This window comes from Balaenoptera physalus, assembly GCF_965194825.1.
Source record: "Balaenoptera physalus genome assembly, chromosome: 3".
Taxonomy (NCBI): Eukaryota; Metazoa; Chordata; class Mammalia; order Artiodactyla; family Balaenopteridae; genus Balaenoptera; species Balaenoptera physalus.
The window spans coordinates 18,390,289-18,897,336 of NC_138890.1; the positions used below are offsets into that span (position 1 = coordinate 18,390,289).

The following is a 507,048-nucleotide window of genomic DNA, read 5'->3' on the forward strand; positions in this document are numbered from 1 at the left end:
TTTGTTACTGCAGCATAACCTAGCCTGACAGAATATTAAAACTACTCCCCCAAAAAAGTTTACGTTTTTATGCAAAATGGAATTAGGTTCCAGCCTCTGATCGTTATAAACAAGCTTTTCACCTACATGATTGTCCAGCGACACTGGAAAGTAATGAAGGATGCAGACAGTTCTTCCAGACTACCCAGTACCCCGTCTACCCTATTCCAGTAAAGACCAGTAGCATCCCCTCAAACATTGTGAATATTCAAACAGCAAGCCCACAAATTCCTCAGTCACTCCCCACCCCACTCTCCCCACAGAAAACAACTGGCCTCCAGGGACCAGACAGATAATAAAAACTAGTTAAAGGAGCTAGACCAAGATGCCAGAAGAACCTGGCTTCTAAAAGGGCAGCCATCTACAAACAATAAATGCTGGAGAGAGTGTGGAGAAAAGGGAACCCCCTCCTACACTGTTGGTGGGAATGTAAATTGGTACAGCCACTACGGAGAACAGTATGGAGGTTCCTTAAAAAACTAAAAATAGAGCTATTGGGTTGGCCAAAATGTTCTTTCAGTTTTTTCTGTAAGATGGCTCTAGTAGCACTTAGTTGTCTTTAACTTCATTCGAAACAATCGAACATGTCAAAAGTGGTTTGCGAAGTATCATGATGGAGATTTCTCACTGGATGATGCGCCACGGTCAAGTAGACCAGTTGAAGTTGACAGCGATCAAATCGAGACATTAATTGAGATCAACATTATACCACGCGGGAGATAGCCTACCTACTCAAAATATCGAAATCAAGCATTGAAAATCATTTGCACCAGCTTGGTTATGTTAATCACTTTGATGTTTGGGTTCCACAGAAGTTAAGTGAAAAAACCTTCTTGACCATATTTCCGCATGCGATTCTCTACTTAAACATAATGAAAACGTTCTGTTTTTTTAAAACAAATTGTGAAGGGCGATGAAAAGTGGATACTGTACAATAATATGGATTGGAAGAGATCGTGGGGCACGTGAAATAAACTACCACCAACCACACCAAAGGCTGGTCTTCATCCAAAGAAGGTGATGTTTTGTATATGGTGGGATTGGAAGGGAGTCCTCTATTATAAGCTCCTTCTGGAAAACCAAACGATTAATTCCAACAAGTACTGCTCCCAATTAGACCAACTGAAAGCAGCACTCGATGAAAAGCGTCCAGGATTAGTCAACAGAAAACTCATAATCTTCCATCAGGATAACGGAAGACCACACGTTTCTTTGATGACCAGGCAAAAACTGTCACATCTTGGCTGGGAAGTTCTGATCCATCCGCTGTATTCACCAGACATTGCACCTTTGGATTTACATTTATTTCGGTCTTTACAAAATTCTCTTAATGGAAAAAATTTCAATTCCCTGGAAGACTGTAAACGGTACCTGGAACAGTTCTTTGCTCAAAAAGATAAAAGTTTTGGGAAGATGGAATTACGAAGTTGCCTGAAAAATGGCAGAGGGTAGTGGAACAAACGGGTGAATATTGTTCAACAAAGTTCTTGGTGAAAATGAAAAAAGTGTCTTTTATTTTTACTTAAAAACCGAAGGCACTTTTTGGCCAACCCAATACCATATTATCCAGCAATCCCACTCCTGGGCATATACCTGGAGAAAACCATACTTCAAAAAGATACATGTACCCCAATGTTCATTGCAGCACTATTTACAACAGTCAAGACATAGAAGCAACCTAAATGTCCATCAACAGATGAATGGATAAAGAAGATGTGGTTACATATATACAATGGAATATTACTCAGCCATAAAAATAAAATAATGCCATTTGCAGCAAGATGGATGGACCTAGAGATTATCATACTAATTGAAGTAAAACAAAGACAAATATCATATGATATCACTTATATGTGAAATCTAAAAAAATGATACAAATGAACTTATTTACGAAATAGAAACAGACTCACAGACTCAGAAAACAAACTTATGGGGACTTCTCTGGTGGCGCAATGGCTAAGACTCTGCCTGCCAATGCAGGGAACACGGGTTCGACCCCTAGGCCAGGAAGATCCCATATGCCACGGAGCAACTAAGCCCATGAGCCACAACTACTGAGCCGGTGTGCTGTGACTACTGAAGCCCCACGTGCCGAGAGGTGCTCTGCAACAAGAGAAGCCACTGCAAAGCAAAGCCCACACACCACAACGAAGAGTATCCTCCACTCGCTGCCACTAGAGAAAGCCCACATGCAGCAACAAAGACCCAATGCAGCCAAAATAAATTAACATATATACTATATATAAAATAGATAATCAATAAGGACCTACTGCATAGCACAGGGAAGTCTACTCAATACTCTTTAATAACCTAAATTGGAAAAGAATCTGAAAAAGAATACATATATGTATAACTAAATCACTTTGTTGTACACTTGAAACTAACACAACATTGCAAATCAACTACACTCTGATAAAAAAATTTTTTTTAATTAAAAAAAAAAAAGGGCAGCCAACATCCAATCCACCAGTTTGTTGCCATCAGAGAATATACTGAGTTGCAAAAGACTTCTTACGTCTCAAGAGGCCAATATCCAAATTTTAATGTAAAAATTTTTTGATTTCTAAATATCTGCAACTTAAATTCTTTTTTTTTAATTTTTATTTATTTATTTTTATTTTTGGCTGTGTTGGGTCCTCACTGCTGCGCGCGGGCTTTCTCTAGTTGCTGGGAGCGTCTGGCCCAAGCCACATAGTTGAGTAACAGATAATCATCACAATTATTCACGTCTGCCATGTGTACCTTATTTAATTGGTTTTATTATTTTTATTATTATCACCATTTAACTAATTAATAGCAGAGTCCGGATCTTCTGATTCCCAGTCCACCACAGTGTGCTCTTTCCTGCCAAGCTGTAGATTTGTTATTTTTTTAAAAAAGTCCTGCTTTCCTGCCTCACCTGTCCCACAGTTTCCTTACCCGCTCTTTTAGGGCTTATTCTGAAAACTGCTGCAGAAAAATCACTAAGTAGAAGTAAAGCATGAAATGAAAATGAAAAAGAGGAAATAGTGTCACAAAAAAAACTACGGCCATGTGGGCTGTGCCCAAGCCAGGTTGGATGCACCACAACAAAAGGAGAAAGCCCAAGAATAACTTCCACGAAAACAAGTCCTCCCAGGTGATGAGAACGTGGGTGCTTCTTATGATTTGCACTTTCCCGAGCTTTTCTAAAATGAGAGAAAAGAAAGGAGGGCGGTAAAAAGGAAGTCCCGTCGCGAACACGAAAAACTAATAGCAAGGGCGCAAAAGCGCCCGCCCGCGCCGAGTCCGCTGCCTGCTGGGGCCACGTGACAAGACCAAGATGGCCGACGGGGAAGACCGCTGCCGGGCGGGGCAGGAGCCGGGGCCGGAGCCGGGAGAAGAGTTTGAGATCGTGGACCGGAGCCAGCTGCCGGGCCCAGGCGAACTGCGGAGGGCGGCGAAGCCGCGTGCGGCGGCGGAAGGCTGGTCGGCACCCATCCTGACCCTGGCGCGGAAGGCCACTGGCAACCTGTCGGCGAGCTGCGGTGGCGCGCTGCGCGCAGCCGCTGGGCTGGGCGGTGCGGACGGCGGCGCGGAGGGCGCGGCGCGGGCAGGTAGGCTCCGGCCGGGCGCGACCCACGATGTTTCCGTGGGACGGGTGGCCGTTTTACGGTGGGAGCCAGGCTGGCAAGGGTGCTTAACCGACTCAGCCTGTTAGACAGGTTGTTAAAAAAACAGCCTGTTAACTCGCGTAACTACTCGTCTGTTTTCTTTATACCGTGTGTCAATGCCAAGATAAATACGTGGGCGTGGGTGGCCTGAGATTGGGGCGACTTCACTTCTAGTTGTGTTCCCCAGGCAGCATTCTTATTCTCACTGGTGAACTTTATACTTTAAAATGTACGAGTTTAAGCTTAGGTAGTCCTTATTAATTTTTAAAGGACTTACTTAAGAAATGAAACCGTACTGTTCTCTGCTTTAAATCTCAAAATGCCATCCTGGCTCACACCTCCAGTTGTTGACGGCGCATCTCGACTCACCGGGGAGTCAAAGCACCAATGCGGAATTAAGGGGGTGAGGGTTCCAGGTGAGCTCTACAACCAACTAGCTGTGTCATGCAGAAAAGTCACCACATTTCCCAGCCTGTTAAATAGGAACTTTGTGGTTCACCCAATGATCTCTTATAGTCCTTTTAAGCCTTTGTCATCTATAATAGAGTTTCAGCAAATGAGTGAGAATGGAAACATTAAATCATTATGATATTTAGAGTGTGACTTAGCCCTGTAAAGCCAAATATTTAGAGCTGTGCCAACCAATACAGTAGCCACTACCCACATGTGATGTTTAAATGTTAAAAATTCAGTTCCTCAGTCACAACAGCCACATTTGAAGTGCTCAGTAGTCTACACGTGGCTAGTGGCTACTGTATTGGATTGTGCAGTGAGAACATTTTCATCACACAAAGTGCTGTGGGGCAGAGTTCACTAAAGACTGTGGAGTGCTCTCTAAGAAGCATTACATTATAGTGTGCCTTTGAGGTTCCTTTTTTTTTTTTTAACAAGTACTCTTTTTTAATATTTATTTAATTTATTTTTTTGGCTGCGTCAGGTCTTAGTTGCAGCACTTGAGATCTTCATTGAGGCGCACACGATTCTCTCTAGTTGTGGCGTGCAGACTCCAGGGCGCCTGGGCTTAGTGGTTTGCAGCATGGGGGCTCTCTCATTGAGGCATACGGGCTTAGTTGCCCCGCAGCATGTGGGATCTTAGTTCCCCAGCCAGGGATCCAACCGGCGTCCCCTGCGTTGGAAGGCGGATTCTTTACCGCTGGACCACCAGGGAAGTCCCTGCCTTTGAGGTTTCTTGATTCCATCCTGTCCAATGTATATTTGATGTAGAAGTCAGCACTGGCACCAGGTTAGTGAATTGTGAGAGTTTCATTGGTTAAGAAAGATTAATGAGTAAAGTTTAAAATCTGACTTGAGATAGAAAACAATATTTCTTTGGCGATGGAAACTAGGACTAGAAGGTAATGAAGGAGCCTGTTTAACTCAGGAATCTAGTTCCCACTAGCTCGCTACCTTTACACACATCAATGGGTGTTTGACTGTATGCCCACCATTGGTGGTCAGTCCTGAGAGTCAAGGCATGGGGTTTTCTGGAGGCTTCTTAGTAAGCAAATAATACATGTTAGATGTTTGGTGATAGATAAAATGTGCCAGTGCCTAGAACTGTGCCTAGCACAGAATAATAAATATTTGTTGAACAAATGCATATTTGAAAAATACTTGTTTTCTATTTATGGTAATGCTATAAATAATACCCAGCACTTATATTGTGCTTCCTAGGTGCCAGATATTAGTCTTAGGTCTGTACATACGTTAGTTCATTTAATCTTCACAATAATCCTAGGTGATCGCTGAACTGGCTTCATGATGTGCAATCAATGCAGGCTTTAATCAGTGTGATTGTGCAGGGCCAGGTACTCAGAAGTGCCCCATGATAGAAATCCTTACTAACTTTATCTTTGAATTTGTATTAAGTGAAGTCTGATGGGACAAAGGAGCATGTGTGGGGGCCTTGGAGCCGGGCTTTTGTGTGGTCCCATCTTCCACTGTCTTCCTGGGACAGGTTCTTCGCCTCTCTGGTCCACTTGAACTGCCCTGGGGCTTCTCCCTACCCCTCCCTGACCACACTGCATGACCAATGCTGCCCCAGGGAGGGTTGGGGTTATGCTGTCTGACTCTCAGGGCGGGGCCAGGTATGCACTGGCCTGCCCCAGCCTGGCAGCGGCACAGCACATGAGGCAGGCACTGGGCAGCAGCCTCTCACCCACCCAACCAGATAGGGACTGCATCCCTGCAGGAAATTGCTGTCACTTACGGCCATGGGAGGGAGAGGTTGACTTCATGCCTCTGCCCACGTAGCCTGCCCCACGTGGTAGGTACCGTTATTATCCCCTATTTATAAAGAGGGAAACTGCATTAAAGAGAAGTAATTTGACAGTTACTTAGAAATGGCAGAGCCAGGACTTGAACAAAGACAGGCTGCCTCTCAAGCCTGTGCTCTTAGTCACATCACCTCAATGCCCTGATGCCTTTAAATAATTTTATAAGTAAAATGCTGTAATATATGCATATGGATTTTTAATTAGTCAATTTAAAGAAAATATTAAGTAAATAACTGCCACTGAAATCTGGCGAAAATTGTGAACATGGCTTACTGAGGGCAGAAGTGTGGGGAACAGCTGGGATGAGCTGTGTGGCTGGTCTCCGAGAGTAACCCAGATTTGAAGCCATCAGGTAGGACAGGAGTGGGGATGGGGAAAAGGAACTGAGCCCTGGGTAGCATGTTCTGCAGAGGCCTCAGAAAAGCAGGTCAGGAGAAGATGGCGGCCACCACTCCAGTCAGGGCTGGCTCATTTCATCTCTTTTCCATTGATCTGCGTATCTGCTTACAAAAGCAGTGAGAACAGAGATTATTCAGAGGGAGTGGTGAAGGAGCGGAGACCGAATGTGAGCAGCACTATTGCCAGATAAAATTTTTTTTTTGGTGATACAAGTTTAAGGAAAATGCTGTGGAATGTCGTGGAATGTGGAACGCTTTGAATACTTGTTTTAAAATGTTATCCCACGTGGGATCTGGTAGCACAACTTGCCACAATGATTGCATTCTCTGTAGTTATCTTGTTTGGTTTTTTGGTATTTTTTCTAAAGGTAATACACATGGTAAAACAAAAACAAAAAGCAAACTGTACTAAAGGACGCTCCGTGTAGAATAAGTCCTCCTTCCCAGAAACTGTCCCCAATCCTATTGTATTTCAGAGTGTCTGTGCATGTAACATGTGCTTTCATCTTTATACACACAGTTTTCACACAAACCACAGTATACACACACAGGGTTCTACATCGTGCTTTTTAAAGTAATGCCTCCTCCTAAAGCAGTGGTCCCCAACCTTTTTGGCACCAGGGACCGGTTTCATGGAAGACAATTTTTCCACAGACTTGGTCAGGGGGCAAGGTGGGGGGAATGGTTTCGGGATGATTCAAGCACATTACATTTATTGGGCACTTTATTTCTATTATTATTACGTTGTAATATACAATGAAATAATTATACAACTCACCATAATGCAGAATCAGTGGGAGCCCTGAGCTTGTCTTCACTTGCCACTCACTGATAGGGTTTTGATATGAGTCTGCAAGCAATTGATTATGGTCTCTGTGCAGTCAAACCTCTCTGCTAATGATAATCTGTATTTGCAGCCACTCCCCAGCACTAGCATCACTGCCTCAGATCATCAGGCATTAGATTCTCATAAGGAGCATGCAACCTAGATCCCACGCATACACAGTTCACAGTAGGGTTCGTGCTCCTATGAGAATCCAATGCCACCGCTGATCTGACAGGAGGCAGGGCTCAGGTGGTAATGCGAGCGATGGGGAGCAGCTGTAAATACAGATGAAACTTCGCTCGCTCACCCGCCACTCACCTCCTGCTGTGTGGCCCACTTCCTAACAGGCCACAGACCAGTACCGGTCCGTGGCCCGGGGGATAGGGACCCCTGTCCTAAAGGATGAATAACAAAACTCACTGAAGAAGTCATTCTTTAATTTTAAAAGTATTTAGATATATATTTGGCACTAGGTAGGTGATATGTATTATGCCTTTCTCTGTAACAGTCTTCCATGGCAAATTTTTTTTCCATGTGTCAGAGCACCTCTGCACAAGTGATATTGCTTCTTCCAAAATGAAGTACAATGACTTTTTCATTTCACATTGCTGAACTCCTTAAGCTAGCCATTGAGATAAGTGAAAATTCCGGAAAATTAGGAAAGTGTAAAATGGTTTTCTTCATTGTCAGTACAGGGTAACATCATACTGTATTATAAGATCTTTCAAGACACCAAAGGGCTAATCAAAACTAAAACTCAAAAAAAAAAAAAAAAAAAACTAAAACTCAAATTTATAAAGAATCTAGTTAATTCTCTATAATTCAGAACCTGATCAAAAAAAAAAAAATCTGTAGAATCCACTCCCTGAAGTGAATACTTATTCTCTACACCAAAGGTATAGAGCAGCCCTTTGAGATGTTTGTGGCTGGTAGTTGCATTTTTTTTCTATCCTGCATAGTTTATATTTAAATGCTTTTATAAGCATTTAAAATTTTTTTAGCCAATTACCAGGTTTTCCATAAAAATCCAGATCACCAGCTTCTCCTGAAAACTCCCATCTGGCACATGTGATCAATCAGCATTCCTCCAGCAAGAAGGTGGCTGCACGTTCTCTCCAGCTTGTCCTCTCACTGCGTCACTCTTTTATGTTACAGGCCCAGCCCCTCTACAACAGTCAAGGTCGAGATCCCTGATCAGACCATTTAGTTAGCAATTCAATAAGTATAGAATTTTGTGACATTCTGTGTGTTGTGTTGAACTATTATTAACAAAGCTTAGAGATGTGAATAGCTTAGCCAAGGTCACAAAGCTAATAAAATTGAGAGATGGAACAGCTTAAAGATCCTTCCAGCTCCAATTTTCCATGACCCTAAATTGAGCTCAAATGGGAATAGGTGACTAACCCAACCAGGGGATGGACACTGCTGTGTTCCCAGGAACGATGGTAGGAGCCACTGCCTTAAGCACTAGTCTTCACATTTTTTGTTCACATGACCCCCTAAAAAAAAATCTTCAGCTTTTAAAGTTGATACATAAAATTCTTCATCATAATTTTAAAGTTTAGAATACATTTTCTGGTTTATTGTAAAATTGACTTTTTAAAATAAAACCATGATATCATTCTTTTAAGTGTATCAAGTGGTATATATAATTACCTTAATGATTTGATAACACTACCATCCATCTTAAAAATAAATAACAAGTTATTAATATTTCAAAATTTTACATTTTTCCCTTTTATTCCTTGGACTTGAATTTCCAATCCACTTATGTATGTTTTAAATTTTTTTTATTGGTCATCCTATCATACATCTCAGAAAAAATATGTAAATTAATTATAATGTAATAAACTTTTCTTGTGACTAAAGCTGAGTGTATAAAATATTTTTTCTTGGGCTTCCCTGGTGGCGCAGTGGTTAAGACTCCGCCTGCCAAGGCAGGGGACACGGGTTCGAGCCCTGGTCCAGGAAGATCCTACATGCCACGAGCAACTAAGCCCGTGGGCCACAACTACTGAGCCTGCGCTCTAGAGCCCACGAGCCACAACTACTGAAGCCCGCGGGCCTAGACCCCGTGCTCTGCAACAAGAGAAGCCACCACAATGAGAAGCTCACGCACCGCAACGAAGAGTAGCCCCCTCTCGCCACAACTAGAGAAAGCCTGTGCTCAGCAACAAGGACCCAATACAGCCAAAAATAAATAAATAAAATAAATAAATTAAAAAAAAATTTTTTTTTCTTCTGGAACGAATTACCATTAGAATTATTAGTAATGCTAAGTTGATTAAAGGAATATAAATATAATTTTATAAGTAATTATACATAAATTTTTCTTGGAATTACTTCTCTTCATGAGCTGGTGTTGGTTTTTTAATTAGCATGTACTTGTAGATGAATGTATATATTTACTGATAAAATGTGATAAGACTCAATCAATTTTATTCCTCTTTTTTGATTTTCTATAGATGTGATCCTTGAGAAATCTGGCTCATATAAATAAGAAATAGAAATGGACAGGGTTTTTTTTCCCATTGGTAAATTCTACCAAACTTTTTTTTAAGTTTTATTGAAGTATAGTTGATTTACAATGTTGTGTTCATTTCTGCTGTACAGCAAAGTGACTCAGGTATGAAATGGACAGTTTTGTTATAGTAATGTTGTTCAAGTCTTTGAACTCCTTCTAAGTTATATGCCCCAAATCACATTGATCTAATGTCAAAAAAATTTTTTGTTCATTTTTGTTCAAATATTCATTTTGTTCAAATGAAAATCACCTTACTTGCAAAAGGATGCAACCTAGTCACATTAAAGAAATTTCTCTACCTCTGGGAAGTTCCCCAAAAAAGGCTTTATCAAGACTTATCAGATGATAATTATGCCTTATAATTCTTTCACTTTAACTCAGAACACTCAAAATGGTTGGGGATATCTAAACATTGCTTATTTCATTACACCTTGCCAATACAATATTTTTTGACAAAAAGAGTTAGTTTAGGGAATTCCCTGGCTGTCCAGTGGTTGGGACTGCACACTTCCACTGCAGGGGACACAGGTTTGATCCCTAGTCAGGGAACTAAGTCCCATATGGCCAAAATTAATTAATTAATTAATTTTTAAAAAGTTAGTTTACATGTACTTGAAATCCATTTTCATCAAAAACTTGGAGCTGCAGTTTGGCTCATTTAATTTATTGAACGTGTCCATCAAGTTAATGGCATATCCAAGGGATGAGTATTGAGACTGACTGAAAACAATTATATATCTTCATATTTGTGGGGGAAAATTTTTTTTAACTCTCTAAATTCAGGATACCCAGCAGAGGGCTGGAGACCAACCCTCTCTCCCAAGACCAAGTTTAACTAAGTTCAACAAAACAATGAGAGACTGGAAGCTCTTCATGTTTTGGGTGACTTGATTAATCATCAAAGGAGCTTTCACCTCCATTTGGTGTGTGAGACTTTCTGCACCCCAGGTCAGTGCATCAAGAGGAAGACATGGGGGCTTCCCTGGTGGCGCAGTGGTTAAGAATCCGCCTGCCGATGCAGGGGACACGGGTTCGCGCCCTGGTCCGGGAAGATCCCACATGCTACGGAGCAACTAAGCCCGTGTGCCACAACTACTGAGCCTGCGCTCTAGAGCCCATGAGCCACAACTACTGAAGCCCGTGTGCCACACCTACTGAAGCCGCATGCCTAGAGCCCATGCTCCGCAACAAGAGAAGCCACTGCAATGAGAAGCCCACACACCGCAACAAAGAGTAGCCCCCACTCTCAGCAACTAGAGAAAACCCGCGTGCAGCAGCGAAGACACAATGCAGCCAAAAATTAAATAAATGAATAAATAAATAAGTTTATTTTTTAAAAAAAGAGGAAGATATGGGACAAGGAGTGAATTGCGGTTCTTCTGTAGAGTGGAAGAAGAAAGAGTGCCTGTGAAACTTGAGGATCTAGAAATCGACTTCCTTAAAATATCTGGGCCTGCCTAGCCCTCCGTAGGACTTGCTGCGTACGTATTCCCATTCGAACAACACTAGACTTCGTTTTTAGACCGGGGATTGGTATCTTCTCTAAGAATAAATCTTTACAAATTGCTTCTGTGGTTATTGGTCTATTCAGGATTTCTCCCTCTCCTTGATGGGGTTTTACATTTTCTCTTCCCTTTGCCTATCATCCATTTCATTAAACTTTTCAAATTTATAAATGTGATACATACGATTCTCTCAAAATTTAAAAATAATTATACCACTCCCACCCAAATGCTTTACTTAAAGTCCATTTTTCTTTTTCCACACCAAGATGAAAGGTTTAGACCGATTTTTCTTTCCCAGCAGCTGTCCTCTTGGGTTTTGATGAGAATTTAGAATTTTCAGTCCCAGGCTGTCTCTAGTCCCAACCATATTTACTTAATACCTGTATTATAAATTCACAGTCATAATATCATTCTTTTCGATTTAGCTACGCATACATATGCTTTTTTAACTATTTATATGTCCATATTATTTACTGCCCATGAAATAAAGCAGGTAGACAAAGGATTAATATCCAGAATATACGGACCAATAAAACAAAGGCAAACAAATCAAGAAAGTTGAAAGATTTAACAGGCAATTCATAGAAGGAATACTAGGAGACAAACATGAAAAGCTGCTTAACATCTGTAATGAACAACTGCAAACTAAAACAATAAGATCCCCACCCCACCCCAATCCATTTAAAAGACCGAACGATGGCGCAGGTGCGGAGAGAGGGGCGCGCTGGCCCGGGGTATTTTTCCTGCCGGGAGTAGGTTATAGTTTGGGGTCTATATTTTTAATTTCTCGAGTGACAGTTTCCTGGGCTTGAGATGACACTTGGTAAGAATTTGTCATGGATAGCTGATATTGACTACAAACTTTTACTCTCAAAGTGACAAGGTTAATGGAGTTGAAAAGCAGCTGAGTTCATTTTATTCTAACGGTTTTATTTACAAAAGAAGTGTAAAACTCGTAATTGTCCACTAATTGTGGACGAAAGATGGGTAACAACGAAAATTTGAGTCCATTACTGAGGAACTGATGCTTCCCCGAGGGCTCCGGCTGGCACTCTCAGGCAAAACAACCGGCTCAGAAAGCCCTGTGGCCGGTGGGCGGACCAACCCAACCAAGCCCGGAAGCCGCTACCTCCGTCCTGGCGGAAAAGTCAAAATGGCGCCCGTGAGCTCCATGGGCGTGGCCTCGAGCTGGACTCCTCCAATAGGAACGAGAGGGGGTGGAGCACTTGCCCAGCAAGCCTTCTAGCTTGGGGCAGGGCTTCCTGGAGTTTGCGCCCTTCCATTAGTCAAAAATGGAATGGGGGCGTGGGAGAAGCCGTTCGCGGTGAGTCTTGGTAGGGTCGTCGCCGCAGCAACGCGCTGAGCTACCAGGGAGAGGCCTCTAGAGTCTGACCCTCGGCCCCCGCCGCCCACATGCGGCTGTGACCTCCCGGGGTCAGGGCCCGGTTGGCTGCGATCTCCACTTAACCAGCACGTCCGCGCTCCGAGCAGACCGCCTGGCCGGTCTTCCCTCCATTGTTCCGCGTCCAGCCTCCTCACCCCGGGCTACACTCAGTCCACTAACGAAGCTGTCCCCGCTTCTGTCCTCCAGCTTCCAAGTGCCAGATGATGGAGGAGCGTGTCAACCTGATGCACATGATGAAACTCAGCATCAAGGTCTTGCTCCAGTCTGCCCTGAGCCTGGGCCGCAGCCTGGATGCAGACCATGCCCCCTTGCAGCAGTTCTTTGTAGTGATGGAGCACTGCCTCAAACATGGGCTGAAAGGTGAGCCTGAGGGCGGGGTCGGGGGCTTGAAAAATTCGGGCTAGCTGTTTTCCAGCATCATCAATGCCAAACGTTGTTCTGGGTGCTGGTGTTGTTCTTGTGCACACAAGACAAACAGTGCACAAGACAAACAAGGTCCCTGCCCACAAGACGTGACATTCTAGAGCAGCGCTGTCCAATAGAAATGCCATGCAAGCCACATGTGTAATTTCTAATGTTCTAGTAGACACGTTTAAAAAAACCGAAAAGAAACAGATGAAATTACTTTTAGTAATTTATCCCAATATAGCCAAAATATTATCATTTTGACACATAATCAGTATAAACCTTACTAATGAGATATTTTCCATTCTTTTTTACACTGAGGCTTAAAGATCCACTGTGTGTTTTACACTTACAGCACATCTCAATTGCACTGGCTACATTTCAGTAGCACTTGTGGCTAGTGACTACCTTGGACAGCACAGTTCTAGAAGAGGAGACAGACAAACTCAGAAGCAAACATAATTACAAAATGCTACAAATTCAGGGACGCAAAATAGGTTAAATGATAGAGAATCAAGGGAAAAACCTTTCAACTAGGGTGAGAGGTAAAGGTCTTTCTGGGGAGGTGAAATGTGAGCTGAGACCTAAAAGAGAAGAAGGAGTCAACCTTGCAAATGTTTGGGGCAAGAGCCTTCCTAGAAAGACAGAACAAAACAGGTGCAAAGTCCTGAGTGGGACCAACCTTGGTTTCAGGAAGACACCAGGTAACTGAGGCATGCTGAGAAGGAGGAGGTGAGGTCAGGGCAGTTGGGATGGGCTGGATCATGTAGGCCTTTATAGGTCAGGTGAGGAGCTGGATTTTATTCTAAGAGTATTTAGAGGATTTTCAGCAAGGGAAAAACAAGATCTAACTTACATTTTTAAAAGAAGTTCCAGCTATGTGGAGGACAGATTAGAAAGGTGGGGAGGTGATGGTATTAGGAGCAGGGAAACCCATTAGGAGATTATTGCAGCAGTTCAGATGAGAGATGGTGGTGGTGATTTGAAATCAAGAATTGACTTTGGCATCATGGTGGTGATGATTTGAAATCAAGAATTGACTTTGGCATAGGAGGGAGAAAGGGCAAGTATTTCACAGGTGATCATTTGAGCACTTGTTTTATTTCATGGTCAATAAATACTTGAAAGAAAGAGCCTAGTGGGTATATCAGAGAAACCCTTTCATTAGAGGAAGGGAGAGCTCATTTGGTACCTGGCCTCTCCCAGTCCCCAAGACTGAATCAGAATGAGTAAGCAGTGCAGCTCCACAGCATTCATTCGGCTTTTGGGAGAGAGACTGTGGGACCCTGAAGACATTTTGCAACCTGTTCTTATGAATAACACTTCTGTTTTCCCTTTTAGTTAAGAAGAGTTTTATTGGCCAAAATAAATCTTTCTTTGGTCCTTTGGAGCTGGTGGAGAAACTTTGTCCAGAAGCATCAGATATAGCCACTAGTGTCAGAAATCTGCCAGAATTAAAGTGAGTGAGAAGTAGTTACATCGATTTGATGTTTTAAGAAAACTTCCTTGTATTTATCAATTTCTCTATTTCTTGCTGATAAAGCGTTTTCTAATTTAGAACAAATTGTAGCAAAAGCTACACTCTACTTAGACTTTAGTCCCAGCTCTGCTGCTCATTCTCCACATAAGCTTGAGAAAATTTGCCCCTCTCTGAGCCTCAGTTTCCTTTTCTTTAAAATGGGGACAATGATTTCTGCTTGTCCTACAAGGTCAAATAGTGAAAAGGTGTTGTCACCCAAAGAGCAGTTACAGGAGGAAAAGGAGTTGTTACACTCCTGGAATTGCTGCTTCAGATGCACCTGGGTGCTCTGTGACCACCTAGAGGGGTGGGATAGGGAGGGTGGGAGGGAGACGCAAGAGGGAGGAGATATGGGGATATATGTATATGTAGAGCTGATTCACTTTGTTATAAAGCAGAGACTAACACACCATTATAAAGCAATTATACTCCAATAAAGATGTTAAAAAAAAAAAAAAAAAGACTCACAGATGCACCTGGGCAGTTTTCTGAATAATACAGTTTGGAACAGATTTTAGATTCCAGGACAAGAGACATTTGTGGAAAGGCTGGCACTAATGAATCGTTTGCCTTATCTGTGTTTGCCCTTGGGATCCCTACGTATAGGGGTCATATGTTTATCTGCCTAACAGTTTAGGGAACAATTTGGCAATTTTGTTGTTTTTGAGATTATCATTCTCTTAAAGTGCCAGTGTTTTAAAATAGCGTTCTTGTAATTTTACACGCTTTTGTGATGGAGTGCTGTTTTGTTATATAATTTTGACTTGGATTCTTTCCATTTCCATTTGTTTTATGTAATTTCAGGAAGAATACTGAACATCTGAGTCCTGGATGATACTAATAAACTAATAATTGCAGGGTTTTAAAAAAAAAAAAAAACTGAATGGAACACAAAAAGGCGTATCATGGAATCTGCATTTAGAAAGGGCCCTGGAGATCCTTAGGCCAGTGCAAAAGTTCTCCCAGCAGAGTCTTTGACAGGGGACTCAACTGTCCAGCCTCTGTTTGACCTTCTCCTGCAGAGCCAGCTTATTCCATTTTCAGATAATAATAATAGCCACCACCATTAACTAAGGGCCTGCCATGTGCCAGGCATTGTGCTAAGGACATTTCATTATCTCATTTTATCCTCCACAAATCCCTAGGAACTAAGCTGTTGGTGTCCCCATCTACAGTTGCAGAAACTGAGACTCAGAGTAGTTAAGTAACTTCCTCAAGGTCCCTCAGCAAGGGAGTGGTGGAACCAAGAAGAAAACACAGGTCTGATGGCCTCTGAAACCCTCTAAATCCCACTAAACTCCATCGTTGCTGAGCCCTGTGCATTCATAGGACTTAAGCCTTCTGTCTCTGTCCCTGGTTCATCCCTCTGGGCCTATACCACCTAAGGTGAAAACCTTTAGCAGGCGACAACCTTTCATATATTTATTTGGTGACCCCCTCATGAGCCTCCTACGTCTTCTGCCTTGTTTCTTCAGTTCTTTTTTTTTTTTTAATTTATTTATTTATTTTTTTTTGGCGGCTTTGGGTCTTCATTGCAGTGTGCGGGCTTCTCACTGCAGTGGCTTCTCTTGTTGCAGAGCACGGGCTCTAGGCACGCAGGCTTCAGTAACTGTGGCTCGCGGGCTCTAGAGCGCAGGCTCAGTAGTTGTGGCGCACAGGCTTTGTTGCTCCGTGGCATGTGGGATCTTCCCGGACCAGGGATCGAACCCGTGTCCCCTGCATTGGCAGGCGGATTCTTAACCACTGCGCCACCAGGGAAGTCCCTTCACTTGTTCTTTATGTGGTCCTATTGTCCATCCCCTTCCAGTGAGCTCACTCCCTCAGGAGTACAGCACTAGACCGTGTCCCTGGGCGGCCTGGTTGGATGGAGCAGGGCTCTCCCTCCTCCTGCACTCAGGCTATTTCCACTTAGGCACGGGAGGCATTTTTGAAGTCTTGTTGTGCTAACAAAGAGCTTATTGTCAGCTAAACTCACTGCTTCTGTTCCCTGTGGATGCTAAACAAGTAAGTAGCTTAAGTACCAGAATCCTCCCTCTGTCTGCCAAAAAGGAAATACACAGTAGCTCCCGCCTCTTGATGCCTCTGGCGGAGCAGCCTTGTTGGGAGCCACGTGAGAAAAGGCTACTGCTTTGCTCTATAAAGAGCTGCAGTGTTTTTACTATTTCATTAAATAGTAACAAAAGTTCTAAAATTTCTGCAGTATTTTGGAACTTATGACCGGAATTTTTTTTTAGGGTAGAGACTATTTGCTCTAAGGTGGTTTGAAACTTGCAGGACGAACTTTGCATCCTGAGAGACATCCCTCTAGAGTTTAATGTCCTTGTCTAATTGAGATAAAAATATCTTTTACAGTATGGCCTATCACCCAAAATATTTCATTGTTTTCATGTCATGGTTTATTATTAAACATACTGTTACACACTGAATAAGATTACACTTAAGATTGGCACTTAAACCCAGAAAACAGACAAAGCTTGTCTCTCTCTTTTTTGAAAATTAAAAACAACCTCTTTGGGGACTTCCCTGGTGGCGCAGTGGTTAAGAATCCGCCTGCCAATGCAGGAAACATGGGTTCGATCCCTGGTCTGGGAAGATCCCACATGCCGCGGAGCAACGAAGCCTGTGCGCCACAACTACTGAGCCTGTGCTCTAGAGCCCGTGTGCCACAACTACTGAAGCGCACATGCCTAGAGCCCGGGCTCTGCAACAAGAGAAGCCACCACAATGAGAAGCACGCGCACTGCAACAAAGAGTAACCCCCGTTCACCGCAACTAGAGAAAGCCTGCACGCAGCAACAGGGACCCAACACAGCCAAAAATAAATAAATTCTAAAAAAAACAAAATAACAAAAAAAACAACCTTTTTTTCTTATTACATAACTTTTAATTAAGAGACAAAAAAGGCGCTTCTGTTAGCTTACTACTCAGAAAAAAAAACTACAATTAATATCTTGGTCAGTATCCTTCTAGATCCTTTCAGTGCATAGTCGGACAGACAAATAGATAAGATTCTATTTTTATTCCCCTCCACCTCCCCCAGTGACCTTATTATTGCACTGCTTCTCGTGGAAGACAGTTTGGCACTATCCACGGAAACCACCAATACATCTACCCTTTGACCCAGCAATTCCACTTCTAGGAGTTTTATCTCATAGATCTAACACATGAAAATGACACATGTACAGAAATACCTGTTGCAGCATTATTTGTAACAGCGGAAGATTAGAAACAGCCTAGATAAAAACCAGCTAAATAAATTATAGTGCAGTCCAATACTGAAACACTCTAAAGCTATGAAAAAATGAACGAAAAATTCCGTGTCTGGAAAGAATTTCAAAATGACAGATATTCAGTGAAATAAGCAAGTTGCAGAACAGCATATATAGCATACTAATTCTTTTGTAAAAAGGAGAGAAAAATAGAATTTACATTTATTTTCACATGCATAAAAATGTTTTGGAAGTGAACCTAAACTAAGAGCAGTATATTGTACAGAGGTGGGGAACTGGGGGAAAAAAAATCAAGTATTAAATTGTACGTACTGTTTTGTAGCTTTTTTTCCCATTTAATATTAGATTTTAAACCTTTTGCCATGATAGTCATCCACATCATTTTTGTATAGCTCCTCCCACTTTGCGCTTTGTGGTTGTCTTCAAATTCTCATTATCCAAACAGTGCAGTGGTGACCCTCCCCAAACATACGTCCTTGTGTACCTCCTAAATTATTTCCTTATATTACTAGATGTAGAATTTTGATAACCTGCTGTCATTAAATTGCCTTCTAGAAGAATTGTACCAGTTTGCACTCCCACCAGGTAGCACATGTCAGTGTCCATTTTTCCTATCATGCCAACATCAGATATCTTTTTTTTTCCTACTTTATTTCCTTTCTTTTTTACTCTGGCTTTACATCATTTATTGAAGGGAGAAGGGGGTAATCCAGTCTTTTGTATTGATTAAGTTGGGTGCCCTCTGACCCTTTGAGGCTGATATTGATTACAGCAGTACCTCTAATACTCTCTCGGGTGTTACAAATGCAGTTACTCTGCTTAGAACAGGATCTTTTTTTCCTTGAATAATGTTAGGTCTACAATTGGGAGGCCTTTTTTTTTCTTTTAATGTTTAAAACAGATCTTTTCAAAATCACACCTTTGAGATTGGTTGCACAACAACGTGAATGTACTTAACAGTACCTAACAGTTAAAAATGGGTAAGGTGGTAAACTTTATGTTATGTGTATTTTACCACATCAGAAATAAAATTGTACCTTTGAGCTAATGCCCTAGAAATCTTGTGAGACTTCAGCCCTTTAACAACTACGTTCTATATTCGTCTTTTGAAAGAAAATGTATCCATTATACAATCTAACCTGGTATTTCCTGGCTACCTGTGAAATTTTATGAATACATGCAAAGTTTTACCTAATTGTATTTGTTCCAGAAATCAGATGTTTGTGGCTTAAATTTTTTTTCCTATTTTTTTTTGGGGGGGGGGCAGAATACATGCCCATGATACAGACTTCAAACAGTACCCAAAAGAATGCAGTGAGCCATTTCCTCAGCCTTCCCAGACAGTGCGCTCCCCCAGCCCCCAGGGCACAGCTCTGTTACAGCGTTCTCTGCATTCACAAGCATGTGTATGCGTGAACATGTGTTTCTCCTTGGCTAAGTTGGTTTTTTTCCCTTTGTTTTTTGTTGTTATTATTGTTATGCCATAATAGTTTGATTCTCTGTTTGAATTCCAGGACAGCTGTGGGAAGGGGCAGAGCTTGGCTTTATCTTGCACTCATGCAGAAGAAACTGGCAGATTATCTGAAAGTGCTTATAGACAATAAACATCTCTTAAGGTATTTCATCACCTATCTTGGCTTAGCTTTTGCTTCGTAATTAGAACACAGTTCTGTAGATCATTCGGAATTAAAACAAGAATGTATAATGTACAGTTTTTATTCAAATTATTATTAAGTGTAACTATTCTGTGGCTTAGTTTTAAAACAGCAGTATTTTATTTTTTGATAGTTTTAAAATAGCAGTATTTTATTTTTTGAGCACTGATGTCTGGAAGTCTTTATGAATGAAGATGTATATTTTCATTTTGAAAAGTCATTTTGAAGATAGTTCTTCAAAAATACCTAAGATTAGGTACCCTGACAGCATACTACATTAAGTTTCAACAAAATGGTATTTGATTGGATGATAATAGGGGAAAAATGACTTGAACTAGATTCAGTGGGCAATTTTAAAGTATAAAACCCTGCTTTTTGTAAGAGAACATATCTAGATTACCTGTTTTAGGATTCCACATTCAGTTTGTAAACTTTTATATCTCTTGGCATCAGTAAAGACGAACTGTCTATCTCTGAAATTTATGACTGGGTTCATTTTTTTATTTGTAACTCTATAAACAAAAGTAACCATTATAAGAGGAATTTTCTCCAGGATATGAGCATTTACAAGGAACAGATCTCTCCAGAGATAATTCTCTTATCTAACTGAAATAAAAATGTCTTTTGCAGTATGGCCTGTCACCCAAAATTTTCCATTGTTTTCAAGTCATGGCTTATTATTGAACATATCTTTTCATGATAAATACTGATTTCAAATAGTTCACGTACTTTGTACTCTTCTTTGAGTACCGCTATACTGAGTAACACTGAGGTACAGATTTTGTTCTAAACAACTAATTCTTAGGATAATAAGTTCTCATGTACTCACACACACGATGGTAAATTAGCTAATCGCTGGTGACCAGAGCAGTAATGGATGGAGCCTCACTGTAATGGCTGAGGTGACTTGGAGGTAAGGAAGTAAAAGCAGCCAGTGTTGTTCCATGGGACACAGGGAAGAGGGAAGAGTTTTATCCTTGGATGGGTGGTGGGGGAGGCTGTGGGATCCCACTTTATGTTGACATGAATGTAAGTGTAGAAGTAGTTCATAGCAACACAAAAGAAGGAGCCAGGGTGGACAGGAGGGGCAGAGTGATGTTCAGGAACACAGGAGCCAAGAGATGAGAAGGACTGGGGCCCAGGGTCCAAACAGAGGAGTTAACCCTAGACCAGAGGTAGGAGGAGTCCATTTTAAGCCACGGGAAGAGAGGAGAGGCCAGAGAAGAGATAGCAGCACTTAAAGTGGGAGAGGAAATAGAAGGAAGAAGGGAATTCACACAAGGGAGCCTCTGGCTCCTGATGAAGTTGGCAGCCAGGCCATGAGCTAAGAGGTGAAAAGGCAGAGTAGGTCCAAGAGAAGGGTGGTGAAGGTGTTGCTGTTGTATCAATCTCTTTCAGTGAGTTCTATGAGCCTGAGGCATTAATGATGGAGGAAGAAGGGATGGTGATTGTTGGTCTGCTGGTGGGACTCAATGTGCTTGATGCCAACCTCTGTTTAAAAGGAGAAGACTTGGATTCTCAGGTAAAATGGGAATTTTGACGCCAGATCGAATGCCTTGTTTGGGCCAGGGATTTTACATAGGCTCTGGAGGCATATGCTGAACCTAAGGAAGGGGCAGATGGCAGGGGGCATCTGGCACAGGGCCGTGCAAGGTGCTGTGCTGGACCAGAGCGGGGAGCAGCTGGCAAAGGTCTTGGGGAAGGGTGAAAAATAGCTTGGGCAAAGGCACAGAGGCGCACACAGAGAGCATGGCATGTCTGGGAACGGGAAACAGTTCTCCATGTCTAGAACACAGGATGCTCGATGAGTGAAGTGAAGGTGGAGGTTGGCCCAGTTGTTAGGCCATCAGTGCCATGTTAGAGGCTTTAGTTTTTGTCCCTGGAACTTTGGAACTTAAAAACCTTTGGAGGTATTTAAGCAGTACACTGAAATGATCAGGCCTGGGATTGAGAAAGATCAAGCTAGCAACCATCCAGTTCCTGAGTTAGAAGCAGCCAAGAATAGGGAAAGCACAAACACTGAGCAGACAAGTCTGGAAGCCCCAGGTTGCATGGGGAGTGGCAAAACAGACTCAGGAGAGATTTGGGAAGTCCGATGGTAAAACGGAGCACAAATGAAAGTAGGCAGTAAGATGCAGAGTGCCCCACGGGGTGGGACAGCCCTCTTGCCATGGGCTTTCCTCTTGCACGGGAGCTGGTGACCAGGGCTGAGGCCTAAACTCGTGGTGGCAGGGACTGTAAATCAGGACACCCTGCCCCACCGTCACCTCCACCTCTTCAGGGCATCTGTAACTGGGCAGTGGCCCAGGCTTCTTCCCACTACATGTTTGGGCATGACTCTAAAGTTTCCCCAATCCCTCCATGACCAGGTCAGCTTTTTTTTTTTGTAACCTCTCCTCTCTCTTTTTTTTTTTTTTTTCCCAGTAGTTTTCTTGTTTTTGCCTGTTAAATATTTCTCAAAAAATACAAAGAAGTTTTTTTGAAAAGAAACAAAATATCACATATAATCCCATTACACAGAAAGAGCTAATTCAGTGTTACATTTCAGGATACATCCTTGCAGCACATGAAGAAAGGTGTATGTGTGTATTTATGTTTCAGAGACAGATGTTTTGAGTTTTCTTTTTTCATTAAACCAAAATATGATTATTCCAAGCACACCATTTTGCAATTTTTTTATTTAATAATATGTTCCACATAGCTCTTGATGTCAAGAGATATAAACGATTTTAAACAACTGCATAGTAATCCATTTTATGAATGTACCATAATTTATTTAACCAATACTTATTAATGTAAGTTGTTTCCATGTTATAACAATGATGTTATAAACATCCTCATACTTCTTTTTACTCATGTCTGTTTATTTTTTTAGGATAAGTTTTGAGGTTGCTGTGTCAGAGTGTACACATTCTGCATGAGTGTTGTGATGATATGTGAGCATTCTTGGTCTTTTTTAATCTGAGAGAAAAACAACTCTTCATCTCAAATTTATATTTTTGAGAACTAGGAAGATGAAGTATTTTTTTCATGTTTTATTTGCCGTTGGTGGTTCACCTGTTCATATCCTTTGCCCATTTTTTTAAGTTTTCCACCTTTTTCCACTCCTTTATTATAGATTAAGGATATTTACCATTTGTCAGAATATTTGTTATAAATTTTTTTTTTCTGCTGTCTCGGGGCTTGTTTTCCCTGTAGACTTTTTTTTTTTTTTTTTTTTGGCGGTCATATTTAATGTACTTTTCCTTTATACCTTCTAAGGTATTGTGCTTAGAAGGTCCTTCCACGTCTAAAAATTAACCTAATTTTTTAAATCACATGTATATTTTTTACACTTAAATAATCTGCCTGTTATTCGTTTTGACATAGTGTGAAGTAGAAGTCTAGATTTCTTATATAAGTACAGTAGTAAACCAGTTTTCTCAATATCATGTATCAAATATTATTTTCCTGCTAATTTAAAATTCCGCCTTTATCATGTGTTGAAATATCCATTATGCTCTGAGGCTTATTTCTGGACTCTCTATTTAGTCTCTGGATCTTTTTATTTCTGCCAGTAACGTAGTCTTTTAATTACCAAAACCACATAGTGTGTTTTACGCTCTGGCAGTTCACCTCCTGCCTACTTTGTTGTACTTCTTTTTCAGATATAGTTGAGGCTGTCCATTCTGCCAGATGACCTTGAACATCATTTTGTCAGATTCCAAAATAAAAATTTAATTGGGATTTTTGTTAAGTGATAGATGTGATTGAGCCCCCTGGCCTATTCTTATCTTTAATACCTCTCGTATGTCACCATAAAGTGAGTATTTGCTATTGCACCCTGAGGGATTCTCTTTCTCATGTTTAGGAAGTACTGTTCTATTCTAACTTACTTTATATTTTTATTTAAAAATGAACATTGAATGCTATCAAATACCTTTTCTGGCATCTATTGAGATGTCATATCCATTTTTAACCCATAGTTTTAATTGAATTAATTCTTAGGTTTCCTATTGTGATATCATAAAATAAACCTTACTTGGTCATCGTGCATTATTCTTTTAGTATACTCCTAGATTTAATATGTCTGTGGTTTATTTGGAAATTTTGTATTTCTACTTAAAAGTGACACTGGTCTGAATTTTCCTTTTCTATACTGTCTTTGTCACTTTTCAGTGTCAGGATTGTATGACCTCATAAAATAAACTGGATGATATTCTTTTCTTTCTTGTTTTCCACAACAGTTTATTAGAGCAGGAATTATTTTTCTTTAAAGGTTTGTTAAAACTTGCTGGTATGACAGTTTCAGCTTTATGCAAAAGCTTTATGGTCCTCATGCTTTGACCACTTTAATTTTTGCATAGCTTTGGTCAATTTATTGGTTTCCTAAGTCTTAGAAAAATTTTTAGTCATTTATATTTTTCCAGAAATCATTTGTTTCATTCAGATCTATTAGTTGCATGAGAGTATTTTCTTACAGCTTTTTAAAATCTCACTTTTCTAAATTGTAATATTGTGCACTTGGTAGAGATTTGTCTACTGTGTTGAGCTCGAAGAACCAGGTCTTGCTTTTACCCATCACTTCTGCTTTGAGAGGAGAGCTTTATCTGTTTTCTAGTCCATTAATTTCTACTTTGGATATTCTTTCTCATTCCCTCTATTGTTGCTTTTTTTCCAGTCAAATATATATTTCTTTTTTAATTATTTTTGTATTACAAAAGAAATGCATGCTTGTTGAAAAAAAGTTAAGCGATTACAGAAGCATGTAAAGTGAAAAGTGAAATTCAAGCTCCCCTTCTCCTCTCCCCCTTCAGTCCCACTCTTGTCCCCACAGATAATGGTAAAAATTTGAGGGACTTTTTCTACTTTTCCTATGCATTTATGTATACATAGGTTTTGTTTTTAATTAAATCTTTTCTGGTTTTCTGTTGCAGTGTAACAAATTAACAGTCACATAAATGATTACAGTCCCTCATATTTGAGGGATGGCTGAGCTCAGCACGGTGACTCTTAAGCACGCCTGTGATCACGGGCAGTTAGTTGGTGGCTGGGGCTGGAGTGGCTGAAGGCATATGCACTCTCACCCTCTGTCCTCTGGGCTGAGAAGGCTCAGGGAGCTGAGGCTGGAGTAGCAGGGGCTTCTTGGGCATCTCTGTCTACACGTGGTCTCTCCACGTGGCCTCCAGCGTGGTGCCTCAAGGTTAGCCAGACTTTTCCCATGGAAGCTCAGAACTTCAAAGGTATATGCCCAAGGGAAAGAGCCAGGAGGAAGCTTGTACTGCCTTTGTTAACCTAGCTGCAGAAGTCACAGCATCCTTTCTGCTGCTTTCTGCTCATAAAGACAGGCCTTACTGGCCACCCAGGTTCAAGGGTCAGGAATATAGATTGGTGGGAGGCGCAACAGAGGAGTTGCAGAAAACATCATGTATAGCTTTGATTTTAACATAAGTGAGGTTACTATAAGGAGTTAATGCTGTACATAGTATTCTTTGAGTTAAAATTTTATCCTGGAGCTTTCTTCATTTCATTACATATTCATTCCCTGCATTCTTTGTTATGGTTGCATAGGGTTCTGCAATATGGCTATAACGTGACTGATGTAAATATTTCTCTATTGATGGACCCAATTTTCCTATATTTCAAAGGAATGGCTGCACTTACTCACATTAGAGTGGATGGTGGCAGACTAGGGCTCTCATTCACTCTCTCTGAAGTGCTTTATTTCTGGATAAAGCCCCTGACTTTGAGATGTTGAGGGGTCTTGGAGCCCCTAGTTCCCCACAACAGCAGAGAATTTTCCCTGAAATACTGACTGGACCTTTTCACCCCAGTTTGGGGGAAGAAGGAGTCAGAGTTATCAGTTACGGTCACCACTTTAGAGATCCAGGTCTCTTTTTTTTATTACTTTGTACCCAAAGAACTTTGTTGATCTTTGTCAACAATTTGATTGTTGAATAAATGCAAGAAACAAATCATAACTAGGTGGTAAAACTTCAGAATATTCCCTTAAATTCTGATTTTTAGTAAGTTTTTCTTCTAGAAGGTGATGGGGTTATTTTTCTTTTGGTCTGTTTGACTGATTGCTGCTTTAAGCTGGTTAACCTAACTGATTGTCAGGTTATCCTAACAATCCTATTGTTTTATCCTGAGATAGGAAGGTAAATACCCTGAATTTTAGACTGTAAGGTTTGTGGAAAGTGCGAAAAGTTATTTTTCATTTAAACTGGTACATTTTATTTCTATCAGGTTGGAGTGATCGATTTTTCCCTCTACATTAAGGATGTGCAGGATCTTGATGGTGGCAAAGAGTAAGTTCTGTATTGTATGCTGTTCTTCACGTTTTTAATGAAATTCTGGCAAAGAATGCTACTTTTTAAAATTGAGGTATAATTAACATATAACATTATATTAGTTTCAAGTGTACAACATAATGATCTGATATTTGTATATATTGCAAAATGATCACCACAATAAGTCTAGTTAACATCCATCACCATACATAGTTACAAAAAATTTCTTTTCTTGTGATAAGAATTTTTAGGATCCACTCTCTTAGCAACTTTAAAATATGCAATACAGTATTATTAACTACAGTCACCATGCTGTACATTACATCCCCAGGACTTACTTATTTTATAACTGGAAGTTTGTGCCTTATGGCCCCATTCACCCACTCCCCCACCCCCCCACCTCTGGCAACCACCAGTCCCTGTATCTGTGAGTTTGGTTTTGTGTTTATTTTAGATTCCACATATAAGTAAGATCATGTATTTGTCTTTCACTGTTTTACATATTTCACTTAGCATAATGCCCTCAAAGTCCATTCATGTTGTCAGAAATGGTAGGATTTCCTTCTTTTTTATGGATGAATATAGTATTTTATTGTATGAATATACCACATCCATTGATGGACAGTTAGGTTGTTTCCATATCTCGACTGTTATAAATAATGCTACAATGAACATGGGGGTGCATATACATTTTCAAGTTAGTTTTCATTTTCTTTGGCTAAATACCCAGAAGTGGAATTGCTGGATCATTTAGTAATTCTATTTTTTAATTTTTTGAGGAATTGCCATACTGTTTTCCATAGTGGCTGCACCAATTTACATTCCCACCAACAGTGCACAAGTGTTCCCTTTTCTCTGCATCCTGGCCTACACTTATTACTTCTTGTCTTTTCGGTGATAGCCATTCTAATGGGTATGACATGATAGCATATTGTGGTTTTTGATTTGCATTCCCCTGATGATTAGTGATGTTGCATCTTTTCATGTAACTATTGACAAAGAATGCTACTTCTGTTTTTGCGTTGTTTGAATTTTTATTTTTTATTTAGCTATTTTTAATTACAGTGGTAATACATTCCTATTCCCATTGTTTAAGGAATTAGGCTCTGTGGAAGAATAGAGAGTACAAGGCAAATTTCCCCATTAACACTATCCCCTCGTCTCCATCTCAGTCCCACTCCCCCTGCTTCTTCAGAGGAAGCTACTCATGCATGACTCCTTCCAAGCCTTTCTTTACTGCCTTGCAGGTATATATTTGTTGATAGCGTAATTTGCTTTATGGTTTGGATGTAAATGGAAAGGTACTATTATATATTTAAGTTGCCACTAGACTTATTCTTTGATCCTACTGTGTCATGGATGTCTTTTCATGCCACATTGTAGCTCTACCTCATCCTTGTTAACAAGAGCATTAAAAGAAGTTATCCTGGGGAAAAAAAAGCAAACAATGTATATAACATGCTACCATTTATGTTATAACAAAGAAGACATACAACCATATTTATATGTTGTACTTCCATATACATGGATCATTTCTAGAGAGGCACATCGACCTGAAAACACGACCGCCTGTGGGGAAGAGGTCAGGAGGCAGGCATGGGAGGGAGTTTCACTGTAAACCCTTGCACTGTGTTTGCATATTTTACCACATACATCTGTTACCTGTCTTTCACACGTCTTTGTAATGAGAACTCTTCCTTCTCAGTGCCCTGGCAGTGCACCTTACCAAGGAAGGGACCAGCAGGAATCCCATTAATGCTTCATGCACCCACAGTACAAGGATTCACTCACTTGAAATTTAAAATATATTCTTAATGTCAAAAAGAACTGGAAATAAACTGATTATCCACTATTAAAGGAATACAGTCAGCCCTTCAACCTGCAGATGTGGAACCCACAGATACAGAGGGTCAGCTGTGCTATGCCATTTGTATAAGGGACTTGAGCATCTGCAGATTTTGGTATCCACAGAGGTTCTGGAACTAGTCCCCCGTGGATATCTAGGGACATCTGCAATTGAATGAATTGTAGAACATCTGAAGTATTCCACACTGTGTATTATACAGATATGAAAGAAAAGAAATTTGACCTACTGTGTAGTAGATTTAGAGGGATTTCCACAGGTATTATTGAGTGAGAAAAGTATAATACCGAGAAGTATATATATCCCATTTTTTAAAACCCCAAAATTCTCTAACATATATTTTATATTTTAATTGCATATACTATATGTAAAAACATACGTAGATATTATGATTATATACACATAGGATACTCAACAAGCTGTCAGTATGTGTTACCTGGGAGAGCTATGTAAAGGGCAGAAAGGTAAAAGAAAAAAAATGACTGCACTGACCAGCAGATCCAGCACCTGTGGCATGAACCTGGGTCAGATGATCCCATTTATGTACATATGTATGTAAAGAAATTGGTGGGGGGAGCCGAACTTTAAAATGATGAAGTCTTTTTTGCTTTTTTTATAGAGATGTATGAAGTTTTGTCTTGTTGTGTTTTGTTTTTGCTTTTTGCTTTTTTTTTTTTTTTGGCCATGCTGCACAGCTTGCAGGATCTTAGTTCTTTGACCAGGGATTGAACCTACCCGCTTGGCAGTGAAAGCGCGGAGTCCTAACCACTGGACCGCCAGAGTTCCCAGAGTCTTTTTTTTTAACCCAGACTAATCAGCTTTGTGTTTTGAAGAGTCTTGTGGTCTTCTTTTCTGAGGCAGCTTCTTTTCCTTCAGTATAACAAGGGCTGCTTCATCTCCTAACTCGAGAGCCATTTACATGTGGCTTTTGGTGTTTCTACCTTGCATGCCAGTAGCTTTCTCAAATGCTAGGGGAGAGGTGGGAGGAAAGCTCTAACCATCTCTTGGTTTCCTGATGACATTGGTACTCCTACAAGGTGACTGGAAGGTTGGGGGACAGTTACAAAGTATTAACCCTGAGTAAAAAGAATTTCTCTCTTTTTATGTTCTTTTTAAAAGACATGAAAGAATTACTGATGTCCTTGATCAAAAAAATTATGTGGAAGAACTTAACCGGCACTTAAGGTAGGACTTCCTCCTTTTTCCAGTGTTGCAGTTCATTCTCAGTGCCCAATAATTGCCTCATGGAACCTTTTTGAGTTGCCATATATTTATAACTAACTTTTTTCCAAACCAAGAAAAAAGGTTGTCGTTCAGTGCTCATGTGTACAGACTGTAGAAGTATGATTTCTTGATAGAGAGCTTTGGGGAATCCTTTGATCTTTTGTTCTGTGTAGTTTTGCAAATTAGAGAGTAATAAATGAAACCTCTCCACCCCTTAGCCCACCGCAACTTAGTTGGAAATCACTGCATGGGAAGCGTTATTGCTGCTGGGAATCAACACACATCCCTCCAACGTTCTGGGCAGGAAAAAGGGGTTGAAAACCACTGGGCTAGACCTTTGAGAGCAATTCAATAGTGATAGCAGGTATCTTTATCTTGAATTTTCATTTTAATTGGAAAGCTGCTCCTGTGTTTCATGAAACACTAGTTGTTGCGGGTGTTGATGGAGAATGGATGGAGATTCTCAGCCTAACGTGTTTGGGAAATATAATTCTCTCTCTGAACCCTCTTGAGAGAGTACACTGTGCACATTAGCAGTTCTCTGCGGGAGCAGCCTGTCTGGCCCCCAAAGCCAATGAAACAGGCAAAGGAGCTAGTGTGTTCTTCAGAACATACCTAGGGTAGTGCTGCTCTGAGCTTTCCTGAGGTGTGACGCTGGCTTTTATTTTGAGAGTGAGATTCTTAATCCATTCTTAGTTTATTGAGAACTTTTATAAGGAATAGATGTTGAATTTTATCAAATGCCTTTTAGCATCCATTAAGTTAATCATGACTTTTATCCCTTAATCTATTGATGTAATATAGTTTATTAATGGATTTCTTCGTAGGGATAAACTCTACTTGATCATAGCTTTAATAATTTAATCATTCTCTTAACATGTAACCTAACATAGTTGTTCCATGGTTTCCCCTCTGGCATGGTATCAGGGTTATGCAGCTTCACAAAATGAATCAGGAAGCTTTGCCTTGTTTCTGTGCCTGGGAACACCTTCTAGTTCATGAGCATTATTTGCTCCTTAAAAATTTGAAGCTCAAAGCCTGTATGGAGGCAGTACTTTGCCAGCTTTTCAGTTTTTCCTTAGCTGTTAATTCATCTAGCTTTTCTCCTCGTGAGGATATATCTTTTTTGATAATTTATGTTTTCTAAGGAAAAATAGAAATTTTATTGATATTTTCTGAGTTATGTAGCTGGTACAGAATTGAAAATGGCATACTCTTAAAACTTGTAATTCCTTCTATATGTTTTGTTTTGTTGACTTTTTCATTTTGTGTCAATTTGTATTTTTATTTTTCTCCCGCCCAATTCTTGAACCTTGGTTCATTAGCCTTGTCAGGTTTGTTTCTTGGTACCCCCCCCCTCACCGGCAAAAAGCCCCAGTTTTTGGCAGTAGGGTCTGCTGCCTAAAAGTGCAGGCTCTGGAGCCAGACCACCTGGGTTCATAGGGGTATGAAGTTAAGTGAGTTTTTCAATATAAAGTTATGGTTTCCTCATCTGTAAAACAGATTAACAATAAGATTTGCCTCACAGAATTGTGGGGAGTTGATGCATTTAAAGTGCTTAGAACAAAGAGGGCCTGACACATTGTCCAAAAAGAAAACTACTACTATTATTGTTGTGGTTATTATTGTTGTTTGTCAAGTCTACATTAGCTTTTTACGTATTTTTCGGTATGAAAGTAGTGCATATTACTTAAAGAATATGTGAAAAATGGGACAAAGTATAAAAAAGATTTAAAAATCACCTTTGATCCTACTACCCAAAAGTACCAATATCTTGTTATGAATATTACTTTAGATATATGACTGCCAGCGCGTTTGGTTCCCATATATTGTGTTGGGGGAAACGCTGTTTTCTTTCCAGTTGGCTAAACAAGAAATGGGTAGCATATTTGGAGAAAACATTGAAAACTTTTCAGTAAAAAAAAAAAAAAAAAAATATATATATATATACACACACACACACACTGCATACATATATATTTAGAATTCTCATCTATGAGTTAATTGGAGGCCCTTTGACTCTCCATTTCATACAGGAAATCTAGGAATCTCTATCCTCATTGTTTACAGATTGGGAAAACAGTCAGCTTTTATAAGTTCACATTTACTTAATATTTTCTTTTTTACAGCTGCACAGTTGGGGATCTTCAAACCAAGATAGAAGGGTTGGAAAAGACTAATTCAAAGCTTCAAGAAGAGGTTTGTAACTTACTGAAATTCTTAAAACAGAATGATCCAAGAAGAGAAATGGTATGGTTGGTATATCTGACCAGAGCTTCTCACTGGTAGGAATGGGAATTGCTAACCTTGGGTTGAGCTGCACAGGACAGACATTCTCAGAATTTCATATCCTCAGAATGTCCGTGTTCTGCCCTGGCCGGGGCTCCCATGAGCCAGTGCAACTGATCATGAGCCAGTTCTAAGTGACTTAGGTTTTATCACCTCACAGTGGTCCAGTAGAAGACAAGTCCTAGTTGGAAAAGCCCTACTCCTTTTGTGAACGTGCTATTCTCTTCCTCTTTTCCCACCTTTCCTGTGATGTAGTGTGTCTCCCTGCTGCCCAGAAGGCACAGGCTCTTTTATGGGGTAAAAGTATCCTCGCCCACCCCTTCCTTGTTTCGGCCTCTCCAGTGTGGTCTTTCTCTGCTTTCTCACTAGGAAGAGAGAGAATGAAAGGACAGGAAGAAGGAGGGCTGAGGCCGAGGAAGAAAGCTTGCTGCCAGCTGCCCGGCAGTCTCCTTGGTGGACACATCTTGTCTCCTGTTAGCAGGAGGGGGGTTGCTCAGCCTTTCTGAGGCTTTCCACAGGTAGCGGTCCCTGGCTGCTCGGCCCTCCCCACCAAGTCTCACCGGGAAGGAAGAGGGCTGTGAGGGGGGCCAGAGAGTGACCCCCCCACGGTGTGGAGGCAGGTTACAGCTGAAAGGAGAGTCGCAGAGCACACCTTTGTAATGGAGGACCCAGTTTAAGGCTCACTTTAAACTTCCTGCGCCCTCCTGAGGGGCCAGGCCTGAACAGCTTTCAGGAGAGGAGCTCAGATTTGTAACAGAAGAAAGAAATTCAAAGATGGGCATCATGGGAGAGACTTCATCGCCCTTAGAGCTGAAGGACTCGAATTCACCTGGGGGGTGGAGTGGGCCTTTGGGCCTCACTTTCCTCATCTCTAAATTGGGTGATAATTCAACACACTTACAATAGTATTGTAAAGATTAAATTAGGTTAATACCATTTAAATGTGCCTTGCCCAACACTTAGCATGTGGAGGCACTCAAGGAGACCTTAGTTGATTTTATTTTATTTATTTATTTTTTAAATTTTTTTATTTTATTTTATTTTATTTATTTTTGGCTGCGTTGGGTCTTCGTTGCTGCACACAGGCTTTCTCTAGTTGCGGTGAGTGGGGGCTACTCTTCGTTGTGATGCAGGGGCTTCTCATTGCGGTGGCTTCTCTTGTTGTGGAGCACGGGCTCTAGGCATGCGGGCTTCAGTCGTTGTGGTGCACGGGCTCAGTAGGTGTGGCTCGCAGGCTCTAGAGTGCAGGCTCAGTAGTTGTGGTGCACGGGCTTAGTTGCTCCACGGCATGTGGGATCTTCCTGGACCAGGGCTCAAACCCATGTCCCCTGCATTGACAGGTGGATTCTTAACCACTGCACCACCAGGGAAGTCCCCTTAGTTGATTTTAGAACGAGCGGATTCACTCTTTGTTCTCCCAGATGAGGTGGCATACTTTGGTTTTTTTTAATAATTTTTATTGGAGTATAGTTGATTTACAATGTTGTGTTAGTTTCAGGTGTACAGCAAAGCGAATCAACTATACATATACATACATCCACTCTTTTTTAGATTCTTTTCCCATATAGGCCATTACATAGTAATAAGTAGAATTCCCTGTGCTATACAGTAGGTCCTTACTAGTTATCTGTTTTATATATAGTAGTTTGTATATGTCAATCCCAGTCTTCCAGTTTATCTCTCCCCGCCCTTTACCCCCTGGTAACCGTAAGTTTGTTTTCTACATCTGTAACTCTATTTCTCTTTTGTAGATAAGTTCATTTATACCCTTTTTTAGATTCCACGTATAAGCGATACTGTATGATATTTGTCTTTCTCTGTCTGACTTACTTCACTCAGTCTGACAATCTCTAGGTCAATCCATGTTTCTGCAGATGGCATTATTTCATTCTTTTTTGTGGCTGAGTAATATTCCACTGTGTATATGTACTACCTCTTCTTTATCCATTCCTCTGTTGATGGACATTTAGGTTGCTTCCATGTCCTGGCTACTGTAAGTAATGCTGCAATGAACATTGGGGTACATATATCTTTTAGAATTATGGTTTTCTCTGGATATATGCCCAGGAGTGGGATTGCTGGATCATATGGTAGCTCTATTTTTAGCTTTTTAAGGAACCTCCATACTGTTCTCCATAGTGGCTGTATCAATTTGCATTCCCACCAACAGTATAGGAGGGTTGCCTTTTCTCCACACCCTCTCCAGCAATTATTGTTTGTAGATTTTTTGATGATGGCCATTCTGACCGGTGTAAGGTGATACCTCATTGTAGTTTTGATTTGCATTTCTCTAATAATTAGTGATGTTGACCACCTTTTCATGTGCTTTTTGGCCATCTGTATGTCTTCTTTGGAGAAACGTCTATTTAGATCTTCTGCCCGTTTTTCAATTGGGTTGTTTTTTTGATATTGAGCTGCATGAGCTGTTTGTATATTTTGGAGATTAATCCCTGGTCTGTTGCTTCATCTGCAGATATTTTCTCCCATTCTGAGGGGAGGTGGCATGCTTTGAATGAAAGTCTAATTTAGCTTTTGAAACTGAACGACTGGCTTATTTTTCCTTCAAAGGCAAACAGGTGTAATAGAAAATGTCCTTCAGAGAAAAGTATATCTCTCACTTCAGGGTGTGCTCCTTACGTCTTCAGAGAGTAGGATGGGAATTAGCTTATGGTTTTTGCCTGCTTCTTCCCTTGCAGCAACTAGCACCTCGTTTCAAGCCTTAAAGTTTCCTACTTGGGCACAGCAGTTATGTTTAGAAACCCCAGTCCTGGGTTCTGAGTCTGAGTGGACCTAGATGCTGTTGACCAAGAGGAGGTGAGGAGTTCAGTGCTTCAGGGCCCCCCGTTAGTGAATGATGCTAAGAGCACAGCCAAGTATCGAGGGCGAATGTCTGGCCTCTTTCTCCTTCTCCGGCCTCACCTTCTCTCTCCAGGCTGGCTCAGAGGCTGGGAAAGGACAGTTTGGTTGGGGTATTTACTCGCCTCTCCTGCTAGCCTCTCCTCAGCAGGTACACAAAGGCACCTGCTCCTATACACTTTTCCCTAAACTACGTTAACTCGTTCAGGGCAAGGAAGATGTTTTCCTGGGGCACATCGTTAATGGTTTGGTTGTGATTCCTCTCCCAGATTCTTTGATTCTCTCTCTAGTGATAAGATATCCTTTTGCTCATTGGCTAGAAAAACTAAAAAGAATGAAGAATCAGGGGGAAAAAAGCCCATTATCCCTTGGCTAAGTGACAGCTGTATATAGAGTCCCCATCTCTTCTTAAGCTTTTTTTGTTTGTTTTCGTTTTTCTTCTTAAGGATTTTTAACATAGTTAAGTTTTTTTCTTTAAACTAGACGTGAGAACATACTGTATAACCTGCTTTTTTATTTTTATTATATCATAAGTATGTTCTCAAGGCATTAAAAGCTTTTGTAAGTATTTTAATAACTACATATTTCTGTTTTATGCTTTTACTGTGATTTGTTAAACCATTTCTAGTATTGGACATTTAAGCTGTTTCTAATATTTTGTGTCCATAAATCTTTGCCCACGTGAAGTAGTATGCTATCATTTTTGTAAAAGAAGAATATCTGGGGAGGGCAGAGATGGCTAGGGGCAGGGGTAAGAGAGAGATTTTACTGTTTATGTTTTTATATCTTTGGAATTTTGAACCATGTGAATGTATTACCTATTCAAAACAAGGATAAAAAATAAAATATCACATATGTGAAAATACATTGTCAATTGTGAAGATGCCAAATGTTAGCTTTTAATTTGAACAGTAAGATTCATTTTGATGTTAAGAAATCTAAAACTCTTTCTTAATCAGCTTTCAGCTGCAACAGACCGAATTTGTTCACTTCAAGAAGAACAGCAACAATTAAGAGAACAAAATGAATTAATTCGTGAGAAAAGCGAAAAAAGCGTAGAGGTGAGAAGTAGGCCTTGCAGCTGGGCGGCATGTTCCTCACTCAGACATGTCCATCAGAGATCTCAAGCTCAAAACGTGCAAAGATGCCTTGTTTGACACCAGAAAATCCTGCCGCAGTGCCCTTCCGTGTCACTCTCAGGCCACCTGGACCACTTGGGGTTTCCCAAGTGCACTGCTCCCTTGCCTCTGGGCCTTTGCGAGTGAAAGTTCCTGTTCTCTCTTCAGCTTCTCTCATGAGCCCAGTCCCCTGTGATGCTGCCTCTGGCACCCATCAGTAGGTCTGGACCCTTCTTCTCCCATGTTTCCATAGCTCTTTGCACCTCCCTCCATTATAGAATCCACTTGCTGTTGTGTAGAATTGCTGGCTTGCAGCTGTCTCACCTGATGACTTGAGAGTAGAGACCGTATCTGATTCATCTCGAAATTCACCCAGTGCTAAAAATGTGCTAGATAAATACTGAATGGGGACCTTTCCCACTCAGAACTAAAACAGACTATTCTGTTTTAAAGAAGATTAAATTGTTTTCTGCACCTACCTTTTCAAAAATCTATTGGCTTGCTCTCATCCTTCATGTTCAAAGATATTTCAAAATACCTTTAAAATTTTAACCTTTCTCTATTATGCTTAAAAAAATAGAAATTATGCTACTGTTTAAAATATATATATATGTTATATTTTTAAATACTTTGTAGTTAGCTTGCTTCTGTAAGCAAACCATTCCTCTGGTGCTCTTGTTTGATCACAGATAACAAAACAGGATACAAAAGTTGAGCTGGAGACTTACAAGCAGACTCGGCAAGGTCTGGATGAAATGTACAATGACGTGTGGAAGCAGCTGAAGGAGGAGAAGAAAGCCCGTTTGGTGAGTTTGCGAGCCTGAGAGTTATCAGAAAGATTCCTCAGTTTGTTCCTTCTATGTCACTTCTGTCAGCACTTTGCACACACATGCTTCAACCTGCTTTTAAAAACAAGTGAGTTTTTATGCAAATAAAGTTTTTAACGTGTGAAAAAAAATACTCATGGAGTATCCCTCATTGCCACCTATCCGCTTTCTGTTGACTTGATGCAGAGCCAGTGTTCACTGTAAAATGAGGAAAGGGGAAAAACTTAATCTAGTTAACGCTCCAGACAGACTTGTCTACATCTCCCTAACCTATTCTGACCTTCCATTTGTATTTTCAGCACTGCCCAAGATACAACATCAGTTAAGTTCATTTCTGTGATCTACTTTAATAATATTTTCCTTATTAATATCCTTTTAAGGAACTAGAAAAAGAACTGGAGCTACAAATTGGAATGAAAACCGAAATGGAAATCGCAATGAAGTTACTAGAAAAGGACACGCACGAGAAGCAGGACACTCTAGTTGCCCTTCGCCAGCAGCTGGAGGAAGTCAAAGCAATTAACTTACAGATGTTTCACAAAGTTCAGGTGGGACTTGGCTTTATGTCCACATCACAACCCGGTTTCCTGCTGCTTGTCTACAATGGTAGAGCTTGTCACGTGCTGCCTTTCCAGTCTTGGGTCATTCTTCCTGCAGAAGGAGAGAATAGACACATCTGTGAGGGCCTAGTATTTGCAGACCTGGTCCTAGGCCATCTTACATGTTATTGCATTTATTTTATTTGTTTATTTATTTATTTTTAATTTTTTTTTTTTTTTGGCTGTGTTGGGTCTCCGTTTCTGTGCGAGGGCTTTCTCTGGTTGCGGCAAGCGGGGGCCACTCTTCATCGCGGTGCGTGAGCCTCTCACTATCGCAGCCTCTCTTGTTGCCAAGCACAGGCTCCAGACGCGCAGGCTCAGTAATTGTGGCTCACGGGCCCAGCTGCTCCACGGCATGTGGGATCCTCCCAGACCAGGGCCGGAACCCGCGTCCCCTGCACCGGCAGGCAGACTCCCAACCACTGCGCCACCAGGGAAGCCCCGCATTTATTTTATTTGAGTCTCCCGGCAATCCCTGACAAAAGTTTATAAAATGGGGGAAAATATAAGTGACAAGGCAAAATCAAATGGCTAAGTCACATGTCCCTGGTGGCACAGCTAATAAATAGAGCTGAAAACTGAACTGTGTCTCTTGAATCTAAACCTGAACTTTGCCTGTCATACGTTCACTGTCCCCTTGCTGTCTGTTTCTGTCTACTTCAGGTACTAACTGTTTGCCCCAAGAAATGGAGAAGTGGATTAAGGATATTAGTTAGTATTGCCTTTTCAAGCTTTGCCAATAAATTAATCTTGCTGAGTCTCCAAGATCACCTCCCTCGTCATTTCAGAGTGGTCAAGGGGAGCTAGCCCAGAAAGAACCGGTCACGCCAGAGTTTGAAAGACAGCATCTAAACACTGCAACACTTTCTTGCCCAGAAGCTACCCAGAAGGATTCCATTCTGTGTCCTCAAAACTTTTCCTTTTTTAAAGTTCTCTTTCCTATTTTATTGCCGAAACAGTCCCACTTCCTTTTGCATAGAGTGGTTTCAGTCTTACTAGTAGTAACATCTATGTCAAAGATAATGTGAGAGCAGACGGTACAAATAAACTGTGCTATTTTGTCCATCTTTTTTAAAATTATTACAAAATTAATGTTTTTGTAATTGCAACAATGAAAATTGAAGCAAAAAGAGAAAAGGAAGAAAATAGTTTTACCCTCCCAACAAATTATCTCTTTTAATTTTTTCATGTTTTCTTCTGGTTTTGGTTGGATAGACATACTGTTAATACACGTTAGGGGAAACTAAACTACTGTAATAGCTTAAAGCATTTCAGACCAGCGGTTTTTCTCCCCACAGTCATTCAGGGATTCAGACTAATGGCAGCTCCAGCTCTCAAGGCCACTTGAGTTGTCACCATCCTTGGCAGCAGAAGTGGGGAGAAGAGCAAAAGTCCAGAGCCGGGGATTTGTTCTCAAACAGTGAGACAGCGGTTGCACCCACCATTTCTTCCGATCACATAGAAAAGGGCTAGTCAGCATGGCCAGGCCTGGCTGCAAGGGGAGCCTGGGGCTGTTGTTTCTGGGCTGCAGGCCAGGTGAAGGGGAAAGTAGGTGTGGGTAGATGCAGTTGTCACTACCAGTCGACCCCACTGAGCTACCGGCAAGCCCTGCTTCCTCAGAGTCCACAACCCTGGGCGATGGGCAGCAGTCTCCCTCAAGCCCACAGGGCCTGTGTTCCAACTAGAAGACTATCTGTCAGTCACGTTAGCCTGTCCTGCCCAGGATGAACTGGTAGAGCAGAAACAGGATAACCATGATGAAATGCCTATTGGGAAAGAGGAAACAAGGGACACACCTGGCAGTCCCTGGCCCTTGGTGGTCATTGCATCCTCTGGGCAGGAACCGCGAAGGCTGCCCGGGGTACCAAGGACTCCATTTCTTAGCATGTCTGGCTACCGCTTCTGCCTTCTAGAGAGCATGTCCTCTGACCTCCGTGGCCCCTGAAGCCACCATCTTCAGTGGCTCATGGGAAGTGGGTTCTCGTGGAGTGGGCTACACAGCTTTGACGGCCAGCTTCTTGCCAGTGTCGGTCTACTGGCCTGGAGGTTGTATAAGGGATCCAACAGTCAGATATTTTTCAGACCAGACTGGTGGTTTCTTGGACAGTCCAGTTCCCTCTGTCACAGCCTCTGGTCTGCTTGCATCCACTTGATCCATGTGTCAGTGACCGTAGTTATGAGTAAACACAGTTCCCACACCTGCTCCGTTTCTTTGCTCTGTCAGTCTTTCTCATGTTAGTGGCCAGTCATCTGGAACAACAGCTTGAGGCATGAGGAAAGCAGCCTACTCTGATCTTCGCTGCAGGATGTTACAGGGCCATATGGCGCACTCTTCGGTCCTCTCTCTTCCTTCTGAGTCCAGAAGCAGTTGACTTTTCTAACCTGTGAGGCCCCTACCTTTGGCCTCTGTATCCCTGTCCATCTCTCCCTGCAAACCCCTTGCTTATAGCACCTGTTCACATGGCAAGCCCCACTGCACATCCTAGCATTCTGGGGCCCTGGCACAGTTGCGTGGATTCCATCTTCCAAGTTTGGGCAAGCGACAGTTTGACTAAATGTTTGCCATAACTAACAAGGGTCACAACATCTGCTTTGACAGTGCCAAACCCCTGGCTGCTGAGTCAGCACAGCATACGTTGGGTTACCTGGGGAAGCAGCACCCCCAAGTCAGTCTCTGGTGCTGCTGGAATTCTGGCTTCATACCCTTTTCTCCCTCTGAGCTTCAGATGCAGAAGGTTGAGTCAGTCATATCCCTCCGTTTGGGGCACTATAATAAGACACCCCTCCTGTTTTCTTATTTCCTTTTATCCCCCACCCCTACTCCCATCCTCTTTCCTCTAGGCCAACATTCTAAAGTGTTTATCTTTTTATTTATATTTGTCATTCTAAAACATGTTGTATCATTTTGAGGACATGAATTTTAATTTACCTAAGTGGTATTGTGCTGTGGATCTCATTCTATTCCTTACTTTTTCTCCCTCAGTGCTACATTCATCCGCATGTATATCTGCTGTTGGCTTCTTAGTGCAGTTTAGCTTCCCAGCGTTTGTGCCCACTGTGTTTTCTTGCCCATTCCCCCAGTGACGGACAAACAGTTTTCCTCCACTGCGCTAGCACAAGCAACACCTTGGCAGCTAGTGTACCCATCTCCCTCTGAAATCTCTCTGGCAGACATAATTGTAGTGTCCTCCCAGCCAGACACTTCCTTTCTTCCTTTGTGTCCTCGGTTTGCATAAGCCCAGCCACACTGCTTTCCAGAAGGGCTGCACCAACACACGCTCCTTCCAGCTGTGTCCTGTGGTGCCTGTATTGCGAGGGTACAGTTGATTCAATGTTCATTTCTCAGTCTAGTGAGCTTGAGCATCCCTTCATGTTGGTTAGCCATTTATGTTTCTTCTTTGTGGCTTGCCTATTCATATTTTTTGTCCTTTTTTCTTTTGGGTTTCCTATGTTTTCCTTGTTGATTAGTAGTAATTCCATGTATGGTCTAAATATTAGTCCTTTACTGGTTTACAGATTGTAAATATCTTCTCCTAGTCTGTCATCTACTGTCCTTAAGTCCCTATTTTTGATGTAGTCTAATGTGTTGATTTTTCACATATGGTTTGCAGTTTGGGGGTTTTGTTTTAGAACTCTTTCTCATGCCTAGATGTCAAAGATATTCCACACTAGTTGTCTAAACCTTTCACATTTAGGTTTTTAATGTATCTAGAGTTAACCTTTGTATATGGCCTTACCTAGGGATCCAGTTTTCTTTTTCTCCATATAGTAAGCTGCTTAAAAGCTAATCATACTTTTCTCGCTGGTATGTTGTGCCACCTTTATCATATATCAAGTTCCTATGTAAATGTAACTATCTCTTAGGTCTCTATTCTGCTTGATGGTTTATTTGTCAGTTTTAATTGCCATAGCTTTGTAGTATGTTTTACTGTCTGGTTGGTTCTGTTAGTTTGCTAGGGCTACTGTAACAAAGTACCACAAACTGAGTGGCTTTACAAAAATTTGCCGTCTCACAGTACTGGAGGCCAGAAGTTTCAGAGTAAGGTGTTGGCAGGAAAGGTTTCCTCTGAGGGCTGTGAGGAAGTCAGTCCCATCCGTCTCTCCTAGCTTCTGGTGGTTGCTGGCAATATTTGGGGTTCCTTCACTTGGAGAAGTTATCACCTCCATCTCTGCCCTCATCTTCACACAGCTTTCTCCCTGTGTGCGCATGCCTGTGCCCACATTTCCCCTTTGTATAAGGACACAAGTCATGTTGGATTAGGAGCCCACCGTACTCCATTGTGACCTCATCTTAACTAATTATGTCTGAGGTGAGTGACCCTTTTTCCAAATAAGATCCTGGGTGGTACTGGGGGTTAGGACTTCAACATAATGGATTTGGGAGGGACACACTCGACCCATAACATAGGTCAAGACTGCCCACTTTTCCCCCTTTTTTCCCTCTTCTTTTTTTGTTTGACTTATCTATTTGTAAACATTTATCCTTTTTTTTCTTTTCTTTTTTAATTGAAGTATAATTAATTTACAGTGTTGTGTTAGTTTCAGGTGTACAGCAAGGTGATTCTTTTTCAGATTCTTTTCTATTATAGGTTATTACAAAATACTGAATATAGTTCCCTGTGCTATACAGTAGGTCCTTATTTATCTATTTTATATATAGTGGTGTGTATCCCTCCTCACCCCTTTCCCCTTTGGTAGCCATAAGTTTCTTTTCTAAGTCTGTGAGTCTGTTTCTGTGTTGTAAATAAGTTCATTTGTATCATTTTTTTAGATTCTATGTGTGATATATGATATTTGTCTTTGTCTGTCTGACTTCACTTTAGTATGATAATCTCTAGGTCCATCCATATTGCTGCAAATGGCATTATTTCCTTCTTTCTTATGGCTGAATAATATTCCAATGTATATATATACCATATCTTCTTTATCCATTCGTCTATTTTTTTTTATTTTTATTTTTGGCCGCATTGGGTCTTTGTTGCCATGCATGGGCTTTCTCTGGTTGCAGCGAGTGGGGGCTACTCTTCGTTGCAGTGCACGGGCTTCCCGTTGCAGTGGCTTCTCTTGTTGCGGAGCACGCGCTGTAGGCATGCGGGCTTCAGTAGTTGTGGCGCACGAGCTCTAGAGTGCAGGCTCAGTAGTTGTGGTGAATGGACTTAGTTGCTCCACGGCATGTGGAATCTTCCCGGACCAGGGCTCGAACCCGTGTCCCCTGCATTGACAGGCAGATTCTTAACCACTGCGCCACCAGGGAAGCCCCTATCCATTCATCTGTTGATGGACATTTAGGTTGCTTCCATGTCTCGGTTATTGTAAATAGTATTGCTGTGAACATTGAGGTGCATGTATCTTTTTGAATTAGAGCTTTCGTCTTTTCCAGATATATGCCCAGGAGTGGGACTGCTGGATCATATGGTAACTCCATTTTTAGTTTTTTAAGGAGCCTCCATACTGTCTTCCACAGTGGCTGCACCAATTTACATTCCCACCAACAGTGTAGGATTTATTATTTGCAGACTTTTTGATGATCACCATTCTGACTGGTGTGAGGTGATACTTCATTGTAGTTTTTATTTGCATTTCTCTAATAATTAGCCAAGTTGAGCATCTTTTCATGTGCCTGTTGGCCATCTGTATGTTTTCTTTGGAGAAATGTCTATTTAGGTCTTCTGCCCATTTTTTTAATTGGGTTGTTTGGGTTTTTTGATATTGAGCTGTATAAGCTGTTTGTATATTTTCAAAATTAATCCCTTGTCAGTCACATCATTTGCAAATGTTTTCTCCCATTCCATAGGTTATCTTTTCATTTTGTTTATGGTTTCCTTTGCTGTGCAAAAGCTTATAAGTTTAATTAGGTCCCATTTGTTTATTTTTGCTTTTGTTTCCATTACTCTAGGAGACAGATCAAAAAAAATATTGCTCTGATTTATGTCAAAGAGTGCTCTGCCTATGTTTTCCTCTAGGAGTCTTATAGTATCCAGTATTACATTTAGGTCTTTAATCCATTTCAAGTTTATTTTTGTATATGGTGTTAGAAAATGTTCTAATTTCATTCTTTTACATGTAGCTGTGCACTTTTCCCAGCACCACTTACTGAAGAGACTGTCTTTTCTCCATTGTATATTCTTGCCTCCTTTGCTGTAGATTAATTGACCATAAGTGCGTGGGTTTATTTCTGGGCTTTCTATCCTGTTCCATTGATCTATTGCTGTTTTTGTGCCAGTATCATGCTGTTTTGGTTACTGTAGCTTTGTAGTACAGTCTGATTCTTGACAAAAATTTTAGAATAAGGTATAAATTTCCTTTTTAAAAAATCCAGCTGAATTTCTTAAATGGGAATTGCATTGAATTTATAGATTACTCTTTTTTTGTCCTTTTTATTCCATAGGAGTTATATTTTCTCTAGGTGAACTCCTCACTTCTGTCTAGTTCTTGTCGCTAGTGTGATGGGTGCCTTATTTTGGCTGCATCCCCTAGTGAGGTCTTGCTGATGTAGAGAAGTGCTTTTGTGCTTTATAGGTTGATCTTGTGTTTGACATCCTTGCTCACCACCTAGTTCTAATAGTTTGTCTATTAATACTGTTGGTTTTAGATGTAATTGATTGATCATATCATAGGCAAATAAAGACAGTTTAATTTCTTCACTCTCAGGTTTTGTACTCCTCATTCTTTTTTGTTTCTTTTAGCATTGGCCAGGACCTCCATGACTACATTAAACAGTAGTAGGAATAGTAAGCAGACTTGTGGTCCTGATCTTAAAAGTAATGCATGTAAAAACTTCTCCATCAAGAATAATGCTTACTAGATGGTTGATGTATAATCTTTACTTAGTTAAGGAAGTTCTTTTCTATTTCTTGTTTGCTCAGATGTTTTCTCATAAATAAATATTGAATCTTATTAAATGTTTTGGGTTTTTTTGCATTTTATCTGTTGTGATAGTCCTGTTCTTTTTCTCCCTTATTTATGTGGCAATTTATACATTTACGTTCCTGGATTCCTGCTTGATTGTGATATATTTAAATATACTCTTAACTCAGTTAGCTAATATTGTTATATATAATCTGTGTGTTTATATATGAGACAGACCTCTTTCTTTCCTTTTACTAGCCTTATTTGGCTTCAGAATCATGGTTGGACTGGTACTATAAAATAAGATTTCCTGTTCTCTTTCTCTGAAATAACGCTTATAAGATAGAAAGTGTCTATTCTCCAAAAGTTTTGAGAACCCACCCATGTTGTAGGATTCATCTGGGCTGGGCCTTTTGGGCAGGGAGACTATGACTACCATTTCTATTTATTGAATGTTTACTGGCTTATTCATATTTTCCATTTCTTCTCAGACCAATTTTAGTATATTTTTTTCCAAAATATATCTTATTTGTTTAGGTTTTCAAATGTTTTAGTTCATAGTTGTTTATAACATTCTTTTGCAGAATTTTTAAATCTCTTTTATTCAGCATTTTCTTTTTGCATTTTCTGTCTTCCTTATCTGGTCTTGCCAGAGGTGTGTCTGTTCTCATAATCTTTTCAGAGAACCAGCTTTTTTTCTAATATTCTTTATTGTGTATTGTTATTATTTCTTTTTCATTGATTTCTACTCTCACTTTTATTATTTTCTTTCTTATTTCTTTGGGTTTGCTGTGTGGCTCGTTTTCAACTTCTGAAATGCATGCTTAGCTCATCTGTTTTATCTTTTTTAATTTCATTAAACATTTTATTTAAAGTTTAAAATTACCTGCAATTACTGCTTTAGCTATGGCCCTCAAATTTCGACAGAAGTATTTCACCTAAAAAGCATGTTTTTCACATTTGTCATCTCTGAAATCAAGATGCATCTTATAGTCAATGGCATGACATGTTTCAAGTAGCAGTTTTTTCCTTCATAGTGGTATATAAAATTAGGGTGCATCTTCAATATAGTAAAATATTGCAGAGCGTTTTCATTGTCTTTCAGCTCTAAGTATTTCATAATCTCTCTTCTGGTTTTTTTTTTTCTTTTTTTTTTTTACCTCAATAGTTTTTAGTAATATGCTATTCCATTTCCAGATATGAGGTGTTTAGCTATTCTTTTGTTGCTTATGTCTAGTTTTATTACTTTAAAGCCAGACACTACAGTCTATATATTCTTAAGAATTTATCAGGACTTCTTTCTGTCTTCAGCCTTTCTGTATCCTTGTATTTTAAGAGTGTCTCTTGTAGGCACACAGAAACATGTTGCTCTTTTGCTGCCTCCTAGTCACTCAGCATCTGCCATGGTTAAAAGCCTGGACTCAGAAAGTCACATGGTTGTGAGTAAGAACCCAGCTGCACCATATTTGTGCTCTAACCTTTTCCCAGGTGCTTTCTATTTCTGAGCCTCCCTCTCTTGCTCAGAGAAGTGGAGGCTAACAACGCCCACCATGAGAACTCTGCAAGAGTCAGGTGAACTCATGGATGTGCCCGACACATGAGAAGACTCAGTAACATTGAGTCAGATCTGACTCTGAAGTTCCTTTTCAAAAAAGGGCCATGGACTGTTCAAACAGAGGGCTTCAGTATCTCCCTCTCTGCCTTTTTTTTTCTTTTTTTCTTTGTTTGGCCGGGTGGCTTGCAGAATCTTAATTCCCCAACCAGGGGTTGAACCTGCACCACAGCAGTGAAAACACCGAGTCCTAACCACTGGAACTCCAGGAAATTCCCCGTCTGCCTTTATTTATGTTGATGACGTGGGAGCCTTGGCTCAGTTTGTCTTCCAGGGCTCTGGGGAAGAGCAGCAATTAATGAAACGCTCTTGAACGTGTTATAAAAACAGTACAAGAATAGTTGAACCCACTTGTAATCCAGAGCAGGCAGGGGGGTGAGGGAGAAGCAGAATATGACCCTCTTTCCTTGCTTTTATAGAATGCGGAGAGCAGTTTACAACAGAAGAATGAAGCCATCACATCTTTTGAAGAAAAAACCAATCAAGTTATGTCCAGCATGAAACAAATGGAAGAAAGGTAAACACTTCCCCCTGGCAGATATTCCCTAGAAGGTGCTGTGCATTATCTGGGCCTGGGGACTTACTCAGAGTCTCTCAAAAGTACAGACAAGTTAGGATGACTGTCCTTCAGGTCTGTAGTCTTGCCCAGCAAGGGGACTGGATTCTCCAGCCTTGCCTAAGCATGTATTCATTTAATCAACCTTAGGGCTACATCACATTGTCCTCTCAGGGGGTCAGAACTATCCAGTGAGCTCAAATTTAAATATCAGGTCAGGACTTCCCTGGTGGTGCAGTGGTTAAGAATCCACCTGACAATGCAGGGGACACAGGTTCAAGCCCTGGCCCAGGAAGATCCCACATGCCGTGGAGCAACTAAGCCCATGCGCCACAACTACTGAGCCTGCACTCTAGAGCCCACGAGCCACAACTACTGAGCCTGCGCCCCTAGAGCCTGTGCTCCGCAACAAGAGTAGCCACAACAATGAGAAGCCTGCACACCGCAACAGAGAGTAGCCCCTGCTCGCCACAACTAGAGAAAGCCTGTGCACAGCAACGAAGACCAAACGCAGCCAAAAGAATAAATAAATAAATAAATTTTTAAAAATAAATAAATACATTTAAATAAATAAATACATTTAAATAAATAAACAAGTATCAGGTCAGAGACTTCCCTGGTGGTCCAGTGGTTAAGACTCTGTGCTTCCACTGCAGTGGGTACGGGTTCAATCCCTGGTTGAAGAAGTAAGATCCCTCATGCCACACCAAAAAATAAAAATTTTAAAAATAAATAAGTAAATGTCAGGTCAGTAGGGGATCAGAATAGGGTCAAAAAATAGACTCGCACAAATACAGGTGGCTGATTTTTTTACAAAAGTGCAAAGGTAGTTCAATGGAGAAAGGATAATCTTTTCAATGAATGATATTGGAACAATTGGATATCCATACACCAAAAAATGAACCTCAATTTAGACCTCACACCTTTATACAAAAGTTAACTCAAAATGGATCATAAATCTACACGTAAAACTTAAAACTATAAACTTTTAGAAGAAAAAATAGGAGAACATCTTTGTGGCCTTGGGTTAGACAGAGAGCTCTTAGACATGACATAAAAACACGATCCATAAGAGAAAACTTGATAAATTGGACTTTATCAAAATTTAAAACTTTGTTCTGTGGAAGACACACTTGAGAGAATAAAAAGACAAGTTATAGATTTGGAGAAAATTTGCAAATCACATATCTGACAAAGGACTTATATCCAGAATATATAAAGAACTCTCAGAACTCAACGAACAATCCGATCTAAAATGGACAAAGGACTTCCCTGGTGGCCCAGTGGGTAAGACTCCACGCTCCCAATGCAGGGGGCCTGGTCTCAATCCAAGGATCGGACTGGGGATCCAGGGGTCGATTGGTCAACTAGATCCCACATGCATGCCGCAACTAAGAAGCCTGCATGCCACAACTATGAGCCCGCATGCTGCAGCTAAAAGATCCCGCATGCCACAACTAAGATTCAGTGCAGCCTTAAATAATAAATAAATACATTTTTTAAATGGACAAAAGACTTAAGCAGACCCTTCACCAAACAGGACATATGGATGGCAAATAAGCACATGAAAAGATTGTCAAGGTAGCAGGATACAAGATTAATATACAGAAATATGTTGTATTTCTTTACCCTAACAATGAAATGTCAGAAAGAGAAAATTAAAAAAAAAAAAAAAAATGCTGTTGAAAATTGCATCAACAAAAAAACACAAAATACCTAGGAATAAACCTAACCAAGGAGGTGAAAGACTTATACGCAGAGAACTGCAAAACATTGATAAAAGAAATCGAAAATCGAAGATGATTCAAAGAAATGTAAAGATATCCTGTGCTCTTGGACTGAAAGAATTAATATAGTTAAAATGACCGTACTACCCAAAGCAATCTACAGATTTAATGTGATCACTATCAAATTACCCATGACATTTTTCACAAAACTACAACATATAATCCTAAAATTTATGTGGAACCACAAAAGACCCTGAATTGCCAAAGCAATCCTGAGGAAAAAGAACAAAGCTGGGAGGCATAACCCTTCCAGACTTCAAACGATACTACAAAGCTATAGTAGTCAAAACAGCATGGTATTGGCACAAAAACAGACATATGGCTCATTGGAATAGAGAGCCCAGAAATAAATCCACACACCTACATCAATTAATCTTTGACAGAAGAGGCAAGGATATACAATGGAGAAAACACAGTCTCTTCAGCAAGTGGTGTTGGGAAAGCTGGACAGCCTCATGTAAATCATTGAAGTTAGAACACTCCCTCACATCATACACAGAAATAAACTCGAAATGGCTTAAAGACTTAAATATAAGACATGACGCCATAAAACTCTTAGAAGAGAACATAGGCAAAACATTCTCTGACATAAATTGTAGCAATGGTTTCTTAGGTCAGTCTCCTAAGGCAAAAGAAATAAAAACAAAAGTAAACAAATGGGGGGGTTCCCTGGTGGCGCAGTGGTTGAGAAATCTGCCTGCCAGTGCAGGGGACACGGGTTCGAGCCCTGGTCTGGGAAGATCCCACATGCCGCAGAGCAGCTGGGCCCGTGAGCCACAATTGCTGAGCCTGTGCGTCTGGAGCCTGTGCTCCGTGACGGGAGAGGCCGTGACAGTGAGAGGCCCGCGCACCGCGATGAAGAGTGGCCCCCGCTTGCCACAACTGGAGAAAGCCCTCGCACAGAAACGAAGACCCAACACAGCCAAAAATAAATAAATAAATAAAATTTAAAAAGTAAACAAATGGGACCTAATCAAACTTACAAACTTTTGCACACCAAAGGAAACCATAAACAAAATGAAAAGACAACCTACAGACTGGGAGAAAATATTTGCAAAATGATGCAACTGACAAAGGCTTAATTTCCAAAACATACAAACACCTCAAATGACTCAATAACAGAGAAGCAACACAATCAAAAAATTGGCAGAAGGGACTTCCCTGGTGGCTCAGTGGTTAAGAATCTGCCTGCCAATACAAGGGACATGGGTTTGATCCCTGGTCTGGGAAGATCCCACATGCTGCAGAGCAGCTAAGCCCGTGCACCACAACTGCTGAGCCTGTGCTCTAGAGCCTGGGAGCCACAACTGCTGAGCCCGTGTGCCACAACTGCTGAAGCCCACGCACCTAGAGCCCATGCTCCGCAACAAGAGAAGCTACCACGATGAGAAGCCTGCACACCGCAACAAAGAGTAGCTCCCACTCACCGCAACTAGAGAAAGCCCGTGCGCAGCTACAAAGACCCAACACAGCCATAAATAAATAAATACAATACAATACAATACCAAAAAAAAAAATGGGCAGAAGACCTAAGTAAGCATGTCTCCAAAGAAGACATACAGTTGGCCAATAGGCACATGAAAAGATGCTCAACATGGCTAATTATTAGAGAAATGCAAATCGAAACTACAATGAAGTATTACCTCACACCGGTCAGAACGGCCATCATCAAAAGTCTACAAATAAATGCAGGAGCGGGTGTGAAGAAAAGAGAACCCTTGTACACTGTTGGTGGGAATATAAATTGGTGCAGCCACTATGGAAAACAATATGGTGGTTCCTTAAAAAACTAAAAATAGAGTTGCCATATGATCCAGCAGTCCCACTTCTGGGCATATATCCAGAAAAGATGAAAGCTCTAATTTCAAAAGATATGTGCACCCCAATGTTGATAGCAATACTACTATTTACAATAGCCGAGACATGGAAGCAACCTAAATGTCCATCAGTAGACGAATGGATAAAGAAGATGTGAGATACATATATATATATATATATATATATATATACACACACACACACACACACACACACACACACACACACACACTGGAATATTACTCAGCAATAAAAAAGAATGAAATAATGCCATTTGCAGCAACATGGATGAACCTAGAGATTATCATACTAAGTGTGCGTGAGTCAGGCAAAGAAAGACAAATACATGGTATCACTTACATGTGGAATCTAAAAATGATACAAATGAACTTATTTACAGCACAGAAACAGACTCACAGATTTAGAAAACAAACTTATGGTTACCAAAGGGGAAGGGGAGGAGGGATAAATTGGGAGAACGGGATTAACAGAGATACGCCACTATATATAAACTAGATAAACAACAGAGATTTACTGTGTAGCACAGGGAACTATACTCAATATCTTGTAATAACCTATAATGGAAAAGAATTGGAAAAAAAAGAATATAGATGTATACATATATATGTATTGTATAACCAAATTACTGTACACCTGAAACTAACACAATATTGTAAATCAACAATACTTGAGTTAAAAAAAAAAAAAAAAGATGTTCAGCATCATTAGCCATTAGGGAAGTGCATGTTAAAATCACAATGAGATGCCACTGCACACCTATTAGAACAGCTACTTTTTTTTTTTTTTTTTTATGGCTGTGTTGGGTCTTCGTTTCTGTGCGAGGGCTTTCTCTAGTTGCGGCAAGTGGGGGCCACTCTTAATCGCGGTGCGCAGGCCTCTCATTATCGTGGCCTCTTTTGTTGCGGAGCACAGGCTCCAGATGCGCAGGCTCAGTAATTGTGGCTCACGGGCCTAGTTGCTCCACGGCACGTGGAATCTTCCCAGACCAGGGCTCGAACCCGTGTCCCCTGCATTGGCAGGCAGATTCTCAACCACTGCACCACCAGGGAAGCCCGAGAATAGCTACATATTTTTTTAATGACAGTACCAGGTGCTGGAGAGGCTACAAAGCAACTGGAACACTCATACATTACCAGTGGGAATGCAGAATGGTACAACCACTTTGGAGAACAGTTTCTTAAAAAGCCAAACATACTCTTACCATCTGACCCAATAATCCCACTCCTGGCTGTTTGCCCAAAAGAAATAAAAACTCATGTTCACACAAAAACCTGTACACAAATGCTTATAGCAGCTCTGTTCATAATTGCCAAAAACTAAAAGCAGCTCAGATATCTTTCATCAAATGAATGGATAAACTGGTACATCTATGCAATGAAATTCTACTCAGCCATAAAAAGGAATGACCACTGATACACACAAAAACTTGATTGATCGCAAAGATATGCTGAAAGAAGCCAGTCTCAAAAGGTTATATGAAGTATAATTTCATGTATATGACATTAGGGGTGGAGAGAAGGTGTGACTCAGAGGAGCAGTGCCAAGGTGTTCTGTGGGGTGATGGAACTCTTCTGTATCACCTGGTAGAATGGATTGTGGTAATGGTTACATGAATTTATGCCTGTGCTAAAACTCCAGGAGCTATTCACAAAAAGGAGTCAATTTCACCACATATTAATTTTTAAATGTAAAAGCAAGCCGGCAAGAATAGGCAAAAATTGTATGGTAAATGTGAGGATTGATCCTTTCCTTACAAAGATTTGGTTCATTTGGTCTAGGTTACAGCACTCAGAGAGGGCGAGGCAGGGGGCCGAGGAGCGGAGCCACAAGCTGCAGCAGGAGCTCGGCGGGAGGAGCAGCGCTTTGCAGCAGCAGCTCTCCCAGCTGCACGAGCAGTGGTAGGAGCCCTGGCGGCAGCAGGTGGCCGAGCGGTGCGGGAAGGACTGGGAAGGCCATCTCCCAACTGGGGCAGACAGTGTCCCAGTGTCCACTTCAGAGGTGGCCCCCGCAAGGCTAGGATTCAGATGAGAGAAGAGATGTCTATGCCCTGTTTCACGAATGAGAAAAACGATTGCAGGGGGTTCAGTATCGTCCCCAGGGCTACTCAGCTGGTGAGAAGGGCATCAGGATTTAGCTGCGGTTCACTTCCTACCCCTCTGTAGCTTTCTCTTTGCCCCCAACCCCCCAATATCCTCCATTGTCAGCTGGCTCTGGGTTGGAAAAAGCAGGATAAACGTTGCAGAATAAATGTCTCTTTTCCTCAGGTCTCCATCTCAGTAGAGGGTTCTGTGTGTGTGACCCCAAGTGTTAGAGCTCTTTTCCTCCCTCTCCATTCGCCTAACTGTCCAGTGTGTGCCTGTGCCTGCTTTCCATGACATGTTCCTGGTCTTTCCTGTGGAGGTGCAGATGGCCCTGCGGGAGAGGGAGCCTTATTTCCATGCTTCGTTGAAAGGTCTAGATGCTCACGTGGCAATTCAGATTCCTGTGAACCCCCCATTTCTTGAGTGGTGACCTGGGTTGTGGATTGTGGACCTCCATGAAAACCTCTCATTGAGACTAACTCAAGTTCATTTTGCGAAAACAGCTCAAGTCTAGAGAAAGAGCTGAAATCAGAAAAAGAGCAAAGACAGGCTCTTCAGCGAGAATTACAGCATGAGAAAGACACTTCCTCTCTACTCCGAGCAGAGCTACAGCAAGTAGAAGGATTAAAAAAGGTAAGGCAGACTGTCTTGGGGAGAAAAAGAGCCTCTGGCATCTCCAGAAACTCCTGCTCAGGAGCCTCCCATTGGGCAAGTGAGCCACACGCACGACTCGTGAATCCACAGCTGCAGGGCCAGTCCCCGCTGTGCGCCAGCCGGCTCCGGGCCTGGGACACTGTTCCCACATCTGCTCTAGGAGGAAAAGGCAAAGACGCATCATAATCCAGTGAGCAAACCAGAGACACTCGGTAACGAGGACAGTGAAGAGAGTAAAACAGGAAAATGTCCCCACACTGGCGTGGCGGGTGGCCTGGGAAGAGAGTGACAGTTAAGCAGACAATTGAATGCTGAACAAGGGCCAGCCATGCAGAGCCACCAGGAAGTGTGAGGGTCTGTCGCAGCAAAAGGAGGGCTTGAACGGAGGCCTCAGGCGGCCTTCCTGCACCACACCTTCCCTGGAGGAGGATCCCTGCAGCGGGGGCAGTTCCCAGACCTAGATTTTGTCTTGTTGAGCACGGTAATGGGTACCGCTGCAATCTGAGAGAAAGGCCCTTTGATTTCCATTGGAAAGTACCTAGAGCCCCTCATGGGAGAGCCTGCTAGGCCCAGTGTGGGGATTGCTAGGGAGGGGAGAGCTTCCTCAAGAGCCACTCCGGCTCAGAGGTGGGAGGAGAGGACTTCTAGAAAGCTCTGCTGCATGATGGAACATGCCCCCTTTACTTCAGAATACTTTGATCTAAGATTTGAATTACACACACCCCTGCAAAAGAAACAAAATAATGTGTCTAACATCACTGGGAAGCCTCAGCATGCCCTTGTGAGCCTGTGTTAATAGGCTCTGGAGCACAGGGCCCAGGAGCGGCTAAGGGGGAACGGCCACCACTCAGGCCTAAGCCCTGCTGCTGCCCTGGGGTCAGCCCTGAAAACCCAAGTTACTCTTCTGGGTCTTCGTCTCTGCCCTTGGCAGCCTGTGTCCTCAAGGCGTGCTGGCCCCAGATTACAAACAGTCATCAGCATCATCCCCAGCGAGTTTCACTCCATGGCTCGGGGCCCCCAGAAGGGCTTGCCACTCTCGGGGCCATGAAAGAGATCCCAGATCTTGGCCTTCATCAGCCTTGCTCATTCATTCTCAGGAAATTTTGACCAGCCCTTTCCGAAAAACAGTTTATTCCTAAACTAGCTTGCCCTGATGCAAATCTGTCTTTTCATAGAAACTCAGATAGACAAAGCCTTTTTTGCACTGTGAGGGTCTGTTTTGAACGTTTCTCGCCCCATGTCACTGTGTGCACTGCAGAGCCACTCCTGAAGCACTCACCTTCCAGTTGCCCATTCTGGTGCAACATGAGGGAACCCACGAAATAACCCTGTCTTGAAGAAGGTTAATACAACAAAACTGTTTCTTGCTCTTGAAAAACATTCCAGGGACTTCCCTGGCGGTCCAGTGATTAAGACTTGGCGCTTCCACTGCAGGGGGCACAGGTTCGATCCCTGATCAGGGAACGAAGATCCTGCATGCCTTGTGGCGTGGCCAAAAAAAAAAAAAAAACACAACAGAAAAAAAAAAACGAAAAACATTGCAACCTGCTTGTCACTATTATTACTAAACCTTAAAAAAAAAAAAAAAAAACGACTTTCAAGTCTGTGTCAAGCACCTGGTTTGTTCATTTTAGGAGCTGCGGGAGCTCCAGGATGAGAAGACAGAGTTACAGAAGGTTTGTGACGAGCAGGAACAAGCCCTCCAGGAAATGGGTCTGCACCTCAGCCAGTAAGAACCCCACTCCCTTTGTCTGCCGCCTCCATTAGGGCCACTAGGCCTCCCTCCCCCTGGAGAGTCACACCAGCCTGCCCACTGCATCACTCAAGCCCCAAACCTGTGTCCTCTTGTTAGAGGAGGGAAGACCAGTCGGGGAGGCCTGCCAGCTATTCAAGGGTGACCCCCACCACCAAACCCAGGAAGTCAGGCCCCAGGGACACAGCACCGGTTTGGGTTAATTAATTCATCAAGAATATCCTTTGCTAGTGACTGGAACCCTCATGTTCACAAACTTAGTATCTGTGTCCCAAGGGAACAAGACGGGTGATGAGAGGGTTGTGTGTTTGGCTCCAGAGGGAGGACTATGGCTTGAGAATGTAAGCCTGCCACAGTGCAAGTATGGTGACCGCTGAACCTCTCTTGAGACTGGATACTCACATCTAGCAGAGTCTGTCTGTCTGTCTCCAATGGGTGATGCTGAAGGAGTGTAGACCCTGCTGGTTCTGTCTCCGCTTCGACTTGACAGCTGTCCTTCCTGGTGTGCCAGTCCTGCCAGGTTGCTCTGGACAGTCTGATAGGTCACACTGCAGACTGTGGAACTTGCCCGTTTGTGTGATGATTGCATTTTTAAACCCAGTGTGTAGCTTTTTCTCTTCGAGTCAGGACTCTTGGTTGCCAGTGACAGATATCCAACTCACACTGGCTTGCTTAACCAAAAAATAATCATCAGGAATCAGTCTCTACCTCCAGCTCTGTCTGTCACTTACCTCACAGGTGGGTCTGGCCCCCACGGGGGCAGTGTGGCACCCAGCAGGGCTGTCCGTCAGAGAAGCGAAAGTTCCTCTTTCCCCATCACTCACACAGAGACCCCAGGTTGACTCACTGCTCCCACCTGAGTCATGGTGCAGGCACAGTGAGCAGCACAACCCCGGGCTCAGGCCCAGTGCAGAAGACACTGTGACCAGAAAAGGTCCAGAGATGGGAACTAACGTGAGGATAAACCAGAAACACACTAAAGTAGTCCACACATGTGCACAACCTTAGGATTCTTCTGTCTGGAAAATGGGAAGGTTTCAAGCAGTGCTCTGGGCTGGCCCACAAAAGCATGAAGAAAAACAAGAAAGGAAAATGTTACGACTCTGGTGGGAATGTGGTCTTTTCAGTAGTTTGACGTGAAGATGCTGCCCATTCGCCATCCTCTCCCACTCACCATATCTTTCTAGATCAGCTCAGGGCTGCTGGTCCCTTGTGCTCTGAGGGCTGCCTGCCACCTCTCAGGCCGAGTGCCCTGTGCTGCTGCCCCCACCGTGGGGAGAGCTCCTGGAGAGCGGGCAAGGCCGGGAGTCAACCCCACACTCAGAGCACAGGCCAGCTCTGAGGGCGTCCCTGAGACTAATGAGAACCAGATGTGGAGGCTGGCGTGGTGCTGGCTTCTTGGATTTGCAGTGGTGTTTAGACAGACGGATAGGGAGGCGTCCTCGGGGTGCCCTCCCCCCTTCTCAGGTGGCCAGCCCCACCTTTTCTCCTGCCTGTCCTCTTCATGTTGGACAGACAGCAAACAGAGTCAGAGACACACTCCTTCCTAGTAGGCCCCAGGCCTCAGAAAAGCGGACAGGCTCTGGTCTTGAAAACGCACCCCTGCACTTGGCAGCCTCCCAGCACTGCTGCCTGACCCAGCCTCAGAATGTCCTTCACAGCCGGGCTGTGTAGGTGTTGCCACGTCAGGGATACGTACCACGGCAAGGTTAGTGCTTTCTCCCCTCCTCCCTTCTTTTTGCAAGCCAACACCAGACGACAGAGAAGCCTGTTCTCAGATGCCTCCACCAACTACAGGCACAGCTGCCCAGTTTATCTCGGGAACATCTGGATTCTTTTCAAATTGTATTTCCCAGGAAAGTTCTTATATGTTGAGGCTGCCATCTTGACCTTGTCCATCCCAGGCAGCCTCTGGCCCTGTCAGCCCACTGGCCTATTTCTGCAGCCAGTCAGGGGACGGAAGGAGCACCTCCAAGCATTCCTGAAGGCCACAGGGTTTTTTCTTTTAAAGGCCTTGATGTTTGGTTTCCTAATCCTTCCCTAGAAGTCTAGCCTGTGTCTCAGAGGCCTGCCTCTCTGGCACTTAGATTAGGCTAATCCAGTGGCAGTTTAGGCCAATCTCAGCTTTTAAAAAAAGGCTTTGACAAATACATATGTTTCGTTTTATCTGGTTTAATTCTTCCAGTTTAGACAGCGTTCAGTCCTGTCTTTTATGTGGAGAACTAAGGAATTATTCTTGCACTAACAAGAATGGAACAAGGGGACTTCCCTGGTGGCGCAGTTGTTAGGACTCTCAATGCCGGGAGCCCGGGTTCGATCCCTGGTCAAGGAACTAGATCCAGTATGCATGCCGCAACTAAGAGTTCGCATGCCACAACTAAGGACCCCGCGAGCTGCAACTAAGGAGCCATGCTGCAACTAAGATCCAGTGCAACCAAATAAATAAATAAATATTTTAAAAAAGAATGGAACAAGAACAAACAATCATGCCCCCTGAGCCTGGCCATTCTAGACAGAGCAGGCAGCAGGAAAGGGGCTGGTGAGAGGCCTACAGATTCAGGTTCCTGCCATGGGGGAGCCCACGCCTGATATGGGATCTCCCCCCTCCCCCACCCCGACTTAAAGCACATGTCACACTCAGTAATAGTTGCCCAGAGAAGCCAGAAACATGGGCTTTTATGAGATAATTCTCAATTTTTAAATGCTTGCAACTATTTCAAAGTCTTTTTAAATCCTTGCCAATTCAACAGTTTGTTCTTAGGCCAGATTCGGTCCGCAGGCTCAGCCTCAGACTGCGCCAGACATGAGCCAATACAGTGAGATGACTCTGGGATTATAAAAAGGTGGAAAGAAATAATTTTACAAGAACTCATGTTATCACACTCCTCTCTTACAAGTCTTGTTGACTTCACAAAGCCAAAAAGTTTTTGTGGGTTTACTTCAAGTTTGAAAGCCCCTCTAGTGAGGCTATGAATCTCTCTCTTTCTCGCTCTTTTTTTTTTTAAGGTCAAAGCTGAAGATGGAAGACATCAAAGAAGTAAATAAGGCACTGAAGGTACTGGATTATTAATGTTATTAACATAAGAATCACTACTCGTAGCTATTAGTCAGCTCCTGCTAATATCCTAGTGTGCTGTTAGGTTTTCTCACAAAAATCAGGTGAGAATGTGTGGTTGATTGGTGGTTATTGTCACTTATTTACAGATAAGAAAATGCTGCTCAGAGCCATGTAACTTGGCTGAGATGACGATGCTGCAAGTGGCAGGGCCCAAGCTGGAACCGAGGTCCTCTGGTTCTGGTTTCTCTGCTGTCAGCTGTAGTTTGACATTAGGCCTAGATCATAGGTGCCCTAATGAAGGAAATGAAAAGTGACAGAAAGAGATCCAGGTTTTTTTTTTTTTTTAATAGTGAGAGTAAGACCTTTCCCTCCAGGTGAGGGGCCAGAGGCCACACTGGCCCACTAAAGTGCCCTGTGCTATTTCTGGGAACCACTTAAGCCCTGAGCTGGGCCAAGTTTCTGGACCATTTTGGGGAGGGCAGAGTGGCACACACAGCTTAAGGAGAGCAGGAACATGTGGTCCAGGTGACCTCGTGCACTACTGAGCTGGCCTGCTGGGGCTGAGAGAGTGGAGAGGAGGGGGCAGGAGCTCCTAGCCTTCAGCCTCAGCTCTGCTGTGGCAGCACTGCACAAACACCCTCTTCACAAGGCACCCTCCAGCGTATGCTAGAGCAGAGATCCTAATGTCTCTGACTACCAGGGCACCTCAGGTCAGAAGCAGCAAATTGTCACAGCAACTAACAGCAGCCTGGACTTGTAGTTCACATCAGTTTGCTGTATCCTCCCTTGTAGACTGAAAGCTCCTTGGATGTCATTGCTGTGAGCTGTTTATCTTTGTATCCCCTGCACTGCACAGAAGTGTTTGCACAAAATGTCAGCTGACAGTGCCAGAGGGAGGATAAAAATCATAAAATGGGACTCTAGAGCTGCGTGGAACTAGTGGACTCAAGGTTGAAAGCCCTGGGTGCGGTGCTGCAGCTCCCAATCATAAGGTCTCTCTGTGTCATCAGGAAAGTGATGGCCAACAAAAGCCAAGGAGCCATGAAAGTACACAGGGCCCTTGACCCCTGACCACCTCAGTCCCTGAGGCTGAATAAATCGCATATCCTAGTTTTCCCTTAGAAAGACCTCCAAAAAGGCATCTCTCTAAGCCTCAGTTGGCTCCTGGGCAGAATGGAGACATCTGCCTCCCACGATGCCCTGAGGACTGGGGGCTCAGCGTGTTGTGGAGAAGGGCTTCCTGTCTCCACAGCACGTTGCCTTCTGTCTCACGGTGGGGACTGTTGTCACGGATTTTCTAGTCTGGCTGACAGGGTTTGCCCTTCTTCCTCCTGCCAGTTCAGGAGGCACTTTGGATGATGTCTCAGCCAGGGTTGGAGTTAACCAGATCCTGATTCTGGTTACCTCAGCCACAGGGCATTTATTGAAACAGGGTGGGTGAGTCTCAGGTTAACGGAAGGCTGGAGAATCTGGCTTGAGGACTGGGGGCAACCTGTAGAGAATAGGAAGCCAGAGGGCAGGCAGGCTGCAGCACATGAGCTCCAACTGTGGTCAGGGTGGGGGACAGTCCTGTGAGGCCACTTCTAGTGGAGAAGAGGCAGTCCCGCAAAAGCAAACCAGGTGCTATTAGGAAGGGACAGTGGATGCTGGGTTGAAGGATGAACACAGCTAAAGGTTCATCGGGAGCCAAGCCGTAAAGTGGGATTCTGTGGTGTTCTTTCCTCCTCAGGGCCATACTTGGCTGAAAGACGATGAAGCCACGCACTGTAAGCAGTGTGAAAAGGAGTTTTCCATTTCCCGGAGAAAGGTATGTGGGGCAGCCCTCCACTCGCTCGCCCAGGGGCTGAGTTCGTGCCCTGCCTGGGCTCTCCTTCCTCTGGTTCTGGAAAAGGCCTGTGGGACTAGGCCCACTGCACTGTGTTCATGCTCACTGGTCTGCTGGCCCATGCAGACGACCTTCCAGCCTGCCCCCTTTCAGGGACCCCAGCCAGTAAGTTACAGGCCTTGTCTCCATCACAGTCCTCTCAGTGATTTGGGAGTTGGGGCTGCTTGTTGGCAGAAATGGTCTAAGTGTGTACATCAACTGAAAATTCTTTGGGAGCAATAGGACCAAAATCTAAGTTAGGCAAAAACAGAATCTATGGGGAACCTATGGGCAATAAGTCTCAGGACAGGCATCCAGGTGGCACCAAAAGGTAACTGGCAATCTGGGCAGGGCACTTGCCCCGGATGAATGCCTGTGTAGCCTTGCCTTCAGGTTCCGGGAACAGAAGGTCTTGGGCCCAGCCTTTGGTCCAGGGTTGACAGGGCCTTTATTGACCAGTGGGGCAGGATATAGATCTCACACAAAATACAGGGCCTTTACTAAGGCTCCCCACACTGAATGGCCCAGTTCAAGGTCCATTGTCTAGCCTGACTGTGGGAGTGGGGGGCAGTTGGCAGAAGTGATGTATAGAACCTGGAAGAGCAGGGGACACACAGGTCCTTGTCTTGGTGTCTGCCATGTGCCCAAGGTTCATGGCAGCCCTGTTTACAAAAGCAAGATGCCCTTCTCAGGAGGGGCTGGCTAAAGAAACCTTGGGTCACCACCATGGAATGTAGCAATTGCAGAGAATGAACCCGGGCTCTTTAAGTAGCACAGACTACCAACTCAGTGAGTTAAGAGCTGTCAAGTCCAATAAAACACAAAGAAAAAGAACCTTAACTCACCCCTCCAAAACTCCATGGAGTTTACAGGAACATAAATGTAGAAACAAGAGGTCTACAAGAACCCCTTCCAAATTGGTACATGCCTCACTGATACATGAGGGAGGGATTTTAAAGCATTAAACTTTTAAAGGTTGATAAACTAGAGCGGGTGTGCAGACCCAGGCAGCTCAGCGTGTTCTGAGCGTGAGCTCTTTTCCATCCTCTAGCACCACTGCCGAAACTGTGGCCACATCTTCTGCAACACGTGCTCCAGTAATGAGCTGGCCCTGCCCTCCTACCCCAAGCCAGTACGTGTGTGCGACAGCTGCCACACCCTGCTCCTTCAGCGCTGCTCCTCCTCCACCGGCTCCTAAGGTGGGGGCATAAGCAGGGCCTGCTTTCTGGACCAGTTGCCAGCCTGTCTTCATGGGCATGGACGGCCTCAGAGCAGTGCCAAACTCTTTGGGTCTAGAGGTGGCCAGGGGCTTGGGAGGTTAGTTTCCCAAGAGAACAAGATCCTCGCCTGGGCTGCTGGCACTCTGGAACACAGCACGCGGGACCAGAAGCTGCGCTCCTCTCATTTCCAAATTGTATGGATTCAGCTCCTCTGGATTGAAATTCTTCTCTCTTGACACCACTGGCTTTGGTTCAGATATAACTTCATGATTTTGCTATTGTCATTTTTCAGTTTCCAAAGAATTAACCTATTTTGCAGCAGACCCACTAGTGTAGCAAGTAATCAATTCCCTTCCCTCCCCGCCACCCCAGCATGCCTTCCCTGCTTCACAGTCAAGAATCTGCTATTTCACACCCTTGTGAATATCCATCATTAGCCCTGCAATAAAATCATTTATTTTTCATAGTCAAGAAATTTGCTGTTTCACACTCTTGTGAATACCCATCATTAGCCCTGCAATAAAATCATTTATTTTTCATTCTGGTGCAGAAAATGAAGGAGCTGTGTCAGCTTCACAGGATGTCCAGAGCAACCCCCATTTCAGGACTAGAGGCCCTTGGTGAGGGCCGCTGCATTCAAGGTGAAGACCTGAGCCTGCTGTGTTCTGGGGTGCAGGCTGCTCTGCCCAGTTGAGCCGAGGACAAGTTGGGCTGTTAAGTCCAACAAGCACAGAGAAAGTACCTATCACCAAAGCCCAAAAGTTGTTCCCTTATATGTTTGGGTTGGCCAGAAAGTTCACTCGGGTTTTTCCTAACATCTTACAGAAAAACACGAATCTGTATGGCCAGCCTCCAAAACTGTGTGCCCAGCTCCAAAGCTGCATTCATTCCAAACTGCAGATTTTCACAAGGTTCCAAATAACCACAATGTTTCTAGAGTTCTTTCAAGTTTCTAATTCTAGTCCCTTTTCTTCCTCCAATAAGGCATGTTTTTCAACAAAGATGTTCCTTGTGAAAAACTAGAGGACCAGGGAAAGGAACCCTCCTTGTGTCCAATTCCCCAGACATGGAGTAACTCAGTAAGATCTCAGGGGCAGCAGCTGAACACCAGTGTTCAACAGTGCCTCCCCAGAAAATTATCAAGTACAAACACTTCTGTATCCCCAACCCAACTGAAGGTACGCACCCAGCCTTCAGAGAGCGTGTGGCAGGGCAGGCAGACTGCAGGGCACTTCATGCAAAGCTTCCACAATGCTGCCATCTACAGTCTGTAAATTAACGACTATCATTCCAAGCAATTTTTCAGAGTATACTCACCATACTCACCTCACCCAAGAGGAAACCTTCAGCAGTCACAGCAAGTAAAAATGTACACATGTGGCTTCAAACAGCACAAGCCTATATTCACAGCTCCGATTCTTAATTCTAACCTCAATAGAGCGAACTTTTTCTATTAGAGGGATGATGAATGAGTGGCAATTCCCAAATTAGTGTTAAGTATCTGAAGGGAAACCTAGAACTACACTTGTAAGAACTGCTTACTTACTTTCCTAGGTCATTGAGTTCTCACCTACGATAATGGTTTCAATTACTGATTTAAACGAATCATTTGTTCTCCTCAAGTACAACTTGGTATTCTACTTCAAAAGCTTTGTAAATAAATGGAATAATGTCACTCTTAAGTAGACTTGATCTTGAGGAATGAGGCAAAAATAAAGGTTGAAACCTCAATGTGAAAGTCCTCTATGAGCTAGCTCCTTCTAAAAGATACCCCATATAAGCAAAATTCGAAAGATGCCACCAGACTAGGAAGGGCAGCTCTAGTCAGCCACCCCTTGCCTCTGGCACTTCCTCAGCCATGCTCAAAGACTTCCATGGACATGCATAGCATGCAGTGAGGAGACTTCTGCCTCCCCCTTGGCTTTGTGCAAGTGCTTAGCAAGTCAAAGGCAATTCAGATCAGATCCTGTGCAGCCAGGCCAGACATACAAGTCCTTCCACAGGGCCCCAGAGCTACATTTACCTTCAGTTGCACTGGAGGGAAGAGAGATCTGAAGACATCTACAAAACGGCCACAACTGCCGAGCCTGTCTGCCACAGCCAGAGACGTGGGCCACTGTTCACCTACGCCCCAGGCAGGAATAGATCACCAAGAAACAGTCCACATGACACTGAAGCACAGACAAGACAAAGTGCAGTTTTTAAAAGGAAGATTTATTCAACAAGTTTCACTTAGCGCAATACACCTAAAAGGAAAATCACAATACAATGAAAAGATTTAAATCAAGGCCTCAGAATTTCATATGAACACCAAGACCAAAATCCTAAAGTACGGGTATTGCGTCTCAAATTTTCCCCATTAACTTAAAAAAAAGCTTAAACTTACGTGCCATAGAGGTTATTAAATGAAACGAGAATTAACAAACATGCCAAATGTTTCACTTTTAATTGTAGACACAGCTATATTGAATTTTACAAAAAAGCATGTCTTTCAACAATGCATCCAACAGTGTTCAATGTAATGTGGTGTAAGCAACATTTAACATAATTCAACTGCTTTAACCTAAATACACCTACTGCTTAAGTACATCCTACAATATAACTAATGTGAGAAAAGCTGAAAATTATTTAACAGTAATAGATTACTCAACCTAGTTACATCCTAAATGAATGTTTGTGTTCAAAAATACTGAACCTTAAGTCTTTAAAACAATCCTGATTTCCACTTAGAGTAAGCATAAATCACAAGCTTGTATTGCAAAACTGTTAAAACTTAAGTTTTGTTTTTCTTTTAAAAAATGTTGACCAGGAGTCAGTGATCAGGATCAATTACATTCCCCATCCACCACTCATACTGGACATGCTAGACATCCCTCCCATTCCGTTCACTCCCATAGATGCTCGGCTTCCACTACTGTAGTAGCTGCTGTTCACTGCTCCTTGGCTGCCTGCAAAGAGATCAATTTGACAAGTCAGGATAAGTATCAGATTGTCAGTCAACTAAAATATAGCATTCCAAGAAAAAGTTTAAAAAGTATACGAGTACAAATGGCTGCTGTCCAAGTGGCGAGAAGCATGTTTGGGAAAAGGGACTCCCGACGCCAAACAAATCTCAATTAACCCCTTTTCTCTGCAGTACCAACTTGCCAGACTCTTGTGCTACCATTTAATTGGATGCTTCAGGATCAACGTGGAAAATTAAGTTTAAAGGAAAACTAGTGTTTTTCAAAAATTGCAAAATTACTTCATGTTGTTTTTAAAGCTAAACAAAGCATTTTAAAAAAAAAATTTACCATAAACATTCACAATGTGTCCATCGAATGGCATGTATGAATAGGGAGCACAGGGGCAATCTCTTGCTTTTCCTATTCATGGCGGGCAGGAAGTGAGACGACGAAGTTGGACTAAAGGCAACTCACTGTGCCCAAAATGGCAGCCTCCATGGAGTTAAATCAGAGCCATTGACTGCTATAGAAAGTGTTACTACAACATATCAGTATTTGCTATTGGGAATTTTAAATTATACTTTTTGAGAAAATATTTACCTATGCAATGTTTGATTGAAAATCACTGGAGTTTTCCTGTAAAACTTGGTCTGCAAAAGGATTTTGTAGGGTAAGACTATAATACCAAAATCACCATTCTTTAGACCAATTGAAAAAATTAATTAATAAAACCAATCCTAGGTTAACTGACTAGTAAATACGGTCCTAAACCCAACCACCATTCTATTATTTAAAATTCTCCCTCCATCTAAAATGGATTTATTGCTAACAAAAAGACAGAAAAAGTGAACAATTTTATTTAATGTTTTAACAAATGGAGGCAGATGTTTTCTGGCTCGACATTATTCAAAGTTGCAATAATGACTATTTTGAATTCATACAATACTTCCCCCTCCCAATGATTGATTCTGAAAGTTAAGCTATTTGAACAGTTATATTAGGATCAAGAGCATACATTTAATAACCCAATTTCACCATAAAGGAGCCTGAATATTCCCAACTAAAGAAACCTGCCTGAAACTTATTCAAGTATATAAAAAAACACACTTACCATATCCACTCATGCTGCTCTGGCCACCATAGCCGCCTCCATAACCACCACTCAGCTGCTGGCTGGCTGGGCCGCCATAACTGGACTGGTTTGCTGTTAAGTTAAGAGAACATTAGAACCTTGTTCCTTATGTAATGTGGTACCTGGTGGTACCGGGCTTGTAATTCTAAATCTATTATTTTCCAGTCTTGATCTTACATCACTATATATAACCCTCTGTGCCTCCTTCTGCCTATTGTCTATGACCAGACTACCTTTCTATCCATCATTTGAGCTAGTCAAACAGTTATAAACCACAAGGCCAACAGCATACACATCAGCAGTACTGAACCCACGTTTCCGTTAAGTAGAGGCATTTTGACAAGACCTTATGAAAATGCTTAACTGGATTTAGTGGGATTTTCCCCCATAATTTGATATATTAAGGGTAGGTCAATACACAGGTATCACTAAACACCTGATTATGCCCCAAAATTTATTTTGATCCTGTGCTTTTTGCTAAATATTACTTTTAGATTTATACTTCATATACAATTCAACTAGTTTCTGTAGTCCCCTCCCCCAAAAGTACTTCAAACTAATTTGTTATCTAACAGTTTTATTTATAACTCACAAGGATTTAAGGCACACATACTAATCAAATCAAAACCTTTCTTTGCCTAAATTATGCTAAACTCCTTATATATAAATTAACTTAACTTATATAATTGACTTATATAAATGTTTTGGTTTTTAAAAAAACTAACGATATTTACACAAGCCCATGCCTCCCATCATTTGGCTACCATAAGCACCACCGCTTGCTCCTGCTGTAGAATTCAAGAAGAGTTCTACATATCTGTGTTCTGAAATGAGAGAAAAGGCATACAAGGTTAGCTTAAAAAAAGACACTAAAGTGATATTTACACAAACCCATGCCTCCTAGCATTTGGCTACCGTAAGCACCACCGCTTGCTCCTGCTGTAGAATTCAAGAAGAGTTCTACATATCTGTGTTCTGAAATGAGAAAAAAAAAGTTGAAAATGTTTGTTGGTGAAATAAAAGGATAAGCACTTTTAGTTCTTTTAAGTAGATCTGTGAACTATAAATACTTTTAGTAAAAAAAAAAAAATTCTAGCTGCTTCTTTCAGCTGATTTACTTCATGCAAGTTTCAAAAAGCAATCTTAAACATTCATCTAAATTGCTTTAAGTTTGTCAATTAAGCATATACCTTTAGTCAGTGTTATCACAAATTCTTTTTAATCATACTAACTTTCAAAATCCACGCACTTTTTAAACATCTCATAGAACCCTATTATTGAATTACAGATTTTTCTCATCCTTACTATTCCTTTATCATAATCATTAGTCACACAACTACCTATACAGAGACCTGAAGATCCTTAAATCACACTTACGCATATTTGCTTTGTCTTTTGACATAGCTGCCACAGCATCTTCATGAGTTGCAAACTCAACATCTGCTTCGCCAGTTACTCTGCCATCGGGACCAATTTCAATATGTACTCTCACAGGGTTGAGTGGTGAAAAAAACTAAATGTAAGGTATTTCAGAGAATCAAGTCAAATACTGTTACAGAAAACAAAATTTTAACATGCTGCTTCACTTAAGTAGAGTAAGAACCACGTTTTTACTGTTATACTGAAATATACAACTTATGAATTTAATCTACACTTACATTATAAATGTCGTTCTCAGTAGCTCTGTAAGGTAATCCCCGCATGTGTACACAGTGTCCTGTTGTGCTCTGGAAAGTAGAGCCACCATCCCCGTATCTGTGATCTGACATTCCTGAAAAACAATAATTAAGGTCTAGATGAACAAGAGTTAAGTATCCCTCAGATGAGAAATTCAATTCTTACCTTACCTCTTCCAAATCTATCTGACCCAAATCCATAGCCATCATTATAGCCATTATAATCATCATAGCCTCCATAACCTGAAAGGCAAGAAGTACAATCACTAAATGAAAAGTCACATAAAGAACAGACCTCGTGACACCTGCGCAATACACATACCTCCACCATAAGCACCACGCCTCATCCTTTCAAAGCCAGCTCCTCTTCCAATGCTGTTATACCCTCTGCCAGCCCCAGGTCTGTCATAGGGACCTGGCCGCTGCATGGCCATAAGTTTTCGTGGTGGATCATAGTGAGTTCTAACTTCAGCTCGACTGCTCTTAAAGATTTCGATATACCTAAAGCATTGTTCATGAGGAAAGGGAGTGGGGAAGGGAGAGAAAACATTAGTTCATTTCATACAGGTATTCAGTTACACAAGAAAACAATGTAGTCATAGCCATGAAACTGACTAATATTTAAAGCCAGATTTCTTATATTTGTATAGGCAATGACCAGAAATTCACTCAATTTTAAGATTTAATGTAAACTTTATAGAAAAAAAATTCACTCCTCTGAGGCAGAGAGCCCAACCTTAGGGGTAGAGAGGAGTACTGTAAATAAATGTCTTAGGAGGGAAAGAATTCCACTCAACTTTCAACATTTCATGTCTTAATAAATCCATTGGCATCATGTATAGCAAGTGAGCTAAAAAGCCAGTCTCCACCAACAGTCTAGCCCACACTACACATTTCCTTCTGCCAATAAATACCCCAGCCTATGCTTTTAGTAGGAATCAGCATAGGTAAGCGCATGCTTCAATGAAAAATAGTCACAAGCAAAGAGAATAAAACCTTTTGTGACAATTTCTTGAAAGCTATGCTTATTAATACATATGCAGAAAACATTTATACAGCAAGAAAGTTTGTTGCATTTCAACTTTAAAAACAAGATCAGAAAGTATCACATTTTCTTATGGTAATATTAAATTTACTAGGTGGAATTATTACAGCTAAAGCCAGGTTTGCATTAACATTTTTAAAACCATAGTCTCTCAACTCCAGTGACTGGGGTTAATGAGGAATCCTACAAAATTGTAAAGCAGACCAAATTAACTGGGGACAATTTCAAAACCTAAAATTTAATCTGAAAGCACTATGGGACTTTGACATAGGAAAAGTTTGAAAACTGTGGCAAAACATCAAATAATTGGGACTAGGAATCAGATTTTCTTCCTTGATTCTAAGCAGAGAGAATATGGATTTAATTGTTTACCATAAGAAAAGTGACAAATCCAACCAACCATCCATCCCCACCTGTGCCCTATTCTTTCCTTGTGTTTCTTTAGAGCCTTTTCAGCTATTTCCTGTGAAGCAAACTGCACGAAGGCCTCCCCCGTACTCCTCCCCTGGAAGTCCACCGGCAATGTTATCCCATTTGGCACGATTTCCAACCCTTCAACCCAAGGACAAATAACCCCAGTAGGGGGGCAATATTAACATCACAAGCCCAGAAATGATTCTTCTTATAGCTTTAAATACACCAGAATTTTAACTTTAGGTGAACGGTATGCTTTCAACAAGTACTCTTTAAATATTCATTGCAGTAATATGAAGTTCCATTATAACAAACTATTAACTCAATTCTTAACACACCCCATGACATGGTATGTAAGAAAAAACTTGCTGAACACAGGATGCATTAAGAATTCAACAATTAAGAACACTTATTTATCTATGCAACTTAATGTTGAAAATTATACAAGAATTTAACAAATTTTCAAGCATTAAAGACAACAGTTTTACTAAATTCAAGATACACCTTTTACCTCATTTCATATTGCAATGTTTTAAAGTTAGTGGAACTTCAGTTTTAAGAAATTACACATTTAAACATTTAATATACAAATTGAAACATTGTTTAGTCATATAATTGACAAACATACAATCTAAGCTTTCAACAAACAACTGATCTAACACAGCACAATCATGCACTCTTATGCTCTAATAGTAGTAAGATTCACTTCTGGAAATTCCGTCTATGAAAAATCCTTTCCGTGGAAACATTCCCAAGCTTACAAAAAGGACTTAAAGCACTTTCCTAGAAGATATGAAATTATGTTCATATTTAACGATGTTGACAGATAGCATTCAATTCTCACCAATTTAGACAAAAACAATAAAAACAGACTTGATTGCAAAAATTCTGGCAAAATATTAGGACTTGATATGTATCTAGTTAAGTCAAGATTTTAACACATACTACACTAAACCATGAAAGGATTTCTTGTTAATTCCAGTTTATCACAACATGAATATTAAGCAACAGTATTTAAAATATATGCTCTAACATTCTGCTAAACATTCAAATACTTTAGGCCCAAAACAATTTCAAAACACTTTCTGTACTTCAGATGCTAAAACTACATTCAACCTACACTTATATTAGATTGACTTTCAGTAAGTTTAATTCCCTGGCTAAACCAATTGTTTCCGTAAGTTTTTTTTTGGTATAAACAGAATGAGATGATTAGAGAATTTCTGGTCCCATGACCCAGTGTCTCTTACAATATAGACACTTGCCATAAATTACAACAACCTAACATACTAATCTAATGTTAAGGGATCTTACCTTTAACTTGAAGTACTGAGCTGTACAGCAATGTGAGGAAAGTAGTTAAGTTGTTGAGGACAATCCTCAAAGATCTACTCTGAACTACAATACTAAATATAAGCAGTTAGCATTTTGGAAGTACTTAATTAATCCACCTTTAAGATGGGCTTAAATTATTTGAAGGTCTCCAGGAAGAAGAAAACATTAATTCATCTGCATATACTCACAACCTGTTTAAATATCTAAGCTACTCAACTTAAGGTCTATTCAATCACATGTTGCCAGAGGCTAGCCAGAACTCACTGCTCAGCAACAAACAGGACTACATACCTGAGAAGAACTGAACAATTTCTTCCTTGCTACATCCAAAGGGGAGTCCTCTAAGCCGTACAAAGCCATCATTGGCCGTGTCAGGACTATTTGGACCAGTATGCTTCAACACCCAATCCATTTCAACGTTGTTTGACTTGAATACTGAAAGAGGTGCTTAGAATTAGTCAACTTTGGAAAGTTAGAAAACCAAGTTCAGACTTCCTGGGTCTTTAGATAATTCTAGGTAGAGCTGCCATAAACTCTTAGATGACCATTTCCATGCGGTCAAATACCTAAAATTCAGAAGGGGTAAGATAGATTTCTATTTGTTTAATGTTTTATTTACTGTTACTAGGGCAATGTAAATCAAACCTTCAACATATCTGTGTCCCATAGTTTCTCTGTCTTTTTTCAGGGCCAATTTGACTTCATCTTCTGATTCAAGTTCAACAAAAGCCTCGCCACTCGGTCTGCCTTCTCTGGTGTAGATGAAACGAATACCTTGAGCCCCATTTTGAATTTTGCAGTCTGGAAAGAAAACAACCGTTAATACAGAATTTAAAACTAAAAACCACCTCTGGGTGATGAAATGCCTATACACACCCCCACTACAAAGCAGACATTTGCAAAGCCTAAAATGAGCAAGGTATTACTAACTCCTAGGGTGTCTCTTTCAGTAATTAAGCAGTTTTCCTCTCATGACCAAACTTTCTTATTCCCTAGATATATTCCCAATCCATCAAGAAAATCCAGTATTCAAAGCACTTTCTTAATGAAGTTATCTCCAAGTCCTCACTATTCAAGTGTCCATTAATCATCCTTTTTATAACTCCTCAGTAAACTTTTAAGTCTGGACCTTGTGATTTTATGGCATTTTCTGAATAAATGTAGTTTGGAGTTTTGATTTGGGGTATCTGACAGTTTTACCTTACTAGCAGCAACATTACAATTTCTTGCTCGAATCCGAATTGCAGGGCCAATACTCACCTGAAAGGGGATCAATGTTACCAAGCTAAAATGCTCCAAGTTGCACAGCTGAAGCCAAACCCAGTCTTGCCCACTGCAAGGTGGCTTCCAGTGTACTTGGTTCTTGTTTTACAGGTCGTTTTCCGTTACACACGCTAAATTCAGATAGTAAGTCAATACTACAAATATCCTTCCAAAACCTGTAAATTTCTCCCAAATGTATCTTTCAATCTAATCTTATACAATAATGAGAACAAGGACATTTGGCAGACATTATTCAGGAAACCTACATACTGGGGAAAAAACTACACAGGCAAGAAAACTTTCCCGGGCTTCAGTGTCCTCAACTGTAAAGTGAGCCAGATCAAGAACTATGAGAAATAGCTCTTCAGTTACAAAATCTTGATGAGGGAAATTGTCTGAAATTAAGAAATGACATTTTATCTTTCCAAAGTAGAATGCCCCTTTTCAAATAAACGCCAAAACTGGAAAGGTGTTATATTTGTTCAGCTGCTGGGCAAAGTTCTCAAGATTGAAGGGGAAATCCCATCTTTCCCCGTTTATCCTTTCTAAAAGACATCCACAGAATGACTAGTACTTAAAGTAAAAAAAAAAAAAAGTCCGCCAGAGGGACCGCATTCCCCCAAGAGGGCCGGGCGGGCGGGGCTTTCGCAATTTCCATTGCGTAACAGCGGCCGGCCGGGCGCGAGCAGGACAGCGGGAACCGCAGCCGCCCGCGCCCCACCAGGGGGCGCCCTGGGCTCGGCCCCCACCCCCCACCCCCCACCCCGCCGCCGCCGCCGCCGCCTCCCCGCCCGCCCTGAAGCCCGGGCTTAACTCCCGCCTCCGCTTCAGACTCACCAGAAAAAAACCGCTGCACTTCGTCGGCCGAGCAAGACCAAGGCAAGCCCCGGACCTTCACCACGAATCCCTCCCCGCCTTCGGTGCCCAACATCATCGTCTCTTACGGGGTCCTGGCGTCGAAACAGCCTGCAAGACGAAAATGAGGATCAGACCTAAGAAATGTTAAAATTAATCAGCCCTCCAATCTCGAAACGCCCTGCCGGCCCGCGGCGCCTCCGTATAGGTCGAGCCCGTGCGGACGTTCCGACCCAGACGACTCCAACACCGAACGCCCAGTTGGCCAGCGTACGGGTCCCCGAAGCCGCTCTGCGCACCAGGTACCAGTGCCCCAAGCCGAGGGGCCACCCGGCCTAGCGCCAGCGTGGAGGCAAGGAAATGGCGGCGACCGCTTCCGCTCCGCCTCCTCAGACATCTCACACAATAGAGTCGGCGCGGCCTGCAGGCCTCAGCGGCCCTGCCACGACTCGGCGAACCATTCCTGGTGTCTAACGGCAGCCCGCACCTTGCTAAAGCCCCCGCAGCCTCTACAGAGACCTTGGGACAAGCAATCCTCGCAAAACTGGCATCGTCGGGGGCCGCTAGGTGGTAAATACAGAACACCAAACACTCACCTACAAACACAACTTCGGCGCGGCTGCGAAGAAATGGCTAGCAGGCGCCTGCGCAACCTAAATAAGGCCCTTTGAACAAGCTCTGCGCACGCGCAGCTAGGTGCCCGCACCGCCCCCTTGCGTCACACAGAGCTCGGGCGCATGCGTAATATTATGAGCCGGCCCACCTCCCGCCAGTAAATTATTAGACGCATGCGTATTTGGGTCAGCCCCGCCCACCTCCTTAAACCCGCCGGGCTTTTTTGCGCCTGCGCCTTACCGCGATTATTCGAGCCTTAGCGGTTTGAGTTCCACGCGTATGCGTCTTCCTTCAAACCGTTCGCTCGACTTACCCGCCAGAAGGGGGAGGGGTATGGCGGCAATTAGTTCCCTACAGGAACCGTACCGGGCTCTGGGTTGTGATGAGGTGTCCCAAGCCTATTATCCGCAGTCCTAGCTGACCTGAAAGTACAAGCGCTCCCCTCCCTCGCGCCGCCTATACTCCTTTTCTCCCTAGAGCCATCCCGTGACAAACTGGGGGCTGCGGGACTGCATACTTCCTGCACCCGAAGCCACCCCCGCGGCGCCGGGAGCATGTCCAAGTCCTTCGTGCCGCCACTGCCCCTTACCTACCGCCGTTGGGCCTGGGGCCCGGACCCCAGTCCCGTACCCCGCTTTTGCCCTAACGAACTCCCACCCTGCGACCCCCGCTGCCTCGCCCCGGGGTCGGCCGGCTGGGTGCTCGCACGAGAGGGGGGCGCCGGCTGCGCGTCCCGTCGCGCCTCGTGAGCGCAGGGTGAGCCGCCGGTGCACGACGGACTTCGCTCTCCCGAGCAGGTTCCCCCTTAATTCTCCCAAAGCTAAGTAGATACCGTTATGTCCATTCCCCAGGTGGAGGCGTTCAGTTCGGCAAGACTCCAGGGTCACCCCATGTGCGCATATGGCCCGAGACTAGTGATGTTCGTGATTTCCGGCAGCACTGCGGAAACTGGGACCATTCCCGTAGCCTTCCAGTCCTCCCCTTGTGTGATGCCGGCTGTCCTCCCCACCTCGCCCTGGTGAACACATGCAATAAACACAGGGGTACCACAGCGAAGGCCTCTCTGAGTGCCACCACGGGAAGATGCAAGTAAAGCACGTTTTCGCCCCTACAATGGTCTGGAGGTCGTATCCGGTTTCAACAGGTTTGAGAAAACTGGAGAGGACATCAATGGAACAGGGAGAACATGATCCAAGATAAGGTCCCAGAGGTAGGCGAGGCCCGATGCTGAAAGGCCATTTAGGCCTTGGCAAGGGTGATAACTCCAAGCACACGAGAAGGCTTTGGCAGGTCTTCAGCAGGGCGCAATAGGACCTGTTTGAAAAGGAAAACTCTGTTGCTGGTTGTGAAGGGGACTCAGACGGGACAAGCATGGTGAATGATGCTCCTTGCTCTCAATTGCAAAAAGAGCTAGAGGAAATAGAGGGCATTTCGGCTGAAGTCACCAAGATGTGGGATTCCCAAGTCTTCCAGATTGAAGGTCTATCTCTGAGTGATTCAAAAGCAAGAACAGTTTTTGCTCTTGGGTGCTATCTCTCCAGGACATCACTAGGATATCTCTCAAGGTTTCTTAATAGGTTACAGCATTTGAGAGCTCTGGTCTAATTAAATGACTTAAGAAGGGAGTTCCCTGGCGGTCCAGTGGTTGGGACGCCACGCTGAGGGCCTGAGTTCCATCCCTGTTCAGGGAACTAGGATTCCGGAAACCGCAGGGCAAGGGCAAAAAAAAAAAAAATGACCTAAGAACACTAGTTTCTGATTAGATGAGGGAAAAGCCCTGATCCCCTTGGTAGTGCATTATAAAATCATGTTTTCGGGAATTCCCTTGTAGTCCAGTGGTTAGGACTTGGCGCTTTCGCTGCCGTGGCCTGGGTTGAATCCCTGGTCCTGGAACTAAGATCCCGCAAGCTGCGCGGCCAAAAAAAACCCTAAAAAGATACACAGTATATCATGTTTTCGCCTTTTAACAACACGGCTACACTTCTAAGATTTGTTTGTTTGTTTTTTGGCAGCCTGGCTCGCGGGATCTTAGTTCCCCGACCAGGGATCGAACCCGTGCCCTCAGCAGTGAAAGCGCAGAGTCCTAACCACTGGACCGCCAGGGAAGTACCTAAGATGTTTATTTTTCCTAAAGTTTTCTAGGATTTTCTTCCATAATAACTAGATGTAATGTATAATCATCATAGAAATATTAGATCATTTCCTCAGGATAGATTTCTAGGAGTAAAATTATTAAATGAAAGAATCTGAATATTTTTAGGGCTACTTATAGTAAAAGGTTATCGCACTTGACAACACTCTCAGCAGCAGGTGAGGGCTCCGTATCCCTTTGTTTTGCTGGCATTGAAATTTTCCTTTCCTCTAATCTTTGCTAATTTAATCCTGAGAAAAACCATATCTCTAATTTGCATGTTTGATTATTAGTAAAATAGAATAAATTATATACAATTAATGCTGATTCCCTCATATAAATTGTCAGTTCAGCTTCTTTCTCCAGTGCTCTTTTGGTCTTTATTAAGACTATTACCTTGGCCATAATTAACCCAAACATTTTTCTGTTTGATTACCTTTTAATTGTTGTTGTTTTTAATGTTTAGACATACAGAGGTTTTTCATTTTGGTGAAGTCAAAGCCATGGATACTTTGAGTTTGTCTTTAAGCTTAGCAAGCCCTTTCCTATACAGAGATGAAGCACATTTATTCATTATCTTTTTCACGAATTATAAAGCACATTTTTTTCAGTTTAATCTCTCAAAATAGGGATGTGCCTTAAGAACCAGTGGCGCGTCCTAGTTTAATTGGCGGAATTTTTTTATAAGTGGTACATAAAACATGGTGTGTCTTAAAATTGATGACCTCGGGACATCCCTGGTGGTCCAGTGGTAAAGAATCCGCCTTCCAATGCAGGGGACGCGGGTTTGATCCCTGGTCAGGGAACTTAGGTCCCACATGCCACGGGGCAGCTAAGCCTGCACACCACAAGTAGGGAACAAAGATCCAACAATCCACGTGGCTCTGCCACAAAAAAAGTAATGACCACTAAAAAGAGTCATAATAGAGCTGGAAAGAATGCAGGGAAGTGCCATGCCCATTGGACTGTAAATCGGTACACTAGAGGGCTACTGGCAATGTATATTCAAGGTCTTAAAAATATGCATTACCTTGGACCCATACATTCCACATCTGCTTTTGCACAGATTTAAATTTGTAAGAATGTTCATCACAGCGTGAAATAGGTAAATTTTAAAAGCAACTTAAATGTCTACTGGTGTATTGAATAAATTATAGTACAACTTTATCATGCATTGTCACCGGCGTCAATATAGCCTCCCAAAGAGGCAAAATTGGTTCTTGATTGTGGGGAGAAGAGTGAATACATCTAGGCTATTACAATGGTTTTTAGCCACAGTACCTAAAAAGATATACAGTATATCTATGCTATTAACATTTCACATGGGGGAGAATTAGGAAAAAAATTGTCTGAAAAGGTTCCTTTGAGTGACAATCATAGGAAAAAAAAGTTGAGAAAAACTGATCTATATAATGCAATACTTTGCAGTTTTTAAAAATGGTGACTAGAATTATATTTTTGGAAAGATGTTTACAATATTTGTTGAGTAAAAACAAAACAATGAAACAATAATTATTATGCATTATTATGAAGCAGTAATACAGTATGGCTCAACTTCCTGGAAATATAATTACACACATGCATAAAGAAAAATACATATATGGAAAAGATATATGTATAATCTTATACATATATAAAAAAAACTTTTTTTCTTCTCTGTATTTTCTCTTTCTTCTTTTTCTTTCTTCTTTTTTTTTTTTTTGGCCATACACCACTCGCGGGATCTTAGTTCCCCAGCCAGGGATTGGGCCCCTGTGCCCTGCAGTGGAAGCGCGGGTTCTTAAGCCCTGGACTGCCAGGGAACTCACTCTTCTCTGTATTTTAAATTGTTTTAATGCTGAACACATTACTTGTAGCTATAAAACTTTAAAATTTTCTGAGTAGTAAGGATTGAGAACGTTTGAATGTGAGTTTCCTCCCATCATCCTAGCACCGCTGCATCAGCTGCCTCCGGATCGTGCTGAGGACCGGTGAACCCCACTTTGAAGCTGGAGACTGGAAACATAGCGACGGTGGCTCAGTGGTTAGAACCTGGGTACAGAGTCCCAAAGCCATCCCAACCCGGTGCAGCATGGCTCGGCCCTTTCAGCTACATAATCATGGTTGTCTTAAATAAGAGCTCCTCCGACGCCTGGTGAGGGCTCCGAAACCATTTAAACCGCTCAGTGTGAATTCTGATATGTACTTTTCCTAAGTGCGATAGAAAAACAAAGGCGTCCCCACAGCCAGCCCAGCGTCGCAGCTGAGGGGAGGGGCTGGCGCTCCTGATGGAGTGAGGTCAGCTGCTGGGGTGGCCTGGAAAGGGGATCCTAACACGCCCTCTTCTGTTCTCTCAGCGCATCTCCTTTAGGCAGAATGTGAGAACCATTGGTTTTGAACCTTCAAGGTACTGGCCCTGATTTCCCAAAGCTTCAGCTGGGACACTCACTGTGGTTGAATCCTTCGGCCATGTGTTCAAAATGTACTGATGACTAATGTCATTACTTACCTTATAAAATGTTTTATTTATTTATTTTTGGATCTGTTGGGTCTTCGTTGGTGCGCGTGGGCTTTCTCTAGTTGTGTCGAGCGGGGGCTACTCTTTGTTGAGGTGCGCGGGCTTCTCATTGCAGTGGCTTTTCTTGTTGAGGAGCATGGGCTCTAGGCGCGCGGGCTTCAGTAGTTGTGACATGTGGGTTCAGTAGTTGTGGCACGCGGGCTTAGTTGCTCCGCGGCACGTGGGATCTTTCTGGAGGAGGGATCAAACCCGTGTCCCCGGCATTGGCAGGCAGATTCTTAACCACTGCGCCACCAGGGAAGCCCCATTTTGACCATTTTTAAGCGTACAGTTCAGTGGTATTAAGTACATTTACAATGTTGTGCAAATATTTCCACTCTCCATCTCTAGAACTTTTTCATCTTCCCCAACTGAAACTCTGTACCATTTAAACACTTAACTCCCCAGTCCTGCTCCCCCAGACCCTGGTAACCTCTCTTCTACTATCTGTCTCTAGGAATTTGCCTGTTCTAGGACCTGATATAAGTGGACTCATACAATAATTGTCCTTGTGTGTATGGTTTATTGAACATAATGTTTTCAAGGTCTATCCATGTCCTCAGTTTCCTTCCTTTTAAAGCTGAGTAACATTCTGTTGTATGTATATAATACATTTTGCCTACCCATTAATTCATTAATGGGTTGGTTCCACCTTTTAGCTATTGTAAATAGTGCTGCTTTGAACTTTGGTGTGCAACTATCTGTTTGATTTCCTGCTTTTCATTCTTTCAGCCTGTATGGAAAACATTTTGGCAGTTCTTCAAAAAGTTAAACATAGAATTACCATATGATTTAGCAATTCCATTCCTAGATATGTACCTTAACTATTTTACATTCCTCCCAGCAATTCACGCGGCTTCCAAGTCTTTCCTCATCATCACCAACACTTGCTATTTTCTGGCTTTGTTTTTGTTTTTTGACAGTAGCTGTCCTAAAAAGTGTGAAGCAGTATCTCACTGTGGTTTTGATTTGCATTTCCCTAATGATTAGAGACATTGAGCATTTTTTTTCATGTGCTTATTGGCCATTTGTATATCTCATTTGGAGAATGTCTGTTCATGTCCTTTGTCTATATTTGAATTGGGTTGTTTGTTTTTTTGTTGTTGAGTTTTAGGGGTTCTTTATATACTCTGGATATTAATCCCCTATCAGATATATGATTTTCAAATATTTTCTCTCACTCTGTGGGTTGCCCCTTACGTTTTTGAGTCTTTGTAATTTCATTCTCCTTTTGGAAGCTTCCTTTACCCACTGCTTACTAGCTTTCACATATGCATTCTATTCATGAATTCACTCACCCAACAAATGTTCCAGTACAATTCCTACGCCATGCTCTGGGATGAGCCCTAGAGGCATGATCACAGGAGAAAATATCCCTGCCCTAGGAACGTCCAATCTAGAGGGGGAGATGAACAAAAAATTAAGAAATATGCAGTTCAGTCCATGACTACAGATTTTGGCAAGTGCTGTGCAGGAGCCCCTAATGTAGTTTGGGGGATGAGAAAGTTTCTGGAAAGTGGCACTTAAACTGGGATTTGACAGGTGACAGGGCCTGGTTAGAAGAGAGTGATTTGGCAGAGGGGAGGCTTTGAGGCTGGGAGACTCCAAGGCAGGAGTGGCAGCCCCAAGGCCAGATGGGCAGGGAGGGGTTGCTTCTACCTGCAGAACGAAACCACTGAAGGGTCAAGGTGCACAGTGGCACGACCCAATTTATATCCTTCAAAGATTATTCTTGCTTCTGTGCTGGGAATAGTTTCATAAGCAATCCTCCTTCCTCCCCCCACCCCATATGACATTCACCACACCCTGCCTTGTACCCATGGGCACCACTCTGGCCCAGGTTCCATCATCCCTCTGTCATCTGATGAATGCAGTTGATCTCCCTGGCTATACTCTTGGCATTTGTCTGGTCACCCTCACCACAGTCAGAATGATTTTTTCTCCTGCCAACAGCTTTTCTGAGATATAATTCACATACCATACAATTTTTTTTTAGTATATTCACAGAGTTGTCCAACCATCACATTCTAAGTTTAGAACATTTTCATCACCCCATAAAGAAACCCCATAACCATTATCCAGAGTCATCTTTCAAAACTGCAAATCATATCATGTAACTCCCCTGCTTTAAATCCTCAGTGGCTCTCACTGCACTTCAAGTTAAGTCCTTTCTTTGCTGTGGTCTTCAGGGTCCTGCATGATGTGATGCTGTGTACCTCTCCAGCACCTCATTACTTTTCCACCCCCTTTTTTACTCCCCAGCCACACTGACCTCCTTTCTCCTCTTTTCCACCTGTAGGCCTTTGCAGATGGTGTCTCCTCTGCCTGGAGCTCTCTCCCCAAATGCTCATCCTCACTAGCTCCTTCTTCAGGTCTTTCTCTATCAAATTCCTCTATTCATTTCCTTCACAGTGTTTCTGCACTCTGTGATTATCTTATTTATTTATGTAATTACTTTTTATTGCCTGTTCCCCACACTAGAATGTTGGTTATATTGCTAACACTGGATGGAGTGCCTGGCGTGTAGTAGGCATGAACAAGTAAGTGTTGGATGAGAGATGGATTAGGGAGAGGAGGCAGAAGGACATGTGAAGGTCAGTGCACTGGAGCAGGTGAAGATGGGGAGAGCTGCAGGCAGGCAGAAAGGAAGGGGCATGTCAGTAGATCCATTTTAAACATGTTAAATTTGAAATGCCTCCAAGATATCCAAGTGGAGATGTCATATAAGCAGCTGGCGTTTTTTGAGTTTAAAGCTAAAAAGAGTAATCTAAGCCGGATATAAAATCTGGATGTCACAGGATACAGATGATATTTAAAACCTTAGGAATGAATAAAGGGGCTGACCTTTGAGAAGAGGCTCTTAGAGATTCCAACACAAGGTATCACACACATTACAGATTGGAAGTTTGTGACAATGAAAGAATGAGTGAATGAATGGGAGAAAACAGCAAAGGAGGCTGAAAGGGAGTGGCCAGAAAGACGGGCAAACCTAGGTGTCATTAGGGTAACAAAGGAAAAAAAGGACAGGGTTTCAGGTGAAACAGTGTGGTCAACAGCATCAAATTATGGTGAGAGGACTCAGAAGATAGAGGAACCGAGGCCCCAGAATTTAGGTCTCTGGTGCCTTTAGCAAGAGCAGTTTAGGTTGAGCAGAAAGGGTGGAAGCAAGACTAGAAATGCAGAGAAGATTGAGGGCAAATGCAATACCAGCCTACACTTCTTAGAACCTAATATAATAAACGTGTGTTGATTTAAGCCACTAAATTTGTGGTAATTTTTTATAGCAGTATCAGGAAACTAATACAGGGTTTAGTCCAGGAAATAAAAAGGATCGTTCATTTTCTTGCAAATTAGGAAGAAAAATCATATGATTACCAATATCCATAAACACTCACTAGATAGAATTGATGGATAGATCTCTATCCCTAATAAAATCATAAGTTAAATAGGAATAGAAGTAAAATACTTAAATATGAAAATACTATTTATCAAAACCCAAAAGTATAAAGCAAACTAAATGGAAATATCAAAGTCGTTTCCACTAAAATCCAGATCAAGACAAGGATGCCCACTACTTCTTAAGACTGTGTTGGAGAGTCTAGCTATACTGTGCAATTAGAGCTGGTTTAAATGATTTTAAAGTTCAATTGGAAGAACAAATGCCTGAGTAGATCCCAGAATACCGTGAATAGAAGAATGGTAGTGGAGTGGAACTGGCCAAGAAACGGACAAGAAGAATTCAGAAATAGCTGCAGATATACGTTGGAAATTAACATATGGCTAAGACGGCATTACTGTTGAATGGAAAAAGAGGTGATTAATTTGATGACTGGTGCTGACATCATTGGCCATGATTATGGGGAAAAGAAACAAAAGCTGGGCTCCAACCCAATCTTTCTCAACTAGGGGGGACTTTACCCCCAACAGACATTTGGCAATGTCTGGTGACATTTTGGTTGTCACAACTGGAGGGTGCTATTGCATGTAGTGAGTAGAGGCCAGGGATGCTGTTAAACATCCTACAATGCACAGGATAGTCCCCCACACCAAAGAATTATCTGACTCCAAATGTCAGTAGTGCCGTGGTTTAGAAACCTTGCTCTGAAATAAAACAAAACACCAAAATACTTTTCTAACGTGTTAAAGATTTCATACTAAATATTTAAATATAAAAACCAGATAGCAGAAGAAAAAAACAAGCATATTTATAAAACTTTGGGGTGGAAAATCCTCCCTAAGTCTGGAAACCAAAAAGCCAAAAAAAAAAGATACATTTGACTGCACGCAAATTTTTAGTTTTCCTAGTAGAAGATAAAATATATAAACAAATGATAGGCTGAGAAAATATTTCTAAAATATGTGAAAGACAAAAATTCAAAAGCCCTAAGTCAAAAGTACCTACAATTTCTAACAGACCAATAAGAAAACAGGATATGTAAATGGTCTAAAGCTTACGAATAGGGGTTCAACCTAACAAGTGGTCAGAGAAATGCAAAGTAAAGCAGCAGCAGGATTGGCTAAAATTAAAGAGCGATTTGTGTCCACAATCCCTTATCCCCAATCCAAAATTCATAAAGTCCTGGAAACCAGAAAGATGGTAAATTTGAGGCCAGTTCATTTAGCAGCAAGATTTAACCTGAGCTAATATGAGGCTCTTTGCAGCATTGACTCGTCTTGCGTGGTGAGAATATTTCTTATATTCTGCTACAAAACCATTAATTAATGAGTTTGATTAGGAGATACTGATTCAGAGCCTGCTGGGAGTGTCATAGAATTTCCTAAAATCCAAAAAATTCTGCATTCTGAAACATATGTGAGGATTTTGAATAAGAGTTTATAGATCTGTAATCTCCAGGGCTGGCAAGGATGCAGAGTAAGAGAAGCATGCACTGACTGATTTTCAAATATTAAAACAACCTTGCATCCCTGGGATAAATCCTACTTGGTCATAATGTGTTATATTTTTATATAATGTTGGATTTGATTTGCTAATATTTTATAAGGATATTTAAGGCTGTATTCATGAGGGCTATTGGTCTGCAATTTTCTCTTTGTAATGACTTCATAGGTTTCCGTCCTAGGTAATGCTGGCCTCAGAAAAAGAGTTTCTTCAGTGTTCCTCACTACTCTATTTTCTGCAAGTGTTTGTATGAGATTGGTGTTTATTTCTACTTTAATAAAATTGACCAGTGAAATCATCTGAGCCTGGATTTTTCTTTGGGAGAATGTTTGGATAACAAAATCAGTTTCTTAACCTGTGTCTCTTTTTAAAAACAAGCCCCAAGGCAAATACCTCCCCTGTCTCTCTCCATAGTCACAACTTGGTCACATTCTCAGCCCCAACCAACCAAGGGCGGGAAAATGGCTCTGCCATAATTGGCTTAGACAAGTCAGGATTTATCCCTGAACCAGGATAAGGGGCACCTTCTCCAAGGGTGGAACCCGAACCGTCACAATTATGTAGGCAAAGAAGCAGGGAATAGAGATAATGCAGGCAACCCAGCGTCTGCTACAGGATGAGAAGGGGGAAAGGAAGAAAAATTGAACGACTGAGGAATTACCCCAAAGACTAAATTAAATCCAGAGAGACTGTCACCATTAAAGAGCAAGTTTGCTCGGTTTCCCTCTAGTAGGAATGGGGCTCAGAAAAAGATGTGCTTGGATTTGAGGATACTTTGACCTGCCATCCATTGTTCAAGAATGAATTCTGTATTCTCAGGACTCACAGTCTCAAGGGAAATAATCTGCTGGCTTTATAGTTTGTACTGTTTTGTTTCAGAAAGGATTTAGAATGCATTAGTCGAGATGTGCTAGGTTATCCTGCAATAACAACCCAAAATATCAGTGGCTCAACACAGAAAATTTGATTTCTCATTGCTCATACTACATGTCCATCTTAGATCGGGGCTTCTGCTCCATTTTGCCTCTTTCAAGGACTTAGGCTGAGGGAGCCTCCACCATCCAGAACCACCACTCTGGCCCTTAGAGGCTTCTGCCCAGAAATGACACGTATACTTCTACCAACAGTTCATTAACCAAATAAGTCACATGGACAAACCTTTCCTCAGGAGGCCAATGTAAACATAAAAGAACAAAGAGTCTCGCCCAACATCCAGTTATAAAAAGGGTTAAGTCACAACCCACTGCAGTCGCCCACCAACAGTGTGCACTGAGGAGAATTCAGGATGGAGAAAAATAGGGTGAAGAATTCTGTGTCTTGGATATATGGCTCCTAGACAGTTAAGATGCATATCTAAGGAGGAATTTCAATGACCCCGGATTCTTGCATCTTCCCATACATAGAAAAGCACTAAAATTCTTAACTTGAGAACTTCCCTGGTTGTCCAGTGGTTAAGACTCCCCCACTCCCAAAGCAGGGGGCCCGGGTTCAATCCCTGGTCAAGGAACTAGATCCCACACGCATGCCACAACTAAGAGTTCAAATGCCACAACTAAGAGCCCGCATGATTCAACTAAATATCCCATGTGCCACAACTAAGACCTGGTGCAGCCAAATAAATAAATAAATAAGTTTTTAAAAAAAAGATGTATGCATGACTATATTTCCCAGTCAAAAATCTCATATATATACTAGTTCCTCCCCTACCTCTTCTGAGAAGTTCCTCAGAGCTGTCTGAGAGGCTATCTCCCAGGCTATAGTCCTCAGTAAGGGTCCCTAAATAAAACTGAAACTCACTGTTTTTGTATGGTGGGGTTTTTTTTTTTCCCAGTTGACACCAGGAATGAAATCTTATGAGCCTGGAAAGAGAAGAACCAGAAGTATCAATGAACAATTAGTATGACCACCCTAGGTGGGGTGTCTGTGTTTATAAACACGCATGGAAGAGGAAATGCCTCTTGCAGTAAAAACAGAGCATGTGCTTGGTGGCATTGCTAAGTTTCATTTAGCCTTTGAACCATTCACCTCAGTCAATACCCTGTCCCAATCAATCAATCAGTCAGGAGACAAGGCAGCATCCCCAGAGAGCATGGCCTTGTCAATAACAGCCACATTACACTAAAGCCCTTGTATTTCTCACTTTCCGTACCCTCCCCGCTGGGTTTTCCCCATTCAGGGCTAAGTCTCCCAGCTGATAAGACTCTAGTATTTTGGCCTAGAATTTGATAAATAATTATTTTAGTGTTGAGTTACTTCTGAGTCACATGAGTCTGAGAAATGTAAGACTTCCCTATGACCCTGGGCTACTATAAAAGAAAAGCGAAGCCCATGGTCAGGCCCAAGGGCTACGCAAAGTCACTTGGAGTGGTATGACAGGGAGTGGGTCAGGCGTTTCCAGTTAAGCAGAGGAACCAATGTTTGAGGGCTAGTCACAAGCTGGGGGGCCACAGTTGGGAAAGACTAGAGGGAGGTTATGAAAGTTCAGGCAGTTGGGTTCAATGACTATCTCAGGGCCAGACCTCATTGCTGGGTACTTCACCATCTCTGTCTCATTGGGGCCTCTCAACAATCCCAAGTCTCCAAGAAACAGGCTCAGAGATGTGCATAGTCAGAGATCCAGTGAGTGGGTGGAGTGGAACTAGACTCCAGGACACGTCCAAAGCCTGTGCCCCTTCCTCCACTCCAAGCAGTGGGAGAGCCAAGGGCACCTGGCCAAAAGGAACATTTGAGGAGTTGTGAGCTCCTGTGAAGAAGGTGCGACTACACTCCAGGACTGCTGTGAGGGAGAAGTCTCGGGCCTCTGGTGGACCCCAGGAAGAGGAGTCGCCCAGAATCTCAAAGAAGTTTCAGGAGCAGCAACGTGCAAACCAATCCAGAGCCGGAAAGGTGCCGCCCCTCTAGGAGGCCGAAGCCACTCCAGACTCCATGTAACCAGCAGGGGGTGCCCCATCCCCACGCTCCCACCCAAAGCCTGAAGCTAGGCTGGGCCTGGGGACTTGATTCAGCCCAGGGAAGTCCTTTCCCTGTTAGTGCATTGAAAATGGTTGGAAACTATTATCCCTGGTTACCATTGTGGAATTGCACTGGGTTAGGATAAGGACCCCTGCTCCTTAAATACTAAACATACTGTTTGACACATTTATAAGCTTGTATCATTTTGATAGAGTGTATGTTCTATATCTGACTTGGCCTGGGTGCCCCTGAAAGCAGAGCCTATGGGGTATTGATTTAGCAGGTGACCATAAGGAATGTGAGCAGTAGAGGAGAAAGCACCAAAATAACCCCTCATTACCAAACTGGTCTCTGCACTCAGTCCCCCAGGACATTCTGGGGCACATCATGAAATGTCACCATACCATCCTGCTGGGAAGGAGAAAAGGAATTTATCCATTGGCTCCTGACCCGCTGTTCCAGCACAGGTCTAAAGGGAGCTTCTGTCCAGTTGTACCTGTGTAAAGCCTGCCCAGGAAGTTCTCCCAGTGGGGGCTGGAATAAAGGTGAGCGAGGGTAAGAGAGTCTGAAGAGATGCACATGCGCTCAGAACCCCACCTGAGAAGGGGACCTAAAGGAAGCAAGAAGACCCTAAGGGAACCACTCACAATAACTACCAAGCTCTTCATCTCAGGGCCCTTTATACTAGGGGGAAGTTGGTGTGAGTTTGGAATAGATTCCGGGAAGTGGGATTGCCTGGCTAAAGGGTAAAGGCACATGCAATCTTACTACATGTCAAATCTTCATACCCAGCAGGTTGTACCATTTTTGCATTTTCCCCAACAATTCATGTGAGTGCCAGCTTCCCCACAGCCTTGCCAACGAAATATGTTGGAAAAACTTGGGTTTTTGCTGATCTGACCGGTGAGAAATGACATCTTAGTACACTTTCATTTTGTATTTCTGTTATTATGAGCAAGATTGAGCACCTAGCTTATGCACAAGGATTTTCATGGCACTAGGCTCTTCATTGCAATATTAATGGTATTAGCTAATTACAGGAAATACAAAACCACAATGAGAGATCATCTCACACCCATTAGGATGATGACTATTAAACAAAGCAAAAACAGAACATAGCAAGTATTGGTGAGGATGTGGAGAAATTGGAGCCCTTGTACAGTGTTGGTGGGAATGTAAAATCATACAACCACTGTGAAAAACAGTATGGTGGTTCCTTTAAAAATTTAGCATGGGATTACCATATGATCCAGCAATTCCACTGGGTGTGCACCCTAAAGAATTAGAAGCAGAGTTTCAAAGAGATATTTGCACACCCATGTTCACAGCAGCATTATTCACAATAGCCGAAAGGTGGAAGCAACCCACATATCCATTGACAGATGAATGGATAAACAAAATGTGGTGCAGCCATACAATGGAATATTATTCAACCTTAAAAAGCAAGGAAATTCTTACACATGCTACAACATAGACAAGTCTTGAGGATACCGTGCTTCGTGAAATCAGCCAGTCACGAAAGGACAAATACTATATATGAGGTACTTAGTCAAATTCATAGAAACAGAAAGTAGAATTACCAAGGGCTGGGGATCGGTGGGAGGGAGAAATGGAAAGTCGTCTAATGGGTACATAATTTCAGTTTTGCAAGATGAAAAGAGTTCTGGAAATGGATGGTGGTTACGGTTGCACAAGAAGGTGAATGTACTTCATGCCACTGAATTGTACACTTAAAATTGGTTAAGATGATAAATTTTACATGTATTTCATCACAATTTTAAAAGGGACAAGAAACAATCCAAACATTGAATACATAGTGAAATAGATTGTGCTACACTCACCCAGTGGGATACATTGCAGCTATAAAAAGGAATAAGGAGTATCTCTATGTCCTGCTGAGGTGCGACCTGCAGGATATGTCTGTCATTCAGTGAAGGAAGTAAGGGTGTTGGACTGTAACCCACAGGACTGCAAGCCTTGTAATTGCCCAGCTGTGAGACTAAAGAAAGAGCCCAGAGACATCAGCAATTTATTGGATGGGGAATCTTACAAGTCTGAAGCAGAGTCCTGGAGTGGCACCCCACTGTGGGTGGCAGATGGCAGGCAAGACAGGGCAGCAATCTTCACTCCTGGCCGGGAGAAGGAGGATACCATTTATAAGGGGGAGTTGACGTTAGGTTGGCTCATCAGTTACCAGGGAAACCAGTGGATGGGGAAAGGGGCAAGCACTAGGCAGTTACTAATGAAGCCCTATGATTAAGCGGATTGGATAGTCATGTGAGTAGGATGCATGCGAAGCAGGGACTGGTCGAGGAGGGAATGTACAGAGAGCAAGAGAACAGCCATCTTGAGTGGCCTGACCATGCAAAAGGGTTTACAGGTTTTACTGTATGCTGCAGTAACCAAGAAAGGGAGGAAATGCAAATATATGTGCTTTATATTTTTCAATAGAAACAATTTAAATTTAAAAATTTAATATAAACCTTTACCTAGGTGGGGAGGAATGATCAGGGTAGAAGGCACAGGGGTGAAGCTAGACACATCTGTACACACCTTGCTTCATGGTTTTTTCTCTGGAAACACGTAAATGTGTGCACAATTTTTTTTTTAGAAGTTTATTTATTTATTTATTTATTTATTTATTTATTTATTTATTTATTTATATATTTGGCTGTGTTGGGTCTTCGTTTCTGTGCGAGGGCTTTCTCTAGTTGCGGCGAGCGGGGGCCACTCTTCATCGCAGTGCGTGGGCCTCTCACTATCGCGGCCTCTCTCGTTGTGGAGCACAGGCTCCAGACAGGCAGGCTCAGTAACTGTGGCTCACGGGCTTAGTTGCTCCGCGGCATGTGGGATCTTCCCAGACCAGGGCTCGAACCCGTGTCCCCGGCATTGGCAGGCAGATTCTCAACCACTGCACCACCAGGGAAGCCCCCACAATTTTTTTTTTTAATTTAATCAATATAGAGTTAGTTGAATTGATTTCTCTGCAGTCTTAGTAAGCATAGCATGAGAGGGGTATGGATGGTAATTTTTGAGATTTCTTCCACTAGGGTGGGTATAAAAAAAAACACAGAAAATAACAAGTATTGATGAGAATGTGGAGAAATTGGAGCTCATACACTACTGGTGGGAATGTAAAATGACTGCTTTGGAAAATAGCCTGACTTCCTCAAAAATGTAAACACAGAATTAGCATATCCAAGAGAAATGAAAACTCACGTCCACACAAAGGCTTGTACACAAATGTTCATAGCAGCTTTATTTATAATAGCCAAAAACTAGGAACAACCCAAATTTCTGCCAAAAGGTGAGTAGATAAACAAATTGTGGTGTTTCCATACAATGGAAATGATGTATACAACAACATAGATGAATCTCAAAATAATAATGCAGAGCAAAAGAAACTAGGGTTTTGTTTTTGTTTTTGTTTTTTAGTACATACTAATTCCATTTGCAGAAATTTCTAAAAAAATGAAAACTAATCTATAATGACAAAAAGTAGATCAGTGTTGTCCTGGGGCAGGGGTAGGAGGGAAGAATTACTAAGGAACACAAGGAACTTTTGGGGGTGATGAATATGTTCATTACTTGATTGTGTTGTTGGTTGCATGGGTATATACATAACTCAAAACTCATCCAATTATACACTTTAAATATGTGCAATTAATTGTTTACAAAAAATGGATGAGATAATAAACAATACTTAAAAATTTAAAAACAATGGATGTTGTAAGTTTTGGGAGGACATCTATCTAATTAGAAATTTATTTCTTTTTTTAAAATTTCTTTATTTATTTTATTTATTTTTGGCTGCGTTGGGCCTTCGTTGCTGCGCACGGGCTTTCTCTAAGTTGCGGCGAGCGGGGGCTACTCTTCGTTGCGGTGTGCGGGCTTCTCATTGCAGTGGTTTCTCTTGTCTTGGAGCACAGGCTCTTAGGCGCGCGGGCTTCAGTAGTTGTGGCACACGGGCTTAGTTGTCCCGCGGCATGTGGTATCTTCCTGGACCAGGGCTCGAACCCGTGTCCCCTGCATTGGCAGGCAGATTCTTAACCACTACACCACCAGGAAAGTCCTGTTCTTTTTTGTCTGTAGTTTGTTTGCTTGAAAATCAGGAGCCAAATAATGTCCACGCATTGTAACTAGCTGATATATCTCTTAAGTCTCTTTATAGGTCTGCTCTCGGCTCGAGGGTTAGGCTCCACTCTCCCACCTGCCTTTCACTTCTTAGGCTACACACAGGCCGCACCCCAAGCCATTGACTGGCCTTGTGCTTTCTCTCTGGAGAGCTGTGGGACCGCTGGTATGACCCAGGACATGGATCTCAAGAGTCCAAACCCATCCCCAGCCCCTGCTGAATGCACAGAGGCCCCATGACCCTGCTTCCCTTACTTCATGTCAGCTCTGGCTGATTAGAGCTAGGTTGGACATAGACCAGTTAAAACAGACTGAGTATTTGAAGATATTGATACTACAGTTTTATTAAACTTTTGTAGGTGCAATATATTAGGAGAGGACAGAAAGCAGCAGACACACCACTGGCGTTGGCTCCCAAGGGGGCAGGAGCCAAAGCTCCTGAACTGTGCTCCAGAGGCAGCTGGTGCTGGTCCCAGCCCTAGGCCACTCCTGCTCCCAGGATCCCAGGCAAGGCCCCCTTCCTCCCTGTCAGCACTGTTCCTGGTGACCAAGCAGGCTCTGTGGACCTTTGGTCCTTGCCCATCCTCTCTGGTCGCCACGGACTTCTGTGGTAATCCCATCCCACACGTGTGCAGATGCACATGGAACACCATGGGCACAGGCTTCTGAGTGATCTGGCCCCTGTGCTAGACACGTCTGAGAATCGAAGGCGGGCAACGCCATGCACAGACAGCCTCCCAGACTGACCAGGTGAGGAGGTAGGTCCTGGTAGGAGTGGCCCCAGGAGTATGAGGGAGGAGACACACATGTCTTGGAACTGGCGGGTGAGGCAGGAGCAATGGTAAGTGACAAGAGGAAGCTGTTCAGAGCTAAGCTAGATGGGGACAGGAAAAGTAGAGAAATGGGGCGAGGCTGTGAACACTTTCCTCCTGGCCAGACACAGGGGAAGCAGGTGATTTTCTGGGAGACACCCCACATCAGCTACCACCAGACAGCTGGGTCCCCTACAAAAGGCAGGAGGGCACAGCCCCAACCTAACCAACGCAAGGCCAATGCATTGGCTCTCCTGGACACATGACCATTGTCTACACCCGCTCGGCAGTCACATCCTGTTCCTCTCCCCTTTTATCCTACATGTATTTTCGAAAGCACTTCTGTCCTGGGATTTGCAGGTTGTTTTGTGGACACATACTGCTTTTCAGATACAGTCTGCTTTTCCTCTTAAGAGCTGTGCTGCTTCTTATGCTCCTCTGGCTAATATTCTATTCTAGACCCCAGTCTCTACACAGTCACCACTAACCGTTTTTTTCTTTTTTTTTTTTTTATTATGGTAAAATACACATGACATAAAATTTACTATCTTAATCATTTTTCAGTGTACTGTTTAGTGGTATTAAACACATTCACATTGTTGTACAATCATCACCACCATCCATCCCCATAACTCTCTTCATCTTGCAAAAGCGAAACCACTGGCCATTTTCACTGGCCCAGGTTACTGTCCCAGCTGCCATTTATCACCTGGACTGGTGGGGTGAGTTAAGTGCAGAGCACTGGGGTTGCAGGTAGAGGTCCTGGTCTCATCCCTGCTGCCTGCTGAGCCTGATTCCAGTTCTGGGATTTGCCTGTTATGGACTGAATGTGTCCATAACATATGTCAAAACCCTACCCTGCAATGTGATGGTATTAGAAGGTGGGGCCTTGGGAGATGATTGGGATTAGATGAGATCATGACGTGGAGCCCTCACGATGGGATTAGTGCCTTTGTAAGAGTCACAAGAGAGCTGGCTTCCCACCTCTGCTCTCTGCCATGTGAAGACACAAGAAGTTAGCCATCGGCAGGAGGGCCCTGACTTGACCATGCTGGCACCCTGACCTAAGATTTCCGCCCTCTAAAACTGTGAGGAACTAATTCCGGTTGTTTATAAGTCCTCCAGTCTATGATGTTTTGTTACAGCAGCCTGAACTAAGACATCCACAAAAGGTCTGAATTTGGTTAGTCACTGTCACATTCATTTCTCTGCATGCCATACATCAGCATCTCACACTGCCTTGTCTCCTTGTTGGTATTTGTGGCTGGTACAGACGTTGCTGCACGTTCTTGGGTGTTCAAGAACCATGGTTTTTAACTGCTTTTCAATAACTCAATTTGTATGTCAAACCTGCCACTCTGCTGCAGTGGTGGAAACTTAACTTCAGTCTATTTGGAGCATTCCTCACCTACCTTTCCTAGGATGTATCTGAATACTGACCTAATACTAAGTAAGGCATTTTAATAGCAAGACTGTCTTTGCTGGCATGTCTCTCATCCTTGTTCCCCAACACTTTCTATCACTTATTCTCTGCCTCCATTGGCTGCCCATTTATTTTGCCCCTAAGAACACTGTGGCCTCTTACCATCATTACCACAGGTCTCTGAGAAGCGAGGCCCCCCAGGTTGCCATTCCACTCTTGCTGCAAAGTAACGATAAGAATGCCCTCCTGGCTTCTGATCTGTAAATGTCACCATCCAGAATGGTTAAGTGCCATTCCCGAATCCCATCATCCCCAGTGACACTAGGGAGCCCAGTTCCATGGCAGCATCTCCTGCTGTCAACCCTGGCCTACCGGGGACAGCCATCAGCACCTTCTCCATGATGCAATGCCCCACCTCACTGTCATATTCCCTACTGCTTTAGCCAAAGGAGCGTCCTCTGGGCAGCTCCCAGAGAACAGAGTCAAATGGTGAATCTTCTGGTCTCATGTAATAAACCCATTCTAACATTCCCACTTCCCTGTAGCCTTCAGACCCTTCTTTAAACTCAGCCAAGGCAATTCTGGCGTCTCCGCCTCATTGACCTCAGGCCACCATCGTGTCCAATTTTCCAGAGTCATCTGGTAGCACATTAGGAGAAGCTCCGGGTGTTCTTGGCAGAACTCTAGTCTTGAGTCATGGGAAATGTTCCATTGCAATCAACTTCCTACCCAGTCTTATATACCGCCCCCCCCACCCTCTAGATCCACCCCCACATCTGTTCCCCCAGAGGTCCTGCGGTTAGACATGTCCTGCAGCCTTTTGGACGATCAAGCTATTTCCTTCTAGAGTAGGGACTGTGCTTCACTGCTTGGGCTATGCTGAGACTCGATCCTAGTTATTGGTCTAGAGGCAATGAGAGGTGGAGCTTCAGAAGGATTAGCATCATTTTATGACATCTACCTCAGGTGAGATCGCTGCATTGTCTCCAGGAAAAATAAAGCTGTTCTTCTCTATCAAGGGAAGGAGCAGCTGCTGCTGGCCAGAAGGGTTCAGGGGCTCTGGGGGCTCAAGGTTCTTAGGTATATCCACCCAAACATCCCCATGTCAGGCCTTGAGGTCCCATTCCTTCCCCTTAAAACGCTTGACTTTAGTACAGGAAAATTGTTAAGGATGCACGGGTCTTCTCTGCAGCTCTACTGCCCTTGATTAAATGTTGAGCCTTATTTTCAGCACACCCTGCTTCCTGGCCACAGAAGTGAGCAGTTCTTTACATGTTGCCTTGGGAGACTTTCCAGCTTTCACATCACGCCCTGAGTTGAGTGGGCTAAGAAGAGCCTTTCATTCTTTCTTCAAAGCTTCTAAGACAGTTTAGAAAAGTTAACCACCTCCATAATCCTTGTAATTACAGCTGCCTCCATATCTTTCAAGTGCCAAAGCTACTACATAAGCCAAACTTTCCCTTCAATTTCTATCTCATTCCAATCCACCAAAGGTAAGAGTCTTATGCTTCAGGACACTAGGGGTTACTACCATCCTTCTCACCAACAGTGGTGAGAGGTCTTTGTTGCCTTCTGAATGGGGGGTGATCTAGTTCTAGATTCCTTTCCCTGTGGTCTGCCTTCTAGTGCTACTTCCTACTAACTGCCTTAGCTTGAATCCCCATAAAAGCAGAGCCTGAGCTTAGAACTTGGGTGCAGTTTATCTGGTAGATGATTCCACGAACTGAGAGAGGGGGAGTGAGGAAAATGGTAGAAGGAAAATTCAACAAAGTGTGTTTTGGTTTCTGTCCTCTACTGGAGGTTGCACCAGAAGGCATTAACTCTCCTGCACTCCCAGGCTATGTCTGTGGGTTGAGAGAGCTACTGAGGCTTAGGAGAAAGCCCTGAAGCAGAAAGGCAGAGAAACCCACAGTAGACACTTGAAATGAGGCACCGACAGTATACGCAGAGCCATCCACCATAGTTGTGGCGAAAATCAGAGGTGGACTTATCAGATGCAACCAAAAGTTCCAAAAGTATCTGGTACACCTTCCCTGCCTCCTAGAGGATTAGATACCTATGACAATACCAAAGGCCAAACACCATCTGCTCCTGGGATTCAGGTGCCTGTCTCTTATAGACCTTTGTTCATTCTAGAAATATCTGGAGAGAGCCTAGTAAGTGTTAAGCACTTTTCTAACTAAGATACAGAAAAAAAAAAAAAAAACCCTATGGAACTTACACTCTAGTTGGGGCGGAGGGGGTGGAGGGAGACTGACAAAATACATAGCGTGTCAAATGGTGACAGATGCTAGAAAACAAAGCAGGAAAGGAGGATAAGTTGTGCTGGTTTGGTTGGGTGTGGAGAGAATGCATGCTCTTTTAAATAAAGTCATTAGGGAAAACTTCACTGAAAAGGTGACATTTAAGTAGACACCTGAAGGAAGTAAAATCAGCAAGACACTGAGAAGGAGCAACTGTGAGGTAGGAGAGAAATCAGAAGAGTGTAGTGTCCTAGAAGACAAGTGAAGATGAGGAGGCGTCAACTGCATGAAATGCTGCTGATGGGCCAAGATGAGGATGGAGAATTAGCCAAAGGACTTAACACTGGAGTCAATTTCATCCTTGACAAGAGCAGGCTGGGGAGACTCGGAGGTGAGAAATCCAAAGCTGAGGGGAACTAAGAGCAAAGAGGGAGGGGAGGAATTGAAGACAGTGAATATAAGCAACTTTTTGGAGCTTAGTTATACAGGGAAGCAGAGAAATGGGGCAGTATCTGGAAAGTAATGTAGGGTCAAGAAAGGACTTTTTTCCAAGATGGAAGACCTACCAGGATCTCTACTTCCATTTTTCTTCATCTTTCCTCTTGCTGTAGACAAATCTACAGCCTTTTTGACCTCCCTCCTCAAGCCCAAAAAATATTTTTTCAAAGCTCTGTTCCCCAGAGGGTTCTGAGCTGTAGAAGATGAAAGCCACAAAGAGTTCTTTGTTCCTACTTTCTGCTCTGTCACACACACACAGCCCCACCCCCACCCCAGGAGCAATGAGCTTGCTGCCTCAGTCAGGGGGTGAAATTCCAGAGCAGAAAGAACAAAGTCAGATATCTTAAAATATCATTCTGCCCCATTTGATCTGGGTCCTTTATCCATTTGGATACCCGTCCCTAAACATGGGGCTCCCCATCTGCTGCTGATCTGGCAGGGCAGATACTTTTCTCTGTTCTAGAAAATAAACTATTTGTTTGCAAGTACTCTGGCCAAAGCAATATTCCCTGAACTTTAGGCACTCTTGGATCACCTTTACGATTTTTGCTATTTCCCCATACCACATAGTTTTTATCTCATGTTTTAATGTAAAGCACTTTCCTCCTTAAAAAAAAAATCTTTTTTTATTGTGGTAAAATTCACATAAAACTCACTAAAGTGTACAATTCAGTGGCTTTTAGAACATTCACACTGTTGTACAACCATTACCACTATAGCTCCAAAACATTTTTCATCAAACCAAAAGGAAACCCTGCTCCTGTTAAGTAGTCACTCCTTCCTCCCCACATCCCCCAGCTGTGGATTTGTCTATTCTGGATACTTTATATAAACAAAATCATACAATATGTGGTCCTTTGCATCTGGCTTCTTTCACTTAGTATAATTTCTCCATCAGTGCCTTATTTTGTGTTTTTTTCTAGGTATTGTTTTGATTCCCTTCTCATTTCCTTTTCTGTATATTTTTTATTTTCTAAGTTATTCTAAAAGGAAATTATATTTTACAACTATTTAAAAATATTTTAATCCATGTTAATATAAATATAGAATTATTAAAACACAAAAGAGCACTGCTCAAAAGAAATGTTTTTAAGCATAGTGTCTAATGACATGTTTTGTGTTGTTTTGCTGATTTAATTAGGCCACATTTTTATACAAAGTAGTGGTTTAGTAATCCCTAGTCTTTCTCCTGAAAGCAAGTTAGGCTGAAGAAGGACACCCACTTCTCTCAAAGTTTTCACATGGCTCTAGGAAAATGTGTTGGAATCCTACCGGACTTAAGTTTCACCGGGTGCTGAAAGGGCCTGTCTACATTCCAAGGAAAGGTTGCAGGTTGCAAGGACCAGTGTCATCACCTTTGTTATGCAGCCACATCACTCACAACACCCTCACCAAAAGCACTTTATATGATACCTTGGGCACAGGGCTCCCCATGCCCCAGGAGAGAACATCGATCTAGAACGGATATAGAAGGAGATCCAAAATCAGACACCTATAGGAGGAAAGGAGTGAAGCTGAGCAGGAGCTGACAGCCACAATTCAGGCAACTGCTGCTGGGCAAAACCAAGGTCCAGCATGGCTGAGTCTTCCGGGTTTTCAGGAGAAGACGGGAAATCTGGATTTTTAATGTGAAATCTCCAAATTCTTAAATGTTGGCAACTCATGCAAAATTGTAAAATAAAGTGGGTCTAGCAAATCCTATCTGTGCGCTGGATTAGCTCCGGACAGTGCTTGTTTGTATCCCCGACCCATAATTCTAGAGAGAGGAAAAGGAAACCCGTAACGAAGAAGCGACTCGCCAAAAGCCACACAGCCAGGAGGGGGAGGCAGAGCTCAAAGTTTCGAGAGATTCTTTCGGGAAACAGTTTCCAGGTCATAAAATACACTTTTATCCTGGACTCAGGCTGAAACCCCTCCCGGGAGCGCCTCAGGGAGGGAAAGGCCAACTGTAAGGTCACCGACCCCGCCCGCCCGCCCAACCGCACCCTCCATCCCTGGGCCCAGGTTTCCCTGCCTCCCGGACTTTGCCCTCCGTCCCTTGGGCCAAGAAAGCCATTGCTACCACTACCTCTCATCGCCTGCCATCCCCGCCCCGTGCTGCACTGTTGCAAGCCTGGCTCCTACTCCGCGTTCCCAACGGGCTGCAAACATCTTCCTCCACCGCCCTATCGCACCCTCCCGAGACGGGCTGCTGGCTGAGTCTCCCCTTCACACCTGGCCCGGAGTGATGGTCCCTGAAGGCGCGCAGCGAGCCGCCGCGCACCCGGAGCCCAGTCCTGGCCGGGCCCTCGAGGGGCCACAGGAACGCGCCCGAGCCTAAGGTGAGGAGCGAGGTGCGCATGCGCCGTACGGGTTTTATTGCGTCACCGCGACTCTGGAGCCCGCGGCTCGATCAGGAGCACGCCGCCCGCGCCTTCGCGCTTGCGCATCTTCCTCTGCCAGGCGCGCGCCGTAGCGGCAGTGCTTGCCTCGTGGTCTATCTTCTTTTCCAACAGGTGCATGCGCGCTGTGGTCTCCGTCAGCATGTCCATGAGCAGTTCCTGCTGCAGCTTCAGGTAGTTGTTCTCCTCCAGCAGCACCTGGCTCTTCATCCGCTGCACCTGCGCCTTCCAGCCCGAGGTGGTCGGCGAGGGCAGCTGCGGCCGCGACCGCACCGGCTGGCCCTCCGCGGTCCACCGGCCGCCGCGGAACACGAAGGCCTCGTCGCTGAGGCGCGTGCGCGGCGTGTCGTAGCTGAGGCCTAGCTCTGCCTGGCGCGTCTGGTGGTCCAGCAGGTAGAAGGTGGACATGGAGGAGATGCGGCGCAGCGGAGGGCGCCGCGGCGAGAAGCGCCGGGAGAAATGGTGGGCCCAGAACTGCCGGAGCTGCTCCCACAGGCGGCTCGCGTGGCCCGAGGCCGGGCACCCGAAGGCCTCCAGGGCAAGGGCCGGGCGGGCCTCGTTGGGCGCACGGATACCCGGAGCAGAGCCTCGAGGACGCGGGCGACCCAGGCTGCTCCCTTGCCTCGCAAGCCTCGATGTCCAGAATGATAAAGGCGAGCCAGGGGCACTGCTGGGGAGCAAGAATCTGGGTGAGCAACCTGCTTGGACGAGCTGCCTCCTCAAACCGCGAGGCCTGGTGGGCAGGGCTCAGGCCCGCAGCTGGCGCTCAGGGTTAACCAGCTGCTGGCCACTGGGGAGTCCATCCCTGCACACTCGCACTAGCAGCAGTCTCCCCGAAACCCCCTTCCCTAAAGACTACTCTGTCAGGCTTTGGGGATAGATAGGCAGGTGAAGGACCAGAACCTTGCTCTCTGAGTGCTGGGTGGCTGCTGGAAGGGGTTAATAGGCCCTTAAGGGAGGAAGGAATGATAGCAGAGACAAGTAGGTACTTAAAAGATGCACAGGAATTTGACAGGTAGATTGGGGGTGGATAAGGGAGAGCCTCTAGGCAGAGTGAAGATCTAGGCAAGGCTCGAATGTTGCACATGTGAGGAAGAGCTTGGGGTAGGATTGGTGTAGGGTATTGAGCTGGAAATAGCAGAAGAGGAAGCTGGAAAGGGGGACCAGGGCACTATATGAGGGTGCTGTACAGGCAGGCTTAAAAGTTTAGACTTCCTTCTGTGGGTTAGAGGGCGCTACTGAAGCATTGCAAAGCCAGGGCTGGATCTACATTCTGAAAAGTATCTGGTGGATGTCTAGCATACCCAACAGCATTACTGCCCTCGTCATTCAGTTATTTTACAACCTTGAACTGACTGGCACCTGCTTTGTGCCAGGCCCTGGTCTGGGTGGAGGGTTCCAGCACAGCCTATGCCTGCCCTCAAGATGCTCCTGGTCCAGCTGGGAACCAGTTGTGTGCGTGTAGATCACAGTCTGGTGTGGTCAGTCCAGTAGGGGCATGTGCCATGGGCTAGGACCTATGCTTAGGGCTTGAGCCAACAGGGGTTGCGCAGACTGGACGTGACTTTTATCCCAAGCAGACTACATGCTCAAGGAAGCTAAAGTCCAGATAACAGACATGTCTCGTACTCCCTTTCCCCCCATTCCTGTACGTGCTGATTCTGTTGTGTGAGAAAGAAGACTGTATGCTTTCTTTTGAATTCCTCTTCTCTCTATGGAGAGTGAAAAGAGAAGGAACCCTGGGGCAGGGTTCCCTCTGTCATGCCTTCATTAATTCAACACACACAAATACTCCTCACACATAGCTGGGCAGTACTATCCCCTAGATCTGGCTCAGGGACATGTCTCTTGGAAGCCCAAGGCTAGAACCCGGCCCACCCTTGAGGTTGCATCTTTCCAGAGGATCCTTCCCCGATAATCCTCACATGTTGTACCTCACCTGGAGGATGTGTTGGAGGTGCCAAGCTGCTGTCCCAGGCCTGGCCCCATCTTTGAACCACTCAGTTGCTGTCTACTGGCTATGACTCACAATGCCTCTAGGCCAGATCAGCTAAGCTATAAAACAGACCCCTGGGCTCTCCCCTGTATTCATTCAGCACACTTATTGAGTGCCTTCTGTGTTCCAGACACTGTTCTTCCAACGTGACGAAGATCTTCCGTCATCAAGCTATCATTCTTAGCGGGGGAGAAGGTCATAAGCAGAGCCTAAGATAGGAATTTGTTCTAGGGGATTGAACAAAATAGTCCCTCATGAAGCTTACCAAGGGTGTCATGGGTCAGGTTTCCTAGAAGCAGAGCCTCAGATGAGAATTTTTGAGGGATTTACTGGGGAAGTGTTCTCGGGAGAAGGGAGTAAGGGAAGCAGGACAGGGCAGGGAAAAGAGCTAAAGCTAAGCAGGAATGTGGCCTCAAGTGGAGACTAGCTCTAGCCAGATCCCACGGGGAACTGTAGACATTGTGCCACAGAGTTAGGTCTCCTTACTGCGAGGGAGCCAATCTTTTGTGCCCTTCTTCTCCCCCACCCAGCCTTCATTTCAGTCAGTCATGGTCAGGGGCATCTGTGAGTTGTCAGCCAACACTTAAGGCACCTATGGGGTGGGTGCACCCCCAGTAAAGGGATTTGTAGGATGTCAACAGCATAAAAGAGGGAGGAAGAGAATAGATAATAAAAATGAAAGGAAATGGGGCTTCCCTGGTGGCACAGTGGTTGAGAATCCGCCTGTCAATGCAGGGGGCACGGGTTCAATCCCTGGTCCAGGAACATCCCACATCCTGCAGAGCAACTAAGCCCGTGCGCCACAATTACTGAGCCTGTGCTCCTGAGCCCGCGAGCCACAACTGCTGAGCCCGCGCGCCTAGAGCCCATGCTCTGCAACAAACGAAGCCACCGCAACGAGAAGACTGTGCACACCGCAACGAAGAGTAGCCCCCGCTTCCTACAATTAGAGAAAGCCCGCGCACAGCAACGAAGACCCAATGCAGCCAATAAAAAAATAAGTTTATTAAAAAAAATTTTAGTTATTCTAGTGGGTGTGTCTAAATTGTGATTTTGATTTCATTTCTCTGTTGGCTAATAATGTTGAGTGTCTTTTCATGTGTTTGTTTGTTACCCTTGTTGCTGAAGTTGTTCTTGTCTTTTGACCTTTTTTTTTTTAAACTGGATTGTTTGTCTTGTTGAGTGTAAGTTCTTTAATGCTAGATAAAAGTCCCTTGTCAGATATGTTTTGCAAATATTTTTTTCCCAGTCTATGGCTTGCCTATTAAAGCAGAAGTTTTTAATAAAGTCCAATTTATCAATTTTTACTTTGACCCTCAAGAGGTCATGCTTTTCATGCCATATTAAAGAATGCTTTGCCAAACTAAAAGTTTCACCATTTTAGCTTTACATTTTGTGTTCTATTTTGAGTCAATTTTTGTTGATAGTGTTCTTTTCATATGGATGTCAAGTTGACCCAGCACTATTTATAAAGACTAGCCTTTCCTCACTATTTGCGGTTGTGTCTTTATTGTTCATCATGTGACTGTGTATGTATGACTGTTTCTGGGCTCTCTATTCTCTTTATTGTTCTTTTTATTCTTGTACCAATACCATATTTTCTTAATTATTATAGCTTACAGTAAGTCTTTATCTGGTAATGTAAATCTTCAAACAATTTTTTTTAAGACTGCTTTGGTTTTCTAGGTCCTTGGAATTTTCATATAATTTCAATTCCATGTAATTGAATTTCTATCCTAATTTTAGAATTAGAATGTCAGTTTCCACAAATAAACCTTTATGCTCACTGTTCAAAGCTCTCTCTTATCATCAGGATAAGCTTGAATCAGCCCTCAGAAGGTTGTCTAATGGACATGGACTCAGAGCCCAGGAATATTTTAACCCAGCCAATCACACATTAGCCTTCTCTCCCTCACTCCCTCTTCCACCACCAGCCCCCCCAATTGTGTCTGTGTTATTAAAGCTACTTTTCATTAACACTCATGACATTTCAGGAAGGTCCTGAGTGATCATCAGGAATGGTATTCAGCAACTTTCAATTTCCCTATTTCCATGGTCTACGAAAGAGGAAAAACTACAAAAACCAAGGAAGTCTTTTTTGATGATTTGAAAAGGTAAAGTTTAGAGGAGGAATAATTCCCACTTAACATGTTAACTCCTTTCACAAACAGACCTTGATTTTGAGGAAATTTAATGAAAACTGTAGTTTGTTTTTTTTTTGCTGCACGGTGCAGCATGCGGGATCCCAGTTCCCCTAACAGTGATCAAACCCACGACCCCTGAAGTGGAAGCGCGGAGTCCCAACCACTGGACTGCCAGGGAAGTCCCGAAAACTGTAGAATTTAAAAATGCACAGTCAATAACAATGGTTCCTGGCTCCTTTGAGGGACTCCGTTTAAATGTCACTGAAAAGACCAGATTTGGAGCCTGTGAGGAAAGGAGTGCCCGGTCCCAACAGGTCTGAGTTTAAGGACATAAAGCTCATTCTGATGGCACAGAGGAAAGGAGAGAGGACTTAAAAAAGAATTTTCATTTCTTCACAGCCATAGTGGCTGTAAATGTCAGTGGATCTCTTCTCTTGGCAACCAAGAGGAATAGTTCCAAAACCAAGGAAGCAAAATCTTGTTTACCCTCATGACCATTTCAATCCCGCTTCTAAGATAATCTGTTAGTGATATTTACCCTTCCCTGAAACAGTGAGGGGTTCTCCGTGCTAATATAGTTTTTTAAAAAAGCCAAATATTTGCATTTGTATAAGACCTGATAAAAACAGTAATTCAAGTAGTACGGAACACAAGAAGAACATAGTTATACAAAATGCACACGCTTCACCCGGTACTTCCATTTTCTGCACGGTGCCTTTTTAGGATGCATGAAAGGATGCCCATCCCCTATGTGGTTCATCCTTCCCTTGGGCTTTTTCTTCTTTAGCTTCTCCTTCAGCCTTCCTCTTGGGCTTGGTGGTTTCAGCAGGGGTGGGATGCAGCATGAGGGGTGACCACAGTGGTGGTCTAAGGGTTGCTGTTGCTTCCTGTCATACCCATGCTGCTCCCAAGCCATTTTGCCTTAAAATTAGTTATATGCATGTTCTTTGGAATCTGCAATACTCTATAGAAAATGTTTAAGTTTTGTTTTAAAAAATAACTGAAAAAAAGTGTTGATGATGTTCTATCTGCTCTAGATAACCACCAGGAAGCACCCTGGAACCTAAGAGTCTGCACCTGGGTTTGAGTGGTGGTGGCTAACCAGAGGGGAAGGTAAGCAGACAGGCATGAGAGCACTGAGTTCCCCTGAGAATGGAAGATTTCAAAGTCTTCTGAAGAGTGAAAAGTGGACTTAGAATGTGCATCATGGCACAGTACAGAGTGTGTGCCAGCTGAATTTGGAAACATCTGCCTCAGGGCACTGGGAGCAGTCACAGGTCAAATAGCACTTATTTTCAGCAGAAAAACATTTTTTGTTGTCCTATTGAAATGTTAATTTAAATGCTTTATAGGTAATTTATAAATTTATTGTGGTTTTATATTTGTATAACAGCTGTAAATGAATGTATGGTAGGCTTATGTTTATAGACATTTAAACAAGAATGTGTGGTGGGTTAATATTTTGATTAGCCCATATATAGTTGTCCTGAATATTCCTTTTTATACAGGTACCTTTTATCATTTAAATGAAAATCTGAGGCTTTCTGCAGAAAACAGAATTATTTGGGGGCTTCTAACTTCCAAAATAGGCTCTATAGGATCTGAACAACTCTGAACAATTGTCTTGAATTGTGAGAGCCTGACCTTTTTTTTTTTTTTTTTGCCACGCTCGCTGCGTGGCTTGCAGGATCTCAGTTCAGTTCCCCGACCAGGGATTGAACCCTGGCCACAGCAGTGAAAGCACCGAATCCTAACTACTAGACCACCAGGGAACTCCCCTGGCTTTTTTTTTTTTTTTTTAAGTTGTAAATTTAAAAATTGTGCAAGGAAAATTTTTTTTTTTAAATAAAAATTGTTCAAGGAACACCAGTATACCCTTTATCTAGATTCCCCTACACTCAACATTTTACCCTATTTCCTTGATCATTTCTGAACCTTTTACATGCATCATAGTCCTTTGCCCTAAATACTTCAATGTGTATTCTCTTACGTAACCACAGTACAGTTATCAACCTTATGAATTTACGTTGATATAATACAACCATCCATATTTCAGTTTTGTCAGTTTACTAAGAATGTCCTTTATAGCATTTTTTCCCTCTAGTACAGGATCCCATCTAGGGATAGGTATTGCATTTAAGTGTTGCAAAGGAACCTTCCCTACTGTGGGCAGACACTTTAAAGACCATTTAAATGTCCTGTTCCTCAAAATTGCCCCTAAAGTTAGCATCCACTGGTGACTCTTGCCTGATCCAATCTTTATGATTGCCAAATTATGCTTTTCCAACACTAGCACTCACTTTATACTTATCAGTTGGCCCTCAGCATTCTACTCTAAGCAAGAAATCTTCTCTCTCCTCTGCTGGTATGGTGAGATAATAGAGAAAAAAAAATTATATATATATATATATATATATATGTATATATGTATGTATGTGTGTGTGTGTATGTATGTATGTATGTGTGTGTGTATATATATATATATATATATATATATATATATATATATATATATATATATATATATATATATCTCCGCCCCAGTTCCTGGCACAGAGTTCCTAAAACCCTTGTAATTTCCTAGGTGTTAAGAGCACTAGGCACATCTTTTGTTCTAATTTCTAATATTTGGTCTTTGACCACTGTTCCTGACAGTTTCTAAATCCCTCAGAATTTCCTGAGTTATAGCAGTGTCTTTTGGTCTAATGAAGTGACTCATGGTGGGCTCCTGGATAGGAGCTGTTCACCAGAAAGACAGAGCCATGATTGGACACTTGGGACTTTCAGCCCCTCCTCCCCTCCCCCATTCTCCAAAGGCGAGAGGGGTTGGAAATGGAGTTAATGATTGATCCTGCTTCCATAAAAATCCCCTAAGTACTGGGTTCAGAAAGTTTCCAGATCGGTGAACACAGCCATGTACTGGGAGAGTGACACATCCAGCTCCACGGGGACAGAAGTTTGTGCTTGGGACCCTCCCGGACCTCGCCTTGTGTATCTCTTCATCTCGATGCTCATCAGTATCCTTTATCATATCCTTTAGTAAACTGATACATGTAAGTGTTTCTCTGAATTCTGTGAGCTATTCTAGCAAATAATCGAAGCCAAGGGGGAGGAAGTCATGGAAACCTCTGATTTATAGCCAAGTCGGACAGAAATTGCGGGTAAGCTGAGGATCCAGTTCTTGCGATTAGCATCTGAAGTGGGGTCAGTCTTACAGAACTAAGCCCTTAACCTGTGGGATCTGACACTAGCTATCTCCAGGTAGCTAGTGTCAGAATCAAGTTGTAGGACACCCAGCTGGTGTCACAGAATTGCTTGGCATGGGGAAAACTCCCACACATCTGGTGTAGGAAGTGATGTGAATGTGGTAGTAGTGTGACAGTAAAGAAGGAACACAGGAGGGGGACTTCCCTGGTGGTGCAGTGGTTAAGAATCCGCCTGTCAATACAGGGCACACAGGTTCGAGCCCTGGTCCGGGAAGAGCCCACATGCTGCAGAGCAACTAAGCCCGTGCACCACAGCTACTGAGCCTGCGCTCTAGAGCCTGCGAGCCACAACTACTGAAGCCCACGTGCCTAGAGCCTGTGCTCTGCAACAAGAGAAGCCACTGCAATGAGAAGCCTGCGCACCGCAACCAAGAGTAGCCCCCACTCACTGCAACTAAAGAAAAGCCCACGTGCAGCAACAAAGACCCAATGCAGCCAAAAATAAATAAATAAAAAATAAATAAATTTATTAAAAAAAAGAAACACAGGAGGAGTGTAAGTTTTTTCTTTACAGGTATAGACTTATTAATTCTATTTTTCTTTTCCTTTTTTAAATTTGTTTACAGTTCTCTTTTTCAGTGGTTTATAGTTCATTTAATTATTTTGATTCTCAGATGGCTGGGCCCTCCCCCAGAGATTCTGATGTAATGTTCTGGGGGTACAGCTTGGGCACTAGGATTTTAAAAGCTTTCCAGGTAATTCCAATGTACAGACAAGGCAAAAAACAAAAACAACAAAAACAAAACAAAACAAAAAAACCCTTGCAATGTAAAACATAGAGACCAAGGCAAGCAAACAGAAAACAGCGGACGGGAAATAGAGAAAACATACAGAGAAAAAAATCTTCAACCAAAAGTAGTCAGCAAATTTTCTCCCCAGAAAACAATTATGAAACTGGAAAAAAAGATTTTTTTAAAGATTTAGGTCTCTGGAAATTGACCAAAAGTAAATGAAAAATTGAGAAGCATTTATCCATGAAAAACTTCTGAACTCTGGTTAGAACAGTGAGAGTCTGTGGCATTCTCGTCTGAGGCTGCTAACATTCCCCCAGCTTGGTCAGCAAGCTAGCTGTCCCAGAAATGGGGAGGCTGCACAAACCAACAGCTTCACTGCCAGAGGGGGCTCACTGAATCTGAAGCAAACCACAGTGAGATACTACTCTATATCTACTAAAATGGCTACTGGCGAAGATGTGGAGAAACTGAAATCCTCCTACATGGGAAATGTAAAATCAGCAGCCAATTTGTAAAACAATTTAGTAGTGTCAAACAGTTAAACATAAACTTAGCATACAAGTCAGCAATTCTATTCCTATGTACTACTCAAATGGAAACATGTCCATATGAAGACTTGTATACAGGGAGTTCCCTGATGGTCCAGTAGTAAGGATTCGGCTCTTTCACTGCCCTGGCCTGGGTTCAGTCCCTGGAAGCTGCACGGCGTGGCCATGGATAAACAAAATGTATATCTATGCAATGTAATATTATTCAATAATGGAAAAAGAATCAATTCTTGATACATGCTACAACATGAATGAAGTGCAAAAACATTATGCTCAGTGAAAGAAGTCAGATAATGATTCCATTTATGTGAAATGGCTAGAAAAGGGAGATCAAGAGCGGGAGAAAGCAGTTCTAATGGTTGCCTTGGGTTGGTTGGGCGTTGACTACAAATAGGCACAAAGGAACTTTTTGGTGGTGGAGTTATTCTTTTTTTAAAAAAAAAAATTAATTAATTAATTTGGCTGCATAGGGTATTCATTGCTGCGCGCAGGCTTTCTCTAGTTACGGCAAGCGGGGGCTACTTTTCGTTGCCATGCAAGGGCTTCTCATTGTAGTGGCTTCTCTTGTTGCGGAGCACGGGTTCTAGGCGCGTGGGCTTCAGTAGTTGTGGCACACGGGCTCAGTAGTTGTGGCTCACGGGCTCTAGAGCACAGGCTCAGTAGTTGTGGCCCATGGGCTTAGTTGCTCCGCGGCATGTGGGATCTTCCCGGACCAGGGCTCCAACCCATGTCCCCTGCATTGGCAGGTGGATTCTTAACCACTGTGCCACCAGGGAAGTCCGGTGGTGGAGTTATTCTAAAACTGGATTGTGGTAATGGTTGCACAATTCTATAAATTTACTAAAAATCAACGAATCATTCACTTACAGTGGGAAAACTTTATAGTATGTAAATTATATTTCAATAAAGTTAAAAAAACTATGTGAGGGTAGAATAAAGACACTTTTAGATGTGCAAGATTTCAAAAAAAATTACTACACCGTCTTTCTTGGGATAGATGTAACTATTAATTGAGGTAGTAAACCAAGAAAAAGTGAAAATGTTGGGTTTTAAGGGAAAAATAAAATATGTGTCTATACAAAGAGTGGTACACCATGTCCATAGCAGTTTTATATCATATAGCCAAAAATTGGAAACAGCCCAGTTGTCTTATTACCTGGTTAATGGATAAACAAACTGTGGCATACTTGTACAATAGACTACTACTCAGCAATTAAAAGCAACAAATTACTGATACATTTTACAACACAGATGAGGATCTCAAAACAATATGAGTTAAATAAGCCAGATACAAAACACTATATACTATATAATTACATTTATATTAAGCTCTAGAAATGACCAGTCTTTTCTATAGTAACAGAAAGCAGATCAATTTTTTGCCTGTTGCTGGTGGTGGGGACGGAATGGGAATGGATATGAGGAAACTGTAGTATAATAAAAAATACATTTGGTCTTTATTCTGGGTTCCTGGCACAGAGCTTCTAAAACACTTGGCATTTCCTGAGTGATGAGTGCCTTTTGTTATTCATATCATTATGAATATCCTATCATCATTCATATCATTATGATGATGTCCCCTTCCAACAACACCTGAGTTTATGCTAATCAGGTGATTATTGCTGGGCCCCTTGATCAATTCAGGATAAGGGTGCTAGAGAAACCAAACCAAGTGATTTAGAGGAGTAGGATTTTCAGCTCCACTTCTGACCTTTAGGAAGGGAAGAGGGACTGGAGATTGAGTACAATCACCAATGGTCAGCGATTTATCAATCATGCCTACTAATGGAACCTCCATAAAACTCCCTAAATAATGGTGTTCAGAGAGCTTGCAGCTTGGTCAACACATGCAGGTGCTGGGAGGTTGCATGCCCAGAGAGGGTATAGAAGCTCTGCACATTCACACACATACACACCCATACCTTGCCCTATGCATTTTTCCATTTGTTCCTGAGTTGTAGCTTTTTTAGTAAACCTGTGATAGCAAGTAAAGCACTTTCCTGAGTTCTGTGAGTTATTCTCTTGAATTACTGAACCTGAAGTGGGGGGTCTTGGGAACTCCCAAATTTGTAGCTGGTCAAGCAGACATGTGGGTAACCTGTGCACGTCATTTGCAGCTGGGCATCTGATGTGGGGGCAGTCTTAGCCTCTAAACCTGTGGTGTCTGAGACTAACCGGGTAGTTAGTGTCAAAATTGAATTGAACTGACAGAAGTGGTGTCAGAAGAGAACACATATTTGGTGTAGGGGGAAAAGAAAGAACTTCAGAGGAAACTTATGGGGTAATGGAAATGTTCTATATCTTCATTATGTAGTGGTTACATGGTATGTGCTGTACATTACCAAAATCAGTGAACTGTATGATAAAGTTGAATTTTTAGAATGTGGGGTCTAGGAGTTGAGGAAACAGGAGATCTGAACCCAGGAGGAGGTACAAGGAGGTCCAGTGACAGTGGCTGAAGAGCAGTCTGTTGACTGAAAAATAAAAATTGCACAACCTAAAAGTTGAGAATTATGTTTTATTTGGTGGACTTGCTGAGGACTTAAGCCCAGGGGATAGCCTCTCAGATAGCTCGGAGGGACTGCTCCAAAGAGGTAAGGTAGGAGTCAAGATATACAGGGGGTTTTGCAACAAAAACCAGGTAGTCGGAACATCAAAAGATTACTATTTTTTTTTAAATTTATTTTATTTATTTATTTTTGGCTGTGTCGGGTCTTCATTGCTGCGCACGGGCTTTCTCTAGTCGCAGTGAGTGGGGGCTACTCTTCGTTGCGGTGCTCAGGCTTCTCACTGCGGCGGCCTCTCTTGTTGCGGAGAATGGGTTCTAGGCTCACGGGCTCAGTAGTTGTGGCTCGCAGGCTCTAGAGCACAGGCTCAGTAGTTGTGGTGCACGGGCTTAGTTGCTCTGTGGCATGTGGGATCTTCCTAGACCAGGGCTCGAACCCGTGTCCCCTGCATTGGCAGGCGGAGTCTTAACCACTGCGCCACCAGGGAAGCCCTATGGTGGGTTTTTAATATATATTCTATCTTTTTTGAAAATCTAAGCACAAAAGCAGAAATTTGATTACTTATTGAAAAAATAACATACACATTATAAAAATATCTCCTTTCCATTTCCAAAGTCTTAGCCACCTCTTGGGCATCAACCACTCTTAGCAGTTTCTCATGCATCTTTCCAGAAAGCTTGTTTGTCCAAGCTTATATCCATGAGAATATAGCTCCCTCTGCAACGTGAAAGGAAACATACTTTTCTCAGTGTTTTTTCACATAACACTAAATCTTGGCAATCATATCTATACACATAGATGTTCACTGAATGCTTTCCAATGCAGAACCATTATATGGATGAGCTATATTTTATTTAACCAGTTCTCTATGATGGTGGTTAGGTTGTTTTTAGGATTTGGATACTACAAACAATGCTGCAATGCACATCATTGTGTATATTTTTAAACACAAGTACATCATGTGAATATTCTATCAAACCTAGATATAGATACAGATATATTCCCAGGAGTAGAATTGCTGGCCCAAAGCATATGTGCATTTTTATTTTATTTTTACTTTTTTTTAAGTTTTTAAAAAAATTTATTCATTTTGGTTGCTCTGGGTCTTAGTTGCAGCATGCAGGATCTTTAGTTGTGGCATGCGGGCTTCTTAGTTGCAGCATTTGAACTCTTAGTTGCAGCACACAAACTCTTAGTTGTGGCATGCATGCATGCGGGATCTAGTTCCCTGGCCAGGGATCGAACCCAGGCCCCTGCATTGGGAGCGCAGAGTCTTACTCACTGGACCACCAGGGAAGTCCCCATATGTGCATTTTTTAAAAAAATAAATTTATTTATTTATTTAATTTTGGGGTGTGTTGGGTCTTCGTTTCTGTGCGAGGGCTTTCTCTAGTTGTGGCAAGCGGGGGCCACTCTTCATCGCGGTGCGCGGGCCTCTCACTGTCGCGGCCTCTCTTGTTGCGGAGCACAGGCTCCAGACGCGCAGGCTCAGTAGTTGTGGCTCACAGGCCCATTTGCTCCGCGGCATGTGGGATCTTCCCAGACCAGGGCTCGAACCCATGTCCCCTGCATTGGCAGGCAGACTCTCAACCACTGTGCCACCAGGGAAGCCCCCATATGTGCATTTTTAAATGAATATAAATAATTTATTTTGAAAATCATCTTGCAGATTATAAGGTCAAAATACATTCAACCCAATCTCCCACACATTCGACATCTAAGAATTATAAAATGATTATTTCTTTTAAAGAAATACTCCAATACCTCAAAGTACCTTTTGCATTATCAAGAAAAGATCTTATGCCTTTTTCCAGCTGGAACCATGGTGGGTGTAGAAGAGAAGGAAAAGCCTTAAGAAACAAGTGGAGGGATTTTACAGAGCCTGAGATCGAGTACCTGAGAAAGAAGTTTGCCCAAAAGATGCTTCAAAAGGCAAGGAAGAAGCTTATCTATGAAAAAGCTAATCACTGTCACAAGGAATATAGGCAGATAGAACTGAGATTCAGATGGCAAGGCTGACAAGAAAAGCGGCAGGTTTGGTGTACCTGCTGGACCCAAATGGGCATTCCTCATCAGGATCACAGGTATCAATGGTGTGAGCCCAGAGATCTGAAAGGTGTTACAGCTTCTTCGTTTTCGCTGGATCATCAACGGCACCTTTGTTAAGCTCAGCAAGGCTTCAGTTAACACTTGAGGATTGTGGAATCACATATTTCATGGGAGTACCTGAACCTGAAGTCAGAAAATGAATGCATCTACAATTATTGTTATGGCAAAATCAACAAGAAGAGAATTGCCCTGACAGATAACACTTTGCTCCATCCCTTGGTAAATATGGCATCATCTACATGGAGGATCTTATTCATGAGATCCATACTGTTGGAAAATACAGCTTCCTGTGGCCCTTCAAATTATCTTCTCCAGGAGGGCCCAGATCAGCAGATCTAACAGGCTTATTAGATGGATGAACTGAGGTGTGCCTACCATGATTATTTTTGTAATCTGCTCAGTTAATAAACAGTGACTGATTTCAGACTATAAAAAAACAAAAACTCATTCTGCAGGGATTTGTCCTCAACTTCTTCTTAAGAACATTATGCTTTAGCAGAAAAACCCCTAGCAAGATTCTTGGCAGGACAAGTCTACAGTCCTGCTCTGTCTTGGGCCCAGACCCAGGATTCCCAGGATCAGCTAAACCTGAATTCCCTTTTTTTTTAGGGGCTGTATACTTTACCACCAGTCACTCAGGCTCATACTCTCATCGTTGCCTTTGGTTCTTCTCTTTCCCTAGCCTCCTGAATCCAGTGGAGCATTCTTCAGCATCAACATTTAATGCTTTTGTTTCTATACACCCTGTCATTCCCTAATTCTGCCTTTTAATCAACTTCAAGAAGTGGCTTCCTAACCAGCCTCATAGTGGCGGCGTGCAGGCTTCTCCACGCGTGGCTTCTCTTGTTGCAGAGCACGGGCTGTAGGCACGCGGGCTTCAGTAGGTGTGGTGCGCAGGCTTAGTTGCTCCTCGGCATATGGGATCTTCCCGGACCAGGGATCAAACCTGTGTCCCCTGCATTGGCAGGCGGATTCTTATCCACTGCGCCCTGGAATAATATTAAAATAATGCTTCCCTAGGGAATTCCCTGGTGGTCCAGTGGTTAGGACTCGGCTTTTTCACTGCCAGGCCGGGTTTGATCCCTGATTGGGGAACTAGGATCCTGCATACCACGTGGTGCGGCCAAAAAAAAAAAAAAAAAAAAAAAAAAACCTTCTCTAAATATCTAAATCATAACCCAAACCTAGAATTTAAACTATCCCCCTACAGACTCCTTGGCTAGGTCCGAACCCAACTCTGGAGCTGACCAATCTCCTGTTACTTTCTTGAACACCTTTCTCCAGACAAAATACTCTTGTACATGGTGTCCCCAAACACAATACCCATTTTCCTGCCTTTGCGTATGCCATTCCCTCATCCAAAGAAACCTTTCTCCAAGTCTCCACCTATAGAAATCCTGCATATCCTACCAGGCCCAGCTCAAGTCTTACCTATTTCCCAGTCCATTCTAGATGAAAGCAGTTCTTCCCAACTCAAAATCCCATTAAATTCTCTTTAGTACCACCATCTTTTAGCAGTTACCTTTGCTGCAGTAGCTCTTTTGCTCACATACAGTTCCTGTAACTACATTTTAAGCTCATTGTTTGGAACCTGTGACATCCAGAACATCATTTTGCCTCGAATATCCACTTCCCCACGTAAAAAGGAAGCAAATGCTCTTAACACAAATTTGGGGGATGAGAGTTGGAGAATACGAAACTCATGCAAACACCAAACTCTCGACTTTTCATTTTCCCTTCCAGATGGCAGAAGGGAATAAAGCTGGCTCCTGGGGTAGTTGATACACCTACTGATTCTAGTTTTTACCAGCCTAGCATTCAGCCTTTGGGTATCCAAACAAATGGAAGACAGAGACCAGGACCTATAAAGGTCTAGAAAAACCATAAACCACTTCCATTTTCTGAGGTTCTCAGTATACTGAAAACTGAAGATGTGCTAAAAGTGAGTTACAAAAATTGTGGTGTGTTTGAAATTTTTCCATTGCACCATCCTTTTCTTTCAATCCTGTTGTCAGTGTATTTTTGTGCCCTCTATGTCTAATGTTACTTAAGGAAACATGACAAATTGAAAGTTGAAATAACCTTGGAGGGTAGTGTTCTGGACTGTATTTGATGTTGGGTAACAGGGTGGCCTCAGGCTGCTGGGCCCAGAGCAGTGACTCTGCAGGAACGGTGGCGCCTGGTTACACAGCGTGGTGCAGTCGACCTCAGGCCAGACTTACGGAGCCGTGACGGGTTCCGTCAGCGCCGCGCACTCGCTGCATTGGGGACCAGGCCCTTCCCGATATCTCACCGGACTTCCCACCCCTTCTTGCCAGCTATCATTTGCCCCTCCAGAAAAGGAAACGGGATACCAGACCCCGAAACCCGGGTCCAGGCCCAGGAGGGGTCGGAACCACAGCGACCAGGATGCAACGCAGGGCAGCGGGCCCAGTAAGGAACGAGGGCAACAGGGCGCGGGAACGCCGGCCCGGCCGGCCCCGCCTCAGGGCGCGCGCCCCGGGCGGTACTCCATTCTGCCGCAGCCCGACCCCTTCCCTCCCGCCCAACCAACGGCCACTTCCTGCCTCACTCCCAGCCAATCCCCACACTCCACGAAGAATAGCCCTAGGGGGCGTATGGGAAAGTGCAGAGAGCGATGGTCTCACCGACCAACCGAATCCCGGAGCTTGCGCGGGGGGGCGGGATTTAGCGCTGGCCGCAGCTACTCAGGAGCGAGGGGCGGACGCAGGGCCGGGCTTCGTGCAGTGAGGCTCGCTCGCGCGGCGGTCGCGGCAGTCAAGGCCTCTTGGTTTTGCAGCACGTGACGGTGGTGCTGCCTCAGCCGCTGTCTTTACTGCAGCGTGGGGCCAGGTGTGCGGGCGGGAGGAGGCGCGGGTGCCGCCGGCGGTCCCCCTGAGGCTCGAGGTGAGACGGGAGGCCTGCTCATGTTCTCGGGCCTGTGAGGACCCCTGGGGGCCTGGGTACGCGGCGCCGCGGCCGAGGGCCCGAGGAGCCGGGCGTGGCCGGGGCCGAGGGGTCCGGCTGGGTTTCGAGAGCTCAGGCCCAGGCGGACGCTCGGGCCTTGAGGGGCGAGGCCCGAACCTGGGCCGCCTGAGTTGGGGAGCCAGGCCCAAGCCGCGCCGGCGGGGTCGGGAGGCGTGGCAGGTGCCCTAGAGCCTCTCTTGACCTCTGGGAAAGCTAACTGCTCCTTCTGGCTTTGCTTCTAGGGCTTTCTTAAACCTGTTGTTGGCTGCTTGTGAAGCTGCGAGGTGTTCTGGTGTAACCGGGTAAAGGTCTGGAATACGACCGGGCCTAGTCGGTATCCCTAGTAGTGGGGAAGGGTGATAGTGGGCCGAGAGAGAATGTTTAGGATTAGCATTACAGCTTCAGTATTTGAAAATTAAAACCACAAAGTGAAGACTGGACTCTGGTAGCCTGACGAGTATGGAGAATGTGCTAGAACACGCAGTGGTTGAAAAATTTCAGTCCTAACATTTACATCTATTCGGGGATGGGGTGTAAGTAAGCTAGTAAATTCACAGGATTTTTAAAGTAGGAAAGCTCCCAAAAGCTCTCTGTGGGCAGGTTGTTTTACAGTGGAGGAAACTGAGGCCCAGAGCTCTGAATGATTGGCTCAAGGTCATGCGATTAATTTTATGATCACGTTGGAATTACTGTTGAGGCAGATTTGGTGTAGTTGTTAAGGCTAAGCCCTGATTCAAGTCCTTCATCAGCCATTTGTTGCTATGTGAACTTGGACAATTTACTTCCCCTTTGTGCCCCAGTTCTCTCCAAATAATGGATATAATACCTGGTGGAGTTGTTAGAATTAAATTGTGTATAAAAAAGGACTTTTAACTGCTTGATAAACGATTGAAATAAATTGTTATCGTCTGAATCATGTTGGTCCACTACACCAGCATCCTACTTTTTGAGTTGGTTAAGTCCTGGGACCTAAGGTCACATTTATGGAGATAGGAGGAAGAAACTGATATAGTGGATTAACTGCTGGGCATGACACAAGTGAATGCTGGCTGAAGGAAGTTAAACTGAGCTGAATATTAAAAGGTTGGGAGGACAAAGGTGAGCCACAGTTAGGCTCTTTACGTCTAATTTAGGAAATGGAACATTTTGCTTAATTTATTAATAAGTAGAGTTGGTGGGTTGGGGGGAGGATTTTATTTTTTTTGGTTTAGTTTTTTTTAAGGGAGGAACTGTATTGATCTTAAAATCATTCTGTATCTCAGCCTTTTGACAGTGCTGTTCAAGGGCCATGAATAAAATCACTGCTGAATTGTACATTTGCTATAGTTAGAGCAGAGGTAAAAGATGGTGTGGGGAGTTCTGTGCACCACCCAGGGTACACAAGCAAATAAGCGGGGGAACTGATTGTGAGATGGCCAGAATGAACTTTGTATTGGAGTAAATGTGTCGCACAACAAACAAATTTTCTGACCTATCTGATAATGGGTGTTAGCATCCCTTTCTACCTTACTATCTTAACTCAGCAGTTTCAACTAGCACATTATCTTTCAAGGACCTCGAGGGGTAAACGTTTTGACGGAAGTTGTTGCTGCAGTTTTGGCAATCATGCTCTTGCATCCTTTCAGTTACAGAGTTCACTTTGCCCTGAGAGATAGCTTAAGGGGATGAAGTGACAGTTGGTAAGCATAAATGCAGGCTCAAGAGACTTGAATTGCAGGCCCAGCATGGTAACTAGCTTAATGAACTACGTCGGTTTTCACCTCTTTAAAATGGGAATGAAGAGAGCCCTGGATACCTTACCAGGAGGGACAAATAAGATGGTGAACATGAAATTACTTTGAATGGCATAATGAACTGTGCAAATAGAATTGGCAGCTCATAACAACTCCTAGGAAATAATAAAAGTGCGTGAACATAGTTATAACCTATATAGCTTACCGTAGAACTTTGTCAGTAAAGTGTAGGTTGAATGCTTTGTTAACTAAAACAGATGTGCCTTTAAATTAAGCTTAACTGTGAGCTGTGAAAATTATTTGGAGAATTTTGTTTTTTAAATAATTTAGAATCTTCAGCAATGTTTTGCGTATCCACATCTTAAACCTACTTAGTTTATAGGAGAAAAGAAAGTGCTATGGAAAAATAGATTTTAATGTTCCTGTCAGTGAAAAGCAAAATTCAAAACTGTAAACTAGGCAGTAGTATATATCTGTTTTTAAGTGGATGATCATTTACAATAAAGACCACTTTGAATTTTATGTACTTTTTTTCCCCCTTTAAGTGCTTCTATATTTTGACTAGATGCACATGTAGTAATATCAGAGGGACAGAAAGTAGTAGTATTAAAATGGTTATCTGTGACTGGAATCAAATTCCTTTTAAGTGGTTCCTTTTCAATGTAAGACTTCAAATTTCTTATTGCCTTAAAACTCAGGGTTTTAGAACCATCAAAACTTAAATGGTGTCACTGGGCAATACCTAGTAATAGTAGATATCACTGCTAATGTTGCATTTACTGTAAGCCAAGTACTGACATAAACACTTAACATGCATTTTGTTTATATAGCAATCCTAAGAAGTACATAGTGTTGTTATTCTCATTTTAGAGATGAAGAAACTGAGACCCTGAAGTTATTAAGTAGCCGATCAGGGATTGTGACTTCTGAGTTCCTGCTCATAACACTATTCTATGTCTAACTGTGACCTTGGACAGCTTATGTAACTTCTCTTAGCCTTAGTTTTGTTGTGTGTCACATGGGGATGATAGAACTTCCCGGGGTTCTTCTGAGGGTTAAATTAGACAATCTGAGGTAAGACTTAACATTTTTTAAAGGGTATATTGGGACTTCCATGGTGGTCCAGTGGTTAAGACTCTGTGCTCCCAATGCAGGGAGCCCGGGTTTGATCCCTGGTCAGGGAACTAGATTCCACATGCATGCCGCAACTAAAAGATCCCGCATGCCGCAGTGAAGATTCTGCGTGCTGCAACTAAGACCTGGCGCAGCCAAAATAAATAAATAAATAAATAAATATTAAAAAAATAAAAGGGTATATTAACAGATGAATGGATAGCCTACATGAAAGAAAGACTGCCTAATTTTTTATTACACACTGCCTTTTTAAAAAAATCACTTTTGGGAATTCCCTGGCAGTCCAGTGGTTAGGACTCAGCGCTTCCACTGCAGGGGGCCGGGGTTCGATCCCTTGGTTGGGGACCTAAGATCCCACAAGCTGTGCGGCGTGGCCAAAAAAAAAAAATTCCCCCCAGAAACCTAGAACACCAGCTAGGTCACTTCTGTTCTTCTTTCTAATTTCTCATGGATCAAAGGAATTAGAGGTGAAATTTCCTAACTACTTTTAAGAGGTAAAATTCCACAGAGGAAAGCCCTGAACCAAATGGTTTTAACACCAATCCTTCACAAACTCTTCTAAAAAATAGAAGAGGGAACACTTCCCAACTCATTCTATGAAGCCAATCTTACCATGATACCAAAACCAGACAGACTTCACAGGAAAAGAAAAACATAGAACAGTATCCCTTAAGAAAATAGATGCAAAAATCCTCAAAATGCTAGCAAATGGGATCCAGCAACATACAGAATTATAGGGCTTCCCTGGTGGCGCAGTGGTTAAGAATCTGCCTGCCAATGCAGGGGACACGGGTTTGAGCCCTGGTCTGGGAGGATCCCACATGCCGCGGAGCAACTAAGCCCGTGCGCCACAACTACTGAGCCTGAGTGCCACAACTGCTGAAGCCCGAGCACCTAGAGCCTGTGCTCTGCAACGAGAAGCCACTGCAATGAGAAGCCTGCGCACTGCAACAAAGAGTAGCCTCCACTTGCTGCAACTAGAGAAAGCCCGCGTGCAGCAACAAAGACCCAATGCAGCCAAAAGTAAATAAATAAAATTTAAAAATTAAAAAAAAAAAAATTATACACCACCACCAAGTGGGATTTATCCCAGAAATGTAAGGTTGGTTCACCAAACCATAATAAAGAATGTAATATACTGCATTAATAAAGGACAAAAACCGCATGATCATTGCAGTTGATAAAGTGCAACACCCTTTCATGATAGAAGCACTCAATAAACTAGGAATAGAAAGGAACTTCCTCAGCCCTCTTAAGAGACAAATAATCCCTTCTGTGGGATTCCTTCTGTTCCTCTTTCTAATTTCTCATGGATTAAAGGAATTAGAGGTGAAATTTCCTAACTACTTTTAAGGAACAAAGTCTCACAAAGAAAAGCCCAGAACCAAATGGCTTCACTGGTGAATTCTACCAAATACTTAGGGAAGAATTAACACTAGTCCTTCACAAACTCTTCCAAAAATACAAGAGAGAACACTTTCCAACTCATTCTATGAGGCCAATATTACCCTGATACCAAAACCAGACAAAGACTTCGTAAAACCATAGACCGGTATCTTTTAAGAAAATAGATGCAAAACTAGACTAACTTGAAAATATTAAAGTTTAAATTTAATTTAAAAATAATTTGAGCCTCCCTTTGTTTTAAAGATTTTTCTTTCTGAATGGACCCTTACTGAGCATAAAGATTCTGCCAATGAGAAGTGACAAATGTAATATTTCTTTAGTATTTGCCCATTCCTAAAGTTGATCAATTTTGGATTTGTTAAAATTCAATGCAGAATGTGTCTGTTTCCGTTAAAGAGAATATTTTGTGTTCAGTTGAAGTCTCGTACATTATTGAATGTGTATAGTAAAATAATATGGAGTGTTTTTAGAATGTGTGCTGAGAACAGAATTATTAACCAAAAATAAGTTAAATTTGGGAGAATTCATAAAGAATTGGTGGCAGAGCAGGAAAAAAGAAAATCACAGATAAACAGGGATATTTCCCTGTCCAAATGCTATAATTGTATATACACCCGTTGCAAGGAAGAGTTAAAGACGAAATCATAGAATATAATCAGAGGAAAGCTAGTTTTTCTTGTTACATAAAATCATTCAGCTTTGTTGAAATACAGGAGGTGTACAGGCACAGTTACACCTTTTGGCCCATTCTGGGAATTGAAAATGTATTCACTGTGGTTGTACTAATTTTGTGTCAAAGAACAAACCATTTGGGAACTCCTATGAGGTACTGGACTCTGATAGACTTTATATTATCTTTTTATATTTTCACAGCAAGCCTTTGAGCCACTAATACTACTAGCTACATTATAAAATAGGGAAAAAAGACTCATGGAAATTCAATAAGCTGACCAAGGCCACAAAGAGGATCAGGAAAGTCTAGAACCCAGCTTTCTCTGACTTGACAGTTCACACCATCACATACACCATACTGCCTTTTGTATAAGGAGTTCATTTTCTGAATCATCAGTTTTTAAAATAGAAAACTTCCATCTCTAGAATTCAAGATAAATTCACTCTTTGAAAAGTTAAAAGAGTGAACTGAAACATTAAAGGTGAGTAGATTAGTTTCTCTTGAAGAATCCTGACTCAGATTTTGAGAACTGGGCTTTTTGCTCTGTTCTTGGCAAACTGAGAAGCAAGTCAGAAGTCATTTATATTATTTATAAATGTATATTACAAATGTGCATATGTTTAGCTCCTGTTTTCTTGGCTTTGTGTACATTTGTCTATGTGATCCCAGGGGGTAGAGCTTCTCTGACTTGGATATAGGTTGATAATTATATTTTATTATTAAAAACAAAACACTTATTAACTGGAAGGAAGGGAGTAAGAGGTTCACATTTCTAATCCAACTCATTTCTGTGTCTTCCTTTGTACTTCTATGCTTTAGAATTTAAAGCTGGTTTCTAGACAACTTTGATCAAGTCTAAAGAACCATCTATACTGATCCAGTAATAAATTTTTTAAAAGAAGCGCTTAATTTTGAAATAATTATAGGCCCGCAGAAAGTTGCAAAATAGTACAGAGAGGTCTCTTGTGCCCATCACCCAGCTTCCCCCAGTAGTAGTATAGATAGATAACTATTGTAAAATATCAAAACTAGGAAAAAATTGCACTGGTACAGTCTACAGACCTTATTCAGATTTCTCCAGGTTTTATATGCCCTTGTGTGTACATAGTTATGTGCAATTTTATCATGACACTAATTCATTTTTGAAATTTTTACTTTTTTGACACTTTTTTAATAGAAGGAAAATACTCAAGCTAGAGCGTTAAGTGGTACTAACATACCTATGCGCATTTTTTTCTTAGTTAGATAAAAGGTTATGAGTTTATTTTGATATCCTCCTAAAACCCCCAACATTTGATTAATAGAACTAATACAACAGAATATTCATAAACTCTGAAAACATGGGCAAATACTTTTTATGTTTCCAGACTTTTTTTTAATAGATTTCTTTTTTAAGTATTTATTTATGTCTATGTTGGGTCTTCGTTTCTGTGCGAGGGCTTTCTGTAGTTGTGGCAAGCGGAGGCCACTCTTCATCACGGTGCGCGGGCTTCTCACTATCGTGGCCTCTCTTGTTGCGGAGCACAGGCTCCAGACACGCAGGCTCAGTAACTGTGGCTCACGGGCCCAGCTGCTCCGCGGCACGTGGGATCTTCCCAGACCAGGGCTCCAACCCGTGTCCCCTGCATTGGCAGGCAGATTCTCAACCACTGCACCACCAGGGAAGCCCAATGTTTCCAGACTTTAAGGACACCCTATATAGATCGATCTTTAGGTTAGAGACTTTTTTTTTTTTTTTTAAATCCTTGGTAACTAGTTGACACTCATGGAATTGACCACTATCAGCAAACATTCATTTAGTTTCTGACATGTGCTGGGTTTTCTGATGGGCATCAGATATATTCTGCTTTAACTCTTTGTAACGCAGAATTCCGACAGTTTAGTCGTGACTGCCAGAAAAGTCTTGAACTCTGCCACCCAGCATTTATTAAAAGTCCAGTTGCGAGAATTCACTGGTGGTCCAGTGGTTAGGACTCGCCGCTTTCACTGCTGGGGCCTGGGTTCGATCCCTGGTGGGGGAACAAAGGTCCTGCAAGCTGTGCAGTGGGGCCAAAAAAAATAAATCCAGTTGAGAGATTTATTGATGAGTATTTGAAGGAAGTGCAGTCTGTTCACTTCTCTAGAACCTAGAAATTGTAAGTTGTATTTGTAGATCAAGTTCTGGATCAACAGAAATCAGAACTTGGACTGTATAGTGTTGGCCCTCATAGTATTGGTTTTATTGACTTAGCCTTTGCTCTAGTTAAGGGATATTGTAAGATAAAGCCACACAAAACTCACGTTTACATATAACTTAAGGGTATTTTTAAGGAAAGTTCACTTCAGTAGACTCATAAATATTAAAAGATTTTCTTGTTCGTGGTTTTGATTTTTAATTGCTGGCTCTCCTGGAGGTCTATGCCTGTAAGTAATTTGTAATTTGGCCAAGACAGGAATTTAAATGGGCCTACTGTGAGACAGTTTGTGGCACTAAGTAGCTTAGTCATGAGTTAGATAGACATCCACCCAGCATTTGCACCCTAGCTCAAAGGGGCACTGCTGTAGAGTAACAGTCTTGCAGTGATAAAAAAAATTAGAGCGAGAAAATGGCTCTTGGAAGAAAACCAGGAAATGAAGTGCACCAAGAAAATGATGGCTTTCAAGTAGAAAGTAAAAGTATGGGAGAAACTGCTATAATGGCATTCAGGAATATGAGAAATCTTGTATTAGAAGAGCTAATGTAGCTTAGTGAGCATGAACTGTGAAGTAGAAGGGACTTAGAAAATGTGGTAAATGTTTATTTACTGCTGGAAAGTTACTCGGTTTAAAGGTACCTAATTTCTTTATTCACTTTTATTCCTGAGCATTCTGGATCTAGGAATCACTTGCTCTGTGGCCTTGGGCAAGTTGGGGGTGGGGGAGATGTGCTCTTTGTTTTTTAAAAGCATTATTGGTTTGTTGTTGAGCTACTTGTTACGTATTTCCTATTGATAATCTTAGAAATAGTGGGTGACAACAGAGAAATACGCTCCCTGCTTAGGAGTCTGTAAATGTTAAGACAAATGAAGAGGTTGTTTGTTTTTTTTTTAATATTAATTTATTTTTATTTGGTTGTGCCGGGTCTTATGTGCAGCAGGTGGGCTCCTTAGTTGTGGCATGCGAACTCTTAGTTGTGGCATGCATGTGGGATCTAGTTCCCTGACCAGGGATCGAACCTGGGCCCCCTGCATTGGGAGCATGGAGTCTTAACCAATGTGCCACCAAGGAAGTCCTCAAATGAAGGGTTTTAAAGGGAGAAAAAAGCTTCTGAAATCTTTTTAGACACTAAAATGTGAAAAATCATTTTGTGTTTCTAAGACAAAAGCAGTATAGAATTACCAAGTAAGGTATTGGGAGACAGGAAACTTGGCCTCTGATCCTGATTATGCCAGTAACTGGTTTTTGGCAAATCAATCACATTTGGTGCATAATAATGGAACATCTTTTAAAAAAAAAATAAACTAATTTTTACAGAATAGTTTTGGATCTACAAGAAGATTATAAAGATAGTACAGAGTATTACCATATAACCCATACCCAGTTTCTGCCATTATTAACAACTTAACATTAGTATAGTACATTTATTATAATTAATGAACCAATATTGATAAATAATTACCAACTAAAGCCCATATTTAATTCAGATTTCCTTTGTTTTTACTTGCTGCCCTTTTTCTGTTCCATGATACCACATTACATTTAGTCATCATGTCTCCTTAAGCTCCTCTTGGCTGTGACAGTTTTTTAGATTTTCTTTGTTTTTTGATGACCTTGACATATTTTGAGGACTACTGGTCAGATTATTTTGTAGCATGTCCCTCTATTGGGATTTCTTTGATATTTTTCTCATGATGAGAGGGAGTATGGATTTTTGGGAAGAAGACCACAGAGGTTAAAGTACTGTTTTCATCACATTGTATCAAGGGTACATACTATCAACATGACCTATTACTTTGGATGTTGACCTTGATCACCTGGCTGAGGTAGTGTTTGCTAGGTTTCTCCACTGTAAAGTTCTTGTTTTTCCCCCTTTCCATACTGTGCTCTTTGGAAGGATATCAATATCACTATGTGTAGCCCACACGTAAGGAGTGGGGGGCTATGTTCCACTCCTTGACAGTGGAGTATCTACATCCGTTACTTGGAATATTTCTTCATGGGAAATTTGTCTCTTCCTCATTTATTTATTTACTCAGTAATATATTTGTATTGTATAGATTCATGGGCATTTATTTTATACTTTGAGGTATAATCCAGTACCACTTACTTTGTTGCTTGTATTGTTCCAGCTTTGGCCATTGCTTTTTCTTGTGTTCCTTTGACATAGCCCACATCACTGTGGGTGTTTTGTTTTTGTTTTGAACACTTCCCTTTCTGGCACTACAAGATGCTCCAGGCTCGTCTTGTATATTTCCTGCCTAATCCTAGAATCAGCCAAGGAACACTGTTTCCTTGTATTGGAGATGATATTGGAAACCAAGATCCTTGCTACTAGGTGTATTTATTGCTACTGGGGTGTAGCAGTTTCTTGTATGCCCTCTTAGCTGACAGAGCAAGGAAATATATATGTGTATACTAACTGGTATATATGCACATATCTATAAATACTTCTCTGTGTAACCCTCTGTATATTAAGATAAACATGAATTCATACTATAGTCTCTCTCGCCCATTACAATGAGGATTATTTTAGTCTCTTTCCCTTGCTTATCTGTAAAATTCACACACCCAACACTGAAAGTGGCTCCCACAATCCATTTATTTAGTTGTTCAATTCTGATATACATATATAGCAGTATCCGAATTGTTAACCTGTGTATTCATGTGAAACAACTTACTCAACTTGAACAGTGCTTTTGTACAGTCTGGTTTTACAGTCTCCACTCACTTTCCTGCGTTACTTAGGTTAACATCTTTTCCCTCCACCCCGTTCAGTGAGGTTGTTTTGTATATTTGTAATACAGTTAGATTGTTTTGTCACATCCTGTGTGCTATCCTTGGATCACTCAACCTCTTCAATGATTTTTTAAAATTTTCATACATGGGGCTTCCCTGGTGGCGCAGTGGTTAAGGATCCACCTGCCAATGCAGGGGACACAGGTTCGAGCCCTGGTCTGGGAAGATCCCACATGCCACGGAGCAACTAAGCCCGTGTGCCACAACTGCTGAGCCTGTGCTCTAGAGCCCGTGAGCCACAACTACTGAGCCTGCGTGCCACAATTACTGAAGCCCGCACACCTAGGGCCCATGCTCCACACAAGAGAAGCCACCACAGTGAGAAGCCTGCACACTGCAACAAAGAGTAACCTTCCTCGCTGCAACTAGAGAAAGCCTGCACGCAGCAACGAAGACCCAATGTAGCCAAAAATAAATGAATAAATAAAATAAGTTTAAAAAAACATATTTAAAAAAAATTTTTTTCATACATGAAGATTCATTCTTTGTGCTATAAAGTTTTTTATGGGATTTGAAAGATGGATATAGTGTCATGTATCCATAATTATAGCATCGTATAGAATGGTTTCACTGCCTAAGAAAGTCCCCTGTGCTTATCTATTCAACCTGACCCCCTCCCCTGAACCTCTGACAACCACTGACTTTTTTTTTTGTTTTTGGTATCTAGAGTTTTGCCTTTTTCAGAATGTGATCTAATTGGAATTCTATAGCATGTCGCCTTTTCAGACTGGCTTCTTTCAGTTAGCAGTAGGCATTAAAGATTCATCCAAGTCTTTTTTTGGCTTGATAGCTCTTTTTTTTTTTTAATTGAAGTATAGTTTATAGTTTATTTACAATGTTGTGTTAATTTCTGCTGTATGACAAAGTGATTCATTTTAGATAGCTCATCTTTTAATTTCTGAACAATGTTCCATCGTATGGGTGTACTACAGTTTGTTTATTCATTCCCCTACTGAAGAACATTTTGGTTTCTTCAAGTTTTGGGTGCTTATGGATAAAGCTGCTAATTGCGAGTGCGAGTTTCTGTGCATTCGTAAGCTTTCAGATCAGTTGGGCGAGTACCTGTGAGCATGATTGCTGAATCCTGTGGTAAGTCTATAGTTAGCTTTGTAAGAAATTGCCAAACTATGTTCCAGAGTGGCTGTACTATTTTGGATTTTCACCAGCAGTGAAATGAGAGTTGCCGTTACTTCACATCCTTGCCAGTTTTTTTAATCTTAGCCATGCTAATAGGTGTATATTAGTATCTCATTGTTTTGTTTTATTTTATTTATTTTTTAAAATTTATTTATCTTTGGCTGTGTTGGGTCTTCGTTGCTGCATGCAGGCTTTCTCTAGTTGCGGCGAGTGGGGGTTATTCTTCGTTGCGGTGTGCGGGCTTCTCATTGCGGTGGCTTCTCTTGTTGCAGAGCACGGGCTCTAGGCTCGCGGGCTTCAGTAGTTGTGGCACGCGGGCTCAGTAGCTGTGGCTCAAGGGCTCTAGAGCACAGGCTCAGTAGTTGTGGTGCATGGGCTTAGTTGCTCTGCAGGATGTGGGATCTTCCTGGACCAGGGATTGAACCCCTGTCCCCTGCATGGGCAGGCAAACTCTTAACCACTGCGCCACCAGGGAAGGCCCTCGTTGTTTTAATTTGCAGTTACTTAATGGCAAATGATGTTTGATCTTTTCATATGCCATCTGAATATCTTCTTTGGTGAGGTATCTGTTCAGATCTTTTGCCCATTTTATAATTGAGGGGTTTGTTTTCTGATTTTTAAAAAATATTTATTTTTTAATTTATTTGGCTGTGCTGGGTGTTACTTGTGACATGCGGGATCTTTAGTTGCGGCATGTGGGATCTTTAGTTGCGGCATGCGGACTCCTAGTTGTGGTGTGTGGGATCTAGTCCCCTGACCAGGGATCGAACCCGGGCCCCCTGCGTTGGGAGCATGGGGTCTTTTTTTTTTTTTGGCTGAGTTGGATCTTTGTTACTGCACGTGGGCTTTCTCTAGTTGCAGTGAGTGGGGGGCTACTCTTTGTTGTGGCGCACAGCCTTCTCTTTGCGGTAGCTTCTCTTGTTGAGGAGCACGGGCTCTAAGTGTGTGGGCTTCAGTATTTGTGGCTTGCGGGCTCTAGAGTGCAGGCTCAGTAGTTGTGGCGCACTGGCTTAGTTGCTCTGCGGCATGTGGGATCTTCCCGGACCAGGGCTCAAACCTGTGTCCCCTGCATTGGCAGGCGGATCCTTAACCACTGCGCCACCAGGGAAGTCCGGTAGCGCGCAGTCTTAACCACTGGACCACCAGGGAAGTCCCTGTTTTCTTATTGTTGAGTTGTGTTCTTTGTACATTTTGGAAACCAGTTCATTATTAGATATGTATTTTGCAAATATTTTTTCCTACCTTGTTTTGTTTTTTAATTCTCTTAAGTTTCTTTCATAGAGTTGAAGTTTTAAATTTTAATAAAGTTCAATTTAACTAATTTTTTCTTTCACGTATCTTGCTTTTTTTTAATTTTTAAAAATTTATTAAAAAAACAAAACAATGGTACAAAAAGGTTGAAAGTAAAAGAGTTGGAAAAGATATACTGTGCAAATAATGTACCTTGCTTTTGATGTTGTATTGAAAACTCATTGTCAAGCCCAAGATCACTTAAAATTTCTCCTATGTTTTCATCTAGAAAGCGTAATAGCGCAACATCCTTTTTGGACTCCATTTGATATAAGGAGTGTGGGTAAGAGGATTGAAATGAGGGCGGATTTTGTTTCTTGGTAATATTGAATTTTCATTAATGAAGCAGAGAATTAAGATCACCTTAAAATATATTGTCTTGAATTATTTTAAGTATGACCAGGTCTTTAACAAAACTTGAAATGTTTGGGCTGGCTTCATAGTGGCTCTTGGAACTAGACCTGTTTGCTGTAGCAGTTTCTCGGGAGTATTGGCAAATTACAAATGTTGAAATAGCATATGTAAAACTAGCAGTGGCTTAGGATCATCAGTGCACAGCTATGAGAATCGGTTTACCATGGTTTGGCAGTAATGGTTCCTCCACAGCTTTAACAACCCTCTGGATAATGCGAAAGTTAACAGATATGTGCCTTAGACTTCTGAAAAACTGGGTCCTGCAACTCAGGGTGTAGGGGAAATGGTGGTGGAGAGAAATGCATTTCCTGAAGTTTGCTGGAGACTCCCTATCCCTTTGTTGTTCCTGACAGGGATGGTAGCCTTCTGCTACCTGAAAACTGTTTTCCTTTCATTGGGTCATTCTGCCTCCCCCACACAGATGCCTCCTTTCCCAGGATCTTTGGTCCACCAACCAGGGCTAGCTGTTCTGCAGTTGCACTTTCCCTCACTAAACCCTACCTTAATCCCCTATTCCAGACCACTCCCTTTAGTACCCTTACTGACTAGTCTTCCTGTCCTGTCTCTGTCACACCTCTTCAGTATTCAACTACATTTTGTCTAGCGTAATAGAAATATGGGATATGAATTCTTTGACTCTTTTTGGTTGTGATAATGAGTAAATGATTGGGTTATTTTCATTTTACTAAGTTTTAGTTATTAATAAGTAAAGTAAAATGAGAGTAATACCTCAAGGGAGGTTTATGCGAAACAGTGTGCCTATGTGAAAGTGCTTTTATTAACTGGAAAACAAAGCACAAATTGATTATTCATAAACCCTAATCATTGGTTCTCAAAGTGTGATTCCTGAGCTAGCAGCCTTTGCATCCCCTGGAACTTGTTAGAAATGTGAAGTCCCAGCCCACATCTACTGAATCAGCAATTTTTTAAATTTATTTTTAATTTTTAAAATAAATTTATTTATTGTATTTATTTTTGGTGGTGTTGGGTCTTTGCCGCTGCGTGCAGGCTTTCTCTAGTTGTAGCGAGCGGGGGCTACTCTTCGTTGCGGTGCACAGGCTTCTCATTGCGGTGGCTTCTCTTGTTGCGGAGCAAGGGCTCTAGGCGCGCAAGCTTCAGTAGTTGTGGTATGCTGGCTCAGTAGTTGTGGCGCACGGGCTTAGTTGCTCCACGGCATGTGGGATCTTCCTGGACCAAGGCTGAAACCCGTGTCCCCTGCATTGGCAGGCGGATTTTTTTTTTTTTGAATTTTATTTATTTTTTTATACAGCAGGTTCTTATTAGTTATCCATTTTATACATATTAGTGTATATATGTCAATCCCAATCTCCCAATTCATCCCACCACCACCACCCCCACTACCCCACCCCCAGCAGGCAGATTCTTAACCACTGCGCCACCAGGGAAGCCCGTGATTTGTTTTAAAAAGCCCCCTGATGCATGCTCAGGTTTGAGAAGCACTGCCTTATATAAAATTATGCTTAACCTAAGGACAGTTGTATTAGTCTGCTTGGACTGCCGTAACAGTACCACAGGCTGGGTGGCTTAAACAACAGAAATTTATTTTCTCTGAGTCTGGAGTCTGGAAGTCCATGATCAGGGCATTGGCAGAGTTGGTTTCTTGTGTGGACTTTCTCCTCGGCTTGCAGAGGGCCACCATCTTGTTGTGTCCTCTCACATGGACTTATTACCTCTGTGCACACGGACTCCTGGTTCTCTTCATTTTATATAGATTCCAGGCCTATCAGATTAGGGCCCCAGCCTTATGACCTCTTTTAACCTTTATTACGTCCCTAAAGGTCCTATCTCCAAATATTACATTGGGAGTTAGGGCTTCAACATGTGAATTGGGGGAGGGGGGCACAGTTAAGCCCACAACAGCAATATATCAACAAATTAAAAATTATTGAGAAAAAAAAATCAGTCTTACCTTTTTAAAAGGTAAGTAGTTAGCTCATCTCCCTGATTAGCTTTTCCTTGAGCAGCGGTGTTCCAGCATCAGTACTTAGTCTGGATTAATCCACTGGTTTTGTGCTTCATTTAATTACTACTAGGCTTACCACATTTTGTCTTTTAAAAAGTTTTAACAATTGTATGCATATATTGTTTTAGCTATGATTTGGGCTAATTTGGTTTTGTAGCTTATCCCTGGGAACCCAGCTACCATTTATAGCATTGTTTCTGTGAGGACTTGGGAGTTGTATAGAGTTGATTTAGATGAAAGTGTTGAATCAACCTGTTTAGTTTTAGAGAATCCCTTGTAATTGTAAATCAAAGCAATGTTGCTGTGCCATTGTATATTATTTTGATAGTAGAGAATAGAGGCCTTTCCAGTGAATAAATGAAATTACTGATATTCCTAATATATTAGAAACTAGAGCAGAATGTTGACATTGAGAGTTTCTCCTAAAAACTAATACCAGTCCTAGGAAATGTTATCAGTGATTTTATTTAGCACTTTTTTTTTTAGCACTTTTACTTTCTGCACTGCCTAAATGCTAAGCATTTAGGAATCCAGTGAACTTTACCTTCTTTCATTTTGTGAAAACAGTACCCAAGATATGTAAATAAAAGAAATACCACCAAATGATATGTGAAAATCTAGTTCTACATATTGTTACTCACTTTAAAGGATTATAGAGTTTATAAGGAATTAGGCATCAAATTCAGCATTGGAATAAGTTGATTTACAAGACACCAAAAAAAAAAAATTAAGCTATTTTCTTTTTAAAATTTTTTTAAAAATTTATTTATTTTATTTATTTATTTTTGGCTGTGTTGGGTCTTCGTTGCTGCGCGCGGGCTTTCTCTAGTTGCGGCAAGCAGGGGCTACTCTTCGTTGTGGTGTGTGGGCTTCTCATTGCAGTGGCTTCTCTTGTTGCAGAACACGGGCTCTAGGCGCGTGGGCTTCAGTAGTTGTGGCACACAGGCTCAGTAGTTGTGGCTCACGGGCTCTAGAGTGCAGGCTCAGTAGTTGTGGCGCACAGGCTTAGTTGCTCCGCGGCATGTGGGATCTTCCTAGACCAGGGCTCAAACCCATGTCCGTCCCCTGCATTGGCAGGCGGATTCTTAACCACTGCGCCACCAGGGAAGCCCCTAAAATCTTTTTTATTGTAGTAAAAATGCTTATCATAAGACTTACCATCGGGGCTTCCCTGGTGGCGCAGTGGTTAAGAATCCACCTGCCAATGCAGGGGACACGGGTTCGAGCCCTGATCTGGGAAGATCCCACATGCCGCAGAGCAACTAAGCCCGTGAGCCACAACGACTGAGCCTGCGCGTCTGGAGCCTGTGCTCCGCAACGGGAGAGGCCACGACAGTGAGAGGCCCGCGCACTGCGATGAAGAGTGGCCCCCGCTCGCCGCAACTGGAGAAAGCCCTCGCACAGAAACGAAGACCCAACACAGCCAAAAATAAATAAATAAATAAATAAAATTTAAAAAAGAAGACTTACCATCTTAACCATTATTAAGTTCAGTGGTATTAAGTACATTCTCATTGTTGTGCAGCTTTCACCTCCATCCATCTCCAGAGAGAACTCTTTTCGTCTTGGAGAATTGAAACTCTATACTACCTACTACCAAATATTTTTGTGCATCCATGTGGCTCAGTTTTTATATCTTTAGATCTGCGGTTTTGGGAAAAGGACCGACTACCATTCATGACAGTCTAATACAATACATAAGGCACTTACAGGCTTAGAAAATAAGAGGTAAAGATAGCTGGTCCGTGGTTTAATATATTTTTTTGTTGAGCCTTAAAACACTAATTTAAAACCATATCTACACTTGATGGTCTTTGGACAAGAGCAGCAGCATCTAAATTAAGTGTTTAATGTGAGGCTAGTTAGCTCCTCTGTTACTTCATTGTAATGTTTTAACTCATTTAAACTAACCTGTCAAAGGGGCTTTGTCCATTATAGAGCTCTTTACAAATGCAGGAAGTTAGTTTGAAATTGTATCTGAACACCCTAAATTTGTGTAGCCAACATGATATTCTATATGGGGACACCTGTTTATGTTTGAGTTTTATTTTGAAATTTTTATTGAAGTTGAATCTTTTAACTAACTGATTTTAGGAAAACTGCTTTATCATTCTGGGTTCACTTTCTTTATCTGTAAAATGAAATACAATAAAGTTCTGATTTGAAAGCCTTAATTTTAAATAAGAGAGGGGTTAGTGGTCTTACAAAATTTTTAAAAGGAGGTGATACATTTAACTGTACCCTTTTTTATATTTAGATCATGGAAGGGAAGTGGTTGCTGTGTGTGTTACTGGTCCTTGGAACTGCTCTTGTTCAGGCTCATGATGGACATGACGATGATGTGATTGACATTGAGGATGACCTTGATGATGTCATTGAAGAGGTAGAAGACTCAAAACCGAAAGCAGATACCAGCACTCCTCCATCTCCAAAGGTTTGAAGTGGTCTTTGAATCTATTCATTTTGCCTCTTGAGATAATCAGAGAATGAAGGTAAATTTTGGATCCTTATCCACAGGGAAAGCAAAATTTGCTAAAATTTTTATTGATCTCTCTGTCAGCCTTTGTTATATTGTCCCAAAGATAAGTTATATGGATTGAATTCAAGGGCCAGCTGTGAAAGTTTTGAAAGCAAACCAAGAGAATAGATCCTACTGAGAAAGGAGTGTTGCTGAATATTTCAATTCTTAATTCATTTTTATATTTAACACAGGTCACCTACAAAGCTCCAGTTCCAACAGGGGAAGTGTATTTTGCTGATTGCTTTGACAGAGGAACTCTGTCAGGGTAAGTGTTTCTTAGGGGAAAAAAATCTTAGAGGCAGACATCATATAAATATGATGAAATAGTGTATTCCTTTTTGAATATTATCTTATATAGTGAAATGTCTAACTATTTTATATGTTTGTCCCATTTAGGAAAATAGTGTTTTAGAACATGTGGTTCTTGCTTCCATTTCTTTTCCCTTCACCCTGTGTTTTGTTCTTTGAGAAAATTGTTTTCTCTTGAGTTTTAAAAGGTGAAATTATTTCATGGGTTTGGTACTTTTTCTTACAGGTTTTTGAGTTGAGTACAATATATTATCACTACTTGAATGACACATTTAAAAGTTGAAAGTAGAGTGGTTAGGTAGGCTAAGAAGAGCTGGATAGTTCCTGTTTTTATTATTGTTTACATTGTTTCTTTTTACAGGCCAACTATAATTTGAATCTTAATTTAGGGGTATGTCTTAATTACAGGTGGATTTTATCCAAAGCCAAGAAAGATGACACTGATGACGAAATTGCCAAATATGATGGTGAGAGTTGCATTTGATTTAGATATAATAGCAGATTGAGGTTTGATGTATTTCCATAGTATCTCCCAAGACTAGTTTAAAAGGAGTATGTATACATTTTAAGATTTTTCATTGGAAGTTTGCTTTCTTTGTGTGTCCCATTATATTTTATAGGGTTAGACCTGTTTAATGTTTATTTTTACACCATAAAATGGAAAGAAAATTTATTACCCATGGTGCTGTATTTTGGAAATGGAAGGTCTTTTCTAGGCATTGGTAGAATGAATGTGCTATAGGTTTTTAAAAACCATATCCTAATATTTGTCAATTATGTGTGTTTAATATTAATAGACCAGCTCTCAGAGGTAAATGGAACATGTTAAACATTTGTCAGTATGATGGATTTGCACAACTTGGAGTTTTGTTTGTTACGATTTCAGGATCTTCAGAGGTGTAATTAGGGAGTGGGACCTTTTTTGTTGTCTTGCAGGAAAATGGGAGGTAGATGAAATGAAGGAAACAAAACTTCCAGGCGATAAAGGACTTGTATTGATGTCTCGAGCCAAGCATCATGCTATCTCTGCTAAACTGAACAAGCCCTTCATCTTTGATACCAAGCCTCTCATTGTTCAGTGAGTGAAACACTTGCTTGATAGACCCTTTCTAGGAAGAGTGAAGACATTATAAAACTATTACTCTATGTAAAAAAAAATTATGAGAATAATTACATGCTACAGTAGGAATTTTAGGATGTATTTAAGCATCCTGTAATATAACATTTTTTTCATGCCCAGTAAATTATTTTGAAATAAATCAGCTATTTTTCCTACTGATAGCAAATGAACTTCTGGATTTTGCAAACAGTATTTACTGGGAATCTGCATTAAGATTTAATTTTCTTTTACTTATTTAATTTTGGGGGATTGGTTAAGTATAACAGTAGAAGATGGAATCTTCACATATGACCTATGATAAAACATGTGACCAAAGTGGGGGAAAGGGAAGTAAATTAAGAAATTTGATCTTTCAAATGCCATATGGTCTCTGCCTTTCTCTCTGAAATTAGGTATGAGGTTAATTTCCAAAATGGAATAGAATGTGGTGGTGCCTATGTGAAACTACTTTCCAAAACCCCAGAGCTCAACCTGGTAGGTACTTCCTATTTCTTTATGTGGCCACCCACAGTTACCTTTTAAGAATCTCAGAGAAAAGGAAAGAAAATTTTCTAAGACCTGTGAAAATAAGGCCGTTTCTCCTGCTGTTGAAATATTTTGGAGGTTGGAAATACTGACTTTGACATTTCTGTGCTTTTTATTTGAAATGTAAATTTCAAAGCTGTTTTGTTTTATCCTTGGTTTCTGTCCTGTGTAATTTTTAGTTTTAGCAAACTTATTTCTTTGTTTTATGAAAGAAGCAGTAACTATCTAGGTATATGCATTATTTTGTGTTTTTAAGCACTTTCATACATTCTCATGTAAAATTTTCCAGTAATTTCTGGTTATTCCTTTTCACTGGTATCTATACAAACCTCATAAATGAATAAACTTTTCCTTTAATAGGACACTATTTGGGATTTTATAAGAGGACATATCACACTTTTGAAAGGTTGCTTTTCAACACTTTGAGTTACTTAATCCATTTTTGTTTCTGAAGGATCAGTTCCACGACAAGACCCCTTACACGATTATGTTTGGTCCAGATAAATGTGGAGAGGACTATAAATTGCACTTCATCTTTCGCCACAAAAACCCCAAAACGGGTGTATATGAAGAAAAGCATGCTAAGAGGCCAGATGCAGATCTGAAGACCTATTTTACTGATAAGAAAACACATCTTTATACATTAAGTAAGAAAAACTACTAATAAATTTTGGGTTTTATGGCACTACACATTTATCATCCATTTAATTTAAAGATTGTAAGGCTGCAAGTAAGAATCTCTGTTGACTTAGTATCTTAGTAGTGAGAAGAACTTAATTTCTCAGCACTAAAACATCTCTTCCTTAGGTTGAATTGAGAGCTAGGGTTTGAAACAATTTTAAGAATAAGCTTGTATGTCCCGTAAAGAGCTTCTTTGCTTGATCCTCACCCTTCATTTCCTCCCTTTGTTTATTGTTGATGGGATGTTAAGTTATAGGACATACAGTAGAAATATGTGTACAGTTTTTTTCAGAGTATCTTCTAGTTGAACTTGTTTGGATGCTCCAACACCTAGACAGTTGAGTTTAATCATTTGGACATTGGAATGGGTCTTTTTATTTAATGAAGTTTTTCCTGCTGCTTTGAGATCACATATAGACATGCCTCTTTTCCTAAAGAATGCAATAACCTTTCTTCTTTATAACAAAAGTAACATATATTCAGCATAGGAATTTAAAAGGAAAAAATAAGCAAAAAGAAGACATTTAAAATTATCTGAAATATCAACACTGTGATATGTATTTGACTATATGTGAATAAACATGTATATATGTATAGACACACATGTAATTTTTATTAAAAGTTAAGTGTGCTATATTTCACTTTTTCTCTTCACAAAAGCATGAGAATCTTTCTGTGAGAGTACATACCATTGATAACCTTCATTGTCATTGAGGATAGCAGCATAGTACTCTGTCATTTTCCATAGTATTCTGGATGTGCTGTGACCTAGTCAGTTGCCTATTAGGCATTTAGATGTAGGATCCAGGCTTTAGCATAATTCACACTTAAGATACCTTTATGGATTTAAAATTATGTTTGCATTCTTCACTGGATTCCAGAAGTACAACCTGAGTAGACACGTGGTTTAATAAACCACATGTGATTGAAATTTTGTGTAATTTGAAATTTTGGCAACATAGTGGTAATACCAACTCAAAAAATGAGGAAATGGGCCTTTTCTGTTGGGGGACAGTTATAATAAATAAACTTATTTGCCTGTTGACTGGTGTGTAACCATTTGTGTCAAACCAATATTGCATTAGTTTATGTACCTTTGGGTTTTTTTGATGTTTTTCATGTTCATACATGGAATCTTTTGGTGTGTAAAAATTTTACCTGTCATTTGTTTTAATTCCTAAAAACCTGAAGAGCTAACATTTACGACTTACAGATAAGGAAAAAGCTTGCTAACTTGCCTAAGGCTCTATGACCGTGTTCTAACGCCCAAGGTCTTTACTCCATGCTTTGCTTTCTGTTAGAAATATGATTGTTTGTGTTGTGGTAAAGAGAGCTTGGGAATGAGTGGCTAATTAACTTTTTTAAATTGCATTTAATTTTTTCAGTCTTGAATCCAGATAATAGTTTTGAAATATTAGTGGACCAGTCTGTTGTAAACAGTGGGAATCTGTTAAATGACATGACTCCTCCTGTAAATCCTTCACGTGAAATTGAGGACCCAGAAGACCAGAAGCCTGAAGACTGGGATGAAAGACCAAAAATACCAGATCCTGATGCTGTCAAACCAGATGACTGGTGAGTCTTTGGGACCTGTCTTTGAATGCAGTGGAGCATTTCATACATTCCATTTGGCTTGAACAATTGAATGGTGGTTGAAATCTGATAATTTGGATAATCTGTGATGCAGTCTAAATGTTAGGAAAAATGTAGACTACTATAGCTGAAAATAGTAGTGACCACCTAGTGATCACTAGGGCCATCGTGATCATCTGGGCTGCCTCATACCATTTTACAAGCCACCAAATGCTGAAACTGATGATAGAGTTTGCCTGTGGTGACACGGTTGGTTTGTGGCAGAACCTCGGGTCTTTTGGCCTGGCCTTTCCAATGCTTCTGTGAATTCACATTTAAAGCTGGAGTCCTAAAATTTTAAATTTTAATTTGAAAAATAACCTTTTTCCTATTTAAACAATACTCATGAGATCTCTGCTCTGTGTTGGGCACTGGAATACAAAACCACAAGCACACCAGCTGCCTACACAACTCCCAGTCTAGTTGTGAGACAGGCACTTGAAGTTGGCATGCATGGGGTGAATGGTCTAATATGTGTTACTTGTGACAGGGCACCAGGTATACCTAACTTCAGTAGTTTCTTGGAGTTGGGCAAATCAAATTGAGAACTGAAAGTGGGCAAGAGTTAACTCACTGGTGAAGATGGGAAATGGTATTCCCTGGTTGAAGGAGAATATGTGCAAAAGTAGAGGAATAGGAGTGAGCTTAACACGTGTGAGGGAAATTGAGTAGCCTTTTACGTAGGGTGCAAATTGGAGAGTGGTAAGAAAAGAAAACAGGTGGGTTGTACTCTTGTATGTGACCATCTTTGAACTCTGGTATGGTGACTTTTGGAAATGTCAGGAAGTGAACAAAGAGAAGTGATAAAACTGATCTTCCACTTGTAAGTATCCTCTTAGGTTTCACAGTTAAATTCTAGTTGATACTTTTATGCTGCACTGGTGTAATGGGTGAGTTTATTTGTATATTTGGTGAACATGAGATTTGGACTCAGCCTTGTTCAGTATTGTATTCCTTAACTAGCTGTTTTATTTTGGGGGTGGAGAAGTGAATGTTCAGCTTGAAAGATCAGCTGAATGATACACAAGTTTAAGTTCTCACACAATTTTAAACTAGCAAAGTTCAAAAACAAGCATAATCCTGACCAAGAATAGAAGATGTCTCTGCTTACCAGCTAAAGTGGCTCTAACAGTAACTGCATAAAGCTTTGAAATTAGGTACTTCTTGATGAACTTTTAAGAGTAACTGTTTGAGTCATAATTCACATGCTAAAATCCACCCTTTAAAGTGTACAGTTCAGTGGTTTTACAGTATGTTTGCAGTGTTCTGCAACCATCACCACTGTCTAATTCCAGAACATTTTTATCACCCAAAAAGAAGCCCATACCCATGAAGCAGTTACTCCCTATTTCTCCCTTCCACCAGCCCCTGGCAACCACTAATCTGCCTTCTGTCTCTGGATTTGCCCATTCTGGATATAGAATAATATAATATGTGGTCTTTTGTGTCTAGCTTCTTTTGCTCAGCATAATGTTTTTAAGACTCATCCATGTTGAAGCATGGATCAGTACTTCATTCCTTTTTATGACTGAAGACTGTTCCATTGTGTGGATAATACCACATTTTATTTATCCATTCCTTATTTGATTGATATTTAGGGTGTTTCTCTTTTTTGGCTATGGTTATGAATAATGCTGCTATGAACATTCATGTATAGGTTTTTGGGTGAATATACATTTTCATTTCTCTTGGGTATATTCCTAGGAGTGGAATTGCTGGGTCATATGGTAATGATGTTTAACTTTTTGAGGGACTGCCAAACTGTTTTCCAAAGTGGCTGTACCATTTTGCTTTCTCACAATCAGTGTATGAGGGTTTCATTTTCTCCACATCCTTGCCAATACTTAGTTAGTTTTTTTATTATAGCCATCCTGCTGGGTATGAAGTGGTATCTTATTGTGGTTTTGATTTGCATTTCCCTGATGGCTAATGATGTTGAACATATTTTCATGTGCTTATTGGGCATTTCTATGTCTGAAGAAATGTGTATTCAAATCCTTTGCTGGTTTTTAAATTGAGTTGTCTTTTTATTATTAGGTTGTAAGAGTTCTTTATATATTCTGCATACTAGGCCCTTGTATATGATTTTAGATATTTCTAGGAGGAACTATTTTAAGTATTTTGATTAAGTAAGGCCTACATATTTTTAGATTGCCCTGTTTAAGATTCACAAAGTGGGACCACATTGTGATTCTCTGGCCAATGTTGTCAGTAATTGGCTTTTTCTTTTGTGTTTAAGGGATGAAGATGCCCCTGCTAAGATTCCAGATGAAGAAGCCACAAAGCCTGAAGGCTGGTTAGATGATGAGCCTGAATATGTACCTGATCCAGATGCAGAGAAGCCAGAGGATTGGTATGAACTTTAGTTAACTTTTGAAATTGCCTCCTTTTTTATTGAAGTAAAAGTTAATACTTAAATACAGCTAACTGCTCAAACTTAAGTGTAGAGCTCAACAAACTAAATTGATTACATTTTCATCTCTTTTTTTAAACGCATCTGTCATGAAAAACCCTTACTACTGGAAATGTGGAAATAAGATGATGCTCCGTAGTACGACATTGTGAAAGTATTTCTGCAGGATTTCAGGGAAGCCCTGGGGCAGCTTTTCACAGTCCTGCATCACAGAACCCATTTGTAGTTTGTTTGTGTCTCCACAGGGATGAAGATATGGATGGAGAATGGGAGGCTCCTCAGATTGCCAACCCTAAGTGTGAGTCGGCTCCTGGGTGTGGTGTCTGGCAGCGACCTATGATTGACAACCCTAATTATAAGGGCAAATGGAAGCCGCCCATGATTGACAATCCTAACTACCAGGTTTGTACCTCTCTGTGGTTTCATAGATCTCTTTGTGTTCAGATAGAAGTTTTGTCTGTAGTGAGGCTGCCAGGTTGATCCCCTGTATTCAACCTATTGAATTGAAAACAAAGTAAACTTCAAAATTGAGAGAGAACTTATATGTTAAGTGTTGAAAAGGTAAACCTAGAAACTAGAAAGAACTTTCATAATTGCTTTGTAACTTGTGTTTAAAAGCAAACAAAAAATGGAAAACTTGTGGTTTGGGCACCCTGCTGCCATGTGGATCCAACTTGGCAATCTCTGTGGTAGGGTGGATAGAGGATTATGATGGGAGTTGGTTCCCTGACCACAAGTTAGGGAACACAAGTCAGCTCATTGCTTGACCTCAGTATCTTCAACTATAAAAAGACTGTGAGGCTCAAATGAGATGGTAATACAGGTGGTGATATTTTAAAGCTTCAAGTTTACTATGGACATGTAACAACTCAGACCCTGGTCTCACTTCTGTTTCTGTTCTAGTCAAATTATTTAAAATCATTAATTTCTACTTTGTCACACTTCAAAATGTAAGGTGTAGATCTGTATCTCTATGTATCCACTATGTATATACTTTTCTGTTTTTAAATGTACTTGTGCAATCAATAAGATAAGTTAAAAATTACCCTTTAGCTGTTTTGTTGATGGCCATTTAGGTGAATTGCCATTTTTGCTTTTAGAGTCCTTGCTGCAGTAATTGTCCTTGTAAGTGTCTGAGTATATGTGTTAACTGTTTCTCTAGGTAGTTACCTGAGGTGAAATGTCTGTTTGAAGATTGTGTACATTTAAAATCACCACTGAAGGAGTCTGTACTGATTTATGCTCCCACTCAGTTAGTTGATAAGAGTGGAGGCTGTTCGTTGATAAGAGTGGAGGCTGTTGGAATGTGCCAGGTAGAGCAAGGTGTTTGGATCAAGGTCATGGATGAAATTGAAAGTAGATGGAGTCCAGATGTCTTAGAGGCATCAGTAGCATTTATTGTTTTCTTCCTGTTAAGTTTTACAAAGTCAGCACTTAACTCGCAGGTAATGCAGAATTCATCTTAATTCTTATTTAGGTTCACCATAAATTTGTGGTGATCATTATCTGAAATGATTTTTTAAAATATTTTTCTCTAGGGAATCTGGAAACCCCGGAAAATACCAAATCCAGATTTCTTTGAAGATCTGGAGCCTTTCAAGATGACTCCTTTTAGTGCTGTTGGTTTAGAACTGTGGTCTATGACCTCAGACATTTTTTTTGACAACTTTATTATTTCTGGTGATCGAAGAGTAGTTGACGATTGGGCCAGTGATGGATGGGGTCTGAAGAAAGCTGCGGACGGGGCTGCTGAGGTTTGTGCTTGCTTGTTTCTTGTGCATTTATGTCTTTTATTACAGGTAACTAATTGCTTCTGTTGTGAAAAGCTGTCTTCTAAGATTTGTCTTTTCCCTTATTTGGGGATGTTGGATAGAAAGTGTGACCTTTGTCTGCTAAAGACAAAATACTGGGGCTTTGGACATGATTTCATTAGGCTAATATAATGGCTTTAGAGTCTGTATTTGTGGTACGTGTAGGGTTTTTTTTTTTTTTAAATTGTGTTGATACATTTAACAGGGATTGATATATACACACTACTATGTATAAAATAGATATCTAATAAGAACCTACTGTATTGCACAGGGAACTCTCTTCAATTCTATTCTGTAATGACCTATATGGGAATAGACTCTAAAAAGAGTGGATATATGTATAATTAACTCACTTTGTTGTACAGCAGAAACTAACACAACATTGTAAATCAACTATACTCCAATTTAAAAAAATTTTTTTTTAAGATATTTAACAAAATTTGCCATTTAGGGTATATGTTAATGCACTCTTAAATACTGAATCTTGGTTTACCCAATAAATGGAATTTTCAAATAATTGGTCGTAAGGCCAAGATGGGAATTGGAGAGACATTGAGATCAAGAAATTCTCCATTCACTGGTCCCTGAGGTTAAGGAAACCTTTGTAGGTGATTAAGAAGCCAGCTTTCACATCTAGGAAGGGGAAATCCCCTTGATGATAAAGAGAGCAGGAAAAATTGAAGTTTTTCTCTTATTTCCTTTTTACATTGTGTGAACATCTAGGCTTGAGTCCTCTGAAAAAGGTGCCTGAGTAGTGCCATGCGGTAATTGAACAGTGGGACAATACAGCCTATATTTAGTGTCAAAAGCCAAAACTTGAAATGAGTCCTGTCTTGTTTTTCAGCCAGGTGTAGTGGGGCAGATGATTGAGGCAGCCGAGGAGCGCCCATGGCTCTGGGTGGTCTACATTTTGACTGTAGCTCTGCCCGTATTTCTTGTCATTCTCTTCTGCTGTTCTGGAAAGGTATGAGTTGTTGTTGGTTTGTTTTTGTTTTGTTTTTTTATTTTGATTCACTCTTATATTGTTAAAAATATCTAAGATACGTTGCCTGAGGTTCTTCTTTGTAGCAGCTCAGTAGTGACTGGGCCACATTTGGTGTTGACTTCTGAAACCCTGTTCACTACTTTCAGTGGCCATTTATTGTGCCCAGATGGAAGTAGGATTGTTAGCCTCTCGGTTTCTAATAGTATTAGCCTACTGTATTACTCTCCTTCACATTTGGCAGAAGCTTTCTGAAAGAAAAGAAAAAAACAACTTAGAGATACAAAACCGAGCCATCTGGGCACGAACTAGCTTTTCCTTCTGGCATAGCTGTTTCTATTCATATACTTTATAATTCAGTCTTTGATTTCTCATTATCCATTTCTCCCTCAGCATCCCTACCCTCCCTTCCCCCGCAAAACACATGTAGGGCTGATACAGCCTTATTCTTTAGCCTTTGTTATATGCAATCAAAAGAAAGATAATTTTGTTTAGGCCCTCTACTGCTACTAAATGAGGATTATGCTTCACCTTGCATTCAAGATGTTTTGTAACCTGATCCCCAATCTTCCTTTCCAGCCTTATCCCCCACCACTATTCTGCATATCTGTACCTCAGTCACCTTTGACTAGTTAGACTTGCACATTCCTGCCTGACCCCTTTGCTTCTACTGTTCCTTCTACCTTGAACCATACACTGAAGAGGAAGCTCTCAAGCAGGAATTCCACCTTACTCATTTCTTTGTATCTACCCCAGCATATAGCCTTTGTACAGAACTTTGCTCATGGGCCTTCGGTAATTATATGGTAACGTAATACATAAAATGTGAACAAAACTGTCATGCTTTGGGGGAATATTTCAGAAACAGGCCAGTCCTGTGGAGTACAAGAAGACTGATGCTCCTCAACCAGATATGAAGGAGGACGAAGAAGAAAAGGAAGAGGAAAAGGAAAAGGGAGATGAGGAGGAGGAAGGTGAAGAGAAACTTGGTAAGAAGTAGACCCCAAAATATCTGCTTTAAACCAACATCCTAAGACGACGTTTCAAACCCTTATAAGCAAGTTACTGTCAAGATTGTTTCAGACTCTAGAGGTGTGTTCTAATGCTGATTTTCTAGTTACCAAAAACAAGTATAAGATTTTGCTCAGTTGTTTTACTTTGTCTTCTGTCTTAGAAGAGAAGCAAAAAAGTGATGTTGAAGAAGATGGTGGCACTGTCAGTCAAGAAGAGGAAGATAGGAAACCTAAAGCAGAGGTAATAGAAAGGGGGAGAGTATATCTTAATGTTTCAAGCAACTCAGTGAAGGTACGTTTAAGTAGAGAGTATTTTCATAGGGTAATTTTCAATGGCTGTGGCAGTAAAAATTCCATTACAGCCAATTTTGTAAAAGTGGAATTCTTAGCACTAGAAAATTAAATTTTTAAATTTCAAATTACATCTGAATCTCAAAAGTATTTTCTGTGCTGAAAATGGTTTTCTGTAATAAACAGAAGATAAGGAAAGACTAACAAAATGCTTTCTAAGATGGCAACTTCAGGTTATTATTTTACAGTTCTGTCTCATCATCTACCTCTCCTCACTGTGCCCTTAAAAATATTTATTGGACAAATCACTGCATTCTAAAATTTTTGTCCCTCTTGCTGATGGAGTCATTCTTTCGTTCATTCAATAAACATTTGTGGAGTACCCATTGTGTGCCAGGCATTGTTAATGAACAAGACAGACAAAGATACGCTACCTCTGGGGAACTTAAATTCTAGTGGAAGGAAACAGACAGTAAGCAGTAGACGTTACAACGAAGTAAATGAACAGTATGTTAAAAAGCAATGGGCTATGAAAAATAAAAGTTGTACAGGAAAAGGTATTGGAAATGCTGGAGGCGGGGTGGGTTATATGTAATGTTAAAGATGGTAGGTAGGCCTCAGTGGAGAGGTGACATTTGAGCAAAGACTTGAAAGAGATGAAGGACTTTGCCATGGAGATGTCCATGGGAAGAGCATTCCTGGCAGAGAGAACAGCAGGTACAAGGGCCTGAAGTGGTAGCCTAGATGGCCAGTACGGTCAGTAGATTAAGAGGGTGGAGAAAAGGAACATGGGGAAGGCTCCAGATTAGGTGAGGCCTCCTAGGCTGTTGTAGGGGCTTGGCTTTTCCTCCTAGTGAAATGGGCAGCCATTGCAAGCTTTGGGGCAAAGGAGTGATCAGATCTGATTACTCTGGCTGCTATGTTTTTCACAGACCAGGGAGAATCAAGGAGCCTAGTTAGGAGATTACTGTAATAATCCAGGCAAGATATGGTGGCTCAGAGCAGGGTGATAGGAGAGAAGGATGTGAGCTTCTGATCTGGATTTTCTGGTGGATTGGATATGAGGTATGAGGGAAAGAGAATAGTTCACACCTTTCTTACCAAGGTCCCTTTTCTAAGCACTGCTGTTTCATTCTGATCCTTTCTGGAAACTACCCAGTTTCCATTTACAGCTACCACAACTCTGCCCTTCTATTGATAAAGGTCAATGCTGTTTATATTTTCAGTGGATGTATTCTGTCTCAACTAGAATGCAGAGTTCTTTCAGGTAGGGACCAGTCTATTTTTATATTCCCCAAACTTCCTCACACAATAAGTGTGTGTAGAGTAGAAAGAGCACTGGGCTTGTAGTCTTGAGTTTTATATGGGACTTAGCTTTGATAGCCTTTAGTCCTCATGAATCTTTGCTTTCTCAGCCTCAAAGTGGGACTAATGTGTCCACAGGCCAGTAGATTATTCAGGATTAAGCAGGATAACATGTGAAAGCCTGGTGTCTGATCCTTTTTAAAGAAAATGCTTATAGGTTAGATTTAGAAAACAAAGACTGAATTAGAGCATATACAATCCCACCACCTTTGAGCCAACATTGTTTTTGATGCATTTCCTTCTAATCATTTTTCTTTTTCTGTTTTTCCTCAGATGGGTTATACTCAGCCTGGCTCATTTGAAAACTTGGTGAACTTTTACTTTTTTAAAAAATATGCTAATTATAGTGAATTTCTTGTTTTTTCAACCAACAGGAGGATGAAATTTTGAACAGATCACCAAGAAACAGAAAGCCACGAAGAGAGTGAAACAATCTTAAGAACTTGATCTGTGATTTCCTCTCCCTACCCTTCCCCTGCAGAGTGTGGGTCCTAGGAGAGGACCTGGCACATCTTAGGTTGAAACTCAGAAAACCTTCAGAGTCACCATCAACAGGTTCCAGTTGAACACTAGCCCGTGTAATTTTAAACATCTAGCAGTAAATAATTGCAGTTGTGACATAAAGGACCCTGTTTCTGTAGAAAGAAAGCATTTAACATAATGGTTGTGAAATGTAACATGAAGCAACTAACTTGTATTTTTTTGTTTTTAAACATCTTTGTTTTTTAAAATAGAGTGGTAGAACTTTGTCAGTCTTTAAAAATCTTGGCTTAATTTAATATATTAATCTGTCCATGCAGAAATAACACCAACCTTTAAAAATGCTAGGGGGCTGAATTTGAAGTAACTGATTTTGTTTCTTAAGTTTGGTATTACAAAACATTCACGTGTCTTTGTCCCTTAAAATTGATAATCATGTTTAAAGTGCAGTCATTTGTGGTTATAATCTTGTTTTGCTTGCTTCCATTATTCAATTCCTCCTAAGGAAATTGAGGAGAGTGATTGGATGGAAGCCCAAATTTATATAAAGGTTCTGTTAAAATTGTATTAAAAATAGACATACAAAAAGAAAAAAATTTTTCACTCGATGTTGGTTAGGCCATGAAGTATGTGTGTTCTTTAGCCTTTGGAACAGTTCAGTTCCCGGACAGCTTTGCAGTTAGTGGAGGAGGTGGCATAACATGGCGCTCGGGCATTCATTCGTCACACCCTGGGAGTGTCTGGGCTCCAGCCTTCTCAAGCAGGTGGCTTCTTAAGGAACGCTACCAGAGTAGATGCAGATGTTTTCATCACATCTTCCACTGTGTTGACACTGTTTTTACCTTCTCAGTTTCCCCAAATTCCCAGCTTTCTCCTCTGCTATGCATTGTCTTCACAGCGCAGCTTGCAGTCCGTTGCTGAAAATGCTTATGAGCTCTGCATAGTGTTAAGCTTTACTGTGATTATGTGTATGTTTCTTTTTCCTTTATTAAGCAGACCCACACCTTTCCAGGGTCAAAGTACACGATAGAATAGTGTCCTTCATCTTTACCATTTCTTTTACTCCGTGTAAAGACTTTAGAAGTCTAATCCAGAGGCGAGCCAATTCAGAATTGACTGTAATTGAACACAGGCTAAAAGTATTTATGGAGGAGTGACTTTTAGCATGAGTTTTCTGATTTTTGTAGCTGCTAAATCTTTTAAGTCTTTATTTGCAGTTCATGTAACAGTTCTGTCTTAGATTACATGATAAAGCAGTCCTGTTCACATTTTTTTTTTAAGTATGTGGCTTGTAGAATTTTTAAGAAATGATATTAGGTTTGTTTTTTCATGTGGAATGCAGATGGGTGCTATCAGAGCCTCTCCCCCATCACTATAGTGTAATAACATCATTATTACACCACACTGAAATGTATTCAGAATTAGATTTCTTTTTTTAGCTTTATTGTTTCTTCAGAGGTGTTTCAAATGTACCGATGATACTGTTCCTTGCACTGAATATATAAACACTCCAGAGTGTTTATATTGGGGAGATATTGGGGAGGAAGTATATTCATAAAAGATGAAGGCTGTATCTGTTTATTTTGTTTATCTTCAGTTTTTTACTGGTTCACTTAAATTCTTATGAGGGTGGGATGCATTTTTCTTACTGTTCAGTGCTTTATCCTTTTCATCTGTTGTTCTGTGGTCACAGTGACCTTAGCTATGTAGCAGACTTTCCCAAATGTATTGAGTGCAAATAAACAGTTACTTAGCAAGACCTGAAAATATGTCTGCAGGTTTCTCCTTGAAGCAAGTGTGTGGGATCATTGCATTTCCAGAAATCTGCCTTCTTCACCCTCCATTGACATTACGGTTTCTTCCAGCTGAGCTGTGGAATAACAAGTATAAATCAGTAGACTGTTCATTTGCCTTTCCAAGGGTAATTTAGCAACGTTTGTCCAAAAAAAGACAGACAAAACAAAAAGTCATTTCTTGGTTTTCTTTTCACTCTTTGTTGAAGGTGCAGCCTTCTGATTAGAAGTCTGACACATTAATGAATGACCAGCAGCAGTATTCAGCTCTTTAAAAGGCACTTACATTATGATTTTACATGCTGGTTATTTGTCCCATTGTTGTAAAATGCCCACTCCATCAGCAGTGTTCCTCAGTTTCTCTCATCCATAAAATACTCTTCACTTTTCTCAAATTGTTGCGTTACTAAATGGTATTACATTAAAGCCCTGTGTGAAGCATCTGCTTTTGACTGACCTTCTTTCATAATAACCTTCAATTTGTGTTTTACTGGTTCAATAGTGGGTTGATCTTCCTTTAATTGACTACTACATGAAATTTGCTAATATGCAGAAACTATTATGGACGGTGAAATAATTACTACGTCTCACCACATGGATTTGAATATAATTCAAAGTAGGCTTTGCATCCTTTTCCTTCTGGATTGGGGTTCAGTATGTTTCAGTTCTATAATAGGTATAGCAGCTCAGAAAGGGAAGGGTAATTTGTAGATTATTCTTTGAGATTTATGGGAACCATTCGACTTTTAAACATTTATTAGAAAATAAATCTTTGTTCAGAATCAGACTCCATCTTTTATATATTCCTACATATTTCAGGGATATTTTTGAACATTAGGCCATAACTGTTTTTTATGCAGTAATTAGGCTTTTGAATTGCTTACTGAAGAGTACACAAAATGTACTGCTCCTAGTTACGATTATTTCCCATTAGAAAAGAAATTTATTTAATTCTGGTGTAAACTTTATGTTTGAAGAATGGTAAAAGCAAGACTATGTTATGGCGTTCATGAGCCCTAAGCACTTTTGCCTTGGTGGGCCACTTGTATTTTTTACTGCATTTGTATAAAAAGTTTTATTTGAATAAGGACTCAATTTTTTCTTCTGATTTTAAAATAAAACATTTTCATTGGCCTAGTAATAAGTTACTGTACCAAAGTTTGAGCTGTTTATGGTGTCTCATTGTGCAGCCTTTTGGCACCTCCTGTTTAACTTTCTAGCAGTTAGGGTGCCAATACCTGTCTCTAGTTTCTCTTGGCCCAACAGAGACGGTCTGTAGTTTCATTGCTCCTGTTTTTTTCCCCTACAGTCTCCCACTCCCTTTGCGTACTAGGTATAATACTAGAGTGTAATTGTCTTTAGTTGTATTTTGTTGAGACTCAGTTTTACTTAACAGACCACCTTTTAAATGTAAAGCTTGCAGGCCAGGCTCCCTGTTTTTTTACTGAGGCGTCATCCTTTGCAGTTCTACCCCACCCCCCGCCCGAAAAGGAGCTAGACTGCACATCCTCTTCTTCATGTCTGCTAGGGCTTTTGTTGTTGTAGTAATTGAACTTCTGAAATTTGTTCAAACTTTTATATAAGGGAAGATTATATAGTTTCGATGATTCAGAACAGCGCAAGAGGAAACCTTCTTTCACCTCACCCGTGTACAATTCTTACCAATTGTGAGGCTGAATGTGAGCCGTGAGGTCGAATGAAAACAGCTGACACTGAAAACCCGTGGATACTTTTTAGCTTATCAAAGCCACATTTAAGAGGCTACAGGAGGAATCAAATGATGAAGCGCGATGGTGCCAGACGAGCGTCTGGATCTGGCGGGTTACGCCGCGCCGACTGCCCGTCTTTCCGCGGCGGACCCGGAAGGGCCTGTCCGCGTGAGGCGGCGTTTAGAGCCGGCTCTTGTCGGTCACTTAACATGGGTGAGGAGGACTGAAGCCCGCCCACCTGCTTCCCTCCGCCTCACTTGAGAATTCCTTTTAAACTGCGCACGGGAGCAGCCCCAGCGCGCCTCTTGCGTGTTAGGCCCCGCCCCTCGGGCGGCCCGCTCTTCCTTCTCTGATTGGCCGCAGTCCCTGTTCATCAGCTGTGACGCCGCTTTCGCCTGCCGGAGCCCCGCCCTTTTCCGAGAGCCCTGAAAACAATTTTAAGATGGCGGCGGCGGCGGCGGCGCGGAAAACAATGGGGCCGGGGCGGCGGGGACAGGCCGAGGCCTGAGGTGGGCAGCGAGCGACTGCCTGGGTTGGGCCGAGCGGGGCCAGAGGAAGATCCCCGCCGCGCGCGAGCCCGCTCCGCAGCTCGCGGGGCCATGGCGTGGCCGTGAGGCAGCCGGGCAGCCGGCGGGGAGCGGAGCCTGCCGTGCCAGCCGACCCCGAGAGGCCCGCCTCGGGCCCGACCCGTGCAGCCCGCGGCCCATGGTGCTGCCCACCTGCCCCATGGCGGAGTTCGCGCTGCCGCGACACAGCGCGGTCATGGAGCGCCTCCGCCGGCGCATCGAGCTGTGCCGGCGCCACCACAGCACCTGCGAGGCCCGCTATGAGGCCGTATCGCCCGAGCGCCTGGAGCTCGAGCGCCAGCACACCTTCGCCCTCCACCAGCGCTGCATCCAGGCCAAGGCCAAGCGCGCCGGCAAGCACCGGCAGCCGCCCGCCCCGGCCCCAGCTCAGGCCCCGGCCCCGGCGCCCGCCCCGGCCCCCCGCCTCGACGCCGCCGATGGCCCAGAGCACGGCCTCCCGGTCGCGGTGAGTAGGGCTCGGGGAGCAGCCTCTTCCCGGGAGATGCTGCCCCTGACGCCGCCCAGGGCCCTTTGAGACTTCCCCAGTGCCCGCAACTTCTCTGGTCTGGCTTGGGGGAGGCTAACATGGCAGGGACTGAGCGGTTGTCATCTGCGGGAAATGGCACTGTGGCGTTACTTTGGGAAAACATGACCCTAAGGACCTTACATTAAGGTCCCGGGTGGGAAGGCTGGCGAACTGTCGGTGAAAGGTTTTTCTTCCAGACTGCATTCCGAAATTTTGAGATCTTTATTTTGGAACAGACTGGCATTGAAGTCGCCTGTGATCGTGGCTTCATTTATTCTGCAAATGTTCATTGGGTCCTTGCTCTTTGCAGGGTCAGGGCTTAAATATGGAAATAAAACGGCCTTTAGTTGACCAAACTGTTCTTCATGGAAAATCAAGAATCTTTGGAAATCTTAGTAAAGACATAGTATTGCTCATTGAGGTGTACAAAGGTATTCTTTATTTAGGCAACCCTGAAATTTGTGAATTTGTGATTCCAGCAATACTGTTGACAAAGCCAGTTTTCATTATAAGCCTGTTTAAAACCTCTGATGATATTAGAGTTTGTTGGTAAATTATTATGCCCTTTGGGTTCTCAGTAGATATTCGGGAAATTTGTTGGTTAGAGGTTTTCCGTCCTGAGACTGATTATAAGGTTCCTTGCTGTTGTTTTCTTGGTAATTTAAAGTTTAGAACAAATGTTACCAATTTAATTTCTGTGTGTTTTTAAATTCATGCCTTTGTTAAGGTCTCACCTGGGCTGTTGCAGTACTCTTCCCTAATTAGTCTCCAGGTGTTCAGTCTCTTTCACCCTTGAAGTGCTAGGTCTGTCACAGCCCCTATGCTCTGGTTGAATTATTTTCCTTATTCTCTCCCACACTAGCTTGGGCTGCTGGACCTCTCATTGCTTATTGTTATCAAGTCTTATATAGTCAAGTCTTCTCATCCTCACTTTTCTTGTCTGTAAACCGAGGATGTGTTTGGTTTCCTCTAGGATTTTTATAAGACTCAAAAGAAATGAGTGTCGATGTGAAAAATATTTCATAAATGGAAAGGCTGCCTGCAGGACCCTCCCCCATCACCTTTCAGAATCCTGACATCCTTCAGGTCTATCTCATCTTCCACTTTAAAACCAGTTTCCACCCTACCCCACAGCAGTTAGAATCTCCTTTGTCAAAACATTTAGGAAATGTATTGTCTATGCTATTTATTTTAAGCACATTGTCACATACTAGTTTAGGACATGTCTTGCAAACAGACTGTAAGCCCTGGGAGACAGGGAGGAGTGCAGCTCACAGTCAAAGGAGAGACTTTTAAGAGTTATGGGGGTGGGCTTCCCTGGTGGCGCAGTGGTTAAGTGTACTCTGATGATTTTGCAAATATGTTCCTATAAAAGGGTTTCATCTTCAAGAAATTCATGGAAAAGACTCTGACAAGTACAGGTTTCTGGTAACTGACTGTACTGCTGAACTGAATGAATAAGCATTTTCAGAACTCTGATGAAAAACTGATGAACTCATAAAAGTACTAACAAAAGATCAAGATGAAAAAAAAAATTAATTACATGGGACTGAGTGAACTGATGAGGATGAGTATAATTTTTGTGACTTTCTGTCTGAATTAAAAAAAAAAAATCTCACAAGGACTCAGAGGCAAAGAATATACAAATCAATTTTCACTGCAAAGTAAAGGAGCTGTTACAGTGGAGGATTACTGGACTGAATGTCAATATTATGACATAGTATGAGTGTGTTTCATGTTTGGTAATTGCAATCATTGTTGCTTTTGTTGTGGTCATCCATGTACAATGCTTGGTGTCAGTCTATTTATCTCTTGTAAAAATAAAATACAGTGTGTGTGTGTGTGTGTGTGTGTGTGTGTGTGTGAAAAATAAATAAATAAATAAAATGGGTAGAAGACCTGAAAAAGAAAAAAAAAAAAAAAAAAACAAAGAATCCGCCTGCCAATGCAGGGGACTCGGGTTGGAGCACTGGTCCGGGAAGATCCCATATGCCGCAGAGCAACTAAGCCCGTGTGCCACAACTACTGAGCCTGAGCTCTAGAGCCTGCGAGCCACAACTACTGAGCCCACGTGCCACAACTACTGAAGCCTGTGCACCTAGAGCCCGTGCTCCGCAACAAGAGAAGCCACCACAATGAGAAGGCCTGCACACTGCAACTAGAGAAAGCCCACGCGCAGCAACAAGACCCAACACAGCCAGAAATTAATTAATTAATTAATTATTTTTAAAAAAGAGTTGTCGGTGGTAATTCCGTGTAAGTAAATAGTGAAAGCTCATAAAAATCTCAATTTTACACACACATAGTTACCTTGAACACCCCCTAGAATGTATATTAGTAGTGATTCAATTTGTTTAAAGAGACTAAGAATTTAGATCCCCTATGATGTTTTTAGTCCTAAACTACTAGAGAGAAATTGGACATGCTGTTTGAAGAGAAATTAATTCTGAGTGTGTTAGAACTTGAGTCTGGCCTGTCAGTCATTCTTTTGGGTGATTAGGTGTGCCATGTTATGTTGATGTCTTATCACATTAAACCTTGACCCATGGATTTCATGAGTTAAACTTTAGAATGGAATTGCTCTTCAGCCTCCTTACTAGGAAGAGGGACCCTTTTCACTTCAGTCTCCAAGTGACTCTAGGTGAGCTCTTTGGCCTTGGAGTGGGGTTTTAGGAATGGAAGATCAGTGTCACTAAGAACACAGTGGCTTGTTCCGTTTTAGTGGCTCCTTCAGTTCAGAGAGGGGGAGAGTCCTTGCCTTGGTAGGATTTTGGCTTGGAGAGAGAGCACAGCTTTGCCAGAGAAATGGAGGGGAGAACGTGCCTCTTAGTCATTGTTATTTTTGACAATTCTGTGTATGTATATGATCTAATTAATATTCCTTACATAAGGAATATTATTCCTATTTTTTTCCAAATGTCCTGTAGTACTCTTAGGCAGTCATTTCATAGCAAAGTTACCATCGGTAAACCATTTGTACAAGTGAAAAGGAATCAAGTCAAATTATAGTAGAGTACACCTTCTGCTTATGTTTTTCCCCTTCTTAGGATATTCCACCACAACAAGACCTTGACCACTATCTTCCTACTGTAGATACTGTGAGAGATGGATCAGAAACAGTGCTTCAGACTTTTTCCTACTCTAATTGTCAAGGAATTACCTCATTAGGTTTTCTTCATACTGTGTGTGCTCATTAAAAACCAAATAGTAGTTTTCTAATGACAGGATTGACTTTTTTTTAAATTTATTTATTTAATTTATTTATTTTTGGCTGCGTTGGGTCTTCATTGCTGCATGGGGGCTTTCTCTAGTTGCGGCGAGTGGGAGCTACTCTTCATTGTGGTGCGCGGGCTTCTCGTTGCGGTGGCTTCTCTTGTTGCAGAGCACGGGTTCTAGGCATGCGGGCTTCAGTAGTTGTGACACGTGGGCTCAGTAGTTGTGGCACACAGGCTTAGTTGCTCCGCGGCATGTGGGATCTTCCTGGACCAGGGATCGAACCCATGTCCCCTGCATTGGCAGGCGGATTCTTAACCACTGTGCCACCAGGGAAGTCCAGATTGGCTTCTTTGTATTAAGGATGCCAGCTAATAGAGAATTATCCACTCACTTTATACATTCATTCTGTCATGAAAATAGTCTTCTACAATAGCTTGAACATTTTCTTTTAGTAAAATTTTTTTTTAATATTTATTTATTTTGGCTGCGCCGGGTCTTAGTTGCAGCACACGGGATCCTCTCCATGACACATGGACTTCTTAGTTGCAGCATGCATGTGGGGTCTAGTTCCCTGACCAGGGCTCGAACCCGGGCCCCCCTGAATTGGGAGCGCAGAGCCTCAGCCACTGGACCACCAGGGAAATCCCTCTTTTAGTAAAATGTTATAAAGGTTTATGCCACATCCCCTTATCCACCATTGTCACACTTTTGCTGCTTACTCCTTAAGTCATTGCGATAGTCTACCAAGAAATTTGACGGTTGCATGCCAGCCATTCATGGAAGTTGCCTTTCCTGCTTAGTTTAGGCATGCAGTATTTCTCTCTCTCTGTCTCTTTTTTTTTTTTCTTTTTCTTTTTATCCTTTTAATAAGATCTTTCACAGGACAGAAAAATTTAATTTTGATAAAATCCAGTTTATAATCATTTATTTTATGAATTGTGTTTTGGTGTTATGTTTAAGAACTCTTTTTATACATCTGTAGATTCAAAATGTTCATATTTTATCGAGAATTTTTTGCATTTAAGTTAATGAAAAATGTTAATCTGTAATTTCCTTCCTTTCTCTCTTCTTTCCTCTTTTTCTTTCTTCTCTCTCTTTTTAACTTTTATCTGTGCATAACTACACAAATAGTACAAAGAACATCTGCATACCCTCCTCTTAGATTCTACCCATTGTCATCATCATGCCCCATTTGCTTTATCATTTGCATACATACCTCTTTCTGTCCTCTCTTTCTCCCTAAAACTTTGGTTCTCTGAACCGCCTGTGAGAGCACTGCACACATGGCTCTCTACTCCAGACACCCCAGTGCGTACCTTCTAAGAGTTAAGAAAGATGTGCGAAATTTTAATGATTTTGTAGACCGAACTTGTGTAGGAATTATGTAAATAACAAATTATTTTTAGGGAGTAGATATTCTGAACATAAAACAGACATTGTTCTATAATCATGTGGGATAATTTTAGAGAAAAGATGACTAATGTGGCTTTAGGATCCCATTTCTTCCTGTAACATTTGCAACCTTGTCATAGTACCATCTTTCCTTTTTTATCTTCAGTATCCCCTTTCCCACTGGGTCCTTCCCTGTAGCTTGAAACAGGAGCACATATTCTCCTTTCTTTTGTCTTTTCTCACCCTCAAAATAGTATTCTATCTCCTTCCTTCCCTTTGCGCTTTCCACTGCACTTCCCATTTACTCATTGCCCCATTGTAATCTGCCTTCTACCTCTTCTACTTTTCCGAAGCTGCCCCCTTAAAGGACACCAAAGATGGAATTACCAAATTCAGTGGCTTCTTAGTCATCATTCTTTTTGACTTCCTCCTTCCTAAGACTCTTCTCTTAGCTTCTACTCTCTTCTGATTTTCTTTCCAGCTTTCTGACTTTTTTTCTGTCTCCTTCCTGCTTTCCCTTATTAATTCATGCAACAAATATTTGAGTGCCTACTATGGGCCAGAGCATATTTTAGTTGCTAGGGATACAGCAGTGAACAAGACAGATTGAAACTCTGCTCTCATGGAGAGAGATCAATAATTTTTTAAATTAATTTTAAGTTATAATAAATGCTAAGAAAAAATTTAGAGTTATATGATACTGAGTGATTTGTAGCAGCAGCTTTAGATATGGTAGTAGCAGCTCTGTCTTAATTTGGCCTGAATGACAGGAGGTTATGAATCAGCTGAAAGTTTCAGAAAAGAACATTCCAGTTAGAGAGAACCACCAGCACAAAGTCTCTGAGGCAGGAACCTTCTGAGTTTGTATGAAGAACAGAAAGGAGGTCAGTGTGGCCAGAGCAGCAGGTATGCAGCTGGTATGAGTAAGCAGGGATCAGATCAGGTGCAGTGAGAAGCAATAGCAGAATTTTAAGCAAAAACATTACATGATCTAACATTTTTTAAAGGCCATTCTGGTGCTAGATGGAGGATGTCTGGGATTGGTCTGGGCAAGAGTGGATGCAGTTAAAGCTTTTGCAATGTCTAAGCTGGGGCTAGTGGTAGTAGTGCAGATGGACAGGAGGAGATGGATTCTGGACAGCTTCTGAAGGCAGAGGTGACAGAGGTTGCTGATGGACTAAATGGATTGGATGGGAGCAAACGGGAGGAGTTGAAGGGAATTCCAGTTTTTTTGGCTTGAGAAACTTTCTTTGCACACTTTTTAAACATTCATGGTCCCCAACCAACTATATTCTCTACTTTTTTCACTCAGTTTTCTTTTCCTGGGTTAATGTCATTGATTTTTTTTTTTTAATATTTATTTATTTGGCTGCGTCGGGTCTTAGTTGTGGCACGTGGGATATTCGTTGCGGCATGCGGGATCTTTCATTGTGGCGCTCGGGTTCTTCGTTGCAGTGCGCAGGCTTCTCTCTAGTTGTGGTGTGCGGACTCCAGGGCGCCCAAGCTCAGTAGTTGTGGCACGTGGGCTCTCTAGTTGTGGCTTGCGGGCTTAGTTGCCCCGCAGCATATGGGATCTTAGTTCCCCGATCAGTGATCTAACCTGCATCCCCTGCATTGGAAGGTGGATTCTTAACCGCTGGACCACCAGGGAAGTCCCTGTCATTGATTCTTTCATGGCTTCGTCTATCACCTATAATAATGAGATTCTCCAGATATCTCTACCAAGGTTCAGATCCAGCTGTCTACCGGACATTTCCACTTTGATTTCCCACATGTCCAAAAGGGACTCTCCCTTTTTCTTGCCAGTCTTGTTTGTTCAGAGTATTTTCCCTAGTCCAGTCATTCAAAGTAGAAACTTGGGAATTATCCACTCCTTTTCTTCATTTCCTGTTTTTTTGGTTTTTGTGTGTGTTTTTTTTTTTTTTGGCCACGCTCTGCAACGGAATCTTAGTTCCCCGACCAGGGATTGAACCAGTGCCCTCTGCATTGGGAGAGCAGAGTCTTAAACACTTGGACTGCCAGGGAAGTCTCTATTTCTGTCTTTAAGTTGGTTATTTGTTCAACCAACATTGAGCTCCTGCTGGGAGCCAGAAATTGTGGTGGTGCCAGACCTGTGTGTCATGCAGTCTGTTGGGGAGTAGATGGTAAACAGTTCATTGCAAAGCCCTGTCAAGGGCTGAAAAGCCTGTGGGAATACTAGGAAAGGGATGCCCCTTGGGTGAAGTTTGGAAAGCTTTAAAGACTTTGACTTTTAAAATGGGTCTTAATATTTTGCCAGATGTTTTCCCAAAGGGTGTTACATGAAACGCTAATTTCATGGGCTGTTATAAGAGTTCTAGAGTTGAGCAAATTTGGGTGACACTGGGATAAACAGATTTAAAGTTTCCTTTATTTAGGACATTTCCAAACATTTAATAGGCTAATATGCATGTGGACTTGAGCTCTTATCAGGGGGCATCTAATAGGATTTCGATTCCTTTGGAAAACTAAGCAAAAGCACAAAATTATGACAGTGAGTAAATCTTTGAATTTAAGGCTTAAAGTGCCAGAGAGGCTGGAAGATAAAACTGGAAAGGTAGGAGTCATATCACGAAAAGCTTTGTGTTTGATACTGGGTGTTTGGACTAAATAATTTTGAAACATTGTGAACCCCGCCTCACATATTTTTATGTTGACATTTTGAACTTTTCATCCTAAGTTTTTAAGCTTATGAAAAATTATAATGCATTTGTTGTTAATCAATTGTATATTAAATTACTGTAACTCAGTTTATTAAGTGAAATATATGAAATAAGAAACTTATGTAACACATAAGTGCTACATATGTTTAATGTGAATCAACTATTTTAAAAAGAGAAAAGAAAAAGGGCAAAATGCTCTTTATAGTTGCAGAGGATATAACTTCCAGAGAATTATAAATATTAACATTTAAAAATAAAACGGTTATCATTTTTTAAAATGTCGCCAGTGGAATCTGAATACCTTAGTGATATGCTTTCGTCAACCATTTAAAGAATGCTTTTCTTTAACAGAAATTTTATTTATTTATTTTAAGAAGGTTTATTTATTTATTTATTTTTTAATTAATTAATTTATTTTACTGCTCATGGGCTTTTCTCTAGTTGTGGCAAGCGGGGACTACTCTTTGTTGCGGTGCGTGGGCTTCTCATTGCGGTGGCTTCTCTTGTTGCAGAGCACTGGCTCTAGGCGCGTGGGCTCAGTAGTTGTGGCACGCGGGCTCAGTAGTTGTGGCTCACGGGCTCAGTAGTTGTGGCTCGCGGGCTCTAGAGTGCAGGCTCAGTAGTTGTGGCACATGGGCTTAGTTGCTCCGTGGCATGTGGGATCTTCCCAGACCAGGGCTCGAACCCGTCTCCCCTGCATTGGCAGGAGGTTTCTTAACCACTGCGCCACCAGGGAAGTCCCTATTTTTTAAATTTATTATTTTTGGCTGCATTGGGTCTTCGTTGCTGCGCGTGAGGGCTTTCTCTAGTTGCAGCGAGCGAGGGCTACTCTTCGTTGTGGTGCGCAGGCTTCTCATTGCAGTGGCTTCTCTTGTTGTGGAGCATGGGCTCTAGGCTTGCAGGCTTCACTGGTTGTGGCACGCGGGCTCAGTAGTTGTGGTGCACAGGCTTAGTTGCTCCGTGGCATGTGGGATCTTCCCGGACCAGGGCTCAAACTCATGTCCCCTGCATTGGCAGGCAGATTCTTAACCATTGTGCCGCCAGGGAAGTACTAACAGAAATGTTAAATCATTCCTTTTTCTTGGAATTTGCATTTCTTTTTTTTTTTTTTAATTATTTATTTATTTTTGGCTGTGTTGGGTCTTCGTTGCTACGCGCGGGCTTTCTCTAGTTGCATTGAGCGGGGGCTACTCTTCATTGCGGTGCGCAGGCTTTTCGTTGCAGTGGCTTCTCTTGTTGCGGAGCACGGGGTCTAGGCACGTGGGCTTCAGTAGTTGTGGCACACGGCCTCAGTAGTTGTGGCTTGCAGGCTCTAGATCGCAGGCTCAGTAGTTGTGGCACGCGGGCTTAGTTGCTCCGCGGCATGTGGGATCTTCCCGGAGCAGGGCTCGAACCCGTGTCCCCTGCATTGGCAGGCGGATTCTTAACCACTCTGCCACCAGGGAAGTCCTGGAACTTCCATTTCTTTTTCCTTTTCTTTTCTTTTCTTTTTTTTTTTTTTTAATTGGAGTATAGTTGATTTACAATGCTATGCTAGTTTCAGGCACACAGCAAAGTGATTAAGCCATACACACATATATATCCTTTTTCAGATTCTTTTCTCTTATAGGTTATTACTATACAGTAAATTCCCTTTTTGCTCTTTTTAAAGTTGATTTATAGGGAATTCCCTGGCAGTCCAGTGGTTGGGACTCCACGCTTTCACTGCTGAGGGCCCGGGTTTGATCCCTGGTCATGGAACTAGGATCCCACAAGCCACATAGCGTGGCCAAAAAAAAAGGAGATTTATACAAAAGAATGTATGTAGCATTTATAGGGTACTGTGTGTTATATATATTTCTTATTTCAGTAAGTGGAATTACAGTAAATTAGTATACAACAAATAACAAACACATTATAAATTTTTATAAATAATTAAGCAAAAAAAGTACAGGTTTATTATACATGCCTCCCTTAATGAGATGGATGAGGCTTTTCCCACCTCAATTTGTTCACATAACTGTGGATGAATATTACTTGTTGACAAAATGACAGTTCTTAATTCTTTTCCTATTTTTTGTTTGTTTTTATACATTTAAGTTCCAGTAATCCTTGTTCACATAAGTATAAAAGAAAGGAAGAAATTTAATTATACAATGTTAATCAAGTTTTTGAAATTTGAGTTGGTATGCCAAAAATCACACAGTGATATGTATCATCAAAATTCATTTACCAATTAGATGACAGCTTGGTTAGGTACAGTTTCAACTTTAATGAAAGCAGAGAATTAGAAACCATTTGACTTATAAAAGGATAATCTAGTCATCAGTCATTCACTTTCTCAGTTACAGAGAAATGAAACACAAAGGCTTTACCAAATCTTTATCAATTGATTGTTGATTATACCTGTTATTCTTTCACTTAGAAGGGCCTTGTTTAACCGAATATACTCAAAATTGGTTGGGAAAATCAAAATACTGTTCATTTCAATACACCTTTGCCAATACAGTATTTTTTGATAAAATATTTTTATCTGCTTTAGATATATTTTCATCGAAACCTTAGAGCTGTGACTGTAGCTTGTTTAATGTATGAAAAATGTCTACCTAATTGGCAAAATCAGTCTTCATTTTCAAGTTAATCAGCTTTCTGTCAGAAAAAGTTTGACTTCATTTTTCAAATACAAATAATACTGTACAACCCCGTGAGTACCATCTCACTTCTGAATTCTAAGGGAGAGTTCAAGAGCATGGAGCCTTGTCATGAGTTTTGTTGCCTGCATCAAATGCTGTGCATTGCCTGCATGTATTTTATTCATATTAAGCATTCTTTTGAAGAGCTATACGTTATTTGGTTAGTTGAGGATGGAAGAATGATGTCTTTAAATGAAAAATATCACCACTCTTGCTGCCCACTCTATGGTAGTCTTAATTCACAGCATCCCAACTCGCAGACCAAACTTTGGCAATTTAAGTGCTCAAGGCCCTTAAGTCAGTGAAGAACTATTGTGCCTAGCAGAGCAACAGAAGAGACTGTGGTATACGGTGAACATTTGGAGCAGCATGTCATTGGGGTGGCATCTGGCACCATGGGAATGAAACCCATGTGCAGCACTCCAAGGTCCCTAAAATACTTTGAATGCAGTTCTTTGAAAATGGCCTTATTCTCTAGGTTTCTTTACATGTATGCCCTTCCCTAGTCTCATAATGCCTGACACCTGCTCACCATTCAGAAGTCTGCTCATGTGCCATCTCCTCTAGGACCTCTTTCCTAAGTCCCTCCTCTAACCAGGCTAGGTACTTAAACCTCTGCCAGAACAACCACAGTGAGCTTTAATTAGCATGTTTGCCGCTCTCCATTAGACTGTGAGCAATCTGAGAGCAAGACCAGTAGTTTAGCACCATACCTCCCACATAATTTGGCAGTCAGCAAGCATCTGTTAATGATATTAATGTTAATGATATTGTGGAAGGAGCTCTGAATTGGGAGTCAGAAGCTGTATGTTTTTAGGCTGGGATCATTTCAGAGGTGGAGTTGACAGAGGTAAGACAGTAGGCCCTGATTTGTACTGCCATGTTCATTGCAGCCTTGTTCATAATAGCCAAGAGGTGGAAGCAATCTGAGTTTCCATCAACAGATATGAATGGATGAAGAAAATGTGGTGTATACATACAGTGGACTATTATTAAGCCTTAAAAAGGAAGGAGGGCTTCCCTGGTGGCGCAGTGGTTAAGACTCTGCCTGCCAATGCAGGGGACACGGGTTCGAGCCCTGGTCTGGGAAGATCCCACATGCCACGGAGCAACCAAGCCCGTGAGCCACAACTACTGAGCCTGCGCGTCTGGAGCCTGTGCTCTGCAACGGGAGAGGCCGCGACAGTGAGAGGCCCGCGCACCGCGATGAAGAGTGGCCCCCGCTTGCCGCAACTGGGGAAAGCCCTCGCACAGAAAGGAAGACCCAACACAGCCAAAAATAAATAAATAAATAAATAAATTTAAAAAAAAAAAAAAAAAGGAAGGAAATCTTGTCATACGTTGAAACATGGATGAACCTTGTGGACATTATGCTAAATAAGTCAATTGCAGAAAGAGAAATACTGCGTGATTCCACTTATCTGAGATATCTAAAATAGTGAAACTCCTAGAAACACAAAGTAGAATGGTAGTTGCCAGGGGCTGGAGGGAAGGGGAGAGTGGGAGTTGTTCAGTGGACGTAGAGTTTCAGTTTTGCCAGATGAAAAGTTCTAGAGATTTGTTGCACAACAGTGTGCATATAGTTAACACTACTGTACTGTACACATAAAAAAGATGGTAACTTTTATGATATGGTTTTTGACCACAAATTATTTCTGAAGTGTAGTTGAATTAGTGTGTTACTTATTGCTGTACTGCACAGTGACTCAGTTGTACATAGATATATACATTCTTTTTCATATTCTTTTCCATTATGGTTTATCACAGGATACTGAATATAGTTCCCAGTGCTGTACAGTAGGACCTTGTTGTTTATCCATTCTATATATATCAGTTTGCATCTGCTAATCCTAAACTCCCCATCCAACCCTCTCCCCCCAACCCCTTGGCAACCACCAATCTATTCCCTATGTTTCTGATTCTACTTCTGTTTCATAGATAGGTTCATTTGTGACCACAATTTTTTAAAAATTAATTACAAGACAAAAACTATGATTTTCCAAACCATATGCCTGGAAAATTTTTAGCAATTATAAGGGCTTTAGTTATTTATTTATTGGCCACACCTTGCTGGCATGCGGGATCTTAGTTCCATGACCAGGGATCGAACCAGTGCCCCCTGCATTGGAAGTACAGAGTCTTAACCACTCGATCACCAGGGAAGTCCCTAATAAGGGCTTCTTAATAAAGGCATATCAGGACATCCCTGGAGGCTCAGTGGTTAAGAATCCGCCTGCCAGTGCAGGGGACACGGGTTTGAGCCCTGGTCCAGGAAGATCCCACATGCTGTGGAGCAACTAAGCCCATGCGCCACAACTACTGAGCCTGAGCTCAAGAGCCTGTGAGCCACAACTACTGAGCACGTGTGCCACAACTACTGAAGCCTGCGCGCCTGGAGCCCGTGCTCCACAACAAGAGAAGCCACCACAATGAGAAGCCTACGCACCACAACGAAGAGTAGCCCCCACTCGCCATAACTAGAGAAAGCCCGTGCGCAGCAATGAAGACCCAACACAGCCAAAAATAAATAAACAAATAAATAAATAAATAAATTTATTTATTTAAAAAAAGATACTCTGTGGCAGAGTGTCATGTATATCAGAATTAGAGCAGTCCCCACTTATCTGCAGTTTTGCTTTCCACTGTTCCAGTTACCTGAGGTCAACCATTGTCCGAAAATATTAAGTGGAAAATTTTAGAAATAATTCGTAAGTTTTAAATTAGGTGCCATTCTGAGTAGTGTGATGAAATCTTGTGCTCTGTCCCCCTGGGGACATGAATCATCCCTTTGTCTAGCACATCTACGCTGTATACCCTACACACCCTTTAGTCACTTAGTAGCCATCTGGGTTATCAGATTGATAGTCACGGTATTTAAGTGCATCTAATTCTCATTTTACTTAATAATGGCCCCAAAACACAGGAGTGGTGATGCCAGAAATTCAGAGATGCCAAAGAGAAAGTGTAAAGTGCTTCCTTTAAGTGAAATGTGTAGAGTTCAGTACTATCCCCGGTTTCAGGCGTCCACTGGGGGTGCAACCCCATGGATAAGGGGGAACTACTGTACTTGGGGCACTTTTTTTTTTTAAATTTATTTATTTATTTTTGCTGTGTTGGGTCTTCGTTTCTGTGCAAGGGCTTTCTCTAGTTGCAGCGAGCGGGGGCCACTCTTCTTCGCGGTGCGTGGGCCTCTCACTATCGCGGCCTCTCTTGTTGCGGAGAACAGGCTCCAGACGCGCAGGCTCAGTAGTTGTGGCTCACGGGCCCAGTCGCTCCGCGGCATGTGGGATCTTCCCAGACCAGGGCTCGAACCCGTGTCCCCTGCATTGGCAGGCAGACTCTCAACCACTGCGCCACCAGGGAAGCCCCTTGGGGCACTTTTTAACTATATATCTTCTTGCCTACTGATGCCCTCCCTTTTCCACCTCTCCCCTGACTTTCATCCCTTATCACTGCTAAAATGAGTCACTGTCATTCATGGGAATATGTCATATCCCTTAGTTGTGTGGAGGTAGGTTAAATGTTTGGTCTCAATTCTTCACTCTTTGGGTCATATTATATATACACCTACACCCTTGCCATAGTTTCAGAGCAGTCAGAGTATACATCCCCATTCCTTGCTTTGGAGCTTGGACATATGACTTGCTTTGGCCAATGAGATGTTAATGAGAGGGATAAGAGGATATATTGTATTTATGAAACAATAATTTTTTAATTCAGAAAACAGAATCTTGGAAATATTATAAAAATACGAAATATATGTGTGAACTATACATATGAAATATGAGTAATTTTCCCAAAAAGTAAAGAAAAAGAAGACAAAACCGAAAATAGAGAAGAAAATTAGAGGACCAGTGTAGGAGGTTGAACATCTGAAAAGTAGAAGTTACTAGAAGAAAGAAATGATTTAAAAAATAATTTGAGGGACTTCCCTGGTTGTCCAGTGGTAAAGAATCCACCTTCCAATGCAGGGGACGTGGATTCCATCCCTGGTCGGGGAACTAAGGTCCCACATGCTGTGGGGCAACTAAGCCCACACACCACAATATTGAGCTCGCGTGCCTCAACGAGAGAGCCTGAATGCTGCAAACTACAGAGCCCACGTGCTCTGGAGCCCGTGTACCACAACTACAGAGTCCATGTGCCCAGGAGCCTGCACGTCACAACTAGAGAGAGAAAACCTGCACACCACAGCTAGAAAGTAACCTGAGCGCCACAACTAGAGAGAAGCCCGAGCCCTGCAATGAAGAGCCTGCGCACCGTAACAAAAGATCCCACATGCCTCGACGAAGATCTCGTGTGCCGCAACTAAGACCTGACGCAGCCAAAAAAATAAGGAAAATAAATAAATTAAATAAATATTTTAAAAATAATAATAATTTGAGAATTTAAAGGCATGAGTTTCCAGATTAAAAGGGCACACTGTGCCCAGCACTGGGGAAGAAAATAGACGCACGCCAGTTATAAATTCTGAACATTCAGTTTAAAGAAGAGATACAAACTTCCAGCATGGGGAGAGTAGGGTACTAGGTCCTATATCAAGAATCAGAGTATCTTTGGACTTCTTGGCGGCACCATAGGAATCAAGAAGACAACAGTACAATGCTGAAATTCTGAAGTAAAATGATTACCAACCTAGAATTCTATACCTAGGCAAAGTATACAACAAGAATGAGTATAGAATAAAGTCATTTTCAGAAATTAAGGATTTAAAAAATTTTAACTGTCACCCTTTTTAAGAAGCTACTGCAAGAAATACTCCATCAATATTGAAAGAATAAATCAAGAAAGAGTAAGACATTAGATACAGAAAACAGGAGACCCAACAACAAAAAAAAATGACAAGGGTTCACTTGGAGGAGGATGATAAGTGATACCAGGATGGTGTGTCTTGATCATGTCTCTCCTTTCATGCTTTGCCAAGGACACTCATGCAAGTTTTCAGCTTTTCCCTGAGAGTGGGAGGTAGGCCATGTTGGGCTCAGAAGCGGAAGTACAGAGCAGCCCACTCTCACTGACCAGACTTCTGCTGCATGTCCGGTGCCTGGTCTACATGCTGCATGTCTTGCCATGCGCCCAACTGTGGAGAAACCTGTGTTTCCCAAGACTCACTCATGACCTCACTTGCAACTTCCTCAGAGAGGACCTTGTCAGCTTCCATAGAAGGGGAAGTCAGACCATGACCCAAGACTGCTCTGCTCACCTCATTCTGGAACCTCTGTCCAGTGAGATCAGTGCTGCCTGCTCCTTGCATGGCTGGTGTTTGCTTGCCGTCCCTTTTCAAGACTAGGTGGTATGTTGTTTGGGGATAGAGTAAATGAGGGTGGTAGAACTATTATTAAACGCAATTAACACAAAATCAAGATATTAGATATCTGTGTCAGGGGTTGAAGAGAAGGGATACAGGGGCTTCTAAGGAGAGCTTCTCAGACTTAATGTGCATGTGAATCACTTGGAGACCCTGTTAAAATGCAGATTCTAAGCCAGAGCAGGGGGAGGCTGAGATTCAGCATTTTTTAAACCTTCCAGGTGATGCTGGTTCTGTCCTGGGACCATACTTTGAGTGCCAACGTTCTAAAGTGCTGGTACTGTTGTTTCTTAATTTGAGCAGTTGATGCACAGTGTTCATTTTATTGTTACTCTTGATGTATGCATGTATGTGTGACACCTTTCACAACAAAAAGGTTTTAATTACAAAGGAAAAATATGAGAACGATGTATTGAGCAAAAATCCTGGAGATGTAAATATGTCAAATCATAAAAGCCTTGCATGCTTTATTATATTAGCCAGTGTTCTCCAGAGAAACAGAACCATTAAGAGACATATACATATGGAGGGGAGGGGAGTATTGATTGGTTTTATTGTAATGAATTGGCTCACACAGTGACAGAGGCTGACGAGTCCCAAGATCTGCAATCGGCAAGCTGGAGACCCAGGAGAACCAATGCTATAGTTCCATAGTCAGAATGTTGGCATGCTCCAGACCCCATGAAGAGCCAGTGTTCCAGTTTGAGTTCACAGGCAGGAAAAAAAAAAATGATGTCTCAGCTCAAGGCAATCAGGCAGGAGGAGTTCCTTCTTGCTTAGCCTTTTTATTCTGTTCAGGATCCCACTTGATTGGATCCATCCAAATCAGGAGGGCAATCTGCTTTATTCGGTCTACTGATGCAAGTATTAATTTCATCCAGAAGCACCTTCATAGCCACACCCACAATAATGTTTGACCAAATATCTGGGCACCCCATCCATGGCCCAGTCAGGTTGATGAACAAATGTTAAGAAATTGAATGACTTAGAATTTCTCAACAGCAACACAGGGAGCTAAAAGACAATGGTGCAGTTCCTTCCAAATTCTGAAGAATGATCTCCCTACTGGACTTATCTATCCAGACAAAATACGAGTCAAGGGCATGTGTAGAAGGAAGACATCTTCAGACGTATGAAAAATTAATCTACATGCTTTTTCTTAGGAAACTATGGGAGAGTGTGTTTCATAAAACAAAGGAATGAACCAAGAAGGAAGAAGATATGAGATAAGAGGGACCATAGGATGACAGTAGCCAGTCCACACAAGAGCGTGTCAGAGGACTCCTGGACAGACTCCGCCAGAAGATGAAGAGACAATGTCTTATGTGAATGCACATCTCGAGAGACATCTAGAACACTGGCACAGAATCGGGTTGACAAATGTATGGAAAACCAAAGATACAAGCAAAAAGAATATAACCTTTTTACACTTTTGTCCTAAACATTTTTATTAGAAAGTCTACAATCTGTGTCATTAATTGGATTCTGTTGTACAGCTTGAGCACACGTGTGCCGTCTGTATAAGTTGTTGTGTGGAGAGTTAAGAATTCGTGTGTTCTGTGTACTGTATGGTACCAGCCTCTAGTATGGCAGTCAGTGAGCCATGTCTGGGAGTTATGAAGCTGCAGGTGGCTGTTTGCAGCTCATGTTCCCCAGTGTTCTCTATTGTGCCTTCAAGGATTATTAAGATGTGATCAGGGGACTTCCCTGGTGGTGCAGTGGTTAAGAATCCGCCTGCCAATGCAGGGGACACGGGTTTGAGCCCTGGTCCGGGAAGATCCCACATGCCGTGGAGCAACTAAGCCCGTGCGCTACAGCTCCTGAGCCTGCGCTCTACAGCCAGCGAGCCACAACTACTGAGCCCGCCTGCCACAACTACTGAAGATCGCGCACCTAGAGCCCATGCTCTGCAACAAGAGAAGCCACCACAAGGAGAAGCCTGCGCTCCACAACGAAGAGTAAGTAGCCCCCGCTTGCCGCAACTAGAGAAAGCCCGCGCACAGCAACGAAGACCCAACGCAGCCAAAAACAAACTAATTAATTAATTTAAAAAAAAGATGTGAGCAGCTGTCACTCCCGTGTTCACTCCACACACACTCTGATACTGCTTCTGAGCTACAGTTACTGCTGATCTTCTTCCTCTTTGCTCTCTTTACCCTCTCCAAACCTTAGTTCCCTTCCCTGTGAAATGGTGGTAACACCTGCTTTGCAGAGTTGCTCCGCCTAGCACAGAATAGATGCTTAATAAATGGTAGCTCTTACTGGTTTAGGAGATTTCTTTTTAAATGTTTTTTAACTGTTTTTTTTGTTGTTGTTGTTGTTTAATAAACTTATTTATTTATTTATTTATGGCTGTGTTGGGTCTTCGTCTCTGTGCGAGGGCTTTCTCTAGTTGGCAGCAAGCGGGGGCCACTCTTCATGGCGGTGCGCGGGCCTCTCACTATCGCGGCCTCTCTTGTTGCGGAGCACAGGCTCCAGACACGCAGGCTCAGTAGTTGTGGCACACGGGCTTAGTTGCTCCGCGGCATGTGGGATCTTCCCAGACCAGGGCTCAAACCCGTGTCCCCTGCATTGGCAGGCAGATTCTCAACCACAGCGCCACCAGGGAAGCCCTAAATGTTTGTTTTTATTTTGTTGTTTTTGATGTCCTGCCTACCTCTTTTCATCAAATCAGGTATGAGCTGGTTTGGCAAACTAGCCAATCCCAACTAACAGACAGAATTTAGGGGTCTGTTTACTGAGCGGTGTTAATGAGTCAGGTCCCGTTCTGGTGCTGAAAAGACAGAGGTGGATGAGGGAGTGACCCTGCCTTTGGAGCTGACAGAGACAGATGCGGGATTGGACTGGACATCACTGTGCTGTGTTACGTGTGCCACATTAGAGGGTAGCACGAAAAGCCAGTGGCAAACTCTGCAGTCGCCTCTGGGAATTGAGGAAGACTTTAAGGTGGGCACTAGGTGCCCTTTACTGTTGAGTGCAGGGGGATGCCCACACAGCTCCCTGTGCTCCTGGCACATCCACTTTTCTGCCTGCTCACCTCCATCCTTATCGCCACACACCCATGACCTCTCCCCACTGCCAGCCTGAGAGTCCATCAGAATAGCACCAGTGAACCTGACCTCTGCTGCCACCTGTCATCACTCACTGTGCTCTAGCCACACACGAGCCTGCCAGGGACACTCTTTTCCCAGAGACCCTTGGGCAAAACCCTATCAGCAAACCTCAACAGCTCCGCCTTCAGCATACATTCGGAATTGGCCACATCTCACCACCTCTGCTACTACCACCCCAGTCTAAGCCATTGTTTCTTTTACCTGGATTATTGCCTCCTAATCAGTCTTCCTGTTTGCCTTAATCTTCCTATGATCTGGTCTCTGCCCAGCAGCCAGAATGATCTTGTTCCCCTGCTGGACCCTGCCACAGGTTTTCCATCTCACCTGAGGATAAAACCAACCCTTAACCAGGGCCCACAGACCCTGTGCAGTCTGGTACTCCTGTCCTTCCTGCCTTCTCTCGCTCACTCTCCTCCCCCTGGATCCCCTCTGGCACCATCACTTCAGGCTCCCCATCACCACCACCACTAGGCACGCTCCCACTCGGCCTCTGCATCACTGTTCCCTAGGCCTGGACCCTCTTGCAGAGATGGCACCTCTCACTCATCTCTCACAGATTTTGGCTCAGACTTCTCACACTCAGTGAGGCCTTTACTGAGCACATTTTAAAAATCATAAGCCCCCACAAACTCCCTTTCTGTGCTTTATTTCCTTGGGAGCACAAGTTGATAGGAATGTAGGCTCCAGGCGAGCAAGGGATTTGTCTGTTTCCTTCCCTGCTATATCCCCTAGGCCCAGACAGTTGCTGGCTTGATGAGCTCTAAGTAGATTTTGGTTGAATACCCTGAATGAGATAATGAGAAGCAGTTTGGGAGAAAGTGAGAAGGGGCAAGGTTGAGGCTTCCCAGCCAGGAAGTCACCCATGCAGAGGCACAAAGGGTCCTGGTGTGTTGAAGTTCAGCTTTCCTGACACAGGAGGGCAGGCTGTGACGAGCAGCCTGGTGTGCAGTAAGGAGCCTGCTGCCAGAATCAGGCAGCAGGTTTAGGGGCGCTCCCTTTCGTCTTAGTGCTGTCCTGAAAACTTAGGTTCACAGCTAATTTCTAGAGCTGCGTTGTCCAGTACTGTAGTCACCAGCCACGGAGGACTGTTAAGTGCTTGAAGTGTGTCTAGTCCAAACTGAATTGTGCCAAAAGTGTAAAATACCTACTGATTTTGAAACTGAGTACCAAAAAAGAATGCAAAATCTTTTTTTAATATTACATTTGAAATGGAATATATTGGGTTAAATAAATTATTAAAATTAGCTTCACCTGTTTATTTTTGATGTGACTACACCTGGAGGGCTTGTTAAAACTGTTTCCTTGGCCGAACCCCAAGTTTCTCACTCAGTGGGTCTCATTAACCCAAGTTGATGCCTGAGAATTTGCATTTCTAATAGGTTCCCAGGTGATGCTGATGCCACTGGTCTGGGACTACACTTTGAGAACCACTGCGCTAGAACCAAACAGGTTGAAGTTATTTTTTGAGGTGGGGAGGGGAGGAATTTGAAGGGGAAAAGTCTCAGATGAGGCAGGTCCGGAGGGAATAAGAAGGTGCAGCTGAAGGGAGTTAATCTTTGCAAGGAGAGATGTTTCCCTCTCAGAGAAGAGGGAAAGAAGAGAGTTGATAAGTAAAGACATTAAGTTTTGAGGTGAAAAAGAGGTACATTTGAAGGAATCACAGAAGTTGAACTTTGGGAATTGACTCTGAATCAAATATATCTGTTCAAATCCTGGTTCAGCACTTACTTTCCATTCACTGTAAGCCCACCCCATAGGTAGTTGTAGAGATTAGGTGAACCAGTACTGCCTCCACTATTGGGCAGAGATCCCACAAAACTGAAGGACAAATACCCACGGGGCTAAAGAACAGTAGAGTGACTGTGAAAGGGAGTGATGGGAAAGGTGGGAGGGTTAATTCTAGAAATGTTCATTGGGTGCTTGTAATTTGCTGAGCATTGGACTTGGTACTGGGGGTGAAAAGGGCAGGGCTCTTGCCCTCCACGGATGGAGGGAGATGCAGAGAAATAGATCAGTGAGTATTTACAGTATGACTCTGGTCATGGAATACAAGTACAAAGGTTTGTTAGAGCACTAAGGGATGGAATAAGGAACTTGACCGGGTTTGGGGTAAGTGGCCAGGGAAAAAATGCTATAGAGGAGTTGATGTTTGAGCTAAATCTTAAAAGATTAGTAGGAGGTCGCCAGGCCAGAGATATATTCTCATTCCTGAAAGGAGTTCATTTAAGTCTAGGCTTCAAGGGAACAGCAGAGGATTGAGCAGAGTTTATTGAGGTCAGATCAAACAGGCCTGTACATGCCAGGTTAAGGAATTGGAACTTCATGTGTAAGTGATGGGGAAGTAAGTAATTTTATTTATTTATTTATTTATTTATTTATTTATTTATTTATTTATTTATTTATTTATTTTTCTTTTTTTTAACATTCTTTATTTTAAAGTCTATTTTATCTGATATGAGTATAGCTACTCCAGCTTTCTTTTGATTTCCATTTGCATGGAATATCTTTTTCCATCCCCTCACTTTCAGTCTGTATGTGTCCCTAGGTCTAAAGTGGGTCTCTTGTAGACAGCATATATATGGGTCTTGTTTTTGTATCCATTCAGCCAGTCTATGTCTTTTGGTTGGGGCATTTAATCCATTCACGTTTAAGGTAATTATCGATATGTATGTTCCTATGACCATTTTCTTAATTGTTTTGGGTTTGTTTTTGTAGGTCCTTTTCTTCTCTTGTGTTTCCCACTTAGAGAAGTTCCTTTAGCATTTGTTGTAGAGCTGGTTTGGTGGTGCTGAATTCTCTTAGCTTTTGCTTGTCTGTAAAGCTTTTGATTTCTCCATCAAATCTAAATGAGATCCTTGCCGGGTAGAGTAATCTTGGTTGTAGGTTCTTCCCTTTCATCACTTTAAGTATATCATGCCACTCCCTTCTGGCTTGTAGAGTTTCTGCTGAGAAATCAGCTGTTAAGCTTATGGGAGTTCCCTTGTATTTTTTTTTTTTTTTCTGTAATGGATGATGTTATTTCTTTTTTTTTTTTTTCACACACACACACTGTATTTTATTTTTACAAGAGATAAATAGACTGACACCAAGCATTGTACATGGATGACCACAACAAAAGCAACAATGATTGCAATTACCAACCATGAAACACACTCATACTATGACATAATATTGACATTCAGTCCAGTAATCCTCCACTGTAACAGCTCCTTTACTTTGCAGTGAAAATTGATTTGTATATTCTTTGCCTCTGAGTCCTTGTGGGATTTTTTTTTTTTTTTTTTTAAATTCAGACAGAAAGTCACAAAAATTATACTCATCCTCATCAGTTCACTCAGTCCCATGTAATTAATTGTTGTTTTTTTTTCATCTTGATCTTTTGTTAGCACTTTTATGAGTTCATCAGAGTTCTGAAAATGCTTATTCATTCAGTTCAGCAGTACAGTCAGTTACCAGAAACCTGTACTTGTCAGAGTCTTTTCCATGAATTTCTTGAAGATGAAACCCTTTTATAGGAACATATTTGCAAAATCATCAGAGTACACCCAGAACTGTCTGTAAATGACAAAAGACTTAAAAATGACCACGGTAAAAGATTTGATGAAAGTTCCTAATAATGCAGTTGACAAGAAAATTAGTTATTTCTGAGATATACATTTTAAAGTAATAACTAGGATTATTACTTATAACATTATACCAGAACATATAAGATTTTTAGAAATTTCATGTAATGATTGAAACATTTATATTAACATATTTCCATACAAATACAAGATTTTTAGAAATTTCATGTAATGTCTGAAACATTTATATTAACATATTTCCATACAAATAACCCAATGAAAGTTTAGTATTAGTTGTTTTGTTTGTTTTTTTATACTGCAGGTTCTTATTAGGCATCAATTTTATACACATCAGTGTATACATGTCAATCCCAATCGCCCAATTCAGCACACCACCATCCCCACCTCACCGCAGTTTTCCCCCCTTGGTGTCCATATGTCCATTCTCTACATCTGTGTCTCAACTTCTGCCCTGCAAACGGGCTCATCTGTACCCTTTTTCTAGGTTCCACATACATGCATTAATATATGATATTTGTTTTTCTCTTTCTGACTTACTTCACTCTGTATGACAGTCTCTAGATCCATCCACGTCTCAACAAATGACTCAGTTTCGTTCCTTTTTATGGCTGAGTAATATTCCATTGTATATATGTACCACATCTTCTTTAGCCATTCGTCTGTTGATGGGCATTTAGGTTGCTTCCATGACCTGGCTATTGTAAATAGTGCTGCAATGAACATTCGGGTGCATGTGTCTTTTTGAATTACGGTTTTCTCTGGGTATATGCCCAGTAGTGGGATTGCTGGGTCATATGGTAATTCTATTTTTAGTTTTTTAAGGAACCTCCATATTGTTCTCCATAGTGGCTGTATCAATTTACATTCCCACCAACAGTGCAAGAGGGTTCCCTTTTCTCCACACCCTCTCCAGCATTTGTTGTTTGTAGATTTTCTGATGATGCCCATTCTAACAGGAGTGAGGTGATACCTCATTGTAGTTTTGATTTGCATTTCTCTAATAATTAGTGATGTTGAGCATCTTTTCATGTGCTTCGTGGCCGTCTGTATGTCTTCTTTGGAGAAATGTCTATTTAGGTCTTCTGCCCATTTTTGGATTGGGGTGTTTGTTTCTTTGATATTGAGCTGAATGAGCTGTTTATATATTTTGGAGATTAATCCTTTGTCCGTTGATTCGTTTGCAAATATTTTCTCCCATTCTGAGGGTTGTCTTTTCGTCTTGTTTATGGTTTCCTTTGCTGTGCAAAAGCTTTGAAGTTTCATTAGGTCCCACTTGTTTATTTTTGTTTTTATTTCCATTACTCTAGGAGGTGGATCAAAAAAGATCTTGCTGTGATTTATGTCAAAGAGTGTTCTTCCTATGTTTTCCTCTAAGAGTTTTATAGTGTCCGGTCTTATATTTAGGTCTCTAATCCATTTTGAGTTTATTTTTGTGTATGGTGTTAGGGAGTATTCTAATTTCATTCTTTTACATGTAGCTGTCCAGTTTTCCCAGCACCACTTATTGAAGAGACTGTCTTTTCTCCATTGTATATCTTTGCCTCCTTTGTCATAGATTAGTTGACCATAGGTGCGTGGGTTAATCTCTGGGCTTTCTATCTTGTTCCATTGATCTATGTTTCTGTTTTTGTGCCAGTACCATATTGTCTTGATTACTGTAGCTTTGTAGTATAGTCTGAAGTCAGGGAGTCTGATTCCTCCAGCTCCATTTTTTTGCCTCAAGACTGCTTTGGCTATTCAGGGTCTTTTGTGTCTCCATACAAATTTTAAGATGATTTGTTCTAGCTCCGTAAAAAATGCCATTGGTAATTTGATAGGGATTGCATTGAATCTGTAGATTGCTTTGGGTAGTATACTCATTTTCACAATGTTGATTCTTCCAATCCAAGAACATGGTATATCTCTCCATCTGTTGGTATCATCTTTAATTTCTTTCATCAGTGTCTTATAGTTTTCTGCATACAGGTCTTTTGTCTCCCTAGGTAGGTTTATTCCTAGGTATTTTATTCTTTTTGTTGCAATGGTAAATGGGAGTGTTTCCATAATTTCTCTTTCAGATTTTTCATCATTAGTGTATAGGAATGCAAGAGATTTCTGTGCATTAATTTTGTATCCTGCAACTTTACCATATTCATTAATTAGCTCTAGCAGTTTTCTGGTGGCAGTTTTAGGATTCTCTATGTATAGTATCATGTCATCCGCAAACAGTGACAGTTTTACTTCCTCTTTTCCAATTTGTATTCCTTTTATTTCTTTTTCTTCTCTGATTGCCGTGGCTAGGACTTCCAGAACTATGTTGAATAATAGTGGTGAGAGTGGACATCCTTGTCTCGTTCCTGATCTTAGAGGAAATGCTTTCAGTTTTTCACCATTGAGAATGATGTTTGCTGTGGGTTTGTCATATATGGCCTTTATTATGTTGAGGTAGGTTCCCTCTATGCCCACTTTCTGGAGAGTTTTTATCAGGAATGGGTGTTGAATTTTGTCAAAAGCTTTTTCTGCATCTATTGAGGTGATCATATGGTTTTTATTCTTCAATTTGTTAATATGGTGTATCACATTGATTGATTTGCGTATATTGAAGAATCCTTGCATCCCTGGGATAAATCCCACTTGATCGTGGTGTATGATCCTTTTAATGTGTTGTTGGATTCTGTTTGCTAGTATTTTGTTGAGGATTTTTGCATCTATATTCATCAGTGATATTGGTCTGTAATTTTCTTTTTTTGTAGTGTCTTTGTCTGGTTTTGGTATCAGGGTGATGGTGGCCTCATAGAATGAGTTTGGGAGTGTTCCTTCCTCTGCAATTTTTTGGAAGAGTTTGAGAAGGATGGGTGTTAGCTCTTCTCTAGATGTTTGATAGAATTCACCAGTGAAGCCATCTGGTCCTGGACTTTTGTTTGTTGGAAGATTTTTAATCACAGTTTCAACTTCATTACTTGTGATTGGTCTGTTCATATTTTCTGTTTCTTCCTGATTCAGTCTTGGAAGGTTATACCTTTCTAAGAATTTGTCCATTTCTTCCAGGTTGTCCATTTTATTGGCATAAAGTTGCTTATAGTAGTCTCTTAGGATGTTTTGTATTTCTGCAGTGTCTGTTGTAACTTCTCCTTTTTCATTTCTGATTTTATTGATTTGAGTCCTCTCCCTCTTTTTCTTGATGAGTCTGGCTAATGGCTTATCAATTTTGTTTATCTTCTCAAAGAACCAACTTTTAGTTTTATTGATCTTTGCTATTGTTTTCTTTGTTTCTATTTCATTTATTTCTGCTCTGATCTTTATGATTTCTTTCCTTCTGCTAACTTTGGGTTTTGTTTGTTCTTCTTTCTCTAGTTTCTTTAGGTGTAAGGTTAGATTGTTTACTTGAGATTTTTCTTGTTTCTTTAGGTAGGCTTGTATAGCTATAAACTTCCCTCTTAGAACTGCTTTTGCTGCATCCCATAGGTTTTGGGTCGTCGTGTTTTCATTGTCATTTGTCTCTAGGTATTTTTTAATTTCCTCTTTGATTTCTTCAGTGATCTCTTGGTTATTTAGTAACGTATTGTTTAGCCTCCATGTGTTTGTCTTTTTTACGTTTTTTTCCCTGTAATTCATTTCTAATCTCATAGCGTTGTGGTCAGAAAAGATGCTTGGTATGATTTCAATTTTCTTAAATTTACTGAGGCTTGATTTGTGACCCAAGATGTGGTCTATCCTGGAGAATGTTCCGTGCGCACTTGAGAAGAACGTGTAATCTGCTGTTTTTGGATGGAATGTCCTATATATATCAATTAAATCTATCTGGTCTATTGTGTCATTTAAAGCTTCTGTTTCCTTATTTATTTTCATTTTGGATGATCTGTCCATTGGTGTAAGTGAGGTGTTAAAGTCCCCCAGTATTATTGTGTTACTGTCGATTTCCTCTTTTATAGCTGTTAGCAGTTGCCTTATGTATTGAGGTGCTCCTATGTTGGGTGCATATATATTTATAATTGTTATATCTTCTTCTTGGATTGATCCCTGGATCATTATGTAGTGTCCTTCCTTGTCTCTTGTAACATTCTTTATTTTAAAGTCTATTTTATCTGATATGAGTATAACTACTCCAGCTTTCTTTTGATTTCCATTTGCATGGAATATCTTTTTCCATCCCCTCACTTTCAATCTGTATGTGTCCCTAGGTCTGAAGTGGGTCTCTTGTAGACAGCATATATATGAGTCTTGTTTTTGTATCCATTCAGCCAGTCTATGTCTTTTGGTTGGCGCGTTTAATCCATTCACGTTTAAGGTAATTATCGATATGTATGTTCCTATGACCATTTTCTTAATTGTTTTGGGTTTGTTTTTGTAGGTCCTTTTCTTGTCTTGTGTTTCCCACTTAGAGAAGTTCCTTTAGCATTTGTTGTAGAGCTGGTTTGGTGGTGCTGAATTCTCTAGCTTTTGCTTGTCTGTAAAGCTTTTGATTTCTCCATCAAATCTAAATGAGATCCTTGCTGGGTAGAGTAATCTTGGTTGTAGGTTCTTCCCTTTCATCACTTTAAGTATATCATGCCACTCCCTTCTGGCTTGCAGAGTTTCTGCTGAGAAATCAGCTGTTAACCTTATGGGAGTTCCCTTGTATGTTATTTGTCGTTTTTCCCTTGCTGCTTTCAATAATTTTTCTTTGTCTTTAATTTTTGCCACTTTGATTACTATGTGTCTCGGCGTGTTTCTCCTTGGGTTTATCCTGTATGGGACTCTCTGCGCTTCCTGGACTTGGGTGGCTATTTCCTTTCCCATGTTAGGGAAGTTTTCGACTATAATCTCTTCAAATATTTTCTCTGGTCCTTTCTCTCTCTCTTCTCCTTCTGGGACCCCTATAATGCGAATGTTGTTGCGTTTAATGTTGTCCCAGAGGTCTCTTAGGCTGTCTTCATTTCTTTTCATTCTTTTTTCTTTAGTCTGTTCCGCAGCAGTGAATTCCACCATTCTGTCTTCCAGGTCACTTATCCGTTCTTCTGCCTCAGTTATTCTGCTATTGATTCCTTCTAGTGTAGTTTTCATTTCAGTTATTGTATTGATCATCTCTGTTTGTTTGTTCTTTAATTCTTCCAGGTCTTTGTTAAACGTTTCTTGCATCTTCTCGATCTTTGCCTCCATTCTTATTCCGAGGTCCTGGATCATCTTCACTATCATTATTCTGAATTCTTTTTCTGGAAGGTTGCCTATCTCCACTTCATTTAGTTGTTTTTCTGGGGTTTTTTCTTGTTCCTTCATCTGGTACATAGCCCTCTGCCTTTTCATCTTGTCTATCTTTATGTAACTGTGGTTTTTGGTCCACAGGCTGCAGGATTGTAGTTTTTCTTGCTTCTGCTGTCTGCCCTCTGGTGGTTGAGGCTATCTAAGAGGCTTGATGGGAGGCTCTCAGTAATTTTAAATGGTTCAAATATGTGTGTTTTTTAGAGATCATGTTGAAAGCATTATAAAGAGTGGGTTAGAACAGAGTGAGAATAGATCAGCATGAAGTTACTTCAGTAATCTAGGTTAAAAAAATAATAATAATGAAGAGTTGAACTAAGATGGAGGTGGTGTGGAAGGATCTTAATGGAGAGCGATTAAAAAGGTAGAATCAGCAGAAATCAATGCCTGATCATCCAAGAGGTCAAGGATTGAGCCATGCACCGAGTCAGGGAGAAAGGGGAAGGAACGGATTTGAGGAGGAAGGCAAAGAGCTGAGTTTGGAGGATATCCTGTCTGATATCCACTTAGAGATTACCAGTTTACAGTTGTCTAGAGCACAGGACAGAGGACTGGGCCCAAAGGTGATGATTTGGGAAATGTTCACTTAGTAAATATTTGAGTGCGTGCCTGTGCCAGGTTGTCAGGCCGTGGATGGGGTTGCCTGGTGAGGTGACAGCAGTGAAGAGGGACGAATGCCCTGCAGGTGTCATCACTGAAGGAGCAGGCATGAGAAGGAGCAGCCTGCAAAGAGTGGCCTTGGAAGCAGGAGCAGGTCCAGTGTGGTTGCATGGGCCTTAAGGGAGGAAGACGTTTGGAGACGGTCAGAGCTCAGTGCCTGAAAAAGGTCAAGTAGATACAGTTTGAAACGAGTTCCTTGGATTTAAGAACCAGGAGATCACCTTGGTGAGTATGACAAAGTAGAGACTGCTCTTTGAAGAAGCTCTGAAGCGAAGGAAGAGGATTAGCTGAACGGTAAGAACATTAGCTGCTCAATAAGTGGTAGTGATGCGCCTCACAGCCCCTCCTCCCCACCCCCTGGAAGTGGTTCTTCTTACCACCGCCACCCCTTATTTTTTAGATGAGGAGCCAGAGCTTCTGTAGATGTTTAGCAATTTCTCTGTGAGCACACAGCAGTTAAGCAACTGAACCAGGATTCAAACCCAGCCTAGCTGTGCTCTTAACACTGTGCTAAATGGTATGGAGAGTAGGATGGAGGTTAAAAGATGGGAGGTACTGAGCATGTGTCAGTGCTCAGGGGAGGAAGGAACTGTTAAAGAGGGAGATGAATGGGAAATAGAGAAAAAGGTGGTAATTGAATGAGCAAGAACCTTGAGGAGGCCAAATGGGGTAGAGAACCCAAGTGGAGGAGGGCTTGGCTTCGGAAGGGCATAGCATTGCTTTTATATACACAGTCCCTAATTAAGTCAGAATTTCCCCATAAACAGGAAGATCATGGTGTTTATGCTTTAGGTAGTTGTTATGATACATTTTTCATATTCATATTCCTATGCCTGATTGCATTCATAGAATAACAGAATTCCAGAGGATTTCAGAGAGATCTAATCTAATCAATAGGTAATTATCTGCTGTTCTTTAAGTGAGCTCATGTATCATTCCAAAATAACCCTCCTTTAACCCTCTCTGGCTACCAACTGGTCCCCTCCACTTTTTAAAAACAAATTTATGAGATACAATTTACATACCATAAATTTCACCCATTTAAAGTGTACAATTCAATCATTTTTAGTATATTCAGAGTTGTGTGACCATCAGCACAATTAATTTTAGAACATTTTATCACCCCAGAAAGAAACCTGTACATCCCTTATCCTATCAATCCCCCCACTCCCTTCCTTTCCAGCCCTAGGCAGCCACTAATCTACTTTGTCTCTATATCTCCCTTTTTTAAAAATAAATGTATTTGTTTTATTTATTTATTTTTGTCTGTGTTGGGTCTTTGTTGCTGCCCACGGGCTTTGTCTGATTGCGGCAATTGGGGGCTACTCTTTGTTGTGGTGCGCAGGCTTCTCACTGTGGTGGCTTCTCTTGTTGCGGAGCACAGGCTCTAGGCACACTGGCTTCAGTAGTTGCAGCACGCGGGCTCAGTAGTTGTGGCTCGCGGGCTTAGTTGCTACACGGCATATGGGATCTTCCCAGACCAGGGCTCGAACCTGTGTCCCATGCATTGGCAGGCGGATTATCAACCACTGCGCCACCAGGGAAGTCCTCTATATCTCCCTTTTTAAACTAAACTTGGAAGAGAACAATCCGTATTCTCTCTACTTACTCACGTCTCAAGTCGAGGGTTTTTACTCCAGTCATTCTTCTGGAACTGTTCTGGGCAACAAAATCGGTGAACTTTTCGGATACATTTAACCCATCACTCTCCCTTGTCTTCAGTATGGGCTCTTCATCTGCCCCTTGGCTGGCTTCTCACTCTTTCTGAGTGAATGGATCTGCTCTTGGTTTTAGCTGCATGTGTTGCTGATGACCGTCTTTCCATGGAACTCATAGTCAATATTATTCACTGCCTCATGGACATTACCTGGATGGTCCAGTCATTTCTTCGTGGCTGAAACAAGACAAATCTGACCTCATCTGCTAAGGTCCTATTAAAATGACATGCAACACATCACCTATAAATATTTATGCCCCACCCACCCCCCAATCTGAATCTGATCAAGCTTCTAACTGCCAGTTTATAGAAAATACAGAGGATAGAACTTGTAAAGGGCACCGTGGGGCCACAGTCAGCCAACTATGGAAGTGGAAAATTTTACAGGACAAGTGACTAAGCATCTTGGACAAATAAATGACAAAGGGAAGAAAGGGAGAGAGAACTGTTACATTTTGAAAGTCTTAAGAGCATGTCAACCAAGTGCAACGTGTTGGATACTGATTTGAATAAACCAACTGTAGCAACAATTTTTTTTTTTTTAACATTCAGTAATGGTGTTATGGTTATCTTTTTTTTTTGTCTCTAACTTTTCATTGGAGAATTTAATTCATTTACATTTATATAATCACTGACATTTAAAATTATTTCTGTTCTTTCAGTACTTGTTGGTTTATTGTCTCCTTTCTTTGATTCTTCCTTTTTTCTTTCCTACTTTTGGATAGATTGATAGTGTTTTCTGTGATCCCTTTTGTTCTATTGCTGATTCTAAAGCTAAAAACCATATTTCTATTTTTTTGGTAGTTAGCCATAAATTTTAAGGTAAGTACTTAACCATAATTTTTTTCTAACATACTTTATTTTTCACAAGTCTGTGGAATGGGTATTATTAGTCCCTGCATATAAATGAAAGAAGTGAGTTTCAAAAGGTAAAGCATATTGCCCAAGATCGTATAGCTTGTTAGTGACCGAGGTGGATTTTAAATGAGGTCTATATTATTTGAAAGCCTGTATTTTAAAAAAACCTAACACCATGCTGCTTACAAGTGATTAAGGTTCAGTTAACTAGAATCATCCTTGTGTGGACCATATTTTTTTGAAACATCAAGCAGTTCAGATCTTCCATTAATTTTGCTGTGCAACCTTCAGCAACATACATTCTCTCTCCAAGTCTTAATATCCCTAGCTGTAAAGTGGCTTGATTATCCCTAATAACGTTTTTATTTTTATTATTTTTTTAAGATTTTTATTATTTATTTATTTTACTTACTTTTGGCTGCGTTGCGTCTTAGTTGTGGCACATGGGATCTTTCGTTGTGGTGTGTGGGCCTCTCTCTAGTTGTGGTGTGTGGGGTTTTTTTTCCTCTTCTCTAGTTGTGACGCCCAGGCTCCAGGGTGCGTGGGCTCTGTAGTTGTGGCACGCGGGTTCCAGAGTGTGTGGGCTCTGTAGTTGGCAGCACGGGGGCTCTAGTTGAGGTGTGGGAGCTCAGTAGTTGCGGCGCGTGGGCTTAGTTTCCCCAAGACATGTGGGATCTTAGTTCTCTGACCAGGGATCAAACCCACGTCCCCTGCATTGGAAGGCGGATTCTTTACCACTGCACCACCAGGGAAGTCCCAACATTTTTTAGATCATATTTTTAAAGTGCTTGGAGAGTTCTTTGGTGATTGTCTTTTAAAAAGCTTTTATATTTTAGGGCTTCCCTGGTGGCGCAGTGGTTCAGAGTCTGCCTGCCAATCCAGGGGACACGGGTTCGAGTCCTGGTCTGGGAAGATCCCACATGCCGCGGAGCGGCTAGGCCCATGAGCCACAGCTACTGAGCCTGCGCGTCTGGAGCCTGTGCTCCGCAACAAGAGAGGCCGCGATAGTGAGAGGCCCGCGCACCGCGATGAAGAGTGGCCCCCGCTTGCCGCAACTAGAGAAAGCCCTCGCACAGAAACGAAGACCCAACATAGTAATCAATCAATAAATAAATCTTTAAAAAAAAAAAAAAAGCTTTTATATTTTAGCAACACATGCTGAAGTGTTTAAGGAGAAATGGTGTGATTCCTAGGTTAGCCCAGGGAGCATGGGTAGGGTGTGAATAAGACAAGATGGGCTATGTGTTATTTCAGCTGGACAATGGATACACGGGGGTCATTGTACTTTCTTTCTACTGTATAGTGTATGTTTGAAATTTTCCATAATTTATCATGCTTAATTTTGTTTTATTTGTTTTGTTTGCAAAAGATATTGATGAGACAGGGAAATGTGAGCACTGATGGGATATAGGATAATAATAAAGAATTAAAATTTTTAAATTGTGGTAAAATACATATAACATAAAAATTTACCATCTTAACCATTTTTAAGTGTACAATTCAGTGGCATGAGGTATGTTCACATTGTCTACAACCACACCGCCATCCATCCTCTTCAGAACTCTTTTATCTTGCAAAACTGAAAACACTATACCCATTAAACAATAAGTCCCCGTTTTCTCCTCTCTCCAACCTCTGGTAACCACCATTCTACTTTCTGTCTTTAATGAATTTGCTTCAGATATCTCATATGAGTAGAATCATGTAGTATTTGTCCTTTTGTGGCTGGCTTATTTCACCTAACAGTGTCCTCAGGGTTCATCCATGTTATAGCATGTATCCAAGTTTCCTTCCTTTGTAAGGCGTCTGTGGGTATACCACATTTTGTTTACCCATTCATCCATTGATGGACCCTTGGGCTGCTTCTACCTTTTGGCTATTGTGGATAACGCTACTATGAACATGGATGTACAAATCCTTGGTTTCAGTTCTTTTGGAAATGGAATTCTTTTAGAAATTAAATTGCTGGCTAATACAGTAAGTCTTTTTTTTTTTTTTTTTTGAGGAACCACCATACTGTTTTCATAGTGGCTGCACCATTTTACATTCCCACCAGTAGTGCACAAGGGTTCCAGTTTCTCTGTATCCTTGCCAACACTTGTTACTTTCTGGCTTTTTGATGGTAGCCATCCTAATGGGTTTGAGGTGGTGATGATAAAGAATTATTAATGTTGTAGGTGTGATAATGACATCGTGTTGTTATACACATGCATATATGTTTAAGAGTTCTTACTTTTTAGAGATATATAGTGAAGTATTTGTGGATTAAATGATGTTATGCCTAGGATTTGTTTTTTAAATTATCCAGTTTTTGGGGGGGTGGGTGGGGAAGATAAGGAGATAGAAATGAAACAAAATGCCCAAATACTAGTGGTTGTTTAAGTTGAGTGATGGGCATTTTGGGATTCATTATACTGTTCTCTCTAGTTTTTTTTTTTTTTTTAATTTATTTATTTAATTTTGACTGTGTTGGGTCTTCGTTTCTGTGCGAGGGCTTTCTCTAGTTGTGGCAAGCGGGGGCCACTCTTCATCGCGGTGCGTGGGCCTCTCACTATTGCGGCCTCTCCTGTTGTGGAGCACAGGCTCCAGACGCGCAGGCTCAGTAGTTGTGGCTTACGGGCCCAGTTGCTCCGCGGCATGTGGGATCCTCCCAGACCAGGGCTCGAACCCGTGTCCCCTGCATTAGCAGGCAGATTCTCAACCACTGCGCCACCAGGGAAGCCCTGTTCTCTCTAGTTTTGCGTATTTTTTAACATTTTCCATTAAATCACATTTGGGACAGTCATAGTCCATTCCAGCCTTTCCCTTTCAGCACTCCCTGTTGTGCCCTTTACGCTTCATCAACATTAAACAACTCATTTTTTTCTGCTTGCCTCCCTCCATCTACTGCCATTCAGTGCTCATTTGTATATCCTTGCCTTTGCCTCTCAGCCGAAGTGCCTTCCCCCTCTTCTGGATGGCTTCTCTGCATCCCCTTCTCCAGAAAGTCTAGCATGCCAACCCCACACTGTTCTGTTCTCTTTCCTCCCATAACACTCGGGCTTGCCTTCATTGATTCTCCATCAGATTCTGGGGGTGGAGCCAGAACTATGTCTTGTCCTTTTTTTTTTTAAGTGAAAATATTTTTATTTTTTAATTTTTTGGCTGCACCTTGCTGCATGTGGAATCTTAGTTCCCCAATCAGGGGTGGAACCTGTGCCCCCTGCAGTGGAAGCACGGAGTTTTAACCACTGGACAGCCAGGGAAGTCCCATGTCTTGTTTATCTTTTTATCCCCAGTGCCTAGTGCTCTGCCTAGCATATAGTGAAAACCTAGTGAATATCTGAATTCACCGTTACTTTCTGCACAGCCTGTATAGGGCATTATCTGTCACATAGTAGGATCTCGGTGATCGAGCACTGCATGAACCCGTGAGGGTATCTCCCTCTACAGGGCATTGCTCGATATTAACAGGACAGCAGTGTGGACCTTTAAAGCTGAGTGGAACTTTAGGTCATTTTACCCAGGATCTTAATTTTATAGGGCATGAAAGCAGATCCTAGAAGAATTGCATCTTAACTAAGATCACACAGCCAGTTAGCAGTAACCTGCTTTGTTTTCATGTACACCATGCAACCTTCTGAGCCTCACGTGGCTTCCCAAATAGGTTTTTCTGTAGCAAAGAGAATGTGCGGACTGCTTGCCAAGCATGAGAACCAATCTGTTTATCAATTTTGATTCTCAGTATACAGTGTGAATTTTAACTTTCTGCTTTATAACCATTGCAGGAAGAGATTACATTGTGTTAAATACATAGTCTTGCTTTCTTAAATAGCTTTTTATAAAAAAGCTTTTTAAAAGTTTTCCTATCAAAAAAGGTGATAGTCTAAACGGGAAAAGAATTTTAAAAAGAATAGATACATGTATATGTATAACGGAATCACTTTGCTGTACACCTGAAACTAACACAACGTTGTTAATCAACTATGCTCCAATGTAAAATAAAAATTTTTTTAAAAGGTGATAGTCATTTGCTAAAATGACATAGAACTGTATACCCACATTCTACCCATATCTTCTTCCTGGTTGATATTTTGCTATAATTATGTAAAATACAACTGTTGAGGGAAACTGGGTGAAGGGTACACAGGACCCTCTGTACTCTTTGCAACTTCCTATGAATCTATAATTGTTTCAAAATTTAAAAAAAAATTTTTTTAAGGTGATGATAAAAATGTCTAGGCACGAAACTATAAAGTTTTCTGGAAAATACATTTCTCAGAACTTGCCATTTTCAGTATATCCTTGTAGGCAGATTTAGTGGCAAGGAGTGGTGCTTACAGATCTCCTTAGTACTCAGTGTGCTTCTAATCAGTGATGATACCAAACTATTAAGACATAATGTCTTAAGAGTGGGAATCTTTAGTAGCAAATTATAGAAGGTTCTGTAACATTTTTTTCTTTAAATATTTTACAAAGAATCTTTTGTAGCCTTGGTGTGAGATTTTTTTCAGCACAGCCCATTTTTCTGGTAAGGTCTTAACAGGGCTCTTTGTGCTTGGTCTCAGGGAGGTTCTCCTTACACTTTGAAACTCTGACTCACTCCCTGCTGCTTGTTTTTTACCAAACTCTTTTAGCTTCACAGGCGGAGGTGGGATTAATTTGGGACCGATCTCAGATTGATCAGGGAAGGGGCAGGGCTGTGGGGATCTGCTGCAGATCCTTCCCAAGACCTCTGAATGCTCAAACTTTAGGAAACCTCATGTAATCTGACTTTCATCTGCTATAAAACAGAAACAGTGATACTCATCTTCAGGGTACCTTTGAAGATTGAGTGAGATTCTGAATCAGTGGGGAATAGTAAGTGCAGGTGCTGAGTGGTCTTCGAGGCACACTAAGGAAGTAATGACTTGTCCTTGCAGCATTTGGCTCAAATTAGTGCCTTATCAAAGTTGCTACTTTGGACCTCACTGATTTTTCCTCAAATCATTGAAACCTTTAATGTTGCATGAAAATAGATCCACTTTACCTTTAGAGGATCTTTTCCAACAACAGTCGGGGTTCCTGAGGGTCCTCACTGTATATACAGGGTACTAGAAGAGCTCATGGGGAAAAGAAAGGTGAGCATGGTATTAGGTTGAAATTACCAATATTTAACTACTATTACCTTAAAGAGTTAAATGATTTTATATGTTTCAACCTATACTTTTTTTTTGAAGTATAGTTGATTTACAATGTTGTGTTAATTTCTGCTGTACAGCAGTGATTCAGTTATACATATATATTACGTTTTTTAATAAAATCCTTTTTGGACTTCCCTGGTGGTCCAGTGGTTAAGACTCCACACTTCCAATGCAGGGGGCACAGGTTCGATCCCTGGTCGGAGAAGTTCTGCATGCTGTGCGCTGTGGCAAAAAAAAAAAAAAAAAAATTCTTTTCCATTATTGTTTATCATAGGATATTGAATGTAGTTCCCTGTGCTATACAGTAGGGCCTTGTTGTTTATCCATTCTATATATAATAGTTTGCATCTGCTAACCCCAAACTTCCAATCCATCCCTCCCCGACCCCCCACCCACCTTGGCAACCACGAGTCTGTTCTCTATGTCTGTGAATCTGTTTCTGTTTTGTAGATAGATTCATTTGTGTCATATTTTAGATTCCACATATAAGTGATATCATATGGTATTTGTCTTTCTCTTTCTGAATTACTTTACTTAGTATGATAATCTCTAGTTGCATCCATGTTGCTGCAAATGGCATTATTTCCTTCTTTTTTTACGGCTGAGTAGTATTCCATTGTATAAACGTACCACATCTTCATTATCCATTCATCTGTTGATGGACATTTAGATTGTGAATAGTGCTGCTGTTAACATAGGGGTGCATGTATCTTTTTTTATTTTATTTTGTTTTATTTTTTAGAAATTTATTTTTTATTTATTTTTGGCTGCGTTGCGTCTTCATTGATGTGTGCAGGCTTTCTTTAGTTGCAGCAAGTGGGGGCTACTGTTTGTTGTTGCGGTACGTGGGCTTCTCATTGCGGTAGCTTCTCTCGTTGCAGAGCATGGGCTCTAGGCCACATGGGCTTCAGTAGTTGTGGCTTGCGGGCTCTAGAGCGCCGGCTCAGTAGTTGTGGCTCACGGGCTTAGTTGCTCTGCGGCATGTGGGATCTTCCTGGATCAGGGCTCGAACCCATGTCCCCTGCATTGGCAGGTGGATTCTTAACCACTGCACCACCAGGGAAGTCCCTGTCTTTTTGAATTATAGTATTGTCTGGATATATGCCCAGGAGTGGGATTGCTGGAACATATGACAACTCTATTTTTAGTTTTTTTGAGGAACCTCTATATTGTCAACCTATACTTTTTTTTTTTTCCTTCTTCTTTTGGCCGCGCCACACAGCATGCGGATCTTAGTTCCCTGACCAGGGATTGAACCTGTGCCCCCTGCAGTGGAAGTGCGGAGTCCCAACCACTGGACCGCCAGGGAAGTCCCTGTCAACCTGTACTTTCATCTACATGTCAGTGCATAAGGAACATTGATGAGAGAGCCACCCCTGTCTTGAACAGCCACATCTGTTTGTTAACTCAGAGTGGGAGAACTCTCATTTGGGGGAGTTTTACCACAAAGCACACTGGAATTTCATTGGTGGGTGGTGGAAGAGGGTGGAAGTAGAGACTAGGTGAGGGACTGTCCTCACTAAGTGAGGACTAGTGGGTGGGTGGGGACAGGATACTGATTTGGTGTCCATAAGGTGTGGCAACTCCAGCTGGACTCACCGTTGATATCCTGGGGCCCCTCTCCCAGAGTAGAAGATGATGGGTGGCACAGGCTAGGGTAGGAGTCAGGACTGACTGGGTGAGCATGCAAGGCCTCCAGTTTACCATCAAGCATGAAGTATTCTTCAACAAAACCCCATTGTGGAGGAAATGAGCACCAGATCACATTATCCCAGAACTGAATCCTCCTGAAACCCTGTGCGTCGGGAGACCATTAGGTAGTTACAACAGAAACCTCTGAGCTGAGTACCCAGAAGTACCAGATACACTGAGGGCAAGCACAAGGGCAGCCAGTCTTGTATGCTTTATAGCTCTTACTGTGTTTGTTCTTAAATAATTTATAATCAGTTCAGACCATTTTCCCATCTCTGTTTTAAATTCCTAGAGATCAGGCTCCATGGTTTACTCATCTTTGTCTTCCTCTACAGTGCCCTGCACATATCAGGCACTCCTGCAAATGCTCAAGACTCAGAAATTTGCCAGAGCCACCATATTCCACACTTCCCAAACCCACCTACATCATTCCAGTTAAATTTTGTGCACAGTTGAGAAAATGACCTGGCGTTTCCTTTGGCTAAAAGCAGTTGGTATTGCAAAATTAAGTTGTTACTTTGGAACTTGTCTGTAGCTGTTTACATGTGGATATTGAAAGAGGACGTGGTACCTTTTATAACTTATGGCAAAGAAGGATTCTGTTTCTAATCTGGGGCAATCAGCTGACTCATCAGGTGCGTTGACCTCTTAGGTGTCCATCTTCCCCCTTAGGAAAATAGAAAACTGAGCTCCCAGGTTTACAGAGAGCCCAAACCTGACACTGAGGAACAAATGATTTTCCAAAAAAAAGAAATAATAGAAAGAATAACCCCCCCAAAAATTAGCAACTCATTTTTATTTCCTTCTGACCGATTAAATGGGTATGAATTTACCTTCCCAGAAGGAAACTTTTAAAACAAAGGATCTTATAAAGGGTCCATTTTAGGATTATGGTTCCTTTCCCCTTCTCACCCCTAGGTGGCAGCAGGAAGCAGAAAAACCTATATGAAAGTAAAGCACACATGTCCTTGTGTTGTAGGGGCTGTGTTCTTAGTTTTGTTTTGTTTTAATATTTATTTATTTATTTATTTGGCTGTGCCAGGTCTTAGTTGCAGCACACAGGATCTTTGTTGCGGCAAGCGGGATCTTTAGTTGTGGCACGTGAACTCTTAGTTGTGGCATGTGGGATCTAGTTCCCTGACCAGGGATCCAACCTGGGCCCCCTGCATTGGGAGCATGGTGTCTTAGCCATTGGACCACCGGGGAAGTCCCAGTATTTTTTTTTTTAATTGAAGTATAGTTGATTTACAATGTTGTGTTAATTACTGCTGTACAGCAAAGTGATTCAGTTATACGTATATATATATATACATTCTTTTTTTTATGTTCTTTTCCATTATGGTTTATCATAAGATAGTAAATATAGTTCTCTGCGCTATACAGTAGGACCTTGCTTATCCGTTCTGTATATAAAAACTTACATCTACTAACCCCAACCTCCCACTCCAACCCCTCCCCGCTGGCAACCACCAGTCTGTTCTCTATGTCCGTGATTCTGTTTATTTCATAGATAAGTTCATTTGTGTCGTATTTTAGAGTCCACATATAAGTGATATATCATGGTATTTGTCTTTCTTTTTCTGGCTTACATTACTTAGTATGATAATCTCTAGTTGCATCCATGTTGCTGCTAATGGCATTATTTCCTTCTTTTCTATGGCTGAGTAGTATTCCATTGTATATATGTACCACATCTTCTTTATCCATTCATCTGTCGATGGACATTTAGGTTGTTTTCAGGTCTTGGCTGTTGTGAATAGTGCTGCTGTGAACATAGCAGTGCACGTATCTTTCTGAATTATAGTTTTGTCTGGATATATACCCAGGAGTGGGATTGCTGGATCATATGGTAATTCTGTTTTTAGTTTCTTGAGGAACCTCCATACTGTTTTCCACAGTGGCTGCACTAACTGACATCCCCACCAACAGTATGGGAGGGTTCCCTTTTCTCCACACCCTCTCCAACATTTATTTTATCTTATTTTTTAAAGGGTTTTTTTTTAATATAAATTTATTTATTTTATTTTTGGCTGCGTTGGGTCTAAGTTGCTGCACACGGGCTTTCTCTAGTTGCAGCGAGTGGAGGCTGCTGTTCATTGCGGTGCGTGAGCCTCTCATTGCGGTGGCCTCTCTTTGTTTCGGAGCATGGGCTCTAGGCACAGGGACTTAAGTAGTTGTGGCGTGTGGGCTCAGTACTTGTGGCTCGCGGGCTCTGGGGTGCAGGCTCAGTAGTTGTGCACAGTCTTAGTTGCTCCACAGCATGTGGGATCTTCCCGGACCAGAGCTCGAACCCGTGTCCCCTGCATTGGCAGGTGGATTCCCAGCCATTGCACCACCAGGGAAGCCCTCCAGCATTCATTGTTTGTAGATTTTTTGATGATGGCCATTCTGACCGGTGTAAGGTGATAGATACCTCATTGTAGTTTTGATTTGCATTTGTCTGATAATTAGCCATGTTGAGCATCTTTTCATATGCCTATTGGCCATCTGTATGTCTTCTTTGGAGAAATGTCTATTTAGGTCTTCTGCCCATTTTTTCATTGGGTTGTTTGATTTTTTGTTGTCGAGTTGTATGAGCTGTCTGTATATTTTGGAAATTAAGCCCTTGTCAGTCTCATCGTTTGCAAATATTTTCTCGCATTCCATAGGTTGTCTTTTCATTTTGTCGATGGTTTCCTTTGCTGTGCAAGAGCTTGTAAGTTTCATTAGGTCCTATTTGGTTTTTTTGTTTGGTTTGGTTTATATTTCTATTACCTTGGGAGACTGACCTAAGAAAACATTGGTACAGTTCATGTCAGAGAATGTTTTGCCTATGATCTCTTCTAGGATTTTTATGGTGTCATGTCTTACATTTAAGTCTTTAAGCCATTTTGAGTTTATTTTTGTGTATGGTGAGAGGGTGTGTTCTAACTTCATTGATTTACATGCAGCTGTCCAACTTTCCCAACACCAGTTGCTGAAGAGGCTGTCTTTTTCCCATTGTATATTCTTACCTCCTTTGTTGAAGATTAATTGATTGTAGGTGTGTAGGTTTATTTCTGGACCCTCTGTTCCATTGATCCATATGTCTGTTTTTGTGCCAATACCACACTGTTTTGATTACTATAGCTAGCTTTGTAGTATTGTCTGAAGTCTGGAAGGGTTATGCCTCCAGCTTTGTTCTTTTTCCTCAGGGTTGCTTTCACAATTCTGGGTCTTTTATGGTTCCATATGAATTTTAAGATTATTTGTTCTAGGGACTTCGCTGGTGGTCCAGTGGTAAAGCATCTGCCTTACAATGCAGGGGACACGGGTTTGATCCCTGGTCAGGGAACTGAGATGCCACATGCTGCGGGGCAACTAAGCCCATGTGCCACAACTACTGAGCTCACACGCCTCAACTAGAGAGCCTGCATGCTGCAAACTACAGAGCCCACACGCCCTGGAACCCACGTGCCACAGCTAGAGAAGAGAAAACCCACATGCCACAACTAGATAGAAGCTCACTTGCTGCAACGAAGAGTCCATGTGCTGCCATGAAGATCCCACGTGCCGCAACCAAGACCCAACACAAGCCAAAAATAAATTAAATAAATAAATAAATAAATAAATCTTTTAAAACATGTTTTAAAAAAAGATTATTCTAGTTCTGTGGAAAATGTCATGGGTAATTTGATAGGGATTGCATTAAATCTGTCGATTGCTTTGGGTAGTATGGCCATTTTAACGTATTAATAAGTATTCCAATCCAAGAGCATGGGATATCTTTCCATTTCTTTGAATCATCTTCAGTTTCCTTTATTAATGTTTGATAGTTCTCAGTGTCTAAGTCTTTCACCTCCTTGGTCAGGTTTATTCCTAAGTGTTTTATTTTGGGGGGTGCGATTTTAAAAGGTATTCTTTTTTTTTTTTTTTTACATTCCTTTTCTGATATTTTGTTGTTGGTGTATAGAAATGCAACTGATTTCTGTATGTTAATCTTGTATCCTGCTACCTTGCTGAATTCGTTTATCAGTTCTAGTAGTTTTTGTGTGGAGTATTTAGGGTTTTCTGTGTATGGTATCATATCATCTGCATATAATGACAATTTTACCTTTTCTCTTGCAATTTGAATACTTTTATTTCTTTTCTTGTCTGATTTCTGTGGCTAGGACTTCCAGTACTGTGTTGAATAGAAGAGGTGAGAGTGAGCATCCTTGTCTTGTTCCAGAATTTAGCAGGAAGGCTTTCAGCTTTTCACCACAGAATATTATATTGGCTGTGGGTTTGTCATAAATTTATTATCTTGAGATATGTTCCCTCTATACGTAGGGGCTGTGTTCTTGAGTCCTAGGATCATGTTTTGCTTATACCTCTGCTCTACAGTTCCATTTATTGAGCATTCCTAACCTTTTCTGAGCTAACTTAAGTACCCAGATATGCATTTAAAGAAATACTTAGCCAGGATTTATAGAACACTGTGCAGTCAGCTTTAACAGTTAAGAAATAGGGGCTTCCCTGGTGGCGCAGTGGTTAAGAATCTGCCTGCCAATGCAGGGGACACGGGTTCAAGCCCTGGTCTGGGAAGATCCCACATGCTGCGGAGCGACTAAGCCCGTGAGCCACAACTACTGGAGCCTGTGCTCCGCAACGGGAGAGGCCGCGACGGTGAGAGGCCCACGCACCGCGATGAAGAGTGGCCCCCGCTCGCTGCAACTGGAGAAAGCCCTCTCGCAGAAACGAAGAGCCAACACAGCCAAAAATAAAAAATATATATATAAATTAAAAAAAAAAAGAAATAAGAAAATCTTGAAGGAGAGGGAATGGAACATTAAAATTGGAACTCAGAGACTGATAAATTGCCCTCCTTGTTTTCTTGCTCATTGCACATTTGTGTCTACAGGTAGTTTGCTGCTGAGAGCTGGTGCCCTTGGCCCCCTCCTTCCCTCCATCCCCCACCCAGGGGGTCAGGTACTTCTGTGCTCAGCCTCCTGGGGTGGATGTGGTGGGTCACTGTGGCCCTTCTCTGCAGCAGAAGAAAGCAGCACAGAGTGTCCTGTGCTACTCTGACTCCTCTGAAATCTGCTTGAAGATAATAATGAAAGCTGTTAATTGGAATGTTGTAAATAGCACAGTATAAATGCTTAGGGCCAGTGGTTGGGGAGGAGGTTGGAATTGAGAGTGGGGGATAAAGGACAAAAATGTAACAGAAGTAAACATAGGAAAGGAGCAGACATGTATAGAGGCTGAGTGCAGGTGCCTCTTTAGTGGAAGAGTTGTGTCCTGGTAGCTGAAAACGAGGCTGGGAAATAGTGGGAAGATACCACCTCTTCTCTTCCCTGTCATATTCTCTCCATGAAACTCCTGCCCTTGAACTCTCAGGGTGCTTATTGCTCTATGGCTTGCATATGGTGTTTGTCTTATTCTGTAGCCATGTCCATGTATGTCCCATGTCCTAGAAGATTGGAAGCCCATGAAGAGCAGGGACCACCTCATTTGTCTTGATATCCCCACAGCACTTGTCCCTGACACACGGTAGACTCTTAATAAGGTTAGTTGAACAAATCCAATTGAGGAGAACATGGGGAAGTAAGTAACTGCCAGACAGACCTGACTGTGTTCAAATTAATGGTCTTGTTAAGAAGTGGTAGGGTTTGGGAGCGCTGGTGACTGGGTGCAGGGGATTAGAAGATGCTCACGGTTGGTGGGGAGCAGAGTGGGACAAAAGCCAAAAGGCAGAGGCCTGTAAGGCATATGAGGAAGCAGCCTAGCCTGGAGAGAAGGGGTGGAGCTGGGCAAGGGCACCTAGAAAGATGAGGAAGGGCATGAAAATGCCTGTGCACCAAGATGGAGGCCTGGAGCTTGTGATCAGCCCCCAACAAGGCCTGAAAAAGAGCCTGTACTAGCCAAGTCGCCTTTAGCTAAAAGCAACAGAAATCCAGGTTAAACCAGCTTAAACACAAGGGGGAATTTATTGGTTCCCATAAGTGAAAAGTCCAGGGGGATGGCTGGTCTCGTGTATAACCTAGATCCGGGATGCAAACGATGTCCTCAAGAATATATATGTATCCTTTGGCTCTTTCTCATTAGCTCCATTCTCAGTCACACCCTCAGATTAGATGACTGTGGGCTGCATCAGGCTTGTGTCCTACAAAAAGCTGCAAGAGTCCAGGGACTGACGCATTGACTGCAGCCGGATTACTTTCCCACAGCTGAGCTAGTCTTCACTCAGGCAAGGCCACAGGAGAGGAAGAGGCAGAGACAACCCTGGAGGGGGAATGGGGGGGTGTTCCCAGAAGTGAGGGTTGTAAACTGGGCAAGCTAAATCAGCAGGAGAGCACTGCAGGGATACAGGCCCCTGGTTTAAGTCACCATTAGAAGCAGACGGGCCTCATACGTGGTGTATATATAAGTCACTCTTTTTCTTGTTTTTCAGCATCTCCATGATACAGTGAAGAGGAATCTCGATAGTGCCACATCCCCTCAGAATGGTGATCAACAGAATGGCTATGGAGACTTCTTTCCTGGGCATAAGAAGACCCGCCGGGAGGCCCCTCTGGGAGTTGCCGTCTCTTCCAATGGCCTGCCTCCAGCCTCCCCCCTTGGTCAGCCTGACAAGCCTGGCACAGAGGCCCTACAGGCCAGCGGGAAGCACTCACTGGGGCTGGACTCCATCAACAAGAAGTGTCTGGCAGACTCGAGCCTCCACTTGAATGGAGGCAGCAACCCCAGTGAGTCATTTCCCCTGAGCCTGAATAAAGAACTGAAGCAGGAGCCCGTGGATGACCTGCCTTGCATGATCGCAGGGGCCGGAGGCTCCATATCTCAAAGCAACCTCATGCCTGACCTCAACCTTAATGAGCAGGAGTGGAAGGAGCTCATCGAGGAGCTGAACAGGTCAGTGCCTGATGAAGACATGAAGGATCTATTTAATGAGGACTTTGAAGAGAAGAAGGATCCAGAGTCTTCTGGTTCTGCCACACAGACCCCCTTGGCACAGGACATTAATATTAAAACAGAATTCTCTCCAGCAGCCTTTGAACAAGAACAGTTAGGCTCTCCTCAAGTGAGGGCTGGGTCTGCAGGACAGACCTTTATGGGGCCTTCATCTGGCCCTGTGAGCACAGATTCACCCAGCCTAGGGGGCTCTCAGCCCCTGTTCCACACCTCTGGTCAGCCTGGGGTGGACAATCCCAGTCCCAACCTGATGTCGGCATCAGCCCAGGCCCAGAATGCACAAAGAGCCCTCTCCAGTGTGGTGTTGCCTAGCCAGGGCCCAGGCGGGAGCTCAGAGCTGTCCTCTGCCCACCAACTCCAGCAGATCGCTGCCAAGCAGAAGCGTGAGCAGATGCTCCAGAACCCACAGCAGGCTGCCCCAGCACCAGCTCCAGGCCAGATATCCACGTGGCAGCAGACAGGCCCCTCCCACAGTCCCTTAAATGTCCCTTATTCCATGGAAAAACCTGCCAGCCCTCCCGGTTACAAGCAAGACTTCACTAGCTCCAAACTGCTCATGATGCCCAGTGTGAACAAGAGCTCCCCTCGGCCCGGAGGCCCCTACCTCCAGCCCAGCCATGTGAACCTGCTGAGTCACCAGCCACCAAGTAACTTGAATCAGAATCCCGTGGCTAACCAAGGATCAGTGCTGGACTACGGCAACACCAAACCCCTTTCTCACTACAAAGCAGACTGTGGGCAAGGCGGCCCTGGGGCTGGCCAGAGCAAGCCGACCCTGATGGCTTATCTTCCCCAGCAGCTGTCTCATCTGAACAACGAGCAGAACTCCTTATTTCTAATGAAACCAAAGCCAGGAAGTTTGCCCTTCCGATCACTGGTTCCACCTAGCCAGGTGAGCACAGGGCTTTACTCTGTTACTCTGCATCCACATCCATCCTAGTGTGGTTACCAGATCCCAGGTAGTTGGGGAACAAAGGGAGGGAGAGAGCTGGTACTTTTGTCCTTTGACTCCCTTGGGAGTGAAAATTGACCAAGCAAATGAGGATTGATTCTTAATAAACAAAAATAGGGTAAAATTCCCTAGTGTAACTTGGTTTTAACTGTATACCCGTTTGAGGAATCCCCTGCACTTGGTCTGGTGTCTCTTTCATGCCATACAACTTAAGTCATTTGTGGCAAGATCACATTTAATGTCCTTAGAGGCTCTGCTTTTTTTTTTTTTATACCACTTTTCAGACATGTGTGTTCAAAATACCATAAGTTTTAGTAAGCTTATAACATTTAGGTGAGTGCTGCTTCCTAACAGGTTATTTAGTCAAGACATTCAAGCCTGGCAGAATCACATGGCTTTGTAGGGTGGAGAATGGTCAAGTACCATTCTGTGATGATCATTATTTGCACTTCTACTCACATTCGAATATGTTCTAAAATGTCTTCCCACTGGAAGCCTTCTCATGGCTAGGGCTTGTATAGTAAACAAACACAGAGTGTTCCCGGACTTCCTCAAAGTTAGCACTTGCTTTTCTTACTCCACAGTGTGTCCTGGATTGTCTTCTATATCTATAGAAGACATATATATATAGATCCATTGATACTTTTTAACACTTGTGTGACAATAGTTGTGTCACATGCAGTTGGGTGTATTGCATTGCCTCCTTTCTTTCACTGCTGTAAGCCTGCAGTCTATTTGTAGCACGCTCTAAAATTTTAAAAATTAAAAAACTCAATGCTAGTAGTACTATGAGGAAATAGACATGTTCAGATAGTAGTGAGGGTGTGTAAATGGGCACAATGCTTTTGGAAAGTAATTTGACATTTCAGATCTTTCATAAGCCATAAAAATGTTCGTAAGCATTGACACATTATATACCCCTGCAAGAAATAATCCAAAAAAAAGAAGAAAGTTACATACAAGATATTCATTGCATGATTATTTCTAATAGCCAAAAACTGGAGGCAGTCTAAGCATCTGTCAGCAGAAGAATGCATGTGTAAACGTTTATAATTCTAATTATTTCAGCCATTAAACTGCTACACAGCCACTGAGAGCATCCTAAAGAAAGAGCTGCACAGTGATGTCTGCCATTTCAGTAGTACTTTGCACCTCACAAGACACTCTTGTAGTCCATAAGCTTCTGGTGATTGGGGTGAGGAGATTACTTCAGAATCTGTCTGCTCAAAGATTAGAATCTTGTAAAAAGATTAAATATACAAATGAGGGACTTCCCTGGTAGTCCAGTGGTTAAGACTCCACGCTCCCAATGCAGGGGGCCCAGGTTCGATCCCTGGTCAGGGAACTAGATCCCACATGCCGCAACTAAGACCCGGTGCAGCCAAATATGTACATAGATACATACATACATACATACATACATACATACATACATACATACAAATAAATAAGGACTGGGGAGAAGCTCAAAAAGTTGAATTTGTTTAAATGATAATTGCTTTTTGCCTTTTTCCTGTATGAGTTAAAATTTCTCCTTTTCTTTTAAAGGTAAGTAATGATGTTGGGGTAATATTGTGGTAACCTTTGACATGACTCTCACTTTAGGTCCAGGTATTAATAGAGAATATCCATTAAAGTTCTCATTGGTACTCAGTATTTTTTGAGCATGAGTATCTGACAAAAGTCAAGCAGTCTCTTCCCAGGAAAATGTTGTACACAGGTGGACAAACCATATAATTTCAGGAGGTTCAGGGACAGCCCTGCCACCAGGGGCCCAAGGTTTGCACACTCAGAATGTAGCATCTCCATTGACCAGAGCCCCTCAGAAGTTCCTCCTCTGGGGACCTGTCCACACCCATGCATTCCAGTAAGGGAGCATTTATAAGCTACAGTAGCCACTGGAACTATGTATACAAATATACGAGCTTAAATGTAAAATCACACCTTTGCCACTGGTGAATCATAGGAAACAAACCTAACATGCAGCTAGTGACTGTTCATTGCCATGCCTGGATACTCAGGTGTTAGTGCTATTGGTCTGCAGCCCCACCCTAGAGGGTGGTTTCACTGGAGTCACCTGCAGGGAAGAAGAGGCTTCAAGAGAGAGCCTTGAGCCAGGCTTTCACTGGATGCAGCTCATCTTCTCTGATCAGGGCTTACAGTCTTCAGTGTGTCGCACCTGACTTGAGACCCCCTTTCTGTGTTGACAGGACCAGAACCCGCCCAGCGTCCCTGTACCAACCCAGGCTGCCAGTGTGGGGACTCAGCCACCCGCCGTGTCCGTGGCCAGCACTCACAGTAGCACCTCCTTTCTCAGTAACCAGCAGCAGGCAGCTGTAATGAAGCAGCATCAGTTGCTTTTGGACCAACAGAAACAGAGGGAGCAGCAACAAAAGCATTTGCAACAACAGCAGTTTTTGCAAAGGCAACAGCACCTTCTGGCAGAACAGGTAAAGAGAAAGGTGGAAGAAAACCCCACCATCCCTTCCCATGTTTGGCTGCCTCCCAAGTCACTGCAGTGGCTACAAGCTCCAGTGTGTATGTATGTGGATTTGTGATTGTATGCCCGGTATTAGAGTACTCCTGGAAACAGGAGTGTGGTGTTTCTCAGACAGTGGTAGCCTGTGTCAGAGCAGCTTTATGTCACTCAGTGGGGATCAATGAAGGCCGAATCTGTGGCTAAAACTGTATGTGTTAGGAACATTTTTCCATGTCCCTTGTCAGCAGCTACCAAAGCACTGAGCTCCCTGGTCCACCAGTTTGCTATGGGAGCCACCTTTTTTGTAAAGGTAGAGATTGCTATAAGGGAGAACATAAAGCAGGGAAATGAAGACATCCCTGAGGTCCTGGGGTTCAAGAATCAGGACTGACAAGCCCCCTCCCAGTCCTGCAGTTCACCCACTTGGTCACCAAATGTAGTGTTCAGGTACCAAGGTTACAGGAGTTCTCAGGATTTTAAATTACATCCTTAAGACATAAGAGAACTAGCTACCCAGAGGATAAAGTTGATTGAGGATGACTTTAAAACCCACATTACTGCCTCATTTCTGCCATTTTTTAAATAACAGCTTTATTGGGATGTAATTCACATGACATACAGTCCACCCATTTAAAGTGTATAATTCAAATAGTTTTTAGTTTATTCACAGAGTTATACAAACCATCACCACAGCCACTTTTAGAATATTACCTAAAAGAAACCCTGTACCCATTAAAAGTTGTTCCCCCATCTTCCCAAGCTCAGGGAACCACTAATCTACTTTTTATCTCTATAGATTTACCTATTCTGGACATTTCATATAAATGCATTCAAGATTCAACCATATTGTAGCATGTATCTGTACTTCACTCCTTTCTGTGGCTGAATAATATTCCATTATATGAATATGCTGCATTTTATTTATCTGTTCATCAGTTTATAGACGTTTGGGTTATTTCCCCTTTTTGTGGACATAGGTTTTCAGTCCTCTTGAGTATACACCCAGGGATGGAATTGTTGGGTCATATGGTAACTCTTTAGTTTAACCTTTTGAGAAACTGCCAGACTGTTTTCCAAAGCAGCTGCACCATTTTGCGTTCCCACAGCAGTGTGTGAGGTGGCCAGTTTCTCCACGTCCTTGACACACTTACCTGTGTTTTTGATTCTAGCCATCCTAGTAGGTGTGAAGTGGTATCTGTCTCATTGTGGCTTTGATTTGCATTTCCCTGGTCTGCCATTCTTTTTTCTTTTAACTGATATATCACCTTTTTTTTTTTTTTTTAAATCATTGCCCCATCCTTCTGTCTCATACTGCAATTTATTAAGAGTCCCCCAAATGAGATTACGAGCGTTATCTCGATAGGAGTCCCTCTGAGTAACAAATTTGGACAGTTTACTTTTCTCTAATCGCTTTGTTTTTGTTTTATGTGGGTCTTGTTGTTTTCTGTTGTTATTGGCATTTTCTAGGAGAAGCAACAATTTCAGCGCCATCTGACCCGCCCGCCACCCCAGTACCAAGACCCAACACAGAGCACCTTCCCACAACAGGTTGGACAGTTCACAGGTGAGGAGTGTCTGAGGCAGTGGAGTGGGGCAGGGGAAGGCAGGCACTGGACAGAGCAGGTAGGCTGTTCCACTCATGCTGAGTTCCTGCTGTCTGCCCAGCTTTATGCTATAGATGCTAAATGGATGTATATGCTCCTGTAACTCCATTCTGCATAAGGAGCCTAGCGTTCTGGTTACCCTACAGGTCAGGAGAAGAAAGTCATAGAGGCAGACTACTTTGGCTAAGTGCTTTGGCTGGGTCCCTGGCTGTATAATCTTTTGAGGCAAAATCATCTGTAGTTGGAAGATATCTTATCAATAGGAAGTGGCTTCTGTAATTCTTAAGAATGTTCTTTGCTTCTACCATTATGTGTCTGTTCAAAAAATGACCCTCTCCTATTTTCCAGATAAGGAGAGACTTAATGCACTTGTATGGCCTTTTGCTTCTTTTCTTTCTTCCTGTCTGCTCATATTGGTGTCACGGATGGCAGTATCAGCAGCAGACAGTTGACGAGAAAGGGGCAGGAAGCATTCTGAGGTCTCAGCTGTCATGTCTCAGATATGTGAGGGAACCTGACCGCCATTGCTCAGGCTGTTGCTCCAGAAATATAGAGAGATTTCAGTTGACAGATGCAGTAAAATCTAGGCCATACCTGCCTTCCTAGCTCTTGGAATATCTTCGAAACCTGTGCTTCTCTTGGTCAGTGATTCTCGCTATAAAGTGTCCCAGAGAAGTTGACCACAGCTGTGCATTCCAGAGGAGACTTAAGTGGGGTTTTGTGCTTGTGCTAACAGGGACCAGGGGTTGAAGTCTGTGGGCATCTCAGAAGCCTGGGTCTTGGCCAGCTTTCCTGCCTTCATCCCATCTGATATTGTTGTGGGCTATCAGTGGGAGAGAAGTGGACTGTTTCAGCATTTCCCTTTTGTCTTCAGCTCAGTTTTTAGTTAGGTGCTGATGGAGAGAGGAAGAGGAGAAACAAAGTGTACTCAGTTATGGCCAACCCCTGAACAATCGCTCCCCTACCCACAAAAAAACATCTCAGTCAGGGCTGTCACCATGCATCCACTGCTTAAGACAGAGTCCCAAATAGCAAGTTCCCTGAGGACAGGACCCCTCTGTCCCATTCCGTGCTGTCTCCCCAGCACAGAACCCACCACAGAGCAGGTGCTCAGTAAATATCTTCTGATCTCAGTCCAGACTCCTTCCTGCCTTCACCACCCTGCAGTGCCACACTGTGTGGGCTCATCTAAGTGATCCTGACAGTCCCTGCCGAGCTAGGTCTAAACCAGAGTCACAGTCCAGCTCCCCTTTGGCTTTGCAACCCTGTCCCCTCCTGTGATGGCTGCAGCTCTTCTGAATCTGGCCGGGACCATCTCTTCCTTTTATCTCTAGACACTCTCCCCACATTCTAGCCATAGAGTTTGCCCCTTCCTCTGTGCCTGTCTTATAAATTATTTATTTATTTATTTTTGCTGTGTTGGGTCTTCGTCTCTGTGCGAGGGCCTCCTCTAGCTGCGGCGAGCTGGGGCCACTCCTCATCGCGGTGCGCAGGCCTCTCACCACCGAGGCCTCTCTTGTTGCGGAGCACAGGCTCCAGACGCGCAGGCTCAGCAATTGTGGCTCACGGACCCAGCTGCTCCGCGGCACATGGGATCCTCCCAGACCAGGACTCGAACCCGTGTCCCCTGCATTGGCAGGCGGACTCCCAACCACTGCACCACCAGGGAAGCCCCTGTGCCTGTCTTAATCTCCTTTTTGCTGCAGACCGGCCTCCATTCCACCCTGGGGGAAACCTTTGCCCCCAGGGCTCTCTTTGAGGTTCCACTGATCATGAGGTATCTGGTGTTCTGATTTTGCCTTTCAGGCCTGTGGGATAGCAGCTGCAGCTTGGGTCTTGGAGGTATCTCCATAGTGGTGGTGAAGAAATGCTAGCTTAGTTGACAGAATTTTCTCTGTCTTCTAGGGTCCTCTTCTGCCATGCCTGGCATGAACAACTTGGGTCCATCTAACTCCAGCTGTCCTCGAGTGTTCCCTCAGGCAGGGAATCTGATGCCAATGGGCCCTGGACACACTTCGGTTTCCTCTCTCCCTTCAAGCTCAGGCCAGCAGGACCGGGGTGTGGCTCAGTTCACTGGCTCGCAAAGCATGCCACAGGGCAGCCTCTATGGCATGGCTTCTGGTATGACCCAGAGAGTTGCCCAGCCCCCGCCACAGGCCACCAATGGACATGCCCACATTCCACGACAGACCGGTGTGGGCCCGAACACCTCGGTTTCAGCTGCCTATGGGCAGAACTCTCTGGGGAACTCGGGTCTCTCCCAACAGCACAATAAGGGGACCCTGAACTCTGGTTTAACTAAGCCACAGGTCCCAAGGGTATCGGCAACCATGGGAGGCCAGAATTCCACATGGCAACATCAGGGAATGCCGAACCTGAGTGGCCAAACCCCAGGGAACAACTCCGTAAGCCCCTTCACTGCAGCTTCCAGTTTCCACATGCAGCAGGCCCACCTGAAGATGTCCAGCCCGCAGTTCTCCCAGGCGATGCCCAGCAGGCCCATGGCCCCCATGAGCTCAGCAGCTGCAGCGGGGTCCATGCTGCCCCCTGTGAGCACACAGCAGAGGACCAGTGCCCCTGCCCCAGCACCTCCCCAGGGAGCCCCACAGCAGGCCTTGCCGGGCCTGAGCCCAGCTGGGCCTGAGCTGGGGGCCTTCAGCCAGAGCCCCGCCCCAACAGTGAGCGGCCGGGCAGGGCTACACTGTGCCCAAGCCTACCCTGTGCGGACCGCAGGCCAAGAACTGCCCTTTGCCTACAGTGGGCAGCCGGGTAGCAGCGGGCTGGCCAGTATGGCCGGAGATGCCGACCTGATCGACTCCCTGCTGAAGAACAGGACTTCGGAGGAGTGGATGAATGATTTGGACGACCTTCTAGGACCTCAGTAACAGGAGGATTTGTGGTGTTTTCAGTGTTCATACAGCCTATATTTTTGTTCTCAAATTCAAGAAAGAGCAACTACTTTGGACCAAAAGCCCACAGCCCAGGGAGCTGGGCAGGTAGAGCTAGAGCCATGGGGCTGAGGCCTGGTCCTCCCAGGCTCTTTGGGACCCAGGGCTCCCAGCCAGCAGTTGTGGTATGTTGGGCTGGCCCCACCCCATCTGCTGGCATCGTTATCTGGTGTTGGCACAGCAGGACAGGGTTCTGCAGGTGGTTTTCTATCCAAATGACCAAAAAACCAACAGTGAAACCCCACGATGTCAGGCTTATAAAAATCTGTGCTATCATGTTGACTTAATCCAAGATTTCTCCACTTGCCCCAGTTTGGGGACAAATTTTTGTTGAAACTTTATAGCAGAACTATTTGCAATTTGTAGTATAGAAAAGATTTTAAATTTTTTTTAAGGTTTTAAAACAGATTAGGGTAGGTGGTGGTATAAATTGATAAGTGGCATTGGGAACTTAGGGTTTCCTTTTGATTAAGAGCCTTTTTTATTCCTGCTCTTTGTCAGCTTTCAGGGCAAAGGGAGGCTCACTGGAAAATCATTTCCGTAAGTGCAGGCTGTGACTGCATGTGTCAAAAAGGAACAGGATGCCATGAGACAGCAGAGTTAGTGACACAGATCTGGTCTTTCCAGCAGCTCCTCCTTCTCCCAGAATGCTGGTCTTCCAGGCTGGACGTGGGCTGAGGAATCCCTTCCTCCCATGTGTTGGTAGCAAGACCCCAGGCAGCCCCCAGGCCAAATGCTGAAATGAAATAATTGGGATTCCTGTGTCCTCTTTTGTTTCTCCTTTTGCAGTTTCTCCAAAAACTCATATTTAATATGTTAGGAAGGTGATCATTGTTGAGTTATGCACAGATGTCTTTCCTGCGCCCTGTTTTCATTTCCCATAACCTTTCTTTCTGCCTCCCCTTCTTTCTCTCTCCAGCCCAAATGGAAAAACTCCTTAAGCCACTGATTTACTAGATTGGAGAGGAAAAGGAAGAGTCATTAGAATTCCCTAGGGAAGCCTAGCATAGTAAGGAGCTGGGTATCCCTTCCCCAGAAAGCAAAGGTTTGTGGGAAGGAGAAAAATAGGTGTGCCCTGTTTGGCAAGGAGGACGCAGGCTGGGCCAGAGGAAGGAATTCCACTTTGTTTTACTACTTCTGCCACTCCCTTGTCAGATGACTTGCACTTTTTAAAGAGAATTGCTTTGTAACACTAATACATCCTTTCTAACGATTCAAGTGGATTTCTCTTTTAAGGTCTATGACTTTTTAGGTCTTGACTAAGCTAAGAGTCCACAACAACCTGTGGGCTGTTTGTGGGAAATGAAGACAGCACTTCGATGTAACGAAAGCAACATGGTAAGCACAAGGTGAGACCCTTTTAAATGGGGTGTCAGAGAGAAAATAGTACACTGAAAAGAGTGGCATATATGCAGAGTGGTCTCTGGCAAAACCGCAACCCCATTTTTATTTCCCTGGAGCCTCAAAATGGATAATTCAAGGAGTATCATATGTAAAGAATTGAGCCAAGGAAAATATTCACACAACCAGCTTGAGTGGCTTTGAGGGGACAAAGGGTTGTACACACATTGGTAATTATTTTGCACCAGCAGTGCCTTTCATGGGGGTACTTGGACCCTCAGATCTTCTTCTCTAATAGCCATTTGCCACCACGGGTGGTGTTTGGGCCATTTCCCCTTTAAACACCCTCCCTGCCTTCCCCAGTTACTGAATATAACTCAAAGAAGGGAATGAATCATAAAGCCAGTGAAGACTCCACCCTCTGAGTGAGTTCCCCGATCTGAAGGGGAAGAGGGTGACTTCAGCGGGTTTTCTACCAAAAATAGCAGGCCGAAGGCTGGTGGTGGGTCCTTATTCCTCTCCTGGTCTCCCTCTGGCTGCTGCTCACCTCTATCCCCGGGCGCTCGCGCCTCTGCCTCCCCCTTGTGGGGAGGGCTGCCGCTGCCTTAGTCCTGGGGCCACCTAGACGGACAGCAGGCTTCTCACTTGCTGCAGTGTCAGAGCAATAAAATGTGATTGGAGTCCCCCCAGGGAGCTGCCTGTGGCTTTATTTATGAATCTGGTTTTTGGGTAGTCAGGGAAGGAGACAACTCCACTTCAGTGCAAATCCCCATCTTCCAGGAGCCATGACTCAAAAGGGTGCTTGGACTTTTGTTATACACACTTGCTTTGTGTAAATAAATGTTTACAATTTTATATTAAAGATGGAATAAGCGTTAGAGCTTCTGACTGTATATTTTTTACTTTTATAGATTTTAAAACTATGATCCTTTATATATGTGTTTTGGGGGCTATAAGTTTTATGTCAAACAGTTGGTATTGTTAACTTTTTACTGTCATCAAAGTACATAAAAGTCCTATTAATTCCCTTATTCTTCTACTTCCCTTAACTCTGGTATACACCAAAAAGAAATCTTTACTTTCCTGTTTTATCATTATAAAATAATAAAAGTATTTTGCTAGTATGGAAACTGCCCATGTATTTCACTTCACATGGCTGTGCCACAAGGTAGGAGGTGGACCAGTACACAGCTGCTTTGTTTGGTAGTTGATTTCCTTTTGTGATTTAGCTGCTTTCTTAATGCACATTGGTGGTGGGGGTCATTGGTTTGTTTTTTGGTGATAGATAGGAAATTAGCACTGACATAGCCCAGGGCCACCGGTGTCTCCCCTCTCTAGACCTCATCCATGCCCTTATGTCTAATGTGAGGGAAGTTGGACTTCAGGGATACTTTAGATCCTTAGCAGTTCAGATGTTTTACTTAAACCCTTAGGTTTACCGTCAATGCAGTTCTCTAGGTCTTGTTTAGTTTTCTTTTTTATTGTAAGAAAGTGTGTGCTCTGGCATGTTCACCCACCCACTCCTGTCAGTGTCACACTGTGAAGGGGCATCAAATGATGACAGAAGCCACACTGGGAGCCTAGAAGGCAAGTCTTCTCAGTGACCTCTCACCTCAGCCATAGGCTGGAAGCAGGTCAGACCTAGAGAAGCTGGAGCTCTTAGAAGGGCAGGAAAGAGCAGCCTTCAGGGAGGAAGCCTGTCATGTGATGGAATTAAAAGGTTTAATTGCTCTAATGAAGCCTAACATAGCCATGTATATAAGGCACAGTAAAAGGAAGAACACAAGACTTATGAAGTCTTGGCTGAGAATGCACAGAATGTGTGTGTTGTTTCGGGGTGGGGTGGGGGGCTCGCTCTCATTAGTGGTGAAGGAAGTACAAAACAGAACCAAAGGGAGATGATTCTGCTTGTCAGATTACCTCAGTCATCCTCAGTGCTGACTGCAGTGTGATGAGGCAGGCTGCTGTACAACTTTTTTGTGGGAAGAAATTTTGAAAAAGGTAGCAAGCACCTTAAAATATTCGTGCCGTCTGTCCACCCCAGAAATTCCAATTCTGAGAAGCCATCCTTGAAAATAATTCTGAGTGCAGAAAAAGGTTATATAGCACAGTGGTGTTCCTAGTAGCACTATTTATAACTGCAGAAAACTAGGAGAACCTAAAGAGCTGTCAGAGGGGATTGGTTAAGTAAACTGCAGTACTTCCTCTTGATGAGATACAATATAGTTACTTTAAATATTTAGGAAGGTTTTGAACATTGCAACTTGGAATGCTGGTTTTTTGGGGCTTCTGTTGGGAGCCAACAGAAAAACCGGCTAATAAAACCCTGAACATTCCCTGCCCCCAGTCTGTAGTTTAGGTTACCAGCTAATTCCCAGAATCAGAGGAGGTGTTTAACAAGCCAGGCCTCAGGAGTGCCAAGGGTCAGGCAGTTCCAGTCTCTGCTGCCTGGCCATCTTCCCGAGTCTGTCGAGAGTTACAAGCCAGACTCGTGTGGTGACGGAGGCAGGCTTCTTGAGGCACAGCTCCCTCAGCTCATGTTTATAGAGCGCCCACTATGTCCAGGCATTGTATTAGGAGCAGGGAAAGTAGCAGCAGTATAGGAGAGCAGGGCCCTGCTCCGTGGACCTTCAGTCTCATGTGAAGGGGCTGTCGTAAACAGGTGACAGATGATTTCAAAATGGTGTCAGGAAGACACTAAAGCAGTGCATAACGTAGAGGCTGCCGTGGGGGAGGGGAGGCCTGAGAGACTTTAGATGTGGTGGGCAGAGTAGGCCCCTCTAAGGAGACACCTAACTGAAGCCGAGTACTGGAAGGGAGCTGGCCAGAGCTCTGGGGAAGAGCAGTTCACAGCCACATGGAACGGGAGAGGAAATTGCCCAGAGGAAGAGGGTGCTGTTAACAGGAGGAGAGGAAGGCTGAGAAGGTAAAATCAACAGATGCCCAACACATGTTCAATTAAAAGCACAAAGGACATATGTTGCATATAGTAGGAGAGCGGGCCCTTGCCTCTCTGCCAGGTGACCCCAGCACTGCAGCATCCGCAGTGCAGGCCTGCGCTACTCTGGGGCCTCTGCCAGCCCAGCCCAAGGAGATGCTGAAGGTAAGATGGGGTCCCACGTTCATCGCTGGGGTTGGACTGCTCCTGCCATCATTAGCAGCTTTATCAATTAGTCAACCTTAAGGCCAGTCAGCTGATGAGGGCATGGAAGTGGCAACGTGGAAGTGGTAAAGGTGTTGAAAGGTGCAAAATGGTGGTCGCCTGTGAACTTGGTCCAAGGCTAGTCAACTAAAAGTTCCAGGTACTCCGGGACCAGCACAAAGAATGGTAGGTGATGTCTTGGAAACAGGTCAGCTCTTCTGCACATGGGATCAATTTGCCTTACTGGACCTTTCCTTCTTGTTCTTCAAGCTGGTGATGCACTGGCCACTTTTCAGATAGGCTTTGCTTATGTGTCAAAGATAATTTGCCTTCTGAATGGTTGCAGTAAGCTGGGCTGCAGACCCTAGTCAGTACCTGCAGACCATTTCATGGAAGTTGGAAAAAATAGCTTCAGACCCTCACTCAAAGTGGAATCCAGCATGGCAAGGACAGAACACACGGCTCCACCTCGATATCAATGTCCTGGAATGCAAACTTTGAGAGAGGTAACCTGTGCAAGAAAAAGATAGGAAGGTATCTGAGAAAAAAGATATCTGCTGCAAAAACAGATACGGCAACGAATACAACAGCTGCCCGAGGGTGGGGTGAGGGGATTCAAGATTCCCTCTCCTGTCTAGTGGGGCTGGGTGGGAAGAGTCCTCTGCTGCAAGTGACACGGCGGGTCCTGGCCGGACAGGCACACCGTGCACTCCGGGGCTGTTAGGTGGTCGGTGCCAGGAGTCCAAGCAGAAGTCTCCATTTGTCTTTGTATCTGGAGAGCAGAATTTTCCAAGGTTATGGGGAAAAAAAGCTGGAGTTACATATTCTTAATAAGTTGTGAAGGATCTAGCTCCACTTGACGCAGCTGAGGTGAGTGCTTGCTGCCCTACCTTTGTATTTATCACTACTGACACCACCACCATCTCTCATCTTGAGTTTTAAGGCTCTAGATAGGTTGTATACTGTAAGTACCCACTTCTTTAACACAGGGCAAAGCCCAACCACATACAGTCATCTTCAAAGTCCAGAGCTGCAAATGTTGCTGTCCTTCCTACTATGTCATGTTACCCTTCGAGTTGGAGGCCCAAGAGAATCCTTGCACCCAAGTAGTAAAAAAAAAATCCAAATTTGCTTTATTAGTTATATCTCCCCCCATGCCATTTCTTCTTTTTGATACTTGCTTGTGCAGTAAAAGACGCTTAAACTCTGCTGCTGCCTCTCATTCTTTCTGTTGAACCTATCCAACCTCCTCTGTTGGCTCCTCTCTCCATCCATCCAACTTTTTAGCCCTGCCATAGTGTTATAGAAAGACTAGAACAAGAGAACAGGCTTGTCTGAGCCCAATCTTGCCACTACAGACAAGGTGTGAGCCCAGCCGCCTCTTCAGGACCGAGGGGCTCCTTCCACCAAATGCCAGGAATGTTGGCTGCTGCCAGCTCTCAGCTGAGTCTGGGAATTGCCTTCAGTGGAAAGGAGCTGCCTTGCCTGTGGCTATGCCCCCTACTCGGGGCAGCCCACATCTGGAGCCTGGCCAATATGGGGGTACAAAGGCCCAGCCCCTTTCCTCAGTTTGGGACATGAAAGGGCCGCCCAGATCCACGGTGCCAGTGGGACCATCTGAGGCCTCAGTTGCGACTGCATCTCGGTTCAACACCCCTCTGCCCAGTCCAGCTGCCCTTGCCTACTCACCAGAATCTGCTTCTGGGGAAGCCAACCTGAGCCAGTAGGAGTGGGGAGTGCTCTCAGAGCTGGCTGGAGCGGGCTTACTGCCAGCTGCCCGGCCATGAGAGCCCCATCACTGGTGACCATGGGGCAGGAAAAGCCACTAGCATGCTGAAGTCAACAGGCTTCCAGCATGGTGATACTAGGATAGGATACTGGGGAAGGGAATGCAATATCCTACGCCTCTGAGAAGTTTAAGGGAAGGAGTAATTATAAGAACTGTGGAACAAAAGCCAAAAAAAGTTGTTAGTGAGGATGTGGAGAAGGTGGGAATGCAAAATAGTGCAGCAGCTATGGAAAACAGTATGAGTGTTCCTCAAAAAATTAGAACTACCACGTGATGAGGCAATCCCAGTTCTGACCATTTATTTATCCAAAAGTACAGAAATCAGCAGATACTAGCACAACCATGTTCATTGCAGCACTATTCACAGTAGCCAAGATGTGGAAACAATCTAAATGTCCACCCATAGATGAATGGATAAAGAAGAGGGCAGTACATACGTACAATGGAATATCCTCGGCCTTTAGCAAAAGAAAATTCCTCCATATTGCAACAACAGGGATGAATTTTGAGGACATTTTGCTAAGTGAAATAAGCTAGCCACGGAAAGGCAAATACCGTATGATTCCATTTACATGAGGTATTGAAAATAGTCAAATTCACAGAATCAGAGTGGAATGTTGGCTGCCAGGGGCTGTGGGAAGGGAAATGGAGAGATGCTAATCAATGGGCGAAATGTTTCAGTGAAGCAAGACGAAGAAGCTCTAGAGATCTGCTCTATAACAACAGTCAAGAACACTGTATTATACACTTAAAAATTTAAGAAGGCAGATCTCATGTTAAGTCTTCTTAACAAAGGGGAAAGACAAAGGGAAAAGCTAAACAAATACTCAACTCTAGCTTGTAGGTTTCTGGAGGCATAAGTTAGCAATTCTGGAACTCTTGCCTGTGCAAGTAAGTAAATAACATTGTGGATAATGGGAGCCAGATTTTTCACTGTTAGAGAAAGATAGAGTTACAAATATGGAAAGGAGGAGGGATAGAATGAACCCTGTGGTTTTAGATTTAAAACTAAAACTTAGTGCAAACTCATGGTTTTTAATGTACATAGAGATATATGTAAATATATGTACCTGTCTATATATATGTGTGTATATACATATACACACTATATTTATATATATACATACATACACACAACCTGTATGTATGTGTGTATGTGTATACATACATCTCTTTCCCAGTTTTTTCTCCTGAGAAGGCATAGAAGCAATGAGACCAGAGTAGCAGTGAGCACACCTGGGCCCAGATCTTGGTTTCTAAATACCATTGTCCACTAAGAAGAACAGGTCTTCTTGTCCTTGGAGGAATGACTGATTCCAGAGCTGGAATAAGGAAAGTAATTAGATGCACTCTGAGAATCTTGTTGTGATAGAAAATAAGGAAATGCTCAAAGGAAGATGGGGACATGTCAAAAGGATACAGAAGCCAGTTCAAAGGTGTACCCACTTCCCAAATCTGGGACAATATGTACATCAAAATAAATAATGGCAATAAAGAATTGTAACCCATTAAGTAAAATAAGAATTTATTTTTAATTTAAGAATTTATGGGGCTTCCCTGGTGGTGCAGTGGTTGAGAATCTGCCTGCCAATGCAGGGGACACGGGTTCGAGCCCTGGTCTGGGAAGATTCCACATGCCACGGAGCAACTAGGCCCGTGAGCCACAACTACTGAGCCTGCACATCTGGAGCCTGTGCTCCGCAACAAGAGAGGCCGCGACAGTGAGAGGCCCACGCACCGCGATGAAGAGTGGCCCCAACTCGCTGCAACTAGAGAAAGCCCTCACACAGAAACGAAGACCCAACACACCCAAAAATAAATAAATAAATAAATAAATAAATGTATAAAGAATTTATGAATCCACAATGATTCAGATAAGTAATTAAGTGGAGAAGAAGGGAAAGCTCTTTCTTAGTAATAAAGGTAAAAAGAACAATGGAATTACAAAATCACCATTTGGCAATCATCTAATAATAAATAATAAGTGATTCAGGCAAGAATCACCAATACTTGTTAAAATTGGGGGGTGAAAGTTTGAGAAGAAACAGAATTTTTTACAGAATCTCAAATTGTGGCCCTACAAAGATACTTATTTCAATGTGGGGAAAAAGTTACTTTTGTCAAAGATAAACAAAGTCAGACATTAGGTAAGGGAGGTAACAGAGTGGGGACTCCAGCAGAGTCCAGGAACTGAAAGATTACAAAAAGTGGGTAAGAGGGTTGGTCAGTGTCAAAGTGATTAGGCCATCCTTGTCTACTAACTGGCACTACTGAGGTTAGATTTCTCTCCTCCCTCAGAGATCAGAAGACAGAGGCCCCAGCCCAACTCATGATGACTTTTCAAGGGGATGACTTTCAGCTCCTTGAGAAGGACACTCCTGGGTTGTAGGAGATACAAATACATCTTAAAAGGAAAGAAGAAGTTCTTAACAATTGTAGGGTTTTTAAATAAATGCTCTAAGAACAGGGAGGTCAAGAGCCTAGCTTCAGGTGTTGGCTGGAACAAATGGTAAATTCTTGTGTCAGCCTTGAGTTTTCCTGGCACTCAAGGGGGCTGGGTCATCCCAGGAATGTGTGCAGCCTTAGGCTGAGTTTGGGCAAAGCCTCTTAGTGTGAGGGGTTTGTCCAGGGAGGGTGGCCCGAGAGTTCTTGCAGTTCTCACTTTATAGAAGTGAGTATAGAAACCAGCAGACACCATGTTAACAGCACAGGTATATCACCAGGTATGGGACAGACTGACATCACGGACGGTGCTCTAAGGACACCACTTCTCTGACATTCCTGCCCAAAGAGCATCATCAATTATAATCTGTGGAAACTTTGGATAAACCCAAATAGGTAGATTTCTGCAAAATAACTGACCTATGATCATGAAAGACCAAGAAAGATCCATGAACTCATGAACTCTTCCAGACTAAAGGAGACTGAAGACTCTTGACAGCTGAACACAACATGTAATCCTGGAGTCCATAAAAACAGTACTGGGGACTTCCCTGGTGGTGCAGTGGTTAAGAATCCACCTACCAATGCAGGGGACATAGGTTCGAGCCCTGGTCCGGGAAGATCCCACATGCTGTGGAGCAACTAAGCCCGCGTGCCACAACTACTGAAGCCCGCGTGCCTGGAGCCCGTGCTCCGCAACAAGAGAAGCCACCACAATGAGAAGCCTGCACACCGCAACAAGGAGTTGCCCCTGCTCGCCGCAACTAGAGAAAGCCAGTGTGCAGCAAAAAAGGCCCAATGCAGCCAAAAAATGAAATATAAATAAATTAATTAAAAACAAACAGTATTGGGACAATTGGCAATATCTGGCTAAGGTCTATGGATTAGATAATGGTATTATCTTTTAAAAATTGAGACATAACTGACATATAACATTATATTAGTTTCAGGTGTAACAACATAATGATTCAATATTTGTGTATATTGATAGTATTATCTTCATATTAATTTCCTGATTTTGCTAATTGTACTGTAGCTATATAAGAGAATGTTCATACACACTGAAGTATTGATGAGCAAAGATCTATTTTGTCTACAAATTACCCTCAAATGGCTCAGAAAGATAATGTGTGTGTGTCTGTGTGTATGGAGAAAAAGAGAGAGACGAGACAGATCAATCAAATACAGTATTAAAACAATAGAAACTTGGGTTAAGGCTATATTGCAATTCTTTGTATTCTTTTTTCTTTTTTATGTATTTATATATTTATTTATTTATTTTTGGCTGTGTTGGGTATTCGTTGCTGCACGCCAGCTTTCTCTAGTTGTGGTGAGTGGGGGCTACTCTTCGTTGCAGTGTGCGGGCTTCTCACTGCGGTGGCTTCTCTTGTTGTGGAGCACGGGCTCTAGGCACGCAGGCTTCAGTAGTTGTGGTTCGCAGGCTCTAGAGCACAGGCTCAGTAGTTGTGGTGCACGGGCTTAGTTGCTCTGTGGCATGTGGGATCTTCCCAGACCAGGACTCAAACCCGTGTCCCCTGCATTGGCAGGCGGATTCTTAACCACTGCGCCACCAGGGAAGTCCCCTTTGTATTCTTCTTGCAAACTTTCTTTAAGTATGAAATTATGTTTTAAAAAAATTTGGGGGGAAAAATGCAAGCCCAATCTGACATCATAAGCAAATTAATTCCAAGTGGATTAAAGACATCAGTGTGAAAGTTATCAAGCTTTTACAATAAGGTAATGTAGAAGAATATCTTGATGACCTGAGGGTAGGAAAGAATTTCTTAAACAAGACGGGAAAAGAGTTAACCATAACGTAAAACATGGATTAATGTCTTATAGTAAAATTAAGAGCTCCCGTACCAAAAGCCACCATGTGGACCCTGCGGACACTAGCCTCCGGTCAGAGGGAGCCCCTCCCCAAGCTGGCTTTGGCCAGTGGCCAAGGGAGAAGTGCTGCGGCCACAGTGGTGGGTGACTCTTACTTGTGCCACAAACCCAGCCGTTCCATGGTGTGATGGGCCGCTGCTGTGAATGTTTGGTCCCACAGAACCAGCTCATGTGACAGGCTGCTCTGGCCACATAGTCACTTGGCACCCCAATGTCCCAAGGTCCTATGGTCAAGTTTAGCTTCATTTTTGGAACGGTGTTCAGTCACTGGGGAAGGCACAGCTTTGCTCCAGGGCCCTGAGGGTGTGCACTAGGACTCCTACTGGGCCTTGCCAGAAACACCTCACATCTCTGTCTACTTCTAGTACCAGGGGACCTGCTGGACCTTGTGGACCGAGCAGGAGTTTGCTTGCCCTGCAGCCTGGCCCTGCTGCAAAGCCCTTTACTTCCTCTGGGTCCTATTCACAGCTGACAGCCTTCTGTGTCACCTGATAAATGTGTTTTGGCAGAGTCCCCAAGTGCAGAATATGCTGCATCCAAAACCCAAGTCTTGTCTTCCTTTTATTGTGGTAGGAGGTGCAAAGTGCAATAGCCTGTATTAAATTCCGAGGGATGTCTGACATGCCGCTGCCTAGTGACCTCACCGAGGGGACAAGCCCCTGACGCTCCAGAGGGCCTGTGTCTTAACAAAGCCTCGATGTGCTCAACACTTCCTGCTCATCAGGCCAATTCACACCACGTCATCAATATGATGACTCAAGACTCAAGCTTCCAAGAGTCCCTTGTCAGTGGAGTCACACAGGATTCGCTTAATTCCCCCAGCAATGAGTTGTGACAATACGTGTGAAATGTTGCCATCCGGGGAAGCTCATAAGAGACTCAGCACCCACGGTTCTTACTGGCAGCTGGTCACCTAAGTACCCTCTGCTGGCATGAACTAAAATTCCAGACTCCCAAAAGGAAAGCAGGTGTTCAGAATAAACCCAAACAGGTTTGGCACAGTGAGCCATTTTTATCAGTTAGTGGTGGGAACGCTCCCAAAATCGAAGTTCCCAGACACCAGCCAAGGGCCAGCCTTGCAAGCAGGTTGCAAGGACATTAGTCTCAGGACTGTTGTGTTAGCTGTTTTTTTGTACACTGCCAACTGCCTCATATGATCATTCTAACGACACATCCAGAAACCAGGGAAATGACCCAGGGGTCTTGGACCCAGTGGGTTCATGTGAAATGGACCTGGGCTAGGACTCTATTTGGAGGGCCTGGAACACGCTTGAATTGTCACCTGACCCCCACGGTACACCCCTGCACTAAGAACGGAGCCAATGATGGTGCTTTGGGTCCCTAGGTGTCAGTGTTAAATCAATTCTCTATCCCACAGTCCTTAAAGACCCGAGAGTGTGTGTTGCTCTTTCCCTAGAGAATGCCATTTACCAAGGCAACAAGGGATACACTGGTGAGGGGGCAGGAACATTGCTCAAAAGCCCATAGTGGCCATCCTCTGCAGTCTGGGATGGGTGATAGGAAATGCCGTTATAGAACTGGGTACCATGGGAAAGATGGAAATGATAACAATCAGAAATAGTAGAGGCTAGATGGCAGCACAGAACTGTCAGAAACCAAGTGTCAGTGGTGACCATGATGATCAGCAAGATCAGAATGCTGGGATATGGAGGGACGGCTCACAGAACGATGTTTCTAGGGATGGGAGAGATGGGCAGTCGACAGGTGGACTGTTAGACAGCTGCAGTCAAGAGAGATGGATAAGCAGAAAGCCAAGATAGCCGCCCCAGGAAAATTCATGATCCCTTGTCCCACTTCCAGGCCTGAATCACTTCTCAGACCCAGAACCTACTGACTGAAGTCAAGGTCAGGTCCCTCGTAAAAACTTTGCAATGCATGGCCAGTGTTCCCTGCATCCGCCCCTAAAGGGATCTGCCTAATTTACCCAGGTCAGTGTTCTTGCTATCAAGGTAGGAGAGTTTTTGTTTTTTTAGTTTTTTTTTTTTTTTTGAGGTATAAATGACTTAAAATATTATATTAGTTTCAGGTGTCCAACATAATGATTCAATATCTTCAAACATTACAAATGATCACCACGTGAGAGTTCTTTATATATTCTGGATACAGGTGCTTTATCAAACATATGGTTGCAAATATTTTCTCTAAGTCTATGGCTTATCTTTTTATTCTAGTGTCAACTACAAATTGGCACTTGCCATGGGCACTTGCCATCTATTTCTACAAATCAGTTAAATCAGTTGCCACTGCAGCTACTGACCTTCAACACCCCCTGAAAGAATTCAGGGTGGAGGGACGTCCCTGGTGGCGCAGTGGTTAAGAATCCGCCTGCCAATGCTGGGGACAGGGGTTTGAGCCCTGGTCCGGGAAGATCCCACATGCCACGGAGCAACTAAGCCCATGTGCCACAACTACTGAGTCTGTGCTCTAGAGCCCGCGAGCCACAACTACTGAAGCCTGCGCGCCTAGAGTCTGTGCTCCACGACAAGAGAAGCCACCGCAATGAGAAGCCCATGTGCCGCAACGAAGAGTAGCCCCCTCTCTCGCCACAACTAGAGAAAGCCTGCGCTCAGCAACGAAGACCCAACGCAGCCAAAAATAAATAAATAAAAGAATTCAGGGTGGAGATCAGGAATGAGGCATTCTGCTCTGGAAAAACTGGCAGATCAGGTCTTCAGATATAGTTGGATAGTTTCAGGAGCTGATTTTATGAGCCCAATTCTTGCATCTCCTCATATCTAGAAAAGCAATAAATTCCTTCATGGTGACATCTGCTCCTCGTGACTAGCAGTAACCCTCACAAGACCTTCTGCAAAAAATATGTGCTTGATTGCATGTACTCCTCCTTCACCAAAATCACATATATATTGAGCTTCCTCCCCTACCTACTTTTTTTTAAAATATATTATTTTTAAAATTAATTTATTTTATTTTATTTATTTTTGGCTCTGTTTTGTCTGTTGCTGCGCGTGGGCTTTCCCTAGTTGCGGTGAGTGGAGGCTACTTTTCGTTGTGGTGTGCGGGCTTCTCATTGCTGTGGCTTCTCTTGTTGTGGAGCACAGGCTCTAGGCGCGCGGGCTCAGTAGTTGTGGCACACGGGCTCTAGAGCCCAGGCTCCGTGGCATGTGGGATCTTCCCGGACCAGGGCTTGAACCCGTGTCCCCTGCATTGGCAGGTGGATTCTTAACCACTGTGCCACCAGGGAAGCCCCCTCCCCTACCTCTCTGGAGCAGTTTCTCAGAGCTATCCGAAATGCTGTCTCCAGGGCTATAGTCCTCATTTTTCCCCAAATAAAACTTAATTTGCAACTCTCACATTGTGCATTTTTAAAAACTATTTATTTATTTGGTTGTGCCAGGTCTTAGTTGCGGCAGGCTGGCTCCTTAGTTGCAGTACGTAGCTCCTTAGTTGCAGCAGGTAAGCTCCTTAGTTGTGGCTCGTGGGCTCCTTAGTTGTGGCGTGCAAACTCTTAGTTGCAGCATGTGTGTGGGATCTAGTTCCCTGACCAGGGACTGAACCCAGGCTCCCTGCATTGGGAGCGTGGAATATTATCCACTGCGCCACCAGGGAAGTCCCTGTGCATTTTTTTTTAAGTCAGCACTAGTAGTATGTTTGGATGAGCAAAAGTTTTACATTTTGAAGAAATCCAATTTATTTTTTCTTTTATGGATCACTGGGGCCAAGGTCACAAAGACTTTCTCCCGTGTTTTCTTCCAGAAGCTTTTATAGTTTTAGGTTTTACATTTAAGTCTATGATCCATTTTGAGGTACTTTTCGGATATGTGTGAGGTATGGATGCAATTTCATTTTTGCACGTTTGTATGTCCCTGTGTCCCAGTGAAACCATGTAACCATTCGAGATTCGGACTCGAACCCAGCCAAAGCCCATACTGGGACTTGAACCCACAGTCTTTTAACTGAGATCACACCTGGTCTCAAGACTTAATGAAGCTCAGGTTCTTGATGTCTCGTCACAGAAAGAGCTCAGTTAGAGACAAAGTGATGGGTAAGAAGTGGATTTATTTAGAGAGAAACACACTCCACAGACAGAGTGTGGGCCGTCTCAGAAGGTGAGAGAGGCACCAGGGTATGGGTTTGTCAGTTTTTATGGGCTGGGTAATTTCACAGGCTAATTACTGGGAGGAGTATTCCAGCTATTTTGGGGAATGGGTGGGGATTTCCAGGAACTGGGCCACTGCCCACTTTTTTTTTTCTTAAATTTATTTGTTTTATTTATTATTTTTGGCTGTGTTGTGTCTTCCTTGCTGCGCACAGGCTGCTTTAGTTGTGGAGAGCGGGGGCTACTCTTCGTTGTGGTGTGCAGGCTTCTCATTGCAGTGGCTTCTCTTGTTGTGGAGCACGGGCTCTAGGCACGCGGGCTTCAGTAGTTGTGGCTCGCGGGCTCTAGAGTGCAGGCTCAGCAGTTGTGGCGCAAGGGCTTAGTTGCTCCGTGGCAGGAGGGATCTTCCCGGAGCAGGGCTCGAACCTGTGTCCCCTGCATTGGCAGGTGGATTCCTAACCACTGCGCCTCCAGGGAAGCCCCTCATTGCCCACTTTTTGACCCTTATGGTCTGCCTCAGAACTGTCATGGCGCCTGTCGGTGTGTCATTTAGCTTGCTGATGTGTTGCAATGAATGTATACTGAGGCTCAAGGTCTAGTGGAAGTTGATTCGTCCTCCATCTTGGACCTATTCGGTTCTAACCAGTGTATGTTGTGTCCTCGGGCTATGTCATTCTTTTAAACGTTGTGCCCTACCTTCTTCCCTCCTGTTTCACTAGCAGCACTTGTAGAAAAGGCTAGATATCTTGCATTACATTGTCTTTCACCTTTGTCACAAATTGTCCTTAGATGTGTGAGCTTATTTCTAGACTCTGTTAGATTCCACTAATTTGTCTAATTTTTTGTCATAGTAAAATTGAGCAGGGCCCTGTGGGCTCCCGGGCACATAGGGCTTTTTGTCCTGTTTCTTGTAGGCAAGACTCCAGCCTCCATGATCTTCCCTAAGTTCCAGGGGCAGATTTGAACAGTTGCTAATCAAGGGAGGAGCAGCCAATAAACCACCTGAAGCAAGATTAAAGGGACCAAAGAAGCTCATCAAGATTAGGAGACTGGACCACCTGAGACCCTGCACACACCCTAATCTTGTCAGCAACCCCACCCTTAGGGTGGGGGGTATGGTTATAAAACTCCTCATCAGGACTTCCCTGGTGGAGCAGTGGTTAAGAATCTGCCTGCCAGAAAACCTACATAGACATTTCTCCAAAGAAGACATACAGATGGCCAACAAACACATGAAAGAATGCTCAACATCACTAATCATTAGAGAAATGCAAATCAAAACTACAAAGAGGTATCACCTCACACCAATCAGAATGGTCCTCATCAAAAAATCTACAAACAATAAATGCTGGAGAGGGTGTGGAGAAAAGGGAACCCTCTTGCACTGTTGGTGGGAATGTAAATTGATACAGCCACTATGGAGAACAGTATGGAGGTTCCTTAAAAAACTAAAAATAGAACTACCATGTGGCCCAGCAATCCTGCTACTGGGCATATACCCTGAGAAAACCATAATTCAAAAAGAGTCATGTAGAGCTTCATAGAAGCTCTATTTACGATAGCCAGGACATGGAAGCAACCTAAGTGTCCATCCACAGACGAATGGATAAAGAAGATGTGGCACATATATACAATGGAATATTACTCAGCCATAAAAAGAAATGAAATTGAGTTATTTGTAGTGAGGTGGATGGACCTAGAGTCTGTCATACAGAGTGAAGTAAGTCAGAAAGAGAAAAACAAATACTGTATGCTAACACATATATATGGAATCTAATAAAAAATGATTCTGATGAACCTAGGGGCAGGACAGGAATAAAGACGCAGACGTAGAGAATGGACTTGAGGACACGGGGAGGGGGAAGGGTAAGCCGGGAGGAAGTGAGAGAGTGGCATGGACTTATATGAACTACCAAATGTAAAATAATAGCTAGTGGGAAGCAGCTGCATAGCACAGGGAGATCAGCTCCGTGCTTTGTGACCACCTAGAGGGGTGGGATAGGGAAGGTGGGAGGGAGACGCAAGAGGGAGGAGAGGGGTTTCCCTGGTGGCGCAGTGGTTGAGAATCTGCCTGCCAATGCAGGGGACATGGGTTCGAGCCCTGGTCTGGGAGGATCCCACATGCCGCAGAGCAACTGGGCCCGTGAGCCACAACTACTGAGCCTGCGTGTCTGGAGCCTGTGCTCCGCAACAAGAGAGGCCGCGATAGTGAGAGGCCGGCGCACCGCGATGAAGAGTGGCCCCCACTCGCTGCAACTAGAGAAACCCCTCGCACAGAAACGAAGACCCAACACAGCCAAAAATAAATAAATAAATAAAATGAAGAAAAAAAAGAGGGAGGAGATATGGGGATATATATATATATATGTATAGCTGATTCACTTTGTTATAAAGCAGAAACTAACACACCATCGTAAAGAAATTATACTCCAATAAAGATGTTAAAAAAGAAAAAAGGATCTGCCTGCCAGTGTAGGGGACATGGGTTCGAGCCCTGGTCCGGGACGATCCCACATGCCGTGGAGCAACTAAGCCCGTGAGCCACAACTACTGAGCCTGTGCTCTAGAGCCCGCAAGCCACAACTACTGAGCCCGTGTGCCACAACTACTGAAGCCTGCGCACCTAGAGCCAGTGCTCTGCAACGGAAGAAGCCACTGCAATGAGAAGCCCACGCACCGCAACAAAGAGTAGCCCCCGTTCTCCGCAACTAGAGAAAGCCTGCGCACAGCAACGAGGACCCAATGCAGCCAAAAATTAATTAATTAATTAATTAAAAAAAACAAAAAACCCCAACAACTCCTCATCAAATCTTCCTGGGTGGGGACACATAGTTTTTTGAGGCAGGAGCCTGCTGTGTCCTCCTTTGCCTGGCAAAGTAATAAAGCTATCCTTTTCTACTTCACCCAAAACTGTGTCTCTGAGATTCGGTTTGGCACCGGTGTACAGAGAAGTTTTCGGCATCAATACCGTTCTGATTACTGTAGCTTTATACTGAAGTCTTGTTGTGCTAAATGTTGCTGTGCTGAGGGGTCTCATTCACTAAGTCATTTTATGTTTCCTTGCTGGGTGCACGTCACGGATGCTGCTTTGTCCAAGGAGTAGCTAATGCTCAGAGGAGGGGGAGATAAAGAGGAAGATAGGAGAGGCAGGAAGAGGAGGAAGAGGAGGAACAGAAGGAACAGGAAATTTCCAGTTGATGAGTCAGGGTGAGGAGGAGAGTTAGGAGACTGCAGAGTGGGATCCCTCAGGCTCCTTAGCACCCAGCATGGGGCCTGGGACCTATGGGTGCAAAGAGCAGAGATTTGCTGGTCAGTCAGAAGCAGCTCTCTGTGGAAGATGTCAGTGTCTACTGTTGTCACCCTGTAGAAGTTAGAGGTTCCTCCAAGAGAAGATTTATTGTCGTAGTTAAGAGCATGAGCCATGGCGGTCACTGGATCTCAACTCATCCATCGAGAACCAGGCACCTACTAAGTGCCTGAAGCCGAATCCAGCCTCTGTACCCTAACACCAAATTAAATCTTGGAGACAGAGTTTTGGGTGAAGTAGAAAAGAATAGCTTTATTGTTTTGCCAGGCAAATGGTGCCACAGCGGGCTAATGCCCTCAAAATTGTATGTCCCAACTTGGAGAGGGTAGTGAGAAGTTTAATAGTAATGGTTCAAAGAGGGCGTGGCGTGATCAGCTCATGGACATTCTTCTGACTGGTTGGTGGTGAGGTAAGAAGGAGTCAGCATCAACCATCAGGTTCCAACTGGTCTGGGGTCTCCGTGCTTGTGGACAGCATACCATCATTTTAATTGATAACTTCTCCCACCTGGAGGGGGTTTCGGCTTCTGCAAAACAGCTCAAAGTTATTGTTGTGTGTAGCCGTTGATGGGGAGCCAGGACCTTGCCCCAAGGCTGCACTATTTTTTCTCTTGACTGTTTCTCCCTTGTCTCTCATGCCCTCCCTTCCCTAATTAACAACTGCTTGAATCTGCCCGTTGGAACTCAGGGAAGGTCATGGAGGTTGAATGAAGGCTATTTCCTGTAATCAAAGAAATGGGGGACCCAGAAAGGCTTTGTGCCCAGGAGCCCCACAGGTCCCTTCTTGGTATCATGCTGAGGGCACCCAGCGCTGAGCAGGACGGACATAGCCCCCCACCCCAAATTGCCAAGTTGTGGAAGTACCTGGCTTGCCCGTGGCTTCTCAGGTCCCTGTGACCCTGGGCACAAACTTTCCACCTCTGAGCCTCAGCTATTCCTTCTACAAAGCAAGGTCCCTGGTGTGTACCCTGCAGGAAGTGTAACATGACCCCTCAGCACAACACACTTAGCAGGGAACTTCTTTTTGTCTCCAAATCTCCTCTATAATGGACCCACATTCTGGGTTTGTCTGGGCTTCTTGTGGTGCCCTCTATCCTGCCTACTTCCAGCACACAGGCAGTTTGATCCAAAAGACCTCGGAGGGGAGGAAGAGAGCTTTCTGTTGCAGCACCTCTGGAGGCAATGTGATCGCCAGTTATTCCACTATCAGCAAAGCTAAGTTTGATGAGGGATTCAGATGATGACAGCCTGTCTCCTCCCTTATAAAGGTCCCTTTCAACCTGCCACCTATTGGTTTTAGGAGCTGTTAATGATCTAGATCTATGATGTCATCACAGGCTCACTCCTACTTCATATAGTATCTAGAATTCATCTGTAAAGAAAGAACTTTCCCTCATCTATTCTTTAGTTACCCCGATACTCAGTTTGACAAGCAAAGCAAGATAAATGCTCTATTGCGTGTGTATATCTATATGTATGTATTAAAAAAATTTTTGTTTATTAAAATGTTTTGACATCTTAAAATCCCTTTCTGGCTGGTGACAGACTGCCCCTTGGGGTAGCCAATTCTTGGAGATAGTGAAACATCAGGGAAGGGGGCAGGGCACAACCTTTAGAAGAATGACATAGCCCAAGGACACAACATACACTGATTAGAACCGAATAGGTCCAAGATGGAGGATGAATCAACTTTCACTGGACCTTGAGCCTCAGTATACACTCATTGTAACACATCAGCAAGCTCAATGACACACCCCCAGGTGCCATGACAGTTGCAAGGCTGACCATAAAGGTAAAAAAGTAGGTGGTGGCCCAATTTCTGGAAATCCCCACCCCTTCCCCAAAATAGCTGGAATACTCCTCCCACTCATTAGCCTATGAAATTACCCACCCCTATGAAAACTGACAACTCCATATCCTGGTGTCTCTCTCGCCTTCTGAGATATCCCACACTCTGTCTGTGGAATGTGTTTCTCTCTAAATAAATCCACTTCTTACCTATCACTTTGTCTCTCACTGAATTCTTTCTGTGACGAGACATCAAGAACCTGAGCTTCATTAACTCCTGAGACCAGGTGTGTGATCTCAGTTAAAAGACCGTGGGTTCAAGTCCCAATCTGAGTTACACGGTTGCAATAGCAAGTTCAGCTGGGTGCTTACCTTTGATATGCAAACTAACCAATCCAGAGCAATAGCTCCTCTATCTGGGCCCCACACCTCAGGAGGCACTATTCTTCTGCCTTAATCATCCCAGGACCAGGCATCAGGCAGCTAGAGACCACCCCTATAGTTTAGAGCCTGCTAACAGTATCCCAACTAGGCAGTTATAAGCTGTTTACCCTGCCCTGCCTTGCCTTTCCTGTGGGAATCCCAGTAAAGGCTCTGACCTAGACTTTTCTCCCTCACTGCTATCTTCTGCCTCCTGACCACCCTGCTGCTTTCCCATGTGGCCCTGTGTGGGGTGCCCTGCCTCCTGTTTCTAGGACCTGCGAGTATAATGAACTTTGTTCTCCTGAGCCTCTCCTGTGGCCACACCTGACTGACCCTCACATAAGTGTACACAAGACAAATGCTTACTTCTTTCTTTGTATTTGTCAATTGTCAGAAGAATAAGTTAGTCCTTTAGCAAGCAACTATCATTACACATTCACAAATGTTTAAATATTCATATATTTGATATCTCAATAAATCTGTCTTTTTTTTAATCGATGCATGCATTGTCCCCTCTATTCTGTTTTTAACAACCACAACGACAAAGCATGGGCTCTAAGCCCAGGACAAACAATAATATCTAGCCAGAATTTAATCACATTGTTTTGTTTTCTATTTATGAAAAATAATACTGATTATTCTAAAGGTGATGATATAAAGTTTATTTCAAAGATTTAAAGAAAAGTATTAATAATCCTCAACAAATACTAACAAACCAAATCCAGCAGCATACAAAAAGGATTATATACCATGACCAAGTGGGAATTATACCAGGAATGCAAGGTTAGCTTAACATTCAAAAATCAATTGATGTAATACATCACTTTAATACGATAAAGAAAAAAAAAACATATGATCATCCCAATAGATGTACAATAAGCACTTAACAAAATCCAACACCATTTTTATGATAAAAACAGTCAATGAACTAGGACTACCTGATAAAAGACATCTACAAAAACCCACAGGTAACATCATACTTAATGGTGCAAAACTGAATCCTTTCCCCCTAAGATCAAGAATGAGATAAGGGGCTTCCCCGGTGGCGCAGTGGTTGAGAATCTGCCTGCTAATGCAGGGGTCATGGGTTCGAGCCCTGGTCTGGGAAGATCCCACATGCTGTGGAGCAACTAGGCCCATGAGCCACAACTACTGAGCCTGCGCGTCTGGAGCCTGTGCTCCGCAACAAGAGAGGCCACGATAGAGAGAGACCCGCGCACCACGATGAAGAGTGGCCCCCACTTGCCGCAACTGGAGAAAGCCCTCGCACAGAAACAAAGACCCAACACAGCCATAAATTAATTAATTAATTAATTAATTTAAAAAAAAAGAATGAGATAAGGCTTCTGCAACTTCAGGGTTTTCTAGTTAGGGCAATTAGGCAAGAAAATGAAAATATGCAAATGGAGGAAGTAAAACTATCTCTATTTGCAGATGACATGATCTTGTATATAGAAAATACTAAGAAATTCATTTAAAAAGCTAATAGAGGGACTTCCTTGGTGGCGCAGCGGTTAGGAATACGCCTGCCAATGCAGGGGGCACGGGTTTGAGCCCTGGTCCAGGAAGGTCCCACATCCCACGGAGCAATTAGGCCCATGTGCCACAATTACTGAGCCTGTGCTCTAGAGCCTGTGAGCCGCAACTACTGAGCCCATGTGCCACAACTACTGAAGCCCACGTGCCTAGAGCCCGTGCTCAACAGCAAGAGAAACCACCGTGATGAGAAGCCCGTGCACCACAATGAAGAGTAGCCCCCGCTTGCTGCAACTAGAGAAAGCCCGCCTGCAGCAATGAAGACCGAATGCAGCCAAAAATAAATAAATTAATTAATTTTTTTAAAAAAAGCTACTAGAACTAATAAATAAGCTCCTGAAGGATATAAGAGCAACTCACAAAAATTAGTTGTATTTCTATACATTTTGTTGAATAATCTAAGGATGAAATTAAGAAAACCATTTCATTTACAGTAGTATCAAAAAGAATAAAATATTTAGGAATAAATGTAACAAAAGAAATTCAAATCTTATACCCTGAAAACTGTGAAACATTGTTGAAAGAAATTAAAGGCAATCTAAATAAATGGAAATACATTTCATGTGCACAGATCAGAATATTTAATATGTTGAGATGACAATACTCTCCAAATTAATATACAGATTTAACACAATTCCAATTAAAATCCAAGCTGGCTTCTTTGTAGAAATTGATAAGGTGATCCTAACATTCACAGAGAAATTCAAGGACTCCAGAATGGCCCAATGTTGAAAATGAAGATCACATTTGGAGGACTCACACTTCCTGGTTTCAAAACTTGCTAAAAAGCTACACTCAAAACCCTGATGAAAGAAATCCAAGAAGAATTAAATAAATGGAGAGATATTCCATGTCCATGGACAGGAATATTCAATATTGTCAAGATGCCAGTTCTTCCCAACTTGATTAATAGACTCAAAGCAATTCCAGTAAAAACTGCTGCAAATTATTTTGTGGACATCAACAATCTGGTTCTAAATTTTACATAGAGAGGCAAAAGGCCCAGATAGCCAACTCAATATTGAAGGAGAGCAGAGTTGGAGGGCTGACACTACCTGACTTCAGGTATCACTATAGGACTTCCCTGGTGGTGCAGTGGTTAAGAATCCACCTGCCAATGCAGGGGACACAGGTTCAAGCCCTGGTCCAGGAAGATCCCACATGCCATGGAGCAACTAAGCCCGTGCGCCACAACTACTGAGCCTGTGCTCTAGAGCCCGCGAGCCACAACTACTAAGCCCACGTGTCACAACTACTGAGGCCTGCGTGCCTAGAGCCCGTGCTCCGCAACAAGAGAAGCCACTGCAATGAGAAACCCGCGCACGACAACAAAGAGTAGCCCCTGCTTGCCGCAACTAGAGAAAGCCCGCGTGCAGCAACGAAGACCCAAAATGCAACCAAAAATAAATAAATAAAAATAAAATTTAAAAAAAATCACTATAAAGCTATAGTAATCAAGACAGTGTAGTATTGGTGAAAGAATAGACTATTTGTCTATCAATGGGACAGAATAGAAAGCTCAGAAATAGACCCACATAAATATAGTCAACTGATCTTTGGACTTGAGGACACGGGAGTGGGAAGGGTAAGCTGGGATGAAGTGAGAGAGTAGCATTGACATATATACACTACCAAATGTAAAATAGATAGCTAGTGGGAAGCAGCCGCATAGCACAGGGAGATCAGCTTGGTGCTTTGTGACCACCTAGAGGGGTGGGATAGTGAGGGTGGGAGGGAGACGCAATAGGGAGGGGATTTGGGGATATATGTATACATATAGCTGATTCACTTTGTTATACAGCAGAAACTAACACAACACTGTAAAGCAATTATACTCCAATAAAGATGTTAAAAAAAAAAAAATATATATATATATATATATAGTCAACTGATCTTTGACAAAGAGCAAAGGCAGTACAATGGAAAAAATATAGTTTTTTCAACAAATGGTGCTGGAACAACTGGACATCCACATGCAAAAAAAATTAATCTAGACACAGACTTTATTTACCTTCTTCACAAATATTAACTCAAAATGAATCATAGATCTAAATGTAAAGTGCAAAAGTATAAAACTCCTAGAGGATACCTTGGGTATGGTGATGAGTTTTTAGATACAACACCAAAGGCACAATCCATGAAAGAAATAATTGATAATACAGATTTCTTTAAAATTTATCTTCATTAAAATTTGTCCTTGACAGAGCAGAAACTCTGTCAAAGACACTGTCAAGAGAATGAGAAGACAATCCACAGATTGGGAGAAAATATTTGCAAAAGACACATCTGATAAAGGACTATTATCCAAAGTGTACAAATAACTCTTAAAACTCAACAATAAGAAAACAAACAACTCAATTTTAAAAAAATGGTCATATGACTTTAACACACACCTCACCAAAGTAGATATACAGATGGCAAATAAGCATATGAAAAGATGTTCCACATCATATGTCATTAGGGAAATACAAATTAAAACAAGATACCAAGTACATCTATTGGAATGGCAAAATCCAGAATGCTGACACCACCAAATACTGGCAAAGATGTGGAGCAACAGGAACTCTCATTCATTGCTGGTGGGTATGCAGAATGGTACAGCCACCTTGCAAAACAGCTTGCTAGTTTCTTATAAAACTAAACATACTCTTACCATACAATCCAGCAATCGTAGTCCTTGGTATTTACCCAAATGAGTTGAGAACTTACATCTATGCAAAAACCTCCACATAGATGTTTATAGCAGCTTTACTCATAATTGCTAAAACTTGAAAGCAACCAAGATGTCCTTCAGTAGTGAATGGATAAATAAACTGTGATACACCCAGACAACGGAACATAATTCAGCACTGAAAAGAAATGAGCTATTAAGTCATGAAAAGACGTGGAGGAGCTTTAAATGCATATTACTAAGTGAGAGAAGACAATATGAAAAGGCTACATGCTGTATGATTCCAATCATATGACATTTTGGAAAAGATAAAACTGTAGAGATGGTGAAAAGTTCAATGGTTTACATGGGGAGAATAGAGGGAAGGCAGCCAGGCCAACTTGATAGTCAGTCATTTGCTCATTCATCGGTATGTTTCTTTGAGCATCAACAACATGCGGGACTTGGGGACCAGGCAGAGGACAGTCCCAGGTACTCCTGGAAGGGTGGGGAGATAGAAATCCAACAAGGAAAACAGAGAGGGACAGGGCTGCCCGGGAAGGGTGCTCAGGGATCCTGGGGGTGCATAACGGACTCCAGGTGCCCAAACAGAATCAGGCTGAGGAGGGCCAAGGTCAGAGCCATGAATCTGCAAGGTGATTCTACAGGGTGGAGCATGAGCTGGGAACAAGTGGGTTAGGTCAAGAGCAAGACGTGCCATCATAACGAATGTTATTTCCTTGTGCAGAAAGCTTAGAGTTGTGATAAGAAGCATGGACACACATCACTTCAGTGGCATTCTTGCCCAAATGAATAACCTCAGTCTAATCATGTAAAGAAGGCTTCCCTGGTGGCACAGTGGTTAAGAATCCACCTGCCAATGCAGGGGACATGGGTTCAAGCCCTGGTCCGGGAAGATCCCACTGCGGAGCAACTGAGCCCATGTGCCACAACTACTGAAGCCTGCGCGCATATAGCCTGTGCTTCGCAACAAGAGAAGACACCGCAATGAGAAGCCCACGCACCGCAACAAAGAGTAGCCCCCTCTCGCCACAACTAGAGAAAAACCGCACGCAGCAATGAAGACCCAACACAGCCAAAAATAAATAAATAAAATAAATTGTTTAAAAAAAGTATAATCATGAAAAGACATCAGAAAATACAAATTGAGAGTCATCTACAAAATAACTCACATTCTTCAACAGTGTTGAGATTATGAAAGATCACTGAAAGCACACTGAAGACCTATCCAATTGTCTCAGATTGGAGGAGACCAAGGACACATGATCCTGGACCAGAAAAAGGATGTTATGGGACAACATACTGAAATTTGGATAAGGTCTGTAGATTAATAGTCTTGGATCAATGTTCGTCTCCTGGTTTTCATCACAGTACTGTTGTGATGTAACATGCTAACTTTTTTTTTTAACATCTTTATTAGAGTATAATTGCTCTACAATGGTGTGTTAGTTTCTGCTGTATAACAAAGTGAATCAGCTATACGTATACATATATCCCTATATCCCCTCCCTCTTGTGTCTCCCTCCCACCCTCCCTATCCCACCCCTCTAGGTGGTCACAAAGCACCAAGCTGATCTCTCTGTGCTATGTAGCTGCTTCCCACTAGCTATCTGTTTTACATTTGGTAGTGTATATATGTCCATGCCACTCTCTCACTTCGTCCCAGCTTACCCTTCCCCCTCCCTGTGTCCTCAAGTCCATTCTCCTTAGTTGAGGCCTGTGGGATCTAGTTTCCCGACCAGGGATGGAACCCAGGCCCCCTGCATTGGAAGCACGGAGCCTTAACCACTGGACCACCAGGGAAGTTCCAGTCAATATTTTTTCTCTGTGACGCCTCCTCCTGCACCCTACGCCGCCTTCCTTCCCTAGCGGGGGAGCGCTTCCGCGCGCTGAGCAAGCCCCCGGAGTGGGCGCGGTGGGAAGGCCATTGGTCGCTTCCCCTACCCGCAGACCAAGAGGCCAAGTCAAAGTCAGCGGGGGCCTGGGGTGGTGGTGAAGCCGAGCCCTCCGAGTCCGCAGGGTACGAGGGGTCGAGGGGTCGGCTGGGTACGGGGCGCTGCCAGAGCCCCTGCCTCCGCGCTTTCCGGCCGGCTCCAGCGACTGCTGTGGGGCCTGGCGGAGTGGGCTGTGGCTGCCCCCTGGGGCCCCCAGGGGACTGCGCGGCGCCGCGTCCCCTGCCGCGCTCGTTACCGCTGACGCGGCCAGGAGGCGGCAGACCGTACCCGCCGTCGAGGCGGCCGTGCGGTACTTTGGAGGGCTCCGCCTGCCTGGCTTTTGTGCTATTTTTTAAAAACAACTTTATTGAGGTATAATTTACATACCATAACATATGCCCATCTTAAGTATAAAATTCAACGATTTTTGGTGAATTTACCGGGTTGTGCAAAGTTCACAACAATTCAGTTTTTAGAACATTTTCATCATCCCAGTAATGCTCCCGGCCCCTGGCCACCAGTGATCTGTTTTCTGTCTCTATGGATTTGTCTTTTCTGGACATTTCATATAAAGGGAATCGAACGATATGTGTTTTGTGTCTGCCACAACTTTGAGTAATGTTTTAGAGGTCTTTGTACTATTTTAGTGGGACAATTGGTGAAACTTCAATAAGATCTGTAAAATGGCTGATAGTATTGTATCAATGTTAATTTCTGAGTTTACATAATTGAATTATAATTATATAAGATGTTAACATTAGAGGAAGCTGGGTGATGGGAAATGTGTGCTATTTGTGCAACTTTTTTTTGTAAGTAAAACAATTTCAAAATAAACCTCTTTTTCTTTTTTTTTAAATTTAAGCTTAGGGTGTGAGTTGTGCACTGCTTATGATTGTCTATGGTACTGAGATAGTGGTTTCTTTTCTTTTTTTTTTTTTTTTTTCTTTCTATATAATTTTATTTAGAATAAACAGGACAACATTTTAGACAACAATCCAAAAGGTCCCTCCACCTAATTTTTTTTTTTTCACACACACACACTGTATTTTATTTTTACAAGAGATAAATAGACTGACACCAAGCATTGTACATGGATGACCACAACAAAAGCAACAATGATTGCAATTACCAAACATGAAACACACTCATACTATGTCATAATATTGACATTCAGTCCAGTAATCCTCCACTGTAACAGCTCCTTTACTTTGCAGTGAAAATTGATTTGTATATTCTTTGCCTCTGAGTCCTTGTGGGATTTTTTTTTTTTAAATTCAGACAGAAAGTCACAAAAATTATACTCATCCTCATCAGTTCACTCAGTCCCATGTAATTAATTGTTTTTTTTCATCTTGATCTTTTGTTAGCACTTTTATGAGTTCATCAGTTTTTCATCAGAGTTCTGAAAATGCTTATTCATTCAGTTCAGCAGTACAGTCAGTTACCAGAAACCTGTACTTGTCAGAGTCTTTTCCATGAATTTCTTGAAGATGAAACCCTTTTATAGGAACATATTTGCAAAATCATCAGAGTACACCCAGAACTGTCTGTAAATGACAAAAGACTTAAAAATGACCACAGTAAAAGATTTGATGAAAGTTCCTAATAATGCAGTTGACAAGAAAATTAGTTATTTCTGAGATATACATTTTAAAGTAATAACTAGGATTATTACTTATAACATTATACCAGAACATATAAGATTTTTAGAAATTTCATGTAATGTCTGAAACATTTATATTAACATATTTCCATACATATTTCCATACAAATACAAGATTTTTAGAAATTTCATGTAATGTCTGAAACATTTATATTAACATATTTCCATACAAATAACCCAATGAAAGTTTAGTATTAGTTGTTTTGTTTGTTTTTTTATACTGCAGGTTCTTATTAGGCATCAATTTTATACACATCAGTGTATACATGTCAATCCCAATCGCCCAATTCAGCACACCACCATCCCCACCTCACCGCAGTTTTCCCCCCCTGGTGTCCGTATGTCTGTTCTCTACATCTGTGTCTCAACTTCTGCCCTGCAAACTGGCTCATCTGTACCATTTTTCTAGGTTCCACGTACATGCATTAATATACGATATTTGTTTTTCTCTTTCTGACTTACTTCACTCTGTATGACAGTCTCTAGATCCATCCACGTCTCAACAAATGACCCAATTTCGTTCCTTTTTATGGCTGAGTAATATTCCATTGTATATATGTACCACATCTTCTTTATCCATTTGTCTGTCGATGGGCATTTAGGTTGCTTCCATGATCTGGCTATTGTAAATAGTGCTGCAATGAACATTGGGGTTCATGTGTCTTTTGAATTATGGTTTTCTCTGGGTATATGCCCAGTAATGGGATTGCTGGACCATATGGTAATTCTATTTTTAGTTTTTTAAGGAACCTCCATACTGTTCTCCATAGTGGCTGTATCAATTTACATTCCCACCAACAGTGCAAGAGGGTTCCCTTTTCTCCACACCCTCTCCAGCATTTGTTGTTTGTAGATTTTCTGATGATGCCCATTCTAACTGGTGTGAGGTGATACCTCATTGTAGTTTTGATTTGCATTTCTCTAATAATTAGTGATGTTGAGCAGCTTTTCATGTGCTTCTTGGCCATCTGTATGTCTTCTTTGGAGAAATGTCTATTTAGGTCTTCTGCCCATTTTTGGATTGGGTTGTTTGTTTTTTTAATATTGAGTTGCATAAGCTGTTTATATATTTTGGAGATTAATCCTTCGTCCGTTGATTCGTTTGCAAATATTTTCTCCCATTCTGAGGGTTGTCTTTTCGTCTTGTTTATGGTTTCCTTTGCCGTGCAAAAGCTTTGAAGTTTCATTAGGTCCCATTTGTTTATTTTTGTTTTTATTTCCATTACTCTAGGAGGTGGATCAAAAAAGATCTTGCTGTGATTTATGTCAAAGAGTGTTCTTCCTATGTTTTCCTCTAAGAGTTTTATAGTGTCCGGTCTTACATTTAGGTTTCTAATACATTTTGAGTTTATTTTTGTGTATGGTGTTAGGGAGTGTTCTAATTTCATTCTTTTACATGTAGCTGCCCAGTTTTCCCAGGACCACTTACTGAAGAGACTGTCTTTTCTCCATTGTATATCTTTGCCTCCTTTGTCATAGATTAGTTGACCATAGGTGCGTGGGTTTATCTCTGGGCTTTCTATCTTGTTCCATTGATCTATATTTCTGTTTTTGTGCCAGTACCGTATTGTCTTGATTACTGTAGCTTCGTAATATAGTCTGAAGTCAGGGAGTCTGATTCCTCCAGCTCTGCTTTTTTCCCTCAAGACTGCTTTGGCTACTCAGGGTCTTTTGTGTCTCCATACAAATTTTAAGATTTTTTGTTCTAGTTCTGTAAAAAAATGCCATTGGTAATTTGATAGGGATTGCACTGAATCTGTAGATTGCTTTGGGTAATATAGTCATTTTCACAATATTGATTTTTCCAATCCAAGAACATGGTATATCTCTCCACCTATTGGTATCATCTTTAATTTCTTTCATCAGTGTCTTATAGTTTTCTGCATACAGGTCTTTTGTCTCCCTAGGTAGGTTGATTCCTAGATATTTTATTCTTTTTGTTGCAGTGGTAAATGAGAGTGTTTCCTTAATTTCTCTTTCAGATATTTCATCATTAGTATATAGGAATGCAAGAGATTTCTGTGCATTAATTTTGTATCCTGCAACTTTACCAAATTCATTGATTAGCTTTAGTAGTTTTCTGGTGGCATCTTTAGGATTCTCTATGTATAGTATCATGTTATCTGCAAACAGTGACAGTTTTCATTCTTCTTTTCCAATTTGTATTCCTTTTATTTCTTTTTCTTCTCTAATTGCCATGGCTAGGACTTCCAAAACTATGTTGAATAATAGTGGTGAGAGTGTACATCCTTGTCTTGTTCCTGATCTTAGAGGAAATGCTTTCAGTTTTTCACCATTGAGAATGATGTTTGCTGTGGGTTTGTCGTATATGGCCTTTATTATGTTGAGGTAGGTTCCCTCTATGCCCACCTTCTGGAGAGTTTTTATAATAAATGGGTGTTGAATTTTGTCAAAAGCTTGTTCTGCATCTATTGAGATGATCATATGGTTTTTATTCTTCAAGTTGTTAATATGGTGTATCACATTGATTGATTTGCGTATATTGAAGAATACTTGCATCCCTGGGATAAATCCCACTTGACCATGGTGTATGATCCTTTTAATGTGTTGTTGGATTCTGTTTGCTAGTATTTTGTTGATGATTTTTGCATCTATATTCATCAGTGATAGTGGTCTGTAATTTTCTTTTTTTGTAGTATCTTTGTCTGGTTTTGGTTATCAGGGTGATGGTGGCCTCATAGAATGAGTTTGGGAGTGTTCCTTCCTCTGCAAATTTTTGGAAGAGTTTGAGAAGGATGGGTGTTAGCTCTTCTCCAAATGTTTGATAAAATTCACCTGTGAAGCCATCTGGTCCTGGACTTTTGTTTGTTGGAAGATTTTTAATCACAGTTTCAATTTCATTACTTGTGATTGATCTGTTCATATTTTCTATTTCTTCCTGGTTCATTCTTGGAAGGTTATACCTTTCTAAGAATTTGTCCATTTCTTCCAGGTTGTCCATTTTATTGGCATAGAGTTGCTTGTAGTAGTTTCTTAGGATGCTTTGTATTTCTGCAGTGTCTGTTGTAACTTCTCGTTTTTCATTTCTAATTTTATTGATTTGAGTCTTCTCTCTCTTTTTCCTGATGAGTCTGGCTAACGTTTTATCAATTTTGTTTATCTTCTCAAAGAACCAGCTTTTAGTTTTATTGATCTTTGCTATTGTTTTCTTTGTTTCTATTTCATTTATTTCTGCTCTGATCTTTATGAGTTCTTTCCTTCTGCTAACTTTGGGTTTTGTTTGTTCTTCTTTCTCTAGTTCCTTTAGGTGTAATGTTAGATTCTTTGTTTGAGATTTTTCTTGTTTCTTGAGGTAGGCTTGTATAGCTATAAACTTCCCTCTTAGAACTGCTTTTGCTGCATCCCATAGGTTTTGGATCGTCGTGTTTTCATTGTCATTTGTCTCTAGGTATTTTTTGATTTCCTCCTTGATTTCTTTAGTGATCTCCTCGTTATTTAGTATTGTTTAGTCTCCATGTGTTTGTGTTTTTTACGTTTTTTTCCCTTTAATTGATTTCTAATCTCATAGCCTTGTGGTCAGAAAATATGCTTGGTATGATTTTAATTTTCTTAACTTTACTGAGGCTTGATTTGTGACCCAAGATGTGATCTATCCTGGAGAATGTTCCGTGTGCACTTGAGAAGAAAGTGTAATCTGCTGTTTTTGGATGGAATGTCCTATAAATATCAATTAAATCTATCTGGTCTATTGTGTCATTTAAAGCTTCTGTTTCCTTATCTATTTTCACTTTGGATGATCTGTCCATTGGTGTAAGTGAGGTGTTAAAGTCCCCCACTATTATTGTGTTACTGTCGATTTCCACTTTTATAGCTGTTAGCAGTTGCCTTATGTATTGAGGTGCTCCTATGTTGGGTGCATATATATTTATAATTGTTATATCTTCTTCTTGGATTGATCCCTTGATCATATTATGTAGTGCCTTCCTTGTCTCTTGTAACATTCTTTATTTTAAAGTCTATTTTATCTGATATGAGTGTTGCTACTCCAACTTTCTTTTGATTTCCATTTGCATGGAATATCTTTTTCCATCCCCTCACTTTCAGTCTGTATGTGTCCCTAGGTCTGAAGTGGATGTCTTGTAGACAGCATATATATGGGTCTTGTTTTTGTATCCATTCAGCAAGCCTGTGTCTTTTGGTTGGAGCATTTAAACCATTCACGTTTAAGGTAATTATTGATATGTATGTTCCTATGACTATTTTCTTAATTGTTTTGGGTTTGTTTTTGTAGGTCCTTTTCTTCTCTTGTGTTTCACACTTAGAGAAGTTCCTTTAGCATTTGTTGTAGAGCTGGTTTGGTGGTGCTGAATTCTCTTAGCTTTTCCTTGTCTGTAAAGCTTTTGATTTCTCTGTTGAATCTGAATGAGATCCTTGATGGGTAGAGTAATCCTGGTTGTAGGTTCTTCCCTTTCATCACTTTAAGTATATCATGTCACTCCCTTCTGGCTTGTAGAGTTTCTGCCGAGAAATCAGCTGTTAACCTTATGGGAGTTCCCTTGTATGTTATTTGTCGTTTTTCTCTTGCTGCTTTCAATAATTTTTTTTTGTCTTTAATTTTTGCCAATTTGATTACTATGTGTCTTGGCGTGTTTCTCCTTAGGTTTATCCTGTATGGGACTCTCTGTGCTTCCTGGACTTGGGTGGCTATTTCCTTTCCCATGTTGGGGAAGTTTTCGACTATAATCTCTTCAAATATTTTCTCAGGTCCTTTCTCTCTCTCTTCTACTTCTGGGACCGCTATAATGCGAATGTTGTTGCATTTAATGTTGTCCCAGAAGTCTCTTAGGCTGTCTTCATTTCTTTTCATTCTTTTTTCTTTATTCTGTTCTGCAGCAGTGAATTCCACCATTCTGTCTTCCAGGTCACTTATCCGTCCTTCTGCCTCAGTTATTCTGCTATTGATTCCTTCTAGTGTAGTTTTCATTTCGGTTATTGTATTGTTCATCTCTGTTTGTTCTTTAATTCTAGGTTTTTTTTTTTTTTAAAGTATTATTTATTTATTTATGGCTGTGTTGGGTCTTCGTTTCTGTGCGAGGGCTTCCTCTAGCCGCGGCAAGCGGGGGCCACTCCTCATCACGGTGCGCGGGCCTCTCACCATCGCGGCCTCTCTTGCTGTGGAGCACAGGCTCCAGACGCGCAGGCTCAGTAATTGTGGCTCACGGGCCCAGCTGCTCCGCGGCATATGGGATCGTCCCAGACCAGGGCTCGAACCCATGTCCCCTGCATTGGCAGGCAGACTCTCAACCACTGCGCCACCAAGGAAGCCCTAATTCTAGGTCTTTGTTAAACATTTCTTGCATCTTCTCGATCTTTGCCTCCATTCTTTTTCCGAGGTCCTGGATCATCTTCACTACCATTTTTCTGAATTCTTTTTCTGGAAGGTTGCCTATCTCCACTTCACTTAGTTGTTTTTCTGGGGTTTTATCTTGTTCCTTCATCTGGTACATAGCCCTGTGCCTTTTCATTTTGTCTCTCTTTCTGTGAATGTGGTTTTTGTTCCACCGGCTGTAGGATTGTAGTTCTTCTTGCTTCTGCTGTCTGCTTTCTGGTGGATGAGGCTATCTAAGAGGCTTGTGCAAGCTTCCTGATGGGAGGGACTGGTGGTGGGTAGAGCTGGCTGTTGCTCTGGTGGGCAGAGCTCAGTAAAATAATCCACTTGACTGCTGATGGGTGGGGCTGGGTTCCCTCCCTGTTGGTTGTTTGGCCTGAGGCAACCCAGCACTGGAGCCTAACTGGGCTCTTTGGTGGGGCTAATGGTGGACTCTGGGAGGGCTCACGCCAAGGAGTACTTCCCAGAACTTCTGCTGCCAGTGTCGTGGTTTCTTTTCAACATAATGGTTTGGCTGACCTTTCCACTCCCAGAGGTCCTTGGTGAGCTCAGTTTCCAGGATGTTCCTTAGGGCCATGTAGGGGCTAGTACAGAGGGCATGGGTCCTGGGTCACCAAGGCATGTCCTGCAGGGGTTTAGGGAGGGGCTTTTTCACTTCCCTCCGATGTTGGCTCCTCCAGGGCTGCTGAGGGGCGTGGGTGGATGGCCTCTGCATGGAGGGCCTTATGCTGGACGTCTATCAGCCTGAGCAGGCCCAGTCCAGGCAGGGCCCTGAGAGGCTGGGCAAGCTCAGAGGGAGGGAGGTGCAGACCAAAGGATCTGGAGAGGGTTTCAGGGGCTGAGACTCCAACAAGTGCCTGGACATCTGCCCAGGGACTTCCTCAGAAGCTGCTGATGTTAGGCCTCAGCTTCCTGTTGCCAGGGCAAAAGGGATAAGCTCAGAAAGGAGTCTGTCTAGGTCTCAGAGGAAATGAGAGCTTGTTAGAGAAGAGAGCCGGAACACGTGCAGGGACCCATGGATGCACAGCAGCCCACGGATGAGCTCCAATACCATCGCAAGCACATTGAGTGATGGGATCACAGCATGGAGACACAAAAGTTTCATGCAGGGGCTTCCCTGGTGGTGCAGTGGTTAAGAGTCCGCCTGCCAATGCAGGGGACACGGGTTCAAGCCCTGGTCCGGGAAGATCCCACATGCCATGGAGCAACTAAGCCTGTGTGCCACAGCTACTGAGCCCGTGCTCTAGATCCCGCGAGCCACAACTACTGAAGCTCGTGTGCCACAGTTACCGAAGCCTGTGCGCCTAGAGCCTGTGCTCCGCAACAAAAGAAGCCACCGCAATGAGAAGCTCCCACATTGCAACGAAGAGTAGCCCCTGCTCGCTGGAACTAGAGAAAGCCTGCGCACAGCAACGGAAGACCCAACGCAGCCAAAAAAAATAATAATAAATAAATAAAATAAATCTATTAAAAAAAAGTTTCATGCAAACACACTGGCACACAGCCCACCCACGGGCCATGTGTCCCACCCTTCAGGCGGGCCTGGCTGGGGCTGGAGGGGAGACCAGAGCAGGGGTCTTAAAGGGCTGAGTGGGCAGAGAGAGGGCTGGAGGACGCATCTGGCATCCAATCCCTGGCACTTCTTTCTCTGTTTCCGAGCATCTGTCAGTCATTTCCACATCACTGAGCACCCACTACTGCTAAGGTAAGACCTGTCCAAAGCAGGGCACAGACTTGGAGACCCAGCCCTGCTCTTGAGGAGCCCCCAGCACACCCAGCTGGTTCCCTGGGGGCAATGATGGACAAAGGGCATTCATTGGGTGTTGGCCAGGTGATGAGAGGCTAAAAGGGATTCTTGGGGAGCCTAACAGGCAACAAAGCCCTCAGGCTGGAACCCAGGCTTGAGGGCAGCAAAGAAGGAGGCCAGGTGGGCGGCAAGGACAGAGCTCCCAAGGTCATATGACCCTGACGTGTGGAGACTCCCCAGAGTGACCAGGCAGCAGAGAGCCAGGGCATTATGGTGGCCCACCACCCGGTGCAGCAGCGGTTGCCCCAAGGACCTAGCTGCTCTGTCCCTCCCACAGCATGGCCTGTGCTTGCTTGCTTCTGCCTGTGCTTGTGTACCAATCTGGACTCTGTCACTGCTAACCAAAACCCACTTCAAACCAGCTTGAGCAAAAAGGAGAAATGACCGTCTTACAAAATGGAAAGGCTGAACGGCCAGGGCTTTATTCCAGGCAAGGTGGCCCCCGGGCTTCAGGATATAAGCCACCTCTATCCTCGCAACCTAGCCCTATGTTGGCTCCATCTTCCTCAGGATGGCGAGCGGCCATAAGTGGCCCTCAGTAATCTCCCTCCCCGTTCTGAGTTCCCTTTCCCAAAGTTCTAAGGAAGTTTCCAGAACTGCGTCTCACCATCCTGAGTCAGTCTTGGCTCACACAGTCAGTTTTGGCTCACATGTCCATCCCACAGGCCTGGGAGGGGCGGGAGGCAGCTCTGTCCAGGCCACAGAACCTGAGTGTAGGTAGGGTTGGGGCCTCAGGAAGGAGGGATGCTGGGCAGGCAGAAATGGCAGGTGACTGTTCCAGGGCCAGAGGTCCCAGAGGCGGTAGTTTCACCCATCCCAGTGGGCTCACCCACCCTGCCAGGACAGCCAAGTGGCCCTTGGGATGGCCTGAGTGCATGGAGCCCAGGCAGCTGCAAGACTGTTGGGCATCAGGTTTCCTGGAAGGGAGCAAGGACGCGGCTGTGCCCAATATGGGCTGGTTGCCTGGACTACCCTGCAGTCAGTCGCATGTTACAAAACAGCCCCAGTTGGGGAGTGGGAAACAGGTGAGTGGCTATGTGTGGATCAGCAGGGAGTCAGGGCCAGGAACCTGGGAGGAGCCCATGACCTGTGGCCAGGTGAGAGATGACTGGGGCAGGGTGGGGCTTGGAAGGTAGCACTGGGGGTGGATTTGAGAATGAGTGGGACTTGGTGATATTTAGGAAGTGGTGGCAGTGGGTGGTTCAAGTAGGAGCCTGACACCAGACCCAGGACAAGAGGAGGTCTGGAGGGCCAGCTGGGACCTGCTGAGGATGTGGGGCCTTGGGGGACACTAAGATCACATGACAGCTGGAGCAAGCCTAGGTGGACAAGGGGTTCTGCCAGCACAAGGCTAGGCATAGAAGGGACAAAAGGACTGGGAGGAGGTGGCCGGGCTGTCCCCAGGCGGCTGCTCTCTCCTGCCCAGGCTCCATCTGGCCCTGGTTTCCTCTTTTTTAAAAAAATGTATTTGTTTTATTTATTTATTTTTGGCTGCATTGGATCTTCGTTGCTGCATGTGGGCTTTCTCTAGTTGCGGTGAGCGGGGCTGCGCGGGCTTCTTATTGTGGTGGCTTGTCTTGTTGCAGAGCACGGGCTCTAGAGCGCAGGCTCAGTAGTTGTGGCGCACGGGCTTAGTTGCTTCGCGGCACGTGGGATCTTCCTGGACCAGGGATTGAACCCGTGTCCTCCGCATTGGCAGGCAGATTCTTAACACTGCGCCACCAGGGAAGCTCTGGCCCTGGTTTCCTCTTGCTCAGCCTGACCAGGCCATGGTCACGCCCCCTTCCCCAACCCCCTCCACTGAGAAGGGGCGGGGAGAGCGGGCCACTCTTCCTCTCCTGGGCCAGCCTCTGAGCAGCAGACAAGGGTGATAAGAGCCCCACAGCTAGCCCTCTCACAGGCCAGCCTGGCCTGACAGAGCCACCGGCACCATGAAGGACGAAGTGGCTCTTCTGGCCACTGTCACCCTCCTGGGAGTCCTGCTGCAAGGTGGGCTGGCTTCTGCTCCGGCGGTGGGTGGGCCTTGGACCCCTGCAGTCTGCCTTCTGCCCTCCAGGCACTGGGGAGGTGCTGGGGTCCAGGCCCAGGTGAGGGACAGCCCAGACTCCTGGTATGAAAGCTCTTCTGGCCCCCACCAGAGGGCTGAGGGGCTTGCACTTTCCCCAAGTGGGGAGGGGGAAGCCCTGGAGGGGTGTCTGCAGGGCAAACTGTGAAACCCTGGGCAGGGACCAAGGCTGAGAGGTACCCAGCCTAGGGGATGGGCAGCGAAATGGAAAAAGGCCCCTGAGGAACAACTGAGGTAGGCATGTGGGCTGCCTGGCTTGGGGTTGGAAGGTGGCCCCTCAGCCAGCATAAAGAACCCTGGAGGAGGGCAGGGGCTTTCAGGGAGCAGGTGGGGCATCCAGCTATGTTGGGCTCTAGGACCTGAGCAGCGGGGCAGGGTGCCAGGATGAATGGGTGTTCTGATGGTGAGTACAGAAGCGGGACAGCCATGGGCTTGATGTAGCCCTACTCCAGCTGATCCCTGCCCTCTCCAGCGGTCCCCTCTCTGGGTGTCCCAGTGGGAGGGCCCCATCCCCTGGCCCTGCCTTCAAAGTCACCCTCTCTATGCTGGAACCATGTGGAGCTAGACAGGGTTGAAACCTGCTTTTTGGCCCCCAAAGGTGCCTGCTTGGTGCCCTTCTCAGACCAGCCCTAGAGACACATTCCTGGGATAGATATTCTGGCTTTGGGGGACACCATTGCCTCTCACTGTATGGGCTAGGACAAGACACAGCCTGGGGCAGGGGCCCTGGAGTGGCTGAGCAGACAGGCTGACTTGATCTCCAGCCATACCAGTAAGCTTGGCCCTCAGCCCTTCCTCATGTACACTGTGCTGGCAAGGCCACCCTTGGTATCCACAGTGCACTCAGGTTGGGGTATGTCTGCAGAGGGCCTGGCACCAAGGGCACCAGGGCCATGGGACTTGCAGGAAGATAGTTGGAGACACCCAGTACTGGGACTGTTTGTGTGGTGGGCACCTGGCCTCAGGCCAAGAGAAGGGCTCCTGTGCACTCAGACCCTCAAGGGCCGGCCCACCCTCTGTACCCACCCATGTTGGAAGGGAGAGGGGCAGAGCCCTGGTGGCTTGGGGTTGGACTAGAATAGTCCCAGCCGTAACCACCTGGGCGCAGAGGAGAGGGTGTCTGTCAGATTGAGGCAGAGCCTGAACAGAGAAACTGAGGCAGGAACCCACACTACTGTTTGGAGGCACAGCGACCCAGGCTTGGTCGGGAGGTCCCTCCTGGTGAGCTCTGTGGGTGGCGGAGCAGAGACGGTTGGCCACAGGGTGTGTGCTCCTCTGTACCTGGAAGGATGCAGCCAACTCTGACCTCAGGTGGCACTCCCATTCCAGGGACCTGGGCCAAAGTCCATGCCTAGAGGGTGGGAGTTGGACATTTGCCTGTGTTTTGCAAGTGAAATGATTCAGGAGCAAAGTCCTTCTGCGGGCAGGTGTCCTGTGGCGTGTCATCCCCTTCCCCTACACTCACTGGTCTGGACAGGGCCTCTCAGAGCCCCAGGCCGGCACCCTGCCCTCCCCACTGAGTGTCGTGGACACAGGGCAAGCTCGGAGAAGAGCAGGGGCCGGCGGTCCCCTCGGTCGGGCTTTTAAAGGGGAGTCGTGACGAGCAGGGTGTGGAGCTGGGATAAGAGAAGATGCGCGGCCAGACTGGAGGCGGGGCCGGGAGTCTGGGTGCCAGATCTGACTCCGGCAACACCTCCTCCCCCAGCCTACTTCTCGCTGCAGGTGATCTCGGCGCGCAGGGCCTTCCGCGTGTCTCCGCCGATCACCACCGGCCCCCCGGAGTTCGAGCGCATCTACCGAGCCCAGTGAGGCGCGGTGGGAGGGCGCGGGGCGGGGAGCTAGGCAGCCCCGGGCGCTCGGAGGCCCCAGGCCGGCGCCCTCATGCCGCTCCTCCCCCACCGCAGAGTGAACTGCAGCGAGTACTTCCCGGTGTTCCTCGCCACGCTCTGGGTCGCCGGCATCTTCTTTCACGAAGGTCTGAGAGCGGGGCAGGGGCGCACGTACTAGAGCCCCGGGGGTCCCCGCATCAGCGGGCTCACTCCACCCCTCCCTCCCCTTTCCCAGGTGCGGCGGCTCTGTGTGGCCTGGTATACCTGTTCGCGCGCCTCCGCTACTTTCAGGGCTACGCGAGATCTGCGCAGCAAAGGTGAGAACCGGGGCGGGGCTCCCGGGAGGTCCACCAGGGCGGGGAAAGGTGGCTTGGCTTGTGGGCAGGGTCTTGACGGCAGAGGCCGCAAGCGAATGGCGGGCCGGACCAGACGACTGGTTGGAGGCGGTTCCCTTTTGGGGGCAGGTGGGCGGGCCCTGGTGGAGGCGGCCCGTAGGGTTGGGGTGGGGCCATTGCCCTGCCCCGCCCCCGCTGAGCACCGCCCGCAGGCTGGCCCCGCTGTACGCGAGCGCGCGCGCGCTCTGGCTTCTCGTGGTGCTGGCGGCGTTTGGCCTACTCGCCCACTTCCTCCCGGCCGCGCTGTGCGCCGCGCTCCTCGGACAGTTCCAGAAACTGCTGCAGAAGGCCTGAGACAGAGGACGCTGGGTGGGCGGAGCTGGAGTTGAGACGGAGCCTCCTGGAGGACGGGGGAGGGTGCTCGCCCCCATCCCAGTCTCTCATTAAAGCGTGATCTCGAGTGCACTCTCTGGGTCGGAGTGGGTCGCGCACTTCGGGTTGTAGAGCTTGGAGGGGCCTAGGTTCAGGCCACAGCTGTCTGTCGGGCTGCGGGGCGGCGGGGCTGCGGAAGGAAAGAGGCCTCTCCTGGGCAGGGGCTCGATCGGGCCCTGGGTCCGGTCCTCTCCCGCCCTGCTCCCAGGCGCTGTTAGTCACACATCCTTTCCCGCTGGGGCTCACCCCACGGCTTCTCCTCCCTGCGGTCAGCGCTCTCCTCGCCTGTCCCCCTCCTATGAGGCCTGCCTCTCCACTGACCCTCAGCCGCCCTATTCCTCATACCCTGGACTAAACAGCCAACACGAGGGACTTTTTTTTGGTCGGTACTCGGTTACCGGCATCTAGAACAGTGCAGTGTTCAGGGCAACCTGTTGCGGCCCGCAGAGAACGACGATGAACGTAATCAATGTAGTTTTAATAGGCGCTGTCCAGTAAACGTCCTAGTGTCTCGGGGGACCAGATCCGGGGAAGGCCTGCTGGCCGGGAAGAGTCCCTAAAATGGTGACTTTTAGCTGAGCAGGCAGAGGAGAGGAGCTTTCAAAGCAGGGCAAAAGGAAAGGCCCTGAGTTGGATGGGAGACCCTAAAATGAGTCACAGACTGGGGACAGGAGCAGGGCCTTGGAGACGGTGGAAAAGGCGGGGCTGAGACCCACGAAGGAGTGGGACGAGGAGGTGGGGGGATGCCTTTGGTGAGAGGCGGCTGCAGGCACTTGGGGAGGGATGATGGGCGCTAGGGGGCGCGCTCCGAGGAGGGTTATCACGGAAGTGGGGGCGGTTTGGGGGCGTGGACGCAGATTCCGCACCAGCTCCATCAGCGAGTTACCGACCCGGCGGCCGGGACCCTCCCAGAGAATGCGAACGAGGTCCTGCGGAACTGCGCGGAGGGCGGGGGCGCGGAGGGCTAGGCGCCCGGCTGTGAGCTCGGAGCCCTCACCTGTGAGGCACACACTTCATTAACCCTTTATTACAAGGAGCGCTCTTATAGAAGTATATGTGGACTTAACGTGAAAAAAATCAAATGTATCCAAGAATAAAAAACACAGCACATAAAGTAGTATATGCATTCCAGTGTTCGCGCGGAGACAGTGGGCGCCCAGGAAAAGGCTCTTCTATAAAGGCCTGGCTCAAGGGGGCCAGGGTGCGAACGGTCCCGGGCGGCGCGGACCGGCCTCAGGCACAGTGTGGGGGCCTCCTGCCTCTTCCCCGCGGCCGGCGGGCGGGGCAGCACCAGTTCCTGGGGCCTCCGGGCCAGCGGCCACCCCAGGCCAGTGGAGTGGGGTGCCAGGCAGAACCCCTCAGACTGGGGTGGCCGCGCCTGGCCCTCCGGGGGCAGCGGCGACGACATCCCAGGCCTCGTGGGCTTCAGGGCCAGCCAAAACGCACCCTCAGAAGCCCTTGGCTTAGTCAGCCTTTTTCAGGAAGATCTGGAAGAGCCGGGCTCAGTGTCAGCTGGGGTCTCAGAGAGCAGCCCTGGTCTAGCTATTTGGTACAGCTCCCCATTCCCTGCACCCAGCCCTGCCCTATGTCACCTCACTCAGAATGACCCACACCGGCGAGTCTGTCTGGATGGAGAGGCGCAGTGCTTCCAGGGGGCCAAAGGCTGGGTCCACTTCTCCCTGTGCCACACCCTTGTAGAAAGAGCCTGGGGGAGGGCAGCAATGAGAGGTTGCCCCAAGACTCCTGCCTCTCCTCTCACCTCCACTTGACTGCCCCTCACTCACCGATCTGGAGGTAGCCATCAGAGCTCCGAGGGTACTGGAGAGTGGCTGAACGGCCCTCCTGCAGGGCCTCCTTGTCTGACTGGGGGTTCTGGGGGCAAAATCAAGGGGCTGAAGCCAGTGGCTGTGGAAGGGGCAGGCCTCAGTGCACACCCACCTGCTAGTACACTCACATCAAAGGGCAGCACCTCCACAGATGTGTTGAAGAGCTTGTCCTCCGGGTGCTCAATGTTCCCACTTCGGAAGAAGAACCTGTGGCCAGACGGGCCTGTGAGCTGCTGCAGGGGTTGGGTACTGCCCAGGCACACTACCCAGCAGAGAAAGGCCAGGCCTGGGCCAGGAGTGCAGTAGGTGGGCCCTGAGGTACTGGGAGAGGCTGGGCACCACCTGGGGCAGCCGTTGGACTGTGCAAGGCAACCAGGGCCTTACTTGTAAGGACAATGGTGATGGGCAATGTTACTGAGCTCCTGTGGGCACTGTTGGACTTAGTCTTTACAAATTGGCTACTGTTCTGAGCCCCACTTTTCAGGTAAGAAAACTTAATAAGGTTAAGTAATTTGCGGGGGGTCACAGAGGGAAATCTGCAGGTCCAGAAATTCGTGGTGAGGCCTCTACCCTGGTAGCCACCCTGCCCCTCCCCCAAGGTGGACCTGTGGGCGCTGGCACTGACCGCTCCAGTCGCAGTGGCTGGAAGAAGCGGAAGCGGATGAAGTCCCCTGCAGCGGGCGTGAAGGCCCAGAAGAAATCCTCGCGCAGGTAGGCCTTCTCCAGGGTGAAGTGCTGGTATGTCTTGAGGCTTGTGCTCACTTCCGCTGGCGGGTTCACGTGCTCCTTCCGCAGTGCCTGCTTCCCAAAGTCCTTGTCCTACAGTGGAGGAGGGACAATGGTGCTAGGGTGGGCCCTGGACTTGCCCTGCTACCTCCTTGCCCAACCTCAGCCCAGGCTCTGCTGTACTCAACCAGGCTTGAGTGTGGCACTGCCCACCTTCAGTTTCTGGATCTTGCCCGCCAGTGAGGAGTGAGTGCCCACGTGCTGGAAGAGGGATGGCTTGAAGCGGATCCGCAGGTTGGCCTTCTGCCGGTCACAGTGCTTCTGTGGAGGGAGGGTGACACACGCTAGGGCTCAGCTCAACTCTACCTCTGAAGACAGAAACTCCTCCAGCCAGCAGCGCAGTCTCCTCCTGTCAGGTGCACGGTCACCGACACAGTCCCTACTGGAGGCTGCTTGCTCCACCGCCCCCTCCCGCCTCTGTGCAGGCTCTGCTCACCGCATCCTTCTCAGGATTGCAGACCTTCACCCACAGAATATGGTCCAGGAGCCAGTCGATGGGCTTGTCCCGGTAGAACATGAGGATGAACTCCACAATGACGCTCAAGTCCAGTGACTTGAACATCTTCCCTGGGGGTGGGATTGGAGGGAAAGGGGTGCTGAGTAGGCAGCTCTGCCCTGCCCTACTTCCTCTTAATCCCTGTGGGGGACACTGGGGAGGGTCCCACAGCAAAACCTCTGGCTGGCTGCAGGCAGGTGCAGGTAACAAGAGGGCAGATGGGATGGTGAGCCCAAACATCCTGATGCAGAGGGCAGGCAGGAACAGGCCAGGTGGGGCTGCAGCGGGCACTCCAGGCAAAGGCTCAGAGCACGACACTGCATGGTACTAGGGCTCGGAACAGGGCGCGGGGCTGAGAGATGATGACAGAGGCAGAAGTGGGCTGGATGGAGATATTTTGGTCAGGTCAGTGGGGCAGGGAGGGGGGTGGCACACCGATGAAGCCCAGCTGGGAGAACTCCAGGATCATCCAGTCCTCCGAGGGCTGCTGGAGTGCGAAGTTCTTCATGGTGCTCAGGTAGTTGGGCTTGGCTATGATGTCATCCTCCAGCTGCACAGTGGTGGGTAGGTAGAAGGGGGTCGGGACTCAGGATGGGCACAGGGGCAGGGCAGGGCTTGCCACCCAGGCCCATCCAGGGTCCAGGGGGAAAAGGGACAGAGCAGGGTCTCAGTGCTCACCTGCACGTAGTAAATGCCTTTGGACTGCGCATACATCATGAGGAAGCAGTAATCAAGGTTCTGTTTGGTCCTCCACCTGTGGGCCAGGGGCAGGGGCCTCAAGAGCTCAGACCCCCTCCACCTCCAGTGTGGCTACCACAGAGGCCACTGAGTGGGTAGGAGACCCCCCCTCCCCATGCAGGGGTCCTCCAATGGAACAATGGAGGCACTGCAGGGAAGTGCCCAGGACTCATACACCCACAGACTAGGTTCTTAGCACAGGTGGGCAGGTTGCTGGGGGCACAGGGAGGTGGGTAGTGCTAGTACCTGACTCTCTCCTTGGGGTCCCCAAAGGACTCTCGGAGGCGGGAGAAGTCAGGGTAGAAGTGGGGAGAAGGAGAGATGACCTCTAGGAGCCCAGAATGGATCTCTGTAGGGAACCTGGGGGACAGGAAGGCCCAGTGAGTGTGCAGCCTCCAGGGACTGGAGCAGGGACAGAGCTGAGCTAGCTAGACCCTGTCCTTTTCTTAAGACCCACCAGGCAGATATCCCCTGACACCACACCCATCCTACTGAGGCACTGAGGCTCCAGAGGGGTTGGGTCATCTCTACATGCCCACCCCCTTTCAGCCCAGAGGGGAAGCACCCTTTCCCACAGAGGGATGGCGCATCTTGATGGGGGGGGGGGGCACGGCCGGCACCTGTCTGCCCAACACCCCGCAAAGGGTCCTCCCTCCACCAACCTTGTCGGGCTGTCAGTACTCACAAGGCCTTGATATTCTCCGTCACCAGCGAGGTATACTGTGGGTCAGTCTGTGGGGAGACCAAGTGCCCTCCATGAGCCAGGCTGCCAGCCCAAATGGCCTAGAAGAAAGGGCTGGGGGAAGGACACAGCCTTCTCTCCCACATGGAAGGAGTGAGCCCACCATCCTGAAGGCTAAGTAAGGCTGGGCCTGGGGGCCACAGGTGCCTCAGAAAAAGCCCTTTTACATACTTCGGTCCAAGGGGTGGGACAGACTATAACTGGCATCTCCACGAGGGGGTGCTAAAATGTCTTTCCTTTTAACTTTTTATCCTGTTAAGTTTGTGAGTGAAACTGACGATTGAACTTCTGAGTTTTTTCCTCCGAAATGTTGCTGTTTTCATTCTCCTTGTTATTTTGTGCCGTGTGTCTTCCTCTGAATGTCCCCTCGACCCGTGCCCCAGCCCACTTGCCTCAGCGATCAGCACCACGATGACCGAGTCCTCTTTCTCCTGTGGGCTTAGCTCTGAGATGAGCGAGTGCAGCGTGTCAGTCAGGTACGAGTGCACCTCGCGCCGCACGCTGGGGATGCCCATCACCACTGACACTGCAGGGACGCGGAGGGTCGGTACTGGGCACTGCGTGGGGATCGTCCCACCACCCGCCACTCGCCCCTCCCGGGCCCCGCCCCTACCTCCGGTGCGGCCCTGGCCCACGCGCACGGCGGGCTGCAGGCTGCTTTCCTTGGCTAGCAGGTGTGGCAGGTGGTGGAAGACAGTGGGTAGGTGCAGCACGTGCTTGTGCGAGACGTTCCACGGCTTCAGGCGTGGATCCTCTGGGTGGGTCGGGAAGGGACAGGTCAGACAACGCGGTCCGCCATCAGCCTCGCATCCCCTGCCACTTCCCGCTCCTGCGCTCACCGGTTAGGCGGCCCCAGGTGCGATTGCTGTCTCCGTCTCGCAGCGCTTGTCTCTCCGACACGGCCCTCTTGATCTCGTCCAGCACCAGGTTGAGCTCCTTGGAGCGCTTGAGGCTCTCCTGCTCAGCTGCATGCAACCGGTCACGCAGCGCCAGAAACTCCCGCTGGTACACGTCCACCACATCGCCTGTGGGTGGTACACAGGCTGTCACCAGGGGGCAGCCTAGAGCTGAGGTACTGCCCCTTGAGTGTTAGCATACACATCTGTTCATATGCCTGCCACATGTGAGCCACATGGGGTTACATAAGGGTCACTCTGAAGTCACAGTGACACTCACACTTGGGGAAGAAAAGCCTCCACTGGGGGAATTAGCCCTCTCCAGTGCTCTCCCTTTATTTTCTGCATTGAGGAGACATCTGAAGTGGGAGGGCTGCAGGACCACTTCCAGCCCCAGGTGAGACAAACCTAAGCTGAGGCTGAAAAGGCTCAGACTGAATCCTCTCCATCCTCTCCCCTCTCCTCCCAAAGCCCCCTCTTGCTTCTCCTTGCAGCATCTCCTCCTTCCAGGAAGTAGGGCACCCAAGGTCCCAACCAGGGCACAATGACCCAGACCTTCCTCAAGGAGCTCTTAGCATTGAGGCCAACCTTCCCCTGTTCCTTCTTTCAGCCTCTGCACTTTGCTTCCCATCCCCCTTCACAGAGATCACAGGCAGCCCCATCCCCAAGGCCCCATGGGGACAGAAAACCTCCCTGGACTCTCCCCCGTATCCTCCAAGTAGGACTGTGCCCCAGGCACCCATTCGTCACCGTCCTCATGGTTGTCATTCTACACTAGGCACCAGCTCTGGATTTGCAATCTCACACAGTCCGGTGGGGGTGGGTGGGTGGGGACTGTTGCAGTTACAGCCCCCAATGCTCAGAGGAGCAAATGAAGTTGAGAAACTAGTCAGGGGTCCCTCAGCAAGTCAGGAGCAGAAAGGGGACAAGAGCTCTAAGTGCCCTGAAGCCTGCTTCTCTGGAGATCTGTTCTAGGCCTAGACCATGCCACCCCAGGGGGGCCTGTGTCAGAACCTCCAACTGGGCCCCATGTGCAGGCACTAGGGGTGCACATGGGCCAGAAGCAGCACAGAGGTAGGGCTGCCTGACAGTGGAGAGGGATCTCCAGGGTGCCAAGTACCTGGCTCCACCGGTCTGGCAGGGCCCAGAGAGCAAGAATGAGACAAACAACATCGCTATCTGCTGCTGAGGCAGCCAGGTCCTGCCAGGCTGTGCACTCTCAAGGCCTTTTCTAATCCGGCTTTTGCCCTCTTTATTTGCCATCACACACACCTCCTTTTCCTTGTCTGATGTCTATGCTTTCACACATGCTGTCTCTTCTGACTGGAATCCCCTTCTCTCTTCTGGGCCTGATGAAAACCCATGTAGCCTTCAAGGCCTAGTTGCCTTCCAGATCTCCCCTCTCACCCTCAGGCAGCTCTTATGTTCCTTGATCCCTTGGGGGGGGGGGGTCACAGCCCCCAGAATGCCCTGGGATGGTGTCACCTCCCCACAATCGGGTATACCAAAGGTCATGACCAAGGCAAAGTTCGGTCATCTCAGGACACCCCCTTTCTGCAGCTGGGGCAGAGGTTTAAGTGCTAAATCCCGGGGAAAAGGGAGGGGAAGCCCCTACGCAGGACGGAGAGGCTGTGGGGGGAGGAGCGGGGGAGCCAAGCAGATCCTTGATGAGGCACTCCCGAGTCAGCAGCTTGCCCGATCTCCCTTCCCACACCCTGCCCAAGGGGCCAAAGGCCAGGCCACTTCAAGCTTCTGTGCTCAGGGACAGCCCTGCTGGGGGAGGGAGTCAGGAGTCAGGTTACCAGATCTTTGAGGCTCTGCTCTGGGTTCTGAGGCCAGGTTACCCTGGAAACCTGACCCCTTGAACAGGGAGCTGGCCACCCCCAGCACTCACCTGCTCAGCTGCCAGTAGGGAGGGGGGACTGGAGGTGCTGAGGCCCAGCAGGAGGGAGTTCAGAGCTGCCTACACAGGCAGGTGGCCTCCCTCCTGCCTGAGTCCCTACCCACCCACCTATTGTCCCTGATGCCCTTCCCAATGCCACCCCAGTGCTGTGGAGCTGCTGAGTCTTGCAGGGGCAGCCCTTGTGCTACTGGCTACACCCAAGGCAGCTCCCTGCAGTGGGGCCCTCTGTGAAGTGGAGGGAGGGTAAGGAGACCTCATCCCCCTCTGACTGCTGTTGCTGCCCCTGTCCGCCCCCCGACCCCAAACCCGTAGCCTTCTCTGATCTTTAAGTACGCTGAGCTCTGTCCAACCTTAGCCTGCCCCAGGGGGACAGGCCAGTGGCAGCGGTGGGCCCTGCTGACCTGAATCACCCTGACCACCAAGGCCTGGGCACAGCCTGCTTCCTACCCTGGCCTCCCTTCCTAGGAGCCTTCTTCTGCCCAAGTCCTGGGGGCAGCTGTGGTCACACTACTAGAGGCTTTCCCACCCCTTCCTCCACCAGAAGGCAGAGTAATCAGGATACCTGAAGCCCATGGATCACAGTCTTCCCTTTGGTTCCCTCTTTGTTAAAGAAACAGATTCAAGAGCCAGGCTGGGACACAGACCTTGTGCTCTGTACTTAGGGAAGGGGAAACAGGCTCAGACGGGCACAGGCAGGTTCCAGGCCCAGCAAAGGTGTGCTGTTAACCTGCGGTGAGGGGACTTCCCTCGCGGTCCAGTGGCTAAGACTCTGAGCTCCCAATGCAGGGGGCCCAGGTTCAATCCCTGGTCAGGGAACTAGATCCCAAATGCCTCAACTAAGACTTCACATGCCTCAACTAAAAGATCCTGCACGTGGCAAGAAAGATCACACATGCGGCAACAAAGATCCCGCGTGTGGCAACTAAGACCTGGAGCAGCCAAATCAATAAATAAACATTTAAAAAAAAATCCTGCAGTAGGGCAGGGGCATGGAGAGGGTGCAGGTGTTCACCTCCTCTCCAGGACTTGCACCCACCCTCCCAGTGGTCAAGACAGGCATCCATCATTGCTGAAATCCAGGAGATGGGACAGCTTAGACATTGGGGAGGGCTGTGTGGCTGAGGCCACCCCCCTGGAGGGTCTGCTGTCTTCCCTGGGGACCTTCAGCAGGTGCTTGGCTGAGGGCTACAGTTTGAGCATTAGTGGAGATGCTGCACAAATTTCGTCAAGGCTGGATATGAAAGTGGGCCTGAAACCCCGTATCTAGGGTCCGTCTTGCCAAGGCCTATGTGTCCTTCCTGGCCCTTGGCTTCCAGGATGCCACCTGCTCCTGCTTTCCCTTCCTCTCTGGCTTCCTGCCCACCTCTTCCCTTCCCTACAGATTTGGCTTCCTCTGCCTTTCCTCTAAGCATCGGTGCCTGGGCCAGCCCTCTCCTGAGCCTCCTACTCACTGCAAGCTGGAAGCCAAGGTCCAGTCTGGCCTCAGACTTAGTCTGGTTTCCCCATGGGCTTAATACAGTCGTCTGAATATAAGAATGAGAAAGGTTCATATAAGAGCCCAGACTCAGTCTTCTCTTCAAGCTTCCAAAGACAAGACCCTACTGGGACCCCCAAAACAGTAACAGTCCTCGACGGGGAAGGCCCAGGTGACCCTCTTGTCACATGTCACACAGGCTTCTGGACTGCCGAACCCAAGGGACAAGGACCCCTGCATCTGAGCCCCACATTTCTTTGAGTAGGGGTGCCCTCCTGCTCCCCAGGCCCTCCTGGATGCCCCACTTAGGGACAGAAGGCCCTAAATGGAGCCATGGGTATCCCCCTCACTCCTGGACACTGTGGCCAGCCAGACTCACAGAGAAGGTGTCCTGGTGGGAGGCTGGTGCTGCAGTTCCTGACACCTGGCTGAGGGCCAGTGGCTGCCGTAGGAGGCACACAGGAACTGCGGCCTAGCCCAGGACAGGGTGCAAGGGGTCATCGCTCCACTCACAGCTGAACAAATGTGCCCCAGCCCATCAGATATGGCCCCACCTTGGCCTCCATGCCAGGCTGCTTACATGGCCACTCTCCGAAGGGTCCAAAATGCCCTCCCCCAGGTGACACACCCCACCTACGGAGAACTCTGCCCCAGCCATGCCCTCCATGTACCAAGTCCTAGGGGGTCTCCCCTCAGGCCCTCTGGAGCCCCTAGGGCAGCCCAGGCCTTCACCCAGACAGGGCTGGGCTGAGCTGGGCGGGCAGGAGCCAGGCTGGGACACTGGGACTTGGAGGGTCAGAAAGGCTCCAGCTTCTCCCACAGCCTCTGTTGGGGAACAGGGAAGCAGGAGGTGGGAGGGAGGCAGAGGGTCAGTTGGCCTCAGCCTGATCCTGCTTAGGCCTCCTGCAGGAAAGCCAGACGGCAGGAAGGAAGCAGCTTTTCCCGGTGCCTCCTGTGCTAAAGGCTGGGTGGACAAGGGCTTGCGAGCGCCTCCTCAGCCTTCAACCCTCAACCAAGGCCCCACTCAGCCCCAGCCATCCCAACCAACACAGGGCAACTCCAGCCAGTGCTGGGGCCTGCCCCCTCAGTCCTAAGTGTGCTGGCCAGATGCAGAGGGCCATGATGGTGGACTGGCCAGCTTAACCAAACTTCAGGTGAGACCACACAAAATAAGTTAACGGGCAGCCAGGGCTGGGTGGGCTGCTCATGAGGCCCTCCATGCACCCCGCCCCCCCAGGCCAGTAGCCACAGGAAGGCTTCCGCAGCACCCACATCCCTGTGGAGGAGTCCTGGGGCCAGATGTCCTGGAGGAGGGCTGTGGAGGCCCCAGGGAGCCGCACCCACAGTGGGCTGGGGTGGAGAGGTGGTGTGAAGTGATGGTACTGCCTGGATGTCTGGCTGCCTCCTCACTCCTGTCTCAGGATCGGTGCACCCAGGTGCCTGGAGCCGGTACCTTGGGGACCCTCTGGCACAGCCACCTCTGTGACCTTGTGTCTCTGTCCCTCTCTGAGAACTCTGAGGTCCCCAGCTCACTAGAGGGAGCGACCCGCCCTAACACGGGCAGAACTGTACTCACGGAGGCCGGTCCTGACCGCACATGGGGCACCCGACTCCCGCTCACCGGCGCGGCCCAGCCCAGGCCAGAGGAGAATTTCGTTATTCCAGCAGCAAACAAGTGGGAGCGAGGATGGGAGGGGCGTCCTCTCGCACCGCCCGGGCGGGGAAGGGGCGCCCGCGTCGGCTTCCGGCCGCCTTCCGCGGCAGCTGCCCGGACCCCGTTCCGGCCGCCGGCGCCCAGGTGTGGGAGGGGGCGCGGGGCGGGCGACGGCGGGGGAGGGGCTCACCTTTCTGGCCGCTGAGCGCCGCGTACCAGGAGAGCGAGAGGAAGGCGCACAGGCAGAAGAGCAGCAGCGTCAGGAAGGCGCCATTGCGGAGCCTCATCTCCTCAGGTGCGCGGTGGGCGCCGGCGGGGCCGAGGCCGCATGGCCCGGGGGGGCCGGGGCCGGGGCGCGGGGACCTGGAGGCTGCAGGGGCCCCGGCCCCGGGGCGGGGAGGGGCTGGGAGCCCGGGGCCGGGCAGGGATGCGGGCGGGCCTGCCGGGCTGGTGACTGGGCCGGGCGCCGCGCTGACGGCTCCTCTGGGGCGCGGGGAGTGGACCGCCTAGGCTCGGCGCTTGGGCCGGGCCAGGCTGGGCTAGGCTGGGCGGCGAGAGCCGCGGCCCGGCCTGGATCCCGGGCCGCCGCGGAGTCGGCTGCGAAGGGCGGGGCGGCCGGGATTTAAAGGAGCCGCATCATCCGCTGCCGCCACCAGCACCACGAGGGGGCGGGGTGGGGGACCAACGCCCGGGATCCCGCCCTCCTGGCTCCGGACAGCGGCCCCCGCGTGGGCTCGTGCGTCCCGGACTTCACGGCCCTGGGCACCGGCCTCAGGTAGGTCAAAGCTGGGGCCTTCGCGAGTTCGCGTCCTCTGTGGTGGAGGCCGTGTGAGGGGGTCCCCCAACCCCTTCTCAGTAACACTTTCGTTGTGAACTCTCGCAACCCAGATCTGGACCTCAATCGCATTAACTTGAGGACCCTCAGGTCCCTGCCCCAGGTCTGAGAAGTCTAGGCAAATAAAGGTGAGACAAGCTGGGACCTGGGACCTGGAACACTTTGCTGCACCTGGACAAACATCTCTTCCACCAACAAAATATAAAGAAACTACAAGGGACTAAAAAGTACTGTGTGCTTGGGCAGTTCGGGCATATTCTGAACAGCAAGATAGAAAAAGACCAAAAACCTGACTGCCACTTCTGAAGAGCCGGGAGCAAAAACAGGGTACCGCACATGCCCCCTGCACTCAACACCACCAAAGGGGTGGGCAGACCACCTAAGCCACCCCTCCTGCCCGACCCCCGGACACACCCCTAACCTCACCCCATGTAAGGAACCAGCTTGCCCCACCCGGGAGCGAGCAAGGGAACCTGTTACTTGTTTTCTTCGCTGCCCTCCTGCTGCAGCAGGGGCCCCAGTAAAGCCTTGCCCAAATTTCTTGTCTGGCCTCATCAATTTCCATTGATTAAGGAAGGTCAAGAACCCTGACCAGTAACAGATTTATGGCACCCAACATGGGACCTCTCCCTCTTCCCGGGAGAGGATCTGGGCACCTCTGGGACCACTGAAAGCAGCTTCCCCGTGGGTGACAAGAGATCGCCTGAACCTCACCTCGTCACCACATTTGGTAAGTCTGCCTTTCTGGCCCCTGGGGGCCTCAGTACCTTCATTCATGCAACGCATTCCCCCTCCCGTTTGTCCCTTTCCCTCTGCTGATATCTCTGTACTTCTTCTTTCTCTGTCCTTTCTTGCTCCTCTGTCTTATCTTTTGTAGAGAGTGGATATTGGGCAGCTACAGTATCACTCCTCTCAGTAAGTGAGACCATGCTCCCTCTGGCCGGCAATGGGTGACAAGCAGAGGTGGGAGAGGCTTGCCTCACACCGTGCAGACCTTGGTCCAGTGGGCTCTCCCTGATGGGAGATTTATGGCAGTGATAGAATTCAAATTCATATCTTGTAGTGGCTGGAAGTCCTATTGTCCCAGTATTCTCACCTTTATTTTCCTGCTGTCTCTTTTTTTTGTCTTTCTCTCCTCCCTTTACCTCTCCCTTGATCCTTACACCTGCACTCCCATCCCCTTTATCCTGAAAAGTTCTTGTTTGTGTCAAGTTTTTGTCGGTCGTACATGTCGAGTAAAAGGATCTTTGTCTTATGTAGTTTTGTCTGTCCAACCGCTCCTGCAAGTCTCTGCTGAAATTGTGGGCCCTGTGGAGCACTTAAGCCTTGAAATACAAACACAGCTCACATTGCCTGAGACTCCAGCCTTGGGTTACTTAGTGGGATTTTAAAAAGAATAAAAAAGAGAGGAGCTTGCATTTCTCTTCTCTGCCTTTGCAATGTAACTAGTCAGCCTGGGCTCTCAGGAACTATCTGATCCATCTGTAGTCCCCCAGACTGAGGAAAAAAAAGAGACCTTTTTAAATTCAAGTGGGAAAGCTATGAGATCTCTGGGTCTGGCTCTCTTTATGTAAAAATTAACTTGTAAATGAGCTGTATTTAATTGGCTTAAAGGAAACTGAGCGCGTATATACATTCTCAGAAATATAAAACTCGCCAGAATACATTCCACGTTCATGTGATCTGGGAAATATTCAATATTAAATTAATATCTGGTATTAGAGCTAGTTTAAGGTTGTGGGCTTAATTAATACAGACCTGTCTTTAGAGTCATCGACATTAAGGATAATATAATATTTTCATTGTTCCTAGGGTTACTGGAAGTCAATAAATGCATATTGTTTCTGTTATAAAATTTGTCAACAGGGAAAATAACCTGATATGGTTACATTTTTAAGTAAATGTTACTGAGGTAAGAGCTTTTTGGTAAACTCTATAGGAATAATTATGTTTTGGAAATATCCATCTAAAATAGTCTCTCCACATTTTGGTAACTTGAAGCAATATTAAGTTAAATGATAGGAATTCATTGAGTATCCAGGCCATTTCAAATAAGATGAACTATTGGCACATTAATTGCTAAACAGATCTAAATTTACAACTTTACAACTTTTGTCTTCTTATGAGGGGGAAACTAAAGATGTTTGGCTTTATTAAACACGTCTTGTACCACATACCACACTGAGCAAAAAAATAGTGCTTTGGGAAGTTGCATGTTTCTAGAGGTTATGGTTATGGGATATTCCAATCAGGGAATGCTAATGTAAAGACAGTTCATGGTTGCTTAAGGAAAGTAGGATGTGCGTTTTCAGTAAAAGAAGGTATGAGGAATGGAAATATACTTTGTTAAAAGAAAAGGGTGATTTTGTCCTAGAGCTGGTTGTTTCTGAATGGGAAAAGAATAAGGGACAAAATAATATGACTACAGGAAGTTGCAAAAGGTTTGTGGAAAAGGAACACTGGGAAAAAAGAGTTTTGTGTATGGTCAAGATTTTCTAAGGTTGGATTAAATTTGACTAGGTAAATGGATTTTATTAAGAGTAGGCTGATGCAGGACTGGATTTAGTTTCTCTCATAAGAGAACAGTTTTCCTGGAATTCTGCTTTTGATAAAAGATTGTGTGAGTTTCGGTGCCTTTAAGTGGTCTGTATTTACTTTTTTTAAAAAATACATTTATTTATTTATTTATTTTTGGCTGCATTGGGTCTTCATTGCTGCACACGGGTTTTCTCTAGTTGCAGTGAGCGGGGGCTACTCTTGGTTGCTGTGCGCAGGCTTCTCATTGCAGTGGCTTCTCTTGTTGCGGAGCATGGTCTCTAGGTGCGTGGGCTCAGTAGTTGTGGCTCGTGGGCTCTAGATCGCAGGCTCAGTAGTTGTGGCTCACAGGCTTAGTTGCTCCACGGCATGTGGGATCTTCCTGGACCAGGGCTCGAACCCATGTCCCCTGCATTGGCAGGAGGATTCTCAACCACTGCGCCACCAACGGTGAAATAATAAGTCCCTGTATTTACTTTTGAAATCCTTTTTTCACCTTAGCTCAAGGAGTAAGTATTGTTTCACAACGACCTATGATCCTATCTGACCAGGTGTTTTAAAGCGTTTTGAGGGAATTCCTTGATGGTCCAGTGGTTAGGGCTGCATGCTTCCACTGCAGGGGGCACGGGTTCAATCCCTGGTTGGGGAAGTAAGATCCCACAAGCCGTGCAGCATAGCCAAAAAAAACTTTTTGAAATTTTTGACAGACTTCCCAAATATCAAATTCTAATTAAAGTTCTTTTGACCTCCAGCTAACTTTGGGGTGCTTCAAAGGGCCCTGGGAGCATCCCAAAGACAGATCCTAAACTAACTGGGTTCATTTGGTATGTTAAATTACACGGGAAAGACTGTCTAGACTTACTGTTGCCTGTGTCAGATGGAATCATCAGGCTCTTCCCAATTTTATCATAGCCGCCAAGCAGAGAGGGGAGAGGGTTTTGGGTTCTTCTACGGTCTGGTCTCTCACCTTATTCTATGTCCAGAAATCCCCTGTGGGAATACTCCCACCTCTAGACCCTGAGGTCCTGACCCCTGTGGCTTTTTCCACTGCGCCCAACTTCAATTCCTCCAGGAGCTCCTTTTTTGCGCCTCTAGGACCCCCTTCACTTCAGGCCTTGGCAGCCCATACACTGCTACAGACAGCCTTTTGGACTGGCTGTTGCCGAGAAGCCCTCACTATAAACTTTGTAGACGGTCAATCTTGAGGAATACACCCTCGCATAAGGAAACTTATTATAAGGCATAAGCTTTATAGATAACAGATCCCCTCAAGGAGAGCCCTGGCAGCGCACTGATACAGATGTCCTGCCCACCCCCACCCCCCACCCCTTGTGCAAGGGACTGGGTTGACCAGAAACATCGGGTTAGGCAATGGGAGAGTAGAGGACGCTCGAAATCCCATTAGGTAAGAAGGGAATTTGGAGGACACTCTGACCCCCTTCCGACAAAAGCCTCCTGGTAAATGTCTCTGGGATGCCGGACTTCATTTCTAGGAATGCTTTCTCAGTTGCAGGTTACTTATCATGGGTGGATCCTCTTCTAAGCCAGGAGCCCTGTTGGGAATATAATTCCCCAGAGGGACCAGAAGCCAGGAACCACATCATCCAATGTGTATTAGAGAGGATGAGAAAGTGTATCAAAAAGCCAGTTAACTATGAAAAGGTTAAAGGAGTGACCCAAGAAGAAAAAGAAAATCCAGTCCTCTTTCGGGGATAGCTTATGAAGGTTTTTAGAAAATTTCCTAACATCGATCCCTCCACTTCTGAGTGTCAATCCCTGCTGGGACAGCATTTTATCAGCCAGTCTGACACTGATATTATGCCCACAAACCCCTATGCCCCAACTCCTAGAGCTGGCCTTTGGGGTATTTAATAATCGAGATCAAGCTGAGGAGGAAGAGAGAACCAGTGTGAAAACAGGCAGGCTAGTGCTCATGCTAAACTGATGGCCGTTGCTGTCAGCCATGCCTTACAACCTCAGGACAACCCAAGGGAGCCAAGGAAGTCTAACCATTCATCTGGAGGTAAAACTAGCAAGGGGGAATGCTTCAAATGCAAGTCAACTGGCCACTGGGCCCACAGATACCAGAAAGAGTCCCCTGGTCCATGCCCAGTCTGCAAACGAACAGGTCATAGGAAGTGGGACCTTCCCTATTCCCAAAGGGGTGGGGGACTCCCGTTCCTGAGGTGGCCATGCTACGTGACTGAGGCAGCCTGGGGATTCTGGCGGTTCCCCCCACGTGAGATGTCCATCTCCATCAAGGAGACCTGGGTGGTCTTTGATGTGGCAGGTAAGAAAATCCATTTTTTAATTGATACAGGAGCCACCTACTCTGTCCTGCTCTCTCACGCTGGGCCTCTCTTCTCTGAAAGCTGTGCAGTGATCGGTGTCGATGGAAAGCCTTATACCCATTACTTCACTGGGCCTCTCACTTGCCAATCTGAATAGTGTTTGATCTCACATGGCTTTTTAGTTGTGCCCGAGTGTCCTACCCCACTACTGGGGAGAGACCTTCTGGGCTCCCTTGGAGCCATGTTATAATTAGGAGACCCCGAGCAGCCCCTTTTCTTGACTCTGGCTAAGACAAATCAGCTGGAAGAACAACGGCTTATTCCCAGCCATATTCTACACACAGTAAACCCTGCAGTTTGGGACAAAGGAATCCCTGGGAAGGCTATAAATGCCCAACCTGTTAAAATTAGCCTTAAGCCAGAAGTCGCTTATCCTAACAAGAGACATTACCCTGTAAAGTTGGAAGCAAAAAAGGGTTTGCAACCCCTCATAGATAAATTCTTAAACCATGGCCTCTTAGTGCCCTGTCAGTCTCCATGCAATGCCCCTGTTCTGCCAGTTGTTAAGTTAATTGAGGAATAATGAATGGCACAAGGCCTTAGAGCAGTCAATGATGCAGTGGTCCCTATACATCCCCTGTGGCCAGTCCTTATATTATTCCAGGTTCTGGGGGATGCAAAATGGTTTACTGTGCTTGACCTCAAGGATGTCTTTTTTTTCATCCCAGTTCATTCCTCATCACAGTATCTGTTTGCCTTCAAGTGGACTAACCCCCACTTGGGCCAAATGCAACAATATACCTTGACAGTGTTGCCTCAGGGGTTTCGGGACAGCCCGCACTTGTTCTCCCAGGCCCTAAGAAAAGAACTAAGGGAAATACACCTAAAAGGAGCTGTTCTACAGTATGTGGATGATATATTAATATGCAGCCCTACCATGGAGGCCTCAGATCGGAATACCGTCGAAGTCCTTAATTTCCTTGGGGCCCAGGGCTGCAGGGTCTCCCACAAAAAGGCACAAATCTCAAAGCAACAACTTAAATATCTGGGATATATTATAAATCCTGGAAGTAGACAGTTATCTCCAGATAGAAAACAAACTATATTAAGCCGAAGTGCCCCAAAGACAAAGAAACATCTTCATACACTCTTAGGCATGGCAGGATTTTGCAGAATTTGGATTCCAGGATTTGGGATAATGGCTAAGCCTCTATGTGAAGCCACTGAAGGCCCAGATACAGAACCATTACTTTGGACTGGGGAACAAGAAAAGTCTCTTAATAATATCAAACAGGGCCTCACCAGAGCTCTTGCTCTGGGTCTCCATTATTTATTTATTTATTTATTTAACTTTTCATTTTATATTGGAGTATAGTTGTTTAACAATGTTGTGTTAGTTTCAGGTGTACAGCAAAGTGATTCAGTTATACATATACATGTATCTATCCTTGTCAAATTCTTTCCCATTTAGGTTGTTACATAATATTGAGCACAGTTCCCTGTGCTGTACAGTAAGTCCTTGTTGGTTATCCATTTTAAATATAGCAGTGTGTACATGTCAATCCCAGACTTCCTAACTATCCCTTCCCGCCACCCTCCCGCCCCAACCATAAGTTTGTTCTCTAAGTCTGTGAGTCTGTTTGTGTTTTGTAAATAAGTTCATTTGTATCATTTTTTTAAGATTCTGCATATAAGCAATATCATATATATATATTTTTTTGTTTTATTTTATTTTTTATTTTTGGCTGCATTGGGTCTTTGTTGCTGTGCGTGGGCCCTCCCCGGCCGTGGCGAGTGGGGGCTACTCTTCGTTGCAGTGCGGTGGCTTCTCTTGTTGTGGAGCACGGACTCTAGGCGCGCGGGCCTCAGCAGCCGTGGCACGCGGGCTCAGCAGCTGTGGCACGCGAGCTCTAGAGCGCAGGCTCAGCAGCTGTGGCGCATGGGCCCAGTTGCTCTGCAGCACGTGGGATCCTCCCGGGCCAGGGCTCGAACCCGTGTCCCCTGCATTGGCAGGCGGACTCCCAACCACTGCGCCACCAGGGAAGCCCTCATATGATATTTCACTTTGTCTGTCCGACTTCACCCAGTAGACAGTCTCTAGGTCCATCCATGTTGCTGCAAATGACATTATTTCATTCTTTTTAATGGCTGAGTAATATTCCAATGTATATATGTACCACATCTTCTTTATCCATTCCTCTGTCAGTGGACAGTAGGTTGCTTCCATGTCTTGGCTATTGTAAATAGTGCTGCATTGAACATTGAGGAGCATGTATCCTTTCGGACCATGTTTTTCTCCAGATATATGCCCAGGAGTGGGATTGCAGGATCATATGGCAGCTCTATTTTTAGTTTTTTAGGGAACCTCCATACTGTTCTCCATAGTGGCTGTACCAATTTACATTCTCACCAGCAGTGTAGGAGGGTTCCTTTTTCTCCACACCCTCTCCAGCATTTATTGTTTGTGGATTTTTTTTTTTTTCACACACACACACTGTATTTTATTTTTACAAGAGATAAATAGACTGACACCAAGCATTGTACATGGATGACCACAACAAAAGCAACAATGATTGCAATTACCAAACATGAAACACACTCATACTATGTCATAATATTGACATTCAGTCCAGTAATCCTCCACTGTAACAGCTCCTTTCCTTTGCAGTGAAAATTGATTTGTATATTCTTTGCCTCTGAGTCCTTGTGGGATTTTTTTTTTTAATTCAAACAGAAAGTCACAAAAATTATACTCATCCTCATCAGTTCACTCAGTCCCATGTAATTAATTTTTTTTCATCTTGATCTTTTGTTAGCACTTTTATGAGTTCATCAGTTTTTCATTAGAGTTCTGTAAATGCTTATTCATTCAGTTCAGCAGTGTAGTCAGTTACCAGAAACCTGTACTTGCCAGAGTCTTTTCCATGAATTCCTTGAAGATGAAACCCTTTTATAGGAACATTTTTGCAAAAGCATCAGAGTACACCCAGAACTGTCTGTAAATGACAAAAGACTTTAAAATGACCATGGTTAAAGATTTGATGAAAGTTCATAATAATGCAATTGACAAGAAAATTAGTTATTTCTGAGATATACATTTTAAAGTAATAACTAGGATTATGACTTATAACATTATACCAGAACATATAAGATTTTTAGAAATTTCATGTAATGTCTGAAACATTTATATTAACATATTTCCATACAAATAACCCAATGAAAGTTTAGTATTAGTTGTTTTGTTTGTTTGTTTTCTTATACTGCAGGTTCTTATTAGTCATCAATTTTATACACATCAGTGTATACATGTCAATCCCAATCGCCCAATTCAGCACACCACCATCCCCACCCCACTGCGGTTTTCCCCCCTTGGTGTCCATATGTCTGTTCTCTACATCTGTGTCTCAACTTCTGCCTGGCAAACCGGCTCATCTGTACCATTTTTCTAGGTTCCACATACATGCGTTAATATACGATATTTGTTTTTCTCTTTCTGACTTACTTCACTCTGTATGACAGTCTCTAGATCCATCCGTTTGCGGATTTTTTGATGATGGTGATTCTGACTAGTGTGAGGTGATATCTCAATGTAGTTTTGATTTGCATTTCTCTAATAATTAGCCATGTTGAACATCTTTTCATGTGCCTCTTGGCCATCTGTATGTCTTCTCTGGAGAAATGTCTATTTAGTTCTTCGGCCCATTTTTTGATTGGGTTGTTTGTTTTGATGCTATTGAGCTGCATGAGCTGTTTGTAAACTTTGGAGACTAATCCCTTGTCAGTCACATCATTTGCTAATATTTTCTCCCATTCTATGGGTTGTCTTTTTGTTTAGTTTATGGTTTCCTTTGCTGTTCAAAAACTTTTGAGGTTAATTATGTCCCATATGTTTACTGTTGTTTTATTTCCATTGCTCTGGGAGATGGATAGAAAAAGATACTGCTGCGATTTATGTCAGAGAGTGTTCTGCCTGTTTTCCTCTAAGAATTTTATAGTGCCTGGTCTCACATTTAGGTCTTTAATCCATTTTGAGCTTATTTTTTTGTATGGTGTTAAGAATGTTCTAATTTTGGGACTTCCCTGGTGGTGCAGTGGTTAAGAATCTGCCTGCCAAGGCAGGAGACATGGGTTTGAGCCCTGGTCCAGGAAGATCCCACATGCCATGGAGCAACTAAGCCTGTGTGCCACAACTACTGAGCCTGTGCTCTGGAGCCCGTGAACCACATCAACTGAGCCCACTTTCCACAACTACTGAAGCCCACGCGCCTAGAGCCCGTGCTCCCAACAAGAGAAGCCACCACAGTGAGAAGCCTGTGCACCACAACGAAGAGTAGCCCCCGCTCGCCTCAACTAGAGAAAGTCCACGTGCAGCAATGAAGACCCAAAAATAAATAAAATAAATAAAATAAATAAAATAAAATTTTAAAAAAGTTTTAATTTCTTTTTTTTTTTACATGTAGCTGTCCAGTTTTCCCAGCACTGTTTATTGAAGAGATTATCTTTCCACCATTGTATAGTCTTGCCTTCTTTGTCGTAGATTAATTGACCATACTTGTGTGGGTTTATTTATGGGCTTTCTATCCTGTTCCATTGATCTATATTTCTGTTTCTGTGCCAGTACCATACTGTTTTGATGACTATAGCTTTGTAGTATAGTCTGAAGTCAGGGAGCCTGATTCCTCCAGCTCCATTTTTCTTTCTCAGGATTGCTTTGGCTATTCGGGGTCTTTTGTGTCTCCATACAGATTTTAAGATTTTTTGTTTTAGTTCTGTGAAAAATGCCATTGGTAATTTGATAGGGATTGCATTGAATCCGTAGATTGCCTTGGGTAGTATAGTCATTTTGACAATATCGATTTTTCCAATCCAAGAACATGGTATATCTTTCCATCTGTTTGTGTTGTCTTCAATCTCTTTCATCAGCGTCTTATAGTTTTTGGAGTACAGGTCTATTGCCTCCCTAGGTAGGTTTATTCCTAGGTATTTTATTCTTTTTGATGTGATGTTAAATGGGATTGTTTCTTGAATTTCTCTTTCTGATCTTTCGTTGCTAGTGTATAGAAATGCAGCAGATTTCTGTGTATTGATTTTGTAACGTGCAACTTTACCAAATTCATTGATGAACTCTAGTAGTTTTCTGGTAGTGTCTTTAGGATTTTCTATGTATAGTGTCATGTCATCTGCAAACAGTGACAGTTTAACTTCTTTTCCAATTTGGATTCCGTTTATTTCTTTTTCTTTTCTTTTTTTTTTTTTAATTTATTTATTTATTTTTGGCTGTGTTGGGTCTTCGTTTCTGTGCGAGGGCCCTCTCTAGTGGTGGCGAGCGGGGGCCACTCCTCATCGCATTGCGTGGGCCTCTCACTATCGCGGCCTCTCTTGTTGCGGAGCACAGGCTCCAGACGCGCAGGCTCAGCAGCCATGGCTCACGAGCCCAGTTGCTCCGCGGCATGTGGGATCCTCCCAGACCAGGGCTCGAACCCGTGTCCCCCGCATTGGCGGGCAGACTGTCAACCACTGTGCCACCAGGGAAGCCCCCTTTTTCTTTTCTGATTGCCATAGCTAGGACTTCCAAAACTATGTTGAATAAAAGTGGTGAAAGTGGACATCCTTTTCTTGTTCCTGATCTTAGAGGAAATGATTTCAGCTTTTCACCGTTGAGTATGATGTTAGGTTTAGGTTTGTCGTATGTGGCCTTTATTATGTTGAGGTATGTTCCCTCTTTGCCCACTTTCTGTAGAGCTTTTGTCATAAATGGGTGTTGAATTTTGTCAAAAGCTTTTTCTGCATCTATTGAGATGATCATATGGTTTTTTTATTCTTCAATTTGTTAATGTCACGTATCACACAGACTGATTTGCAGATATTGGAAAATTCTTGCATCCCTCGGATAAATCCCACTTGATCACGGGGTATGATCCTTTTAACGTGTTGTTGGATTCGGATTGCTAGTATTTTGTTGAGGATTTTTTAAAAATATTTATTTATTTATCTATCTATCTATTTATTTATTTATTTATTTTTGGGCGCGTTGGGTCTTATTTGTGGCACGTGGGATCTTTTGTTGCGCCGCACGGGCTCTTCATTGTAGCACGTGGGCCCAGTAGTTGCAGCACGTGCTCTCTAGTTGTGGCGCACAGGCTCAGTAGTTGCAGTGTGCAGGCTTAGTTGCCCGGTGGCATGTGGGATCTTATTTCCCTGACCAGGGATCGAACCTATGTCCCCTGCATTGGAAGGCGGACTCTTAACCACTGGACCACCAGGGAAGTCCCTTTGTTGAGGATTTTTGCATCTATATTCATTAGTGATATTGGCCTGTAATTTTCGTTTTTGTGGTGTCTTTGTCTGGTTTTGGTATCAGGGTGATGGTGGCCTCATAGAATGAGATTGGGAGTTTTCCTTCCTCTGCAATTTTCTGGAACTGTTTCAGAAGGATAGGTGCTAGGTCTTCTCTAAATGTTTGATAGAATTCGCCTGTGAAGCCATCAGGTCCTGGACTTCTGTTTGTTGGGAGTTCTTTAATCACAGTTTCAATTTCAGTGCTTGTGATTGGTCTGTTCATATTTTCTATTTCTTCCTGGTTCAGTCTTGGGAGATTGTACCTTTCTAAGAATTTGTCCATTTCTTCCAGGTTGTTCATTTTATTGGCATACAGTTGCTTGTAGTAGTCTCTTATGATCCTTTGTATTTCCTTTTTTTCCTAAAGAAAGCCAAATGGCATTTATTTTTTAAAATATTCATTTATTTGACTGCACCAGGTCTTAGTTGCAGCACATGGGATCTTCATTGCCACAGGCGGGATCTTTGTTGTGGCACGTGGGATCTTTAGTTGTGGCATGAGGGATCTTTAGTTGTGGCATGTGAACTCTTTTTTTAAAGTAATTAATTTTTGGCTGCGTTGGGTCTTCATTGCTGTGCACGGGCTTTCTCTAGTTGCGGAGAGCGGGAGCTACTGTTCTTTGTGGTGTGCGGGCTTCTCATTGAGGTGGCTTCTCTTGTTGTGGAGCATGGGCTCTAGGTACGTGGACTTCGGTAGTTGTGGCATTCGGGCTCAGTAGTTGTGGCTTGCGGGCTCTAGAGTGCAGGCTCAGTAATTGTGGTGCACGGGCTTAGTTGCTCTGCGGCGTGTGGGATCTTCCTGGACCAGGGATCGAACCCGTGTCTCCTGCATTGGCAGGAGGATTCTTAAGCACTACACCACCAGGGAAGCCCTGGCATGTGAACTGTTAGTTGCAGCATGTGGGATCTAGTTCCCTGACCAGGGATCGAACCCAGGCCCCCTGCACTGGGAGCGCGGAGTCTTAGCCAGTGGACCACCAGGGAAGTCTCCATCCTTTGTATTTCTGTGGAGTCAGTTTTAACTTTTCCTTTTTCATTTCTAATTTTATTGATTTGAGTCCTCTCCCTTTTTTTCTTGATGAGTCTGGCTAAAGGTTTATCAATTTTGTTTATCTTTTCAAAGAACCAGCTTTTAGTTTCATTGATCTTTTTTTTTTTTTTAAATCTTAGAGCACAACTTTTTAAAAAAATTTATTTATTATTTATTTATTATTTATTTTTGGCTGTGTTGGGTCTTCGTTTCTGTGCGAGGGCTTTCTCTAGTTGCGGCAAGCGGGGGCCACTCTTCATCGCGATGCGCGGGCCTCTCACTATCGCAGCCTCTCTTGTTGGGGAGCACAGGCTCCAGACGCGCAGGCTCAGTAATTGTGGCTCACGGGCCTAGGTGCTCCGTGGCATGTGGGATCTTCCCAGACCAGGGCTCGAACCCGTGTCCCCTGCATTGGCAGGCAGATTCTCAACCACTGCGCCACCAGGGAAGCCCAGTTTCATTGATCTTTGCTATTGTTTTCTTCTTCTCTATTTCATTTATTTCTTCTCTGATCTTTATGATTTCCTTCCTTCTACTAACTTTAGGTTATGTTTGTTCTTCTTTCTCTAGTTGCTTCAGGTGTACAGTTAGGTTGTTTATTTGATATTTTTCTTGTTTCTTGAGGTAGGATTGTATTGCTATAAACTTCCCTCTTAGAACTGCTTTTGCTGTATCTTATGGGTTTTGTTTGTTTGGTTGGGTTTTTTTGTTTTATTCTGTTTTGTTTTTTGGCCACGCTGTGCAGGATCTTAGTTCCCCAACCAGGGATCGAACCTGTGACCCCTGCATTGGGAACGCAGAGTCTTAACCACTGGACCACCTTGCTTTTCCTTTTGTGTGTGGGTATCTATTGTAGTTTTTGGGTTTGCTGTTCCCATGAGGTTTTGATATAGCAGTCTATATATGTACAAGGTTGTTTTAAGTTTCTGGTCTCTTTCCCACCTAGAGAAGTTCCTTTAGCATCTGTTACAAAGCTGGTCTGGTGGTGCTGAATTCTCTTATCTCTTGTTTGTCTGTAAAGCTTTTGATTTCTCCATCAGATTTGAATGAGAGCCTTGCTGGGCAGAGTATTCTTAGTTGTAGGTTCTTTCCTTTTATTACTTTAAATATATCATGCCACTCCCTTCTGGCCTGCAGAGTTTCTGCTGAAAAATCAGCTGATAACCTTATGGGAGTTCCCTTGTATGTTGTTTGTCGTTTATCCCTTGTTGCTTTTAATATTTTTTTCTTTGTCTTTAATTTTTGTCAATTTGATTACTATGTGTCTCGGCATGTTCCTTCTTGGGTTTATCCTGCCTGGGGCTCTCTGCACTTCCTGGACTTGGGTGACTGTTTCCTTTCCCATGTTAGGGAAGTTTTCAGCTGTTATCTCTTCAAATATTTTCTCAGGTCCTTTCTCTCTATCTTCTCCTTCTGGGACGCCTATAATGTGAATGTTGGTGTGTTTAATGTTGTCCCAGAGGTCTCTTAGACTGTCTTCATTTCTTTTCATTCTTTTTTCTTTATTCTGTTCTGCGGCAGTGATTTCCACCATTCTGTTTTCCAGGTCACTTATCCGTTTTTTGCCTCAGTTATTCTGCTATTGATTCCTTCTAGTCTCTTAGACTGTCTTCATTCCTTTTCATTCTTTTTTCTTTATTCTGTTCTGTGGCAGTGATCTACCATTCTGTTTTTCAGGTCACTTATTCATTCTTCTGCCTCAGTTATTCTGCTATTGATTCCTTCTGGTGTATTTTTCATTTCACTTATTGTATTGTTCATCTCTGTTTGTTCTTTAGTTCTTCTAGGTCTTTTTTAAACATTTCTTGCATCTTCTTGATCCTTCCATTCTTTTTCCGAGATCCTGGATCATGTTCACTATAATTATTCTGAATTCTTTTTCTGGAAGGTTACCTGTCTCCACTTCACTTAGTTGTTTTTCTGGGGTTTTATCTTGTTCCTTCATCTGGGACATATTCCTCTGCCATTTCATTTTGTCTAACTTTCTGTGATTATGGTTTCCGTTCCACAGGCTGCAGGATTGTAGTTCTTCTTGCTTCTGCTGTCTGCCCTCTGTGGATGAGGCCATCTAAGAGGCTTGTGCAAGCTTCCTGAAGGGAGGGACTGGTGGTGGGTGGAGCTGGGTCTTGTCCCTCCGGTGGGCAGGGTTGTACTCAGTAAAACTTTAATCTGCTTGTCTGCTGATGGGTGGGGCTATGTTGGTTGTTTGGCCTGACACAACCTAGCACTGGAGCCTACAGGCTGTTTGGTCGGGCTGATGGTGGCCTCCAGGAGGGCTCACGCCAATGAGTACTTCCCAGAACTGCTGCTGCCAGTGTCTTTGTCCCTGCAGTGAGCCACAGTCACCCCCTGCCTCTTCAGGAGACCCTCCAATACTAGCAGGTAGGTCTGGCCCAGTCTCCTATGCAGTCACTGCTTTTTCCCCTGGGTCCTGATGCACCTGAGACTTTGTGTGTGCCCTCCAAGAGTGGAGTTTCTGTTTCTCCCAGTCCTTTGGAAGTCCTGCAATCAAATCCCACTGCCCTCCAAAACCAGATTCTCTGGGGACTCCTCTTCCCATTGTTGGACCTCCGCGCTGGGAAGCCTGACGTGGGGCTCAGAACTTTCACTCCGGTGGGAGAACTTCTGTGGTATAATTGTTTTCCAGATGTGGGTCACTCTCCTGGAAGGTATGGGATTTGATTTTATCATGATTGTGGCTCTCCTACCATCTCATTGTGGCTTCTTCGTTGTCTTGGACGTAGGGTATCTTTTTGGTAGGTTCCAGCGTTTTTTTGTCATTGGTTGTTCAGCAGTTAGTTGTGATTATGGTGTTCTTGTAAGAAGGGATGAGCACACCTCCCCAGTTTAAAAAAGCCATTCATTTTGTAGGTGGCTGAAAAGCAAGGGGGTAGCTCTGGGGGTCCTTATACAGAAGCTAGGAGAAGTTCCTCAGCCTATATAGGCTATTTTTCCAAACAACTAGATTCCATGGCCTGAGGTTGGCCTGGTTGCCTCCAGGCAGTAGCTGCCACTGCTTTATTAGTGGAAGAAACTAACAAGCTCACCTTTGGACAGCCCCTGGAAGTCCAGACCCCTCATCAAGTACAAGGGATTCTGGAGATTAAAGGCTACCATTGGCTAACTGGAGGCTGCCTTACTAAATACCAGTCTTTACTCCTTGACTCCTTAGAGGTAACCCTCGAAACTTGCCACACCCTCAACTCGGCTACACTGATGCCTGATGAAAGCCCAAAACTAACATATTCCTGCCTCGAAACCCTCAACCAGGTTTATGCCTGTAGGCCTGATCTAACAGAGCAGGCCATAGAAAACCCTGAGGAAGAATGGTTTACTGATGGCAGTAGTTTCATTAAAGATGGAGCCAGGAGAGCAGAGTATGCTATTGTGAGCCCCCCTAGTGTTATAGAAGCAAAACCTTTGCTACCCAACACTTTGGCCCGGAGAGCTGAACTGATAGCTCTAACCTGAACCGTAAGTTTAGGGGAAGGAAAAATTGTCAATATATACACAGGCTTCCTTGTTTTACATGCCCATGCGGCTTTCTGAAAAAAAAAAAAAAAGAAAAAAGAGGACTTTCAAATGCAAAAAAATCCCCTGTAAAATATGGGGCTGAGATTTTACATATCATAGAAGCAGTTCAAAACCCAAAAGTAGTACAATTAACCAACAATCCTCACTATTCAATATGGGCAGGGAAATTGAAAACTGGTCCTCTAGTTTGTTCTCTTGGATCCCGCAAGGTATAAAAACTTTCTGGTGGGAGGTTTTCATTTTCTCATAACCCTTCTCTTTTCAGTCATACTGATTTATGCTATATTTCATCTAGTGTTTTGTTGTCTTCCCTACTGTTGTAAATCTGTGACTAAGACTTTTTGGTCCAAAAAGGAGACCTGGGACCAACAGGTCCAGACCTTCCATTCTAAAAATAGAGAAACATGTCAAACTTTAACCCTGAGATTAACAAAAATATACACCTGAGGGATTCTACACCCCTTATTCATAAGGGTTAAAGTGATCTCGGGGTGACAGCAGTGTGTGGCGGCTTGAAGTGAGATCTTAGTTCCCTACCGGAGACTCAAACCTGGGCCACCTGGGTGAAAACCAGGAATCCTAACTGCTAGACCACCAGGGACTAGTGGCTAGAAGCAGAGCCCTGGCTCTTGTCTTCTTTGAAAAAAGTATTTTACGAAGTGACTTTGAGGCTGTAAAATAGGCACGGAGTTTATTAGAAGCACAGTATGTGTGGGAGAGCACACAAAGAAGCCGTTTATTTAGGACAGAAGCAAAGTGGAGCGACACACTCAGAGAAGAGTGTGGGTGTCCTTGCTAATGAGGAGCGCACTAAAGGGGTGGCTTAATCATTTATGTAGGGGCAGTTTCCTTTGTTCCCTTTGGCCAATTGCCTTGCTCGTTGCCCATCTCTGAACTGACTCAAGGCTATCCCCGATGTGCACACGCATCTTTTAGCCAAGATGGATTCCAGTGGGAGGGTCTCTGGGAGGTTGATGAGACATATTATGGGCTAGTGCCCCCTCTCCTTTTGACCCCTGAGGAAACTTTTCTGTGCATGTGCAGTTGGGGAGCATTCTAGGCCTCAAGAATGAAAGATGTGGTCATCTTATTTTTTTACTCCAGCAGAGCTTAGTTCCTCTCTGCTCCTGCTGTTAACTTTTTCTTTTTAAATTTTTTTATTATTATTATTTTAAAATTTATTTCTTTTTGGCTGTGTTGGGTCTTCGTTGCTGCACGCGGGCTTTCTCTAGTTGCGGCGAGCGGGGGCTACGCTTCGTTGCGGTCCGTGGGCTTCTCATTGCGGTGGCTTCTCGTTGTGGAGCACGGGCTCTAGGCACGCGGGCTCAGTAGTTGTGGCTCACGGGCTCTAGAGCACAGGCTCAGTAGTTGTGGCACACGGGCTTAGTTGTTCCGTGGCATGTGGGATCTTCCCGGACCAGGGATCGAACCCATGTCCCCTGCATTGGCAGGCGGATTCTTAAGCACTGTGCCACCAGGGAAGTCCCTTCCTCATTGTTTTAAATTAGCTGAGTCCAGAATTCTCTCTCACTTGTAGCCAAAGGCATCCTGTTAGTGTTGGAGGGTCTCCTGCAGAGGTGGGGGGTGGCTGTGGCTCACCATGGGGACAAGGACACTGGCAGCAGAAGTTTGGGAAGTACTCCTTGGCATGAGCCCTCCCAGAATCCGCTATTAGCCCCACCAAAGAGCCCGGGTAGGCTCAACTTTTTCTTGATATGTCAGGGGTAGCTCTAGTTGCTCAGCCTGGCAAGCTCCAACTGCTCAGCCTGGGGCCCATCTATCTCCTATGTTAAAGGAGCCAAAGGTCTCCTGAAATTTCTTCCTGCTGGACAGGGGCCACAGACCCTACCCTAACCTAGAGGTGTAGAAGTCCCTCGCTGACTGTTCCAAGGACCTGTAGGATTTGGGCTGCCCTCTGCTGGAATGGGTTGAATTCCTTGAGCCATCATGAGCCTTACTTGAAATTGTTGGAGCCTAGAAGACACAAACTTAACCAAAAGCTTAAAGAAACAAGGGCCAAAAAAGAGAACAATAGCCACTAAAGGGCCTAGGAAGGGAAGGAACCAGATTAACTTTGGGAGGGCTTCCTTAACTGTTGACCAGACAGTTGAGGCAATATCGCCCCTGCCAAAACTGTGAAGCCATTCTGCTTGGGTGTATATTTCCTTAATATTAACTTCTACCTGTCCTGTTGCATTGATCCAGGTGCAGCAGAAGTATTAGTTATTGTACAAACTCCACCTTGTTCTGCCAGAAGATAGTCAAGAGTTAGACGACTGTCAAGAACTACATTAGCCAAAGAAAGAAGAGAGGTCTTATGTCCTGTTAAGGCCTGACCTGTCTGTTCCATCATATAACCAAGCTGTCTGGTGAGATTACTTGGTGTTCTTTCACGATAGGTAAAGCCTCCCCATGGAGCTGCCGGTCCTGTGGCCAGCGCTGCCCCTGCTGAGATCATTCCTAGTGCTCTCTGGGTTCAGTGGTGAGCTGGAGTGGTCCTGGTATAGATTAAAAAAAATCCCTCATATTCCTATAGCCCCTAGAGTGTACTCTCCTATGCAGTGGACATTATCAATGCATTTATAGGCCATAGCTTGGTTGGAAAAAGGACAGGGCCTGGCCATAATTCCATAACACATATTGGTTTGGGTGTCTGCAGAGGAAAACAAACCCTTCAGGGATGCAGACCTGGATGTCTGTCTCACAGTTGTTAAGAGCGGACAGTCCTTGAAGGACATAACTGTTGTTAGTACTTGAATAATTAGGGGACAGCAGACCATTATGTTGATAATTAAGCGTATAAAGCTCTATGATATTTTTAACAAGATGGTCGTGTGTGATCCTGCTGGTACCATCAGAGGGTTGCACTCGACAGCAAAGAATCCCACAGGTGGGTTGAATTGGATTGACCAGGTGGATATGACATTTCCTTTCCACCACTCACATTCCCCTTCTGTGTTGTTTAGGGGTATGGGGCCATAATTTGAAACAGGGCACCAGTGAGTAAGGTTGTAGATACAGTTTATCTCTATAGAAGAGGTGTAATTATATCTTGGGGGGTTCGTGGGACATGTGAAACAAATGCCATTTGTGCAATTTAACATAGCGTGCCCCACACCTCACGTCCAGTTGTATGGAGGAGTCAGGTTAAAGCATTGGAATAGCCCCCTGGAAGGTGCAAGTGTGACCAGCAGAGGTCGTGGGGGTGGTAATTGTCCCTGATTTCGATAGTTAATTACTATTGGAACCAGCAAGTTCAGGGGAAATGCAAGAGGAGGGCCAGTAGCCAGCTGGGGGTGTTGATGGCACATCTAGCATTCTTTGAAATGCTCTCCTTAGGATATGATTCTGGAAATGTTGATAAGTGAGTTTTCTTGCCATTATCCCCTATTTACAGGGACTAGTAAGGTAGACAGAGTCAATAGGAGCATTTCTGTAGTGGACTGTTACCCTTAAACCCAGCGCAGACAAAGGAGCTGCTTCCCTGCTGGGGGTGGCTGAGCAAAGTGGTAGAAGGCAAGCCAGAGTTACAATAGCAAGAATGGCACATAGGAGTCCAACCCGCCACATCATTTTACTTATCTGTCGATGGTGCCTGTCTTCTGAATAGGTATCTCAGATTTTCCACTGGCTCACAGGTGTAGTGTTCTTCTGTTGTGACTCGTGGGGTTTTTGGAGGTAAAAGCTTTAGTCTGGACAAATGTACCCAACTAGCTATCCCTTGCAGTCTGACAGCAGTGGGGGTGGCTAAAATTACTTTATAGGGACCCTTCCATTTTAGCCATAGTTGGTCTTCGGGGACCCTTCTTTCCAGGTGTTAAGAAGAACTTGGTCCCCGGGGTTTACTTGTGAAGGAACTGCCCCTTCCACTGTATTTTTAGTGGGAGCTGGCAGTGCCTTGTTGGCATAGTCCTTGACTGCTTTCTGAACTTGTCCTAGATTAATAATATATCTCGGGACTTCCCTGGTGGCACAGTGGTTAAGAATCCACCTGCCAATGCAGGGGACGTGGGTTTGAGCCCTGGTCCGGGAAGATCCCACATGCCGCAGAGCAACTAAGCCTGTGTGCCACAACTACTGAGCCTGCGCTCTAGAGCCCGTGAGCCATAACTACTGAGCCCACGTGCTGCAACTACTGAAGCCCGTGCACTTAGAGCCCCTGCTCCGCAACAAGAGGAGCCACCGCAATGAGAAGCCTATGCACTGCAATGAAGAGTAGCCCCCGCTCGCCACAACTAGAGAAAGCCCATGTGCAGCAACGAAGACCCAACGCAGCCAAAAATAAATAAAATAAATAAATATATTAAAAAATATATATATCTCAGGGTCTGGTTCACTTCCTTATCTAGCAGAATGTCAGTAGTAAGAAAAGGCCTCCTATAGGTCATTTCCAATGGGCTAAGACTCAGACTACTCCTCGGGGCTACATGGACCCTGAGGAGTGCAATAGGAAGCAAGTTGGTCCAGGGTACATGAGTGTCTTGGCAGAGTTTTGCTAAGGTTTCTTTAAAGTATGGTTCATTTTCTCTACTTTCCCTGAAGATTGGGGGTGCCAAGAAGTGTGTAGCTTATAGTCTATCCCTAGGGCTGTTGTGAGCCCTTGTGTGATTTTGGGTATAAAAGAGGGCCCATTATCACTCTACAGGGACTTTGGAAGTCCAAACTAAGGAATTATTTCTTTTTTTTTTAATTAGTTTTTTCTAGAGATTAAGACTTTAGGGCTTCCCTGGTGGCACAGTGGTTAAGAATCCGCCTGCTAATGCAGGGGACACGGTTTGAGCCCTGGTCCGGGAAGATCCCACATGCCACGGAGCAACTAAGTCTGTGTGCCACAACTACTGAGCCTGCACGCTACAACTACTGAAGCCTGTGTGTCTAGAGCCTGTGCTCTGCAACAAGAGAAGCCACCGCAATGAGAAGCCCACGCACTGCAACTGAGAGTAGCCCCTGCTTGCTGCAACTAGAGAAAGCCCGTGCAGCAACGAAGACCCAACACAGCCAAAAATAAATAAATTTATAAAATAAAAATTTACAATAGCCAGGACATGGAAGCAACCTAAATGTCCATCAACAGATGAATGGATAAAGAAGATGTGGTACATATATACAATGGAATATTTGCCATAAAAAGGAATGAAATTGGGTCATTTGTAGAGACGTGGATGGATCTAGAGACTGTCATACAGAGTGAAGTAAGTCAGAAAGAAAAACAAATATTGTATATTAACACATATGTGGAATCTAGAAAAATGGTACAGATGAACCTATTTGCAAAGCAAAAATAGAGACACAGATGTAGAGAACAAGTGTATGAACACCAAGGGGTGAAAGGGAGGGTGGGATGAATTGGGAGATTGGGATTGACATATATACACTACTATATATAAAATAGATAACTAATGAGAACCTGCTGTATAGCACAGGGAACTCTACTCAATGCTCTGTGGTGACTTAAGTGGGAAGGAAATCCAAAAAAGAGGGGATAGATATATGTATACATATAGCTGATTCACTTTGCTGTATGGCAGAAACTAACACAACATTGTAAAGCAACTATAACCCAATTTAAAAAATAATAGTTCAATTAAACCTTACAATTATGTAGCATGACAACAAAGAACTATCTGGGAAGTAGTCTTAGTAAATACAGACCTCAAAACAGAATCAGAATTTGATGTCCACTGCAACACAATCTTTTTCTCTCTAAAATTACCCTTGTTTTTCCCAAATACAGCCAAATTACAATTTATTTGATTGCAAATTAAGTCTGATTTCAATAAACTTGACTTGATTACTTACGTAAGTGTAATTGATCATATAGGTTATTTTAAATTGATTGTGCTGGAACTTTTCATAAGGAATCTCAGACTAAACCTTTAAAAGGCCGCTCAGCGCCAGGAAAGCAATGCCAAGCACTTATCACAGATTTTGCCTTACAGATTTGGATGAATCCCTCCCTTTTTGAGGTCTCCCCAAAATACTTTGAGATTCTTGCACCTGTTAGGAGGTGGCCTTTCTTATTTACCTGATAAAGCTGCTGGGAACCTCTGAGTTTCCCATTTCTGGAGGGATCAGGTAGAGGGAAAGGTAAATGTTTCAATTCTACTTTGGGGTGTAAATTACCAAACTGCTGTAAATTATAATTAGCTTGAGGGGAAGCGTTTCCTTGTATCTGGAAAACACAGAATAAAAGCCAGTAATATCTCAGACAAAACTGAAAAATTGTAAGCATATCCATTAGTTCACTCAATCCCATTTAGCAGTTTTATAAGGCCATCACATTTACCCAATTTAGGGGTACGATATGCAAGTTACGAGAAACCTGTACTTGTCAAAAAGCTCCTTCTGTGAATCTTCTTGAAGTTGAAGCATTTTTTGTGAACCATCAGCTTAACTGTCTATGAATGACAAAAGACTTAAAATTAAGCCACAGTTGAACACCTGATCACAATGCAATTGACAAAGAAACTTGGTCATAACAACTAGAATTATGACTGATAACACTTTATCAGGACATACCAGATTTTTAGGAAGTCCATCCTTGGGATGCTCCAGGGACCCTTGAAGCATCCCAAAGTTAGCTGGAGGTCAAAAGAACTTTAATTAGAATTTGCTATTTGGAAAGTCTGTCAAAAATATCAACAAGTTTTAAAACACTTGGTCAGATAGGATCACAGGTCACTTTAATACTTACTCATTTAACCAAAGTGACAATAAAAGATTTCAAAGGGCAAACAGGGAACAAATTATTTAAAGGCAAAGAAATTCTCACAGTCTGTTATCAAAAGCAGTGTTCCAAGAAAACTTTGTTCTCTTAAGAGAGAGGGAAACCAAATCCTGTACCAGTCTACTCTTAAAATCCATTTTCCTAATTAAATTGAATCCAATCTTAGAAAATCCTGACCACATACAAAATTCTTTTCCCAATGTTCCTTTTCCAGCAAACCTTTTCCAACTTTCTGTATCGTATATTATTCTGTCCCTCATTTTCTTTTTCATTCAGAAACAACCAGCTCTAGGACAAAATCACCTTTCTTTTTCCTTTTAACGAAATGCATTTCCATTCCTCATACTTGCATTTACTGAAAACATGTTTCCCATTTTCCTTGCATACTGAAATGTTTTCCTTATAATTCTTAACCTTAAAGTCTTTTTTATTTAAATTTATTTAATTTCTTTATTTTTGGCTGCGTTGGGTCTTCGTTGCTGCATGTGGGCTCTCTCTAATTGTGGTGAGCAGGGGCTACTCTTCGTTGCGGTGCACAGGCTTCTCATTGCGGTGGCTTCTCTTGTTGCGGAGCACGGGCTCTAGGCGCACGGGCTTCAGTAGTTGTGGCACGTGGGCTCATAAGTTGTGGCTCGCTGGCTCAGTAGTTGTGGCTTGCGGGCTCTAGAGCACAGGCTCAGTAGTTGCAGCACACAGGCTTAGTTGCTCCGCGGCATGTGGGATCTTCCCAGACCAGGGCTCAAACCGTGTCCCCCTGCATTGGCAGGTGGATTCTTAACCACGGTGCCACCAGGGAAGCCCTAAAGTCTTAATCTCTAGAAAAAACTAAGAAGCAAGTAATTGTAAACTGTTTGTCATACCAGCATTTTCTGGTTGGAATATCCCATAACCTCTAGAAACATGCATCTTCCCAAAGCACTGTTTCTCTCCTCAGTGTGGTACAAGACATGCACCAAGACATGTCTAATAAACCCAAACATTTAATTTCCCTCTTGTAAGATAAAAGTAGGTAAATTTAGACCTGTATAGCAATTAATGTTCCAATATTTTATCTTATTTGAAATGGCCTGGATATTCAATGAATTCCTATCATTTAACTTAATTTAGTTTCAAGTTATCAAAATTTGGAGAAACTATTTTAGATGCACATGTCCAAAATATAATTATTTCTATAGAGTTTACCAAAAAGCTCTTATCTCAGTTACATTTACTTAAAAGTTTAATCATATCCGGTTATCTTCCTTGTTGACAAATTTTATAACAGAAACAAGATGCACTTATTGACTTTCAGTAACCCTAGGTACAATAAATGTATTATACTTAATGTTGATGACTCTAAAGACAGGTCTGTATTAATTAAACCTACAAGTTTAAGCTAACTTTAATCTCTGATATTAATTCAATACTGAGTATTTCCCAGATCACACGAACCTGAACCTGAAATGTATTCTGGTGAGTTTCTTTTATATTTCTGAGAATTTATATAAGTGCTTAATTTCCTTTAAGCCAATTAAATATAGCTCATTTACAGGTTGATTTTTACATGAAGACGGCACCAGAGACCACAGTTTTCCTGCTTGAGTTTAAAAAGGCCTCTTTTTTTTTTTTCCCTCCTCAGTCTTGGGGGCTACAGATGGATCAGATAGTTCCTGAGAGCTCAGGCAGAACAGTTACATTTTAAAAGCAGGGGAGAGAAATGCAAGCTCCCTTCTCCCCCTCTCCCTTCTTTAAAGTCCTACTAAGTAATCCAAGGCTGGAGTCTCAGGCAACGTGAGCTGTGTTTGTATTTCAAGGCTTAAGTGCTCGACCCATGCCCACAATGAGGCAGAGACTTGCGGGAGTGGTTGGACAGACAAAACTACATAAAACAAAGATCCTTTTACATTCACTGACTCAGACTCAACATGTACCAATGACAGAAACTTAAAGACACAAACAAGAAACAAAGACATGGTGTCATGGCGAGGTGGCCTCTGGAGGACTTTGTCCAGCCCAACTCCTCTCTCAACTGGCCCTTCTGCCAGCCAGAGTTAGGAACACAAAACAGAAAAGTATGGGGGGGGGCGGTCATGAAAAAGGTGAGCCAACAGGGAGTCTCCAAGATGAAAGGGATGGGAGTACAGGTATGAGGACCAAGGGAGAGGTAAAGGGAGGAGGGACAGAAAAGACTGAAAAAAAGAGAGGGATTGCCATTTCAACCTGCCCCCTGTGGGTGTCTATACAGGCACCAGACTGTGTGCTTCTGGAAAGGACCAGTGAAGGAGGGAACACCCTGTCCATTGCCCACCAGGGTGATCAGGCCTGGAAGCGTCAGTTGTAAGTCGTCTGTGGGACTCCAACCCACAGGTCAGACTCTAACCCACACATTCACCAGTATATAGAAATCTGCTGCTTCAGCCTGTTCCCTCCCAACAGGACTTCTCTTGGCAGCAGGAAAATAAAGGTGAGCATATTGCGACGATAAGACTTCTAGCCACTACAGGATATGAGATTTGAACTTCTGTCACTCTCATAAATCTCCCATTCAGGGAGAGCCTGCTGGACCAAGATCTGCATGGCATGAGGGGAGCCTCCCACCTCTGTCACCAATCAAGGTGAACCATTGCCGGCCAGAGGGAGCAGGTCTCACGAGCTGAGAGGAGTGATGCTGTAGCTGTGCAACATCCACTCTCTCAGAAGGATAGGCCAGAAGTAGGAGAGGACGGAGAGAGGAGAAGACGGAGAGAGAAGTAGATATCAGGAGAGGAAAGGGACAAAGGGGAGGGGGAAAGCAGTGAGGGTAAAAGGACAAAGGGGAGGGGCAAAGCGTTGCTTGAATGAGGGTACTGAGGTCCTCAGGGACCAGGAAGGGAGACTTACCAAATGTGGTGACACTGAAACGAGGTTCAGGCAGCTGCTTGTCACCAACAGGGAAGCTGCATTCAGTGGTCCTGGAGGTGCCCACATCCTCTCCCAGGAGGGAGACAATGTCCCTTTGTGGAGTCTCCACAAAGTGTGTTACTGACCAGGGTTCTTGGACTCCTTAATTAATAGAAATTGATAAGAGACGAGACAAGAAATCCAGGCAAGGCTTTACTGGGACCTGTGTTGCAGTAGGAGGGAGTGAAAACAAGTTAACAGTTTCTGTTGCTTGCTCTCGAGGCGGGGGCAAGCTGGTTCCTTATATGGGGTGAGGGTAGGGGTGGGTCCAGGGGTCAGGCCTGAGGGGCGGCTTAGGTGGTCTGCCACCCTCTTGGTGGTGCTGTGTGCAGGGGGCATGTGCAGTACCCTGCTTTTGCTCCTGGCTCCTCAGAAGTGGCAGTTGGGTTTTTGTGTCTTGTTATTCATAACTTGCCCCTGTGCATGCACTGTGCATGCACAGGCAGTTATTTTTAGTCCCTTATAGTTTCTTTGTATTTTGTTGCTGGAGGAGACATCTGTCCAGATGCAAGCACAGCAGCAAAGGATCCCAAGTTTCAGGTCCCAGCCTGTCTCAACCGCATTTCCTTATTCATTAATAACAAATGTTCTGAGCGTCCACCTGTGCCAGATCATGCTTGAGTCACTGGCGACATAGAAGCACTGTGCACTGACATCGACCTAGTCCCTGTCCTGCCAGAGTCCCATCTGCAGCCACTGTGCCCAGTGCTGGGAAGGTAAGGTCCATGAGGCTCAGAAAGCTTATAATGTGGGGAATTACCACACAAGGACAGAGGGCCTCCCTGGGTAAGTGAGGTTAGCTGTATGACCCAGGGGAGAAAAGGTGTTGCCTCAGTACAGGATTGATTAGCATAAGCCATCAGTGCCAGCCTGGGTAGAGCTCAGTGAGAGAGGAGGTCTGGAACCGACAGGGGCAGAGCAGAGCCTAGGATCTAGCACACCTCGTCAGGGATTTGGGTTTTTACTCTTGGAACTGTGGGATCCATCCAAAGCAGGGAGAGGAGTGGGGGCTGTGGTGGGAGTGAGAGTCATATTTGCATTTTGAAATGATCGCTTTGGCAGGCATGGAGAAGGAACTGGAGAGAGTAAGAGGAAGCAGGAAGACCAGCCAGGGCTATTGTCGAGAAGGGGGTCCAGAATGTGCCACTGTGACATAAAAATTATTTTGAGCTGAAGGCATTCGAGAATAGTTCTTTTTTTTTTTTCCTCCTGGAACTTCCTTATCTGCCTAAAAGCAGAGCCTCCCCAGAGAATTCCAGTGTCCTAAGTCCCCTCCCTGGGAGCAACTAGGTAGGGAAAGATTTGTAATAGGGAAGAACAAATCTGACTCCATATTAGATGTTTCTTTTACTTTAACGTTTGAGTTAAGAATGTTGCCTATAGCATGAAATATACAAGATAGCCCATTCTCAAGGCTCTGACCTTTAAGGGTATAACACTCCATTCATATAGAGATAAAAAGTTGCAGAACAGAGAATAACATTTGTCTTGCTGGAGGTTTACAGGAACGTTGTGACCTATGTGGACAGGTACAAGAACAAAGGATTCCTGCACCAAGAAGTTTGCAACAACCAACCACGCCCCTCCCTCACCTTGCCTTTAAAAATGCTTTGCCCTTTGGGGAGTTAGGGGTTTTTTCGGCTGGAGCCATGCGTTCTTGTGTGACCCTGCAATAAACCTTTCTCTGCTCCGGACTCCAAAGTTTTGGTTTGTTTGGCCTCACTGTGCATCAGGCACACAAACTTGCATTCAGTAACAGATTGACTCTTTTCACCTGATAACCCAAATAGACATTGTCACAAAACTCCCAAATATTCTCCTAAGGACCCATTTATCCTTCCTAAAAGTCATGTGTTTTCCACATAAGTACCTTTCTCCCCCTCTTCCCTCTCTGCTGCCCCCATTAAATTGGTATATAAGCCCCAAATTATAACTGTCTAGTACATGAATAAAAACATTTTCTTGCTCATCTGTCTTTTGTTGGTTTAATTCACGGGCCCCAAGTACTGAATCTAAGAGGGTAGAGGAAAAGGTTTTCTGCCCTGACATAGGCAGCTAGGAGAGACATTGTCTGGAATGGGGGACAGGGGTTGGACATAAAAAGTAAATGGGTTCAGGACATTCTTTAGAAGAGTTTTAATCATTGAGATCAAGAGCGTGGACTAGAAAGACAGCCTGCCTGGGTTCATAATACTGGCTCCACTTGACACAAGCTGTGTGACCTTGGGCAAGTTACTTTATCCTTTCTGCACATTTCATCAACATGTAAACTGGGGATAATAATCAGTCTGGATGGGCTTGATTATGCTGCTGCAATAATCCCAAGTCTCTATGACTTAATAAAGGTATATTTTCCAAAGCCTGAGGGTCCTGCTTATGGTAGTTCCTGCCCAGGCTACAGGAGTAACCACCTGAACATTGAGGCTTCCCTGGAAAAGGGAAAGAGAGCTTTAGAAGCTCTGGCTTTGGCAAATAAATAAATGGCTCTTCTGTCTCAGGTGCTTGGCCAGAGCTAATCACATGGTCTCACCTCAAGGGAGAAGGTGAGTTAACATATATAAAAATTGAGAATGCTCCCCAGCATAAGAGGGGCATTACAAGAGTGTTATTACTTTTATTTTTTGGGAAGCATAATCAACAGGAACTGCTGGTGGTTTGAGGGCATGGCATGGCCACAGCTGACCCCCCTATTTCCGGTCTGCATTGTGGTGACCATCACCGCCATTGGGAACCCTGTGGCAGGCACGGGGTGTGGGGAGGTGGTGGTTCAGTACTCTTGGATACAACTGACCAAGACCAAAATCAACTGGTTTAAGCCATTTCATGATCCAGCACTCAGCCTGCAGGGACCCAGAAGCTTGCAGGCAAGCTTCTGCTTTCAGGTGGCCCCAGTGGGCATTTCCATGACCATCCCTGACCCAGGGGGCTACAAATGCTCTGTCTGGCCAAGCCTGGGTCATGTGCATACCCCACGCTACCCACAATGGCAGAGGAGAAATGACTCCCCAGAGGAAAATGCCCATCTGGAAAAGGGATGGAAATTGAGCAGGGTGAGGGTGAGATAGGCTGGGACTTGGGAACTGGGACCCTTTACAGCAGTGCTTGCACCTGGACAAATATCTTCTCCAGCAACAAAATACAAACTATAAGGGACTAAAAGAAACTGCATGCTTGCACAATTGGGGCAAATTATGAACAATAAGATACAAAAAGGTCAAAACCCAACTGCCACTTCTGAGGTGCCTGGAGCAAAAACAGGGTACCACGCATGATCCCTGCACACAGCACCACCAAGGGAATGGGCAGACCACCTAAGCCACCCCTCCAGAGTGACGCACTAATCTGCCCCTACTGTCACCCCATTTAAGGAACCAGTTTGCACCCCCCTCCCCCATCCCCTGAGAGAGGGAGCAAGAGAATCTGTTACTTGTTTTCGCTCCCTTCTGCTGCAGCAGGAGTCCCAGTAAAGCCTTGCCTGAATTTCTGGCCTGTCCTCCTATCAATTTCTATTGATTAAAGAGTCCATAAGCCCAGGTGTTAACAAGGGGACTAGGGAATGCAAAATCCAGGGGTGGAGAGGGGCTTTAGCCCCCTTCTCTCTCCAGAAGTCTTATCTAAGGGAACCTCAGCTCCTCCTCTAGAACTGCAGTCTGAGGGTGGAAGAGTGTGGGTCCCTGGGGGTGAGGGGGCTGTGCCCTTCTCAGTAGCTGTGACCCATGCCCTGCGGACTTCTCCCCACCTGACATGCTTTTAACCAGGTCGCAGTGGCTGCCATCCTGCCAGCTTTAGCATGGCCCCGAGAAGCTCAGGCTCTGTGGGCTCTCCAGTCCTCTACTCTATCCTCCGCTCAGGGCCTGCCAGACAGTAACTCCTGGGCGCCAGGCAGAGCGGCTGCTGAGGACCCTGCCTCAGCCGCCAGGGCCAGGGCACGCCCTCCCCTTGCCCGGTCGCTTGCGCGAAGCCCGGGCACACCCTTTTGCCACCGCGACAGCGCGACTGGAACAATGCATCCCCGCACCGGGGCCCCCGCAGAGCCCGTGCTCGTGGCCCCTTCTTTTCGCGGGCAGGTCTGGTGACTCCTGCGCGACGCGTCCGTCACGGTAAGGGGACACCCAGGATACGGTTTTACAAGAGGTCTGTGCGGGACCGCGCCGCCCCCGCTCCAGAGAGTCAGGGTTACACGATAAGGAATACACGCTACGTCCAACACTCGCACGACCCACACGTACCCCGCAAACGCTACCTGAGCTCCCTCAAATGCCAGGCGCGGGCACCCAAGCTGAGCAAAGGGGGTCCCCAGAGCCCGCGCCAGCAGCAGAGGGCGCGCAGGGCCGTGGCCAGAGCCCGCCGCAGCCATGAGGCCGAGCGGCAAGAGAGAAGAGCGTGCTCGGGGCGTGTAGGGCCGGGGGCGGGGGCGACCGTTTAAGTACCCCTCCCAGAGAAGCACTGGCGGGTGCCGGAGCCTGGCCGTAGGGGCCGTGCGCCAGGACTTCGGAGCACGAGAGAACGCCAGATAACTTTTCCATAAAGTTTTCGACGGAGAGAGGAGGGAAAGGGCCCTGTGCCTGACCGGCAGCGGCCGCCCGTTCCACGTGATCCTAAACTCCCAACCCGGTCGGGAAAGCGGCTCCCGCCCCCCGGGCACCCTCTCACTGCTGGGCCTGGGTGTGGCGCTCCTGGGAGACTGCTACGCTGACCTCTGCTGCCCCGAGCCCAGCTGGGAGCCTCCGCACCTTCTCCCGCGCCTCCTCCTCCCCCTCTGCCTTGAGCTGTTGTCCACCTGTCCTGAAGGCCCAGGCACCTCCGCGGGTCTCCGGCCTGGACCCGCCGGGGGCACCAGTTCCCGGCAGGGGTCGCCTTGTGGTTTCCTCACAGCTCCTCTCCCCCACACCTCATGGCTCCTCCCTTGATTTTTCCAGAACCTTGCGCAGTCAGGCTGGTCCTCTGCTTTGGGGGCCCCGGGCACTGTGCGCCCGGGGGTAGGTCTCCACCGACGACCGGAGAGGCCGGCGAGGGCCGGGGCTTTCGGATCCCAGTCGTGACCCTCGTCCGAGCCCCGCTACACCCCCCCGCCCCAGGCAGAGGGAGGCACGTTCTACTTAACTTCGTTAAGTGTCTTAGGGGACCTGCGACCCTGCGGCCTGGCCAGACCACTTCTGACCAGCAGATCTGACGCATAGAGCGAGGTGTGCGCTCCCTATCGTGCGGGAAAACCGAAGCCCCTGCCGGCTTTTCAGTCAGGCAAGGACCCCGCCCGGCGCCGGGAGCCCAAGGACACATGTTGCAGGGGAAGGCGCTGGCTGCCGGACGCTGCCGGGGTGGGATCAGCCTTCCCCCAAGCGGCCCGCGGCCCCCTTCTAGGGACCCCCACCTTGGCCCGAGCCCTGGCCGCTTCCGCTCCGGGCAGGCGCGCAGGGCCGGGGTCTCAACAGGAGAGGTCCCTGGCGCCGCCCGTCTGATCTCATGCTTCTTTTTATCTTGGGCGCCGGGCTTTCGGATACGTATTTACAAACGTGGCCCGGCATTGGGCCTCCCTCGGCCTCCCTTTCCCGGTTCAGCTTAGGTGAGAGCCGTCTCCACAGTCCCGTGCGCACAGCATGGTAACGTCCAACTCAGCCCGCGCCCCCTTGATGACCCCCGCAGGACCTGTCGTGTCCCCCCTCCCCCTTCTAGTGTGAGCAGCCCAGCCCAGAAAGGCCGCTCGTGCCCTCCAGCAGCCATGCAGGAGGGCCCCGGGGCTCCCAGGGAGCCCACAACTTGGCATTACCTAACTCTCCAACCATGTCTCCTCCGTAGCTTTGTTTCCCCAGGACCACTGACTGTTTGAGCTCCTTTTCTTTCAGAAGCCCCCCCTCTCGCCCCCATGGCCTTTCTGGGCTGGGCTGTGGGCTTTTGCAGGAAGGGCTAAAATGAGGTGATGTCCAGTGCCTGGGGATTTTCCTGAGGGGTTGCTCAGGGAAGGCCCCACTGAGAAGGTGGCATTTAGGGTGGGAGGTTGCCACTGGAAGCAGTGACTGGAGGCAGTGGGGAAAGCCGTCCAGGCAAGGGGAGGAGCCAGGAAAAAGTCATCAGGTGGAATGATTTGACTGGTTAGGAACCAAGGAGAGGGTGTGTGCCTTCCTCCTTAGGGAGAGGAAGAGAATATCAGACAGGTCCTAGGGCAGTGTGTCCTGGAGGCACCATACCCATGACACTGTTCCCCCATGGAGAAACAAACTCAAACCTTGGGCCTGGGGTTGGGGTGGGGAGAGGCTTTGATCCCCTGTGATCTTCAATCTAAATGGTGGCCCAGAGCAGCTCAGCCTGTGACCTGTGGTGGCCTTGTCTCTGGCTGCCCCACCACCTACCTCTAGGTTTGGCTCCATACCCCAAAGAAAATAAACTAAAGGGAACTTCAGGAAACCATTGTCAAGGGATGGGATTGAGACAGGCTGGGACCTGTGACCCTCTGCTGCAGTGCTTGCACCTGGACAAACTTCTTCAGCAACGAAACACAAAGAAACTAAAAGGGACTAAAAAATAACTGCTCACATATGCATTTGGGGCAAATTATGGACAACAAGATACAAAAAGACCAAAAAAACCCAACTGCCACTTCTGAAGAGCCGGGGGCAAAAACAGGGTGTTGGCAGCAAAAGCAGGGTACTGTACATGCCCCCTACACTCACCACCACCAGAGGGGTGGGCAAACCACCTAAGCCACCCCTCTGGCCCGGCCCCTGGACACGCCCCTACCCTCACCCCGTATAAGAAACAAGCCCACCGTGTCCCCCCGCCCCCAGAGAGAGAATGAGTAAGGGAACCTGTTATGTGTTTTTGCTACCCCCTGCTGCAGCAGGGGCCCCAATAAAGGCTTGCCTGAATTTCTTGTCTGGCCTCTAGTCAATTTCTATTGATTGGGGAAGGCCCAGAACCCTGGTGGGTATCAGGATTATTTTTGGAAGGGAGAACTGAGTGGGTGGTTACAACACACCAGAGAGCAATAAAACCAGAAGGCTTTCCAGGCACCCCTGCTCCTCTCATCTTCCAGAACCTTTTGACTCAAGGTTCTTCTGTGCTCCCCACTCTTTCACCTCAATCTTGGCTGTAGTCTCCTGCCTGACACCCCCCCCAGCTGACACCCCCAAAGGCAATCAAACAACTAACACACCTAGGGGGCATCACCAGGGAACGGTGACTCAGATTGTCCCACTCCAGTTCCATTTCAAAGGTGGGGAAACTGAGAGGCTGGTCATTTGCCCAACAGTGGCAGGGCTGGTGGATAGTGGGTCTCCTGATTCAGGCACCAAGCTTTCCCATTGGCGGAGTGTGCATGCTATGTCCTGGAGGTTAGGGAGGGGTGTCAGTGGGCAGGGAGCTCCTTGCAGCCCTGGGAGGGTAAGGAAATCAGATGTGGGAAGGAGGCCTTGGATCATGGGGACAGGGTCTGGTGGCCAGCTCCCTGCCACCCTGGCCTCTACTCGCTCTTTTGGCCCCTGCGTCCTGAAGAGACCCATGCAACAGCTCCTCACCTCGGCTGCCTGGCTGCCTGATGTCATTGAGATGGGTGGCAGCAAGGGGGCCGGGGATCCCCTGGTTATGACAGCTGGTCATGGGACGCTGACTCACTGCCGGCCAGACCACCTGACCACAAGCACAGGCGGAGAGGGCCCTGCCAGGGAGTTCCCCAGCTGCTGCCTTGTTTACCTCTAGCAAGCCTTGGGGGAGGGCAGGAGGAGGGCGGGGCTCAGCAGTGGGGCATGCTGGGAAGGCCAGAACCTGGGCTCTCCAGGGGTGGGGGTCTCCCTGCTTCCCAGGGCCCCATTTCCTTCCAACACTTTTCTCTCTGAGCTTTCCATCCCTACCTGCAAACCCACCACTGTCCCAAACGGAGTCAAAAGGCAAGAAAGCAAATGTGTTCCTAGGGGCGGCCTCTGTCTCAGCTGCCTGTTTAGACAGAGGCTGTGCCTGGAGTCCTTCTTGAAACCTGAGGTTCCCTAGAGCCACAGGGCTTTCCTTGTGCACCCCCCACGCTCTCAGATGGGGATGACGAAGTTCTGGGGTCAGGAAGCTGGGCTCTTGGCCTGGCCTGCCCAGGGCTGAGTGGCTCCCAAGCTGCTGAATCACACGGGGGGTACCTGTGGGCCACTGCAGCCTCCGCCCAGCGGAGGCTGTTCCCTCTTTGTCCCCTGACCCTGTCTGTAGGGCAGCCCGCAGATAGGGTCACTTTCCCAGGCTTACAGCAGGGATGCAGAGAGAAGCCTGAGAGGGGACTGTCCTCTCTACAGGGCTGCTCTGGAGCTCTCTGTGAAGGACAAGCCACACCTGTGGACAGGTCCCTGTTGTGTTTCCACAAGCAAGTCCCCCTTGCACCTAACCAAATCCAACCTACCTTCCTGTGGTCTCCAGGTTTCCCCATCCCTTGAAGTTTTACCTGCTTCCACAAACCCTACCATGAAAAAGCATGAATTTGACTCAGTAGGTTTGACTTTCTACTCACAGAACCGTATCTGGGAGGATTCATAGGGTGACATAACCTTCCTGCCTACCTTCTTCTAAGACACCCACCCCCAACAACCCCCTTCCCCCAGGCCATTTGAACAGGTCACTTTTGTCACATAAAGCCAGAGATGTCCAGCGCAGGAAGGAAGTGGGCAACAGAGGCCCAAAGCCTCTGTTTCTGGGTCCCTAGCTGGGGGCTGTTGAGCTAAGTACTGGGCTGCCCATGAGGCCAACAGACCTGAGACCCCTCAGGCCCTTGGGCACCACCGGCTGACTAGTGGGTGTCCAGGCACCAGTGGGGAGTCTCTTGGGCTGCAGTGAACACTTGGTGGCCACTGAGGCTCCAGGAAGTCTTAGCAGGTCCTCCAGTCAGGTGGGGATGGGAAGATCCTGTGCTCTTCTGGCACCTCTCAACCCTACCCCTATCAAACTGGGAGCTCCTCTGGTGTTCAGGCTTCAGTTGGGGGTCTGTCCCTCAACTCAGTAAGGGGCAGTCACGGAGGATGCTGGGGATGGTGGAGTGGGCTGCCACCTGAAAAGCCGATGGCTTCGAATGGGTTCGGCTGCCAAGAGTGGCAAGGTCAGGACAGCACCTCGCGAGCCAATTTGTTCTAGCTGGCGGTGCCCGCTGAGCGCCTAGGAACTTCCTGGCTTCCGGCCTCTGTTGTCCACCTCCCTCCTGCACTGGCCATCTCCAGGCGGCCTGGGTTCTGCTCTGCTGAGTCATGGCCAGGACCAGACCTGCAAGGGATCTGGGGTGGGACCCTGGCCGGTCCCTTTCCTTAGGTGCAGAGGCGGGCGCCAGACCGAGATGTCGGACTGCGGGGCCGGCCTCTTGGGGTCCCTGATGCATTAGGGGCAATGAGGAAGGGGGCGGCAATGAGGGGGTCCCAGCGGCGAGGAGGCTGTAGTGAGTCTGGGGCTCCCGCAGGGTGGCTCGCGCGCGACGGCCTGGCGGCAAGGGCTGGACCTGGCGCGCTCAGACCCCGCCCCCAGGAAGTGGGGAGGGCGGGGCTCCCAGCGTGCCCTACAAAAGCCGCACGCCTGAGCGGCTACTCAACGGCTCCACTCCTGCTTCCCAACTCGCGGTGATGGCGTCGCTCACCGTGAAGGCCTACCTTCTGGGCAAGGAGGACGCAGCCCGCGAGATCCGCCGCTTCAGCTTCTGTTTTAGCCCGGAGCCCGAAGCGGAAGCTGAGTCCACAGCTGGCTCCCGGCCCTGCGAGCGGCTGCTGAGCCGGGTGGCCGCCCTGTTCCCCGTACTACGGCCCGGCGGCTTCCAGGCTCACTATCGCGGTGAGCGGGCCGGGCGCCCTAAGGCAGCGGCGCGGGGTCGTGACGCAGTCCTGCCCTGCCGGCGGGGTGGCTGCCCCTTCTTTCTCGTCGGGCCTGGTGGCGTCTGCGGGGGTTTGCTCTGGCTGCTCGCTGGGTGGACGGCGGCCCGCGAGGGTCCCTAGTTCGGCTTCGGGTGCCATCCTGGTGACGAGGAGTGGTGACTACAGCCGGCCTTTGTAGGGTCAGGCGCTGCCAGGCTCTCCGGGCGGATCTCAGGCCTGGCGGCGTAAGAGACCTCCTCCCCCACCCCCACCCCCACCCCCGCCCGCCATGATGTTGCAGATCTTGGCGAAGGCGCACCGGGACGTCCTCACCGGCTCGCGAGCAGGCACAGGGTGGTCAGAGGGGCACTCAGGTTACAGTGACATCTTGCTGCTGCCGAGTCTGGGCCTCCTAGTGCCAGGTGGGGGTTGTGATAATAACCCGGAAGAGCCTGGGCCGGCAGACTAGGAGGAAGGGCCGGCTGGGGAGGAGGACTCAGCTGTGCGGCCTGGCCCGCGAGTTCCGGGCCGGCGGCTGGGAGGGGAGATCGGGGGCGGACCACAGAACGCCCGAGACCAGGCGGAGTCCAGACGTCATCCCATTGGCAGTGGATAGAGGAACCAGATGAAAACGTTGTTGAAAAGTGTTGGTGTAGCGACAGAGCCCAGGAGCCAGCTCAGTTTCTAGCTGCGGTGGCAAGACTGGTGGCTGCTGGGGGTGGGGTTGGGGGAGGTTGTTGTGATTGGGACGGAGGCGGGCCTGCCGGTAGGTGGGCCCGTGCTAGGACCTTCCTCAGGCCTGCTGCCATCTTGCCAGGGCCCCAAATTTTAAAATTTATTTATTTTCAGAGTAGATCGTTGTTTACTTATTTATTTTTAAAATTTTTATTGGCGTGTAGTTGCTTTACAATGTTGTGTTAGTTTCTACTGTACAGCAAAGTAAACTAGTCATACATATACATATATCCCCTCTTTTGGATTTTTTCCACCTTTTCTTAAAATAACAGTTTTATTGAGCTACAGTTCACATACCATAGAATTCATCCATTTAAAGTGTACAGTTTTTAGCATATTTACAGATTTGTGTAGCCGTTATCACAGTCATCTTGGAACCTTTCCATCACCTTATAAAGAAACGCTGCCCTTTAGCTATCCTCCCATCCCCATCATCCCATACCCCAAGCCCTAAACTACCACTAATCTACTTTGTGGATTTCCCTATTCTGAACATTTCATGTAAAAATATGTAGTCTATTGTAACTGGCTTCTTATACTTAGCATAATGATTTCAAGGTTCATCCATGTTGTAGTATGTATCAGTATTTCATTCCTTTTTGGGGCTGGGAAAGATTCAATTTTATGGACACAGCACATTTTGTTGAGCTGTGCATTAGTTGATGGACATTTGAGTTGTTTCCACCTTTTGACACAGCCCCTGTTTTCATGGTAGATGTTGCATCTGGTGACCCATAGACCTGAACCAGCCTGCAGATGTATGGTGTGGTTTGTCTTGCATGGTGATGCTTTAAACCATTTGAGCCAACATCTAAAAACTGGAGACTACGTATAAATACATAATTTTAGCTTTGTTGGGGGAGGAAGCAGGCAGATGTATTCTACTTTACTCTCCTAAGCCACAAGAGGTCCAAGGCCTTTGGAGGGGCTGGACCCCTGAGGAGCAGGTCACAGATGGGGATCTCCCACAGTTGATGGGGGGCTGGGTCTGGTTGGATGTGGATGGAGACAGCACCTCTTTGACGGGGCAGCTGGCGCAGAGTCAGAGTGCCAGGTGCTACCATTGCTGCGCCTGCACACACGTACTCTGCCTCTCGTGTGCGCCCAGGGCCCAGGTTGGAGTACTTACTCTCCAGGTAGTGGCAGAGTGAATGGGCAGTTTGGCCTCAGCCCTGCTTTCCCCTGGCTCAGACAAGAGGGCTTCAGTTTATAGCCCTGCAAGTGCCCCTTTCGTGCTGGCCTCAGCCCTTTTCAGCAGGTGGTGTCCAACTGAGAAGCCCTGGGTGCTCACTTGCTGTCTTTTAAACAATCTAGATGAGGACGGGGACTTGGTTGCCTTTTCCAGTGACGAGGAACTGAAGATGGCGATGTCATATGTGAAGGATGACATCTTCCGTATTTACATTAAAGGTAAGGGGCAGCCTGAAGCCAGGTGTTCCCTGTTGAGTACAACTGGCTTGAGGTTATGGAGACATTCCTCTAAAGAAGGGGTGAGGAGACTGAAGGCTGTTTAAGACAGGGCCATAGTTATCGCTGTGCTTGGCCTGAAAAAGGAGTACATGCCCACCACAGGGGGTGAGGTCGGAGGGTCTCTGGGTTCACATTAAAAAAAAAAAAAAATTTAATAAATTAAAAAAAAAATTTATTAAATTTATTTATTTTTAATTTTGGCTGCATTGGGTCTTCGTTGCTGTGCGCAGGCTTTCTCTAGTTGCAGCGAGGGGGGGGCTACTCTTCGTTGCGGTGCGGTGGCTTCTCTTGTTGCAGAGCACTGGCTCTAGACACGTGGGCTTCAGTAGTTGTGGCTCGTGGGCTCTAGAGTGCAGGCTCAGTAGTTGTGGCTCACGGGCTTAGTTGCTCCGTGGCATGTGGGATCTTCCCGGACCAGGGCTTTAACCCGTGTCCCCTGCATTGGCAAGCAGATTCTTAACCACTGCGCCACCAGGGAAGTCCCTGGGTTCACTCTTGATTGTGCCCACGAGCTGAGGGTTTATTTTAGTGCGGGGCAAGGCCAGAGCCATGCAGACACAACTCTCTGTTGCTCTGCTCTTGCCTGGGCCACTCGTCCCCAGGTCACAGGCACAGGGACTGTGAACCTCCTAGCAGGCTCTGAGGTTGCGTTGTTGTTGTCACTTGAGTAAGTGAATTCGCGTGGATTCGGTGTCTGAAGGGTGGCGTGAGGGACCTGCTGACTGTGATGGCCCCATAGTGGTGACAAGCAGGAGTCTAACGTGGCTCACAAAGAGTGTCATGGCTTTCTGCCCTGCCTGCAGAGAAGAAGGAGTGCCGGCGGGACCACCGACCCCCGTGTGCTCAGGAGGTGCCCCGAAACATGGTGCACCCCAACGTTATCTGTGATGGTTGCAATGGGCCAGTGGTGGGTACCCGCTACAAGTGCAGCGTCTGCCCTGACTACGACCTATGCTCCGTCTGCGAGGGAAAGGGCATGCACAGGGAGCACAGCAAGCTTGCCTTCCCCAGCCCCTTCGGGCACCCTTCTGAGGTGAGTGGGGCCTCCCTGTGGGCTCGGGGTGGGTGCAGGGTGGCAGGAGCCCCCTGACCTGGCACCACCCTGCCCCTCTGTCTACCCCTCCCCAGGGCTTCTCTCACAGCCGCTGGCTCCGGAAGCTGAAACACGGGCACTTTGGGTGGCCTGGCTGGGAGATGGGCCCACCGGGGAACTGGAGCCCACGTCCTCCTCGAGTGGGGGATGCCCACCCTGGCCCTGCTGCAGAATCAGGTGAGGCTTGTATCTGCTGGCCTCTGAAGGGCGAGATGTGAGGGCTGGCAGAGCTGGAGGGCCTTCCCTGTGTCCTGAAATCCTATGTGCCTATGGCTGGGCTGGGACTTCATGGCCATTCCTGGCATTTAGTCCTCACAAAACCCAGCAAAGTGTGGAGCATTATCCCCATTGTACAGGTGGGAAAACTGAGGCACCTAAGTGCCCAAGGCCACTAATGCACCTGCCCTTGCCCACCTCCTCATGCTGCTTTCTGAGGTGGTCCTCACGTACAGACGGGAGGCCCCCTCCAGCACCTGCATCTCCGCAGTGTACTCCTTTCTCTTTTATGCTAGCTGTCAGGAAAGTGAGAGCCAAATTTGCACGAGTCTTTTAAAACACAGTCCCCAAGTTAAAAACTTACATATAGCTTGCATTCTGAACTTTTGGATTCTGGTTTTATTCTGATTTTATTAATCTTACTGTGTACTTTGATTCACTTCATCTTTAGGGACAAAGATGGGGATGTTTGATTCGAGTAAATAATATTTTATACTGTATGTACTGAGCCCCCTGCGGAGTACCTACGCACCAGGAACACAGATGAAGGGGGAGCAGAAGGGGAAGTGGTTTGAAGGACGAAGGGGCCCAGGAGGTGGCCTCGAGAGGGAGGAAGAGAGGGAAGCACTGGAGTGTAGGCTGCTGGGACAAGGCCCCGGGGGCAGGGCTCCTGGGATGAAGGTGACAGGACTGCGACAGGTATCAGTCATTGAGAGACATGCTTTGCATTAAGTGTATCTTTGTTTTTGTTTTTTAAAATCAAAGCTTCTGGTCCATCGGAGGATCCCAGTGTGAATTTCCTCAAGAATGTAGGGGAGAGTGTGGCAGCTGCCCTCAGCCCTCTGGGTAAGTGGTTGCCTTGTCCGTCCTTTGATATCAGCAGAGCATTTTGGTAACCAGTGTGTAGGTGGCTGTTTTGTGGCTTTCGCTTGGGATACTGCAGAGGAGCGGCAGCTGATGTGTCCTTGAGACCAGTAAGGATTTGTTGCCACATATCAAACTTTGCCAAGTGCTGCACCACAGGCCACTTGAAGTTGCATTCCCTGACAGATTCTTGAGCTTTCCACACGGAGTGTGGAATCAGCCAACGTTTGGTTGGGGTAATCCCGCTAGGGAGGGTGACCAGGCTCAGTTGCAGGGCTGGCCTCTCATCTTCTGCCTGTTTGTCCTTTGGGAGAAGACCAGTCTGTATTTCTCCTAATATGAGTCTTGGGGTTTCTTCAAGGACTTGGGTGAGTAGTTAGTTGAGATGCCATATTGCCTTTCCTCCCTTTTTGCAACCCCCAACCTTTCCTGGCGCTTCCTGAGTGCTGGGCTTGTGCCGGTGCCGGAGAGAAAGGAGTAAGGGAGGAAGGTTCTCTGTGTGCTGCCAGGTTCCCAGTGCGCAGGCCCAGGGTAGGTGTCTGGGTGGATGAGCCTCTGTAGTGTGCCCGGCCTGAGGACAGAAGCTCCAAGAATTTAGAAAGCACTTGCTGTGTTTTGGCAGCGAGAATCAGCTACTGAAGGTGATTATGATGAATCCATGATCTTGGACTAGAAGAGAGCTCATCTTTGTGACTGCAGTGGCAGGAAGTGCCCACCTGGTCTGTCCAAAAGTTGTGTCCATGTCTGAAAGAATGCTGTAGGAGGGTGCCCAACCCCACCCGCCATCCACCCTGTGGCTCACAGAGCATGACTGCCATTGCTTCCAAACTGAGACCATTTCTGTTCACACTCATTGAAGTAGCTTTGAAGCAGCAGTGACATCTCGGTATTGCTGCTACATGAAATAGCTCAATTCACACATGGTTTCTGTACTGGAGTTAAAGGTTCTTGAGAGAGTGAGGAAAAAGAATTGCTATATTTAATGCCTTCTAAGGAGGGTAACAGTGGAGTAGTGATGAAATAATTGGGAGATAGGTTATCCCTAAACCCTGCCACTCACTTAAGACATAGTGAAAGACATAGTAGAATTTTAAGAAATTCCAACTAATGGGTTGCTACTTAGGGGCCATGGGAAGTTTTTCTCTGGAAGATAATAAGTGGACAGTGGTTCTGGCTGAGCATCAGAATCACCAACAAAGGGTTGGGGTTTTTTTTTTGGTTTTTTGGTATATAATTTGGTGTATGGAAACTATTAAAACTAATTATTCTGAAGAACAAAATTTTTCACTAAAAGAATGAATGAGACGACCTGAAAGTCACAATACCAAGTCTAGGTTCAGGCAGGGGACTTTAAAAGGGTGCAGAGTCCCAGGTCCCTTGATTCGGTAAGTGGGTCTTGGGTAGGGCCTGGGGTCTGTGTGTTCTGAAGGCTTCCCAGGAGACTCTGCGTCACGCTTGCTCTCCATCCCGAGACCCATCTGAGCTTGTGAAGTGTTTCAGAACTTGACCTGGATTCCCCACTCAGGACACAAGTGCTCAGAGGTCTTTTGGGATAAGGATTAAGGCCTTTTCAGATCTTTTGAAGTGGATGGAGTTGGTTTCTACTAACTAGGGAGGAGCCTGGAACCCTACAAAACAAGAAAAGTTTCAATAAAATATGCTTTTGCGTAATTTTCATTGACAAGAGCCATTCGAGGAATGGGTTAAACTCTGTTGTTGGAGTTACAGGTATTTTCCTTTCTTATGAGGAACTAACAGGATGACTTAGTCTGCTAACTGCCTACAAGGGACCATTTGTTCCCAGAGCCTGGGCCCAGAGGGGACGTAACCACTAACACCTCCCAGAGGGCAATGTGTGCAGAGAGTCAGTGGCTTTAAAGTGCAAACCTGAGGCCTTTTTTTGGTAGGTGCTGTGAGAGCCAGCTGAGCAACACCATGAGGCCCAGGGTGGAGGTCGCAGTCACCAACACCTAGGATGGAAAATAGCAGGGCCCTTCCTCATCATGGGGTCTTCCATAAATGCCCCCACACAGAGGCTTTGGGGACAGCATGGCAGAGACTGGTACAGTCTTGTAAGCCCTGAAGTCTTAGATTATCATTAAGTTGGAGAAACCCTAGTTCAAAAATTTCAATGATCCATTTACAGAAGCGTCACATCATTCACCCATTTAGAAAAGTGAGAAAGTATGTGGGTATTCATTGTACTGTTCTTCCAGCTTTTCTGACTGCTTGAACCTTTCCTAATGAAAAGCTGTGGGGGAAATGGAAGAAGAAGAACAATTTAAATTTTGCAGATGGGGCACCAGTAGCTAAGTAAGCCTGTTTTCATCTCTGCTTGCTCCTCAAACTCCACTAAAGTAATAGTGAAGGGATTAAACAAAAATATATAAAGCATCATGGATAAAGAACAAGAGAAAAAAGTAATAGAGAACAAGATAAAATGAAGTTATCAAACTTTGGAAGATGGGAAGTGGATGGAGGACAGTAACCAACAGAGTGGAGGCATCAGAAACGTATGTGCCTGCACAGGGATGCCACTGAGAAGCAAGACCGGCTGTGCAGGGACCAGAGAAGGCCGTGGAACAAGGGGAGGGGTTGAAGACGCCTATTAAGGATCATGTAGAGACTTCAAAGTCCCAGTCAGCCAGATGCTGGCCCTTGCCAACCCTTGCAGGAGACCTGGTGTTTAATTTAATTGCTGGAGCACTTGACCCAGGGAAGCTTCAGAGGTGGGGACACTAGGGACACAGGGCAGGGTGAGGCACCAGCCTGAAACTGGGCATCGTGAATGAGAGTGAGTCCAGCAGAAGCTGGGGACTCCCTGCTCAGGAGAGGCTGAATGCACCAGAGGAGCATCTGACAGCTCTGCCATCTAGGATCCCAGTGCCTGGCTGGGCACCCCGTCACCCTGCAGTTGGAAAATACTGACGGCCCTGGCCCCATGGAGAGTGCTTCCCATCATCTTTTCCTTAGTGCCTCGTTAGGATCAGACAGCTGTGGATCACCAACAGTTTGGGGAAAACCTCCATGCACGGGAAAGAAGGAACTTGAGGAAGGACTTAATAGGGAAGAGAATGTTAACATCCTCAGTGAGATACAAAAAAGTATTTGTATCCATGAAAAACAGGATACCATAAAAATGATAACATAAAGGAACAGAATAAGAATGTTCTTGGAAATTAAAAAAAAGAAAAAGAAAAAAGACAACTTCAAAAGAAGTCTCAGATTTTAAGATCATCTCAAGGAAATATTCTAGAAGCAAAACAGAGGCAGAAGGAGAGAAAAGATGGGATAATTTGAGGATTAATCCTGGAGGTCCAATATAGGATGAAGGAATTCCAGAAAGAGAACAGAGTAAACTGTAGGGAGGAAATGAACAAAGAATACAAGACAGTCTCTTGGCACTAAGGACATTAACCTCTGGATTGAAAGGGACCCCAAATGCCTTGGACAATGACTAAGAAAAGGACCCCATACCAAAGCTTATTGTCAAGTGTCAGAACCCTTGGGATAAAGAGAGACTCTGGAAACTCTCCAGGTTGCTATAAAAGCTTGGGAATTCAAGGAGCACAGCAAGAGCTGGAAGACAAGTGACTTCAAAAGGCTCATCTAAAATGGTTTTTCAACCTCGAATTCTGTACCCAACTAAAATGATCGTGTGGGAGCAGAACAAAGTTGTCAGGAATGCAAGGGTCTTAATCATCTTACCTGGGCTTGAACTCCCTCCCTCTGGTCAAAATGAAGAAATAAGCCCAGAATGAAGAAAGAGGTGCTTGAAAATGGTACCCAACACATGAAAGAGTGACAAGAGGAGTTGCCAGGATGGAAGGAAAGGTGTAGCTGTGCCTCTGGCCCCGAGAGCTGCCTGTCCAGGCTGGAGCTGGAAGCTCCATGCCCGCCAGGGGTGGTCTCCAGGGGAAAAACAGAACGGATGCGGTATCTGATACACGTAACCTGTGTAGAAAACACTATAGAGAAGCTGTGGGAGAATATGGGGAAAGTTAGCAAATGAAAAGGAGGACATTGTTACTGCTACAGAAACAGAAAGACTCTATGAGTAAATAAGGCCAGTACTTAGCCCAGCAAAGAACAATATTTATATAGTGGCACTAATGTAAACACTGAATGCTGTTTTTACCAAAACTTGAGTTTTTGAAAGGATAGGGGAAGGGGTGGTAAAGTGTTGATCTTCCAGAGTAAACTTGAGCAGTCAAGAAAGAAAGAGCATTTGTGGCTTGAAAGCTGTCTCTGGGGAGTGGGCCAGGCTGTGTGGTGGGGGACTGGGAATCTTCTATAGAAGACTATAGTCTTTTTTTTTTTTTTTAATTTTATTGAAGTATAGTTGAATTACAATGTTGTGCTAATTTCTGTTGCACAGCAAAGTGATTCAGTTTTTTATATATATATATATACACACACACACACATATACACACATATCCTTTTTCATATTCTTTTCCATTATGGTTTATCACAGGATATTGAATATGGTTCCATGTGTTATACAGTAGGACCTTGTTGTTTATCCATTCTACAGCCTTTTAAAATTGTTTGACTCTAAGCTATGGGCATGCCCTTTGAGAAATTAAAAATACATAGCCCCCGTGATTGTGCCCTCCCTTCCCCTCAGTGAGCATGTGCCCCAGAGTATGAGAGACTGGAGGTAGATACGCCAGCCAGTGCTTGCAGCCTAATGGGCCTTGCACAGAGCGTGCACGGGCTGTCTGCCTGCCTAAACAAAATTGGCGTGTTCAGCGTGCATGTTTTCACATCATAGGCCCCTGCACGCAAGTGCGATGCTTTATGTGGTCCTCACCACTGTGGCACAGGTGGTACTGGCCACATGTGGTATTTGGCTCTCACCCTGTTCCAAGGGCCTGGCCCTGCCTGCTGTGCAGCCAATGTTCTACATGGTTAGGGGAAAACAAGGTCTGTTTATGGACTTTCTGGCTCTGAAGCTCACCTGGGATGCTAGCTATTAATCAAGTTTTTGTTTTCTCCTTGGCTTCCAGGCATTGAAGTTGACATTGACGTGGAACATGGAGGAAAGAGAAGCCGCCTGACACCCACCTCCCCAGGCAGCTCCAGCCCAGAGGAGAAGTGTAGCTCTCAGCCAAGCAGCTGCTGCTCCAACCCCAGCAAGCCGGACGGGGACGTGGAGGGCATGGCACAGTCTCTGGTGGAGCAAGTGAACAAGATCACCCTGGAGTCAGGTGGTCAGCCTGAGGCAAGCACCCTCCCACGCCATCCCCAGGTTGTGGCCGCCCAGAGCTTCTCCCAGCACCCCAAGCACAGCCCTTCCCTGGCACTCACACAGCCAGAGGGACCCATTTCTGTTGCAGGGTGTCGGCGGCATTTAAGTTGTTCTGTGAACCCTCCGCTAGAACTTTTTGAAGCAAAAGCCTCTTGCCAGTCCTCCATGCCCTGACTCTCCCAGGCTGTGGTCAGGTGGCCTGTTGTCCTTGTCCTTGTGCTCATGGGGGGTTTTGTTCCAGGAACAGATGGAGTCTGATAACTGTTCAGGAGGAGATGATGACTGGACTCATTTGTCTTCAAAAGAGGTGGACCCGTCTACAGGTGAACTCCAGTCTTTACAGATGCCTGAATCTGAAGGGCCAAGCTCTCTGGACCCTTCCCAGGAAGGACCCACAGGGCTGAAGGAAGCTGCATTGTACCCACATCTGCCACCAGGCAAGAGATTTCAAGTATTTTGTATTTCTATCTTTTCCGTTCAGAGCATCCTATCAGTTGCTTTTAGCAACACAGAAAGACATTATGTTCTGTACTGCATGGCTTGTCTGTTGACGTAAGAGAAAATTGGGAGTTGGTTTTGTCCTCTGTGTCTATACTGAGCCTTAGTAAATAAGCTCAGCTTTCTAAAACTTAACATCCAGACCCAGAATTACGAAGGCAGATGTGATGTGGTGGCGGTGCTGGCTTTGGCACTGCCATGCAGTAGTAAAACTGGACTCGGGGTCCATCTCTACTGTTTCCTCATGGAAAGTGCTGACCTTGGATCAGGGGTCATAGCCAAGGCTCCGGTAGGAGCCAGGCAGGAAGCCACCGTGTAAAGTAGGTGGTGTGGAAGCAGTAGGGCTGGGTGGAGAGTGTGCCAGCCTGGAGAACTCACACTGAATAAAAGAGGCCACTCACACCCTGCTCTGGTTCATCACTGTCACACGGCAATGACTTTTAAAACAATATTCAAGTGGAAACCCATTCTATGGGCCAAATTTAGCCCTTGGGCTACCGGTATTTATCTTCTCTGCCTTAAAGCAGGGAGTGGCAAACTATGCCCTATGGGCCAAGAATGATTTTTTCCTTTTATAATGGTTGGAAAAAAGTCAAGATGGGAAAATTAGATGAAATTCAAATTTGTGTTCATAAATGTAAGTTTTACTGGAACACAGCCATGATCATTTGTTTACATTTTGTTGGGCTGCTTTTATGCTTGTAACAGCAGAGTTGAGTAGTTGTGACAGGGACGAATAGCCTGCAAAGCAGCTTAAAATATTTATTCTCTGACCTTTTATAGAAAAAGGTTGCCAGTTCCTGCCTTGGAGGGTCCCTGTGAGGGTTAAGCCCTTGTAAAAGGGCCGGGCCCTGCAGGCCCTGGGTACTTGCTGGCTGGACAGGATGCTGCAACATGCAGGTCACATTTGGGGCCCAGTGACTCCTTCTCATGGCTGTCATTACTCTCTCTGGCAGAAGCTGACCCCCGGCTGATTGAGTCCCTCTCCCAGATGCTATCCATGGGGTTCTCTGATGAAGGCGGCTGGCTCACCAGGCTCCTACAGACCAAGGATTATGACATCGGGGCTGCCCTGGACACCATCCAGTATTCAAAACACCCACCACCGTTGTGACAATGTCTGCTCACCCATTCTGTGTCCCCTTTCTTCTCTCATAGTTGTGTTGAGCTAGTATAGAACCCCAGTGCCTCTGTAAGGGCCAGTTTCTCTGCATTCTTCTTCCAGAATCTGGGGGGTGGGGACGCACAAAGCCATTTAGGGCAGTAGAACAAGTGACACGAGGGGGTAGTTCCAAGCAGCTTCCTGTGGGCGCCTGGCTCCTTGCAGCCGGGGGAGCCCCCCTGGGGCAGAGCGAGAGACCCCTTGCTGGGGAGGACGCGGAGGCCACGCTGCATCGTGCTCCCGCTCTCCCCTGCAGGGTTACACCAGCAGTCCAGCATAGATCTTGCCTGATGGCCTTCTGCTTTTTTGCTTTTTTTAAAACGACTATAGTACACTGATATGCAATTGATTTTCTGCTAGAAATCTGATATACTCTGAATTTGGCTAGAGTATAGCCAACATTCTGCTGGGGTGGAGGAGGCTGTCCTGTAGTGATTACTAGAGGGTAGGACAGCTCAGGACTTTGGCTAAACATCTGGGAATAAAGAAGGGCTGACAGGGGAACTGATGTTGTTCACTGAGTACTGCCTGTTTCACAACTACTGTAATTCTCTCATTTCCCAATGTGTCAACTGCTTTTAAAGTAAGAAAATCGCTTTGTAGCCATTCTGTTATATTTGTAAACAATCTTAATTAAATGGTATAAGCACTTTAATCAGAGATGGTGCAGTGAGAGATGATCTGTTTGATAGTCATGTTTATTGTTGGTTCTTGGTAGTTCCCATAAGTCATCCTTAGTCCTACTATTTAAAAGCAACTTAGGGAGCCCTGTTTCCGGTGGCACAGAGATCAAGTGGAGAAGGGCTCACTTAACAAATATGTCTACGTTAGTAACACATTAGTTTCAATTCACAGATCATCATCAAAGTCCTCTCCGGTTTTAAAGAGGTCACACAGTCGCACGAGTGAAGAAGGCTCCTGCATCCCTTTGACCAAGGGCCCACCCTCTACCCAAGGGCCTGTGCCCCCTGACTGCTCGGGGGTCTTTCCGCAGAGCCTTTTGGGCCCAGGCGTGGGAGTGTGTGTAGCCTGAGGAGGCTGGAGTGCACCAGGGGTCCTGCAGAGGCCTCCTTCCCTTGGGGTCTGGGTCCTGGGGGTCCCCTGCTCAGCCCGTGCTGCCCGGGCTGGCCTGGGGCCTCTTTGCAGGGGGGTCAGGGGCTCCGTTTCCAAACGTGAGCTGTTTCCAAGTGGCGGAAGAAGTTGTTCCCACATAGGAGACATGGTCCTGACGTGCTGGGCAGGACACGGTGGTTCCCCCCGAGGAACGACGAGCTCCCTGGTGTCCCAGTCCTCCCGACTGCTTCCTTCTGTGGCCTTCCCTGTCAGGCCAGTGTGGTCCTGAGGTGGAAACACAAGATGATGGCCATGTTCTCCATTCAGAAGAATGCCCAGCAGGCTCAAGGGACAAGGAGAGGAGGGTCCTGTGCCTGTACTAGTCCTTGACTGTACCTCTGGGCGCTGACACTTTCTGCTCTGTGCTGTCTACTATTCTGTAGCCTGGCAGGCTAGGGACATGCCTTGATTTTGAGGTTTAGCAAAGCACAGCAAATAAATGCCCTCTCCGTCACTCCAAATCCTCTGCCAAATTCCATGACCAGGCTTCCCAAAAAAGGAAGATGTTCTCATGTGATCAGGGGATGTCATGGGGACCTTAGCATCAGGTGAGGGAGTGCCTGAGGGGTGCGAGCAGGAAGGGCCCTAGAGACCACCTGGAAAGACCATGTGCTCATTGCCAGGCAGCTGGGAAGGTCTCTCTAGAACCATGTTCAGGGTTTTGAAGCTGTAGAAGTGGCTGCACAGAATACCCCAGGGGATGGGACAGTGACAGAGGCCTGGCTTCTCCCTTCTACCTCAGGAAACAAGGATGCATTGAAAATTGGGTTTCACTCCTAGAAAAATGGTACAGATGAACCGGTTTGCAGGGCAGAAATAGAGACACAGATGTAGAGAACAAACGTATGGACACCAAGGGGAGAAAGTGGTGGGGGGTGGGGTGGTGGTGTGATGAATTGGGCGATTGGGATTGACATGTATACACTGATGTGTATAAAATGGATGACTAGTAAGAACCTGCTGTATAAAAAAAATTCTAAAATTCAAAAAATAAGAAAAAATTGGGTTTCACTGCCTACAAAGGAATTTGAAAGCAATGACAGGAGGGACCCTGCATCACCACCCCCAGGCAGTATGGAAGAGGCTCTGTGGGCAGCTGTTAGTGATTCGAGACTGCCAGCTCTGCCACTGATTTGCTGTGACCTCAACTGAACCTTCACCAGCCTTAGTTCCTCACCTTCAAAACAAAACAGGCTTGTGGTGAGAATTAGTGCATAAAAAATGTTTAGCCCAGGGACTGGTACATCAGTAACTGTCACACTCATTATTCTGTAATTTGGAGATTCAGGGCCACATCCTTACCTGGGGGTCACATAGCTAGTTAGTAGCAACACCAGAGTTTGACCGCTTTCTCTTGGCTTTGGACGGGCACTCTCCACTACTGTCCGAAGGTGGCCAGGATGACCCTGGCCTGTGTTGGGGCGTGGCAGTGACAAATGCCTGGCAGAGTTCCTCTGCCTGCGTGCCTGTGGCATAAAGCAAAACCTGCATTCTGCGGCCTGGAAGGTCTGCTAGGTTTGAAGCATCAGGAACAAGAGCAGGTCCTAGGTGAAGAGAGTGCCTCAAATGCACAAGAACCCACCTGGATAAATGAAGGTGACAGTTCCTCAGAAACCAAGGGCAGGTCCCAAGCTGAACAGTCTGACAAAGACCCGGTACTCCATGCAGAATGAAGGGAACGGTCCTGATGCAGAAAAGCCCTACTGGTCAACCTTGATTGCCTCCAAGGCATCAAGCTGCCCTTTTGACCCCGAGTGAACATCAGTGACAGGAGGAGCGTGGCAGGGAAACAGTGCAGGCCAGAGAAAGGAGTTGGCTTAAGACACAGAAAACAAGACACCCACGTGGGAAGTTGGGCTTTTAGGGGGTGTAAGTCTGATACTTTAATTGTCCACAAAACAATTTAAAAATCCTGTATCTGCTCAATGGCCACTGGGACACTGTCCTCAATCACTGACCTTCAGGGACTTCAAGGTGACCTCACAGTTCCTGGAGTCCTGGACATTAGGGCTGCATGGAGGCTGGACTGTGCTCTGGCTCCGTTTCCTGGCAGAGGGAAAGTGCTGTCAAGAATCCAGTCTTTCTTGTAATTACAATGGAAAAGAATCTCAAAAAGAAAATATATATATATACACACACATATAAATGTATATATATATATAAAAAACGGAATCACTTTGCTGTATACCTGAAACTAACACAGCATTGTAAATCAACTATACTTCAATAAAAATTAAAAAAAAAAAAGAACCCAGTTCTACCATTGAACAGTGGCCCTTAGTCTGACTTGGTGGTCACCTGGTCTGACACCTAGCACAGGTAGGGACCTTGCCATCCCTTATAGCTTCCCAACTGGCTGCTCAGCTTCTGCCCCACTGCCAACAACAGGTTGCCTAATGACATCTAAGGCAGTCCATTTCTCTGCTCTATAGCTTGTAGTTGCTAGAGAGTTCTTATTCTGAACTGGAATCTACCTCCCAATAGCATCTGCCCCGGAAGAGCCATCCTAATCTAGATGAGGCAGTCTCTCAGGAAACTCACTGAGGGACTTCCCTGATGGTCCAGCGGTAAAGAATCCGCCTTCCAATGCAGGGGACACGGGAATTAGGACCCCGTGTGCCATGGGGCAAGTAGGCCCGCACGCCAAAAGTACTGAGCTTACATGCCGCAAACTACAGAGCCCACACACTCTGGAACCCGCGCGCCACAACTACAGAGGCCACACACCCTGGAGCCTGCGCACCACAACTATAGAGAGAAAACCTGCGCGCTGCAAATAAAGAAGAGAAAACCCATATGCCACAACTAGAGAGAAGCCCGCGCACCACAATGAAGAGCCCGGGTGCCACAACGGAAGATCCCGCATGCCTCAATGAAGATCCCAAGTGCTGCAACCAAGACCCGATGCAGCCAAAAATAAATAAAATAAATAAATAAATCTTAAAAAAAGAAAACTCACTGAAATGCAGATTAAGACTGGAGAAGAGGGGCTTCCCTGGTGGCGCAGTGGTTGGGAATCTGCCTGCTAATGCAGGGGACACGGGTTCGAGCCCTGGTCTGGGAAGATCCCACATGCCGCAGAGCAGCTAGGCCCGTGAGCCACAAGTACTGAGCCTGCACGTCTGGAGCCTGTACTCCGCAACAAGAGAGGCCGCAATAGTGAGAGGCCCACGCACCGCGATGAAGAGTGGCCCCCGCTTGCCACAACTAGAGAAAGCCCTCGCACAGAAACGAAGACCCAACGCAGCCATAAAAAATAAATAAATAAATAAATAAGTAAATAAATAAAAATTAGAAAAAAAAAAAAAGAACATCAGCTTTAAAAAAAAAAAAAAAAAAAAAGACTGGAGAAGAGACCCATGAAAGTCAGGTCTTTCCTGCTCTCAGCTAAAGGTTCCCAGGCCTTTCGGCTTCTCTGGCCCCACTTCACTTTTTCAACCTTGCCCTTAAGTTCTTCCCTGAGGTCAGTGCAGTCTAGATGTTCAGAATTAAGTGAGCATCATAAAAGGCGCCCCCACTGGAATCCTGCCTAGTCCTCACCTCTGCACTGGCTGCACCTGGTGCCTGGCCAGGCCAGAGGGCCTGCGGTGATGGCACCTGCTGGCTCACATCCCTCAGGCTTCCTGCTGGCCACAGGAAGCCGCTAGTCAGTCCCCCTAACCGTAGGTCAGCGAGGTGGGCATGGGTGAGGGCTGGATCAGCTACTAGCTTGGCACCTTTTTCTAGGCAGGCCTGTACTGAAGGGAGGGTCTGGCTTCTCTCTCTTGGATGACGGCTGCCTGTTGAAACACACTCCTCCTTCTTCCAGCTCCAGTTCCTTGGAGTCCTTTTCCAGATACTTCAGCCAGCGGTTCTTTGAGGGCTGGAGTTTTTCCTACAGGATTGGGAAGTAAGTTTATTCTCAGAGTTGGAAAGCAGACACCTTTACTGAAAATCTCCAGTGCAACTCCGAGGCCTAAGGGCCTCAGGACCCATGTCTATGCCGTCACCAGGAATGGAATTTGATTGGAAGGTAACGGGAGACAGATATCTTGAATGGAGCACACTGGCACACACTTTGGGAAAGCTGCAGGTCACAAGAACTTTACCAAGAACTTTGCAAATGTCCACACTCCCTGGCCCAGTAGTTCCAAATGAACACAAAGGCATAAAGATGTTCCAAGTGTTACAAATAATAGCAAATATTTATAGTAGCAAATGTTTGCAAACATCCTAAATGCCCAATAAGAAGGGAATAAATATTGCCATATCCACTATATTCTGTAGGTACTTTTTAGAAATGAAAAGAATTGAAAGCTATATAGCAACATAGAAGATATGATGTAAGTGAAAATTCCAGGATGCAAACAAGTGTTTCTTACAGAAGGAACGATGAAAGATTAAGTCTGTAAGTAAAGAAACTGGAAGTATAGACCCAAATATGCAAGAGCTGATGTGTTAGTGTGCTTACCAGCATCTCCCCTATTTATTGATATAATAAAAATATGAAGAGCACCTGGAGAGTGGGCGTTGCCAGTGTGATTCTGTGAGCAGAGGTGGGGCTCTGCCAGGGAGCCTGTCAGTTGTTCCCACTCCCCCTGTCCCTGGCAGGACACAGTGTTCCACGTACCCATGGCAACTTGGATGTACCAATGGCGTCACCTACTCAGTCACTCAAGCTCTTACACGCACTGCCCAACCAAACACTGTTTGAGCACCTACTTTAACCAGGTCCTGGGAATGAACAACTGGATGTGAGCCCTGCTGTGGGGCTCAGTCTGGAGAAAGGGAACATGGAAACCCAGGCACTTTACAACAGCATGCCTTCCCTACCACAGGGGTGCTGAGAGTGCTGTGGGACAAGGGGAGAACCACAAGGAGGTGAAGTTCAAGCTAAGTTCAGAAAAATTCACCAAGCAGCCAGAAGAAAAAGCTCTTTCACAGTATTGTAATTATTTTACACTGCTGTCTCCACACTTACGAAAGGGATAGGTTTATTCATTTTTGTGTTCCCTGTAGCTTTAAGCCAAGTGCTCATCATTCGGTGACATCAACAAGCATTTGCTGAACAAATGAGGAATGAATGAATAAATGGAACCCCCCTCTGTGACAGAGCCGGCTCAGGTAGCTGGGCTGAGATGGTGCTGCTGGCTTACCTGCAGACTTGCAGGCGCAAGCTGCCGAGGACGTGCATTTTCCTCCTCGTCGGCATTTATGGATTCTTCCAGAGACCTTAGGGAAAGATTGTACAGTTGTCCTTTGTAAAATGACCAGGAAGATGAAGGACAATCAAGATGGGAACAGCAAGATGCACGGACTTGACGTGGATATCAAAGCCTGTTTAGGGGAACTTAGAACTTATCTCTGTTTTTTCGATGTGATTTGGTAATCTTCCAGCAGTTCAGAAGGCAGAGGGACCATCTGTTACTTGGAGCAAGAGGAAAAGTGACACAGGGCAGAAGTAGCACTCTTAATCCAGAGACCAGAGTTTGCATCATGGCTTTGCCAATGACTGGCTGTCACTGACAGTGTGATTCTGGGTATATCACTGTATCCCAGTTTCCTTATTTACAAATGGGGATAATATTGCAAGGGTCACTGTGAAGATAAATGAGACAATACGTGTGCATGTGCCCTGCTCAGTGCCTGAACACAGAGACTAATGTCGGCTGAACTCTGATAGCACAGAGTCCCTCCCATCAGCAATGAAGATGTCCCCATTGCATAGGGTCATATGAGTGTCTTTACAGTTGTATTATATCTCAACCACTACAAGAGAAGGCATTTTACTGAGCTTGATGTGTCACAGTGACTTCATCCAGCCTCCCAGGGACAGCAGGGCTCTTTTACCACATAAAGCAGAGTAAGGAGCTGGAACCTTTGCAGCCTTGAGTAGGGCTGGATGGCCAGTGAAAACATTCGTAGTGCAAGGACTGAAGGTTAGCGCCAAAGCCACATCCACCCATGTCAGACAGGGTTGTTACATCACACGATCAGATTGGAGCTCTCTCTAGAAAACTACAATGAGAACCCCAACTCTACCAAATGTGGGCACCTCTACTTCAGTTTCTTCATCTGTAAACAGAAGCCAATGATCCTCACAGGGTGATGAGGAAGATGAAATAAGATCACGCATATGAACCGCCTACCCTGCCACATGGTCGATACTCCAATGTCCAGTTGAGCAGTGTCCTACCAGCTACTAGCCAGAACTCTGCTCACCGTACTACGATTCAGGAACTCAACTCCATCAACTACAGAACATCTCTCAGCAATATGAAGGTAATGGTCTGTCTTCTCGCTTCTAATGTTACCCCTGAGAAGCTGGGTGTCTACTGTGCTTGTGTAGGTGATCTCTCTTCTCTCCAGCTACTTTTCAACTCTTCCCTTTGTCTTCCATGTTCTGCAATTTCATTATGTTGTTGTGTCTAAGGGCAGATTTTTTTTATCTTTTAAAATTAACTTATTGAGGTATAATTTATAATTAATATACACTAAAATGTACCAATTTAAGTGTACAGTTAGATGAGTTTGGTAAATTATATCTTTGAATCTATTACTCCCATCAAGATATAGAAAATTTATTGAGATATAATTAGCAAGATATAGAAAACTGTCATCACCCCGAAGTTCCCTTACATGCCTTTGTAGGTGATTCCCGCTCCCCAGAATACCACTCATCCCTACAGTATGTGGTCTTTTGTGTCTGATTTCTTTCACTTAGCAATGTTTTTGAGGCTTGCCCATGTTGTTGCTTAGTATTCTATCGTATGAAAATACCACTATTTGTTTATGCACTTGCTTTTTCATCTTTCATTGAATCTATTTATTTATTTTTGGCTGTGTCGGGTCTCAGTTGTGGCACGTGGGCTTCTCTCTAGTTGTGGTGTGTGCGTTTTCTCTTCTCTAGTTGTGGCGCACAGGCTCCAGGGTGCGTGGGTTCTGTAGTTGTGGTGCGCGGGTTCAAGAGCATGTGGGCTCTGTAGTTTGCAGCACACAGGCTCTCTAGTTGAGGCGTGCGAGCTCAGTAGTTGTGGTGCGTGGGCTCAGCTGTCCCACAGCATATGGGATCTTAGTTCCCTGACCAGGGATCGAACCCATGTCCCCTGCATTGTAAGGCGGATTCTTTACCACTGGACCACCAGGGAAGTCCCTTCATTTGCCTTCTGATGTTATCTATATGTCTAGTCTTTCACCAAAATCACACTATCATCTTGATTGCTATAGTGTTATAGTGAATCTTGAAATCAGGCTGTAGAAGTCCTCCAGTTTTTTCTTTATCAAAATTGTTTTGGCAATTGCATTTCTATATAAATTTTAGGATCAGTTTGTCAATTTCTTAAAAAAAAACCAAAACTGCTGGAATTTTGATTGGAACCTAATGGCAGACTCTACAGATCAATTTAGGATGAACTGACATCTTAACAATATTGAGTTTTCCAATCCATGAACATGTCATATTTCTTCATTTAGATCTTCTTTAATTTCTCTCAGCAATGTTTTGTAGTTTTTACTGAAAATTTCTTGCACATTTTTGGGTTATGTTTATCCCTAAGTATTTTATTTTTTGATGGTATTATAAATGGTATTTGATTTTTAAAATTATTTTCCAACTGTTCACTGCATTTATATAAAAATAAAATTTAGTTTTATATGTTGACCATGTATCCTTGTGATCTTGCTAAATTAACTTATTAGTTCTAGTAGCTTTTGTATAGATAGGCTCATTAGGATTTCCTACATACACAATGTTTTCATCTAGTTTGGGATTTACTGTGTTTCCTGAATCTAAGAATGTAAGCCCTTTGATTCTGGAAAATGTTCTGTTCATTTCCCTGAAAATATTGCCTTTGTCCCCTTCTCTTTATTATCTCCTGCTGGAACTCTTCTCTGTATCCTTCATGTCTCTGAACTTATATTTTCCACCTTTTTGTCTTTCTGTGCTGTACTGTGATTAATTTCTTCATATTGATCTTCCATTTCACTAATTCTCTCTTCAGTTGCACTTGATCTGTTTAATGGTCCACTAAACTTTTAATTTCAATGACTATACTTTTCATTTCTACAAACTTTTTTTTAAAAACTGGTTATTTTTTAAAGTCTCTTGCTCCTCATATTAGCAACTCCCCTCTTTTAATTTCATTAAATATATTAAACATGAAATATTATGTATTCTGCTCTTTTTGGGTCTGACTTTTCTGTCATTTCTGCTGTCTTTTGCTCATGTTGACATACTTCCTTAAGTAAGTTAAATGATTTTTAACTTTGGGTATATGCTCCTTGGAACTTTATATGTGGGAATTCTTTGATGCCTGGGTTGAAGATGTATTGCTCCAAAAAGGAGCTGCATTTACCTCTGCTTCCTGGGACAATTTAAAAATAAGTTCTCTGCTTGAGACTTTTCACACAGCATGTGTAAAAGGCTTAAAGGCCATGTGACAGATTCCTTGTGCTTATAAAATCCTGGAGCAGTATTTCCCTGCTTCAGTCAGTGCCAAGGTCAACACAGGCTGGGTCCCTGCTACGGAGGGGGTGCATTTCTAGTTCATTTGTATGCTGAGGGTGTAGTTCTTTGGGGATTCAGCTTTATGTGGTGGTCTCCTATGGACCTTCCCACAGTGAACAGACCCTCGGCTTTGTCTTTGTCTCCTGCTTCCCTCCCAGATGCGTGGAAGCTGAAGGGCAACAGGTTTCAATCGCCTCAGCAGCCCAGCTGCGTATTCTCTGGATTTTGGCTTTTGCTTCATTTTTGGCCTCTGATGGTTACTTACCTTCTTGTCATCTCTTCAGTACATTTAAAATATTGTGGCTGGAATTTTAAATTAATTTCAGTGGGAAGATTGTTCAATATCTAATTGCCATATTGTAAGACATGGAACTCTAAGGGATTTCTCCATCATAGACTTCCACCACCCACTCAAGATAAAAACAGGGCAAGATAACCATGCCTCCCTCAAATTACTATACCTGAGTGACATCTCTGAAATCTGTCCCTGCAGCAGATTTAATTTTTGGATGTGGTGTCTACAGTCAGCACCAGAGCCCTCACCGTAAGCCTGAGAAACAAACAAACAAACAAAAATATCAAGTTTAAAAAGTGTTGACAGAATGCTGAGAAATAGATCCATTAGAGATGCAACCCAGGGAGGATAAAACTGTACTTTGCAAGACCCAAAGCACCATGCAGGAACCCAAACAATGATTGCTGTTTCTGCAGGGATTTATAAACTAACAGTCTCAGGGACTAATAGTTTCAGTCTATCTGGCTGCCCACCATCACCCTGAACTTTATATATCAAAGCCAAACTCAACCCAAAATCCCACAGAAATTGGTTAATGAACATAAGAAATTCAGAAGAGAAGTAACGCAAATTGCCAATAAACATATGAAATGATATACCTCACTCACTCATAATCAAAAGAATATAAAATAGATGAGATACTTTTTTTCACTTAGCAGTCACTCATTTGTTCAATAAATATTTATTAAGCACCTATTATGTGCCAGGCCCTGAACTAGGTAAGGACAACACGATACAGGAATGGACAAACACTACTGTCATCATGGAGCTCACACTGTAGTGAGAAGAGACAGATAATAAGCACGTAAGTCACCTATATGGCCATCAGATGGTGAGAAGTGCTTCTGAGGAAAGTAAGGCAATGAAGTGGGATGGGGCAGAGTGGGGACACAGTAGACAATTTTATATGTGTGTTCAAGGAGTCAAGGAGTGGATCACTGAGAGGGTGACATCTGAGCACAAAATAGGAAGATAGGCAGAAACAAGCCACGTAGATACCTGGGGGAAGAACATTCAGCAGAAGCAATGAAACGGGAAAGAGTGCAAAGACCCTGAGCCTGGCATTTTGGAGGAACAGTGAGGAGGCCAAGTGGCTGGAGCTGAATGGTCTAGGGGGAAGACAGTAGATGAGGTTTGAGAGTGTAGGCCCTGTTACAGGCAGAGTCAGCCTTATAGGCATGAGATCTGCTCTGCTGTCTCCATCTTGAAATTCTTAATAATCTTTGAACTTGTATTGTGTAAGTAAAGTCTGATGAGATAATGAAGCATATTTGTGAGTCGTGGACACCAAATGTGTCCACTGTTTCTTGTCACTCCTTTTGCATACAGCATGCCTGATGACTGAGGAGCACAGAATTGCAGTGAACTCACAAGGTGTGGGAGTTCAGTGAGACTCCAAGTTCAGACGGTGTGTGCAAGTCTTTTTTTTTTCCCCAAAAAGAGAACATTTATTACTTATTTTTTCCTCAATAGAACTTTCTTTACAGAAACACAAAGTAAAGCACAACAAAAGTACGTGGGGGGCAACCTTAGCCTGAGAGGCTGGGCTTTCCACTGGAATCAGAACTTGCTTCAGTTGCAGAAAGGAGGCAAGGGTATTCTAAAAAACATGAACAACCAGGGAAACGTGTCATATCTCTTCTTACTCCTGTTACCTCCCTGGAATAGCCTATGCTGAAAATAATAACAGGAAAAAAAGGGAAAGATAGGGCAATCTTTCCCAGTTCCTTTTCCTCTCAGTACTTCCTTACTCATCAGTGAGCTAAAGGTTGAGTATGGGTAGAATGTGCGTGTATCAAGCAGTGAAGTAAAAATAGTTAATTTTGTGCAACATCTCCACTGTTATGGTAGGAATGAAATATGTAGGCATGTATGAGCTACAAAATACAAATTGTGCAACTTTGATGATTCTACGTATACACCAAATGCTCTTATATTATTCTGCATATGTTCCGCATATGTACTAAATGCTCTTTGCATTTATAACTGGTGTTGCACAATATAAATGGTGTTGCACAATTTTAAATGTTAGTTTTTCTTTACACAGGAAGATATTAAATAGTAAATTTTAAAACTAGTAAACAAAAGACATCAGGAAAAGTCAGGAGACCATGAAAGAAAGGAAAAGCTTAATATTCTAGTACCTTTAATAGCAGTTTTTTTTCTGCTTTTGAAAAGGGGCCCCACATTTTCATTTCACATAGCCCCCTGCCCCAACCTGGCCCTGTCTGTAGGAGCATGAATGTTGCTCTAACCTGGAAGGTCTGACATGATCTTGCATATGTTTCAGCAGAACCCTTCAGCTGTGGTGCTGAGACTGTATGGCAGAAGCAGATGACCAGTCAGGAGGTTGCAGCAAATACTGAGGCAACTCAGACCACTGTGGTAGCAAGTGGGCACAGTCTGGGTATATCCTGAAGGTAAGGCCGACAAAATTTGCTGACGGATCAGATGAAGAGTGTAAAAGAAAAAGAGGAGTCAGGGATGAGTTCAAGGTTTTTAGCCCAAACAACTAGAAAGAGGGACGTGGCACTTAAGAGTTGGGGATGACTGTGGGAAGAGCAGGTTGGTGAGGGTAAGGTGAGGGCTTCGTTTTGGGATACAGGTTTGGGATGCCTGTTAGATATCCAGCAGAGAGGTAAGTGGTTGGAAGCATACACAAGTTCAGGGGCAGGCCTAGGGTCTGAGATGGACATTTGAGAATTGTCAGATTGCTTCATCTCAGACGACCAAGGGAATGAGTGTAGCTAGACAAGAGGTCAAAAAACTGAGTGCCAGAGCACTCTAAGGTTTAGAAGATGAGGAGATGGGAAAAAACTAGCAAAGAGGATTGAAACACAGCCAGGAAGATAGGAGGAAAACCAGGAGCAGGATGACTGGAAGTCCAAGTGAAGACAATGCTTCAAGGAGGAGGAAGTGACAAACTCTGACAAATGCCACCAATAACTCAAGTCACTTGAGGACTGAGAACCAACCATTATTTTTAGCAACATAGAGACCATTGCTGACTTTGACATGAGCAATTTTAGTGGACTGGTGGGGAGTGAAATCCCGTTTGGGGAAAGTTCAAGTGAGAATGGGAGGAAAGGAACTGGAGAGGGGAAAGGCAAAGTTTAAAAAGACTGATAACTGACTTATGGTTGCCAAGAGGGAGTGGGTTGGGGGAGGGATGGATTGGGAGTTTGGGATTAGCGATGCAAACTATTATATATAGAATGGATAAACAACAAGGCCCTACTGTATAGCATAGGGAACTACATTCAATATTCTGTGATAAACCATAATGGAAAAAAATATGAAAAAGAATGTGTGTGTATGTGTGTGTGTGTATATATATATATGTATATAAAAAACTGAATCACTTTGCTGTGCAACAGAAATTAGCACAACATTGTAATTCAACTATACGTCAACAAAATAAATTTTAAAAAAAATTCTAAAATGACTGACAACTTATGTCTGGCATAACCGGTAGGGTGTATGCTCTCCTGCATAGCAGAGACTGCTTCCTGAATACTGAAATGCATTCTCCCCTCATCTGGGAGCAGACTAGACTACATTTTCCAGTCTTCCTTGCAGTCAGGTGTGGCCATGAGACTAGGTTCTTCCCAGTGGAAGGTAAGCCACTTCCAGATCCTTCCTGGGTAGCTCCTCCCTGATCTTGCTCCTTTGAGGGGCAAGAGGCCATGGGAGACAAGCCTCAGGGAATAACAGAACCTCAAGATTACAGGTGCCTGGGTCCCCGGATGACCATACCAAGGACAGCTGCCCTGCTGATCTCAATCTCTCCCAGGAGTGTTACAAGAGCAAGAGAAACAACTTCTATTGCGTTAAGCCACCACAATTTTGGTGTCTGTTTGTTACTGTGGCCTAGTTAGTCAAAAGCCATATACCACTGCACAAGCATGGGGGTGCTGAGAGGAAGGCAAAGCTTCCTCAGGAGTTCAGAAATACATGCTGACATCTAAAACAAGCAGTAGTCACTAGCTATGAGCCAGCCCCTGCCTTCTGAGACCCAATCTCAAGGTAGGCCTCAGCAGCTATACTTACTGACAGATGACCAAATTGTCCCCACTCCCACCCATCCCAACTGACTGGACCAGCGGTGGACATCTGAATCAACCAGGTCCATCAGATTGTTTCTCCCAGGAGTTTATAATTGGGACTCAGCTATTCCAGTTGGTTTGAAATAAGATTCTGTGGTCTGTGAGTGGAGTATGTTACTGTGAACTGGGAACAGAGAGGAAGGGAAGGAGAGGAGATAGGGACAGAGGGAGGAAGGTATAGGGAGAAACTGGGTGAAGGGAGGAGAAGGGAGGGAAAAGATGATGCTTGTGTTGTTGGCAGCTTTTCAGTTCTTAGGGTTGGTTCTTCAAGGGGTCAAGGATGAAGCCCCTCCCTTGGATACCCCCAAGATACCCCATTACCTTGCTAGCACATTTTAAATTTTGCTGAAGTGTTTTTTCCCTATTATTTGCAACTAAAAGAACCTTGGTCAAAAGAATTCCTCTGATTTAACTTCAAGGAATTTGTCCTAAGGAAATAATTGGTCAAGTGAAGAAAGAGGTATTTGTAAGAAGCTTCACTGCAGAGTTGTTCATAACAATGAAAACTAAAATCAACCTAAATGCCCATCAATGTGGGGTTTGTCACTTACTCATTCAACAAACATTACTTGAGCAAGCCCTGACTATGTGACAGGCACTGTGCCAGGTGCCAAGAGTATATCAGCAAAACATACAAAAAAGACATCAACAGACGAGTGGATAAAGAAGATATGGGGTTTATGTATGTGTGTGTGTGTGTGTATATAGACACATACACACATATATATATAATGGAATATTACTCAGCCATAAAAAAGAAGGAAATATTGCCATTTGCAACAACATGGACGGACCTAGAGTGTATCATATTAAGTGAAGCAAGTCAGACAAAGACAAATATCATATGATATCACTTATATGTCAATCTAAAAAAATAATACAAGTGAATTTATTTACAAAACAGAAACACACTCACAGACATAGAAAATAAACTTAGGGTTACCAAAAGGGGAAGAGGGGGAGAGGAATAAATTAGGAGTACGGGATTAACAGATACACACTATATAAAATAGATAAACAACAAGGATTTATTGTATAGCACAGGGAACTACATTCAATTTCTTATAATAAACTATAATGGAAAAGAATAAGAAAAAAATATGTATAACTGAATCACTTTGCTATACACCTGATACTAACATAATATTGTAAATCAACTATACTTCAATTTTTTTAAAAAGGGTATATAGGTAAAATAGGCAAAGCCTCCGTTCTTATGGAACTTACAGTCTCAGATGGACAATACTCACATAAACACACTCGTCTATATTTCTGATCAGGGTAATGAGATTAACTACGGGAAGCCCCAACAATGAGCACAAAGGCCCTAAGAGGGAAGCAGATTTGGACTGTTTCAAGGTCAGAAGGAAAAGCCCCTACGGCTGAAGGAGGAGAATGATGAGATGAGGCTGGAGAGGTGGCATCAAGGGCTGGAGCAGGCGAACAAGGGGCTCAATGAGGACCCTGTGATACTAGAGATCAGGTGGGTCAGTAAGTATGGACTTGAAAAGAACTGTGATGCTGGGTGAAAAAACTGGGCTAATCAGAGCATTTACAACATGCTCCCTTCAGTCCACATGCTCTTTCTTCTCCTAACTACCTTCACACTCTGCCTGCCCCCTCTCACACCCCTGCATCTACCAACAGCTGTCTGCCCATCCCCAGTTAGGTCTGATTACTCAGTTATCTTCTTACAGACCCCTGTACTTTCCTCTCATTTTGCTCAGTCTAGTTTTAAATTACACGTGTGTTTTAGTTTCTCTTCCTGTTCCACAAGAGCAGATCAGTGAAGGCAATAACAACATGGTCTTACCTTCCATTGTGTCCCATGCCTGCATACAGAAGTTACTCAGTAAATACTTACTGACTGAATAAAAAAAGGAAGGTAGCTTTCCAGGCACTGCTCCATTCATTTCGCTTCCTGAAGGAAGATGATCTTAGGGAGCAGGAGCGCTATCTATATCTAATGAACTTGAGCCAATAATGGAACACTGGGTTCCATGAGAAATATGCTTCTGCAGGGCTGGGTCCCACCTGCTTCCTGGTATGGGTATTAGACACTCTGCTGCTTGGGACTCACCCGCAAAAATGACTGCTTCTCTCCACAAGCTTTGCATGTCCATTTGAGACTCTTTTTCACCTACAATGAAATTTCAGAATTATAGCTAAAGTAATTATTTGAAACAGGTGAAACTGGATCAGAAATAATAAAGAGATAAGTGGAAAAGAATAAAGAGTCCAGAAACAAACCAACACATGTATGAAAATTTAGTATATTATAAAGGTGAAGAAAGAAGAGACTATTTAATAAGTGGTTCTGGGAAACTGGCTATCCATATGAAACAAAGTCAAATTAGATCTCTACTATCTGTGGTTCTCAAAAAAAAATTCCATATTTCAATTCTTGATAAATCTGACTAGATGGATTCTCTCTTAACATAATAAACTGCCTTATATCCAGCTCTAAAGCTGCAGAATCACCACCAGCATTCCCATTAAAGTCAAGAACAAGTCAAGGATCTGCACTATTATTTACCATTTTTTTCTGGATGTACTAACTGATGGAATTGGAAAAGAGAACATAGCAAGAGGTATGAAAATGGAAAGGAAAAAAAAAAAACTATCCTTATTTATGGATGATATGATTTATTTCTTTAAAACTCAAGATAATCACATGAAAAACTACTAAAACCAGTAAGACAATCTAATATAGGGGCTAGGTAGAAAATTAATGTATCTTCAAAAATTAATATAGCTTATAAGCAAACATCTACTTAGAAGAGATAATTAAAGAAATAAATCCATTTGTAAAGGCAACAAAGAAAATGTTATCAAGGGGCACCAAAACTGTTTTAAGAGATGGAATGAAATGCCATGCTTAACATCACAAAGATGTCTCGGTTGATTCATAAAAATTAACATGATTAATATGATCCTAATACAAAAACCATCAGGGCTTTTGGGGAAGTACCTAAAAGGATTCTAAGGAGGACAAGCAGCATCTATTACAAATTTAAGTGGGTATATCCTAAGATTCCACTTCTCAGCATCTACCTTCAAACACCATAAAAATACTGTGTATCTTCTACAGGTACATATGCAAGTAAGAAATGCATGAAAAAAATAATAAAAGCTCTGGAAGGACACACAGTAACTAGCTAGCTCTGCGGAATGAAGATACAGAATTCAGAGGCTGTTGAAATTAAATGAGATGTGTGAAACTGCCTGATACACAGCCGACTTGGAATTAAACTGTTAACCCTCTTTTCCCACTTGGTTTCAAATCACTTTTCAGAGTTGAAAATGACCATGAGAATACGAACTACATTATATATATAATAATTTAAAAGTGGAAATGATTCCCATTTATTCTCAACTCCTGGAACCAAAAAAATGAAATAAGTAAAAAGTTTCTAAGCCCCTAAAATGACCCTTACAAAGTCACAGCGAACTTACAGGTGCATACCCAACCTCTTACTGGCTTTTAAACATACATTTTGTATGTCTGTACATACATTTTGTATGCAATTTGATGCTACCCTTCTTCAGGGCACAGCAGATTAGCAGGGGACTATCAGAAGCGGATACAATGACCACCTTGACAGCATCAAGCAGGGAGACAGAACGTGATTCAGGAAAGAACAGGTTAAGTGACATCACCTATTTTACGTCTTGAGTCAGGGAAGCAATACGTTTTAGAAACTTCGATTATCCTGTTTAAAGGCGCGAGATTATTTACACTCTGAGTAGGCGTCGAGTCCCTCACTACGGTCAGAGCCAAAGAGTGCCAGCAGGGGTGCCCAGTCGTGCCTCAGTTTTTAAAACTATCATTTCCCTTGTATTTAAATGAAGAAAGAGCCATTTTCTTGCTAGGCTCTGCATAAAGGAGGCTATCCTCTACCCTCAACCTGGTGTGCCCGACCACCCGCTAGATAGAGTTCACGAGGCCGCCTCGGCAGAAACCATTATGCCTGGTTTCTGCGAATCTTACAACCACCAAGCAAAAAACGAAAAAAGCCAGAACAACGTTATGGAGAAGCGACATCAATAAAACCTAGTTCTCAGGACAGACACCGTCAGTTGTCCGGGACCCAGACACACTCCGCAACCGCACGAGACGGCGGCCACGCCTGGGGGAGGAGGTCTGGCCCCCGCGACCCCACCTCGTCCTGCCCGCCATCCCCGTGCTCTGAGGAGAGGAAGGCCCCACCTGGTGCGCCTGGAAGAGGCGGCAGCAAGAGCACCGCAACACCCGAACCCGCTGAGGGGGCGCCATTGCGACCGCCGTCGCCGCCGCGCGTGCGCCGCGCTACCCTGTCCGCCCTGGCTCCGCCCGCGTCAGGCACTCGGGCCCCTCTGGTCTCAGGCACCGCCCCTGGAGAGCGTGCGCCCTGCGCTCGGGCCCACTCGAGCTTCGCCTCTAGTGTGCACTTGGGCCACGGGGAAGTACAGCGTTAGTCGGCGGTCAGCTGGGAGCCCTGGCGACCTCAGGACTCGGGCCGTATCTCTGCTGCCGAGTCGAGCGTTGTTTGGGGTTTGCGTCAGTCAGGTCACTGGTTGTCTGTCTCAGCCCGAAGCAGTTCCCGCCTCTATCCAAACCAGCGTTTCCGCCTGGGCTCCCTGGGAAGATTGAAGTTGCAAGGGCTGGGTCTCCAGCCGCCGCTGGGGGTCCGGCCTTTGCTGGTACAGTTTCTTCTGCTTCTTCAAGTCGGGGAGAGGGAGCCGGAGGGCGCCTCCCTGCTCGGGCCCACTCCCTGGGGCCCACGGTAGGAATTTGCAGGACCTCTGGTCAGAGGTGGTTAGTTAACGTTTGAGCCGGACCACCGAGAATCCTGGGAAAATAGGCAGTTCACCAACCCTACGCTTCTCAGAGAGGGAAACGGAGACGCCTGGCGGTTGAAAACGAAATCAGTTCTTATTGCAGTCCCCAGGAAGACCCGCTCTAAAAGGTGGAGCCCAAGTCCCAGTCTGGGCACAGAGGAAAAATATTGCACCCCTCATGTCCCAACCTCACCTTAACGCCAGCCCGCCAAGACATTCCCACGTGCCTGACAACATAAATAATCTTAAAAGAAAATTAAAAACGCCCAATCCTGACAAGGATGCTGATAGAACGGTAAAAGGGAAAAACAATCTGGCAGTTATCTCTATCCTAATAATCTGAATCACGCAGATTTATTGTTTATGCAGTAGTGTTAACTGAAGTATAACAGGAAAAAATGGAAATAAGTATTCTAAACAATGGACCATTATGCAGGTCCATTACAAAGAGTTCGGAGTGAAAATGCTGGCATGTGTATTGTTGGGAAGCAAGGAGGTTACAAAGTGTACATAATATCAGGTAAAACCAGGCATTATTTATTTCCAGATGTGCACGGGCAAGGGTTATAAATGGTTTAAACTTTTTAATATTGTCCAAATTTTGCACAATAGCATATATTAGAAAAAAACAAATTAATTTAAAAAATTATGTTTGAGGCTGAATATGCGAACAGAGAGTGACCAGACTCCCTCATGACCCCCCAAACCACAACTTCTACAGCAGTCAGGACTTAGTCAATGACTGCCAGTTGCCCTCCTTTTTGCACCTCCCCACTTCATCTCAGGACCAACCAAGAGAACGCCAATTATGCTCCCCAAACCAATTACATAAAACATCCTGCTTCTGGTTAGCCAGCCTGTTTCCCCACTAGCAGCCTCTAATCAGAGCACACCTGAAGCCTTCCCTTGCTTTCACCATAAGGCCTTTCCACTCTTCTGACTACATTTTAGTCTCTGCCAAACGCAAGTAATGATGACTGTCTTCTTTTCTATAGCAAGCTCTGGATAAATGGTCCCTGTTCTCATTTGGGTGGTTTTTGTTTATCTCTACATGTCTCATTGTGGCTGAGCTTCTGGCAACTACAAAGAATGTTTTGTGGTTAATGAAAAGAGAAGAATAAAAATTTCACACGTGGTATGAGTTCAACTTTGAAAAAGACAAATATAGGGAAGAAACACCAAAATAATTAGTAGTCTTAAATACAAGGAAAAATTGTTCTTCTACTTTTCTGTTTTTTTCCTCCTTTCTGCAATAAACATATAATCCTTTAAAAATTCATATACTTTTTTTTTTTTTGGAAATTATAAGAATGACTTGAATGGTTTGGTACAACATATCACTTGGTAAGGAGTTTTAAAATATACAATTATGTTTACTTTCAGAACACAAATATATTTAAAACTTTATTTTTATTATCCATTTATTATTTAGTGTTACTGTTCTTGTTAAACATTTTATCATGCGAGGTTAAATAATGGATGAAAGTACTATTTTATTGTACATTTTTGTACCTTCTTTTATCACGTAAAAAGGATAGTGTCCTCTTTTATGTTGTTTACTTTCTTTGGTATATTCTCAAATTTATACTTCTACATGGCATATAAAACATTTATTTAAATTCCAGGACTTCCCTGGTGGTGGTCCAGTGGTTAAGAATCTGCCTTCCAATGCAGGGGACAAGGGTTTGATCCCCGGTCGGGGAACTAAGATTGCACACGCCACGGGGCAACTAAGCCTGCGTGCTGCAATTACTGAGCCCGTGCGCTGCGACGAAGAGCCTGCTCTCTGTAACGAAAGATCCCGCATGTCACAACGAAGATCCCACGTGCCGCAACTAAGACCCGATGCCGCCAAATAAATAAATATTTTAAAATTCCAAGTTATTTAAATCTTTCTAATTGATTACAATCAATTTGACTCTGCCAATTTTGTGGAATTCTTATGTATATCTCTACTTAATTTTATTATGACCAAGAACAGTCTTTTTTTTTTTTTGGCTGCATCAGGTCTTAGTTGTGGCGCGCGGGATCTTCGTTGAGGTATGCGGGATCTTTCGTTGTGGCACGTGGGCGTCTCTCTAGTGTAGCTTGCAGGTTTTCTCTTCTCTTGTTGTGGCCCGCAGGCTCCAGGACGCGTGGGCTCCAGAGCACGTGGGCTCTGTAGTTTGCAGCACACAGGCTCTCTAGTTGAGGCACGCAAGCTCAGTAGTTGTGGTGTGCAGGCTTAGTTGCCCCGCAGCATGTGGGATCTTAGTTCTCTGACCAGGAATTGAACCCACATCTCCTGCATTGTAAGGCGGATTCTTTACCACTGGACCACCAGGGAAGTCCCAAGAATGTAGTCTTTCTAGCAATAAATTCTTTGAAATTAATTTATGACAAAGCATGTAGTCAGTTTGTGTAAATACTGGAAAGGAAATTACATTACTGACTTTTTGTTGTTGTTGTCATTAAGAAAGAAAACAGCTGTTCAGTTTCCTTGATGTTGTTTTGCTGCATTTATCGAGAAGTGACTCAGCAGTTGTAAACAAGGTAAAATCATGGAGATTGTTATTTTAAAACCATCCATAAAATCTAAAGAGATAGAAAATAGATTGGTGGTTCCCTGGAGCTGGGGGAGGGTACACGGATTGGCAGCACATGGGCAGGAGGCATCTTTCCGGGGTGATGGAAATATTCTAAAGTTGAATTGTGGTGATGTTTGCACAACTCTAAGTTTACTAAAAAATCATTGAATTGTAACTTAAAACAAGTGAATTTTATGGTATGTAAGTTTGCCTCAATAAAGCTATTAAGTTTAAAACCAAAAAACAGCCACAGAGATGTTATCTTTTAGTACAAATAAGAGTGACCCTGTGTTGGGGGCAAACGCTGGACATGATGATCAGCTCCTGCTGCAAAGCTAAGGGGTCCTCATGGCTCAGCCTGTTGCCCGTGTCCCCACAGTCTGCTTTCTGAACCCAAAGGCTTGCTGCAGCCCAGGCCTGAGCACACATGTCCTGCACCTGGACCCAGGCTGTTTATACCTGCAGAGCAGGTTTCCTCTGCTGCTGCAGGTCTTCACAGGCCCTGCCCAGCCTGCATCAGCAGCTTCCATGTCCCCATCCTCCCTAGGGGTCTTGAACTCCCACCTCCTGTGAGAGACTAAGTGTTGCGAACCTCTGGAATATGGCCTGGGCCCCATACCTGCCTGGGGAGAAGCCAGGAGGCCGAAGCAGTGGTTGAGGGTCACATTAATTCTCTATACACAGTGTAGTTTTTAGTTCTTCCAGGGATTTATTAAGGCATTGAGCATAGTGTGATTTTTAGCCAACTGAAATGAATACAAGGAAATATATCAGGACCTGAGGGATATGTTTTTAAGGTTAATGGTGAGGACGACGAGCTGGAAGAGAATTGAGAGTAACACCTGTGCAGGGGGCACCCACCCTGGTGCAGCAGATGCTTTCTGCCCACGTCCCCCAGCCAGAAGCTCAGGCTCAGGGGCTTCTGAAAAGCATCTCGAAGTTCTCACCATTTTGGTGCCCAATAGGCACTCGACCCCCCTACCTGGTGCCAAGTGGCGGGAAAGCCCCCAGAGCACGCAGCTGCAGAAGAGGAGGTGGAGGACAGGGTGTGGCCTGGCCACAGTGCAGGGCAAGCAAGGGCAGATCAGAGAGCCCCTGACACTATGCAGGGGCCAGGAGGCCCAAGGCAGAACGAGGGGGTGGGGAGCCCCTGCCTGGGCCCCAACTGCGACTGTTCAGCCTTCTTTCCATTTACAACTCACTGCTTCTGGGGAGAACTGGAGGGGTGTGTCCTTAAAGAGAAAACAGAACGGGAGGGAGGGAGGAGAGGCCAGCCCCCAGGCCTTGGAGCCCTCAGCCCAAAACCGCAGACTGCTCATGGTCACTGGAGGTGCTAAACTGTCTCTCCACCTTCCTCTGGTCCTTGATCTTGAGTCCAATGTCTACCCTCTTCTCAAAGAAGTTCACCAGCACGGACTCCGTCAGGATGGAGGCCAGGATCTGCTCGAAGGAGATGCACCAGTCTGTGTCAACAGCACCCCCACTGTGAGTGGTGGCCACGGGGCTGTGGGCCTCCCCACCCACCAGCACTGTGTCATCAGCCAGGTCCTCACACTGCAGGGAGCCCGTGCTGACCACTGAGTACGAGGACATGGACATGTCGTCTTTGGTTTCGTCGTCAGACAGAGGCTGGGAGGGGGAGCCCTGCCCCTCGCCGCCGCCCCCTTCGCCCACCACCTGGCTCTCCTGCGGTGCTTTCCCAAGGTGGGCGTCTCCACCCGCTTTGGCCTGGGGGTCCCCTGCAGCTGGCGGCTGAAGCTCCTGGGCCGCGTCTTGAGGGGGGTCTGGAGCTGGCGGCTCGCCCTCCTCAGGGGCACTGTCCCTGGTCTCTCTGCCCGACCATGCAGAGAACCTCCTCCCCACCTCCCCAATGCGGAGCAGCAGGCTGGCCACCGTGGCGATAGCGTGGTACAAGTCCTGCTCCATGGGGTCTTCGCTGAACATGTTGTAAAGCGTCTTGCACAGCTCTATAAACTGCTCCTTTTAAGGGGAAAAACAGAAAAGGGCAGGGAGATGGTAAAGAATGGGTCAGATTGCCCTCAGATGATCCAGACTCCCAGTGCTGGCCATTCTGATTGGCGTGAGGGTGCTGGCCCGTTAGTTGTCTCCGTACACCTGTGTCTTGACATGTCCATTTCACAGATTAGGACACTGAGGTGCAGAGAGGGAAAGGGCTTTCTTTTCCAGCTGCCTTTCTTTCAGCACATATAGGAACATTTAGAGTCTCTCCCTGTCTCTATGTCCATTCTGTTAGCAGAGACAGACCTATTTCTATCATACCTTTCCAAACCCAGTGACTACAAGTGCTTCTTCACTGTGTTTTAGAATCACTCTGAGTTTTTTATATCTTTAATCGGAAGCGCCTTCAACTCTCCTTTAAGAAGCTCTTTAGAGAGTGATGACAAGGTAAGGCAGCTTGGGTTGGTTGAGAGGGGTGAAGAGGTCAGGTTCCAGGTCCTGAAACCATATTTAAGCTTCCTGGCCTGAGAATGGGATGAAACCTCCCTCCACGGCACCCCATTCTTCAGGCCTGTGGATGATAGAGCACCCAGATTGCAAGGTCCGCCTTCGGGCAGAGCAGACCGTGGTCAGGCTGCAGCTCAACAACTGCCTTTGGTTACATGTCTGTGGTCCTGGCTGTAAGACCCTTGGCGAGATGCCACGGTCCTGACGCAGAGACCAGCAAACAAACATCGGGTGGTGGGTCGAGCGGGCCTGTGTGTGCACAGCTCCGAGCGGGGCCTGGCAGGGAGCAGAAGCGCTGTGATGCTGTCTCATAAATGGTGGTGTGAGTCTCTGCCTTTTGAGGCTAACCTTCCCCAGTGCTCCTCTGGTTCACGGATACCGATTAAACCAAAGCAAGTCATCACCAGCGGAGTGTTCTGGACAAGGCCCTGAAGCAACTGACCCCTTGTCCTCCTAGAATAGTCCCTGACTGCTGCCTGACTAGATGTTCTAAAGGTAGGCAGGAGAATCCCTACATTCCAGGGGGTGCTGGGACGGTGGTGAGGTGCTGGGTGGGAGGGCTCAGCCTCAGTCAGAATTTTCCAGAAACATCTGTTGTGTGTTCTGATTGGGCCTACCTGGTTCATCTTGGGAAGATCCTTAATCGTCTCCTTCTGAACCTCCTTCTCCTTGGCCCACATTCGAAGGTAGTGCCGATAGTCGGGAGGGCTGGTTCCCTTCTCCTCTGCGAGTTGGGAGAAAAAAATTAATCTCCATCTGTCAAATGAGAGAAAGAGGGCTGGGGGCTGGTAGCAGGGGGTAAGTGGGTTTAAGTATTGTCTGGCACGGAGTTACCTGGGCCCTATTACAAAACACCCCGGCATTTGGGGAGGTGGTGATAGGAAAAAACACCCTAGAACACTCATGGGTCTCCCCTGAGTTATGCTGAAGTAGGTCTGAGCTAAGCTGATGAGGATGGCCCCTATCTGTCTTCCCCAAGATGGTGACAGAACCATGTGGAGGTTGGAGAGAGGGTGGCATGAGAAGGAGAGGCCGGCTGGGCACCTAGAGGAGTCCTGGCAGGAAGCAGGCACCCCCAGAGGGAGGCAGTGATGGCTGGGGGTGTTCACAGCTACAGGAGATTCAGGCCTGGGGCTGATGAGACCTGGGCAGCTGATGGACTAGGCATTCACCTCAAGGAGAGCTGTGGTGTCAGGCATACATCTGCCATCTCCCCAGGGTACGGGGCTCTTCTGCAGTGACAGGGCAACCAGACCCCACCCACCCTGGGGCCTCTACCAGCATCAGCAGATGTTGGCCTATATACACACCTCCTCTTTTTTCTTGGATGTTATTTCCAGCTCCCTCTTGCTCTTCCTGCTGTAGTGCTTCTGGACAATGGGATGAATAAAAAGAACAAGAACATTCTTCTGTTATGACTCCAAACCACTAAGGTCATTGAGGGGTCGGTCTAGTCTGTGCTCTCCTGTGGAAGCGGACTTGGCCCTGGGCCCTGGATGCTGCTTCTTTGCCTTCTCTGAGCAGGGCTGTCTCACTCCACCTGGTTACACTGAACCAGAGAGCCACTGAACCCTCACATCCTCTCTTTCAAAAGAATACAAGTCATACCACACAGTTCTTAAGTGAACGATGGCGCACGTTATGGGCAAAAAGTCTGAGACCAATGATTTCTATAGTTTCTGCTGATAAAAGTCAAACTCAGGGGAGTCCTAATTACCAATTCAACCTGCAACTGCCACACTAGCTGATGAGGAATTTTATGTACGTGAATCCTGCGCTCAGCACTGTATTTCTTAAAGTGACATATTTGCTGGAGTCTGCATACACCATGCTCCTTACAGTGACCATGAACTTGGGGCGAGCAGGCTGCCCAGCTTTTGCAGACCTGTTCCCTGAGGGAATGTGGCCGGTGGGGGGACCTCAGGTAGGACGGCAGTGTCCCAGCTCTGAATGGCCCTTGGCAGCTATGTGGTGGCAGGGAAGGGCGCAGCGCTCCGGGCTCAGGCTTCTCACCAGGGAACGGACTGCTGCCTGTAGGCTACGTGAGGTCTGAGGACAGGGATCTGTACCCCGAGTCCCTGGCCTCTCCTGGAAGTGCCTGGGACAAGCCTAAAGCATCCTTGATTTGCTCGAGTATAACAGAAGATACATCTGTTTCTTTAGTTTGTATACTTGAAATCAAGGTCCTCAAGCTTCATAGTCAAGTAAGCCTTTGGCACTGTCAACAGGATTGCTCTGGGTATCTTGATAATATCTTGATAGTACCTTTTAATTTCCCTTTTGAGCGTGTATTATCCTTGGTGTGTTATTACCTATCCCCCATGAGAAATTATAGGGCGGTGTTTTGGTTGGTTTTCTAGGTGTATTACGTACCACCAGCTTGATTGCCAAATCCCAGGCCCAGAATGCCCCATCACCCTGGACCCAGTACTCCCAACAGGTTTTAAGTGTAGCACAGGGATGACTTCTAATAGGCACTCAACATACGTATTTTTCCCCAACAAAAAAGTTGTGTGGAACATGAAAATGTTTCCAAAGAAAGCATCTACCACTCTCCTGCACCTCTGCTCAGCTGTGCTTTGTCTGTTTCACAATGACAGCTTTGCAATGATAGCATTTTGTGTTTTCCTACGACCATGATGACAGAATACTTTCTGCATGTGGCTGGGGAGGTGACACCCTAGTGCCTGTGCAACACCCGCTATACTGTGTGTCCTCATTTACTGCCCCCACGCAAGCACAGCAGCTGCCCCTCTCCACCCCAGTCCACGGCTGGCTCTGGGTCCTCCTCAGAACTTAGCCACACAGGAGGCGTCTCTGGAACTAAGAGCTTCCAGGCCTCCTGACCATGCAGGGGAGCGTTCAGGAGATAAAACCCAAGGCCCTGGGGAAGCCAAGTGCAAAGGGGGCGCCCCTGCCCCCCAGGCACTGACCTTGAGCCTCCCAGGGCAGGAAAAGATCCAGGTCGGAGGCCAGAGGAGATGCTGGAAGGGACAGCAGAGGAGGAGCAGAGGCAGAGGGAGGGAGAAGCCCGGGTCCGGGAAGGCAGAGACAAGAGAAACAGGAGTGAGAACACCCCCGGGGGGCCTGGCCCTAGAGAGAGGCAGCTTCCCCCGGCTCAGCTCTCGCACCCAGCACACTCCCGGAGCCCGTGGAGGGCCGCCAGCCGCCTGCAGGCGCCCCACAGCAGTGCTGCTCGGCACAGGGCCTGAGGCCAGTGGCATACAGAGTGCTCACCTTCTGAGGAGCTGTTCTCGGTGAAATAATGGGTCGCTTCCAGGGCTGACTCAGCCTCCTCTGGGCTCAGGGCTGTGCTCGGAGTGAAGGAAGAGTGAGGGCAGGAGGGAACAACTTGATGCTCACCGAACGAAACCTCCCTGAGCCCTGGACAAAGGCCCTCCCCCCACCTGCCACTGCGTGCTCCACAGCTCCCAGCCCCACCAGTATGGTGTGCGGTCATAGTGGTAACAGCTGACGACTGATTCTGGCTGACTCGTGCATTGTGTTTGAAAATGTAATATATACATATCCCGGATAAAAATCCAGTCAGCGCAGCTGGGACCTGGTTGAGCGGCCATCCTTTCTCCCACCCCATGATGATGCGGCCCAGAGGATTCTTTTGGGATGTTTTATGCTCCTGCAGGTACATATGCAGGGACCGGCCAGGCACAAGTGACTTGTTCTCACTTTATACACTTGGGCATTGTTCCACACCAGCACATACTGGCCTGCCTCATTTTGCAATAAAGTAGTCTCTGGGGTGTCGGATCCACTTGGTTCTGTGCAGGGGGCTTATTCTCCCCATTGTACGGAGGGGGAGGAAGTGAGCGAGTTTTAACAGTGCGTGGCACAAGGGGAGGTGGCAGGTGTGGGCCGCCACTAGAGTCCTAGATGAAGCAAGGTGGGCAGAGGTGGCTTGGGAGTGGCAGGGCTGGCCGCACGTGCCCTCATGGACAGGCTCTCGGCACAGTGGGGTCTGCCCAGCCCAGGCCTCTCTCTCAGCAGAATGAGAGGTGGCCTATACCAATCTTTCCATGGAAGTGTCCCCAAGGCCACTGTTCCTTGTTGCGTTACAGGGAAAAACCAGCCACAGGTGAGAATATCTGTGTCAGGAGCAGTTGTCTCTCCAACTCTAGATGCAGAGAACAACCCTGAGGGAAACTTTAAAACTACAGTCTGGGCCCCGCCCCAGGCCAATCAAGTGAGAGCCTCTGGGATGAAAAATCACTCAGGCCAACTCTGAGGCAGCGCTGACTCCCAGGGGCAGGTCATGAACAGCAGCAGGAACCCGGGACAGCTCCACCCCAGAGCAGAACCCCTGGGGCCAAGTTTTCACCTGCCCGGCTCAACTCCCTCCTGTGAAAATGGGGAAGCCCTCCCCCCTGCACTTGGAGAACTCTGAGTGGCCACCCCTGCTGGGCCAGGCGAGCTGGGCTGATGAAGCAGTGAGACCCCATATGCTTCGGGACCAGCTACTGCGGACTATCCACTGTCAGTGTCCCAGCAGGCCCGGCACTGCTAGAGAAGCCAGAGGAGAGCAGCCATACAACAGGGCCCCCCGGCCTTGGCACTCCCAGGCCGCTCCTCTGGTGAGAAACAGGAACCCTTGAGAGGCTTAAGGATAAGCTAATGGACACAAGAGACTCAAACCTGAATATCCACTCCTGTGGGTCCCCCTCATGCGGGGGTGTTCTAGTTGAGTGACACAGTGCTCCACCTGGGCCTTTGCCTGTGGGCAGAGTCCTCCCTGAGACTCCCGCACATCCCTTCCCAGGCCACTCAGGTCATGGCCCTGCTCTCAGACCAAGACTGGGCCGGGCTTCAGCCCCCATGCTCTGGCTCCTCCACGCTCTCTGTCAGGACGGGTGGGTCTCCTAGCTGCCGCAAGGCCCAGCACTCCACAGAGGCCTGTGCCTTGGAATGCTGCAGCTCCAGCTCTGGACACGTGAGAAGCCCTTGCTGAGGAGTGGGACGGGAGGCTCTCACCTGGAGGCAAGTGCAGCTTGTAGAGCACCTTGAGCTTCTCTGTCAGGTCCCCATGGTACATCCTACCTGTGGAGGAAGGCCAGCAAGGAGGCACGCTGGCAAGAGGGCACAAGAGTCCCACGGCCAGTCCACATTCGAATACCTCCCCTTCCAATGGGTTCTGGTGGGACCCTCCTCGCCACCTGACTCTCTCCTGGACAGGACCCTGGGGGTGGAGCACCAGGCCTCTGGCTTTCCCCTTCTCTGGGGCCTGCAGACCCGGCCTCCAGCAGTGGACTGAGGGAGGGGAGGGGAGGGAGGGCTCCCATTGGACCTCCACGTATCTCCAGTGGGAAAACTGCACTTCCTTTAACAAGGGTCAAGGGCTCCAGGCTGCCCTCAGCTCGCTGCAGTGGGAAGACTGGCCAGGACTGGCATCTGAAGGCTTCCTCAGAAAGGGCGTGGGCACGGACAGGCCCCTGCAGGCCCTGGAGCCACTCACTCATCCCTGTCACGAACTCCTTGAAGTTGATCAGCGAGTCCTTATTTTCATCCAGGAGCCGAAACATGCGCCCCGCCAGCACGGGTGTGTGGGAGCCACAGGCCCAGGGTGTCAGGCTGGTGAAGAGTTCCCGGAACTGGTTCGTGTCAATGCGGTACTGCTCCAGGTAGGGCAGGCTGGGGTCCCGACGCACAGCTGCAGGGTGGCTGCTCCCCCAGTACTGGCTCGCCAGCTGCTTGGCCTGCAGGGGGCATAGCCTGGTGAGATGGCCTGCCCTCCTGGCCCCTGGGCGCTTAGGATTACCAGGCTGCTTGGTGTGTTCACCCTCCTCCTCCATCCAAGTCTGCAGAGTCCTGGATAGTGAGCACTGGGCTAGACACAGCATCTCACAGAACCTCCTGCATTGGTACCATCAGCCCCTTGTTTATAGCCGTGGGAGTCAAGACAGGGCCCTAGGACTGCCAGCCACAGCGGCCAGAGCGGGTGAGAGGCAGCACTGGCTGGACTGCTCTGACCTTAAGGCCACAGCAGGGTGGTTACCTTGGGGGTTGAACCAGAGGCAGCTGGAGGGGCAGATGGGACCCGACAATGAGATCAGAAAGGCATTGTAGACACGGCTGTTTCTGCCTGCTCTTCACACCCTTTCCCCTTCTTCTGTTAACAGCACCTGAACTTTTCTTGGAGAGCCCCTCTTGCCCCACCCTCAGGCCATGGGGTGGGCACGTGGCCCAGTTTTGGGTCAGCAGCAAACACCCTCCTGTAGCCACAGCACCTAACTTGAGTCATTCCAACAATCAACCCTAGGCTTTGTGCTAAAACCACTTAGAAAGAAAAATTTTCTTTTCACTGGGGTTACTGAGAGGACAGGATGACCTTGGAGGTGCTGACAACAGTCCTGCCACTTTGTAGGAAGAGCAGTCCAGGTGATACCTGAGGTAGGGGAGCTTGACAGGATGCTGGAACACCTAGATACAGTCATGCCTGAAGCTGTGCATTCCTAGACTCTTCAGTTTCATGAGCCAATGCATTCCCTCTTATATAAGCTGACTTGAGTGGATTTTCTTCCACTTTAAAGAGTGTCCTGCCTAAACTCCAAGAAGGATTAAATTCTACCATGTGAACTTTGTAGTAACTGCATCTGAGGATGCTTTTAAATCTATTTGTCTCCTGGCAGGAAGCTGCTACGCTGAGGATGAATTTAGGGGACTAGGATGGGACAGCGGTCCTCCCTTGCTCTCGGCTGTCACCTTAAACACCATGTAAAGGTCCTCCAGCTCTTCAATTGAGAAACCAACGTCCCCAGGTATAGCTCGGACCTAGAAGGAAAGAGAAACAGGAAGTATTAATGAATTCTCAAGTTCCTGCTCTTTGAGAGAATCCCCATGTGGATCAGGGCGAAGACACGAACTGCCCTCTTGGTGTTGCCAGCTGGCTGAGCACATGAGGGTAGTCCATTCAGGAAAGAAGGTGTGGTCTACACTCTTACCCCTCATCACCCATCCTGCCACTCAATTCACACTCCCTGAGCTCCTTGCTGGTGGGCACTGGGGGTGCCTTTCTGAACACCCAGTCAGGGACACAGGGTGAGGGGCGGTGATCAAGAAACTGCTATCTGGATCCCTCGAAAGGTCCTGGCACTGGCTCTTTGGAAGGTGACCTAGAACTTCCCAGTAACTTCTCTCTCCAGAGACAGGAGGACAAAGGCTTGCAGCAGAGGTCAGCGGGCTGAGTGGATGGAAGGCTGAGTGGCTGAGTGTCGCTACCCAGGGGCAGGGGTTAAAGCCAGGCCTGAGGGCTCAGTCCAGAGTGGGATCATGCTTAGCCTTTAGGCATTGAGGCATCAGAGAAGCTTCCCTGTGACCAATCCACAAGCAGAAAATTGTGACCAGCCCTCTCCCCACTTCCCTAAATTTGCACCTTCACTCCTGGATTCCAGTCCCACACAAGACAGGGCTAGGGGACTCTGCATCCTGCTTCTCGGGGAAGTCTGGAGATTGCTCAGCAGGAGCAGCCCACTTGGTCACCATCCCCACCCTGGCTCCAGCCTGCACCCTGGGGCCATGGGAGCCCGGGCCCATCCGTACCACACTCCTCTTGGCCGTATCCTCCAAGGACTGGATCACTTTCAGCCTCTGTTTAAACCGCATCTGTTCAATGTCCTCGGCCCTCAGGCTGCTGAATTTCTACCAGTCAGAGATGATTCAGTGAGATAAGGTGGAACCACAGAGCAGAGGACAGCCACCCGCCATGGCCAGCTGCACCCATGGCCCCATGGAGTGGTCTGGCCAAGAAGCCCCCAGGGAATGCTGACCTCATATGACACCTTCAGGAGGTCGAAGATGTCCACCTCTTCAGGAGGGTCATCTCCACTGGTCAGCAGGGCATGGAGGTGTGGGATAGGAGGAGAGACACTCTGCTTATTGACCACATTATCCAGGTATCTGTAAGGATTAAAGGACAGAAATCTAGATCACCCACAGGTGACAGGGGTGTCTTACCCATGGCTAAATGATGTGGAGAGACCTAATTTGCCCAGACTCCCAATCAATGAGCGAGCGTGCTGAGGGCTGGGCATCCTCCAGGAGAGAGAAAGATGAGCCACTGCAGGGAGGAGGGGGAGAGGCACGCCCTGGTGGGTACCCTGGCAAATCAGGGATGCCCCCTGGAGGCAGTGGAGAGGCTTGAGCACTAACTCTGAGAAAGCTAGGCTGTCCACTGCGGTCCCACGGAGCAGGGGCGGCCTTTACAAGTCCAGACCCTACCAAACCAGGAGAGAGGTTTGTCCCAGCTGGAGGGATGACACGCTTCCTCCATCTGGCGGGTCACTGGGCCAGATGTGAGGACTCCCTGCCTGGCCAGGAAGAATCAGGGACCAAAGGAGTGTCCCAGGAGGAAGGCGAGGGAGAAGCCCTGCTGTGGGGGTGTCCGAGGAACACAGCCTCGGGACAGGGCCTGACCTTGGCTGGACTAGCCCAGCCAGGACCTCACACTCTCCCAGGCTCTCTGGCCGGGCCTGACACTCAGGTGGGAGACACCCACTGGCTCCGGCACCATTCCTGGTCAGGCCCTGCTGCTGAGGAGGGGCCCCATCTGTCTGGTGTGGGAGATGGGCATGAAAACCACTTGCCGACTCTGGTCACGGGCTGAGTATCTTGTCATCACTGAGGACAAAGAGCTAGCATGGCCCATAGCAAAGAAGCAACAACTCTGCCAGCCTGGGACCCTTGCAGGTTCCCAGTCAGCACCTGGGCTGGCTCGGCAGGCAGGTGGCAGCGTTCCTGGCTGTCCCTGGTGGCTGGGAGCATTCCAGGCTGGGCAAATACATGCACGTGGGCTGGCAAGGCTGTATAGAGCTCAGGGCCTGGGCCACAGTGAGGACCCCCCCCCGCCCCAGGAAGGCACCTGGATATAAAGGCCCTGAAGGCCAGGCTGGGGGACTTAGATCCTTTGTCCAAAAACCACCAGTGGCACAGGGAGTCCCCATGTCCCAAGGGAGGAACAGGGTCAGATTCTGATCAGGAAGAGCCCTGTGGGATGCTGGTGGATGAGACTGGAGCAGGGAAAACTGTGACGATGCAGACACAGGGCCCTTGGCAGGGGTGTCATGGGTCTGCCCTGAGGCTGTAGGGGTTGAAGGGAGGGGCTGGACGCCAGAGAGAGTCCACGAGGATGGGATGCAGGGACTGAGGGAGGACGAGGCAGCCAGGATGACCCTGGGCCTTAGGCGTGCCTGGTGGATATCAGCTCATTCAGCAGCTACCGTAGGCCCAACATGGGCCCTTGTCTAGGTGACGGGGTGAGAGGGATGCTGCTGAGCTGGGAAAGGCACGACCAGGACTGCTTTGCGGGAACAACAGACACCCAGCCTTCGCTAGAGGCGGGAGGCCCTGCTCTTCCGGCTGCCTCCTGCCCACCAAGCCCTCTAGCCCAGTGTTCTCTGGCCCACTACCTGTTTTACCTTCTCCCAGCACTTATTACTACTCCAGTACTCTTCTGCCTCCTTCCAGAAAGGAGGCTCTCTCCGCCCCCCTGGAGTATCCCCGGGTCTAGCCCTGTCTGGGCACTTGGTAGGTACAGTCCCAGGATGCTGACCAAGGAGCACATAGGGCTGGGGATGGGGGTGGTGCTGCAGTCAGTGCTGGCCAGCTCCCCAGCAGGAGGAGGGAGGCCGGCTCGGTCACCTGCCCAGGACGGTCATGGCCTCGCCCTCGTCGCTGCAGCCCAGTAGCTGCTCCATGTTGGCATCCAGGATGGCCAAGGCCACCTGCAGGATCACCTTGATGCCCTCATAGAAGAAGCAGTCAACAATGACCGCAGCGCTCTCAAAGGGCATGACGCTGAGGAAGAGGGTCAGGAACCAGGAGAGCGAGATGCTGGAAATCACCCCCAGGTCCTGCATCTTCTCGGACAGCTGGGGCAGGAAGTCTCTCGTGAGCTCTTCGAAGATGCCTTGGTCCACCAGGGCCCCTAGGGAGAGAAGGAAGGAGTCTGAATGGTGAGCTCACACCCCTGACTCAGGCAGGACCTCATGTGGGACCCCAGGGTCTGAGTTGCAAGAAGCCCACCTGGTCCCCAGCCAGCTCTGCTTACAACTGAGGGCTGGAGGTGGGCAGGTGGGGTGGAGAAAACAAGAACGGAAAAAATCCTGTAAGTTTCCTTTCTACTACTTCCAAACCACTGTGTGAAAAGAACGATTTCTTCCACTATACTTGGATTTTCTTTTTGGGAAATACTAATTTCTCTCTAGGGCGTCTGAAGTAAACAGTGAGCAGCTGCATAGCACAGGGAGATCAGCTCGGTGCTTTGTGACCACCTAGAGGGGTGGGATAGGGAGGGTGGGAGGGAGACACAAGAGGGAGGAGATATGGGGATATATGTATATGTATAGCTGATTCACTTTGTTATAAAGCAGAAACTAACACTCCATTGTAAAGCAATTATACTCCAATAAAGATGTTAAAAAAAATAAAATAATAAGAAAAATTAAAAAAAGAAACATAAAAACAAACAAAAATAACAAAACAAAACAAAAAAAAGAAGTAAACAGTGATCTCAGTAGCTTGTGTGTGTCCTGACCTGAAGCTTGTGAACAGATGCAATTCTAAAGGACCCCAAGAGTGGAAACCCCCAAAAGCAAACAGTAAGGGAAGGACATTTTAGAATAACAGACTTAATTATGTATGTAATTAAATATATTTGCAAGTGCACTTCCATTTAATAACACAGATTCTACTGGCTGTGAGTTCCTAACAGTTGACATGGGGGTATAACTATATGCTCTAGTTGTGATACTGGAAATTTTCCACAATAAAAATGTTTAAGAAGAGTTAGATGGATATGAATTTAGGCCCCAAGCTAACTTCTTCTCTCACTGCCAGCAACTCCTAGGGAATCGCATAAAGTCTGGGAGAGACGGCTGGGGTCTGTGTTTGGCTCTCCACTTTTTAGCTGTGTGAAGATTTAGCAGCTTCCTAATCTATGGAGCGGAAGCTGTGACTGTCTGCAGCCCGGGGCAAGGCTGCGAGGCCTCCAAGAGCTCACCTGTGGGATGTGCTGAATGTAGACCTTGCCCAGGGAGGCCTGCCACCCCCACAGGGAGCTGCCAGTCTTGGGCACTCACCCACCACCCTAGTGTTGTAGTAGTCGGGCAGCATGCGTTCACAGAGGGCCACCAGCAGCCAGAATGCCTCCTCCTCGCTGCCATAGAGCAGGAGCACTGAGGTGACGATGTTCATGGCCTATGGGCACAGAGACAGTTAGGGGGGGTCATGGAGCTGTCCCCTCCCAAGTGGTCTATGCATCCTCCTCTACCAGCAAGCCTGGCAACAACAAACTCTTCCACCCAACTCCGGGCAATTTGCCAAAAGGCAATTTGCAGGAAATCAATTTGACCAAAATGGTCAACCAAGTTCCTCAAATTGGGCCTGCAGGCATTTGGACACCCGAGAAGGCGAGGCCCTTCTTCGGCGTGGTGTCTGATGTCACAGGTGCAGCACGGGGCCAGAAGGATGTGTGAGTGAGCTGCGTGCAATGGCCACATGGCTGCAGGGAGGCCATGGCAAAGTAGCGACCACGCACAGCCTGAGCTGATACCAAGGCTTGTAAGAAAAAGCTTCAGTGGTGGCAAATTATCTTAAATATGATTTAGAGCCAGCACACTGGTTTTCCATGCACTGGAAATATGTCCTGCAGAACACTGGTCCTACAGAAAAGTGATTTCTCTGAAATCCAGAGGCAGTCACAGAGAAACAGAAAGCCATCTGACCTGGCCATGAAAATGCCCACTAGATTTAAAATCAAATGCCCCTGGAAATGCAAATCAAAACTGCAGTGAGATGCCACCTCATACCATTAGGATGGCTACTATCAAAAAAACACAAAATAACCAGTGTTGGTGAGGGTGGCGAGAAACTATAGCCCTTGTGTATTGTGGGTAGGAATGAAGAATGGTGCAGCTCGTGTGGAAAATGCTATGACAACTCCTCAAAAAATTAAATATATGATCCAGCAATTCCACTTCTGGGTATAGTGCCCAAAAGAACTGGGTTTGGATATTGTACACCTATGCTCATAGCAGCACTCTTCACAATAGTCAAAATGTGGAAGCAACCCAAGTGGCCATGGATGATGAATGGATAAACAAAACACGGTGTATACATACAATGGAATATTCTTCAGCCTTAAAAAGGAAGGAAATTTTGACACATGCTACAACATAGATGAAACTTGAGAACATTATGCAAATGATATAAGCTAGTCACAAAAAGACAGTACTGTATGATGCTTATATGAGGTACTTAGTCAAAATCATAGAGACAGAAAAGATAATGGTGGTTGCCAGGGGTAAGCAGGGGAGTTGTTTAATGGGTACAGTTTCCATTTTGCAAGATGAAAAAGAGTTCTGGAGATGGATAGTGGTGATGGTTGTACAATGATATACCTAATGCCACTGAACTGTACACTTAAAATGATTAAGATGGTAAGTTTTATGTTATGTGTATTTTACCACAGACACAAAACAATCAAACGCCTCAGGACCCAGACCGGAAGCACATACATGGCATGGGGATGAGGTGAGCAATGAACACTGCTTCTAGCTTCATCTTTTTCTGTGATTAGGATCTTCCTGGGGGGACAGGGCACAGTTGCAGGTGTGTGAGGCCATCACTTAGGCCCAGGGCCATGGGGAGCTGCTCCTGTGAGCTTCTGGTGGGAGGTGCTGTCTCTGGACCCTGCTAAGCCCCCGTACCTGGCAGTAGCCAATGGTGGGGTTTCGGAACGCGTAGGCAGTCAGCACCCGGCGGAGTGCAGCGATCCCGAGCTCATTCTGGAAGGCAGGGTGCTCAGGCATGGAGCGGTGGAGGTCTCGCTCGATCTCCTCCGTGGCCAGGCTGTTCTTCCCTGTGGACTTCTCCACCAGCTCAGCATAGTAGCCAGGGTGAGTCACCATCTCATTCCAGGCCCCTGTGGAGACATAGCTGGTGTAGCTGTCTCCCTCCTCCTCCCCTCCCGGGACTCTGAGGGCAACAGGGCAGGGTGGAGACGTCAGTGCACTGCAGAAGAGAAGTGGCACTTTGGGGCTGCAGGGAGGCCAAAAGAGTTGGCCAGGTGCCAGGCAGAGTTTCCCTCATGACTGCTTCGGAGAGAAGTCACCCCACCCAAGTTCAAATGGCTGACTTCCCCTCCTGAAACCATCCAAGTGGCCAAGGGTGTGAATGTTGTCAGAGCCTGCCCCAAGGAAAGGAGGCCTCAGGAGGCCTGTTTGCCTTCCACTGCCGGTGGGAAGGCACCACCCCACTGGTGTCCGCTCCCCGGAACGCCCCTCCTGGCACACATGAGCTTCATTACAGCTGAGAGTCCTGTTTCCGCCCTCTAAAGGCTGGTGGTTCCTGCCTGGCCGACTCAGGAGGCCAGCTGGGGGTCAGCCGAGCTCCCACATGGAAGCTGAGGCTGTGGGGCCGTGAGGCCAGGGCATTTTACCGGAGAAGAGGAGCCACAGCTCCCCCCGGAGGCTCTCGGGGATGCCCTTCAGCACCAGCTCCCGCGTCCTGGTGGTGCGGTACATGCACATGCCGCGCCCGAACTCAAAAAAGTGGATGTTCCATGACTCCTCTTTCATCTTCTCCTTGGCCTGGGGGAACAGCAGACAGGGGGTCTGTGGATGCGACCCGAGTGCTGAGGCAGGTGTCAGGCCCTCCACCTCTCCTCCAAGGGCTTGTGGCGAAAATGCCATGAGCCCAGGCTGGGCTGCGCACGGCATCACCCTGGGGCGTCAGGGACACGGGACCCCCTGCAGAGGCCTGAAGCCCATGACCAGCACTGCTGAACAGGTCACACAGGGTGTCCCTGGGCACTGCACATCGTCACCCAAGGGCCGCAGACTGGCCCTGCCCCTCCCCCTATCTGGCCTGCATGGTGGTGGAGCCCCGAGTCTGGGCTTACCCCCTTGGCTCCCAGGTCCTCCATGGGCGTGTTTCTCTGGAAGAGTTTGAGCAGGCCCTGGGAAGCGGTTGGAGCCTCCTGTGCATGGGACCCCTGGAGGCCACCGAGGGGTGAGGTCGGGCTGGCAGGCTGTCCTGACACCTCCTGAGGAGCTGGGGAAGACTGGGAAATACAACATGGGAAGGAAAGCACTGAGCGAGTGAGCTGCCCCACTGCCTGCGGGGTGGCCGTGTGGGAAAGAGCAGGAGGCCATGCTGTGGCTCAGCCCTACCTCCTCTCTGGCCAGACACACACCTGTATTGTCCTCCTTCACCAGGGACAGGTTCTGGTGCTCATCCTGTCAGGCCCTCTCTCCGTGAGGTCAGGGCCAGGAGAGAAGAAACGCAAGGAGACAGCTCCACGCGCCCCTTCCTGAACTCTGTCCCCTACAAGGGCCTGACTGGCAGCACTCGTGGGTGCTCCCTGGGATGCCTTTCTTGCTCCAGCCTCTGGGGGGGGCAGACCCTGCCGAGCCCTGTAGGGACAGCTGCTGGTGGCGTCTGCCCGGACTGGTCTCGGGTCCCACCACCGTAGCGCTGCCCCATGGGGCCCCTGGCCACAGTGACCGGCTCAAGTGGGGAGTGCTGGGAAAGAGCACTGGGGCCCCCACTGGAGCCCAAGCATGGAGGGGAAAGCGGAGCAGAGGCAGGGTGACATCAGGCCTGCTCACCCAGTACGTCCCGAGACTGATAGCCTGCCTCACCCTTTTCAGACTGACAGAGTCCTAATTGAGGGCATGCCTCCCGCAGGTGCCCTCAGTGACAGCTGAGTGTGGGAAGGAGTCCCCTTTCCTCTCCTCCCTCCCTCAGGCCCTGTCCACTGCACCCTCAAGGGCCCCTCAAAGAAGAAGGGGCTCCCAGGCCCTCTGAGGGCTGGTGGCTGTCCGCAATGCTCCCTCTCTCTGGGCCACTTGCCTGGTGTGTGGTGTGGCCTACAGTGGCCACACATCTCTTGGGCCACACCACCTCTTTCCTCTGGACACCTGTGCAGCTCAAGACCGGGCTCTCCTTGGCAGTCCGCCACACTTGCAACAAGGCTGTGGGGCTTTGGGAGGCGAAAATAAAGACACAGGCCTAGAACTAGGTGTGTGGGGAGGGGGTCCCCACCTGTGGGCCATCTCTAACCATAAACAGGGAGCTGGTATGGCTGTAGGACCCTCCCCAGTGTAGGAACCTGGGAATCTGCTTTCCCGTTGCACGGATGGCCAAACAGCAAGTGAAATGGATCCTGGGTGGTTCTGGGAACATACTGGGGGGCAATACGGGGCTGGGAGAAGAAAAGGGGGGCATCAAGGACAAAGGTCTAAAAGGAAGCCCTAACATTCAGGGTTCTTCCCCTGGCTTTCTGGAACCCCTACCCCCGGCCCTCACCCAGCCAGGGCTAGTGAGGAAGTTCTTAGTACCCTTCAGGTACAGTGTGGGTGACACCAGGCAACTGCCCCTGCTTGTGGATTGTGTTCTACCTGCAGGCACCTGAATTCAAGGTGAGTTCACTGCCATGGGCAATGGCCTGGGCAGGGAGCTTGTTCCCTAGCCCGGGGGTCAGGTGGAACAGAGTCAGTGCCCACTCTGTCTGTCCTCCTCTCAGCTCCCTCCCCAAGTGCCCACCAGTAGGAACAACACCGCTCTTGGGTGGACACTGGTCACTGGCTCCCTTGAATCCACTTCTCCTTCTGCCAGCAGTGGCTTCCAATTTTGGGGGGGGCACAACACATCTCTCTCCACTCTTGGACCCACACTTTGTGGAATCCACTGAGGTCTGCGGTGGTGGCCACAAGCTAATTAGCATTTCCCACGCCTGCGGGGGCTTGCGGGTACTGTGTCGGCCACTCTGCAGGGAATGTCGGGGTGAGCCAAGGAGGGTGCAGGGGCTGCACCACCATGCTGGTGCCACACATGCCCCGGGGGTGACGCTCATCCAGTGGAGAGAGCCCAGCTCTGATGACAGGCGGCCAACTGTGTGGACTTCTTGGCTTCGTGGGCCAGTGAGCTCCCCTTCTGCGTGCTCCAGTCTGAGCTGAGTTTCTGCCCTTGTGCCTGTCAGCTCTGATCCCACTGGCTGTGGTCAAGCAGGGGTGCTGGACACCTCCCCCCAGACTTTCACCCTCTCTGTGTTCCTTACATCAGAACCCGCACCACAGCTGCGATGGCTTCACAGGGAACACATGCTAAACTCATCAAACTGTGCTATTTCAATATGTACAGCATATTGTATACCAAATTTACCTCAGTAGAACTGTTTTTAATAAAAAGGAAAAAAAAAAAGAGAACTCTGCTAGGTTCATATCCACAGCCTGCCCCTCTGCCCCTGGCTGGTGTTTTCAAAATGGATTTTAGATCAACTAAAATACATTTTCATGACAAACTGCCCGAATCCAGGGACATGACCCCAGTCCAGACCCCAAGCATGCTGATGCAGAGAGCCTGCTTCTGGCTCGAGGTTCCCTGCAGGGACAAGGACACAGATGGACTTGCAGGCCACAGAGCACTGCAGAGAATCAAAAATCTCAGTGCCGGAAAGGAGACTGACTCAAGGATGTGACCTCAGCAATAACCATCCTTTGTGGTTCCTGGGGTGATGGTGAGCTCACAGACCCAAGCTGCCTGGGAATCCAGTCTCTCTCTCCTTCCTCTTGGTAACTGTCTCACACATTTTTCCAGAGCAAACCTCCCAAACCACCCATCTTCCTCACTTCCTACTGCCAACTACTGAACTGAGCAAGCAGAAGCAGGAGCAATCTGACAGCTATCCACGGTCACCCCCACCGGCCCACCTTCCCACATCTGTGGCCACGCATGCCAGGCCCAATTCTCCCCCGACTCGAGCCCACGATCCTACCGCTCTCGCCTCTAGGACCTTCTTCTGGCAACTGCCCCCTCTCCACTGGATTAATTACCATCAGCATAGAATCATGCTGTTGTCCCTACAAGCCCTTCCCGTTCTTCAACTGGGTGGTGCTCACATGTTATGTCCACTTTTGTGAAAGTGCATCAAGCTGTGCACTTAGGATCCATGCACTTTAGAGTATATACATCACACTCCGATTACAAGGTCACACCCTGACGGGACCCCTGTGATTCTCAGCTGGCCTTTCTACAAAGTTTCTGGAAAGAGATGCCTAAACTCACTGTATCCTTTCCCTCTCTTTCCAGTGTTTTCTTGAGAAAGTGTCAGAAAATGTATGTTTATGTTCTAACAGTTACCTTTATACTAATGTCTTTATATAGTACCCTGGGTCCCCTCTTTTTATACACTGGACTCCCTCCTAGGGGCAATACTAAAATTAGCGAGTAGCCCTGATCTTCCCCCTCCACTCCTTTCCCTGCCGACATATAATTTAAAGTGATATACCTTGCTCTTACTTAATAAGGCAGTCAGTGAGCTTATTCTACTTTCCATACCTTCTTTTCTCATGTTTTCATTGTACTCTATGTATTCAGAGCATATAAAATTACACATGACTTGTCACCTTTATCCTTGTTATCTAGTCCTATTTCTACAGCTAGATACATTCAATGCTCCCACCAGACCTTCTGCCAAAGCCTCTTGCATCATTTCTTGGTTGTCTCAGGTTGTTCACTATTAGATTCCTCAAACGCTGATAGCTTCTGTGAATTTCTGAATGTTCCTGACGGCCTGTGGTCTTGATACCTGAATGTCAGTTTGCCAGATAGAAAATCCTGGGGTCACAGCTTTTTTACTGTATATCTTACAAAATGTTACTCTATTTGTATAAAATTTTGCTATCAAAATGTCTGACACCTCTCTGATTTTCATTCCTTCATAAATGACTTGGTCTTTCTTGACTGGTTGCCCCAAATGATTTTTTTAATCTTTAAAATCTGATAGTTTTACTAGATTATATCTCAGTGTGTATATACTGCATACTATTCTGTATTTATTTTCCAGTTGTACACATGCTCTTCCACCAGGCAGGTTTAAGTCTTTTATGTTCAGAAAACTTTTCTTGAATCGTGGTTTCTATCAGTTGTTATTCCACAGCTTTGTTTTTCTTTTTTAGGGAGCTACGTTATACATAAGTTGGATTTTCTTTGCCTGACTTCTTTATCACTTCTCTTGACTACTTTTTCTCTCTCTCTTTATTGGACTCTCCTCTTACAGTCTTTCCCCTCGAGTCTTGTCCTTATTTCCCTTAATGGACTTTCTGTGGGGTCTATTCATTCTTGTGCTCTTGGTTGTATATTTATTTCTGAAATATTTCTGTATTCTTTTCTAATTCTTTCCTGACTCCTGTCAACTCTCTTTTCACATTTTTCTGTTGACTAGTCACTTAGTTTCCGAGCTTTCTAAAAATTTTTTATTTATACCATTCTTTAGTCGTTTCTAACCCTTTTCTAATTCTTTTTTAGGTCATTTTGAAATATCAGGGTACAGGTTTCATCCGCTTTGGAGGGATGCTGTTCTGGTGTGCTTTGTCTGTGGAAGGTTTTTTGGATCGTTTTCTTCTTTGTATAGGGTGTGCTCATAATCTTCTTCTGCTGCTCACATTTGAATAACATGACTTTTTCTGTACTTACAGGAGGATGTTGTATGTATGGGGTAGCTGTTTGCACTGCACAGTTGGGGGTCTCTCTTCTGCTGCAGTCTCTCTATGGAGCCCCCCTCCAGGACTTCCTGATCTGTCTCCTCTAGTGTCAGAAGCTTCTCTCTCTTTACACCTCAGTATTCCTGCCCTGCTCAGTTCCAGCTTTTTTCCTCAGGGAGGGCTCTTTCCTTTTGGAAGGGAGTTTTCATTGGATGTTTCAGATTTGTCCTAGCGTTCTCTGATCTTCCCTCAGCTCATTAGTGGATTCCCATGTTTTGTGTTGTTGGTTAACTCATCTGTGAGCTGGAGCCTGAGAAATATGCCTGCAGTTTCACCGGTGGTTTCTCTTAGTCACTTGCTGAGGTTTCTGTTCAGTGGGTAGTCTCTTCTGAGGAGTGTGTGTGGGGGAGTATTTTTGGTGATTTCTGGATTCCTTGTCTCTTGGGACTGTCAGAACCCTTCTTCTCTTCCCTCCACTACCACAGCACAGCTGCTGATTCTCTATCTGTAGAATTATGCTGCAGTTGGTGATCTGGCCTCACCTACTTGTAGTCTGGGGTTTGTAAGATACCCTTTTCACCTGGCTTTGTTAAAGCTGTTGTCTGTGGGCTTTTATTTTTACTCTTAAAGTTGCTTTGTGCATTTTAATGGAAAATTTGGTAAGGTTTAAAAAGCTACCCCAATAACCAACAGCTTATCCCAGTTGAAGGCCATTCCACCAGGCTTTTCTTCCTGTTCTTCCACTGAACAACTCTTGAAAAGGCCACCGTGACCTCTACTTGCCATCTCCAGTAGTCAATTCTTAGTTCTTATGATACCTGACCTCAAATCCAAACTGAACTCTTGACTGCTCCTTCCAAAACTGCTTTTCCTCATGTCATTAAATGGTGATTCTATTTTCTAAGCTGCTCAGGCCAAAGACTATAGGGTCATCCTTTTGTAAACCCTTCTCTTTCTCCCATACCCTCCATCTAATTGGTCAGTTCTCTCAGATCTCCCTTTGAATTATATCCTGTACGCTAACACTGAACAATCCGAAAAGGAAATTACGAAAGTGATTTTATTTACAATAGCATCGAAAAGAATAAAATACTTAGGGATAAACTTAGCCAAGTAGGTGAAAGACCGGATGCTGTATGCTGGAAACTAGAAAACGCTGATGAAAGGAATTAAAGATGCAAACAAATGGAAAGACATTTTGTGTTCATGGATTGGAAAACTTCATATTGTTAAGATGTTAATATTACCCAAAGTGATCTACAGATTCAGGGTAATCGCTATTAAAATCCCAATGACATTTTTGCAGAAATAAAAAAAATCTATCCTAAAATTCATATGGAATTTCAAGGGACCCCAAATAGCCAAAACAAGCTTGGAAAAAGAACAAAGTTGGAGGTCTCAAATTTCCTGATTTAAAAATGTACTATAAAGCTACAGTAGTTAAACCAGTATAGTACTGGCGTAAGGATACAGACCAATGGAATAGAATTGAGAGCCCAGAAATGAATCTTGCAATACATATGTTCAACTGATTTTTGACAAGGGTGCCAAGACCATTCAATGGGGAACAGATAGTTTTTTTTACAACACGTGGTATTGGAAAACTGGATATCCACATGTAAAATGATAAGGTTGGACACCTATCTCATACCATTTACAAAATTAACTCAAAATGGATCAAAGACCTAAACGTAAGAGCTAAAACTACAAAATTCTTAGAATGAAACATAGAAGAAAAGCGTATGGCAACTATTTCTTTGATATGACATCAAAAGCACAATAAAAGAAAAATAAATTGGACTACATACAAATTTAAAACTTATGTGCATCAAAGGACACAATCATTCTCAATCAGAATGAGAAGGCAATCCATGGAATGGGAGAAAATATTTACAAATCATGTATCTGATAAGAGGTTAATATCCAGAAGTTCTACAACGTGACAACAAAAACAAACAACCCAATTAAAAGAAATAGGCAAAGGACTTGAATAGACATTTCTCCAAAGAAGATATACAAATGGCCAATAAGATGTGAAAAGATGCCCAATGTCACTAATCACTGGGGAAATGCAAATCAAAACCACAATGAGATACCACTTCATATCCATTAGAATGGTTATTGTAAAAAATAACAGAAAATAACAAGTGTTGGAATGGATGGGGAAAAACTGGAACCCTTATGCATTGCTGGTAGGAGTGTACAATGGTCTAGCCACTGTGGAAGATGTTATGGCAATTCCTCAAAATATTAAACACTGATTTACCATATGACACAGCAATTCCACTTCTGGGTACATACCCCAAATAACTGAAAGTAGGGTCTGAAGAGATATTTGAACACCCATGTTCATAGCAGCATTATTCACAACAGCCAAAAGGTGACAGTAACCGAAACGTCTGTCAAAAGATGAATGGATAAACAAAATGTGGCATACACACACACACACACACACACACACACGTATGTATTCAGCCTTAAAAAGGAAGGAAGTTCTGACACATTCCATAATGAAGATGAACCTTGAGGACATTATGCTAAGTGAAATAAGCCTATCACAAAAGGACAAATACTGTATGACTCCCCTTATATGAGGTACCTGGAGTAGTCAAATTCATAGAGACAGAAAGTAGAATGGTGATTGCTGGGGCCTGGGGGTGGGGGCTTGAGGGTGGGAAATGAGGAGTTAGTACTTAATGAGTACAGAGTTTCGGTTTCCAAGATGAAAAAAGCTTTGGAGATGGATGGTGGTAATGGCTGCATAACAGTGTGGATATACTTGATACTACTGAACTGTATACTTACAAATGGTTAAGATTGTAAATTTATATGTATTTTACCACACACACACACACACACAAACACACAAATATATATATGTATCCTGAATTTGACCACTTCTCACCAACTCCACTGCTACCACCCTCGACCAAGGCTCTATCATCTTGTGTCCTGATAACTGTCACAGCCTTCCAACTCATCTCTGCTTCTATTCTCGTCACTCTCTAGTCCAGCTCTGTTCTAGAGAAATATAATGAGAGCCACACAGGTAATTTAAAATTTTCTAGTAGCCACATTAAAAAACATAAAAGAAATTGTGAGGTTAACTTTAATAATATATTTTATTTAATATAGTCAAAAATATTATCATTTCAACATGGAATCAATATAAAAAAATCAAGATATTTTACATTCTCTTTTTCACACTGAACCTTCCACCTCTGGTGTGTAGTTTATGCTTATAGCACATTTCAGTGTGGTTGCCTTTCAAGTGCTCAATAGTCATGTGTGGCTACTGTACTGGACAGCTGCACCTCTATTCCATTCTCAATATGACAGCCATAGCAATTCTATTAAAACATAAACAGATCGTGTCCCTCCTCTAGTCAAACCCTCCACTGGCTCCCATCTCACTCAGAGTCAAAGCTAAGTACTCCCAAGGGCCTACGGGCGCTACATGACCTGGCTTCCCACTCCCTCTCTAATCTCACTACCTGCGTCCTCTCTCCACTCATCTCAGCAGCCTGTGCCAAGCTCAATCCTGCCTCCAGGCTTTAGCACCTGCCATTCCCTCTGCCTCGAATACCCTTTCCCCAGATACCTTAGGGCTGTTCCCTTACTTCTTTCAAGTACCACTTGATCAGAGCTCCCCGCTTCCCCTAGCAATCCTGATCCTTCAACCCTGTTTTATTTTTATCCTTGGCCCTTATTGCCACCTGACATATTGTATGTTTATTTGCTTACGGACGGTCTCTCTCACTAGGATATAAGCTCTAAGAGGGCATGAATTTCGTCTAATCTGCTCTATTCCTAGTGCCTGGAAGAGTACCTGGCACCTACCGGGAATGCGACAAAATGTGTTGGGTGAACGAAGGGCAGGTGCTTGGAAGGGGCCACTGGGCCAAGCTTACACTGGCTGGTCAGGCCCTGCCATTTGTGGCACTGGGCCTTGAGAAGGCAGCTCAACATTCCTGCTCACATCCCTTTTCACCCAATTCAACCTCACTGTTTCTTGAAATCCCAGATCAAGCCCAACCTCCTCTAAGAAACCTTTCTTGATGTCTCCACTGCACACTGATTCTGCCCACTCCCTTCCCTTCCATTCCTTATCTATTTAATAGTTGACTGAGCATCGATTACAGGGGTGAAAAATTTAAAGGCTTTCATGGGCCAGACCAGGTGGGGTTCTGGGGAGCTGAAGCGTACGTGCCACCACTCAGCTCCAATGCCACTCAGTGGGAACGTGGGCCCTGTAATGTCAGGGCCCCTGATTTTTCCAGAGCAGCCAGATATGTGGATTTTTATATGGACTCTTCTAATCATGAAGTGTTTTCACAAATCCAGATTGATAATAGCACACACATCTTGTCCAAGATACCAAGAAGCAAGGAAGTGATCAAACATGGCCAGGGTAATGTCAAAAGGACTCAGATGTCACCTGAATAAGCTTCCTCTGGTCACAGATGGAATGAGGATAATAACTGTCATGGACTGGAACACATCAAGTTGCTTAAATCTGTAAGTTCATAATTACACTAAAAAGTAAACATAAAAAACTGAATTGGTCATATTTTGAGGATATTTGAAAACCAATTCATCATTTTAACAACTGGTGAATAAAAAAAAATAAAAGATTTATTCTGCCTTTTCTATATGAACTGTGCCTCACGGTAACCAAATAGTTGTTGAGGGTAAATTTCTCTATATGGAAATATTCCAGCTAATGAACAGAAGGAATGATAGAATTAGAGTGCCCCCATCTGCAATCCTAATGAGTTACCTAATGAATTATCTAGGCAATGCTTATCAATGACTGGTAACAGCACATAACCAGGTACTGCATACCTGTTGGTGGAAGTACACAGCACCTCAATCCTGCCTACAAGTGGACCTGCTCCCCACTCCCCAACACAAACAGTTGAATCCAAATCTGAGCTGGATCTCATTACTCAACCACCAATTTACAAGAAACAGGGCACAAAAGAATCCGTTAAGTGTTTCCATGAGATGCAATCAGCAAACACCAGACTGCGAGAAACTCTATAGCACAAATGACCCAATTCCTTCAACAAAATACTGCAAGAAAAGAAAAGAAAAGAGAGAGAGAGAGACAGGGAGAGAGAGAGGGAGGAGTAGAAACCTATAGATAAAAAGGGATTATACCAACCCACTGTAACATGTATATGACCTATGTTTACCTTAATTCAAATGATTAAACTGTAAAAAGAACATGTGCATCTGGGGAAATGTAAATACAAGTTTTTGATGTTAAAGAATTATTGTTAATATTGTTGGTATAGTAAAAAGATTGCAGTAAAAGGTAACCCTGTAAGAAAGACTGATGGGAGAAATCAATCTCCCAACAGGTAAATAAACACAAGCTGGACAGGCCTAAACAGAGTGGCTCTCAGTGCAGCAGAAGTTCATAAGGGACAGAGATGAGGGTGGCTGGTCCAGGCAGAGAAGGCTTCTTATGTGGAATGGGACTTGAGGCAGGCAGGGGTGACGTTCAGGAGGACTGGGGCACGTCTCAGGGTACAGAGAGGGCTGTGACCCTAGGCATCGCGTGTGTGGCCAGGACACCTGAGACTGGGGCTGGGTTAGGTTTTCCACCCTGCACCAAGCGAGGACCCTCCCCACCCAAGGCCCAAGGCAGGCACCACAGGGCTGCCTGGGCTCTTCTCCCGGCCCTGACTCCCACCCCACTGCTCTGAAGGGCCCTCTCACCTCTGGGGCTGAGTCCACAATGCTGGCTTTCCTCCCCGCTCTGCTGTTGCCTGGTGGCTTGGATGGCATTTTCTGGAGGAAGTCAGAGATCCTCTGAACCAAGAAATCGCGGTCTTTCAGGTTGGCAAACAGGAAGGTCATTTTGCTCTTGGTGCTAATGGACAGAGGGCTGGGCAGGACACTGGAGCTATCAGCTTTTTCGACAATGGTCACCTGAGAAGACAAAAACACCATTTGGAGGTCAGTATCTTGGGATGTAAAGCCAGATGGTTTTGTGAAGCTGAGAGCATAGTGGGCTTAGGTCGTCTTCTCTCAGGCATGGGGCAGGGAGTGGACGAGGGGCTCTCCAGGCCTGGCCGATTCATATTCTGACTCTGCCGCTTGCTGCTGTGTGAGTTACGGGCATGTCTGAACCTCGTTTTTTCAGCTGTTGATGGGTGTGAGCATATCAGCCTTGTAGGATAGTCATCAGGATAGTGACACACAAGGTAAAGCCTGAGCCCAGCTGCTGGCCCTGATCAGCTTCCCCAAGATGGACAGTCATGTCCCTGCCCTACAGCACAGTGAGCAGCCCTGCCTGCAAGCCCTCCTGAGCACTCATTCCCTCAGCACTTCCTGATGTGCGTCCTGGGCCCAGTTCTGACTGCGAGGTGTGTGAACAGAGCAGTACAAGTGTGCAGGGCACAGGATGGGCTTTTAGGGGGCACCTCTGCAGGGCCCGCAGCCTGGGGTGGGTACAAACAATGGACATGCAGGCTAATGAACACGGTCACCAGGGCTGGTGGGGGCCACAGGGCAAGCTGGGAGGCCGCTGGGCTGCTTCCTGTTGAAGGCACCTCTAGGGAGGTAGTAACTGAGCTGAGACCTGGTGCAGCCAGACGAAGAGCTAGGGGAGAGGCCAGCAACCACCCCGAGGAGGGGGCCAGACTGGCGTGATGGACAAAGAAAGACCGGAGAAGCTGGGGCAGAGTGAGAAGGGGTGGGGGGAGAGAGAGAGAGAGAGAGAGAGAGAGAGAGAGAGAGAGAGAGAGAGTGTGTGTGTGTGTGTGTGTGCGTGTATTTCGGTGTGTAAGTGTGTGTGCCTGCATGTCTGTGTGTGGGCCAAGGTCTGACTAGGGGTGGGTGGACTGAAGGTCTTACAGGTCACAGCAGGCAACTGGAGATTCTTCTAATCACAGAAGATACCGGAGGATTCTACCCAGGGTGAGCAGATGTTTAAATTATGTTGGCTGCTGTGGAAGGATGGGATCTAAAGGATAGGTCCTCAAGCCTTAGGTGCAGACAAGATACTGCTGAGGTGACCCAAGCAGACAGCTTGTCTTAGATGGTGGCTGTAGAGAGGAAGGGACATGCTCCGGAGAGCAAGCTGACAGGACATGCCACGGTCAGGACGTGGGAATGAGGCCAGGTCAGAATCAAGGATGGCTCCCGCGTTCCACCTCAGCAAATGGATGGAAGGGGTGTCACTTCCAGAGGCGAGGATGAGATTTGGGAGCACAAATTCAAGAGCCCAGTGGACACATGAGTGTGGCTGGCATGAGTGAGGAGCCCCTGTGAAGCCCCCTGGTTAGGATACTGAGGTCAGTGTTGGGCAGGGGCCTCCATCAGGACCAGCTGCAGAGCCCCATCCCAAGAGCTTCCTGGCTCAGCCAGAGCTCTCTGCCATCAGGAATGTCAGGACCCATCAGGAGAAATGGAGCTGGGCCTAAGATGACCCTGTAGCCAGCCCCCAGGTCTCAGGGTCAGGTCAGTACAGCACCCACGACAAATCCACAGACCTAGTGCCAAAAGAGAGCGTGGGGTCAGGGGCCACCTCTGAGCCCCTCAGCCTGGAGCTGTGGCTCCTTTAAGTCCTTTGTCTCTGACTTCCCTTGGGGAAACTGAGGCAGCACACTACCTCACACCTATTCGCAACTATACGTGCAACTTCAGGGCTTTGTACAAAGGCCAGGGAGGTCCCACTGCTTCACATTTTAAATAGAATCAAAATACTGTGTTTTAGCTTATAGCTTAAGAACCTCACTTAAACCTCAATTAAACAGCCAGTATGCCCTGTTGGGCCATGAGGAAAAGGAGGGCTTGGAGGGGTGGGGGGCTCTCCCTCACTGTCTACACCTTCACAACAGCACAGGACAAATGGCCTTGTTTCTACCAGAGTCACTGTGGAAGCCCAAGAAACTGGAGAAAAAATAACTCTGACAGGTGAGAGCTGACCCCACCCTTGACAGGTGATAGCTGACCCCACTCCTGAAAGGTAAGAGCTGATTTCTGATGACTCTCCTAGAGCCCGAGCCACAGCCAAGGCAGGTGTCAGGAGAGGAACAGTGAGGTGGCCTCTGAGAGTAACATGGGGCTGGGGTGGGATCAGAGTCCTCCACGCCCAGCCAAAGCAGGGCTTTGCCAAAGTCTAACTGCAAGGCCCAAGGAGGCAGGACTAGGGGACACTCACCTGCAGGAGGCCACTGGGCTCTGACCAGGGAGGTGTGGCTCCTTGTTGAGGTTTCCTGATGTCCCACTGTGAGCTCTGCTGGCAGGCCAAAGCCCACCGCATCTCCCCACCAGGTGAGGTTGATCCCTGAGGGGGCATCCAGTGCACCCCACTCCCGCCAGGGCCTGGTACACGACAGGTGCTCGGGGAGCACATGAACCACCATTGTGCCCTCTGCACTCACATCACTAAATCCTGAGGGGCTTCCTGGGCTGGGGACCTGGCCACATGCCCTGGTAAGAGAGGGCAGCGCTGGAGAGGACCTAGGGCTCACCTCCCGCAGGGGTATGATGAGGTGGCAAGCATCCTCTTCCTTGCTGGCAAAGCAGATGTAGTTGCTGGAGATAAACATCTGGCCAGGGATGTGCAGCTTGTTGAATGGGGTCCACAGGGTGCAGCCTGTGTGGCCGTCCAGGCGCTCATCCCCGGGCAGCCGGAACGTGGCACGGTAGCACTCGTTCTTGGCTCGAGCGTCCAGGTCTCTGGTGAAACCGAGGTGGGGGAGATAGAAAAGCGGACAAGAGTTGGGGCTAGCACACTCACAAGGCGGCCTCATGCCCTCGGTTTCCACATTGGATTCAGGCTCGTGGGGGTCCTCCTGTGAGCAAGTTGTGCCCAGGGATCTCAGAGTTCAATAACACATGCACAGTGAATGGTCAAGTAGTAAAATGTGGACATCCGTATGACCAGCAGAGGAGTGGTCAATAAACAGCACGCTCGGTACTGAGGGTGGGTAGTGCCCAGAGGGTGCCTGCACCCGCCCCGCCGCTTCTCACTAGAAGACCAGCCCCACCTAGAAACTCAGACATGGCCTCCCGACAGGCAGGTGTGGAGTCAAGACTAAAACACAGGGTGCTGGGATTTCCCCAGCGGTCCAGTGGTTAAGACTCCGTGCTTCCACTGCAGAGGGCATGGGTTCGATCCCTGGTAGGGGAACTAAGATTCCACATGCCGCGTGGTGCAGCCAAAAGAAAAAAACACAGGGTGCTGTTGCTCAACGGAAATGCACACTCGCCAGTCCGATGGCTGTGTGAGGCAGGGGCCCAGTAGCCAGTTCCTCGCCCCTGCGGTGGCCCTGTCCTCGTAAACATCTCTCTCTTCCCAGCCCCATGGGGGCCGCTAGCAGCCTGAGCTCGGCCTGGCAGGCACACCTCGATGGACAATGCCAGAGACTATCAAGTCCGGCCCTGCTCATTTTCTTTCTGGAAGGTTCTGAAAGCCACCGTGTCACTCGCATCAGGAAAGTAACATCCTTGGACAGCGTTCTGGTCCTGAAGATGCACCCAAGAGTCTGGGCCTAGGCCACAGTCTCTGCGCACACAGGTGTGAATCTGGCTGTGGGACCCAGGGGCTCAGGGAATCTCTGAGCTCCTGGCTGGCTTACAGGTTTCCCCTGAAGCTGCAATGGAAGAGTGAGAACGGAGTGCTCCGGAGGGGCCAGCCCCAGTGAATCATTCCTCTGTCTACCAATTCCCACAGACAGGGTGGCAGAGACCTCAGACCTGCGCAGGGCTGTCTCCTGGGGCCTGGGGTCAGGGCCCAGGGGTCCTGAGAAGAGCTGTCAATCATGGCGGGATGGAGGTGGTGTACCCTGAGCTGGGATTCTGAAGCTTTCCCAAAGAGGCCTCTGGGGATGCCCTGGTTGACGTGGTGGGGTGCCTGTCCTGGGCTCCACTGCTCACTTAGGGCTAAGGCACTGGGGCCTGGGGCAAGCTGCTCTACCTCCCTGTGCCTCAGCTTCCTGTCTGAGACCAAGGAGCCTGCGAGAGCCTCCCCACCCCAGGGCTTCGAGAAGTAACGCATGAAGAACTCCCTCCACGTCAGTGTCAGCGGTAGGTTTTTCAGGATGACGCCTCCGTGAATCTCCTGGTGCCCTCCCCACTATCGAAAACCACCCCTTTACCTGGCCCCCTTTCCACGCAGGGAGCCTGTGAAGGGTGAGGAGGGCAGGTCCCTGCTGGGGGTGGGGGAGGCGCAACGCACCGCTTCAGAGCCGAGATGTTCCTGTGTGGCCGGGGGGGCCTGGGCAGTGCTTTGTCTTCCAGGAAGCCCTCGCTGTCCAGTAGCTGCCGCATGGCCAGGTTGGCCAGCTGCTCCATGAGCTTGAAGGTCTCGCTGATGTTGAGGAACATGGAGAAGAAGAGCTCCTGGTCCCGGGTGTCCACACGGATGCTCTCAGGGAAGAGCAGCGTGGCGTTCTTCTCCAGCCGTGTGACGTCCACCCACTGCACCACCAGGCTCACTGGACACCAGAGGGGACAGACACACCATCAGGTCAAACCAGCTGGAGGGCTGGGCAGGCAGGCTCCTGACTCCTGCCTGGGCCTAGAACCCACCTGGGGGAGTGGGCAGCATTTATTACCCCCCCAGCCCCCGTGCCTGAGCCTAGCTATGCTGGGACACCAGCTCCACGAGGAGGGACTGGGCCGTCCTGGGCCAACCCAGTGCCCAGCCCCGAGAATCTCCTGGGTTTGCCCACCGAACGGCTAAAGGATGAGATGAATGAACAAACAGGTGAGCTAGCTGAGACCCTGGACTTGAGAAGCCCCACCTAGTGGGAGCGCACTGATGTGGGAACAAGTCACGACATGGTGTGACCAGCACAGAGAGGACACTGGCCCCTGCCTGACGAGGAGATGCAAAGGTGGGAGAAAGGCAGCAGAGGTCGTGACAGGTGTGTGTGCATGGCTGGGAGCCGGCCTTGCTGGGCCCAGGAAAGGCCACACTGAGAGCAGCTAAAGCCCTGGGGGCTCTTTCTGGGGGCGACATGGCAGCAGAGTGCACTGGCTGGGAGTCTGCCTTTTGTCCTGAGGCCAGGGCTTCCTGTGGGGAGGGACCTGCAGCAGGTGGCTGCAGGGGCACACGTCCAAGGCACCATGTAACCTGGAGCCGCTCAGGGACGATCGGTGCCCTGGCACTCTACTTGAAAGAGGGGAGGCCCTGTGCAGAAAGTCACTATGTGAAGAACTGTGCTGGTTGATGTATACATGACAGGAGCCCCCAAGAGCCCGGTGATGCCTGGTTCAAGTCTGGAGTTCTGGTCGTGGGCCACTAGGTTCTGGGGAGACCCTCTGGTGGGTGTGTGGGGACAGAATATCCGGGGGCCGAGGAGGGATAGCCCTCAGGAACTCCGACAGTCTGGGGAGGCGGTACACTTTCTAGAGGCGAGGTCGAGGGCGAGGGCAGAGGAGGATGCCCTGAGGATGACGGGGCCAGCTGGGGGACTGGGTCTAGGGGGGACACAGGGGGCGCTCCCGCTGCCTGCACTCACCCTCCTTGCCCAGCAGGAAGGAGTAGAAGCACAGGTGGTTGACGGTCAGGTAGAGCCAGCCCTGCCGCGGCACGCGGCCCTTCCAGTAGCTGCAGGAGTAGTAGTTGACCAGCTTCTCTCCCTCGGGCATCCCAAACTGCTTCCGCATTTTCAGCTCGGCCTCCTTGAATTTCCCAGGGTCCTCATCTCCCTGGGGCTGCAGGTTCTTGTTCTCTTCTGCGATGATGCCCTGTAGGAGGACAAGGGGACTGGTTCCCGCAGGGAACTCAAGTGGTGGGACCCAGGACTCTTGGACGCTGGCCCAAAGGCCACAAGCAGGCAGGCCTGTCGTCTGCTCTGGCCAGACAGATGCTGGGCAAGTTCCCCTAACTCTCTGAGCTATTATCTCTACTGGATCAGAGAAGGGAACTTTTAAATTTACATTTTAGTTATTTTAATGTAAATATCTGAAAAATATAATACATAAACATGGTAAAAAAATGCAAGTAGTAGAAAAGTGTGTTCAGTAAGAAGGGAGTCTCCATCTCCTCTGCTGTTGTAGCCACTTTGTTTCCTCCCAGACAGGCTGTCACTGATGCACCTTTAAGCAAATACATGCAATCTGCTCTTTCCCCTCTTTCTTTGCCCAAATGGGATCTTGCTGTGGCACTGTTCTGTGACGTGCATTTCTTGTGACAGTGTCTTGGGGGATGTTCTGTACTTGATACTGCCCCCCACACACACCAGGGGGCTCCTGCCTCTTGCCCCCGCTCAAGGCCCACAGACCAGCTGCAGGACCCACCCAGCTCAGGACCTACCCAGCTCAGGGTCCAGAGACCAGCCACAGGTCCCACCCAGCTCAGGGCATATCTATGCTGTATCCCGCCAGCATCTTCACTGGGCTCAGCGTGCCCAGAGACATCACCCTGGGCCACAAAGCCAACCCCAAACCTCCTGGGGTAAAACAGGTTCTTAGCGCATTTGGCTCAAAATGTACATGCAGATCTTCCAGGGGGATGATGACTTGATAAGCTAAAGTAATTCAAGGCAAGTGTTGCGGCCCAGACTGCTGCTTCTGCTGAGCCTCCTGGCAGCCTCGAATTCCTGTATCCATGAGCAGGGAGAACAGCCAGGAGTTGGGGTGAGGACCCAAAGGTAAGGTGTACCTCCATCTCAGTATAGCCAGTACCACTGTAGCTGCAACAACTCCAACCTCTTCTCTCTCTCAAGCTGCCTCTGGTGCCTCCCCAGAACACTACTGCAGGAACTAGCTCTATGTCTGGGAAAGAGGCTCTGGCAAAACACCCTTCTCGTTATTAAGGCCCTTGCCCTTGTCTTCTCCTGCCCTCAAATGCACCTACTGGGAGGTTGGGGAAGGGGTCCCACCAGTGGAAAGGTGGGCCCCAGACAGCCTGTGGGCCGTCACGGCACCCTGTCCGCCGTCACGGCACCCTGTCCCTCAGGCCACCTTCCTGGGTCTCAGCTGGCAGCCCCCTCTCCCCACTCCTTCAGCTGCACCTGGGAGACCCCCAAGCAGGGAGCAGAGGGGCTGACACTCTGCTTTGCATTTTCCTCTGCATTGTCTGCTGGCCTCTACTCAGGAGTAATGGTCCTCACCAATGGGAATGAACGGCCTGGCTCACAGGACTGGGATTTTGTTTGTTGGCTGATACAACTGGACTGTAAAAATCACTGGGCAGATTTTAAATTACTGATTCAATTTCTGTAATAGTTTTAGGCATATTCAAGTTTCCTATTTCTTTGTGAGCCTCAGTTTAAGTTCTATTATGTGGTAGACCAAATAATAGCCCCCCCCAAAGATGTTTACATCCCAATCCCCAGAAGGGTTGAGAGAGACTGACTGGTTGACTGAAGAGGCCATGCTGCTGGCATTCAAGAGAAAGGTTAAGGGCCAAGAATCACAGAATACAAGGCTCCTGAAAGCTGGAAAAGGCAAGGAAACAGATTCTCCCCTTAGAGCCTCCACGAGTCAGCCCTGCCAATTCCTCGATTTTAGTCTGTGAGATTCATTTCAGACTTCTGACCTCCGGAACTGTAAGAAAAGGAACTTGTGTTGTTTTAAGCCACTAAGTTTATGGTAACTTGTTACAATAGCAACTGGAAACTAAAACATATTATTTTAAGAGTGTCCCTCTTGTCTCACTTCTTACAATTTACGGGCTTAAAGCTGTTTATGGCATTCTCTTTCTCTCTTTTTTTTTAAGATCTTTTTGATGTGGACCACTTTTAAAGTCTTTATTGAATTTGTTACAACATTGCTTCTGTTTTATGTTTTGGTTTTGTGGCCACGAGGCATGTGGGATCTTAGCTCCTGGACCAGGGATCAAACCCACACCCCCTGCACTGGAAGGTGAAGTCTTAACCACTGGACCACCAGGGAAGTCCCCTTACTCTCTTTTTTCTTAACCCTGCTTTTATTTATTTATTTTTATTTTTATTTAAAAAATTTATTTATTTTACTTAGTTTTGGCTGCATTGGGTCTTCGTTGCTGCACGTGGGCTTTCTCTAGTTGTGGTGAGCGGGGGCTACTCTTTTTGTTGCGGTGCGCGGGCTTCTCATTGCGGTGGCTTCTCTTGTTGCAGAGCACAGGCTCTAGGCGCACGGGTTTCAGTATTGTGGCACGCGGGCTCAGTAGTTGTGGCTCACGTGCTCTAGAGCACAGGCTCAGTAGTTGTGGCGCACAGGCTTAGCTGCTCCGCAGCATGTGGGATCATTCTGGACCAGGGCTTGAACCCGTGTCCCCTGCACTGGCAGGCGGATTCTTAACCACTGCGCCACCAGGGAAGCCCCTAACCTTGATTTTTAAATAGATGCTCTCATATTTCATTCCCAACATCACTTATTTGAGGTTTCTCTCTTTTGTCCTGGATCACTTTTGCCACAGGTTTGTTTATATTTTACATGTTTTTGGACAGATGTTTTTTACATCTGTTGCTTTTCTGTATCATTCCTTTGTTTTCTAAGGAATTAACTTCTTCCCTTTGTTACAGGCATACCCTGAAGATACTGCAGGTTTGGTTCTGAACCATAGCAATAAAGCAAATATCGCATTAAAGCAAGTCACAAATTTTTTGGTTTCCCAGTGCATATAGAAGTTACGTCTACACTATACTGTAGTATATTAAATACTCAGTAGCATTATGTCTAAAAAAATAAGGTACCTATCTTAATTAAAAAATACTTTATTGCTAAAAAACTGCTAACTATAATCTGAGCCTTCAGCGAATAGTAATTTTTTTGTGATAACTATATTTCCTTCTTTCTAATTTCCTGGTTTCTCTGGCGTTCTAACTTACTGAATTGGACACCTGGCTCATTAATTTCCACCCTTTCTTCTTTTCCTCACATTATAAAACATAAAATGTAAGGCTTTAAATTTCCTTCTGTGTGCTGCTTTTGCTACATCTCACAAATTCTGATAAACAGTAGTATTTCCATAATTGTCCAGTTCTCAGTTTTTTTTTTTTTTTTTTTTGTGGCCTCGCATCTTACAGGATCTTAGTTCCCTGACCAGGGATTGAACCTGGGCCCCAGCAGTGAAAGTGCCAAGTCCTAACCACTGGATGGCCTGGGGATTCCCTCAATATTTTCTAATTTCCATTTTTTCCTTTGACTCATCTAGAACTTTATTCTGTTTTGTTGGTTAGTTTGTTTGGGCCTGGCGTAACGGAAACATTCCATAATGTTGCTGTTATTATTATTATTGCCCAGCTGGCTCATTAGGAGAGTGAAGACTTGCCTCTGCTCTCTTTGTCTATTTTCCTGGAACTAGAAAGGCAACACAGGTCCCACCCTGAACCCCAAGGTACACAGAGAACTGCTGAGGAACTCTTGGTGTCATCTGCCCAGGTCTAGGAGGTTCTGGCATAATGAAGTCACAAGGGCTTGCCCAACGTAAGTTTGCATCATGAAACTTTGACCTGGTAACTGCCCTCTGAGGAATCTAACCCAAGGCAATAATCCAACAGAAAGAAAAAGACACACACACACACACACACACACACACACACACACACTCAGATAAATGCTCATTATGTAATTATTCCCTAAAGAGGAAACAATCTAAACATCACTGTGCTAAGCTTTCACACATTGCTACAATCTTCATAATTATTTTGCTAGCTGTAAAATATTCCACTAAGAATACCACATATGACTTACCAAGTCCCCTGAATATAAGGTGCTCAGCCCAGTACTCTAAAGAAAATACTCAATAACTGCTATGTTAGCAAGTATGAGCGCTCTCAATTTGCAGAGGGAAGAACAGCTGCTTCCCCTCTTACCTTGGGACTGGGAGGCATTGTTTCCAGCCTTTTTGCTGACAGTGTTGCAGAGAACATCCTGATACATACATCACTCTGGACATACGAATACACTGCAGCGTAAATTCCAAGGAATGGAATTGCTGGGTCAAAGTGTCTGTGCATTCTGAAGTAACGTTAGTTTTATAATAGAAATATACTTTAAATTATCCTGTCATTTCCAACTTCTTCCTCTGTTGGCCAAGAACTGGCTATCAGAGTTGTGTATCTGCATATTTGCTGAGGCCCTTTGCAGGGAATGGAAACTCTCAGCTAAGCTTAAACTCCGGTGGCTGGCCAGTAGATGGGGCCTGCATACAATGAGTTCAACTGCCCCTTTCAACACTAAAAGAAGAAGATCAGACCCTTCGTTTCCATCTCTGTTTAATGGGGGAAAGAACTACATGGTGTTGTCTGAAAGTTATAGAAGATGACAAAGGTGAACGCTGGTAGCCCAGAAAAGGGAGTGAGAACCAGTAGTGGAAAGTGAATCTTACGTGTATCTTGCCCTTGACGAAGGTGGTGATATCTTCCTCATTGTCAAAGATGGACAGTGTCTGGAGTAAGTTATTTTCCAGCCATTCCCAGTGTTTTGTGATCTCTTTGCGGGAAGAACCTAGGGAGGTTTGGTGGCATAAAGAAAAGGAAAATCATAAAATCACCAGGCCTTAAACATAAACTCAAGAGAGATTAAAATGGGTGACCTAATTTGCTATACCAAAGTGACTACAATCTTTGAGCTGCTTACTCTTTCCTTCTTTATGTATATGACAGAAGTCATAAATGGTCCTGATAAAAACACAAAATAAAAAAATTCAGATAGAATTACAGAGTCATGAGGAAAATAAAGCCTCAATTTCCCTCTAATGCCCAGAGTTAAGAGTGACTGCTAGTTTCCTCTGTGTCCTACCAGAAATAGTCTATACATTTGCAGGTTTGCTTACTTACTTTTCTTCGAGATAAGAGGACTTAATGTGGTCTTCCACGTACAGGTGATTAGCCAGACACAGTCAGACTTGGTATAGGTGACTGCGGCTCTCCTGAGAATTTAGGCATCCACAGATGGCAGCTGGAGCTTCCTGGAGGACTCCAGGCCCCTGGTTGGCTGGTCTCCTGCTGGGCCAGAGGTGCCCATCCCTCTCTCTGAAGCCAGATGCCCCACCCAGGTCTTTGCCTCCTCCTCCTCATCCCAGTTCACAACCCAACCTGGATCCCGTCTCTTCCAGGAACCCCTGTCTGACCCTTTCAGTGTCTGGCTGGCCCGCAGTGTCTGCCCCACCTGGGAGGGGGTCCCTGTCCTCCTCAGGGAGGCGTCCTTGTGGGCACTGTAGGCCCAGTGGAAACGGGAGAACTCAGAGAGGCAGCCCATTGCCACTCCCAAAGAGTGAGGCAGCTGTTTTCTCTGCCCCCATCAGGGAATTGGGAAAAGGGGCCCCAGGAGGAGAATTGAAGGGATGAGGGAAGTCCCTGCCGGGCCTGGCTTCCGCTGCCCCTCTGGCACCCCACTTTTTGGGGTTTTTCATGTGTCTGGCATGGGGTTTTTGCACTTAAGAACTCTTCTCTGAATGAATTAACACAAGAACAAGAAAAGGAGTGAAGGCTCTGCTTCCTTTTCAGCATCCTGGGGTGGGACAGTCTGTGGACTGCAAGCACCCGGAAGGCCCAGCGGCTTCTGTGACCACGGAAGGCCCACACACTCGGCATGGAGGGAGCGCCAGCGAAGACATGAGTCCGACATGACTGTGGACCGCAGACATTTTTTGCTGGGCGCCCGATCCCTGGACACCCCATCCTTCACTACCTGGCTACAACTTTTCCAACAGCTGAAGACTCAGCTCTGACCCCGCCCTGGCCAGGCTGAGCTGGTCCCTGTCATCTCCTCTGGCCCAGGCATCTGCTCATTGCTCTGTCACATGTCACAGTCCAGCCTGACTTGGTTAGGGTCGATTTGTTTGTTTCTTTACATTGTCCCAAGAGGTTCACCACCCTAACAAGCAATTCCACAGAAAGACCCTCTCCCATGGGTCTGTGGGAGGATGCCCATGTGAAAATGATTAAACCCAGAATCATACAACTAACAGTGATAATCATAACAATAGATAACTGTAAATAGAAATTACCTCTGGAAGTTCCTAAATCATCCATAAATTATTTTTGTTTTCATTTTTCTTTGTGTATCTATTATGGCCTCCTTTCCCTAGTGCACAGAGGCCAAGGTCTAGTTGTTAGGTGAAGGGAGTTCTTTCTTTCTTGCTCTTTTTGCCAAGAACCCACATTTGAATTTGGAAGTTGGATTTGCATGTGATGCAACCCTCTTACACACATGTTCCTGGCAGCCTAAAACAGGGGAATTTTGTCCACAATGCCTGTGTGGATCTGTCTGCACTTTAATTATAAATATTTACATATATTCACTTAAAAGAATTATTAGTTAAAAGCAACTCAATCTTCATTTAGCACTAAGTAAACACTGAAACTATGCCATCTCTATGCTAGGTACTGGGACTAAAAAATATAATAGCTAATTAAATTATTAAGTGCTATTTCTGTTTTCCAGAACTTTTTATGGATTATCTTATTTGATTCTTAGAGCACCCTGGAGACAGGTACAGTTATTTTCATTTCATAGGATGAAGCTGAGGCACAGAGAGGCTGAGTGTGTTGCCCAAGGTCACCGAGCTGGGAAGTGACCACACCATAACGCTGATCCACGCTGCCCAGCTGCAGAACCTGCCCACACCCTCTGGGAATTGCTGGCCTAGTGGGAGAGCCAGAGAGCCTTCAGTGCAAAAGTGCCGGTGGAGACATGGCAAGTCTAGAGGAGGGAGAAGGGTAGCTACATGAGTCTGGAGAATCTGGGAAGGTTTTCCATAGGATGTGCCATCTGCGTAGGTACTCAACAGAGCAGGAGGAGGTAAAGTGGACATGGGGCGACGCTGTAGGTACACCAGCCAGGACAGGTACGGTTAAGAACTTCAGGCCCTGCAAGTGTCTTGTCTGGCCGAAGGCCAGGTGTGAGCTGGTGGGGGGAGGAAGACAGAAATGAAGGCAGGCAGACCCTGAAAAGTCCTTTAATGGCAGTCTAAGGAGTTGAGATTCAGTGGCAGGTGTCAGTAAGTGTCTGCTTTTGGAGAGCTGAAGAGAGGTGGTGGGTAGAAACAGAGAGGCATGAGCAGATGAGCACAGGGGCCTGACCAGGGCAGGGGCTCCACAGTGCAGCTGGGTCCCTCCCCAGCAGCAGGCCCTGATGCCACCAATGGGGTTCCCACAAGGCCCCCCAGAGTAGCCACACTCCTCTCTCCCCACAGAGAGGCTGCTCTCACTGCCACTGCCCCTCTCCACCTGCTTCCTGAGAAGGAACACCTTGAGACAAAGATGAACATCTCAAGGGCCCATTTTAGAGTGAAGCGTCTCATCTTAGCCCAGGCACACACCAACTGCCCTGGGCCCTACCACATAGGAAGCCTCTCTCCTGCGAGTGCCCCACTCTGGGCACCCTGGTGCCTTCACCCCTTAACCTCTCCCCCAGCCCCCCAAGCTGGAGTCCAGCTGTGAACACTCCCAACACCTCTTCTCAGGTCTCCAAGGAAAACCATTATCCTGGGGGACAGTGACACTGTGGCTTCTAGCACAGAGAGATATTCAGCACAGTGGACACGAACAGGTGCTCTGGGTCTGATCTGTGGTTCTGTGTGACTTTGGGCAGGTTACTTAACCCCTCTGGGCCACCGTTTCCTCATCTTCAAAATGGGGAAAATCAAAGTTCCACCTTCTGGAGTTGTTGGGAGGTTCACATGTCTGGCATGCAGGAAGTGCTGTCTGAGTGCCAGCTATGACTGCTGTTTTATCCCAGGGACCTCAGCCAGGCTGGTCCAGCTGAAAGGGGACTTCCTCCTGGACTCTTGGGAGGGTGGGTGTGTCCTCCGAGGAGGACAGCTACCGGCGATTCTCGTTATTCACAGTGGTTATGTTCTACAAAGTCTCCTGGAACACTGAATTTGCCAGTACTGCTCCCAGGGGAGCTACAGGGCTAAGTTCGTGCGAGCCTCTGGTCACAACATTTTCACCAACCGATCAATACACTACTTTGCCTTATATGTCTTTCTGCTTAAAGACACCTCATTTAATATATATTTTTAATACCCTAGCATTGAACTCACAGCCAGAAGCACTGTAACTCATGCCTGAACGAAGCTCATCTAACTCGTATTTCTCCATAAGGCACATCACAGCTTCCCGCGCTTAAAAACACCACACAGCACTTCAGCACTATACCTGGGGCCATTTTAAACAGCAAAGTCACCAACAGATAACACAAAATGTGAAAAGCATGGTGCTTAGACTTCTAAAAGGAGACGTGTTTATGGTTTGAGAGCTGAAACAAGAAGGCAGAAGGATGCCTTGTTCCACCTCAGCTGGGAACCTGTGTGTCTGGTGACTCAAATTTTTCATTGCTCTGCAGACACACATTTCCACAGATGTCCACAAATGACCCCAAAAGTACCACAAGTATTGATTTTGGGGTTTACAGATCACTTTTAGTGAGTAGGTGAATTAAAAAATATGTAGTCCATGAATAATGATCGGCTGTATCCACCTTGAGAAAAGGTTAGCAGGAGAACATGGACACTGCCCAAGGCCAAGCCCTCAGAGAGGCACGCAGGGCTTCGTGGGGCCCATGTCCGCTTGTCCTGCATCTGTGCACAGCTGAGCTGCCTTCCTAAGCTGGATGTTGGCCTGGGCTGTGCTGTCTGAACAAGGGGCTGCGTCAGGTTCTCAGTGGGCCATGTCCAGTGCAGGAATGCAGGCTGCGTCCCCTCCCTCTCTGGGGCAGGCCCTGCCCAGCACCCCTCGTGATTCAGGGCACCTACCGCACGCCACTGTCCAGTAGACCTGCGAGTCCTGGGTCTGGTGCAGGATGCGGTAAGGGGCCACCCGGGCGCTCGAGTCCAGCACCACATCCAGGGTGCCCACGAGAAGACCTGGCAACAGGGCAGAGAGAGGGGAGGGTGAGGGAGGGCTGTGCTGAGAGCTGGGCCTGGCCGGAGGCAGCCATGAGGGTAGCACTGCCCCCAAAGCCCCAGCCCAGAGGGTGAAACAACTTACATTACCCTGGTCCACTAAATTACTTCTTTTTCCTCAAAGGCCTTCAGCCAGTGTCTGATCCCTATCAAAAAATCCCCTCCCACTTCTTCCTGGAAGCTTCTGCTTGTCCTCCTGACTCAGACACACTTGCAGGCAGGGGCAGATTCATGTTTTATGGGGCCCAAAGCTTAGATGATCTGGGAGGCCCTCTTCAAGAAAAATACAAAATCAGGTTTGAAAACAAGTATTTCTTCAGAATGAGAAAGTACAACAATGACAATTAAAAACAAAACAACAATACTACAAATATCACAAAATCCAGAAAAATAATATAATATGTTTCATTAACTGCCAGACACATCTCTTAAGACATGTTTGTCTGACATGTGCGGCCTTTTTGGCTGTGTACTCTGATGCCTTTTTCATAAGACAATGATTTTGTAACATCATTTTCCACATCAACGACAGGAGCATAATGTAGCCTCAAAAGTCATGAATAAAAAGAACATGCAAATTTTTAGAATTGTCCAATTTAGGAAAACACCGATCCCGTTTTGGTTTTTTTTTCCATCTCTGAACTGAAGCATTTTAGGGCATTTCAAGTTTTCCTTCTCATCACAATGTCATCGACATTTGACAATGTCACTATTTCCCCAATAAATTAGAGGAAATGTCTACCTTTTACCACTATTCGATTCATTCTTCTTCATTAATTGAATTACCCAGCTACATAAAAGCCTGTCCATTGTTCCTATTTGAAACTTATTTTTTCCTTTTCATGAAGTGCTACTTTTGGTATGATCTGAAAATATTTTGTTACCATTTTCCTGTGGATATCAGAATAATTTCTATTGATTTTATTGCTCGATTTTAACACTTCTGTTTCATATTCCATTTTTAATTTGATTTTCCCCCCTCCAGTCGCTAATAAATAAAATAACCAGTTACAAAAGAAGGTACTCTTCACATACATCCAAGTCAGGAGTCTGTAATCTCTCCCTTGTTTTACTGAAATGTTCTAAAATGCCTCTCTAAATTGCAGTTAAAGTGGCATATTCAAGCCTTATCACTGTTTGGAATAAACTGCTTTTTACTGTTTGTGTTGAGGTTTCTCTTCTGGTCTCAGAAATTTTATTTTAATTCCTATATTGTTGGCATATCCATATTGCAAGACTTGAAAACTTTTTAATGGGCAGGCCATCTCATCACACTCTTCAATGAAGAACCTAGGTTGGTATCTGTTTTTAAAAGACAGCTTGAATAAAACCACATCACTAACTGTTCCTCCCCCAGGGAGACAGCGGTCAGGAAGCCACGATGTCCATGATGGCACAGGGAAGGCCATGCCAGAGGCCATGCCAGGACTCACCAAACCTAGCTGGAGCAGAGAGTTCAAGGTGTGGTTACCAGGGGGGACCTGGGGAGCTCTGCCTTGGGGGACATGGAGAGATGAGTGTGGTAGAAAGGGCCTTCTCTGTACAGGAAAGCAGAGCACAGAGGGACCCACCCACCTGCTGAGATGATCTGTGGAGAAACAGAGCACAGAACAAGCACTGAAATCTGACACAACGGTATGCTGCTGCAACCAAAGATACTGGTCGCCCAAGCATTGCTTTTCTACATGTGCTTCAAGGTTGACCACTGGTCAGTCTCTCCAGAGGGGCTGCTGTGTAACCTCCACTGAACAGCCTAGTCCAGGAGGCAGGTCCAGCACTGGCTCCTGTGATTCTAGAGGCCTCTGGGAGGGAGCTCAAGGCACCGAAGGGAACAGGTTTCTTGGGAATGGTACAGTCTCTTCCACATCTGGAGGTGTGGCCCAGAAAAGACTGACGGAAGAGCTCTCCTATGGGAAGCTTCTATCTGCATCTGGTAGGACTGCATTAGCTGCTAATGTTGAAAATTAGGACATTTCACAGAAAATTCTCTTGATAACTGGAAGACCTGTCAACATTGGGCCTGAGGTCCTAAATGGCAACAATGGGCCACCCAAGGAGCGCAGGCACTGGTCTGGCCCTAAGACTGACCCAGGTCTGCTTGGGAGTGCCTGGGGCAGGTCCTGGAGCATGAGGGACCTTGGACAACACCCATAGAGGGAATGCCCAACAGGCATCCCCTGGATCCCAAATGCCACACACTCCAGGAGGTGCCTGTCTGGTCTAGTCCTGTGTAGTACCCAGACGGGCAAAGAGGCACCTTGGCTGGTTCACCGGAACACATATACTGGTGATTCGGCTAAGCCTCGGTCTGCAGCTCCAACGCACCAAGAAGCAGGAAAGGTGGGTGAGGAGAAGCTGGAGGGATGGGGGCTGAGGCCAGCAGCAGCTGGGAGGAACTCTGATCTTGCTGAAAAGGCAATTCTTTGGTGAGTTGGGAATGAAGGAGGCAAAAGAAAACGAATGCTTGTGTCACTTGACCCCTCCTCAGAGGCACTTGGAGAAACTAAAGCAGAAGCAGGGGACCGGAAGATCTCGCGGACTTTCAGCTGTGAAATCCCCTTCCAGGAAGCTGCACACGCCTCCGCTAAGCACCGGGAAGCTCACGGGCAGCGAGTCCGGGCAGAGGCGGCCTCCAGCCTTCTCTTGGCTGCCCTGGTTGACCGAAGTCTCCCCACCCGCCTCCTAACGCAAGCGCATCTGTCTTCCTCGAGTCCCTGGCCCCGTCCTCACCTCGCACCACCCCACCCCGTCCCTGCCTCCCACCCGCGGTTCGCGTTCCTACCTCCCACCCCCCAACTCAGTGCCGGCCTCGCGCCCCCAGGCCCCCGCCGCACGCGCTGACGTGCGCGTCCGCAGTGACGCGCCGAGGCTGGGCCTGTCCTGGGCCGCTCGTCCTGGGCCCCGCCGCCCGGCGCCCCCTCCTCGCCCGCCCCGCTGCGGCGCCCACAGGCCCGGCCGCCGCGCGCCTCTCACCCGTGAGGCCGCCGCCCTTGCCGTGGCCCCGGCGCCGCTGCAGCACGAAGAAGGGGTTGGCCCGCTCCGTCACCCACAGCGCGTTGGCCACCAGCACCTCCTCCGGGCCCAGCCACATCGCGGCGCCGTTCACACCGGGCCGTGGCCGGCCAGGCGGAAGCGCCGCCGCAGTCGCCGCGCGGAGCCGAGCGGGCGGGGCGGGGCGAGGCGAGCGGGCGGCGCCCCCTGGCGGCCGCCGGGACCAGCGGGCCCTTCGGGCTCGCTGGGCGCTCCGCTCTCCCCACCCGGCCCCGCCCACCCGCCCAGTTCTCGAGCCACAGGCCGGCTTAGCCCGGCCGTGTCCGCTTCCCTTTCGCCCTTCTCGCTGCAGGCCCCTGAGCTGCAGCCTCATCTAGGAGGAGCGGCCAGGTGCCGGGGCTACGGGCCTCTGGCCGGAATGGTTGAGTCCACGGTCCACAGATAGCAGGGCTTCTGACCTTTTGTAAAAAACCATCCAGGGTTTGCGGGAAAATGTAGAGAAACAGCATTTGGAGATACAGTTTTGGCTGATTGTTCAGGGCAAGCCAGTGCGTGTTAACATTGGAAAGGGTGGCTGGAAAAGGGTTAGTTGATTGTGGTAACTCAATTTTGGCACTTGGGCCTAAGACGAAGAGAACCTCCGGGAGCCCAGGACAGGTTGTCAGGAAGCCCTGAGGCTGGCAGGGTCCTCAGAAAGCAGTGCAGTCCCTCACTTGATAGATGGGGTCACTGAGGCTGAGTGGTCTTGGGGTCGGGGGCAGGGCCTGCCCTGGGGCCAGCAGGGTCTTCTGAACGGGCATGGGGCGGGCAGCAAAGGGAGGCTGGGGATGTGGATCTCCGCTCTCCCAGTGCTGGCCTGTAGGGGTCGACCGCCTCACAGTCCAAACATTGACCCTTTTGAGTGAAAGAGGGAGCAGTTAATGCCGTCTGGGGCAATAGGCATGAATCCAGAATATCTAGGGCTAATTGGGATGCAGGATCTGGCCTGAGGCCGCCAGAATCCGGCAGGAGGCCAGAGGGAAGGGGGCACTTTAGAATCATCCCTGCAGGCTTAAGGTGTTTTTTTGTTTGTTTGTTTTTTTATAAATTTATTTATTGTTGGCTGGTTGGGTCTTTGTTGCTGCGTGGGCTTATCTCTCATTGCGTTGAGTGGGGGCTACTCCGCTGCAGTGCGCGGGCTTCTCATTGCGGTGGCTTCTCTTGTTGTGGAGCACGGGCTCTAGGCGTGCGGGCTTCAGTCGTTGTGGTGCACGGGCTCAGTAGTTGTGGCTCGCGGGCTCTAGAGCACAGGCTCCGTAGTTGTGGCGCACGGGCTTAGTTGCTCCACCGCATGTGGGATCTTCCTGGACCAGGGCTCGAACCCGTGTCCCCTGCATTGGCAGGCAGATTCTTGACCACTGCGCCACCAAGGAAACCCTGGTTGTCTTTTTGATTGTTGAGCTGTAAGAGTTATTTGTATATTCTAGATACTAGACTGTTATTGGATATATGCTATTAAGGCTACTTTCATTATTTTAAATCCAATCCCCACTCATTTACCCTACGAGGTAGATGTTTTAAGATCCACATTAAAGAGATAAAACTGAAATCCAGACAGGTGAAGTGATTTGCCAATTTCATACTAATAAGTGGCAGAGGTAATATTAATGTCCAGACCTTTAAGGTTCCAACTCTATTCTACATGTATTGGACATTTGCTGTTTTTGCCCCAACATCCTTTTCTTCCTGTGCAGCATCATGATTTTGCTGTGGCAACCACACCTTACAACTCTCAGCTCCTATCTTTCAGGTGAAGCTGAATGCACTCCTGGGCTGCAGAAGTAGAGCCCATGTTGGCCTTAGCTAATGGCACATTCTACCTCTGTGACCATAGTGGTTCGGTGATGTCCATGTGCTTCCAACCAAGCCAATCAGGGTCAAGGAGATGCCATTCTGGTCCCCTGGGGAAGTAAACCAGCTCTTGTGCTGATGGGGCTACGACCTCTCTGAGCCTGAGAATGCAGTTTACTTGGAGGAAGCAAGGCTAGCAAATGTGTCCTGGTGTCAGTGTTTGAGGGCCAAACCATGCTATAAGTGACGTAAGCATACCCATGGCATTTAAGCTTTTGTGAGACACTATACTTCTCTTTGGCTTAAGCCAGTTTGGGTTGGGGTTTCTGACATTTGTAACCAAGAGTCCTCACTGATACAGGTTACCACCAACAGTACTCCATGTGGCCAATGCATCTTTTTCAATAGGTTTTTATTGAAGTGGTTATATTAGCAAATCCCACACATACAGGTATACACTATTGGAATATAGGTATATACCATACAATTTTACTACTTAATTATACTTAAATCAACCATACATTTCAAAGGGCTAAGATCTGATTGCCAAGAAGTCAGCTCACATTCTACTTGCAGGTGCCTGTGTTCTAGACAAAGTAACCCCCCTATAGTGAACCCCCAAATTAAGCTAATGATCAATTTTGCTTCTTGGATATTTGATGTGTGTTCTTTACGGCACAAGCTATCCAATGGTGAATTAATTTTAAGTGCAGTTTCCCTTTCATCCCTCAAGGTGAACAATGTCATTAGCTACATTTAGGTATATCCCAAGCCTCCCCCACCCCAAATTACCTTTGCTACAGTTAGAAAAATAATTTTGTAACCCACCCTCTGAGAGGTTGTGCATAGTTAGCAGGAACCCAGAGTAAGAGGAACTCTTTGAGTGACCTAAATATGAAAGCAGTAACTTTGATATGAGTATAAAAGCTACTGAAGGGTAAAAAAACTATTGTGACATATGTGGCCTAGGACTTGGACCAACTCCTTCTCTTGTACAGGAACAGGATTGTTCTATTAGGTGATGGTGTTCCCCATATTCCAAATAGCATGTCCTAGCTTGGAGTCTTTTCCTGTTTCTGTAATCACACTGGTCAAGTTTCCTTAGCCAGAGCCTTGCTGCTCAGAAGTAGACCCTGCTTTCCATTCTCAGCTTAAGACACCAGATTCTGGCCCCAAGCATGGTCCGAGGGTGCCCCTCATCCAGCTGGGTCAGCAAGACAGGCCTGGGCTGCTAGGGGATGAACAGACATAGTGCCCTCTCCACTCCTCTCTAGGATGGCACGTGTCGTCTCAGGCTGGGCACCCAGCAAAGGAGCTGGGACTCTGGCACTGGCCGCACCTACTGACCTGGTCCACGTGGGATGCAGTGGCAGTAAGCAGTAGGCAGTTAGCCTTTCTGCTTAGGAACAGCTTACTCACCTGGGAAAGAAATGGCCTGAGGTGTGATAGTCTACCTACCCCACATCTTTTGTATTCCACAAACATCTTGGCTCAGTACCGCCCAGTCACTAGAAAACCCCTTTAATATCACATAGTGTAAATATCCTTGGACCAAATTATGGATGAAGGATAGTTCTAAGAGCAAATTAGAGTTCACTTTGTGTTGGGTTAAATTTGTAAAAAATAGCTCAGAACATTCATCTGTAACTAATAGCTGTAAAGAGAGCTGGAGAGAGAGGGTGATAATCTGCTGAGGGGTAAGGAGCTGATGAAGGCCAGTCAGACTTGCCAGATGACCGGCATGCCCCTTCCTTACACACATGCCTGCCCAAGTGGGCTGGTGACAAATGAGCTGTTTCAGCCCAGCATTAAACGAGGGGGGGACCCTAGAAGCTGTGTCCCAGGGGATCAAGGGCCCACTGCAGCTGAGAAAAAGGTGCTAATGACATCCTCCAGCTCTTGGCTTTTCCACAGAAGAAGAATGTGTGTGGTTTGTAAAGGTGCTTACAGCTGAGCTGGACGCCACCCTTGGCTTGGGCATGCATGCTCTGGCAGCTGCCTCCGAGCCACCAGCAATGCTTCCCCAGGCCTGTTGTTTCTGAGAAAGTCACTCCTTTCAGGCTGCCAAGCTGGGTCTGTGTCACCTCAAACCTCCGTCTTTTTGTGTATGTGCATGTGGAAGAGTCAGTGGGAGGGACCAGGAAAGCCTGGGACAGGTCTGAGTGACTCCAACTGCACTGAATCCTTCTGAAACTTTAATTCTCAAGTTTGTATGAAGTTCAACGTTTCTTTGTTTTTTGTTTGTCATAAATTATCTTCCCCCTTCCCCAAGTCGGAGTGAAGAAAAAAGTGGCTTGAGCTATGGTGGAACTGCGAGGCAAAACCCCAGGTAAATCCCAGGTTACAGACTGGGGCCCACCCCAGGGCCTCGTGAGACCATTAGAACCAAGTCTTGGGCAGACGTGTCCTTTTAGCAGTCGAGACCGGCGGCATCGCCTCCCCTCCGTGGTCACTGAAGGCTGGTGGGACGCAGCTCTGGAGAACACAGGTGACTGCTTTTACCCCATGTCTGGTGAGGACCCACTGGACTCTCTTCTTCAAGGCTCAGTCTTTTGGGATCTTTCAGGGCACCCCTAAGAAAGAGGGCAAACCTCCTGACTTGACTTCCAGAGGAGTGATAGAAGCTGGCCAGTTGGGGACACGGCCCCTGTGGGAGAAACCCTTCTCCCTGGTTGTGGGAACTGGCATGCTTTGCTTTTCCTGCTGCTTTGCAGGACAGTAAAAAAAAAAAGCACAATTCCATGAAGGAAACACAGGCACCTTACCTCTGTATCCTTCTTTCTGAATTTTCTCTGATGTTATGAAACAAAATCTTTAAGGCGTTTTCCAGTCCTGCTGAAAGGATCTTAACCATCTACGGATGTCAAATGAACCTGTATACTCGACATTTCATTTCATCCTTTTCCAAATGGACTTTGGAATGATTTACCAACAAAGCCAAAAGAAAAGGCAACACTAGATGCATCCCACTTGTAACAACTGCCTTTAACAGGGAAGAGACACTTATTTTAAGCTGTGGGTGTCAACTCCCATATGTGGAGTCGGGAGTGAATGCTGAGTTTAATAACTCCAAACCCCATCTCTGGGCGTGAGTGAGGCTGCTCCTGGCATGGCAGTGAGGTGAACACCACTTTTCTTGAATAGGGAAGTTACACTCCGTGGTTTTTCTAAATCAGTTGCTGTCTATAGCCCCTTCTGTCCTTATATTTATCAGTGTCCCCAGGGCTTTATCCCAAGCCTGGTTCTCAAATCACTGGGCAGTTTTCACCCCATTCTGGTTTCCATCATCATCAGAACTTAGCTTAGGAACCGCAGGCCTGGCTGGACACCCACTCTGGGAGAGTCTAACTCCAGTGAGTGTGTGTGGGAGGGGGGAGAGGGAGAGATTTGGGGCACCTGTGGGACTGGATTACATGGAGACTACTTTGGTAGGTCTAGGTGACGTGTACATTTAAAACACAGCTTCCCAGGATTCTGAGGCACAGAGGGGCCACACACTGACCACCCTTGCCTCACCAAACCACTGCCTGAGATCCAAGGTTACATCTCCGTGCCTCCCCTAGAGGTCCTGCCAGCCCCCAGATCTAAAGTGTCCCCACAAGGGCTCTCTCTCCCTGTGTCCCACCAACAACCACTGGGTCACCAAGACCGGCGCCTGGGCTTCCTCTTCAATCTCATGGCTCCCTCCTTTCCCACTGTCAGACCCCAGCACTCAGGCATTGCAGGGCCTACCCGGCTCACCCTGACCCCATCTCCCTCTCTTTCCAAAACAGAGGTTTGGGCCCTCCCCACAGCAAAGCCGTCCCTGCCCAGGAGGTGAAACCCACGGCCTTGCTGGTCTCAGCTTTTCTTGGCCTGTCTTCACTGGGGTGTATCATCCTCGGTAACCACAGGTCCTGTTGGTGGGGTCCCTGTGCTGCACCGCCCCCTTCCATCTAGGCCCTGAAACCCCCTCTTCACCATTCACCATCATTTCATTTGGGCTCATATCCTAGTTGGTTGTTAATGTGCCAGTTCCCATAACAGCCAAAATTTTAATGATCACTGGATCCACCTTAACTCCCTGTATGTGTGTTTGGTACATAGTGAGAACTTACTACCTTTTTCCTTCTAAATGCTGCTTCCTGGAAATAGTGCTTTTGTTTCACGACATTTATGAGCAGCAACCATTGTCAAGGTGACCTGACATTAACACCATCTCCTTGTTTTCCTACAGCAGAACCACTGCCTAGATAATAAAGGTGAACAGCAAGCAAGATAACATTTTGATTTTTCTTCAATTAAAACCAGTTTCATTTAACATGTAGATCAAGGAAAGAACTGGATGTGAGGGGTAATAAAAATAGAAGAGCTTATGAAATCCACAGGAAATATCAAGTTAGTCAAATTTAGTAATCCTATTTTGCTTAAACCCTTTGCGGCCGCATCTTTTGGAAGCTAGGCTGTTGCATGCATCAGTTCAAACTGGTGTTCAGGGAAGTGCTTCATGATGTTCCTCTGAGCCAGGCCTGAGGAGGGACCAGGAGATGGAGCCTTTCTTCAAAAGTGGGACTCACCAGACTTTGCCAGGTGGTATTAACCACCTGGTGATGGAACTTGTCTTCCCCTGAGGGGGTAGAGGCAGGCAGCCCTCGACAGACACGCTGCCCGCTCACACCACCAAGCCCGACCCTTGTACTGCGGGCAGCTTGGCTGTTATCTGGCCAGGCGCCTCTCTGCTCTCCCGAAAATAACAGGAAAGGAGGGCTATGGGCAGTTCTTCCCTTAGGAAGTTAAAAATCACCAAATTGTAAGCGTTTGCATTTTAACTGTCACAACCGAATTCCTCACAGATCAGCTGACGGTTCTGGCTGCTCCGGACATTGCTCCACCCTCGTCCTGTGGTGCCTGCTGGTTCTGTACCCAGCTCGGCCTGGAGACAGGGTGGAGGCCTTGCCAGGAGGAAGAGGCTGGAGCCAGGCCCAGCTCAGAGCAGTCCACTGGAGGGACAGAGGGTTTATGGTGTAAGAAGCTCACTCCTCTGCCCCTTCACTCTTCAAATAGTACTCCCCGCCCCCTTCCCCCCAAAGCCCACAAAAAACAATCAGAGGTTATCATATTATTCCTGGCTAATGATCACTGCAGCCGGAAGACTTACAACAACTGAGATACTCATACAGGGCAGAAGCGCCTCTCCACACCCCAACTTTGCCACATGGCCAAGGCACTCGGCCCCCCGCACCGCAAGCTTCTCACGGGCAGGACTGCCCATGGTGAGAAGTGCATTCTCACAAAGCTCACAGGGCAAGCAGCCCTGGTGTCCCACCCACTGCCAGGGTCCCAAGGGTGGCTGGGCCGAGGCTTTACCCTCGGCACAGCAGCCAGTGAAGCTCTGTTGTTTGGGATGAAAAATGCTACCCTCGCTATTCCTGGAGTATATGACCTCCCTGGAGAAGTTACTGCCTCTCCTGACAAAGGCAGGACATTCTCTAGCTGAGCAGGAAAGTGGCCCCAATTTTTAGGAAAAGGGTGTTGAGCTGGGATCTGAAGCACTATGCTGAGAGAATTCGCCTGTCGGAAATGCCTCCTTGGTTATTTGACAGTGAATGTGTGCCTAGATTTACCAGAAATTCAAATATTATATTAATAGGTGGACTTTTAGGCACCTGAATATTTAATTTCATCCCAAGTAATTTCATTTCTTTTCAGTAATGTCTGGAGTGAAATTTAATGTATATGCTTTTTTTTTTAATATATATGAAATGTAGTATTTGTTTTATTTATTTATTTATTTATTTATTTATTTATTTATTTATTTATTTATGGCTGCCTTGGGTCTTTGTTGCTGCGCGCAGGCTTTCTCTAGTTGCGGCGAGTGGGGGCTACTCTTCATTGCAGTGCGCAGGCTTCTCATTGCAGTGGCTTCTCTTGTTGTGGAGCACGGGCTCTAAGCACGCGGGCTTCAGTAGTTGTGGCATGCAGGCTCAGTAGTTGTGGCTCGCGGGCTCTAGGTGCGTGGGCTCAGTAGTTGTGGCGCACGGGCTTAGTTGCTCTGTGGCATGTGGGATCTTCTCAGCCCAGGGCTCGAACCCGTGTCCCCTGCATTGGCGGGTGCATTCTTAACCACTGCGCCACCAGGGAAGCCCCTGTATATACTTTTGTAAGATTGTACTAATCAGAAGAAAACACTCCATTCGGATCTGAGTTCTGGTTCAGGAAAACAAGGTCATGGTAGGGATGACATAGTCAGAACTGAGCCATTTTCTCTGTCAGGTGAGCCAAACCAAATATAAATGCAGGTGAGTGTCTGGAACCTCTGGCAGACCGAGTTCTAATCTCCTTGAGACATATTGTCTCACTGTAAAGCCAGTGGGGCAAACCTGTCTCTCCGAATAGTGCTCTCTTGGAACTGTTTATCAAAAATATTTTTACAGTACAAAGACTATAGTACAAAGGAAAACCAAACAAAAGCCCTTGGTTAAAGGTAAAAAGAAAAAGCTGCTACAACCTCAAAACTCTGCACTGTTCCAGCCTCAAATGATAATAACATGCTGCTGGTCACTCGGAGGTGACGTCACTCCCTGGTTCTCTGAGGGGTTTTGTTCCAGGTACAACTGTGTCTGAGGCATCTTAGCGACACATCACAAGAGGAGAAGCCAGCTGCACACGAAAAATGGCAAGTGTTCACTTCAAATTCTGTCCTACAGAGTCAATACAAATCACAGGGCAACTCTGCATGGCTCCCTGCTGGATCTAACTCTAGGCATATGGAACTGAAGTTTCCACTCTCATACAAGGATCTGAGGATTTACATTTACATCTCTCCATAGCTTATATCGATGGGAGAAACAGGCTGAACTACGGTGTGTCCTTAAGCAAAAAGGATGCGTAATTTGTTTTATAAATTTGCTCACTGTGGTTCTGTGTTGGCATTACTCTTAAGATACATGTTTCTTGCGATGTTAACTTGATGTCATCCCAGGCATGTGGGAAGAGCATGTGTGTCCCTCATGTCTGCCACGCTGGCTACCAAGGCTTTCCTGTAAGCTCCTATGCCTGCTTCATGCTGAAGCTGAGGCTGGTGGGAGGGGACTGGGCTGGATGGGTGAAGACTGAAGACGGGTGCTTATATGGTATCTAACAGCAAGGAGGTGGTTTGGTTTTCTCAAGAAAGCACTCAGAACATTCTGATTTTGACAACCACTGGCCGTCACCTGGGGATCACCATGCCCAGCTGGCCTCCTGGGCACTATCTCCCCATACACATCAGCAGTTGCCAAGAAGACAAGTCCACTGGCCTCAGGGACAGGGCCTTCAGTGTTTCAGTGGCCACATAAGCACTCGTCACCTTATGTCATGCTCCACTGCAGTGCGCTGGGTCAGTCTCAGAGGAGGGACAAAAGGCAAGGCTTTCTCTTAAGAACCCTTAGAAAGAAGTCCTTTGACAGGAAGTAAAGTAAGAGACAGGAAAATACAGAGTGGGCCAAGGAGCAGCAACTTGTGCCCTGCATCAGTAAGAAGCAGTGCCTGCAGGCTTTAGTATGCATTATAAGTGGGGAGCACAAAAGGTATTTAAAAACCCCCAGCGGCACCCCGACACAGAATAGCATGTGATTATTCAGACACGTTGGCAATGCAACATTAACCCCTGGGCTCCGCCTCTTCTCTGGAAACAGCCAGGCTTGGTGGGGCCAGCTTTGGGTAGGTTTTCAGTGCCATGAGGCTACCTGGGCAATAACGTTGTCCTCAAAGCCTCACCTTGGGGGAACTTGGCAATTTAACCCTGAGCCCCAACCTGTGCTTGAAAAGCACTGCCATTCTTCCAAAATGGACACTGACAGAAGAATACAAAATAAGAAAGGTGATCATAAATCAAATCACAAAAGAGGTGACAGCCCATTTTTAAAAATCAGGTTTTGTTCTCATCATACATGTCCAAAGAAGGTTCGATTGTGGAGAATTCACTTTCATACACCAGGCTCCGAGGGGACAGAGAGTTCCGATGAAAGAAGTGACCGCCTAGAAAAGGAACAAGAAAAACAGACTTAATAGGTTGTCAGGCCTATACTCCCCACACGGCTTGAAGGAAAGAACACGGACTACTTCAAAGCATCACATTTTCTCAAATATCTCCATTCTGGGCTCTTATCATGAAAAGAATACAGGCATCCCTCAGTGTAAGCACACTTTAAACATGTAAATTCCGGTGCTTGGATCCCCAAGAGATAACCACTGGAGCTCTTCAAGCAAAAGCTGCCTGTCTTTTTCTTAAGAGAAAAAGACTCCACTTATACATTTGAAGGCTTCTGTCTGGGGACACACGGTCACGTGGAGAACTCTCAAACCTCCTGTTTGAGCACCTGTTCTGGGCTGAGCCCGATGGTGGGGGTAGGGTGGGCACAGAGCCCCGTCATCAGCTGAGCAGACTGACAGATGTGACTTTGAAGCTCTGATAATGCATTAAAAAGTTTTTATTTATATCCAAGTTCATTTACATGGTTAATTCTACACATGTTAAGACCAGTAATCTCCAGTCCTCCTTTCTCAGACAGCCACTTTGAGCTGATCCATGTCCCTAAATAATATGCCTTTGTTGATCCTTCCTAATTGTTTCAGTCTTAGACTTTATCTACCGCACTCCTACTATGGAAAATGAGGATTTTCCCCCTCCCCTCTACCACATCCACACGTATTTTCCATTGCCCCAATATAACTATATTTTGATTAAAAAATTCAGTGTTAACAACAAGGTCCTATTGTATAGCACAGGGAACTACAGTCAATATCTTATAATAAACTATAATGGAAAAGAATATAAAAAAGTATATATATAGATACATACCTATATATCTATATATATCTGAATCATACCAGAAACTAACACAACATTGTAAATCAACTATACTTCAATTTAAAAACAGATCTAGGGCTTCCCTGGTGGCACAGTGGTTAAGAATCTGCCTGCCAATGCAGGGGACACGGGTTTGAGCCCTGGTCCAGGAAGATCCCACATGCTGCGGAGCAACTAAGCCCGTGCACCACAACTACTGAGCCTGTGCTCTAGAGCCGGCAAGCCACAACTACTGAGCCCACGTGCCACAACCACTGAAGCCCGCGCGCCTAGAGCCCGTGCTCCACAACAAGAGAAGCCACCGCAATGAGAAGCCCTTGCACTGCAACGAAGAGTAGCCCCTGCTCACCGCAACTAGAGGAAGCCAGCAGGCAGCAACGAAGACCCGACACAGCCAAATAAATAAATAAATAAATTAATTAATTTTAAAAAAAGATTTAAAAGATTGTGTCTACATTATTTGACTATCTGTGCTATTCAGAGCTGAGCCATGCTTACTCTGGTCCTTCCTTTTCTGAACAACTGTTTGTTTTTACAGCCTTATTGAAGTGTATGTGACATACAACAAAATGCACATATTTAAGGTGTACAGTTTGACAAGTTTGGACATATGTATGCACCCCTGAAACCATCACCTGAATCAAGATAGTGAACACCTCCATCACCTTCAAAAGTTTCCTGGTGTCTCTGATAATTCTTGCACTTCTCCAACTCTGCTCCTATCTCCAGGTAGACCACAGATTAGTTTGCATCTTTCTAGAATTTGATTTAAGTGGAATCATATGGTAATTTATTGGCTTTTACAAATAAAGCTGCTATGAACATCTGCGTACAAGTCTGAGTGTGGACATGTGCCTTCCTTTCTCTCCGGTAGGTACTTAGGAGTGGAATCACTGGATAGGTGTATGTTTACTTTTCAAAAATGGTTGTACCCCACCAGCAGTGAATGTATCCCTCCTCCAGTTCCTTGGCATCCTCGTCGGCATTTAGATGGTCAAGTTTTTACATTTCAGTCATTCTAGTAGGAGTGTAGTAGTATCTCATTGTGGTTTTAGTTTGCATTTCTCTGATATTTGGCTTCTTTTCCTGTGCTTATTAGCCAACTGTATATCTTCTTTTGTGAAGCCTTTTGTTCAAATCTTTTGCCCACTAAAAAAAATTTAGTTGTCTTCCTATTATTGACTTGTAAGAGTTTTTTAAAAAAAAAATTCTAGAAACAAGTCCTTTGTCAGATATATGTTTTGCAAATATTTTCTCCTGGTCTGTGGCTTGCCTTTTTATTTTTATAACAATGCCCTTTGAAAAGCAAAAAGTTTTGAATTTTGATAAAATCCAATTTATTGATTTTTCCTTTTATAGTCTGTGCTTTTTGTGTCTGAATAAAAAAATCTTTGCCAAATCCAAGGTCATTAAGATTTTCTCCTATGTGTTCATCTTTTATATTTTTAGCTCTTACATTTAGATGATCCACTTCAAATACATTTTTGTATATGGTGGGAAATAAAGGTTGAAGTTCAGCTTTTGCCTATGGATATTCAATTGTTCCAGCATCATTTGTTTAAAAGATTATCCTTTCCCAATAGAATTGCCTTGGCACTTTGGTTGAAAATCCATTGATCGATGTGTATGGTCTTTTTCTAGGCATTATTCCAGCAATTCGTTTGTCTATCTTTACACTAATATAACACTGTCTTGATTACTACAGCTTTTTAAATCTTGAAATCAGGTATTATAAGTTCTGTAACTTTGTTCTTTTTTTTTTTTAACTTTTTATTTTACTTTGTTCTTATTGTTCAAATGATATGATGGGCAGGGAGGAGAGGAAGGCTATTATAAGGAGTATAGACAATTATTAAATGAAAGCATTTCATGCACTAGTATGAGTAGTAGGACCATTTCTATTTTCTTGTTTAACTTTCCTATATTAAAAACTTCTGCATTTAAAAAACTGGGATGAATTCAAAGATGCTTACCATCCGTATAAGCAGACCTCTTAGAGGAGTCCCAAGTAAAAGACAGGATCTTTGATTTCTGACAGCTGAGTCTCAACCCTCAGAGGAATCTGCATAGTCCAACAGGGCTAAAGGGTTAAAGATTTTTTTTTTTTTAATTTGGTTGCACAGGGTCTTAGTTGCAGCAGGCAGGCTCCTTAGTTGTGGCCCCAAGGCTCCTTAGTTGTGGCTCTCAAGCTCCTTAGTTGTGGCATGTGGGCTCCTTAGTTGTGGCATGTGAACTTAGTTGCAGCATGCATGTGGGATCTAGTTCCCTGACCAGGGATCGAACCCTGGCCCCCTGAATTGGGAGCTCAGAGTCTTATCTACTGTGCCATCAGGGAAGTCCCAGGGTTAAAGATTTAAAAACCAAACCAAACAAACAAAAGAAACCCAGCAAAAGAAGAGGCTTCCTGCTCTGCAGGAAGAACTAAAGCTGCCAGAAGTGGAAATGACCTAACTTTTTGTGTTAGTGCACTTGCTCAGCTGACACCAAATCTTTGGTAATAAATAATGGGTCAGAATTTACTCAGTAATCTACCCAGCTATTAACCAGTTTACCTGAGAAAAATATAATATCAAGAGAGGAACACACAAGCAGCTGAATTTCAGAGAAAGGCATGATGCTGGCTTTGCCAAGAAAGCACAGCATATTTTTCAACACCTGGAAACATCCTATTTACTGATTAACTGATTATTATTATTTTTGTTATTGGCTACGTAATGTTATTAAAGTAAACTCTTGAGGTATAACCTATATACAGATGTGCACAAAGTATACGTATACAGCTCAGTGAATTTTTACAAAGAGAACACACCCATGAAATCACTGGATCAAGAACTAGAACCCTACAAGCACCCCACAAGGACCTCTATTGATCCCAGTCACTAGGCCCTCTCTTCTCCTCCAGAGGAAACCACAGTCCAGACTTTTCAGACCATGGTTTAGTTTTGTCTATTTTCAAGTTTACATAAATAGAAACAGAGTATATCTTCTTTTGTGTCTGGATTCTTTCAGACAATATTATGTTGTGACATTCATCCATGTCATTGAATATAGCAGTAGTTTGTTCATTTTCACTGCTGCATGATATTCCATTGTACGACTACCCCACAATTTATTTATCCAATCTTCTATTGATGGACGTTTGCTTTGTCTCCATTTTGGAGCTATTATGAATATTGCTGTTAGGAATATTCTTGTGTTTCTTTTTTGTACATGTGTATGCAATTCTCTTAGGTAAACTAGGGGTGAAATTGCTGGGTCTTAGGGTATGCATATACTGGTAGTTTTGGCAGATACTGGCAGTTTTCCAAAGTGGCTGTACCAATTTTTACCCCCACCAGTGGATAAGAATTCCAGTTGTTCTATATCTACACTAATTCTTGATATTTTCTGACTTTTAAAGTTTTGCACTTCTGGTGGGTATATAATGGTATTTCATTGTGGTTTTAACTTACATCCCCTGATGACTAAAAAGGATGAGCACTTTTTTATATGTTTTTAGGCTATTTGTACATCTTGCTCATCCTGAAACGTGTATTTCTTTTGCTCATTTTTCTATCAGGTTGTCAGTCTTTTCCTTCTTTATTCTGAGTGTGAGTCCTTTGTCATAAGTAATACTTATGACATTATGTAAGTAATATATAAGTATTACTTATTACTTTGCTGTAAGTATTATAGGTTTTCTTCTAAAATAGTGTATTGTGATGAACAGAATTTCTTAATTTTAGTGTGCACCAATTTATCTATCTTTTGTTTTATGGTTAGTGCTCTTTTGAGTCCTGTTTAAGAAACTGCCTAGCCCAAGGTTTTGAAGATATTCTATTTTATCTTTCAGAAGCTTCATTGTTCTACCATTCATATTTAGGTCTATGCTCCACTTCAAATTCATTTTTGAGTATGGTGTGAAGTAGGAATCAAGATTCATTCTTTCTTTATAGATATTCAGTTGATGCAGCACCACTTATTGAAAAGACCATCCTTATACCCACTACTATACAGTGCTACCTTTGTATGAATCAAGTGTTCATAAATGCATGGTCGTTTTAGGACCATATTCTGTTCTATTAAGTTATTTGTCCATCCTTGTATCAATACCTCACAATCTTAATTACTGTACCTTTATAAAAAGTCTTAATATCGAGTCCGGTAATTCCTCCACTTTATCATTCTTCAAGATTGTCTTGTTATTTTCGGTCTTTTAAATTTCCATGTAAATTTTACAATCAGCTTGTCAAGTTTTACACACACACACACACCCCTACTGGGATCTGATTGAAACTGTAGTGAATCCATAGGTCAATTTGGAGAGAATTAACATCTTTATAATATTGAGTCTTGTAACCTATCAACCTGGTATATTCATTTATTTCGGTCATCTTTAATTTCTCTCAATAATGCTTTATAGTTCTCTGTGTAGAAATCTTGCACATATTCTTTTAGATTTATTCCTCAGTATTTGATGCTTTTGTAAATGGTATCTTTTTAAAAATTTCATTTTTAATTTTTTATTGTTGGCATATAGAAAGAAAATTGATGTTGCTAAAGTTACTTGTTCATTTTAAGAGCTGATTTGTGGAGTCTTTTGGAGTTTTTACATACACTACTATGTTGTTTGTAAATAGTGACAGTTTTATTTCTTCCTTTCCAATCCTTACATCTATCTCTTTTTCTTGCTTTATCATATTGGCTAAGACTGCCAATAAAATGTTGGAGAAATCACAGGAGGTATCTTGATTTCCAATCTTAGGGTAAAGTTTTAAATATTTCATTATTAAGTATGATGTTTGCTGTAGTTTTGAAAATACTATTAGATAAGGAAGAATGGGTGCTGAATTACAGCAAATGTCTTTTCTGTATCTATTAAGACATAAATATGACTTTTCACTTTCATTCTGTTAACGTGTTGAATCGCACTGATTTTCAACCTTGCATTTTTTAACAAGTCTAACTTGGCTGTAATTTTTCCTACTTATATATTGTCAGATTCATTTAGCTAATATTTTATTTAGAATATTTGTATCTATATTAATATAGTAAATTAACTTGTAATTTTCATTTTTGTAATGTCTTTGTCATGATTTGGTGTTAGTGTTATGTTGGTCTCAGTGAAGGACTTGGAAGTATTCCTCTTTTTCTATTCTCTGGACAAATTTGTGTAAGACTGTTTTATTTCTTCCTTAGATATTATAAACAATTCATCAGTGAAACCACCTAGGCCTAGAGTTTTAAAATTTTTAAAAAATTAATTAATTATTTAAAAAATTAAAGTATAGTTGATGTTATAACATTAATAACATAATATCTATAATGTTACATTAGTTTCAGGTATACAACATAGTAATTCAATATTTTTATAGATTATACTCCATTTAAAGTTATTATAAAATTTGGCTATATTCCCTGTGCTGTATACTATATGTTTGTATCTTGCTTATTTTATAATAGTAGTTTGTACCTGTTAATCTCCTACCCCTAGAGTTTTTCTTTGAGGGAAGATTTTAAACTATGACTTTAATTTATTACTTAGATGGAGGAGAATTCAGATTTCCTGTTTCTTCTGTGTCAATTTTGGTAATTAGTATTTTTCAAGGAATTTGTCCATTTTCATTTAAATTTCAGAGATTCTTAACACAAAGTTGTCATAATACTCTTTTATTATTAATTTTTTAATTATAGTAAAAAACATAACATAAAATTTGCCATCTTAACCATTTTTAAGTGTATAGTTGAGTAGTGTTAAGTATATTCACATTGTTGTGAAACATCTGCAGAACTTTTTCATCTTGCAAATCTTAAATCTATACCCATTAAACAACAATTTCCCTTTTCCCCCCTCCTTCTGATCCCTGGTGACTACCATTTTACTTTCTGCTTTTATGAACTTTATTATTCTTATTTTTAATGTATGTAAGCTCTGTACTGATGTCCTCTTTTTTGTTCTCCTGATGGGTCATTTGGGTCTTTTTTCTTGATCAGCAGAGGTTATGAATTTTATTAGTCTTTTCAAAGAAACAACTTTTACTTGGTTGATTTTTTTTCTATTGTATATTTGTTTTCTGTTAAATTAATTTATGATCTTTATTATTTCCTTTGATTCAGTTTGCTGTTCTTTAACTGAGAGGAATGCTTACAACACTGATTTTTTAGCCTTTCTTCTGTTCTAATATATGCATTTGAAGCCACAGATTTCCCTCTAACATGGCTTTAGCTGCATCACACAAGTTTTGATATGTTGTGATTTTATTGGCATTCAATTAAAAATTTTTTTATAATTACAACTGCAATTTCTTGACTCATGAGGTTGTTTTTAGAAGTTTATTACTTGATTCCTATCATTCCAATATCTTTTTGTTATTGATTTCTAACTTAATTCCAGTGGTCAGAAAACATACTCTGTATGACTTCAATCCTTATATATTTGTTGACATTTGCTTTATCACCCAGAATATGGTCTATTCTAGTAAATGATCTATGTGCACTTGAAAATAATATATATCCTGTAGTTGATGAGTGCCATATATATGTCAATTACATCTTGTCTATTAATTATGTTGTTCAAATCTAGATCCTTAATGAATATTTCTCTGCTTGTTACCAAGAGGTGTGTTTAAAATTCCCAGTGGGACTTCCCTGGTGGTGGCGCAGTGGTTAAGAATCTGCCTGCCAACGCAGGGGACACGGTTTAATCCCTGGCCTGGGAAGATCCCACATGCCACGGAGCAACTAAGCCTGTATGCCACAACAACTGAGCCTGTGCTCTAGAGCCTGCGAGCCACAACTACTGAGCCCGTGTGCCACAACTACTGAAGCCCACGTGCCTAGAGCCTGTGCTCAACAAGAGAACAAGAGACGCCACTGCAATGAGAATCCCGTGCACCGTAATGAAGAGTAGCCCCTGCTCGCCGCAACTAGAGAAAGCCTGAGTGCAGCAGCAAAGACCCAACACAGCCAAAAATAAATAAATAAAATAAATTAATTAAAAAAAATAAAATTCCCATTGTGATAGTGGAACTGTCTTCTTTTAGATCTGTCAATTTTTCCTTCATATATTTTGAAGATATATTAGGTACAAAAATTTAGAACTGCTTTCTTCATGATGGATTAACTCCTTCATCATTATGAAGTGTCCCTCTTTATCTTAAAGCATATTTTGTTATATTTATATAACAATTTTCTTTTGGTTAATATTTACATGGTATTTATTTTTCTATCATTTTACTTTCAACATTTCTGTCTCATATTAAAGAACTATTACACATTCATTGATGTATATGTATATAAATTTTAAATCTAGTCTATATTTATCTTTGAGTATTTAAGCATCAATTTACATTCATTACTGACATACTGGGATTTAAATTTATCATTATATTGTTTTGTATTTATCTGACCCGTTCCATATTATTTTCCTCCTTTTTATTTTTAACTCTTCTTAAAGATGACTTTATTATTCCATTCTCCCTCATAAGTTTATTATATATTATTTATTATTCTTTTAGTGGTTTTGCTAACCTAGAGACCATTATTGTTTTAGTTGTTACCCTGGATCACAACATGTATCTTTGATTTATTAACATCTAATATAAATTGGTGTTTCTAATTATTCCTGTAAATACAAGTGTCTTGAGTACTTTTATTCCATTTATCCTCTCCCATCTTTTTGTGCAATTAATGTCAACTAATTTCCACAAGACATTATTATTAGCGTTTTATATTACATCGATTGTCATTTTACCTGAATATTTACCCTTGATGTTGCTCTTGAATTTTCCTGCATCTCTATGTTTTTATCTGGAATAATTTTCTTCTGCCTGAAGAACTCCCTTTCAGTGTTTCTGTTTTTTGGAAAATGTCTTGTTTCATCTTTATCTTTTATAATTTATTTTTATTTTTTAAAAAACTTTTAAGAGTATCATGATTTTTAAAAAATATTTATTTATTTATTCATTGGCTGTATCGGGTCTTAGTTGCAGCCCGTGGGCTCTTTGTTGTGGTGTGTGGGCTCCTCTCTAGTTGTGGTGTGCAGGCTCCAGAGTGGGCTCTGTAGTTATGGCACGTGAGTTTAGTTGCCCTGCGGCATGTGGGATCTTAGTTCCCTGACCAGGGATTGAACCGGCATCCCCTGCATTGCACTATGGATTCTTAACCACTGGACCATCAGGGAAGTCCCCTCATCTTTATTTCTGATGAATTTTTTCCCCTAGGTTTTTAGGTTGGCATATTTTTCCCCCTAACACTTCATTCCACTGTTTTCTGGTTTCCATTGTTTCTGTCAAGACACCAACTGTCAGTCCTCTGTTGCTGCTTTAAAAGTAATATATTTCATATAAGATAGATAACCAGCAAGGCCCAACTGTATAGCACAGGGAACTCTATTCAATGTTCTGGGATAACCTATAAGAGAAAAGAATCTAAAGAAGAATGAATATATTATATGTATAACTGAATCACTTTGCTGTACACCTGAAACTAACACAACATTGTAAATCAACTATACTCCAATAAAGTTAAAATTAAGAAAGTAATATATTTCATATTGAAGAAGGAAAAACAGAGTTGGAGGACTCACACTTCCCAATTTCAAACTTACTACAAAGCAACAGTAATCAATACCATGTGATCCTGGCACAAGGACAGACATAGAGTCAATAAAATAGAATTGAGAGTCCATGAATAAACTCATATATTATGCTCAACTGAATTTTGACAAGGGTACCAAGACTATTCAACAGGGAAAAAAGAATAATCTCTTCAACAAATGGTACTGGGACAAATGGATATCTACATGCAAAAGAATTTGGATCTGTACCTCACATCACATACATATGCTGACTCAAAATGGATGAAGATCTAAACATAAGAGCTAAAACTACAAAACTCTTGAAGTTTTTGTGACTTTGAAGTAGGCAATGGTCTCTCAGATATGACACCTAAAAACACAATGAAAGAAAAAAAAGACGCCATCAAAATTAAAAATTTGTGCTTGAAAGACACTATCAAGAAAGTGAATAGACAACTTAGAGAATGAAAGAAACTCTTTTCAAATCATATATCTGATAAGGGTGTTCTATTTATTTATTTATTTATTTATTTATTTGGCTGCATTGGGTCTTAGTTGCAGCATGCGGGATCTTCGTCGCCGAGTGCAGGATCTTCGTTGTGGCATGCGGGTTTTTAGCTGTGGCATGCAAACTCTTAGTTGCAGCACGTGGGATCTAGTTCCCTGACCAGGGATTGAACCTGGGCCCCCTGCATTGGGAGCGCAGAGTCTTGGCCACTGGACTACCAGGGAAGTCCCAGAAAAACTTAATATTTATATACAATTTCACAACAATCCCATAAGATAGAAAAGTTATTCTTATTTCACAGAGAGGAAACTAAGGCACAGAGAGGAAACTAAGGCTCAAGAGAGATTAAAAAACTTGCTCAAAATCATAAAGCTAGAAGTTGAATCCTGGTAAATCTGAATCCAAAACTAAGTTATCTTTCAGTTTTGTACTCTTAAAACATAAGTAACTTGGATTACAGTTATGATCAAACTGCAAAAAACATTTAATGATAATTTAAAACTCCCTAGTTGCAACACCATTAACTGATTTGTTTCTTATGCTGCATAAGAAATGGCAATAGTAAATAAGAAGGTATACTTTTTCTGAGGCAATCAAAATTTAATTAAACTTCAAAAACTTCCCAAGGACTTTACAAAGGTCCTGGTAACAACTTGGATTTAAAAAATACAGTGTTGGGCTTCCCTGGTGGCGCAGTGGTTAAGAATCCGCCTGCCAATGCAGGGGACACGGGTTTGAGCCCTGGTCCGGGAAGAACCCACATGTCGCGGAGCAACTAAGCCCGTGCACCACAACTACTGAGCCTGCGCGCCACAACTACTGAGCCTGCGTGCCACAACTACTGAAGCCCGCGTGCCTAGAGCCTGTGCTCCACAACAAGAGAAGCCACTGCAATGAGAAGCCTACACACCACAACGAAGAGTAGCCCCTGCTTGCTGCAACTAGAGAAAGCCCACGCGCAGCAATGAAAACCCAATGCAGCCAAAAATATAAAATAAATAAATTAAAAAAAAAAAATACAATGTTGCTACTACTTCTCTTTTCAAGAAATTTAAAAAATAGAACATAAGTGAAGACACAAGTTTTCAGCACTCAGTGCTGTAATAGAGCCAGCTAAATAACTAAAGGACCTGGCAAATTTTAAGAATTACTTTCACTATGGAAACCTCGCATTCCTATAATTAATGTAACAATGTAATCTACAAATCTTTATCTTGTGTCTTCTTAAAGAAATTAGACAATGCTCAAGTCTTCTTTATCCTGAGGAATCAAGAGTTCACTTGGAGTAAGGCTCCAGGGGTGACGGTGCTTGGCTCTGTGAATCGGGGCTACTACACCCCCCTTCCTGGTCCCCTTTCCTCCTATTTTCTTTGCATCATTTCTAGCCTGTGGGCCCCATTTCTAGATCAGATGCAAATATTTGCTCACAAGCAGCAAAGCTTTAGGTTTAATGGTGGCTGCACCTGTTGAAAAGTGATAAATGACCAGAATTTTCACATAAAGCTTTTCTCATGTAAAACAGGGATCGTGGTTGGAGGTGAGACAGCTTTTCCAAGAGACCTTTCAAAGGGCTTCATGAATTCTCACCTGGACCCAGGACCCCTGTTCCTTGATGAAGATGAGCATGGGTAGACATGAGGGAGAGGTAGTGGTGCCCAATGGACCCAAGCATGGAATAGAAGACTAGTCGTAAAACCTCAGCAGTGTGGAGCCTTTCCTGGTCCGAAGGATGCCTGAGCAAGGCTTTCCTATTATCAACACTAGGAAGGACTTTTATAGGTCAGTCCATCTTTCCATACAAGGAAGGAAGAAACAAACATTATTGGGTAACACTATATGCCAGGCACCTTCACAAATCATCTATTTCTCACAGCCCTGTGTGGCTATTATTGTAACTTTCATTCCACTGCTGAGAAACTGAGGCTGCGAGAGGGTAAGTGACTGACCCAGTCAGGAAGGGCCTGGTCTGGGACTCATACCTCTGTCGCCTGACTACACGTTCCAATGTGTGGATCACATCAGTCTACAGCACCAAAGAGATGCTGCTTTGTGTGTTTCAGTTAACTTAGCTGGCTGTGTAGGTGAAGTACTCAGAGGGTCAATAAAAATTCAGTTTGCTTCTCCCAAAGCTTAGCAGTGCTGGCCTTGACAGGAACCTAAATACTATGCTCTGCTGCTGTGAACTTTTATGTCTGTCTTAGGCTGCACATTAATACTTCTGTGGAAGAGGATTCCAGCCCGGTTTAGAGAGTGGGAGCCTGAGTTTCAATGTACATTTATATCCACTCAACAATAAATGCCAGGAGAGAAAGGTGGAAGAGGAGGGTGAGAGAGAGAACATTTAAATAGTGGGGGTGAGTCTGCCTGTCACCCCATACCAGGAGTGACAGGAGTATATGACTCTGATGTTTCTTCAGTAAGTTGCAGTCTCCTGTATACCCCCTGTCAGCATTTCACTGGGATTTGAGGGATTTTTCAAATGTAATTTGGGCTACACTTTGTCTTTTGCCTTTATAAACTACCCCTACCTGCTAAGACACAACTTCCCTACACTATAGTTATGATATGCCTGTGACCAAAAGCAAAATCCTGGAGAACTCCCTTTTCTGGGACAGAAGAGAAATTAAGTCATTTGTGCCTTGAATTCTGAACGATTCTTCGTTGTCCACATGTGTAGGCTGTTCTTGTTTTAGTCACGTGTGGTAGCGTGTGTGTATGGAGGTCATGAGGCAAGAAGCCTCCTAGAGGAAGGGTCAGGTCAGGTCCACCTCTGGCCAAGTGCCCAACTTCGCCCTGAGCTTTGGGGCAGCCTGAGCAGGAAGAGGCACCCCCTTAAGGCAGAGGGCAATGGTGCCTCAGCTTCCTCTCCCAGGGTGAGAAAACCCCTTTCCCCGTGATTAGGAAAGACCGACTGACGCTTTCCTCAAAAGGAACTTTCATGAAAAAGGAACTGGATAATTTTAAGATTTACTAGATTTCTTCTCAGTTTTTTGAAGCCTCATCAAAGAATGGCCAGGCTGTTGCCACCAATATAGCACACCCATCTTGGGCATCTTTTCATCACCTGGGTTTGCCATTACCCTTTCTTATGCTCAGGTCAAACTCAGGTTTAGCTGCTGCCCTAGCTCCTGTTATTTATACCTGCTTTTTGACTCCTCAGTAAAGAAAGTATTTCCCCAAGACAATTTCAAAACTTCTCTCTGAGCTGTACTCTGAGTGGGCATAAATGTACTCATCAAGCTCTGCTGCACTGAGTGAATTCTTCCTAGAGGTCTCCTTACTTACGGAGTAAGAGTTCTAGAATCTTCCCCTTGTCGCTGACCCAACTGTTTTCATCCCATTTCTTACCTGCTGGCTTGTTTAAGGTAGCTTCTAAGCTGTAATGTTCTAAACCAGCACCTCTACCTGCTTTCTTTAGTGATCCCAGTATTTTAATTTCAGGAGCCAGTCTGCGTCTAATTCATACCTGCCAAAATGCACGAGCCTCTTCACGGCTCCCCACTGGAGCATCACCATCTCTAGCTCTAGAAAAACTCTTCTCACCAGCCCTGCTTGTGTCCTAAATCCAAGCCCATCACACTTCTCAGACTTTCCTACTATTATGCTTTGCACACATGGGTCCAGTGGTCAGCATGCCCTGTAACCTACCTTCCACTTGGCGAGCTTCTCTAAGAGACAAAACAGAAAGGGGGTTAGAACACAGACGCCGGAGCCAGGCTATCTGCACTGGAGTCTAGCTGCAGCTACTTACTAGCACTTTAACCGTGGCAAGTTATTGGATTTCTCTCAACTTGTTTCCTCACCTGTAAAAAGGGGGTTAATAATAGGGTTGTTGCAAGGATTAAATCAGTTAATATATGCAAAATGTTTAGAAGAGTGCCTATCACATAGTAAGCACTATAGGTTAGCTATTATTATTGTGGTTAACTTTAAAAACAGTGTGTGTGTGTATATACTGTCCATTTTTCTGTGATACACACACACTATATATAAAACAAATAAACACATACACTATATATTTGTGTGTGTGTATATATATATATATATATATATAAAATATGTGTGCATATATAAAGCTTTCCCCTCAAATAGTTCCCTCTGTTTATTTTCCTGTTTTTCTCCCGAGACTCTGAATTCCTCAAGTACAAGAACTGTGCCCAACCCAACAAATACTGGCCCAACTGTCTCATGGATGAATGGTGGCCAGCAGTTAGGAACAATGACCCTGGGCTGCCAGGGTCTCATTTCTGACTTTGCCACTTAATAGGTGAGTCATCCTGGCCAAGTTACTTGACCTTCTCTAAGCCTCAATTTCTTAATTTGTAAGAGAAGAGCTGTAACTTCTCTCTTTGGGATGCTGCCAAGATGAAAATTATAATGTATATAAAACACTCAGCATGGTGTCTGGCACATCCTGTGATCTGAACTGCTAGCTATAGTTAAGTTTTCTCCTGCCCAGCCTCACAGCAGAGATCTAGAATGGCAGTTTCTATTTCAACTGGATTCTTTGTATTATCTGTTGCCATTAAGTTCTATTCTTACACTGCCTGGATAAGGAATTTAGCATAACCAAATAATTTGGTAGATAAAAAGTCAAGGAACCTTCAGGATCTTTTCTCAACTATTAAAAAGCCTAAAGTTACAACCCAGCTGGCCAAAGAGAAATCAGATTTAATTTCTTCAGGTCTGAAGTTGCCAGGCAGGATCAGGTAAGCTGCATTCCTCTTGGAGGCTCTCTGGACTAAATTCTTACCAACTTTTGGTCTATTGTAAACACTGAGGCTTCCTTGAAATAAAATACTCTTGAATAATACTATGTGTGTGTGTGTAAAAAACAAAACAAAACAACCTATGCCTCATGCATTACAAAAGTTTGTCCAAGAAGGGTTTAAAAACTCTGAAATATCACATCTGTTCCAGACTAATTTCTGATCACTCAATAATTTTTAAAATAGTGAACAAGAAGTTATTCAATTTCATACATTGCTTCAATTCATAAAGATGATTTCTTAGTTGATAGCACCATGCCCATGAAGAAATAAGCAACTGTATTTTGATGCTAATTCTAACTTTGGTTCTAAGGAACAAATCCCACACTTTAAAGAGCACTGAGACCATGAAATAATTGAGATGTAAAAACTTGATGATGTCAGTTCAATCTCAAAGCCACAAAACAGCAGGTTCAAATTTCAGTGGATGATGCAAATCTTCCCCAAGATTAATGGAAAGCCCTATCCTAGTAATTCACTCATTTTATTTCTTAGCTTTTGTAAAAAGTCTGTATTTGGCCTGAACAGCACCTACTTTTTTTAGTCTTACTCTCTGCTAGGACTTGAAATAATGTGAAAAGGGTGAAAGTACAGTAATAGAAACAGTAACATTGCCTTTAAATAGTCCTACATCTCCTGACTGTTGATGAAGGAAAATAACAATTCACCATAAATGGGAAATAGAGGAGAGGGAACAACTGATTTGATTTCCACTGGATAAAGGTAGGTGGGGAGGAACTATACTATTAATTGATGAAAATACTACTAAGTGAAAAACATTTTGTAGGTATTAAGGAGAATGTCAAGGCAACAGAACCCATTCTAGAGGGTAAGATCAAACACACTGAGCTTAACTCTCTAGCATTTAGAGTTGGCTGGAAATATCAGGAGGATCACTGAACCAGTGAATCTCAATGAATACTGATGTAATGAATAACCTGTGCAGCTTTTAAAAATCCTTTAACCCCATATGCACTTAACAAGAGAGCCTCCAAACAAATGAAGCAAAAACAGACATAATCAAAGGGAGAAATAGACAATTCAACAACAGTCATTGGAGACTTCAATACTTTACTTTCAATAATGGATAGAACACTAGATAGAAGATAAAGAAGGAAAGAGCTATTAACCAACTCGACCTATAGAGCACTCCACCCAGAAACAGCAATCTATATATTCTTCTCAACTGCACATGGAACATTCTCCAGGATAGACCACATGTTAGGTTATAAAACAAGCCTCAGTATACGTAAAATGACTGAAATCATACAAAGTATGTTCTCCAACCACAATGGAAAGAAGTTAGAACTCTGTAACAGAAGGAAATTCACAAATATGTGGGATTTAAATAACCAATGGATCGAAAGGAAAATCACAGCAGAAACTAGAAAATACTCTTAAGATGAATGATATAAAAACCAAAACATACCAAAATTATGGATGGGTGAAATTGTGCCTTCAGAGAAATTTATAGCTGTAAATGCTTATATTAAAAAAGAAAGATCTGAAATCTATAACATAATCTTCCACCTTAAGAGAAGAAGAAAAAAATGAGACCCAAAGCAAGAAGAAGGGAGAAAATTATAAAGATGTGAGTGAAAATTAATAAAGTAGAGAATAGAAAAATAGACAAAGCAATAAAACCAAAAGTTGGTTCCTTGAAAAGATCAAAATTTACAAACCTTTATCAAGGCATAACTAGCTAAACCATGGATAAGCGTTAGGTGCATATATCTTTGACCAGGCAAAAAAGAACTCAAATTACTAAAATCAGGAATGAAAGAGGGCACATAACTACTGACATTGAAGAAACAAAAAGGATTATAAGGGAATCTTATGGACAACTGTATGCCAACAAATGTGATAACCTAGATGAAATGGACAAATTCCTAGAGAGAGACAAATTACTGAAATTGACTTAACTAGAAATAGAAAACCTGAATAGGCCTATAAGAAGTAAGAGAGTAAATCAGTAATCAAAAAACTTCCCACAAAGAAAAGACCACGACCAGATGGCTTTATTGGTGAATTCTACCAATTAAGAATTAACACCAATCCCTCTCAAACGCTTTCAAAAAACAGAAGAGAAGGCAACACTTTATAATTCATTATATGAGGCTAGCATTACACTGATACCAAGTCAGAGAAAGACATCACAAGAAAATTACAGACCAATATTCCTCATTGAATATAGATATAAAAATCCTCAGCAAAATACTAGCAAACTGAATCCTGAAACATAGAAAAACATAATCCTATTATGACCAATTGGGATTTATCTCAGGAATGTAAGGTTGGTTCAACATATGAAAATCAATTAATATAATATACCATATTAATAAAAGACAAAACCCACACGACCATCTCAACAGGCACAGAAAAAGCATCTGACAGAACCCAAACTCGTTTATGATAAAAACACTCAACAAGCTAGAAGCAAAAGGGAACTTTTCAACCTGATAAAAGGACATCAGTGAAAATCCCACAGCTAACATCATACTCAACAGTGACAGACTAAAAGCTTTTCCCTCAAGATCAGGAACAAGACATGGATGTCTGCTTGTACCACTTCTATTCAACATTCTATGAATGAAGGCTCTAGCCAGGGGCAATTAAGAAAATGACATAAAAGGCAGCCTGACTGGAAAGGAAGAAGTAAAACTATCTCTATTTGCAGATGACATGATCCCGTATATAGAAAATTCTAAGGCATCCACTAAAAAACTATTAGCGCTAGTAAATGAGTGCAGCAAGGTTGTGAGGATAAAAGATCAATGTACAAAAATCAATCACATTTCTGTAGAAATTAAATAAATAAATAGGAAGGCATCTCCTGTTCATGGATTGGAAGACTTAATATTGTTAAGATGACTCTACTACCTAAAATGACTTGCAAATTCAAGGTAATCCCTACCAAAATCCCAGGGGGCTTTTTTTGCAGAGATTAAAAACTGATCCTAAAATTCATATGGAAATGCAAGGGACCCTGAATAGCCAAAACAATCGTGAAAAAGCTGGAGGACTCACACTTCCCAATTTCAAACTTACTACAAAGTAATAGTAATCAATACCATGTGATACTGGCACAAGGACAGAATAGGGACCGATAAAATAGAACTGAGAGTCTAGAAATAAACTCATATATTATGCCTAACTGCCTTTCGACAAGAGTGCCAAGATCATTCATCTGGGGAAGAAAGAATAATCTCTTTAACAAATGGTACTGAGACAAATAAATATCCAACATGCAAAAAAAAAAAATGAAGTTGGACCTCTACCTCACATCATATACATATATTAACTCAAAATGTATGAGAGAACTAAATATAAGAGCTAAAACTATAAAACTCTTGAAAGTTTTTGTGACCTTGAATTAGGCAATGGTTTCTTAGATATGACTCCTAAAACACAACCCAAAGAAAAAATAGACAAATTGGACTCCCTCCCAAAAAACCCCAAAACAAAAAAACTTGTCCTGCAAAAGAGTCTATCAAGAAAGTGAATAGAGAACTTATAGGAGAAAATATTCGCAAATCATATATTTGATAAGGGCCTAGTATCTGGAATGTATAAAGAACTCTTACAACTCAGTAACAAAAAGACCAATAATCCAATTAAAAATGGGCGAAGGACTTAAATAGACATTTCTCCAAAGAAGACATTCAAGTAGCCAACAAGCACATGAAAAGATGTTAAACGTCATTAGTCACTAGGAAAATGCAAATCAAAACTACAGTGAGGTGCCACTTCACACCCACTAGACATGGCTATAATTTTTTAGAAAAAGGAAAATAATACGCACTGGTGAGGATGTAGAGAAACTGGAACCCTTGTACATTGCTGGTAGGAATGTGAAATTGTACAGATGCTTGGCGAACAGTTTGGTAGTTTTTCAACAAGTTAAACTTAGAGTTAACATATACCCCAGCAATTCTACTCCTAGGGATATACCCAAGAGAATTAAAAAGATATGTTCACACAAAAATTTGTATACAAATGTTCATAGAAGCATTATTCATAAAAGCCAAAATGTGGAAACGACCCAAATGTCCATCAATGGATGGATGAAAAAATGCAGCATATATCCATACAATGGAATATTATTCAGCTACAAAAAAGAACAAAGTACTGATACATGCTACAACTGGATGAATTTTGAAAACACTATACTAAGTGAAAGAAGCCAAACACAAAAGGCCACATACTGTATGATTCTAGTTATACAAAATGTCCTGAACAGGCAAATCCATAGAGACATAGAGTAGATTAGTGGTTTCTGGGCTGGCAGGGGTGAGAGGTTACTGTTAATGGGTATGAGCCTTCTTTCTGGGATGACAAAAACGTTCTGGAATTAGACAGTTGTGATGGTTGTACGACCTTGTGAACATACTAAAAACCACTGCAGTGGCTTTACCCTTTAAAAGGGTAAATTTCATGGTATGTGAATTATATCTCAATAAAAAAAAGAATCTTCAACCCCCTACTGATTTGAGTATGACTGCTGTAGTGGACCTATTACTACTAGTGGGAATATTCTCAACTCTCAGGTATGCTGAGGTGGAAGGTTGGGCGCATTTACACATACTGATAATCCCCTCAAGCATAAGATTCATATAACATAAAATATTTCAACATCTTCCTCACAAGTAATGCAAAAAAATTTCATTTCTACATGTAAAATTGCTCTCATCCAACTTCAGAATTCAGTTTTTAAAAGAATACAGTACAAACTATGTAAAAAAAAAATCTCGGACAGATATAATTTATTACTAATCAGTTATGTATTTTGGAAAATTTTTCAATCACTCACGCTTTCATCCCACCAAATATTTATTGAGCACTTACTATGTGCAAAGCACTCTACTAGGTACCAGAGATACAGTGGCAAGTGACACAGTTAAATGTCCCTGCGGCTGTGGAGCTGACGTTCTAGAGGAGTCAGATCAACCACTAACAAAGGAACAAGAAATTATCAGAGAGTGAATGGCGACCTTGAAGAAAATAAAATGGAGCAACTCAGTTCAGGGCCCGAGGGGGCATCACCACACAGGATGTCCCCACACTTGGGTCCTATCTGGGCACAACAGGAGCCAATGTGAAAAGACCAAAAGAAACAGCATCACTGTTCCTCCCCTGGGGAGTATGAGCACGTTCTGTATCTGAAACACACACAAATGAAATTTGGGCATGTGATCTCCAAATCAGCCTTCCAAACACAAGTGGGTGAATAACACTCAACAACACAGTCTTTTAATTTTATTATTTATTTATTTTAATACAAAGCTTTGGCATTAGCAATTTTATGAAAAAATAAAATGTACTAAAAATAAATGCTTGTGTGGCATGATTGGTAAATGATGCACAAAAATAGGTTCTTTTTTCCTTCAAGGCAATCAGTCAGAAAGCATTCTTTTCCTTCTTCAAAACCATTCTACCCTATGGAATAAAAGGAAAAAAGAGAGGTCAAGAATTAGTTAACGGGTAGTTGTCAATGTTTTAAAATAACAGAGAAAGTCATCCTAACTGAATGGTGGCCTGGGGTTGTCCCCAAGTATTTCCCAGACCAATTTGGTAAAGCCAGTAAGTCACTAGCATTTTCGTAAACTCAGCAGCTGTAGATCTGAGGTCAAGTGGCTCAGTCACTTAAAAGTGTGTTAGTACTTCCAAAAGGAAGGCAGGGAAAAGTACAGGCTAACAGTATTTTGTTTAAAAATGCAGGGACAACTGTCGTACAATTTACAACTTTTCCTGGTTTGAACACATGTTCTAAATGCTGAGTGCCCTGAAATCTGTAGCTGCTGTCTTTACAATATGCTCCTGCTTTATACCTCAAACAAACATGTCATTATTTATTTTGAAGTAAGATTTGAGGAGTACAGACTCCCAGGGATGTAAGGCTTTCTTACAGGAATTCCCCAGATTTTACGTGCGTGCGTGTGTGTATGTGTGTGTGTGTGTGTCCCTAAATCAGGTGCCTGAAGGTACCTGACATCTTTGGAAGTTTCCTGCATTACTCTCAGGCTAATGCTGCCCCCTCTGCAGCCTGGCACTGTGGGACTGCCCTAGTTCCTGAATCCTTATAGAGTCTGGTTCATTTCTAAGGTTCCCACATCATATCTTCAATTCTGCTCTCTTTTTTCCCGGCAGAATCCCAGACCCATACTTCAAACCTCTTAATCTTTGGTCAACATACAACTCTCCAGCATCTCCTGTTTTATCTCCTCCCCATCATCCTGACTTTCTCCTTCAGCTCTGTATTTTCACCTAACCTACCTTCTTGCTTCCAGTCTCTACCATGAAAGCAACTTCTCAGCCATCAGCAATTTTCTTTTTGCTGAAAAGCCTTAGATATCACCTGCTGGTTACAAAAAACCAGTCCAAATTCTGTAGTCTGCCTACCATCGCCACCACCTACAGCAGACACGTCAAACCACACAACTCGCTGAACCTGCTCTGCTTTTTCTCACCTTGTGCTTTAATTATGCCTGCCTTGGTTTCTAAGTCACCCCCTCCAGGAAGCCTTTTTCAACTCCCTCAGGGCAAAAGCGGCAGTTCCCCTGTGTCTGTGTGATACTCCTGTCATCTTGTGCTGGGTCCGCAGGCACTCCCTGGCTCCTCCGTCACTTCAACCAGCACCGCAGTGCAGAGCACTGAGCAGTGCAGCCCCCTTCCCTTTCCCCAGGGTTCCTGCAGGGTAAGGCCTGGTGCCTCAAACACTGGGGAGATGGTGCCTAATGAATGAAAGGCTGGGTATGAAGGCCATTCACAGAAACTGCAAACAGGGCTCTACACTTGTTTATTGTAGTTCATATTTAAGACAACACATTGTTTTTATAACATTTCCTCTGAAAAACTGGATATAGGACTTTTAATGGGCAAATAAAGATTTTTAAGCTTACTTTTTTTTGCTGCCTAAGAAATTATAAACAACTATGCAGCCAAACATTAAAGGCACTTCTGAAAAATGAAAGACTGACCACTGTCAAAGACAGGACAGAAGTCCAGTCAAAGCTTCTGCTGCTGTAATCTTCTTTTTGTCACCATGTTTTTAGAAAACCAAATTTATCTTTTTCAACCGCATTATTTGGAGCCCTTAAATGGCTCTCCGGAGTAGTCAAAGACAAGCAGTGTAAAGGAAAGAGTTGGAACCAGAAATACTGGGCTTGAATCCCATGCCCTTCTTCCTATGGCATTTCTTGGGGGTCACTCAGCCTCTCTGGGCCTCAGGTTACTCCTCTGTGCATATATCTCAGGCTCAGAGTGGCTAAAAGGAGAACTAAATACTAAGACAAAGAAGAGTATTCATGATCAAACTGGGGGCAAATCTTTGCTGGTATTGCTACAAAAAAGGCTGTCTCAGGAAAATAAACAATCAGAGATGTGTGCTAGCGTGAGCAAAAGTTTTTAGGTTGAAAACTAAAAATTCAAAATTCTTTAGATCAGTGTTTCTCAAACTGGAGGCTGTAACCTATTAATGGATCATAAAATCAATGCAGGAGTTCATGACCAACATTAACAACAACACAACAAAAAAGCACAGAGAAGAATAGATCAGAGAATACTGTATGTAGTAAGGAAAATGTGGAACTTCTGTTTCAGTTATACATGTGGGAGCACTGGGTCAAAATATAAAATGTATTTCTTACAGTAGGAGATGGTTAAAAAAAGTGTTTTAAAAACATTGCTTTTGGGCTTCCCTGGTGGCGCAGTGGTTAAGAATCCACCTGCCAATGCAGGGGACATGGGTTCGAGCCCTGGTCTGGGAAGATCCCACATGCAGAGGAGCAACTACGCCCGAGCGCTACAACTGCTGAGCATGCGCTCTAGAGCCCGCGAGCCACAACTACTGAAGCCCACAAGCCTAGAGCCCATGCTCCACAACAAGAGAAGCCACCGCAGTGAGAAGCCCGCACACCGCAACGAAGAGTAGCCCCCACTCACCACAACTAGAGAAAGCTGGCGTGCAGCAACAAAGACCCAATTAGCCAAAAATAAATAAATAAGTTAAAAACAAACAAACAAAAAAAACATTGCTTTTGACCCTGAAGGTTCTAAAAGAGGCAGCCAGCAGAGACCCCAACCCCTCTCCTTGGGCTCTGATCTCTCCTAGGAAGGGACCATTTAGGACAGACAATTCAAGAGGAACTCTGAGAACTAGAAGGAGTCTTAGAACTTCAACCTGACTCAGGATCTGCCTCCAAACAGCTTCAGCCTTGTAACTTCTGTCTGAATAAGCAGGTCCCAGCAAGCTCATTAGCTTTCAACACAGCCCATGGCATGGATGGACAATTCTGACTGGCAGGAAGTTCTTTCTTACATGAAATGGAAATCTACCTCCCTGTAGATATCTCCAGAGCTACACAGTAAGTATCACCCTCTGTATGCACTGGTTAGTCACCACGGGACCATTATGAGTATTAAATGGGGCAATTGTGGGTAGTAACAGAGCCCAAAACAGGAGTAAGTTCTTGGTAGGCACGCAATAAACAGTCGCTGTTCTCATCTTTGGCAGTCCTCCAAATACCTGGGGACACCTCTGACATCACCCCAGTCTCCTCTAAGGTAAGCATCCCTAAGATAGAAATGATTAAGTTTTCAGACTCTTTCATACTGAAATATGTCAACGTTCCTCTTAAAGAGTCCAAGCAAAACAATTCAGAAATATTGAGTAGAGAGTAAAATAGAAACATCAATTCCTTTGACCTGGCTTATAAATTTCTACCACTACACCTCAGAGGAGGACAGCTCAAGAGGAACACTGGTGTGGACGACTGAAGCCCAACGACCTGCTGCAGAGCTAGGGCTTCTTGGTCTTCAGTTATGCTACAGGATTTCATATTTGTTCCAGTTATTTCATCAAGTTAACTACATCAGATTCATTTCCTCCTCCTGAGACTGTTTTGAATCTTGAATGCCTGGGCTACAATCCTCTGCAAATCTCAGAACATGGTTTCTATGCAACAGAAGCCAGGAACTAAGAAAGGGCTGTAGAGAATACCTAGCTGAACCTCCCATTTGACTCAAAATCTCTCCTATATCATCCACATATCTTATAACTTGTTCCTCCAATAAAAACAAATATTATTTTTTCAAATAAATATTTACTTTTTTTATATTGAGGGAAAAATGGATTTATATAAATGTAAGCTGGTAAATGTTGGGATTTAACAAGGTTTACTTGAATAATGAAGTAGAGCAGAAAACCTCCTTTGGGCCAGAAGTTCAATAATGTTGCTTACTTAAGTACAACAAATGTTAGGGAAGCTAATATGTAAAAATATATTTAACTTACATTTATTTGTCTCTTTGACTACTATCCTGTTTAAATTTGCAAAGTCTCAAAATTCACTAGATTTGTTTGTAGTCATGGTTGAGTACTTACATAAATAGTATTTCATCACGATAGAAGGGAGTGACCCCAGATACTTGGACTTCTCATTGATCTCTGAGTTAGGCCCTGAGTGAACACACAGAGCGTAGTGAGGGAGGTGGAGTGCTTTCACCCCTAGTGGAACAGCAACCCATGGAGGCCTGGACCTGCCTGGGTTCCGCAGCCCTGCCTTTATATATGGTCAGTACTGCTTCATCTTGCCCACAGGGTTTCACCAATGACTAGACTGGGTCAAGGTCTTATTGACATCACAATACAATCAGTGTAACACTGTCAGAAAAGTAAACTATAACAGTAGGTAGAAAGCATAAGGTGGAATTTACTACTAATTTCCAGACAAATCATTAAAATGTGAAAAGACAGAATCTATTTATACAGAAGACTATCTTACAAATGGATGAGGTTACCCAGAAAATTGAAACAGAGCAATTAAATTGAAAAGGCAATCTCACTTTGATTGTAATTTTTTAGTAAAAGTGAAAAGGTAAGATAGATTTCAAAGACTTCATTAATGAAGAATAATTATAAATTTATTTGCTAAAATAAACTTTTCTCCGGAATTAAAATCACACAGGAATTTTTCATCAACATTTTTGGGAAAGAGACATTGAGTAAGAGTGGCTATCTTTTTTTTTTTTTTTTTGGCTGCACCGCACGGCTTGTGGGATCTTAGTTCCCAGACCAAGGATCGAACCCAAGACCCTGGCAGTGGAAGTGCAGAGTGCTAACCATTGGACCACCAGGGAATTCCTGGCTATTATCTTTTTTTATCCCCTATAATTAAAAGGGTCTTTAGAAAGATTAATTAATTACAGTTACAAAAAAAATCAACACATAAAAGCACAACAGGAGAGCAAAACATCACCCAAAATTGTACTAAATTAAGATAATCACCATTAATATTTTGGTGACCATCCTTTCATGCATCCGTATGTGTGTATACACACACACACACACACACACACACACACTCTCTCTCTCTCTCTCTCTCCCCCTCCCTCTCTCTCTCTCAATTTCTCTCTCTAAATGGAATCATGGAAATTGTCCTTCAGAGTGGTTTTGACTGAAGGCACAGAAATAATAGTCAAATGAACAATTGCAGCATCAACCCTCTACAAAGGCTAATGGGAGAAGGGATGGACTAAGACATGGATCTAAGATCTATGACTTAGATTCTGAGTCATGCAGGCATTTATGAGCAGAACTCTAACTTACAATAGGTAACATGTCTATTGAGCATTCTCTAAAATATCTGATACATGAACTGAGCACCTGGCTGATTCTGAGTGGCAGTAAGGTGACTACTAAATTACTTAATAATTCTCTAAAAGTGCCCAGTGTGCAGCTACTTGCTGTGATTGGTTTCCACTCTTTTGTGAAATTTTAAAGAAGTGGGCTTACATTATCATCTAGTTTATGGGTTGGTATGGGAGTAAGCAAGAGGTGACTGCAGGTGAAATAAATATGTCCCTCCAAATTGAGGTTTGAATCACAGGTACTCACGAGCTCTTATGATTCGGTATTCTACTTCATGGAAGAAAATTAATTTGCCAAAGGATAAAGGCAGATGGCCATCTTATTCATAGAACTTTGAAAGAATTGCAGAGGAATTGTTTTGGCTAACATTTATTGAGCACTTATTATGTACGAGGCACTGTGCTAAGCACTTTATATGCTAGTTCTCACAACAACCCTATGATGTACTCCTACCATTATTCTTGTTTTATGGATGACCAAAAGGAGCTTCAGATAAATATAACTGCCTAGGTCTCACAAGAAAAATATGGAGGAGCAGGGAGTCAAGTCCAGGTACGCCTGACTCCAGAATCTGGGCAATTAACATTGTGCTATGTTGAAGTAAAACTGCATCAGGTGGGCCCAACAGAAGCAGCTAGCTGTTGACCTGTTGGATGAGGCCGAGACTACTTATCTGAAGGTTGAAGAATGCCAACTGACATGACATCCTCCCAATATATAATATGTCAAGGATGCCAAAGGGTACTTCTTATAAGTATCTAGCCAAAAGATCAGGTTAGAGGTAATAAAATCATGTCATTGGAAGTGGAGGTTACTTGCCCATTGTTTCCACAGTTGGACTGCGAGTATTTAATTAAATCAATTAAATGAGCTTGGTTGGTTGTTATTAATCCATTAAAATGCCAGGACATAACTGAATATAGAGAGCACAGGAATTCTACCAATTCAGGTTCAAATTTGGGCAGTGTCCCAGGGATGCTTTCATCTTGAATTAGTTTTCATAAATACTTCTTAAAAGAAAGGACTGAATAATATCCTACAGTAAATGCCAAAAATTTAAAGCAAAACAAATAAAGCCAACAAACCTTTTCTCTATCTTACCCCCATGGAAAGCTACTCTTGGAAAACCATTGGATCAAAATGGACCTCAACTGTTACCCAGCCCAATTTTCCATCCTCTGAAAAACCTTTTACCGACAACAGCCCTGACAAGTAACACCCAGCTTCCTTCCGCCTGCATTCCTAGTCCTGAGCACTCCCTACCCCCACGGCAAACCATCTCACTGGTAAGTAGCCTTGCTGACAGATGTTCTTCTTTTTACCAAGGTGAAATTTTGCCTTCCTGTAACCTACCCTTTGGTCCTCATTTTGTCCTATGGAAATATAGTTTATGTTTATTTTCTTTTTCTCCTGACAGTCTTTCTAATATTTGGAAGTCACAGGTCTTTCTGACTGCTTCTTTCTTGCAGGTTAAACATCCATGTTCCTTTGACCATAGGCCAGGGTGTCAGTACTCCACCAAAAGCTAAGTAGCTAAGACTCCAGGTAAAGTCTGATGAGCACACAGCAAAGTGGGGCTAATCCTGTCTATGATTAGGACATGGGCATTCTCCACATACTACGACTGTATTGGTTCCCTTGGCATTTGTTCCATTGTTGATTTATTCTAAGCTTGTGGCTAATGAAAGCCCTGAGATCTTTTCTAAAGTGAGCAGTTGTTGCTGAGCATGGTGAACTCCCAATCAGTGTTACTGTTCATGAAATAAACTATTTTGCTAGGTATGATCCCATCAGGATCAGTATGGTAGAAGGCAATTCTCATGATCTTTATGAAAATTACATATTTTCTTGGGATCATCTGGCACATGCAATCCAAGAAACAATTGGTTACTTACTCATTAGCATTCAAGCTAGCTGTGGCTCTGATGATCATGTAGCAGAGTGTGAGAGCACTGAGGAGGCCAAAACTGGCAATAATAAACCATTCTTCTGTTGACAAAGGAAAGGGAGGAAATCACTCTGGGGAGAAGGCTTATGTCAAATCGATGTCAACATTTCCCTCAAATGCAACGAAGCAGACGTCAACGGAGGTGTAAGCCAAGACTGGCCCAAGGAAGTGAAGCAGGAGGAGGTTTGCCAGAGAGCTACTAAGTGGAGAAGGTTAGTGGAAGTAGTGGTGAAAGCTGCAAGGGAGAAAGGAAAGCATGGCCCAAACATTTCTTCCAGTTAAAGTCCTGAGGTTTGTGAGAAGTGCGGCCACCAAAAAGTATGTCACTTCTGCATGGCTGTGTCCCTCATTCTTTTTTTTTTTTTTTTTTTTTTCCCTCATTCTTAAAGAAAGGCTTAGAAACATGGAGCAGTGGTTCCCAAAGATCTCGTGGGTACTCCAAGCAGTCTGTAGGCTGGCCTTCCATGGCATTCACATCTATATTCTTTTTGCTTATGAGTGGGTTTACTTATAGTCTTTATTTAAAAAGGACATCTTATCGGTGTCTCCTGCAAAGAAGAGAACTACCCTTCACAACCCCACCGCTGGGAAGCGGCACTGGCTGTTCTGGCTTTATTAAACAGAAGTAGAAAGGGTAGGTTATTCACAAGGTAGGTTATTTCAACTCTTGGCTCATCAAGGAGTTGAAAACCTCTGGTACACAGAACTCTAAAGGTTTTTATCTAGTTTCTCTCTAGATCCAGGAAATAGGTTAATATTTTCCCTTAACTTTTCAAACTCTGTATCATCAAGGTAACATTCCAAAAACAGTACTTACTGAGAACCACAAAAATAACCTGAGAACCAATCTGACTTCCTAAAAAGTCTTAACTATAAAATGTTTCCTAAAATATACACAAACTAGGGCTGGTTTAACAACGTGTTACACAGTAAAGTTCCCTATACATCTGCAATAATGCAGAGAAGAAATTTATACTTGGAATGCCAAATGTTTATATGCGAAAGCTGTGTATAACATGGGAGTTTCTTAATCTGGTTTCCATGAATCCTACATCTATGCAAAACTGTGTGTGCCTAGGAGTTTTTCTAGAAAAACGTTATTATACTTTCACTGAATTTTAAAGGTTGTGATCTTCAAAAGGTTAAGAAGAACTGTTCTTCAGGATTCCAGGATGCTGAGTTGTTCTATGAGCATTTCTCTGCCCACCTTGGTTTACATTATTAAAATGCACAGCAAACTCTTTCATTTTAGATAACAGTGCAGCCACTGCTTCTTGGAATACAAATTCCTCATCAATAGAGTGAATTTATAAGGTTTTTATTTAAGTCAAAATAAACATTTAAGAACCCATGCAAAATCCACCATTTTTACCCACATATATTTTAAGTTAGAAAAAATATATACTGGCATTTAAAAAAATTAAGAGATGGCTGATAATCAATTTCAAGAAGCTTAACATAGCATTCTTTATTTTTTTCTTCTTAGACTTTTATACATGATAAGCAGACTAACTTTTAGAACTTCAATTACGTCTATGTTTCCAATTTTGAATATAGCATCCATACACGCATGGCATTTCAGTTACAAAAATTAGTAACCAAAAAGAAGTAAACACCGTCGTAATAATACCCGATGGGCCCAGAGGTATTTTAGCACCGACCTACTGCAGCTGGGGTCTCGGTCACCTCTGTTCTCCCCAGTGTGTAGTTAGCACAGTGCCTTGCAAACAGTGGATGCTGGTTGAATGCACTGTAGTTACTATGGCACTACAGAGCTTTGAGGTTAAAGCAGAGGTAGCTTTTGTCTAATTTAACCACATGAGTTTCATTTATTAACATGTACAAATTCTGCTAAAGGTGATTAATTTGATACATGAAGTAATATTTTTATCATCAAAACATAAGATTTTGAAAGGTTATTTCTATATAAAATATAATGGGATCAGTACTTAATGTAGTAGTAGGTGCTCAATAAATGTCGATCAATGAAGGACCTACCAAAAACTCATTAGTAAACAGACAACTTTTGTCTCCTTTATTATTACTAGATCAATTTTTAAAAATCTAGCCCATAAAACCTAAATGTCAAAGCAGGACAACATGAAATGCTGTTAAAACAAACCATTGGTAAATGGTAAGAAATCAGTCAAATTGTATCAAAGAATAGTTTTACTTATTTTATAACTGAATGAAGTCTCCTTGAGTTTAGACAGATGAGAAAATACAACTTGGGAAATCATTTTCTAACAATAATTTCTGGTTAGTTAAGATCACGTATACTTCAATTGAATAGACCACACAAGTCTTACTATTTAAGGGAAAACTCTTTTTAACAGCTCTATCCATTTTACTGACTCCCAGAGTTGAGAGGAGTCCCATTAGGGTTAGGGCTCGAAGCTACAGGTAAGCAACAGCATATACTGAAAAAGGCAGCACCAGAGTGGTGACAAGGAAGATGGGGTGAAAGGTTGTTAGATGAAAATAACACATAAAGAATGGATTGAAAACAGCTGGCTTGTTACGGGGTGAATGTCCACAAGGCCCACTCGCACGCCTGCCAGCCCACTCATACTTTGGCAAGGCCATCAAAACACTCAGAGCATTTTTTTTTTTCTTCTCGTCAACAGTTCAACAATCATGACGTTCATAATTAGCCCAGAGCATTTTTTAAAAGTAGATTACCTTTTGGCTTTTCTCACACTTCTTGTACAATTATACCAAAGAGGTAAGTGCTAAGACACCTAATTTCATAAAAGTATAAAATAAAGTGAGCAGCAGCTGGCCATCTCAACTGTTCCTTAAGTTGTGAATTTTTAGGCTCAAATGCTGGATTAGTTTTTTTACTAGGTTGCCTGCAGCCTAGGTACTAGAGACCACTGGTGCTCACAGTTACACGACACACCTGAGATGCTGCTGACGTCCTACCTCACATCCCTGCCTGCAATGCAATCGTTTCAAAACAGGCTTATAAACAGCTATTAAGACAAACCTCTGATCAACTACTCATCAAATGGCAACTATTCCTATTAACTACACACAAGTATACAAGCTTCTTATTATAAAGGAAGTTTCGTTATTCCAAATATCTGTTTTAACAAAAGTAACCATTACTTTCTCAGTTACAGACTAAGTCACTGGCCCTGGTGATTGCCTCAACTCTCCACCACACGTCAAATACCAGCAGCAAATCTGTCCTGTGCCCTGGGCACAGGGCCCACTTACTTGTTACTGCGATGTTGATCTCTCCTGTTCTAGGAGTGAGATCCCCATCCTGAGGAAGAGGCGAGATCCCCGAAGTTCGAAGTGGCTCGAGGCCAAGGGAGTTGTCACTGGCGAGGTCACCTAGGGCTGATCTTCGGTTAACTGCTTGGGTTCTGGTGAGCCTTTCCATATCAAATGCTACGTTATCAGTACATGGCAAATTTGGCTGCAAAATATTTCCAGATTAAAAGTGCTTGTAAGATTAACAAATCCTTTTATACAATTCTAAATGTTTGACATCCTGTTGCAAAGACTTTACCAAGTTTTTTCCAGGTGATTTCCTCTCATTTCTCTCCCCATCTACACCTTCCACTCTCATCCAAGAATTTTTATTTAAAAGAAACAGACGATTTCTTCCCCAAAATGGTACTAAGGAAAGCCAAAATCCATTGCAGAACCGAGAAAATTGAATACTTCATCTTTACAAAGTGACAACCTTTTGTGGACATGGCTCACAGGCAGAGGGATTCATTATTATAAAGCTGACAAACAGCGCAGTTATCACTTTGGCTCGTATGTTAATACAGGTAACATAAAATATCCTTTCACCCTATTAACTTCTCTGTAATACCCCCACCTATCTGCTAGTCAGTTTTTAAATATCTTCTGTCTTTAAACATAAGTAAAGCACACAACCAAGAGCAGATCAACTTTGAAAAGACTTTTGAACTCTAAGAAAACTATGTTTCAAAACCTAAGCATTGGGACTTCCCTGGGGGCGCCGTGGTTAAGACTCTGCGCTCCCAATGCAGGGGGCCTGGGTTCGATCCCTGGTCAGGGAACTAGATCCCAGATGCATGTCACAACTAAGAGTTCACATGCCACAACTAAGGAGCCCGCCTGCCACAACTAAGACCCAGTGCAACCAAAAAACAAAAACAAAAACAAAAAAAACCTAAGCATCTAATGCTGAAGGAGAGGTACAGAGCTGCTGTGGGGTCAAAGCCTACCAACTAAAAAGTGGATATGAAAGGCCAGGGATGCTGCTAGACAGTCTCAAGGACGGCCCTCACCAGAAGGAATTACCTAGGCCAGTGTCAGTGGTGAAGAGGTGAAGAAACTACAACATCACTGATGTGATCTCTGGAGATGGAGGATAAATGGGGCATCACTACCTAACTAGATAACATATTTCAAATAGGACTACTTAGATCTGTAAAGCTAAAACAAGGAATTCATCTGTTGGGTCAAAATAAACTTTCTTCTCTATATGGAGATTATTCATTCACTCTTTTTTGAGACCAGAAAGTATTTCACTTTCCTCTAAAAAGCAATAATCCTGGACATATACTTCTCTTAAGGAAGGAACTGCAGGAAGTCTCCAAGGTCCTCAGTTAGTCAGTCCTGACTCTCCTGGCCAGGGCTGAAGTGCCCTATGTGGCCGGCACCCAACCAAAACCCCTGCCCAGCTGTCAAAGGTCTGCCCAGGGCTGGCACTGCCCACCTTCACTGACTGCAATTACCAACACCCAGGAGAGCAAAGCCAAATTCAAGAGGAAGGAACATAAGTGATGACATAGTTTTATATCATGCTGAATGCAGAAAAAATTACTATTGGACCAGAGTTAAAAGTCTACATTCTACTCCTTAAAAAAAAAAATACTGGAATAGAGGAAAATCATGTTCTTCTCTCTACCTCAGTTCTTCATCACACACCCACCACCCAACAGAAGAAGCAGGCTGTAAAGTGGACTAGCACAGTTCTTCATCTGCTCTTCCAGGAGTTTCCTGAGGTGGGCTGGACTTTAAGTAACGTAGGAAAAAAGGCAGTGTTGGACTAACAGGGTTATCTGGCAGAGAAAGCCAGTGTTTTCTTGTGAGACTTTTAACCATCCGCTTGTGCTATGTTATGTTATGCTTAGAGATAATACTACACAAAAGTATTAACAAAATAGGAAACATACCACAATTCCCAGGGCCTTCAAAATATTAAGTTTGCACATAGGACAGGTACAATGTTCACTAAGCCAGGGATCCACGCAGGATTTGTGGAAAACATGCCTATAAAAAAATGGAGAATTATATCACAAATTATATACTGAAAAACTCCTAGGCCAAAATGTAAAGAAATGGAATTTTTAGTTAGTCTGTTTGGTACCAAGAGACAAATATTGGGGATGTATTAAAATTGAGCTGGCAGAAAATATCCTGAATCCAATCTTGTATGTTGATAGCACCGTATAATGAGAACTGATACGTAGTATTTGGGTGTTTGGTGTTTTTACTCCACCAAATTCCAAAAAAGATTTGAGGAAAAGTAGGAAATTTATTAACAATGAAGATAATGAATTATACGTTATAAATCAGTTGTTTTCAATAGTATCTAAAGTAGAAATAGAATTTCAAGAAGATATTAACCAGAAGTTAAATGAAGAGTTCTCTATATAATTAGTTTCAGGGACCTCTGTTTAAATATCATTTAAAATATTATTTAAAAAGACTTCTAAGCAACCCAGGTTAAATGTTTGTAAAGTTACAAACATTGGGTGGTTCGAACTATGTTTAGGAATGCACTGTGCTTAAGGACCAGATAACATTTGGTAGCAGTTTCCAGCTGAGATGTTGAAGGGAGAGAGAGGATGGGCGATTTTCTCTCTTATTCCAGAGAGTAGAAAGTCACATCCTTGTGACTGGAAATAAATCATGGACGGTTTTGCATTCTTGAAAAAGATGCCTGTGTCCTTTGGAAAGGAGAAAAGAGTGTGAGGGAGCTGCTGACATCATTTCTCAAGCTCAAGTACCTCTCCGTGGTAGCTCTGAGAACCTGAAATGAGGGCACACGGAAGCCCCAGAGTCCTGGCCAAGCAGGGGCAGGCGCAGGTGCCAGGACAGATGTTCCAGGCACCTTTGGAAGCACTATAATCAGAGTCTCTGGATAAGATAGAATAAATTTTGAGAAAGATATCAAATTGAACCATGGTATGCCTTTTAAACCTTGTTAATTTATAATTTATATATAGCTTATAAGCAGTTATATACCCCTGTTTTAAAATGCAGTTTTGATTTTAAAAAGTAGGAGATCTAGAAAACTCACTTTTTTAATTGGGATTTGGAAGAAACATTCATGCTTACAGCTTCAACCCAAACAACCTAACATCACTTGGTAGCTTTGTACCCATTTCTTTGGGGTAAGAATAAAAATCTTGACAACTAAATATATTAATCTAGTCTGAAACTTACAGATAATGCAATGAACCAGAACCTCATCATCCTTGAAAGCTTTTATTTAAAACTGAAGGTTTTTACTTAAGAGGTGAAAGTCATCAAACCATAGGCAAGACCTAAATTCATTCAGTATACACAATGCACTGTCACGTCTGTTTCCTGTTCCTTGCATCCAAGTATGAGTGTACTCCAAAAGGGAGATGAAGCCTCCTTACCACAGGGCTGCACCAAGGGCGTGTTCTCAGAGATGGGGTTCAGTCCCCAGCAGCTGTGAACTGTGCCAGTGCTGGCTGTGGCCTAACAAAGACTAGAACAAGGCCTCTAGTCCTTTTTGAAGACATATACCCTTTAGGTCTGACATAAATGACAGATCCTCCCCCTTGCAAGGGTGCATCTGCCTAATATCTGGCGTACTTTTTGGAAGGCCTATGGACCACTGAGGGTTTGGTCAGTGTTGGGTGGCTGGGAAGGTGCTCTAAGCCAGTTCTATGTAGTGTGGACCATGGACTTTGGCCAGTTGGCAGGTGACAGAAGAGATAAGGTTTTGTTATCTCTGATGCAGCTGCTTTGGTGTGGGGCAGCTGACTTGAGCCGGCTGTTTGTGGAGACCTTGGTTTAAGCCAGCAGCGGTGGCCTGGCTTTCACCCTCCCACTCTTACCAGCGTTTTTGCTTTCCCCTTTTCTTATTGTCTGGTCTTTTCTATTACTGGTTATTCAGAAAGGAACAAAATGGTATAATCCTATATTTAATTTTTAAAGCTGCGTAAGTTGAGTGTTCTCTATTTATCTGTTCTTTAACCTTAGTTATAAATGAACTTCTCTTATGTTGGGGTTCTTAATTGTTTCCTTGGAGGTTTGCTGATCTAAAAGAAAGTATCTGGTCCCCTGCTGTGGGGCACTGTAATGAAGGAAAACAAAGACTAACTGGTTTTCTAGGGACAAGCTGAGAAAGAAAGCCTCCCCTCCTTAGCTGACTCAAAATCACAAAGAAGTATTTTCTTTCATAAAAAAATAACTTTTCCTTTTGACTATCTGTTTACCCCATGGCTTTCCTACCCCCAGTCCCCACCCCAGCCAGTGATCCGTCCCTCCCTCCCTCCCACACTCCCTCCTCCATCTGTGCTGTCTTTCCAGGTTCCCGACAGTCCAGCTCCTGCACCTGGCCCAGAGACCATCAGTCCGATTCCCACAGCACATCTCCCTCTTCTGAAAACAAAACCCGACGTTTGTCTTCACCTACTGGCCCTTCTGACACAAGCCTATCACTCTGCTTCAGGTCACTGACAGAACTGTGGTGAAGAGCTGCCCTGTACTTGTTGCTTCTTTTCTTCGTCACCCATTGTTTTTACCTCTTGCTTCTATCTCCTCAGGTCTACTGTTTTACCAAACTCCACATGGCCTTCCCTTCCTCCTAGGTAAAGTTCTGCTACTACAACACTCTGAGCCTTGACAAACTGCCCTTTCTGACTCCCAGCTGTCTCATCTGAACACTGCGGGGTTGGGGCGTAGTGGGGAAGGTTGCCTGCCATCTACCTTGTGAAGCTGTTTGGAGCAGTAAGTGAAAAACTTAGAAAAGGCACCAAGGACATGCAGATGAAAGGTGTCATTAAACATACATTCAGGCAAAGTAACGTCAACATTTCACACGATATCCTGATACGTGGTCAGAACACTTGAGTGTGCCTCAGGTCCCAGCACGCCCAGCACCAGAGTGACCTCGTACAAGCTTGCAGACATACCACAAGCATGCGCAGACACCTCAGAGGGCGGCACCTGGGGCCAGCCAGACCTCGAAAAGAAGCTCCCTTCTCACTTTTATAGAAGACTTGAATAATAAAAATGCACATAAAAGCAGAAGAGGGCCCAACATATTTAGGGCTGAGTGGTGTACGGGAATGGAAAGCAGGTGATGTGCTGAGGAACAGTGAAACGTGAAAAGGATAAGCGTATCAGAGCTTCGGCAAAAGTCCTTTATTCCTATTAGAAATACTTTGGGATACAGAATGTGAAACGTATAGAACATGAAAGGAACCAAACCGATAATACTGAAATACGATGCTTTCCCACTCTCCTACTTCCCACGTACACCATAAGCTAGAGTGATCAGAACAACGGCTGGGGGTGGGGTGAGGAGTCTACATTGAAGGTGAGTTGTTTTCACAGCTCTGCAGCCTCTTGGTGCCGTGCAAGAACCTGGCAAATATAAAAGGATCCAGGATTATTAAAGGTCAGAGCAAATAACTCTTCTCCCTGAACTGGGACCGGCAGCAGACACTGTTGAAACAGGCCCTCCCTCTGAGGAGGGGGCATCACGGTAATGCCTCTGCCAGCAGCCAGATGACTGACCCATCTTAGCTCCCGAAGTGGCATCTTAGACATACGGTCATCCAAGCTGCAGAACTCTACTTCTGAAAAGTATTTTTAACCACTAAAAATTTTATGGCTGACCTTTAAATAAAAGAGGTCTAAATAAAGTGCCAGTTTTCCAGTTTCTAAGATGTGTTGGCTAACATCCAAAGGACGATCAACTGTAATCAACTGCCACAAGTAGGAGGTCCCAAAGCAATGCCAACTGCCATCTGTCCACAGTAAATGAACATGACAGAAGGTAAAAAGTAAAGGTCATGAAACAAAAAGCCAGCAATCCATGAGAGGTTTGCTATCTACAGAAAGTCTTAGTTCAGTCTTGGGATAGGCTTGTTAAAAGGAAGGACAGACAAAGGCATCTGGGCTTTTCTTCTCCCCTTACTCAGGGGTAGAAGGGACAGTGAGTGCAGATGCTTTCCAGAGTCTGGCTGTAAAGGGGAGAAGCTGTAGAGTGGTACGGCTTTGGAGATGGGTTTGAAAGAGAATTATAAAAACTGGATAGAAAATGCTTGAGCATGATGAAATGCTGGTGGGTAGAGACAGAAAGAACAAAAACTGGAGGGAGCAGACAGTCAATACAGCAAGGTCCCCAAGGAAGGGAAGGTGTTGGCACACAGAGGCCTAGGTTGAAAGAGCACATTAGAACCAAGGAGGCTGTCCTCTCCATCCTAATGGGAGGGAAGGCTGCAAGGGTGGGTGTGGAGGCAGGTACGCATGAAGGCTTGGGGACAGCAGGCTGGGAGAATTTCAGCTGTCTAACAGCCATTATTTTCTGTGAGGTTTATGGTGAAGTTACCTGATGAGAGTGAGGAATAAAGGGATGAGTTAGGGTGTTTAAGGAGAATGAATACACCTGGATGTGCTGCTTGAGGAGTAGGGAGAAATGACCAGGGAAAGAGAGAGGCTCCGGGCAGCGCTCCTGGCCCAGCTGGAGGAGGGCTGGTTGGAGCCCCACGGGAGGCAGGGAGGTAGCAGAGCTGTCTGGCAACCAGAGCTAAAGGAAGACATAGCAGAGTCACACCTCGGCACAGTTTTAAAGACCTATAGACAAAAGAGGAAGGGCAGAGTATCTCAGGCAGAGGGAATAAAGCAAGTAGCGGCACAAGAGTTAATTCAAAGGTACTTGAGAGGAATCCACTGGAAAACAGAGGCTTGGAGAAGATTTGGAGTAAAGATGAGTATTTGTGTGGAGCCATCCTCTAGGTCAGTGGTTCTCAACCGGAGACATCTGTGGTTGTCACAACTGTGTGTGTGGGGTGCTATTGGCGCCTAGTGAGTGGAGCCAAAGATACTGCTAAATAACCCACAATGCACAGGCAGCACCCCAACCTGCCCAACAAAGAATTATCTGGTCCCAAATGTCCACAGTGCCCAGGTGGAGAGACCCTGCTCTAGGTCAAAAGTTGTCAACTTGGGTCATACAAAATGTTGCTTGATGTGCAAAGTTAGTCTTTACTACACCTGAGAATCATGCTGTTGTCACCATTTCAGTTAGGTGAAATGTTTTTGCTGAGCAGGCTGTGCAACACAGAGAAAGCTACAACCTGCTTCAAAGCAAAAGGGGAAGTCAGGGCAGTGGGAATGTATAGTCTAGACAAGGATCTAGGAATAAAAGACAACCAAGTGAGCAGTGCCCTAATTACAGGTGCATAGAGATGCCGTTAAGTTTGCCAAATTCTAATACTGGAAAGCAGACCACAAACACAAAGGTTGAGACCCCTCCTCTGGTGGAAGGTGCAGCCATAGAAATGGCTGAGATCAAGCAAAGCTCTGGACTTCAACAGATGGTATGGCCTTGCAGCATCAGAGTCACCCGGGCACTTAATAAAAACACACATGCCCGGGGATCCCCTCAGGATGTGTTTCTGAAAGCTCCCCACTGATTCTGATTTCCGGAAGAAAAAAAGAGAACTAAGAATGAAACTCTTGAGAAGCCAATGCTTGAGGGACAGGGAGAATACGGAGCAAACTTCCCAGCATAATCTATTTTCAGCTGAGGCTCCCCTGAGGAAAACAGTGCCACCTTATTAATAACCATTAGTGGTTTTGGAAGCCTTCTTTCTTAGGTCCCAGATGGTTCCAAGGGCCCCTGGACTGAGATAAGAAGACAGAGAATTTTGAAAGACTCGGCTTCTTCCTGGCTATTCCAGTGTCAAAAGAAATCTGTGCAGGTAAAAACAATTTTTAAAAGCAAGGAAGAGCTGATTATGCTTTATAATGTAACCTACTAATCTTTCCCCTGATCTGCATAGTTGACCTTTGAACAACCTAGGGGTGGGGTGGGGTTAGGGGTGCTGATGCCCCCATGCAGTTGGTAATCCACATATAACTTTGCAGTCAGCCCTCCGCATCCGCAGTTCTGCACATTCAACCAATTGCTGATCATGTAGTACTGCAGTATTTACTACTGAAATAAGTGGACCGGTGCAGTTCAAACCCGAGTTGTACAGGGTCAACTGTATTTGTATGTGTATTTCCTTTAGCCTCATGTTTTTAGACTGGAAAAACTGTAATTACATAGTTTAATTTTCTATAGCACAGCTTACATTTAGTTTTACAGATTTCCCTTTTTATGTAAACTAAATGATTTGACTTCCTGAATCTTTGTTTTCTGTTTCAGTATATGGAATTATTCTTAAGTTTTGATTAAAAAACCCCAGATCTTTCTAGGCTCAAAATATATAACTATGTGAATAAGTAAACTAACACCAGTAGCCTCATGCAGACAACTACTACTAATTATTCTATTCATTCACATGTTCCGTATTATTAGAAGGCAGGAGTTATGTGGATGTCTTTTAAAAGAGAATGGAGAAGGAAGAGGAAAAGTCTTCTGATTTTAGGCTTCTCAGTAGGTGACCTCATATTTTTCCAGTCAATGCTCAGAATTGTGTATCTTAGTGTCTCATACTCCCTAGCTTGGCATAGCACCATGGTAGAAATCTACATGCTCTTTTTAGGGCACCAGAGTACAGGCGAACATCCTCCTTTTGGAGGGAGGCATGTGGCCCTACATAAAGAGCAGGAATAATACAGAGGCACACCTTTATATTGGCTCTGCCATTTCTGACTTGTGTGTCCCTGGCAGCTCTACTATTGACTTCGCCATCCTTTACTGGACAATGGGGAGAGAGTAGATGTAAACTGCACAGAGCAGAGTACCTGACGTGGGGCAGGCACACAGCACGTACCAGTCCTCCCCAATTTACACAGCCAAGGCTCAAAAAAAGATTTGATCTAAGTCCTAGAGTTCTGGTACCCAGCACCAAGTGAACACTGCTGAGGCTTTATCAGACAGCCTAGTGATGTACTCTGATTTAAGAAGCAGAGGAACAGTGGCTAGTTCTGAAACCCACAGAAGTCACAGAAATAAAAATTCTTGACCTTAATGTTTTTAGGCTACTGATGTGCCTGGAGGTTATGCCCCTGTGTTTCTCATAACTAGAAAAGGCTTTGCAATCAGTTCTTGCTGAGGCACACGGCTCACCACTATGTGCAGTATGCAGCTGGGCCTCTGCCTACCAGAAAAGCCGTGGGTAAGGTGGCTCTCAAAAGCAAGTGGATATCCACTCTGAAAGGGAGATGTACAAATCACATTAGTATCATTCTATTTTAAACGAAGAAAGTTGACATACTTGCAGGGGAGAATCCGGACAACATCATTCTGTTTATAGCTTTCTATGCAGACTGCACAATGATCAAAGTCTGGGTCTGTTTCCTGAAATGAAAAGCACAGCAACAAAAGTTATACGCTAAAGCTATAAGTACCTAAATGGAGGAGATACGATCCAGCTAAGATTTTTCCTGTGGCAACTGTGGTAAACAGGTGATTATAAAGTGAAAGGTTATAAAAAAAATGTAACGTTTCCATTTGCTTAACTGTATTGACCCAAATTGTAATTAAGCCAGTCTATTTTGTTTTTAAACTATGGTGTAACAATTAATACTAATTCTGTTTGTGAAACATCTTAGAAATCAGAATTCTAATTTTTTTCAAGATTCAAATCAGCTATCACCTTGGACCATCTAGTGCTGCATCACTATTCTGGTCTGAGTAGGTTTTCCTCATCAGGACGCTCATCTGACCACACAGTTAAGTACAGGCAGAAAAGATGGTTGAGCCCGCAAAAGACTCACCCCAAGGATGGGAGCTGTGCATCTGGGTCATAGATTCGGGGTAGAGAACAGTCATGGACTCAACTCTATACTAGGTCTTTATCAAGGGTCAGGAAGAGTCAGCCAGGTGTTTGGTCACCCAGGGTAATTGATCTCCTTCCTCCTCTGGATTGGGGAAGGGTTCCCCTGCCTTGTCATTAAACAGAGCACTACCAGGAAAGGCTACACTATTTGCTGTGTCACTGCCCCTTGGACTGAAACTCAGTAGGGTAACTCTTGACAGGTCTAGGAGGTACAAACTAAAAAGTGTTGGCTTTAATAAGGAAAGATGGTTTTGTATTAGCATGGGGGACAAAGTAGGATGGGTAGGTTGGATGAGCTCCAGGGAAGTTCAAATTAATGTGGCAGCTGAAGGCTACCAGGTCAAAAAAGCATTTATATCAGTGACCACTCCTCTGGGGTTAAAGTACAGCTGTTGTGATGCTGCTTATATTTTCTGCAAGTGTTTTTACTTTTTTCTTTCTTTATAGTATACCATGAAGTTCACTGAAAATGTTTCTACCTTCTGGAGCTGTGTCAAGGAAAACTAGATGTGGGGTGTCAAGGCAGTGGGAATAAAAATGAGTAAAGTCAAGAAAGCGGTAAAACTTAAGACGATGGAGAATCACCTGTAATTATCCTTCCAGAGCTCTTTGCTAAAAAATTAGAGTTGGTTTTGGGGCAGAAGACAGGTTTGGTTTTATAACTTCAGAGATGCAATTTCTTCATTCTAGATAACCTTGAATATATTGAACACAGGGTCTCACATTAAGTTGCTGTTTTGTCCATAGAGAGCAGAAGCAGGGCTCTACCTAATTTTGAGATCTGACTGGAGAATTCGGGTCAGGAATCTCAGCCATAGATGGCCTGTATCACTGCCTCTGTGATTCATTCCCCCTAAGCCACTAGACCCAACCCTAACAAACTGTGCCCTTCTTTCAAACTGCACCCTTCTTTCAAACTGCGCCCTTCTTTCAAACTGCTTAGCCCACTGTACAGAAAGCACCTTGTTAACCAACACTCCCTTGAATGTGGGTCTCTAGTTCTCCAGCTAACTGGTGAAGAACTAGAATACAGAAGAGAGAGGCAAAGTCGCATGAAGCGCAGGAAGAGAATGCACATTCCTGGCTACTTAGAGTTCTTCCCCAAAGTATGCTAGGTTTTAGCAGAAGAAAACTGTTGAACACCACAGCTAGGGAAACCGTAAGTAGTCCGGTGATGCTAATGACGACAGGAGCATTTAAAATCCAGGAAAATTAGAGAACTGTATGGAGGGTCTCTGAATGACAGGCACACTAAGAATAAGATTTCAAAGAGAAGCTAGTTTAGATAGTATGCTTGGAGAAAAAGAATAATCTAACAAAGGAGACATAAATGGTTAGGGTATACTCCCGCCCACCAAATCAAAAGCAAAATACTTTACTGTTTTTATAGTGTTAAAGTGATTTCATTACTGTACCTTATCACCTTTTTTCACTGTTCTGGTTGTTAATTTGCTGATGGCTTTCTTGGCTGCATCTCCAAGACGACGCTATGAAAATTGCAAAGAAAAACAGACATTCAGTGTTCTCTGGATGTTCTTTTTTTTTCCTGATATTTCAGCTAACTTTATTTTATTAAAAGTTTTAATTGAGGTATAATTGATATACACATTATATTAGTTTCAGGTGTACAACATAATGATTTGATAGTTGTATGTTTTGAAATGATCACAATAAGTCTAGTCAACACCTACCACCATACAGAATGTTTTTCTTCTTGTGATGAGAACTTTTAAGATGCACTCTAGATGATGTTCCTTATTTTAAAATAATTAAATGTATAAAGTCCCTATTATCCTACATTACTTTCCATGTCATATCATATGAGAGGATTCTAAAAAAGTAATTAAAAAAAGAGAAAAACTGGCAGTTTTCCCATAGATTTAGCATTCTGGTAAATAAATGTATATAGTAAAAAAGCCAGGTGTCATAATCACCGTTGCATTTTGTATCTAACAAACATTTGAAATATTACAGCATTATCAACATCCAGTTCTTGTACATGTCAGAGCCACTGCCACTGTTCTAATAGCTTTCCTATTCTGCTCCAAGGATGGCCATTATTAGATATATAAGCTCTGTCTTTGTGAAGGGACACCGCTAAAGCTCCTTAAAATTGCTTATCATATCACTGTGTGCGAGAAGGGATGCAGTCATGAGCTCTGCTTCTGACTCTGCCACTGCTATGCTCCGTGATCTCAGAAAGGTGCTTTTACCTTTCCAAGCTTGAGTTTTTCTCATTTATCTAAGGTTAAGTCAGAAAATCTCTAAGGCTGAATTTATCCAGCATTTTGCAGACACTGCCAACACTGTTAGACACCAAGGACCCAAAGATGAAAAGACAGTGTACCCCTAACCTTGAAAAGCTAACTGAATTGGAAAGCAGACCAGTAAACACATTTTCATCAAGTGCCGTACGATGGAGCATGCCCAGGTGGTGTGGCAGCACAAAGAAGGCAAAATAATGCAGGTGGGGTGGGACAGGGCAGCAGAGGACTGCCAGGGAAGGCTTTGAGAAAATGATGCCTGAGCTAAAACTTGGAAAAGTGAGTAGGAAGGAGTTAGATAAGGAAAGCATTGGGATAGGAAGGGGGATTCTGGACAAAGGAATAGTCTAGTAAAGGCAAACAGGTGTGAAGCACAGGTATGTGAAGGAAATTACAGTTCGATATAACTATAACTAGGGTAAGCGTATGTTACTCAAATTAGAATATTTTGAGAGTCAGAGGGCCCTGTTAATAATTACACTGGGACAACAGATGCAAACCAAGACTGTTCCAGGCACACTGGGACAGACGGTCACCCTGCATATAACCAGATCCTAAACTGTGGTGGGAGGCAGATGATGAGGCTGAAGGGGTATGGTGGGGGCTAAAACAAAGGAGACCTTGGATTCTACCCTGAGGATAACACAAAAACAACATAAAATTTTAGGAGGAATTTTAAAGTACACAAAAGAAACCGGAATTTAATGAACCTTTAATGTATTTATCATTGACTTTCAATTATCAGTATTTACCTATATTCTTCATCTATTCCCCTCTCCTTATTGTGCTAGAGTATTTCAAAGCACATCACAAGCACTGTATGCTTTCACCCATAAAGTCACCCCAAGTGAACTATGTCTAACAGATACGGGCTTTTGTTTGGTGCCACCGTCTTATCTAACAAAATTAACAATAATTAATCAACATAATCTAACACTCAGACAATTTCCCCAGTTGCCTCCAGAACGCTTGAATCAGTATACAAAGTCCAAACATTGCATTTGGTTGCTATGTGTCTCAAGTCTCTTTTAATCTGAGTCCCCTCTATCACATGCATATATACATATACATGCATACATACATATATATTTTTTAAATAGCCTTATGGAGATATAACTGACTTCAACTGCATAAAGTGTACAATTTGATGTTTTAACTTGACTATGAAACCATCACAACAATCAACATAGTCTATCATCCTCCCCAAGTTTCCTTGTGCCTCTTCTTAATCCCTTCTTCCTGCCACCTTTTCACTTCATCCCCCATGAACTACTTTCTGCTACTATAGTTTGTATTTTTGAGAGTCTTATATAAATGGAATGACAGTACGTACTATTTTGTGCATGCTTTCTTTCACTCAGCATAATTATCTTGAGATTAATTCACATTGCTGCATGCATCAATAGTTCATTTCTTTCTTATGCTATGTAGTATCCCATTGTATAGACATACCACAACTTATTTATCCTTTTCCCTGTTGATGGGACATTTGTATTGTTTTCCAGTTTTGGCTGCAATGAATAAAGCTAAAAACAGCATTCTTTACTTTTCAAACAGCATACAGGTCTTTGTAAGGACTTATACCTTCCTTGTGCTGGGGTAAACAGCTATGAAGTAGGGAAGATTGGCTAATATGGTAGGCGTGTGTGACTTTTTTTAAGAGACTGCCGAAGTGTTCGCCAAAGTGAGTGTACCATTTTACATTTCCACCAGCAGTGTATGAAAATCCCAGTTCCTCCACATCCTCACCAACACTTGGTATGGCCAGTCTTTTTCATTTGATTTTAACCATTCTAATAGGTGTGCAGTGGTATCTCACTGGGGTTTTAAATTGTATTTCTATAATGACTAATGATGTTGAGCATCTTTTCATGTACTCATTTGCCATCTGCATATTTTCTCTGGGGACGTGTCTGCTAGAATCTTTGGCCCATGTTTCTAGAGTTGTTATTATTGACTTGAGAGTATTTTACATATTCTAGAAGTTCAGTGTGCTATCCATTGTGCTACAGAGCCACTTAGAGAGTATTTTACATACTCAAGATATAATTCGTTTTGCATATACTTTCTCTCTGGCAGAAGTTTTTAATTTTGATGAAGTCAGTTTATCAATGTTTCATTTGTTGATTGTGCTCTGGTGTCGTATCTAAGTAATCTTTGCCTTAACTCAAGGTTACAAGAGTTCTCCCTATTTTCTTTTCTAGAAGTTTATATGTAGGCCTTTATATGTAGGTCTCTGATCCATTTGAGTTACTTTTGCATATGGTTCAGGGTATGGATCAAAGTTCTTTTTTTCATATGACACATAATTGTCCCAGCACCATTTCTTGAAAAGGCTGTCCTTCCTCAACTGAATTGCCTTTGTACGTTTGGCAAAAACCTGTTGCCCATATACGTGTTGGTCTATGGCCGAACACTATTTTGTACCATGTATCTATTTGTCTATCATTAAGCAAATACCACACTGTCATGATTTCTGTAGCTTTGTAACAAATCTGAAATCAACTCCAATTTTTTTCTCCTTTTCCAATGTCTTTTTGGTTGTTCTTGATCCTCTGCATTCCCATATTAATTTTAGGTTCATCTTGTCAATTTCTATTAAAAACAAAAGCCTTCTGGGATCTACACTGGGATTGCACTGAATGTATAGAACAACTGGGAGAGAACTGACATCTTAACAATATTGAGTGGTCCCCCGAACACTGTATATCTCTCCATTTATTTAGTTTTTATTTATTTTTCTCAACAATATTTTATAGATTTCACTGTATAGGTCTTGTACATCTTTTGTGAGATTTCTAAGAATTTCCTGTTTATGTTATTTCCTGTTTGATGCTAATGAAAATGGTATTTAAAAAATTCAATTCCCATTCATTGCTTGTATAGAAATAAAATTCATTAATGTATAATGATCTTGGGACTTCCCTAGTGGCACAGTGGTTAAGACTCTGAGCTCCCAATGCAGGGGGCCTGGGTTTGATCCCTGGTCAGGGAACTAGACCCCACATGCATGCTGCAACTAAGAGTTCACATGCCACAACTAAGGAGCCCACGTGCCACAACTAAGGAGCTGGCAAGCTGCAACTAAGAAGCCTGTGAGCCACAACTAAGGAGCCCACCGGCCGCAACTAAGACCTGGTGCAACCAAATAAATAAATAAAATAAATATTAAAAAATTAGTTATAAAACTGTATAATGATCTTACATCTTGCAACCTTGTTAAACCCATGTTACTTCTAGTAGCTTTTTTATAAACGCCATCACATTTTCTTCATAGACAATAAAGTCATCTGCAAATGACAGTTTTACTTCTTCATCTCTAATATGGGTACCTTTTATTTTTCTTTTTCCTTATTGTGCTGGCTAGAACCTCCAGTATAATGTGGAAACAAAAGTCATAAGAGCACACATCAATCTCTTGCTCCTAATCTTAAGAAAAACCATTTAGTCTTTCCCCTTTAAGTATGATGGTAGCTGTCAGTTTCTCATAGATGCCCCTCTTCAGTTTAAGGAAGTTACATTTTATGCCTACTTTGCTAAGAGATTTCTAAAATGTAATTCAACCCTTACTGTTAAAAAAAAAAAACAGAAAAAAATAAAAACAATGGAAATAATGCACAAGATGATCATAAAAACACATTAGTGAACCACAAGTACTAGAAAGAAGCGGAAAAGGCAGCAGGATGGTTCTTTTGCAGCCTCTGTCACCCAAGGAGACACAATGTCCATACTAGTCTTCAAAAAATAAGGGAAAGCCTCATATGATGAAAGAGGGGTTTTAAAGGTACCTCTTTAAGAAGTCAAGTTCTTGTAATCCAAATGGGTTTGGACCCAATGGCCTACTGACCTTTGACATTTACCAACAAAGTTTGTGTACGGCCAGATCTGACACCTGCTTTCACTTGATTTTAATGGCAAATCTGTGCCTGTGGTCTTGGCTGTACCTACAAGAGCTCGTGAAATACCATAGGTGCTCAAAAATCTGTGGAGTGAACAGCTGTCTGCTCAAAACCATTTTTTAAAAAGTTTGTTGGGAGACTAAAGAGGAAAAAGGATGGTAGGTCATGTGTAAAAAGGATGGAGGCTTCCCAAATTCCACGGGGATGGAAATGGGGGTAGTCAAGGATTAGAAATCATTCCCTTGGTGGAGATGCAATGAACGGACCCTGAGGTCAGTTCTGGGAGAAAAAAAAAAACTCACCTAAATTTCTAAGAGACACACAAAGCATGATCCCTGATTCTCTTTAATGTCTGGCCATGGAAGGAAGGTTATAATACTGATCTCTAATTCTGCTTTACGGTCTAATGTGGACCTCTTACACCTGTTGAGGGAACTAGCTGGTGCTATCCCCATCCCTGTCCCTGAGTACAGGGGAGGGGACAACTGTGAGAGGGTCAGGTATCATGGGCCATGAAGTAGGGGAGGCAAATTGGATTGGTGGGTTTTCAGGAGGTAGAGTGGGAGATGGCTTGGAAGAGCTTCTCAGTTTTGAGATAGGCTCACAATTCTGCCCCATTGCTTCTTAGTTGGGCATATCCTCCTCCTTCTGCTCCTTCTATCCAAGTCAAAGTCCTCAAGCTCCTGCAAAACCTCATCCATGAAGTGTACAGGGTGTTCTAAGACACAGCCAACTGAACTGCATCATTGGAAAGCTTTTCACCATTGGTACCATCAGCAGTTGAGACAAAGTATGGGAGCAGGGAGAACTTCTGGGCAAAACTGAAGATTTTGGGGGTCACCTTTATGTCTGCATCATTTTTTTTGGCCATCAGATGCACAGGATCTCTGGCCTGAACTCCCAAAGCCCCATTTCCCAAGGTGCTCAGGTTCTTGTATGTGACTTTCCTCTGACATCAAACACCACGATGTAGGCGTGGGCCTTGCAGTAGGAGGCATGTGTGCTCTGGAACTGCTCCTGGCTTGCTGTGTCCAAAAAGTCCACAAGGATGAGACCAGTAAGATACTGCCCACCATGGCCATGTGCTTATACAGGGTCAGGGTGTATGTGGACAGCTGCTGTGGCTGAAATCCATCTATGAAAAATCTCTCCATAAATTTGGACTTGCCCATGGTGCTGTCCCACTGGCAGATGATCTTCATGTTGTCATCAGCATCGTATTTCTCTTGGTTCAGCTCACAGGGTTTGGCTCTGTCCCGAGCCATTGGCTCCTGGCTATAGAGGGGCCCAGCCCAGGGGAAGGGACTCTTGTCACTGTCAGCCTGTTATTCCAGGAACCAGGCCCTCTGTCTGGCTCAGGGCCCAAGGAAGCCCTCAGAGAGGTGGTTGCCACATGCTGAGCCTGCCATCGGGGAGGCTTTGTCCTCTTGGATAGTCTTGGGTGAGGGCTGGAGAGACCAAGGATACTGCAGGTTGGCCAACCCTTGGCCAGCTGACCCCCAGGCCCTGCACACTGCCATCCCTGGACCCTACATCATCCCAGACACCTTGCTAAAAGTTTTTAATCAGGAATATATGCTGGATTTTGGTAAATGTTTTTTTCCTGCATCTATTGAGATTATGTGGTTTTCCTTTTTTTGGTCTGTTAATATAGAAAATTATATTGATTAATTTTTTGAATGTTAAATCAACCTGCATTCTTGGGATAAATGCCACCTGGTCATGATGAATTATTTTTATATATTGTTAGATATGATTTGGTAAAATTTGTTTAGAATTTTAAAATCTATGTTCAAGAGGGATTCTGGTCTGTAGTTTTCTGTTTTGTAATGTTTTTGTCTGGTTTTGGTATCAGGATGATGCTGGCTTCATAGAATGAAATGGGAAGTATTCCTATCTTTTCAGTTTTCTGGAGTTGGCATAGAATTGTTATTATTTCTTCCTTAAGTTTTTTTTTTTAATAGTGATTTCTTTAATTTATTTATTACTTATTTATTATTTATATTTTGGCTGTGTTGGGTCTTCGTTTCTGTGCGAGGGCTTTCTCTAGTTGCGGCAAGCGGGGGCCGCTCTTCATCGCGATGCGCGGGCCTCTCACTATCGCGGCCTCTCTTGTGGCGGAGCACGGGCTCCAGACGCGCAGGCTCAGTAGTTGTGGCTCACGGGCCTAGTTGCTCCGCGGAATGTGGGATCTTCCCAGACCAGGGCTCGAACCCGTGTCCCCTGCATTGGCAGGCAGCCTCTCAACCACTGCGCCACCAGGGAAGCCCTCTTCCTTAAGTTTTGTAGAACTCACCAGAAACCATCTGTACCTGGAGTTTTCTTTTTTCGGATAGTTTTAAATGCAATTTCCTTAATAGATATAGGGCTATTTAATTTATCTGTTCATCTGGAATGAGCTTTGGTCATTAGTATAGAATGACCACACTAATGGAATTCATCCATTTCATAGAAGTTGTCAAATTTATTGGCTTAAACTTGTTCATAAGATTTCCTTACTATCTCTATAATCTGTAGCGATGTCATCACTCTCATTTTTTTAAAAAAGATTTATTTTATTATTTATTTATTGATTGATTGATTGCTATGTTGGGTCTTCATTTCTGTGCTAGGGCTTTCTCTAGTTGTGGCAAGCGGGGGCCACTCTTCATTGCGGTGCGCGGGCCTCTCACTATCGTGGCCTCTCTTGTTGCAGAGCAGGGGCTCCAGACGCGCAGGTTCAGTAGTTGTGGCTCACGGGCCTAGTTGCTCCATGGCACGTGGGATCTTCCCAGACCAGGGCTCGAACCCGTGTCCCCTGCATTAGCAGGCAGATTCTCAACCACTGTGCCACCAGGGAAGCCCTCTCATTTTTGATATTGCTAATTTGTGCCTTCTCTTTTTCTCCTGATCAGTTTGGCCAGAGGCTTATCAATTTTATTGATTTTCTCAAGGAACTAATTCTTTGAGTAATTTTCTCTACTGTTTTTCTGTTTCTAGTTCAACAACTGCTGCTCTGATCTTTCTTATTACCTTTCTTCTGTCTACTTTTGGTTTAATTTGCTCTTCTTTCTCCAATTTCTTAAGGTGTAAGATGAGAGTATTAATTCCAGACATTCTTCTCTAATATAGAAATTGCTTTAGTAGCACCTTCAAAATTTTGATATATTGTGTTTTCATTTTCATTCAGTTCAAATGATCTTCTAATTTCCCTTTTGATTTCTTCTTTATCTCATGGGTTATTTAGAAGTTAGTTTCCACATATTTGGGGGTTTTCCAGAGATTTTTCTGTTACTGATTTCTAATTTAACTCCAGGAGGTCAGAGAACATATTTTGTGTAACTTGAATCCTCTTAAAATTTGAGACTTGCTTTATGGCCCAGAGAGCATTTCCAAAGAATGTATGTTCTGCTTTTGTTAGAGGGAGTGTTCTGTAAACATCAATCAGGTAAAGTTAGTTGACTATGCTGTTCAAGTCTTTTACATACTCAATGATTTTCTGTTTCCTTATTCTTTCAATTATTGAGAGAGGGGTAATGAAATCTCTGACTATAATTGCAGGTTTGTCTATTTCTCACTGCAGGTCTATCAGTTTTCACTTCATATTTTTTTTAGCTTTGTTATTATGTGCATAAATGTTTAAGTGTATCCCTGGCAATAGGTTTGCTCTGAAATCTCCTGATATTAATTAGCCTCTTCAACTTTATTTTGATTTGTGTTGGTTTTGTGTAGCCTTCTTCACCCTTTTAACCTATTTGTATTTTTATATTTAAAGGTTTCTTACAAGCAGCATATGGTTGGGTCTTCCTTTTTTAATCCAATCTGTTAACCTCTGCTTTTAACTGGGTGTTTAGAGGGTATACTTTAATGTGGCTATTGATATGATTATGTTTATGTATATCATTTTGGTATTTGTTTTCTATTTGTCCCATCTGTTCTTTTTTTTTTTTTTCCATCTGTTCTTTATTCCCTTTTCCTGCTTTTTTCTGTTTTGTTTAGGATTGAGTTTTTTGTTTTGTTTTGTGTTTTTACAATTTCATTTGTCTCCTTCGTTGGATTTAGCTATAACTCTTTGTAGTGTTACTTTAGGGTTTAAGTATGCATCTTTAACTTATCACAGTCTAATTTCAGGTGATTATACTACTTTACATATAGTGTAAGAGCCTTACGACAATATTCTTTCATTTTATCCCTCTCAGCCTTTGTGCTATTGTTGTCACCCATTTTACTTATATAACTCCACTATATATTATCATATTTCTTAAAGCAGTTTTTTAAAAAATTTATTTATTTATTTATTTGTTTATTTATTTATTTATTTATGGCTGTGTTGGGTCTTCGTTTCTGTGCGAGGGCTTTCTCTAGTTGTGGCAAGTGGGGGCCACTCTTCACCGCGGTGCAGGGGCCTCTCATTATCGCGGCCTCTCTTGTTGCGGAGCACAGGCTCCAGATGCGCAGGCTCAGTAATTGTGGCTCACGGGCCTAGCTGCTCCGTGGCATGTGGGATCTTCCCAGACCAGGGCTCAAACCTGTGTCCCCTGCATTGGCAGGCAGATTCTCAACCACTGCGCCACCAGGGAAGCCCTCATATTTCTTTATACAGACAAATATCTTACAAAGTAAAAATTTTTTTAATTGTGGTAAAAACATGTAACAAAATTTACTATCTTACCCATCTCTAGGTGTACACTTCAGTAGTGTTATATACATTCACATTTTTATGCATCAAATCTCCCAAACTCTTTCATCTTGCAAAACTGAAACTCTATATCCATTAAACATTCCCTCCTTCCACCCCCACCCCCTGAGTCTCTGACAACCACCATTTTACTTTTTCTTTGATTACTCTAGGTACCTCATGTAAGAGGAATCATACAGTATTTGTCTTTTTATGACTGGTTTGTTTCACTTGCCATAGTGTCCTCAAGGTTCCTCCACAATGTAGCATGTGTCAGAATTTTCTTCCTTTTTAAGGCTGAATAATAATAAGGCTTAATAATATTTAAGGCTGAGTAATATTGTATGTATACACTACATTTCCTTTATACATTCATCTACTGATGTACACCCAAGTTGCTTCCACTTTTGGCTATTGTGAATAATGCTGCTATTGGAACATGGGTATAAAATAATCTCATTGAGATCCTGCTTTCAATTCTTTTGGTATATACCCAGAAGTGAAATTGCCAGGTCATATGGTATTTCTATGTTTAATATTTTGAAGAACTGCTATACTGTCTTCCACAGTGGCCTCACCATTTTGCAATGCCTAAGGGTTCTAATTTCTCCTCATCCAAGAAATATTTATTTTGTTTTAAAACATTAGCTCTAATGATTGTGAAGTGATATTTCATTGTGGTTTTGATTTGCATTTCCCTAATGATTAGTATGCTGAACATCTTTTCATGTGATTATTGGCCATTTGTATATCGCTCTCTTTTTTGGTTGCTTTGGGCCTTAGTTGTGGCACGTGGGATCCTCGATGCGGCATGTGGGATCTTTTGTTGAGGCACGCAGACTTCTCTCTAGTTGTGGTGTGTGGGCTTAGGTGCCCCGCGGCATGTGGGATCTTAGTTCCCCGACCAGGGATCGAACGCACATCCCCTGCACTGGAAGGTGATTCTTAACCACTGGACCACCAGGGAAGTCCCTGTATATATCTCTTTTTGAGAAATGTCTTTTTAAGTCCTTTGCCCATTTAAAAAATCAGGTTTGTTTGTTTTGTTGAATTGTGGGAGGTCTTTATATATTCTGGATATTAACCCTTGCCAGATACACGATTTGCCAATATTTTCTCCTATTCTGTGGGTTGCCTCTTCATTCTAATTTACTGTGTCCTTTGATGCACAGACATTTAAAATTTTGATACAGTCCAATTTATCTATAATTTTTATTACTTGTATGTTTAGTGTCATATCTAAGAAGTCACTGCTAAATCCAATGTTATGAAGCATTTCCCTTATACTGTTTTATAGTTTTAGCTCTTATGCTAAGGTCTCTGACCCATTTCGAGTTAATTTTTCTACATAGTGTAAGGTAATGGTCCAACTTCATTTTTTTGCATGTGGATATCCAGTTTTCCCAGCATCATTTGTTGAAAAGACGGTCTGTTCCTCACTGAATGGTCTTGGCACCTTATCAAAAATCATTTGAACATATATGTGAGGGTTTATTTCTGGGCTCTCAATTCTATTCCATTGGTCTGTCTGTATGCCAGCACCACACTGTTTTGATTACTGTAGCTTTGTACTAAGTTCTTAAATCCAGAAGTTTGAGACCTCCAACTTTGTTCTTGTTTTTCAAGGTTGTTTTGACTATTTGGACCCCTTGAGATTCCATATGAATTTTAGGATAGATTTTTCTATCTTTGCAAAAAAGTAATTGGGATTTTGATAGGGATTGCACTGAATCTGGGTACTACTGTCATCTTAACGATATTAAGTCTTCTAATCCATGAACATAGTATGACTGTCCATTTATTTGCATCTTTAATTTCTTTCAGCAACATTTTGTAGTTTTCAGTGTATAAGTCTTTTACCTCCTTGGTTAAGTTTATTCTTAAATATTTTACTCTTTTTGATGCTATTGTAAATGCAATTGTTTCCTTAATTTCCTTTTTGTTCAGTGTTAGTATACAGGATATATTCTGAAGGTAGATCTGAGAGAACTGATAGATTAAGTGTGGAATATGGGAGAAAGAAAGGGGTCAAAGATGATGCTGAGCAGCTTAGAGAATACAATCACCATTTAATGACATAAGGAAGATTCAGGAAGAGCAGATTTGGAAGGAGAAATCAAAAGTTCAGTTTTGGGTGTATGAAGTTTGAGGAAGTATCACGAAAACTAAGAAGTGACTACTGGAGATGGCAAGTAGAGGTCATGGTGGCCTCGACAATAACCGTTCAGTGGAAGGACAGGAAGAAAAGCCTGATGGAATGGCCTTCAACTGGGACAAGGTGGTGGTGTCAGTGTACCTTTTTAAATCTTACCAAATTTCCTCATAAAAATGCAAAGAGAAACTTTAAGAGTAAAAGTAAAAGCCCACAAACATCTTCAACAAAACCAGGTGAAAGGGTATCTTGCAAACCCCAGACTACAAGTAGGTGGGGTCAAACCACCAACTACAGCATTATTCTACAGATACACAATCAGCAGCTGTGCTGAGGTAGTGGAAGGAAGAGAAAATGGGTTCTGACAGTCCTAAGCGCTTGATCCATCCATTATGAAGCTCCCATCGGTCTTTCACCTGATTTTAGCATCCACAAATGAGCACTATAAATCCATCATTTCATTGAGGGTAATGAAATGGTGATTTTCTAATTCTATGATTCATTTGTTAGTTGGAATTCTTCTATAAAGAAGTTTCCCTCATTAACTAGCTGGTTACTATGCAATACAATTTGTACAGAAAAAAATAGATGAGTCAGTTTTTAAAAACTGATTTTCAGAATAACAAATTGGTTCTCTAACAACCTGCAGTTTCAATCAATTGCAGTATTTATTCCCTGAATGCTCAGTCTCATTTTTGACTGATATAGGGAGCTCCTTTAAGATGGCACCCAGGTCCTTTTGATACCACCATACTAGTCTTCAATAGCTTCCTTGCTATCTAGTACAGTATTCATCTTATACATTTGCTGCCCTAAACCTAAAAAAAGCCTTTTCTCCAAGGATGCCTGGGTTTTTTTTTTTTGAGTGGGAAATGGTATTTGAAAATAACCCTAGAGCAGTCTGAGGGTGGAATGGGGTGGGAGTGGAGATTCATTATTTTATTAAGAATGTAAAATAATTTTCTAATTCTGTCATTCCTTCTGCATTTATTTGGCTGCACTGGGTCTTCGTTGCTGCGTGCAGGCTTTCTCTAGTTGTGGCGAGTGGGGGCTACTCTTTGTTGCGGTGCGTGGGCTTCTCACTGCAGTGGCTTCTCTTGTGGCAGAGCACGGGCTCCAGGAACGCGGGCTTCAGTAATTGAAGCATGCAGGCTCTAGAGCACAGGCTCAGTAGTTGTGGTGCACAGGCTTAGCTGCTCCGCGCCACATGGGATCTTCCTGGACCAGGGATCGAACATGTGTCCCCTGCACTGGCAGGCGGATCTTTAACCACTGTGCCACCAGGGAAGTTCCCTTCTGCATTTATTAGTTGGAATTCTTCTATAAAGAGAGGTATTCATTGTTACTGGGTTGTCATTGCCATGGACAGAGGAGCTCTGTATTTTTTAGTAAAAGGAAAATAAACCAGGAGTCTATACTGACATTTTCAATTCAATAATAAGATTAAAGGATTATTATATAATTTCTGTATTTTAAATATTTATTCTCTTACTCTGATTCTTGGCTTCTAATATCATCAACATAAGTTATTTGCTTTATCCTACAATCTACATATAATAGTTTCAAAATAACAATCAATACTACCAACAATAAGACACTTAAATGCAGCTTAGACTTTTTTTTTTTGCCAATAGGGTAATTTTTTTAATACAGTCTCACCTGACATCTTATTTGAATTTTATTGTCCTTTTACCAGGAATATAAAGAAAAAATTATGTGGAAGTAAAAAATGTAATCAGAAACAATAAGTTAACCAAAAGAAATACCCAAGTAAGGAACAGTAAAATTGCATTTAAGAAAATTCAATAGATATCCATTAAGATTTTTGTATCACTGACACAAAATATGAATTTGATTTTTAAACTCCATTTAAACCATTTCTTCACCAAAAATAAAAATATAAAATAAAAAGGCCAGTTTAACATTCTAGCTCTCAAAAATGAAATCTTAATTGGTGTTGCACTCCCATTTAGCTCACATACTCTGTACATCACTATTTAGTGACGGTTCTGTTTTCAAAAGAAAAATTATACAAAATAACTATTTTTCAAAAAAGGTCAGTTGTCAATATTCTTTTTAATGATAAAATATATACTCTTTAAAATAAAATAAGCTTAGAGACAAAGAAATGAATTTCAGAGACTATCAGTATATTCCTAAGAAACGAAAGCTGGCGTTTTATTCCAATTCCTATGGTATACTGAGTTATTATGATAATATATAATACCAAGAAAAGAAAAGCTTTTGATACCTCAGAACTGCAACATAAAATGAATTTAATTTGGGAAATTAAATTCAGGATTAAAGGATAATAAACTTCTTCTTGGAACTTTTCATCTTAGTCATCTGATCTTTAACATAGATCCTCACACAAGAGATGATTCGGTCTTATACTGTGGGTTGATTTATTTATTTTTGGCCAAAATACCAAACTTTTTTTAATCCAAGGAAACGTACCATTGTTTTAAGACATATTATTATTTTTATATATTTTAGAAAGATAAAGATACTGCTAATTAATATTTGATTATATACTTTCTTATTCTTTATAATTTGTATTTTACACAGAGAAAGAAATTTAGACTTAATTGGTCATATGGTTTTATCATGCATCAGTCTTTTGCAAACATAAAAAGGAAAATGTGGACCAACCAAATTGGTACACCTTTTCCTAAAGCTTCTTTGTATTCTATTTTTTTTTATCTCTCTTAATTCTTAAAAAAAAATTTTTTTTTATACAGCAGGTTCGTATTAGTCATCAATTTTATACACATCAGTGTATACATGTCAATCCCAATCGCCCAATTCATCACACCTCCACCCCCAGCCCCCTGCCTCTTTCCCCCCTTGGTGTCCATACGTTTGTCCTCTACATCTGTGTCTCAATTTCGGCCCTGCAAACTGGTTCATCTGTACCATTTTTCTAGGTTCCACATATATGTTAATATACGATATGTTTTTCTTTCTGACTTACTTCACTCTGCATGAGTCTCTAGACCCATCCACGTCTCAAAAAATGACCCAATTTTGTTCCTTTTCATGGCTAATATTCCACTGAATATATGTACCACATCTTCTTTATCCATTCGTCTGTCAATGGGCATTTAGGTTGCTTCCATGACCTGGCTATTGTAAATAGTGCTGCAGTGAACATTGGGGTGCATGTGTCTTTTTTGAATTATGGTTTTCTCTGGGTATATGCCCAGTAGTGGGATTGCTGGGTCATATGGTAATTCTATTTTTAGTTTTTTAAGGAACCTCCATACTGTTCTCCGTAGTGGCTGTATCAATTTACATTCCCACCAACAGTGCAAGAGGGTCCCCTTCTCTCCACACCCTCTCCAGCATTTGTTGTTTGTAGATTTTCTGATGATGCCCATTCTAACTGGTGTGAGGTGATACCTCATTGTAGTTTTGATTTGCATTTCTCTAATAATTAGTGATGTTGAGCAGCTTTTCATGTGCTTCTTGGCCATCTGTATGTCTTCTTTGGAGAAATGTCTATTTAGGTCTTCTGCCCATTTTTGGATTGGGTTGTTTGTTTCTTTAATATTGAGTTGCATGAGCTGTTTATATATTTTGGAGATTAATCCTTTGTCCGTTGATTCGTTTGCAAATATTTTCTCCCATTCTGAGGGTTGTCTTTTTGTCTTGTTTATGGTTTCCTTTGCCATGCAAAAGCTTTGAAGTTTTCATTAGGTCCCATTAGTTAATTTTTGTTTTTATTTCCATTACTCTAGAAGGTGGATCAAAAAAGATCTTGCTGTGATTTACGTCAAAGAGTGTCTTTCCTGTGATTTCCTCTAAGAGTTTTATAGTGTCCGGTCTTACATTTAGGTCTTTAATCCATTTTCAGTTTATTTTTGTGTATGGTGTTAGGGAGTGTTCTAATTTCATTCTTTTACATGTAGCTGCCCAGTTTTCCCAGCACCACTTATTGAAGAGACTGTCTTTTCTCCATTGTATATCTTTGCCTCCTTTGTCATAGATTAGTTGACCATAGGTGCGTGGGTTTATCTCCGGGCTTTCTATCTTGTTCCATTGATCTATGTTTGTGTTTTTGTGCCAGTACCATATTGTCTTGATTACTGTAGCTTTGTAGTACAGTCTGAAGTCAGGGAGCCTGATTCTTCCAGCTCCGTTTTTTTCCCTCAAGACTGCTTTGGCTATTCGGGGTCTTTCGTGTCTCCATACAAATTTTAAGATTTTTTGTTCTAGTTCAGTAAAAAATGCCATTGGTAATTTGATAGGGATTGCACTGAATCTGTAGATTGCTTTGAGTAGTATAGTCATTTTCACAATATTGATTCTTCCAATCCAAGAACATGGTATATCTCTCCATCTACTGGTATCATCTTTAATTTCTTTCATCAGTGTCTTATACTTTTCTGCATACAGGTCTTTTGTCTCCCTAGGTAGGTTGATTCCTAGGTATTTTATTCTTTTTGCTGCAATGGTAAATGGGAGTGTTTCCTTAATTTCTCTTTCAGATTTTTCATCATTACTGCATAGGAATGCAAGAGATTTCTGTGCATTAATTTTGTATCCTGCTACTTTACCAAATTCATTGATTAGCTCTAGTAGTTTTCTGGTGGCATCTTTAGGATTCTCTACGTATAGTATCATGTCATCTGCAAACAGTGACAGTTTTGCTTCTTCTTTTCCAATCTGTATTCCTTTTATTTCTTTTTCTTCTCTGATTGCTGTGGCTAGGACTTCCAAAACTATGTTGAATAATAGTGGTGAGAGTGGACATCCTTGTCTTGTTCCTGATCTTAGAGGAAATGCTTTCAGCTTTTCACCATTGAGAATGATGTTTGCTGTGGGTTTGTCGTATATGGCCTTTATTATGTTGAGGTAGTTTCCCTCTATGCCCACCTTCTGGAGAGTTTTTATCATAAACGGGTGTTGAATTTTGTCAAAAGCTTTTTCTGCATCTATTGAGATGACCATACTGTTTTTCTTCTTCAATTTGTTAATATGGTGTATCACATTGATTGATTTGTGTGTATTGAAGAATACTTGCATCCCTGGGATAAATCCCACTTGATCATGGTGTATGATCCTTCTAATGTGTTGTTGGATTCTGTTTGCTAGTATTTTGTTGAGGAGTTTTGCATCTATATTCATCAGTGATATTGGTCTGTAATTTTCTTTTTTTGTAGTATCTTTGTCTGGTTTTGGTATCGGGGTGATGGTGGCCTTATAGAATGAGTTTGGGAGTGTTCTTTCCTCTGCAATTTTTTGGAAGAGTTTGAGAAGGATGGGTGTTAGCTCTTCTCTAAATGTTTGATAGAATTCACTTGTGAAGCCATCTGCTCCTGGACTTTTGTTTGTTGGAAGATTTAAAATCACAGTTTCAATTTCATTACTTGTGATTGGTCTCTTCATATTTTCTATTTCTTCCTGGTTCAGTCTTGGAAGGTTATACCTTTCTAAGAATGTGTCCATTTCTTCCAGGTTGTCCATTTTATTGGCATAGAGTTGCTTGTAGTAGTCTCTTAGGATGCTTTGTACTTTTGTGGTGTCTGTTGTAACTTCTCCTTTTTCATTTCTAACTTTATTGATTGGAGCCCTCTCCCTCTTTTTTCTTGATGAATCTGGCTAATGCTTTATCAATTTCGTTTATCTTCTCAAAGAACCAGCTTTTAGTTTTAATGATCTTTGCTATTGTTTTCTTTGTTTCTATTTCATTTATTTCTGCTCTGATCTTGATGATTTCCTTCCTTCTGCTAACTTTGGGTTTTGTTTGCTCTTCTTTCTCTAGTTCCTTTAGTTGTAACGTTAGATTGTTTATTTGAGATTTTTCTTGTTTCTTGAGGTAGGCTTGTATAGCTATAAATTTCCCTCTTAGAACTGCTTTTGCTGCATCCCATAGGTTTTGGATCATCATGTTTTCATTGTCATCTGTCTCTACGTAGTTTTTGATTTCCTCTTTGATTTCTTCAGTGATCTCTTGGTTACTTAGTAACGTATTGTTTAGCCTCCATGTGTTTGTGTTTTTACGTTTTCTTCCCCTGTAATTCATTTCTAATCTCATAGCATTGTGGTCAGAAAAGATGCTTGATATGATTTCAATTTTCTTAAATTTACTGAGGGTTGATTTGTGACCCAAGATGTGATCTATCCTGGAGAATGTTCCGTGCACACTTGAGAAGAAAGTGTAATCTGCTGTTTTTGGATGGAATGTCCTGTAAATATCAATTAAATCTATCTGGTCTGTTGTGTCAATTTAAAGCCTCTGTTTCCTTATTTATTTTCACTTTGGATGATCTGTCCATTGGTGTAAGTGAGGTGTTAAAGTCCCCCACTATTATCATGTTACTGTCGATTTCCTCTTTTATAGCTGTTAGCAGTTGCCTTATGTATTGAGGTGCTCCTATGCTGGGTGCATATATATTTATAATTGTTATATCTTCTTCTTGGATTGATCCCTTGATCATTATGTAGTGTCCCTTCCTTGTCTCTTGTAGCATTCTTTATTTTAAAGTCTATTTTATCTGATATGAGTATAGCTACTCCAGCCTTCTTTTGATTTCCATTTGCATGGAATACCTTCTTCCATCCCCTCAGTTTCAGTCTGTATGTGTCCCTAGGTCTGAAGTGGGTCTCTTGTAGACAGCATATATGTGGGTCTTGTTTTTGTATCCATTCAGCAAGCCTGTGTTTTTTGGTTGGAGCATTTAATCCATTCACGTTTAAGGTAATTATCGATATGTATGTTTCTATGACCATTTTCTTAATTGTTTTGGGTTTGTTTTTGTAGGTCCTTTCTTCTCTTGTGTTTCCCACTTAGAGAAGTTCCTTTAGCATTTGTTGTAGAGCTGGTTTGGTGGTGCTGAATTCTCTTAGCTTTTGTTTGCCTGTAAAGCTTTTGATTTCTCCATCGAATCTGAATGAGATCCTTGCCGGATAGAGTAATCTTGGTTGTAGGTTCTTCCCTTTTATCACTTTAAATATGTCATGCCACTGCCTTCTGTCTTGTAGAGTTTCTGTTGGGAAATCAGCTGTTAACCTTATGGGAGTTCTCTTGTATGTTATTTGTTTTTCCCTTGCTGCTTTCAATAATTTTTCTTTGTCTTTAATTTTTGCCAGTTTGATTACTATGTGTCTCGGCGTGTTTCTCCTTGGGTTTATCCTGTATGGGACTCTCTGCGCTTCCTGGACTTGGGTGGCTATTTCCTTTCCCATGTTAGGGAAGTTTTTGACTATAATCTCTTCAAATATTTCGACTATAATCTCTTCAGATATTTTCTCGGGTCGTTTCTCTCTCTCTTCTCCTTCTGGGACCCCTATAATGCAAATGTTGTTGTGTTTAATGTTGTCCCAGAGGCTGTCTTCATTTCTCTTCATTCTTTTTTCTTTATTCTGTTCTGCAGCAGTGAATTCCACCATTCTGTCTTCCAGGTCACTTATCCATTCTTCTGCCTCAGTTATTCTGCTATTGATTCCTTCTAGTGTAGTTTTCATTTCCGTTATTGTATTGGTCATTTCTGTTTGTTTGTTTTTTAATTCTTCTAGGTTTTTGTTAAACATTTCTTGCATCTTCTTGATCTTCGCCTCCATTCTTTTTCCTAGGTCCTGGATCATCTTCACTATCATTATTCTGAATTCTTTTTCTGGAAGTTTGCCTATCTCCACTTCATTTAGTTGTATTTCTGGGGTTTTATCTTGTTCCTTCATCTGGTACACAGCCCTCTGCCTTTTCATCTTATCTTTCTGTGAATGTGGTTTTTGTTCCACTGGCTGCAGGACTGTAGTTCTTCTTGCTTGTGCTGTCTGCCCTCTGGTGGATGATGCTATCTAAGAGGCTTGATCAAGCTTCTTGATGGGAGGGACTGGTGGTGGGTAGAGCTGGGTGTTGCTCTGGTGGGCAGAGCTCAGTAAAACTTTAATCTGCTTGTCTGCTGATGGGTGGGGCTGGGTTCCCTCCCTGTTGGTTGTTTGGCCTGAGGCGACTGAACACTGGAGCCTACCCAGCTCTTTGGTGGGGTTAATGGCAGACTCTGGGAGGGCTCACGCCAAGGGGTATTTCCCAGAACTTCTGCTGCCAGTGTCCTTGTCCTCATGGTGAGCCACAGCCGCCACCCCCCACCCCCGCAGGAGACCCTCCAACACTAGCAGGTAGGTCTGGTTCAGTCTCCCCTGGGGTCACTGCTCCTTCCCCTGAGTCCCAATGAGCATACTACTTTGTGTGTGCCCTCCAAGAGTGGAGTGTCTGTTTCTCCCAGTCCTGTCAGAGTCCTGCACTCAAATCCTGCTAGCCTTCAAAGTCTGATTCTCTAGGAATTCCTCCTCCCGCTGCTGGACCCCCAGGTTGGGAAGCCTGACATGGGGCTCAGAACCTTCACTCCATTGGGTGGACTTCTATGGTATAAGTGTTCTCCAGTTTGTGAGTCACCCACTCAGCAGTTATGGGATTTCATTTTATTGTGATTGCACTCCTCCTACCATCTCATTGTGGCTTCTCCTTTGTCTTCAGATGTGGGCTATCTTTTTTGGTGAGTTCCAGTGTCTTCCTGTCGATGACTGTTCAGCAGTTAGTTGTGATTCTGGTGTTCTCGTAAGAGGGAGTGAGAGCACGTCCTTCTACTCCGCCATCTTGGTTCTATCCTGTGGGCTGCTTTTTAAAAATTCCATATACTCGGTATGCTTGATGAGTCCTGTCCTCATCATTACTGTTTGAAAACATAGTCTTTCAATGGCCCAGAGTTTCACATTTACAAGAGCTTGTTCTCAAGTGCCTCCTTGCTGCTGAAAGCTCCAGCTTAGACTTTTTTTTATCCTTAGAATGTATCGCAATAGAAATGTACTGTCAAAGAAAAGTCCCCTAAAACAACTCCTTTATCTATGTGCTTATATCATCATCTTGAAATATATTTAGGTTCCATTTATTTTCAATTTTGATGATTTCTTTTCTTTTTTAAAAATAATATCTACAACATTTAGATGGTTCCAAAGTCAAAACTATAAAACCAGTATGGGGAAGTCTCATCAATCTCTATCTCCTCCACCCTGTTCCCTTCCCCCCAAATAATAACTCTTTATGTTAATTTTTGCTTTATCCTTACATTGTTTCCTTTTGAAAATAAACGCACATATATGTATGTGTGCATATATGTATATATGTCTATCTATATGTATATCAACGTTTTCATGGTTCTCCCCTCCCCCTTTCTTACAATAAACTGGTATGCTAAAACTGTTCTGCACTAAGAGGTCACCCCATAGCAGCATCCAGAGAGCTTTAGAAACTATTCTCTTTTACAGCTATACACTACTCCACTGCATTTAGAGTATTTCATGTGTAGAGTACTAGTTTATTCAAGAAAACTCCTACTGATGGACATTTGAATGTTTCAAGTCTTTTGTTATTATAAATAATATCACAATGAGTTGTATAACAAATATGTCATTTTTTACTTTTGCAAGTTCATTATCAGGCTAATTTCCTACTAGTGAGGTTACTAAGACAAAGTATAAGTGCATATGCACTTGGCAAGATATCACAAATTCCCACTTCCCCACTGCAGGAACTGTACCATTTTGCATTCTCATCATCAGTGTATGAGTATGTTTGTTTTCCCTACAACCTCGTCAAGAAAGTATGTTGTCAAACCTTAGAATATTTTTTCCCCTGCACTGATTAATAAGAAATCTGAGTTTGGTTTTAAGTCATATTTAACTTATGAATGTGGTTGAACGTCTTTTAACATTTTAAGAACTATTTGCATTTCTTTCTGGTGAACTATTTATTTTTTTGCCCATTTTTTTCCATCAGGTTTTCTGTCTTTTTTTGGGGGGGGGAGGTCTTCTTTATATATCAGTGTCATTAACCCTTTGTCTGTAATGTAAATTGCAAATATCTTTTTTTAGTTTGTCACTCATTTTTTGGATTTTTCCTTTAAAAAATAGTCAAATTTACCAATCATCTTTATTACTCTACTGGATTTTGAGCCGTAATTCAAAGTTTTCCAAATTCTCCATTGAAAAGGAAAATTTAGCCTTCATTTTTCTCCTAATATGTGTAGTTTTATTGTTTATAATTAGAGCTCTGCTTCATTTGAAATTTATCCTGGTGTACAACTGAGGAATGGATCTAATTTTGTCTTTTTCCAATTGTTCCACAACCATTTATTAAAAAGTTCATATTTCTCCACTGATTTGAGATGATGCTTTGTATTAAATTTCAACACTCAGTTGTGTCTATTTTTGGATTTTGCATTTTGCTCTATTGCTCTGTTTATTCATGGATTAACTCTTAACACTCTTTTAAATAAGAGGCTTTACTAGGTATTATAAAACTTGGTGTGGCTAGCCACCTGTTCACTGCTCCTCTTTTTCAGGATTTTTTTCTTAATTACTTATTCTTCTAAATAAATTTTATAATTACCTTATCTAACCCCAGAAAAATATCTGAAAATAATTTTATTGGGCTTAAGTTAAACTTATGAATGAATTTAGGAAGAACCGATACATTCATTGTATTGAATGATTATATTCAATAGGAAGAAGGTGTCTTTTCCATTTGTTTAAGTATATACCATATATACATGGTATATATATTTAAGTATATACGTCTTTTAGTAGTGTTTTGTAGTTTTTCTCATATAGATTTTATACAGTTTTAAAGTTTATACCTAGATTGATCCATCCATCTATCCATCCATTCATCCATCCATCCATCCATCCATCCATCCAGGCTGAGTGTGTATGCTCATGTGTGTTACTGACTGCCTCAAGGGATGAGGCTGCCCCACCACCCTGTGTTCCCTAAAGTTCCTTAATGGGTTGTCAAGGTATTTTTTTCAATTGTTTACAAATTAGAGTCTGTGGTGCTATATCTATTTTACCAGTTGTTCTCAGATTTATTTGCTGAGGTTTCCCCTCTGAGTGAAGCCCTTTCCTTCTGATTTCTGGTTCTTAGGACCACCCTTTTCTTCTTTTGGCTCCTTTTCTTGGAGCTACAGTGCAGGTCTTGCTGCTGTAGTTGTCTGGCATGACCACTCCTTTTCCAGAAGTTCTTGGAGGTACCCTGCTCCTTGGCATCATTGAAGATGCTGTCTGTGGGTTTTTCCTTTTGCTATCCTAGTTGTTCTTTGTATTTTTAAAAGGGATTTGGGAAGATTAAACAAAATACCCACTGCTTCCATCCTGCTCAGATCAGAATTCTAGTGAAGAATTTTAAACAAAAGAGTTCCATGATGAGATCTGAATTTTGGAGAATTCAGATCTGACTTCCAGGGAAGAATGTATGTGACACAGAAAAGACTGGAGACAGAGAGACCAGGTAGAGTCTAGTACTTCAGAGAGATAAGTAGGGCTTGAATTAGGCAAGTAGTAGTGGGGCAAGAGGAGAGGACAAAGTAAGAAAGATTTAGGAGGTAAGACTGACAGAACCTAATGACTGACTGATGCGGGGGAATGAGAAGAGAGGGAAGTCAAGAATGGCCATCCCAGCTTTCTAGTTAGTGACTGGCTATGTGGGAGAGGCATCACGGTAGATGAGAGACTGGCAGAGAGAGGAGAGCAGGCACTGATGGGAGGAGTTCAGCTTCAGCAAGTTGATCTGAACGTATGTACGGCACCTAATTAGAGATCTCCCATAAATATTTAGATATATCACTTCCACTTCTGAACTTTCAAAACCTGCAGCAAAAGTAAAAAACATCTTTTCCTTGTGTTTGATAATAATGTCAAATATCTTCATTGTAATATTTTTCTTGGAACTTGGCTTCTCTGTTGCTACCTTGTTTTGGACCATCCCTTGAGTTTTAAATACTTCCCTCAACATTTCCCATCACTTTGTGACAGGTATACCTCAGCTATGATTTTGTTCTCTTACTTGAATCTGTCTAAAAGCCATTTTCCCCCACCTCTTGGTTTTAATACTATTTGCGCCATGCTGACTCTCAAATATCTAAGATGAAGCACAAATTTCTTTTGTGAAGATCATTTTTTTTTTAAGATCCCTTACCGTCACCTGACTACCATGCCAGGTACTTAATAATAATATGAAATAATGATGATATTTACAGTAACTAAGATTTATTCAGTACATACCATGTGCTAGGTACTGTGGTAAGTCCTTCACATGCACTGACTCATGACATCTTCACAATCATTTTATGAGAAAGAATTACATTATTCCCATTTTACAGAAGAGGCGATTGAGGCACAGAGAGATTAAGTAATTTGCTCAGATTGAGAGCTGGTAAGTATGTCCTATCCAGACTTCCTGAAAAGACTGGAGGGGGCAGGTGTCTTGGGAATCTGCAGTTTTTGAAAGTAAAGGAGGAGGAGGAGGAGGAGGAGAAGAAAAAGAGGAGGGGAAGGAGGGGGAAAAAGTGCCCCCACATGATTCTTTTGCATACTAAAATCTGAGATCACTATACTAAGTATAAACTACCAACCCTAGCTTCCAAAGCATTTCTCATAACCCTCTACCCACTCATATTCTCCGTACTTCTGACTTTAGTTAACAAAGCTACTCAAGTTTCCACCTCACCACACACAGAACATTATAGAATGGGACAAAACCACAGGGATGCATCATTTTATTATACAAAGGAGAAAACCCAAATCCAGAGAGAACTAAGGTGATCTATCTAAAGTTAGTAAAAGTGCTGGGACCAGAAACTTTGGTCTCCTGACTTTCTAGTCCAGTTCTTTTTCCATTGTAAATGCCTAAAAGACTTCCCATATTATAAAATATGAAGGGATATTGACCATCAGGGGCTAGATTAATTTATTTCACTTGGTTAAAGACATCAAGAATACCAATGTGAACACTATTCTATATTTGGATGCAGAGTGTCCAAAAGTTTTAAATTGGTAGAAAACAATTTAAAACAACTCACACTGCTTAATTTAACAGGAATGATCTGTTCAAAGCCAGATGGTTCACAATATATTGATGACAGGTCACTTCAATGAGACTCATCTCTGGTTTCTGTTCAGTCATCAGAACTCTCCCATAGACACATAATTAGGTCTATATCAGCAGACAATAGGGCTTTCTTCTTTTAGACACTGGTGAAATTCAGGTGCTGTAAATATAATTTTTCCCTGACTGAAATAACTGTCTTGTAGTCAGCACCTTCTTTCATTCACTCTCTCATCACTACTACCTTTTTCTCTTTTGTCTGAAACGAAGTTATCCCCAACAGTTTTCCAAGGTAACCATTTGTCTGTGCCCCAATCCCTCCCCCAGCTCTCTACATAACCTTATTTTATTAATATTATTTTCCTTTGCTCTTCAATATTTTCCTCTTTAAGAACTCTTTCCCCCAAGCCTCTCCTAACAGAAAAAAATCTTTTATCACTCCACTGCTAAAAAACCTTTGATGACTCCTTACTGCTTAGAGAGCAAAGTCTAAATTTTTCAGCATGAGAGTCAAGCCCTTCATCTTCTAGTGTCAATATGCTCATCCAGTATCAGTTCAGTCTCAGGTCTCCTCCCTACTATTTCTGATGCCATTCAACTCTTCTGTCTCTCCTTTTATCTCCCCACAGCTCTGTGGAAAATGATCCCTTTGCCTGAATTTCCACCCAGTTCCTGTCTGATGAAGTCTTATTCATCCTTTAAAATTCAGCTCAAATGTCACTACCTCCTCTGGATAACACTCTAGTAATATCACTCTGCTCCAAAAGAATAACTCTTATACTACACGGTATTTTGATTACATCTGTCTACCTTCCCAATAGAATGTAATCTCATTCTTTAATTCATTTAAGCATTTATTGAGATACTGTGACATGCCAGGCCCTGTGCTAAACCCCAAGGATGTAGAATTGAATATCTTAGAAACACTCTGATCTCAAGAAAATATTTTGTACTAGAAAAACAAAGTCTTAAGCTTTGATATAATGTTTAGAAGGCATATAGTCTCTGAATATAGAAAGTGGTATTTATTTATGTAAATTGATCGTAATAGCAAGACATGAAAAAGAAGATAGAACACTTGCAATATACTTAAAAAGTGGTAAAATAATACATTCTCAGTTCAAAGATCTAGTTTCCTTTTCTAGTTCTGGAATTGTTAATCCCTAAAAAACATAATAAAATTCAATATACCGTCCAACTATGAAGAAATCTGTCCCTTTTTGACTAAATAATCTTTTCCTAGGGGAAAAACCTTGGCAGTATGCACAATAACTTCTCCCCTTCCAATCTGGAAGGAAAAGACTTTTGAACCCACCATTTTTGAAGATTATACATGCAAAGTACTAGCCTTCCTCTGAAGAACATTCAGTCTTCTTCCATACTTGCACACGCAAGTGCATTCTCCAGTTAGCTATCTTCCGAGATAAAAATGGGCAGCAAAAGCATATTTTATTTCAGTAACCTTGAGATATGTATAAAGTCTAAGAATACTGCATATACATTTTGGCAAGAAGCTATAACGAGTTTTAAATACCTTAAAACCATATGCATTTTCACAGAGGATTTTCATAAGAAGACCTTCTAAACTCAGTAATCCTAGGTTATGGAATTTTTTTATACCTGCCTTATTCCTCAACAGTAAAATAAAAGGTTTATTGTTCTGGTTTGTCAAACTTGACCACTTTGGGATTAAGGGTACATTATTAACTATGTAATTGTGAACAAGTTTACATTTCTCAGAAAAACCTTAAGTACGCTTTCAATAAAACACACCAAACATCTATCCTCTTGTGTGGAATAACTATCATTGTCTTATTAGAAGGTGACATTTAAGTTTACCATCAGCCATCATCTGACCTATTTGTATTCAGATGTATTCTAACAAGTTTTCAAGAAGAGCAACCACAGATACCTGGCAGTACACTAAAAAGCCAAAGCATTAGATTCTTATTTCCAGTGTAAAATGGTGTCAGTTGTGTACATTACGCTGTGCTTAGAAAGTTATTCACAACACAGGGCTCTCTTTGGTAGCATATTCTGTAGAAAGAACTGCTTCACGATGACAGTTTGTGGGAGAAAATGAGTCTCTCCTTAAACTCACTTATTTTTCTTCACTAATAGTTCTGGTTTCTCTTTTAAAATAGCCAAAGGTTTCAACCAGTTGAGTTGCTGCCACCTTCATATTAAACTTTAATAAGCTAAGCTTTTTAAGCCACATAAAAATTTCATCAAGTGCTTCTCAACCTTAGGAAAAACGGAAGGAGGAACAAAGGTCAGAATACCACTCTGCTACAGCAGCGTCTGGAGAAGAATGCTTAGGAAGTCTGCGTGCAGTCAGCCACAAAACCAGTTCCCGTTTGTGGCCTGCGCCAGATGGTGACTATGCTGAGTCCTTCATCACACACAGGCCCCACGGTGGGTGCTAATTAAAGCAGTACCATCAAAGAGCAGGCTCCTGGGACAAACCATTTGCTTTTTTCAAAAGTCCTTGAGATGCGCTACATTCAAACGAATATTTTAGGGTTTTCTTGTCAAGAACACCCTTTTAGAGCTACTCTTGATCATTTTACTTTCAGTCTTTCATGATGGCAATATATTTAAAAAAACACCTTTAACTTATTTAAAAAAGGAGTATAGCATGCTACTTAGTTATATGAAGTTAATAACAGAAGGAACAGATAAGAGTTCAAAGAGGTGACTTGTTGCTGGGAAACAAGAATTAGAAGGAGGAGGGGCTTCCCTGGTGGCGCAGTGGTTGAGAATCCGCCTGCCAATGCAGGGCACACGGGTTCGAGCCCCGGTCTAGGAAGATCCCACATGCCGCGGAGCAACTAGGCCCGTGAGCCACAATTACTGAGCCTGCGTGTCTGGAGCCTGTGCTCCGCAACAAGAGAGGCCGCAATAGTGAGAGGCCCGTGCACTGCGATTAAGATGAAGAGTGGCCCCCGCTTGCCGCAACTAGAGAAAGCCCTCGCACAGAAACGAAGACCCAACACAGCCATAAATAAATAAATAAAAATAAAAAATAAAAAAAAAAAGACTTGGCCCTGCTGTGTGCAAAAAAAAAAAAAAAAAAAAAAAAAAAAGAAGGAGGAAAAGATTGGGCAAGGAATCAAGCTTTGTGGTTTTGACAAAGGTGCAATACTGGACAGACATAAGCAAAAAAAGGAAACTCAACCCAAACCTCACACTTTACACAAAAATTAATTCAAAATGGATCATGGACTTAAATGTAAAACTTTTTGAAAAAAATTAGAAAGTCTTTGGTATCTAGGGCTAGTCAAAGAGTTTTTTTTAAGACTTGCCAGCAAAAGCACAATTTATAAAAGGAAAAATTGATAAATTAAGCTTCATCGAAATTAAAGATTTTGCTCTTCAAAAGACCCTGGGAGAAACTGGGAGAAAATATTTGCAAACCACAGTTCTGACAAAAGACTTGTATTTAGAATGTATGAAGAACTCTCAAAACTCAACAGTAAAAAACAAACCCAGTAGAAAATGGGTAAATGACATGAATAAACATTTCACTGAAGAGGATATACAGGTGGCATTTAGCACATGAAAGATGTTCAGCATCAGTAGTCATTGGAGAAATGCAAATTAAAATCACAAAAGAGATATTACTATACACCTATCAGAATGGCTAAAATGAAAAATAGTGACAACACCAAATGCTGTCAAGGATGCAGAGGAACTGTATCAGGGATGTATTTCTACTGGGAATGTAAAATAGTACAGCTGCTTGGGAAAAGAGTATGGCAGTCTCTTATAAAATTCAATATGTGCTTATCATAATAACTCAAAAATTGCACTCTTGAACATTTATGCCAAGGAAATGAAAACTCATGTTCACACAAAAACCTGCACATGAATGTTCATAGTCACTTTATTTATAATAGCCAAAACTGGAAACAACTTGGTTAACCAAGTTATAGTACATCCAAGCCATAGAATACTACTCAGCAATAAAAAGGAAAAAACTATTGATACATGTAACAATTTGGAAGGATCTCAAGGGAATTACGTTAGATGAAGAAATCCAAACTCTAGAAGTTAAATAATATGTGATTCCATTTATATAGCATTCTTGAGGTGACAAAACTACAGAGTGGGGAACAGACTAGTGTAGTCAGGGGTAGGCAGGGGTGTAGGAGAGAGGTGGCTGTGGCTATAGGAGAATTTGCACAAGGGATCCTCGTGATAATGGGTCTGTATCTTGACTGTGGAGGTGGTCACCTGAAACTGCACAGAACTATACACACACCAGCACAAGTTTAACTGGAGAAATCTGAATAAGATCAGTGGATTGTATCAATGTTGATATCCTGGTTGTGATATTTACTATAGTTATGCAAGATTTTACCACTGGGAGAAAATGGGTGAAGGGTATTTGGGATCTCTCTGTATTATTTCTCATAAATGTATGTGAAATTACACCTATCTCAAAATAAAAAACTAACAAATGTAAAGGACTGGTATTCCTGACAAAAATGCATATAACCTGGATCTAATCATGAAGGAATATCAGACATCAGACAAGCTCAAATCCAAAACAACTGGCCTGTACTCTTCAATAATGTCAATATCATGAAACAGATTGAAAGAGACGTGACAACTGAACACAACATACAATTTGATTGGATCAATCCAGGGTTTTCTTTGCTATAAAGGACATTATTAAGATAATTTCACAAAACTTAGAAAAGGTCTATAGATCAGATAATGATATTAATGTTAATTTCATTATTTTGATAATCATACACTGTGGTTATATAAGAGAATGTTCTTGCTTTTAGAAAGTACACAATGCGTATTTAAGGGTAAAGGGGCATCTTATCTCAAACTTACTCTCAAATGGTTAAAAAGGAAATATGGTAAAATGTTAACAGTTGGAGAATTTGGGCAAATACTTTATATTACTCTTGCAACTTTCTGTAAGTCTGAAATTATAAATAATAAAAATTATCATGATAAAAAAGTTAAAGATGTACAGGATGCTGCACAGAGCCTGGCACACAAATGTTCAATAAATTATAGTTTTCAGATATTTTATACATATTTCCAGATGCAGAAACAAGTTGAGAAGCTAAAAAAACTGTGCAAGAGGGACAAGGGCAAAATGGTGGTAAGGTCAGGATTTGAACTCCACACCAAAGTCTGTGCTCTTTTCACTAGTATGAGCAAGGATGAAAATTTCACCCTCCCCACCACAGGGACTTAGATGAACTCTGAGGAGAGGATGGTGTTATATAAAAATTGTCTTCAAACCACTCTCCAAGCAATTTACTTCTTAGTGTCCTAGAAAAGCACAGGACTGGTAATGGGACCTAATACCTCAAACCTGGCTCCAGGGTAGATATTCTATATATAGCACATCAAACAAACTAAGTAATAAACTCACAGAAAACCATCTGCAAGCCCTTTACTACAGGGCAGTATATTGTCTTTTCTGTGTCTTTAATCATTCATCTGAAATCCACTGCGCTGGTCAATGGAATTTCTAGGATGACTATCTAGATATATCTCTTCTATTGGTCCTTCCCCACCTCATCACTGCCCCATGGCTAAGCTTAAATAGGACAGGTAATTTATTTTTAATTTATTTTTTCTGAATAGATAATACATAGTTCAAAATTCACATGGAAAAAAAATTTCACATGGAACAAAAATATATATAGTGAAAAGTCTCCCTCCCCCACCCTTCCAACTCCCCTGCCACTGACAACAAATGTTACCAGCTTAAAAATGCAACTTTGTAATATTTCTTCAAATTGCCAGAATTAGCTAGATCACACTATGATATTAAGCTAACCATTTACCTGGAATATTCCAAGTGATCACTGTAAATTTAATAATTTCTCCATTTAGGTATTTCAAATATTCTTAAGACACTTGTATAGATATGTTTTCGACATATTAAAATGACTGAGGGTTACCACTTTTTTTAATGAAAAAATATTCATATTATGTATGATTACAACAGATGTCTATGAATTATGGCCAGTAAGCATCAATCAATATAGAGTACTGGTAGCTCACCTGGTTCCTGTCCCGGGCATTTGTGTACCTGATCTTCTGAATGAAGTAGAATATAAGCCATGCTGAAGAAATAATCATCAAAACAATAAAGGATATTGACACGAAGACTAGAGAGCCACGGCTGAAGTTCTTTGGCGGCATTCGAGTTCCAACCGCTATTGTCATTTGTACAGAGATGTTTTTCTCCAGGTAACTCAAAATATCTTTACCCCTCAATTCTGTAATCATGACAGCAATAATATCTCCAGTGCCTGTAATGTAAAATAAATATATATACTCAAGTGACATTTAAAATTTATAGAACATCAAACATATAAAAATGCTACTTAGCAAAACTACTATAATTTTTGCTAATGGCAAGGGTTTGCAGATTCAACTTTTCAAATGAAATGAAGTTGCAGTTGGGTATGCTGGCACCAAGTGGGAACAGAAACTTGTTGTGTACTACTTAAGACTTAAACGCACTTGAAGCATAAAATGATTGCAGTGTTAAGAACCATATTATCTTATCTTACAACTATTTAAAAAACAGATTATTAAATCAGCCAAATGTAACAAAAGACGGTACACAGCATTGTATTATACACCAATAGAAATGTGATAAAATCATGGCAGGTTTTCACTGTAAAACTTTTTCCATCTTAAAATGTTCTTTCGAGAGTCCCAACTCCTTATAAAAAGGTGAAAAACTTTTTACATTACTCTTTCTTACAAATGTTTATGGAGCACCTATTGTGTGTAGAACTAGCACAGGAATAGAAAGAAGCAGAAGTACAGGATATACAGTTTTATAATTTCACTGACTTAGGACACAAATCTGATAATAGAGTTCCAACAGCAAAATGCCAAATGGTGGTATCTTTAATCAATAACAGTTGAAACTAACTTTGATCCTATGTGTAGGTCGGACTGGAGGAAGGTTCCTTTTTCATTTATCCCAGAACTTTTGTAGAAATCAAACTCTTCCTGAGAAATGTCCAAATTTCAAAGCTCTGGACTAGTCTGGCATCAAAATACTTGTAGCTTCTAACAGCCGTCCAGAGGTTCCGCTACAGCCACTATTTAAGTTACTTATAAGGATGTTTGTAAGTTGCTCTCCTAGTCGTCCAGTTCTTTCAATTACATAAGCAATAATACGGTAAAGGCAAGTGACTCTCTCTCCTATGCACAGCATGAAATTTCTATCCCTTTCCTTCTCCAGAAAGGGAATAATTTCCCATCTTCTTTTAAGCAAAAAGAGAAGCCTTTCTACCACCAATCCAGCTGTCAGTGATCATCCTTTCATAAGGTGAAGCTGCCTGTGGCAACATGCAACTTTTACAATAGGCCTTCCTTCTTCAAAGAGCCCCGAGACTGTGGGGGTCAAAGGAAGGCGAACAGACATTTTATTCTGGGAAAGAGAAAATAATAACCACTTACTTAAATTTGAATAAAGTTTGTGCATATAAATGTAAACCACCAAAACAAAATCAAAACCCCCCAAACTTGCCCTTTGGAAGGCTTCAATGACTACTACTACTAAATATTTAGTTTATGTCTCATTTATCCTATTTAACTAAAAGGACTATCCTCGTACAATGTGCAGTCAAAAGACCATATACAACTGAAAAGAAATTTAATAATAAAAAGTTTTATGAAAAGTTTAACCCAGTGGAACATATACCTTTGTATAACCTCATTCGAAACTGTGCCAGTCATTTCATCAGAATTTATCAGCAGTTTATCAGAATACTGATTAAAAATCCAAAAACAGAAAGAAAACTGCAAAATTAAAGCAAGCAACAAAGTTAACATCTAGTTATCTTTCTGAAGTAAGAGTTCTGATCAGTAAGTCAGAAAAAAAAATCATAAAACGATGCTAAACCATTTAAAATTTCCATTTAGAAACCTTAAGTGCTTTTAAAATGTTGTTCAACAGGCAATGATCTGCAGTATAAGATACCAGGTATGGCTATAAAGTAACTGAGACGGATCCCACAAACAACACATGACAATCAGTCTCATTGCTTTATAATCACACCAGGTACAAATGGTTTTAGAAACCAGTTCTGAGGCTCCCTCCTGAAGACTCAAGCTGGAAAAGGAGCTGGGAAAGCTGCACAGGTAGCCAAGGGAACCAATCCATGTAATTTCATTCATTCAAACAACACTAAATGAGCACCGCCTAATTTCAATTGGAAAGCTGTTTGGGAGAAGAAGCATTTAATTATTTCAACCATCCCTTCAACAGTAGTTATTGAGCATATCCTATCATCAAGGCTCCTTAATGTTCACTTTGCAAAGAGAGTGGAAAATTACCTGCTGTTGAATAGTAGAAAAGATACATATTGGTCTCTGTCCCTGGTTCCTGGGACAAAGCTCCTTAAAACCCTTGCAATTTCCTAAGTGACAGCACTAGGAGCATCTTTTGTTCTAATATTAGGTCTTTGGCCTTGGTTCCTGACACAGAGCTCCTAAAACCCTTGGAATTCCCTGGGTGATGGGAGTGTCTTTTGTTCTAATGAGGTGAATCTTGGTGGGCTCCTGGATAGGGGCAGGATGGGGGCAGGTCACCAGAGAGACCAAGCCATGATGAGAAGCTTGGACCTTTCAGCCCCACCCCCCAATCCTCTGGGGAGGGAGAGGGACTAGAGACTTGAAGCCTGCATAAAAATGCCAAAGTATGGAGGTCAGAGGGTGTCCACGTTGGTGAACACATGGAGGTGGTGAGAAGATGGCATGCCAGAGAGCCCCTTCTCACACACCTTGCCCTATGTATGTTTTCACCTGTATTCTTTATTATATCCTTTATAATGAATCAGTAAATTAAGTTTTCCCCTGAGTTCTGTGAGCCATTCTAACAAATTTTTGGACCGGAGGAGGGGGTTGTGGGAACCTCAACTTACAGCTGGTGGGTCAGAAGTACTGGTGACAACGTGGGACTTGCAACTGGCTTCTGAAGCAGTGGTGTGGGGGGTGGGATGTCTTGTGGGACTGAGCCCTTAACTTGTGGGATCTGATGCTAACCCCAAGCAGATAGTGTCAGAATCAAATTGAATTACAGACACGCAGCTAGTGTTGCTGAAAATTGCTTGGTATAGGGAAAACCCCACAAACATTTGGTGACCAAAGTGTCGGAAGTGAAGTTTTCTGTGTGAGTAGTAGAAGAGACACACACAGGAGTGCTTTTTCCTTTACACCTGCTCTTGATTACATGAAAACTGCATCTGCTCTCAAAGGGCAAAGGACAATTTTAAAGGGACTAGAGAGAGGAGCCAAACACCGGTGGTCTCATAATGTTACTACAATGGAGGAGACTGGGAAGAGTGACAGGAAAGGAGACTAAAACACTGCTGGTCAAACAAAGTGAAAAATAATTACAGCAGATCATCAGAATACCAGCAAAGGCATTAGTCTCAACCATTTTAGGTCGTAAATCCCTTGGAGAATCTGATGGTAGGGCACCCCCTTCTAATTTCAGGAGAGGTTCACAGACTTCCTCATTCCCCACCCATAAAGGTGATCTGGGCTCAAAGACCTTACTTTAAGGATTGCCTCAGACACTTGACTTTTAAAGACTGTGAAGCCTTGGCCCAGCTTCTGGGGTGGGGTGGGGTGGGGGGAGGATATTAATGCCAGAGAATATGTAAGCTCAGGATAAAATTAGGGTTAGATCAAGTAGTGACTGATAAAGAGTTAAGAACTAGTTAGACTGTAACGATGTGAACATTCAAGGAAAGATGACAAATATTTGGAACATTCATCCCCACTCTCACATCTGAAGCCCTTGGCAAACAATGCTAATAAATCATGAATATGGCCTCAGAATCCCATGCATTTCAACATGCCCAGCAGCGAGGATTAATTTGCCAGAGATGTCGATGAAGTAAAAACCTAGTTGTGATACCTGATTTCACCTACTTTATTGAAAACTTTCTCCACTGTTATTCTTTAATGTGAATCTGTTTCCTCTGCTTGAGTATGGCTACTTTAATAAACAATTCTTTCTTCTTCTATTTTGAGAATTTTCAAGCCTACAGTATAGTTTCAATACTGTATGAACACTCATGCACTTTTTTATTTAGATTTGTCAACTGGTAACACTTCACTTTTTCTGTGTGTATTTATTTTTGCTGAACCAATTGAGAGTAAGTTGCAAACATCATGACATTTCCTTCTTAAATACTTCAGCATTATCTCCTAAGAACAAGGACACAGTTCATTTATCATACTCAAGAAACTGAACTCTGATATGACATTTTTCTGCAACATACTGTCCACATTCAAAATACTTGTGACTGATTCTAATAATGACTCTCCGAACTGTTTAGGTTAGTTGAGTACCCAGTACCTAATCAGGCCTTGTGGGCACTGTGCTTAGTTGTCTCTTCTTGTTAGTCTCTTCTGATCTAAAACAGGTTCCTCAGTCCCTTTTGGTCGTTCACGACATTAACCTTTTTGATGAGTCCAGGCAATATGTTTAAAAAATGTCCCTCAACCTGGATTTGTCTGATTGTTTCCTCATGATTAGATCTCCAAAGTAAACACTTTTGGTAGGAATGCTACACAGGTGACGTTATGTCCTTCTAGCGTGCTACATCAGGAAGCATATGTCGGGTTTTACCTTTATTGATGAAGGCGAATTTTATCACTTGGCTAATAGGCTTTCATTCAACGCTCTGAGCACCCACTAATGCCCACCTGAATCAGTCACTACAATAGTGTTTGCAAAATGGTGATTTTTCTAACACTATGATTTCTTCTACATTTTGTAAAGTGGTTCTGTACTCAATATTCTTCTACTTATCTTTATTTCCTACTAAATAAACAGAACTTCTGGGTTGGCATTTTTTCTGTAAAAAAGAGTCCCCCTCGCTGCAACACCTAGCACTTCTATTTTTTAATGGGAAAAAAGGGTAAGTGAAAAAATATGGTAATGCTGCTATAATCCTGACTACAAAATCAATTTTCAGGGGCCAAAAAATGAACCTCAGAATTAACCTCCTTTGGGCTCTGAAGTCAGAATGTCTGAGTTCAGATTCCAGCATGATACTTAACCTCTCTGAACTTCAGTTTCTTCTTTCAAAAAATATTACCTGCAGGCTTCATGGCCGATGCTCAGTAAATGCTACAGTTTACGGAGCTTATTCTACTTGTATTATTATTACTCACGGAAAGCAGAGGAAGGCATTCTTTGGAGGAAACCACAAAGCCCCCACCACAACATTTTGGAACTCCTATTCTAATTTCTCCCACCACCTTGGGAAACACTCAGGTATCTGCTGACCAACACAATCCTCCTGGCTTCCAAGAGGATTTGAGCTTCAGCTCAGGGAGTCCCCGCAGTTGGGAAGTATCAGAAATCACCAGCCTCTCCCCTCAACTGTCTTCGTCACCCCGCTCCTGAGAATGACTCTCAGGGCAAGCCCAATTCAGCCAGGCAGCTGATACTTTAACTCTAGAAAGGCAGATACAGGAAAAGAGCAAATGAACTGTTTGAGGCACCAGGCCACAAGTGGAGAAAGTGCTTTTACTATAAGCTCTTTCACTTTTGTACTATAAGCTTACCTGCAAAATCCCATTTAGCAGAGGTTTTATGCCTTAATAGATGAACTTGTTTGTTAAGCTCAAATCAGCTGCCAATGTTTTAAGGAATTTTAAAGCTCTTAAATAATTTTAGGAAATTTCCCATAAAAAATAGCTCAGGGGAATGCTGCATTCCCACATTAAGTGTCTGCAATGATACTTTTATAACTTCTGATAGTGGCATCAGTTATTCCTATAGAATTCAATGACCTCTTTATATGTAGAGCAGAACACCATATATTGTAAGTGAAAGAGATTAAAATTTCTTTAAAGGTCTAGAATGGCTGCTGCTGAAGGAACAGGTAGGTGTAGGTCAGGGATTTTCTGTACTAACCTACCAGTCACATTGCACAGACTGGCTGAGCCCTGTGTGCTTGTGTCTCAATGAATCCGCTCACTTATGATCTGAGGGCTTCTCTTAACTCTCACTTCCACTGACTTAAATCCTTCTCAGATGTTACTCTATAATACTTTCACTTCTTCAAACGTAGTATTCACTTGTCTCTTAACTGACCCCTTAAAGAATTCAAGGGAGAAAAAAAGATGTTACATTCTTTTATGAAATGAATACAGCAGTAATTCTGATCAATGTGGATGACAGGTTATATCAATTATAGATCTCCTGCTGAGATTTGTCAGTGGTTTTTCTAAAACACATCTGTCATGTCATTCCTCTGTTCAAAGACTTTCATGTGTCCCTTCTATCAACTAAATAAAATTCAAACTCCTTGACATTCAGGGCATTTTGGGAGGCAAATGGACCTAAAGGTAACTGACAGTCATGTGATGGTAGACACTTCTTAACCAAATGAAGCTGTCAAAGTGACTGAAATAGTGGCTCGTGATCTAAGTAGAATGCAAGTGTGAAGTGTGGAGGGGATAACTGGGAGAAAACAGAGAGAGAGCCCAAGGAACAGGAAGCTTCAACAAACCCAAATGACAGGAGAGGGAGAGAAAGAGAAGCAACACTTGGAGAACAGGACACTGGAGTTGAGACTCCATAGATATAAAAATTCCAGGAGATAATGAGGCCTAGGTTCCTGGTGAGGTGGAATGGTCAAAGGATCAGAGTTAAGAATTTTAGGTTTGGGTGTTCACTCTCCACAAGGATTCTGAAGTTGGCCAGGATGATGGCAGGACCATGTGTGGGTAAGTCAGCAGGAGTCAAGGCCTCTGAGAAGTGACAGGCAGCGAAGTGAATGACTGTGATAAAGGAGGGACACAGGGTGTGGAGCAAGAGAATGAAAGGTGAAGTTTTGTCATTGTGGAAGTGCACTGGTTTGAAAGCAGCTGTACTGATTCAAGAAAATGCCAGCACCATGGGTATACAGCTGATGCCCACAAGGTTCACAACACTGACTAACTTGAAATTGTGCTGAAGTTTGAATCTAAACCTCCTGCCCCGAGGCTGATATACAGGAGCTCCATGTGTGAGCCACCGAGCGATTCCAGAGTTGCTTGATAATTCCTGATGATCCTCAACTGTAGTTTGTCCTCAAAAAGAACAAGGGTCTACTGAATCCTTGTTCTTTTTTTCCTTGAGTAGGAAGTTCTTCAACCTCACACAAGCGGAGCAAAGGCTCAATGCCCAGCACTCAAATGTCAGTTTCTTTTCTTCTTATACTATCTCCTGCCTATATGCGCTCATCAGGTAATCTCTACATCATAAAAAAGAAAAGATGGCAGGAGCAAAGACCAGCATGGAAAAGAAAGCCACTTTCTTCCTTCATGTAGAGAGGCAGAACGGTAGGAAAGTAATTAGGAAGACATCACCAGACACTAAGAGAGTCATCAAATCTTTTAGTTAGAAGAGTTCTTAGGGGTCATCTTCAACATAATACAGGAACACCCTATAAATTACTGACTCTTTTAGGTAACTGGTTCTATCCATGGGTAGTTTTAAGTATTAGAAAGGTCTTTTTTATAACTAAAATCTTGATTCCTAAATGCCCATTCATGGCTCTTGGTTCTCTTCTCTGGAGAAGCACCACTGAATAAACTGTATTTCACTTACTGATGGTGTAAAATACCATCAACTGTAAGGTGCATTGTCACTGTATCCTGTCAATAAACTGTAAGATGCCATCAAATACAAGAAACACCTTCTAGAATCAATGAAAATTCCTCTTCTACACAACAGTCCTTCTGATAGTTAAAGACATCTTCCCTGGGGCTCCACCTCAGTCTTTTCTCCATACTAATTATTCACGAAGTCCCAAATTATTCTTTTTCAAAAAAGATTTTTTAAACAATCTAACATTTACAAGTTAGAAATATCATATAAAAACCTTTCCCACCACCTTGGGAAACAAACCATTCAAGAGTAAGTTACTGGCAGGATGCCACATCACCCCCAAATATTTAGTGTGTATTCTACAAACAGAAAACCATTTATAAACAGAGTACAACCATCAAAATCAGGAAATTAACACTGATACATTACTAATCTGAGAGTCTATTCAATTTACTCAATTTCCCAATAATGTCCTTTATAGCGGCCCAGATGAGAGCCATGCATTGCATTTAACTGTCATGTCTCATTAGTCTCCATCAGTCTGGAATAGTCTCTCAGACTTTGCTTGATGTTCACAACCTTGACACTTTTGAAGTCTACAGCCCAGTTATTTTGTAGAATGCCCCTCATTCTGGATTTGTCTGGTGTTTCCTTGTGGCTAGACTCAGGTCATATACCTCTGGCAGTAACATCACAGAAGTGATGCTGTGCTCTTTCCAGTGAATACTCTCAGGTGGCACAGTTTTGATATGTCCCATTACTGGTGACGTTCACTTTGATCATTTCGTAAAATAGATGTCCTCCGGGCATTTCCACTGTGAAGTTACTCTTTCTCCCCTAGTAATTATTAAATATTCTGTAGGGAGGTATTTCGAGACCAGGTTAAGTATTCCATTCCTCATCAAACTTTCAATTTATTTTACTTTTTAGATCAGTATGAAGTCACAGTTACTATTTTTTTTTTACTTAATCGTCTAAAATACTATCATTATTCATTTTGATGCTCAGATTCCAAACTGTGTTCGATAAAACACGTTTATAGACTTTTTCCATCCTGTTCTTTTTTTGGACATCATTTTTCAATGTCTTTTTCAATTCTTTCAACAAAGAATGAATACTTCCAATATCAAGAGCAGTATGAGACTAACATCTTCCTTCATCTGAGTATTATGTTCACAGGGATACAGGCCAAGCCTTCAATATATTTTTTTAGCAGCCATGGCACATGTTAGCATATGCTGAGCTTACATGATTGAAGGCTCCCAGCTGTCCTCCATTTGAACTGTTACTTAAGCCACGTCTCCACAAAACCTTGTTACTAACTTTTTTTTAACCCATTTGCAGGCTGACCTAATGAATACTTTCTTTTTGTTGTTATATGTTCCAAGATCCACCTAGTTTTGTGTCATTTTCAAGTTAAGATACTTATATTTATGTTTTCTTACGAGTTTTTTTTCAATTTAAAAAAATTTTATTGAAGTATAGTTGATTTACAATGTTGTGTTAATTTCTTTTGTATAGCAAAGTGATTCAGCTATATGTACACATATTCTTTTTCATTCTTTTCCATTATGGTTTATCACAGGATACTGAATATAGTTCCCTGTGCTATACAATAGTAGGACCTTGTTGTTTATCCATCCTATATATAATAGTTTGCATCTACTAATCCCAAACTCCCAATCCTTCCCTCCTCCATACCCCCTCCCCCTTGGCAACCACAAGTCTGTTCTCTGTTTCGTAGATACGTTCATTTGTGACATATTTTAGTTTACACATGTAAGTGATATCATATGGTATTTGTCTTTCTCTTTCTGACTTACTTCCCTTAGTATGTTAATCTCTAGATCCATCAATGTTTCTATAAATGGCGTTATTTCATTCTTTTTTATGGCCAAGTAATATTCCATTGTAGATATATACCACATCTTCTTTATCCATTCATCTGTTGATGGAAATTTAGGTTGTTTCCATGTCTTGGCTATTGTGAATAGTGCTGCTATGAACATAGGGGTGCAGGTATCTTTTTGAATTATAGTTTTGTCTTTATATATGCCCAGGAGTGGGGTTGCTGGATCATATGGCAACTCTGTTTTTAGTTTTTTGAGGAACCTCCATATTGTTTTCCATAGTGGCTGCACCAATTTACATTCCCACCAACAGTGTAAGAGGGTCCCCTTTTCTCCACACCCTCTCCAGCATTTATTATTTGTAAACTTTTTAATGATGGCCATCTGACCAGTGTGAAGTGGTACCTCATTGTAGTTTTGATTTGCATTTCTTTAATAATTAGTGATGATGAGCATCTTTTCATGTGCCTAGTGGCCATCTGTATGTCTTTTCTGGAGAAATGTCTCTTTAGGTCTTCTGCCCATTTTTCGATTGGGTTGTTTGTCTTTTGATATTGAGCTATATGAGCTGTTTGTATATTTTGGAAATTAAGCCCTTGTCAGTTGAACCACTTGCAAATATTTTCTCCCAGTCTATAGGTTGTCTTTTCGTTTTGTTTATGGTTTCCTTAGCTGTGTAAAAGCTTATAAGTTTGATTAGGTACAAGTTCTTGATAAAAAATTTTTAATGAGTGGAGAAAGAAAAGTTAAGTACACAGTTAGGCGTTCCAGCCAGGGAAGATTTAAGTTGAGAAGAAAGTAATTTACATTAGCTTTCACACCAAGCACCAGCACTCCAAAGGCCTTACAATATGTTACTTATGTTTAAGAACTTCTAAGTCTGAGAGCTCAGTGAACTGAACAATTAAGAAAACGGATGGTGGTTGGTGTCAGTCAGGTTTCTCGCTTTTGGAGTGGGAGTTTACAGATAAGCAAAGAGAGAAAACTAGAATGATCTATGTAATGTAATGGATTAGAGTTGGAGACCTAAGTATGAACTTATTCTTAGCTTAATATAGATACAAATGGTTATATGTAGAAATATTTATAGATATGTGCATATACAGGTATTAGTATACACACATATATTTCCTTGCTCTGTCAACTGGGAAGGCCCAGAAGCAACAGAACCTTAGTAGTAACAAGTATACCTAATACCCAGAGCCTGGCTTCTAATATCATTCTCCAATAAATGGAAACTAGGGTTCCTCGGAGAAATGGCTGATTTTAGGACTGGGACAGGAAACATATACAAGATGATCCTGGAGCTTCTTACAGCACCAGAAAAGAAGGAAGTGCTCAAAAAAGCAAAACAAACAAAAAACCAACACCCATGGTAATGGCAACATGTCAAAGGACACAGGAGTCAACTGAAAGAACTCTCAATGGCCAAAGCTGAAATAATTTGAGCAAAAAAATAAGCAAAGTAACACTGTATTACAATACAAAGTATAAAATAAATATCCATGAGTCCATACTGATACATATAAATGACTGAATAAATTAATAAATAGAGAAGAGATGAATCATCCAGATGAAATAATTCCAAGTAAATATGTAATACTTTACCCTAAGGAGGGGAAGCCTAACTCCCCACTCCTTAAGTGTGGGCTGTGCACAATGACCTCCTGAAGAGTGTTGCATGGAAGAGAGAAAAGAGAAACTTTATTTATTTAGTTATTTATTTTATTGTTATAATTTTTTTTGGCTGCATCAGATCTTAGTTGTGGCACACAGGATCTTTTCGTTGTGGCAAGCGGGCTTCTCTCTAGTTGTGGCATGCGGCCTCCAGAGCGCGTGGGCTCTGTAGTTGCAGCACACAGGCTCTCTGGTTGTGGCGTGTGGGCTCAGTAGTTGCGGCATGTGGGCTTAGTTGCCCCACGGCATGTGGGATCTTAGATTCCCGACCAGGGATCGAACCTGCATCCCCTGCACTGGAAGGCGGATTCTTAACCAGTGGACCACTAAAGAAGTCCTAAAAGAGAAACTTTATAGTGGAGAAGCCTGACAAACAGCCAGGTGGTCAAGGTCAATATCAACAGTGATCACTCATATTGGTAGTACATGATATGATATGATGAGAATGACACTTTACCTCTGTGGTCTTCCTCCCCAAACCCATATCCTCAGTCTAATCATAAGAAAAACAAACAAATCCCACTGAAGGACATTCTACAAAATACCTGAACAGTAGTCCTCAAAAAACTGTCATAACCAAGAGGAGCCTAAGGAGACATAATGACCAAATGTAATGTGATATCCTGGATGGGATCCTGGAACTAAAAAAGGACATTAGATAAAAACTAAAGAAATCTCAATAAAGTATGGACTTCAGTTAATAATAATGTACCAATATTGGTTCATTAATTATAACAAATGTACCATACTGAAGTAAGATGTTAATAATAAGAGAAACTGGGTGCAGGGTCTATGGGAATTATTTGTACTATCTTTGCAATTTTTCTGTAAATGTAAATCTGTTCTAAAAGGTTTATTTTTAAAAAGAGTCTTTCTATAAAAGGGAACAACTCATCAGAAAAAAAGGAGGCTAGAAAACAAACAACACTTTTAAAGTGCTGAAACCCAGAATTCTGTACCTATGTCCTTGAAAAATGATGGCAAAAAAAGACACTTTCAGGTAAATGAATGATGAGAGAGTTCATCACAGCAGATCTGCACTGCAAGAAATGATTAAAAAAATTATCTGTATTGAAAGGGAAATGACACCAGATGGAACTTGTAACTGTAGAAAGAAAAAAAGAACACCAGAAATGCTTATATGTGAGTAAATATAAAAGCCTATCACTTTTCCCTTCATCAGTTTTTCTGTTCCCATTACCCTCACCAACAAAGGAACTCTTTTCATTCCTCCTCTAAAGGCTCTGTAGACTTAGAATTTGACAGTGGGTAGAAAAGCCCTCCTAGGGAGAGTCTGTCTAGAAACTCTGGGGGATTTTACACTGTTACAAACATGGAGGGGTGCCTCTGGCATTTAGTAGGCATGGGCCTGGGAGGCTAAACATTCTGTAACTACAAAGGACAGTTCTGCAGAACAAAGAATTATCCTGCCCCGATATGCTTCACATCCCACCCCCTGAAAAACCTGAATTGAGGAGCACTGTAAGGCATCAATTAAGGGGTAAGGTAGCCTCACCAGACCTCTGACACAGGCAGCCAGGCTGCATCATCTTCCTTAGCAGCTGTGCCTTAATTGAGCTTGCAACTGTAAATCCAGGTCATCATCATATGAACAGCTACCAAGTAAAAAATGTCTTTTGTCCTGTAACCTATGGAACTGATTTCTAAGCCAGTATTCTAAACCCCATGCAGATCCTTTATATTATTTTAGCTTCTTCCTCTTCTGTTGCTGGAGAGGAAAGGATAAGCACACGCAAGATAAAAAGGCAAATCAAGGGGCTTCCCTGGTGGCGCAGTGGTTAAGAATCCACCTGCCAATGCAGGGGACCACAGGTTCGAGCCCTGGTCCAGGAAGATCCCACATGCCGTGGAGCAACTAAGCCCGTGAGCCACAACTACTGAAGCCCGCAAGCCTAGAGCCCATGCTCCGCAACAAGAGAAGCCACCACAATGAGAAGCCTGTGCACCACAATGAAGAATAGCCCCCACTCGCCGCAACTAGAGAAAGCCCACGCAGCAACAAAGATCAAACTCAGCCAATAAATAAATAAATAAATTTTAAAAAGGCAAATCAAGTGATGAGTCCAAACAATTTACTCAGGATGCTGAGCCTGCAATGTCCGTGTTAGACAGGAAGCCTAGAAGATAAGTTGTCTTAAGTATCTGGCAGAGGGAGGGGCTCTCCACTTCCAGAGAAATAAAGGACAAATTTAGAGCTTATAAGAAAAGTTTTTAAACAGAATCATCAGCATTTTTTTAAAAAGCTGTTATTTTTTAAAAGCTACTGCTTATATGTTTCAGTGTCAGATTCTTCTTGATAATTATGAATTTTTGAAAAAGTGGATGGATCATATGGAAGATACAGAAGAGATATATGCAAACTCAGGCAAAAAGATACAATTAAGACTCTATATCCTGCTATAGCAGTACATTTAAAATGCAAGCTCAACCTTTTCTGAGGTAATTAAATCCATATTCAATTAGAACCTAAAAACTTTAAACAGTTAAAACAATAGTATGACTATTATATTGATATTATAATGTATTATTATATATTAATAATATATATTATTAAAAGCCCATTTTCTTGATGGGCTTTAGAATAAAATAACAGATTGACACTAAGTGGCCCCAAATTATGGATATTTAAAGATATTTTGCAATATGTTTGTGATTTATCTTTATTTGTTTTCATAAAGTGTGAATTTTTACTATTCACAAAGTGATTTATTCTATATTTTACAAAGTATGTTTTTTTTCTATTCATTGCTAGATAATAAATATAAAGCTATATATATTTTTTTAAAGAGAATATGATGGAAAAAAGGTGAAGAGCTATTTAACTAATTCTATTCAACCAGCCAAAGAAACACTAAGCAGCATTTGATACTGCTAATTGACGTAAGATAGAAAAGCAACATTATTATTTGGTTACATGTTTATCTAAATTACCTCATCTTCCTATTAACAATGAAAAAAATGTCCACAGATTCTTACAGACATACAAATAAAACTATAAAAGAGATCTCCAATTTGACAACGATCTGACACAATTTATGACTGTTAAACAGTAAAGTCTATATCAATTTTTAAAAACCAGGAAAAAAAATCCTTAACTTTCAGACAAATGTGCATTATTTTAATGTGCATTATTTTAAACTATCCAAGAGCCCATAACTTCCCCTTTATACTGCCACATATCTGTTCACTACAAAGAACTTATTCTGCCAACTAGAGGCAACAAATAAAACCACAAATTGAGCGGTCTTTCCTGTCAGTGATGTCATGGACACTGCGCCAGAAAAGATGTCCTTCAGTCACCAGATGAAGGGCATTCATTAGAACAAACATGAACAAGCTCCTGAAACATCATCAACAAGGCAAGAAAATGAAATACCTATACTTAACAATGTGGAATTTAAAAATTAGTTATAAAATATATCCTTAAATGGAAAGGAACCTTAACAAAGCTAAATGTCTTCATGAAATCATTTCAATGTAGCACATACTTATTTTGTTCAAGGTATTCTGCTGCCCACTGCAGAGAACAGAAAGATAAGACACAAACTTTAACTTAAAGAAACCCGCAGTCTTCTCTCTACTGCCAGTCTAGTATGCAAATGATGACAACATAAAAGCTAAAGGACAGTACTGTCAAGAGGTACAAAAAGACACCGTGAAGACTGCAAGGGCCTTGGATAGTAAACTCACTGAGGGTGTGACCCAGGGGTCTTTTTTTCAACTCCTACCATTTTGTATTAGTTCATGTCACAATGCATAGCACAAAGGTTTCTTTTCTTAAATGAAGGGTGGATAGAATTGACATGAGAGCAAGGGAGGGCTAAAGCATGGATCTTTGGGTCTACCCCTTGAGATGTGGAGTTATATAGGTCACTGGGGGAATCTAGTGACTCTGATGGAAGGGTCCTTGAACCTCATGTAGAAACAGGAAAAGAAGGGGCTCTATGGAGGGAGAGAGAAGCAGTGACACATTAATGAGCCAGGAAAACAAGTGGTTCTCAGAGCATAAAGATTTTCTATGTTGTCGTCCTACATAACAGGGATTCATGGCCTTCCAGAGAATTAGATTTAGAGACGAAAAAGGTCTTCCCACACAGGAGGCAACGTGGCCTACATCACAGAGGAGGTCAGTGAAAAATCTGAGACTAAAACCTAGTTTTCTTGTCTTTACCTATTTCTCAAAGCAAGATCTGTGGGCCAGTGGCATTAGCCTCACCTAGAAACTTATTAAAAATACAGAATCTCAGGCTATACCCCAGACCTACTGAATCAGAATCTGCATTTTAACAAAATTGCCAGGGGATCCACACGCACATCAAAGTTTGAAGAGTATTCCAGAGCATGTATCTAGATGTGAAATTACTGGATCACAATGTGTGAGTTCTTTAATGTATCAGATGGTGCTAAATTTCTCTCCAAAGTATTGTTATCAGTCACTGTCTCACATTATTCTTTCTAATTTTCTGTGTATCTAATTACAACATAAAGCCATTTCCTATTGATCTTACATTCCATTTGCCTTACGAAAGTTCCATTTCCTAAGAATATATCCTCAAACTCTATCCCTAAATTTCCTTATTTGTGTTGTTATATACTAAAATGTGATAAAAGTTACATGGTCAAATAAATTTAGAAAACCATAGGTTAATCAATTAAAACAAGTCTTTAAGACTTCTCAGAGACCTCATTATGTTTATTAGGATAAAAGTGGAATACTTTTCAAGCATTTTCCAAAACTTATTTTATCATTTACCTTTTTTCTCCATGGGTCCTCTATGGAACATATCTGGATACACTAACATTTCAAGGAACACAGATGGGAAATCTGTGTTAATTTATAGAGAATTTCCTCCTTTTTAAAACAAAAATCATTAAAAAAATTCAATTCCCTCTCTAATAATCCCCAGATCTTCTCATACTTAAAAGACTCTCATTCTCGCTACTTCTCTGTGGTTCTGTGTATGTAAAATAACATCACAGAGAAAGAAAAATACATTCTGCTCAGCTTAATTTCTCCCTATTCATTTTTCATGTTTTCAGTAAGAAGAAATCAGTAAGGTCCAAAATTTCAAATAGTTTTTCTTACCTCTAAGGCAGCTGAGGAGAGCAAACTGTCACCTGCTCTGAGACCTAAGCAGAAAAGCCAGTCTTTTTTAAAAAAAATTTTTATTGGAGTATAGTTGATTTACAATGTTGTGTTAGTTTCAGGTGTACAGCAAAGTGAATCAGTTATACATATACATATATCCACTCTTTTTTAGATTCTTTTCCCATATAGGCCATTACAGAGTATTAAGTAGAGTTCCCTGTGCCATACAGTAAGTCTTTATTAGTTATCTATTTTATATACAGTAGTGTGTATATGTCAATCCCAATCTTCCAATTTATCCCCCCACCTTACCCCCTGGTAACCAAAAGTTTAAAAAACTAGTCTTGAATCCAGTGTTCCCACACAAGATGTCCTGCAAAATCAGACTGACCCTTAATTTCCTTTTGGTTTCCCTGAAGAAATGAAAAGTGATCTCTGCATAGTGAAAATCACACGTTCTTTCTATTTTATTCTTTATAACTTTTCTTTAGTTTCAGTTTTTCTACAATGAGCATGTGTTACTTTTGCAATTACAAAAAAAAATTTTGGTTCTAAGACGCTTAATTTGAAGGGAAGAAAACAAGTCAGAGCAATAAAATTTAAATCCGTCTGCATTATCCTATCAAGATACACACAAAAGTATCAATGACCCTCAATTAGGCTGAGATCTTTGCAAGATAAATGTCTAAAATCGATTATGTGAATATTAACTACATGATTAAAATGTTAATTCTTGGGCTTCTTGAGTGGCACAGTGGTTAAGAATCCGCCTGCCAATGCAGGGGACACGGGTTCGAGCCCTGGTCCAGGAAGATCCCACATGCCGCGGAGCAACTAAGCCTGTGTGCTACAACTGAGCCTGTGCTCTAGAGCCTGCGAACCACAGCTACTGAAGCCCGTGCACCTAGAGCCCGTGCTCCACAAGAGAAGCCACCACAATGAGAAGCCCGCGCACTGCAATGAAGAGTAGCCCCCGTTCGCTGCAACTAGAGAAAGTCCGCACGTAGCAACGAAGACCCAACGTAGCCAAAAAAAAAAAAGTTAATTCTTTAAATAAGTCATTAATCTTTAAAATTTTTATGAATGCGGAATGAAAGTTTATCTAGGTTTCAACTTTAAAAGAGTGAACTGATGAACTGAAAGAACACCAAAAAACCTTTGTCTAAGCCTCTCTTCTGCTGGCCTTTGCCTGCTTCAGTCTCCTGGTCTGTAAGTGGGAAAGTACCTGTACCATACATGGTTATGGTGAGGATTGGCTATGAAAATATATAAAAAAGGGGCTCCTCTACATCATATGTCATCAGAGAAACATAAATTAAAACAACCTATTACAACGGCCAAGATACAAAAACTGATAACACTAAATGCTGGTGAGGATGTGGAGCAACAGGAACTCTCATTCACTGCTGGTGGGAATACAAAATGGTACAGCCACTCTGGAAGACAGTTTGACTGTTTCTTACAAAACTAAACATCCTCTTACCACACAACTCAGCAATCATGCTCCTTGGTATTTATCCAGGGGAGCTGGAAACTTATGACCACACAAAAACCTGCACACAGATGTTTATAGTGGCTTTATTCATAATTGCCAAAACCTGGTAGCAACCAAGATGTCCTTCAGTAGGTGACTTGATAAACTGTGGTACATCCAGACAATGGAATATTATTCAGCACTCAAAAGAAATGAGCTATCAAGTCATGAAAAGACATGGAGGAAACCTAAATGCATATTACTAAATGAAAAAAGCCAGTCTGAAAAAAGCCCAGGTTTTGCTGGGAACATAAAATTGCTCTAAAAAATAAATTCTATTAAAACCCAAAAAAGCTCATAGCCATATAGCCATATAGTGCCTGCCATATATACAGCGGTGCTCAATAAATTGCAACTACTGTTACTAAAACAGGTACATTAGAAATATCCTAAATGCTTCCACAAGAAATGAAGAAATATTATTACTACTGTAATTATAATAATTACTAAGTCAGTTTCAACATTTATCCTGATAAGATAAAAAGCATCCTTCTCAAACAGGTAATCCTTAAGAATCCATGACATAACTTGGATGAATGGTTCTAAATCTAATATATTATTTTTCAAAGTTATCAAGTAAAATGTAAAATGACTAAGGATTCAGTCACAGCCAGTTACTTAATAAGTGCAAGTTTTACAGGCTTTTATGGTCATTATTTAAGAAAAAGAAAAAAGTTCAACTAAAGGAAAAAAAGACATGCATCTCAACAAAGAAATGGCAATACCAAAAATAAATATAATCATTGAATTATGTTGGAAATGATATGGTTTGAGCAAGAGGTAGAATTCCTACCTATAAAGCAATCATTTCTCAGAAGAAAAACAAAATCTACAGTTTCCTTTTTTTGTTTACCTGGATGAGTCATGGTGACTGGCTCCTCTTTGGATTTATTATTGTATATGACTACAGCAACTGCATTGTGGAAAGCAGCCCGTGATATTTTCTCTTTAAAGGTGCAATTTCCCCTCTGCAGCAAGGCAATCCACTGTTTGATGTTAGGAGGGACAAAGAACCGTGTTTGAGGATCACAGCCCAGATGATCAGCAACTAAATAGATGAGAAAAGAAAAAGAAAACAGACATTAATTTTTTCAAGTAAATAAAATCAATCAAGTCTTCATCAAAGTGCTTAACTATTCTCTGGATACCATACAGCTCTAAAGCACTGCAAGCAGCTCACTGCCAGCAGAGCTATAAATACATCCACAAAGGACAATGCAATGAATCTGAATCTACATCTGCACAGGGAGAGAGATGCTTCATTAAAATGTTACCTGTAATGCAAATTAAAACCATGAAAAATTCTGTTTAACTTTATAGATTGACAAAAATATAAAAGACTGATAATATCCAATGTGGGCTGGTGAAGAGGAGGGAAAAAACGCAAACACAGAGAACCCCCCAGAAACCCAAGTGACTGAGCTACCCTGACTTCTGCTCATTCATCTGCAGTTACTCATCTCTTGATCCCCATCTCCCACAATCACCACAAGGAGACTGATTTTGCTTGGGGAAAATTAGGAAGCCAAACTAATCTTCGGTTCAGTTACCCAGCAGTCTTGTTGAAATTCAAGCATGCTTGAACAAATTTCTCAGTAAGTGTCAAAGGAAATTAGAAAAGTTCAGGCCTGTATTTGAAAGTTTAAATTAGCTAAAATAACATGAAACTAGAATTAAGATGTTATTCCTCTAATTTATATTTACTGGTAAATATTACCCTACAATTTCACATTAGGATACATATATTAACTTACTATATCCACTTGTCTAACAAGATACATAAAGATACCAAAACTATCCCTTGGGACAATAAATTACATGGTCATTGTCCTACATTTGGAGGGACAGTTTTTTCAAGTACATTTAAATTTGTACTTGAAGCTCATCAATTTCTGATCCTGCAAACATGGTAATCATAGATCAGGCACTCTTCGCAAATCTTAAAAAGCTGTCCCGGTTGCTCTTTCCACTCCTCATCCTCGCATTTATAACAGGTTAAAATGAAAAGGGAAGGGCAGTTCAGAAGGAGGAAAAAAGTCACAAATGTTATTTTGAAGACCGCAGGTAGGCAGTTCCAGAGGACAATGGGCCCAAGTCCTCCTGGAGCCGGTCGCCAGTACTTTGAGGGCTGAGAGGGAGGGAGGGAGAGGAACACAGCACAAAAGGGTAACACCAGAAGCAAATAAATAATGAAAATATTAAATAAATATTAATCAATAATAAAGTGTATAAAAAGACAACACCAGTGGGGAAATGTTTGCTTTCTACACCCCAGAAGCACACTGCTTAGCAAAAGAAATTCTCTTATTATCATGGTGATGGATGGCAATGAGAGCATATTTGCTACCAGAGGTCTCCTAATACACAGTTAAGTGGGAGATAAATGATTTCACAATTCGCCATGATTGATATTGTCGACGACTATGACTCATCCTTTTCCTTAAACAGTTTCTGCATTCTGAAACTTTAGTCCTTTCTCAAATTAAACAGAGAGAAAAAAGCTTATGTAATGATTTTAGTAGTCAACTATTGAAAGACACAGTCAAGGCATCATGAAACTTTGAAATCCTGAAACAGACTGTTTACTTTCAGTAATATCTGTTTCACAGATAATTATGCTGTTTAAAAATATAAGCGTTTAGCCAATGTGTTATGATAACCTGTCTTGGGAAAATTTTCAAGAATATCTGAAGAGATCTGTATGCTTGTCTTCTGTGAAACATTCACTATTTTTCCTGTGACTTATCCTGTCCTCCCTATGATTTCTTACTCATTCACAGTGTAGTGAAGAGAAAACAACACAGTTATGGAAGCAGCAAGACCTGGGGTCCAAATTCTAGATCAACGATTTATTAGTCGAGCACTGTCACAGGTTCAATTTTCTGATCTTCTATTTCTACTAATTTATAAAGACTGTATGTGTCAATCCCAATCTTCCAATTTGGGATTGACACATACACACTACTGTATATAAGATAGATAACTAATAAGGACCTACTGTACAGCACAAGGAACTCTACTCAATACTCTGTAATGGCCTATATGGGAAAAGAATCTAAAAAAGAGTGGATACATGTATTTCTATTACAGATTCACTTTGCTGTACACCTGAAACTAACACAACACTGTAAATCAATTATACCCCAATTAAAAAAAAAAACAGATTGAAATACAATTCTTACCTTACCAGAGTTATGTATGTGAAAAAGTCTATAATAATTCTTCTACCCTTGAGTGCTGAAAAAATTAACTTCCCTTCCCTTAGTTTTCTGGGTGCCATCCTATCTTGTCCTAGTGATCCAGCTTGGTGCCATGGGGATGTTCTACACAAATGTGTGTGAAGTCTACCCACAGCCCGGCAGCACACCTCCACTCCATACCCTTTGCTCCTAATAGCTACCACAGCCCAGCAGCATGCCTCCACCCCATATCCCTTGCTCCTAATAGCTACCACTCCGTTTCCTTCTTTCTCCCTGATGCTCTGACAGTATCACTGTCCACTTAGAAGAACAGCAGTTTACTAATTGTCACAATGTCTAACACTGAAAAGACACACCGAGGGGAGCAATAACAGAGCAAAATCAAACACACTGAAGGAAAACTTTAAAATTCCCTTAAGGATTGCCCGCCCACTAAGAACAGATTCTATGAACAACTGCATCATCAAAACAAATGCCAACAACAGACTGTATGAGCAAAAGAATGTTCCTGCTCCCCCAAATTTATCCAAATCATCATTCACAAAAGGTCTTTGAAAACATTTGTATCAGTAAGAATATAATATGCAATAATAAGAAACTCCAGTTCTTGTTCAAGGAAGTAGTTATTCAGAAAAAGAAAATAAGGGGTTTTCATAATCACTTAATACCATGGTATGCTTATTTTATCTATCTATTCTTTTCTGTAATTAAAAAATAACTTGAACAATGAAAATAATGTCAACAGCTCTAAAACAAATTCCCAAGAGGACTGATGACTGATTGTGATTAAGTGGCACTACTGCAAAATTTAATACCAGTTGTTCATACTTGAAGCAATTTATTAAGTGAAGACATGGTAGAATGGCATAAAAGATCTATGAACTAGTAAATTTTTTTTCATTAAAAGTCATAATGAAAATGTGAAATTATAGGTGATATAAAATATTAAAGTATTTTACAATTTTATTTGTCAATTATACCTCAGTAAATCTGGAAAAAAATTTTACATTACTGGAAAACTTCAGTTTTTTTCTGTATGGCCTTTCCTGTTGAGTCCAGAAATAGTTACGAGACTTTTATTTATTCCTTGACAAGAACCAAACAATTCTGGACAGGAACAATTATGGAATCCTCATCTCAACGAATATTAGCTTAAATGCTCAGCAACGTACTAAATACCAAAGAGAAATACAATAGAACCAAACATCTTGGTCTTAAATGTTAAAGAACCACTAAATGTATTGAGGAGGCATGCCTGGCACAGAAATTAAATATCAGCAAGGTAGTTTAAAGTGCCAACACAGAGTGCTTAGAAATTTAGGAAAGGAAAAGAGCAACATAATGGTTAAGGTTTAGTGGAAGTTGGAGGCTAAAACACTTGAAAACTGCTCAAGCAAAAAGGAGGCAGGTGTACAAGACTAGCACAAGAACACAGAACAAAGATTAAGAGCCTCTCTCCAACTTTTGTGAAAATCAAATAAGATGATATATTGAAAGGCTGATACTAAATATTTGAATATTTAAAGGGCTCTCTGAGTGGATAAGTAAATAAATAAATAAAATCTCTCTTCCCTACCCCACAGCAGCCTGAAGTTCTCCACTTTGATTAATTTCACTTAATAATTTCACCCCATTTCTTAAAAATGCAAACACCCCATCTGCTCAGTAGTGATGTCCACATTGTTGTGTGGGTGATGTTTCCTCCTGCGCCCTGAGAACTTGAAAGAGCCTTGCGGGGCTAGGGCACTTGACGGATGGTTGCTGGATTCCTTAGGCACGCAGCACGGGTACCCCAATGTGACTCTTGCTCTCAGAGGCTGCGTGTCTTGTTTCCTCCACCTTAAACGCCAATCCCACCACTCCTTTGCTGACCACCTCCTAAGCCTCAGGATTGTGCTAAAATATCTTCTCTGGAACGTCTTCCCAGTCTCCTAAGGCTGAGTTGGGTGCTTTATTCATGTTTCCATGGTACCCTGAGATTCCATTTATTTTAGCATTTATCACACTTTATTAGTAACTGGCTGTTTATTCTGAGTCTCTCCTAAAGCATGAGATCTAGCATCTCCGCCAGTATCTCTGGCATACAGAAGACGCTTAACTTACCTGATGACGGGAGCAAGAGAAGAATGACAGAGGGAGATTAAGCAAGACCTGATATAAAGAAAAAGCTTGTGCCAAAGACCTCTCTGTTTCATGTGGTAATGTTCTGACAGGGGTAATGTTCTATCAGTTGTTTCCTACAAAAGAAGTAAAAATAAAAATGAGCCTAACTAGTTACCCTAAATTTAGATGTTTCCATTATCAGTACGTTCTGATTATTTGCTTTTCTGTTTTCACATTAATTATAATCTCTTTAATCTTTAGATTTCTTACTTCTACCTTGTCTTTATTTTCTGTTTGTTAAATTTTAATTTTATGATTCAAAGGAAAAAATACAATTCTTTATTTTTGTTCCCAACTTTTTTTTTTAAATTGAAGTATAATTGATTTACAATGTTGTACTAGTTTCAGGTGTACAGCAAAGTGATTCAGTTATATATATATATATGCGTGTGTGTGTGTGTACGTGTATGTATGTGTGTATATGTATATACATATATATATATATCCTTTTTCAGATTGTTTTCCATTATAGGTTATTAAAAGATACTGAATATAGTTCCCTGTGCTATACAGTAGGTCCTTGTTGTTTATTTTATATGTAGTAGTGTGTATCCGTTAATCCCAAATTTCTCCCTCCTGCCCTTTCCCCTTTGGTAACCACAAGTTTGTTTTTCACCCAACTTCTTAATTTAATACATTCAGCTACTGGACTTAAGTATCTAGCTTTTGGGGTTTTCCTGGTGGCACAGTGGTTGAGAATCTGCCTGCCAATGCAGGGGACACGGGTTCGAGCCCTGGGCTGGGAAGATCCCACATGCCGCGGAGCAACTAGGCCCGTGAGTCACAATTACTGAGCCTGCGCGTCTGGAGCCTGTGCTCCGCAACAAGAGAGGCCGCGATAATGAGAGGCCCACACACCGCGATGAAGAGTGGCCCCCACTTGCCGCAACTAGAGAAAGCCCTCGCACAGAAACGAAGACCCAACACAGCCATAAATAAATAAATAAATAAATAAACTCAAAGTTAAAAAAAAAAAGTATCTAGCTTTTATCCCTTCACACTTCCATGGATAAATTTACTTTCTTACTATTTCTACACTTTCACTTAAATCTAACATCTTATTTCTCTTTATAACTTATCTTTATCAGTTATTTAGTCTAGTTGAAAATGTTTACTCTTCCTTTTGTTTTAATTTTCTGTTAACTTATTTGTAAGTTTCAATTTTTTTCTTAACCTTGTATATACTTTTTAAAATCCCCCCCACCCCATACTTCTGTTACATTTTTTTTCTGTTAGGATCTGTTATCATAATGGTCTGCAAAAATGATCTGGACCCTAGCCCTTCTTGATTTCTCAGGAACCTTGTATTAATGATCATTCCCTCTTTTTCTTTTTCCTCTCATTTAAACCTGCCTGTCTCTTCCATCTTAAAAATAAAGGAGAAGAAGAAAGAAAGATATCTCAAAAGATTCCCTTTTACTGCCACTGTTCTCAAGAGCTGCTTGTACCTGTGATTCTCATCTCCTCAGTATCCACCCATTCCTCATCACATTTTAATCTCTGCATCCAGCCACTCCACTAAAAGTGCTCTGATTAAAAGGCACCAATAACCTCAGTGTTGCTAAATCCCAGGACATGCCTAATCCTCTTCCAAACTGACCTTGCAGCAACATCTGTCCCAGCTGAGCACTCTTCTCTCTTGGCTCTCAGGACTCTCATCCTCCTGGCTTTCCTCTTCCTCCTCTTCCTCCACAGCCCTCCTTCCTAGTCTTCTTGACTGACTCCATTCCCTCCACATGAGCACTCAAACCACTTGGACGTAGGTCTAAGACTCTCCAGAGCTAGAATTCTCTCTACGTTGATGGCAGACTTTTTTTACTGGAATAATGATGCTTACTAACATTTAATGCCAATCAGCCCTTTTCTGAGACACTATTTTTCAAATTTTACTTCTATAAATCCATAGTTTCCAATATATACAACTAAATCAGAATGCTAAGAATCAGGAGAGGAATACAGATAATTACACGCAGGGAAGAGATGGTCTTGCTTTGATGAGCTAACAGACATCCTTGAATGTCTTTACTGGTTCACACAGAAGGAGGCATAGGAGAGCACCTGTAGGCAGGTGTATGGACAGTCACTTTCTAATTTATTTGTTTCCTGGCAGCTTTGCCCCACTTCCAGGCAAGGCCATGGGATCACCTTGAGGTTTCAAATGGATTCTATCAGTTGCCAAAAAAACCCACCCCAAACCAAAACCAGAAACAGAAACCTAATTTAATTTGGGCATCACCTCTACACAGTCATATGCTTTAACTGACACCTACTTGAGAGCAAGCTTTAGGGGGGAGGGAGGCAGACAGATGACCTAAGATGAGGCACACAGAAGTTAAATTACATATGAAGGAGAGGCCTTTTCTCTGTTTTCCACAGGATGTGAATAAGGAAACATGTGACTCCAGTTGTTGCCGGCAGTCATTTTGTGATAAAGAGGGGAACAATCTTAGGATAAAGTTAAAGCTATGATGGCAAAGGGACACTGAAAGGGACAAGATCCTTGGTAACACTGCTGAGCGCTGAATCTCTGAACCCTGAAAGCTGCCCTACCTTGGAGTTTCCAGTTCTGATACAGGATTAATGTCCTCCTTATCTGTAATCAATCTAAGCAGGAATCTGTTACTTGGAGCACTCACACTCCTCATGTGAGTCAAGCGGCAAAGGTCAAGACTGGGGCTTTATCCCTGCTGAGGGGCTCTCTTAATCCATCTGGATCCTTGGCAACTCAAGCCCACCAAGAAGATCAAATCATAAGAAGAAAGCTTCTTGGAAAAGTCCTTTGACACAGGGAGGCAGCTGTGAAGCCAATTCTTTGCCTCCCTCCCTCCCTTGAGGGGAGTGGTAGCTATTCAGGAGCGGAGAGCTTCACTTGAAGACTAACATTTAAAGCAAGGGTTCTTGACAAGGATACATGGGTAGAATCCAGGAGGCCAGGGAGATCGTCTTTACTTTCACTAAAGGCTAACTGACATTTAGCATTTTCTTCATCTATAACTCTGTAACCAGTAGAAACTACATTAATTTTTGTTATCTCAAAATACTGGTAATTAAAGTTATTAAACCCACACCAAGAGCTTGTTACTTAATATGTTAATAAAGAATCACATCTACTACTATGTCACAAATATTTTAAATACGTTGATACCGTGTTTCAGTATACCTGGTTTCCTTTAATCCTATTTACTTTTATACTGATCACTATCCTAAGAAGTCCATAGTTTTCTTTTTCACTAGACTGCAAAAGGAGTCTCAACTGCCAGGTTTAGTTTGTTTAATTTATATGATATATTTGTATCTGTTTCTATTACTTTACTTTGTTCTTATTATCCCTAAGCTTCTTTATACTCCCCCCACCCCCAACTTCTGAATGAATAAAGAAAAATTTTCTTTATTCCCCTCTTTTCTTCCATCTATATACTCAAGTTCTATTTTTTAGAAGTTACCCTTAAAAAATTAACATGCATACCTGATAAAAAGTTTACATTTAATCAATGTCTCTATCTTCTTCCTAAATAACACAAGGCTCTTAAAAGGGCTACCATAACAAAGTACTATAAATTTGGTGGTTTAAACAACAGAAACTTATTCTCTCACAGTTCTGAAGGCCACAAGTCTTAAATCAAGGTTGTTGGCAGGGCCATCTTCCCTCTGAAGGTCCTAGTGGAGAATCCTTGCTTGCCTCTTTTGGCTTGGTAGCTCCAGGTGACCTTGGCTTGTGGCTGCATCACTCCAACCTCTGCCTCTGTCTTCACATGGCCTTCTCCTCTGTGTCTGTCTCTTCACTTCTGTCTCTTATAAAGACACTCATCATTGGATTTAGGACACACCTATGCAATCAAGGATGATCTCATCTAAAGATCTTTAATTTAATTACATCTGCAAAGACCTTTTTTCCAAATAACGTTTCCACATTCACAGGTTCCAAGGATTAGGACATGAATGTACTCCGGGGAGACTACCATTCACCCCCCCCTTCAGAATGAGACTCCAACCACCACCTTTCATCATATGTGTAATTGCCCACTATGCAGTTCCACCTTGCTTTAATTATCCCCTCCCTAATATTCAATGTTTCATACACTCAATGTTTGTTACACTTTACCTACAGATGCTTGTCAGTCCTTACATCAGTCAGGGTTCTCCAGAGAAACAGACCAGTAAGTTATTTGTGTGTGTATAAAGAGATTTATTTTGTAAGGAACTGGCTCATGCAATTACAGAGGCTGACAAGTCCCAAGATCTGCAGGGTAAGTCAGCAAGCTGGAGAATTGATGGTGGAGTTCCAGTCCAAAGGCTGGCAGGCATGAGACCCAGGGCGCGATGATGTTTCAGTTTAACTCCAAAGGCAGGAAAAAGCCAATGTCCAGTTTGTAGGCAGTCAGGCAAGAGGAATTCTCTCTTATTTGGAGGAGAATCAGCCCTACTGTTTCATCCAGGCCTTCAAGTGACTGGATGAGGTCCACCCACAACAGGGAGGGCAATCTGCTTTAATCAGCTTTATTCAATCTATCAATTTATGTGTTAATGTCATCGAAAAATACCCTCACAGAAACACCCAGAACGATGTTTGACCAAATACCTGGGAAACCTGTGGCCCCGTGAAGGTGACACATAAAATTAATCATCACAGTACTCCTCACATCTCACTTTTCCCTTCTGTGTTTCCTCCTTCTTACTTATTCTACATCTTTTAGAAGTTCTTTCAATAAAGATCTGTTAAGAGTAAACTTGCTTTTTCGGGTAAACCTGTCTTTACACATCTGAAAACTTCTTTCACTTTCGCTCATTCTTGAATGATAAATTAGGGTAAAAAGTCTAGATTGTTATTGTTCTGTCAGCACACTAAAGATAATATTCCATTGTCTTCTGCTTCTTATGTTGAGAAGAGGCTGAACAAAACATTTTAATTATGTAGGCTCTCAAATGTAACCTACTTTTTACTTTTGAATCTAATATTTTAAGAAGTAAAATAAATATGATTAATCACCAATTCTTACCTTTTTGGTTATATTCTGAAGAAACAAACTTTTCACTACCTTTTCATATAGAATTTTAAAGGAGAAGGAAACAATAAAATATCTTCTGTACACTTAGAGTGCTGGATATATCAATCCACATTGCAAGAAGGGTCATACGTAGCTGAACCGTCAGCAAGTTTAATTGCCAATAGCTATCCATTATCATTTGTCTTCTATACTTAGTTACTGTAGATCTCAAATGGATTTTGATTATTTTTTATATCCTTAGAACTTATATATATCTGTTGGATGTTCTCCATGACATAATAAAAAGCATCTTAAAAGTAATTTTAAATGATGGCTAACTCAAATCACTTAACTTGAAAAGTCATGTTCAGAAATAATTTCTATTACAACTGATGTAACAAATACTTCATGCATAAGAGATGCTATAAATCGAAATAACTAAAAATCACTGCTAGGTCCTTGTACAATCATGGTATCATAGTACACATACACAAGTGCTAATTATTTCATCCACATCACTCCCCATTCCACAAAAGCATCATAACACTGAATACAACTATTTCTGAGGCCTTCTTTTCTGCTGGCTCCTATCCATCATGTATTCCTCCCACCACAAGGATGGTTCAACATCCACAAATCAATGTGACACACCACATTAACAAAAAGAAGGATAAAAATCATATGATCATCGCCATAGATGCTGAAAAAGCATATGATAAAATTCAGCATCCATTTACGATAAAAACTCTCAACAAAGTAAAATGGGTAGAGAGGGAATGTACCTCAACATAATGACAAGCCCACAGCTAACATCATACTCAACAGTGAAAACCTAAAAGCTTTTCCTCTAAGGTCAGGAAAAAGACAAGGATACCCACTCTTGCCACTTTTATGCAGCATAGTACTGGAAGTCCTAGCCAGTGCAATTAGACAAGAAAAAGAAATAAAAGGCATCCAAATCTGAAAGGAAGAAGTAAGACTGTCTCTATTTGTAGATGACATGATATTGTATATAGAAAACTCCAAAGACTCCACCAAAACACCGTTAGAACTAAGAAACAAATTCCATAAAGTCGCAGGAGGCAAGATCAATATATGTAAATCAGCTGTGTTTCTATATACTGATAACAGACTATCAGAAAGATAAATTAAGAAAACAATCCCATTTACAATCGCATCAAAAAGAATGAAATAGGGTCTTCCCTGGTGGTGCAGTGGTTAAGAGTCCACCTGCCAATGCAGGGGACATGGGTTCGAGCCCTGATCCAGGAAGATCCCACATGCTGCGGAGTAACTAAGCCCGTGCACCACAACTACTGAGCCTGTGTCTATAGCCTGCGAGTCACAACTACTGAAGCCCGCGTGCCACAACTACTGAAGCCTGTGCGCCTAGAGCCTGTGCTCTGCAACAAGAGAAGCCACGGCAATGAGAAGCCCTCGCACTGCAACGAAGAGTAGCCCCCGCTTGCCGCAACTAGAGAAAGCCCGCTTGCCTCAACTAGAGAAAGCCCACGTGCAGTAACGAAGACCCAACACAGCCAATAAATAAATAAATAGATAAATAAATACATCAAATCTAAAAAGAATGAAATACCTAGGAATAAACTTAACCAAGGAGGTGAAAGACCCATACAATGAAAACTATAAGACACTGACAAAAGAAACTGAAAAAGACACAAATAAATGGAAAAATAATCTGTGCTCATAGACTGGAAGAATTAATGTTGTTAAAATGTCCATTCTACCCAAAGCAATCTACAGATTCAGTGTAATCCCTAAAAAAAGTCCAATGACATTTTTCACAGAAACTGAATAAACAATCCTACAATTTGTATGGAAGCACAAAATACCCCAAATAGCCAAAGCAATCTTGAGAAAGAAGAACAAAGGTAGAGGCATCATGCTTCCAGATTTCAAACTATATTACAAGACTACAGTAATCAAAATAGTATGATATTGGCATAAAAACAGACACATAGATCAATGGAACAGAATAGTCTCCAGAAACAAACCCACACATATATGGTCAATTAATTTACTACAAAGGAGCCAAGAATATGCAATAGGGAAAGGACAGTCTCTTCAATAAACAGTGATGGGAAAACTGGACAGCCACATGCAAAAGAATGAAACTGGACCACTATCTTACACCATACACAAAAACAAGGGTCCTTGTTTCATGCAAATTTCTATTGACACAGTTCCCCACTATTCCTAACATTTCACAGGTGCTAGCTAAGTGTGTGATATTGCTGTTATCCCTTGAATTAATGATGTTAGTTAAAAGAGATGACTCATTCTCATAAAAAAAAAAAAATTATGGGCTAGGAACAGTGTCACTCACACTAACAGGAGAAGTATTTGTCCAGAGGCTAACTGACCACTGACGGAAGGACTTTAAGCGAAACTGCTGAGGAAGGAGGTAAGAGAACATGAAAAAAAAATCATGAAATCAGTCCCTATGGAGGACAATTAGAAAAAAAATAACACGGTGAGAGACTATTCATATAAGAAAACAAATGAGAACAGGAAGTTTAAAGTTTTCATAATCTGAGATGTTTGTAAACCAATAAATATAAGTAATGAGAAAAATATTTAAAGTTTACCCTAAATATACAAAATAACCAATGAGATTTGTTGAAGTGGGTCTCAAGATTGGCTGATAATAATAGAAAAGAATACTTTACCTAAGAACCTACTATTTGGAGGAAAAAAGGAAAAGCAGTTATTTTACATCAAGATAATGTACATCCTTCAAGAAAATTTAAGTGAAAACAACTCAGAACATGCCTGAGAGATAGAAATGAGACTTTGACGGGGGCAATATAACAAGGTCAACTGGCCCAATGGAGTAAATACAAAGGTTCTTTACAGATCACAAAACTGGCCGACAAGATAGAGTACTGATAGGGGTTCCAGTCATCTACAAAACTGCAGAAATCTCATTTAGCTAAAAGCAGGATGTCTAACAAGTTCCTGATCTGCTTTACTGTTCATTTCATCTCCCACAGGATAATTGCTAGGGATAACCAGAGGAAAATGCTACCCAGAACATAACATATACCCAGATTGTGGGGTGACTAGTTACTTGGAAGAAAGCAACCTATCATTTTACAGTATGCAAAACTCAAGGCAAAAAAGCTGGGTAATTACAAATCATCTCGATGAGAAAGAAAATGAAGAAATCAGCAAGAATGCACAAAATAAATTCAACTTTAAGGAAGACTCGTACAAAGTAAAGGCCAATGCAGGATGACAATATAGACTTATAAAAATTCTCCCCAAAACTAAAAAGCTCAGAAAGAGTTGAAAGTTGCCAGTAATGACAGGAACAAGCAAAGGGGCTTCTCTCAATCCCTTCCCAAAAGATTTCAGTTTTTACAGAGCAAGAAGAATAGGAAAGAAATAGGTCCACTGCTCAGGGCCAAGAAAACAATGGATGAAAACATTTCTCAAAAACTTTTTTGCTTTTGTTTCCCTGTAAAGGAGAACCACCTGAGAACTAAGACAACCAGAGCAAGGCTAAAGCACCCTGGAAATGGGCTGAGTTCATAAGAAAGCAAATATATTCTTAGGATAGGTCTCCCAGTTCATCTCAGTAAAACTGCTGTTCATAGCTTGTGCATTCATGCTGGTTTCTTCAAGTAATCTCTCATCCCATTAAAATAATTTATAATTACCCAGCTTTCTTTGCTCTGGTGTTTGCAAACTTAAAAATGTTATAGTTGCTTTCTTCCAAATTTCTAGTCACTTTGCTTTACATCACCAAATGCAAAGAATACTTCCCAGTCCTCAGCATGCCATCCTCCTCAGCAGTGTCAGAGGTAGCAAACCACTTAACTTTTGAGACAATATATATTTCTTTGGTCTCTTCCCTCTCCTTCTCAGTCTTCTTGGCTATCCAGTTGTCCCAGCACCCTCTGTTGAAAAGACTGTTCTTTTCCTCACTCAATTGTGTTGGCACCTTTGTCAAAAATCAATTGATCATAAATTAAGGGTTTATTTCTGGTTCTCAGTTCTATGCCATTGATCTATATGTCTATGCCAGTCCACAGGGACTTGTAAGTTTTGAAATCAGGAAATGTAGCCCTCTAATTTTGTTTTTCTTTTGCAAGATTGTTTTGACAATTCTAGGTCCACATAAATTTTGCTTGCCAATTTCTGCAAAAAGCCAGCTGGTATTTTCTTAGGCTTATTGAATCTGTAGGTCAGTTTGGGGGAGTACTTTCACTATAACAATATTAAGTCTTTAGATCCATGAACATGGGATGTCTTTCCATTTATTTAGGTCTTCTGGAATTTCCTGTGACAGTATTTTGTAGTTTTCAGGGCCAATGACATTTTAAATGATATTAAAAATATATTTTCTAACTGTTTGTTCTGGCATACAGAAGTACAACTGACTGTGTGTGTGTTTGTATTGATCTTGTATCTAGTGACCTTTCTAAATTTACTCAACTTTTAAAAAAATCACTCAGTAATAATAAATGAGAAACAAAGGTTTAATGACATTTAATTATGGATTAACACTGGCTGCCTTTCTCAATCCATGTCAGATGGTTGTGTATCTCATATGGTATCTGAGGTATCCTGAATGAAGAGTGATCCCACAAATGTAAAGTGGATGTCAGTGACTCCCTCACACATGTGTTTTTTCAGTTAATTGCAAAATAGCATATATACTCAGTTACGTGGATTTATACATGACACCATCTACTTTTAACTAAATGTCCCTCACTAAATGGACAATGCCTTAAAAACATCCCTACAAAATAAAGCAAAAATAAATTGGCAGAGCTGACATTTCTACTCCGGTACAACCTCTTTTTAGTTACCATAAAAGGTTTTAAAAAACCCAACTAATCAGATTTGTAAAAGAAAGCCCCCAAATTAGAAATGATCATGAAAGACTATTAGAAATACTTATTACAGCTGTTATTAGCTATTAACCTAAGTGTTAGGCTTTAAGGTACTATGTCAAAGAAAACCAATAGTGTGGTTTAACATTTGTAAGTATAATACATATATTGGGGATAAATGTACACGCACAACCGAAAAAGTTTGTGCCCCAGTACTACAGGGAATGGGTTAGAGAGGGCACCAGCAGACACAGGGAAGCCAGTCAGGAGGCCACAGTCTAGGTAAGAGATTAGAGAAGGCTGCACTGGATGTGGAGAGAAATGGATACATTTTAGAGATATTCAGGAATTTGGATCAACAGGACTTGGTAATTAATTAGATATGGGGGGGTGGGGGTCTAAAGATGACATCCTAGTTTCTGGCATAACACACTGGGTAGAAGGTGGTGTTGACTGAAACAGCAAACATTGGAGGAGAAACAGATTTTTGGAGGAAAGATGATGAACTGTTGTGGACATACCAGGCTTGAAAGAAAATTGAGAGGGAGAGAATAATTCCACTCCCTAAGCGTACCTCCAATAAAATGTTATATATTTTATGTAACAAAAGACATGTACACAATGTTTATGACAGCATTACTTGTAACAGTCAACAAACAGGCAACCCACATGTCCTTCAACAGCAGAATAGGTAAAATGTGATATATTCATGCACTGGATCACTGACAAAACTACTGCTATGTGCAATGACATGAATTTATTTCACCAGTATGATGTGAGCAAAAGAAACTAATCACAAGATGAAAAAGAATACATACCATGATTCTATGTATGTAAGTTAAAAAGCAGGCATAATCTCTAGTGTTCAAAGTCAGGACAGTATTTACTTTTGGGGAAGGAGCAAGGGAGAAGTAGTGATTGAAAGGGGACTCCCAGGGAGCTCTGTGGAGCTCATAATGCTCTATTTCTTGAAAAGATTCAGAGTGACGTCAATGTGGTCGCTGCAGTAATTCATCAAGCTGTGGACTTATGATGGTGTATTCTTCTGTGTATGTTATAGCAGACAAATACTGTATGACTCCATTTATATGAGGTTTCTAGAGTAGTCAAATTCATAGAGACAGAAAGTAGAAGGGTGGCTGCTAGGGGCTCGGGGGAGAAGGAAAGGCATAGTTTAATGGGTATAGGGTTTCAGTTTTGCAAGATGAAAAGACTTCTGGAGATTGGTTCCACAACAACGTGAATCTAGTCAACACTACTGAACTGTACACCTAAAATGGTTAAGATGGTAAACTTCATGTTACATGTATTTTACCATAACTAAAAATTAAATGAACAAACCAACCAACCAACCCTTCAATAATTTTCTATTCCTCTTAGGATAAAGTCCAAAATCCTAACACAGCCTAGAAAGTACTGTCCCACCTTTTCACCTCTGCTGTATACCACTCTCCCCCTTACTCTCTTAACTCCTTTCAGTTCCTCAAGCACACCAAGGGTTTCTTTGTACCTTTTGGTCTTCATATATATTCCTGGCCTGAAATGGTCTTCCTTTCTGTGCCCCTCTTAGTTTAATATCTGCTCCTGCTTTAGCCTCAGCTTAAACATCATTTCTTCAGAGAAGCCTGCCTTGAGCATCCTAGACTGGGTTAGTTCTCTCATTTATGCTCTCTCAGCATCCTGATACTTTCCCCAAGAATTATTATTAAATAATTACTTGTATTATTATCTGTTTTTATTTATTTATTTATTTATTTATTTATTTATTTTTTGCTCTACAATGGTGTGTTAGTTTCTGCTTTATAACAAAGTGAATCAGTTATACATATACATATGTTCCCATATCTCTTCCCTCTTGCATCTCCCTCCCTCTCACCCTCCCTATCCCACCCCTCTAGGTGGTCACAAAGCACCGAGCTGATCTCCCTGTGCTATGTGGCTGCTTCCCACTAGCTATCTATTTTACATTTGGTAGTGTACATATGTCCATGACACTCTCTCACCCTGTCACATCTCACCCCTCCCCCTCCCCATATCCTCAAGTCCATTCTCTAGTAGGTCTGTGTCTTTATTCCCGTCTTACCACTAGGTTCTTCATGACCTTTTTTTTTTTTCCTTAGATTCCATACATATGTGTTAGCATACTGTATTTGTTTTTCACTTTCTGACTTACTTCACTCTGTATGACAGACTCTAACTCCATCCACCTCACTACAAATAACTCCATTTCATTTCTTTTTATGGCTGAGTAATATTCCATTGTATATATGTGCCACATCTTCTTTATCCATTCACCCGATGATGGACACTTAGGTTGCTTCCATGTCCTGGCTATTGTAAATAGAGCTGCAATGAACATTTTGGTACATGACTCTTTTTGAATTATGGTTTTCTCAGGGTATATGCCCAGTAGTGGGATTGCTGGGTCGTATGGTATTTCTATTTTTAGTTTTTTAAGGAACCTCCATACTGTTCTCCATAGTGGCTGTATCAATTTACATTCCCACCAACAGTGCAAGAGTGTTCCCTTTTCTCCACACCCTCTCCAGCATTTACTGTTTCTAGATTTTTTGATGATGGCCATTCTGACCGGTGTGAGATGATACCTCATTGTAGTTTTGATTTGCATTTCTCTAATGATTAATGATGTTGAGCATTCTTTCATGTGTCTGTTGGCTATCTGTATATCTTCTTTGGAAAAATGTCTATTTAGGTCTTCTGCCCATTTTTGGATTGGGTTGTTTGCTTTTTTGTTATTGAGATGCATGAGCTGCTTGTAAATCTTGGAGATTAATCCTTTGTCAGTTGCTTCATTTGCAAATATTTTCTCCCATTCTGAGGGTTGTCTTTTGGTCTTGTTTATGGTTTCCTTTGCTGTGCAAAAGCTTTTAAGTTTCATTAGGTCCCATTTGTTTATTTGTGTTTTTATTTCCATTTCTCTAGGGGCTGGGTCAAAAAGGATCTTGCTGTGATTTATGTCATAGAGTGTTCTGCCTATGTTTTCCTCTAAGAGTTTGATAGTGTCTGGCCTTACACTTAGGTCTTTAATCCATTTTGAGTTTATTTTTGCGTATGGTGTCAGGGAGTGTTCTAATTTCATACTTTTACATGTACCTGTCCAATTTTCCCAGCACCACTTATTGAAGAGGCTGTCTTTTCTCCACTGTATATGCTCGCCTCCTTTATCGAAGATAAGGTGACCATATGTGCGTGGGTTTATCTCTGGGCTTTCTACCCTGTTCCATTGATCTATATTTCTGTTTTTGTGCCAGTACCAAACTGTCTTGATTACTGTAGCTTTGTAATATAGTCTGAAGTCAGGGAGCCTGATTCCTCCAGCTCCGTTTTTCATTCTCAAGATTGCTTTGGCTATTCGGGGTCTTTTGTGTCTCCATACAAATTGTGAAATTTTTTGTTCTAGTTCTGTGAAAAATGCCAGTGGTAGTTTGATAGGGATTGCATTGAATCTGTAGATTGCTTTGGGTAGTAGAGTCATTTTCACAATGTTGATTCTTCCAATCCAAGAACATGGTATATCTCTCCATCTATTTGTATCATCTTTAATTTCTTTCATCAGTGTCCTACAATTTTCTGCATACAGGTCTTTTGTCTCCTTAGGTAGGTTTATTCCTAGATATTTTATTTTTTTTGTTGCAATGGTAAACGGGAGTGTTTTCTTAATTTCACTTTCAGATTTTTCATCATTAGTATATAGGAATGCAAGAGATTTCTGTGCATTAATTTTGTATCCTGCTACTTTACCAAATTCATTGATTAGCTCTAGTAGTTTTCTGGTAGCATCTTTAGGATTCTCTATGTATAGTATCATGTCATCTGCAAACAGTGACAGCTTTACTTATTATCTGTTTAATGTCTGTTTTCACCACTAGACAATACACAGGGGCTGACTCACCTTGCTTCTTCCACTAGACAGCCACCAGACAGCATGAAGGAACTTCTTGTCCTGCCTGCCGTACACGTGTTTAATAATTATTTGCTGAATGAGTATTTGAAGAGCTGTCCCACATGAGTTTAGGATTTCTGATCCAGATGAATTATAGTCTGGTGACAACATGCAAATGAGAAACTGCATCACTGACAATGATCTTTGAGGAATCATAGAAGAGAGATATTAGAAAACTAACCTGTGTAAATAGCACTCCAATATTTATAAACTGATAAAGATGGACTGTGTAGATTATGGGCTAGTTAGGGTACTATTAATCATTAGCAAAATTTCAGAAATAATTATTCAAGGAATAATTTGTAGACACTTAGAAGAGAAAGCTATAATCATGGGGTGCTTGCACAGGTTCACTATGTGTGGGAGACAGAATAATGCCCTCCTCCCAATCCTCCCAATGTCTCCAACCTAATCCCTGGGACCTGTGAATATGTTATGTAACATGACAAGAGGGAATTAAGGTTGGTAATCAGTTGACTTTAAAATAAAGAGATTACCTTGGACTATGTGGGTGGGCCCAATGTAATCACAGGGTCTTAAATGTGGAAGAGAGGTAGGAGATCAGAGTCACAGAAAGCTCTGAAGATGCCTCACTGCTAATTTTGAAGATAGAGGAAGGGGCCACAAGCCAATGAATGCAGGCAATCTCTAGAAGCTGGAAAAAACAAGGAAATGGATTCTCCCTCAGACCATCCAGAAGGAATGCAGTCTTGCCCAACACCTTGATTTTAGCCCAGTGAAACCCATTTAGGACTTCTCACTTCCAGAACTGTAGGATAATAAATTTTTGTTCTTTTAAGCCACCTGGTTTGAGGTAATTGATTACAGTGGCAACAGGAAAATAACATACTATGGTTAAGCCATAAAAACTCACTTCTTCTCCTTCCTAGCAAATCAGAAACAAAGTAAATATAATATATTTGTTTTTTTCCATCAAAGAACTTGATTATGTCTTTTATGATATCATAAGACAAAGAAATATGTACTAAATGCAAAATCAATAAAGTAAATTAGAAAATGGTTAAATGCCCTCCCCACTCCCCCAGAAGTGCTGATTAGTGGAATAATGTCAACCATCTTAGAAGGTTTTTAGAAACACACTACAAGGGTCTGTTCATTCACACTCTTCGATACTTTTATCAATAACTTAGAGCAGGGTTCTTAACTTTGGGTCCGTGGACCACTTGAGGCCTCAAGAGGCATCTGAACCTCTTAAACCTTATTGAAAACTTTGTGTATATATACACAAAAAAGTATTTTTCATCAGAAAGGTCCACAGCTTTCATTAAAGTCTTAATAGGAATCCATAATCCCAGAAGGTTAAGAACCACTGACCTACATGAAGATACATAAAGTATGCTCATCACCTTCACGGGTGACACAAAGCTGCTAGAAAGAGTAAAGACTGGATGAAAAAATCAGGATTCAAAAAGTATCCTGAAAGGCTGAATGAACAGGCTGAACCCCGTAAAGGTAAAATCACTTGGCTTAGGGGAACCTCTATGAAAAAGACCTAGAAGGTCTAATCAGCAGTAATCTCAGTATGAGTCAGTGATTAGGGCTACCAAAATAACCTATATGACTCTAGGCAGGTGTTCAGAATGCTGGAAAAAAAGCATTCTACTCTTTTCTGCACTGGTGAAACCAAATTGCAACACTGTTCAATTTTGCTTTTCTCTTTGGGCCGCCATAACAAATGACTACAAACCTGGTGGCTTAAAACAACATAAATTTATTGTCTCACAGTTCAGGCCAGAAGTCGAAATGAAGGTGCTGGCAGGGCTGGCTCCTTCTGGAGGCTCCAAGGGAGAAATAGTCCCATGTCTCTCTCCTAAGCCTCTGGCGGTTGCCAGCAATCCTTGGCACTCCCTGGCGTTGGCAGCGTACCTCCTATCTCTGTCTACTTCTATCTTCCCACTGTCTCTCTGTATCCTCTCTTCTCCTTATAAGTACACCAGTCACTGGATTTAGGGTCCACCCTAAACTAGTATGATCTTATCTTGATCCTTAACTACTTACATCTGCAAAGATCCTATTACCAAATAAGATCACATTCTGAGGTTCCAGGTGGACATGAAATTTTGTAGGACACTATTCAACTCACTGCATCCTTTAAGTGGAATATTGCATTCTATGGTTTACAATACCATATTCTTAAGAGTGGTCAATAGAAATAGGAATACGAAGTCTAACGGTTAGAGGACTTGAGTCAGACAAGGAAATTAACTACTGTCTACAAATTTTTGAACTGACTTTTTTTTTCCTCCAAATGAAAAAAGACTTTCTAACGTTCTGTTTTCCAGAGATGAATGTGGTAGATTTTGGTCACTCATTTTTTCAAGCTTGAGCTGTAAAACCATCAGATAGTAGTGCTGAGGCCTCAGATGGGTGGTTAGACTTGATGATCACTGATGACTGTTAAGTTCTTAGATTCTACAATTCCTTTCCCATGTCTCCATCTCCATGGCCCTTTTAACTGGCCATTATACAGTATCAAAGAACCATAAAGCTCTACTAATACAGCAAACACTGTGTGGGAGAGTAAGAGGTAGAGGTGAGTGGGATGCCAGCAAGAAGGTACACATTGTAAAGAAAACTTAGAAGCCCTAGGAACGAAAGAATATCAGAATACAGGTAGCTTCAGCATGGTGAGCAAGGGTGAGATGAATGGCCTGAGGGAAGGAAAGGCTGCAGCCAGACCAAGCAGCAAGTGCCTTGTATACCACAGTAAGGAGTTCAGATTTCCATTCTAAGGACAATAAGAAGCCACTGAAGGGTAAACAAGGAGTGACATGACTGGGTGAAGCTTCAAGATCACTGTGGCTACCTGGGAGAAAAGACTGATGGAAGTTAAGAGAAAAAGCAGAAAGACCAAAAAAGGGTAAGAGATGGTAGCTGCCTGTACTAAGATGGCAGGAGTGAAAATGGCAAGTAACAGATAGATATGATACACCCTGAAGGTAAACTGTGGAGGACAGATCAGATGTGGAATGTGAGGAAAAGAAGCCAGGATGAAATTTGTTTAAATAACAAGAGTGGACAGCGATATCATTTACTGAGATGGAGAAGACTGGGGAACAGTGGTAGCAGACTGGAAGGCAAAAAATAGATATATATCAAAAGCTCCATTTGAAGCTTATCCATCTGGAGATGTCTCTGAGAAATCTAAGTTAAAGATACCAAGTAGGCAGTTGAATATATGAATCCAGAGCTCAGAGGAGAAGACTAGGCTAAAAGTAAAGATATAGGAAGCTGTCGCAGGAGGCATGTGGAGAGAGGGAAAAATTGTCACAAAGAGTTCTCTTCTTTTTTTTTTTTTTTAAATTTGTGTCTTTTATTTATTTCTTTTTGGCTGCGTTGGGTCTTAGTTGCTGTGCGCAGGCTTCTCCCTAGTTGCAGCGAGCGGGGGCTACTTTTCATTGCGGTGGCTTCTCTTGTTGCGGAGCACGGGCTCTAGGCACGTGGGCTTCAGTAGTTGTGGCATGCCGGCTCAGTAGCTGTGGCTCGCGGGCTCTAGAGCGCAGGCTCAGTAGTTGTGGTGCACGGGCTTAGTTGCTCCGCGGCATGTGGGGTCTTCCCGGACCAGGGCTCGAACCCGTGTCCCTGCATTAGCAGGCGGATTCTTAACCACTGCGCCACCAAGGAAGCCCTCTCTTATTTCTTTAAAAGAAAATATTTTTGGATTACTGGATATTGTTAAGTGCCCATTTATTTTTGCTTAAGTTTTATGATCTCAAACCTCAGTCAGTTGGGTTCTAAGATTTTTCTCCAGCAACATTCAGCTGCTTGGGCGACAGAAAGCATGGAGAAGATGAATGGTGAAGAGCTCAGATGTTGGGAAAACAGGGAGCTTCTTCAAAGAAAAAAAAAATAGGGGGCAGAATTCATTTGCAGTGCACACAGGGGAAAGAGTGGGAATCATACTGTATACACGGATTAAGAAAAGACAAATTCACCCAATGGCATACAGCAAAGTGCACCAGCCCCATTCACCCCATCACCCCCAGTCGCCAGAGGCAACCACTTTTAACTAGCTCTTTTTTAGTTCTTCCGGTGGTCACCTTCCACTAGTTCTAAAAAGGCTTACAGCCATTATTTCCTGGTTTTTCAACTTTAGACATTGTCTGTGGATTTACGATGTCACAAATTAGGATTCTGCTCACTTAACACTTCTCCATCTTCCCTCTCTTCTGATTTTATTATTTCATTATTTTCCACTACAGTTAAACCTTTCTAGTTTCTGCAATTAGACTATCTCTTGAATCCTCACCTGTGAGATGAGATGAAGATACTGGCCCTCACCTGTCCCTAATATCTCCTTTCTCTCTTCTGTTTCTCCAGCTTTGTCATCTATTTATAATTGTATACTCTTAAGGTTGATAACATTTCCTTTCTGGTCTGCAATTATACAGGTTTCTCTGCTATACAAAAGTCGAGCGTTCCTGTGAAACCTTTTGTAAGCCAAAATGGCAAAAAAGGGAAGAAGCAATTACCGCGGGACATATCTTGCTAACGGACCCACAAAATAAATCAAGATAGAGCACAGATGCTCACAGACACGGTTCACAGCTACAGCAGCTCAATGTTAAGATGCTGAGTGACGTTCTGGGGCAGGAGCTTGGCGGGGCCGCTCTCACTGCTCTGGGTGCGGCTGCCTCTACACTGGCTCGTCTCGCTACAAAACAAACGCTGAATGCTATTTTCGCTTCTTGCCTTTTTTCCATTAAAAGCGAAAATCCTCTTCAGATTTCTGAAGAGGAAATCAAAAATAGGTACTAATGTAGGTCTTTCGTAAAAGCAAAGTGTAAAGCGAACTTTCAAAAAGTGGAGATTACCCATAGTTAAGTCTTCATGCTTTAACTACAGATTGATCTTAAACAGTGAAAGCCAACAAAACCAATAAAAGCATTAATATCATCATGATAAAAATATTATACAAAAGCCAAGTCCTGTCCCTTTCTAGGATTCACTAACTGCTCAAAACGATGACACATTTTAGCCTGATTCCTGTTAAGACAAAAATACTTGGTCTTAGAGTTCCTCTTTTCTTAATGGTGAAAAACATGCCCTCTTCAGTTATTTCTAGTATCTTCCAGTTTTCTACTCATTCTAACCACTGCTTGGAATTCATTCAATTCTTCTTGAAGCTAGGGAATAAACTTAAAAAAAATACCAACCTTAGACACTTTCTTGTTCCCTTTCTAGTTTCTAGTCAGAGAGTGTGACTTTCCCCCTATGGAGAAGGTTTTATATTAAAAATAATTTCAAAAAAATGAGAGAGAAAAGAAAATGAGAAATGTCACCCACAATCCAATCAACATAACCCAACCATTTTTATTTTTGCCTATTACTTTGAGTCCCTGTCTACTGTAAGCATATTTAACACAGTCACCGTTCAATCACTATGTATTTACTTTTGTAGGATATAGCCAGCTTTCACAATGATCCCCTTTAATGGCTGTGTAACATTCCACTAAATAGATATATCATAATTTATTAAACCTACTTGGGAAGCGATACAAGATGTGGTTAAAGGTTTGCTTCTAAGCTTCTAAGCTCTGCAGTCAGATAGACCTACATCAAGTCCAAACTCTACTGAATCACCAACAGGATTCAGCGGGTGGATTACCTCACTCGCTTTAATTCGTCCAACACTAATTACCAGTGCCACCCTCCTATGTTCCAGGCTCAACACTAAGCACTGAGTATGCAAGAGTGGACACTGAGACAGGATCTCTGCCTTCAGAAACAAACAAGATAGATATATAATTTCCAACCATGTTAAGTGCTATAAAGAAAAAAAAAAAAACACTAAGTGCGAGACTGGAGTGCCTTGAATTCCCATCCACAGAATGAGGATATAGTACCACCGAGAGCTGTTACAAGGATTAAATGATAATCCACGTACAGTATTTGGCACCATTCTTGGTACACAGTAGGTACCCAATATATATTAACTATATCACTGCCTGGGATTAAGAGAGAACACCAAAGCAGGAAATACCATCCTCTCAATATACTCTTTCCTCTTCTTTTCTCTGTCAATATAAATCCTACACTTTTTCAGGTTTGAGTCTACTGCTAGAAGTTTGATGTGGGTCTTTTTTAGATCCATTTCTCTCCTTATCGTGTTCAAGTTTTCTTTTACCTCCCTGACAAACTGAGTATATTTGTAATAGCTGTTTTAACATCCTTATCTGCAATTCCATCATTTGCCCCATTTCTGGGACTGTTTCTACTGCCTGTTTCCTGCCTGGTTATGGGTCATGTTTTTCTATTTCTTAGCTTGTCTGCTAATTTTTGATTGGATGCTAGTCTTGGATTTCGTGTTTTTGGGAGCTGGATTTTGTTGTATTCCTTTAAATATTATTGGGGTTTGTTCAGGATTAGTTACTTCGAATAAATTTGATCCTTTTAAGGTTTGCTTCTAAGCTTTGGTAGGTGGGTCCAGAACAGGCTTTTCTCCAGGGCTAATCTGGCCTCACTCCATGCCTTGTGCATCAGGTCTTTCTACTCTGATTAGTGAGAATATGAACTATTCCCAGCCTTGTGCGAACTCCAACAATTCTTCCACCTGCTAAGTTCTAACAGTTCTCCATAAAACGTGCAGATCAGTACTCAACCAAAGGCTTGAGGGGACCCCTTGCAGCTTTCCAGAGCTTGCTCTCTGTGCAGCTCCCTCCTCTCCTATACTTGACCTCCTCACACAGTCAAGCTGCCTTTGCCTACTTGAGCTCTGAACTCTGTCTCATCAACTCCGGGAGACCACCAGATTCTTTGTGGGTCCCCCCTCCCGGTGCTGCAGCTTAGAAACTCTCCAGGAGGTAAACTGAGGCCGTCACAGAGCTCTGTTGTTTATTTCCTTTCTCTCAGGGATCACTATCTTGTGCTGTTTTTTGACCTATTTCTAAAACTGCTGTTTCACAACTTTGTCAGGTTTTCCAGTCACTTGAGGTGGCAAGATAAACCTGGTGTCTGTTACTCCATTATGGCTGGAAGCAGAACTAATCAAGTTTAACTTCAACTTCCACATTTTCAATGAAACTTCTCTAGACTACAAGTCCAAATAATTTTTCATTTCTCTGGTCTTTGTACCATTTATGATCTAGCATAATAACAGAGGCCCTACAGTATATTCTGTCCATCAACACCCCACCATCCCCCATCCCACCATACAGCTTCCAGCAATGCCTGCTATCAGTTTCACTACCAGACCAAGCACCACAGGATTAAATGCAATCACATATTACAGTGGCTTGCTAGTGCCAGGCACAGTCCTAGGTGTTTGGCTGAAACAAAGAAGACACTGTCCCTAATTTCCAAGAGCTCACAGTTTGGGACAACTGAGGAATCAAATTCTCACCCATAAATCCATAACATAGTTTTAATGGGAAAAACTAAGGTATAAATGAACCTTTAGAACAGAGATTGTGGGCTGTCAAAAGTTTTCTTAAAGGGCCAGAGAATAAGTAGTTTAGGCTTGGAAGCCATACAGGCTCCTGTAATAACTGCTCCACTCTGCCAGTGTACCTTGAAAGTAACCACAGACATGTGAGTGAATGGGCATGGCTGTGTTCCAATAAGCTCTGTTTACAATAACAGGTGGCTGGCCCCCTGGCTGGAGTTTGCAGACAGCTTGCACCACCTTCTACAATGGCATGTCCTGTTTGTGCCATCCAGACAAGACTGATCTCAACAAGAAAACCAAGTTCTCTCAGGCAGAATTACATACCATGTCTTTTGCACAAACACAGAACCTGTATAACACAAGCACAGAGTAGGTGCTTATCAAGGACTTTTTAATCTACTTCATTTGACATTTGAAGGGTTCCCTTTATTTCACTCAAAATTGCTTCCAACAGTAAAGAAATCGACACGTACTATGATTTACGGAAAAAAATGAATGCCTAGTGCATAAAATACTCTAAGATGATAAAACAAACAAATGTTGATGATCCTGACAACTTAATTTCATTTTGTAAATAAGTCAAGTTTCCTATACTTGAAAGAACCAGCTCTGAGGACTATCCATGCATCCCAGCGATGTGGACATGGTCCAAAACCAGACCTCTTTGAGAATTATCTAAAGAAAGAGTTCACAAGCACATTAAAAAACTGCATCAAAAATAATTTTCAATTGTCAAAATTAAAATCTATCCAGAAAAGACAAAGATTTGGCACATTGCATGTATTTTTCAAATTGTTCAATCAAAAAGATAATCTCACAAAACAAATTCTGAATGTTTAAATTTGTTTTCATTGTTGCACAGTATGTATGTATATATATATGCACACATACACACCCATGTGACTGGTGTGAAAAGAACAGTATCCTTAATGGGTTTATTCCGGCAGGTTTGTTTAACAAGATTTGTCTTATTACTTTACAGTCATACTTTGTTCAAGATGGAGGGAATCTTAGAAACCATCTAATCGAACGTTCCTTCAAATGAAGGATTTCCCTTTTACAATATTCAAAACAATGCTCTGTAGTTTGTTCATCTCTTAAAACTCATAGTCAGAACTGAACATGAACTAAAGGTGTCCTTGGCCTACAACGAGGTGCGACCAGTGCTACCCAGGATCCAGGTGCTCAAATGCATGCAAGAGTAGATAGAACGAGCTCGTCAGTGAGCACTCACAGGCTTTGTCCTGTGACATGCAGCTCTAAGCCTCATCTCCCCTCCACTCCCTTCCCTGCAGCTAATTTTTTTTTTACCCAAATCAAGGCTACATATTCATTCCTATTAACTTTTTTCTTAGTTTCAGCCCACCATTCCATACACTGAGGTCCTGAGGATCCTGTAGTCCAATATTTCAGTTAAATATGTCATGTCTTTATCAAAATCACTAGCACAACAATCAAAGAACTTCACAATGTGAAGAATAAAAGGAGGAAAAATTGAAGGCAACAAGTATAGACAACACTTTGCCATAAAGAGAGACAGAGAAATGGGATGGCAGCAGGATGGATACTTGGTGGGGAGGTCAAATGTTTAAATATATATATTCAAATATTTATATGCTAATGAATCATCCAAAAGCAAAGGAAAAATACAGTATGTAAAAACGTTTTCTAAATTGTTAAATTCTAAATTATTAAAATTCAATACAAATATAATTTATCATATATTGCTTGGTCATCTAATTTATATCAAAATTTGGTTTTTAGAGCCTCCAGCTCCTGAATTCTCTTTCCTGTCAGGGTCTCTGCTTCTAGGATCACACTTACTTTTTCTCTGAATATTTTGAAATCTCTAACTATATCCAGTAGCCCCTGCCTTTGCCATTATGAAATTGAACATCACATGGCCCTTTTCATCCAAGATCTTGTTTCCACATCAATCGCCTTTACTCTCAGAATTTTAAAAACCAAGTTCAGGCTTAACGGATTCATCCAATAGAATCACATAAAACATAAGAATCTAAGATTTTTTTTTAAATGTTATTGTATCCCTACAGTCAGCAGGATGGCCAAAAAAAGTTTATTATTTGGTAAAATTGTTCTCCAAGGCTGTAACATCCAATCCTGAAAATTTCTAGGCTAAGTGGCCATTACCAAATTCTTCCCACCAGCACATCTGCATACAAAATGACATCATCAACAACAGGGCCTTCTCCTCTCCCAACCCCCACGCTAGGGTCAAACAAAAAGTTAGTGTGCACACACATAAAGCACATTTACAATGTCCACGCACAGTAAATGCTAGCTAGTTTACATTTGTTTCTAGATCTAAGCTCACCCTTTGAGTAAGTAGTAAGAAAACAACCATGAACAACCACGATCTGTGCATAAATATAAGGTGTGTTCTTTCAAAAGTCCATTTCTAAAAATGAATTCTTTATCAGTTAAAATATGAAATTTGTTATCACCAAACAAATGAATCTCCATTTACATCTATTTAATGATAAAGAATATATTTTCAAAGTACAACACTTGTTTATGAAATATTTTATAAAGTTTAACACTTTCCAAAATGTACTTTTAAAATACTAAAGCATCTAAGGAAAAAATGGCCAATTTGCCCTTTAAAGATATAAGACAAATAAGTCTTCCTCAGTAATTCATACATGCCTAATCAATAGAAACAATGCAAAATAACAAGAAAGGTTTTTACTTTCACAAATCAAGTCATAGATTTAAAATGAGTCATCATGTTAAGCTCTAGGAAAACTGTAAAGTTATTTTGTCTTTATGTTCATTTCTACCAAACATTTGTCCTCAAAATGAATTTTCATTAATTTCCCATCTATTGACCACAGCTGTTTTTTTTGCCAGGAATTCTGTCTCATAGCTGTTTTTTGTAATTTGAACATCACTTTGTTCAGTGTCAACACACAGTAAATCTTCAATAAACATGTTAAGAATCAAATTATAAGAGCATAAGAGTCAGAAGGAATGCATAATTTTTTCTAAAAATACAAAAATTTGAGACTCACTAAATCAAGAATATCATAATGTGAAATACCCAAATATTACTCAAATTTTAAACTGTTTTCTTTCTTTTTTAATTTGAGGTATAATTGACATAAGCCATTTTCTTAAACAGGAAAAATTGTAACAGATTTCTACCACCATTCTTGTTTTTAAAATACATTCCTGGGACTTCCCTGGCAGTCCAGTGGTTGGGACTCTGCATTTCCACTGTGGGGAGCACGGGTTCAATCCCTGGTCGGGGAACTAAAGATCCTGCAAGCGCATGGCGCAGCCAAAAAAACCAAGAAACAAAAAAAACAAAAATAAAATACATTCCTAAATTCCTGCTGCAAAAGCACAAAAATGTCTTAGATTTCATGTTAATCCATCATCGGTTTAGAAACAATTTACAGGTAAACTGACATAAAAACCGCCACTAGACTGTGAGCTTCAGGAAGAGACAGATTTGTTTTGTTCACTGCTGTGGCCCCTCCCTCTGCCCCAGTGCCTTGGATGGTGGCTGGTACCAGTAGGTTTTCAATTAGTATTTGCTGGATTGAAAGAACCTATGTGTGCAGACCCCTTAGTACAAAGCCAGACCCAAACCTGCAGGATCCCCCCAACACCATGAGAAAACATGGAGCAATCTCATGCTGTGCAGATACAAATTGAGCCTCTAGAGAACACAGGACAGGAAGAGAAGACAGACACTCAGGGGAACTGACTGCAGACTCAGTTTCCACACACTGCTCCAATGTATTCACATTGATGCCATGTTTAAACTCCACCAATTTAGAGATTCATTTAGGTTAACAAATCTCCTCTTGTAAGAATGCAGGAATCATTTAAACTTCTCAATAATCTTATGGTGTAAATATTTCACCATTCCACTTTGCAGATGAAACTGAGGCTAAAAGCCCAAATTACTTTCTTAGAGTCACAAAGTACTTTCCCAGTGTCACACAGTTTATGTACAGCACGACTCAGAACCTTTAATCCTTTAATGCTACCTCCTCGTTGACAGGGGAATAGGACTAACCTTTACCCACACATCAGTGCCTAATACCTTTCTATAGAAACACCTAAAACAAGTTTTCTTAAAGATGGGGCTTTTGTTTGGAGTGACAGGCAAGCAACAAGTAGTTTCAGAACATGGATCACTTATGAGGTAAGTATCTAAAGTGAGGATCATGGATTTGGGGTGCCTGGGGGAATCAAGCCCCAAAGCAAACCACAGATTTCAAAACACTGCACAGGGCCAGCTCTTGCTCTAGAACAGTTTGCCTCTCTCTCTTCCTCTTCCTCCCCTTCCACGTGACCCTCACAGATCTCAGCACCAGAAAATAGACTACCATTGTCAGTGCCATAGTTTGGCAACATTATGTGTCCCAACCACAGTGACTGGCACAGAACAAGCAAGCAAATATTTACTGAATGAACCAAAGGCCAAAGTTGTTTCTGTGGGCAAGGTGGGACCCTAGCTGCCTTTTTTAACAAAGTGGAGATGAGAAGTGTACCCTAACACTTGATTATTGGTGTAAAAATGAACTTTTAAAAGGCAGGTGTAAACTGGGGACAGGCTACAGTGAAAGCTTTACCTGATTCTTCTTCCTCAGCTAGATTGCCTCAAAGAAGAAAACAGCTTAGCACGTTAGCATTCAAATACAGATCTCAGAAGGCGCATGATGTTTTAATATTTTAGAGTATAAAAACAAACACCATTACCTTATTTAGGTTGCCTAGTTTAGGTCATCTTAACACGAATAGCAGCTTAAAAAAAAGTCCCCTCTCAGCATTCTCAGGGTGAGAGTGGGTGGGGGTTGAGAAGAATAGTAGGCATTTTTCCAAAAAGTTTGCTGTGGGCCAAAAAACAAAATCATACTCCACAGTGTGGGAAAAGTTTCCTTTAAAACATGACCAGAAATTTATACAAATATACGCTTTATACCAAATAATTTAACAGAGCCTATGATTATAGGAAGACGTAAGGTTAAGCCAAACGCTTCAGAGACAACTCCCGAAAATTTTACCTATTTCCCCTTTGGTAGACTCCCATGACCTGAAGACTTGGCTACAGGTTCCAATTGGTATTGGATTCTTCAGAACGTGTGATTTTCAGGCGTCAAATTACAGTAAAGCTGGTGGGGCAGAATAACAGCCAAAAGCAACAGGGAAGATGCCCATTTTTCTCCTCCACCCTCCTTTCACTTGCCACTTAAGAAAAACGGCACGCTTCTACGTTAGAAAAGGGCCTCATCCTTCGAGATTCAATGCAGCGCTAAGTCTGTGATTTCGGGAACGAACCTGCGGATTCCGAAATACAGGTTAAAACCTCATCCATCATGAACTAGTTTTGCGCTCTTCCACCACCTCCTTTGTCTGAGCTGTCCCTGCAAACTCGCAGTTCAATGCCTTCCTGTAAACAAGCTAACTAAACCAAAAGGAACGTTCTAAGTCTTTCTCAAAAGAAGAACCCAATAACGCGTCTGAAGCCTCATCCCAGCAGTGAGCAGGCGGGGGTGCACACGACGGGAACCTCGACCCTGGGGCCGCCCGCCGAGCTGCGCGACAATCCGGGCCGGGGTGGGGGCGCCGCGCCCGCCGCCCCCGCGCCCAGGCGGCGGCTCCCGCGGGGCCAGGGACCAGAGACCATCGCCCGCCGCCTCGCCACGGCTTCTCTCTCCGCTGCCAGGCACTCACCTCCGTGGATGGGTAGCGGCGCCAGCACCTGACCGCGGACCTCGGCCTTGGGCGAGTCGAGCCCGTAGCGCCCGCGGTCGATGCGGAATGTGAGCGGGGCGCCGCGGCCGGGCTCCTGCACCGTCACGTTGATGAGCGCCGTGTAGTACTCCTGGCTCGCGTTGTCTGCCCGCGCCGGCCACAGGCTGCAGGTCAGCAGCGCGAGCGCGGCGAGCCGGGCCGGGCCCGCCCGCGCCGCACCGCTCATCGTCCCTCCGGCCGCCGCCGCCGCCGCTGCTCTCGGACCGGGCTCCCGGGCCGGCGCCGAGAGGCGGTGCGGGCGCGGCCGGCGCGGCGGCGGGAGCGCACGCGCGCGGCCGGTGCAGGGCCGGGCACGAGCACGGCCCTCCTCGGTGCCGCGGCCCTGCTGCTCGCCGCCCTCACGTCCGCGGCCCGCCCGCGGGGACGCGCCCATGGGCCCCTTCGGCGAGGACGGCGGGTCAGACCACGCGCGGTCGTCTCCTCCGGGTCCCTCCAGGGCCGTGGGGGCGGGCCCTCTCCATTCCCCGGGGCCGGTCCCGCCGAGTGGGGGCGCCTCGCAAGGACACAACACGTGTGGGAGATGCGCCCGAAGGAGGGTCTCTAGAGCACAAAGTCCCGGTCGCCGAGCTGCCGCCTCAGGCGCGCGCTCGCCACCGCCCCGCCCCCTGTCAGCCGGGTGGCACAGCGCAGGCTTGGGGCTCAGCCCCGCCTCCATGCGCATGCGTGCGAGGGCCTGTCCTCTCCCGCCCGCCTGCACTAGGGCCCTAGGAGGCCCCGGCACTTTCTTAACCCGCGCCCGGCCGTGTTTATACGTCAGGCTTGATGCGCCTAGGATCTGGAGCCTGGGGGCTTTCCAAGGCCCCTGGAAGAGTTTGAGGTGAGGTTACAAAAGAAAAAGAGCTAAAACTTTAAAATTAATTTAAAGATTAAATGTCTATGGGATTTCACATTTCAACTGGTCAACTCCAAGTCATATAATTGGCATCACGGGAGGGCGGATGGTTCTGTGCAAATAAGAGTACAGGGTCTTACTAGACCCGGATCTTTAAGGACATCTGAGTTATTAAGAAGGACCTCTACAGACTAGATGAAACCTCCAGAGGCCCTTGGACAAGGCGGAGACTGTGGTGAGACTTTCCCCCCACCCCGAACCCCCCAGCACACACACTACCCTATACAGGCACACACACACACACACACACACACACACACACACACACACACCGTGTCAGTTAAGCTGTGCACCCTTCCAAAGCATAAATGGGAAGAGTGAGTCTAGATTTGGGTGTAGCTGAATTCAGGAGCTTATATGATATTGGGCAGCATACCCATCATTACCAAGAAGCGGGGAGGAAGGGTGGCATCTTCTGACTAGCCAGGCCTGGATCTCCTGCGTCCTCTAGTGGAAAGGGGGTGGAAGTCATCCTTGCTCAACCAACTGTACTGAGAATCCCAGAGAGAGGCTGCTTCCCGAAGGAAAGCTGAGGCGCAGTTTCCAGGGAAAAAGTATGGATGTAGTGCAGGCCAACACATCAGATGTCCACTGGTGCCTTCTTTTTTTTTTTTTAATTAATTAATTAATTAATTTATTTTTGGCTGTGTTGGGTCTTCGTTTCTGTGCGAGGGCTTTCTCTAGTTGCGGCGAGTGGGGGCCACTCTTCATCGCGGTGCGCGGGCCTCTCACTATCAAGGCCTCTCTTGTTGCGGAGCACAGGCTCCAGACGCGCAGGCTCAGTAGTTGTGGCTCACTAGCCCAGTTGCTCCGCGGCATGTGGGATCTTCCCAGACCAGGGCTCGAACCCGTGTCCCCTGCATTGGCAGGCGGATTCTCAACCACTGCACCACCAGGGAAGCCCACTGGTGCTTTCTTATCGACATTGTTAACAAATTCTCCCTCCAATTCCTTCCCTTCCATCCCCACTACCTTTCTTTGTCAAGTCCATGTCCTGCCCTGAGACTGCGTTTTATTTACTTGCATACAGGAAGTAATGAGGCCACCATCCTAGGCCCTGTAGTGAAAGAGGGCTCTGCTCTGGCCCTCTCACAGCTGGACCCCTCTCACAGGGCAAGGAGTCCTTGGAACCAAGGTACCTCTGCTCAGGCACCTGAGACCTAGGAATTCCCTTTCCAAACAGCCCTGGGCCTCTTCGGGCCTACATGGTAGGGCTCTTTGTGGTAGGGGTCTTCTTACTCTGCTCCTATTACTTACCGTGCTGTGGCCTGCCCCTGCTTGAAAAGCTCATGCCCCCTACGACCTTGTCCTTACAAGGGTCTTTCAAAGTGTGGGATGCTCTTGCCCCCTGGCGTGAAAAACAATTATAGAGACCCACAGACACCACCCTGTTAAGTCAGCTGGGGAGAAAGCAGGTCCCTTTCAAGCTCTCTTTTGGCCCTTCTGAATTTGTCAAGGAGAAAGTTGGATCTAAAGTGCTTTTAACACAATCCCCCTTCAAACAAAGTGGGATGAGGTCTTCATGCACAGCTTCAGCAGTCACCAGCATCTAGAGCAATGTTAACAACAACCTGCATTTGGAGTGTAATTGTCTTTAATTTTATGGAGACCTTTCCATTAGGGCAAGAGGTTTTTCTCTTATAAGTAGTGATACAAAGCTACCTTTTAAAAAAATTGTGGTGAAATACACCTAACATAAAATTTATCATCATAACCATTTTAAGTGCACAGTTCAGTGATATCAAATACACTGACATTATTATGCAACCATCATCATCATCCGCCTCCAGTCTCTTCTCATCTTGTAAAACTGATACTCTGTACCCATTAAACAATAACTTTTCCCTCCTCCCAGCCCCTGGGACCACCATTCTATTTTCTGTTTCTACCAATTTTACTATTCCACTTATATAAGTGGAATCATACAGTATTTGTCCTTCTGTCACTAGCTTATTTCACTTAGCATAATGTCCTTCAGGCTCAGTCATGTTGTAGCATGTGTCTGAATCTTTCCTTTTTAAGGATGAATAATACTCCATTGTATGTATATACCATACTTTGTTTATCAGTCTGTCAATGGACACTTGGATTGCTTCAACCTTTCGACTATTGTGAGTGGTTTACCAGAATGCCACTGGTTCAAATCCCTGCTTGGCTACATGTCAACTGTGTGACCTCTGCAAGCTCATGTTCCCTCTGAGGTCAGTTTCCCTCCCTGAAGTGATCCTAATGACCTCTCCCTCTATAGTCCTGAGAGCTACAAATCAGATGATGGGTGCCTGGAAGCTATAGCTGATGCAGTCACCCCATTTCCCTCTGACTTGCTACTGGAGGCACAGGGACTTGTGAAGGGTTTGAGTGGCTGCCTGGGTGAGGACTGCAGTGCTGCCCTCCCACAGCCATTACCCAGAACAGACCGTCCCGAACGGATAGACCCTCAGGCTGGTCAATGTCCTGTACACTCAGGCACCGGGAGCCCCACTGCAAGCAGGGGCACAAGGTAACAGCATTTTATTTAGAAAAATGTAAAATACATTTGTACTGGTAATCCAAAACTCTTAATCTTTCTTAACTAAAAACTTCAAGTATAAGAAAAAGTTGGAGGATGGCACAGTGAAGCCCTGTACCTCATCACTTGGGTTCAACCAGTGTTAACATTTGGTTGCTTTACCTATCGCTTTTATTTTAAAATTGTTTTCCTGAACCATTTTATGACCCTTTGGGCTGTTCTTCTATATTACCACGATCAAAACAATGAATAGTAATTATGTAAAATAATCCATATCTTACCCTATTCAAAGGTTCCTAAACGTCTAAAAATCCCCCCTGACCCCCATGTTTTCTTTGAATGGGATCAAATGAAGTTTCTGCATTGGGTTTGGTTATGTCTTTTTCTAGAAATTCAGACTTTGAGGTCACAGGCCCAGCTCCAGCAGATTATAAGAAGTAGATGGCCGTCCTGCAAATGTGAGCTTGTGTCCTACCCCAGATACACTACTTGGAGTTCACCAAAAAATATACTGCATTTTCTGCCATTGTCTTGTCAATAATATGAATACTATTGTTTCACACATTTTGTGTGGACACTTAAGTTATACCACAGTTACTGTAACTTTCCTCATTTTTAATATACCAAGAACCTCAAAAAATGGAAGTGACCCAGGGTCTTCTCACCTCCAAAAGGGCCACTAGAAGAAGGAAATGGCAGCCTTCCCTCCCTTTCCTGGTGGGGTGGCGTCAGGGAAGTAATGGCAGGACGTGGGGAGTGAGGGCCTGCCACACTGGCGGTCCTCTGAGCCCAGGGCTCATAGGCCACCTCCATGAGAGTGGGCCTGGCGTCGGATCAGGTGATGCTATGAAAATCCCTGTAGACAGAGGAGTGATGAGAGACAAAACGGCTCAGGTCTGGAACCTGTAAAGGTCCTGGGTCCAGAATTTAACTCTCCTGAGGACTCTCAAACATAGGGATTGTATGCCCATTCTGCAGATGAGGAGACTGAAGCTCAGAGAAGTGAGATTTTTGCCCAGTGAACTTGTCCCAGCTAATGTGGTGTCGTCCCTGGGGTGGAGACCAGTCTTGGCCAGCTCCAGGACCCTCACTCATTTCACTCCTGCAGGTTGGTGCCAGGCTCAGGATTCAGAAGATGCCTGGATTTCCTGGTACTTGGCCCAGGCCAGGAAGCCAGAGGCTGCTCCAGGAATTTGGGTGGGGCCTGGGGCTGATGCTGAGTGGGCACAGGCTGCTGGGGTGGGAACCTTTTAGCAGGATTGAAGACATCACCTCGTCCTTTGTCAAGATTCATTTGGTCAGAGTGACGAATGACTGAGAGAGGAGACGCCAGCTGGGCTGAGGTAGCCTGGGTAGACCAGCCCTCATGTCTGACTGCTGGTCCTCAGGCTGACCTGGGGTGGTGGTCCCTCGGATCCCTAGGGCCCCTTGCCAGGGGGCCTGGCTGTATCTGGAAGGGCCCTCTGTTCACAGGCTGGAGAGATGTGTACAGAAGGAGACTCTTGGAAAGCTGTCTGGTGAAGGCAAGGCAGCAGGGCCAGTCTCAGAAAGGACAACACCCAGCCGACTCTGGGAGTCTGGGCAGTGGGAACAGAGGGGTGGCTTCATCAGGGCACAGCTGTTGGGCTAAGTCAGCGTTGCATCCCTTCAGGAAGAAAGCATCTGACTGGTCTAGTTTGAGTCAGGTGCCTACACCTTGATCCTAGAAACTCGGGGCACCTAGACTGTCAGCCTGCCAAGGGAACATCAATGGAGGAGAAATAGCCCCCAGAGCTGACATAGCCCAATGGGACAGGAGACAAGGGCAGCTCTGTCTGCTGCAGGAAAACCACACAGGCTGATTGATCCTACTTCCTGCCAGGTGAATGCCGCTGGTTTCTTCCAGAAGTAGAAGTGGGGTTTCGAATCTTTCTCTTCAGACCTGTCATCCAGCTGGGAGGCCGTGCTGCTTCCATTTATTTGTGATCAGCTCCAAGACTAATATTCGAGTCCCAGCAGCTTTTCTCTGACCTGGGGATTCAGGTGGATTAGTGCAAAGCAAACTGCCAGTCTAGAGCTGACACCAGCCTTCATGCTGCTTTTAAACCAACGTGCAACACACAAAAAATAAAACTATGTGCACAAAGATGTTTATTGCAGCATTAGCTATATGGGCAAAACGTTGGAAATAAGCTCATTTATTTGTTAAGCAAATTATGGTACAACAAATTTAAGGATGATTATACAGCTATTAATCTATTGAACAAGTTGTAGCGATGTGAAGAATGCTTATGATGTACTGTTGAGTGCAGACGCAGAATACAAATTAAATCTCTGGTTGTCACTCTGTAAAATAAGTCCACATGTGTGAACAAGGCCAAGAAGGTAATCGTTTTTACTTTACATTTTTTTTTTCTATTTTCAAAATGTTGTGTTCCTTTTGCAATTATAAAAAAGCTCTCTCTGTTGACCCATCAAGAGACCACTGAGGGGGCTTCCCTGGTGGCACAGTGGTTAAGAATCTGCCTGCCAATGCAGGGGACACGGGTTCAAGCCCTGGTCTGGGAAGATCCCACATGCCGCGGAGCAACTAAGCCCGTGTGCCACGACTACTGATCTTGCGCGTCTGGAGCCTGTGCTCCGCAACGAGAGGCCACGATAGTGAGAGGCCTGCGCACCGCGATGAAGAGTGGCCCCTGCTTGCCGCAACTAGAGAAAGCCCTCGCACAGAAACGAAGACCCAACACAGCCAAAAAATAAATAAATAAAGTGAAATTCTTTTAAAAAAAAAAAAAGAAGAGACCACTGAGGAACCTATTAGAACCTATTAGAAGTAGTGGGATTGTGGAGCCAAGGGTAGGGAGATTGTGCAGTGTTGGGCTGGCAGAATTGGGGGGGACGGTGGCTCCCAGTGACCCTCAGTCAAATTCTCCTTCACAGGCCTAATACTCTCCATACATTGAATGATTCTATCCCCAGACCTTGGAGCAAAAATAGACATAAATTTGGTCTATTGACTGTGTGCATCTTTGCTGAAGATAAATCTCACATTATTGCAGCACATCGGGTATGAATGCAGGCAATATTCCTATAAGTCCTTATTCAAAAACTGTGCCAGTTTGGTTTTAATGTTGTTACTGAAGGCAGGAGGGAGCAGCTTGTTACCCAGGCTGGAGTCACAATTGTATCTCCTTCCTGCCAATCATTTTTGCCCTAGGAGACGTTACCAAAAGGTGGAGAACACATCTCCCAGTGAAGCATATGCCCCCTGGTGGGTGAGAATCTCCTAAGAAAGTTTGGGGTGGGGGTATCCAGACCTGCTCAGATGTATGAAAAGAGATCCTACCTGTGGAGGATGAAGGGCCATGGGGAGAGCCAGGAGACCGCATGCCAACTTGGGGAATGGATGGCAGGTGCTGTGAGGTATCGCTCAGTGGCCATTCCAGCCCCTCCTCTCTTGCCTGACTCCACTGTAGAGGCTATAGGAGGTAAAAACTCAGTTTTGCTATATGGGCATCCATCCATCCATTCATCTCTTCACTCCTTCATTAAGCTCATTTTGACTGAGCAGCGGTTCTAAGAACTTGGAATACATAGGCTAATAAAGATCCCCTCCCTCAGGGCACATTCCAACCAAGATGCATTTCTGGCTAGTGTCTTGGGAGGGAAGGTCTGCTGCTGCCACATCTCACCCTTTCTGCTGCCCACATGGAATCATGAGGATGGAAACCACACACTAAGGGTGGTGGAGAAGGGAGGGTGATGGAGCCTGGGTCCTTCTGTATTCTTTTGTGCTTCTTTTTAAAATCACTGTGTGGAAGATATCCCATTATTTGTATCTGAAAGCAGCCCTCCCTGATATAGAGAAAGTGGGAGCGCAGAAAAACTCTATGCCTGGCCTCTGGATGTCTTGACATCCTGAAGACAAATCTTGCCTGTCCCGCTCATTTTAGAAGACTCTTAAATTAGGCCTCCTGACTGAGGGGACCCAACTCTAAGAATGAAGAAGGAGTGAGGATTTGGGGATATGAGTGAAGAGGGCAGTTGGGGCGGACCCCACAACAGCCTGGTGGCCCTGTAGGCATGGGGTGGTATGTAAATTGGGGCCATTTTAGTTGCAGATACCAGAAATCCAGCTCATTATTGAGGAAATTTTATTTGGTCACTTATGAAAAGTCTGGGCATGGTCTAAGCTCAGGCACAAGTGAATCTAAGAGGTCAAATGATATCATCAGAGCTGGGCTTCCTCTGACCCACTCTCAGCCTTGCTCTCTTTTTGGTTGCCTTCATTCATTCTCAGGTGGGCTCTCCCCATATGGGTACAAGATGACCTCCAGCAGGTCCAGGGGGTACATTGTGTTTTTTCAGAATCCCAGAGGGCATAACAGGACAGAAAATTCTTTTCTTTCTCAACGGATTTTCCATTCTATATTCTGAGTCTCATTGGTTTGTCTTATGCCATGAGTTCACCACTGAGACAGCTGTTGTGACCAAGTGGATAAATGCCAAACCTTACCACATGGGCACTCCTGGAGGCAGACATGGAGTCCCTTCGACACAACCCCATAGACTGAGAATGGAGCCTGTGGTACAGTAAAAAATAAGTATTTGGTATTTGCCCCTGGTTCCTGTCATGCAGCCCCTAAAACCATGGCATCTACAGAGTGAGAGAGTGTCTCGTGTATGCTAAGGAGGTGAGGTGGCTGGGAGCCCCTAGATAGCTTCAGGCATAGGGGCTCGTTACCAGAAAGACCAAGGCATGATTAGAGGGTTGGAACACTTAGCCCCACCCCCCAATCTCCAGTGAGGAGATTGAGTTAATCACCAATGGCCAACCATTTCATCAATCATGCCTATGTATTGGAAGCTCCATAAAACTACTAAACAACAGAGTTTGGAGAGTTCTCAGGTTGGTGAACACATTGAGGTGCTGGAAGGGTGGCATGCCCAGAGAGGGCATGGAAACTCCACACACCCTCCCTCCCCATATCTTGTCCCCATTTCTTCCATTTGGCTGTTCCTGAGTTGTATCCTTTCATTTATTTATTTTATTTATTATTTTTGGCTGCATTGGGTCTTCGTTGCTGCACGCGGGCTTTCTCTAGTTGCGGTGAGTGGGACTACTCTTTGGTGCGGTGCGTGGGCTTCTCATTGTGGTGGCTTCTCTTGTGGTGGAGCATAGGCTCTAGGCGCGTGGGCTTCAGTAGTTGTAGCATGTGGGCTCAGTAGTTATGGCTCACGGGCTCTAGAGCACAGGCTCAGTAGTTGTGGCACACAGGCTTAGTTGCTCTGCAGCATGTGGGATCTTCCCGGACCAGGGCTCAAACCCGTGTCCCCTGCATTGGCAGGTGGATTCTTAACCACTGTGCCACCAGGGAAGCCCATGGGTTGTGTCCTTTATAATGAACTGGTAATAATTAGTATTTTACTGAATCCTATGAGTCATTCTATCAAATATGGAACATGTGTGTGTGGTGGTGGGGGGGGAACACCTGGTTTTGTAGCCAAGCTGGACAGAAGTGAGGATTACCTGGGGATCTGATACTTGCAACTGGCATCTGAAGTGGGGACAGTCTTGTGGGACTGAGCCCTTAACCTGTGGAGTCTGATGTTAACTCCAAGTAGTTAGTGTCAGAATTGAACTAGATTATAGGACACCCAGTTGTTGTCAGAATTGGCTGGTGTCTGGAGAGTTGAGGAATTAGTTATTGGTGTGGAAAAAAATAACAGTGGTTTCCCAAGGATGCACTCACAAGCATATGGGACTTAGATCTAGGTAGGGACAATAACAGATGCACTTGGAGTCCCAACCTGTGACCAGAGGCAGGCTTGCTCTTGTCCTGGGCTCAGAGTCAGAAGGTTCTCCAGCACCAACTTGGGGTCAGGTGGGTCCTAGAACATTTCTAAGAGTGGCTTAGGCTGGGAGGGGTCCATTTGGACGTTTCAGGCTGCAAGTAACAGAAACACTGACCTAAATTGACTCACTTGAGAAGGAAATCTAGCGGAAAAGGAGGTTCCAGGCAGGCTATCTTGCATGGGCTTTGTCCAAGCCTGTCTTTTCTCACAGCTTCAGATGGATGCCAGCAGTAAGTAGAACAACATATTTCCTTGTTCCTGTTGGGTGGGAAGAGAGAAAGCCTTCTCTCGTCTGTAGAATAAAAACCTTATCTTCAGCCAATTGTGGTGACCTGCCCAGGTGCCCCTGGACAAATGGGGTCAACAAGGAAATGCCAAGGCTGATTGGGTTAAGCCTGGGCCCTGACTGGAAAAGGGAATAGGATTACATCATTGCTTAGACTGGCCTGTTTGCTCACAAGAAATCCATGGAGGTGCATGTAAAGGGGGTGAGTTCTGGGTAAGTACCCTCAATGCAGAGCAGCTGTTGCCTGATACAACCCTGACCCATCAGGAAGAGACCTCCTCGCCTTCCCTACTCTCTCCTCTTCCTGTCCCTTTTCACCATTGATCTCCCCACCACTCTGTTCTAACAGAGTGTTTCTTTTTTGCCCCCTCCTGCTTTCTGACTCCACTCAACAGCCTGTTTCATGAGCTAATTTTAATTGTATATATATTTTCACCTTAGCATTTGCTATATGGGTTTGGGCAGGAGACTATACCTCATTAAGCCTCAAGTTATTTATCTTTAAAATAGGAGAATTAATATTGATCTCACATGGTAACTGGAAAGATTAAACATTACATTTAAGGGTTCTCATGCTAGCCAAGATGAAATAAGACCACTAAATTCTATCTATCTCATTGATTACAACTAAAAACTCTGGACAAAGTAAACAAGTAAACATGTTAGCAATGACAGGCAGATTGGAGAGAAGAGCCAAAACTTGAAGAATAACCCATAATGGACACAAGATTCCCAGATTCTTTTCTTCTCTCATCTCCCAGTTTTTTTTAAAAATAAATTTATTTATTTAATTTATTTATTTTTGGCTGTCTTGGGTCTTCGCTGCTGCGCAAAGTCTTTCTCTATTTGCGGCGAGTGGGGGCTACTCTTCATTGGAGTCCGCGGGCTTCTCATTGCGGTGGCTTCTCATTGCAGAGCACGGGCTCTAGGCACGTGGGCTTCAGTAGTTGCGGCACGCGGGCTCAGTAGTTGTGGCTCACAGGCTTAGTTGCTCCATGGCATGTGGGATCATCCCGGACCAGGACTTGAACCTGTGGTCCCCTGAATTGGCAGGTGGATTCCCATCCACTGCGCCACCAGGGAAGCCCCCATCTCCCAGTTTTGAATTGAGGTCAGTCCCAGTATAGAACTGTGCAGAGAAACCATCTCTCTAGCCAGAGGACTAGGAAAGGAGCCTCTGCAAGATGAAGTATGTGTGGTAAAATCCTTCGGCTCATTTTATTTTTCCTTTCTTTTTTCTACCCTATGCTTGCCCTGAGGACAGCCTTAGTTGCAAACCTGCAATACTGTACCAACAGTGTGGATACCTAAAGTTCCAATAGGAAACTCATATGAGCCAGAGAGTGTGGGGCAATTCCCAGAGAGGAGATAGCTGAGGGAGGGATCCCGAATTCTGTGGATGAGCAGATATAAATCCCAGGCTCACCTCCAACCTGCACAGAGCAGACGCAAAGCAAAGTGGCAAAGTCTTTTAAAAAGCATTTTATTTTGAAATAATTATAGATTCATAAGAGGTTAAAAATCCTGTGTACCCTTCACCCACCTGCCCCAGTGGAGACATCTTATATAACTTACACATGTAATATCAAAACCAGGAAGTTGACATTGGTGTAATACTATTAATAGATACAGACCTTATTCAGATTTCACCAGCTTTTACATGCACTTTGTGTGTGTGTGTTTGTGTGTGTAGTTCTATGCAGTTTTATCCCATGTATGGATTTGTGTAACCACCACCACAATCAAGACACAACATTGCTCCATCCCCACAAATAGACCCCCTCCTGTTGCCCCTTTATAGTTGTACCCACCCCCATCCCTGTCCTCTGGCAACCACTAACCTGGTATCCATTTATGTAGTTTTGTCATTTTGAGAATGTCATATAAATGAAACCATACAGTATGTAACCTTCTAAGACTGGCTTTTTCCACTAACAATTCCTATGAGATCCAGCCAAGTTGTGATATGTATCAATAGTCTGTTTCTTTTTATCATTGAGCAATATTCCTTTGTATGGTTATACCAGAGTTCATTTGACCATTCACCCGATGAAGGACATTTGGGTTGTTTCCAGCTTGGGGCTATTATAAATAAAGCCACTATCGCTATGAACATTTGTATACAGGTTTTTTGTGAACATAAGTTTTCATTTCTCTGAGATAAGTGCCCAAGAGGGAAATTGCTGGGTCATATGGTAAGTGCATGTTTAGTTTATAAGGAACTGCCAAAATATTTTCCAGAGTAGCTGTGCCACTTTACATTCCTGCCAAACAAAGCCTTTGAAAACTAAGGTGACATTGGATCTACTACCCACAGAAGATAAGACAGAACTTATAGTCTGAACCTAACCAGGACCGATTGATTGCTAAAAGCACCACAACGAAAAAATCATTCTCCAGAGGATTTTAACAGTACCTAGAACCTCACAACATGATACTCAAAATGTCCAGGGTACAATCTAAAATTACTTGAAGTACCAACGATGAGGAAAATGTGACTAATTCTAAAGGGAAAAGACAATCTACAAATATGCCAACCCCCAGATAACCCAAATGTTGAAGCAGATATTATAACTATGCTTCAGGAGGTAGGTAAAAGTAACACTCTTTAAAAAAAGGAAAGATAAATATTCTCAGCATAGAAATAGAAACAATGAAATGGAAATTTTAGAACAAGAACACTCCCCCTCCCCCATATTTGAATTAAAAATTCCCTGGGTGGGTTATATAGCATAATGGAGATGACAGAGGAAATAGTTGACTTGATGGTAGAGCACTAGAAATTATTCAATTTGAAAAATACAAAGAAACAAAATGTGAAAAAAATGAAGAGCTCACAGATCATGGAACAATATCAAAAGGTTTATGACTCGTGTTATTGGAGTCTCAGAAAGAGAGGAGAAAGTGATTAGTACAGAAAAAAAAATTGAAGAAATAATGGCTGAAAAATCCCCAAATTTGATGAAAGGCAAACATTTCCAGATTCAAGAAGCTCAGCAAATCTCGAGGCTAAACTCAAAGAAAACCACACTCAAAGGAAAACACATTAGTTGAGACGTGGATGGATCTAGAGACTGTCATACAGAGTGAAGTAAGTCAGAAAGAGAAAAACAAATATCATATATTAATGCATGTATGTGGAACCTAGAAAAATGGTACAGATGAGCCAGTTTGCAGGGCAGAAGTTGAGACACAGATGTAGAGAATGGACATATGGACACCAAGGGGGGAAAACTGCGGTGAGGTGGGGATGGTGGTGTGCTGAATTGGGCGATTGGGATTGACATGTATACACTGATATGTATAAAATTGATGCCTAATAAGAACCTGCAGTATAAAAAAACAAACAAAACAACTAATACTAAACTTTCATTGGGTTATTTGTATGGAAATATGTTAATATAAATATTTCAGACATTACATGAAATTCCTAAAAATCTTATATTTGTATTTGTATGGAAATATGTATGGAAATATGTTAATATAAATGTTTCAGACATTACATGAAATTTCTAAAAATCTTATATTTGTATTTGTATGGAAATATTTATGGAAATATGTTAATATAAATGTTTCAGACATTACATGAAATTTCTAAAAATCTTATATGTTCTGGTATAATGTTATAAGTAATAATCCTAGTTATTACTTTAAAATGTATATCTCAGAAATAACTAATTTTCTTGTCAACTGCATT

At 43.6% G+C, this 507,048-nt stretch overlaps 11 protein-coding genes, 3 long non-coding RNA genes and 2 pseudogenes across 54 annotated transcripts; 7 read left to right on the forward strand and 9 right to left on the reverse strand.

Annotated features, from left to right (window-relative positions):
* The first annotated feature begins 1,791 nt into the window (after positions 1 to 1,791).
* RUFY1 (RUN and FYVE domain containing 1) lies at positions 1,792 to 62,508 on the forward strand. Of its 6 annotated transcripts, none has more exons than XM_082455594.1 (18): positions 1,792 to 3,614; positions 12,792 to 12,965; positions 14,352 to 14,469; positions 19,274 to 19,375; positions 20,813 to 20,936; positions 25,643 to 25,704; positions 28,670 to 28,735; positions 30,904 to 30,973; positions 34,879 to 34,980; positions 35,727 to 35,843; positions 36,245 to 36,412; positions 45,344 to 45,441; positions 50,885 to 51,004; positions 51,691 to 51,820; positions 53,476 to 53,570; positions 56,601 to 56,649; positions 58,382 to 58,459; positions 60,287 to 62,508. In XM_082455594.1, exons 1-18 carry the CDS (start codon positions 3,341 to 3,343, stop codon positions 60,428 to 60,430), a joined length of 2,091 nt encoding a protein of 696 aa, XP_082311720.1. In that variant the 5' UTR covers positions 1,792 to 3,340; the 3' UTR covers positions 60,431 to 62,508. The 6 variants fall into 6 exon arrangements, with proteins under 6 accessions (XP_082311720.1, XP_082311722.1, XP_082311721.1 ...); XM_082455593.1 differs by lacking the exon at positions 60,287 to 62,508 and adding an exon at positions 59,568 to 60,211 and having other exon boundaries at positions 1,800 to 3,614; XM_082455597.1 differs by lacking the exons at positions 1,792 to 3,614; positions 60,287 to 62,508 and adding exons at positions 12,464 to 12,524; positions 59,568 to 60,211.
* On the reverse strand, positions 61,930 to 71,120 carry HNRNPH1 (heterogeneous nuclear ribonucleoprotein H1). Of its 11 annotated transcripts, none has more exons than XM_082455607.1 (14): positions 70,998 to 71,119; positions 70,384 to 70,512; positions 68,929 to 69,084; positions 68,575 to 68,718; positions 66,948 to 67,086; positions 65,812 to 65,990; positions 65,661 to 65,732; positions 65,472 to 65,584; positions 65,191 to 65,326; positions 64,729 to 64,788; positions 64,548 to 64,637; positions 63,793 to 63,885; positions 63,282 to 63,331; positions 61,930 to 62,684 (listed from the first exon to the last, which is right to left on the reverse strand). In XM_082455607.1, the coding sequence occupies exons 2-13, from the start codon at positions 70,478 to 70,480 to the stop codon at positions 63,282 to 63,284; spliced, it is 1,329 nt and encodes a 442-aa protein (XP_082311733.1). In that variant the 5' UTR covers positions 70,481 to 70,512; positions 70,998 to 71,119; the 3' UTR covers positions 61,930 to 62,684. The 11 variants fall into 11 exon arrangements, with proteins under 11 accessions (XP_082311733.1, XP_082311734.1, XP_082311731.1 ...); XM_082455608.1 differs by having other exon boundaries at positions 64,578 to 64,637; positions 65,472 to 65,605; XM_082455605.1 differs by having other exon boundaries at positions 65,472 to 65,605.
* A 14,552-nt stretch (positions 71,121 to 85,672) lies between these two features.
* CBY3 (chibby family member 3) lies at positions 85,673 to 95,560 on the reverse strand. The gene has a single exon (XM_082455610.1). The coding sequence runs from the start codon at positions 95,432 to 95,434 to the stop codon at positions 95,009 to 95,011; it is 426 nt and encodes a 141-aa protein (XP_082311736.1). The 5' UTR covers positions 95,435 to 95,560; the 3' UTR covers positions 85,673 to 95,008.
* A 6,750-nt stretch (positions 95,561 to 102,310) lies between these two features.
* Positions 102,311 to 110,402, forward strand: LOC309657751 (large ribosomal subunit protein uL30 pseudogene; annotated as a pseudogene). The gene is made up of 2 exons (XR_014268301.1): positions 102,311 to 102,327; positions 108,036 to 110,402. The product of XR_014268301.1 is annotated as a large ribosomal subunit protein uL30 pseudogene (transcript).
* Positions 106,213 to 110,831, reverse strand: LOC309657753. The gene is made up of 3 exons (XR_014261880.1): positions 110,413 to 110,831; positions 108,267 to 108,453; positions 106,213 to 106,754 (listed from the first exon to the last, which is right to left on the reverse strand). It is a non-coding gene; the product is annotated as an uncharacterized lncRNA (long non-coding RNA).
* Positions 110,832 to 111,061: 230 nt separating this feature from the next.
* CANX (calnexin) lies at positions 111,062 to 143,420 on the forward strand. Of its 3 annotated transcripts, none has more exons than XR_014261494.1 (15): positions 111,062 to 111,237; positions 128,301 to 128,477; positions 128,756 to 128,829; positions 129,282 to 129,340; positions 129,810 to 129,951; positions 130,386 to 130,467; positions 130,973 to 131,165; positions 132,585 to 132,774; positions 135,071 to 135,184; positions 135,490 to 135,646; positions 136,783 to 136,998; positions 137,900 to 138,019; positions 138,900 to 139,026; positions 139,212 to 140,608; positions 140,980 to 141,155. XR_014261494.1 is itself a non-coding variant. In XM_082453494.1 (15 exons), the coding sequence occupies exons 2-15, from the start codon at positions 128,304 to 128,306 to the stop codon at positions 141,132 to 141,134; spliced, it is 1,782 nt and encodes a 593-aa protein (XP_082309620.1). In that variant the 5' UTR covers positions 111,063 to 111,237; positions 128,301 to 128,303; the 3' UTR covers positions 141,135 to 143,420. The 3 variants fall into 3 exon arrangements, 2 of the variants coding, with proteins under 2 accessions (XP_082309619.1, XP_082309620.1); XM_082453494.1 differs by having other exon boundaries at positions 111,063 to 111,237; positions 139,212 to 139,291; positions 141,081 to 143,420; XM_082453493.1 differs by having other exon boundaries at positions 139,212 to 141,155.
* A 1,663-nt stretch (positions 143,421 to 145,083) lies between these two features.
* Positions 145,084 to 200,415, forward strand: MAML1 (mastermind like transcriptional coactivator 1). The gene is made up of 5 exons (XM_082453444.1): positions 145,084 to 145,720; positions 189,447 to 190,859; positions 193,130 to 193,369; positions 194,866 to 194,962; positions 196,908 to 200,415. Exons 1-5 carry the CDS (start codon positions 145,394 to 145,396, stop codon positions 197,885 to 197,887), a joined length of 3,057 nt encoding a protein of 1,018 aa, XP_082309570.1. The 5' UTR covers positions 145,084 to 145,393; the 3' UTR covers positions 197,888 to 200,415.
* LOC309656771 lies at positions 178,626 to 293,676 on the reverse strand. The gene is made up of 2 exons (XR_014261506.1): positions 289,751 to 293,676; positions 178,626 to 178,926 (listed from the first exon to the last, which is right to left on the reverse strand). It is a non-coding gene; the product is annotated as an uncharacterized lncRNA (long non-coding RNA).
* LTC4S (leukotriene C4 synthase) lies at positions 234,902 to 237,804 on the forward strand. 2 transcript variants are annotated; one of them, XM_082453627.1, is made up of 5 exons: positions 234,902 to 235,099; positions 236,881 to 236,980; positions 237,080 to 237,150; positions 237,240 to 237,321; positions 237,667 to 237,804. In XM_082453627.1, exons 1-5 carry the CDS (start codon positions 235,042 to 235,044, stop codon positions 237,791 to 237,793), a joined length of 438 nt encoding a protein of 145 aa, XP_082309753.1. In that variant the 5' UTR covers positions 234,902 to 235,041; the 3' UTR covers positions 237,794 to 237,804. The 2 variants fall into 2 exon arrangements, with proteins under 2 accessions (XP_082309753.1, XP_082309752.1); XM_082453626.1 differs by having other exon boundaries at positions 234,929 to 235,099; positions 237,552 to 237,804.
* Positions 238,783 to 248,836, reverse strand: MGAT4B (alpha-1,3-mannosyl-glycoprotein 4-beta-N-acetylglucosaminyltransferase B). 4 transcript variants are annotated; one of them, XM_082453530.1, is made up of 15 exons: positions 248,477 to 248,835; positions 243,199 to 243,384; positions 242,973 to 243,113; positions 242,752 to 242,804; positions 242,303 to 242,349; positions 241,864 to 241,977; positions 241,558 to 241,633; positions 241,315 to 241,429; positions 240,820 to 240,950; positions 240,537 to 240,644; positions 240,223 to 240,416; positions 239,726 to 239,804; positions 239,556 to 239,643; positions 239,364 to 239,476; positions 238,783 to 239,258 (listed from the first exon to the last, which is right to left on the reverse strand). In XM_082453530.1, exons 1-15 carry the CDS (start codon positions 248,571 to 248,573, stop codon positions 239,235 to 239,237), a joined length of 1,566 nt encoding a protein of 521 aa, XP_082309656.1. In that variant the 5' UTR covers positions 248,574 to 248,835; the 3' UTR covers positions 238,783 to 239,234. The 4 variants fall into 4 exon arrangements, with proteins under 4 accessions (XP_082309656.1, XP_082309655.1, XP_082309658.1 ...); XM_082453529.1 differs by having other exon boundaries at positions 242,752 to 242,885; positions 248,477 to 248,832; XM_082453532.1 differs by lacking the exon at positions 241,864 to 241,977 and having other exon boundaries at positions 248,477 to 248,836.
* LOC309656763 lies at positions 248,924 to 264,888 on the forward strand. Its single transcript, XR_014261498.1, has 2 exons — positions 248,924 to 249,061; positions 249,175 to 264,888. It is a non-coding gene; the product is annotated as an uncharacterized lncRNA (long non-coding RNA).
* SQSTM1 (sequestosome 1) lies at positions 284,013 to 296,244 on the forward strand. The gene is made up of 8 exons (XM_082453579.1): positions 284,013 to 284,273; positions 286,343 to 286,438; positions 287,302 to 287,531; positions 287,627 to 287,768; positions 288,573 to 288,653; positions 293,683 to 293,897; positions 294,166 to 294,361; positions 295,379 to 296,244. The coding sequence occupies exons 1-8, from the start codon at positions 284,069 to 284,071 to the stop codon at positions 295,534 to 295,536; spliced, it is 1,323 nt and encodes a 440-aa protein (XP_082309705.1). The 5' UTR covers positions 284,013 to 284,068; the 3' UTR covers positions 295,537 to 296,244.
* Positions 296,245 to 296,264: 20 nt separating this feature from the next.
* MRNIP (MRN complex interacting protein) lies at positions 296,265 to 317,512 on the reverse strand. 8 transcript variants are annotated; one of them, XM_082453592.1, is made up of 8 exons: positions 313,794 to 317,512; positions 311,664 to 311,723; positions 305,644 to 305,732; positions 301,833 to 301,908; positions 300,414 to 300,571; positions 298,656 to 298,743; positions 298,280 to 298,381; positions 296,265 to 296,922 (listed from the first exon to the last, which is right to left on the reverse strand). In XM_082453592.1, exons 1-8 carry the CDS (start codon positions 313,857 to 313,859, stop codon positions 296,434 to 296,436), a joined length of 1,128 nt encoding a protein of 375 aa, XP_082309718.1. In that variant the 5' UTR covers positions 313,860 to 317,512; the 3' UTR covers positions 296,265 to 296,433. The 8 variants fall into 8 exon arrangements, with proteins under 8 accessions (XP_082309718.1, XP_082309717.1, XP_082309721.1 ...); XM_082453591.1 differs by having other exon boundaries at positions 301,833 to 301,920; XM_082453595.1 differs by lacking the exon at positions 298,280 to 298,381 and having other exon boundaries at positions 301,833 to 301,920.
* A 148-nt stretch (positions 317,513 to 317,660) lies between these two features.
* TBC1D9B (TBC1 domain family member 9B) lies at positions 317,661 to 361,910 on the reverse strand. Of its 9 annotated transcripts, XM_082453433.1 has the most exons (22): positions 361,714 to 361,910; positions 358,591 to 358,701; positions 354,217 to 354,335; positions 349,418 to 349,646; positions 348,130 to 348,388; positions 346,421 to 346,628; positions 343,659 to 343,871; positions 333,347 to 333,508; positions 332,885 to 333,035; positions 332,154 to 332,368; positions 330,525 to 330,642; positions 329,086 to 329,371; positions 327,216 to 327,345; positions 326,989 to 327,087; positions 326,152 to 326,220; positions 324,905 to 325,145; positions 324,424 to 324,489; positions 322,675 to 322,746; positions 322,371 to 322,421; positions 320,748 to 320,807; positions 320,055 to 320,161; positions 317,661 to 318,951 (listed from the first exon to the last, which is right to left on the reverse strand). In XM_082453433.1, exons 1-22 carry the CDS (start codon positions 361,829 to 361,831, stop codon positions 318,265 to 318,267), a joined length of 3,771 nt encoding a protein of 1,256 aa, XP_082309559.1. In that variant the 5' UTR covers positions 361,832 to 361,910; the 3' UTR covers positions 317,661 to 318,264. The 9 variants fall into 9 exon arrangements, with proteins under 9 accessions (XP_082309559.1, XP_082309562.1, XP_082309560.1 ...); XM_082453436.1 differs by lacking the exon at positions 333,347 to 333,508; XM_082453434.1 differs by lacking the exon at positions 322,371 to 322,421.
* Positions 361,911 to 391,473: 29,563 nt separating this feature from the next.
* Positions 391,474 to 494,437, reverse strand: RNF130 (ring finger protein 130). Of its 3 annotated transcripts, XM_082453517.1 has the most exons (9): positions 493,749 to 494,434; positions 462,314 to 462,508; positions 443,711 to 443,961; positions 413,229 to 413,300; positions 411,250 to 411,332; positions 403,987 to 404,083; positions 402,044 to 402,248; positions 398,769 to 398,862; positions 391,474 to 391,661 (listed from the first exon to the last, which is right to left on the reverse strand). In XM_082453517.1, the coding sequence occupies exons 1-9, from the start codon at positions 494,200 to 494,202 to the stop codon at positions 391,646 to 391,648; spliced, it is 1,467 nt and encodes a 488-aa protein (XP_082309643.1). In that variant the 5' UTR covers positions 494,203 to 494,434; the 3' UTR covers positions 391,474 to 391,645. The 3 variants fall into 3 exon arrangements, with proteins under 3 accessions (XP_082309643.1, XP_082309644.1, XP_082309645.1); XM_082453518.1 differs by lacking the exon at positions 398,769 to 398,862 and having other exon boundaries at positions 493,749 to 494,436; XM_082453519.1 differs by lacking the exons at positions 398,769 to 398,862; positions 402,044 to 402,248 and having other exon boundaries at positions 493,749 to 494,437.
* Positions 418,568 to 419,923, reverse strand: LOC309656754 (rab-like protein 2B pseudogene; annotated as a pseudogene). Its single transcript has one exon. The product of its transcript is annotated as a rab-like protein 2B pseudogene (transcript).
* Positions 494,438 to 507,048: the final 12,611 nt, after the last annotated feature.

Excerpts from the sequence above, each read along its gene's own strand:
- RUFY1 (XM_082455593.1), top strand. The coding sequence starts at position 3,341 with ATGGCCGACGGGGAAGACCGCTGCCGGGCGGGGCAGGAGCCGGGGCCG. Across the intron at positions 14,470-19,273 it reads AGAAATCTGCCAGAATTAAA|GACAGCTGTGGGAAGGGGCA; the intron begins GTGAGTGAGAAG and ends TTTGAATTCCAG. Across the intron at positions 28,736-30,903 it reads GAACTTAACCGGCACTTAAG|CTGCACAGTTGGGGATCTTC; the intron begins GTAGGACTTCCT and ends TCTTTTTTACAG.
- HNRNPH1 (XM_082455599.1), bottom strand. The coding sequence starts at position 70,480 with ATGATGTTGGGCACCGAAGGCGGGGAGGGATTCGTGGTGAAGGTCCGG. Across the intron at positions 64,789-65,190 it reads AAAAGACAAAGCAAATATGC|AACACAGATATGTAGAACTC; the intron begins GTAAGTGTGATT and ends TTCTCATTTCAG. Across the intron at positions 63,886-64,547 it reads GATGGGAGGCATGGGCTTGT|CAAACCAGTCCAGTTATGGC; the intron begins GTAAATATCGTT and ends TTAACTTAACAG.
- CBY3 (XM_082455610.1), bottom strand. The coding sequence starts at position 95,434 with ATGTCCACCTTCTACCTGCTGGACCACCAGACGCGCCAGGCAGAGCTA.
- CANX (XM_082453493.1), top strand. The coding sequence starts at position 128,304 with ATGGAAGGGAAGTGGTTGCTGTGTGTGTTACTGGTCCTTGGAACTGCT. Across the intron at positions 129,952-130,385 it reads ACCAAGCCTCTCATTGTTCA|GTATGAGGTTAATTTCCAAA; the intron begins GTGAGTGAAACA and ends CTCTGAAATTAG. Across the intron at positions 132,775-135,070 it reads GCTGTCAAACCAGATGACTG|GGATGAAGATGCCCCTGCTA; the intron begins GTGAGTCTTTGG and ends TTTGTGTTTAAG.
- MAML1 (XM_082453444.1), top strand. The coding sequence starts at position 145,394 with ATGGTGCTGCCCACCTGCCCCATGGCGGAGTTCGCGCTGCCGCGACAC. Across the intron at positions 145,721-189,446 it reads AGCACGGCCTCCCGGTCGCG|CATCTCCATGATACAGTGAA; the intron begins GTGAGTAGGGCT and ends CTTGTTTTTCAG. Across the intron at positions 193,370-194,865 it reads AGCACCTTCTGGCAGAACAG|GAGAAGCAACAATTTCAGCG; the intron begins GTAAAGAGAAAG and ends GGCATTTTCTAG.
- LTC4S (XM_082453626.1), top strand. The coding sequence starts at position 235,042 with ATGAAGGACGAAGTGGCTCTTCTGGCCACTGTCACCCTCCTGGGAGTC. Across the intron at positions 237,151-237,239 it reads CGGCATCTTCTTTCACGAAG|GTGCGGCGGCTCTGTGTGGC; the intron begins GTCTGAGAGCGG and ends CCCCTTTCCCAG. Across the intron at positions 237,322-237,551 it reads GCGAGATCTGCGCAGCAAAG|GCTGGCCCCGCTGTACGCGA; the intron begins GTGAGAACCGGG and ends CACCGCCCGCAG.
- MGAT4B (XM_082453529.1), bottom strand. The coding sequence starts at position 248,573 with ATGAGGCTCCGCAATGGCGCCTTCCTGACGCTGCTGCTCTTCTGCCTG. Across the intron at positions 243,114-243,198 it reads CACCTGGGGCCGCCTAACCG|AGGATCCACGCCTGAAGCCG; the intron begins GTGAGCGCAGGA and ends CGACCCACCCAG. Across the intron at positions 241,430-241,557 it reads AAGGCATTTACTACGTGCAG|CTGGAGGATGACATCATAGC; the intron begins GTGAGCACTGAG and ends ACCACTGTGCAG.
- SQSTM1 (XM_082453579.1), top strand. The coding sequence starts at position 284,069 with ATGGCGTCGCTCACCGTGAAGGCCTACCTTCTGGGCAAGGAGGACGCA. Across the intron at positions 288,654-293,682 it reads AGCTGCCCTCAGCCCTCTGG|GCATTGAAGTTGACATTGAC; the intron begins GTAAGTGGTTGC and ends CTTGGCTTCCAG. Across the intron at positions 293,898-294,165 it reads AGTCAGGTGGTCAGCCTGAG|GAACAGATGGAGTCTGATAA; the intron begins GCAAGCACCCTC and ends GTTTTGTTCCAG.
- MRNIP (XM_082453591.1), bottom strand. The coding sequence starts at position 313,859 with ATGGCGCCCCCTCAGCGGGTTCGGGTGTTGCGGTGCTCTTGCTGCCGC. Across the intron at positions 311,724-313,793 it reads GCCTCTTCCAGGCGCACCAG|GTGAAAAAGAGTCTCAAATG; the intron begins GTGGGGCCTTCC and ends ATTTCATTGTAG. Across the intron at positions 301,921-305,643 it reads ATTTCAGAGATGTCACTCAG|TCTTTCCCTAAGGTCTCTGG; the intron begins GTATAGTAATTT and ends ACAACTGTACAA.
- TBC1D9B (XM_082453433.1), bottom strand. The coding sequence starts at position 361,831 with ATGTGGCTGGGCCCGGAGGAGGTGCTGGTGGCCAACGCGCTGTGGGTG. Across the intron at positions 358,702-361,713 it reads CAAGGGCGGCGGCCTCACGG|GTCTTCTCGTGGGCACCCTG; the intron begins GTGAGAGGCGCG and ends CCCTGTTGCCAG. Across the intron at positions 320,808-322,370 it reads CCTGCCCTGGGAGGCTCAAG|AAGCACTACAGCAGGAAGAG; the intron begins GTCAGTGCCTGG and ends CCCATTGTCCAG.
- RNF130 (XM_082453517.1), bottom strand. The coding sequence starts at position 494,202 with ATGGGCGCGTCCCCGCGGGCGGGCCGCGGACGTGAGGGCGGCGAGCAG. Across the intron at positions 411,333-413,228 it reads CAGTGAAAAAAGGTGATAAG|GAAACAGACCCAGACTTTGA; the intron begins GTACAGTAATGA and ends TTTTCATTTCAG. Across the intron at positions 398,863-402,043 it reads GATCAACATCGCAGTAACAA|AAGAATGGTTTATTATTGCC; the intron begins GTAAGTGGGCCC and ends CTTTGTCAACAG.